This window comes from Schistocerca cancellata, chromosome 2 (assembly GCF_023864275.1).
Source record: "Schistocerca cancellata isolate TAMUIC-IGC-003103 chromosome 2, iqSchCanc2.1, whole genome shotgun sequence".
Taxonomy (NCBI): Eukaryota; Metazoa; Arthropoda; class Insecta; order Orthoptera; family Acrididae; genus Schistocerca; species Schistocerca cancellata.
Window position 1 is genome coordinate 768032261 of NC_064627.1, and position 576716 is coordinate 768608976.

At 42.0% G+C, this 576716-nt stretch overlaps 1 protein-coding gene across 1 annotated transcript; it reads left to right on the top strand.

Moving 5' to 3' along the window:
* Positions 1–34768: 34768 nt before the first annotated feature.
* On the top strand, positions 34769–456829 carry LOC126158394 (agrin-like). Its single transcript, XM_049916440.1, has 27 exons — positions 34769–34862; positions 60659–60931; positions 112406–112621; positions 117590–117808; positions 151905–152117; positions 156215–156309; positions 163976–164090; positions 175464–175721; positions 195276–195659; positions 210765–210917; positions 219140–219262; positions 228708–228845; positions 232710–232856; positions 232979–233203; positions 251548–251727; positions 251812–251989; positions 253716–253943; positions 272660–272898; positions 301558–301692; positions 326129–326375; positions 337501–337665; positions 344307–344533; positions 375439–375520; positions 401529–401684; positions 418644–418821; positions 434786–434927; positions 454314–456829. Exons 1-27 carry the CDS (start codon positions 34769–34771, stop codon positions 454472–454474), a joined length of 4971 nt encoding a protein of 1656 aa, XP_049772397.1. The 3' UTR covers positions 454475–456829.
* Positions 456830–576716: the final 119887 nt, after the last annotated feature.

Here is a 576716-nt window from a genome sequence, read left to right on the forward strand (position 1 = left end):
ACAAAGATGGCTATGGATCACAAGGAGATATACACTCCTGGCTTCAATTCTGCCAGTACCTCGTCTCCTACCTTCCAAACTTCACAGAAGCTCTTCTGCATACCTTGCAGAACTAGCACTCCTGGAAGAAAGGATATTGCAGGTATGCAGAAGAGCTTCTGTGAAGTTTGGAAGGTGGGAGACGAGGTACTGGCAGAATTGAAGCTGTGAGGACGTGTCGTGAGTCGTGCTTGGTTAGCTCAGATGGTAGAGCACTTGCTCGCGAAAGGCACAAGTCCCGAGTTCGAGTCTCGGTCCGGCACACAGTTTTAATTTTCCAGCAAGTTTCATATCAGCGCACACTCCGCTGCAGAGTGAAAATCTCATTCTGTGTCTTTAATGTCTGTACTAAGTACTCTGTTTAAATAGAAGATAACCATTGTTTTAAACTCATCATCACTAGTTTCTTTCTCTAACTGTACTGAAGTTGGTTGCATGCACATCAGGATAATATCTTTGTAGGGACTTGGATCTCCGTTATGCACAAATTCTCAGTACTATTTCAGCCATGTGTTCATTAGTTTTTTTGTTGATACAAATGTAAATTAGAAGCATTCATCGTACAATTTTTACTTGACAGTTGAAAATATTCTATTGGGTCCACAAGCTTTCATGTCGTACCAATATTTGGTTTTATGTTCACTTTGCAGCTATATTAAGTTATTGGTTAGGATATATCTTGAAAAAATGGACAGACTTTTGTATACAATATATTCTCGATATCAGATACGAGCTTGGTATATTCTGAAACTGTTACCCAATGGTCACGTATTTCTACCAACAATTAAATGCAATACTGCAAAACATTTTCGGTACTGGAGGTAGCTATTGCCAGTTCACATTGACTAATGACTGAAAATTCCATTAACAGAGAAGAAGTAAGTGGAACATTAATTGCTAACAGAATATTAACGAGATACATAATTATACAGCACTTATGTATGTTGTCACGTCATACTGTTGTGAAAAGTCGTACTAAACATACATCGTCCAGGTTTTGCCAATGCGAGTTTTCTTGTAAGAAGTAACTAGACCGTATACATGGGTTAAATTTAAAATAAAAACAAGTAAGCCAAGTAAGTTCTTAGGTTCATAAATGTGATTTCTCTGGATCGAATATCAATGCTGGTACATCTTTTTTCCATGCACACGTAATTCTAACAATATATTATCATGATACTGTAAATCATCAATACTTAATAATTCTTTCATTGTTTTCACGCTTTTTGTATCGAGAAAGGGCGAAAAACATTTTTCGTAAGGAGCCTGGGTATAAAAATCGGATATACAATAGTTCCAGTAAAATCAGTGTAACAGTTTTATTTGTATTATTGTATCTACATTTGTGGAAAGTATAACTTGTAACCTATTGAGCACTGCACGAATCAGGTTGATATTGACAATAGGAATGTGGAAAACAATAATTATCAGGACATACAGTATATATAATAAATCCGAATTTAGCATGTGCTAGGTTTTTTCAGTGTGTCTGTTGCAAAACACATTTGGTTTACATTCGTAAACGGTTCTCGACCATCGCAGAATTTCGTTGCATACCACGCATATCTGTTGTTAGAATTAGAAGGAATGAAAAAAATATATACCTGAAGTGAGTTTCCATTCAGAGACCTCTCGGACATAAAACAAAGCGATTAATCGCTCGGCTGTGGACTCCTTAAATATTAGTGGCCATCGTACGAAGTATATAAGAGGCCCTAAAATTTTCAAACTCTGTTGCGTTTCCCTGTTTATACACACCGATGGAAAAAAATCGCATCACCAAAAAATAATTAATGTAGAGTGATGACATTCCAAGAATACATTTCTCTGGGTAACGTATTTAAGTGATGAACGTTGCAAAAGTTCTCCGTCTTCGGGCCACGAGTGGCCTACCGGGACCATCCGACCGCCGTGTCATCCTCAGTGGAGGATGCGGATAGGAGGGGCGTGGGGTCAGCACACCGCTCTCCCAGTCGTTATGATGGTATTCTTGACCGAAGCCGCTACTATTCGGTCGAGTAGCTCCTCAATTGGCACCACGAGGCTGAGTGCACCCCGAAAAATGGCAACAGCGCATGGCGACCTGGATGGTCACCCATCCAAGTGCCGACCACGCCCGAGAGCGCTTAACTTCGGTGATCGCACGGGAACCGGTGTATCCACTTTTTTTTATTTTTTCTAAAAAAACAGAATAAAAATAAAAACGCGGTTCCTCCGCTTTATGGTCCAACAATGCGACCACTTCTCTTTTTTTTGGGGGGGGGGGGGCGGGGGGGGGGGAACAGGAAGGCAGGGTAAACAAACAATCTTTATTCGTGCAATTGATGCTGTCCTAGGGATACGAAAAGTATCGAGACAGCAAAAACAATTTGGAAACCGTAAATTGAACGCAAAGGCCGCCCTCTTTTTTTTTTTTTTTTTTTTTTTTTTGTAACAAGATTAAAGTAAATGACAATCCTAGTCACGGGCGGGAGTGAAAATGAAGTTATCATCTGCATCACAATGCCTGCAGCACGCGGTGTCGCATCATAAACCTGGCAGAAAGCCATATAATCTTGACCATTTCTGCCAGTGTGGACGGTATTTATCTCTCCTGCGTCGACCATTCGAAGGACCATTATCTGAGGCGGTTTCGGTGTTTACCATCGTTGTGTGTGGGTTTTTTTTCCGCGTTAGCATAATGCAGTCATAACTAGCGCCAACAGGTAGGGCCCAGTTTTCGTCTCAGTGTGCTATATGCCAATATAACTGAACCGCGCAGTACTGTCTCTAGTCGTTCTGCTGCAGGAGTCTTCCCAGTTTTGGGACACCCCAGCTGTCTGGTGGATTGTGAAAAACACTTCCTAAAAAATTTGAAAAGTAAGTCCTGTATTTTGTATGACGCCGTATGAGCTCGTGTTGTTCTTGTAAATACATCCAATAATCCATCACGGACTTAATATCGTACGAATACAAATATTTCGTCGCATGTCCAGCGATCCAATTGACCGCATACGTCTTTTGTTTGGGAAAAAAGGTCTTGTCCGGTAGAAAAAGTACATCCGATGTGATTTCTGTGTAGTTAGTGCGCCGAAGGAAGGCCAGTATTCGACGCGTCAGTATCCAGACGTCCCTCGCCGCGCCACACACTAAACCATGTTCTTCCGTTGCTAACAGTCCACAGTTTGTGCAAAGAGGAGAATCGACCATATGAATTGTATGTAATCGACTCCTGGTCACAAGTTTACGGTTTATAAGAATATACCACATCGATCTCGCTGCTGTTGACAGTAATGGAGTATGCACTGCACACCAAATGTGATTCCACGTTCTCGACGGGTATTTGAATTCCATTATGTTGCGGCCATGGTGATCCATCAAGCATCTATAGATCTCCCGAGTCGTGGGTATTCTCGTCGAAGGTACTTTCAGACGAACATAACTGTAATCGACAAGAAATGAGGCAATGTGTGCAAGAGAAGGCGAAATATTGCCCACCGCAATAGGGGGTTCGTACGAAGGCGGAACAAGTACTTCTATCAGAGCTGACGTTATGGTATGCTTTCTTTGTTGCCAATTTCGTATCATCGCTCGCATGTAAAGCGCCAGAGTTTTGTTTCGCACGTTTGTGTGGTTGAGGCCACCGTTCCGGAACTGTAGCGTTAACGTATCATATTTGATCTTAAATAACATCCCAGTACTAACATAGTAACCAAAGGCAGCCATGAGGCGGTCTGCGATACCCTTCGGTATTGGTAGGATCTGCGCTAAATGGGGCAGTCGTGACGCTATGTGAACGTTGGTGTACGCCACACGTTGGATCATGTCAAAGGCTCTCAGTGAGTTGTTGCGTATCGTCAGACGAACATTCTGCAGAAGCCGCCGAGAACTCGCCGCCGCTGACCGCCGTAGTGAACGGGTAAATATAATCCCCAGACATCTCAGCGATTCCACCGTCTGAAACGGTCCCGGTACGTCTTCCAGACCCCGTCCAATGTGCATAATTTTGGATTTCGTCATGTTAACGACACTGCCTGCCGCCGTCCCGTAAGAGTCTAGATGTTCAACAGCCTGACGCACTTCATGTCCTGATCTGGCAAGAAGGATCAGGTCGTCCGCATATGCGCGACAAACGAAAGAGTTCTCATTAAGCGCTATCCCAGTAAGTGAGCGCCTCATAACACACATCAGCGGCTGAAGCGCTATCGCAAACAGCATCATGGAGAGTGGGCACACTTGTCGGACTGAGCTGTTAATAGGAATCGAGCCCGCTTCCCGACCGTTTACAATCACCTTCGATGGAGCCCCTCGTATTAGCCTCATAACGATGGAGATGAAAACAGGTGGAATCGCCATTCGGCTCATGACTGACGCCAAGAAGTCATGGTTTATCCTGTCGAACGCACTATCGAAGTCCACAGATATCATCGCTGCTCGCATTTTACACGTTTCCGCTAGGGCGATAACGTCACGGTATTCACTTAACGCCGAGGAGATGTTGCTTCGCACCCCTAGGCAAGCCTGATCAGGGGATATTGTCCTGGATATCGCCAGCTTGAGACGAGACGTTAGTAGTCGTGCAAAGATTTTATAGTCGGTGTTTAGCATAGTGAGAGGCCGATATTGATTAACACTGCGACTCCCCGCCATCTTCGGGATGGGAAGAAGAAAGCCCGTCACAAAATCCGACGGTAGGCGCATGTCCGGACGCATCGCCTCATTGTACATCGACACCAACTGTGGCATCATCATGTACACGAATTCTCGATAAAACTCTAACGTAATCCCATCTGGCCCTGGTGATTTATGGGCCGCTCCTTTTATGAGTGCCACTTTTATATCGTCTTCTGTGAGCGGCTCCATAAGCGCTGCCTTATCCGTCTCTGTCAGTGTCGTTTGCAGATGTTGCAGTATCTCTTCCCCCACCAGACGGTCCGTCGGTGTACCGGCATAGAGGCGGCGGAAATGCTCTAAAAATTCATTTGCAATGTCCTGTTGTGTTGTCAGTTGACGGCCATCTAAACCGTGGAGCACTGTTACCAACGCCCGGCGGTAACGTTTATGTTCCCGCGACACATGGTGCATCGAGGTACGTTCCCCAGTGATGGTGTCGAGACATCTTGCCCGTATTGGGATGCCATCCAGTCGTCGTCGCGTGATCGATAGGATTTGTGCCTTGACACGATGAACTTCTGCATGATGTTCTGCCGACGGCACCTGGAAGGGCAGCTCACGAAGCATTGTGTAATAATAATCAAGAGTGTCTCTTTGCCATCTCGTCTTATCGCGACCATACTGTATGAGAGCTCTTCTTATTGCCGGCTTAGTACACTCGAGCCACCATTGAAGCACGGAGGTATATGTTGGTAGACGGCGTTGACATGTGGCCCATACCTCCTCGACTCTCTGACGACATTCGGGGTCCGCCAAAAGTGACGAATTGAGCTTCCATGTCCCGCGGCTTCTCCACACACTTTGCCTAGGAAGTGATATGGTACAAATGTAAGCCAGATGATCAGTAAATGCCGCAGGCCATCGTTCCGCGTCGACCACCTTATCCTGTAGGCCAACCGAAACATATATGTGATCGAGTCTGCTCGCCGAGTGACTGGTATAAAAAGTATATCCCTCACGGTTCCTATGAATCATGTCCCAGGTGTCGCGTAACCCCAGATCCCGGTAGAGCACATGCAATTCACGACAGGTATTGTAATGTGGAGTCTGGTCTTTTTGGGCTAAAACACAATTGAAGTCACCACCTATAATGAAATGATCGAATCTGCCGGTAAATAAGGGCACAATCTCTTCCGAATAATATCTCGCACGCGCCCGTCTGTTGTCTGTGCCGGAAGGGGCATAAATATTGAGAATGCGAATTCCATTAACAGTTATCGCCAGCCCTTGTGCCGAAGGTAGATAAGCCAGGTCTCGAACCGGAATCCCGTCCCGGACCAATATTGCCGTTCCACTGTCGTTGTTCGAGTGCGGCGAGGTGTAGGAGATGTATCCATGGACTTCCTGGAACTCAGGAATGTAAATTTCCTGCACCATCAGTATATCCACATCCGACGCGTATATCATGTCCCTAAACAACTGCTGTTTCACGGGCGATCTAATGGTATTTACATTCACTGTCCCTATTATGTATGCCTGGGGTCGAGTAGCCGTCATCTCCACATGATGTTAAAATGACAAAGTTTCACCGTATCGATAGTCCCTTTGCACATCCGCAGAGGGTCGCCCGACGGACGTGTCCCTGTGACATTAGGTTTCTTGAGATGCGGACGGATGCGAGTCCCCACCAGGAGAATGGTCCGCATCGGTGATTTCGTCGTCCTGCTCATACCAGCTGATATTATTGGGGTGCTCCAAATTTTCCTGTGCGGCATGGATGTGTGACATCTGCTGTTCTTTCGCAGCTTGAGACTCCACCGCAGAATGAGTAGCAGGCCCCTGAGCGGATGCGTCTTCTGAGCGTCATGACATCTTTTCACTGTCCGAATTCATATGGTCTGCGACATCCGAAGCTTGTGGTTCCAAGTCAGACAGGTCCATAGTGTTAGACTCATCTGGGCTCCCAAGAAGAGAAGGGAGCGTCTCCGCAGAGTTTAGTCGGCGCTTCTTGCGGCGCTTTGGCGAGCGTTGTTTGCGGGCCCTAACCTCGGCTTCCGGTGTTGGCGAATCTTGCATCACCTGCGCTCTCGCCGCCGCCACAACGCCGTGGGGCCGTTCCACTGCAGCTTCCATGCCTGTTGTGATGCTGTCATCCTCTTTCTGCACCACCTGTAATGTCTGGGATTGGAGGTTGGTCGGAGCCATTCCTTCTTCAGTGGGGTCCGAAGGCGCCTCAATCAACTGCGGCGTCGGTTCGATAGTGTGCTCCGATCTCGGCGTCACCTCCCCGCGAAGCGCCGCCACGTAAGTCATCGGCAGTGACGCTGGTGTAGTCGGATTCTAGAGGTCTCCGCTGGGGAGTTGCACGAGTCTCCTCTGCATACACGCAGATCGAAGATGTCCTTCACCACCACACCCGGAGCATGTCCGGGGCTGTCCATCATAGATGACAATGGCTCGACAGCCGCCAATGTTGATGTACGATGGCACATGTTTCGTGAGCGCAATTCGCACCTGTCGGACACCATTGAGCACTGGATACGTGCTAAAACTTGCCCAACGTTCGGCCGGATGACTGATAACTCTGCCATATGGCTGGAGCGATTCAGTGACCAAGGATTCTGGAACCTCGAAAGGCAGCTCGAAGACTCGAATCGTACGCACGCCCAGGCCCAAATGAGCGACTAAAACTTCGCCAATATGACCATGGGAGTGTCGGAACTGAAATCCTCGTTTGGCGGCTTCAATGATCCTATCGCATGCTGCCTCGTCAATCATCTTGACGTAAAGAGTGCTGCTCACGATTGATAAATGAATTCCAATAATCTCCGTGTAATTAAGTTGCACTTCATCCCTCAAGAAACGTTCGATTTCGAAAGCCTTCGGTCGTGCATACTCGTCACAGAACGTGAACTGTATCGTGGTTTTTCGGAAATTGTGTGCCATTGCGTTCGATTCAAACAATAACACACGCGAGTGACGACGGTGTAAACACCGCTTCTTCCGCGAACGTTCGCAGCCGGAACGTAAACAAGTCCGAGCTGCTCCGCGGCTAAAGGCGGACAACTGGGGCAAGGCCGTTGCCGATGAACGTTGCAAGACCAGTGGTTAATGTAAGGGCGATATAAGCCATTGCAAATGTGAAATGGTGATACATTAATAATCGGTGTAGTAACCAGAATATTGAAAAATAGCATGCAAAACATACAAGCATCGTGTTGTACAGGTGCCAGATATCAGTTTCTGGGATGGAGTTCCATGCCTGTTGCACTTGGCCGGTCAATACAAGGACAGTTAACGCTGGTTGTGGATAACACTCTACTTGTCGTCGGATGATGTCCCATATGTTCGACTGGAGACACATAGTGATCGAGCAGGACAAGGTAACACGTCGACACTCTGTAGAGCATGTTGGGTTGCAACAGCGATATGCGGACGAGTGTTATCCAGTTGGAAAACACACCCTGGAATGCTGTTGACGAATGGGAGCATAAAAGGTATGATCAACAGACTGACGTAGTTTTAAAGTCAGGGTGCGTGGGATAGCCACGAAAGTGCTCCCGCCGTCATTCGCACTCCAGATGTATGTATGTCTAGTGTGTCTAGCACGCAAACAGGTTGGCTGCAGGCCTTCAACTGGCCTCCTTTTAAACATCGCTGGCACAGAATCAGAACCAGCTTTCATCATAAAAATCGACAGACCTCTACCCTGCCCTACAATGAGCTCTCGCTTGACACCACTGAAGTCGCAAATGGCAGTCAGTGGAACGAGGTCAGTGGAATGAACGCCGCAATAGGGCACCTGGCTCTGAGCTATCGCTGAAGTAACCCGTGAAGTAACCAATTCGTAACAGTTCATTCTGTCACTGGGGTGCCAACTGCCGCTGAAATTGCCGCTGCAGATGTAGTATGATACGCCCGAGCCATAAACCGAACACGATGGTCTTCCCTCTCGGTAGAGCCACCTGTCCGCTCGGAGCCCAGTCTTCTTGCGACTGTACAATCGTGTGACCACAACTGCCAGCAATCGTGTACTGTGGCTACATTCCTGCCAAGTCGTTCTGCAATGTCGTAGGTTCTCGTAGCCTTATTACGCGATCTCGATAAAAATCTGTTAGGTGTTAATAATGGCGTCCTTGTCAGCTTAGAGGTATCATCATTTCCAGTCACGTCCAACCACCTCCAATCTCAAAGGTAACTGACGCTCACGGCCGCTACAACGAGTATTTGAACCAAACCTGATTTGAATTTGCATCCTCGTAGTGGCTCTCTTATGCGACTGGCGTGAATATGATTATTCGTCATGTTTCAGATGGAGAAACGCACCTACCAACTTTTGTCAGTATTGCACAGCTGCTTCCTGGTGCTGCGATTTTTTTTCCGTCAGTGTATAGTGAAGTCCTAGTTGTGCACTACGGCCCCTGTCAATATGCATCGAATCGGCGAGCGGAAGTTCATATGGTCCCCTTGTGAGGCAAAATATAGGAACACGAGGGATGGGACAAACGACGTACCTCTTCATGTCAATTCTTTTTGTCAGTCAGTTATTGCTACCTTCGCTGCCAGTGTCATTGGCGGGATTCCATTCCTCCACTACGTAAGTAAGGCCCTGTTCGCCAGGCTCCGGGCCTTATCTCCTTACAATGGAAGCACTAGGGACGCATATGGAACTGAAACCCTTTGTAGATTTTCTGGTTCCTCAACTTTCCGACACACAGAGACAAAGAGATAAAAGGCCTAACGCGTGGCGGGAAAAGACCATAGGAAGTGTTTGTGCGGAATAAACCGTGTCAAATGTCTTGTCACGGGTACAAGAGGAGCGCTTAAGACCGCGTGCAGAAGGGGGGAGGGGGGATGAGACGGGGGATTGGGGAGAAGAGAGCGCTGGCCGCGAGATGTGTATCTTAAAGGGAGTCCCGAACATGCCAGGGGAACCGTGTGTGGTGTGTGGCGCATGCACTCAGCCCGTCTAATCCGGCCCACGGCCTAAAAAAACAGTCGGTCTGTTTGCTCCCTGGTGGAATTGGTGGCCACTGTGTCGCGGGGAATCGCTTTTGACTGCCACCCTGCTCCGGACTGTGTGTGTGTGTGTGTGTGTGTGTGTGTGTGTGTATGTGTGTGTGTGTGTGTGTGGAGCGCCAGCAGCAAAGGGGAATAATACCCGGCCGCTGCACCGCACCGCTTTGTGAACCATCTCCGCCCGCGGCGACTGTCTTCTGCTGCTGCCGCCTAAGCTCTTTAGCCCTTCATTCGAGGAAGAGGACACAGGTCGGGGCCCTGAAATTACTTTGCGCTCTCCTACTTGGAGGGAAAATTGCTTCAGTCCTTCCGACTACTCTCGGTTCGTCCTCATCGCAATAAATTGCTTCGCAGATACGCATCGAAAATTGGTTCAAACTGGGTCATCGATTTGAAATGGATGTGGCGTTTAACATTTGCCCTGCTACTTAAAATCCAATTGCTTCACACGTGTATGAGCTTGCTAGTCTTATACAGTTTCTCTGCCTTCGATTCATAAAACGTGTGGACGCCTAACACGAACATTTAGAGGAAAAACACTGTTACCCGAGCCTGCGTGCGCATAGAGTAATTTTGTTATGATGAGGGATGGTGAGTAAGTAACTTACTGTACGTGGAATAACATTAGTTGCCCTCATCTGTCTTCCTGTTCGGGAAAGATGTGTGCATTCCCACCTCCCCCAACTTCCCCAGCTGCCCCAATGCTCACGCTGCATCACTAACAAATGGTGTGTGTGGTGTAGGGCCGTCCGCAGGCTTTCACATCTGTTCATCATGCTGCAGAATCAGATACACATTACACAATGTGTAAATTATGCAACACATTTATTAATTTTTATCGTGGTTTATGTTCGCTGATGTAAAAAAATGTATATACGTGATCTATTCCGTACTTCATCTTCTTGGGGGTCGATTATATACAGGGTGGTCCATCTGAAGTTTCGGATGGGATTATCTCGAAAACTATACATCGGATAAAAATAGTGGGTAAGAAAAGTTCGTAAGCTCAAGGGGGGACATCAAATGATACTACACGTGACCTTCAGCCCCCGCCCCCTTGGGTGGGCGGGGGCAACTTATGAATCTTAAACGGAAACCCCCATTTTTTATTGCAGATTCGGATTCTCCATAAAAAAGTAATCAAGTTTTGTATGAAACATTTTTTAAATCATTGACAGATGGCAATGAAATCTAGAAAAATTAAAATTGGGGAAGAACTCCGATTTATTTAGAATGATCCGAGAAGGACCTTCGAATCGATACAAAATGTGCACCAATTCTTTCATTATGCCAAATTAAGCTATTTTTTTACAAAATGTATCCTACCCACCACAGTTTTTGATGGAAGGAGGCGGAATAGTATTAAAATTTCGTTAGGGAACTGTTCACAATTGAATTACTCACCCGACTGTGGCACTACCGTGGCCAAACTGCGAACTGTGGCTCAGTATAAAGGTCGGTGCAATACGATCAGACGTCATTTCACTTTCAGTTTGTGAACCATAAACATCAACTCACTAAAGTAAATGATTCTTTAGCGAAACATGGCTCACAATCCTCCTACAGAGATTGTCGATATGATGTTAATAGCCCCCGGTAGCTGAGTGGTCAGCACGACCGAATATCAATCCTAAGGGCCCGGGTTTGATTCCCGCCTTGGTCGGAGACTTTCTCCGCTCAGGGACTGGGTCTTGTGTTGTCCCAAACATCATCATTTCATCCCCATCGAAGCCCAAGTCGCCGAAGTGGCGTCAAATCGAAAGACTTGCATCCGGCGAATGGTCTACCTGACGGAAGGCCCTAGTCACTCCACATTTTTTACCATAAGCGGAAAAGCTTGAATGAGCAAATAAAGATTCAAAATGATGATGGTTTTTTTCGATATTCGTGGCACTGTGTATCTTAACTGTGTTCCTGAAGGTCAAACTATTAAACAATATTGTTGCCTTGATCTTCTTCTACAAGTCTGTGAGGAATTAAGAAAACAACTATCCGAATCTTGGAAGAACAAGTCATGGGCTCTGCACCAAGACAACTCACCGACTCATGCTGCATTGTCTGTTAAGAGATTTCTATCGACGTACAGCATCCCAGTGTTAGAATACCCACCTCATTCGCTTGACGTAGCACCATGTGAGTCATCTATTCCCCAAGGTCATGTCTGCATTTAAATGACCAAAATTTTAGTCCATTGGAGCAGCCAAAAAAAAGCGGCACGCATCATCAAGGAGCTCACAGAGGAAGACTTCCAACACTGTTTCTATGAACGGAAAATTCGCAACGAGTGTTGTAGGGACAGAGGAAAAGATTATATTGAGGGTCACAACAACTAAATATGAACGATTTTGAAATAAATTGTTTTACAACAATGGTCTTCTATATGAACAGCTTAGTAAATATTTCTCCTACGCTTGCACTGCTCTCCCGGGATTCCTAGCAGCCTCGAGCACCAGGGCGTCACCATTGGGCGGCGATGGCTTCATTTCCTCTGGTTACCTTGTTTGTTCAGCTCCTCAAGAGTCCTGTAAGATTTCCCAACTTCTCGTCCCAGAGATACCGGTCGGCGTTGTCAGCGTCCTGAATACACCTTCGTGCGAAACCGGATCTTGACTTCGGCCTGACGACTGCTTCCCCCTCTAAGACGTCGTTCACCTGAGAGTCGCAGGAACAGTACATTACCCCTGGCGAGACCATGATCCAGCAACCCTCATTATATTTTTTTCTCTTATTTCACTTCTACAAAGGTTGATGTAGTCCTAAGATAAAAGGAAATATAATCACTACATCACAATGATTTAGCTATGTAAGTGAAAGTAGAAAAAAGAGTAATTAACCAGCGATGCCACAGGTGCTCCTCGAGCCTGCATTGATTTTCCACTTGAAAAACTGCGCACAGCTGATTTCGACATACAGTTTGTCATATAATGACTGATACATCATATACAGTATTAATGCGACATCAGCGTTGTGTTGAAAGCTTACCGTAGTAGCTCACTCCTATCATTCGCAGTAGTGTATTTCAAAGTTTCCACTGCCGTAACTCCTCGTGTTGCCTTTGGCTTTCTGCGAGCCCGGCCAATTGGCTGCCGAGAAGATCTCCGTGAGCTCTTTTGTGTTCAAATTAGGGAACTTCTCCCGACAACTTCCGACTTTATTACACAGCCTTTTAGGTATTATTTTTAGTTCCCGAGCGCAGACAATAGACCTCGACGCGGAGAAATTTTCTTGGCTCAACTTGCGGAGCTATAAAAGGAAACAATACGCGTTTCGTTTAAGAACGGCTAACAAAGGAAATAATAGCAGGATGCTATATAAAATTCGTATCAAGTACTGTTCTGCTGTACTGTTGGTAAGAAGCTACCAACACACCTACGGTGGTCCTTTCAAATTTGTTCGTAAGTTAAAATTCAATTGATAAGAATAAATCACTCAGTAAAAAATTTATTGGTTGTTGCAAAGTGCCGATTTCGAGCATCCCCTACCGATCACAAGCCCGTAATCCTCACGCACTCATCTTTGGTCCCTCAGGTTATTTCTCTCTCTGTGGGTTTTCTCTGACTTGACACTATATGCTATGAAACCATCTTCGATACGATGAGTACAGGAATGAGGAATATAGCAATATAAATCCCTTAGGAATGAAAGAAACAAAAAGTTCAGGGCAGCCAAGTCGAAATCACTGCGGCAAAGGTGTGAAGAAATCGAAAAAGAAATGATCGTCAAGAGGACTGGCTCACGATATATAAAAGTCAAAACAGCCTTCGATGATATTAAAATTAACGGTGGTAACAGCAAGAATGCAATGGGAATTCCACTGCTAAATGCAGCGGAGAGAGCGGATAGGTGGAAAGAGTACATTGAAGGCCTCTGTGTGAGGCAAGACTTGTCCGATCAAGTGATAAAACAAGAAATTGCAGTCGACATGGAAGACATAGAAGATCCAGTATTAGAATCAGAATTTAAAATGGCTCTGGAAGACTTGAGATCAAATAAGGCAGAAAGGATAGACAAAATTCCATAGGAATTTCTAAAATCAGTAGGGGAAGTGGCAACCAAACGAATATTCAAGTTGCTGTGTAGAATCTATGAGACTGGCGAGATACCATCAGGCTTTCGGAAAAATATCATCCACACAATTCCGAAGATACCAAGGGCAGATATGTTCGAGAACTATTGCGCACTCAGCTTAACAGGTCACACATCTAAGCTGCTGACAAGGATAATGTACAGAGGAATGGAAAAGAAAACTGAGGATCTGGTATATGACGATCAGTTTGCCTTCACGAAAGATAACGGAGCCATAGAGGCAGTTTTCTAACGTTGCAGCTGATACTGGAAACAAGGCTTGTCGACATCGAAAATAGAATTCGACAGTATAAAATGGTGCAAGATGTTCGAAATTTCGAGGAAAATAGGGATAATCTGTAGGGAAAGACGGGTAATTTACTGCATGTATAAGAACCAGAGGAGAATAATAAGAGTCGACGGCCAAGAACGAAGTGCTCGGATTAAAAAGAGTGTAAGACATGGATGTAGCCTTTCATCCATATCGTTCATTCTGTACATCGAAGAAGGATCAAGAATGCAATTAAAATTCAATTATAAGACTTACTGATAACATTGCTATCCACAGTGAATGTGAAGAAGAATTACAGGATCTATTGACTGCAATGAACAGTCTGATGAGTACGGAATATGGATTTAGAATAAACCGGAAGAAAGAAAATGTTATGAGAAACAGCATAAATAAGAACAACGAGAAGCTAATCATCAAAACTGGTGATCACGAAGCAGGCGAGCTTAAGGAATTCTGCTACTGTGGAAGCAAATCAACCCATGACGGATGAGGCAAAAGGCACATAAAAAGCAGACTACCACAGGCAAAAAGGGCATTCGTGGCCAAGAGACGTTTACAGGTATCAAACATAGCCTTTAATTCGAGGAAGAAATTTCTGGCAATGTACTCCTGGAGCAGAGCACTGAATGTTAGTGAATCATGGACATTGGGAATACAGGAACAGAGGAGAATCGAAGCGTTTGAGATATGATGCTACTGAAGAATGTAAGTGGTATCCTGAGATGAACAGGTCCTAGCGCAGGAGAGGAATTCGTGGGGGACCACATCAAACCAGTCAGAAATACAAAAATAGAGACAGAGAGGTGAGTGTTCTCTCTCTCCGTCTCTCTCTCCTCTTTTGTCCAACTGTTGTCTGGTGTGTGTGTGTGTGTGTGTGTGTGTGTGTGTGTGTGTGTGTGTGTGTGTGTGAGGGGGAGAGAGAGAGAGAGAGGGTGGGGCATGTACGGTACTGCACACACCATTATGTTATATCTTCTGGTTCCTGCAGGCATTTCTCCGAGATAACCAAGTAAGGGCTTGAACATAACATAGGTTACTTCATGTTTAGATGAATTATATCTCCTAGCAGTGTCTAGACTCTGTGAAGCGGTGTTCGCATACTATTTTCAAACTTGTTTAATTGATAACTCTGACGAGATAGTTAATATTGTTTGGTAAAACACAAAGAATTCGATAACAGCCTGCAGAGATTCTGCACCATCCGTCAAAAATGTTCTGAGACTGATTTTATTCCTGGCAACGTCAGCGCAGTAGCTATGGTAGCAGCTTGAACTAACAACTGCAAAGAAGAGATATGCATTCGACCAGTCAATTCTGAACAGGCAGCGTTATGTAGTGAACGTGCTGTCATTCTCTAGAATGTTTTTAAGAAGAGAAAATAGTTATTTGTATCTGCTGAGTGTAATACTATTTTCGTAAGTGACAGTCATGAGTGTCCCGAACCTCTGCAACGATACTGTCGCACAGTGACCGTTCTTGTAACAGAGCTTTAACAGAAGCGCGCGATCCTGCATTGAGACAGTCACGCTGAGCGAGTCAGACGCAAACTGAGGAACAGCCGTGTGTCCCGCGCCTTTTACTCTGCACATTTGGCCACTTACAACGTCATCTGTTGGTAAAATTTTTGTTAATCTTTTTATGTTTAGATATTGTTCCGTTCAAATTTGACTTCGTTCTGAGCAGTGATTCTTTTTTACAGAGTTCTGGAACGTTAATTATAATAAAAAAAAATGTTCAAATGGCTCTGAGCACTATGGGACTTAACTTCTGAGGTCATCAGTCCCCTAGAACTTAGAACTACGTAAACCTAACTACATCCCACAACACCCAGTCATCACGAGGCAGAGAAAATCCCTGACCCCGCCGGGAATCGAACCCGGGAACCCGGGCGTGAACGCTATCGCACGACCACGAGCTGCAGACGTAAAGCTTTGTGTCGTGCAGCCATCAAGGGCACACGAGTGGACCTTCGGCTGCGAAAGGCCATGTCGATGATGATTCGTTGGTGGTTCGCTTGCTGGTACTTGTTGGTGGCTCAGCAACGAAATCTGCTACAATTTGCGGAAGGGTTGCACTTCTGTCACGTTGAACGATTTTCTTCAGTTGTCATTTATCCGTTGCAGGATCTTTTTCCGCCCTCAGCGATGTCGGAGATTTGATGTTTTACCGGATTGCTGGTATCCACGGTACAACAGTGAAATCCCCACCTCGGAGATGTTGTGCCCCATCGCCCGCGCGATGACTATTAACATAACGTTCAAGCTCACTTAAATGTTGATAACCTGCCATTGTAACCGCAGTAAGCAATCTAACAAATGCGCCAGACTCTTGTCGTCGTATACAGGGTGTTACAAAAGGGTACGTCCAAACTTTCAGAAAACATTCGTCACACACAAATAAAGAAAAGATGTTATGTGGACATGTGTCCGGAAACGCTTAATTTCCATGTTAGAGCTCATTTTCATTTCGTCAGTATGTTCTTCCACCTACGCTCAATGGAGCACGTTATCATGATTTCATACGGGATAATCTACCTATGCTGCTAGAACATGTGCCTTTACAAGTACGACACAACATGTGGTTCATGCACGATAGAGCTCCTGCACATTTCAGTCGAAGTGTTCGTACGCTTCTCAACAACAGATTCGGTGACCGATGGATTGGTAGAGGCGGACCAATTCCATGCCCTCTTGACTTTCATTTATGGGGGCATTTGAAATCTCTTGTCTACGCAACCACGATACCAAATGTAGAGACTCTTCGTGCTCGTATTGTGGACGGCTGTGATACAATACGCTATTCTCCAGGGCTGCATCAGCGCATCAGGGATTCCATGCGACGGAGGGTGGATGCATGTATCCTCGCTAACGGAGGACATTTTGAACATTTCCTGTAACAAAGTGTTTGAAGTCACGCTGGTACGTTCTGTTGTTGTGTGTTTCCATCCCATGATTAATGTGATTTGAAGAGCAGTAATAAAATGAGCTCTAGCATGAAAAGTAAGAGTTTCCGGACACATGTCCACATAACATATTTTCTTTCTTTGTGTGTTAGGAATGTTTCCTGAAAGTTTGGCCGTACCTTTTTGTAACACCCTGCATAGGCGTTGCAGACCTCAGGGCCGTATTCCGCCAGTTTACATATCTCTGTATTTGAATACGCATTCCTGTACCAGTTTCTCTGGCGCTTCAGTGTAGATACAGATGTACACTACTGGCCATTAAAACTGCTACACCACGAAGATGCCGTGCTACAGACGCGAAATTTAACCGACAGGAAGAAGATGCTGTGATATGTAAATGGTTAGCTTTTCAGAGCATTCACACATGGTTGGTGCCGGTGGCGACACCTACAACGTGCTGACATGAGGAATGTTTCCAACCGATTTCTCATACACAAACAGCATTTGACGGGCGTTACCTGGTGAAACGTTGTTGTGATGCCTCGTGTAAGGAGGAGAAATGCGTACCACCACGCTTTCGACTCTAATAAAGGTCGGTTGTAGCCTATCGCGATTGGGGTTTATCGTATCGCGATATTGCTACTCGCGTTGGTCGAGACCCAATGACTGTTAGCAGATTATGGAATAGGTGGATTCAGGAGGGTAATACGGAGCGCCGTTGCTGGATCCCAAAGGCCTCGCATCACTAGCAGTCGAGATGACAGACATCTTAGCCGCATGGTTGTAACGGATCGTTCAGCCACGTCTCGATCCCTGAGTCAACAGATGGGTACGTTTGCAAGACAACGTTTCAGCAGCATGGACTATCAGCTCGGAGACCGAGGCTGCGCTTACCCTTGACGCTGCACCACAGACAGGAGCGCCTGTGATGGTGTACTCGACGACGAACCTCGGTCCACGAATGGCAAAACGTCATTTTTTCGGATGAATCCAGGTTCTGTTTACAGCATCATGATGGTCGCATCCGTGTTTGGCGACATTGCGGTGAACGCACACTAGAAGCGTGTATTCGTCATCGCCATACTGGCGTATCACCCGGCGTGATGGTATGGGGTGCCATTGGTTACACGCCTCGTTCACCTCTTGTTCGCATTCACAGCACTTTGAACAGTGGACGTTACATTTCAGATGTGTTACAACTCGTGACTCTACCCTTTATTCGATCCCTGCGAAGCCCTACAAAAAATGGTTCAAATGGCTCTGAGCACTATGGGACTCAACATCTTAGGTCATAAGTCCCCTAGAACTTAGAACTACTTAAACCTAACTAACCTAAGGACATCACACACACCCATGCCCGAGGCAGGATTCGAACCTGCGACCGTAGCAGTCCCGCGGTTCCGGACTGCAGCGCCAGAACCGCTAGACCACCGCTGCCGGCGAAGCCCTACATTTCAGCATGATAATGCGCGACCGCATGTTGCAGGTCCTGTACGGGCCTTGCTGGATACAGAATATGTTCGACTGCTGCCCTTGCCAGCACATTCTCCAGACCTCTCCCCACTTGAAAACGTCTGGTCAATGGTGGCCGATCAACTGGCTCGTCACAATACGCCAGTCACTACTCTCGATGAACTGTGGTATCGTGTTGAAGCTGCATGGGCACTGTACCTGTACACGCCATCCAAGCTCTGTTTGACTCAATGCCCAGACGTATCAAGGCCGTTATTGCGGCCAGAGGTGGTTGTTCTGGGTACTGATTTCTCAGGATCTATGTACTCAAATTGCGTGAAAATGTCAGTTCTAGTGTAATACCCGTTTGTCATCTGCATTTCTTCTTGGTGTAGTAATTTTAATGGCCAGTAGTGTATTTGGATCCCACTCCCTTGACTCCTGTGCCGAAAGACGTGTAATATTGTGCCGAAACTATTTTTGATAAGCGAACACAAGACTTAAAAAATCTTAAACGTAATCCCCGTCATTTCAAGCATAAGCTGAAAAATTTCCTTATGACGCACTCTTTCCGTTGCTTTCGGAATTTCCTGGAAAGAAATTAAGTGAATTCCTGCGTTATATTGTTGATCATGCTTGTATATAAGGGAGAATGTTGTACCTCGGTACATTTTTCAGTATTTCGCCCCTTGCCAGCCCTGTAATAAAAATTTAATATAATTTCTTATTCCATTTTTAAATGATCACATCCACATTTTTACCGCAGCACTCTTTTTCCCAAATTTTTTTAAAATTACTTCTGCAAATTAAGGTTTTCTCAAATGTGAAAACACGTTCCAAGGTACAACATGATCATATACCTAGGAAAAAATATTCTATTGAAATCTGAAAACGTTGCAACTGAGAAAATCTCTTCAGTACTGTACTTAATCCTCTGTTTGCTATATTACTACTCTACTTCATACGAGTAGTCAGTAAGTGATATCAAAATAAGCGGTTATCAAAAACCATTTACTAGTTAACTGCATTTTGAAAGAGAAGTTATTGGAAACAAACAAAAATTTCCATTTTCAAGACAGATAAAATTATTAAGACATAAAAGGAACTAAATTCATTTACAAGTCTCACGTGTTCCATGGTAAAAGACCATCTGCTGTTTCTAGATACAAGATGGTGCACGACCTACGAAAAATGGATCAACTATCCACATGCTATGTAAACTGTTTTAACAATATATAGCATTTTAGACACCATAAAATTATTTGCCTCAAGAAATGACAATATATTCCACCCAGCTTTAACACTGAGGGGAAAAAAATCGCAACACCAAAAAATTGTTAGCGTGCAACAATGAAATTTCGGGAATAAATTTGTCTAGGTAACATATTTAAGTGATTAACACTGCAAGATCACAAGCTAATCACGGCATTGCAAATTTGAAATCGTGGTACATTAATAACCAGAGTAATCTCCATAATGTTGAATGCAAGGGTGAAAAAGTGTATGCTTCGTATAGTACAGGTGCCGGATATCACTTTCTCGGATGGAGTTCCACGCCTGTCGCACTTCGTCGGTCAATACAGGGACGGTTAGTGCCGTTTGTGGATGACGCTGGAGTTGTCGTCCGATGACGCCCCATACGTTCTCGATTGGAGACAGGTCTGGAGATCGAGCAGGCCAAGGCAACACGTCGACACTCTGTAGAGCATGTTGGGTTACAACAGCCATCTGCGATATCCAGTTGGAAAACTGGACCACAAAAGATCGAATCAGCAGACTGAGGTACAATTTTAAAGTCAAGGTGCGTGGAATAGCCACGAGAGTGCTCCTGCTCTCGTACAAAATCACACTCCAGACTATAACTCGAGTACCTCTAGCACGCTGACAGGTTGCAAGCTCTCAACTGCCCTCCTAATCAGCTTGTGCTCAGTACGACGCTCCGCAACCGTGCGAATTGTTTGTCCGATATACATGCTGCCACATTCACAGGGTATACCAAACACACCGGACACTCGAAGAGCAATGTCGTCTTCAACAGGGCGCAACACATCTCGTAATTTGGGGGCGGGCCGGAACACTGGTCTTAGCCCATGTTTCTGCAGCAGACATCCTGTGAACGTGGCAGCATGTATATCGGACAAACAATTCGCACGGTTGCGGACCTTTGTACTGAGCACAAGCGCCATATAAAACAAAGGAAGCTTGACAATCAGCCATAGTGGAGCATTGCCTAGAAAACGGACATAAAATACTGTTCGAAAATATAAAAGTGTTGGCTCATGCGTCTACATATTGGGACTCCGTTATAAAGGAAGCGGCCGAGATTCGTTTAAACAACAAAAATTTCAACAGAGACCAGGGATACACACTCAGCAGGGCATGGGGACGGGCGTTGGACATCGAAAGAAAGCAGAGATTGATGCGCGATGCTGGAGCGGCAGTTTCAAACGTGGCGCCTGCCCCTGGCGCCACCTGACGTCACCGGTGCTGCCAGGGGCAATAGCTCCGCTAGTTGCCCGGGTCGACTTACGCGCGCGCGCCTCGTTGGGTCTATCTCAGGGGTTCCCAACAAAATTTTCTCGAGGACCCCCTCATCGAGCCTGATTGGTACCTTGTCATATCACAGTACCAAGTACCTAAAAAAGCCAAATTAAGAGTCTTTTTATACGATTTCTATTTTTGGTGCTTAGAAAAAAATTGAAATTTTCATTATTGAAAAAATATTGAGCTTAAAACTTTTTAAATTTAGTCATCATTGATATTGTTAAATTTTTGGTTATGGCTCAAAATACTAATTTCATATCAGGTATTATTTATCTGAACCATTCTTTAACCAATGGTCCATTTTTAACTACGCGAACAGTAGCTTCCGCGAAAAACGTTTTACAAACACTACTGTTTTAATACAGAATATTGAATATGTAAACAACACGGTCTGTGTAAGCACTAGCAATAGATTAACAATGGCCGATTGTCGTCTGAAATGGAAGTTTCTGTGTAAAGTGACTGTCAGTTGTCAGCTGCAAAGAGGCAGCTCGCGCAGTCTAACGGCTTACATCAGAACTATTTGCCTCTATCTAATTCTAGTTTTGCGCTAGAGTGTGCTAGTGTCAGTTGCCTCTAGGAAGACGCTAGACGCAGAAGTTAGCGTTCGCTAAAGCTCTGCTCATGCAGGAAGCGGCCAAAACAAAAAATCTGTTAACATACGAAATATATTTAATGTATTTTTTATTCTAATAGAACCTTGCGGACCCCTCTGGCATAGCTCGCGGACCCCTGGAGGTCCGCGGACCACCTGCTGGGAACCACTGGTCTATCTGATTGGATGATGATGATGATATCATCATGCCTATATAAGCGAGAAACCGTAGCAGCGCCGGCAGGCAGTGAACTCCTGACGACGATGCGGAGATGTTCATGGAAAACTCGAGGATTTTGTTCGAATCAATGCGTCTTGTTTTTTTTTTTTTTTTCTTTACTTTATTGTTATTTTAAAACCTGTACAACTCAGGTAGGCTGGCAGCGGCACACAACGCCGCTCTTCAGCCATAGCGTTTTACAAGAGTATAAAACATGGTGAATGACAATGAACAAAGTGACGGGCAAAAGAGAGAGGTCACAGAGACATAAAAACACGGTGTCGTTCACATGTGACGATAACAACACTGAAAACACGTTGGCACGGCGCACAAAACACTGATGAGTCCGACGACACAAGTGAACGTAGGAGTGGGACGGCGGACACCAAAAACACTATACGACGTCACACACACGAGACACAAAAGGCGACGATCTCCGGCGCGCGAAAGTTCACTAGACGTGTGCGAGTCCGGGGACCTGCCAAGAGAGGAGGAGGAGGAAGGGGAGTGGGAGAGCGAGAGGGGAGAGCAGAGATGCCACGGGCAGGGGAGATAGGGGGGAGGGAGGAAGGGGGAGAGGAAGCCCGGGGGAAGAGGGGGAAGGGAGGGGACAGGGAGATGGAAAAAGAAGGGAAGAGAAGAGAAGGGAGGGAGGGTGCCGAAAGGAAAGGACACGGGAAGTGGGGGGGCGGGGCAGGGTCAAAGTTGATAGGAGGGGTAGATGGAGGGGGCGAGGACATCATCAGGGAGAGGGAGCTGGCGGAAGCCACCTTGGGAGAGGGTATGGAGGGTGGAGAGATGGAGACCGGGTGGGACATGGGAGTACAGGCGCGGCAGCGGGCGGGGGTGGGAGAGGATCGGGGAGACGAGCGGGTGAGGAGGATCGAGTTTACGTGAGGTGTATAGGATTCATATCCTTTCGAGGAAGAGGAGGAGGTGGGGGAAGGGGATAAGGTCATACAGGATCCGCGTGGGGGAAGGGAGACGGATGCGATAGGCAAGGCGGAGAGCATGGCGTTCAAGGATTTGGAGGGATTTATAAAAGGAAGGGGGGGCAGAGATCCAGGCTGGATGGGCGTAACAGAGGATAGGGCGGATGAGGGACTTATAGGTGTGGAGGATGGTGGAGGGGTCCAGACCCCACGTTCGGCCGGAAAGGAGCTTGAGGAGACGGAGTCGGGAACGTGCCTTGGCTTGGATTGTCTGGAGATGGGGAGTCCAGGAGAGGCGACGGTCGAGGGTGACGCCAAGGTACTTAAGGGTGGGGGTGAGAGTGATGGGACGGCCATAAACGGTGAGATAGAAATCAAGGAGGCGGAAGGAGGGAGTGGTTTTGCCTACAATGATCGCCTGGGTTTTGGAAGGATTGACCTTGAGCAACCACTGGTTGCACCAAGCGGTGAACCGGTCAAGATGGGATTGGAGAAGGTGTTGGGAGCGTCGCAGGGTGGGGGCAAGGGCAAGGAAGGCGGTGTCATCGGCAAACTGGAGAAGGTGGACGGGGGGTGACGGCGGCGGTATGTCCGCCGTGTACAACAAGTACAGAAGGGGGGAGAGGACGGAGCCTTGGGGCACACCGGCGGAGGGGAAAAAGGTGTAGGAATCGGTGTTATGGATGGTGACATGGGAAGGACGGCGGGAGAGAAAGGAACCGATCAGACGAACGTAGTTAATGGGAAGGGCGAAGGTTTGGAGCTTGAAGAGGAGACCGGAATGCCATACGCGGTCATATGCGCGTTCGAGGTCAAGAGAGAGGAAGATTGCGGAGCGACGGGAATTGAGCTGTTCGGAAAGGAGATGAGTGAGGTGAAGGAGAAGATCGTCGGAAGAGAAGGACGGCCGAAAGCCACACTGGGTAACGGGGAGGAGGCGGTGCTGGCGGAGATGCTGGTGGATGCGGCGGGTGAGGATAGATTCCAGGACCTTGCTGAAGACCGAGGTAAGGCTGATGGGACGGTAGGAGGAGACGGCGGACGGCGGTTTGCCAGGTTTGAGGAACATGAGGATACGGGAGGTTTTCCACAGGTCGGGGTAGTAACCGGTGGACAGGACTACATTGTAGAGCCTGGCCAGGGTGGAGAGAAAAGAGACAGGAGCTTCACGAAGGTGACGGTAGGTGACACGATCGTGACCAGGAGCGGTGTTGCGTTTGGTGCGGAGTGTAGTGATGAGATCCTGTGTGGTGATGGGGGCATTAAGGTCCGTGTGTGGAATGTTGTCCAAGTACTGGAAACCAGGAGCGAGGGGAGGGACAGAGGTGTCAGTTCGATCGCGGATATCTGGGAAGAGGGAGTAATCGAACTGGGGATCATCAGGGATGGAAAACACATCGGACAGGTAGGAGGCAAAGTGATTGGCCTTACTAAGGGCGTCAGGGAAGGGGTGATCATCGTGGAGAAGAGGATAGTAGGGGGAGGGTTTAGTTCCGGTAAGGCGACGGAAGGCGGTCCAGAACTTGGACGAGTTTATAGGGAGGGTAGCATTTAAACGGGTGCATGTCTGTCGCCAGTCCCGGCGTTTCTTAGCCGCGAGCAAATTTCGAATGTGTCGCTGTAGTTGCCGGTGGCGTCGTAGGGTGTCCGGGTCACGCGTGCGGAGGAAGGCACGGTAGAGACGACGGGATTCACGGAGGAGGAGGACGGCCTGTGGTGGTAAGGTAGGACGGTGGGGGTGGATGGCGACAGTAGGGACGTGGGCCTCCACGGCCTCAGACAAGGTCTGCTGGAGAAAGGAGGCGGCATGGGTGACATCATCGGGACGGCGGTAGGCGAGAGGGTGGCTATCGACCTGAGTGGAGAGGGTATCCCGGTAGGCATTCCAGTTGGCACGGGAATAGTCATGGATGTACTTAGGGGGAGGGTCATGACGAGGGTCGGGGCGGGGGCGACGGCCGTCTGAAACGGTGAGGAGGACAGGGAGATGGTCGCTACCAATAGGCTCCAGGACATCCACCGTAATGCGACCAAGGAGGTTGGGGGAGGAGAGAATAACATCGGGAGTGGAGTTGGATTCGGGACGGGTGTGCTGGGGGATGGGGATGAGGTCGCCTTGAAGGGAGGAGAGGAACCGATGCCACCGCCGTAACTGGGCAGCGGAGCGACTATGGATGTTGAGGTCGGCGGCGATCACATAGGAGGAGAAGGTACGGTCGATGTGGGAGAGGAAGTCGAAAGGAAGAGGGGCGTTGGGGCGGACATAGATGGTGGCACAGGTAATGGTAAGGCCGGGGAAGAAGAGACTAAGGATCAGGTGTTCGGTGGGGTCGGGAAGGAGAGGTTGGAGCCGAACGGGGATCTGGCGGTGGTGGCCAATGGCAACTCCGCCACGCGCGACTGGGAGGGGATTATCGGAGCGGTGGAGGAGATAGGGGGAGGTGTGGATGGAGTGGTGGGGTTGGAGGAAGGTTTCATTGAGGAGGAAGGCATCCACACGGTGGGTGGCAAGGGTGTGCAGGAAGAGGTACTTGTTGGCGGGAAGGGAGCGGATATTGTTGAAAAGGATACGATGCTGTCGCGCCATGATAAGGACTTATACGAGGGTGTCAAGGCGGGAGAAGGTGAAATGGGCATGGTTATTGGAAAAGGTGGCGTACATTTTAAGGTGGAATATGGAACGGGCAGCGCGTCTTGAAAACCGAGAACGTTTTATTCATGTATGCCGTCGCGAAAGACTCCGAGGACAGATTTAACTGCTCTCGATACGTTAGCCAGACATAGCCATAAATTTGTACTACTGAAAGCTACCCGAGTTTTGCCACCGTCTCTCTAAATTGCGATAACACACTACACTGGTTAGTTACACGTCAGTGATAATCAATGAATAAATTCATTCTCATAACAGTAAAGGAAAAATGGGCTCTAAAATGCATTCTCATACGAATTTAAAGAGGATATAGATCATATCACCGACAGTGCCTACATTCGGAGAAGAAGTAAATTTGAAGCATAGTACATGTGGTCATGATAAAAAGTGACCACTGTTAAACACCTGCTTACAATCGTGTGCTTCTTTTGTGCTGCCGATCAGTGCCACCAAAGGTTTATTTTCTGCCCACCATCGCAGCAAAGTTATACTGAAGCTCTCACTCGACCTTGTGCAAATGGTTCGATTTCCCTGAACTATGTCTTGTCATTAGTTTTTGAGTCTAAGCCCTTTGTGAACCTAGAAAGTAGTTTACTATCCCTTTTCTCTCGTTTTCCACACCAATTATTAACAAGTTCAACGCAGTTTTTTTGCTATTCTCTCTTTCTTTCTCTCTCTCTATCTCTATCTATCTATCTATCTGTCTATTTATCTCTGCATGTCTGCTCTCTTCGTTGAAAGTACAATTAACTGCGACTAATACCGAAGTAGAGAGGATATAAAATGTAAATAGGCAATAACAAGCAGAAGATTTCTCAACAAAAGGTATCTGTTGACATATAATATAAATTTAAGTGTTAGGAGGTCATTTCCAGAGGTATTTGTCCGAAGTGTAACATTGTATGGAAGTGAAAAGTCAATGATAGGTAGTTCAGACAATAAGATAATATAATCTTTTGAAATGAGGTATTACAAAAAATGCTGACGACTATGCGGTATTCTAAGTTCTAAGTTCTAGGGGACTGATGATCTCAGAAGTTAAGTCCCATAGTGCTCAGAGCCATTTGAACTATTTGAACATCCTGAAGCAGCAAAGAATTGTCAAATTGGTAATTTTGTAATGGAGGGAAGTGTAGGGAGGGAACGGGTGGAAGGAAGGAGGGAGGAATAAAAATTGTAGAGGCAGACCAAGGGATGAATACAGAAAGTAGGTTTAGATGGATGAAGGCTGAAAAAATTATGCAGAAATGAAGCGGCTCGCACCGGGTAGATTAGCTTGGAGAACAGCACTGAGCCAGCCTTCAGACTGTAGATCACAACAACAACGCTGTTTCAAAAATATATTTTCGTTAATAACATTTCTGTATGAACACTGAAATATGAAGCACCCAACAAACCAAAAACTGATTCGAAGCCGACAGTGGGTTAGTGGTGTTGTCGTAGTCCAAGACTTCTTTATACCTGAGTAACGACAGTTCAGTCTGTCAGCTGTTACTGGGGACACAGGTCCACGCTCAAACTGAAGGACTCTAGAGCACGGATGCTCACAAATTCAGAAATTTTTACCTCTCTTTAAGACTTGCATTAAGAGCCAGAAAAAAATTCCAGAGCCAACCAAGAAGCAAACCATAGACTTTTGGATTGCTAAGTTCACGCTTATCTCACCCAGAAACTAGCACCACATAACCTTCAAATAACACATTATTTCCAAGAAGTTATTAGTGCTGATACTAGTCTCATAGAGCGTAAGCGTACGCTCCTGTAACCATATTTTTACAGATATCTGATAAATGTATTATCACATTCGCCAATAAAGTGGGTAAGGAACTTCTCTCCTTCTACAAAAGGTTAACATGTTCTTTAAGGGCGAAAATGTAGGCGTTCCTCAAGCGTAAGAGGCTCTACATAATGCACCGTGGATGCAAAGTTTGTGGTTCCCGAGAGAGACGGGGAGCTATTGCAAAAGGTAGCCGGCTCCGTGCTCCTTTGTAGGCCCTCGTAATAGCTGCCCCCACTGGGCCGCCTGCTTCCCGCTCCCACCCCCACATCCTCTCACCCCCAGACTCTGCCACCCCTTCAATCCCTCCCCCACTCTGACGCACTAAGTACCTCATCTGCGCAGCCCACCCTAGTCCTTTGTCGCCACCGAGGTGTGGAAGGGCGGAGGGACTTATAAAAGAATTCTCCTACAGAATGAGGGCTTTTTACTTGCAAACAGCGGAAGGAACGTTTTAAAACCTCCTTGTCTGAGGCGCGGCCGCAGCCGCACCGCAGCGCGACCACCCTTGCCTTCACGCGAGACTTTTTCTTGTCAAGCCCTCTGTCGCTGTTCCTCTTCTCCTCGGTGACAACGGATCGCCTGGTGCGAATTGTAGGAAAGTGGAAATTTCTTACGCAGAGAAGCAACCCGTTTTTTCTGTCGTTAAATTGTCTCTCTTCCACGATAATGCTAACTAAATAAGGGCTAGCAATATTGTTAAACTAATGTTTTCTACGTCAGGATGACACTTAACACAGATTCGGTATTTTGGACTAACAAGAAACACGCTGTGCAAAGGATGCCAAACCCTAGAGTTAACTACGGCTAAGAAACAGGAAAAAATCTTCTGCTGCTTGACAGCCATCAATGTTATTTTATAGGTCTTTAGAAACTTGATGGTGTTAACTTTATCTCTGCTAGAAGTATTTGCAACATCACAAACTACACTGAAAGAAAACAATTGCAGCACCAAAAAATTATTAATGTAGACAAATGAAATTTCTGGACTATATTGATCCGTTGTTGTTGTTGTGGTCGTCAGTCCTGAGACTGGTTTGATCCAGCTCTCCATGCTACTCTATCCTGTGCAAGCTTCTTCATCTCCCAGTACCTACTGCAGCCTACATCCTTCTGAATCTGCTGTGTATTCATCTCTTGGTCTCCCTCTACGATTTTTACCCTCCACGCTGCCCTCCAGTACTAAATTGGTGCCGCATCTCGTGGTCGTGCGGTAGCATTCTCGCTTCCCACGCCCGGGTTCCCGGGTTCGATTCCCGGCGAGGTCAGGGATTTTCTCTGCCTCGTGATGGCTGGGTGTTGTGTGCTGTCCTTAGGTTAGTTAGGTTTAAGTAGTTCTAAGTTCTAGGGGACTCATGACCATAGATGTTAAGTCCCATAGTGCTCAGATCCATTTGAACCATTTTGCACTAAATTGGTGATCCCTTGATGCCTCAGAACATATCCTACCAACCGATCCCTTCTTCTAGTCGTGCCACAAACTCCTCTTCTCCCCAATTCTATTCAATACCTCCTCATTAGTTATGCGATCTACCCATCTGATCTTCAGCATTCTTCTGTAGCACCACATTTCGAAAGCTTCTATTCTCTTCTTGTCTAAAGTATTTATCGTCCATGTTTCACTTCCATACATGGCTACACTCCATACAAATACTTTCACAAAAGACTTCCTGACACTTAAATCTATACTCGACGTTAACAAATTTCTCTTCTTCAGAAACGCTTTCCTTGCCATTGCCAGTCTACATTTTATATCCTCTCTACTTCGACCATCATCAGTTATTTTGCTCCCCAAATAGCAAAACTCCTTTACTACTTTAAGTGTCTCATTTTCTAATCTAATTCCCTCAGCATCACCCGACTTAATTCGACTACATTCCATTATCCTTGTTTTGCTTTTGTTGATGTTCATCTTATACCCTCCTTTCAAGACACTGCCCATTGCGTTCAACTGCTCTTCAGAGTCCTATGCTGTCTCTGACAGAATTACAATGTCATCGGCGAACCTTAAAGGTTTTATTCCTTCTCCATGGATTTTAATACCTACTCCGAATTTTTCTTTTGTTTCCTTTACTGCTTGTTCAATATACAGATTGAATAACATCGGGGAGAGGCTACAACCCTGTCTCACAACTCCAGGCGGAAGTCCAGTGTGTCTAGCGCGCAGACAGGTTGGTTGCAGGCCCTCACCTGGCCTGTTTCCACCCAACACACGGCCATCACTCGCACCGAGGCAGAACTGTCTTTCAACAGAGAACCCAACAGACCTCCGTCCTGCGCTCCGGTGAGCTTTCGCTTGATACCACTGAAGTCGCCTATGGTGGTGGTTTGAGGTCAGACGCAACAGAGCGTCTGGTTCGCAGCTGTCTTTGAAGTAACATATTTCTGACACTTCGTTGTGTCACTGTGGTGCCAGCTGATGCTCAAACTGTTGTTTCAGATGCAAATTTCTGCTTCCAGGGCAATACGTCAAACGCGATGGTCTTACCATTTGCTACTGCCACGTGGCCACCCGGAGCTCGGTCTTCTTGTGTCCGTACATTCGTTTCACCCCCGTTGACAGCAACAAGTACAGTGGTTACATTCCAACAAGACTTTCCGCAGCATCGCAAAAGGAACATCAAGCTCTAGTAGCCTATTACACGATCTCGTTCAAACTCAGTGAGGTGTTGACAATACCGTCTTTCTCGCCTTAAAGGCATTCTTGACTAAAATCGGCTCATCACGTCCAATCTCAAAGGTAATTACCGCTCACGACCGTTACAGTGCATATATGAAGCAAACATGATGTGCTTCCTAGTGACGCTACTAGCGCCATTCTTATGCGACAGACTCGAAATTTGAATTGACATCATCTTTCTGATGTAGAAATACACCTCCAATTTTCGTTTATATCGCACAACACCTTCTTGTTGCTGAGATTTTTTTCCGTCGGTACGTTTGAAGGAGTATGGTGGCCGCTATTCACACGTTGGTCCGTCAGTTAATATGTGTCGTGCGACAACACTCTGTGAAGGAATCACAAATGCTATACACGGCACTATAACATCGAAAGGCGCAGGTTGCAAAAAAAATGGTTCAAATGGCTCTAAGCACTATGGGACTTAACTTCTGAGGTCATCAGTCCCCTAGAACTTAGAACTACTTAAACCTAACTACCCTAAGAACATCACACACATCCATGCCCGAGACAGGATTCGAACCTGCGACCGTAGCGGTCGCGCGGTTCCAGACTGTAGCGCCCAGAACCGCTCGGCCACCTCGGCCGGCCCCGTGCGGGTTCCAATGGACAAATATTTACAGACAGATGGCGCATTTTATTGCTCTTTTAAGTTGCTAAGCTACACTGTAGCATAACATGTTGAAAGTTAAACTGGCACTATTGTCTGTGTGATTTTTTAAGGAAGCAACCACTAAACGCCCCATGTGCTTACAACACATACTTTGCTTTTCTAGTATAAATTCCTCTGTCTTCTGAGAAATAGTCAAAAAACTTTGTCAATGTTTTTAAAAGTTACAGTTTGGAACCGTCGAAAACGCAACATGTATGTAAATTTCTAGATATTGGTAAATATGTAGTTAGAACATATTATGGTCAAATATTCGAAAATTTGATTGAATCACGAAAGCTGCAGTAAGTCAATGAGGAATTATTAAATAAATCTGACTTATTGACGGCGACCGCCCTTCGGTTTAAGCCATTGTTTTTCTGACATTATGGCTGTCATCTGTACCCAGTACTTTTTGACTTATCTCGTAGTGGCAGCTGAGTCACAATAGTCTCATTCTTTTCGTACTGACAGAAATGGACACGGTCGTCAATCACAGTGGAACCAACACAGCTAGAGACAGTAACTCTGCTTTGAGATTTGATGTGTTGGTCACTAATACTAAATGTTTGATAATCATATGATAAATATTAGTTAACTTCTAGATCTTTAATTTGCTTTTTGATCAGCCAATCTGGATTGGGCGTGAAGTCACGTTTGTCTTCCTAAATTCCGAAATTCAAAGACTTGAAAATATGTGAATAACACGGTGTACACAACGGACCTTACTGTTAACATTAAATTACAGATCAACGCTTCAATTTTACTTTGACACATATGAAACTCGTAAACATTAATACGTTAAGGTCCAGATCCTTTAGTTCCGACCTACCAAAGTGACCGGGTACTGCGTGCTGTCTGGTTCATAGTGTCCACGCAACGTATCTGTCCTGCAGAACCTCTAACCTCCTTTCGGTACAGTCGTTTGACTTTACAGAACTGTATTTTTTCGTCTTGCTGTTTGAGATTGGCATGTAACCACAAACAAATTTACATTTCATTTACTTTGCATCGTTTTTATATTAAACTTTCATTGTCACAACATAAAAAGTTTCTCCAGATTGTGAAACAATAATTTTTAATGCGTGTAGAAAAGTTCCACGTTTTGTAAACTAAAATTATGATGTAAATGTAAAACACTTTTAAAAATAATCATCATGATCCACCATATTAGCGTGCACAGCAATAAATGCATTATATCACACAAATATACCTGTTTTCGCAGTATCCATTTGTTGATCTGTTCTTATGTTATAATATAATGTTTATAACTGTTACTACATAACACTATATTGAGACATAAAGACAATTTGCATATATTATCACTGAGCCCTTTGGTTTAATTTATCGAGGAGGCTTCATCCTTTGCAGTTACTGTTATTTCATTTACCGTAGAGCCTGTACAGGACATCCAAGAAATATTGCGACAGACTTCGAGGGGTTGTAGAAGGCGTCTTGATCAACAAATCGAGAATAGGAAATCGTGTCCGAAAACTTTTTCCAACGACGATACAGAGCGTCGAAGTTAAAACTCCTGCCGCTAGGCTACAGCTAACGTGACTTTGAACGCTAATGGACCGCAGGCGGAACGTCTCTCAATGTTGTTTGTTATTTAGTGACCGCGAACCACGACTGATTGCCACTATCGACAGTGAAGAAGGTAGCGCTGGTTGGTGTGTACAAACGCCTTGTCTGCTATGAATGTGATGGTTCATCGTTTCGGACACGGGTTTCAATCCGCCGTTAATTTTTCTCCTTGGAGAGGTCGCTTGGAGAACGCGGACTTCATATCACGTGAAACATAGCCGTTCTTTCAGAACACGTACTTCAGAAAGTGAATTTCAGAATGCAAGAGGTCTTCGTCAGAAACAATTTTTGCTCAGTGTAGCAATGTATTTAACACTCCTCTCTCCGGGATTGGATGAAGAAAAGTCTGAGCGCTAATATATAAGCCGGTGTGCGTCAGCTGGCGGTAAAATGATTTGTCGAGACGTCCATCCGACTTCCGTATTAGTAAAACATCCAAAAAAAGTGTCTTCCTTCTTTGCCTGTATCGACAATGAACTGACCGTTTGATGGTAAATTATATGAAATAACGGACAGAATAGCTATTGGTTCTCCGCTGTCCCCAGCATTGGCCAACTTTTAAATGGAACGTTTTGAGGAGAGTACATTAAATTTGACTCCCCTTCGTCCATCCTCATTTTATCGCTATGTTGACGACACCTTTATGATTTGGCCACACGGTGTAGAACCTCTTGAGCACTTCCTTGAACATATGAACAGCATGCATCCGAATATCCAGTTCACTTTCGAGACAGACAGAGAAGGAATGCTGCCATTTTTAGATGTTTTGGAACAACGAAAGTCGGACAGACGTCTCGGCCACTCAGTGTACTGCCAGCCGTGACAACAGATATAATCTTAGCGTTGCATGGAAGCAAGCTCTCGATGCAGAGAAGAGGCAGAGATCTTCGTCTCAATGTTTACGCTACCACGGGAGCGGTGGTGTCACCAGTGCAGACGTTGGCACCATCTGCGACACCATTACGTAGTTACCGATCAGTCAGGTCTTCTATGGGCTATAAAAAGCCACTACAGCAATAGCTTAGACAGTCAGTTGTTCCTGACGAAAGCGATGTAGGTAATCGTCCAAAGATCGAGATTTTACACTCCACTGACGCGTCACGAAGTTTTATACGACAGTGTCGTCGCGAAACACTTCGTTCTCATATTCTACATGCTTAGTTATGCAAACGGTAAGCACTTCAGAAGAACTGCACAAAGTAGATGGGAGTAAAGCCCCCTGCTTTCTGTAGATAAGAAACGATATTGCAGCGGGTTTATGCTTCAAAAATCGAGTTTGTATGTTGGTTGTTGGTGAGATAACTGTGTAATAGCTCTTGTAAGAAAGATAAACGTCTCCCACAACTTGTCGGAATTCAACAACGATAGGATCGTGATCTTTCCGTTTATCCTCCTGCGATATTGCGGCCAAGCTGGTCGGGAAACCTAAAGCTGTCATTCGAATATGATATCGAAGAGCTTAGAAGGGCTATACTGAAAGCCCCGCAATACCTCAATGGTCCCACGCGATTAGCGCCTGAGAGGGTTTAACAATGTCACACACTTGAGTCATAAAATGGGCTTGTTTGCAACAAGGTAAGTTCCCACACGCACAGTGGAATGACCTCCGGAGTATCTTTGACTCTCGATACAGTGACATTTCGTCTTTCTTTGACGCGGAACAGAAAGAGGCACGCTGACACTGGCGCACACAGTGACAATATTGGGATGCAGAGGTGGCATCATTTCTTCAGAAAAGTCCCAGATCAGCGGAATAGGACCACGATGGACGTATCTGTGTGTGTAGGCTCTGAGGAGAGCGAATGTTGCCAAATTACATTCGTCATCGTCATACTGGTACAGCACCTGGCATAACTGTACAGGATCCAATTTGGTAAACAACATTATAGCATCCGATTGACATACCTGATAATTTCGACACAAAAAGTTACATTTCTAACTTCTTAAGTCTGATGAATGAGACCTATCTTCCCTTATGCCAGTGCTGTCCACAGTAAAAACAGAGTGGGTGTTCGCTTAATGAAGTTCTTACCATCTATTACCCAATGAAAAATCTGGTCAAAGACTGCCGAGATACTGACACGCTATCACTCGCTAGCCGTGGTGATTGGTGAATTCTAGCATAAACAGTGGAATAACGTACACACCTGTGCGTCATTCGATGACAGTTCGACTCTATCAACAGCTGTGCCAAAACCCACCTCGCTCTGTTCGCCCATGAGACACAGAAATCAGTAGTTACAGGTGCCCAAGTAGATGCCGTATTCCTTGTCTTCCGTAAGGCATTCGATACAGTCCCATATTGCCACCTAATGAACAAAATACGAGCTTATGGAATATCAGAGCAACTGTGTGACTGGTCTGGAAAGTTTCTACCAAACAGCATATCATTCTGAACGCAGAGATGTCTTGAGATATAACTTGAGATATAAAAGTAACTTCTGGAGTTCCCCGGGGGAGCGTTATAAAACCACTGCTTTACACAGTATATATACAGGGTGATTCAAAAATGCATGTAAATATTTTAAGGGTGTATTTGTGAGGTAAATATAAGACAAAAATGTTCTATAAATGTTTTTCCATAAACGTTTAATTCCAGAGTTATCGTTAAATACGAAAGTCATGTCCGTATCAAAACGACGGCAGTGCAAGCAGCAGGATGCCATATTCTGGTACGTAATTCACATACGTATCTCCCAACAGTTGATTCGAAACTGCATGAATAGTGTTTGTTTTTGTTTGCACGTGATGTTTACTCCTACTGTACGGAAGATGGCGCTGATGTTGTTGGTAACGGAAAAGTACGTCCTGTCGTTCATTCATCGTCGGAAGGCCAAAGGTTTCGTGCACATGATGTACTCAAACAGTGAGTATGCTGATATGCACCTTGTGTATGGTGCAGCAGATGGAAATGCACTTGCAGCAAGACGAAGGTTGAGTGAGCTGTTTCCAGGAAGACGGTTACCACGTCATCAGACGTTTGTATCTGTGGACAGACGTATGCGGGAGTATGGCATTCGTCCTGGGCCGCATTCAGGTCGACCACTTGAGCATGCAGTGAACGTCGAGGAACATGTTTTGGACCTGGTAGACCAAGATCCATCTATCAGTACGAGACAAATTAGTGCAGCTGTACGACTTCCACAATCTACTGTATGGCGGCTGCTTCGGAGACAACAGTTGCATCCATTTCACCTGCAAAAAGTGCACGAATTGACACCTGAAGACTATCCTCGCCGTCAGCAATTCTGCCAGTGGTTACAAGAGCGTCATTTGAATGATCCAATGTTCATTCGGCGGATATTATTCACAGATGAGGCCATGTTTACTCGTGCGGGTGTAATCAATTCGCATAATATGCACCAGTGGGCTGTCGAGAATCCTGGCGCGAGAATTGTGCGTGGATATCAACATCAATTCTCCATAAACATTTGGTGTGGTATTGTGGGGAATTACTTACTCGGACCTCATGTTCTGCCTCCAAGGCTTGAATGGGCACGCGTACTGCGAATTTGTGGAGGGAGAATTGCCTGGATTGTTACAGGATGTCCCTCTTGCAACACGAGCCACCATGTGGTTTATGCACGATGGTGCTCCCGCCCATTACAGCCGCAACGTAAGGGCGTACCTCAATTCTGCGTATCCACATCGATGGATAGGTCGCGGAGGACCAATTGCTTGGCCAGCCAGATCACCTGACCTGAACCCTTTAGACTTTTATTTATGGGGCCGACTAAAGACATTGGTGTATTCTTCTGCAGTACCGAACAGAGAAGTGCTACAACAAAGAATTGAAGGTGGTTGTGAAATTATTCGTGGAGAGTTGAACGGACTGTGTGATGTGCAGAGATCATTGATGCGACGAGCACGGGTCTGTCTGCAAGTTCAGGGACAGCATTTTGAACATGCATTGCATTAAGATTTGTGCAAATACAGTACAGTACAGTACAGTCTGTAAAATGCTTCAATTTTCCTTAGTTATTGTGCATTGCTGTAGTTGAATCAACAGGACCTAAATTAATACAGTGTTCGCGAGGAATTGTTTCAGTTTGTTACGTCACATTTATTTATCAGTTTGCGTTGTTAGTCCAAATGCACTGTAATTAAACTGTGAACTCTGGGAATTAAATACCTTACGTTGTATTGAATGTATTATCCTGTTTTGTTCATAACTCTGTAATAAGCCAAGTATGGAAAAAATTGTATAGAACATTTTTGTCTTATATTTACCTCACAAATACACCCTTGAAATATTTACATGCATTTTTGAATCACCCTGTATATAATGACTCAATAGATAATGTCGGAACTTCCATGTGGCTTTTCGCAGATGACTCTGTTGTATGCAGAGAAGTCACCACGCTATAAAATTGTATCGAAATGCAGGATGTGCATCAGAGGATCGGTGCTTGGTGCAGAGAGTGGCAACTGAGCCTCAACATAAAGTAACGTATTCCGAATACATAGACAGGAAGGTTTTTATTGTATGATTACAAAACTGAAGAATAATCACTGGATGCATTTACTTCCATAAAATGTCTAGGAGTAAGCGTACGGATCGATTTAAAGTGGAACAACCATACAAACTTAATCGTGAGTAAGGCACATGCTAGACTGAAATTCAGTGGAAGAATCCTCAGCAAATGTAGTCCATCAACAAAGAAAGTATCTTACAAAATATTCGGTGGACTAATACTCGAATAATCCTCATCAATACGGGATTCATATCAGAAATGACTGATAGAGGAAATAGAGAAGCTCCAAAGAAGACCAGCTCGTTTCGTTACAGGTTTCATTTAGTGAGCGCGAAAGCTTCACGGAGATGCTCAGAAAACTCCAGTGGCAGACACCGTAAAATAGGCGTCTGCATCGCCTTATAGTCTACTGTTAAACTTCAGATGGAGTACATTTCCAGAGGAGGCACTCAGTGTATTGCTTCCTCGCGAAAATACCATAAGATAAAATAAGAGAGATGCGAGACCCCACAGAGGCTTACGAACAATCGCTTTTCCCAAGAAAGATACGCCACTGGAACAGGAAAATGGTACACAATGTACCCTGCGCCACACTTTATAAGATGCCTTGTCGACTGTAGATGTATATGTAGATGTAGGAAGCTGTTGCAGTCATAGGTGGCGGCTCTGTGTACCAATAACCGCAAGTGTACACAGTTAAACCACCTACAAAGGCAATTCTGTATTCTTTCTACTAGGATGCACATGCACTATGAGTTAAATTTCATTGCTTGCTATCCTTCCTGGGGTTATAATTTCGATGTCCATCTGTGTATTTTACAACTTTTGTAGTGGTTCCGTAACGATCTCTTTTTCAGAGCTACAAGATAACCATTAGCCAAAGGAAATTTTCCTCCTAAAGCATTATTTCGTTGCAGCAAGCTGCATTATGCTCAATAGCCACCAAAACACAAGCTGGACATGTACAGTCGTGCTCAAAAGTATCCGAACGACCTGAATTGCATTTCGCCTGATTCGCATGCAACCCACGTAACGCAGCTGTCTAGCAGGTCCTCTAATCGCCCCTCGGTACAGTCGTTTGACTATTGAAAATGGTTCCTACAAGTCACCACTAGAAAACACTGCCCTGTACCGCAACAACTCAAGATGTAAAGTAACACCACGGTACTACAAATGTCAGGGAACATCTTATCACAGATAAGACGGTTCTTCAGGCTTGTAAACTCACATTTATTACAATAAATGACATAAATGAAATGTTGCCACTCCCATTATTACGTCAGATAGGTAATTCACGTAGTAAGTTCGTCGTATTGATGATTTACTCTTCAAAATAACATACCGTACTTATTATTTAATACAAAATGACATTAAAAATATACGTTATTCACAAGCAGCTAGTTGACAATATGTATGAACTTCAAATGACACGACGAACCGTCTCGTTCTGCATATGGATTCAAACCCAGGTCATGCAGACTAATCAAAGACTTCGTGACTGACGGAAACTGACAGTCATTCCTGACTAGGCATACAGAGAGTGATATACCTCGATTTTAGACAATATCAGTTAGCAAATATCAACTTTAAATTACATAACGTAAACATTGTTAACGGACGCGATTTCCCACCCAGCATCTATTGTCCTTGTTAACGAACTACGAGAGATGTTAAATATTGCTACTTCACAAGCAACTTACTTGAAATGCCGTGAGGTAAAGCTTTGTGTTGGACAGGGATTCGAACCCAGAACCTAACTGGATTGTCATCGAAGCACAATCAACTGTGAAATATCGGATTTTCTCGGCAGTAGCTAGATGTTTTAACTGAAATGACGAGACGAAACATTAATTTTTTCTTTCCCAGGACTCCAACCTGGCACCTATCGCTGTTATATTCTGGAGAAAACGAACATTAAAAATAGGTTTGTTCCACCAGCAGCGACTTGTGAGCATGTTTGAACTAGAAATAATATGACGAAGAGTTCAGTGCTGACTGGGAATCGAACCCCACACATATCGTTGTTGACTGCACACAAAGAGACGTCAGCTACCGAATTTTTCTCCACCAGCAGCTCGGAATAACATCCTTGAATTTACAATGATATCGCAAACAGTTCTGTGTCTCACTGGGACTCAAAAACGTCAGATACCGTTAGAGTTGACAACGAATGAAAATACATTCAAAATCAAAATTATTACCCACCAGCAGATAGGTGTTCTCATGCTAGAGCTTGATAATAGATAATGAAAGCTTTAGTGTCGGGCCAGGATTCGAACCCTTTCGTCCGCAGCTCATGGTCGTGCGGGAGCGTTCTCGCTTCCCACGCCCGGGTTCCCGGGTTCGATTCCCGGCGGGGTCAGGGATTTTCTCTGCCTCGTGATGACTGGGTGTTGTGTGATGTCCTTAGGTTGGTTAGGTTTAAGTAGTTCTAAGTTCTAGGGGACTGATGACCATAGATGTTAAGTCCCATAGTGCTCAAAGCCATTTGAACCATTTTTTTGAACACTTTCACGCGCAATATGTGGAGATGTTGAGGAATCTGCAGTTTTGAACAAACAAAAAATTGCAGCCGAGCTGTATTGTCACGAAGGGATCAAATTTCGGGATAAGGGCGGTCTGAGTTTCATTCCCAGATCAGAACCAATTTTATCGACATACAGAAGCTCAAATAAAAGATGGAATAAGTGTCCTGTGACCCTACATAGCGTTTGTTTCGTCACTAGAAATAAATAACTAGTATAAGAAAGGTTACTGTTGACAGACTTTCTACGTGTCGCGACTCCTGACTTTATAGTATAAGAAAGGTTACTGTTGATAGAGTTCTACGTGTCTAGCATCAAGCCAAGAGACCACCAAATTCTTTTCTCCATTACCCATTTTTCTATCATAACAATGTTGCGCCACACTGGATCAGAATTCTGACACACAGACTCCCTGTAGTGGTTTGCAGCATGTTCAGTACATTCATTTACTTAGTTGACCGAATCGCCATGAACTAGCTGCCTCGGCTACCCAGTGCATACATTCGACTCTATTTTGTAATCACCGAAATAAAGTCACGTAACTGACACCTACACAGAACTACCAACAGTGTAGGATGTAGAAATTTAAACAGGAAGTGTTCCTTTCGACTTGAGCTACTCTATTGCGCTATCTGTTTGTCAAAAGCGTCGTGCAGTGCAAAAGAAAAGCTGTAACTGTCTGTCTCTCAGAAGTCTAGATCCGGCCATATGCATTATCTCACAGCACTGTGCAATACGCAAGTTCTGGAGGAATTTCTGTTGAGTTCTGGAGGTGTTGTAGCTCTGTCAGTTAGTTCATAATGGTTCAAATGGCTCTGAGCACTATGGGACTCAACATCTTAGGTCGTAAGTCCCCTAGAACTTAGAACTACTTAAACCGAACTAACCTAAGGACATAACACACACCCATGCCCGAGGCAGGAGTCGAACCTGCGAGCGTAGCAGCCTCGCGGTTCCGGACTGCAGCGCCAGAACCGCATGGCCACCGCGGCCGGCTCTGTCAGTTAGTAGCGTAACGGTAAGCCTCGCGCACTGTCGATAAGACGTCGCGAGTTTGGGTACATTCAATGCTACATTTTTTAAAACGCCATACTGCTGTCTGCTGAAGTTATCGATCTAATGGAACTTTGAACATAAGTCCCTTCACTTCTCAACCCAAAATAGTCGCATGTGGAAAGAGGGCTAACTTCTGCGACATTTTGTTCTTTTCAGGTTTAATAGATGACCAGGCTGCAGATGCATCTCGAAACTTTTGTATTATGTATGGGGAGAGCGCATCATGCCAAAATACGTCAGAAATGTATTTTCTACATTAGCTGTCGTGTGGCAGTGGCATTTTATTCTTCATAAAACCTTGACAGCTTTGACTCAGAACAAGTTTTCTACATGCATGTAATCAATAAACTGCATGTGCATAACATCAGAGAATTCGCATATATCGTTGATGATTAATTTGTCACTCATGTTAACTAATGTTTTAACAACACTAAAAAACCGTACGAAAATTGTGCACTGTATTATAAGAAATGAAATAAAACTACCCAAGATAACCTTATGACGAAAGTCTGTTTCTATAAAACTGAGTATCTGCACACAATCGTGCTTCTACCGGCACGAATTAGTAAAATACTAATCACTTAGATTTCGATTGGTTCTGTGTTTGATCGGTATGCTGTGTCATACTCAATTGGTATGCAAAAGTGGCATTTCATAAATAAAGTTATGTATTCCTAGAATCCCAAAATTTGTTTGTCAGCAGCAGAAAGAAGCGTTACCTGTTGTGCAGCATTGTAAGTTTTTCACCATTGCACTATGAGCCGAAAGTATTTTCTTGCGAATTCCTTATCGATGTGTGATCTGACTGTAGATTTTTCACAGAAGGGATAAAAACGTTACAGTCAGCAAGACTGGAACCGCAACCATAACAGACGCTTTCTCTGAAGTTAGCACGTTTCCACAAAGCTAGGGAAGAGGCATGCATCTAGGTCTCCTCTTACGAGACCAGTACTGGCTAGAACTCGTAAATCGCTATTTAAATGACAAGATTAGATGCGATTTTCACGTGCAATGACTTTCCTGGGCAGAAAACAGTAAATTTACAATCTTTTGTTACATCTCTAGCGTTAATAATAACTCGGATTATTCAATGGAAATGACAGGAAAAATCAAGTGAACTTTGAGGCTTAATTCCGTGCACACCAGGAAGTAACTCGTCGATCACAGAGTTGCCAAATATACCTTGCCTTGTTGCCAAATCTCAGTTACATTACTAGCAGGAAGGAGACGATGTGATCCTACAGTGAGCTGGGAAGTGACCATAGCTGACGTCTAAAAGACGCGACTGCTACTGCCTGGAATACGTAATCCGTCTGATTCACATTTCTGTAACTGGGTTTAGGGACTGGAGCGTATTTACTGATAATACTCAGAACTGACTGCAAAGTAAGCTTCATAAATCAGTAACTCTCATAGTTGTTTTTATGTATCTTTCGTAAGTGTACTCAAAACTAAGAAAATCATTGACGAACGTTTTCGTCTCTTCGCCGATAGTCGAGCACAACAAACAAATAAAAATGAAAACAGACTGTGTGTGTGTGTGTGTGTGTGTGTGTGTGTGTGAGAGAGAGAGAGAGAGAGAGAGAGAGAGAGATGGAGAGAGATAAAAATAAAAAAGAATGAGAGAGAGAGAGTAAAAAATTGTTGCAAAGAAACTGAATCATGGTATGTAAAGAAATCTTTCACTAAAATGACACGTTCTACATCATTACAAAATGTCGTATTCATGATCTATGGAACAAGTATTAATCTAATCTAATCTAATCATATCATATTGCTGACTAGTCATGAAGAGGCACGAATTACAGAAATTTTCGCCAATATCAGTAACCAAATCTAAATAATAAAAAAAAAGACGTCAGTTTTTGTATTAAACCGGAACTCCTTTCAAGACCCCTTCGTCCCTCTTAACTAACCACGAAAGTGGTGTGATATACCTCCATTCAGAAGGAGCAAAGTGTTCATGCATTTAAAGATGAAGCGCATGATTTAAAGTTCTGTGACGGTGATACGAGCCCAGCATGCAATCGGATTGTTAACTAAGTAAAATCAAATGTTACGTTTCGGTTTTTCTTACCAGCTGCTAGATGTTAGAATCTATAATAAGGATACAAATTTTTGTGCCTGAGCGACAATCACCGAGCGAGGTGGCGCAGTGGTTAGCACACTGGACTCGCATTCGGGAGGACGACGGTTCAATCCCGTCTCCGGCCATCCTGATTTAGGTTTTTCGTGATTTCCCTAAATCGCTTCAGGCAAATGCCGGGATGGTTCCTTTGAAAGGGCACGGCCGATTTCTGATCCCATCCTTCCCTCACCCGAGCTTGCGCTCCGTCTCTAATGACCTCGTTGTCGACGGGACGTTAAACACTACTCTCCTCCTCCCTCCTCCCTTGAGCGACAATCGAACCGCACACCTACCGTCCTTCTTTATCACCCACGAACATAGTTTAAGTAACACTTGCTTACTCACCAACAGTAAGATGTGTGCGTGTTTGACCAGAAATAACGACACCTATTGCGATTGTTGGCAACACATATTAAAAATGCACGTTAATTTTCACTAGCAGACTGGAATGCACGTGATAGGGCTTGAAATGAAATTATGAATATTTTTGTACTGGATCAGGATTCGGACCCACATACGTACCTTTGGAGGAGGCCTAGAGAAGATTGCAGTCTTGGGAAAAGGAACGAAATGATTGAACTATACTGTTCCGAGAGATTCAGATCCTCGAAAGATGAGATACGAATTCGAATCACAGTCCAGCACCTAATTTTTCAACGTCTCTAGTTCAATCAGGTACAAGAAAAATAAGAGCCCTGTTCCTTTAAATGGCTATCGCTTCATCAAATAAAATAAAATTTTGTAATGTAAGTAAGTTTACTGGAGACAGTATTTCTGTTTACCATGATTTCCACCTATGTCACTTCCCAACGTAAACCGGCTCTGCCCAATTGGTAATGAAGGAACGTGATGTTTAATGCGGATTCTGGATTATAATGTCTTTCTCTTGAGGTTATGATGTGTTGGCAGAAGAGCCAACACCGTATAGCTAGAGGAGGCCGAAATGCACGCGTTAAAGCTCACGCAGGCTGGCGTGAAGTCTGGTAAATGACAAGGAATTATAGTAGCCAAAAATAGTACATAGCTTCTGGAATACTTAACTTTAATCCATAATTGTTGTACATCGCTCTTGATGATACATAAGTGCAATCTCAATATACACTGTTAATGGCGCCTTGCTAGGTCGTAGCAAATGACGTAGCTGAAGGCTATGGTAACTATCGTCTCAGCAAATGAGAGCGTATTTGTCAGTGTAGCTTCGCTAGCAAAGTCGGCTGTACAACTGGGGCGAGTGCTAGTACGTCTCACTAGAACTGCCGTGTGGCGGCGCTCGGTCTGCCATCACTGACAGTGGCGACACGCGGGTCCGTCGTATACTAGCGGACCGCGGCCGATTTAAAAGCTACCACCTAGCAAGTGTGGTGTCTGGCGGTGACACCACAGTTTACCAGAGGTAAAGTAAATCTCTTTGTGCCTCTTAAAAGTAAATGCCTGAACCCACGCATTGCTCCTGTGATAGTTTGTTCCACCAGACCATTGTGGCCACATTTCCCAGCCCCAGGTGTGTGCTGTAATTGATGATGTGCTTAGCTTACAAAAAATGCGAGTCTATTAAATGGTTAAGTAGAAGCAATCTTCTGACGTGGAGATTATGCTATTCTCATGTCAGCAGGATGTAAAGACTCTTCTAGGCATCATAGCCTCGATGTAAAGCCATTTTGAAATAGTCACTAATTCAGCAAATTTCTTAGTTCGAGAAAATCCACTGTGAAGTGTGAAGTTACCGGGTAATTCGATTATTACCGTCATTGTTACTATCATTTTCTTCATACCGTTGCTGGAACACATGTACTTGAAGATCATTTAATGCCTTTTCGTCATTATAGAAGTAGTTGCTCAAGAAGAGGTTCTTTCCCTGTCTACGGAGTCCTTTTTATGTTAATATCAAACATCAGCAATTACTCGCAGATTACATTAAAACTAAAGTAATTGATGAAGACGTTACTTGATAACAAAAACGCGCTGCCTTTCTTAATTTACTTGCGCCTAGAAATGGCTGTCGAATACTGCCAAACCAAAAGCCAAGGCATCTTACTGCCTTCCGTTATACGTCGCTGTCAGCTCTTCCACAAGATTTGGTCGACGTGACCTGTTTCAGGTTGTGTATGGCAGAGGATGTTTTAGAAAATCAATTGTTTTCCTTTGCAATAAACAGAAAGATTTTAATTGTCAGCTATCCAAGTTTAAAATTTTCGCGTTATTAGTTCAGATTTAATATTCACTCCTATAATGTAGGAAAGAATTTCACAGTTGCAAAACCCGCATCCGACTCATTGACCTTATACTTAGTCCCTGAACATAAATTCTAGCTCAGAGTGACACCATTTTAAGTAACCTAATGTAGCAAAGACTGTCTTCCAGTGCTCTTTTTCACTGGGAAATATGCAATTCACTCATTGAGCTCCAATAGCACACTGTAACAATAATTTCTGTGTGTATGCAATGCAGGTGGATTGTGGAATTTAGTGGTGCTCTGTCTTCCACTTCTGTATACAATATGCCTGACCTAAACAGGCCCTTTATCATTACAGGCCCTGGGCAGTGCAACATCATTGTGACAACAGTAATGTGCTTATACTGACAGCCTCACTGTTCGTTCTAGCTGATTTTGTAATCATTTAAATAAAACAACATGACCTTCCATTGGGAGACATTTCGTCCCCCTTTTCCTTGTGTGAAATTTGTCAGTAAGCTTTTTGCCTTCCAACCAGCAAAATGCGGCATAGTACAGCCAGTAAACGACTCACAAACCACGATTAATGCCGTTAAGACAATTTCTTTAAACATTGTCGTAGCTGAAGGAATTCAGTTTCTTGTTAAATCGTCTTATGCAGCAACGGTCACAGATATCTCAAATAGGAAAAGCACTTTACCCAGGTACGAAGGTTGTGAGACAAACTTCCCACAGTTTGAGTCAGGTCGATCTTTTCGTCTTATAGCACTGCATATGTATTTTGTCTAAGAGGTATCACAAGTAGTGTTCCTGTAGCTGTGGGAATCATTGGTTGAAAACGAGTTTAACGCCAATGGGTACAGTACTGCTAAATATTCAAAATGATTATCACCCTGTCTGAGTTCATGCACAAACTGAGGCGTATTTATAATACGGTAGCTAGACTGTGTATCCTTGTCTTCCTTGAGTGGGCATTACACATAGGTATACAATACTGGCCGGCCGGTGTAAAATTAACATTACAGATAGTTTTGAATATGACAAATACTGAGAGAGTGACTCATTCTCTGCTGGCCGCAGTGGCCGAGCGGTTCTAGGCGCTTCAGTCTGGAACTGCGCGACCGCTACGGTCGCAGGTTCGAATCCTTCCTCGGGCATGGATGTATGTGATGTCCTTAGGTTAGTTAGGTTTAAGTAGTTCTAAGTTCTAGGGGACTGATGAACTCCGATGTTATGGCCCATAATGCTCAGAGCCATTTGAAGCAGCCATATACAATACTATGAATACTTCGAACGCTGTAGCTAACGTTGCTCTCATAAAATAATTTTGTTTTGTTAATTTTTCTGGGTGTTCAGCGTTAAATATATGTTGTAAATACAGTCTTAAACAAAAAAATTGTCCGTAAGGTGGACAATACAATCGTGCTGCCATCAGAATTCTATGTCCGGCAATATGCTCGATCTGGCTACATTGTAGACTGCGTCACTTCCTGGAGGAAGTCTTGAGTGCAGTGTGAGTGCATCATTTTCCACTGCGACTGTACTCTTGAGGTAAAACGCAGGACCAGCTACTACGGCATCTGGCAACCGAGAGCACACGTCGACATAATTTTTATCACCCCCTTCCTCTCGGTTATGAAGTTACGAGTGTATTTCAAGCGAATCTACAAAATATTTCGCTTTCTGTCACATTGGTAATAACAGTTTGGTTCAACAATATTTTAGCGAGAGATTTCTAGGCCGACCATCCGTCTCTGAACACCGCATGCGTCTGAGTTCTGTGTGACCCGTTTGCTGCCTACCGGCGGGGGCTGAGGCACTGCGCTGCCTTCTGCCGGCAACGTCTGCTCCACTCCCCACTCTCGACGATGTGATATGCTTTAATATTGTTGAGTGGTGACCCATAAAATCTGCCTACAATTTGTGTTTCACACTCTATTGCACCGGAGGCACAAAACCGATTTTATTTGGTGAGTATTTTATTACACTAGTATGCAATACATCAATCACAGGTGCAATGCGTGGGTTCAGGCATTTACTTTTAAGAGGTACAAACAGATTTACTTTACCTCTGGTAACCTCAAGAGAAAGACGTTATAATCCAGAATCCGCATTAAACATCACGTTCCTTCATTACCAATTGGGCAGAGCCGGTTTACGTTGGGAAGTGACATAGGTGGAAATCATGGTAAACAGAAATACTGTCTCCAGTAAACTTACTTACATTACAAAATTTTATTTTATTTGATGAAGCGATAGCCATTTAAAGGAACAGGGCTCTTATTTTTCTTGTACCTGATTGAACTAGAGACGTTGAAAAATTAGGTGCTGGACTGTGATTCGAATTCGTATCTCATCTTTCGAGGATCTGAATCTCTCGGAACAGTATAGTTCAATCATTTCGTTCCTTTTCCCAAGACTGCAATCTTCTCTAGGCCTCCTCCAAAGGTACGTATGTGGGTCCGAATCCTGATCCAGTACAAAAATATTCATAATTTCATTTCAAGCCCTATCACGTGCATTCCAGTCTGCTAGTGAAAATTAACGTGCATTTTTAATATGTGTTGCCAACAATCGCAATAGGTGTCGTTATTTCTGGTCAAACACGCACACATCTTACTGTTGGTGAGTAAGCAAGTGTTACTTAAACTATGTTCGTGGGTGATAAAGAAGGACGGTAGGTGTGCGGTTCGATTGTCGCTCAGGCACAAAAATTTGTATCCTTATTACAGATTCTAACATCTAGCAGCTGGTAAGAAATACCGAAACGTAACATTTGATTTTACTTAGTTAACAATCCGATTGCGTGCTGGGTTCGTATCTCCGTCACAGAACTTCAAATCATGCGCTTCATCTTTAAATGGCTCTGAGCACTATGGGACTCATTTGCTGAGGTCATTAGTCCCCTAGAACTTAGAACTAGTTAAATCTAACTAACCTAAGGACATCACAAATATCCATGTCCAAGGCAGGATTCGAACCTGCGACCGTAGTGGTCTTGCGGTTCCAGACTGCAGCGCCTTCATCTTTAAATGCATGAACACTTTGTTCCTTCTGAATGGAGGTATATCACACCACTTTCGTGGTTAGTTAAGAGGGACGAAGGGGTCTTTAAAGGAGTTCAAGTTTAATACAAAAAGTGACGTCTTTTTTTTCAAGTCTAGATTTGGTTGCTGATATTGGCGAAAATTTCTGTAATTCGTGCCTCTTCATGACTAGTCAGCAATATGATATGATTAGATTAGATTAGATTAATACTTATTCCATAGATCATGAATACGACATTTTGTAATGATGTAGAACGTGTCATTTTAGTGAAAGATTTCTTTACATACCATGATTCAGTTTCTTTGCAACAATTTTTTACTCTCTCTCTCTCTCTCATTCTTTTTTATTGCCGGCCGAAGTGGCCGTGCGGTTAAAGGCGCTGCAGTCTGGAACCGCAAGAACGCTACGGTCGCAGGTTCGAATCCTGCCTCGGGCATGGATGTTTGTGATGTCCTTAGGTTAGTTAGGTTTAACTAGCTCTAAGTTCTAGGGGACTAATGACCTCAGCAGTTGAGTCCCATAGTGCTCAGAGCCATCTTTTTTATTTTTATCTCTCTCCCTCACTCTCTCTCTCTCTCTCTCTCTCTCTCTCACACACACACACACACACACACACACACACACACACACACACGCACGCACGCACGCACGCACACAGTCATTTTTCATTTTTATTTGTTTGTCGTGCTCGACTATCGGCGAAGAGACGAAAACGTTCGTCAATGATTTTCTTAGTTTTGAGTACACTTACGAAAGATACATAAAAACAACTATGAGAGTTACTGATTTATGAAGCTTACTTTGCAGTCAGTTCTGAGTATTATCAGTAAATACGCTCCAGTCCCTAAACCCAGTTACAGAAATGTGGAAGATCAAGATGGCACTCTCCGAAACCTTGTAGCAGACGTTGGGATGACAGAGTACAATCTACGGCGACAACATCAGATGAGACCGAACTCCCACCAAGCACACCAATAGTACACGAAGCAGTTCCAGCGACTACGGATGCTGTTCCGTCTGGAACGCACTCTGTGACGACAACATCAGTTTCGACCAACCTCCCGCCAGGTACAACGATGGGGCTCGAAACACTTCCAGTTCCTACGGATGCTTTTCTGTCGGGCAGCCGTGATTCCCTACAATCTGAGGACACGGAAGGAAGATCACGCAAACAACGTTCCCCGAAAAGGAGGAAACGGCGTCGTCGTACGACATCTCCTAGGGATGACTTCCCTTGTCCCGACGACGATGTGCCTGTGGACCAAGACGACACAACAGCCTCTACGAAACAGGATGAGGCAATGGAAACTGTTCGATCAGACCCGCAGCGGTCTGTCACATTGACGGTACCGGGACGTGGTGATGCTGAAGAGGAATCACAACCAGTTGGTTCTCCAGACGCAGATGCTGTGGCTATGGACACGAATATATCACTGCCTGCAAAGATGTGGTATGACGATATTGAGGAGGCGTCGGACGTCATACAGAGGCAGCCGGCACTCACGAAGACGGCCTAATAATTGCTGAAGGTGAAGGGAGAGGGGCGAGAGAACGTCTTCTAACTCAGCCCCCAGCGCCGATGCAGGGAGATGTTGTTGCGCCTCGACAGAGTGGGATTCAACGCCATGCGAACCGTATTGTGACATTAAATATAAATGACGTGCGTTCACCGGCCAAAATACACCTACTGAAGGAAACGATTTGGGCATCTGATGTGGATATTGCTTTCCTGCAGGAAGTCCACATAGCTGCACTCCCATACATCGCAGGCTACCAATCCTATTCGTCACATGGAGATTACAATGGGAGTGGGGTGGCAGTTTACGTGCGAGATGGCTTCCCAGTGGAAAACGTGTGTTACCTTCCGTCGGCCAGGGGAATGGCTTTCACGACGTTTGGGACAAGCATCATCAATCTTTATGCACCGTCGGGAAACAATCGGCGGCGGGAAAGGGCGCGATTTTATGCAGAAGACATTGCCCCACTATTCCATGGACGGTATGAATGTGTAATAATTGGTGGAGATTTCAACTGTGTTCTCAGCCAGAAAGACCAATGGCCGCAAGCAAACATCAACCAGGAGTTGCGAATCGTTGTCAACGACCTTGTACTTAGTGACACGTGGGAATTACGACATGGAGATGCACCGGGATACACCTATGTGACAAGTCATTCGGCGAGCAGGTTAGATCGAATTTATATCTCACGGGCTTATGCAAATGATGTCCAGGACGCGGAACGCTGGCCATTGGCATTTTCCGATCACAGCGCTTACATCTGTACGGTGCTTCTTCCCCGTAGAGAGGTGTGGAACAGTAAGGCCCCGTGGAAATTAAACATTCAACATCTACATGATCTTGAATGCCGTCAACGGATCCTTGAGACACGAACGATGTGAGAGCGAAGGGTTGGAAGGTATGCGACGAAGCTTGATTGGTGGCTGACTTGTACTAAACCGGCGCTTCGCCGTACGTTGATCTCATACAGCAGGGAGATGGCAGAATGGCGTCGCCGTACGACCGACTTTTATTTTGCAGCGCTGCGCGACCTGGACGATGGTCCGCCGGGTCAGGACGTCTGAATCTAACGCAAAAGGATAAAAGCTAAACTAGTGGCTTTAGCTCGGAAACATCTTCAGGGAACCATGGTGCGCGCCAGATGTCACGATACGATAATGCACGAGATTCCTTCCAAGCGTCACGTCGTGAATGAACGAAAGCACCGACGACGCGTTTTGGTACGGGAATTAATTACCCGCGAAGACCGAAGAGTGACGCGTCAAGCGAACATTGTCTCTGCATTCGTCGACCATTACCAACACATCTATCGGGAATAAGCAGCCCCTGTCGATGACCTCGAACGTATAGCCACGTACGTCTCCCGTACACTGACGGTGGAAGCCGCGGGAACCTTACTGGAAGCCATTAGCTGTGAAGAAGTACATGATGCGATCGCAAAGGGTGCGTTGAATAGGTCCCCAGGAATTGATGGACTTCCTGCTGAATTTTATCGAGAATTTCGCAACGAAATGGCACCGCGATGGACGGAAATGTACAACGAGATGTTAAATTCCGATGCGCCTATTCCACCGGCTTTTATGGAAGGCCTCTTGGTGCCAGTACATAAACCGAAGCCAGGAATTACGGTCACACATTATCGCCCCATCACCCTGCTTAATGCCGACTAAAAGATCTTTGCACGGTTGCTAGCGTCCCGATGTCGTATGTTAATTCGTAGCGTTCTCTCTCCAGAACAGACGACACCGGGTGGATCGGTGAATGTGCAAACAGCTACTGGCGAATGCCGTGATGTGATAGCGCTGGCGGAGGAGTGCCGGCTTAAAGCGGCGATGGTGGCGGTTGATTTTGACAGTGCTTTTGATAAGGTGCGCCACAACTATCTGTACGCTGTACTGGAACAAATGGGATTTCCAGACCGTTTTACTGGTCTCATTAGAAGGATTTATGGGGGCGCACAATCCTTGGTACAGGTTAATGGGCGTATAGCAGGGCCCATTCAAATTCGACGATCCATTCACCAGTGCTGCCCACTTTTGATGCTGCTGTTCGCGATAGCGTTGAAACCATTGATTGGGAGGCTAACAAATTCTTTTTCTGGGATGGAACTGCGGGGCTACACCTTCAAATGTCGTGCCTATGCGGACGACCTCCTGCTGCTCGTTCGTTCTGAGGAAGAGGTGAAGACGGTCCTTGAACTGTTGTTGGACCACAGTGTGACGGCGGGTAGTGCAGTGAACATGAACAAATCGGCAGCAATGCCGGTTGGAAGGGGCCTTACGCCGGAAGTAATCAGTCCGTTTCCTTATGTGCAACGATTCCGCTATCTCGGCATAGACTTTACCTCATCTGTAAAACATACTGCGGCAGTTAAATACAGACGTATTTTACAGACAACACGTACCATGGTCCGACAACATCTCCTACGGCGCCTTGATCCTTTGCAGCGAGTCGAATATCTGAACACTTATGTGGTTTCTCGAATGGTGCATATTTCGCAGATCCTGCCACTACCACTCACTTCAATCAGCACTAGGCTATTTTGTGATGATTGGGTCGCCCCTAAAGGTGCGACACGCAACGCTCACGCTCCCTACGGACGAGGGGGGACTCGGACTTACGAATGTTCACTGCCGAGCGACGGCGCTCCTTCTAGCCACGGTGTACAAGCAATGGCGTAGCGGGCGTGATTCCCTTACATCCCGCCTACTGGATCTCCTGGTTCCAGCGTCCCTCACACCTCGGGTGGCGGTTGGCAACATTACGCCACATTTTGCGCATGTCTCAACATTTATCGTGGAACTTAGTTATATCAGAGACGAGCTTCCGCGCACGAGGCCGCCGTGCGCGAAGGATTTTTATGTTTGGCTGCTACGACGGATAAGTCGTAATGTCATTGAACTCAAACACCCCAAGTTGCATTGGCCGAAGATTTGGAGACATGTGCACCAAAAATCCCTTCCTACCTTCGTTCGGGCACTGTGGTTCTCTGTCGCCTGTGGCAAGTTCAACACCAACCAACGGCTCCATGCAATTGGACTAGTGGACACTCCGGGCCCGAAGTGTCGCCAAGTGGATGACGACCATCACCGCTTAACTTGTATCGCGGTGGAGGACTTACGGCTTCTGGGAAGACAGATGGTGGCTTGCTACCTCCGTGTGACCCCGCAACATATTACACCTGCTTCCTTCTTACATCCGGAGAGTGACTACTTTCCGGCGACTAAATCACAGTCGATCAGCTGGGTCAAAGGTTGGACGATCGCGTACCTCTATGGGGATGCTGCCAAGTCGCGACTTGACTTTTGGTATTTCTTGCAGCAAGCCCACAATGAGGTTCATAGATGGTCACACTATCGGAAAACCTTTGCCAACTATCTTCAGGCAGTCTTCCTCGACCCCCCACGCAGTTGGGATGTGCCGGGTGCAGTCGGTGTGTGCATTTGACAGCTGATAATGAACCTCACGCTTCTCTCACCGCCCAATATGTAATGCACATACTATACGATGAAATGATCTACATGTTCCTTTTAATAGAGTGATCTTTATGGAAAATATATAAATCAATCAATAAATAAAAATAAAATAAAATAAAAAATGTGGAAACGTGCTAACCTCGGAGATAGCGTCTGTTATGGTTTGCGGTTCCAGTCTTGCTGATTGTAACGCTTTTATCCCTTCTGTGAAAGAGCTACAGTCAGATCACACATCGATAAGAAAATCGCAAGAAAATACTTTCGGCTCATAGTTCAATGGTGAAAAACTTACAATGCTGCACAATAGGTAACGCCTCTTTCCGCTGCTGACAAACAAATTTTGGGATTCTAGGAATACATAACTTTATTTATGAAGTGCCACATTTGCGTACCACTTGAGTATGGCACAGCATACCGATCAAACACAGACCCAATCGAAATCTAAGTGATTAGTATTTTACTAATTCGTGACGGTAGAGGCACGCTTGTGTACAGATACTCAGTTTTATTGAAACAGACATTCGTCATAAGGTTATCGTGGGTAGTTTTATTTAATTTCTTATAATACAGTGCACAATTTTCGTACGGTTTCTTTTAGTGTTGTTAAAACATTAGTTAACATGAGAGACAAATTAATCATCAACGTTGTTGTTGTGGTCTTCAGTCCTGAGACTGGTTTGATGCAGCTCTCCATGCTACTCTATCCTGTGCAAGCTTCTTCATCTCCCAGTACCTACTGCAACCTACATCCTTCTGAATCTGCTTAGTGTATTGATCTCTTGGTCTCCCTCTACGATTTTTACCCTCCACGCTGCCCTCCAATGCTAAATTTGTGATCCCTCGATGCCTCAGAACATGTCCTACCAACCGATCCCTTCTTCTAGTCAAGTTGTGCCACAAACTTCTCTTCTCCCCAATACTATTCAATACCTCCTCATTAGTTACGTGATCTACCCACCTTATCTTCAGCATTCTTCTGTAGCACCACATTTCGAAAGCTTCTATTCTCTTCTTGTCCAAACTAGTTATCGTCCATGTCTCACTTCCATACATGGCTACACTCCATACAAATACTTTCAGAAACGACTTCCTGACACCTAAATCTATATTCGATGTTAACAAATTTCTCTTCTTGAGAAACGCTTTCCTTGCCATTGCCAGTCTACATTTTATATCCTCTCTACTTCGACCATCATCGGTTATTTTACTCCCTAAATAGCAAAACTCCTTTACTACTTTAAGTGTCTCATTTCCTAATCTAATTCCCTCAGCATCACCCGACTTAATTTGACTACATTCCATTATCCTCGTTTTGCTTTTGTTGATGTTCATCTTATATCCTCCTTTCAAGACACTGTCCATTCCGTTCAACTGCTCTTCCAAGTCCTTTGCTGTCTCTGACAGAATTACAATGTCATCGGCGAACCTCAAAGCTTTTACTTCTTCTCCATGAATTTTAATACCTACTCCGAATTTTTCTTTTGTTTCCTTTACTGCTTGCTCAATATACAGATTGAATAACATCGGGGAGAGGCTACAACCCTGTCTCACTCCTTTCCCAACCACTGCTTCCCTTTCATGCCCCTCGACTCTTATAACTGCCATCTGGTTTCCGTACAAATTGTAAATAGCCTTTCGCTCCCTGTATTTTATCCCTGCCACCTTCAGAATTTGGAAGAGAGTATTCCAGTCAACATTGTCAAAAGCTTTCTCTAAGTCTACAAATGCTAGAAACGTACGTTTGCCTTTTCTTAATCTTTCTTCCGAGATAAGTCGTAAGGTCAGTATTGCCTCACGTGTTCCAACATTTCTACGGAATCCAAACTGATCTTCCCCGAGGTCGGCTTCTACCAGTTTTTCCATTCGTCTGTAAAGAATTCGCGTTAGTATTTTGCAGCTGTGACTTATTAAACTGATAGTTCGGTAATTTTCACATCTGTCAACACCTGCTTTCTTTGGGATTGGAATTATTATATTCTTCTTGAAGTCTGAGGGTATTTCGCCTGTCTCATACATCGTGCTCACCAGATGGTAGAGTTTTGTCATGACTGGCTCTCCTGAGGCCGTCAGTAGTTCCAATGGAATGTTGTCTACTCCGGGAGCCTTGTTTTGACTCAGGTCTTTCAGTGCTCTGTCAAACTCTTCACGCAGTATCTTATCTCCCATTTCATCTTCATCTACATCCTCTTCCATTTCCATAATATTGTCCTCAAGTACATCGCCCTTGTATAAACCCTCTATATACTCCTTCCACCTTTCTGCTTTCCCTTCTTTGCTTAGAACTGGGTTGCCATCTGAGCTCTTGATATTCATACAAGTGGTTCTCTTCTCTCCAAAGGTCTCTTTAATTTTCCTGTAGGCAGTATCTATCTTACCCCTAGTGAGACAAGCCTCTACATCCTTACATTTGTCCTCTAGCCATCCCTGCTTAGCCATTTTGCACTTCCTGTCGATTTCATTTTTGAGACGTTTGTATTCCTTTTTGCCTGCTTCATTTACTGCATTTTTATATTTTCTCCTTTCATCAATTAAATTCAATATTTCTTCTGTTGCCCAAGGATTTCTATTAGCCCGCGTCTTTTTACCTACTTGATCGTCTGCTGCCTTCACCACTTCATCCCTCAGAGCTACCCATTCTTCTTCTACTGTATTTCTTTCCCCCATTCCTGTCAATTGTTCCCTAATGCTCTCCCTGAAACTCTCTAGAACCTCTGGTTCTTTCAGTTTATCCAGGTCCCATCTCCTTAAATTCCCACCTTTTTGCAGTTTCTTCAGTTTCAATCTGCAGTTCATAACCAATAGATTGTGGTCAGAATCTACATCTGCCCCAGGAAATGTCTTACAATTTAAAACCTGGTTCCTAAATCTCTGTCTTACCATTATATAATCTATCTGAAACCTGTCAGTATCTCCAGGCTTCTTCCATGTATACAGCCTCCTTTCATGATTCATCATCAACGATATATGCGAATTCTCTGATGTTATGCACATGCAGTTTATTGATTACATGCATGTAGAAAACTTGTTCTGAGTCAAAGCTGTCAAACAAGGTTTTATGAAGAATAAAATGCCACTGCCACACGACAGCTAATGTAAAAAATACATTTCTGACGTATTTTGGCATGATGCGCTCTCCCCATACATAATACAAAAGTTTCGAGATGCATCTGCATCCTGGACATCTATTAAACCTGAAAAGAACAAAATGTCGCAGAAGTTAGCCCTCTTTCCACATGCGACTATTTTGGGTTTAGAAGTGAAGGGAATTATGTTCAAAGTTCCATTAGATCGATAACTTCAGCAGACAGCAGTATGGCGTTTTAAAAAATGTAGCATTGAATGTACCCAAACTCGCGACGTCTTATCGACAGTGCGCGAGGCTTACCGTTACGCTACTAACTGACAGAGCTACACCACCTCCAGAACTCAACAGAAATTCCTCCAGAACTTGCGTATTGCACAGTGCTGTGAGATAATGCATATGGCCGGATCTAGACTTCTGAGAGACAGACAGTTACAGCTTTTCTTTTGCAGTGCACGACGTTTTTAACAAACAGATAGCGCAATAGAGTAGCTCAAGTCGAAAGGAACACTTCCTGTTTAAATTTCTGCATCCTACACTGTTGGTAGTTCTGTGTAGGTGTCAATTACGTGACTTTATTTCGGTGATTACAAAATAGAGTCGAATGTATGCACTGGGTAGCCGAGGCAGCTAGTTCATGGTGATTCGGTCAACCAAGTAAATGAATGTACTGAACATGCTGCAAACCACTACAGGGAGTCTGTGTGTCAGAATTCTCATCCAGTGTGGCGCAACATTGTTATGATAGAAAAATGGGTAATGGAGAAAAGAATTTGGTGGTCTCTTGGCTTGATGCTAGGTTCATATACTTATGGTCTGGGTTCGGTTCCAACTTCTGTTAATGATTTTTGAAAAGGAGAGAGATTCTGTTCTCTGCTGGCTACGCCAAGTGAAGAAGGTATAATGGCAGTGTGGTCTGACATTCATGTTAAACATGATATTCATTCTCTACCAAGTAGACGTTAGGTTGAACCACAATAAAGTCAGGAGTCGCGACACGTAGAACTCTATCAACAGTAACCTTTCTTATACTATAAAGTCAGGAGTCGCGACACGTAGAAAGTCTGTCAACAGTAACCTTTCTTATACTAGTTATTTATTTCTAGTGACGAAACAAACGCTATGTAGGGTCACAGGACACTTATTCCATCTTTTATTTAAGCTTCTGTATGTCGATAAAATTGGTTCTGATCTGGGAATGCAACTCAGACCGCCCTTAACGCGAAATTTGATGCCTTCGTGACAATACAGCTCGACTGCAATTTGTTGTTTGTTCAAAACTGCAGATTCCTCAACATCTCCACATATTGCGCGTGATAGGGTTCGAATCCTGGCCCGGCACTAAAACTTTCATTATCTATTATCAAGCTCTAGCATGAGAACACCTATCTGCTGGTGGGTAATAATTTTGATTTTGAATGTATTTTCATTCGTTGTCAACACTAACAGTATCTGACGTTTTTGAGTCCCAGTGAGACACAGAACTGTTTGCGAAATCATTGTAAATTCAAGGATGTTATTCCGAGCTGCTGGTGGAGAAAAATTCGGTAGCTGACGTCTCTTTGTGTGCAGTCAACAATGATATGTGTGGAGTTCGATTCCCAGTCAGCACTGAACTCTTCGTCATATTATTTCTTGTTCAAACATGCTCACATGTCGCTGCTGGTGTTACAAACCCATTTTTAACGTTCGTTTTCTCTAGAATATAACAGCGATAGGTGCCAGGTTGGAGTCCTGGGAAAGAAAAAATTAATGTTTCGTCTCGTCATTTCAGTTAAAACATCTAGCTACTGCCGAGAAAATCCGATATTTCACAGTTGATTGTGCTTCGATGACAATCCAGTTAGGTTCTGGGTTCGAATCCCTGTCCAACACAAAGCTTTACCTCACGGCATTTCAAGTAAGTTACTTGTGAAGAAGCAATATTTAACATCTCTCGTAGTTCGATAACAATAGATGCTGGGTGGGAAATCGCGTCCGTTAACAATGTTTACGTTATGAAATTTAAAGTTGATATTTGCTAACATACTGTCTAAAATCGAGGTATGTCACTCTCTGTATGCCTAGTCAGGAATGACTGTTAGTTTCCGTCAGTCACGAAGTCTTTGATTAGTCTGCATGACCTGGGTTTGAATCCATATGCAGAACGAGACGGTTCGTCGTGTCATTTGAAGTTCATACATATTCTCAACTAACATATTCTCAACTAACTTAAATTTTTAATGTCATTTTGTGTTAAATAATAAGTACGGTATGTTATTTTGAAGAGTAAATCATCAATACGACGAACTTACTACGTGAATTACCTATCTGACGTAATAATGAGAGTAGTAACAATTCATGTATGTCATTTATTGTCATAAATGTGAGCTTACAAGCCTGAAGAACCGTCTTATCTGTGATAAGATGTTCTCTGACATTTGTAGTACCTTGGTATTACTGTACATCTTGAGTTATTCCGATACAGAGCAGTGTTTTCTAGTGATGACTTGTTGGAACCATTTTCAATAGTCAAACGACTGTACCGAGGGGCGATTAGAGGAACTGCTAGACAGCTGCGTTATGTGGGTTGCATGCGAATCAGGCGAAATGCAATTCAGGTCGTTCGGATATTTTTGAGCACGACTGTACATCTGATTTGCTGTCTGACAGTGATACTACAAGACCCTCTCGCTTTGGCTTCCACCGTCAGGCTACAGACGTCTCACTAGTACCATTCATTACACAACCCCAATATGTCTTCTGGAATCCTACCTCCTGTAGGTCAGGGCCACAGACATCCCATTTAGTCAGCTTTACAAGTATTAGGTCCTTACGCAGACATACACAGTCCCGACAGCAGTGTCTCTCGTGTGACTGTTTACACTGCTGTGACGTACTGCTACTACAATGCTATATTTGTTCAGTCAGTGGGTACAACAGGCTCCTATTCATCGACGGACAGGTGCTGAATTATACAATGTAGCCATGGTACGGGGTGATTGACTTCTACTCCGAATTGTAATAACTGAATATGTGTTTTTTTGCTCACGGTGCTGTGTTTAAGATGTCGTTCTGCAATTATTTTCGACTAGGCTATGTCGACAGTTGGACACGTTTTGCAGCGAGCTGAACAGGTGCCCACCATGCCACTGATTCTTCATCAACATTCAAAATGCTTCAAATGGCTCTGAGCTCTACGGGAGTTAACATCTGAGGTCATCAGTCCCCTAGACTTATAACTACTTAAACCTAACTAACCTAAGGACATCACACACATCCATGCCCGAGGCAGGATTCGAACCTGCAACCGTAGCAGCAGCGTGGATCCGGACTAAAGCTCCTAGAACCGCTCGGCCACAGCGCATTCCATAAATAATACACAACTCTGGTTCCAGAAGATGAATGAACGCTGCCACTAGACGACTGCATTCTCGAGCATCGTATTAGATAAACCCTAACCGCAGTAGCTCCGCACGCTACCGGCTATATCGTACGAAGTTTACTACCAAGTATTGAAGGGAATCTGACCACCGACACCGACGCCTAGAAGCCGTTATCTCATAGGACAATATCCAGTCATTTCTTGCTTTCATGATTGTTTTCCTCTTTTTTCTTTTCCATTACCTCGTATCCCCATTGAGTGATCATGTTAATGGATTCCTCTTTTTTTCTTTGCCGTTACCTAGTATTTCCACTGAGTAATCATGTTAATACGGATACAGAAGCGTTAGTGGTACAGGCTGGCGGAATGCCCTTCCTGTCACCACTCGTCCGTCCTTCGCATCCCTCCTTCCAGCCAGAACGGAAATGGCATACCACATCAGATTGCGTCGAGTGTTATCCATGTGAAATTGACAGAACGTTTACAAAATGTCTGCGAATCGTGTAACTGAGGAGGGATGTGGGTACCAGCCAAGTATTCACATAGTACGATGTCGAGAACCGCCTAAAAATTACATCCAGGCTGTGTGACACATCGGCCATTGTCGTTAAGCCGCGGGACGCTTTCGGTTCGGGACCGGGGCGGCTCCCCGAATCCCAGAAGCGGCGTGCTAGTGCTTGCGGCTATCCGAGCGTGACATGTCAATCAGTGTTTGTAGTTTACCCTGTTTACATCCCTGCAGCTGGTGTTATTAATTTGAAAATACGACACACAGTTCCAATCATTTTATTGATAATGGCTCCTTTTTTCTTGTGCTTTTGTCACGCGTCGGCGCAGGGACGCACGCCTATTAAAGTATTGGTTGGTTGGTTGGTTTGGGGAAGGAGACCAGACAGCGAGGTCATCGGTCTCATCGGATTAGGGAAGGACGGGGAGGGAAGTCGGCCGTGCCCTTTGAAAGGAACCATCCCGGCATTTGCCTGGAGCGATTTAGGGAAATCACGGAAAACCTAAATCAGGATGGCCGGACGCGGGATTGAACCGTCGTCCTCCCGAATGCGAGTCCAGTGTCTAACCACTACGCCACCTCGCTCGGTATTAAAGTATTTGGCGTGGTTAGTTTAAGGGGTCGCCCCTACTTCCAACCTGCTACCTCCACCCCCTCCGGGGGCAGAGTATATGTACCCCAAGGTCTGCGTTTAATGTTATTCGTGTGATATTCAGCCAAAGTTTTGTTAATAATTGCCGCGCGGGATTAGCCGAGCGGTCTGAGGCGCTGTAGTCATGGACTGTGCGGCTGGTCCCGGCGGAGGTTCGAGTCCTCCCTCGGGCACGGGTGTGTGTGTTTGTCCTTAGGATAATTTAGGTTAAGTAGTGTGTAAGCTTAGGGACTGACGACCTTAGCAGTTAAGTCCCATAAGATTTCACACACACTTGAACTTTTTTTTTTTTTGTAAATATTTCTTAATCACGTCACTGAGACAAAACTTGGATGCCAGCCCAGTATTCACGTAGCGTAATGTGGGAAACAGTCTAAAAACCACATCCAGGCTGGCCAGCAAACAGACCCTCGTACTTAATCCACCTGCCGGAAGCGGCGCTTTAATACGTACGGCTATCCAGGCAGGTCTCACAAAGAAAGACTATAATCAAGATTCATTAAATTGCTTACAACGTGTCACCTAATAAAATGCACCACTACGCCGCATTTGCCTATTTGTCGCAACAAATTTCCATAACTCTGATGTGTCTGTGACTCACTACGAATGTCCACCAGATCCCCGTGCTGACACTGCGCGCCCACCTGTGTTCTTGCAGAGGACCACGACCCGTGCGGCGGCGTGACGTGCCCGCCGGGTTCTCGCTGCGTGCCGACGTCGCCGGGCGGCGCCGCCTCCTGCGAGTGCTCGGCGGACTGCCCGGACCTGGAGGCGGCGGCAGCGGGGGCGGCGGGGGCGGAGGAAGGAGCGGCGCCGCCCCCGCAGGTGGTCTGCGGCTCCGACGGCCGCGATTACGACAGCCACTGCGCGCTGCGGCACGCCACCTGCCGCAACCACTCGGACCTCAAGCTGCGCTTCGTGGGGCCCTGCGGTGAGTAAGCCGCGACAGCGGCGGCTGGACCGCCCCGCCCCTGTGCCGGTGTGCTAAGCTTCTGACATCACGACATACAACATGAATGAAGACGTACCTGTCTTAACCACTCTACATGATTTTAAAAGTATTGGTTACAAACAGTCTTTGGTGCAATTTTAGTTTTTTATTTTTCAACGACGCGTTTCGCCTTATTAGGCATCTTCAGGTTATCTACATAGAAAAAAGAGAACAAATACATCTATTTAAGAATCGCGATCGCGTTGTGCAGACCTAGATAACCTATAAACGTGTATAAAGAGATCAACTATTGAAAGAGCAAATACCTTAATTTGGTATTTCTTAGAAGAATCCTTTAGTTAGTGTAACCAAAGGGCAATAGTTGATCTGTTTATACATGCTTATAGTTTATCCAAGTCTGCACAACGCGATCGTGATTCTTAAATAGATGTATTTGTTCTCTTTTTTCTATGTAGATAACCTGAGGATGCCTAAATAAGGCGAAACGCGTCGTTGAAAAATAAACAACTAAAATTGCAACCAAGACTGTTTTTAACCAATACTGTTAAGTATTGGTTTGCTGTATGCCACAAATGAATTGGAAGAATTTCCATGATTTTAAAAGAAGGATAAAACATGTAAACCGTTATTTATAGAATAAAAATCCGATTTAGTTGCTAGTAACTTTTCTAAATTTATTCCACGATTAGCTTCAAACCTTAAAGATTCATTTTCAGGTGCCACCAACGAACAAGAGGAGGGGCCTCCAACGTACAGATTCTATGGCGTTAACATACTCGAAAGAAAGATTCTGTTGTGTAAAGTGGTGTACTCACACAATTACGAAACCATAAATGCGTGGGGGTCGAGCCAGTTAGTCAACGGAGATGGCACCCCCTCAGACAACAGCATGGGAACGTATCACCAGCAACCACGGCGCCCGCCTGACGTCATTCGCTTCCGCCGCCGCGGTCATCTAGTTTCGGGACGTCTGTACTAGTCGCTTCCGTGTCGTGGTGTCCAGGGGGGCCCTATGGTTGCTGGTCATACGTTGTTGTTTGAGGTGGGTGCGATTCTCACTGACAGACTGACCAGACTGCCATACATTTATGGTTAATAATTGTGGAGTACACCACTCTCCACATCTGAAGCTTTTATTTTACTGTGTCAGCCCCGTAGTACTGGTAAGTTAGAAGCCCCTCCTCTTTTTTGCACATGATATCAACTGAGAATGAAGTGTTAAGGTTAGAATCCGGTCGTGGAATAAATTCAGAAAAATTACTAACAACTGAAGTGGATTTTTACTCTATAAATACGTTACTCAGATGTGGATGTTCGCCTGATCAAATATTTTATGTAAACTATTACGTGCAGTTCTCACTGAGTGTAGACGATATGCGATACGATGTACTATGCGACTCTGGATACGACGCAGAAACGACATTCATCGGCAGAGCGTATAAAACGTAGTGGGAACGACTTGCTTGACTCTGGTTCACACCGGGACACGCACCGATACGCAACAAAGAGTGCTGGTCGCTTCACGCAGCTTCTATCGTGCGGTAGACAATGAGGGAAATTTCAAGTCATCCGATGTGCCTCACAAAAATTGTTTATAGAGATGAAGCAAAGCTACATCCGTCTCTATAGTTACTTGTCTCAGAAAACCTTTTACTTTTCGCATAGAAAAGAGATTCGCGAGTGTGGTGTCACCGCCAGACACCACACTTGCTAGGTGGTAGCCTTTAAATCGGCCGCGGTCCGTTAGTATAGGTCGCACCAGCGTGTCGCCACTATCAGTGATTGCAGACCGAGTGCCGCCACACGGCAGGTCTAGAGGCACTTCCTAGCACTCGCCCAAGTTGTACAACCGACTTTGTTAGCGATGGTTCACTGACAAAATACGCTCTCATTTGCCGAGACGATAGTTAGCATAGCCTTCAGCTACGTCATTTGCTACGACCTAGCAAGACGCCATTACCAGTTACTATTGATATTATGAGTAATGTAACGTCTAGAGCGACGTTCGCTATTTATGGATTAAAGTTAAGTATTCCACCAGCTACGTCCGATTCTAATTTCCTTGACCTCTTCCAGACCTCACGCCAGCCTGCGTGAGCTAAAACGCGTGCCTTTCGGCTTCCTCTAATAACACGGTGTTGGCTCTCCTGCCAACCCACAACAGCGAGTGTTCTCTTCTAAGCAGTCTTTGATATTCAATATTGAGGAAGTTAACGGCAAAAAAATTATTTTTTACATCTTACAGTCTGACATCATAGCTTGATAATGAACTGTTTTCCCTTTCTTTATTAGTCATAATCATCGTGACTCTTCGAAGTAAAACGCCGCATGTACAGGTTGTTTTAAATTTCCCGTTACAAACTTCTCGAAGTTGTAGAGGGGAGTGAGTACAAAAAAATGGTTCAAATGGCTCTGAGCACTATGGGACTCAACTTCTGAGGTCATTAGTCCCGTAGAACTTAGAACTAGTTAAACCTAACTAACCTAAGGACATAACACACATCCATGCCCGAGGCAGGATTCGAACCTGCGACCGTAGCGGTCTCGCGGTTCCAGACTGCAGCGCCTAGAAACGCACGGCCACTTCGGCCGGCGGAGTGAGTACACTAAATTTTGAAAAGGAACCCGTGCCCAGAAAAGTACCGTTTCCTTGCTACAGCCCTTTGAAAACACTTTTCTTAGGTAGGTATAAAACAGGGTAGACATGGTGGGGAGTGGTTATGTCGGATAGGCTGAGATTATTTGACGTCTGTCTTACCTCGCTGACGTGGTTCGAGCCTCATTCACGTGTCTGTGAGTCTTAGAGCAACGTGGCTGAGTACACGTTTCCAGAACACCTCGACATGATCCCTCTGGATGGTGGAGCTCACCGTAATGGAAGAGCTGCTCGTCACCTCTATCAAGATCCTTATCCACAACGTCAGACATCACAGCAAACCGCCACAATTAAGCAACGGCTTTCAGAAAGGGTACCTGTACCGTAAGCAGGCGTGATTGTCATACTACGTGACTGTCGTACTCCATGGAGTTCATTCTGCATCACGTTCAAGAGAACCCGTCAATGAGTACACGAGCTATTTGTAAACAAAGTGCACCACTTGTAAACCAAGCGATGCACTGGTTCACACCCAATCAATTACATGTTAAGGTGGTCCAGTTACCTACTTGTTTTCAGATGGTTGTGGCACGGAAACTGCAGGTTTGCAGACACGGGTTCTAGTTCAAAATATTATCTACTCTCTTCCTTCTGCAAGTCCTGGAACTCTGTGACGGGAATTTCGGAACATCCTGTATTTTGAAAAGTTTGCAGTGAAAACTATACTCGCTCTCCAGTTTACGTAAGGTGCATTTTATGGTATATATGTCTGCATAAGAAATAAAGCTAACAGGTCGAATTTTTTTTAACGATGGAGGGACAGCCAAATCTCTTTCCACTCTCGAGAAAATACGTGAGGCATACTGGAGGTCGTGCGCGAAGAGGTTAGCAGCTAGATGCCACGCGGGAAACTATTGTCGCTTGCTGGAGCCTGCTATGCTGAGTGCGGCACTACCTCACGTTTCTCTTTTTTGTATGGTGCCAATTCAAGCTGAAGCTGGAAATGAAAAAAACTTATTGAAATGAAAAGACATCGGGACTCATCAGCTGATGACGCTGACTCGATGTTTTCTCGGTCTATGCTCCCTAATTGCAGGAAATTTTGTGACAGGCGTAGAAGAGATCTGAAAGTTAAGTACCTGTTACTTCAGAATGAGCAGCTGGTCGAACCTGAGAAGTTGGGGTTTTCCTTATCATCATGGGCTGCTTCCATCTCTTCAAACACATTGTCTACCGCTACCCAGATTTCACTACCCACTGTTACAACGTCGATGATGACTGATCACTCTTCAAATCCAGCAAAGTTTCCTTTCACTGCTCTTCAAACTGGATTATACACTACTGAACTGTTGTAGAAATACTATCCTATAATTGTTAATTTATAACCATTATATATCTAAACACCACACTCAATATCATACCGTACTACGTGGCCTGACAAAAAATTAGTCTTTAATAGTGTCATCTTTAACGCCGCTCAAACACTGGCACAAACTTATTTTAATGAGAACCTTCTCAGTAGGAGTAGCAAGTCGAAGATTTATGTCCTACTCTGTCAGAGCGGACGATACTAGTTGCTCCAAAAAGTGGAAACTGTCTGGACTCATTCTGTAGAATCAATGGAATTTGTGTTCGTGTTCGGAGAGCTCACGAGAAACCACAGCTAAACTATGTTCGATATTTGTAGAATTGTACGGGCGCACCCAGTGCTTCCTTTTCTTTTTCAGTTTTTTGAATTTTAAATTATGAAAAGCCACAATAACGTCTTCTTCAGAATATCTCAAGATAGCAACTTAAACTGAAACAGAAACGTGACTCGTGATGACCTGGTGATTGGTGCATGGTGAGTCGCATCGCGTGTCATTCGCATACCGTATCATTCCAGACGTAAAACGAGTGTCGCACCGATAAAAATCGCGTCACGGGACCTTTATTGCAAACGTGTTGTATCAGACACCGTAACGTTTCAGTGTAAACCGCTCCTTAAACAGAGTGCTCCAAAATTTTCCTTACAAGATTCTAGGACTTTTAGAGGGAATCGAGTAAGTAATATTTTGATTCGGAATCCATGTACGGAAACTTACTGCCTCCCACCTACTGTAACCTCCCCCTCACTTATCGACCTTAATGACAGTGAAAAATTAAACCGCGTGTACCTAATGGAAATTTAGGAAAAGCAATCGTCACCGAAGTTAATCTGTCAGTAAAGAGGGAGGAAAGGGTTACATCTAAATGAAAGGAAAAATGCAAATGAAACTGGTGGAAATTAATTTTGAAATGGGGTAAAGTTAATAAAGAAAGTAAATGTACGGCCGTTACGGTAACAATTAACTAGCGGTAATTAGATATTTGAGATTTGGGGGAAATTACAGTCGCCAGTCTTATGGACAATTACTACAGTAACTGAAAAAGAAAGGTTATTACACATATAATTAGCACTAGAAGCGTGGGAACTGAAGGTTGACACGTGTAGTGTGAAAACTGAAAGTTTGTCAGAGGTAATAAATTTCGCTACACTCTGACTTAATTTAGCAAAAGAATTAATGAAACAGGAAAATTGAAAGTTAATTTAGTGACTGAAATTAACAGTGAGCTTTGTTTCTGAAGCACATCGAAATTCAGTAAAATACGGTTAGCCTTGGGCTACCTCAACAATCATTTCAAAAGCTACTTGAATCTACGCAATTTAGAAATAAGAGATTTAACTTTGAACTTGAATTAAATGATTCTGAACAATTAACAATAGTAAAATTTAGTACGTACCAAGCTGAGCTGCAGTCACAGGTAAGCTAAAATACGGTAACAAAACTCGCACTCTTAATTTGTGCTTGTGTAATCTAAATATTGAAGCCAGCTACGAATACCTTAATTGAACTTTGAAATTAAAGCAGTGAAATCGAATGATATTACTTTAATGCTGGCGTTTGAATTTCAACGACACTCGGGTTCATTCCGGAAAAAGGAAGGGATCCTGCTTGGTAATGCAATTGGGCCAATGAGCAAGAAAGGTTCATGCTACGTTGCTGTAATTTTGTGATGCCACAATTTTAACAGTTTGAAAAGCTGCGGTCTGCCGTACAGTTCTAAGACTTTACGTGCTACCAGTCTTCGTTGTTGGTTGATTGAAGGTTTGAAGTCGTCGATCGAGGAGGTGGCGACAGTCACTCATTGTCGGCCGTCGCTGTTGCAGAAGCTGGATGTTGGAGCGCCTTCTTCTCGACACGGTCTCCAGCCGAAACGGGCTCTTGATGTGTGCCAGCTAACGCTCCCCTCCGCGACACCATGTCAGAAACTAACATAGCAAGTCGAGCGCAATTACATGCTGCCAAACCCCGAAAGCGCGGCAACTCACGGGAGCGTCACACAACACACCTGCTCCACTGCCCTCCTCCAGCTAGACTCTCTCTGCTCTGCCCGCGCTCCACGCGGCAGAGTTAACACTACCAAAGATTCTAAACACTTTGGTTCTCCACACGACCTATCGATGTATTCGTTCGACAGCATAGTTTTCCCTAGGCAAGATCCAGGGTAAAATACAAATAATATTTACAAAACAAACGAATTATACATCGACATAGATGCATATATATATTAAAACAATTACAATATATAAAGGCACAGAAATGTCATATATTCAGGTAACAAAATAAGGAAAAAATTTATAGTACAATAGATGGAAATAGGAGGATATGCATTTCCGGCGTTACACTACAACAATTTGAAAACATGTTGGTAATGTGACCAGTTTTACGAATAATTTATTAAGCGCGACCCACTGCTTCACTTGTTTTACAATTCCACTCATTAATACCCAAAGAAACATAATGGAAAGTTAATCAGTTTTCACAAACACTGTTGTTTACAGTTAACTTGGGTGAGCGGCGTCTGTTTGGAGCATCACAGTCTCGTCTGCTGACGGTGAAGGTACCCTTTCTCGAATCCGCTTGTAAGTGTAGAAAAAATGGTATGTGATGGAGTCGGACGTTGTAGATAACGAACTTCACAAAGCGGACGAGCAGCTCTTCCGTTCCCGTGCGCTTCGCCATTCTGAAGGATCATGTCGGTGTATTCTGCAAACGAACACTCAACCGCGTTGCTTTAACACTCAAAGACACGTGAATGAGACTCTGACCAGGTCATAGATGTAGAATAGACGTCAAATAACATCAGCCGATCCGATGTAAGCATCGCCAACCCCCCTCCCCCGCACCATGTCTACGTAGCAAAGATGTTACCAAAGGGCTGTAGCACGGGTTCCAGTTCAAAAGACGGTTCAGTCCCGCGGCCGGCCATCCTGATTTAGGTTTTCCGTGATTTCCCTAAAGCGCTTCAGGCAAATGCCGGGATGGTTCCTTCCCCGTCCTTCCCTAATCCGATGAGACCGATGACCTCGCTGTCTGGTCTCTTTCCCCAAACAACCCAAATCCAGTTCTAAATATTGCCTACTAGAACTCTGTAAGAGGAATTTCAGAGCACTCTGAAATTACAGATGGATGGTGTGTTAGTCAGCAGAGCCTTGTCCGGATTTCCAGAATGACCTTTTACTCTCAGCAGAACATGCGCAGGTTTGAAGTTTCCTGGCAAATCAAACCTGCGTGCCGGACACGAAGCTCGGGCCTTCGCCCTTCGAGGGAAAGTTCAATAGTAATTGAACCATCCAAGCAGGACTCGTGGCTCGCCCTCGCAGCTTCGATTCCGTCAGCAGCTCTTCCGCTACCTTCCGATCTTTTGCTGTGCCGACATTGGTGCACGGATCGGCGATACTGGACACCGGAGTGGCGCCACGTCGTCTTGTCGCATGAGTCCTGGGTCTACATACATCATCACAATGGTACTGTCCACGTGTGGAGGCTCAGAGGATGATGAACGTCACCAAATTGCATTCGCCATCGTCATACGGGCCCAGTACCAGGCATGCTGGTACAGTATGGGCTGCAATCGTGTACACAATGCGATCAACTACGTTTCGCATAGCCGGCAATGTGGACAGCAGTCGTTACATTACGGGCGTGATAACGGCACTGGCTGTGCCCTGTCTTCGACGTCACCGTATCGTTATCTTTCAACAACACAACGTACGACCACATGTTGCCCGTGCCGTTCTGAACTACTTCGATACAGAAGGTATTCGGCCAGTGCTCTGACCAGCAAGTTCTGCAGATCTCTCACCCACTAGAAAGGTCTGGGCGTGAGCTGGCGAGAGACTGGCACTGTACCAGATACTTCGATTGATGAACTCTGGTATCGTACCCGTCTCTCTCGTCTGGGACCAGCTCGACTCGATGCTCGACCAAGTTGGGGTTTTTGTTGTACTGGAGGTGGCAGCTCTGTGTACTAAATTTCGTTCCCCGTACACTCCAAAATCATCTATAAAATTAAATTTACGTTGACTGCAAATAAAAACCCGGTTAAGCGCCACAACAATAAATTTTTATTTTTTTTGCTGAAATATATTCTATGCGTCTACGACACTGCGGTAAAAGTTAGACTATGTGATACACAATATGTACAAGAACCAAGAGGAAATAAGAATAGTGGGATACCAAGAGCGAAGTCATCGGATTAAAAACGGTGTAAGATAGTAATGTTGTCTTTCGCCCCTGCTGTTCACTCTATACATCGAAGACGCAATGGTGAAATTAAAAAAATTTTCAAGAGTGAGATTAACATTGAAGGTGAAATGTTACCAGTGATAACATTCGCTGATGTCATTGCTATTGTCTGTCACAGTGAAGATAATAACAGGATGTGTTGAATGCAATGAACAGTGATTACACTGTACAGAATATGGACTGAGAATAAATCGAAGAAAAACAAAAGTAATGAGAAACTGTAGAAATGAGAACCTCAAGAGACGTAACATCAGAATTGGTGATCACGAAGTAGATGAAATTAAGGAATTCTGCTACCTAAGCAGCAAAATTGTACATCACAGACGGAGGAAACAGGACATAGAAATTGAATTAGCATTGGCAGAAAGGTATTCCTGGCCAAGAAAAGTCTGCTAATATAAAACATAGAACTTAATTTGAGGAAGAAATATCTGCTAATGAATGTTTTGAGCACATCATTAGAAATTGAATTAGCATTGGCAGAAAGGTATTCTTGGCCAAGAAAAGTCTGCTAATATAAAACATAGAACTTAATTTGAGGAAGAAATTTCTGCTAATGAATGTTTTGAGCACATCATTGTATGGTAGTGAGACATGGGCTATGGGAAAATGGGAACAGAAGAGAATATAATCATTTGAGATGTGGTGCTACAAAAGAATGTTGAAAATTAGGTGGACTGATAAGGTAAGGAATGAAAAGGTTCTCCGCAGAAGCGGAGAAGAAGGGCATGTACGGAAAACACTGACAAGAAAAAGGGACTGGGTGATAGGACATTTTTTAAGAGATCAGGCAATATCCTCCACGTTACTAGAGTGAACTATAGAGGGTAAAAACTTTAGAGGCAGACGGGCGTAGGTTGAAACTGCCACTTTGCAATGAAAAGGTGGACACAGGAGAGGAATTCATGGCGGGCCGCATCAAACCGGTCAGAAGACTGACGCCTAAGAACCTTATTCAGTCTCAAAACAGGTCAATGGGTCTACGCGCCACATCCTGTGTATCAAAATCCAGCCTATGAGCCAAGCAGCATGGGACGTCTTGGAAGTGGTAGGGTGCTGCTTTTTAGCGTGTGTTAAGTATTTTAAGACTGTTGTGAAGCTTTTAACAATGGCTACGCCTAAGGAACGGCGCAGAAGGGGAGAAAGAAGCTTATAACAATTAAAGGGGAAGTGAAGATCCGAGTGGAAAACTTATGAGGGAAATAACAACCAAACTAAAACTTCCTGCCAGATTAAAACAAACCAAACTGAAACTTCCTGGCAGATTAAAACAACCAAACTGTTCCTCCAAAAGAAGCCCGTTCTAGTGTGGTAGGCCTAGACCGCTAAAGTCAACGTTTAACATTTTTTAAATGTTCGGATAATAAGTTGCCGTCTCTTTATCTAAGAATAGATGATGAATGCAGCTAGCCGCTATCTCTGTGTAGTGTCTTGTCTGTATAGACGTGTATCTGTTGCCTTTAAGATCACTTCACCTTCACACATAAATCTATACAGTAAAGTAAGGCCCTCCCCGTTTTTGGCTGATCCGTGATAAGACAGGCGAAAAATTAGACTAATGGAGGATTATTAGCATTATCTCTATTTTCATTCGCTCTCTCTCTTTCTCTCCTTTATCTATGTACAGTTTTTAATATAATATTTCATTACGTGAAATCAGCCAAATAGGATCTTTGGTGGAGTCCTTCGTCTTGGTAATCAGCGGCTGGCTTGCTGTAAGAGATCTTTACATTTATTATTACGGTTAAACACTGCAGTCAGTCGGGAGAATCAATCGTTTGGACAATTTGTTCCTTTTACGAAAGATTGCGAATTCCAGATGTGTACGAAGCCTTTTTGGACGATCTAACACAGACTCAGTGATTGCAGGCTCTCTTCGACACAGCTGAAACTTCCCCACTAATTACAGGGCCAACGTGATCATCAAATGATTCAGAAAAAACTCATTCGTTCATTCACTCCAGAACAAAAAGGTCACAAACCTTATTTATGGAGGAAATTGTGTATTAAATCCATCTCCATTACATGTCCAGACCTCCGGTGATTCCACGCCTTAATAATTTTCCGTTTACAGTCTCTTTCTTTTCAAACAAACCGCTAGCGGCACAAATGTTAATTGGCTCGCTTTAGCGAGAAGAAAAGCAGAATATGTATCTCTCAGAAACACGTCAATCCCTCAACAGATACTCCAGAAGCTGTCCTAGTTACTACTCTTAACAACCATGGAGAATGCGTATATGCATCTCTGTTATTTCAAAGAATAAACGCACTAGAAAATACTTTGGCGTCAACGAGCTGACGCCGCATATATTACGAGAAAATCAGATCAGATGACTTTTCCAAAGTGAATGAATGTGGATGGTTTGATTGAAAATGATTAATTGGTGCGTGGTAGAGGGTATTTTCTGTGGGGACATTACAAACGCTATAGGTTATCTGTATTCCAAGATAAGCCTACTCACACTAAGTTAGTTTTAAGGCTTTAGTCTTTTTAGTAGTTAATTGTGCAGAGTATCAGACACGTTATTACTGACAATAATCGCAAAGCCTCTAATGTCTTGTTGGTTTACTGTTATGTTGTACGTCGGTGCTGTTATGAATGCAGAAACATTGGTTACGAACAAGGATCAATATATTTAATTACTTTTACTGCCTGGAAGACAACTTGAGGCAAAATTAGCATCCAATGCAACTCTTAGGCGTTAGTGTCGTTGAACGTAGTGAGCGACGTGGTTCGTACACAGCTCCAGAAGAAACTGGTGGGTAGGCTGCTGTTTTCTTGTCAATTGCTAATGGCAAAAGGAAACACGCACAGGTGTGGAAGAAAAGTCGAGACCCTAGTTGCAGCAAAAAAGTGGGGTGATGTTACCTACGTTGAACGTAGGGGTAACAAAACTAAAAACAAAAAGTACACCGGTGAAAGACGTAGAGCTAATAACTGATTATATTGAAAGTTACCAAAAGAGGAAAGTCACTACGCCAAGTCCAAGAGTTCAAATTTGTTTTTATGTCAACATATGAACGACAACAAGTTGCATATAGTTTTTAGACATCATAATATTTATATTCATGTCGTAATACTAATGTTCATTACCGGCTTTACACAGAAACAATGAGGAAAAAGCTTTCCAAAACTGATATTTCTGAAGTCGAGAAAAGAGACGTGTAATATGCGCGACTTGTCACACAATAAAATACTAAATAGCCAGAGGAACAAAGAATTACATTAGCCGTCGTTGAAATCCACCACAGGAAAAGAGAGCGAGCCAGAGAAATGATGAAACAAGATCACGAAGAATGAACAGCTCCTATAAGATGCACCTGCACGTTTACAGTAAGACAGGTCCTACTTTTTGTTACTAATTGAGGAGAGCACAGGTAGATATCACGAACAACTTCTTTATTAACTCGTAGAAAACTGGTGGATACACTAGGGCTAACAAGAACCTATTCAGCGTTTCAAGCTATATACAACTCTGAGTTATAGGCTTCAACTAACTCCCGGGAGCCAGAACCAAAACGGGAAAACTTGCACTTGGAGAACTGCTGCCTACTACGAAGCCTAACTTCTCGGTGTGATACAGTCCTCACCGATGACACGTCGACGACAGCATAAAGTGATGAATTGCAATCAGTCGGCACATGACTCTGACTGCTTTTGTCGACGGAAACTGTCCGCAGTAGCTTTCTTTTCTTTTTTCTTTTTTTTTTTTTTTCTTTAATGTTATTTCAATCCCCATAATGGTGGTTCGCTGGTAGCGGATAAAAACCGCTCTTCAGCCAAAGATTATACACTCCTGGAAATTGAAATAAGAGCACCGTTAATTCATTGTCCCAGGAAGGGGAAACTTTATTGACACATTCCTGGGGTCAGATACATCACATGATCACACTGACAGAACCACAGGCACATAGACACAGGCAACAGAGCATGCACAATGTCGGCACTAGTACAGTGTATATCCACCTTTCGCAGCAATGCAGGCTGCTATTCTCCCATGGAGACGATCGTAGAGATGCTGGATGTAGTCCTGTGGAATGGCTTGCCATGCCATTTCCACCTGGCGCCTCAGTTGGACCAGCGTTCGTGCTGGACGTGCAGACCGCGTGAGACGACGCTTCATCCAGTCCCAAACATGCTCAATGGGGGACAGATCCGGAGATCTTGCTGGCCAGGGTAGTTGACTTACACCTTCTAGAGCACGTTGGGTGGCACGGGATACATGCGGACGTGCATTGTCCTGTTGGAACAGCAAGTTCCCTTGCCGGTCTAGGAATGGTAGAACGATGGGTTCGATGACGGTTTGGATGTACCGTGCACTATTCAGTGTCCCCTCGACGATCACCAGTGGTGTACGGCCAGTGTAGGAGATCGCTCCCCACACCATGATGCCGGTTGTTGGCCCTGTGTGCCTCGGTCGTATGCAGTCCTGATTGTGGCGCTCACCTGCACGGCGCCAAACACGCATACGACCATCATTGGCACCAAGGCAGAAGCGACTCTCATCGCTGAAGACGACACGTCTCCATTCGTCCCTCCATTCACGCCTGTCGCGACACCACTGGAGGCGGGCTGCACGATGTTGGGGCGTGAGCGGAAGACGGCCTAACGGTGTGCGGGACCGTAGCTCAGCTTCATGGAGACGGTTGCGAATGGTCCTCGCCGATACCCCAGGAGCAACAGTGTCCCTAATTTGCTGGGAAGTGGCGGTGCGGTCCCCTACGGCACTGCGTAGGATCCTACGGTCTTGGCGTGCATCCGTGCGTCGCTGCGGTCCGGTCCCAGGTCGACGGGCACGTGCACCTTCCGCCGACCACTGGCGACAACATCGATGTACTGTGGAGACCTCACGCCCCACGTGTTGAGCAATTCGGCGGTACGTCCACCCGGCCTCCCGCGTGCCCACTATACGCCCTCGCTCAAAGTCCGTCAACTGCACATACGGTTCACGTCCACGCTGTCGCGGCATGCTACCAGTGTTAAAGACTGCGATGGAGCTCCGTATGCCACGGCAAACTGGCTGACACTGACGGCGGCGGTGCACAAATGCTGCGCAGCTAGCGCCATTCGACGGCCAACACCGCGGTTCCTGGTGTGTCCGCTGTGCCGTGCGTGTGATCATTGCTTGTACAGCCCTCTCGCAGTGTCCGGAGCAAGTATGGTGGGTCTGACACACCGGTGTCAATGTGTTCTTTTTTCCATTTCCAGGAGTGTATAAACTGTAAAGATGGTTAAATATGTAAAAGCTGACAATAAAAGATGATTTTGTAAAAAATACATAGGAGGAGGATATTGACGATTTTTACGTAATAACAAGGCACAATAAACGAGGATTTTGTAAAACACACATAGATGGAAATGAGCGTTTGGTGTCATTGGCCGGGAGGCCCCTTACGGGGCAGGTCCGGCCGCCTTGGTGCAGGCCTTATTATATTCGACGCCACATCGGGCGACCTGCGCGCCGGATGGGGATGAAATGATGATGAAAACAACACCCAGTTCCTAAGCGGAGAGAATCCCCGACCCAGCCGGGAATCGAACCCGGGCCCCTTAGACGGCACTCTCTCACGCTGACCATTCAGCTATCGGGGCAGACATAGATGGAAAATATTGATCATTTTTAAGAGTCGTTTGACGATTTTATATTACAGGTAAAATAGAGTCACTGATGAATGTGAATGATGCCATTGTGTAATGGTGGTACTGGTGACACACCAACAAATTGTCATGATGAAGGTGCGATGATGAGAATGACTATGTGGGTCCGCAGTGGTCCCTGGGTCGGTTTAAAGAGTCACTCTGCAGGAAGAGACGCACTGCTCCTTAGTCACTCGTGACCGGATGGAGGCGTGATTTTGTGATGCGGCCAGCGACCTCTTGGTGGTGGCTGGCGAGGTACCCGGTGGTCCGCAGCTCTTTGTGCACCTCCGGACAGTCTGGGTCTGTATTTGATGTTCCCGCGTGGCTGTTAAGGAGCGCTCGATCGTCGCCCACTTTGACCCCCACATCGTAACTGTTGTCAGGGTTGCGGATGCCCCTGGTCACCAATCGACTTGCTGCAACTTTTTTTTCTGTAGCAGCACTAACCACTGCCAAATGCATTACTTACGACAGTTCTCTTGTTTTCTTCTGGGTCTGTACATGGCCGGCAACCACCATGATTTTTGTTTGTTTGACGTGACCGTTTGAGTGGCCGAGGAGACAGTGAAAGTGCCAGTTGCACATTCAGAGGCATTAAAAATAAAATAACAAAGAAGAAAAAAATAATTGTATGAGCGACAACTTTAGTAGTCAAAATAATAATGGCATTGTTTCCTTGGATATATTTGGTTTCTAACAACTATGCTGACAAGGTTCAACATAAATACATTATACCAGGCCATCCCTGCTTAAGCTGTGGTGGCGACTTTAGTCTCATAGAAAAAAGAAACAGAGATGAAAAATGTGAGGCTCCCTTGGATGTTGTCAGTCTTCTCTGTATGCACGCACAAAAATATCATTTCTAACAATTTTGATGGATGATGAAGATTTTGACTTCAGTGCATGAGCGAAGAGTTGCCTTCAGAAATGTCTCAGATTCTTGGGTCTAAATCGTCAAGGAGAAATCAGGAAAAAAGCTTTCAGTGGCATTGAACCATGGGTGAAAACAAAACTGTTTAAAACATGAAAACAAAAAAATCCTTGAACTGGCGCGACTAGGAATGACGTCAGTAGTGAAGCCTGAAATGGTTACATACACAAAAGGAGAAAACAAACATTTTTACACTGAATTAACGCAGTAGCCACGGTCAGAATGTTGTTTTTTACCTATTAAAACTTTTAATAACATATTAATATTTTATGTACCCTAAAGAACAGTACTGTACCCTACATTTTTTAAAAGTAGTATTTTCAATACGAGAGTTTTCAAGAACTTTTTACTTAGGATCTACAATTTAAGACTTAAGTACTACGTTTCTTACGTTTTATGAATAAAATTTGTAAAAAAACCACTATTTTCTCCCACTTTTACCAAAATATTATCCATAACTTGTTTTTTTCTTACTTTTTACTTGTGTATTTTGCCTTTGATTATGTATTCTTCAGGGCGCTTGACCATGTTTAATGACACAAAAGTTGACACATACCTGCTTTCATAAAATATTCAGACCAGAGAGGTATTTACAAGAATAATATTCCATAGGTAACATTAACCTTTCATGAGTTTATATTTGAGCACTTCTGACTTTTGTAGGCGTTTCTAAGGAAAATGTAAAAAATCTGTGATAAAGACAATGTTACTTCGTTTTCCTAAAAACTTAAATTTTGGGATGTGACTCAGTTTTTGTTTTCAGACTACATATATCCTTCCTATTATATTGTGTACTCAAAATGAGTAAAATTTCGATATTTGCTATCTTTCTTGTTGTTATAGTTTTATTGTTGGCTTTCAGTTGAAAACAAAGTCAGCATTTCACAAACATAGTAAAGAACTTGTGGTTTTGCTTCAGTTTGAATATGTGAGTGTTAAATAGAGTCTGTTACCAACATACTTCGTGAATAACACCTTCTTCTCTGGCCAGTAGCTGGCTTTGTCGTGTTTGCAGCCGGCCATGTGCAGTGTCAGCCCTTGCGCGGGCTCTCCAGCTGAGAACTGTCATACCCAGGGCGCCAGTGGCGGCTGTGCCGGAGTGCAGGTGTTGAGCGTTGCCCTTTCCCAGTCGTAGATGACAGCCTGCGCAACCAGTGCTACTGTTTCTCCTTCGAACCGTTTCTCAGTGGTCACATTCCTGTTCCTTTCACCAACGAAAAATGTCTTGACTGCATAGGGAGTTAGAATCTGAGTCCCTGTATAGCATTTAGATATGCAGACCGCTCAGTTATTCACATGGGTATATAGACATGTAATTTAATTTTAATAGATAGAATTCCTTCTAATCGCCGGATTACCTCAACGACAAGAGTGTGTGAAAAGACTTGTTGCTTTGCAGACAATAAATGTTGTTATGTTTTGAAAATACATCTTGGTTTGCCCTATGAGAATGAAACGTAAGAACTGATGAAGACGAACAAATCGCGAATATAATAACAGTTTCTGATATTTAGGACTAACAAGCAACATTTTGCTTTGTAGCTGATTGTGATTACTGTATGCCAGGATAGGGGAACCGCAGAGCGTATCTCGCGCAAACACGAAGTTCTAATTCTGTCCTTCGCAAAATACTCTCTCCACTCTCAAAGCACCGCAGATGTCATCTCTGTTTCGGCCAAATTAAGTCTTGGTCCTTTGTTTTATCTCTCACTGTTCGGATAAGTTAAAACAAGATACAAACCTCGAAAAGTTCCCTCCCTTCCGCTTCTTGAAATTAATTAAATTTTCTTTCCAGCTGGTAGTTTCCAAGACAACTTTATTATAATTAATTGTCGTTCTTGAGTGTATCCAGACTGTGGGGAAGGATGTTTTGCTGCTGCCTTCTTTGGTCTTGTACTGTTCCCGACCATCATTTCAATTACCAAGTTGTTTTAGCGTTTCTCTCAGTTATATAGTGGGTGTGATTTATGAGTAAATTTTTTATTTCACATTTTTTCAATTACTGTTCAGTAAAGCATTGCACGTGGTCGTAAGTGTCTCATAATATACATATCAACTTTTATAAAGAATTATTTACATTTCTTATGATGAACACGGAATAATCCTTAAAATCTTTGCGTAGTAAACACGTAAATAAATTACAAGCAATGGCTATTTCTGGTTTCACCCATTGCTCGTACTAAATTACAAGAAATGGTTATTAAGGGTTTCACCCATTGTTCCATGGCAGAGAATGAAAGACACAAAAATACACAGTGACTTTTCGACGCCTTTTGCACACATTTCCGAAAGCACTACAAAACGCTGTGGATCTGACGGCACATATCGAGTAGTGTGAAACAGAATTTATATCATTTAAAAACACAAATTATGGTGAGGAAGATCTCCCAGGCGATCACGACACAGACCGTCGAATCGACGTGAACCATCGGTTCGCCACATTGCCGCGAACCTCCGCATCTGCTATCTGTGTTTTTCTGATCAATGTTAAATATTCTCAGTAATTAACTGTTGCCTCAGACAGATACTGCAGTGTAACTCAGCATCCACAGCAACTTTATTTTTATACACCTCCTTTCCTAAGATGTGAACAAGTGCATGTACGGAGCGGAATCTACACCACAATGGAACCCCTGAAATAAGTGAGAAATTGGGCACGACATGGAGTCCAACAAGAACTTTTGCGAACAAAACTGCATCAGATGATCTTGTAGTTCCAACTGGATTTTTTCTGCAATAAAGGAACAAAAGATGACATTAACGTAGCAATTTTCGGACTAACTGTGCCTCACTCTAATTACACGTTTTTGAACACAGGTTAGTAACTAATTCCCATAAAGTAGTGTAAATATTCCTAATCCCTGTTTATTCTGCGTCTTCGTTTTTTCCTCATCTAGTTACAAGCTAAGTTTCTGTATTGTTATTTGTTAGTGCGTATTTAATATGCTAAATATTTCAGCACGCATTATGCCTACCTTTATCTTGTAATCATCGTGATCATTCAATTACAATCTAATTATTACACATAAGACCGTTTATTTCAGCAAAACTGACACACAGTACAAATGAAAAGATAATTAATTAGCAAAAATAAAACTTTAGCACAACACAAATATATTTAAAAATGTATTGATTCACTAAAATTCGATTACTATAACAATCTTAAAGAAAGAAATAATACTAACGCATCTACCGAGTTGCCCTACAATAACTTATTAATTATAAATACATGCATACAACACAAATATATTTAAAATGTATAAATTCACTAAAATTCGATTACTATAACAATCTTATAGAAAGAAATAATAATAACGTATCCTCCCTGGTGCCCAACAGTAACTTTTTAATTATTAATAAATACATAAAGGAAAGAATGGGTCCAAAATTATTAGATACATAAATGTAATTTATAATAATAATTATTGCATTTGTTATAAAACAAAGAAATTTAAATTGAATACATCATTTATCTTTGATACAGTTATTTTAACTGCATGTGATATGTAATATAAAATGCAGTAATATACAATTAAGTATATTACATTTAAAAATATTTTGTTGTTATTAAGTAATGAATTTATTATACACTTATATACATCTTATATGGCCTGTTAATGTAGTAACTGTATGACAGTGTAGTAAATTACTGAAAATACATAGTAAGACCAAAAAAAAAAAACTACGTACCACGAAAGAATTATCAGGATGGGTTGTAAATCGGTAGATTTGATGTACATGTAGAGACAAACAAATGATTACGAGAAAGAGCTTCACAAATTAAGTAAGGCAATAAACCCGTTGGTTCACTTCTTCCCCTTATGCAAGCACTTATTCGGCTCGGCATTGATTGACAGAGTTGTTGGACGTCCTCCTCAGATATATCGTGTCAAATTCTGTCCAATTGGCGCGGTAGATCGTTAGAATCTCGAGGTGGCTGGAGGGACCAGCCCACAATTGTCCAAACGTTCTCAGTTTGGCAGAGATCTGGCGACCTTGCCGGCCAAGGTACGGTTTGGCCATACGATGGCAAGCCGTAGAAACTCTCGTCACCATATGCAGGCGGGTATTATGTTTTTGAAATGTAAGCCCAGGATGGCTGGCCAAGGAGGGCAACAAAACGTTGCGCAGAATATCTTCAACGTATCGCTGTGTTGTAAGGATACCGCGGATGACAACTAAAGGGGTCCTGCTATGAAATGAATTGCACACCAGCTCAGCACTTCTGGTTATCGGGCCGTAAGGTGGGCGACAGTCAAGTTGGTATCCCACCACTGTCCAGAACGTCTTCAAACACGTCTTAGCTCGTCATCGGGGCTCAGTTCGAAATGGGACTCGTTACTGGAGACTATTCCACTCCACTCAATCAGATTGGTGGCCAGAGATGTGTCCCATTCGTATAACTCCTTCGTAGTGGGTCTTTTCCTCTTCTTTGTCTTTTGGATTTCAGTTTAAGTTTGGATTTCTTTTTATGTTATTCAGCTACATTACAAAACGCATTTAGTATTATACGAGCATTATTAGTTTCAACATGGGCCACTCGTCGTCAGAAGCATTCCGTATCGCTATACCACTCAGCATCTGGTGTCTGGTTGCGTCATACATTAAGTACTGGTCGTGCATTCGAGTATTGCAAGAGACATACTTTTCACTTGACATCGGCTGCCTTCTTGACGCCTGCGAATAGAGTCCCGCCACACTTGCAACGGTAAATTTGAGCGATACGGCGCTGTGACCCAAACACTACACTCGCATTCAGCAGGAAAGAGCTACAAATACCTGTCATGCTATCCTGATTCAGGTGTAATTGGTTTCTGTCTGATAGAAACCATTCGAACATCCCGACGTATTACGGAATTGACCAGTAGGAGTCGTGTGTGTGTGTGTGTGTGTGTGTGTGTGTGTGTGTGTTTATTTATGGTTTAGGGGCGCTCAACGGCTAGGTTATCAGTGCCTCACTAGATGTTACGACAGGGGCACCGGCATTTAGGGAAGAACGGGTCGGTCAGGAGAGTTCAATGGAGATCACTCGAGTATCAAATCCATACCGGACATCTCAGTCCTTACAAAACCGCCCAAGTCGACTACTGGCGGTGTGACAGTGAAGTGGAAACTTGAAGAAACAATCAAAGTTAAACGAAGGTCAGGCAGATCTCTTGGATTAACGTACAGGGATCACCGAGCAATTCGGATGGTGGTTGTAAAAGATCGCATGAAAGTAGCGTAAGGATTCGCTCGTGTGTTTCAAAGTGCTACCAGCGCTCCAGCTAGCACATTACTGTGCACGGGGTATAAAAAAGGATGGGGCACATTGGTCGAGCATCTCCTCATAATCCATATATTTCGTAGATAGTGTTAAAGGATAATTGGGGTTGTATAAAGACCGACGCCGCCAGACAGGGTATGACTAGAAACGAGTGATTTGAAGTGATGAGTCTTGCTGTACCCTGCGTCCATTGAAACGCCCGCTAAACCCGCTGGGCAGAACAGGTAATTAGGATTGTGGAAAGGGCCAAATAAGGGTGGGGTCAGTTTCACCTTCTAATTGTAATTTATTCTAATTTAATAACACATTTACAACACAATATGCACATAGCCGAACCTTTACAACTACGAGATTCAAAATGCAAATATTTCACGGCTGAAGGCCTCCAAACAAGCAATCTTAAAAATCAACAAGATAAAAATGCAGTTAAAATAGCAAATAAAATAATTAAAATATATTCAGCTACGCTGAAAGCCTCAAGGCAAAGGTGGATTGACAAACAAAAACAAGATGCAATACAAATGGCTGGAGGCCCACAATTAACTTCCAAAATTTAAAAAAAATGTAGCCATAAGCCTTAAGTTTTAAGTAGCTGAAACCTAACTAAAATAAAAGACAAGAGAACGGCAATAACCTTTCAGCAACTATCCACTTGCCGGAATTCAAACTTACTTACATAAAACACAGTAAAACCAAGAATTTTTCTTTTATCATTGGCTATGATAGATTATAAACAGACAATTAAACACCGGTGAGTAAGATAATAAAGACAACAGCACTCAGAAGCCTCCAGGGGCCGGTCTGCCCTCGTTCACTTAGGTCAGACAGGTGGTGAGCCCAACTACAATTGATCCGTCGGAACCCAACCAAGGGACAGCCACGGACCGACCGACAAACGACTTACTTGCCACCAACCGGTACATGAGGATTCAAACACAAAATATTATGGGCGTGATTACCCACAATAAAACATGTATATGTATTAAGCTGTCAAAACTACACACCGTGTTGGACAGCGACAACAGGTGAGAAAAGGACACTGCTTGAAATTACGTTAGTGGCCATGACGGGTAACCGGAACACTAACGGTCACAAGGCAGTAAATTCCGCTGGTGTACTTAAATTTTACTTAACCAATACAGTTAATTCCACCACATGGCGCCTAAATTTCAGCAATGCAAACACTCGGTGTCGCTCACAGGAAAAGCTCCCAAACAGTGAACCACCGAAACGAACCACACAACATTAATGGACGTGGCTTGGGTACTTGAAACCACGACTCAACTCTGACGTCCCGGGTCGGTGAACCACGAAGCTCGTAGCGATCGGACAGCTCCACAGACGCTCTGACACTGTGCAGGGACCGCCAGCGGACCCAGCCGACTGCACGCCCCGGAGATGACTTCCCTGGTCCGCAGCAACCGACCGACTACCCCCAGAATGCCGACAACACCTACAACTGTCGTCAGTGGAAATAACACCAACTACACACACAACCTGACAAACACTTGCACGAAGACCTGAACGATACCCAACAGTAACTAAGCACGCACGAAGACAAATCTGGAGTCGATGCACACACACACTGCCGACTCATGAACGATCGGCGAGCCAAAACGCGTCGTCCGGTAGGACGACCGACCGACGATCCACCAAGCCCGTGGCCCGGCTGAAGTGATGCGTGGCAGCAATGGTCGGGTGAGCCATGTCGACGCAGACCTCACTGTTGCAACCCGACTGCACGAGCGCGGCATTGCAACTCCCCGACTGGCAGGTCCAGACTGCGCTCCAGACGCGTTCCAACTGACTGTCAGACCCGAACTCGCAACCCGAACTGCTTTACGACGGACAACGACCGGGAAGTAGTAGCAGTCGAGTAAAGACACTACGAGAGGGGATATATTGATACGCGCTGCTAGTGCCGGTCACGGTCAGGCAAAGCAGCAACTCGGTGACAATAGTAATTCTAAATTAGCGTAAAATTGGGAAATGTCTGGAGAACATTAACAGCCATCGTGTGCAGTGCTAACAGTGGCGTATGTTGGAGGTGATGTTATGGCATGAAGTGTTTCTTTCTGGTCTGGATGTGGTACCTTGTATATGAGGAATGGTATGAATAGATTTTACAGTGCACAATCAGCAGTAGAGGAACAGTTCGGAGAGGATGGTTGTATAAACATGACGAAGCAACCTGTAATGAAGCAACATCTGTGAGGCGATGGTTTCTGGGCCATAACATCCCTGAAGTGGCCTGGCCTGCCTGGACTCCTGACCTTGTCTCAGTGGAATACGTTGGGGATAAATCAGATCGCCCCAGACTTCATCTCTTCGCAGAGCCTTCTACGGATAATTCATTTTAGATCTATCATGGCAACGCCACTAGTATACTGCAGGCTACAGGGAATGCGAAAATGATACGAACACTCACCTGATGTGATACACAGACACCTTTAAAATCAAAAATAGCGTCAGTTCTTTTAAGAATATACGCATCAACACTCATTTCTGTTTAGTGTTATTTTACGTTGTTTCTCGTACACGAACTGCACAATTGCTTGTGATGTTTTGGAGGAAGTGGTGGAGTACCTCCCTGCATTCCCAACTGCAAAGTAAAATTCCACAGTCTGAAGTCACAAAACTCGTCCAGCTCCACGTTCACCCTCGTTTTCACGTCCTATGTGAGGACTTGTTTCCGGAAACAATGCGAACGCGCTTATGTACAATTGATCTGGTCGGTCTTCCTTCAAACACGCCGTTAGACTCATTTCGCTAAGACCCTCTGAAGATTCATTCGCCGATTGCGAAATGTCGTGGAATATGCGTGGTAGTGAAGTTCTTACAAATGTGAAATCTACTTTCTTCGGGTGTTGCGCACAGCTCCTATATTTCCACGCAAGCACCATTTTACGTTCTGCCTGAAAATAAAAGAAAGCATACCGTTGACCTGGTAGTTTCCGTACCACCGGAATACCAGCGCTGAGCCGTAAACTGCCCCATTTACTGCGCCTTTAATGTGCGCTCCCAAATTGCTGAGTTCTGCCGCGGCTGATACGATAGTCGCGGCTATACGATTACGTTGCCGGTGGTTCCACAGCGCGGCGCTGCCGTGCTGCGATGGCGGGCGATGCCCGGCCGTCACGTCACGCTATCCTGATCCTAACTGCTCGTCGCGTGTCGCAGCGGCGCGTGCTGCCTTCGCAGCTAATGGCTGCTTACCGGGTGAGCACTGGGTGACGTAATCGACAATAGGGCGTCATTCATTCCCTGCTGCGCTAGTCATGAGAATTCCTGGGAGACGGCATGACTTCGCTCGGACACGGAAAGCTTCCTTATTGCTGTGCCCAAACTCTCTCGCGAGCTTTCTTCTGTATCACTTGCGACGTGTGACTGTATATTGACAAACGCCATCTAAACTCCCTAATAACACCTGAATATCACGGGACCTGCGTGGGCTTAGATTTAAGACTAGCGGGAAATGAAACAATAACCTTTATGAAACTTTGAAAAAAAATTCGTTCTAAGACGAAGAAAACGACACACCATGAACGAATTATCGGAATGGGACGGAAATCGGTAGATGAGATTTACAGACGAACAAATGACTTGTTTCAGAAAAAATTGATGATTTATTCAAGAAAAAGTGTTTCACAAATTGAGCAAGTCAATAACGTGTTGATCCACCTCTGGCCCACATGAATGCAGTTATTCGGCTTGGCGTTGATTAATAGAGCTGACTAATGTCCTCCTGGGCGATATTGTGCCATAGTCTGTGTAATTGGCACGGTAGATCGTCAAAATGTGTGTGAAATCTTATGGGAATTAACTGCTAAGGTCATCAGTACCTAAGATTACACACTACTTAACCTAAATTATCCTAAGGACAAACACACACACCCATGCCCGAGGGAGGACTCGAACCTCCGCCGGGAGCAGTAGCACAGTCCATGACTGCAGCGCCATAGACCACTCGGCTAATCCGGCGCGGCATCGCCAAAATCCCGAGCTGGTTGGAGAACCCCGCCGATAATGCTCCAAACGTTCTCAGTTAGGGAGAGATAAGGCGAACTTGCGGGCCAAGGTAGGGTTTGACAAATACGACGGTATGTCCAGGAATCCTCGCCTAGAAGGGCAACAAAATTGGGCGTAAAATATCGTCGACGTAACTCTGCGCTGTAGGAGTGCCATGGATGACAATCAAAATGATCCTGCTATGAAACGAAATGGCACCCCAGACATCAACTGTGTTTGTCGGGCCGCATGGTGTGCGACAATCATATTGGTATCCCATCGCTGTCCGGGGAGTCTCCAGACACGTCTTGAGCTGGTCATATTGGGTCAGTTCGAAGGTGGACGCATCTATGAAGATAATTCTACTCCAGTCAACGAGATACCACGTCGAATGTGCCGGACACCACTCCAAACTGGCTTGTTGGTGTACAGAGGTCAATGGTAGTCAGCGAAAAGGGCACTATGAGCTCAGCTCACTTCCTATGAGCCACCTAAAAATATGGTTCTTGCAGTCACTGAAGCACCAGTTGCACGCCAGATCGATGATAATGATGAATCCCTGGCTCTGAGAGGATCTCTGATGGTTGTTGCGTCCTCGGGTTCTGTCAACTCTCTAGGTCGACCACTTCGTTCTTGACGCTGTGTAATGCCGTGGTCATTCCTGCCAACATCGTCGAATAGTGGCATCGGTCCTATTCAAATGTCGAGCGATTCACCAGTTACTCTAACCGGCTTCTTGAGCCCAACCACGCGTCCTTTCTCAAATGCATCTCTCTGACATCGGCATGTACTGCCTACGCATTTGGCTGTGAGGCATAAACTGTCCAACTGGGTACACTGAAAGAAATTCGGAAAGAGCTGCCTGCCCTGGCATCGAAATGTCCCCTGTATACTGTGCACGCCAGCTGCGCGGTCAAATTGCGCTGCAGCGTCACACATTCATTATGGTCGTCAAAGTTCACAGCGTTGCAATTTCGCATTGAAATAGAAAGGAAACCATTACGAATATGAAGACTGTCTCCCCGTAAAATTCCATCCATAATATAAAAATTTTCTGCTCAGTATCGTTCAATACCTTGTTGTTCCTCCCGTGGTTGTAACATGACTGGTCACTCCTTAGCGACCTGTCTACAATGTGGTCTAGCCATTCATGCATGATCCTCATTGCGGCCGTCCTCGTGTCATAAAGTGTATGGAGAGGGCTCCTGTGCCCTCGCACGGCGTGTTTCAGCTGGTCCCAAGCATAATCAGTCGGGGTAATGTCAGCAGACACCGCTGAGCCAGAGCACCCACTTCTTCATTTTCTACACAAACACCATATCATTTGGCACCTTCCCCCCATTTCTCTTCCTGACACATACATTAGTTGCCGTTCCTTTTGCTCTCAGTAAGACCTCTAAAAATAAATCTAACTCCGAAGAGCGTAGAAATGGGTTGTTTTCGCTACCAATTATGATACATGCTGTATTCAAACTTTCGGCTGCGCGGGATTAGCCGAGTGGTCTGGGCCCTGCAGTCATGGACCGTGCGGCTGGTCCCGGCGGCGGTTCGAGTCCTCCCTCGGGCATGGGTGTGTGTGTGTGTTTCCTTAGGATAATTTAGGTTAAGTAGTGTGTAAGCTTAGGGACTGATGACCTTAGCAGTTAAGTCCCATAAGATTTCACACACATTAGAACATTTTGAACCAACTTTCGACTGGGAGTGGACCATTCCTTGTGCTTGATTACTACCTCTTAGATGGAGGTGTTCTCATGCATTATCGTCTTTCAAGATCTATCGCCGAAATGTTGACAGTATGACTGGACACTGATCGGATGATTCTGATCCGATACTACTCAGGACTCAAATTACTCTCGATACTGGTCAGAGGCGTCCTGCAGCTGTACATGGTGCCAGCCCAAAATCTGACAGAGCCACATTCCTGCTAAACTGATGCGACTGCATGCCTAACACGTGCATCGGTACCCTGCAGCCTCCATGGTCTTCTATGAAGCTCATAATGTGTCAGGCAAACCCTGCATTAGTTAGCAAAGAAAATCCAACGGCACTGATCCAGGTTCCATTCCAAGTGTTCTCTTTTCTTCCTTATTCATACTCGGATATTTTACTCTGGTTCATAATAGATGCCTAGAGGCCTCATTGAAGTTATGGAGAAGGTTGCCTACTGTCTTGGTTCTTCTAAACTCTCCCAATTGTCGCCAAAATGATAGATCACAGTTCCGTTGCATTCTTCTCAATACATCTCCTCTTCCTCCTCCTCCTCCTCCTCCTCCTCCTCCTCCTTCGTCTTCTTCTGCAAGGAAAATTGTCATATACATGGAGCCCCTGCAGTAAAAAAGAAAGTAATTAATATCAAATCAACATGAGTATTAACTCACTGATCATTTCAGCAACTAAAACAATAATAAACAGAAACAAAACATGGCCAGTCTAAATAATTAATTAACTCTCTCTCTCTCTCTCTCTCTCTCTCTCTCTCTCTCTCACACACACACACACAAACACACACACACAACAAATGAATAAACATCCAGACACACATACAAGACATAATCATGCAGCGACAGTTGCCAATATTACACACTGTAAACACACACACGTTCAACATTCACAGTGAGAAGTAAAAGTGAAGTGTTGTAATAAATATGGACGAGAGAACGTCGAAAATCGGTCACCTGTAGTACGGAGATCGAGTAAACACATCTGCAGGATGACAGCCATGAACCAACAACTTTGGAAATCGAAAATATCATTAAACGATAATTTAACTTCACGAAACTTGTGCTGCAAAAGTTTTCTCTAGCCTGAAAAAAAAAAAAGAGAGTGGCTCAAGAAAACATAGAGTATTAATATACTTGGACCTATTACATATTGCGTTTATTATATATTTAAAAACAAACATGTATTGCCGGCTATTGAAGATGCTTCATAAGTACTCTATATTTTCTATTTGGCACATGAGCAGAATAGTAGGAACATCAATAAAAAATACATACTCGTGCCGAATTAGGACAAGCGAAACGCCTATACAAAAAAACTGTTTTTCGTTTAGTTGAGAAGGCGAAAACTACCTCCATGTATCCTTTTCATAATTGCTGTTATTCCAACCTGGACTTTAAATTGCTTGATTTTTCCTGAGAAATCTCATTTATGTTGCTTAGAATTTACTTTAATGCGTTTTTTTAAGAATCATTGACCTATTTCCACATAATGATAGATGTGTAGCCGTAGCTTTATAAAATTTTAATTTTGTTTCCTTCAAATTTATTGTTTTTTTATGGTTTTTTATCAGTCTGCATATTGATTGATATTTTTTACTCTTGTTGTCTACATCATTCTCCGTACCATAGTTTAAATTGCTACCTAAACAATTAAAGCTGAAAACATGCTCCCATGGGTAATACTTACTATTATTTTTGAGCGAGCGGGATACTTCACTTATTGAGCCGTGATTTCACTTTTCTTTGTTGATTTATGAACGCTATATTCTCTTTTCCTTAAACGACGGAGTTTATAAACTTCTTTTTGTAGGTCATGTTCACTTTATACAAAAAATATTATACTATCCACATAAATAAGCATATCAATATATTTGTTTATATTTCTCCGTATACACGGATTTATTTCCTGGCTCCAGCTCTTAATCTGATCTTTTTTATACACCCAAAATAAGCTTGGTAACAGACGACTGCCTTATTTAAGCCGCCTATTGGTAGTGATTTGCTCAGTTCTGTAATTGCCAACTTTTATAATCATTTTTGTGTGCTTTTATAAGCTTTTTATATCTTGACTACGAAACCAATACTTCCCATTGTTTCTTTGGGCAAACCATGAACCATAATTTGTAGGAACTGGTCATCATTTACGATGTTGATTGCTGGCGACCGCTACGAGGTACAAGTTCGAAATATTGTGTCTCACAATAGTATGCTTTTTTTTTTTTTTTTTTTTTTTGTCATCAGTCTACCGACTGGTTTGATGCGGCCCGCCACGAATTCCTTTCCTGTGCTAACCTCTTCATATCAGAGTAGCACTTGCAACCTATGTCCTCAATTATTTGCTTGACGTATTCCAATCTCTGTCTTCCTCTACAGTTTTTGCCCTCTACAGCTCCCTCTAGTACCATGGAAGTCATTCCCTCATGTCTTAGCAGATGTCCTATCATCCTGTCCCTTCTCCTTATCAGTGTTTTCTACATATTCCTTTCCTCTCCGATTCTGCGTAGAACCTCCTCATTCCTTACCTTGTAGTATGTTAAAGTTCAAATTACGTCTCTATGGAATAAGATATTTCGACAGGGAACCCTTTTTAGACAAGTGCTGAAAATGCGACTTTGTGTAATATGTACTAAGCAGAGAGTGGCCCTTTGAGGCATTCTGACAGATTTAAGAATGTACGTAAGACTTATTGCTCCATTCACGATTGAGAAATAATACGAGGCGTATTCCGAAAGTAAGGTGCGATCAGTCGCGAAATGGAAACCACAATAAAAATCTGATAAAGGTTTCCATAGGTGTGTTGGACTGTGTCTCTAGTACGCCTGATGATCGCGTCACTTATGTCTTATCAGTTCTGAGCGCACAGTGATCACGTAAAGATACCTAGAAAACAGTATGAGTGTCCGTGAGGGATTTCGCCTGATTTGATGCAGCCCACACAACATAATTGTCATGCATTTCCTTCTTCATGACAGTTCCAGCCGCACTCTGCAGGGGCAATGAGAACGTTTTGGCACAGACAACGAACAGCAGATCAGTGTAGAGATTCGACAGAAAGTGCAGGCGGCTGCCTTCTATGACGATGATATTGGAAAGTTGGTACAACGCTACGACAAATGTCTCAGACGGAGCGACAACTATGTAGGGTCACTGCTGGAAGGTGTGGCTAACTATTGCAAAAAAAAAAAAAAAAAAACACTTTTGACTTTGACTGTAGTTTCCATTTCGCTACCGATCGGACCTTACTTTCGGAATACGCCGCGTAAAATCCCAGTACAAATACTTTCTGTGCTCCATTTGTGTCGTAGCTTTAACACGCAGACATAGTTTCTCCATTTCCACTTGGACCATAACAACCATGGAAGTGTCCGTATGTGAGCAATGTGGTGTTGTGTTGATTTGCCGTCGATCTGGATGTTAGATAACGGATCGTATGAATAAAAAAGAGAACATTCTCCGGAGAATAATCTCAGCAAGAATACGTTCCCTGGAAAAGTTCTCAGTTTCACACGAGAGAATTCTTACTCACTACCTCCTCTCCTTGAGAAAGTTTCTCGGTTTTTGTCGTCTGCGGCGTCCGACACATAATACACGTGTAATCGTACATTTCATTCAACTCGCACAAACAGGCAAACTATTCAGTGTACAAATATGGATGTTGTATCAGTGTGTTTCGGAAGAAAGACACTCCATTTCGATTTTAGTTTTATGAGTGGCAACAAATCATTAAGGTGACACACGGACAGTTTATGGAAGTGAATTTCGAACTGTGGGAAGCTTTTATTGTTATTGAAGCTAGGTAACACAAGGACATGTCGCATTTTCACCCACTCCAAACAGGAACTCTGTCAGAGTTTTCTAACCAAAGATGGTTTTGGTTAAATATGATGCATAAAGGTCCGATCACGTGTCAAATACTTTAACGGTAGCCCTCGTGGTTTCGTTACAATCAGCACATCGCTATGTTTGAAATAATCCAGTTATAACATTTGTGATCCTTACACTTACTTCTAGCACAAAAAATATTATTTATGCTGTGAGAAAATATGATGAAGGACATCTGAAAATGTCAGTTACACAGTTGTTTGCTGTACACCTAGATCTTCTCCTTCAGTCTGAAAACTTGGCTCTGCTAAATAGCGCAGAAAATGTTTTCATTTTCGCGTCGTCTGAAAGGTCACCCCCTCGTCCTTCATAATCTTCGGGAAACAAGTGAGCCAAGTAATGTTTTTATTCTTAAACCTGTATAAACTTCTATAGTTTCTGTCTTCAGTATTTCTTTGGGCTAAGTATATCTTTTTTGCCTTCCGAGCAACATAAATTCTGCCATTTTTACCAAAAATCTCGGTAGAACTTAATCTCAGCAAAAATTACTGAGCTTGAAGTATGCTACAGAGCTCACTTCAAGAAACAGAGAATTTTATCCGCTTGTGAGAAACTTCTCTAGTTCTGCTCATACAAAACCGGAGAATGTTCTTCCCGTTGAGCAACTCCCCCCCAGACTTTTACTCAAGGTGAGTGCATTCTTAGGTGAAATATGTTCTCTGGCTCACTTTATTCATGCGATTCTGATAATGTTCCCCGAAATTCCAAGAATAAAGTAGGTTTATTCATATGACCTAATAGCTGCACGAGCAAGTCGTTGATGTCTACATTGTTTACATATCCGTGACTACAGTCTCACATACATATCATCTTTGCGGTTTCTGCGTGCTAAACATACTGGTCCAAGAGAAACTTAACTGAATTATAGAGGGATGGCATTAAGGAGTATAGTTAGTTATTGCAATACCAACATGATGTACGTGAGTTAAATAACCAAGGCATTCATGCTTTAGCCAGCATAATTGAAACTCTTGAAAACTGAGACCATTAGAAACAGATTAATAAAGGACCTTGTAATGTGAGCCGGTGAATCTACTTTTGTAAGTCCCGTAAAGAAGAGTGTTTATATGCATCTAGATCACCATCGGAAGCGTGCATCTCGATTATTTCCAAACATGAAACGCAGAATCAGACATGTCAGGATTTTGCAGCTCGGAGAAGGACGTGGCCGATGAGCTGCACGATCGCTATATACGTCCCAAGTGTAAAATAGGAAACGCCATACTGGACTAAGTCCCTTGCGGATGAAGTCTGTATTTCGAGCCTTTTAAGTTGTACCTGACATGAAATGATCATAGGTCGTTTAAAAGCAGCGGTACATTTAATATAAACCGAAAGCGCGGCATTTTTGCTGCGATTTGTTATAACAAAATGACAGGAAACAGGATATCGGTAATTAAAGTCTTTTCGTATTTGGTGCTTTTCCTATTATAACTTGTTTGCTTGCTGTGGAGGATGTCATTTTCAAGTCTTCGGAGCACTGAAAAGAGCCGTTTTAGTTACAGTAATACGTCAGGTAAAGACATAGAGGTGGTTAAACACTGCAGGTCATCGTAAGATCTACTGGTCTCCTGGAAGCTAGTTAGGACGCCGGCCATGATCCTTAGGAATGACCTGCACGCTCGCTAACACCAGTGGATTTCTGTTTATGGGCATATCTAAAGCATCGTGTTAGTGTCACCGAACCCACAATCCCAAATGACTTCAAACAGCGCAGAGAGTAAACTTCTCGTTACGTGTATCAGAAGCTTTATATTTCGTCCGCAAGTCGTTTAGAAGGCGCACTCAGTCGTGCATTGATGTTTCAACACCTCACCTATATCAACATTCCAAGATCACATCCTTCTGAGCACAGTCAATTATGTACAGCATTTTGCAGCCACTCCTAAAAGTTACAACACTTCTAGCTCCATAACTGAAAGTGACAACAATTTTATTTTAATTGATTTTTACTCAGATGGCTTAAATATTAGGTTGGTGGATAAGTTCGTAGAGTTTTCGTTTTTCATGTTGTTACTCTGGTTTCTATAAGTTAATTCATCAGATGTCATTTATTATTAGTAGCTTATTGTAACTACCTGAGTTTACATAGCGTCATTTTGCCGCCTGGAGATAGTGAGTGTACCTGTGGACGCTAGAAAATGGAGTGTCAGGTGGAGTAACCGTACCATTTCCGACATATTCTTCTGTTTGAGTACAATAGAGGGGTGACATAGTGGAGGCAGCAAGAAACATTTATCCCGAGTATGGAAATAATGCCACTGGGCAGAACACGGAAAGAAAATTTTTCTCGTTTTAAGGAGGATCTTTTTGACGTTAATGATTCACCACGTTCACGAAGACTTCAGGGTCTGATGAAGATCGTACAAAAGCATTAATCCAGTATGATTCACATCATTGTACTGGTGAACTAGCTTAAGTGATGGACTGTGATTATCCCACCACATTTTCATACTCTAGGGAAGATTCAATAATCGGTTGTATGGATATCGCATGCTCTAAGCCAAAATCACAAAAATCTGCGGAAGCCGTATGTGCTTCTCTGGTTGCTCGTCATCAACAACACCGACCGACCATTCCTATCCTTTATTGTTACCGGTGACAAGAAATGGTGCCTTTATGCTAACATAAGACGTGCGTGCATTAACAAAAGATGTTATGCATATGGTGGAACAGCAATGGAATGGTTTACCACGAATTGCTTCCCCGAGGTATAACCATCACTCCTGACATTTATTGACAACAACTCAGACGTCTTGCAGACGCAGTCCAAGAACAACAACCCTGAAGACTGCGTGAAGTGATGCCTCTCTGCGATAACTCCCACCCGCATTCTAGTATAGTATCAAAAAACACAGTAGAGGAGTTGGGTTGCTAAGTCATTTCGCACCCTCCTTATTCATCTGATCTTGCACCCTCATATTTTCGCCTTTACCGCTCCCTCTCGAATAACCATCTTCCTTTCCGGATGAAAATGCGCTCCGAACAAGGCTCGACGAGTTCGTCGTCTCCAAACCACGTGATTTCTACAGTCGCGTAATCAAAAAGTTACTGCAGCGTTTGCAGACTGTTGTAAACACTGAATGAGAAAACACACACATAAAAAAAGTTCTGCATCACCGCGGTTCCGGAAATTCCGGAACCTGTATACAAAATTGGAATAGAGATCAACATAAACATCATTTCCGCCCCTCATGAAAACCACACATCGCGTGTTGTACCACCATACAGCGAGACCTTCATAGTTGGTGGTCCAGATCGCTGTACACACCTGTACCTCTAATACCCAGTAGCACGTCCTCTTGCATTGAGACATACCTGTATTCGTAATGGCATACTGTCCACAAGTTCATCAAGGCACTGTTGGTCCGGACTGTCCCACTCGTCAACGGCGATTCGGCGTAGATCCCTCAGAGTGGTTGGTGGGTTACGTCGTCGATAAATAGCCTTTTTCAATCTATCCCAGGCTTGTACGATAGGGTTCATGTTTGGAGAACATGCTGGCCACTCTAGTCGGGCGATGTCGTTGTCCTGAAGGAAGTCATTCACAAGATGTACATGATGGGGATGCGAATTGACCTCCATGAATGCCTCGCCAATGCGCTGCCGATGTGGTTTCACTATCGGTCGGAGGATGGGGTGCACGTATCGTACAGCCGTTATGGCGCCTTCCGTCACCACTAGCGGCGTAGGTCGATCCCACATAATGCCACCCCAAAACAGCAGGGAACCTCCACCTCGCTGCACTCCCTGGACAGTGTGTCAAATGCGTTCAACCTGACCGGGTTACCTCCAAACACGTCTCCGGTGATTGTCTAGTTGAAGGCATATGCGACACTCATTGGTGAAGACAATGAGATGCCAATCCTGAGCGATCCATTCGGCATGTTGTTGGGCCCACCTGTTCGGCGCTGCACGTTGTCGTGGCTGCAAAGATGGACCTCGCCATGGAAGTCGGGAGTGAAGTTGCGCATCATGGATCCTATTGCGCACAGTTTGAGTCGTAACACGACGTCCTATGGCTGCACGAAAAGCATTACTCAACGGTCAGAATTCCTCCAAGCCATAATCCGTAGGTAGCGGTCATCCAGTGCAGTAGTAGCCCTTGGGCGGCCTGAGCGAGGCATGACATTGACAGTTCCTGTTTCTCTGTATCCCCTCCACGCCCGAACAACATCGCTTCGGTTCACTCCGAGACGCCTGGACACTTCCTTTGTTGAGAGCTCTTCCTGGCACAAAGTAACAATGCGGGCGCGATAGAACCGCGGTGCTGACAGCCTAGGCATGGTTGAACTACAGACAACACGAGCCGTGTACCTCCTACCTGGTGGAATGACTGGAACTGATCGCCTGTCGGACCCCCTCCGTCTGATAGGCGCTGCTCATGCATGGTTGTTTACACGTTTGGGCAGGTTTAGTGACATCTCTAAACAGTCTAAAGGACTGTGCCTGTGATACAATATCCACAGTCAACGTCTATCCTTAGTTCTGGGAACCGGGGTACTGAAAAACTTTTTTTGATGTTTGTATTATTGGTGACTAAAGTCTATGCTAGTGTGTCTGTGGTGTTTATTAAATTTACGGAAAAACGCTTATTCGCCAACCCATGTATCAGCTACATTAAAGAAAACATAATCTTATAAAGTGTAATTGGTTTCTGTAATTCTCCGAAAATAGCTACTCTGTGTTCATAATTCCGCAGAAATAATAGCCTTTTCTACATTTAACTGCCTAGAAAAAATTTGGAAATTTGTGGTAAGGTCTTACGGGACCAAACTGCTGAGGTCATCGGTCCCTAAGCTTGCACACTACTTAATCCAACTTAACAACACACACACCCAAGTCCGAGGGAGGACTCGAACCTCCCACGGGGCAGCGGGCCCTAGACTGCTCGGCTACCCCGCGCAGCTTAACTGTCTAAATAACTATTCTTTTCACTCAATATTTTATGGGTTACAGAGATAAACGCCTTGTCTGAAACTCCTGGTATCTGCACAGACTGATGCAGGGTCGGTAGCAGAATTACACTCCTGCGCATTCACCCAAGTGTTTGAAGATAGCTGTAAATATTAATACCGAATGAAATGTATATTGTTTTAATTGTATCGGTACTAAATTAGTCGTGTTGTCGTTTGTGGTGAAATAGAGGGATAACCAAGGATAAACTGTGCCTTCGCATAGCTGGAAGGCACTCTATGGACCAGATATAAGCTGGTAGATACACCTGTGTTGTCAACCGCCCCACAGGCTTCCTCCGCCACAGCAGCCGCCGCCCCGTGACAGTTTATTTCGCACAGGCCGGGCCGCATATTGGCGCACATTCTCATCGAGGAAATGGCCCTCCACCAGAGTGGCTGTCGCGTCGCGGAGCAACAGGTGGCAGCCGCCGCGGGGTGCCGAATCGCTGCTGGCTGCGCCAAGCACAGCGCGAACCGCCGGCTATAGGCACGGTGGGGTGCGCAAAGGGTGACACACGAGAATGTTCAGACTGCAGCTGGTGGACTGAAGACTGTGAACTGTAGCCGGATACACGTCCGCCAGCTTTGATATTTTCATCTAAATCTAGATTACAGTGGGGTGACAAAAGCTACGGTATAGCGATATGCACACACACAGTGATGGCGGTTGTATCGCGTACGTAAGGTATAAAAGGGCAGTGTATTGGTGAAGCTATCGTTTGTACACAAGTGATTCATGTGATAAGGTTTCCGATGTAATCATGCCCGCACGACAGAAATTAACAGACTTTGAACACGAAATTGTCGTTGGAGCTAGACGCGTATGACATTCCGTACCGGAAGCAATATTCCGAAATCCACGATATTCACAGTGTGCCGAGAATACCAAACTTCTAGGCATTACCTCTCACCATGGACGACACAGTGGCCGATGGCCCTCACTTAACGACCGAGAGCAACGGCGTTTCTGTAAATTTCTCAGTGCTAACAAACAAGCAACACTGAGTGAAATAACCGCAGAACTCAGCGTGAGATGTACAACGAACGTATCCTATAGGTCAGTGGCCGGTCGGAGTGGCCGAGCGGTTCTAGGCGCTACAGTCTGGAACCGCGCGACCGCTACGGTCGCAGGTTCGAATCCTGCCTCGGGCATGGATGTGTGTGATGTCCTTAGGTTAGTTGGGTTTAATTAGTTCTAAGTTCTAGGGGACTGATGACCTTAGAAGTTAAGTCCCATAGTGCTCAGAGCTATTTGAACCTATAGGTCAGTGCGGCGAACTTTGACGTTAATGAGGTATCGCAGCAGACGACCGACGTGAGTGCCTTTGCTAACAGCACGACATCGCCTTCAGAACCTCTCCTGGGATCTTCACCATATCGGTTGGACCATAGACAACTGGAGAACCGTGCCCTGCTCAGATGAGCCCCGATTTCTGTTGGTAAGAGTTGATAGTAGGATTTGAGTGCAGCGCAGACCCACAAATCCATGGAACCAAGTTGTCACCAATACATTGTGCGAGATGGTGGTGGTCCATAATAGTGATTTCTGTGTTTACATGGAATGGGCTGCGTCCTCTGGTCAAACTGAACAGACGATTGACCGGAAATGGTTATGTTCGGCTAATTGGAGACCATTTGCACCCATTGATGGACTTTATGTTCCCGAAAAACGATGCAATTTTTATGGATGGTAATGCAATGCGTTACCGGGCCACAAGTGTCTGCGATTCATTTCAAGAACATTCTGGACAATTCGAGTGAACGATTTGGCCATCTAAATCGCCCTACATGAATCCCATCGCACACTAACGCGACGTAATCGGAGAGGTCAGTTCGTGCGCAAAATCATGCACCGGCAACACTTTGGCAATTATGAACGGTTAAAGAGGCAGTGTAGCCCAGTATTTTTGCAGGGACTTCCAACGACTTGTTGAGTCCATGCCACGTCGAGTTGCTGCCCTAAGCCGGGAAAAAGAAGGTCCGACACGATATTAGGAGGTATTGCATGACTTTTGTCACTGCAGTGTAGTTATCTGCAATTCACACTTAACTTCTTGGCAGAGTGTTTCTCGAACAACCATCAGACTGTTTCTGTACTGCTCTGCTCTGGAATAGCACGCAGGAAAAACAATGATAATTTCTCCTTATGTGGGCGTCAACAAAATATTTTCGTATTCGGAGGACAATGTCGGTAATTTAAATTTTGTGGAAAGACCTCCCGGCAACGAAAAACGTCGTGTTTTGATGACTGCAACCACGACTCGCCTATCACGTTGGGGACGCTCTCTCCCCTGTTTGTCGATAATAACAGAACGAGTGCTCTTCTCTGAACATTTTCAACACCGTCTGTCAATCCCAGCAGTTAAGAATGCCATACCGCACAGAAGTACTCCAGAAGAGGACGGACAAGCGTAGTCTAGGCAGTGTCTTGATTAGATCTGTTTACATCTTCCAGCTGTTCTGTCAATAAAAGGCAGTCTTTGGTTCGCCTTCCCCACAGAATTATCTGTGTGATCGTTCTAATTGAAGTTGTTCGCAGTTGTAATGCCTAGGTTGTACTGACAACTTTTAAATTTATGCGATTTATCGTGTAACAGAAATCTAAAACGATTGCTTTTAGTAATATTGTGGACGACCTAACACTTTCTACTGTTTACTGTCAGTTGCCACTTTTCGCACCATACAGATATCTTGTCTAACAAGGAAAAATCACAATTCGACCTAACATTTTTAAGGACCAAAAACCACACTTGCAAGATATCTGCCCCAGAAATTGATCACAAACGAAAATTCTGGTCATAATTCTGAAAGTATGCAGTAATTTCCTTCTGAATGCATAGCTTTTAAACAATGGCTTTTTATCACTCGCTCCGGCCCACTGCAGCCGCCTAACGCCCATGAGCGAAGAACTGGACAGAGGCGTGAGGAAGAGGTTCGTATTCGTAATGTAGACGAATAAACAAGCGATCGGCGCAAAAACGCCACGTTTTCAATTCTGTAGTAGGGAACAGAGGCCTCTTTGCTTTGCGCACTTTCATGTTGCGGTAGACAAACTGAGCGCAAATTAATGAAATGAATGAGTGTGTCATTACAGAAGTAGTATAGAGCTATTTAATTTTTAACATCACTGTTGTGCACTATTTTCTTTGGATTCAAAAGCTGACAATGTTAACGTGAGATACTTCTGCAGGATTTGAGCTGTTGTTCAATGTGATTGACAAGTTTAATTTCCAAATCGAAAATCAGTAACTCCATTTCGTAATAATTCTTCAGTGTCTTATTTTTATTCATTTTTGTTAAGAATTATTGAACATCTACGTGCATGAGGTTGACTTGTTTCGTCTAAAACAAAGCGTTCTCGGATAAGATTTCAAAACACGGTCGGCAGCTGCGACACGCTGCCCTTGCCCTCCTCGTGATGTACTCGGTTATTGGACATTCATGATCACTATGTCTCAAGTTCGTGGTGTTGGAGAAACGTCTACTAATTTTTTTATTGATAAGCCATTGTGTGTTAAAACTAGGAAGTCCTGTAAGCTTTTACATGATGATAATATTTGCATTTTTATTCGTGGTAGAGGTATGGATATGAAATGTGTCAACCCGCTCTACAGTACTTCGCGCTCAGACATTTGGCACCTGCAGTGAAGGGGAGCGAGTGACAAACAGCCGGGCCGTGCGAAGTGTTAAAGCTGCACATTTAGAAGGTCTTAACTGCGTATTGTTACAAGATGGTCCAAATTTACGCGGGATCGATTGCTGATGCTGACATCTTACAAGTGGCCTTTCTTTCACTTAAAATATGAAGTCAAATTGGTGAAGTTATCTTTGTAATCTCCCCCCTCCTCACTAATTCCAGTTATTGTCCACGATAAACAAAGTCTTTTATGAAAAATTTGAGAGAAGCGAAGACTACAATAATCTTTCTAGTTTACTTAGCTTTTCGTGTAGAGTTGGCTCCAATTCTTCTTGTCTAGGGTTCTGATTCTTGAAGCTGAAATTCTCACTTTGTAGATCCTCATGGTTGAATTGATCTAAATAAATTGAAGATTGTTGTCGCAGAATTGATGTTGTTAGGTTAATATATTTTGTCACATGTCAGTATATCATACAGTGTTTTGAATTTTCACATTAACAAAGCCGAAATCACATTGTTCGCCCAAAATACAAAAACACGTCCTATCATATCAGAGACATGCTTAGTACTACACCACTTTGCGGAAATAACCATATTCCAAAGAGTTTATAATTTTTCTTGACAAATGAATTTCTATTAATTTCGATTATTATTTCATAAATGAATTCAGAAATAAACAAAGTAAACAGCATAACATTGAGCAATTAATAATAGAAATTTTAAGTGTGCCAAATAATTCGGAATTCCAAATGTTTCTAAAAAAATTAGTTTAACTAGCATTCAGTGCTAGTACTTATCGATTGTAACATCGAAAATAAAATAATTCTTTTGAGTAAATTTTAGCTTGAAATATAACATATTGTGTATAAAGTTATATGAAAGTGTTCAGAAAAGCATCTGTTTTAATACTGACCTGTCCAAAATACGTAAAATAATACTAGCATCGACAGCTACTGTTGAGGAAAAGTAATGCTAGAAAAGGATGATGTACCGTTACATCTTGCAAATCATTTTCCAAAGTTTTATCGCAGAGCACTTTATTGGACTATAAAGGATAACTTCAACAACAAACAATCTAACTGCGCTTCTCAGTTTGTCCCTGAATCTTTAATATACACTATGCAACAAAATTAAACGATCACTTTTTCAAAACCACGTAACTGCCTGCCATTGCGACACATAAATTTGAAATTTGGTCTCAAAGGTGCCTACAGTCTTCCTCTGTGTTGCTGCAACTGTGGTGAGGGGTCTTAGAGGGACCTTTCCCATTTTATTCAAGTGCATGTGAATGTTACATCCACCCATGAACACGAAAGAAGAGGACTGAGAAGACAGAAAAACTATTTGTTACTCAGGTCACATTCAAATATTGTCGAATGGTTTTGGACCTACCTTGCCTTCGACAGCCGCGGCATTAAGAGATGGTGCCACATCCGATGACGTTGGGCAGAATTGTGGTGAAATGCATTTTTCAATGTGGCATCATTAATCCTTCTTTTGGCTCACATGAACATAAGAGGTGCGGCGTTTTTTCCGGACGTTTCGGCACCGTGCTGATTCTAGCGTCGCCAAGCCCGAGGGTGACGTTGTAGTGCGCTACGCGTTGGCACAGAGGAAGATTGTAGCCACCTTTGAGCCAAAATTTCCAAATTAATGCGTCACAATGGGTGACAATTGCGTGGTTTCCAAAATGTGATCCTTTAATTTGATTGCACATTGTAGAGTAGATCAACAAAAGAAAACGAGGATAACGGAATGTACACTCCTGGAAATTGAAATAAGAAAACCGTGAATTCATTGTCCCAGGAAGGGGAAACTTTATTGACACATTCCTGGGGTCAGATACATCACATGATCACACTGACAGAACCACAGACACATAGACACAGGCAACAGAGCATGCACAATGTCGGCACTAGTACAGTGTATATCCACTTTTCGCAGCAATGCAGGCTGCTATTCTCCCATGGAGACGATCGTAGAGATGCTGGATGTAGTCCTATGGAACGGCTTGCCATGCCATTTCCACCTGGCGCCTCAGTTGGACCAGCGTTCGTGCTGGACGTGCAGACCGCGTGAGACGACGCTTCATCCAGTCCCAAACATGCTCAATGGGGGACAGATCCGGAGATCTTGCTGGCCAGGGTAGTTAACTTACACCTTCTAGAGCACGTTGGGTGGCACGAGATACATGCGGACGTGCATTGTCCTGTTAGAACAGCAAATTCCCTTGCCGGTCTAGGAATGGTAGAACGATGGGTTCGATGACGGTTTGGATGTACCGTGCACTATTCAGTGTCCCCTCGACGATCACCAGTGGTGTACGGCCAGTGTAGGAGATCGCTCCCCACACCATGATGCCGGGTGTTGGCCCTGTGTGCCTCGGTCGTATGCAGTCCTGATTGTGGCGCTCACCTGCACGGCGCCAAACACGCATACGACCATCATTGGCACCAAGGCAGAAGCGACTCTCATCGCTGAAGACGACACGTCTCTATTCGTCCCTCCATTCACGCCTGTTGCGACACCACTGGAGGCGGGCTGCACGATGTTGGGGCGTGAGCGGAAGACGGCCTAACGGTGTGCGGGACCGTAGCCCAGCTTCATGGAGACGGTTGCGAATGGTCCTCGCCGATACCCCAGGAGCAACAGTGTCCCTAATTTGCTGGGAAGTGGCGGTGCGGTCCCCTACGGCACTGCGTAGGATCCTACGGTCTTGGCGTGCATCCGTGCGTCGCTGCGGTCCGGTCCCAGGTCGACGGGCACGTGCACCTTCCGCCGACCACTGGCGACAACATCGATGTACTGTGGAGACCTCACGCCCCACGTGTTGAGCAATTCGGCGGTACGTCCACCCGGCCTCCTGCATGCCCACTATACGCCCTCGCTCAAAGTCCGTCAACTGCACATACGGTTCACGTCCACGCTGTCGTGGCATGCTACCAGTGTTAAAGACTGCGATGGAGCTCCGTATGCCACGGCAAACTGGCTGACACTGACGGCGGCGGTGCACAAATGCTGCGCAGCTAGCGCCATTCGACGGCCAACACCGCGGTTCCTGGTGTGTCCGCTGTGCCGTGCGTGTGATCATTGCTTGTACAGCCCTCTCGCAGTGTCCGGAGCAAGTATGGTGGGTCTGACACACCGGTGTCAATGTGTTCTTTTTTCCATTTCCAGGAGTGTAGTTGAATTAAATCTGATGATACTAAGGGAATTAGATTGAGAAATGAGACACTTAAAGTAGTAAATGAGCTTTACTACCTTGGAATCAAAATAACTGATGATGTTGAAGTAGATAGGATATAAAATGTAGACTGGCTATGGCAAGAAAAGCTTTTGTGAAGAACATTTGTTAACATCAAGTATACAGGGTGTTACAAAAAGGTACGGCCAAACTTTCAGGAAACATTCCTCACACACAAATAAAGGAAACATGTTATGTGGACATGTGTCCGGAAACGCTTAATTTCCATGTTAGAGCTCATTTTAGATTCGTCAGTATGTACGCTCAATAGAGCACGTTATCATGATTCCATACGGGATACTCTACCTGTGCTGCTAGAACATGTGCCTTTACAAGTACGACACAACATGTGGTTCATGCACGATGGAGCTCCTGCACATTTCAGTCGAAGTGTTCGTACGCTTCTCAACAACAGATTCGGTGACCGATGGATTGGTAAAGGCGGACCAATTCCATGGCCTCCACGCTCTCCTGACCTCAACCCTCTTGACTTTCATTTATGGGGGCGTTTGAAAGCTCTTGTCTACACAACCCCGGTACCAAATGTAGACACTCTTCGTGCTCGTATTGTGGACGGCTGTGATACAATACGCCATTCTCCAGGGCTGCATCAGTGCATCAGGGATTCCATGCGATGGAGGGTGGATGCATGTATCCTCGCTAACGGAGGACATTTTGAACATTTCCTGTATCAAAGTGTTTGAAGTCACGCTGGTACGTTCTGTTGCTGTGTGTTTCCATTCCATGATTACTGTGATTTGAAGAGAAGTAATAAAATGAGCTCTAACATGGAAAGTAAGCATTTTCGGACACATGTCCACATAACATATTTTCTTTCTTTGTGTGTGAGGAATGTGTCCTGAAAGTTTGGCCGTACCTTTTTGTAACACCCTGTAGATTTAAGTGTCAGGAAGTCCTTTATAAAGTATTCTTATGGGGTGTAGCTATGTATGGAAGTGAAACATGGACGATAAATAGTTTAGACAATAATAGAAGCTTTCGAAACGTGATGCTGCAGAAGAATGCTGAAGATTAGAGGGGTAGATGAGGAGGTACTGAATAGAACTGGGGAGAAGAGGAATTTGTGGCACAACTTGACTAGAAGAAGGGGTCCGTTGGTAGGAGACTTTCTGAGGCATTAAGGGATCGCCAATCTAGTATTGGAGGGAAGCATGGAGGGTAAAAATCGTAGAGGGACGACCAAAGGATAAATACACTAAGCAGATTCAGAAGGATGTAGGTTGCAGTAGTTACTCGGACATAAACAGGCTTGAGCAGGATTGAATAGCATGGAGAGCTGCATCAAATCTGTCTTTGGACTGAAGACCACAACAACAACAACAACAACAGACTGTGACATCTGGCAGGCGCCTTACGATCCAGCCGCACGCCACACAGCAGTATGCTGCAGGTTGCTGCTCTGCCTAGACGCCTACAACTCAGCCACAACAGCCGGCCACTGTGGCCGAGAGGTTCTATGTGCTTCAGTAAGGAACCGCACTGCTGCCATAGTCGCAGGTTCGAATCCTGCCTCGGGCATGCATGTGTGTGATGTACTTAGGTTACTTAGGTTTAAGTAGTTCTAAGTCTAGGGAACTGATGACCTCAAATCTCAAGTCCCATAGTGCTTAGAGCCACCTGAACCATTTTTAGCATCCAGCACCCACAAGGGATCTTCTGTAATACATCGACAATCTTGGAAATTTTGCATTCTTTTATATCTGGCATGCTTTTTACGATGCTTCTGCAAGAATATCCAGACCAGTTATGTGTATCATGGGAGACCTGTTAAGTTTCTTATTAGCTTACTTGATATTAACCTCTCGCCATCGATACTATTTGAATTTAAGCCACATATGGTCTATGATTACATACATAGTCTGTTGGGAATGGGACTATCTCTTAGGAAAGAACTAAGAAAAGTTTTGTCCTCTGGTTCACACTCTATGGCTGTGCTGGAGGGAAGCACAAATGTCACTTTTTCCCATACATGATGACATATAAGTTTTTAGCAATGTACAGATTCGCCAGGAAAATGGCTGGAAGAAACGTTATTTCCATGGGAGGGTACACCGAAAGATTTACTCACACATCTCAATAAACATCTGCCAAAGAAAACTTTTTTTAAAGTTATTGTAGGTCATACGTATCTGATACGCATGCACACACTCCAAGAATAAATAGATCGAACTTTTTTTAAATTCACAATCTATTGCACACATTGCAATAGCAATAGTAATACTCACGCAATGTAAAGAAGCAGTTTGCCATGAATGAGCACCAAAATGTAAAGCTGAGATGCAGCGGCAGCAAACAACAGCAGCAAAAAATACCACTTCAAGCAGATTGTAAATACAGTATAACAATATGTTGGAATGTAAAATTAACAGGTAACTTGTTGAGAATACTGCTGTTGCCATGTGCAGTGTATTTCCTACCACGCAAGCTACGCCATTATATAGTTTGACATCCAACTGACTGTTGTGTGATGAAGAGAAACGTATCCATCTAACCACATCTCATTCCCTCTACATCTCTTGATCTGCTCAACACTTCTCTGTAATTCTTCAACGTATACACTTACTGTTATGTTTTTACTTCCACTTTCCTTTAAACTGTGAAACTCATCTGCTGCAGCGAGGCACAGTAAATATCTTTTTTCACTAGTTTAATATCTATGATTCCCAAAATGTAGTTTTGAATTTTGAAATACATCCCCAATCACATGTATTAAATTTCCGTTTGCATGCATCCAGTGTTTTAATATGACTTTAAATGTTATTTAAAATCTGATTATGATGAATGTACTTTTGTTTCCTGTTTGTTGTTTCATGTATGATTTGTTTGTACTATTCAGCTATATGTAACAGAATGCACAGTCCTTTTGCATGACTCATAAAGATTAACATGCATCCACAAATTTATTTTTATCGTTCTTTTCAAACATTCCATGGTACTTGCTTTCATGTAGGAGTATGTTGAATAGTCATGTTTGTCATACTACTTCAGTACTACTTTGAAATATCTATTGAGAAACTTACTTTAGTAAACCCTCATCACTATCTTTGTAGAGGCCTCATCGCTACTGCTGTGGAGGCCGATTTGTCACTGTTCTTACGGTAGGCTAAGTCGTGAGTTCGCGATACGGCTTCTGGTGCAGGACACTGCTAACACAATTTCTTCCTGCCACTGTTACACAGCTTTCCCCCGGGGTCAGGTAACAGGATAGGAGAACGAAGGTCCTACAACACACCAACAAATTAGTAACAAACCACACAAATATTTTAAAAGGTTTGTTTATCTTAATGACTAGTTGAATAATGAAGTCTGCAACACTGTATATAATATAACACAAAAAAGGCCCTCAATGGCTAAGTGCAAATGATCACAGTACATAACAAATGCCATTTACAATAACTTCCTGCTTACGTCTAAGAGTTTACTAAAGAGCGTTAGTTGTCTAAGTCAGTCCTGGATGATGATCTCTAACCAAGAGCGTGAGAGCTAATCTTCTATCTACCAAGTAGGCTTCTCTGTTGTCGTCCAGTCAGTAGCAGATTGTACACAGCAGTATTGGAACAAGGAGAAACCTGGCGGACTCTGCATTGTTTCCAGATGTATACAATATGGCGGTGATGACGTCATCTAAGATGGCGGCATGTAGACGTGGCAACAGTGCATGACGTCAGCCAAGATGGCGGATTGTGGTGGGAAGATTGAATTTTGGCGGGAATATAGGTCAATTGGGCTACCTCCACTAACCTAAACCCCCTACGCTCCACTCCTCCTGAAAATCGGCAGGAAGTTCAAATTTCCAACAGGATAGTGCACCACACCACAGTTGTCTCTACTAACCTAAGAAAATCGCGGGAAGATAGGCAACTTGGGCTAACCTAAATTACACGAGCACCACTTCTTCATATGAACTGGCGACAAGTTTGAATTTTGGCGGTAAAGAAAGGTCAATACGCATATCTCTACTAAGCTAAGAAAATGGCGCGAAATAATGGACACTCATACTAACCTCAGTCACCTGACCGCGACCTCCCCCAGAAAAATGGCGGTAAGTTCAAATTCCAACAGGATAATGCATCACACTGTGGTTACCTCTACTAAGCTAAGAAAACTACGGGAAGATAGCTCACTTAGGCTACCTCCACTAACCAAACTCACCCGACCACCACTTCTTCATATGAACTGGCGCCAAGTTTCTTTGTATGAACTGTCATGGGTATAGCTTTTAACATGGGTAATTGTCTGCATCTGTAAAACGAAGATTGCTTATGTCAGTAACATGCCGTAGTCATTGAAATCGGGGTTTTTAACAGTTACTCAGTGGTTTACAGCTCACTGCACATTGCTAAAGTTTGGGGTTTGTTGAGGAACAATTTCCTGTCTATATCTTCGGAATTACGTTGAGCGAGCGATCAGTAGAATACTGTTGTGTGCTTGATATCTTGAAGTACAGCTAAAATGGCATAATATTATGGCAAACGATGTGGAAATACTTGTGTTCGTGTAATCCCAGAGTCTGGAGATGGGTGTAGAAACACAAGCAAGCAGGCAGATCCGGGCCAGAAACAGTAGCGTGTTTGTACAGAGGGGGAGGTGAGCTAGTATTTGCACATCAGCTCTGAGAGTGACTTCGATTCACTGAGGGCTTTCTGATGTAAAGGTGTGATTTTGTATGGTGTAGGATACGAATTTTACAAGGGTAATCCCAAAAGTAAGGTCTCCTATTTGCAGAACTCTGTTTGCGTGGCAGTTGGTCACACTGTTATGAAGAGTCCTTCACACAGTGTGTGTAAACATGCGTACGCCATGCTGAGACGCTCAGTCTTGACTTGGCAGCCTTTGAGAATGGAGCTCTCGTTGGATGTTACCACCAAGTGCGAATTGTGCGCAGTTATTCGGTTTTTGAACGCAAATGAGCACTGCACCGATTAAAATCCATCGCCAATTGACGGAAGTGTATGGTGAGTCGTGCATGGATGTCAAAAATGTTCATAAGTGGTGTAGAGAGTTTGCAGCTGGTCGGACCGAAATTCTCGATGAACATAGGAGCGGGAGACCATCAATTTCTGAGGAGACAGTGTTGAAGGTTGAGCAAAGCATGCATGAAAATCAGCGGATCACCATGGATGATCACTGCAGGTTGGTTTCTGAGGTTTCCCAAAGCACTGCCCACAGAATTTTGATGGAAACATTTAACTACCAGAAGGTCTGCTCAAGATGGGTGCCACACGTACTGACTGAGGACCACATGCAGCAACGAGTTAATGCTTCTCACACATCTCTTCACTGCCTTGCAACTGAACAGGGCAACTTTCTGGACTCAACTGTCACGGGTGACGAAACCTGGGCATACCACTTTACACCTGAGGCCAAGCAACAATTACGCCAGTGGCGGCATCCTTCCTTGCCAAAGCCATGGAGCTGGCAGTGAGCTGGTATCACATGGGCATAGAAAAACTGCCACAGCGTCTACAAAAACGCATAGACAGAAATTGTGATTATGTCGAAAAATAGGTAAATTTTCAAGCTGTAAAATGATGTAAACCATTGTAGAAATAAACAGGTCTATGTACTTATAAAAAAATAGGAGACCTTAATTTTGGGATTACCCTCTTATGTTTACTACATCGGCATGGTACTCATTGATATATTGCTGAGTTGGAGATTGGTTTCACTCACTAATATTCAAGCTCCTGGCCCCTGTGGGAGGACAGTGTAATTGAGTAGGTGGCTTTCCATATTTGACGATATGTATGGCACTTTGCGAGGTTTGGTTGTTGGTGCAATATGGCAATCAGTGTAAAATAGTTTATTGCCACTGAACGTCAGGTCTGTAGAAAGAAAGAAAAGGCGGACAGTGCTTCCCTAGGACTGAGGAGCATCGTGACATATAGTTGGTGTGAGTGTAGGCATATGATAATTTTTTTGTGTGTTGTACAGATATAAAAGATAAATGCACTGTTTGTGTAAAATGTGTATATATTGCATTGTAAAGTTACTGTGGCTTATGTTGTGTAAAATTTGTATATATTGCATTGTAAAGTTACTGTGGTTTATGTTGTGGCATGAGTAAAGAGGATGACTGTGTGTCCTATCATGAGGGATGTATAGATTCAGCACATTGATAACAACGAGGTTATGAGAGAGATTTTTTATGTGGAAAACTGTGTGCTATAGATACTGAGAATCGTTCCAGAAGCACAGCCATCAAGAGGAGACATTATGTTTACATCGGTCGGTGTCAGACTGTAGCACCAGTCATAATATTTAATTGTAGTTACACTGGTAATATGATCCTGGCTTCCAATATCCTTGTGAGTCCGATATGTATTTGATGATCTGTTACAACTTTGTGGGTTTAACTGTCAATGTTATTTAGCGATCTGTGCATAATAACTGTACTGTTGAAAGTCCTGTCTGCAGAAAGAAAGAAGAGGTGTATGGTGTTTCAATACCGACAGCATCAGTAATTCAGAGGGTAAATTCGATAAGAGACAATCATAATGCTCGATTCATTCACATCTTTCGTGCTGGGATATAGGAGCCTCTACATAGTGGTGGGAACGTTTGAGTGTGTTGAAAGCAGGGAGAGTAACACATGATGGACTGGGGTATCGCGTTAGTACCGTTGTGAAGAGTGCATTCGATGTTATTCTGCGCTATTTTCATAAACAGGTTCTGTTAGGGCAACAATTTCTTTGCATACAAACTGAGACATCACGAAAACTCCTACAAAAGCGCACATTAAGTATTTCTAGGACACTATGCAATTTACTTAAGTTCGACTGAGTCCTTGTTTTTTATATAGTCACATGACATGAGTATACGATTGAGAATGGTTTAGATGGCGAGTCGCCATGCAGATGTTTCATAGTGAGGTGTCAGTCACGCTGGGCCGTTAAGCAGGGTTAAATGGTGTGTCATGTCCCGCTAGGAGCAATGCACCCTGTGCTATTCTGTCATCAACGGTAAAGATAAGTGCTGTCTGGAGATGTCTCGCATACAATGGCTGAGCCTTGGAGTTCTGTGATGCCATTATAACAGTGGCTGTATAATCGAAAATAGAGGCAACTTTCACCTGCATTGGGCGGCTGCTCGTGGCTGACCGATCACATCAGCACTGGTGTCTAGGTGAACACATATTGCAATAGGAATTTATCTTGTGTCAAGTAAGAAAGGGATGTCGCCACCTCATGCCTGAGGGCAGCTGTGTGTAGTTTGACAGCTAATGGCCACATCACTTGGTGGGAGTTGCCGCTAACCTCCTGCGCACTGTATTGGACAGAGGGTGGCAGGTGGTTCTTGTGTGTGTCTTTGTTGTATTATTTCATGAGCAGGTCTGTAAGCTGTGCAGTGAGTTATTCGGACAGTTTACAAGTTGATTTCGTGTCTGCACATCTGTGTACTGCATTATTTAGGAGGAGTCTACATGTCTGTACTGAAATTATTTCGGAAAATTAGGGGTTGTTTGCATGTCTGCAGACTGTGTATTGTGATTTCAAGCACATCAGGGCGAGTGTTTCGTGTCAGTGTCATAAATGTACTCCATCCCTAAATAAAATGTTCCAAAATAAAGAGGGCAATCCTTCCTTACTCTCCACAGCAGTCCAGCACAGCCTGAGTCATTTTCACGCCATTTTCCCCCTACAGACCACCATCTAGCATTAGGTCAGAGAAGGGATGACAGTACCCTCTGGTGGCAGTAATGTGTACTAGATCAGTTGGAGTCTAGATGTTGAGGTGGAGACATTGCTTGCAAAATAAAAACTTAGGTCCATCATAGGCAGAGTGGTTTTCCCGCCATTTCCCTCCACCATCTTGGATTACGTCATGCACTGTGCACGTTAGTACACATTAGTACACGTTAGTGCACATTAACCCAACAACATCGGCTGGTTGGGTGACGTGGCAGTCGGTTGAGGATCATGGTGGAGACTTTAACTATTTCCTTCCAAGTCCAGGTGGGTGTGGCATTCGCGAAAATTCATTCCAAATCCACAGTAGTGTTCTCTGGTGGTGTCAATATATACTAGGCCTCGTGGTGAACACATTGTATGCCGCCATGTTGGATAACGATACTTGCGTCATCACCTGACATCACGGTAGCACCCTCTGCTGGTGGTGCTGTGTACTAGGTCCAGACCTCATGGTGAACACACTGTTTGCTGCCGTCTTGGAGTTCGTCATGGATGAGAGCACCCTCTGGTGGTGGTGATGTGTATTAAGTTAGTTGGTGTCCACATCTCATGGTGAACACACCAGACAGCCGTACTGCTTGAAATTGTTTAAATAAAGACATATGTCCAAGTACTTTTCCCACAAATCCTTAGGAGGAGGTGGCAGTCGGGTGACTGAGGTTAGTACAAGTGTCCTTTCTTTCATGCCACTTTCTTAGAGCAGTAGAGATATGCGAATTGATCTTTGTTTACCGCCAAAATTCAAACTTGGCACCAGTTCATACAAAGATGTGGTGGTCGGGTGAATTAGTTTAGTGGAGGTAGCCCAAATGAGCTATCTTGCCTCAATTTTCTCACCTTAGTAGAGATAACCACGGTGTGATGCATTATCCTGCTGGAATTTGAACTTCCTGACACTAATCTGGGGGAGGAGGTGGTCAGGTGACTGAGGTTAGTACAAGTGTCCTTTCTTTCACGCCATTTTCTTAACTTAGTAGAGATAAGCGAATTGACCTTTCTTTACTGCCAAAATTCAATCTTGGCGCGAGTTGATAGGAAGATGTGACTTAGGTTAGCCCAAGTGGCCTATCTTCCCACCATTTTCTTAGGTTAGTGGGATAATCGTGGCGTGATACACTGTCCTGTTGGTAATTTGATCTTCCCGCCGTTTTTCTGGGGAAGGTGAGGGGGGGTTTAGGTTAGTGGAGGTAGCCCAATCGACCTATCTTCCTGCCAAAATCCGCCATCTTGAATGACGTCATAGCTGCCATTGGATGACCTCAAAAAATTGTTAAAATGGCTCTGAGCACTATGGGACTTAACAACTACTGAGGTCATCAGTCCCCTAGAACTTAGAACTACTTAAACCTAACTAACCTAAGGACATCACACACATCCATGCCCGAGGCGGGATTCGAACCCACGACCATAGCAGTTGCGCAGTTCCAGACTGAAGTGCCTAGAACCGCTCAGCCACACTGGCCGGCGGATGACCTCATGCACTGTTTCCAAGTCTACACGCCGCCATCTTGGATGACGACATTGCCGCCATCTAGGATACATCTAGCAACAATGCAGAGTGTGCAAGAACTCTCTTTGTTCAAAAGCTCTCAGCCGGCACTTGGCCGAGGCGAAGTCGATATATTCGTGCAAGTGTCGATTCTCTATGCCACTGGCACCAGCTCACATCTTTGCACCTGTGGTGGTTTTTTTCATGACTGTGTATTGTTCAGACGATACAGTACTTAGCATCATGATCAGTTGGATAGTTTACTGGGAACGATTCCTCCACATCTGTAGAAAGTTGTCCATCACCTGTGAAGCTGTTTTCCGCCCCCCAATTCCCTTCTTTTTACAGTATTTCGTTTTTGCAAAAAATGGTTCAAATGGCTCTGAGCACTATGGGACTTAACAGCTATGGTCATCAGTGCCCTAGAACATAGAACTACTTAAACCTAACTAACCTAAGGACATCACACAACACCCAGTCATCACGAGGCAGAGAAAATCCCTGACCCCGCCGGGAATCGAACCCGGGAACCCGGGCGCGGGAAGCGAGAACGCTACCGCACGACGACGAGCTGCGGACTTTGTTTTTGCAAGTAAGACCTCTGCAAATTTAGAATATGTATCAATGACCACTAAACTACCGTTTCAGTGTTTCGAAACGAATGTCGCGTGACACTGTGAGGTGGAGTTTGGTAGCTGTAAGGTGCTATTAGGAGGTTCTGAAGGTGCTAGCAGTGCACGCGTGTGTGTGTTGCAGACCCGTGCGCGAGCGTGCGCTGCCTGGAGACGGAGTGGTGCCAGCTGGACGAGGAGCGGCGGCCCGCGTGCCGCTGCGGCGAGGCCTGCTCGCCGGACGTGTCGCCCGTCTGCGCCTCCGACGGCCGCACCTACGGCAACGAGTGCGAGCTGCGCCGAGAGGCGTGCCGCACGCGGCAGCCGCTGCGCGTCATTTACCGCGGCATGTGCAGCTCCGGTCAGTCGCCTCAGCCTGAACGTACCCGTGTGCGCGTATATTCGTGACCCCCTTCCCTTCTTGTTTGGCATTTACACATTTCCATTTCAGTGTCTAAATTGAAATAACTGTATATATAAAACACATATTAATAGTCTATCGGTTACTGCTGCCGATGCTCAACGGCTTTCTTTGAGTACTGATGTGGATGACACTTTTTGATGTGTTGGCAGAAGAGCCAACACCGTATAGCTAGAGGAGGCCGAAATGCACGCGTTAAAGCTCACGCAGGCTGGCGTGAGGTCTGGAAAATGACAAGGGATTATAGTAGCCAAAAATAGTACATAGCTTCTGGAATACTTAACTTTAATCCATAATTGTTGTACATCGCTCTTGATGATACATAAGTGCAATCTCAATATACACTGGTAATGGCACCTTGCTAGGTCGTAACAAATGACGTAGCTGAAGGCTATGCTAACTATCGTCTCGGCAAATGAGAGCGTATTTGTCAGTGTAGCTTCGCTAGCAAAGTCGGCTGTACAACTGGGGCGAGTGCTAGGACGTCTCTCTAGACCTGCCGTGTGGCGGCGCTCGGTCTGCAATCACTGACAGTGGCGACACGCGGGTCCGACGTATAATAGCGGACCGCGGCCGATTTAAAGGCTACCACCTAGAAAGTGTGGTGTCTGGCGGTGACACCACACTTTTTCTTATTCAGAGATTGTTGACACTTTTAGTATCACATAGATGACTAGTTTGGATCTTCTGATGGCTTTACTAGGCTGCAAAAACCACTATCATCTCCTAAATATATACACTGACGGAAAAAATCTGAACGCCAAAAAATAATTAATGTAGAGTGATGAAATTTCGGGAACACATTTGTCAGTGTAACGTATGTAAGTGATTAACATTGCAAAATCACAGGTTAATGTAAGCGCAAGATAATCCATTGCAAATGTGGAATGCTGGTAGATTAATAACCGGTGTAACTGCTAGAATGTGGAATGCAAGCATGCACACGTGCATGCATTGTGCTGTACAGGTGCCGAATGTCAGTTTGTGGGATGGAGTTCCATGTCTGTTAAACTTGCTAGATCAGTACGGGGACAGTTAATACTGTTCGTGGACGACGCCGGGGCTGTCATCCAATAATGTCCCATATGTGCTCGAGCAGGCCAAGTCAACATGTAGAGCACGTTAGGTCACAACAGCAGTATGTGCGGGAGAATTATCCTGTTGGGAAACACCCTCTAGAATGCTGCTCATGAATAGCAGTACAACAGTTCGAATCACCAAAGTGACGTGCAAATTTGCAGTGAGGGCACGTCGGATGACGGCGAGTGTGATCCTCCTGCCTTACGAAAACGTACCCCAGTCCGTAACTCCAGGTGTAGTAGCACACAAACAGGTTGGTTGCAGGCCCTCAAATCGCCTCCTTCTAACCAACACACGGCCATCACGGGCACCGAGGCAGAACCAGATTTCAGCGGAAAACACAACAGACCTCCGCCCTGCCCTGCAAAGGGCTCTCGTTTGACGCCACTGAAGTCTCAAATGGCGGTGGTTTGGGGTCAGTGGATGCACGCTACAGGGCGTCTGGCTCGGAGTTGTCTCTGAAGTAACCGATTTGTACCAGTTCGTTGTGCCACTGCGATGCTCAAATTGCTGCAGGTACAGTATGATATGCCATGCCATACCGCGAACACGATGATCTTGCCTGTTGGTAGTTCCACGTGGCCGTTTGGAGCCCTGTCTTCTTGGGGCTGTACATTCTCGTGACCACCGCTGCCATCAATCATGTACAGTGGCTACGGTCCCGCCAAGTCTTTCTGCAATACCGCAAGAAAAAATGTGCAAATGTGTGTGAAATCTTATGGGACTTAACTGCTAAGGTCATCAGTCCCTAAGGTTACACACTACTTAACCTAAATTATCCTACGGACAAACACACACACCCACGCCCGAGGGAGGACTCGAACCTCCGCCGGGACCAGCCGCACAGTCCGTGACTGCAGCGCCTCAGATCGCTCGGCTAATCCCGCGCGGCTATCGCAAGAAACACCATCCAGCTTCTATTACACGACCTCGTTGAAACTCGGTAAGGTGATGATAATGACCTGTTTGTGGCCTTAAAAGCAGTCTTGACTAACATCAATTCATCACGTCGAATCTCAAACGTAACTAACGCTCACGACTGTTACATCGTGTATTTTTTTATCCTCATTGTGGCGTTACTAGCGCCACTCTTGTCCAATTGACGCGAAATTTGAATACACGTCACATTTCAGATGTAGAAAGACGCCAGTCAACTTTCGTTTATGTCGCACAATTAATTTTCTGTCAATGTAACCGTACATATAAAACGCAAATTAATAGTCTACCGGCTACTGACGTCGGTGTTTCTTTTAGTACTGATGTGGATGCTGTCACAGTTTTCTTCATTCAGAGAGCATTGTAACTTTTCCGCAATATGTAGATATCGTGCCGTTGTGCAATTGCTTCAGATCTTCTGATGACTTTTCTGGACGGAAAATGGCAGTATCATCTGCAAACGATCTAAGATTATATGCCAAATCGTTTATGTACAAGTAGATCAGGAACAACAGAGGGCGTGTAACACTTCCTTGGGAAACTCCGAATATCACTTCTGTTTTACTCGATGATTTTTTCGTCGATTACTACATTCTGTGATCTCACTAATATCAAATCACGACGTGTTACTCCATAGGAACGAAATTTCATTATAAGTCTCTTGTGAGGAACTGTGTCAAAAGCCTTCTGGAAGTACAGAAATATAGAATAAATTTGAGGACCCCTGTTAATAGCCCTCATTACTTCATGAGACTAAAGAGGTAGTTGTGTTGCAGATGAACTATATTTCCTGAATCCGTGATATATGTTAGTAGACCATTTTGTTGAAGATAATTCATCATGTTAGAATAGAGAATATGTTCCAAACACTTGTTGTTAATCGACATCAGTGAGATGGGTCTTTAATTCATCGGATTACTCCTAGCGGTCTCCATGAGTATTGGTACGACCTGTGCAATATACCATGCTTTTGGTACGGCAGACGATCTCTTGAATGAGATTTTCACTCTCCAGCGGAGTGTGCGCTCATTCTGGAAACATCCCCCAGGCTGTGGCTAAGCCATGTCTCCGCAGTATCCTTTCTTTCAGCAGTGCTAGTTCTGCAAGGTTCGCAGGAGAGCTTCTGTAAAGTTTGGAAGGTAGGAGATGAGATACTGTCAGAAGTGAAGCTGTGAGGACCGGGCCTGAGTCGTGCTTCGGTAGCTCAGATGGTAGAGCACTTGCCTGCGAAAGGCAAAGGTCTCGAGTTCGAGTCTCGGTCGGGCACACAGTTTTAATCTGCCAGGAAGTTTCATATAATCTCATTCTGCCAGGAAGTTTCAACGATCTCTTGTATGTGATTGCAAATTATGGGGCTGTTGTATCAGCATTCTCTGAAAGGAAGCCTTTATTAGATGATTTAAGCTCCTTGGCTACACCGTTCATGTTGACAGCTATTTTTTATTCGAATTCTGAAATATTTACTTCATCTTCTTTGGCAAAGGACTTTCTGAAATTTCTTGCGCTGCATTAGGCCGTCTGGTACAGCAACCGTATGTAGAATACATGCATTAAAAACAATGTTGGTTGGAACTTATTAACGACGCGTTTCGCCTTCGTGGGACATCTTCAGATTATCTTAGAATTTTCCTGTTACAACGTATTAAAAACAATAAATCTGGTGTGTGCTAGACTGAAGCATCTGATTCGATTCATTCTTTAGTCTAGCACATAGTCGTTTTTTTTTATATTTTGTGACAGGAAAATTGTAAGACAATCTGAAGACGTACTACGAAGGTGAAACGCGTTGTTAATAAAAGAATAATTTGCAACGAAGACTTCTTCATTTAAATATCAAATTTCAAAAAATTATGTTTAATAACCGTGTTTAAGTAAGGCTGTCATACGTAACGTAACCAATGGTATCGTGCAGTGAAAGTACTGATGGTGTCTTGCCACTGGTGTAGCCTACTTAACACATGACTATCTCTTGGGATTTTCTGACAGATTATACACCTTTCATCTTTTTTATAATAGTACTGTTGAATTTCTATTTACGAAGGTTGTCCAGAAAGTAATGCACCGTATCTTGTTCTTCAACAATTCTTCATTGAACAGAATGATAATTACACACACGAACGAATGGTGTTTTACCTGCACATCCTATTTTTTTCACGTAATCTCCATCGCGTTCTATGGCCTTCCGCCAGCGCCAAACAAGGGCGTGTATGCCCTGTCGGTACCAATCCTTGTCCTGCTGCTGGAGCCAGTACTCCACTGTGTGAACTTCCTTTGCCGAGGCGTGATGCGTCTGTCCTCGGGAATGACAACATCAGCTCGGTGCAACATGTCAGGTGTGACAGAAGTGGATGGACCCCCCGACCGCTGCAAATCGTGGAGCTCCGCCGAGCCGCCTTAAGATGACCTCACCCTTCGTGCCCAGCGCCTAACTGTGCTTCTGTCGACAGCATATGCTGTATAGACTTTGCACAAGCGTTTGTGAATATTGCCAACAGTTTCTTTCTCTGCAGTGAGAAATTCAATGATGACACGTTGCTTGTAACGTACATCACCTTCACACGCCATTTTGAAACTGTCCTGCAGCTACGCTATCTGTCGCAAGTGACGGAAACTTGGCGCGCTCACTCAGGAGACTTCAAATAATACATACGTAACGTTTCGCATTCGCAGCATTGTTTTTGGGTGAGAAAAAAAATGCGATGCATTACTTTCTAGGCAACGCCGTACAACCAAAAGTTTGCTTATGTGGTGTCCTTACGAATGAGGGAGTAAGAGTGTTGGCTGTAGCCTGATCTCGTTCAGGGGTCTTATTCCTAGAAAGGTTGCGAACTACTGGAGCTGCCACTTGCTGCCGGCTGTAGGCACGCCTGATTGTTGACGTGTCGGCCGCAGGGAGCAACCCGTGCGCGGCGCTGCAGTGCTCGGGCCCCGGGCAGCGGTGCGCCATCAGCAAGCTGGGGCTGGCGCGCTGCGAGTGCCCGCCGCCGTGCGAGCCCGTGCTGCGGCCGGTCTGCGGCAGCGACGCGCTCACCTACCCCAGCGCCTGCGAGCTGGCGCGCGCCGCCTGCCTCGCCCGCCAGCACGTCGCCGTCGCCCACCACGGGCCCTGCGGTCAGTACCGCTCGCGCCAGCACCCACCACTAGCACTAGCACTAGTTAGTAGTACGGGGTGGGGCAAATAAAAGTGGCCCGGAGAAAAGAGTTCCAGGCTACAAACACAGCAGAAGAGAGGAAATACACCCAATAATCCCACTATAGAAGATGCTGAAAGTGACACCATTCATCTCTTGGCACTTCTGGGCTCTGGTCAGCAAGTTGCTGCAGGCGGATCGCAGATAGACTGGTGAATTGCTGCAGTCTCATCCGAAGTGTTCTACTGCAGCTGTTGAAGACTACTAGGGTTGTTGTGATACAACTTAGACGTAGGGCTTGCCACACGATGTAATAACACACTAACAGATCATGCGACTTGGGTGGCCACCTAGGGCCGCGACCAGACTGTAGGTCCAGATGGAGTATTCATCCGCCTGATCGACGAGCTATGCCGGGCTCTTGGGATGATTTGGTAGCACTCTGAAACCTCTTCTGGTGAATTTCAGCCACAGTTTCTGGTGTGCGGACACGTTTCGGCATGTTTTCGACTTGGCCAAAACAGATTCTGTCTGACACCATTTTCAGACTAAGCATTGTATGGCATTCATTGTTGCCACTTTGACACCATTAAACCTCAGCAAACAACTGACCGCACCGTGATTAAAATTCTTCTGGGTATTCAGCCGCGTCATTGCTAAAAACTAATAAGAATAATAAACTAAAAGCGACGTTTAGGCCGAATTGCAGCGGCCTTCCTCAGGGCACGACTGGTTTTGCATGGGGATAGGTGCTTCTATTTATTACAGACTATCGATGTCTGACGTCACTGTTGTAAAACTTTTAATTGGCCCTCTAATATGATTGGCTAGTCATGACGTAAGGGAAGATGGAAAAGTCGGTTTTAGTTTATTATTGTTGTTAGTTTTTTAGCAATGACGCGGCATAATACCCAGAAGATTGGTTCAAAAATGGGTCAAATGGCTCTGAGCACTATGGGACTTAACATCTATGGTCATCAGTCCCCTAGAACTTAGAACTACTTAAACCTAACTAACCTAAGGACAGCACACAACACCCAGCCATCACGAGGCAGAGAAAATCCCTGACCCCGCCGGGAATCGAACCCGGGAACCCGGGCGTGGGAAGCGAGAACGCTACCGCACGACCACGAGATGCGGGCAATACCCAGAAGAATTTTAATCACTATGACACCGGCCGCGGAAGCCTAAGTTCTTATGTATATAACTCACCACACCGTTTCCGCGAGTTTATTATCACGTAACTTTCCGCAACGAACACCCGTTGCTCCACTCAGAGTACCATCGTCCCCTTTGCACTGCTCGACTCACACTGACATAGCCCGAACTACGCTCTGAACCGGTGCGGACCACGTGGCGGGCGTACACATAGTGTGCGCGTCACGGAGTGTATGCATACATTCACGTCCAATTGTATCCACTCGTCCGGGCCATTTTTATTTGCCCCGCCCTGTACTAGCACTGCTTTTATTCATCCGTGCATTTCTTTCACAGGGAAATTGGACATGTCACGTTAACCAGCTTGACTGCCTTTCTTGTAACTTTGTTCGTTACGAAGGTATGAACAGCACTACGTATTTTTTAAACCGCACCCTGCATTTTTTATTCGGTAATCATCTTCCTCATCTCAAGAACTATTCTAATACGTATCACAGTGTACCAGTTACACACGTGAAGTTGTTAAAAAGTAACACTACTGTTCTAGCGTGGAGTTTAGGCACCCAGGGTAAAGTACAATAAGGTAACAAAAGTGATGGGATACCTCCTAATATCGTGTCGGACGTCCTCTTGCCCAGTGTAGTGCCGCATCTCAACGCAACACGGACTCAAAACGTCACTGGAAGTCCCCTGCGTCATGCTGTCTTTATAGCGGTCCACAACTGCGAAAGCGTTGCCTGTGAATGATTTTCTGCACTAACTGACCTTTCGATTAGGTACCACAAATATTCGATGGTGTTCATGTCGGTAATGTGGTTGGACAAATCTTTCGCTCTAACTGTCCAGGATGTTCTTCAAGCCAATCGCGAACCATTGTGGCCCGGTGACACGGCGCATTGTCATCCTTAAAAATCCCATCGTTCTTTCGGAACAAGACGTGCATGAATGGCTTCAAATCCTCTCTGACCAGCCGAACATCCAGAAGGCCGAAGCCACTCCACGTAAACACAGACCACACAATTATGGAGCCACCACCAGCTGGCACAGTGTCTCGTTCACAACTGGGGTCCATGGCTTCGCGAGGTCTGCACCACACTTCGACACTACCGTCAGCTATCAGCTACTGGAATGGGGACTCGTGTGACCAGGTCACGGTTTGCCAGTTGTACAGCGTCCAGCCGGCATGGTCACGAGCACAGGAGAGGCCCTGCAGTCCCTGCCGTGCTTTTAGCGTGGGCACTCCTGTCGGTCGTCAGCTGCCATAGCCCATTAACGTCGAATTTCACCACGTTAACCTAATGGACAGTTCGTCCGACGTTCCACATTGATTTCCGCGGCTATTTTACGTAGCGTTGCTTGCCTTTAGCACCGACAACTCTACGCAAACTGCGCTATTCTCGATAATTAAGTGAAGGCTATCGGCCACTGTGTTGTTCGTGGTAAGAGATAGTGCCTCAGATGTGGTATTCTTGGCACACTGTTGACACTAAGTATCTCGGAACACTGAATTCCTTAACGACTTCCGAAACAGAATGTGCCGTGCGTCTAGCTCCTACTAAAATTCTGCGTTCAAAGTCTGAATTCCTGTTTTGTGGCCATAATTGCATCAGAAACCTTTCCACAAGGATCAGTTGAGTACGAATGGCTGCCCTTTTATACTTCATGTACGCGATGCTTCCGTCATTTGTATATTTGCTTATCGCTATCCCATCACTTCTGTCACTCCATTCCGGATTTGACAGTAAACAAACGGAAACACGAGGACAACGCACATCGATCATTCAGTGAATCGTCTTCAACTGAAGGTCTGAGTGACCACAGTGTACACCAACGAAGAAAAGGAACAAATGCTGCTTTACCAGGGAGCATATAAGTTGCCAGATACGTAATTGTAAAAATGTTTTCTGATTTACAATACGAGTATACGTTATACAGTGATGTGGTACTTACATATGAAACGTTGGATGAGGACATCCTCGATTAAAAAATTCACATGAACATTACTTTTATTATTGTGCTTGAAGGTAGGCGTAATGTTACTCAGACAGAGGAACTATATAGATAGCGATATCCTGACAAGAACCCACACTACTTACGGATGCTTTCTCGTCTTGTTGTGGCGCTTCAGGAAACGAGAAATATCAACCCCAAACTTATATTATGCATAGATAAGTAGCAGTCCTACATTCTCCTCGTTGGTGTAGGCGTTCTCTCGCACAAACCTTCAGTTGAAAACTGTTGACTGAATGACCAGAGTGCATTTTTCATCTGTTTCCATTTGTTTACTGTGAGTTCCAGCAAGTGAACGAGATAACGTTGCCTGAGAACCTGCAGTGTACGCTAGAAAACAAAAGTCAATGTCATTTTTGTGTTACATCTTTGACAACTTCATGCGTATGTGGCTGGTACGCTGTGATCAGTTTTTAAAGTTATTTAGGATGGTCAAGATAAAAGTGCACCCTGGATACAGAACACTTACATACTTACACGGCTACTTTCACAAGTCTGGGACAACTAGTCGACCATAACCTTGCACTAGAACCATCCTACGTTTCTTTGAAGTATTTTGGGGAAAGCACGGAAAAACCAAAGGAGATGACCTCATAGAGACTGTACCTCCATATACCCAAATTCATGTTCAGTCCGTATAAAACAGCGCAATCTTATTCCGTTTAGCCGTAGTGTACAATACTGTTTTCAAAATAGGTTATCTAATAAAGTGAAAAGTTCATTTCTCATTACCATTCACTACACACGCTGTACACTCTACGCGCATATTTTGTAATGTAACCTTACACGCAGTATCAGCTGAACATCATGACCATAACGACGATGTATGTCATCTGTTTCTTGTACGGTAATTTCCCATTTGCTTGCCCAGAAAATTTAGTCAGCATCTCTCCATAAGGAGCGAGATTCTGATCTCAGAAACACAGTAAGGCGTTAGTATTACCACTGCAGAACTTGGGGAGTAAAGTTCCCCAAAACAGAAAAGAAATTTTATAGTGCTAAAGTGCTATGTGAAGTAACACAGCTGATTTATTATTGTAAAATTATTATTATTTACTTGTTTTACATTTTTTACCAATCCCTTAGTATGTTATCTAAGTAATCCCCAAATATATAGAATGTATTGCTAAATAGCCTTCATAAATAAGCTCGCTTTAGTAATCTCTTTAATCTCATTGGAAAACTTATTATACAGTTTTGTTCTTTGGTAGAAAATGAAGTTTGAGTTTTATGCTTATGATTTTTGCTTGTTCCATAGTCGTGGACAGAGCATTTTGTGCCGTAACTGTCAAGGTAATTTTTATGTCCGTAACTGATTTGTAAAAGTACTCAAACAGTATGGTTAAAATATCCAGTATTTTGAGCAGGTCTTTGCAATAATCCCGTTTATTACTTTCGGTTATTACTCTTATGGGCCTTTTCAGTATTTTGAAAACTGTGTTCATACCTAGGCCATTGGTCCCCAAAAAGTAATTCCAGAGCTAAGTGGTGAGTGCACAAGTGGACAATATGTAAGTAAATGACATTGGTTTTTATACACTGCTCATACGCCTCTAAGAGCACAACATGCTACTTGGTTCAAATGGCTCTGAGCACTATGGGACTTAACTTCTTAGGTCATCAGTCCTCCGAAGGCCGCGGTGGCCGTGCGGTTCTAGGCACTTCAGTCCGGAACCGCGTGACTGCTATGGTCGCAGGTTCGAATCCTGCTTCGGGCATGGATGTGTGTGATGCCCTTAGGTTAGTTAGGTTTAAGTAGTTCTACGTTCTAGGGGACTGATGACCTCAGATGTTGAGTCCCATAGTGCTCAGAGCCATTTTTTTTTCATCAGTCCTCCAGAACTTAGAACTACTTAAACCTAACTAACCTAAGGACATCACACACATGCATGCCCGAGGCAGGATTCGAACCTGCGACCGTAGCGGTCGCGCGGTTCCAGACTGTAGCGCCTAGAACCGCTCGGACACTCCCAACATGCTACTTACTAGCATATTATGTAGCAAAGCAAACTGAAAGCCTTGCATCATCGTGAGTACTCCCTAGTGACGGGGAGCGAAGGTATCAACAGCAACAGTACATTTACAGATGTTGTTCTTCCATGACTATGTCCTGCATTTTGGCCAGCATATTTTATTACACAAAACGTCTTGTACACTATCATTGTGGCAATATTTATTCACAGAGTGAAGGGACCTGAATCAATGTTTCGTCTGCATGAGGCATTGGCGTCTTTACTTTGATGCTTCATTTTGTCTTAGGAATCTGATGTTATGGCTTTTTTGAAACTATGTAATCCCCTTCTCACACACTAATTCGTTTTTTCTGGCAGCTTTTTAAACTGAATTCCATAGAGGGAACAATATTTCCACAGAGATTCATAGCTACCCTTGTTCTCTGAGGTAGAAGTTGCGAAGTTTCCACGAAGTTCGTATTTCGTTATGCAACGGTAGCTAACGGTTACTGCTGCTGAATTGCTCTTCCACACAGCATCCCACACGAGAACACTAGTTGCCTCTTTACCTGTGGTAGTTTAGGTACTTGGGCTAAGCACGGCTCCGTTTAAAAAGAGTAGCTCGACATAGTCATAGGATCCAGCCACACATATCTGCTTTCATGCCCAGCAGCTAATTCGCTGCAAATAACAATAACCTGTAGCTGTGATCCTGCAGTGAAATAGTCTAAGCCGTGGCCAGAATTGCGAGATAATGAAATACATAAAAATACAAAATGAAAGTTGAATGGATAATTTAATAGCAAGGCTTCAATTCCAACGTCTGTAATTTATGTAAACGACATATAATTGGGTTGAATAATGTGTATTCAAGAAAAGACACGTCAGATAAGCGGAAAGTGGTCCTACAATATTCAGTTAAAATACAAACAAAAATACTCATATCAAATCAGTAAAGTTACATTGATAGCGTTATGAGAATGGTAACAAAATCCCCAAGCTAAACAGACATCGAACAGATGCGAAAACTAAGTCCATTTCATAATCACAGTACATGAGATATTCAGCAGATCAAAACAGTTATGTTCAACCTGATGATTCACAAATTATCATACGTGATACAAAGAATATTAATTCATAATCTGTCTATCCTCCTTTCCGTGACGCATGCGAAGTAACTCGAGAGTCCTGTTCTGGAGCACATTGAGACCTCTCGAAATATAAAGTCCCTTCAGAAAATAAGCTACGGTAATGGCCGTTCACCATCAAGAATCAAACATCTGCACTACTGAATAATGCACGTTACGCCCAGAACTCGTCATAACGTGTCCAGAACCGCTCCCTTGAACTCTTCACTCGAAAATCGCCAGTCTTAACTTGGCCCCCATAGAGTTCCACTACTGTCTGCTTTTCCGTTGGCTGAAGGCTGTCCCCACCAAAAATATATCATTCTTATGTTCTAAAGACATGATTCGACTGACGCGACCACTTCCTCACAACAGACTAATTTATTACAACAATATTTAAATAAAATAAATGTTATAAACAGTTTGTCACGTGCAGATCATGTACAATGAATATAAATAAAGGTATTTCCATGAACAAATAAGCCAGTACTCTTACACAGGCTCGCTCATAATAAATTACAACAGATTGTCCTTAAATATGAATGAATTAATTAAGTATTCCTTCTCGACAGAAGTGTCTTTTTGTTCTCTTTTCAGTTGTGGTGTACGCTAACTGACCACTTTTAAATTAGCACAGGTTCTTTAATGGCACTCTGCTATCAATATTTCAATAAAGTTACTGGCAAAATAGTGAACGGTTCATTGAATAACTACATAAGTATGACGAAATGTTTGATACTGATGCAGTGTAAATGTGGAGAACACGATGGTATGACAAACATTTGCGTAATAAAAATGATATAGAAGACATAATAAATCAAGAAGCGGGGAGTGTGTGGAGGATGATCGATGGCAGTGAACCCACGGCGTCCGACTATTGCAGATGACGCGCCGCTCGTGTTGTGTTCAGACATTTTCATGCTGAAGGAGAGGGTGCTCCATGTGTGGACGAACTCTTAGATATCGAAAGTCGATTACAATACGCTGTTTCTCACGCACGGACATAGTTACGTTGCATACCGCCATGTTACACGCTACATTTCGGAGCCCTCTACCGGCAGAGGGTTGCAACCTGCATCCACGAAGCGCGAAAGTCGGCTGAGTAATATACATGTCATGTGATACACTCCAAGACAAAAAACAACGCATCACGAGGGAACAATCCGAAAGGGACAGAAATCGGTTGATGTGACATACCTGTCGAGATAAACAAATGATTACAATTTCAGAAAACGTGAATGTTTTATTTAAGAGAAGTTGTTTCGCAAACTGACCAAGTCAGTAACACGTTGGTCGACCTCTGGCCCTTCTGCAAGCTGTTATTCGGTTTTCCATTGATAGAGTTGTTAGACGTCCTCCTGTGGTATATCGTGCCACATTCTGTCCAATTGGGGTGTTAGATCGCCAGAGTCTCGAGCTGTTTGGAGGGCCCTGCCCATAACGCTCCGAATGGAGAGATCTGGCGACCTTGCTAGGCGAGGCAGGGTTTAGAAACCACGAAAACAAGCAGCAGAAACTCTCGCCGTGTGTTGGCGGGCATTATCCTACAGAAATGTAAGGGCAGTATGGCTTGCCTTGAAGAGCAAAGAATATCGTCGACGTACGGCTATGCTGCAATGGTGCCGCAGATGACAACCGAAGAGGTCCTGCTACGAAATGTCATGGCACCGCTGACCGTCACTATTGGGTGTCGGGCCGTATGGCGGGCTACAGTCAGGCTCGTATCCCACGCTGTCTGGGGCGTTTCCAGACACGTCTGCAGCCTGGAGTGTAGCCGACTGGAAAGGAACTGACGCTTCTGACTGAGCCCCGACCACCACCGACGACGTGTCTGGAGACGCCCCAGACAGCGGTGGAGTACCAACCTGACTTGCCCACCACACGACCCGACAACAGGAATGAAGGTCTGTTGTGCCATTTTGTTTCGTAGCAGGACCACTTTGCTTGTTATGCTCGGCATCCTCACAGCACAGCTGTACATCGACTGTTTTCTATACCCCGTTTAGTAGCCCTTCATAGCAAGCCATGCTGGGCAAGATATTGCTTGTCCGCACACGGCGAGAGTCGTTGCCAAACCCTACCTGGCCAGCAAGGTAGCTGGATCTCTCCCGAGCTGAGAACATTAGGAGTATTATGGGAGGGGTGCTCCAACCATCTCGGGATTTTGAAGAGGATTTTGAAGATCTAACGCGCCAGTTGGACGGAATTTAACACCATATACCTCATGAGGCTACCAATCAACGTCAAGCCGAACAATTGTTTGCTCAGTTTGCGAATCTCCTTCTCTTGAATAAATCATCCAATTTTTCTGAAATTGTGATCGTTTGTTTGTCTGTACTTGTATGCACATCACATCTATCGATTTCTGTCATATTCGGATGATTACTTCGTGGTCCTTTCTTTAAAAAAAAAAAAAGGAGGGGGGGGGGGAAGAAGAAGAAGAAGAAGAAGAAGAAGAAGAAGAAGAAGTGTATCGCCAACCGATACTGAGAGCATTCCAACACGCCTTCTTAGATTGGTAATGAGACACTCAAAGTAATAGACGAGTTCTGATATTTCAGAAGCAAAATAACTAATTTTCAACTAGCATTTGTCATCTAGTGGATAACGTTGGAGCTTGCAGAGTGGTTGGCTCCTCCCTTTTTCTTTGCGGCCAGCCAGCCACTTCCATCTGCTATATTGTTTTAGCTCCCTCTACCACTTTCTTCCTGGGTTGTCCATGTTTTACTGCTGGCGGCATGCTTCGTACCACGCTTCGGTGTGGGTAGGCACATATTTTTCCAAGCTTGTATCCTGTGTCTTACGTTCTGTTTTATCTTACTGTTCTGAGTATTTTTTTGACACCCGCCTCAACCTGTTACTGAGCGGGCGCTGAAGACCTTGCCGTCGTGCGCTCTTGAAACCCTCTCCATCCATCCATCACGAGGTTATTCGCAGACGATTCTTTCGTGTATACGAATATTGTAATGCCAGAAGGCTATAGAGAAATGCAGCAAGATCTGCAGAGGATAAATGACTTGTGCAGGGAGTGTCAGTTGTCTCTGATCGTTCTTACGTATAATGCATTGTGAATAAATAGACGAAGAAAACTTCTACTCTTGAATCACACTATTGACAAAAAATCATTGGGAACAGTTACTACCGCAAAATACCTAGGCATCCGTCAATGCAAGCGGACGTGCTGCTGGGTATTAGAGGTACCAGTGTGTACAACAATCTGGACCACCACATCTGAAGGTCTCGCTCTATGGTGGTACAATATGCAATGTGTGGTTTTCATGACCAAAACAAGGGCGGAAATGATGTTTATGTTGATCTCTATTCCAATTTTCTGTTCAGGTTCCGGAACTCTCGAATCCGAGGTGATGCAAAACTTTTTTTGATGTTTGTATTTATCATGCACATTTCATGAATGCAACAGGAGAAAAGGCGAAAGGTAGTGAGACCAGAACCACTCTCCGCCCCACACCGTAAGTTGGCTTTTGCAGTAGATAGGATGATCACAAACAGTCTGAAAAGTTTGTAAGCATTTGCAAGGAAGGTTGCGCTAAGAAATAGTTGTCAAAAATAAAAGTCGACACATTCCACCGTTCCCGAGTTAATTAGCATTGAAGTCAGCCATTCAGGACGTTGCTCGTGCAAATGCAAACGACCTACCAGATTCAATTAATGTTAGCTGTTTTCATAGCGTTGATGATAGCGCACGAGACTGCTCAGTCTCTAGCTTGGATTCCATCGTTACTACCGGCCCACGTCCAATTTTTGTATCGCTGTTAATTTAAATGTTAGGTATTTTTATTGCATATAGCCCTCTGCGAAAGAGAAACGTGGACAACAAACAGTTCGGAGGAGAAGATAACAAGTGTGATGATACAGTGCAATGCTGTAGAGAACCAAACGAAGAACCTGTTGGCAACACCGTCTCTGGAGGGCCGCTCGAATCTGCGCGTGATACGGCCTGGTTGGCCAACTCCAATGATAATTCAATCAGAAACTGCGCAACATATTTTTTTCTTAAATAGTACTTCTCAGCTCAGTCTAACCTGTAACACCCTTACAAGCTTTTCAGACTGCTTGTCACCACCCTGTAGATGCAGATTTATCAGACGTGAAGAGGATATAACATGTCGGCTGACAACAGCAAGAAACGCTTTTCTGAAAAAGATAAATATTTTAAACATATTAACGTCTGTGTTAATTTAAATGTTAGGTATTTTTCTTGCATATAGCCCTCTGCGAAAGAGAAACGTGGACAACAAACAGTTCGGAGGAGAAGATAACAAGTGTGATGATACAGTGCAATGCTGAATGTTAGGTGAGTAGATCGGACGACTAATAGAAAACTGAACAAATCAGTGAAAAAAAGAAGTTTGTAGCACAACTTGATTGAAACGATTGTCATATCGATCTACATCTACATCTACATCTATACTCTGCAAATCACATTTAAGTGCCTGGCAGAGGGTTCATCGAACCACCTTCACAATTCTCTATTATTCCAATCTCGTATAGCGCGCGGAGGGGATAAACACCTGCATCATTCCGTACGAGCCCTGATTTCCCTTATTTTATCGTGGTGATCGTTCCTCCCTATGTAGATAGGTGTCATCAAAATATTTTCGCATTCGGAGAAGAAAGTTCGTGATTGGAATTTCGTGAGAAGATTCCGTCGCAACGAAAAACACCTTTCTTTTAATGATTTCCAGCCCAAATCCTGTATCATTTCTGTGACACTCTCTCCCATATTTCGTGATAATACAAAACGTGCTGTCCTTCTTTGAACTTTTTCGATGTACTCCGTCAGTCCCATCTGGTAAGGATAACACACCGCGCAGCAGTATTCTAAAAGAGGACGGACAAGCGTAGTGTAGGCAGTCTCCTTAGTAGGTCTGTTACATTTTCTAAGTGTGCTGCCAATAAAATACAGTCTTTGGTTAGCCTTCCCCACAACATTTTCTATGTGTTCCTTCCAATTTAAGTTGTTCATAATTGTAATACCTAGGTACTTAGTTGAATTTACGGCTTTTAGATTAGATTGATTTATCGTGTAACCGAAGTTTAACCAATTTCTTTTAGCACTCATGCGAATGACCTCACAGTTTTCGTTATTTGGGGTCAACTGCCACTTTTTGTGCCATTGAGATATCTTTTCTAAATCGTTTTGCAATTTGTTTTGATCTTCTGATGACTTTATTAGTCGATAAACGACAGCGTCATCTGCAAACAACCTAAGATGGCTGCTCAGATTGTGTCCCAAATCGTTTATATAGATAAGGAACAGCAAAGGGCCTATAACACAACCTTTGGGAATTCCAGAAATCACTTCTGTTTTACTCGATGACTTCCCGTCAAGTACTACGAACTGTGACCTCTCTGACAGGAAATCACAAATCCCGTCACATAACTGAGACGATATTCCATAAGCACGCAATTTCACTACGAGCCGCTTGTGTAGTACAGTGTCAAAAGCCTTCCGGAAATCCATAAATACGGAATCGATCTGAAATCCCTTGTCAATAGCACTCACCACTTCACATCGGTCTCATGCAGAGTCAACAAGGAATACGTAAGCTGGTAATGGAGAAAACTGTGAGCGATAAAAATTGTAATGGGACACGAATGCATGAGTACACTAACCAGTTCGAAATAGATGTAGGGTGTAACAGCTGCGCAAAAGCAAAGAGACTTGCCAGTATAGAGTAGCATAGGCTGCTGCATCAAATCAGTCATCTGATTGTTTACCACAAGAACAACAACAGACAGACAGTGATTGAGAGCGCCACGTAGTGGGCGCCATAGAAGCGACGGCAAGGGTATCGCCAAGAACGCCTCAGGGAAGTGTGATCGGACCACTGTTACTTTCTGTATACATAAGCAATCAGGCGGACAGGGACATCAGCATTCTGCGGTTGTTGGGTGACGTTGCTGTGGGGTATGGTACGGTGTCGAAGATGAGCGACTGTTGAAGGATACAAGATGACTTAGACCAAATTTCTAGTTGGTTATGAACTGCAGCTACCTTTAAATGTAGAAAAATGTAAGTTGATACGAATGAGTAAAGAAAACAAACCCGTAATGTAGAATACAGCATTAGTAGTGTCCTGCTTGACACAATCATGTCATTTAAATATGTGGGCGTAACGTTGCAAAGCGATATGAAATGGAACGAGGATGTGGGTATTGTGGTAGAAAAGGTGAATGATTGACTTGGTTTGTTGGGAGGATTTTCGGGAAGTGTGGTTCATCCGTAAAGGAGACCGCATATAAAACGCTAGTGCGCCGTATTCTTGAGTACTGCTCTAGTGTTTCGGGTCCGTATCAGATCGGATTAAAGGGCATCGAAGCAATTCAAAGGTGGGCTGCTATATCTGTTGCCAGTAAGTTCGAACAGCACACAAGTGTTTGAAAGATGCTTCGGGAACTCAAATGGAAATTCAGGAGGGGAGGAGACGAATTTGGAGAACCGGCGTTTGAAGCTGACTGCGAAACGATTGTACCGCCGCCGAAATACATTTCGCGTAACGTCCACGAAGATAAGATACGAGAAATCAGGGCTCACACTGATGCATGTTCAAAATGTTCAAATGTGTGTGAATTCCTAAGGGACCAAACTGCTTAGGCCATCGATCCCTAGACTTACACACCACTTAACCTAATTTATGCCCGAGGGAGGACTCGAAACTCCGGCGGGAGTATACTGATGCATACGAAAAGTTGTTTGCGAGTGGAACTGGAAAGGAAACGATTAGTAGTATTATAGGGTACACTCCACCACACATCTAAAGGCGGCTTGCGGAGTATGTATGTAGTTGTAGATGTAGATATAGATGTAGACGTACTTCGTATGACTACTGCTGTAACAGTGGTCGCTCATTTCGCCCATCGTGCTGTGTTAATAAAAACTGTAGACATACTAGGACAATGTAACTTCAATAACGTAAATTAGTAAATATAACGCAGTATATAGACTAAATATGTCATTAATATAACAGCTCACTGCATACAACATCTGGAGACTTGTAAATGTAGCGTACTATTAATGACACTGAATCATCTGAACAATATTTAAAATTTTGTTGCCCAGTTCACGTCTTTGACGTTACTTAGAGTTGGAATGCCGTGTATATATCCATATAAATGTCGAAACTGAAAATCATCTTGTATCTTATGAAGATTTTCAAAAATCACAACTGGTAACACTAACAAACATTTTCATAAATAGTGACGGTGTGCAACCTAATTTTCGGTAAGTATTTATTAAGTATGCAGTGTTTCGTGACTGTAGTCATTGAAGGTAAAATTTTCTGGGCTATTGAGTGGTATCATAGTCCTTCTACACGCTCGAATTTGATCTCTCTGTTGGAATCTTCTTGAGGATCTCGTGGTGTTCACGGTTAGCTGAACACCACAAGAATCTGAAGAAGATCCTAGCAAAGGGATCGAAATGTCGATCGTGTAGAAGGAACAGCATGCGGCCTAACAACCTAGGAGACCTTACCTTCAAGTGTTTAATAGTCTACCATGATCAACGGATTATGGATATTCCCACGTGATTTATTAGGTTGGTGCGTAATTACGTAACGGCTGCTATGGGTTTATTTAGTTGTAGCTTTTGTAATATTCGTATTTTTTATTTGTAGTTCACTGTTGCTGTTTGAGTGTACATATTGTCATTTTGTCATCTGAAGATAATGAGAGGAGCTGTGAACGCTTTAAAACGGAGTGCCAAGTGTAGAAATCCGTACATATCCAGACATATTCTATATGTTCTTCTATCTGAGTTCAGTAGAGGGATGGCAGCAGTGGAGGCAGTGGACAGAAAACAGAAAAATTGTTTTCTCGCTTTAAGGAAGATCGTTTTGACATTAGTGACTCCTACGTTCAAGAAGACCTTCGGGTTTTGATGGAGATCGTTTAGACGCATTAATCCACTAGGATCCATGTCAGTGTAGTCGTGAACTGCCAAATGTGATGAACCGTGATCATTTCACCATCGTGCAACATTTGCATGCGATGGTGAAGGTTTAAAAATCGGGTGTGTGTGTATCGATGCTGTAAACCAAATTCACTCTTTCCTCGTCATCAATTAACTCGAGAAAAACACCGAACATTCCATCCTGTACCGTTACTGGTGATGGGAAATGGTGTCTTTAAGTCAATGTAAGCAAAAGCAAGGAATGGTTGAGCCCAAACTAAAGCAGAAACTCCTCGTACAAAGACCTGTGAGCATCCACAAAAGATAATGTCATGCATCTGGTGGAACAGCTATGGTGTGGTGTACTACGAACTGCTTCCCCTAGTTGTAACCATCACTCTGACATTTATTGTCAGCAACTGAGACATCTTCCAGATGCAACCCAAGGACAACGACCAGGAGATCTGCGCGAAGTCATACTAGTCCACGATAACGGCCGCCCGCATTCTACTAGGCTGACTAAAAACACTTTTATGAGCTGAGGTGGGATGTCATTCAGCACCCACCTCCCTCAAGTTTCATCTTGCCCGCTCTCTTATCGAAAAACCTTCAAGGAACTTTCTTTCCTGGCGAAAATACGCTCAGAACATGACTCGAAGAGTGCTTCGCCTTAAAACCACGTGATTTCTAAAGCAGAGGAATCTAAAAGTTACCCCAGCGTCATCAGAATATTGTAAATATTGAAGGAGAATATATGAAGAATATATTATTGATGACTAAAGTCTCATATGTGTAGTTGTTTTCATTTAACATACGAAAAAAAGCTACTGACTTATATACCATTGTAATGTATGTACAGATAGCTCATAAAACTTTTTGTCTGTTTTATGTACCTAATTATCACTAGTTATTGGCCGTAGGGACTGAAATCAAATGATAGTGGTAGACTTATTAGGGAAAAGAGATGTCAATAATTTCACACATCCTGTGGACACCCGTTCTAAAGGTGGTTTTCTAGTACTTAATGGGTGAAAAGAGCACGTGTTATCACAATATTGTACATTAAGCAGCGACAGATAGTACCAACTCCAATACTGCGACGATACTTAGCCTATATTAATTGTACACCTTTGAATTGACCGTAGTACCATACAGCCCATTCTGTTGCCATTTTTACATCGGCAAGATAAAAACGCTTCCAGCAAGACAATGCGATCGTACACATTCTCGTATCAGTCAGTGTGCTCTAAAGCTGTTCTTCAACTTCCTTGGCCCACTCTGTCATCCACCTTGTCGCCCATGGAGCAATGAGGAATATAACAGAAAGACGGTCTGCAACACCCCTTGGCCGCTTACAAGTGGATGTTGCGTGAAACATAATCTTTCACGCTGACCATGCCATTAAGCAACTGCACGACTTCACTGTAGTTAGAATAGGCTGTAGAAAGTACTGGATCCGTCACAGTCTGTTTATATGTGTATGTGATCATAATCATAAGTAACCTATTTTTAAACTCCATTCATGGTGTGCATAAGATGCCTTGTCTGCAGAGTGATCGCTGTCTAATTTGTCAGACCTTACGCGAGAATTGTAACTGAGAAAGCCGCATGTGGGTGACGCTGCCCAATGCGCGGCAGAGGCACATTTTACAACTTTCTGCATCAACTGAAAAGGATCCGATCTCGGAAATTTTAGAAACAAACAGAAATTTTATTCCTTTCCATGTTTCGTATAAAATACCAAGAAAATTAAAAGCGTGCTCTTATATTTCGTATCGTTTACGTTATGTGTAAAATATGAATAATTTCTATATATACACTCCTGGAAATTGAAATAAGAACACCGTGAATTCATTGTCCCAGGAAGGGGAAACTTTATTGACACATTCCTGGGGTCAGATACATCACATGATCACACTGACGGAACCGCAGGCACATAGACACAGGCAACAGAGCATGCATAATGTCGGCACTAGTACAGTGTATATCCACCTTTCGCAGCAATGCAGGCTGCTATTCTCCCATGGAGACGATCGTAGAGATGCTGGATGTAGTCCTGTGGAACGGCTTGCCATGCCATTTCCACCTGGCGCCTCAGTTCGACCAGCGTTCGTGCTGGACGTGCAGACCGCGTGAGACGACGCTTCATCCAGTCCCAAACATGCTCAATGGGGGACAGATCCGGAGATCTTGCTGGCCAGGGTAGTTGACTTACACCTTCTAGAGCACGTTGGGTGGCACGGGATACATGCGGACGTGCATTGTCCTGTTGGAACAGCAAGTTCCCTTGCCGGTCTAGGAATGGTAGAACGATGGGTTCGATGACGGTTTGGATGTACCGTGCACTATTCAGTGTCCCCTCGACGATCACCAGTGGTGTACGGCCAGTGTAGGAGATCGCTCCCCACACCATGATGCCGGGTGTTGGCCCTGTGTGCCTCGGTCGTATGCAGTCCTGATTCTGGCGCTCACCTGCACGGTGCCAAACACGCATACGACCATCATTGGCACCAAGGCAGAAGCGACTCCCATCGCTGAAGACGACACGTATCCATTCGTCCCTCCATTCACGCCTATCGCGACACCACTGGAGGCAGGCTGCACGATGTTGGGGCGTGAGCGGAAGACGGCCTAACGGTGTGCGGGACCGTAGCCCAGCTTCATGGAGACGGTTGCGAATGGTCCCCGCCGATACCCCAGGAGCAACAGTCGCCCTAATTTGCTGGGAAGTGACGGTGCGGTCCCCTACGACACTGCGTAGGATCCTACGGTCTTGGCGTGCATCCGTGCGTCGCTGCGGTCCGGTCCCAGGTCGACGGGCACGTGCACCTTCCGCCGACCACTGGCGACAACATCGATGTACTGTGGAGACCTCACGCCCCACGTGTTGAGCAATTCGGCGGTACGTCCACCCGGCCTCCCGCATGCCCACTATACGCCCTCGCTCAAAGTCCGTCAACTGCACATACGGTTCACGTCCACGCTGTCGCGGCATGCTACCAGTGTTAAAGACTGCGATGGAGCTCCGTATGCCACGGCAAACTGGCTGACACTGACGGCGGCGGTGCACAAATGCTGCGCAGCTAGCGCCATTCGACGGCCAACACCGCGGTTCCTGGTGTGTCCGCTGTGCCGTGCGTGTGATCATTGCTTGTACAGCCCTCTCGCAGTGTCCGGAGCAAGTATGGTGGGTCTGACACACCGGTGTCAATGTGTTCTTTTTCCCATTTCCAGGAGTGTAATTTTCCCCACAATAACTTAGGGATCAAAAAGTTGTGAACTGGAACGGAAACAAAATTTTGAAACTCTCTCCCAAATTACTTTCCGTTAAATACATAAATTTCAGATAGATTCGTTCTCTGTAACAACCTTAACAAAAGGAGATCTCGAAATAACGAAGGCACACTAATCTTGGGAACATAAACGAACTTTATTTACACTGCAACTACACTACATTTAACTGAGTAGGTGTTCGACGAGTTGATGCATTTAAAACACCTAAACACCTGTAGCTTACATGAATGTATAGACATTTCACAAAGTCAGTCTCATCCACATATTTTCTGAGAACACCACGCAGCGGATGTGAGTCTATACGTTGTATCACATAGCTGCGGTCGTCCTGGTTCCTACAGTGTGAGCTTGTCAAGTTCTTGCCTTCTAAAGTTGGAACGGGTGACACGAGATCGTAATGCGCATGTGACCGCGACAGTTTCCATTACAAACCGCAAATTAACTGCTGGCGGGTAAGGGGTTTTAGAAGAGGAGATCGTAAGTTAACATCGAGGAAACATTCACTTCATTAACAAAGAATTAATAACGAGTAAGGGAGTCGAAACGTACTCATAGAAATATTTTATCATAGTCGCTCCTTTACTTTCAGGCAGTAATTTATCTTCTCTCAGACTAAGCGTAGTCTCTGCACTGCTAAAGCTGAAACCTTGTGCAGAATGTTTTCTGCATCTCTTCCGTTAGTGGTCCAACCGTGGCGATGGCTTCTTGCCTCCATTGCGAACTCTCCTGCAACTTTCCGGAGCACAGCAAGCAACCTCCTATTGTGCCCTCTCCTGACTGTCTCCGGACAATTTCTTGCTGCCAACAAGCTCGTTCTAGAGAACTAAACCCGATGGCTCCGGTTTTACCCGACCATGAAGATGCAAATGTACTTGAGTCACAAACTGTCAGACTGTTGTACGTTAGTTAGAGCACCTAACAGTCTTCCCTGAATACGAAAAGGGAATTTTGTGTTACGTACCCTCCACGTGATAGCATCAGTGATATGAATTTGTTTCAGAATTTACAATGGCTGACACGTCCATCTCACAAGGGACCATCAAACCTGTGAATCGCGGTTTTGATGAGTCTTAGGTTTCTTGCAGAGGGACCTGTGCTGAGTACCTGGCAAGCGGCTTTTCGTGCGAAGGCTAAAGTTCCCGGCTACATCACTGGCTATAAGGGTTCGAATCGTGCCTGTGTACTTTTTTCAGTTTCATCGCACAAAATTTCATCAAATAGTGTATGTCATGCCCGTGAAGATGAGTGAACAACAAGAGCTGCGGTCATGTCTAGGAGATGCAGAAAGCAAACATTGTCCAAATATTTGGAATTTTAACAACTAACCACAAACGGAATAGACATCTGCAGAAAGTGAGCTTGATATTCATACAGCTACTTCTCTTTTCTCCGAAGGTCTCTTCAGTTGTCCTATTGGCAGTACCCATCTTTCCCTCAGTTATAACCCTTCTAAAGACATGCATTTGTCCTCTAGCCATTCCTGCTTGCCATTTTTCACCTTCTGCCCATTTCATTTTTTAGGCATCAGTATTCCCTTTCACCTGCTTCATTTGCTCTGTTTTTGTATTTTCTCTTTTTTTCAAGTAAACTGTATATACCCTGTCTTATTCAAGGGCTCGTAGTGAGCCTTGTCTCTTTGCGTTTTTGTTCTGTGCCCTCAGTATTTCATCTCTCAAAGCTATCCATTCGTCTTCTGTTATACTCCCTTCTCCTGTTTCAGTCAACGTGTAACCTCCCCCTCACTTATCGACCTTAATGACAGTGAAAAATTAAACCGCGTGTACCTAATGGAAATTTGGGAAAATCAATCGTCACCGAAGTTAATTTGTCGGTAAAGAGGGAGGAAAGGGTTACATCTAAATGAAAGGAAAAATGCAAATGAAACTGGTGGAAACTAATTTTGAAAAGGGGTAAAGTTAATAAATAAAGTAAATGTGCGGCCGTTACGTTAACGATTAACTAGCGGTAATTAGATATTTGAGATTTGGGGGAAATTACGGTCGCCAGTCCTAAGGACAATTACTATAGTAACTGAAAAAGAAAGGTTATTACACATATAATTAGCACTAGAAGCGTGGCAATTGAAGGTTGACACGTGTAGTGTGAAAACTGAAAGTTTGTCAGAAGTAATAAATTTCGCTACACTCTAACTTAATTTAGCAAAAGAATTAATAAAACCGGAAAATCGAAAGTTAATTTAGTGACTGAAGTTAATAGTGAGCTTTCTTTCTGAAGCACATCGAAATTCAGTAACATACGGTTAGTCTTGGACTACTTCAACAATCATTTCAAAAGCTACTTGAATCTACACAATTTAGAAATGAGAGATTTAACTTTGAACTTGAATTAAATTATTCTGAAAAATTAACAATAGTAAAATTTAGTACGTACCAAGCTGAGCTGCAGTCACAGGTAAGCTAAAATACGGTAACAAAACTCGCACTCTTAATTTGTGCTTGTGTAATCTAAATATTGTAGCCAGCTATGAATACCTTAACTGAACTTTGAAATTAAAGCAGTGAAATGGAATGATGCTGGCGTTTGAATTTTAACGACACTCGGGTTCATTCCGGAAAAGGAAGGGACCCTGCTTGGTAATGCAATTCGGACAATGAGCAACAAAGGTTCATGCTAAGTTGCTGTAATTTTGTGATGCAACAATTTTAAAAGTTTGAAAAGCTGAGGTCTGCCATACAGTTCTAAAACTTTACGTGCTACCAGTCTTCCTTGTTGGTTGACTGAAGGTTTGAAGCCGTCGATCGAGGAGGTGGCGACAGTCACTCATTGGGGGCCGTCGCTGTTGCAGAAGCTGGATGTTGGCGCGCCTTCTCGACACGGTCTCCAGGCGAAAAGGGGTCTTGATGTGTGCCAGCTAACGCATCCCGTCCGCGACACCGTGTCAGAAACTATCATAGCAATTCGAGCGCAATTACATGCTGACAAACCCCGAAAGCGCGGCAACTCGCGGGAGCGTCACACAACACACCTGTTCCACTGCCCTCCTCCAGCCAGACTCTCCCTCTGCCCGCGCAGAGTTAACACTACCAAAGATCCTAAACACTTTGTTTCTCCACACGACCTATCGATGTATTCGTTCGATAGCATACATATTCCTTCCACCTTTCTGCTTTCCCTTCTTTGCTTAGAACTGGGTTTCCATCTGAGCTCTTGATATTCATACAAGTGGTTCTCTTTTCTCCAAAGGTCTCTTTAATTTTCCTGTACGCAGTATCTCTCTTACCCCTAGTGAGATAAGCCTCTACATCCTTACATTTGTCCTCTAGCCATGCCTGCTTAGCCATTTTGCACTTCCTGTCGATCTCATTTTTGAGACTTTTGTATTCCTTTTTGCCTGCTTCATTTACTGCATTTTTATATTTTCTCCTTTCATCAATTAAATTCAATATTTTTTCTGTTATTCAAGGATTTCTACTAGCCCTCGTCTTTTTACTTACTTGATCCTCTGCTGCCTTCACTACTTCATCCCTCAAAGCTACCCATTCTTCTTCTACTGTATTTCTTTCCCCCATTCCTGCCATTTGTTCCCTTACGCTCTCCCTGAAACTCTGTACAACCTCTGGTTCTTTCAGTTTATCCGGTTCCCATCTCCTTAAATTCCCACCTTTTTGCAGTTTCTTCAGTTTTAATCTACAGTTCATAACTAATAGATTGTGGTCAGAGTCCACATCTGCCCCTGGAAATGTCTTACAATTTAAAACCTGGTTCCTAAATCTCTGTCTTACCATTATATAATCTATCTGAAATCTGTCAGTATCTCCAGGCTTCTTCCATGTATACAATCTTATTTTATGATTCTTGAACCAAGTGTTAGCTAAGATTAAGTTGTGCTCTGTGCAAAATTCTACCAGGCGGCTTCCTCTTTCATTTCTTAGCCCCAATCCATATTCACCTACTACGTTTCCTTCTCTCCCTTTTCCTACTACCGAATTCCAATCACCCATGACTATTAAATTTTCGTCTCCCTTCACTATCTGAATAATTTCTTTTATTTCATCATACATTTTTTCAATTTCTTCGTCATCTGCAGAGCTAGTTGGCATATAAACTTGTACTACTGTAGTGGGCTTGGGCTTCGTGTCTATCTTGGCCACAATAATGCGTTCACTATGCTGTTTGTAGTAGCTTACCCGCATTCCTATTTTTTTATTCATTATTAAACCTACTCCTGCATTACCCCTATTTGACTTTGTATTTATAACCCTGTATTCGCCTGACCAGAAGTCTTTTTCCTCCTGCCATCTAACTTCACTAATTCCCACTATGTCCAACTTTAACCTATCCATTTCCGTTTTTAAAGTTTCTAACCTACCTGCCCGATTAGGGGATCTGACATTCCACGCTCCGATCCGTAGATTTATGAATGATGAAATACAAGTCTTTGGGATCTTCTGTGATTTACCGAGAACATTTGATTGTTGAAAAAAGTGTGTGTGAAATCTTATGGGACTTAACTGCTAAGGTCATCAGTCCCTAAGCTTACACACTATTTAACCTAAATTATCCTAAGGACAAACACATACACCCAAGCCGGAGGGCGAACTCGAACCTCCGCCGGGATCAGCCGCACAGTCCCTGACTGCAGCGCCTCAGACCGCTCGGCTAATCCCGCGCGGCACATTTGATTGTGTCAATCAAAATATTGTATTAGAGAAATCAAGCTTTATGCGATACGTATTTCAGCACATACCTAATTTAGTTCCTATATAAGAAATCGAACTTATAAAGTTACCTTAGGCTGTTCAAGTAATGCAAAGAAGGTTGCCTTAACGTATGTATGGGGAAAAATTATAATGGAAATCCCACTGGTTTCAATCACTGTTCCACCACTGTTCTTGCTTTATGTTAATGCTATGCCATTTTATTTCAAGCAGGTGCCAGAATTAGTACCATTTGCAGATGATAACAAGCACTGTTGTAAAGCTGAACAAAGAAGGGCCAACAGAGAATGTAGTAAACGATGTTTTTGAAAACGTTACTGAGTGGCTTTGCTTAAATACACTAGCTTTAAAGTTCGAAACAACACGCAGTTCGTCCGGTTTTGTACTGTCAAAAAATCTCACCTCCTGTTAACGCAGTGTACCACCAAGAAATACGGAACAGGATAGAATATTGTGAGTTCATAGGTGTGCATACCAATGAAAACTTAAACTGCTACACCTGATGTTGTATTTAGGTTCGACTACTTTTGCTATAAGAATAATAGGCAACTTTAGGGGTACGTAAGTTAGTAAATTAACATATTTTGCGTATTTGTATTCACTGATGCCTTATGGGATAATCTTCTGTGATAATTCCTAACTTATGCGAAAAGTATTAATTGTACAAAACAAAGTAGAATTGTGTGTAGGGTTGACACATATACATCTTGCAGGCATTTCTTTAAGCAGCTGGGAATGTTAACCACAGCCATACAGTACATTTATTCGCTAACTAAATTTGTTGTCAACAATCCATCGAAGTTCGAAAATAAGAGATATATTTAAAAGCACGATACTAGAAGGAAAAATTTTCTGCATTATAATTAATGAATCCAACTTAGGCACAGAAAACTGTGAAATATGCAACTACAAAACTCTTTTACAATCTACCCATGCATATAAAATGTCTGACAGATAGCAAAAGTATTTCCAAATGTAGATTAAATTGCTTACTCCTTAACAACTTCTATACTGCAGAGGAATTGTTGAGTAGAGATAGTCAGTCATAAAAAAATTGTAAATAACCAGCATGCGGTCATTGTAAATATTATGTTTTTAATTAGTTATGTATATAAGTGTTCTACGTCTGTTCTGTTGATACGTTCCACACCGTAGCTTTTAACGTGAATTTCATCAAGGGGGCAAGTAAGTAACTAAAAGACCCGCCTGCGACGAAATCATCACTAACGCAGCGCGAGCTCAGAATGGGAAGGATGGGGAAGAAGTTCGGCGCGTCCTTTTCAAAGCAACTTCCCAAGCATTGGCCTTAATCTATTTAGGGAAACCACGGAAAAATCTGGATGGCAGTGCGGAGGTTATAATCGCCGTCCTCCGAAACGAGAGTCCAGTGTGTTAACCGATCACTTAGTGACGGTCTCCAATAAAGCAGAGCCTACTTGGTTCCACATGCGTAAGCACACATTTTCTCCACTGTTCAAAACTTTTCTGCTTGTCGTTTCCCGCGAAGCTCCTTCGTGTTCGAAACTTACTGCCAGATTAAAACTGTATACCGGACAGCGGCTCGAACCAGGTACCTTTTCTTTCGTTGGTAATCCTTTCACCTACTCAACTGTACACGCATGGCTCACGATCTGCCCTGCCCGCCTCACTTCTATCCGTGAATCTGTCTCACCTTTCCAACTTCACAAAAATTCTGCTGCACACTTTGTAGGACTATCATTCCCGGAAGAAGGTATATTGCAGGGAACTGGCTTACAGTACAGGGATTATTTCCAGAATGAAATTTCACTTTGCCGCGGAATAGGTGCTGTTCTGAAAGTACCTCTCAGATTAAAACTGTGTGCCGACTTTTTTCTCTCTCGAACTGGAGATCTTTTACTTTCGCAGGCAAGTGCTGTACCGACTCTGTTTTTTACCCGGATCTCCCACATAATATGAATAGTTGCCTTAACTGCCTTGTATGCAGGTAAGTGTTCTACCGCCTTTTTTAAATTTAAATAGGAACAACAGAAAACAAAAAACTGCCTTTTTGTTGGAGTTACAAAATGACATTAACGATTTTCTATGTAAGTTGAACAGTATAACTATGAACCAGACTGACGTAAAACTAACATTGTACTAAGTAGTAATCTTTGGAAAGTTAAACATACATCAGCAATTGAAAAACACAATAAAATTATGTTGAGAAGAAATACTTCTCCTACTACGCCTCAGATTTTAATGAATATCTTTCAAAAATTAAAGCAAATCATGGTATAACACTTAAGTGAAGTTAAATTTCAGTAACAACAATTCCATTGCCACGCCACAAATAATATTTGTGTATTGCTTGAAAGATATTAAACTAAACATTATTTTCGCATAACAAAAAGAAGAAACACACAGCACAATGGAGAACGTATTTCCAATCCCCCGCTGCTCTGTCATCCGAGTATGCCTCGTCGTAGGCATATCGTGTCCACCGATTCTTGTCTTCTGTTCATTCTTTCATCGCATCGATAATTAAACTTCTTCTACTATGGACATTCCAACTATGCGGGGGATCTTGAAACGCACTCCATAGGAAGTTAGAGAAAAACTGTCGGCATTTCGGATTGCTCACAATCTTCAGATGTCGTTCCTGTAAAAAAGGTCCAGAAGACCATCACATTCCTTGGGCCATCTGTGAACAAATAGAGCACCGTATGGCCTCGAAGCCACTTTACTGAATTCGTTTTAGTACGTGGGCAGTACGTCCAGTCCGGGAAGAATATAATCCCTGGTCCTGTGTTGTGTAGTCCAATTCGAAGAAAAAATGGTTCAAATGGCTCTAAGCACTATGGGACTTAACATCTGTGGTCATCAGTCCCCTAGACTTAGAACTACTTAAACCTAACTAACATAAGGACATCACACACATCCATGCCCGAGGCAGGATTCGCGCCTGCGACCGTAGCAGCAGCGCGGTTCCAGACTGAAGCGCCTAGAACCGCTCGCTATAGCGGCCGGCGATTCGAAGACAGAATGTGATCATCTGTATCGACAAAACGGCACACTTCTGCCGAGGGGATGCATATGAGGCGGTGTTCATCGTTGTCCAGAGTTTAGCACTGAGGAAACAATGGTGAATCTGTCATATGAATCGCATGGTGTCTGGTTCGGGTAACATTTTTACCATTAACTGTTAGGTACCACATCGCACGTGTCTCTGTGGCTAAGGAAATATGGTGTATCGATCGACATACTACATGCCAAATGATATGTGGATGCTTCTTCTCAGTAGGATTGCTGCGTCATCCGGTCATTAGTATCCGATAGGTGCCAAGCGCCGTTGCACGTCTGGCTTCGTGCAGAGCCGTCCGAACGTAGCTGCAGTCTAAAAAAAAAAAAAAAAAAAAAAAAAACAAAAAAAAAGAAACTTATATGGTGAAACGACTGTGAAATGTGCTGTACGCCACTGTTGCCATTCTAGAAACTGATACCAGTTTTCTTCTATTAAGATTTCTGTCAGACAAGTCTGATATCGTCTTCACACTTTAACATTGTGCTAATATGTAGCGCCGCCGTTCAATGGTCAACGTGCGCAAAACCAAGTGCACCTCTACTGAGAGGGAGGGTAAGGGCGTCGTATCTGACTTTAAATAGTAGACATGCACTTACGAAAGAACCGAACACGGCCAGTATCCATCGCGCTATCATCACCGGCAGGGGGAGTACTTGAGTAAAGTGCGGAATTCGTGACGCCAGGTAGGTGTTAATTTATGTGATCCGTTGGATCGTGTCTAATGCCCGTGTGATGTTCCCTCTAACGTCCGCCGCGACTGACTCTAGAAGTCTCTTATAGCTGTACGCTGCTGTGCGACGTATGTCGTTGGTAAAAACAATCCCTAGGAATTTCAAGGTATCCATGAGCCGTAATGGTGCTACACATTCTTTCGTCAGTCCAACACCAAAATTCATCGCTACAGACTCGCCCACATTTAAACGGCTGCCTGTGCTAGTTCCATATTCGCATATCCAATCTAAAGCCACACTCATATCGTTTTCATTTCGCACTATCAGCACCTGGTCATCCGCATATGACTTGCACGTTAATGTGTATCCTCCGTTATCAAGCGGTGCCGTAGGCCGAAAAGTAACGAGCCGAGAGCCAGTGTATATAATGTCTTAGGTAATGGACATCGTTGTCTGAGAGAGCTCGCTACGATGAGAGATTTTGTCGTGCGTCCAGTGACGAGCACTTTGTAGGAGGCATTGCTGAGTAACCACATCACGACAGTGATAAATGGTCGTGGAAACCGCATATGTGTCACGATCTCTACAAGATAGGCGTGGCTTATTCTGTCAAAGGCTTGATCAAAATCTATCGACGCCAGTGCTGCATGGACGCGGCTAGGGCTATCAGATCGCGATATTCAACAAGCGCCGTCTGGATGTTGTTATCTCTGCCGACCGAAGTCTCATCGAGTGAGATCACTTTGCGTAACACTCTTCGGAGGCGTGCTGCTAATAATCTGGTGAATACATTAAAGTCGCAGTTAAGGAGTGTCAGTGGTCGGTAATCCCGTATCCGTGTACCACCCGAGGGTTTCTTTATCGAGATAATCAGTCCCACCATAGCCGGTCGCGGGTGGCCGAGCGGTTCTAGGCGCTTCGGTCTGGAACCGCGCGACCGCTACGGTCGCAGGTTCGAATCCTGCCTCGGGCATGGATGTGTGTGATGTCCTTAGGTTAGTTAGGGTTAAGTAGTTCTAAGTTCTAGGTGACTGATGACCTGAGATGTTAAGTCCCATAGTGCCCAGAGCCATTTGAACCATTTTTGAGTCCCACCGTACAACCCGGCGGGGCATGACAGGTGACATTAATTCGCGGCAGATAGTAGTCCATCGTGGTGCTATCATGTAGCTAAAGGTCCTACAGAATTCCAGAGGGAGGTCATGTGTTCCCGGCATTTATTCACCGCTATCCTACCAATGGCTTCCATCACCTCCTCCTCTGTAATCTCCTCCATTAGTCGCACTTTCGCCCCTGGTTCAATAGTGCCCAAAATCGTATTTGTAACTTCGTTAATGGCCGCCATATCGATATCCATTGCATTGTAACGTTGAGCGTACTGTTCTACAAAGGCGTTGCCTATTTATTTTTGCGATGTTAAGTGTCTGCCATCATCCGTGTCCACGGAACGTGCCAGGGCTCTTGATCTCCAATTATCTTCAGTGGTATCTCGACAGGCTGTGTCCCACAGGTGGGCGACGTTCATTTTTAAAGGACTGCGGCTACGCTACACTTGCTGCTGCCAGAGGGAGGTTGCACAGACGCCGTATGGTCAGTATAGGCTGTAGGCCACAGCTCCGCTTCCAGGATCTCAGCGTTCAAATTACGTGTAACATATATTCGGTCGAGACGGCTTGCGGAGTGACTCGTTGTATGGGTGTATCCGGGACGTAGGCCATGGACGTGTTCCCAGATGTCAACAAGATGAGTAGTCTGCACCATCAATCGTAGTTCTTGGCGCGGGGTATATCGAGGAAATCGATCTTCCGGTGCAAGTATACAATTAAAATCTCCGCCAAGGTTTAATCGGTCGCGTCGACCTTGGAAGAGTGGGCCAATTTGCTCTGCGAAGAAGCGGGAACCCTCTCGCCTCCTGTCTGCATCGGGCGATGCATCGATGTTGATGAGTCGTCCATCAAGTACTGTGATTGTCAATCCCCGCGCCGACGACAGGTACCGGACATCCTCTGCCGAGGAGCCTTCTTTGAGAAGCACTGCTGTGCTGCTGCCAGCTTTGGAGGCGTTTCATATGTAGGATTCGCATCCGTAAATGACCGGAAATTCATTGTCGTATACTTATCGCAGGAGGACGACGTCGATGTCCACTGCTTGTAGCCTATCTTCAAGTAATGACCTCTTAATCTGCGATCCTATGTTATTTATATTGATAGAGGGAACCCGATATGCTTGTCTTCGTTCCATCGCCGGTCGGAGTGGTCGTGCGGTTTTAGGCGCTACAGTCTGGAACCGAGCGACCGCTACGGTCGCAGGTTCGAATCCTGCCTCGGGCATGGATGTGTGTGATGTCCTTATGTTAGTTAGGTTTAAGTAGTTCTAAGTCTAGCGCACTGATGACCACAAATGTTAAGTCGCATAGTGCTCAGAGCCATTTTTTTTTCTTCTTTCCATCGCATGTGTATCGGCGATGGGAGCTTACGTCGACGCCTGTTGCGACAGTCAGTAGGTCTCCTTCACAATCAACAGCCCAGTCTACATGGGACAAGTTTGCCGTCGGCCGAGGCTTTCCGTCCCCGCCTCTCTGTGTCTCCTCTTCTACTACCTTGGATTGGCAGTGGACTGCTGGTAACTGTGCGTTGTCAAATTTTTCAGGTCGCTCTTGACGTATGCTGCTGTCGAGACGATGGTGTTCTGAATGTGAGGTCTCAAGACCCTCTCTAAGTTGACCGTCTTCTTTTGGCGCGTGTAGTTCCCTTCACATTCCCATTGCGTCCAACATTATGCATTTTTACATTCTAACGCTCCACATTTCGGAAATACTGCACCATTAGCCAGCTGGCTCTATGTAGACCCATAATGACGCTCTTTTCAAACTCTGTCAAGTGCTGGTAACGTTGTCTCGCACTACCACGTGGCACGCTCTGTACTCCTTTAATGTGCTCCTTAACCAATCTGACTTCTTCTTTTCGTTCTTATTCTTTCATTCCTTGGCTCCTCACGGGCGTAGGTGAACCGGCTGTGGTACAACTAGCCGCTCAAAAGCCTTTATACTAACACAAATAATTTTAAAATATTAGAAAAATTTACACGTTTTTTAAAATAATTTAAAATATGATTACTCACTGATAGTATTAGGGATAAAACTACCCAACTACTTCACTGCACCAAACCCGAAAGGAGTATACAGGGTGGGAATAATTTGCAAGAGTAGATGCAGGTTTCTGATGACGTAAAGTGTGGGATCTCAGTGGAGCGAAGGGTCTTATCCGGAATGGTTTCAATGAAGGACGGTAGATTATAAGAAAACGTGGAATTTCGGATGTGAATAACAAGCGTGAAATCAAGCTATGGTTATAAGGGGAGAGGGTGGTAGAGGATGGGACGGGAAGGGAAGAGGGAGCCGTAATGGTGGAGAGGATAGGAAATGTCTTCATTCTGAGAGGAAGAGTAAATGTCACGGCGGATGGGAGATGGAGACTGTTAAAATTGCTCAGAGAGACGATATGGACAGAGTGTAAATGTAGGGTTTGTGGGATGTGCTGCTACAGGTGTAACAACATGCCAGAATTGGACATTATAAGGGAAGCATGGGGTTGTTACAGGCGAGTCTGCGGGATGTGTAGGGTATCCTGAAGTGTATGAGACGAGAGGGAAAAATGGGAATCTGATGAACCGATAAATGATTCGAATAGAAGAGGGTAAACGGATACAGAATGCAAGGAGGAGTTCGTGGCGTTCAAGGCTGTGCAGAGGGTGACAGGTTTTTGATTGGAAAGGATATTCAAACTACAGTAACAAAGCAGAGGGTAGAACAGATCAAGGCTTTGTACATGTTGGGGACAGTGGAGGGATGCAGTTCCTTACTCGATCAGCACGTGCACGGCCTTGACATGAAATGTGAAGCGCCCAGAATGCATGGACGAGTATGAGCATAACGTCGTAAATGTACTCGCAGTTGGCGAGTAATCCTCTGTGGCAGGTAGAAAGGCACCAGAGTGCATGATATTGTTTGTGCTTGCTGTTGCTACCACACTTCGTAGGATATGTATGGTCGTGAACAGCGTCAGATACTGGTTGATCACTGTAAGGGACCCGGAGATGCCGGGTACTTGTATGAGACAGCGGTCTCGGCGCCTGAAATAGCTTGAAAGGACCTCATTGTATGCCTCCATTTGGCCACACAGCTGAGCTCTGTAATGCCCAGATTTCTGAAACGTACGGATATGACAGTATCTCGATCTTGGATTGCATGGGAACGATAGGGGAGAAATAAACATCGTCGAGGTTCCAGTCGCCAATGCCTCACAATCACGAGAGATAATCGCCGTACTGTGCACCAAGCACATAGTAACTCATAGTAACTTGGCATTAGAGAACAAGTAACAGACTCCCAGCAACATTCTGTGTCATCCCGCACCGTTGGTCGGAGACTAACAACAGCCGGTCTGGAGAATTAATATCCATTGCTTAGGTTACCGTTAAGACAACACAAACGAATGCGTTTGGAGTGGTGCAGTAACAGGGAACCGTGAGTTGTTGGTAAATCCCTTAGCATTGTTTTCAGCGATCAGACGCGGTTTCAGCAATACCCTGGCTGAATATCGTCGCAACCTGTGGGCAGGTCTCATTCTTTCACTGTTTCAGAGAGGCACAGCGATGTTATTCCTGACGTCATGTTCTGGGTAGTCTTGGGATATGACTTCAGGTCCTGGCTGGTAGTGACTGACAGTAGAACAAAACATCAGGGACATCCTGCATCCTCATGTGTTACCTCTCATGCGACAGTATGATGGAGCCATTTTTCAGTAGAACGATGCTCGTCCACACAGGAACATGTCTCTATGAACTGTTTCCGTGATGCTGATATATTCCCATGGCCAACAAGACACTCAGTTCTGTTCCCGGTAGAACATGTGTGAGACCAGGTCGGACGTCAACTCCGACCCAATACCAGTACCCAGGGTATCAAGGACCAGTTACAACAGTTGTGGGTCAGCTTGCCCCAGGAGAGGATGCAACCCTTCTCAACCGAATCAGTGCGTGCACTCAGGCCAGAAGGCGTGCGGCGTCACACTGATAAGTGAGGCCATACTGCCTAGTTCTTCGTAAAGTTTACCCGATTTTGTATTCACTGAAATAATACCACATACCCTCTCAACCCGTGACGTTTCATTTCGTTTCCTCCTCCCTTGTAGGTGCTTCACGTTTGGTGATATGAAGGGACCGCTGGTACACCTGGCTGACGGGATACAGGGTTATGAAAGTGGAGTCATAGGTATACTGAAAAAGATGGAAAGGAGGTGGTGCCCTGCCTTCACATGTGATGCAGTACACACTTATTTTATACCTTGTTGGGCCCGATAAATGTGGTCATGTGGTGACAACATAAGACAGAGTAGTTGCCTTTTCAACTGTCATAGGTCACTGCGACCCTAATCGTTTACATCTCTGCTGATGGTATGTACGGGGGCGTTAAGTAAGTACGAGTAATTCAACTTTTTTTTCGGAAAACAGTTTAGTTTTATCAAGGATTCCTATACACCACATTATACCCGCATGCTTTGGCTACAAAACGATATTTAGCAACATGATCTCCGTTCTTTGCGATGGTCTTACACACCCTTACTGGTAGGGCCTGTAATGGTCGACATCGAAGCCAACGCTCTGCTGCACAATAACCTCCCCGACATACACGTACCGCTTCCCGCGGGTAGTATCTTTCATTGTGTCACACAGATGGTAGCCGGAACATGCGAGATCTGGGATTTAGTGTGGATACGGAAGAACGGTTCAATTTAGTTTCTTGAGCTCTTCTCGGGTGCACGGAGTTGTGCGAAGCCTTGCGTTTCATGGAGATGGAGAAGTCGTTTGCATATTTGTGGCGACGAACATCCTGAAGTCGTTTCTTCAATTTTCTGATGGTTGCACAGCGCATTTCCGAGGTAATCGTTGTGATATGAGGTAGGGCACCAAACAGAATAAAGCCTTCAGAGGCCCAGAGGACCGTCGCCATGACTTTACCGGCTGAGGATGCGGCTCTGAACATTTTCTTCGGAGTAGAGGTGGTGTGGCGCCGCTCCATGGACTGCAGTTTCGTTTCCGTTTCGAAGTGATGAACCTGTGTTCCATCGCCTGTGACGATGTTCGTCAAAAAAGTGTTACGATCAGCCACGTACTGCACAAGCAATTACGCACAGATGGTCCTTGGTTGTCCTTTACGGTCTCCTGTTAGGCACCATGGTACCCAGCAAGCACACACCTATGAGTACCCAAGCTGGTGGACGAGTGTGTCAGCACTACCAGCAGAGAAGTCCAGTTGAGCAGCTAGGCGTTTGCCTGGAATCCACTGATCACCTGGAATGAGAGTGTCCGTATACTGCCAGTCGGCACGTGGGCGATCGGACCGATTTTGCGTTACCTCGCTGCGATGATAACAAACGCCTCGCCCAACGACTCAACGTCCGTTTCTTCACTACCAGATCTCCATAGACATTCTGCAAGTGCCTCTGAATATCTGCGATGCTCTGCTTTTCTGCCAAAAGAAACTCTCTGCTCGGAACGCACGTCCAATACAGACGCCATTTTGAAAGCGAAGTACAGCGGCGCCGCTACCAGAACTTCATGAAACTAGATGGGCTGAAGCGGAAATATTCCACGATGTCCCGCAGCAAATTCTGCATTTATCAACTGCAATTGGTGGGCAAAAAAAAATTTGATGTATTCCTTATTGAACGCCCCTCGTACGTACATGTACACTACTGGCCATTAAAATTGTTACACCAAGAATAAATTGGACAAATATATTACACTAGAACTGACATGTGATTACATTTTCACACAATTTGGGTGCATAGGTCCTGAGAAATCAGTACCCAGAACAACCACCTCTGGCCTTAATAACGGCATGATGCGCCTGGGCATTGAGTCAAACAGAGCTTGGATGGCGTGTACTGGTACAGCTGCCCATGCAGCTTCAACACGATACCACAGTTCATCAACAGTAGTAACTGGCGTATTGTGACGAGCCAGTTGCTCGGCCACCATTGACCAGACGTTTTCAGTTGGTGAGAGATCTGGAGAATGAGCTGGTCAGGGCAGCAGTCGAACATTTTCTGTATCCAGAGAGGCCCATACAGGACCTGCAACATGCCGTCGTGCATTATCCTGCTGAAACGTAGGGTTTCGCAGGGATCGAATGAAGGGTAGAGTTATGGGTCGTAACACATTTGAAATGTAACGTCCACTGTTCAAAGTGCCGTCAATGGGAACAAGAGATGACCGAGACGTGTAACTAATGGCACCACTAACTGTAACGCCGGGTGATATGCCAGTATGGCGATGACGAATACACGCTTCCAATGTGCGTTGACCGCGATGTCGCCAAACACGGATGCGACCATCATGATGCTGTAAACAGAACCTGGATTCATCCTAAAAAATGACGTTTTGCCATTCGTGCACCTGGGTTCGTCGCTGAATACACCATCGCAGGCGCTCCTGTCTATGAAGCAGCGTTAAGGGTATTGGCAACCATGGTCTCAGAGGTGATAGTCCATGCTGCTGCAAACGTCGTCGAACTGTTCGTGCAGATGCTTGTTGTCTTGCAAACGTCCCCATCTGTTGACTAGGGAACGAGACGTGGCTGCACGATCCGTTACAGCCATGCGGATAAGATGCCTGTCATCTCGACTGCTAGTGATGCGAGGCCGTTGGGGTCCAGCACGGCGTTCCGTATTACCCTCCTGAACCCACCGATTCCATATTCTGCTAACAGTGACTGGATCTCGACAAACGCGAGCAGCAATGTCGCAATACGATAAACCGCAATCGCGATAGGCTACAATGCGACCTTTATCAAAGTCGGAAACGCGATGGTACGCATTTGTCCTCCTCACACGCAGCACCACAACGTATCTCCAGGCAACGTCGCTGTTTGTGTATGAGAAATCGGTTGCAAACTTTCCTCTTGTCAACACGTTGTAGGTGTCGCCACCGGCGCCAACCTTGTGTGAATGCTGTGAAAAGCTAATCATTTACATATCACAGCATCTTCCTCCTGTCGGTTAAATTTCGCGTTTGTAGCACGTCATCTTCGTGGTGTAGCAATTTTAATGGCCAGTAGTGTATTAAATTGAGTCTACGTGCGACGACACCTTACAGATGCCTAACCTTTTTTGTGAGTCAGTGTACAGCTCTGGTTGTAGTGTCACTTTACAACTGTCGTGTGCAGGCACGGAGGACCCGTGCTCGGGCCACGCGTGCGCGCGCGGCGCGGAGTGCGTGGAGCGCGGCGGCGCGCCGGTGTGCGAGTGCCCGCGCTGCCCGGCAGAGTTCGCGCCCGTCTGCGGCTCCGACGGCCTCACCTACGGCAACGAGTGCCGCCTGCGCGCCGACGCCTGCCGCCGCGACGCCGACCTCCACCTGCTGCACGACGGGCCCTGCGGTGAGTCCGCGGCCCGGCGCTCGACCTCTGTGGCGCGAAGACAAATTATTTCACTATTTCGTAAGACTAGACTTTTACAAACTTTCGCCATATACACTCCTGGAAATTGAAATAACAACACCGTGAATTTATTGTCCCAGGAAGGGGAAACTTTATTGACACATTCCTGGGGTCAGATACATCACATGATCACACTGACAGAACCACAGGCACATAGACACAGGCAACAGAGCATGCACAATGTCGGCACTAGTACAGTGTATATCCACCTTTCGCAGCAATGCAGGCTGCTATTCTCCCATGGAGACGATCGTAGAGATGCTGGATGTAGTCCTGTGGAACGGCTTGCCATGCCATTTCCACCTGGCGCCTCAGTTGGACCAGCGTTCGTGCTGGACGTGCAGACCGCGTGAGACGACGCTTCATCCAGTCCCAAACATGCTCAATGGGGGACAGATCCGGAGATCTTGCTGGCCAGGGTAGTTGACTTACACCTTCTAGAGCACGTTGGGTGGCACGGGATACATGCGGACGTGCATTGTCCTGTTGGAACAGCAAGTTCCCTTGCCGGTCTAGGGATGGTAGAACGATGGGTTCGATGACGGTTTGGATGTACCGTGCACTATTCAGTGTCCCCTCGACGATCACCAGTGGTGTACGGCCAGTGTAGGAGATCGCTCCCCACACCATGATGCCGGGTGTTGGCCCTGTGTGCCTCGGTCGTATGCAGTCCTGATTGTGGCGCTCACCTGCACGGCGCCAAACACGCATACGACCATCATTGGCACCAAGGCAGAAGCGACTCTCATCGCTGAAGACGACACGTCTCCATTCGTCCCTCCATTCACGCCTGTCGCGACACCACTGGAGGCGGGCTGCACGATGTTGGGGCGTGAGCGGAAGACGGCCTAACGGTGTGCGGGACCGTAGCCCAGCTTCATGGAGACGGTTGCGAATGGTCCTCGCCGATACCCCAGGAGCAACAGTGTCCCTAATTTGCTGGGAAGTGGCGGTGCGGTCCCCTACGGCACTGCGTAGGATCCTACGGTCTTGGCGTGCATCCGTGTGTCGCTGCGGTCCGGTCCCAGGTCGACGGGCACGTGCGCCTTCCGCCGACCATTGACGACAACATCGATGTACTGTGGAGACCTCACGCCCCACGTGTTGAGCAATTCGGCGGTACGTCCACCCGGCCTCCCGCATGCCCACTATACGCCCTCGCTCAAAGTCCGTCAACTGCACATACGGTTCACGTCCACGCTGTCGCGGCATGCTACCAGTGTTAAAGACTGCGATGGAGCTCCGTATGCCACGGCAAACTGGCTGACACTGACGGCGGCGGTGCACAAATGCTGCGCAGCTAGCGCCATTCGACGGCCAACACCGCGGTTCCTGGTGTGTCCGCTGTGCCGTGCGTGTGATCATTGCTTGTACAGCCCTCTCGCAGTGTCCGGAGCAAGTATGGTGGGTCTGACACACCGGTGTCAATGTGTTCTTTTTTCCATTTCCAGGAGTGTACATAGTCTTATCACGTCTCCCAGAGAGAAGGAAGGAAGATCAGGGTTTGACTTCCCATTCAAATGAGGTAATAATGAACGAAGCAGAACGTTTCGAGGATGGGGAAGCAAATCAGCTGTGCCCTTCCAAAGGAATCACTCCGCCAGGAGCGATTTCGGGAAGTTTTGAAAACCTCTGGAGCCCTAGCATGGATTCTGTCCTCCCGAATGCGAGCCCAGTGTGCTAACCATTGCGCCCTCTTGCTCAGAAAAGAGGGAAGTCTGCATTCGATTTTAGCCCCGTATGTAACACAACAAATACCTTGTTGATATTCAGTTTCTCGCCAAGCTCTCTGGTTTGATGTGACGTCTGTAGTAAATCACCTTCTCCATCCTAGCAACATTCCTGCAAGTATATGAATGAGTGGTATCTGTACTTTCGAACATGTCAAAAAGAACGGACACTGCGGATTCATATAACTGATTGGCCTCCAAGGGCAATGAATCCCAAACTTCAGTGCAGATGCACATTTACATTGACCTCCTGTGGGAACCTAAATTTAACGAGCGTGAAGGACATGGGCGGGCACTGCAGATGGGTGGCACTACGCGGAAGTGTGGTCGAGCAGGGAGCTTGCCGAGATTGCCCGTCCATTTGCCATAAACACTGTGTCCAGGTAGCGCAATGGTTAACGTCACTGCCTAGTAAGCAGGAGTTTGCACTTGGCGGCTGAACCTCCCGCCTGGGAACTCCCGGCCACTGGTGCCATACAATCATTCCTATTTTTGGATGCCAATTGTACTGCCGGCACGGTAGCTCAGCGTGTTCGGTCAGAGAGCTGGTTGGCCTCTATAATAAAAAAAACTGAGTGAAAGGATCAACAACGAACTTGAACGGATGTCATGTGACGTCCGCAACGATCAACAACGAAGAAAATGGAATAAAAAGTAAGTAAGCAGTAGATCCCGGGTTCGAGTCCCAGTCCCGCACACATTTTCCCTCTGATTCCGCATAAACCCCCGATGTTGCCGATGTCATTAATTCCTTCCCTTCCCTTTCTGCCCCCTCTACCTTCAATTTACGTGCTTCCTGCAAATGCTGCGGTGTCATGTTTTTCATTGGCCGTACTCTACATGTAGGATGCACACAGTAAGGAATCTGACGACTGAAGTGGGTATCCGAAGCAAGCGTTACGTGTAGGTTATGTGCTCGCTGGTGACGATTTTCTTACTCCCAGACGTTCGTGAACGCTGCCTTGGTCGGAAAAAAACTAACCACTGTTTCTCCTCCTCCACGTCATGTTGATGAACTTAATTACAGTTCGTAATGCCACTGGTACTTGCTGCCGGGAGATACATGTATGATTATATTAGAGACAGCGTACATAAAAGCTTTCTACACACATCACGAAAACCGCTATGGAGGGTCACCTAAGCCATGCAGCTACAAACTTTGATGGTGAGACATATTCTGCAAAATGAGATTTATATGAATCTCGTGCTTTTGTAGGTGGGACACAAACTACAGCCTAACGATTCCGTAAGGGAGGAAGCTTTTTTGTAGGAATTTTAGGGCCACTACTGAATAGGGTTTTTCAGATGGTTGCGAGGGCCACAAATGCAGGCACTATGCTGAGTGCAAAAGTGACGAAGCGACATTCACTTAGACTGTAAGTGTCTGTAGGTTCAGTATACGCATATGGCGAAAGCAAAGCTCACGCCTTCATCGAAGTCGAACAGGAGAGCCCAAATTTAAATTTAATTTCGGCCTTTCCGAAACACCATGCGTTTGACACATTTTTGACCACTGAGAGATTCATCCTTTGAACACAAATTTATATTGGTTAATGCCACATTTCATCCGCTGAGAAGGACGAAAGAGGCTCATTTTTCAGCGTGAACGAACATCAAACAGGACATATGAAAGTCCGGAAGTAACAGAATTGACATTTGTGAGATCAGTAAACTGAAATGCATTCGCCATAGTTGACACCTACAGTACCTGGAAACCTCATTCATCGGGTCGCTTAGAATTTGAATGCTTCCTGTGCGGTTTAGTAAAGGACAGTGTTACTTTCTTCCATTTCAGCGGAGTTGCCTAAATCGAGAAGACTTCTTGTCAGACATGTCGATAACAGCCACCGGGGCTGCCTAAGTATTGGGGAGCATGTGCTGACCACGGCGAAGTCTGTCGTCTTACACGCGAGACCCACACACAGTCTATCTATGGTCGGAGGAGAACTTTAAACTTCCCATTTCCATATGGTGTTAAAATTTCGCATTTATGTTCAGTGTTGACTAAAATATATGCTTATTATATAGTGCAGTAATTAGTAGTCGCTCTAAATATCTGATGGCAGTGGTACACTGCAATGAAGAAGACTGAACCAGCCATCTAGCACTCTGCTATCTCCTGAATAATCGTAGACTGTCAGTACATTCAAGTACATTCGGCTTTTTTTGTTGTGATTTCTCTTGCGCTTGTGCACGTGATGCTGGTGTTTTTGTCATTTGGAGGAAACGTCGCCCTATTTGAAAACATTGGTATCTCATGGTCTTTTCTCCTACTGAGCGTGAAAAATTATGTTTTGGTTTTTTCAGACGGTTGCGAGGGCCACAAATGCAGCCACTACGCTGAGTGCAAAAGCGAAGAATCGGGGAAACCACGGTGTGTCTGTCCCGATGCGTGCAATGATGTAAGTACTACCGCTCCGAGACATGCAATAATGTCAGTAAAACATCACAGAGACGCAAAAGTTCTCGTTTTTCGGATGTATGTTGGTCTACGTTTGGTCCCTGCTGCTTTTTAGTACTGAAATTTCAGTAACGGCTAGATTTGTTTATCTGTTGTTGGAAAACAAACTTAGTAACAGTTGATTTATTTACATAAGCTGTTTTTATGTACGTTGCAGGTAACGCGTAATTTCATATTATGGATGCAAGCACGGTATATTGCACCCCGGCAAGAAAAGTGACACAAGTCGAAAACCGACACCTGCAGTTTATTTTACTGAAAAATATGGGTGAAGTTCGCCAGCGTGTAGGAAAAATATAACCGATTTCACTGTGAACAATACTTGCTTGAAATTTAAAGCAAGCTTATAGTATTTCAATGTAAGTTCAATAGAATTAATTTTTTAAGCCGAGTTTTCTGAAGTGCCGCGTTTTCCAGTTGTGTCACTGTTTTTGCCTTGGTGCGAGATCCACAACCGAGAACCGAGTGCATTAGGTGAACAGCCAGCTGTATGGCTGCAGAGTGCCGTGCACCTAGCAGCTAGACTGTACCAGCACAAATAGTTTTTTTTTTAAATTCCATTCCTTCTGTTTCTCGAGAGGTTCTCGATTCCCTACAGTTCTCTGTTTTACTCATTATTAGACTCAACGTGCTAAAGAGATATCTAACGTCCATGATATGGATGCAATTGCGTCACGGAAACTTCCCCAGTCACTTCCCATAGTACACGGTTTAAAGCATTGGTCGTCAAACATTTCTGCTTAAGAGTCAACACTGCATTGCAGGGCCGCATATGTACCGATCTTATTATTAATTGGCAATCTACATCAATCAGTGTGATGTGAGCTCGCAATAGAGTAACTATATTAAAAGCGCAATAACTAGGCAGCCATCCACCAAGTACCAATTGTTAGGAGTGGGCACCTTTCGGAACACTTCACGTCGTCTGTTCTCTGTTTGAGATTGCTCCAACCCTCAATGAGCCCGAAGTTTTGACACTATAATTGCCTGTCGAAGAGTTGTTGTATTGTCTGCGTGAGCGAATGGTCAAGTGGTTATAACAATAATTATACTTCTATTTAAATGCATTAGGCAATATGAAACACGATCACAAAAGTTTAACTAAGTGTTTTGAATGTCATTTTTCTCCTACTCCTTGCTCTGTATTACAATAGCCTTTAGTGTATTTTAAATTTCTTGCTAGAAATACGTACCACATTTGAGGATGATCTCCATAATACGCACTCACGAATACATATTATTTCCGCTTGAAGTTTGTAACAGAGCAGCCGATCGGTACGAGGCACATATGCCCATGAATTGTCAGCACCAGAAGGCAAAAAATAAAACACTCTCCCTACCACGTCCCATCACCCCGCAGTAGCAGCGCTATTTAACCCTCTACCCCTGATGCTAGCAACCAACTTTCAATAGCTCACGATCGAATTCACGAATCTCAATTAAAATTAAGAACATCTTAAAATATTACTGTCTCCGTATGTGTGTTCGTTATTGAGCAGGAAAGCTATACTCACAGGAAGCTCTTAACATTATCTAACGATTTTATGTTCGGCTGGTACACTATGTGATCAAAAGTATCCGGACACTTACAAGTCGTGGCGCCCTCCACCGGTAATGCTGGAATTCAATATGGTGCCAGCCCACCCTTAGTCTTGATGTCAGCTTCCCCTCTCGTAGACGTACGTTCAATCAGATACTAGAAGGTTTCTTGGGGAATGGCAACCCATTCTTCACGGAGTGCTGCGCTGAAGAGAGGTATCGATGTCGGTCAGTGATGCCTAGCACGAAGCCGGCGTTCCAAAACATTCCAGAGGTGTTCTATAAGATTCAGGTCACGATTCTGTGCAGGTCAGTCCATCACAGGGATGTTATTGTCGTGTTTCCACTCCGCCAAAGACCGTGCATCATGAACGAGTGCTCAATCTTGTTGAAAGATGCAGTCACCATCTCCGAATTGCTCTTCAACAGTGGGAAGCAAGAAGATGCGTAAAACATGTAAGCCTGTGCTGTAATAGTGCCACGCAAAACAACAAGGGGTGCAAGCCCCATCAATGGAAAACACGACCACACCATAACACCACCGCCTCCGAATTTTACTGTTGGCACTACACACGCTGGCAGACGACGTTCACCGGGCATTCGCCATACCCACACCCTGCCATCGGATCGCCACATCGTGTACCATGATTCGTCACTCCACACAACGTTTTTCCACTGTTCAATCATCCAATGCTTACGCTCCTTACACTGAGCGAGGCGTCGTTTTCTATTTACCAGCGTTATGTGGCTTAGGAGCAGCCGCTCGACCATGAAATCCAAGTTTTCTCACCTCCCTTCTAACTGTCATAGTACTTGCAGCGAATCCTGATGCAGTTTGGAATTCCTGTGTGATGGTCGGGATAGAAGTCTGCCTATTACCCATTACGATCCTCTTCAACTGTCGCTGTCTGTCAGTCAACAGACGAAGTCGGCCTGTTGGCTTTTGTGCTGTACGTGTCCCTTCACGTTTCCACTTCACTATCACATCTGAAACAGTGGACCTACGGATGTTTAGGAGTGCGTAAATCTCGCATACAGACGTATGACACAAGTGACACCCAATCACCTGACGATGTTCGAAGTCCGTGAGTTCCGTGGAGCGTCCCATTCTGCTCTCTCACGATGTCTAATGACTACTGAGGTCGCTGATATGGAGTACCTGGCGTAGGTGGCGGCACAATGCTTCTGATAAGAAAAACGTATGTTTTTAGGGGTGTCCGGATAATTTTGATCACATAGTGTAGTAACTAGATGCAAGTCATTACAAAATACGGCTGAGAACTACGGGTCAAAAGAGCATTTGGTTCGGGCAGCATGCGGCCTACGGGCCACAGTTCGACGACCACTGGTTTAGAGAGTTTCCGACGATCATCATTAGAATGTGGTTCGAATCACATAAACTTTTTGTGGAAATGGTGTTGCAATCGACACGCAGCTTTGTGAAATGGGTTTGTCACCACCTTCGCATCAGAGAATGCAAAAACTTACAAAATCATAGAGGACTTCATAAAATATCATAATCTACATGTATATTTGTCTGTTTCCAGGGGGAGGTTCTGTACTATACGACGGACTGTCTGTCAAGCGATATTGTCCTAACGACTTATTACTTAATCCTCACCGGTACCTTTTGGAAGACACCGTATAAGCAGAAAATTTTTTGTATTTTTAGTATTATTCATCTCTCTTTCCCCTCAGTAATCTAAAGCAATTGTACTCATATCAGTTGTCATGGTGTGTTATTCTCTTCTGTTACAAACTCCTATGTTATCTGCATGACTTTACATGAATTGGTTTTCATTGTGAGATCTACCACATACGTAACATGGCTTTATGGTATGTATATCAAACATCAATACATCTGAATATAGAAAGTCAGTCAGATAAGACTACAGGAATTTAGGTACCAGAGAAGTGCTCTTCCAGTTTTCAGTCAATACTTCTAGTTGTATGTTACCTTATTAAAACGTCGCACTTCCTCATCATGTAACGAGAATCATGACGTTCGAGGAGGACAGCTTAACCAAACTGATGCAGCGTGCTCTCATGACAATATTCCTTAGATCATAACGTTGCACCCTCCAACATCTTTTCTCCGAGTAAAAGATGTAGTGCGTTCAGCAGCTCTAGTTGCATAAGCTGACGTACATCCATCCTGTGAAACAGCAAAGGTAAATTTGAATGTATGTATCTTGGTTATGAACACAGACATCATCCATAGGCAACAGAGCTCCATATGCAGCAGGGTTATCTAATCTGTTGCAAAAAAATGCAGCTCTGGTTGCCGCTTGGACTATGAACTGTTTACATACAGCAAGGCTACAGGCCTCGGTGGGAGCCGTGGTATAAACGTCCGTATCAGGCGCGTAGGCCCATGTTTTTCACAATGGTTATTCACAAGTGTGTCACTGCTCCATCCACGATACGTTATCAACATAGACACAGTTCACGAAATTACCTGTCTCAAATGTAATGTCCTCCCCTCCCCCAACCCCCCCCCCCCCCATCCTTATCTGAAAGCTGACGATTACCCCTTTTTGCTTTACAAAATAAGTCGCTTCCTTTATCCACGACAGTAGAGCAATGAGCGCACAGTGCCGACTGACAACCCCTGTTATACAGCGTGTACAAAACGATACCGACAAACTTCGAGGGGCTTTAGAGGGTGTGTTGAGGATAAAATTGAGGATAGCAACCTCTGTCCGGAAACGTCACCCACCTACATTACAGAGGGTGGAAGTTATACCGGGCAACACCTGCGCGCTGGGCAACCCCTGTCGGAGTGCAGGTAGTAAAGAATGTCCCATAAAAAACGCAACTTTTGAGTGCATAATAACATAAAAATTTATTCCTGCAATTAAGTAATTTACATATTAATGCAATGCTACCTGTGGTTATGTATGAAATGTGATATTACTCAAAAGCCCTCCATGTTTCTTCAGGCACACTCTCTTTCTTACGTAACTGCATCTCTCGTTCTGAAATTACACGCTGCTTATCGGCCTTGGACTCTGGAAGTGATTACGGTTTATTGGCGAAACACGAGGCTTCAAATTCCCCCACAGAAAGAAATCACATTCTGTCGTATCACAAGACCTGAGCGCCCAGTTCAAGTCACTTTTGCGAGAAATTACCCGCAGAGGAAAGCTCTCTCGTAATTTTCTGTATGTCCTTCCTTGTGACTGGAGGTCTGCAGGACTACGGCCATTCACTATTGTAAGAAAATGAAACACCAACAGCCGTCCTTATTATGTCATTTATTCTACGGCTACCAGTTTCGGAGCTTCAACGCACCATCTTCAGGCCTTAGCTGGTGCTGAAGGAGTTAATACCATCTGTATACACGATGCATCAGTGGCCAACGTAAATGGTTTACGCAGACTACCTGTAACTGTGATATTGTCTCTCCAATCATCAACTGTCAACTGTCTCTCACAGTTGGTCCATTGTTGCAATCGATGTGTGACAGGTTGTACCATCTTTTTGAAACCAAACCTCTGCAGCATTCAAACATCCAGATCAGATCACAAAAACTCGTTTTATATACTGCAGTAGCGTTCGCCGTCCACTGTTAATACGTTCCCGGCGTTTTTTTTCATAGAAGTACGGCTCAGTTACTCTCTCAGTCCAGATACCACACCACACTGACACTCGTTGTGGCTGTAATGATTTCTTCATAATTACTCTAGGATTTTCTGTGCACAAAATTCTGCAATTTTGCTTACTCACTGAGTCATTCAGCAGAAAGTACGCTTTAATAACGAATACGAAACTAAAAGCTACCAACTTGACAGAAAATCCTAAGAAGGTCTGGTCTTGTATTAAATCACGAAACAGTTCAAAGCCATATGCCAAAAACACTTTGCGACTACAACATAGAATGACACAGAAAAGACCGAAATGCTAAACGTCTTTTTCCAGAACTGTTTCACGTAGGTAAACATACTGTAGTTTCTCCTGTAAATCGTTTCACGAACGACAAAATGACAGATATCGAAATAAGAAGCCAAGGGATGGAAAAGCAATTGAGATCGCTCAAAAGAGCAAAAGGCCACTGAACCTGACGTGATACCAGTTCAGTTCCACACAGAATATGCGCAAGAATTTGGCCCTCTTCTAGCAGCTGTGTGCCGTAAGTCCCTTGAGGAGCAAAGAGTTCCTAAGGATTGTAAAAAAGCGCAAGTCGTTTCCTTTCTCGAGAAGTGTCGTCGAATAGACACACAAAACTATAGCCCTATATCTCTGACATCGATCTGCTGTAGAATTTTTGAACACTTTCTATACTCACGTATTGTGACATTTCTGCAGACTAAAAATCTCCTGTGTAGGAATCAACATGGGTTCCGAAAGCAACGGTAGTTTGAAACGCAACTCACTCTGTTCGCCAACGAGACTCAGAGAGCAGTAGATACAGGCATCCAGGTCGATGACGTGTTCCCTATCGAAAGGCTTTCGATATAGTCGCGCACGGCCTCCTAATGAACAAAATACAAGCTCACGTAATATCAGTTCAAGTATGTGAGTGGATTGAAGAGTTTCTAGAAAACAGCACACAGCATGTCATTCTGAACGAAGAGAAATCCTCAGACGTGAAAGTAACTTCGGGAGTGCCCCAGGAGAGTGTTACTGGACCATTAACACACATAAATGATTAAGTGGATCGGAAGTTCCATGAGGCTTTTGGAGGATGATGCTGTCGTATCAGAGAAGTCCAACGCTAGAAAACGTTAATGAAATGCTGGAATATCTGCTGAGTATCGATGCTTGGTGCAGGAAGTGGCAATTGACCCTCAACGTAAGTAAATATAAAGTGCTGCGAATACAAAAAAAAGGGAAGACCCTCTACTATGATTACAAAATTGCGGAACAATCACTGGAATCAGTTACTCCCACAAAATACCTAGGAGCCTGCGTACGGAGCGATTTGAAGTGGAATGACCACATAAAATTAACCACCAGTAAGGCAGTTGCCAGACTGAGATTAGTTGGAAGAATCCTTAGGAAATGTAGTTCATCAAGAACGGTACTTGATCACAGAACACTCGTTCGACCAATACCTGAATACTGCTCGTCAGTACGCCATCCGTATCTGATAGGACTGACAAAGGAAACAAGGTCCAAAGAAGAGCACCACATTTCTTTACAGGTTCATTTAGTACGTTCGAAAGCATCAGCGAGATGCTCAGCCAGCTTCAGTGGCAGTCGCTGCAAATGAGGCGTTCTGCATCACGTTGTGGTCTACTGTTAACGTTCCCAGAGCACACATTCCTAGAAGAGTCAACCAACATATTGTTTCCTCCTATGTGTATCTCGCGAAAAGACCATGAAGATAAAATTTGAGAGATTCGAGCCCACACGGCGACTTACCAGCAAATGTTCTTCCCGTTAACGATATGCGACTGGAACGGGAAAAAGAGGAAAGTGACACTGGTACAGTAAGCACCCTCCGCCACACACCGTAATATAGGTTGCGGAGTATAGATATAGATATAGGTTACGTTGATCAAACGGGTCGATGGATTTTGCAAACAGTCTCTGCATAACATTCATCACATTTGTAATTAGTTTTCACTACGAAAACATGCCGCGAAGCGCTCCATTCCTAACCACAAAGACAACAGATGAAAACTCGTGCAATGTTAAGTGCTGCAAACTTACTCTATGAGAAATGGTGGAAATTTCAAGAGCTGCCTTTTCATGGGACGCGTTCCACGTCAGCCAGACATGGGTTCCGATCCTCAATTTGTTGCTTTAAACATCCTCTACAAAAGCCCTAATGTTTGTTGGTTTAAATTTGTTACGTTCCGTACGACTTGGGTGGTTTACTTCAAGTGACATATGCAACTCGCGATATACGCCCTGGAAGCGTCGTTTCTTGGATGTGATCGTAATACTTGAGGGTATAGGAGCGTTACGAACGCCTTTCGGGACAAATTCTCTCGCTGGAAATTAATTTTCAGGAAATACCCGTTTATAACAATCATTACGGTTGTGTACAAATGAAATTTTAGAACAAGAGCCCTTGTGAGAAATCAGAAGTGAAGTTGTAATGTTGTGTTTCTGCTCAGGCGCCCAGCCCAGTGTGCGGTACGGACAACGCGACCTACACCAGCCTGTGCGAGCTGCAGAAGGCGTCGTGCGAGAGGCAGCAGCCCGTCTCCGTGGCGCACGACGGACAGTGCGGTAAGCCACCTTCCTGTACTCGTCACATCCCTCCAAGGCTTCATCCGCACTCCTCACCGAGTCAGAGAGCATCCGACCCCTCCCAGGAACTCACTCTATGCTTTGGAGGTGTCATTTCTCATTCTACACACGACTCCACGTAACTACATATTAGTAATTTTATTGACGAATAGTTCAGCAAGTAAGTTCCATTGGTCGATCCTAACAGTACTGTAATTTAGCTGCAATTTTGAACATGCGTCTTGAAGTGGTTGCTTTATGGATCGAAATATACAACGTGGATTGTACCAGAGGGTATTTCATAAGGTTCAGGCGATTAAAATTACAGTAACACACAAATTAGTTGCGACACAATGTTGAACTTTTTATATAAGGTGCAAGACTTATTAAAGTTTATTTCTGAAACAGTACATCGGAAAAACGACGACCATTCGAGGCTACACAATACACCCAGTTTTTGAACACATCTTTCGTAACTACTGGAGAAATTATGAAAATGTTATCGTGAATTCGATCTTTCAACTGTTGCAAGCCTCTCGGCAGGTCGGGTCGGAGTACACTCTCGCCTTCAATTAACCCCCTGGGTAACAGTGTGGCACTGTTAAATCAGGCGAGTAAGGTGACAATTCAACACAAGTGCGTCTGGAAATTATGCGGTTACCAAATGCTTCACGGAGTACTTGGATGCGTGGCACGTTCAGCGCTTGGGCACATTTTCGTGACGAGTCGTCCGCTGTACCGAGCGGTTCTAGGCGCTTCAGTCTGGAACCGCGCGACCGCTACGGTCCCAGATTCGAATCCTGCTTCGGGCATGGATGTGTGTGATGCCGGGACTGATGACCTCAGATGTTAAGTCCCATTGTGCTCAGAGCCATTTGAACAATTTTTTTTTTTTTTTTCGTGACGAACGACGCGGGATTGTCTGCAAACTACTATTTATCCGTTCGCTGTTCTCCGGAGTTACGATTACTTTTTGAGGCCGGTTGACTTTCAATTCGATGTAGTGGCAGTTGCACGAAAGTTTCTTACCCAATTCAATATTGTTCCACGTAGAGGAATTGGATATCGCGCCTGAATCTTGAAACGGTTACGAAAGGCACGTATCCCGCACACGACAGATTGGCCGTAGCAAAAATGGCACGCCACTGCGAACGCACGTCGTTGCTTCGATCAGTACCAGAGATGTACACATCGCGCTGTTAACCTGGTCACCTGGTCACGCTTGCCTGTTAGCCAGGCAGGCAAGCTGCCGCACGTTAGTAGGTTGCCTTACTTCCATCCAAGCCAAGCTGTGCCCAACCCAAGCAGGCTACGGGAGTCTAGCTAATCTGCCCGTCTCGTCGCTGTGCCGTGCTGAGTAGCAGTTTATTCTGTAGTGTTACCAGTAGCGTTCGGAAGTTCATAAAAGTAACCGAGTATCACAAAACGTATGTCAATGAAATATATATTCATTCCACGTCATTGCAGGTCAGAAAATGGCGGAGTTTATTTGCCCCTTTCTTTCCTTAATCCAGACTTATTTATTTTTTCGATATGGACGATTTTCTCTGCAACTTCATCCTCTTTCGACTAGTACTGCGTATTTCAATTCGAACTATCAGCAGGTCATCCCTAATACACGAATTCTGCAGTGATGAGAGCCATTTCTGAAAGTCGAGATCCTTTGCACTTAAGGACCTGAAGATGTTTATAATAGTGAAACGCCAACTAAAGTAAGGCTCTGGAGCCTAGTTTCTGTAACTTAAGTTCACAAATGTGACCACTGTTATACAAATTTAATAAATCGTAATAAAATAAGAACAGAAAGAACTCCCACGGCAAAATTCAGGTGTTTATTTTTCCCGGGTCCTACACGAGAGTGGAACGGTCGATATATAATCTGAACGTGGTTGTATGAACCATCTAACAAACACTGAGGAGTGAAATGTGGATCTAGATACGTGAAGTATGGAATGCATAAAAGTTGATAATTTCAGCTTATATGTGTCACTTCACTCTATGACATGACTTAATATTTTTATTGAAAGTTATTTACACTCCTGGAAATGGAAAAAAGAACACATTGACACCGGTGTGTCAGACCCACCATACTTGCTCCGGACACTGCGAGAGGGCTGTACAAGCAATGATCACACGCACGGCACAGCGGACACACCAGGAACCGCGGTGTTGGCCGTCGAATGGCGCTAGCTGCGCAGCATTTGTGCACCGCCGCCGTCAGTATCAGCCAGTTTGCCGTGGCATACGGAGCTCCATCGCAGTCTTTAACACTGGTAGCATGCCGCGACAGCGTGGACGTGAACCGTATGTGCAGTTGACGGACTTTGAGCGAGGGCGTATAGTGGGCATGCGGGAGGCCGGGTGGACGTACCGCCGAATTGCTCAACACGTGGGGCGTGAGGTCTCCACAGTACATCGATGTTGTCACCAGTGGTCGGCGGAAGGTGCACGTGCCCGTCGACCTGGGACCGGACCGCAGCGACGCACGGATGCACGCCAAGACCGTAGGATCCTACGCAGTGCCGTAGGGGACCGCACCGCCACTTCCCAGCAAATTAGGGACACTGTTGCTCCTGGGGTATCGGCGAGGACCATTCGCAACCGTCTCCATGAAGCTGGGCGTGAATGGAGGGACGAATGGAGACGTGTCGTCTTCAGCGATGAGAGTCACTTCTGCCTTGGTGCCAATGATGGTCGTATGCGTGTTTGGCGCCGTGCAGGTGAGCGCCACAATCAGGACTGCATACGACCGAGGCACACAGGGCCAACACCCGGCATCATGGTGTGGGGAGCGATCTCCTACACTGGCCGTACACCACTGGTGATCGTCGAGGGGACACTGAATAGTGCACGATACATCCAAACCGTCATCGAACCCATCGTTCTACCATCCCTAGACCGGCAAGGGAACTTGCTGTTCCAACAGGACAATGCACGTCCGCATGTATCCCGTGCCACCCAACGTGCTCTAGAAGGTGTAAGTCAACTACCCTGGCCAGCAAGATCTCCGGATCTGTCCCCCATTGAGCATGTTTGGGACTGGATGAAGCGTCGTCTCACGCGGTCTGCACGTCCAGCACGAACGCTGGTCCAACTGAGGCGCCAGGTGGAAATGGCATGGCAAGCCGTTCCACAGGACTACATCCAGCATCTCTACGATCGTCTCCATGGGAGAATAGCAGCCTGCATTGCTGCGAAAGGTGGATATACACTGTACTAGTGCCGACATTGTGCATGCTCTGTTGCCTGTGTCTATGTGCCTGTGGTTCTGTCAGTGTGATCATGTGATGTATCTGACCCCAGGAATGTGTCAATAAAGTTTCCCCTTCCTGGGACAATGAATTCACGGTGTTCTTATTTCAATTTCCAGGAGTGTATTATAACACATACTGAACGATTGTAGGATTCAGATAATTATTTGTTTTCTTGTAAAAATTCTTTGTAGTTCAAAAAAATCATAACGGAAATTTACGACAGCAGAAGACATTGCACATCAACTTCTGTTAATTTAGTTCTCTTGCCGATACATTTCTTTCTTTGAAAATTATTAACTGTCTTCCAGATGAATTTCCGGTAATTACATCCTATCTTCAGGCGCCTTCTAGAGCGTATTAATAAATAATAGGACACACAAATACAGTACGAACGTAGTTCCGACGAATGTGTAGCTCTGTAGACCACCAAAATCACAAGCCAATACATAGGTCAGTGAATGAGTTCTAAAAAGTAAATATAAGGAGCAGTCAAACGAAAACGAGACAGATGGAAAAATAATAATTAAACTGTTTATTATTTAAAAAGTAATCGCTATGTGTGTTAATACATTTGTCTCATTGTGCGAAAGGGTCAGTACCTTCACAGAAAAATGTTTGCGGTTGCCTACGGAACCGTGAATGTACTCAAGCGTGCGCCTCTTTATCCGAAGCAAATCGACAGCCACGAGTGTCTTTCTCCAGAGCTTCAAAAATGTGGAAATCGCATGGGGAGATATCGAGACTCTATGAAAGACGTGTGAGGGCTTCCCAGCGAAAGTTCTGCAAGGTAGGCGACAAAACCTTGGCAACATGTGGGCGCCTGAGTACAATCAAGGTTCCGTAGGCAGCTGCAAACATTTCTCCAGGAATCCATTGACTATCTTGTCTAACAGTGGGATGGATGTATTAACTGTTGTAGCGATTTCTGTTGAAATAATATTCATTTTACTTACTACTTTTCCGTCTCGTTTTCACTTGACTGCGCCTTATAAATGACTAAAGAAAACTAGGGGCAAGTGAACTGAATAAACGGAAATCAGGAATTATTGGTGAGCTGCTACCTTTCCGTCTTGCTACGGTATCTGCTATACCATACATTAACCCCTTTTAGATGCATTATTACGTCAACTTGAATGTGTTGATTTTCAGGTACCTAGAACACTCGTTTGTGGGCGCTATCGTATTGTTCCAGTATATATCCTGTCTCGTCATACCAGATAACTTTTCCTGCATTCTTCGCCGAGGTACTGAAATGGCTATATTCTTGCTCCGTTATAAACTGAAGCTGTCTCGTCTATGTGCTTTTGAAACCAGTTTGTGGGAGGTGAATATCTGAAAATAAGCCTACGGGGTCATATCAAATGTTTCTACTTTAGTTTTTGTGATCCTCGTTCCACTAAGGTCTCATCTTTGCATTTACTTGATTAGATTAGATGTACGTTTTATTCTATAGATCTACAATGAAAAGATGATCTGTGATACAGAATATTTCAGCAACAAGAATACGTAATGCCTATTGACAAGAAAGAAGTATATTATTGTTGCTTCCCCAGATCCTTGTCGAAACTTGGTCCTAATGGAAGTCAAATCGGTAAGAAAGTCTAACACAACTGTCAATTGTGGGATTCAGGAAGTGATTCAGTTGTTAAAAGACACGACTGGAGTAGAATTTCAGTGTCTGTTGCATCATTGAGAAAGGAGACCTCTTTTGGAAATGTGGTTCTCAGGTGATTGGATGTTCTGTACGCGTTGTGAGAATGTCTAGAAGGAAGAGCACAATGGGCGAACTTCATAAGGAATGAGGAACCAGCTGGAAAAATTGACGTGCCGCTTATCCTCAACATACGTTTCACGATCGTATCTTTGTTTTTTCTACAAAAACTGGAGTTATTGTAGGATAGCCAATGTCGAGCCAAGTGAATATAGTGGTTGAGCTCAAACTGTTGTGACATTTTCTGAATTGATGGCTCAAAAGACATACAGGCCGTGTCACATTCTTTTGACTATTTTAAAGTTGAAAAACGCGCCCTGAAAACAAGTTGTAGCGGCGGTGGAGGCGTCTATTAGTACTATGCAGTGTCAAATTTTATCCCATATAAAGGTCAATCATCACGTTGCACTGATGAGAAGTGTAAAAATTCACCTTCCACCCTACCTGCCCCTATCTGCGCCGCAATCATTAAAACAGCTCAACCTGCCGCAACGGAGACACAAGAGTGGTTAAAGACAGTGGTTAATGCAGGCCAGGTTGGTTTTCCGCCAGCCTGGCAAGCTTCACGGAACCCGTTCAGCCTGCTGCACCCAGCAGCAGGTGGCTCTCTGTCAATCCAGCGTGACTACAGAACAGCCTGGTTTGTGTTTGCGTAAGTAGTTTCACTGCGGCTCATTTATCATGACGGTGGGAGCAGCAAAATGAACAAACGACGCTTAAAGGAGATTCAGGAGAAACTATGAACTGAGGAGTATATTCCAGTCACGAAACAGAGCCTAAGTCCAGTAGGGGAAATGTGTCGTGTAGTTGTAAGGCAGCTCCATATAAATCTGGTGGTGTCTTGCAATACAAGTTGTGTAAAAATATTACTAAACACTCATTCGTCAACCTCGAGTGTGTTACGACGATTTTGTAAAGTTGACCAGCAGTTTCCTCTGTCTACAACTTTTTGTAAAGAGGACAAACACTTAGTGGAAATGTTTGCTAAGCACCTGACGACATTTAGCAGTACATAGGCCTTCTAAATTTAGGGCATACATTGATTGAAAAAGGAAAAAAAATATGCCTCAGTGGATATTAAAAACCACGTTCCAGTTGTACGCAACGTATTGCAAAGAAAGCTTAGTATGAAAGAAAAACTTCTTCTTGCATACATGTACATTTTAGATTAACATAATAAGAAAACCGGACTTCGTGTCTGGTAAAAAGCACTTGGGTAATTTACAATGAACTATTTGGGGCACTTAGAATGAATTAATGAACATTCAATACACATCCTGAAAAAAAAAATTAAAATTGGTATATCAGTGGTTACATTTGTGAACTAAAGTTACAGAAACTAACCTCCAGAGCCTTACTTTAGTTGGCGTTTCACTATTATAAACATCTTCAGGTCCTTAAGTGCAAAGGATCTCGACTTTCAGAAATGGCTCTCATCACTGCAGAAATCGTGTATTAGGGGTGACCTGCTGATAGTTCGAATTGAAATACGCAGTACTAGTCGAAAGAGGATGAAGTTGCAGAGAAAATCGTCCATATCGAAATAAATAAATAAGTCTGGATTAAGGAAAGAAAGGGGCAAATAAACGCCGCCATTTTCTGACCTGCAATGACGTGGAATGAATACATATTTCATTGACATACGTTTTGTAATACTCTGTTACTTCTATGAACTTCCAAACGCTACTCGTAACACTACAGAATAAACTGCTACTCAGCACGGCACAGCGACGAGACGGGCAGATTAGCTAGACTCCCGTAGCCTGCTTGGGTTGGGCACAGCTTGGCTTGGATGGAAGTAAAGCAACCTACTAACGTGCGGCAGCTTGCCTGCCTGGCTAACAGGCAAGCGTGACCAGGTGACCAGGTTAACAGCGCGATGTGTACATCTCTGGTACTGATCGAAGCAACGACGTGCGTTCGCAGTGGCGTGCCATTTTTGCAATGGCCAATCTGTCGTGTGCGGGAAACGCGCCTTTCGTAACCATTTCAAGATTCAGGCGCGATATCCAATTCCTCTTCGTGGAACAATATTGAATTGGGTAAGAAACTTTCGTGCAGCTGCCACTCCATCGAATTAAAAGTCAACTGGGCCTTAAAAAGCAGTCGCAACTCACGAGAACAGCGAACGGGTAAGTAGTAGTTTACAGACAATCCCGTGTCGTTCGTCACGAGAAAAAAAAAAAAAAAAATGGTCAAATGGCTCTGAGCACAATGGGACTAAACATCTGAGGTCATCAGTCCCCTAGAACTTAGAACTACTTAAACCTGACTAACCTAAGGACATCACACACATCCATGCCGGAGGCAGGATTCGAACCTGCGATCGTAGCGGTCGCGCTGTTCCAGACTGAAGCGCCTAGAACCGCTCGGCCACCCCATCCGGGGTGCCTAATTTATTAGTTGACAAACCTGGCATTGCCTGGGTATTCATGCTGTCAGTTTTCTACTACAAACGAAAAAAAAGTAACACTACTTATAGTGAAGTCTGAAAAAATTTCATTTCCATGTATCGGTGAAAACACATTTTATCTTTTGAAACAGTCGTACAAAAAAATATGCATAATGAAGAAACGTATTGAAATCAAAAAACAAGATCGCAGGTAGTTTCTGTACACTGGGGGCAGCTGCTTCGCGTTTCTACAATGCGATTTTGTGAACGTCTCTGTGACAACACCTGTTCATAGCTCTCTAGACGGCTATCGTTTTCGTCTATAGCTGCTTGATCTTCACAGTTGAAAGCTGTCAAATGTGCCGCCAGGTGTTTGGGATTTCCTAAAGCTAACTTGACTGTGGGAGTGTGTAAGTAGTAAAGAACAGAAACATTAAAACTACATGCATGATGCGGCAATTTTCATTTATCTTACTGTTTATTACGTCATATCTCTTGAACTATGTGTCGCGCATTGATGTATTTGTGTAGATACTTTCAGCGGTGTACTTGGATACTATCAGCGAAAGACACTGACGGAAAAAATCGCAACACCAAGAAGGAGTTGTGCGCCATAAACGAAAATTGGTAGACGTGTTTCTACATCGGAAAGAGGATGTCCACTTAAATTTCGTGCAAGTCGCATACGAGTGGCGTTAGTGGCGCTAGTAACGCCACTATGAGGATGCAAATCAGGTTTTCTTTCAATACACGCTGTAAAGGTCGTGAGCGTTAATTACATTTGAGACTGGACGTGGTGAGTTGATGTTAGTCAAGAATGCCTTTAAGGCGACAAATAGGCTATTTTCAGCACGTCATTGTGTTTGAACGAGGTCGTAAAACAGGGGAAGCTGCATGTTCCTTGCGCGATACTGTAGAAAGACCTGACAGGAATGTAGCCACTGTACTTGATTGAGGGCAGCGATAGTAACGATAATGTAGGGTCACAGAAGACCAGGCTCCGGATGGCCAAGTGGCATTACCGAGACGGCTCTGGCTCTGGCGAATCATAACTGCATCTGCAGCAGCAATTTGAGCAGCAGCTGGCACCACAGTGACACAACGAACTGTTACGAATCGGTTACTTCAAGGAAAGTTCCGAGGCAGACGCCCTGTAGAGCGTATTCCACTGACCCCAAACCACCGCCATTTGCGACTTCAGTGGTATCAAACGAGACCTCACTGGAGAGCATGGTGGAGATCTGTTGTGTTTTCTGATCAAAATTTGGTCCTGCCTCGGTGCCAGCGATGGATGTGTGTTGATTAGAAAGAGGCCAGTTGAGGACCTGTCTGAGTGCTAGAAAAAATGGTTCAAATGGCTCTGAGCACTATTCGACTTAACTTCTGAGGTCATCAGTCGCCTAGAACTTAGAACTAATTAAACCTAATAAACCTAAGAACATCACACACATCCACGCCCGAGGCAGGATTCGAACCTGCGACCGTAGCGGTCGACGGCTCCAGACTGTAGCGCCCAGAACCGCACGGCCACTCCGGCCGGCTTAGTGCTACACACACACTATATCTACACCTAGAGTTGTGGCCTGAGATGCGATTTCATATGATGAGAGGAGCACTCCCGTGGTTATCTAAGGAATCCCTACTGCAAAATTGTACTTCAGTCTGGTGATTCAACCTGTTGCGCTTCCATTCATGAACAGCAGTCCAGGGGACGTTTTCCATCAGGATAACGATCGCCCACATATCGCTTTTGTAGCCCAATATGCTCTACAGAGTGAAAACATGTTGCACCGGCCTGCGCGATCACCAATCGAGCACATGCGGGACGTCACCGGACGAGAACTCCAGCGTCATCCAGGACTAGCATTAACCGTCCCTGTACTGACTGACCAAGTGCAACAGACATGGAACTCTGTCCCACAAACTGACATCCGGCTCCTGTACAACAAACTGCATTCACGTTTACATGCTTGCATTCAACACACTGTCGATTACACCGTTTATTAATGTACCAGCATTTCACATTAGTGTGGCTTATCTCGCGGCTACATTAATCTCTTATCCTGCAATGTTAATCACTTACATATTTTACCTAAATAAATGTATTCCAGAAATTTCATTACTCCACATTACCTATTTTTTTGTGTTGCGATTCTTTCCCATCAGTGTATATTGCGAGTAGAGTTAGAAGTAATAAATTAAAACGTCATGCACAATGCCGCAGTTTTTGATGCATTTCAGTGTTTCTGACGTTATATCTCCCGACCTATGACAGGTACGTGGGTCGTCCCCCACAGTGATTTTTGGCTGGCAGGAAGGGAAGTGTGTACCAAATTTGACTGAACTCTGTAGAACGGTTTAGGAGAAGATGTGGGACGTACACACACACGTATACGCATAAATAGGCATTTTACAATACACTGAAACCCCAAAGAAACTGGTAAAGGCATGCGTATCCAAATACAGAGATATGTAAACAGGCAGAATACGGCGCTGCGCTGCGATTGGCAACGCCTATATACGACAACAAGCGTCTAGCGCAATTGTTAGATCGGTTACTGCTGCTGCAATGTCAGCTTATCAGGTTCAAATGGTTCAAATGGCTCTGAGCACTATGGGACTAAACATTTGTGGTCATCAGTCCCCTAGAACATAGAACTACTTAAACCTAACTAACCTAAGGACATCACACACATCCATGCCCGAGGCAGGATTCGAACCTGCGACCGTAGCAGTCGCGCGGTTCCGGACTGAGCGCCTAGAACCGCTAGACTACCGCGGCCGGCAGCTTATCAGGATTTAAGTGAATTTGAACGTGTTGTTATACTCGGCGCACGAGCGATGCGACACACATCTCCGTGGTAGGGCTGAAATGGGGATTTTCCCGTACGACCATTTCACCAGTGTACCATGAATATCAGGAATCCGGTAAAACATTAAATCTCCGACATCTCTGGGGCCGGAAAAAGATCCGGGACCGACGATGAATGAAGAGAATCGTTCAGCGTGACAGAAGTGCAACCCTTCTGCAAATTGGCTGCATATTTCAATGATGGGCCATCAACAAGTGTCAGCGTACGAACCATTCAACGAAACATCATCGATATGGGCTTTCGGAGGCAAAGGCGCACTCGTGTACCCTTAACGAGCGCACGACACAAATCTTTACGCCTCGCATGTGCCCGTCAACACCGACACTGGACTGCTGATGACTGGAAACATGTTGCCTGGTAGGACGAGTCTGGTTTCAAATTGTATCGAGCGGATGGACGTGTACGGATATGGAGACAACCTCACGAATCCGTGGAACCTGCATGTCAGCAGGGACTGTTGAAGCTGGTGGATGCTCTGTCATGGCGTGGGGCGTGTGCAGTTGGAATGATATGGGACCTCTGATACGTCTACATACGACTCTGCAGGTGACACGTAGGTACGCATCCTGTCTGAACACCTGCATCCATTCATGTCCATTGTGCATTCCGATGGACTTGGACAATTCCAGCAGGACGATGCGACACCCCAAACTTCCAGAATTGCTACAGAGTGGCTCCAGGGACACTCTTCTGAGTACCACTGGCCCCAAAACTCCCCAGACATGAACGTTATTGAGCATATCTGGGATGCATTGCTGCGTTGTGTACAGAAGAGATCTCCATCCCCTCGTACTCTTGAGGATTTATGGACAGCCCTGCAGGATTCATGGTGTCAGTTTCCTCCAGCACTACTTCAGACATTAGTCAAGTCCGTGCCAAGACGTGTTGCGGCACTTCTGCCAGCTTGCCGGGACCCTACACGGTATTGGGCAGGTGTACCAGTTTCTTTGGCTCTTCAGTGTATGTTTGGATGGATTACCACTTCGCCAAACAAATCGCCCAGCCGAAGATACTTGTACAGTGCGAAGCTGGAACGGATCGCTACTCTTAATTAACTATCCCACAGGAAACATCAACTAAGGCTGCGAGTGGTAAGTATCGGGGTCGAGTTGCAGCCCGGCAGACCTGTCACTTTTGCCGCAGACTGTGCACGGGGAACCGAGCGCCGGCCTCTTGTTTGGTCCGCAGATGAGTGCGAGGGCGTGTCGTGCGAGGCGGGCGCGGAGTGCGTGGCGGGCGAGTGCGTGTGCGTGGAGGCGTGCGAGCGCGGCGAGCCGGCCTGCGGCTCCGACGGCCGCACCTACCCCAGCGTGTGCCACCTGCAGCGCGCCGCCTGCCTCGCCGCCGCCGACATTCACCTGCTCTTCTTCGGCGACTGCCAGGACCAGCTCTCCTCCTCTGGTAAGTCAAAGGCCCACTCCTGCCTTTCTTTCTCTGGTGTCGTCCGCAACAGACTCAGTAGGCCTACTTAACCATGTCGCGCACAGCGTCCACTTCAGAGGACAGCTGTTTATGGTCGCTTCTTTGGCATTTGCAGTCAGTCCCGAGGCTGCAAACGCACACAGTTCACTACAGTCGGCACTCCCTACTAGTGTTGTGTCCTGCATGCATTTGCAGCCTCATGGCTGATTAAAACCGCCAGAAAATTGACATTATAAGTTGTCCACTGCAGTGAAATTCATGCACCACAAGGTTAATACGCTACACTGTGCACCGTTACGAGGAACAAACATGTTGAACTTTAAATTAAACAGTATAGCTCTCTTTGTCTTCAATGGGGATGATAATTTCCTAGCGGTTCTAGGCGCGCAGTCCGGAACCGCGCGACTGCTACGGTCGCAGGTTCGAATCCGCCTCTGGCATGGATGTGTGTGATGTCCTTAGGTTAGTTAGGTTTAAGTAGTTCTAAGTTCTAGGGGACTGAAGACCATAGATGTTAAGTCCCATAGTGCTCAGAGCCATTTGAACCATTTTTTTATGATAATTTCAGTTTTCCTTTCCCGTGCACATTATTAACTGAAATAATGAAATAAAACTGTCCATAGTGCTGTAAAAAAAATTAATCACTAGACATTATCCAAGTGCAAATTACGTGAAATGACGACCCGAAACTATGATATTTCAATTTTCAGTAACAAAAGTTTATCGCCTTTTAAATTTTCACGTAAACTCGAAAACTGGTGGAACCAACGACTTCAGTAAATCGTTGAAAGGGACTCGAGCCCCCAATAAAGCGGCAGATAAGCTCTCTATGTAAAATATTAATGAACTTAAAAAGTGCTGCTAATCATTAACTATGTTCATCGCTAATCATTGCAGGACAATAAACCGTAGACTAACACGCGCCTTATTAGGGTCAAACCGAAGCGTAACACTAATTTCTAAGTACCGATCAGTGGTAAAAATCATCAGAATCTCTCACAGGTAAAACTGAAACAAAGTCTACCTTCAGTGTTCAAAAATAGAGCCAAAAAAGTCACACTCCACGAGAATTACAAGTGCAGACGGTCACTTGGAATAAAGTAATCAGACACCTGACTAGGCCCTTAGTTTTCTAAGTCCAGTTACTGGACTACACGTAAAACTTTTTTCTTTGTAAAACATGCGTAGCTGGAGTCGCCGTTCGGCCTGACCTGGGTGTTGCTTCAACCACGCCGCACAGAACACTCTCCAACCAGCACAGGTCGTGCCGCAACCAGGCCGTACTGAACTCTACCCACATTATGATGGCCGTGCCCTTATACAGCCTCGATCCATCCCCTCCCAAAATTCCCTTGGGCGTTACCTAATGAGCTTCACAGTTTCACCAGCCTTACTTACATCTTTTGATACAGAATACTTATGACTGATTTGACTGCGTCATTAGCTGTGCACTGAAACTATAGTCTAAAATGACGTATTAAATTGTAAAGAATCCCTAACACATTTTTACTGCTCTTTTCGCTGCACCACTCAGAGTTTATGTATATTTAATAGTAAATTAGGTATGAACGAAACTAGAAAAATTTATAACAAACAAAAGAAACGTACAATAAAAATTATGTATCTTAATAACTTAAGATTGTAAATTGTGTGTTACGACCTCCACCAGTACATACTGCCTTGTTGTATGTGTAATTGTTTTGCGGTAAATTTTATAACAAAATTCAATTAATTCTAATTAAAACACTGCCGAATTAATTAAGCTATAAATCATGTGTATGTACCAGTAAAAGCGCCTCTCCAAGAGCTACAATTTGATTTCCCGATATTCATTGTTCATTAATTTTTAAAGAAATTATTATTATTTTCCTGATTGGCGCTTACAGGAAAACTTCTCGATGCTGTATCTTTTTATATACAATGATTACAAACAATACCTGCACACTGACAGAATTGTAGTGCTCCCTTCTTTCATACGATGTATCGTCCTTCATTGTATGGTTACCCGTTTGCTTTGTATGAGCGCAAACGCGAACAATAATTCTCTACCATTATGCATTCAACGGCTGAGCTGACCTCATGTCCGTGTATCACGGTTTCAATTTTGACCGAAACGCGTGGCGCAGCCGACTGGCTGCAGCAGTCAGCGCCTACAACGAGGCTGACACAAGTTAGCGCTCGGACCCAAGCTCCAGCCAGCAGCCGACACACACGCACACACACACACACACACACACACACCTCGTCCAGCCTCCACGTCATCGTGCGTGCGCCATTCAACCGCCGCTTGCATCCTATCCTTCTCTTTCACATATAAACACAGTCCGTCATGTCACAACTGGCAGAATCAGAACATGTCACTTCTTGCCCATCCACGTATGCTATCCCTGTTCACTTATAACCACTTGGGCCAATACCCGGCTGCAGGGGAAAGGAACTTTTCTTCAGGCTGGAGATGATGGGCAGTTTTTTCCCTAAATCCAGGCGTGGCTCATGATTTCCATATTGGAGGAGGCTGCGACATTCGCCGACCTGAACTAACCTAGACTCCGGGTTATACTACAAGTAAGTCTATCACCATAGCCAAGATTTTAGATATGGGGGCCAATATCACACTCTAGCAAAAGCTGACACAATGTATCCTCCTTCCTTTTCACAACAGACTACTAATTAACACCAAAAGCTAAATCCACAGTAAGACCCTATGGGCGGCACATTTATCTGATGACTTCACATTTCCTGACACTTCATCACAAGAAACCGTAATAAAAAAGAGAGAGATTTTTATTGAGTGTATGTTCGCTTCGATGCATGCTTCCTGTTTTTCGTGTATTCTAATCTAATCCTGAGACATTTAATGTTTTGTGTTTGTTCAGTCCGCAACGTTTGTTAATTCTCGAGACGAAACAGTGATGTTTCCGTGACGTCACGGGTCTTGTGCTGTCATTGGCTGATAGAAACAAATCGAGCAGCCGCCATGTTGATATGTTTCCGAAGCTAGCATACTGTGTTCGCTGGAATTCGAATTTACACTTGATATACGAAAATAGGTAGTTTAAGTAATAAACTGCATTAAAGATCTCTCCAAAATGCTCCATTTTTAGCACGATTTGTTTGTGCTAAAGCATTGTGAAATCTGATAGTGTAGAAACATCTTACCGCCCAATTTTAAGCCCTCCTTTTAATAGGCTAACTAGGTAGTTACAACAAATAAACTACTTCTTATCTCCTACTAATGCACGTTTTGCTTAACTTCATTCATTTGTTTATAGATGAAATCAGCTCGTCTCCCCTCTGCGCTGCAAAATGTTTTATAACTTATTCGTTAAAATTCGGACGACTCAATAGCAGTTTTTCAAGCTCATGTTCCAAATTTTTGCCTAATTAATTTCATACTGCATTCACGTTGAGCTGTTTTCTCACATGCTGCAGTTATTTGCAAGGAAACAAAACTTACTAGAGCTCAGGTTCAATATATTCACAAAAAGAAGCTTGCTAATAAAGGTAACAGGTCATTATTTCCTGTATTCATTCGTGAAACTTCCGACAGATAACGACAATGTTACCGTATTTTAGTGCTTCCAGGGAGACAGTTTACAAATTTATTCCTATAGCGTATAGAACTGCCAGTAACATAGACAAAAAACTACCTCTAACACTATTAAAACACTAATACTAAACGTGAATTAATGACGCACCAGAGCATAATAGAGACATACAGAAACAGGGATTCAATAGCGAAGTTTTAAGCCACACTGTTCATTCGCTTTTGATGTAGGCAGTGGAACGTGAAAATCGTGTGGAAGTTGATAGAACACCCGTACGCTCTGCTAGTGGAACCTTCAGGAAGCCCATGAGAGATGTACTCTCTAGAAGCCACTCCCCCAAGCCTGTACTACATTGAGCCAAAGGGCGTTTCAAGACGCAGTCTTAAGACTGGCTACAACCTGTTCGAAAAATGTCAGTCGATAACAACGGCTCCAAAAACGTTGACTATAGTTGTGATTCTTCAGTTTCTTCAGCGTATTTCTTGCTCGAACAGTCCACGGGTGTACTACCGGTCCGTAGTGTCCAACGGGCACAATATTTCGGCGATCAGACATGTCGCCATCGTCAGGTGCGCTGACGAACTGAGCTCCTGAGGGCGGGCGGCCGTCTTAAACCCCCTCCCCTCGCGAGGCGTTCTCTCCGCGGTCCATGCCCCCGCGTTAACGGTCGGCGAGACGCTGGCGTCGGCGTCTGTGGTGGCGTCGGTGTAATTGCCTCATCCGCCCCAGTCACCCGGTCGTTTCCTTTGCTGAGCGCCTTTTTAATTAGACTCAATGCTGGTTCCCATGCCCTGCTGAGGCTGTAGCCGCAATCTCGGTTGATGAGTCCGTCCCTGGTATGAATTTCGGTAGCCTCTCTAAAGACGCTGTCCCAGTATTCAGATGTCTGAGCCAAGGCCCTGGTATGTTGGTAGTCCATTTCGTGATTTTCGGACAAACAGTGCTCTGCGACCGCCGACTTGTTGGGGTACCCAAGTCGAGTGTGCCTCTGGTGTTCTCGGCAACGATCTTCGATGGTGCGCACTGTCTGTCCAATATAAGTCTTCCCACATTGACATGGCATCTGTTATATGCCGGCCTTCTGCAAACCGAGATCGTCTTTGACACTTCCCAATAATGCTCGCGTTTTATTTGGTGGGCAAAAGACAGTTCCTACTCGGTGTTTCCTCAATATTCCTCCTATTTTCCCCGATAGTGCGCCATTACACGGTGTATAGGCAGTGGCTATCTCTTTCTCCGTGACTTCTTCCGTCTCCACACGCTGTACTGTAGAGGTGTGTCGGAGAGCGCGTCTTATCTGCCATTCCGAGTACCCGTGTTTTTCCGAAATACGGTTTTGAGGTGTTCCAGCTCTTGGGACAGACTCTCTGCGTCCGAGATGGTGCGCCCAGGGTGCCATCCAGTCTTCTTTTGACCAGGACGTCCAGGAATAGTAATCTTCCTTCTGCTTCGGTCTCGATAGTGAATCTGAACATCTGGGCACGGGCCGCGGAGAGAACGCCTTGCGAGGGGAGGGGATTTAAGACGGCCGCCCGCCCTCAGGAGCTCAGTTCGTCAGCGCACCTGACGATGGCGACACGTCTGATCGCCGAAATATTGTGCCCGTTGAACACTACGGGCCAGCAGTACACCCGTCGACTGTTCGAGTTGATCGCAATTATTCGTGGGTAAAACAAATTCTGTAATAAATTATTGATAAATATTTTAGGGCGGCTCTGCTTCAAAGCCTTTAACTACGAGCTGCGCCTACCCACATCTTCCTAATTTGGTTGTGGCCGGATCCTACATGCTGGGATTACAGGGAGGGTACCTTCCCCATGAGAAATGGCGTCTCTAACATCCATTGCAGAAAAGATTCTTTATGTCCTTCCGGGAAGCAGCATCTTTCAGAAATGCTGCAAACAGGTGCAGTAAATGGACAATGAGCAGTGCTTACATTCTGCTCCTCATTATGACTGGCTGAAACAAAATCGTGGAGCGGTTTGGACCTCACAAATGGAGCGGTTGGCCTGCAGGCCTCGTATGGCGGGGTTGTGTGCCCTCCGGCACGGAGACGGCGCTTTTCACTGTGTATATCAAAAGTCGAGAGTAGGTGATCCTTCGTGATGAACCGTACAGAACGGAAGACAGAGAATTCGAGGTGCTCTCCTGGGCATGGTCGGGGAATTCTCCTTGCCGTTTTTCTGTTTTTCTCGGTGATTGTTCCGGATTAATGACTGTAGAGCTGTTTGGTAGCTAGAGAGCCGTCAGAGCAGATCCTGAGACATTTGCTAGCTGATGGTGTGTTGTATAAATGTGACGCGCTTGGGTTAACTGATACCAACAAATGTCATTTGGTTTCCTGGAAATTTGAGAGTTGTGTTTCAGAATACCTACCTGCTGTCCTCACACGAAAAGTGCACTGACTGCTGCTAACAGTGTTGTAATTGTGCGGGAATCAGGTACACCTTCTCGCAGCAATGAATGTTGCAACCAAGAAAATTCTGAACTTTATGAAAATACAGGAACTAGATCGTTTTGACGAACATCTGAACTGGATCAGTCCGACTCAGATTCAGTTTACCAAGGAGGACGAGGCAGGCGGGTTTATCGGAAACCCACGCACACAGACCGCTACCTACATCGGGATTCGAACGACCACCCACAACAAAAGCGACGCATCATAAGAACGTTGGCGGATAGAGCAAGAAAAATCTGCGAACCAGAGTTGCTCGATGCAGAATTAAAACATCTCACCAATGCATTGCTCAAGAATGGTTATTCGTTCATTGAGGCGAAAAGAGCGTTAAGACCACCGCGTAGAAATTATAGCAACGCTCAAGCGCCGGTGAAATGGAAAGTTTTCCTGTCATTCAGTAAGGACGAGACTGAACGCAGAGGAAAAATCCCAAAAAAGCGGAACATCGCGGTAATCTACACACCTACACGGGAGATTCAAGATCACCTAAAATCGTCCAAGCATGCGTGCCAACCGCTGGAAAAAGCTGGAATTTATAGGATTTCATATAGTTGTGGGGAGGCGCAAGTGGGTACTACAAAAAGAACTGTCAAAAAACGACTCGAAGAGCACAAGGGAAATTGCAGCAGAGGGGAGATTGACAGATCAGCTGTTGCGGAACATGCCTTACAGCAGGGAGACAACCACATTCATTTTGATAGGCCTCAAGTACCGACAGCCACAAGCGGACACGTTGAAAGGCTACACAGAGAAGTCATAGAGATTGCAAAACACCCCAGGAATTTCAATAGGAGGGAGGAGATAGTGAAATTGAATGGCATTTGGATTCTGGTGCTGAAGAAGAAGTGTATCAGTCTTCCACCATGGGACGATAGCAACAGCGGACGACGGCAGTCGACAATGGCCAACTGGGCTCGCGTATTCAAAACATGTGACGTCACGCCACTGCGCGGAAGCGAAATCTTACTGCGGAAATGGAAATGAGCGTTTGGCGTCATTGGCCGGGAGGCCCCTTGCGGGGCAGGTCCAGCCGACTTGGTGCAGGTCTTATTACATTCGACGCCACATTGGGCGACCTGCGCGCCGGATGGGGATGAAATGATGATGAAGACAGCACAACACCCAGTCCCTTAGCGGGGAAAATCCCCGACCCAGCCGAGAAAATCTTGCTGTACTCAGTAGCAAGCGAGGATGTGAATCGGACATTCACCAAAGCTACGATCCCGCTTGGTAATGTCCTCCGCAGATGGGGACGAAACGTTGGATTTTAAAGTGAAATCAATTCGACCACGGCGTAATAGCCCGGAACATTTTATTAATTGTATGAAAATAACTATTGGTCACTTTCATCTCTTCAAGGCTGGTACCTTACCTGCCAGATATGATTTATTTCACCAGGTTAATTGTGGCACTGTAATCCCATTTTCGCGTTATTGTCATTTCAGGAAAATGATGGGGAATTACAGTTGATCAAAACTTGGTGAACAGCAGTCCTATGGAGTACCATCTCGGGGCTCAGAAAACCTGTTCTCTGAATCCATGAGAACAGTTTACGTATGCGTCGACGGTTGGCACCCTCTTCCTACAGCCACGTTCCACGAACTTGTGAAATACATGTCACGACGAACCGCACGATTTTTTAAGTTCCAGTCGAAGATAAACGCGCTATTTCGGGGTAGTCGTAATGTCTCGTCTGATGAAAGGTTATGTTTCATGATATACGTGGTGCACAAGTGGTAGGTTGCATATCATAATGTGTTCGTGCGTGTGATCTATGGAATATGGAGCTGACTACGGACACTGTTCGAAAGATGATAACGAGCAAAAAGTAAATAAAATGGTAGCCTTATATACTAACTCAGACAAAATAATCTAGATTGCTCGCGCTACTAAGGAGCTGCTTGCCATCGTGTATCAATACGCGACTGGTTTTCGACTATGAACCGCCGTGATATTTTCATCAAGCTACATCGGGTCATTGGTAGTGAAGCAACACTTCACTGTAGGCGTGTTCCTCTTGTCGTCAGTCTGAGATGTCGTGTTCGATGGTTGAGACAAAAGAACAGAGACTGATGTTGCAGATTTCTGTACTTACCAGAGTATTTCAATTAGTGATGGTCTCCTCGAAAATGGAACCCATTTAAATCCTCTGTTCAAAACATTTATAAGCATCGTTTCCCGCCGGGCTTCGCAATTTTGCCGTTTCTACCTGCAGGCACAGTGTAAGAAAACGTTTTCAGTAAACTGCTCATTCACTCCCACTGAGTTGGTTCATTTTGGTTAATCTTACCACAACACAGTGATGCAATTCAGTGTCTAGAGACAGTAGCTCACTCTTATGCCACCAGCAGTAGTTCTTTACTAATGGGAGCAGCGTCGCTTGATTTTTAGAAAATAAAATTCTCCATAACTAGCAACAATGTACACTCCTGGAAATGGAAAAAAGAACACATTGACACCGGTGTGTCAGACCCACCATACTTGCTCCGGACACTGCGAGAGGGCTGTACAAGCAATGATCACACGCACGGCACAGCGGACACACCAGGAACCGCGGTGTTGGCCGTCGAATGGCGCTAGCTGCGCAGCATTTGTGCACCGCCGCCGTCAGTGTCAGCCAGTTTGCCGTGGCATACGGAGCTCCATCGCAGTCTTTAACACTGGTAGCATACCGCGACAGCGTGGACGTGAACCGTATGTGCAGTTGACGGACTTTGAGCGAGGGCGTATAGTGGGCATGCGGGAGGCCGGGTGGACGTACCGCCGAATTGCTCAACACGTGAGGCGTGAGGTCTCCACAGTACATCGATGTTGTCGCCAGTGGTCGGCGGAAGGTGCACGTGCCCGTCGACCTGGGACCGGACCGCAGCGACGCACGGATGCACGCCAAGACCGTAGGATTCTACGCAGTGCCGTAGGGGACCGCACCGCCACTTCCCAGCAAATTAGGGACACTGTTGCTCCTGGGGTATCGGCGAGGACCATTCGCAACCGTCTCCATGTAGCTGGGCTACGGTCCCGCACACCGTTAGGCCGTCTTCCGCTCACGCCCCAACATCGTGCAGCCCGCCTCCAGTGGTGTCGCGACAGGCGTGAATGGAGGGACGAATGGAGACGTGTCGTCTTCAGCGATGAGAGTCGCTTCTGCTTTGGTGCCAATGATGGTCGTGTGCGTGTTTGGCGCCGTGCAGGTGAGCGCCACAATCAGGACTGCATACGACCGAGGCACACAGGGCCAACACCCGGCATCATGGTGTGGGGAGCGATCTCCTACACTGGCCGTACACCACTGGTGATCGTCGAGGGGACACTGAATAGTGCACGGTACATCCAAACCGTCATCGAACCCATCGTTCTACCATTCCTAGACCGGCAAGGGAACTTGCTGTTCCAACAGGACAATGCACGTCCGCATGTATCCCGTGCCACCCAACGTGCTCTAGAAGGTGTAAGTCAACTACCCTGGCCAGCAAGATCTCCGGATCTGTCCCCCATTGAGCATGTTTGGGACTGGATGAAGCGTCGTCTCACGCGGTCTGCACGTCCAGCACGAACGCTGGTCCAACTGAGGCGCCAGGTGGAAATGGCATGGCAAGCCGTTCCACAGGACTACATCCAGCATCTCTACGATCGTATCCATGGGAGAATAGCAGCCTGCATTGCTGCGAAAGGTGGATATACACTGTACTAGTGCCGACATTGTGCATGCTCTGTTGCCTGTGTCTATGTGCCTGTGGTTCTGTCAGTGTGATCATGTGATGTATCTGACCCCAGGAATGTGTCAATAAAGTTTCCCCTTCCTGGGACAATGAATTCACGGTGTTCTTATTTCAATTTCCAGGAGTGTATTTTTTGACATCAGTTGAACCTCATACCACTTGAATTGTATCTACCTACTACAAGTACTGATTTTCTCTTGCGCTCTTTGCTGGTACCTACCATTAAAATGGTCCATTATTCAATCCAGAGGTAAGCAGATACGATATTCATGTATCCTCAATCGAATGGAAACCGTGGCAGGTTACTTGTGTTTACCTGGAAACATATCCTCAAACACTGCAACCACGTCACGTATCAGTGTTTTTAGGTTGCCGGAGTTAACGAAAATGCAGTCCTCATCTCCCTCTTCACTTTCACTGATAATCGGTTTGATGTTTTGTAAAAAATCACATCAGATCATTTTCTCTCCAATGATCATATCTGACAATTTCTAGTTGCTCCTGATATGATTAGCGGCTATTTTAATCACGCGTGACAATGGATGCTCTCTTAAAAGGAACGTGAGACAGAAATATAAGGGGCGTTCAAAAAGAAACGAGCCGAAGGCATAATTACAGAAACCAGTACCTGTATGATAGAAGTATTGACCTTGGCTGTTGAGACACTTGTCCCACTGTGACACAAGGCGGTGAATGGCTGTATCATAAAATTTCCGGGGCTGCGATGTTAACCAGTTCCGCATTTACAGCTGGACGTCGTCGTACTAGGTGAATCAGAAAGATTATGCTGACATTCTTTTTTGACCGAGATAGCCCCCTTCTGATCCACTTCCTGCAGCACGGGACAACAGTGAATGCCCAGTGTTCACTCGCCAACCTTGACCACCCTTCGCCAAGCGATCAAACCAAAACGACCAGACAGTCTCACCCGTGGGGTCATCCTGCTCCACGACAATGCAAAGTCTCATACGGCCAACACAGTCGCGGCACTCCTGCAGGAATTCAAATGGGAGGTTCTCGGCCACCCTCCATACAGTCCGGACCCCTCTCACTGTCATTACGCTTTTTTGGTCCTCTTAAAAAGGCTCTGAGGGGCAAACGATCCACCCCGGAGAATGACGTCCAGCTGTACGTGCGGAAGTGGTTAACATCGCAGCCCCGGGTATCCTATGACCCAGCCATTCACCGCCTTGTGTCACAGTGGGGCAAGTTTCTCAACAGCCAGGGTCAATACTTGTAACATACAGGTACTGGTTTCTGTAATTATGCCTCCGGCTCGTTTCTTTTTGAACGCCCCTTATACAACACGCTAAAAGTGATGTATGTGTTATATGAAGAAACTCTTTTAATAATTTTTCCATTTTCCTTGCAAAAACAAGCATCTTATGGTGTAAATTGTGATGAGATTTTGATTCTTCTTACAAACAGAAACCAGATGCTGAAATTCGCCCATATATTTTAAAACCTCCCTCTGTTGCGTTTACGTTAAAATACCGTGTATAATGATTTTTATGAAATACGCTAATAAAAAATAAACCAAAATGAATCGATATTTCTGTCTAATTCTAGCATATTTTTCAGAGCGAACGCTACCTCTGCTTTGGTTTTTTATCCAACACATACTTTTCTTTATAAGATTAGCTGACATAGGCGGACGAGGAGCTTCTCTTAGAAGTCTACAGGTTTCAACAAATTTCGTTTTTGTTGCAAATACGAGAATGATATAGTACGGGCTACGGAAAATATTACCCATCATGCAGACAGTGGCGGTGTCTACATTTACGAGTATATTGGTGCTCTTGATTACAAACATTGAGTGTCCTGGTAGCTGAGTGGTTAGCTTGACGGAATGTCATACCTAACGGCCCGGGTTCGATTCCCGGCTGGGTCGGAGATTTTCTCCGCTCAGGGACTGGGTTTGTACTTGTCATCATCATTTCATCCCCATCGACACGCAAGTCGCCGAAGTGGCGTCAACTCGAAAGACTTGCACCAGGCGAACGGTCTACCCGATGGGAGGCCCTAGCCACACGGCATTTGCATTTATTGTGTGCAACGTTTCGTGTATAAGGTGAATGGTAAAAATTCGTGATGACCGCTTTTCAACAGTGTGTTAAAAGATCCATTTAGAAATGAGATGAGGAATAAAGACATGATTAGGAAGAGGGACAAATGGCACTATGGATTACGACGATGAATAGGAAGCAAAAGGTGTCAGTTTTTCAGCGCCCCAAAACTCTGAAATGTATCTGATATAAAATAGCCTTGAGTTTTTTGGGTAGTCTTATCATGGAATATCCTTTTATGAACAGGAACAGCTCCAAAACAGACACCTCTCACTTTGGAATATTCAGTCTTAAAACTGTTTCTCTTGTTAGACTATGGATATAAGTGATCCGTCCGCAGAAGTTAGTAACTGCAGTAAATAAAATTCGCCGCAGCCACAATATCTTTCATTAAAAACTACCGGTTTTCGACGGTTAATCCACCATCTTCAGGCATCATAATTGTGAGTCATTGTTGGTCAAATTATTACTTGCCAGATCGTGGATAATATAGCTACATGGCATGGCATCGGCTACGAAACTGTAATTACACGGGCTGTGGCAGTAGGAAGAGCATTATCAAGCTGTGCGCCAGTCGTGTGGGGCAATATGCATTATGACCTTCCAAAAGAACGTCTCTTTTGGCTGAGGACGGATGCAGTTACCCTTAGAAAGGCAGAGTAGCACACCCGGTGTGCTGCCCGATAATACTCTTCCTGCTGTTAGGGCTCATACAAAACGAAGACATGGGAAAAATCACGGGATGCAGTGCGTCACTTGAAAATGCGCCATTGATGACGCCCCGACACGTGCGTCGTATGGCGAGGGTGTAGACACGACGTGTGAACAGTCTGTCACTGGCAGGTGGGTAGCGGGCATGGCAGCAGATCGCGCGTTAGCCGAGTTTGCACTTTAGATGATAAGCCATGGCAAGACGCAACAGTTACAACACATTGTAGATTACACACGAAATCGCGTCTCGGAATTCATCAGTGTCTGGGTTAGATCTTCAACACAGCAAAGACCATGTGCGTCTAAAGCGCAGCATAGGACAACCACAGGTGTCTCACGAACGGATGTCGCGTCGCTACTACAGAGCCATACGGGGCGACAGACGCTCCAATCTCGGTCATATGGTCGCCGATTAGAATGTGTAGCTCCAGGACACCATTTTTTGTCAGGACTGTACGGAGACAAGAGCAGTGCATAGGCTTCAGCTACTGACGACCGACATCACACCCTGTGCCTTCCCGCCACTTTTGGCGACTCACTGTATTTGGAGGCCACCAACGGAAGTGTACAACTTCTCCTTCCAGCCTACCTGCTGCCCCTATCTCCACCGCAACCACTAAAGCAGCTCAGTCTGCCGCAACGGAGACGAAAAAGTACATACGTACTGAACCACAGTGGTTAAACCAGGCCAACTTGAGTTTCTGCAAGCCTGGAAAGCTTCGTGAGATCCGTTCAACCTGTTGCATTTTACAACAGGTTGCGGTATCAGTCCAACGTAACAAGCCACCTACGTGTTTCCTTAGGTAGTTTCATTGCAGCCCAGTTATCATAGCGGTGGGAACAGCAAAATGAACAAACCAAACATAAAGGAGACTGAGGAGAAATTAAGAATTGGGGACTGTATAGAATTCACAAAACAGAGACCAAGTCCAGCAGGGGAAAAGTCTTCATGTGTTTAGGAGGCAGCTTGGTGTCTCGCAATGCAAAACACTCATTCGGGAACCTCGAGTATGTTACGACATATTTGAAACTTTCACCAGCAGTTTCCTCACTCTATAAATATTTTGATAGAAGACAAAGACTTAGTGGCTGACAAGGGTGTGAACATGTGTGCTAGGCACTTGCGGCCATTTAGCAGCATATAGCCTTTCTAAATTTAGAGCAAACATTGATTGAAAAAAAAAAACATAAACATGGCTCAGTCGACTTTAAACACCACATACAAATCCTGTAAAAAGTAAATAAAATTGGTATAACTGGGGTCATATTTGGCTGAAATACACTAAAGTTACAGACACTAGATTTCCAAAACCTTACTTTAGTTGGCGTTGCAGTTTAACAGACATCTTCACATTCGTAGGTGCAAGGAATCTCGACTTTCAGAGATGGTTCTGCTTACTAGAGAAAATATGTACTAGAGGCAACCTGATCATGGTTCGAATTGAGAATAGCCAGGATTAGTTGAAAGAAAACTGTTCCTATCGAAAAAAGTAAATGATCCCAAAATACGCCGAAAAGGAAAAAAGGACAAACATAATTAACCTCTTTATGACGTACAATGACTCAAAATAATATATATATTACATTGAGCCATGTCTTGTGATCTTCTTCTTCTTATTCTTCTTCTTCTTCTTCTCCTCACGGCACTACAACCCTGTGTGGGTTTTAGCCTCATCAACAAGTTTCCTCCATTCTGCCCTCTCCAGCGCGGTTCTCCGCATCCTCGGACTTTGAGAGATTTTGTATCTTCTTCCACATCATCTACCCACCGTTTTCTTTGCCTTCCTCTCTGTCTTCTTCCTGTTGACCTCCATTCAAAAATCTTGTTAGTTGTTCTTCCAGTGTCCATCGAGAGAACATGTCCAAGCCAGGCTATTCTTCTACTTTTTATAATTGTTACTATGTTAGCTCCTTGAATGAGGCGGTCCAGCTCAGATTCGTCCTAGATCTCCAGAAACCCTTGTCATCCTGAACTGCCCCATAGATCTCGCACAGCAGTCTACGTTCAAATATCCTGAGCTGGTGCTCATCAACACTCGTTAGCGTCCATGTTTCGCATCCGTAGTTTACAACTGGCCTGATCATGATCTTATATAGTTGCAGGTTCAGCTGCCTATTTAATAATATAGAGGCCAACAATTTCTTAAACGTATGGAAGCACCTATTACCACTTATGATGCGCAGTTTTGTTTCAATTGACATGGAATTTGTGCTGTTGATATTAGAGCCCAAAAAGTCAAAGTTCTGCTCATGTTGAAAATTGAAACCACTTGCTGAAAGTCTATCCAAGTTATTATTATCCTTTTCGGTGAAATTCATGTACTTAGTTTCATTTTTAGGAAGGCCTCTAGGTTCTGTGGCTTCTTTCGGCTCGCATTTGTCCTCTCTAATGATACCCTTCTTCTAGTAATAATTGCTACATCATCAGCATATGTGGGTATCTGAGTCGAATTTGATCCTACGTAACCAGAAATCTGAAGCTTCCGCATGGTTGCTACAAGAGTCTGATTGAAAAGCATTGTAGAGAGTGCGTCCTCTTGCCTGACTCCTTTACTAATGCTAAACTACTTGCTCAGTTCTCCATCCACTCGCACTACAGCCTTGGAAACAGCCAGTGTTGCTTGAATAAGTGAGACATACTTCGATGGTATACCAAGCAGCTGCAAATCATTTAGCATTTGTGCTCTATTGAGACTATCAAAGGCATGCTTGAAGTCTACATACAAGCTATGAAGCACAACTTTATACTCATCTGCCTTTTCAGTATTTGCTTCAACACAAATATCTGGACTGTTGTTGACTTATTAGGCCGAAATCCATACTGATACTCCCCAGAATCTCTTCTCCATATGGTGCCAACCTGTTGCAGATAATACCATAGAAGATCTTATAGGTTACAGTCAGTTGGGTAAGTTGTTGCTAATTTGAACAGCAGGTCTTGTCTCCTTTCTTGTGCATTGGTTGAATTACACCTAAGGTCCATTCTTCTGGGATTCTTTCCTGATTGCATATCAGCTTGATAAGTTTGTGGATCCGCTTATGAAGACCAGTTCCTCCATTTTTAGAACTTCTGCAATTTTTTCATCAGTTCCTGGTGCTTTGTAATTTTTTTAGGCAATACACTATCTTCCGTACTTCCTCTAACGTTGGTTCCTCTACTTCTGGTTCTGCGGTATAAAAATAGAGTGGCTGCTCATTCCTGATAGAATTGCCCTCCAAAATTCCCTTGAAGTATTCTCTCCATCTATCCAGAACATCTTGTTCATCTGTCAGCAAATATCCTTCTTTGTCCTACAAGCTGTTATTTTCGGCCTATACTGTTGAGTTCCTTCTTTAATTTTTTTGTAGAATTTTCTATATTCATTCCTTTGGTAGTGCTCTTCCATCTCCTCTGTCTTTATCATCATGGCTTCCTTTTTTCCCTCCTACATACCCCTGCTGCCTCTATTCTCTTTTCGCTGTATAGTGCCTGATCTGATCTAGTGTTCCGCTGCAAGCATTTCAGCCTTGCCGGCCGGAGTGGCCGAGCGATTCTAGGCGTTACAGTCTGGAACCGCGCGACTGCTATGGTCGCAGGTTCGAATCCTGCCTCGGGCATGGATGTGTGTGATGTCATTAGGTTAGTTAAGTTTAACTAGTTCTAAGTTCTAGGGGACTGATGACCTCAGAAGTTAAGTCCCATAGTGCTCAGAGCCATTTGAACCATTTCAGCCTTGCTTCGTTTTTCTGTCCCACTGCCTGCCTACATTCATCATCATACGAGTCTTCATTCCTAAGTCTCCTTGTTTCCCCCAGTATTTCATGTGCTGTTCTCCTAATGGCATCTTTAATAAAGTTCCATTCTTTGTCTCCACCATCTTTTGTTTGTAACTCCTGTCTCAATTTGTTCTGGTACTCCTGAACAGCAGCCCTATCTTTCAGTTGTTCTATATTCCATTTCTTTATTCAGTAACTACTTCCTTTGGCAGCCATGCCAAGTTCTGTCTCATTATGGCATATGGTCTAATTGGTTTGCTACATTTGTTCCTGGTATTTTCCATGTCCCTTCGTAGATATTTTTACTTGGAAAACAGGCACTTACTGCCTTCAACTTGTTTGCAGAAACAAACTGGGCAACACTCATACCATTATTATTAGTTTCATCCGAATTTCCTTAGCAAACACACTTCTGAATGCCTCTTCCTCTCTCAAAAAAAAAAAAAAAAAAAAAAAAGGCTCTGAGCACTATGCGACTTAACTTCTGAGGTCATCAGTCGCCTAGAACTTAAAACTAATTAAACCAAACTAACCTAAGGACATCACACACATCCATGCCCGAGGCAGGATTCGAACCTGCGACCAGAGCGGTCGCTCGGTTCCAGATTGTAGCGCCTAGAACCGCACGGCCACTCCGGCCAGCTGTTCCTTTCCCAGTTTTGCATTATAGACGCTAAGAACTATTTTGGAATCATATCTGGGTTTTCTGTCACAAACCTCCTGCAGTTGATCATGGAAGACGTCTACAGTATCTTCATCTGATTCTTCCGTAGGTGCACATACACTCACGAAGGTCACATTGTGGAATTTGCCTTTCATACGAAGAGTACATATTGTTTCATTATGTGGTGTGATAGCAATAACAGATCTACGCATATCTTTGGAGACTGTAAACCCAATTCCATACTCCCCTTGTCTTTCGTCTTTTCATAAATAGTACAGGAAGAATTTCGGCTTATAAATCCTTCCATGTGATTTCCTGCAGTGCAACAACTCCCATTCCATACCTTAGCACTTCTTCTGAAAAGACTATTCATTGCATATTTTAACTAAAGTTCAGTCTTGATTACAACACTTATGTCTCAATAACACAGGTGACCGGTTTCAGCTATATTTATATAACCCTCTTCAGACCTGTGAATTAATTTTAGAAAATACTAGAGATCAATCTTAAAATAAAATGAAAAGTGTCTAATGATGCCAAAATTTTAACAAGATAAAATAAAACTTATTATACCCATGGCTTCCTTGGAGGATGGTAGGCGGAGATCTCCTCAGCTGCTACGAAGTTAACTGATGGTTATGAGTACTGAGCATGAGGTTAAATATGCAGAGGCTCCGCCTAATTCCTCTCACATTACTTCACAACTGCCAATCAGCGTTCATAATATGACGCTATCGTCGTAGTATAAAAGTACTAAATACACTAATAACATAAAATTGATTCATTTAAAATATCTGATTAACAGATAATTAGTATGTATCTAAAATATAGATATTTTAAATAAAAGCGGTAAACTACGATGTGTAATAGTTGTGCCCTCTATGGGCAACCTTAATACTATTACAGTGTCAGTTATATCAAAGATGTAAAAGTCCTTGGAGTTGTGGTATATATCGATTATACCGAGCCGCCTACATCACAATTGCATCTTTGATGGATGTTGCAGAATCGTCTTACTTTAACTGTAGTTTTCATAGTGACATCTTTATAGCAGTAGGGTAGCAGCCAAGAGTACATTCCGTATTATGTATGTCTGAATAACTGATGAGACCGCTGATTAGAACTCATCGATCTAATAGTTTTTATAATAATCAATCTCAATTTAATAAAAATTTTATATGTTGTATAGCATAGTTTTCACACATAGCTTTTGCCATGGCTATAACTAATCTTATATTTTAAAACAAAAGAGTAGGTGCATCTTCATTATAAAATTTCGTCAAAAAGGTCGTAAAAATATTCTTGGGGAAAATCTAATTGTTCATTGAGCAGCATTGATGATTTGGTTTTCAAATGAGCATATATCTCCATTTCTTCTAAGATATTCATATGCTGTTTGTGCGTGACGCCAGAGTTGTCGTCCATTGTTGTCCCATACGTGCTTTATTGGAGGCAGTTTTGGTGATCAAGCATGGCTAGACAACATGTCGACACTCTGTACAGCATGTTGGGCTACAACAGCAGTAAGTGGACACGTGTTATCCTGTTAGACAACACCACCTGGAATGCTGTTCGCGAATGGAAACACAAGAGATCGAATCACCACATTCACGTACAAATTTACATTCAGGGTGCGTAGGATATACCAGACCATAACTGCAGGTGTAGCTCCAATGTGTTAAGCACACAGACAGATTGGTTGCAGGTCCTCAACTGGCCTCTTTCTGACCAACACACATCCATCACTGGCACAGAGACAGAACCAACTTTGATCAGAAAACACAACAGACCTCCAACCTGCCCTCCAATGAGGTCCCGTTTAATACCAATAAAGTCGCAAATGGCGGTGGTTTGGGGTCAGTGGAATGCACGCTACAGGGCGTCTGGATCGGAGCTGTCCTTGAAGTAACCGATTTGCACCAGTTCGTTGCGTCACTGTGGTGCCAAATGCTGCTCAGACTGCACATGCAGATGCTGTACGATGCGCCAGAGCCATACGCCGAATGCAGTGGCCTTCCCTCGCCGCAGTGCCACGTGGCCGTCTGCAGCCCGGTCTTCCTGCGACTTAGTCTCGTGACCACCACTGCCAGCAATCATGTACAGCGACTACGTTCATTCCTGCCAAGACTTTCTGCAATATCGTAGAAGGAACCTCCAGCTTCTCGTAGCCCTAGTACACGACCTCGTTCAAACTCAGTGAGCTGTTGATAATGGCGTCTTTGTCACCTTAAAGGCATTCTTGACTAGCATCAACTCACCACTTCCAATTTCGAAGGTACATAATGCTCAAGACCGTTACAGCGTGTATTTAAAGCGAACCTGATTTTCCTTCTCATAGTGGCGCTACTAGCGCCATATGCGACTCCCGCGAAACTCGAGTAGACATCATCTTCCAGATGCAGAAACTCGCCTACTAACGTTAGTTTATGTCCCACAACTCCTTCTTGGTGTTGCAATTTGTTTCCCGTCAGTGTATTTTTCTGCGGTTTGCATATTCCACAAACACTACAGTCTACAATGACGACAGACGCAGAATGACACTTTTACTCTCATAGTGCCAACTAGTCTCCTGAAGACGCTACCACGCTGTTGACGAGCAATGCTTTCGCAGAAGAAGAAGACCTGACTACGGTCCCGACGACGCTGCAGACGGAGGCGGAAGAGGTAGTATTCCAGCCGCTGCCCGGCGGCGCCTTCGAGTTGGACCTGGACTCGTGGCAGACGTCGCTAGAGAACACGGTGGACGCGGAGCGCGAGGCCTGCCTCAACATCGAGTGCGACTTCGACGCGACGTGTCGGCTGGGGCCCGACGAGTACCCGCACTGCACCTGCCAGTTCGACTGCGGCGCCGAGCCGGAGGCGGGAGCGGCCGGCAGCGGGGGCGGGCCCGTGTGCGCCTCCGATATGCGCACCTACCCGTCAGAGTGCGCCATGCGCATGGAGGCATGTCAGAGCCAGAAGGAGCTGCGCCTCCGGCCCATGGAGCTCTGCCAGGGTAAGACCCAGCCCTCTCTACCACAAAACATACACGTTTTCGCCTGGGTTCGTATCACGTACAGTCGCGTGATAGATCAGTACATTAACGGAAATTGTTAGACCATGAGAACCTGGACCCAGCACTATCCAAATGTAGTGTTTTAAGCTTGTGTGATACGATGATCAAATTTCATCCTTGGGAAAGCTTATTTTCAGCACAGATTAAAGACCTTCCTACACATAAAGATTAGTGTGACTACATGATGACCACTGGGTGTGTCTAAAGTTTATGGAAATTTCAGGCGGAAATCGCTTATTAGCATCTTTCGGACTTGGGCAAGGGCGAATCATTGCATGACGAACACCGGACCATCGTACCGAGAAAGGCAGTAGTGCAAATGACTGCAGAACGAGGGCCGACCAGATGGACTCACGACTACAGTGTGGAAAGATGACTTGGCACGAATCCTTCCAAACAGACTGCACCACGAGGAGACCGTAGGATTGTTCGACTGTCTCTGACCAATAGAGGGATGACTACAGCTCATACTCGGGCAGACATTACACTCGTTATATCAAGACCTATCTCCAGGAAAAAATTAGTAGAAGTGGGCTGAGATCTCGAGTTACCATGCGTCGTTTACCGCTGATATCATACCACGGACAACAGACTGGCATGGCGCAGAGCCAGAGTCAACAGGCGCATTGAGTGATGTTCAGTGATGACTCTTGCTTCTGTTTATTGCGATCAGATCGACGTGTCTGTAGACGACCTGCTGAAAGGCCACAGAAAGCAGCGACTCTCGAGATCTGTACCCCTCCAACTCTTGGAATAGTAGTTTGACAGCTATTGGATATGATAACAGGTATGATTTGGTAATTATTAAAGGGAGGTTGAATGCTCGTCAGTATTTTTATTTGGCAAGGATGATAAACCCTTGAAAGCAAGGGGAAACTACGGCCGTAATTTTTCCCGAGGGCATGCAGCTTTACTGTATGATTAAATGATGATGGCGTCCTCTTGGGTAAAATATTCCGGGCGGGGACTACTCAAGAGGATGTCGTTATCAGGAGAAAGAAAACTGGCGTTCTACGGATCGGAGCGTGGAATGTCAGATCCCTTAATCGGGCAGGTAGGTTAGAAAATTTGAAAAGGGAAATGGATAGGTTAAAGTTAGATATAGTGGGAATTAGTGAAGTTCGGTGGCAGGAGGAACAAGACTTCTGGTCAGGTGACTACAGGGTTATAAACACAAAGTCAAATAGGGGTAATGCAGGAGTAGGTTTAATAATGAATAGGAAAATAGGAACGCGGGTAAGCTACTACAAACAGCATAGTGAACGCATTATTGTGGCCAAGATAGATACGAAGCCCACACCTACTACAGTAGTACAAGTTTATATGCCAACTAGCTCTGCAGATGACGAAGAAATTGAAGAAATGTATGATGAAGTAAAAGAAATTATTCAGATAGTGAAGGGAGACGAAAATTTGATAGTCATGGGTGACTGGAATTCGAGTGTAGGCAAAGGGAGAGAAGGAAACGTAGTAGGTGAATATGGATTGGGGCTAAGAAATGAAAGAGGAAGCCGCCTGGTAGAATTTTGCACAGAGCACAACTTAATCATAGCTAACACTTGGTTTAAAAATCATGAAAGAAGGTTGTATACATGGAAGAACCCTGGAGATACTAAAAGGTATCACATAGATTATATAATGGTAAGACAGAGATTTAGGAACCAGGTTTTAAATTGTAAGACATTTCCAGGGGCAGATGTGGACTCTGACCACAATCTATTGGTTATGACCTGTAGATTAAAACTGAAGAAACTGCAAAAAGGTGGGAATTTAAGGAGATGGGACCTGGAGAAACTGAAAGAACCAGAGGTTGTACAGAGTTTCAGGGAGAGCATAAGGGAACAATTGACAGGAATGGGGGAAAGAAATACAGTAGAAGAAGAATGGGTAGCTTTGAGGGATGAAGTAGTGAAGGCAGCAGAGGATCAAGTAGGTAAAAAGACGAGGGCTAGTAGAAATCCTTGGGTAACAGAAGAAATACTGAATTTAATTGATGAAAGGAGAAAATATAAAAATGCAGTAAATGAAGCAGGCAAAAAGGAATGCAAACGTCTCAAAAATGAGATCGACAGGAAGTGCAAAATGGCTAAACAGGGATGGCTAGAGGACAAATGTAAGGATGTAGAGGCTTATCTCACTAGGGATAAGATAGATACTGCCTACAGGAAAATTAAAGAGACCTTTGGAGATAAGAGAACCACTTGTATGAACATCAAGAGCTCAGATGGAAACCCAGTTCTAAGCAAAGAAGGGAAAGCAGAAAGGTGGAAGGAGTATATAGAGGGTCTATACAAGGGCGATGTACTTGAGGACAGTATTATGGAAATGGAAGAGGATGTAGATGAAGATGAAATGGGAGATACGATACTGCGTGAAGAGTTTGACAGAGCACTGAAAGACCTGAGTCGAAACAAGGCCCCCGGAGTAGACAACATTCCATTGGAACTACTGACGGCCTTGGGAGAGCCAGTCCTGACAAAACTCTACCATCTGGTGAGCAAGATGTATGAAACAGGCGAAATACCCTCAGACTTCAAGAAGAATATAATAATTCCAATCCCAAAGAAAGCAGGTGTTGACAGATGTGAGAATTACCGAACAATCAGTTTAATAAGCCACAGCTGCAAAATACTAACACGAATTCTTTACAGACGAATGGAAAAACTAGTAGAAGCCGACCTCGGGGAAGATCAGTTTGGATTCCGTAGAAATACTGGAACACGTGAGGCAATACTGACTTTACGACTTATCTTAGAAGAAAGATTAAGGAAAGGCAAACCTACGTTTCTAGCATTTGTAGACTTAGAGAAAGCTTTTGACAATGTTGACTGGAATACTCTCTTTCAAATTCTGACGGTGGCAGGGGTAAAATACAGGGAGCGAAAGGCTATTTACAATTTGTACAGAAACCAGATGGCAGTTATAAGAGTCGAGGGACATGAAAGGGAAGCAGTGGTTGGGAAGGGAGTAAGACAGGGTTGTAGCCTCTCCCCGATGTTATTCAATCTGTATATTGAGCAAGCAGTAAAGGAAACAAAAGAAAAATTCGGAGTAGGTATTAAAATCCATGGAGAAGAAATAAAAACTTTGAGGTTCGCCGATGACATTGTAATTCTGTCGGAGACAGCAAAGGATCTGAACGAGCAGTTGAACGGAATGGATGGTGTCTTGAAGGGAGGATATAAGATGAACATCAACAAAAGCAAAACGAGGATAATGGAATGTAGTCGAATTAAGTCGGGTGATGTTGAGGGTATTAGATTAGGAAATGAGACACTTAAAGTAGTAAAGGAGTTTTGCTATTTGGGGAGCAAAATAACTGATGATAGTCGAAGTAAAGAGGATATAAAATGTAGACTGGCAATGGCAAGGAAAGCGTTTCTCAAGAAGAGAAATTTGTTAACATCGAGTATAGATTTAAGTGTCAGGAAGTCATTTCTGAAAGTATTTGTATGGAGTGTAGCCATGTATGGAAGTGAAACATGGACGATAAATAGTTTGTACAAGAAGAGAATAGAAGCTTTTGAAGTGTGGTGCTACAGAAGAATGCTGAAGATTAGATGGGTAGATCACATACCTAATGAGGAAGTATTGAATAGGATTGGGGAGAAGAGGAGTTTGTGGCACAACTTGACCAGAAGAAGGGATCGTTTGGTAGGACATGTTCTGAGGCATCAAGGGATCACCAATTTAGTATTGGAGGGCAGCGTGGAGGGTAAAAATCGTAGGGGGAGACCAAGAGATGAATACACTAAGCAGATTCAGAAGGATGTAGGTTGCAGTAGGTACTGGGAGATGAAGAAGCTTGCACAGGGTAGAGTAGCATGGAGAGCTGCATCAACCAGTCTCAGGACTGAAGACCACAACAACAACGATAAACCCTGTCGCCACACTCTGCATGACCACAGTACCAAGTGATATTTTTCGGTAGGATAATGCGAGACCATCACTACAGTTCACACCACAAACACCTTGAGAAATGTACGGAGCTTTGAATGACCTGCCCGGTTCATTAATTTTTCAAGGGTAGAGAATGTCTGAGATGCGGTGGGAGGCTGTATACTTTCACACTACCCTTCAGCCAGCAAACTTCATGTACTGGCACAGCAAGCATTTCAGGCAGGGGAATAAATTTCTCAAAATGATATTTGGAGGCTGTTTGGTTACGTACCACAACGAATACTGGGGCATTTTTGTGTCTATATAGGGGTCACGCCTATCATGTTGTCGATGGACTTCATTTTCGATTGGAATGAAATTCTAATCATTTGATACTTCATGGTAACCGAGAACTTTTTATCCATGTACTCCATAGTTTAATCGTTTAGTACTCTTAGGCGATAACATCTCCAAAAAGTATGATAAATAGGGCACTGGTACTTCATGGTGTAACATTTCCCACTTCTGTTAATAAAATTTGCTTGGAGGACAGCCTCGTATTTACCAGATTTACTGTCTGATGATCAAAGGTGTTAGTAAAAATGACAGGAAAGGCGAATATCGGACTTCCAGTGGTCGCCATAAAAGCATGTACTGAAACGTCATTCACTCAACTTATTTCCTAAACTGCAATATAGAGGCTAATGCAGAGTCCTTGTCGTAAACTTGACTTCCTGCTCAGGGCACTTCATGATACGTCAAGAATGACCTTATTGGTCTGTCATTGAGGAATACAGACCGTTCGTTATCTTACCTGCGTCTCGGAACGTCTGGCGCTCTCCCTGTTGCAGCTGACGCATTCGACGCGTGGTTCCTATAAAAGAAAGTGGATAATGGCTGGTCGTTCACAGAAAAGTCTACATATTTTTTTCAATTTTGTGGCGACTGGAGAACATGTTTTAACTATGTAGCGCTTTTTTTCTCTTTTTCCTCCGAATACGTCTTCATCCATTCGCTATGTTTCTTCTTCCATTCCTCTATACATTCTAAACATTGTCAAGATAGCTTCTCAGCAAATCTCTGAGTGTTCATCATTATTAGAAATTTTGGTCTGTCTTTTTTAATACAGTATTTCTTCCTGTATGTCAATTTCTTTCTGTGATCATGAATTTTTGTTAGCCAATTGGTAAGCTCAACCTAAATTTGGAATCTTTTGTGAGCCTGTTGACCATGCGTTCTACATAAATGATCAAAAAACTGTAATCGTAATTTTCCGATTGTATTTGTCACTTTTTCTGTAACCTGCTAGGTTTCTTTTGAGTTATTGATCATTCGAATTCCATTCTCATATTTTGGCCCTAGAATTTTACTCAAAATGTTTCTTTCTTGTTCTTGGATATTTTTTATTTGAGATCTGCTGTCAGTTTCATATACGCAAAATTCTTGTTTTAACAAGCGTATTGTAATGTCGTAATTTTGCATTCTGTAATAAAGATTTTTTAATTTAATTTTTCCAAGTCAATTTGTACAATCTTCTTAGTTTTGCAGTTCTTTGTTTGCTAGCTTCCCGACTTATCCAATCAGCTCATTAATCTCACCTAAATATCTGAACTTGTCTACAGTTGGAAGACTTTTCCGAATCTGTTGACTGAAGGTTGGTTGTCGAATCAAAACAAATTCAAAGATCACCGTATAATGCCACTATACTTATTGCATGTAATTAATCAGCCGACTTCATACAAGCGAGACGCAAGGCAGAGCGTCTGCTGCGGATGCTGAACGATTTGTGCCTGCCCTGACAATCGCCAGTCAAATGACTGAGTTCGCCCCAACGCTGATGTGCTTTGATACACGCCTTAACTTCACACCACAAGATATACGTAAGCCTTTCATTACAACTGCTGCAACTTGATTTGTATGGTACTTCCATGTCTTCCCAGTCGCTCCTCGCTGTAGCATGCAACTTGCATGAAAGCAACGGGGCTTCTCCCCTTCATTTGGTACCAAAGAATCAAACGGCTGGCGTCCCTGTGGCGACTATAGAGGGTCGACATTGGACCGAGTAAAAGCCTATAACCAAATACGCAGCAAGACTTTTCTGTGCTTTATCGAAGAAGCATTGCGGTGACTGCACTTGCGTTTCGCACACATAAATGATGACATAATCTTTCAAAGGTCTGATGACTACGGAATCCTCATAAATCCAGAGAAATGCGTCATCGGTGCTAAACACAGTAACGTTTCTGGGATTACTAGTTTCCGCAACCGTACGTGTCCACCACCTGAGATCATCGTCGCACTTACCCAGTCGCAAAAACGGTGCGATAATCTTTCGCCGTCGTTTATTACCCCGAGCTACTGAGGAAGCAGTTATAAGAGTCGAAGAACACGAAACAGAAACAACAGATGATAAGGTAGTGAAACAGGTTTGCATCTTATGATCGATCTTACACACTCTGTACGTTGTGCAGGCAGTAAAGGAAACCAGAGGGAAATATAGAAAGGGAGCTAAGGTTCAGGGAGAAGAAATTAAAACTTTGAGATTTGCTGACGACATTGTAGTTCTGTAGGAAACAGCAAAGAATTTTGTTAATCAGTCGAACGGAATGGATAGTTCTTGACAAGAGGTATAAGGTGAACGTCAGCACAAGTATTACACGGGTAATGGCGTATAGGAAAATTACCGGTCCTGTCACAGTAATGTGGTCACCACCTATGTTCGACATCAACATGCTGTAACCACTCACAGACGGCAGGTGGTAGCACTAGCAGTGGAGGTATACGAAGCATGTCGGGGGATGAGGATGGGGGGTTGGACGCAGAAAACAATGCAGTCGTTGTCATGCCCAAAAGGGCATGATCATTGGCTTTCGAGCCAAGGGCGAAAGCATTTCCAAAATGGCTAAGTTTGTAAACTGTTCGAGTGTCATCATGGTTAAAATATACCGCGCATGGCAAAATGACAGTATCCAGAACTGGTGCGGAGGCAACTGTGGCAGTAGACCAGGGCTTCCCAACCTTTTCAGCTGGTGGACCCCTTCTTCAGTCGAAAATTCATGGCGGACCCCTAGTCAGTCAAGAGCACAGTAACTTTAAATTTCAGAGCGAAACCCATGGGAACTGAAAGCTTCTTAATGCAAGTTCCCTGTTCCCAATGACCCCTTCCCCCCCCCCCCCCCCCCCCCCCCCCCCCCCGAAGTATCAATAGTCTTTGGTTTAGAGGTGAATGAAAACAACTTGAAGGTCAAAAATCGACTTATGAAATAGGTAGTGCACTGACAAACATGTTTAACATTTAATTATGCCTGGGGCCGCATACGTGCCAGCGAGCACTGTGATTGGTTGACAAAGCTCGCTCCGCGCATACGTCAAAGGTTTCAGCGCATCTACCGCCGTGAGCCGGAGCACAAACGACCGCCGTATTGTTACGAAACAGTCGAGCAGAGAAGCCGCATTCTCCGGCACTAAACTGTGTATGCGTTCTCACTTAGGAACCGCAAAGGGTGCTTGGGAATATGACATGAAGTACGAAAAAAAAAGTGATGAATTTGATTTTCACATTTTCATTCAATAATTTTACTCATTATTTTACACGATTTGGTGAAGGGCGACCGCGGACCCCCTAGAAAGAGCCGGTGGACCCCTAAGGGGTCCGCGGACCACACGTTGGGAAGCCCTGCAGTAGACGAAAGGGTTGAACAACGGCTGCAGAGATGCGTACGGGTGAATGGACGAGGAACTGTTGAGCAACCGACCGCCCAGATGAACCAAGGGGTTAACAACGGTCTCTCCTCAACGACTGTTCGGTGAGCGTTGCTGCTTATGGGCCTCTGCGACAGGTGCCTGGTTCATGCACCAATACTGGCTGCTGTTCGTCAGCGACGAAGGCTGAAATTTGCACGCCGATACCGCAACTGGGCGTCCACTGAGTGGCCTTTTCAGATGAATCACGTTTTGTGCTACATTGGACAGACGACTGTTGGCGTGTACGACGTGAAATGTATGGAAGAAAACATCCTGCAACAGCCGTCGGCAAGGTCCAGGCTGGAGGAAGGATGGTCATGGTCTGGGGAATGTTTTATTGGCATTCCCTCGGTGGTGTCCCTATTCAGGAAGGCGCAATGTATCAACACAAGTATGCATGTCCATGTCCACTCCTACATGCAGTTTGGTTTTTGTCAGTATGCTACAGAAGAATGCTGAAGATTAGATGAGTAGATCACACAACTAATGAGGAGGTATTGAATAGAATTGGGGAGAAGAGAAGATGTGGCACAACTTGACGAGAAGAAGAAATCGGTTGGTAGGACATGTTGTGAGGCATCAATGGATGACCAATTTAGTATTGGAGGGCAGCGTGGAGGGTGAATACACTAAACAGAAGAATGATGTAGGTTGCAGTAGGTACTGGGAGATAAAGAAGCTTGCACAGGATAGAGTAGCATGGAGCGCTGCATCAAACCAGTCTCTGGACTGAAGACCACAGCAACAACATGTTGGCATCAATCAGCAGGACAGTGGAACGTGTCACACAGCTCGCAGAGAACGTGCGTGGTTCGAAGAGCACCAGGATGGGTTTACCGTACTCTCCTGGTCACCAACCTCTCCGGATAGAAACCCAGTCGAGAGTCTGTGGGACTACCTCAGACAGGTTGTTCGCCCCGTGGATCCTCAACAGAGAAACGTAGCTCAGCTGGCCACGGCACTGGAGTCAACATGGCTCCACATGCCTGTCCGTACCTTCCGGAACCTAACGGACTCCCTTCCGTCACGTCTCGCAGTGGTCCATGCTGCAAATTGTGCTTATTCAGGATTTTGGTAGGTAGTCACATTAATATGAGTGGACAGTGTAAATCAGGTGATGTTAAGGAAATTATACTAGTAAATGAGACATTAACAGTAATAGACGAGTTGTGGTCTATTAGCAGCAATATAACTAACGATGGCCGAAATACAGAGGATATAAAACGCAGACTGGCAATAGAAAGAAAACAATGTCTGAAAAAAGGAATTTTTTAACGTCTAATATAAATTTAAGTTTCAGGAAGTCTTTTGTGAAGATATTTGTATGGAGTGTAGTTTTGTACGCAAGTAATTGTGGGCGATACGAAGTTTAGACAGGAAGACAATAGAAGCGTTTGAAATGTGGTGCTACATAAGAATGATGAAGATTAGATGAGTAGACGGAATAACTAATAGAGAGGTAAAAGTAAAGATAAAGTCTGTGGCGCAATTCCGTTATCGGGCTATTGGCCTTAGGGAGAGATCAGCCGTTCTTTGTCGCTGCACTAGGAGGGGGAGGGTGGCGAGCCCATCACCCTAGGTGCGTTTTTTCCCCGGGAAAGATCCCCGGTACTTATTTAATAGCAGGCTGAGTGGACCTAGGGCAGTTCTGAAGCAACTGGAACGAGGAAAAAATATCCGCCCCTCTTCGGGATTCAGGAAGAACCTCTTGCGCTGAAGTCTAGTGGTCTACCAGCTAGACCACCAAGGCCACAATGAACAGGAACTGAATGTAATTGGAGAAAAAAAGAAATTTGTGACGTAACTTGACTAAAAGGAAGGATCGTTGGAGTTAACTGAGTGTGTGTTTGTGGAGGGTAGGCTGGAGGCAGGGGGAGAGAATAAAATTATAGAGGTAGACCCAGGCTGCGCTAAAGTAAGCAGTAGCTGCAGATAGTAGCATTTATGTGGAGATGAAGAGGCTTGCGCACTATCGACGGCGTGGAGAGCTGCTTCAAACCGCAAAAGCAGAATAAAAGGCCTTCCAAGTATCTGCAAGAGAGTAGACAGTCAGCAGTTATGGCGCTCTTTCCTCATTTTGTGAGTCAGTTGGCAGTGTTCTCGGGCTATTGCTATCCTCCGTGCTCTGCGACGTGTTTTCAGCACAATAGAGGTGTTCTTCGATAGTGTGGTTGCTCACATGTTGTTATTCTCCAGCGTTGCATCGACAAGCGATGGCGCTATGGCCCGTACACCAGCTACGACCCTCGGAGCTATCTGAAAACAGTCCTTGTCAGCTACATGCTGTTGAGGACATCAGTGCACTGTGGTACTTGCCATTTGAGCAGAATGGTAGTGCTAACAGCTGATCGTCAATATAGTGGCAGTGAAAAGCGCAGATCAGTCTCTGTACGACTTCGGAGAGAGACCCATACATACGACCACAATTAAATCGGTAAGATCCCGTGTGTTGCCATCATATGGGCAACTGTCACCGTAGAACAAGAAATAGGTTTCTTTGGTGGCGATGCAAGTACTATGATCAAGCCTACTGTAGAAACTTCAGCACTGGACATTGTAAACTCAACAAACGAAAGTGTCAAAATGTTTATTTAGTTTTCAACTTTTCGTTAACTAAAATCTTATGACATTATGACATTTTGTGGGCTAACTCTTCATTGAGGAAGAAAGCGTTTGTTGTACAAAAGCGTGTAACATGAATAACACGAGGTGTCTACTCAAGAACCTCTTATAGACAGTTTTTTAAGCAATTAAGCATACTGACAATAGCCTCACAGTACAATTATTCCATTATTAATTTATTTTCAAATATCAATCGCAATTTGAAAACAGTAGTAACGCTCACAGGCATATTATTATAAGGAGAAATGGCAGCCTGTGAGGGTCACTCAGTTTGAGTGTGACACAAGAGGTGGGTTACATAGCCATAAAATCTTTGCAACTTCCCCAGGGGTGCAAAGAATCTATAGTCGTTTGCAAAACTAAAGGAGGAAAGTAACTTTCGCATGAGATGTCATAGGAGCTCGATGAATCATAGACCATACATAGAAATAACAACTATTTTATAATACAGAGGGCAGCAATAAAACGAACAGAAATGACACTTTTATTCAAAGACAATAAATACACTGAAGTCACCGCGGTTCATACTGGTCCCCGAGGCATTACAAAAGGCGGGATATGATTCTTAACAAGGTGTGTGATTTTCACGGACGGCAGTGCATGTTATGCATCGGACTCCCATGTTGCCCAGTAGGTCTGGTAAGGAGTTCTCGTCGCAGGGACCGTTAACAACTGCTAGAGGGTCGTTAGTGCATGCGAACGTGCTGCAGTGCGTGTCCCCAACGCATCCCACACGTGATCGATGGATTTAAGTCGGGGGAAGGGACAGGCCAGTCCGTTCGCCGAATAACCTCTCGTTCCAAAACTTCCCCCACCTACGCAGTTCTGTGGGGTCGCGCATTGTCATCCACATAAATATGAAATCAGGACCAAAGCACAAGGGGAGGGATACAGTATCACAGTATCCCAGTACCGTTCACAGGTGTGTGTTCCGTGTTCAAAGATTCTGAATGTAATGGCCACCAAAGGAACCATGTTCAGCAATGGTGAACGAATCATCAAATGCCGAGAGGTGGGAAACGCGAAACGGCTCTCAGGAACATTGTCGAACATGATCTTTCTGGTGGCCCAGGTGTCAAGGTGTGGCTTGAGCGGTCAGATCTCAGAATCTTCGAACACGGCACACTCATCGTCAACGTTATTTTGGCATGTGTTCCTCCCCCATGTGCGTCTTTTCGCGGGTGCATTCGGCCCTGACTTCATGTTTATGGGTGACCCTGCACGACCACACCGAATAGCGCAGGTGGAGGAGCTCTTGGAACGAGAGGATATTCAGGAATGGACTGGCCTCCCCGATCCCCAGCTTAAATGGCGTCGAGCACATGTGGAATGCGTTGGAGAGACGTACTGCAGCATGTGCACATGTAGCGACGACCATCTACCGCGCTGGTGGAGGAGTGGAACGCCCTTACCAATCTTGTGGCCACGATGGGAGCACGTTGCTGAGGATGCACTGCCGTCTATGGTAATAACACACCCTGGTAACAACCATGGCCCGCCTTTTCTAATATCCAGGGGACCAGGGTGATTATTGTCTTTCAATAAAAATGTCGTTTCTGTTCGTTTCATCGTTTAGCCGACCGACGTGGCCGAGCGGTTCTAGGCGCTTCACTCTGGAACCGCGCGACCGCTACGGTCGAAGGTTATAATCCTGCCTCGGGCATGGATGTGTGTGATGTCCTTAGGTTAGGTCTAAGTTCTAGGGGACTGATGACCTCAGATGTTAAGTCCCATAGTGCTCAGATCCATCTGAACCATTTGATTTACCTTCTGTATTACACTGCAGAAGTTTTTTCTGTGTATTGTCCAAGTTTCATTGAGCTATATTACTTGACAGGGAAACATCACGGAAAAGTTACTTTCGTCCCATGTCTTACACACCAGTGTAACAGATTATAAGATTAACTTCAAACAGAACAATGTTATGAGATAATGCGTGGATGTCTCTGTGTGTGTGTGTGTGTGTGTGTGTGTGTGTGTGAGAGAGAGAGAGAGAGAGAGAGAGAGAGAGAGAGAGAGAGAGGAAGGGAGGGGGGGGGGGGAGGAGAAACTGAACATGGTTAAGTACATAATGAAGAAACAGTGGAACACTTTCTAAAATGCCCATTAGTAGCTGGAATGGAGTGTATTCAAAAGGGCCTCCTGAATCATACCGGAACAGCTGCAGCTTACATCGAATACTGGATGAGCGAAATATGGTATATTTTTAACTATTTACTATTAAAAACAGTCTTGATCACGATTTATTTATTAAGGTGACCGGTTTCGACCACTACTGTGGTCATCTTCAGACCATTGAATAGGAACCTATTTCTGCTGGAGTAGTGATTCTCCAGCAGAAAGAGGTTCCTACTCAATTGTCTAAAGATGACCACAGTAGTGGTCGAAACCGGTCACCTTAATAAATAAATCGTGATCAAGACTGTTTTTAATAGTAAATATTTGTAACATACTGATCACTGTCACTCCTATAATGTATTCAAAAGTAATTTTTATTATTTATTTCTGTATTTGACTAGCATATTTTTATATAAACACACCTATTGTGCATTTTAAATTGTGTCCTTGGCTTTTTTTCGGTTGCTATATATCGTATGATGTACTCGAAAAAATAAAAGTAGCTTAAGATTAACATATAGGGTATTCATGTCAATGGTCACAACATTTCCATATTTTTCACTGAGAAAGCGTACTAGAATTTTAGAACTGACTCATTTCTCATCACAGCGAGAAATCGCAGCTGCGATCCGTGGAACGTGCATATACTGTCATTGAAATGTTTGTTCTCTTTGTGTAGTCTTGGTAGTTGTCATACAATACATTAGTTATAGAGTATGAGTCACGTGCAAAGAATACTTTACCGTCGCAAGTAAGTGTGATGAATAGTGAGAGCAGGCGAGATACCACAAAAGCGCCTCACAGAAATGGAAACAACAAATCAACGGGTGTGAACTATGTTACAACAAAGGAATTCAAGAGTCAAAACATCCGAAAGGGATCGCAGTTTCAAAAACGTTAAAACGGATGTTGTGACAGAGCACGGAGAAACTGTGCGTGAAACTGTTGCGTTCTTTTGTTGCAGCTTATGTGACAAACTATTATGATTTCATCATTTCCTTGGGAGTGATCACATTAAAATTCATACGAATTGCCCGATGGGGCAAGGATGTATCTCACTCACTTGCCAAGTGCATAAATTAGGTACGTCGGTATGAGATTCCTATCATATGACACACGTACGTGTTTTCTGGTGGAGGATTCGGATGACTTGTCGCCTTGTTATCAAACGTGTGCGGTTCCCGTTCCACAGCCAACTCCTTTCGGTTGCTACAGAGTACTTGTGCAGAATCAAAAACAAAACAAAAATTGGCACGGGGTACGTTTAACGCAGCTCGCCCACTTGGCAGCCTTACACCGTAATCACTTAGCCGCTACGCCACTCCTCTTTGAGGCTGCTCTACAGGGTGAAAAGTATTTAAACCGATAAACTCTGGGAGGTTGTAGCGGACAACAAAACAAATATTTTTCCCTAATGTCATTTTTATCTATGAGGATTATTTAAACCAGTAGAGGCCCTATTACGCTCTTCAGTTGTTGGAGGCCGTATTAAGATCTTCAGTTGTTAGAGGGCGTATTACGCTCTTCAGTTGTAGGCAACTGCTGTCCACCAGTGTAGTAGTGCATTGTCTCTGTTTACTAACGGAGCGCGTGAGACCGGGTCATTTAGCAGATTACCTGGACAGGGACGCCGTCACACGGTAAGAACGCTGCAATTTGAGGAAGCTGTCTTGCAGCATGTGGAGCGGGATCCTTCAATCAGCACTCGTGCAATTGCACGTAACATGGGGACGAATCAGACGAATGTAAGAACAGTCCTTCGAGAGCAATTGTTACGTCCATTTCACTTACAGTGTGTCCACAACCTGGAACCAGTTGATTATCCACTCAGAGCATTGCCAGAATTGCTGGAAGACGTCCCGTTCCCTACAAGACAAAGCATGTGGTTGCAACATGACGGGGCGCCGGCACATTTCAGTCGTCGTGTGCGTCGATTCCTGGACCGATAGTTCCCAGCAACAAGGATTGACAGAGGTGGTCCTGCTACATGGCCTGCTCGATCCGCAGATATGTCCCGTCAGGCCTTTTTTGTGTAGGGAGAGATGCGCAACCTTGTTTACGCAACTCCTGTTGCATCAGAAGAGGATCTGGTTGCCCGGATAGTAGCAGCAACAGGAACAATTCAGGACACTCCTGGGGTTTTTGCCCTTGTGAGACAGAACATGATCCGACGATGTAACCTTTGTTTACGTGTCAATGGAGGCATTTTTTAAAATCTGCTATAATCGAAATTGGGTTGTGTTAATGTGTTGTCTCTTGGTCATAAAGAAATGGAAAAGTGTTTCTTGGTTTAATTAATTTGCCGCCAAAGAAATCTTCCTCTACCGGTTTAAATACTCCTCATAGGAAAAAATGACATTAGGGAAAAATATTTATTTTGATGTCCCCTACAACCTCCCAGAGTTTGTCAGCTTAAATACTTTTCACCCTGTATATTGCACTTTCTGTCCTTGGACCGTTCACTGTACCTATTTTGCTTTTTTTTTCGACAGTTCAGCACGCCTTCTTCCTGATTTCAAGCTTGATCTGTGTTCAGTTTTCGACGGGCTATCCACTGGGCCATTTTACCACTAAATCTGCGGGGGGTGCGATGGGGAGTGTCCCTTGTCAGGAGACTGTAGGGGAACAAGTGGCTGGTGCAGAGCCTTGTTCGCCAGCCGTGTGACGGCGGCCTGCTTGCAGGGATGGAGGTGAAGCCGTGCAACGGGGAGCCGCCGCTGGTGGACGAGGAGACGGGCAGGGAGTACGACTGCGGCAGCGGGCCAGCTCGCCAGGACTGCCCCTCGGGCAGCTACTGCCACCAGACCGCCTTCTTCGCTCGCTGCTGCCGCAAGGGTAAGCACCTGAGCCCCTGCGCCAGTAGCTTCCTAAGTCCGAGCACGTGTTATATACCACAGACCCCACTACACAGACTAGCTGACAGAACTTCATGTCTGAGATCAAATGAGCACGTGTGCTACTTTAAGGTTTCCCTCGAATGCTATTGGGTTGGTGCATAAGTTCGTAGCGTTTTTCCATAAGTTCGAGAGCTCGGCAGAAATTGTAGACAATATCCGTTAGAAATACTGATAGCCTGGGGAGAGCCGGCCATGACAAAATTCTTCCACGTGGTGAACAAAATATATGAGACAGGCGAAATACCCTCAGGGTTTGAGAAGAGTACAATAATTCCAGTTCCAAAGAAAGCAGATGCTTGCAGGTGTGAAAATTACCAAACTATCAGTTTAATAAGTCAGGCTGTAAAATACTAACACGAATGTCTTACAGACGAATGGAAAAACTGGTAGGAGCCTACCTCGGAGAATATCAGTTTCGATTCTGGAGAAATGTAGGAACTTATCTTAGAAGATAGGTAAAGGAAAGGCAAACCTACGTTTAAGTATTTGTAGACTTAGTGAAAGCTTTTGACAATGTTGACTGGAATACTCTAAAAATGGCTCTGAGCACTATGGGACTTAACTTCTGAGGTCATCAGTCCCCTAGAACTTAGAAGTACTTAAATCTAACTAACCTAAGGACATCACACACATCCATGCCCGAGGCAGGATTCGAACCTACGACCGTAGCGGTCGCGCGGTTCCAGACTGTAGCGCCTAGAACCGATCGGCCACTCCGACCGGCGACTGGAATACTCTCTTTCACATTCTACATGTGACAGGGCTAAAATACAGGGGGCGAAAGGCTATTTACAATTTAAATGGAAACTAGATGGCAGTTATAAGAGTGGATGGGCACGAAAGGGAAGCAGTGGTTGAGAAGGGAGTGAGGCAGAGTTGTAGCCTGTCCCCAATGTTATTCAATCTGTATATTGAGCAAACAGTAAAGGAAACAAAAGAAAAATCTGGAGTAGGAATTAAAATCCAGGGAAAAGAAATAAAGACCTTGATGTTTTCCGATGACATTGTAATTCTGTAGAAGACAGCAAAGGGTTTGGAAGAACATTTGAACGGAATTGACATTGTCTTGAAAGAAGAATATAAGATGAACGTCAACAAAAGCAAAACGAGTATTATGGAATGTAGTCGAACTAAATCAGGTAATGCTGAGAGAATTAGGTTAGGAAATGAGACACTTAAAGTAGTAGATGAGTATTTGCTATTTGGGTAGCAAAATATCTGATGATGGTCGAAGTAGGGAGGATACAAAATGTACACTGGCAATGGCAAGGAAAGCGTTTGTGAAGAAGAGAGATTTGTTAACATCGAGTATAAATTTACGTGTCAGGAAGTCTTTCCGAAAATATTTGTATGAAGTGTAGCCATGTATGTAAATGAAACATGGACGACAAACAGTTTAGACAAGAAGAGAATAAAAGCTTTTGAAATGTGGTGCTAAAGGATGAGTTTCCTTTTCCACTGAAATGTTGATAACTCTGGCCATTATTCATGTAGGCCACAACCAAAAGGGCTGCACAAGTATGTGAGCAAAAACATTCCTTTCGAGGGATTGAGTGTAAAACAAGTTGGTGAAAGCATTCATATAACATGTTACCGTCACAGATTTGTGTCAGTCGTTTATCTCACATTAAGTGAAACCACTGAAACTCAGTGTGTCATATAACTGACGTGGTTGCTGATACTTAATTCATTCGCGGCAATCCTATCTCAAACACCCAAGGGTGGAGACATTACCAAGTTTTTGCTCTGATCCAGAAATGTTGTAGATCCGGGGCCGTGTTGCTCATATTCTGCTTGATTTTTGCTCGAATCCGTAATATTGGGTGGTCTAAATGATTCCCCCTTTTTTTTGTATAAAACAGGAGCTGGTTTCATCGCATAGTGTTCTGTGGACATTTGTTCCTGCCAACGAATCAATATTTGAATGCTTGATTTCAGTGTGTTGTGAGTAGCCTGTATTGTTCGTATTCTATTTTATTTTTATTAGCATCCATTTTTATTCTTTTTCGCATTTAATGGAGATCTCCATTAGCAACTTTTGAAAGAAATGTTGTTCGACATTATTACCACTTGTCAAAGAATGAGTAACTAATTCTGCGTTGAGGGTATTGCTTATTGTCACTGAATGTCACACACAACACAGTGGTTTGCAGACATACATGTTGATGGGAACGTTTTGTTGTTTTAGTGACCAGAGAAAACGCTAAAAGTACAACGGTAGTTACGCAGATGGGTCCACACGTTATTAACAGGCACTACAGGCAATATATTTAACAGAAATCAACATACTGGGAGTTCTCCACTAAATGCGAGAAAATGCAAGCAACAGCTGCGAACAAAAATAAAATGGAATACAAGCAATATGCTTACAACGCGTTTAAATCGAGCAATTCACACACGGATACGTGTGCATGAGTACACAGAACACCAAGAGACAAACCCAGCTTCCATTTTATATGAAACAAAAACAAATAAAGGCAATCTAGCAACCAGAGTATAAAAAATTAAATAAACACCAGCCTGTAAACGTTCAGGTTGATAGCCTCAACCCAAAATCGAAAGAAAAGTAGGGTATTATGGATGCAATCACAAATCAGGCTGAATGTGAGCAACATATTTACAGTGCAATTCAAAGAGCGCAATACACACAAGAGGAATTAATCAAAGTATATAGAAAAAAAGGTCGTAATAAGGTAAACAATGTGATGAAACCAGCTACTGAGTCATTCGATGTGAGACGCTCTTTAGACATTTACGTGTGATAAAGCATAATTATTTCCACTTGATAATGCCCGCACATTCGAAGACGCTAATGCCGTTCTCGGTTTTATGTTCTGTGTTGCTGGCACTATACTTGTGTTTACTGGTTTGACGTAGCATGACACCATTATTATTTCTTAATGTCTATGGTGCACAAGGGTACTGTATTGTTAACACTCCATTGTTCGTAGCCGCTTTAGGCTTAACATTTGAGGGCCAAAGTTGACCGGCTTCTGATGATCCAGAACTGGGGATCCCTCTCATTCAGGACATTGTGAACAAATAGTACCGTAATTCTATATTGGGAATCTCAGCCCCACTATCGGTTGGATTGGTAAACTGGCGGAAAAGAGCTAGCCGAATCTTAAACAATCCACCCAACGCATTGCAGTAGAAAATGAAAAGAGGGGAAGAAAACAACGCACTGATATTAGCTCCACGAAGTTTTAATTACTGGTATTCAGACAAACCACTTCAGTGGATTGTATTAAGAATGTTGTTACATATAATGGGAGTTTCTGGCTTTATCAAACGCTCGAATTTAATTTTTACATGAAATCTAGGGCAGTTCTACGATCTTAATTACGAAATAAATACAGCCAATTTGTAAGTATTCAAGTGACGATGATATTTTCATCGCAAATGTAACTGATGATACTGGTTGTCAGTCAACAGATCGTGACTCCTAGACGTGTGAGGAGAGTGAGTGGTATACAATTCTTAATATCATTCTCAATCAAGAAGTTATGGAAGAATTTGTTACAGTACTCGGTTGTTGTTCAAATTTGTATTTTCTTTTACAGCTGATTATCAGTTAGGCTTCTGTAAGGCCTGAAAGCTCCCAGTATACAGAGTTTTTCTTTTAGAAAATATAGATGCACACTTCTGGAATGGTCATTAATGGAAGTGTTGGTATTAGTGTTTTTCATACTTCACAGTGATGCAGTTACCATAGAACCACTTGTGAATATGTAATAGATGTAATTGTTGTGAAGTTCTTGAATCAAAATCGTTAAAGAGCATTGTGGTTTGCTTTGTTTAGAGACATGTCTTGCATGTGACAGCTATTTTACTCCTTGCAGCATTAACCATGATGATATCCTTTGGTGCGTACTGCACAGGAGGCTTCTGCAGTTTTCTGGTCTATCGGTGGATTTTCAGACATGCTATTGGATTGTCTATTATTGTCAACAATTTCTTCAGCAGCTGCAGCCACATGCTTTGTCTGTTTCACGTTGCCCATCCTCTATACGACTATTATCAGGTAGATGCACTGGGTAGCTTATTTTCATCTGAAAAATTCAAAAGTCCTGTGCACCAGCGTCATAGGATATTTAAATTATATGCAGACATATTAGCAATCACTTCTCTCTGTGTGTATGAGAAATAGGTTCAGAGTATTTATCAATGCTACTGGAAATGCAAATGTTGCATCTCTGTTGTATGTAGCACAGCCGTGAAGCCAAGCCTAAAATTTATTTAGGATTTGTTTTAAATCATTCCATTCACTGACAGAAGATTGGAAGCAACTTTCGGTATATATAGTACATCTCTAACCTGAGTTCTTCTGTTTTCACACCAGTGATGGAGTGCCATGCACGTTGGTGGTTTACATAGCATAGATGTAGAAGTAGATTTAGTGTCAATTTGATATTTCGCGTACTTTATATCGGAGAAGGTGGCTTGTTGGCAACAGCAGTTCTGGGTCATGTCGATTTGTCACTACATAAAGGCAGCTGAGATTACAGATCAGTAATATTCATCGAATGTGAAGAAGCTATAAAATTTGAAGTGAAACTTTGATTTTCTTCAAATTTATTTGATGTCTTTCTCCTTCCTGTACATCATTATCTAACAGTATTCCCATATCTACTGCAACTGAAACACTATGATCACTTATTGCCTTTCACTGTGTTTTGACCATGCTCCAGTTTTCTTTATACAGTTCATGTCCCTGTGAAGAATTGCATGTAATAGTTTTCTTTTTAGTACAGTATCTGGATTTATCTTATTCCCACACTTTTTACTCCTGTTATCATTGCTTTGTATGTTTCAGTCATGCTGACAAACAGTCATAAACAGCAAATTTAGTGTTTCTCAAATTATAATTGGTTGACATGAATTTGTTCACATAGTCTTAAATACTTTTAGACTATTCCAAAATTCCGTAATGGGAATTAACTCCTCCAATAAGTCCACTTGTCTGTTTAAACTACCAGTAATGTCATAGAAAGCTAACTCTAATTTCTACCAGATCTCCTTAGCTAAGGTTGTAATTTGTATGTGTACATAATTGATTGTATCTAATTATAAAATTAGATCTTACCCTTTCTTTCTTTTGATTAGTGATTTGTTGAAAAACTACGTCATCTTCTGTTAAATATAGGAAAGTACAGTGTGTAACAGTTCAAGCTCACAATCACCAATTTCAAATTTTCACCATTGAGTCAAAAGACAAAACACTGAAGAGTTTTCACCAAGCCTTTAGTTTCCTAAAGCAACCAGTAATCATTTAACCAAACAATGGGAAACACAGGATGGAATATTTACAATATTATGAAAAGGGTAGATGGCTACTTACCATGTAGCAGAGATGCTGACTTGCAGATAGGCACAACAAGGAGACTGTCAAACAAGCAAGCTATTGTTCAGAAGGGCCTTCATCAGAATTAGACAACAGACACACACACTCATGCAAACAGGAGGCAGCCAGAAACTGTGGTCATGTACGGGTGTGAGTTTCATTTTGTGTGTGTGTGTGTGTGTGTGTGTGTGTGTGTGTGTGTGTGTGTGTGTGCGTGTGTGTGTGTGTGTGTTTTGTCTAATTCCAATGAAGGCCTTTCTGGTCAAAAGCTTATTTGTTTGACAGTCTTTTCATTGTGCCTACCTGCGATTCAGCATCATTGCCATATAGTGAGTAGCAATCTACTCTTTTGATAGTATTGTCAATAACCGTAACTGACACATTGCTACCATGAAGGAAATTTATACAAATAATATCAGTTAAAACGAAAAGCTTTTTTAACTCTTAGAAACAACAATATGAAACGAACTTCAGTTACTCCAGAGATGATAAACAACACAGAAGTTAACATCATATGCAGTCAAGACTTATGCACATTGTAATCTTATGAGCGACTGCTGGTGTATACGTTAAAATGGTTTACATTCCAGTATATGACAAACACACAAACTAATTTGTGTTTCACATTTTTCTATTTCTCATCCACAGCCATCCACATTTCAGACATGCATTCTCTCTACACTGATGTAATTCCCTCTTTACTGGCCTACCTAGCATATCACATTGTGTGATTTGGTGCTTTGGGCCAAGTAATCGGGTAGGTTACACTGTGTGCATCCAGTCTGTGGCATTGGTTCATCCCTTGAGCTCTTCCCATGTCCCACAAGTGAATCTATACCTGGTATCATGACAAATAGGACTGTGGGAAGAGGACAAGTGCAGTAACAACATACATAAGGACTTCACGAGCAGCTATATAATGCACATGCTGCTGCTACCTGTGTTGCTATTTGCCGTTGCAAACATTGAAGCACCACTACAGTCTCCATCAACATTTCTGATGCCACTTATAGAGTGTGTGGCTACAATGTGATGGAGTAGGCCGGATCAGGGTGCATCAGAAGATGCTTGGAAACTGTATAATCTCTTTAATACACATCCAGCAGTTGGTAGCACAACTCAGCTTCACATAATGCAGCACTGGAATGTAAGCCTTGACCCACAGACTTTGGAAGGTACTACATTTGGATTCCAGCCAGTGCTACACTTAGCCTGGCACAGGTGTAGTCAATTTCATGACCTGCTGACCTCTGGATGCTGAGGCCCACCGAACCGTGGTAAGCGACAGATACAGACACTGAGGCAGCATACACCAGACTGGCTGCCGTTGGTGGCGACTGGCTGTTGCGAGCACCCCAGTGACTCGGTGATTGGGAGGGCCTCAGTTCAATGCCTGGCCCATCAGGAAGGAGCTGGATCTCCTGAGAAGGCTGTCCTGTCAGGACAACTGCAGAGCAGTTTATGACAGTTGACTAGACAATGACTCACTGCTTCAACACCTATCTGGACTGGCCTGATGGCTAGTATTTATTCTCAGTGAAACGGGCTTCTTGTGGTGTTGTGGATGCAGAAGCCATGTATGCCACATACCAAAGTGTCCCTGGTTATGGTAACCATCCAGACACTGATCAGCAGGTGGACAGTGAGTGTAGTGAGCACTTTGATGTGATACTGGGTCAGCATATTGCCTTAAGTGGCCCACTTTGTGTCACTGAGATCATCTACCTAGGCTAATGTCACTACAGTTCTTTCCTCTGGAGGAGCAAGGGGTTGGTTGGGGAATGGTAGGTCACAAAGACCTTTGTTTCCCCTTCATAGACTTTTTACACTGAGATCTGGCTAGTATTGACAAGACATTTTATGAATGATTCATTTGTCCTTGTCATATTTCACATTTTTATAGCAAGCCACATTTATTTTCTCTGTCTTTGTTTTCACGACATCTTTCAGTTATTTCTTGTCTGAATATGGAAATCTGATGCTGTTCCATAGTATTGCTTTAGGTTGCTCTTTTATCCATTTCCAATAGCTCCATCATCATCATAAATGCACCAATGTACTACTAAATTGTTTATGACTGAACCAGAATAACTCATTTAACTGTACTTGTAAGAAAATTTTCGTTCCAGATTTTGGTTGTTGAATTTCCTCTCTCTGACCAGTGCACATTTTTATAAGTAGGCTCACCTGCTAGTGATTTCATTACTAAAAGGCTGTCTTTAGCATTTTACTGGGGTAGTCCACAAACAACAGTATGTTACAATGCTACAAAAGAGAGGACAAGAAAACACACTACCACATTTAATACTTTTATGTTTGTAAAGAGGCAGAGAGAGGAGTGAATGAAAATTAAGAATGCTCCAGAAAATCCAGGACGGAATTCAACAATATAATGAAAAGGATAGTTGCTACTCACCATACAGTGCAGGTGCTGAATCACAGAAAGGCACAACTAAAAGGCTGTCAGAAAGTTAGCTTAGCTTTTGACCAAACATGCCTTTATCAAAAATAAACCTACACAGACTGGCTCCAGCAGCCAGAGACTGTGGTCATATGTGTGTGAGTTGAGTTTTCATGAGTGTATGCATTTGTATATGTTGTCTGTTTTTGACAAAGGCCTTGTTGTCTGAATGCTAACTTTCCAACAGGGTTTTGTTGTCCCTTTCTGCAACTCAGCATCTCCACTATATGGTGAGTAGCAACTACCCTTTTCATTATATTGTTAAAAATGCTCTAAGTATCTGTACATTGTAATAACTTTCTTTCCTCTAGAAGCTCTTCGTCGTAATGATCTTTTGAAATGATGTTCACAGCAGATGCAGACAACAAGCAAGACATGTGTTCAGGTGCTTTCTACGGTTGTTGTCCTGATGGGAAGACACCTGCTCCCGGACCACTGAATGCTGGCTGTCCATCACAATGTGGTTGCAATAAATTAGGTAAAATTATTCTGTTTGATACCAATTCACTAGAATTTCTGTTCCGGATGATTCTCTTTTAACGTTATACACAGTGAGGCAGATAAGACAGGCCATCATAAATATGCCACCCATCCAAAAAGTTATGAGACTGATTTTATTCCTGGTGTGTAAGTAATATCACCATAGTTACTGTGGTGGCAGCTTGAACTAACAACTATAAACAACAGATGTGCATTTGACCTGTCAGTTGTGAGTAGACAGTAGTGTGCCAACATGTCTGTGTTACAAATTGCTGTGGAGCAACAAACTGAACTACTCTAAATCAATTGTTCAAGACATTTTCCGTGTTTAAAGCTTGTCCTGTACATATTGACTCCCAAGCAAAAACAATGACCCAAGGGGGCTTGTCACAGCTTCATTGAAATGAAAATCACCAACATTTCTTTTCTTGAAAAAATAATCATTAGTGATAAGAATTGGTGTTATCAATATGAACCTACCACAAAACAAGAAAGTGCAGACTGGGTCTCTGATGGTTCACCAAGACTGAAGGAGGGCTTTTCTGATGGTTTCACATTGTTATATGAACATTCTGTCTGTTGTACTCTAGTGGGTGGTGGGAATTAGAGGGTGGAGGAGTGAGAGGGGAGGGCTACGTAGGATACCTGAAGCATTAGTACCCCCATCTGAACTTTCCAAATTCTTTATTCATTCAGGCTTGAAACTTTTTGGACTGATGAGATATACCTAGATTCAGTAATTATAGTGAGGTGCTGTTTTCACTAACCTATAGTGAAAAATGTGGAAAATTTTCTGCTGCAGACAAGTAACTTTATAATATTTATGGCTGCTGAATTATGACAATGCCTTTTTAATAGATTTATATACTTTTTTCTGTGGGATTGTAGATGTTTATCAAAATGACATAACATGTATAGAACTTGATCAAATAGTATCAAGATAACAGAACTGCAAACCATTATCCCACAACTGGAAGAAAGGGTTCCACAAAGTTTTGCTCTATGATACCAAATGTAAAAGAAAATGTTACTGAGGTACTGTTTATGTATTTATTATTATGACTGTCATATCAAGTGTTCAAAATGCTGACTCTGACCACTGACATATGCTAAAAGCAGTTCTGCACATACAATACTCCATGTTGAATTTCATCTAGATTTATCACAGTACAGGCATTCTGTGTCTTGAGAGTCATCAGTGTTTCCTTGTAGCCATGTTATTTTTTGTTTTCTTCATAGTTAATAGTCCAGTAGTGTTAAGTTTGGTGAGCGTGCAAGCCACTTCGGATTTCCTAAATCACTGATCCAATTGTCTCCAAATGTTCTGCTGAGCAAATTTTTAAATACCTGTATGGAATGAGCAGGACACCCATCATGTTGGTACAGCATAGACTGCCCTGTCTCCAGGAAGTGTTTTCCAATAACTGTTTAGAGTCCCATCAATAAATCAGGGACAAATGATAACAATTCCTGAAAAGCCCAAGCCACAAATTCACACACCAAGATCAGAGTTTATGTACTTCTTGCAGCCAGTGTGGATATTCAACTATTAGAAGTGCACACAATAAAGATCTCTAATTGCTGGTTCATTTGTAACAAAATCTTACATAGAAACACCACATCACTTTGCTGGTTTCATATACACCATTGCAAGACTTTTAACCTGATTTTCAAAGTAAATGGCATTAAAATGTTGATGGAACAAAATGTGAGAAGAATGAAATGCATTATTTGCAGAATGCTTATTTGGTTGACCCAACCCACACATTGTGACATACAGGTTGGGTGTTACTGTTGCTAAAATGTTCACTTCATTTCTCTCATCTGTTTCTGTTGATATTCACAGGTTTATTTTTGTTCTTCATATTTCTTGTGTTTTGAAACTCATATAATGTTCACAAAGGCAAATTGTGAGGACATGGCAAACTCAGGATACCTTCTGGCATACAACTGCACTGGTGCTAAGAACAGTTTTGGTGACATTTACCAAGAACAAATACCACATCCACTTTTTTGACTGTTGTATACATTTTGAAAATCTGAGCAGCTTCACAATGTGATTGCCTGAGTTGTGTGTTTGCTCGCAGTACAGTGTGTCAAACATTTGTGGTCTGTCTTCTCCTGACAGTGAGACAGTAGTCTGCAACATTGTTATATTTTTACTGTTTGAACAAGTTCCACAAACTTTATATACCTGAAGTCTTCTTCAGAGGTTCTTACATTTATGGCAGTAACTTATTCGTGAATGACATGAATGCTTGCATTTCAACCTGCTTCAATACTGTCTCAATATGGAGTACATCTGCAGTCTACACTTCCACAAGGTACATCATTTCTGTCACCATTTATGAAAATCAGAAAATTTAGCATAATGTTAGTGCCAAATTCATTTTGCTCTTTTCTTGTTAATCAAGACAATTTAAACCATTATTTAATGTAAGCTGTAGCTGGACCATAGTATCAAGAAACAATAACTGGTTGACATACAATTTAAAAAACTATAACTCTTGAAACTTCCTGGCAGATTAAAACTGTGTGCCCGACCGAGACTCGAACTCGGGACCTTTGCCTTTCGCGGGCAAGTGCTCTACCAACTGAGCTACCGAAGCACGACTCACGCCCGGTACTCACAGCTTTACTTCTGCCAGTACCTCGTCTCCTACCTTCCAAACTTTACAGAAGCTCTCCTGCGAACCTTGCAGAACTAGCACTCCTGAAAGAAAGGATATTGCGGAGACATGGCTTAGCCACAGCCTGGGGGATGTTTCCAGAATGAGATTTTCACTCTGCAGCGGAGTGTGCGCTGATATGAAACTTCCTGGCAGATTAAAACTGTGTGCCCGACCGAGACTCGAACTCGGGACCTTTGCCTTTCGCGGGCAAGTGCTCTACCAACTGAGCTACCGAAGCATGACTCACGCCCGGTACTCACAGCTTTACTTCTGCCAGTACCTCGTCTCCTACCTTCCAAACTTTACAGAAGCTCTCCTGCGAACCTTGCAGAACTAGCACTCCTGAAAGAAAGGATATTGCGGAGACATGGCTTAGCCACAGCCTGGGGGATGTTTCCAGAATGAGATTTTCACTCTGCAGCGGAGTGTGCGCTGATATGAAACTTCCTGGCAGATTAAAACTGTGTGCCCGACCGAGACTCGAACTCGGGACCTTTGCCTTTCGCGGGCAAGTGCTCTACCAACTGAGCTACCGAAGCACGACTCACGCCCGGTACTCACAGCTTTACTTCTGCCAGTACCTCGTCTCCTACCTTCCAAACTTTACAGAAGCTCTCCTGCGAACCTTGCAGAACTAGCACTCCTGAAAGAAAGGATATTGCGGAGACATGGCTTAGCCACAGCCTGGGGGATGTTTCCAGAATGAGATTTTCACTCTGCAGCGGAGTGTGCGCTGATATGAAACTTCCTGGCAGATTAAAACTGTGTGCCCGACCGAGACTCGAACTCGGGACCTTTGCCTTTCGCGGGCAAGTGCTCTACCAACTGAGCTACCGAAGCACGACTCACGCCCGGTACTCACAGCTTTACTTCTGCCAGTACCTCGTCTCCTACCTTCCAAACTTTACAGAAGCTCTCCTGCGAACCTTGCAGAACTAGCACTCCTGAAAGAAAGGATATTGCAGAGACATGGCTTAGCCACAGCCTGGGGGATGTTTCCAGAATGAGATTTTCACTCTGCAGCGGAGTGTGCGCTGATATGAAACTTCCTGGCAGATTAAAACTGTGTGCCCGACCGAGACTCGAACTCGGGACCTTTGCCTTTCGCGGGCAAGTGCTCTACCAACTGAGCTACCGAAGCACGACTCACGCCCGGTACTCACAGCTTTACTTCTGCCAGTACCTCGTCTCCTACCTTCCAAACTTTACAGAAGCTCTCCTGCGAACCTTGCAGAACTAGCACTCCTGAAAGAAAGGATATTGCGGAGACATGGCTTAGCCACAGCCTGGGGGATGTTTCCAGAATGAGATTTTCACTCTGCAGCGGAGTGTGCGCTGATATGAAACTTCCTGGCAGATTAAAACTGTGTGCCCGACCGAGACTCGAACTCGGGACCTTTGCCTTTCGCGGGCAAGTGCTCTACCAACTGAGCTACCGAAGCACGACTCACGCCCGGTACTCACAGCTTTACTTCTGCCAGTACCTCGTCTCCTACCTTCCAAACTTTACAGAAGCTCTCCTGCGAACCTTGCAGAACTAGCACTCCTGAAAGAAAGGATATTGCGGAGACATGGCTTAGCCACAGCCTGGGAGATGTTTCCAGAATGAGATTTTCACTCTGCAGCGGAGTGTGCGCTGATATGAAACTTCCTGGCAGATTAAAACTGTGTGCCCGACCGAGACTCGAACTCGGGACCTTTGCCTTTCGCGGGCAAGTGCTCTACCAACTGAGCTACCGAAGCACGACTCACGCCCGGTACTCACAGCTTTACTTCTGCCAGTACCTCGTCTCCTACCTTCAAAACTTTACAGAAGCTCTCCTGCGAACCTTGCAGAACTAGCACTCCTGAAAGAAAGGATATTGCGGAGACATGGCTTAGCCACAGCCTGGGGGATGTTTCCAGAATGAGATTTTCACTCTGCAGCGGAGTGTGCGCTGATATGAAACTTCCTGGCAGATTAAAACTGTGTGCCCGACCGAGACTCGAACTCGGGACCTTTGCCTTTCGCGGGCAAGTGCTCTACCAACTGAGCTACCGAAGCACGACTCACGCCCGGTACTCACAGCTTTACTTCTGCCAGTACCTCCGAGGCAAAGGTCCCGAGTTCGAGTCTCGGTCGGGCACACAGTTTTAATCTGCCAGGAAGTTTCATATCAGCGCACACTCCGCTGCAGAGTGAAAATCTCATTCTGGAACTATAACTCTTGTTCTGATGATATAATGGTGTACGGAAACAGATAAATTTACCTAGATATTTCTGCAGTCCTAATAGTCTTTATGAAAAGATGTAATCAGTCATTAAAAGAAAGTTCTTAAAGACAAGAAAAATGCACACATAAGAAAAGGAAGTTTTATTAAGAGCGAAAAAGAGAGCTGACAGACAAAAACAATTTAAGTGACAGACTGTTTTTTATGAAAAGTGTATGTCAGAAAATGTGACGTCATCTCATACGACAGTGTACCACAACAGGAAACTAAATCCAAACAGCCACTTGCCATCAAGCAGATAATAAACTAGACAGCTCATCAAGACTGACTGATTTCATTTTTTGTTGGTCCAGTCTTATCAGACAGCACAAATTGTACAGTTGATGTTGGACAGGTCAAAGGAAAGCTGCAGTAATACATAGCATTAGCAAATAGTAAGCAAATTAAAATTAAGTACCTATTCTTATGATTTAATTTTAAGTAACTTTTTTGTTATATGTTCAGAAATTATTTTACAGAACAGAAGCAGTAATTTATTAGAAATGCCTTTAGTTTCATTTTAAATATTGGATACACAGCAATTTTTATTTCCTCTGTATTTATTGTGTGGTACTACACCAGCATTACATACATTCCGCTAATAGGCTGTTGTTCTGTGGTATTTTTTATCTACATTTTATTTCCCTCTGGAACAACAGTTGTGTACATTTTCATTCTGTACTAGTTTGCCTATTTTCAAGAGGTAGTCTCAAATGAACAAGATAGTTTCACAAGTGAATAAACTTGGAACATTCAGAACACTAAGCTCAGTAAAATGAGATTTACAGGACTCCATCTTTTTAAGGTCAGAAATTATTCTTAGAGCTCTTTTCTGCATTCTAAAAACCTTTGCACCGGAAGTTAAGTGTCTCCAGAAAATGATCCCATATTGAAGCAGTGAGTGGAACTGTGCATAGTATGCCTGCAGTACTGTTGTTTTATTTGTTCTTGACTAATATTCTTAACCGTAGCAAACAGATAAGAATTTCAGAATGATATTTTCACTCTGCAGTGGAATGCGCACTGATATGAAACTTCCTGGCAGATTAAAACTGTGTGCTGGATAGAGACTCGAACTCGGGACCTTTGCCTTTCATGAGCAAGTGCAAGTAGAGCAAGCTGTCAAGCTGACACATGGGAATTGCTTTAAATGTTTGGTATCATACTCATCATTAATAACCAGCCAAGGCTCTAGTTTTATCTTAACATTACATGTGTAAATTGTGGGAAAACAAAAGTGCATACTAAAGAGTAAGACACTGAAAGAATTCCTGTTTATTAAAGGACATGGTGACGATGCTGAGTGTACAGTGTGTGTTGTGAAATTTAGCATTGGGCATGAAGGACACATGATATAATAACTCACATGAAGTCCAACAGACATGAAGCTACACTTCAGATTAACTCTTCTGGATCAAAAATTGATAACTACTAATCTGTAAGGTAGTTTCAGATATAGATAAGCAACTTTTGGCACATGAAGCCACATTTTCATACCACACAGAGATGTACAACTCAAGTTTAAGGTCTATAGACTGCACCGTTGATCTAATTAAATCACTGTTTAACAAGTAGTTCCCATGCTCACAGGCAAAAACCAAAACAGTTACCACTGACATAATTGCACCATTTGCTATGGAATAAGTAATGAAGTAATTTATTTCAGTGATGACCAATTCTTCCATCTATGTGGACTTCAAGCCCTTTTCTTTAGTGATTAGTTTTTACCAACCAGATAAAGGCATTGTACTGAGAGTGTTGGGAGTTGGTGAACTCTGGTGTTGAAAGTGCAGACTGTTTGACTTTGTGCCTGTATGTCTTACAGGTGTTGCAAAAGTTCATTCTTAATTAAAGGCTGTAATAATTTTTGCTAACAACAGAATACAAACTATGGAGGTCAATATCATCTTTATTTCAAGTTTTTTTTAAGAAAGAAAGTTAAAATAATTTAATAAGTTTACAATGCCCTGCTTATTTTATGCACAATTCTGTCCAAACAGGCACAGGCAACTTATCCATTGATTATAGCTCAAACTTGGTAAAATCCATCAACAGTTACTTGTTTATGCAGTATGTGTTGAAAAACTAAAATGATTCTGGAAGTTTGCTGAACATATAAAACTTTTAAGTCATAATGAAACTAGATGTTTATCTCTTCTACCAACTGTTGAAAAAGTTGTTGATATATTCCAAGTGTTAAAATCCTACTTACTGTCATCCACTGACGACTGATCTATCACTCAGATTTTTTTTTAAGTCACCCTATACTTACAATCAAGCCAGTTACGTATTTTGTCCAACAGCATTCTGTGCACTGAAAAAGAAAATGTATCTATAACTGAAGTTGCAGACAAAATAAATATGTTCCTTGGCAAATAATAAATCAGAAAATCTTAAAGATTTTTGCCATCTGCTGTAAAAAAGAAAAAGCAGTTACATGAATTGGGAAGAGATAAGCTAGTGGCACTTTATCAGTTTAATGATAATACTGCAGCTTTATATATACCTACATTGGGTACATTTGAGAATGATGTGAACCGTTTCTGGAGCCTCTTCTACCAATGAAGTGGATAGCCTTAACAAAAACCATCAGCTGGATTAGTATTCAAGAATTGTATTGTTTTGTAAAATCTAGTATCATGAATTTTACTGTCGACTAGTGAGAATTATTTCATGAGTACTTTTATATAAGAAAATTCTGTGAAGCTAAACCACTGGACCGTAATATGAAATCAAATGACAGTGTCAGTGAAAAATAGAGGAAGTTTTTACCCATTTTCATGATGAGCTAGTGTGTCTTAAACATGTTAAAATCTTGGTTCAATTTTCATCACCTATTCCAAGTTCTAATACATCTCCCTAAAGAATACTTTCAGTAATTAAACTTATAATGAGAGATGAAAAAACAGATTCAAGTTAGAAACAGTAAAAGCATTGACAATGATAACAACCACATTTGTTAGCCTCCCTTGTATGGACTTCTGCAACTTGATGCTTAATGAAAATAAACTAATACAGCAAATACACCCCCCACTAAAAAGGACTACTCAAGTACCAGTGAGTCCATACTGTTACTTCAATCCAAAGTGTGATAAATATGTGTTTATATTTACATCCAAATCGTATTCACAAAATCAGTACAGTTCTTAACCTCACACAGTGGCATGGTAGGATACGTGAAAATAAATTCTAATGGGTGATCAAAACCAGGGAGTTAGCACTGCATTTACGTCTTTCCAACGTGCATGTGGTATATTCTGAAATGTGAACTATGGCAGCGTTATTACCAAATGTGTCCAAACTGGATCAATGTGCTGTTATTCTTTTCTTGGCTGATGAAAGACAAACACCAGTAGAATGAAGAATGTGAATGGGGAAGCATGTCTGTTGAAAACCATTATTGTGTTATGGTGTGTCAAGTTCTGTGCTGGTCATGATTTGACACAAGATGCCAGTCAACCTGGAAGGCCAGCCTCATCCATTGCACACAACAAGTGGGTAGTTGATAATGCAATTAGGGCACTCCACTGCATAATCATTCATGCACTGTCCAAGGATCTCAACAACAGCTTTGGTAGCATGCAGGAGTTAAGCTACCATCAGCTCTGCAGCCAGTAGATATCCCAGACATTGTATGCTGAACAAAAAGCAAACTAGGTGGCTATTTGCATGAAGCATCTGATGCATTTCAATGTGGCAAGCAACACGTTCCTTGAGCACATTGTCACAGGTGAAGAAAGCTGGTGCCACCACTGGGAACCAGAGTTGAAAGTAGCGATGATGGTGACATCCATCATCCCCCCCATCCCAAGAAGTTGAAGAGGCAGCCATCTGCTGGATATGTGATGTTGATTGTTTTATTTGATTACCAGGGCCTATTGATTATTGATTTCAAGGAACCTGGTGTCTCCATTACTGGGGAATGGTACTCTGCAACACTGGAGAAATTATGGCATGCCATCAAGGCAAAACTTCCACATAAACTGCAACAAAGGATGCTGATGCTTCATGGTAATGCATGTCCCCATATCACAAATGTTTTAATGCGGAAGTTATGCTATCTCAAGAAGGAGACACTTGAGATCCGATGTCTCTCTATGTAATTATCACACCTTTGGTCCCTTAAAAAAGCCATGAAGGTTTGACAGCTCTTGTTGGAAAAGGATGTGCAGCAGGGAGTTATGGACTTCTTTGTGCAGCAGGACACAGTGTTTCACCAAACAGGAGTCTTCAATCCAGAGCAGTGCCTCTATGCTCATGGCAATTTCATTTGATTGGTATAATGTGAAAGGAAACTTTTTTATCACCACTTATTATTAAGCTTGTGTCCTGATTGTGTCCTCTTTTGTTCAGAATTTTTGTGTGTTATTTTGAAAATGTTCTGAATTTGGTTAAAGATAATATGGAAAGGGTCAAAGTATTACAGTAATATATCTGTATTTGGTAAAACGAGTTTACCATTTACACAAAACTGCGCACAGCTTTATCAATGTGTTGTTCTACACAAATGCCAATTTTCAGGTTCACGATCTGATACATGTGATCCCCTCACAAAACAGTGTGTCTGCAAACCAGGAGTTGGTGGATTGAAGTGTGACCGCTGCGAGCCAGGATTCTGGGGATTACCAAAGATCTCAGAAGGTCACCAGGGATGTTTACGTAAGTGTTCTGAACTTCACTAGATCTATTTCTGTGTGCCTTGTTAGAGCACAGTTTCTCAAAGTTTTCCAAATGTCTTCTGGTATATTTAAGTTCATGAGATATGACTTTATGCCTTAATGATGGACTTACAAGTACTCTATTGAACAAAAATACCTGTAATTTTCACAATTTTCTTTTCTATAGATGGTACATGGACATTCAATATACCCCTCTGGTCATATGTAAATAAGCCACTTGCTTTGAAGAAATTTTCATTAGTGAACTATAATTAGAAGCACGTAAGATCTAAACTTGTGTTGTTGACTGCAAGCTCCATACTGAACTTTTTAAATTATGCATTTACTGAGCTATCTGAATCCACAAACAGTCTTCTACATTTTGCACATTTAAATCTTGTATGGACTTTTAACACATTGAGAGAAAAAAACTAACAGGATATGGGTGCTGTTGTCTCTCTTATAACATATTTTATTTCACTTTGATTAAAATATTGCTGCTAAAAGTACCTGTTGTAAAGTATGTTCATGGTACACTCCTGCTGTTGATATGGCTATGCAGGTAATATAGGCTACCATTCACTAATAACAAAATAACAGAAATATGATGTTATTATGTGAGCATGATATAGCTAATGGCTGGACTAATCAGGCAAGACTTGGAATGATGTGCAGTTTATTTTTACTGATTCCTTTTTTTTTAAGTCGCACAACAGGTACAAGACAAATTTCCATCATCATTTGCATATTCATATGAGAGTGTAAACGTAATCTGATGTTCTTTTAGTAAAAAATTATGTATGTTTTTGGAAGAAGGGGAGAGTGTTGTATTGCCTTAAATGTGACAGTGGAAAGATAATGGAAGGTAGACATTCAGACAACTGTAAATGTAAAAACTGAATCAGGAAAGAGCAGTTTACTACAGAACAGTCACAGTTAAATTAGATAGTGTTACACAAATTGTAAAATTACTCAGATTATAGGTAGCAACCATTCCTCAGACTTAAATAAAGGGTCCATGAGCCAGGGGTTTGGGGGGGGGGGGGAGATTATATCCACAAGAGCTCAGTAATTTGAGCAGAATAATTTGTTCAGTCATTCTTACTTTGAAATATTTGTATGAGTATATGGGGCAATCAAATGAAAATGAGACAGACTACATAAAAAGCATGGTGTGGATACTGGTAATTCAGATAGGTGAGTGCACTCTATTGGGAATCTGGAAGGAACAGTGTGAATGTTCACCACTATACCATTTGTCTGTTAGACATTATCAACATGTTGTCAGAGAGACGTGTGTGCATCATAGTTCACTATGGAGGCAGGGAAAGAGGAACAGTGATTTGTAGTGCAGTTTCTGAGTTTGGTAGGAGCGTCAGAAAGTGAAACTCATGCAAGATCAGAGCCAGTGTGTATATGCCCTGGGACAACTGGGGAATCCTGAAAAAATGCAGGATCTTTTTCATCTGTTAAAAACCTACTGTGTATGTCACATGTGCATATGTTTGTGGGTAATAAACAATTTTGAGAAGCTGTGGTACCATTGAAAAACAGGATCTGTCTGTGACTGGATAATTGTGTCATTACCCATTCTGCCAAAGCTGCAGTGGATGCTGTAATCAGAAATGACCAAGGCAGACACTGGAAGATATTTGGATAATGTTGGGCCTCAGACACTGTACCTCTTACACCCTCATGACAGAGCATCTGAAGTTCCAGAAATCATTGTGCAGGGGGATTCCTCACAACCTGATGTAGGAACAGAAGGTGATCAGAATGTTGAGATTGCTGCAGCACCTGAAGTGGCACCACGATGATGAATATCATTCCCCATCTCATATTGCCACAGGAGATGAAACATGGTGTGATCATCTTGAGCTGGAGAGCAAGCATCAGAGCCATGGTGTATATGCCTGGGACAGCTGGGGAATCCTGAAAAAAATGCAGGATTTTTTTTCATCTGGTAAAAACCTGAGATTTTTTAGAAGTTTTAGTTTCATTGTTTTTGTAATTTTGACTCGTAAAAACTAATATGCTATCAAAGAATTTTACTTTTGGCAACTACAGCAGAATAACAGTGTGGAATCAAAATATAAACCAGAGATTAACACCTAAATAAAGCTGTAGTTGCAAATAAAATGAGCCATTTAAATCAACAAAACACAGTGCACACACAAACATCTGCTGACAGCAAAATGTGTCAAAGGCTTTAGCACGAAGACTACGCTATACTTCATAACAACAAACTGCTTTCAGTGAATGTGACATCACAACTATTTACATTTTGAAATGCCCCTACACAGGCAAGACCGACCAACCACTTTTGTGGCAGCCTGCACACGTCTGACCAGTTGCACTCAGCAATTACACCACCATCCTGTTGTTGTGATTTTTTAATCTAGGTGTGTTTATTTTGTATGATATCCTGGTGTTTTAGGCGTAACATCGCCAAAAAAGCAATAGAAGGCTTTGGGCAAAGAAGTGGCTAATGCAAGGAAAGAAATCTGCTCACATTCTGTTACCTAAAGCAGCTGGAATCTCGATGATTTCCATAACTGTCTAAGAATGGATGAATCATCAATTTCTGTGCTCCAGAACATCAGACCATCCCTAACGAAAAAGTACACAGATATGAGAGAAGATGTGAGCTGTGAGGAGAGGCTGTTAGCTACCTGATGATTCCTAGTGACTGGCAGAAGTGAAGAGGTTCAGTGCTGTTGTATCCACACAATTGTTAACTAAAATTATTCCTGAAACCTGCAGTGTGATTTATAGTTTAAGATTCTCATTAAAAAAATAAAAAATAAAAACTGCATTCGGTGGCGCACATCATCTAATAAATACAGCAACAGATACATGTACATAATAAATAAAGCATTTAGCAGCTGAAACTTTCTGGCAGATTAAAACTGTGTGCTGGACCAAGACTCGAACTTGGGACCTCTGTCTTTCATGGGCAACTGCTCTACCATTGGAGCTACCCAAGCATGACTCACGACCCGTCCTCACAGCTTTACTTCCGCCAGTACCTCATTCCTACCTTCCAAACTTAACAGAAGCTCTCCTGTGAAACTTGCAGAACTAGCACTCCTGAAAGAAAGGACATTATGGAGACATGGCTTAGCCACACCCTGGGGGATGTTTCCAGGATGAGATTTTCACTCTGCAGTGGAGTGTGCACTAATATGAAACTTTCTGGCAGATTAAAACTGTGTGCCGGATGGAGACTCAAACTTGGGGCCTTTGCCTTTTTCTTTGATTGAATGACCCAATCCTCATTGCCTTTCTGGAACATGGCACCATAATTAATGCATAGTGACACACAGAGTCTTTGCAAAAAGTGAAGGTCAACTGCAAATGCCCAGGATGTTTACAGATGGCATCATTCTGTTGCTGGATGATGCCCAACCTTTTATGATGCCAAAGTTGTTTCAACTACACTACAGAAGTTTGCTGTGAAGCCCTAACATGTCTTCCATGTGGTTCTGATCTCTCAGCATGCGGTTTCCATATTTTTGGAGCCCAGGAGGTGCATACCAGGGTGTAGTTATGTATCTGAAGACAACCACAAACATTTTTCCATATATTTGACTATTTTGTCTCGCAGTGGGATAAATGTATTGACAGTTATTGGGATTACTTTTGAAACAATAAACGATCTGCTTACTTTTTTCCATCTGTCTGATCTTCATTTAGCTGAAACTTACTATGAAACACTGAGCTAATGTTTAACAAATGGTATAGGCTTAAATTTTTTGTCTGTTTGTCTAGTTTTCTAGTTTTATGTAGATTAAAATATAAAAAATTATGTACCAACAAAATAAGTCATGATACTTAATTGATCTGCATATTCTCCATCTTTCAGCTTGTGATTGCCATCCACATGGCTCAGTGAGGGACGATTGTGAACAAATGACGGGACGTTGCATGTGCAAGCCTGGAGTTTTGGGTCAGAAGTGTACAGTTTGTACTATAGTCAGTTTTAAACTTACCCCATCAGGATGTGCTCCAGGTACATATTTTATTTTAGACCATTGTCATTATTTTACTTCATTCTACTGAATAAAAGAGACTTGGCTCTTTTAGTCATACACAGCATTCACATTATTTCTACAGCCTATTTTAATTCTACAGGAGATGATCTAGCAAGTGCTGGTACAGAACGACCCATACATCATTCAACAGTACTGAGATTTACTCAGCCAGAGGCTGAAGGAGTGAGCTCACCTTTGTTTAAATCAACTCGTGACCTGTCATCACATAGGAGTGGCCACAGCTATTATTATGAGCATACTGACTCAATGGGCAAGCCACCTGAACTTGCACCAGCCTCCCTGCATCAGGGCGAGGCCACCAACAGTGAGTGAGCACCAACACCTGGCTGGCCAGGCAAAGTTTGTATTGCATATGGACTCTTTGAAGTTTCAAATTTAATTGTTGGAAAAAAGAGATAGCTAAATAACATTTAGTTCATGATAACATGGACAAATAAGAATAAATAGTCTCAATTCAGTTGAACCTAATAATAAGCACAACAAATACACAGAAACTTATTCATTTGCAGCAATGCATATGTCTAATTAGTTTGTCTTCCCTTCTGGTAAAATTTTTCTCATATTTTGCACAAATACCTGATTATTAACTTCATCCTATAATTGCTTCCAGTTTCCTTCTTCCAGTTTTTGTATGTTGTTTAAGCTTTGGATCTCAGTGTCAGTAGGATTTTTACTTATCATCCTTGCAGATTAAAAATGTGTGCAAGATTGAGACTTACACTTGGGACCTATGCCTTTCATGGGCATGCGCTCTACTGACTCAGCTACCCAAGCATGACTCACAACCTATCCTCTCAGCTTGACTTCCACCATTACCTTGTCTCCTACCTTCCAAACTTCTAGAAGCTCTCCTGTGAATCTTGCAAGACTAGCACTCCTGGAAGAAAGGATATCGTGGAGAAATGGCTTGGCCACAGCCTGGGGTAGTCTTTCAGAATCAAATTTTCACTCTGAAACAGAGTGTGCACTGGTATGAAACTTCCTGACAGTTTTAATCTGCCAAAAAGTTCTATATCAATACACACTCTGCTGCAGGGTGAAAATTTCATTCAAGATTGTTACTGATGATGAAATTTTGTGAGAGGCTCATTTCTACTTACAATAAGACTATACTATTTATGTACTTGATATAGGATGTAAAAATAAATTTTCAGTCATAGACAGAAGCCTAAATTTGTTGCTTGGTGAAAGTCCTTTGCTGATGAACAGTGGGTGTTACTTTCATGGGCATGCACTCTACTGACTCAGCTACCCAAGCATGACTCACAGTGTAACATCACTGTATTTAGTTGTATTTGTCATATTTTTAATGACAGTGATGGGTAAATTATTTCATTATATTATATTTCTCTGTGTTTAATATAAAATACCACCCAGTCTTTAACACTGCATCTAAATGCACAGGAATTTTAAAACGTGGTTATTATTTGCACACATTGTTATTTTCCTCATCATACTGTTTATCAAGTTATCCTTCTACCGTGACTCCATTCGTCATTAATAAATGTAAGGATTTGAACATCATATAGTTAATACAGTTTCTCTGAGCAACTGTCTCACGTAGTCCATTCTACATACATTTTCTCCATCTCCAGATTTCTCATTTTTGCAAAAATTACAGTTGTTATTTTTCTGTACACATTTCCTAAATTCCTGACAAACTTCACCTATTCTGGTAACTGTAGTTATTAATACTATTTTCTACCCTCATTTCTGTTAGTTCTTCTATAGATCTAATGTAATCTGGGTAGCTTTCTGTATTTTCCACTCCTAGACTATATGTTACCTGATAAAACAATATGTTTACCTATGTTCTTATTAAACATCTAAAAATTTATGTTATCTCTGCCAACTCTATCAAGGTCAAATCAAAGATGTAATCAGTGTTTCTTCTTGCATTGGTTCCAGAAGAAATTTTTTTTTTTTTTCAGCTCACAGAACTGAGATAATAGTAGTTGCTGGGAGTATTACAGTCATCCTTCAAAGATATTATATTTCTCTTATGTACATTACATTTCTACATTTCTGCTATAACACCAGAGTTAAATTACAAGGGTCTTACCTACATTTTCCCTTATTGTTCTGTTGTTGTTGTTATTGTAACAACAACAGTTACTATTACTACTACTACTACTACTACTGCTACTGAGTAGTGTTGCTTCATGGTGATAGCAGACAAACAGTATGGTGAAGACTGGCATGTCAGGTGAGAAGGACATGCAGAAGAATGGTTACCAAAGTGATGAGTGCTAGAAGATATTATAACTGTCTGTTTTTTCTAATTACAATTCGTAGTGGAATACTGTAGATGTTGTCATGTTACGGTAGGAAACTGAAACACTAACCATTCCAGGAAAATGTCTTGAAAGTTATGCTGTACTACATAATGTTTGTATTGTGGCTACATGCCTTGTTTTCACCCAGTCCGTAATGCAGTTAGTAACAACAAGAGTCTGAAAAGTCAGTAAACATTTGTTTATTACATCGTCCTTGTCCCGTCTTGTATGCCGGTCTGCACCACACTGTGTGCTGTGCACCAGTATTACTCATTCATTGCTGGTGCCTCATTGTTCTTTACCTACTATTTTCCCTGTTTGCATGTATTGTTAAACCAAGTATCACTCAAGACTACACTGGATCTGCTCTATCAAATGAGCAAAATAAATTTCAGTATAAAAAAAATTGTTTGTTGTGAGAAACAAACAGACATCTCCTGCTGACATTGGGTGTTGCATGAAACCAATAATGAGTATTATTTCGTGAGGCTGACTATATCCACACATTGCAGAAATGGGATTGGAAATATTTGTCAAAACAACAGAGAAAATGCACCTGCTAACCTGTTCTAGGGGGGGGGGGGGTATACAAAAAAAATCAGCAATGATGCATCTGCATAAATCTTGGTAGCATGGTCACCACCTTTCAAATTTAGAAACCTCTTTTGAATTTTACTACATATGAGTTGCACCAGCAAATGGATAATGGTGTTATTGCATGCACATCCTCTGTCAGACTGCTTGCCAGTGGAGTTAAATCACAGTATTATTTTATGTGTATAGGCTGAAGTGGTGAGTGAAAATTTGTAACAAGACCGGGAATCGAACCCAGGTCTCCTGCTTACTAGGCAGGTGCATTAGCCGCTGAGCCACCTTGGCACAGCAGTTCACATAACTCCATGGATTACCCTGGTATGCCTCCCTCCTCAAACCAAATTCTCACTGCCACCTCAGTTTAATTTAAATTCCCCCTTACACATGAACAAAATTGTTGAGATTCTCCATGTTCTGGAATAGCAACTCAGCATCGAACGTAAATGGGGGATCCAGCCTGATATCCAGGTATGCCTATCATTTACATTTGATCCTGATGTGCTTTTCCAGAACATAGAGAGCCTCAGCAATTTTGTTTGTGTGTAGGGGGGAATTTAAAGCAGACTGGGGTGGCAGTGAGAATTTGGATTGAGGAGGGAGGCATGCCAGGGTAACCTGTACAGTTGTGTAAACTGCTGTGTCAATGTGGCATAGTGGCCAACGCACCCGACTATTAAGCAAGAGACCCGGGTTTGATGCCCAGCCTTGGTACAAATTTTCACTCACAGCTGCAGTCTGTATACATAAAATTGTATCTGTATGAGACTAGTGAAGTCTCTGAAGTTGTGTTATTTCATTTAAAACATGATAATCAAATTAATAAAATTAATTGGTGTTATGTATGGTACTAGGCATATATTTTTGTCTTTGTGAACACATTAAAGGAGTAACTATGTTCTGTGTCTGATCCAGCCATCCCAATTAATAAGTACTTCAAGCCAAACATATTTCTGCAGATTCCTTCATACTCAAATGCCGAAAATCTATCATAATAGCCACGATTTTTGGATGGTAATAATACTTGGAGTATTAAATATACAAGGGTTATCCCAGAAGTAAGGTATCTTATTCTTTAACAATGTAGAAAAAGATAGGTTGCTGTTGTTGTTGTTGTGGTCTTCAGTCCTGAGACTGGTTTGATGCAGCTCTCCATGCTACTCTATCCTGTGCAAGCTTCTTCATCTCCCAGTATCTACTGCAACCTACATCCTTCTGAATCTGCTTAGTGCATTCATCTCTTGGTCTCCCTCTACGATTTTTACCCTCCACACTGCCCTCCAAAGCTAAATTTGTGACCCCTTGATGCCTCAAAACATGTCCTACCAACCGATCCCTTCTTCTAGTCAAGTTGTGCCACAAACTTCTCTTCTCCCCAATCCTATTCAATACCTCCTCATTAGTTACGTGATCTACCCACCTTATCTTCAGCATTCTTCTGTAGCACCACATTTCGAAAGCTTCTATTCTCTTCTTGTCCAAACTAGTTATCGTCCATGTTTCACTTCCATACATGGCTACACTCCATACAAATACTTTCAGAAACGACTTCCGGACACTTAAATCTATACTCGATGTTAACAAAGTCCTCTTCTTGAGAAATGCTTTCCTTGCTGTTGCCAGTCTACATTTTATATCCTCTCTACTTCGACCATCATCGGTTATTTTACTCCCTAAATAGCAAAACTCCTTTACTACTTTAAGTGTCTCATTTCCTAATCTAATTCCCTCAGCATCACCCGACTTAATTTGACTACATTCCATTATCCTCGTTTTGCTTTTGTTGATGTTTATCTTATATCCTCCTTTCAAGACACTGTCCATTCCGTTCAACTACTCTTCCAAATCCTTTGCTGTCTCTGACAGAATTACAATGTCATCGGCGAACCTCAAAGTTTTTACTTCTTCTCCATGAATTTTAATACCTATTCCGAATTTTTCTTTTGTTTCCTTTACTGCTTGCTCAATATACAGATTGAATAACATCGGGGAGAGGCTACAACCCTGTCTTACTCCTTTCCCAACCACTGCTTCATGCCCCTCGACTCTTATAACTGCCATCTGGTTTCTGTACAAACTGTAAATAGCGTTTCGCTCCCTGTATTTTACCCCTGCCACCTTCAGAATTTGAAAGAGAGTATTCCAGTTAACATTGTCAAAAGCTTTCTCTAAGTCTACAAATGCTAGAAATGTAGGTTTGCCTTTTCTTAATCTTTCTTCTAAGATAAGTCGTAAGGTCAGTATTGCCTCACATGTTCCAACATTTCTACGGAATCCAAACTGATCTTCCCCGAGGTTGGCTTCTACCAGTTTTTCCATTCGTCTGTAAAGAATTCGCGTTAGTATTTTGCAGCTGTGACTTATTAAACTGATAGTTCGGTAATTTTCACATCTGTCAACACCTGCTTTCTTTCGGATTGGAATTATTATATTCTTCTTGAAGTCTGAGGGTATTTCGCCTGTCTCATACATCGTGCTCACCAGATGGTAGAGTTTTGTCATGACTGGCTCTCCCGAGGCCATCAGTAGTTCAAATGGAATGTTGTCTATTCCCGGGGCCTTGTTTCGACTCAGGTCTTTCAGTGCTCTGTCAAACTCTTCACGCAGTATCTTATCTCCCATTTCGTCTTCATCTACATCCTCTTCCATTTCCATAATATTGTCCTCAAGTACATCGCCCTTGTATAAACCCTCTATATACTCCTTCCACCTTTCTGCCTTCCCTTCTTTGCTTAGAACTGGGTTGCCATCTGAGCTCTTGATATTCATACATGTGGTTCTCTTCTCTCCAAAGGTCTCTTTAATTTTCCTGTAGGCAGTATCTATCTTACCCCTAGTGAGACAAGCCTCTACACCCTTAACATTTGTCCTCTAGCCATCCCTGCTTAGCCATTTTGCACTTCCTGTCGATATCATTTTTGAGACGTTTGTATTCCTTTTTGTCTGCTTCATTTACTGCATTTTTATATTTTCTCCTTTCATCAATCAAATTCAATATTTCTTCTGTTACCCAAGGATTTCTATTAGCCCTCGTCTTTTTACCTACTTGATCCTCTGCTGCCTTCACTACTTCATCCCTCAGAGCTACCCATTCTTCTTCTACTGTATTTCTTTCCCTCATTCCTGTCAATTGTTCCCTTATGCTCTCCCTGAAACTCTCTACAACCTCTGGTTCTTTCAGTTTATCCAGGTCCCATCTCCTTAAATTCCCACCTGTTTGCAGTTTCTTCAGTTTCAATCTGCAGTTCATAACCAATAGATTGTGGTCAGAATCCACATCTGCCCCAGGAAATGTCTTACAATTTAAAACCTGGTTCCTAAATCTCTGTCTTACCATTATATAATCTATCTGATATCTTTTAGTATCTCCAGGATTCTTCCAGGTATACAGCCTTCTTTTATGATTCTTGAACCAAGTGTTGGCTATGATTAAGTTATGCTCGGCGCAAAATTCTACAAGGCGGCTTCCTCTTTCATTCCTTCCCCCCAATCCATATTCACCTACTATGTTTCCTTCTCTCCCTTTTCCTACTGACGAATTCCAGTCACCCATGACTATTAAATTTTCGTCTCCCTTCACTACCTGAATAATTTCTTTTATCTCGTCATACATTTCATCTATTTCTTCGTCATCTGCAGAGGTAGTTGGCATATAAACTTGTACTACTGTAGTAGGCATGGGCTTTGTGTCTATCTTGGCCACAATAATGCGTTCGCTATGCTGTTTGTAGTAGCTAACCCGCACTCCTATTTTTTATTCATTATTAAACCTACTCCTGCATTACCCCTATTTGATTTTGTATTTATAACCCTGTAATCACCTGACCAAAAGTCTTGTTCCTCCTGCCACCGAACTTCACTAATTCCCACTATATCTAACTTTAACCTATCCATTTCCCTTTTTAAATTTTCTAACCTACCTGCCCGATTAAGGGATCTGACATTCCACGCTCCGATCCGTAGAACGCCAGTTTTCTTTCTCCTGATAATGACGTCCTCCTGATTAGTCCCCGCCCAGAGACCCGAATGGGGGACTATTTTACCTCCGGAATATTTTACCCAAGAGGACGCCATCATCATTTAATCATACAGTAGAGCTGCATGTCCTCGGGAAAAATTACGGCTGTAGTTTCCCCTTGCTTTCAGCCGTTCGCAGTACCAGCACAGCAAGGCCGTTTTGGTTAATGTTACAAGGCCAGATCAGTCAATCATCCAGACTGTTGCCCCTGCAACTACTGAAAAGGCTGCTGCCCCTCTTCAGGAACCACATGTTTGTCTGGCCTCTCAACAGATACCCCTCCGTTGTGGTTGCACCTATGGTACGGCCATCTGTATCGCTGAGGCACGCAAGCCTCCCCACCAACGGCAAGGTCCATGGTTCATGGGGGGGGGATAGGTTGCTACATACCATAAAAAAGACACATCAAGTTGCAGACAGGTATGATTAAAAGACACTCACATATAGCTTTTGACCATAGCCTTTCTCAGTAAAGAAGACTTTTAATCTTGCTTGTCTGCAATGTGATGTGTCTTCTTTACAGGAAGTAGCAATCTGTCTTTTCCTTCATTGTCGATATTCCTACTTGGAGTTTCCATTGTCTGTATCTTATTTTTTGGTGATAAAAAAGCCCTTTATTTTCTATAATATTTACACAATTTTTTCTACATAGTCACCATTTTGGTCAATGCGTTTTTGTAGGTGCAGTGACAGTTTTTGTATACTCATGTTGTACCAACTTACTGCCAAGTCCTTGAGGAAGTGCAGAAATTCCTGCTTCACCCTGTTAGAGCTGAATTGTCTTCTGGATAAATGTTCTTTCAGCTTAGAAAACATGGTAGTCACTAGGTGTCATGTCTGGACTAAATGGTGGATGGGTGATTTATTTATTTTATTTGTTTATTTATTTATTTCATCTGTGAATAATCTCACAATGACATAGGAGTTGTCACAGTATTACAATAAAAATCAGTAGCTCAAAAAAAAAAAAAAAAATATATATATATATATATATATATATATATATATATATATATATATATATATATATATATATATATATATAAAAAATTCTTTACAAGGATAGGACAAGTGGTTGGCCATGGTTTGGTGATGGAACTATTGTGACATTTGTCTGAAGTGGTCTAGGAAAACCACAGAAAACCCAAATCAGAATGGCCATACAGAGCAAACACCATCCCCCTGAATATGAGGTCAATGCCTTAACAGTTGTGCTGCCTCGTTCAGTTGACCCATATTACACAATGCTCTTTGATTAATGCACAAATATCTTCTGATAAATAATGATATAAAACATAGTTTTGCTCTTTGTTGCTGCACACACTAAGGACATTAGTTATCAAGAATGTTTTAGGTGCCTTTTTGAACAGATGTAACTGACGGGGAAAAAATTGCCACATCAAGAAGGAGTAAACTAAAACTGGTAGGCTTGTTCGTGCATCTGAAAGATGGTATGTGTTCCAGTTTCACACCAGTTGCATTAGAGTGGCACTAGTAGTGCTGCTGTAAGGATGAACATCAGGTTTGCTAAATTATGCTGTAATAGTTGTGGTATTGTTTATCTTTGAGACTGGATGTGGTGAGTTGATGTTAGCAAGAATGCCTTTAAGGTGACACAGATACAGTTATCAGCACCTCACTGAACAAGAACAAGGTCATGTAATAAGGCTATGAGAAGCTGGATGTTCTTTCTGAGATTTTGGAGGGAGACTTGACAGGAATGTAGCCACAGTACATGATTGCTGGCAGTGGTGGTTGGGACAAAGTACAGTCACATGGATCCAGATGGTCACATGGCACTACCAGCGTACGGCTCTGGCATGATGCAGCAATTTGAGGAGCAGTTAGCAGCACAGTGACACAACAAACTGTTACAAACCACTTACTTCAAGGACAGCTCCAGGCCAGGCATCCTGAAGCATGCATTCCAATGACCCCAAACAATTGCCATTTGTGACACCACTTCAGTGGTGTCAAAAGAGAGCTCATTGGAAGACATGTAGGAGGTCTGTTGTGTTTTCTGACCAAAAGTGGTTCTACCCCAATGCTAATGATAGTTGTGTATTTATTAGAAGGAGGCCAGCTAAGGGCATGTAACCAACCTGTTTGCATGCTCTTTACACTGGACCTACATGTGGAGTTATGATCTGGGGTGCAATTTCATATGACAACAGAAGCACTCCTGTGGTTATCCCATACATCCTGACTGCAAATTTGTATGTCAGTCTGATGATTTTACCCACTGATTTACTGTTCATGAACAGCATTCCAGGGGTTGATTTCCAACAGGACAAGGCTTGCGAGCATACCACTCTTGTAAACCAGCATGTTCTACATAGCGGCAACATGCTTCCTTGGCCTGCTTAATCATCAGATCTGTCTCCAGCCGAGCATATGTAGGACATCATCAGACAACAACTCCAATGTCATCCATAAACACCATTAACCTTCCCTGTATTGACCAACAAAATGGAACAAGCATGGAACTCCATCCCTCAAACTGACATCCAGCTCCTGTGTAACACAATGAATGAATGTTGCATGCTTTCATTCAACATACTGGCAGCTACACTGATCATTAATGCACCAGCATTTCTTTTTTGCAGTGGCTTGTCTCACGCTTACATTAACCTGTGATCATGTAATGTTAATCACTTGGATATGTTGCCCAGACAAATGTATTCACAAAATTTCATTACTCCACATTAATGATCTTTTGATGTTGCAATTTGTTTCCATCAGTGTATTTTAGTAATGTCTTTCATTTCCTGTGGCAATTTATTATGCAATTTATTCCCTGATAGCAAATACTGTTTTGAGCTTCTTGATTATTTTTCTGTGGCAAATGAAAGTCCATGCTGGTTCTTGTTCCATGATTATGTACAGAACTGTTAATAGAATACTTGCCAATGTTATCCATGGTAAGTGCACAGATTGGTAGATGCACTCACTTGTTGCAGAAAGGATGCCCAGATTTCTGAATAGCTCTTTACAATGAGCTTGACTACAATTCCTAGTTATTATTCTTATGGATATTTCCTGCAATTAAAAAAATGTCTCCATGTTTTGCGCCTTTGATCCCCAGGACAGAATCCTATAACTATGAATTGAGTGTACACAGGAACAGTACGGCACCACAAGACATTGCTTGTAACGAACTGATGATAAAGCCACAAGATGCTGATGACTTTATTTTTGCCAGTATCTTTGTGTGCTCATCCACAATAATTGATAATCAGTATTCATACCCACAAACTTTGTCCTTGTTACCCAATCTATAGATTTATCATCTATGCCTAGTGTGACAGAGTGTTTTCCTTCATTGTGCTGAACTGCATACTGCTCCTTTCCTTTATTTTCCATGTCATTTTATTGCCTACTTGAGGATTTCATTTGCTTTATATAATAAGAGCTCCGATGTTTTATCAGTGACTATGATATTGCTGTTATCAGTGAAGAAAACATTTTCTCTATGTCATACACTATCTGGAAAGCCACTGGCATATGTTAAGAATGGAACTGGACACAATTCACTGCCCTGAGGGACATCTATGTTTATGCAGTTCTTGTCTGACAATTGTTTTGCTAAGAACTTGTCATCCACAGAGGTGTGGACTATGTCTACCTTTTGTACCCTGTTTTCTAGGTAAGACTGGAACTTCGTTCGCTATTTCTCTTGCAGCTCACTCTTATAGCTTGTTTTGCTATATTTTATGGTCAACAGTGTCAGAAGCCTCAGACAAGTCAAAGAATTGCTTGGAATGCAGCAGTCCATGTCAAGAACATCAAGTAAAACTTTTGTGAAACAATAATGGCCAATATTGTACTTTAAATTTATTCGCAGTTGCAAATATGGACAACAGTCAGCTGTAGAATGGAATGATGACAATGAAAATTTATACCGGACTGGGACTTGAACCTGGATTTTCCACTTTTAGCAAGCAGTCACCTTACCATTTGGCTATCTGTGCATAACTTATGGCCTGACCAAAACTTACATATATTGTCAACCATGCGTCTACAACCTGTATTCGTACATCCATCCATCCAGCGGAGATATATTACTTGAAAGTCACTTGCCCGGTGTTTGTGAATAAATACAATATTGCAGTGCCTATGTTATTCTGAATTACAGTGTAATGTTCTTTCAGACATAGGGAATAACACAGGCACTGCAATATCATATCTATCTGCTAACGCCAGGCAAGCGACTTTCAAGTAAAATGTCTCCCCTGCATGGGGATATACATATTGAATGTAAAAGACAAGTGGTTGATGACAAATGGAAGTCTAGGTCTGGCCTTGAGTTGTGCACACATAGCTGAATCATGCATGCTTTAGCAACCTTGGAAAGATATGTGAACTGAAGGATTAATTTATTATATTTATTAATGTGGCATGTATGCTGTCTATGCATCCCTTCTGGAGGGAGTCTGGAATGTCTTCTAAAGCTGCAGACTTCTTGCTTTCTTAATTTCCTTATTGTGTTTCCAACTTTGAGCTCAGTTGTCTGAAACTTCATTGCACTTGCTGTGTAGGTCACTGAGGGTGTTATGCGTTTTTAGGAAGATTTTGTTGCATCTCACATTTCATTTGCCAATGTCCTAGAAAAAGTATATTTTACTTTCTAAGAAGATCCTTTTGTATGTCTGCAGTTTTGTGGGCTTCCCATTCAAAATTTTGCAGGAGAACGATGGGCTGTGTGCAGTATGTCGGCAAGTCTTGTCATGGAGAATGCTTATGCCCTTGCTAAACATTTCTCTCATCTGGTACTGAATTGTACAGAGGTTTTCAGTACTTCACAGTGCCTGTTAGTGTTTATTTTGGTCCCAGCAGGTATGAAATTGACAAAAGATACCCCCTTTTGATCTCAAAATAGTGGTGCCTTATGTTTACTGGTGGACTGTGTTTCTATGAATTTTTGTGGGTGGGGTGAAGAGGAATCTTGCCACTCACATAATTGTTGTTTGCTCTCGTGAGTGAAGTGATACAACGAGGTTCCTTTGACTGTGGCAATCGAACCAGAATAGTTATCCTTTTCATCTACATAGCAGCAAAGAGATTTGTGGTAAGACTCAACTTGTTGCTGTTTATGGTCTTCCATCAACTTTTGTGGTACCCATCCTGCACAAGCCTTCCAATTTTGCAACTTCTCCATTTAATTTCTGTGAACTGTGCTTCAGGAAACCTCGTAACCAAAATGCAGAGATCATTGAAAGTGATCAGATGATCTTCACCCGTGGGATATTCAACTTTTGCAACTGTCTCATCAGAAACTGACAGCCTCCTGCACCTTAGTTCATCGTTAATTTAACTGATTCCATACCGGGGAAGTCTGCAAATTTATTGATCAGAACTAACCTAGACTGTGGGATACATTACAGATCAGTCTGTCACCACAACCAAGATTTCGATGGGGAGGGGGCAATATCATACTCAAGCTAAAAGTTTACATAATGTATCTTCTTTCCATTTCATAGTCAACTACTAAATAACACCAAAAGCTAACTCCAAGGTAAGATCTATAGATAGTTTATTTATCAACCAAAGTCACATTTCCCAACATTTTATCACAGCAAATCATACTAAAAGACATGTTTTAGAGAGATCTTTAATGCTGTTTATGATAACTTTGCTGTGTGCTTATTGTTTTCTGCATTTTTAATTTAAATTTTGAGACATTTAAGGTTTTGTGAGTTTAATCTGTGATGTTTATAAGTTCACATGACAAGTCAGTGATTCTTCCCTGATGTCATAGGTCTTGTGTTGTGGTTGTACTTCTTGAATGAATAAATAAATTCTGAGTTGCGACTGAATCAGGCAATGACTTAGGAAAAAATCTTGTAATATGTTGGCCCATATCCCCTGGTGTGTTTAGACAATGGAACAAATTTGGTCCTGCAAGAGAGAGCTCTTATATGTCATAACATCTAATATTATGGACCATACTTCTATTAAATTAATAATAAATTCTAAGACTCTTTTAGAAAAAGCAAAGGTGATTAACAAAAAATTGGGAGAAAGAGGATTTGAACTGTCTCTTGTTCACACCATCTCTTCATCGCATCCTTTGTAGCACCTCTTCTTCCCATAGAAAGTCTTTATCTCTATTATACTACCATACGCTTCCACACTTATGTCTCTTGTGTTATATGATGCCTTGAAGCCATTAATAACTGATATGCCATTAACTGATATGTAATTGTCAGAAATCGTTTCAAGAAAGACACATTTTTGATACATCTTCAATGTACCATTGCCTTGAAATGACATAGTTTCATAACATGCGTGTTAAAATTCAAAAACAATGAAATATGAACATTTTTTAACATCAAACAGGAAGTTTCCCATATTTTCTTATAACAAATTGTACCAATAATGTCACTTTCTTGTAACATCTTTAATGTGCCAGCACTTTTAAACAATGTATATTCATGAAACGTACATTTTAATATAAAACCCACCAAATATGGGCGTCAGATAATTAAGACTAAAATCAATATGCATCCCCCAAGTTCTACTTGACCTGTGTAATATAGCTAGACTGAAGGGACTGAACTCTCAGGAAGCGTATAAGAGCTTTACTCTTTAGAAGCCACACCCCAGACCTCTGTGACATAGAGCTAAGTGGCTTTTCAAGGAACAGCCTTAAGACTAGGTACTACCTGTTCGAAATGCATCACTTGATATTAGATACTGTATTAACAGTTCCAAAAACAGTGACTGTCATTAGGTAAATTCATGTCAGAAATATTCCCTGACAATTTGAACTCTATAATCATTATTGATAAATGTATTTTAGTATATATTGTGGGTGGCTCCATCTCAGATCCTTCAACTATGAGCTGAATCTGTTCCAGTTTCAGTTGTTTATGATTGTAACCTTTAGGTATTTGGTGAATTCAACAGCCTTCAAACTTATGTGATTTATCAAGTAACGTAAATTCCACAGAAATTTTTTAGTACTCATATGGATCACCTCACACTTTTTATTGTTCAGGGTCAATTGCCACTTTTTACATGAATGAAATATCTTGTATAAATCATTGTGTAATTTCAAATAACTTACGGGTTTGCTGCTGGGTGACGTCATCGACAACCACTGATGTTTCGACAGGAGCACACCCAGCCATTCTCAAGGCACAAATTCAAGGAGGAAGAAATGTGCAAGGAAATTTAATACCTCAGTTCATTGAGGAGAAACAAGGAAGATACCACACACAGAACAAGTGTCAATACAAACAAAGCCAACCAACATCAGAAATATCGATAGTGACTATTAATCAACGGGTGAAGTAGCACTAATTCTGTCCTTCTGTTTTTTGATGAGAGACAGACCCGGATTCCAAGCAGCATTTAAACAAAATCCACCATCTCTGTTAATAAGGTTGCTTGATAGTTTGATTTCAACAGCTTCCTTAATAACACTATCCCAATAGCTGGACATGCATGCCAGAATCTCCATGTTGTTGTATTCCATAGGATGACCGGTGTCAAGGCAATGTTCTGCAATAGCAGATTTGCTCAGCTGTTGTAAAAGTGTGTGACGCTTATGTTCAATACACTGGTCTTCCACAGTCCTGATTGTCTGATCAATATATGACATGCCCCAACTGCAAGGAATACGATAGACCCCAGCTTTACACAAAACAAGATCATCTTTTACGGACGCCAACAGGACCTTAATCTTAGAAGGTAGTCGAAAAACACATTTCACATCATATTTCCACAAAATACAGCCAATCCTGTTGGAAATGCTTCCTGCGTAAGGCAAAAAGGCCATAGACTTAGGTGCCACTTCATTGCTATCGTCACTCTCACTATAACCATTCTGACGAAAGGTGACTTTGAGATGTGATAGCTCAGCTGCCAAACTTTCAGGGTCTGACATAACGTGGGCTCTGTGAACCAAGGTACGAAGTACTCCTTCATGCTGAGCTGGATGGTGACAACTATCAGCTCGCAGATACAAGTCAGTGTGAGTAGGCTTCCTATAAACAGAAAGTCCCGACGTACCATCAGTCTTCCTGTTTACCAACACATCAAGGAAGGGAAGGCATCCATTCTTTTCCACCTCTATAGTGAACTGAATATTTGGGTGGACTGAATTCAGATGTTCAAAAACCAGTTTAAATTCTCACTACCATGAGACCAAACAACAAAAGTATCATCTACATATCTGAAAAATCATGCAGGTTTCAAGGTCGTAGACTCCAATGCACGTTCCTCAAAGTCCTCCATAAACAAATTGGCCACAATAGGTGACAACGGGCTTCCCATTGCTACTCCAACCATCTGTTCGTAGTACTGACCATTGAATAAAAAGTAAGTGGAAGTCAGCACATGTCGAAACAAATTTGTTAACTCGCCACCAAACTTAACTTCAATTAGCTGCAATGAATCAGAGAGAGGAACACCAGTGAAAAGAGAAACCACATCAAAACTGACTAAAATATCAGAGTCATTCAAACGCATTCCCTGCAATCAACATAAGAAATCTGCAGAGTTCTTAATGTGGCATTCTCACCTACCTACTAGTGGGCTCAACAAACTAGCAAGATATTAACAGAATATTCCGTCGGTTCTTGGTAGAACAACATTATAATAATAAATGAAAAGCACCAGTTTGCTTTTGTTCTACAATATTATTTTTATTGCTAACCGGTTTTCGGCTTACAAGGCCATCTTCAGGCCTTGTAAGCCGAAAACCGGTTAGCAATAAAAATAATATTGTAGAACAAAAGCAAACTGGAACTAGCAAGATGTTTAGCTACACAATATGTCTGCGTACCAATATTAGAAACAATAGGCCTCAATGGGACTGCCTCTTTATGGACCTTAGGGAGGCCATATAATCTAGGTGGTACAGTACAGTAAGAATTAAGACTCTTGACAGTCTCCTGTGACAAAGAACATTTCTTCAGGAGGTTACTTGTCTTTCTCTCAACACTCTTAGTAGGGTCAGCACTGATTTTGCGATACGCCAAATCAGAGAGTAGACACTGCATCTTTCGAATGTAATGATGCTTGTTCAACAAAACGGTGGCGTTTCCCTTGTCCACAGGTAAAATAACAATATCAGGATCCATTCTGAGTGAAGATAAAGCAGCCTCCTCAGCTGCTGTAATGTTACACTTGGGTGGACGAGCCCCAGTCAACACACGACAAGCTTCCCTCCTAACCTCTTCCGCAGCCTCGGAAGGTAGTTTATAAATAGCCTGTTCGATAGACCTAATAAAATCAATGACTGGCAAACTCTTAGGTGTCGGTGCAAAGTTCAAACCTTTCCCCAGCACAGACAAAGCTGCAACATCAAATGTTTTCTCTGTGAGATTGATCACAGAACGTCGAGAATTAAAATTAGAATTAGACACTGAGCCAAGGAAACGTTCAAACTTTGCCGAATGACGAGCAGTTACAGATTGAAATTCCCAGTCAGACTGCTACCAAGAGGCACCATCCACCCAATCCCAAGAAAATTCAGAAACATTAGATGCCATTATTAAATGAAGCTGAAATAATTGTAATTTGTTTTGATTCTTTGATGACTTCACTAGACAGTAGAGGACAATGTCATCTGCAAACAGTCTAATAGGACTGGTCCTGTTGTTTACTAAAACATTTATATACAATGCATGAGAAAGAAGTGAAGCATGCAGAAGACATAGTCAGATGTCAATATAACTTTGTATATGTATGCACCATCAGCAGGTATGTACATGATTAGTTGAAAATCCCTGTGATAGACAGAACAGCTCCCAGAGAGCATTATTGACTACCAGGCCTGGTAGTGTATATAAGTGGCAGGAACGGGATCAGATGTTGAGTCATCACTGTGAAGGACACAAGCTATGTACCCATATGAGAGAGCCTGACACAGTTTGAAAGGGACATCATCATTGGTCTCCATTCGCTTGGCTGGTTGAATTGTGCAATGTCCATATTCGTGATGCATTTTGATGTGACAGTGGCCCAGTCTCGTACTGCATGGGAAACTGACAGCAGACATACTCGTCATCTAGGTTCCAGTTGACCACATCTGACCATCACAAGGGAGGATCGACCTATTGTGAACCAAGCACATTGTAACCCTTTCACCTGTGCCTGCCATCTGTGCATACATTCTTTGTCATCTCGTACCACTGGTCAGAGGCTACCACCAGGCAGACTGGGGAATCACTGTCCATGCAAAGACTGGAATTAACATCACAACAAAAAATGCTGCATTTGGAGAGGTGTTGTGACTGGGATGATTATGATCAGCAGATGAATGGCATCGCATTGTGTTCAAAGATGAACTATGTTTGTGCTTCTGCCCCACCCTGGATGGCCATTGTCATCGAGTGTGTCAATGATATGGGGAATGGTCCCACGCTCCCAAAGATTTGGAGAGGTACAATAATGTTACTCCTGGTGTCATGGTGTAGAGGACCACTGGGTATGGCTTCAGGTCATGGCTGGTAGTGACTGAGAGAACTCAGACACATCAGTACATTGAGGTCACCCTGTGTCCTCATGGGTTACATATGGTGTGACAGTTTTGTAGTACTATTTTTCAACAGGACAACGCTGATTCACATATGACACATGTCTCTATAAACTATCTGCATGATGCTGAGGTACTCGCATGGCCAGCAGGAACAAGCATGGGACCAGTTCAGGCATCATTTCCATCCAAGTGCTTGTATCTAGGATATCGTGCACCAGTTGCAACAGTCATTGGCCAGATTACCTCAGGAGAGGATGCAAGGGCTTTACAATATGCTTCCTGACTGAATCAGTGTGAGCATTCAGGTCAGAATGGGGGCAATGTCATACTGATAAGTGGGCATATGCTGCCAAGTTCCTTGTGAATTTGACTGGATTTTGTAATTACTTAAATAATATCACATACCCTCTTAGACTGTGAAGTTTCATTTCAGGCCCTCCTCCCCTTCTGGGTGCTTTGCTTTTGTTTTTAGGGCATGTAGGTTAAGATCAGCAGAGGGCTATAAAGCATCCTTTCAAACCCTAGATACAAACTCAGTTTCACTAGATGACTTTCCGGCAATTACTACAAGTGTGATGTTTCTGGCAGAAAATCACAAATCCAATCACATAGCTTAGGCAGTAGTTGCTAGTCCCACAACTTGATTAGGAGACACTTGAGATGAATAGTGTCAAAAGTCTTGTGAAAATCTAGAAATATGTAATCATCTTGAGCTGCCATGTCAATATCGTCCATTAATAAAGAGCCAACTGTGTTTCACATGGACATTATTTTCTGTCTGTGCAGGTTATGTGTCAATAGATCATCACCTTAAAAGTATTTCATAATGTTGAAGTACAGTAAATGTCCCAAAATCATACTACAGATTGATGCCAGCAATATTAGAAAATTCAGTGGATTACTTCTATTTTCTTTCCTGTGTATTGGTGTAACTTATGCAGCTTTTCATTCTTTCATGTTTTATCAAGTGAGCAGTTGTATATTACTGATTAAAATGGAGCTATTTCATCAGCATACTCTGCGAATATTGAAAATTAGCTGATAACGATTCGAGGAGAATGTATATCTTTCAATTTTAGACAGGTGGTCAAGTGCACTACTGAGCCATTGGCTCTGTATTGGAAAATGAATATCGTATAACAGAAAGGAGTTCTGAGAATACTAAAATTTCAGTGAATTAGCTGCTAGTCATTTGAGAAGAATATATACCTTGTAGTTTTAGGCTGATGGTCAGATCCTTCAGTCTGTTTGATACTGTTTTGTAATTTTTTCAGATGTTAGTTTTTTGGATGAAAATTTCCAGCCCACTCCAGCTACTGTTCATATAATAAGTCTTTTGGGTGACTTATGTACCTCAGACTCAGAATGCAGAGTGAGAAACAGCTGGTGTGTGCATGGAACATGCATGTGCAAGGATGAATATGTGGAAACTCCTGACAGGCAAGATTGTGTAGGTAAGTTTTAATAATACATACAGGGAGAAAATTTAAAATCTTTTGTACCCAAAAACATAAATTAATAACTAACTTCATTAACAGATTACCTGGTGCCTGCTTTTGATGGACATTCATATGTGCAAATAAGACGTCTAAAGGCTTATCACAGACTAAGTGTGGATGTAGAATTCAGTACATATAACAATAATGGAATTATACTTTATAACCAGCAGATGGCAGATGGTACTGGAGATTTTGTGTCACTTGCTGTTGTTAATGGGTAAGATATTTTAGTATTACATAGTCTTTGTATAATATGATGGCATTTAAAATTGATCTCAGATGTATTTACACAAGTTTTGTGCTCATTTTCCATGTGAGCTGCACAATGGAGGTTGACTTTACTGATGAAGAGGTGATCAGTTGATACTGTTTTGTAATTTTTTCAGATGTTAGTTTTTTGGATGAAAATTTCCAGCCCACTCCAGCTACTGTTCATATACTGTTACGAAAATATAATGCTGGATGAATGATAGAAATAATTTTTTATCTCAATATTCTCTATTAAACTTCCTTAGGTTAATGGTTTGTGTTAGTAATTTGGGGTGCTTGTCTGCAGGCACAGAATGAGCATTGTTCAACTTCTGAAGATTAGGAGTTTAGATGGGGACAGGGCCATTTGTGATATAAATTCTGTGTAGCCTCAAGAGATCAAACTGTGCACTAGATTGATGACAGTTGGTTTGGTACACAAGTCAGCCTGAGTTTGGGTTTTAGGTAGTTTTCTATGTTCAATTAGACATATATCAGACTTGTTCCCAAAAATATTGAACACAAACTGTTAAAATATGATAATGCATAGAGCAAAGTTTGGGCAATAAGTGGATTGCACACTTGACTTCATTCACTTAGATTAACTGATAACTGGCATCTGACCAGAAAGACGAAAATAAAAACATTGGCTGAAGATACAAAGGCAGAAGCCAGCAGACAGTACGACAACAAGTGGCGACGAATGATAGGATAATGGCTAGGAAAGAGAGAATCTCATATTCATAGTCCATATTTGTTATTATTGCTATGCAGTTGTTTAATCTTCTGTGTGGGTGACTGGTAACTGAGAAGGGAATATGTTACAACATCCAAAACTGCAAGTAATTAGCACTGCACAGACTTCAAAATAAATCTGTGATACTTAAAAAACTAATAACAGGAAGTGTTCTCAATTATGGTAATTGTGTGTGTGTGTGTGTGTGTGTGTGTGTGTGTGTGTGTGTGTGTGTGTGAGAGAGAGAGAGAGAGAGAGAGGGGGGGGGGAGGGGGGGGGGAGGGTTAGAGTGATAGGCACCTACGAGTCATACTGGAAGTAAAACCTTCTCAACTCATGCAGATATGGTTACTAATTATTTCAACTAATCAATAGATAAATGACACATTGCACGTTGGCTTACATCTTGGGATTTTCAGCTGACAGACCAATGTTTATTTATCAGTTTTCGTGATGTTTCATCAGCATGAGTGGCTGGCACTGTCAGACGTTCACCCTCCATTGCTGGTGGCAGATTGTAGGGTGAGCCTTTGACAGTACCAACCACTCATGCTGGCAAAATATCGGGAAAACTGTTAAACAAACGTTGGCTGAAGATCCCAAGGCAGAAGCCAACAGGCAATATGTCAACAAGTGGCCATGAAAACCACTACAATTTTGTAGTAGTATAACTGTAATTTCAGATACTTACTTGAGTCATTTTTCTATAGTAAATTGAGCAGTAAGATAATATACTGAGGTTGAAAGCTGTCACATCCCAGTTCATTTTCACAAGTGGATGTTTTACACAGTATTTTACTTGATTAAACACTCAAAAATGTTACACAATACCTCTATGAACATTTATGCAATTTTATTGCATAATTTTTTTTTTATTTTCATATAATGTTCTGTTAATATAAATGCAGTGTGCATCTCATTAGCATAATGGTGTAAGAAAGCATTTTTATTCTGGCAGGTATGTGGAATTCAGATACAACTTGGGTAATGGTCCAGTTGTCATCAAGTCAACAGAACGTGTGAAACTCAACCACTTTCATAAAGTGAGCGCAAAGAGGTACCAAAGAGATGGCATGCTGCGATTGGATAATGGAGAGTTTACTCTTGGCCAGTCACAAGGAGCACTTAGATCATTGGACCTGCAGGAGGATGCCTTCATTGGCCATGTGCCCACCAACGCCTCCAAGTGTGTGGGACAACTGCTATCACGGGTATTCATTGTGAAACAAACGAGGAAATTCTTTTCATTATTATTTATTGCATGATATATTCTTAAAGTATCACACACAAATATTTAACACATCACTGAAACAGCTTAATTTTGTGGGAACAAAAACTGCCATACAGCATCTAACCAAAATATTAATACAAAATTAGTGGAGAGAAGAGAGCTTCCCTTATTCGAAAACAAGGAAAGAAGAGAGGTGAAGGTGTGTGAAAGTTCAGCAGTTTTAGTTATTATTAAATGATCATTGTTTGATGACACATTACAGTTACCAACTACCATGAACTGTTAATAATGCCAGTTGACTGGAATGGCTGATAAAGAATCTTCTTCTTGTTTGTACACATGGTGGACTGTTACAACCCACCCTAATATGTTGGCAACTGGTTTTATGAGCTTCTATTAAGAACTCTTCATTGCACAAACTAATTGTTTCAGGCATCCCCACAGACCGACATCTAAATGATTCAGGTTTTACAGACATACATGCTGTTGAACTGATTCTCCCCCACCTATCCATCTGTCATTGTATGTACTGCTCAGAACATCTGCAGTAAATGTGAGAAAGAATTTCTTGAGCCCATCATGTGTAAGTTACAAAAAATGATTACCAGGGCATATTCTGTAGACACTCAGGAAGAGTGATTCCAGTGAAGCCATCGTAAACATTTCCAATTAAACACAACCAGACATTCACCTCCATTTACTGTCCATACATTAATCTTACACTAATGCTGAACTACAGCATGATCTGTACCATAAGTATATGCACCATTTCACAGACATTTGAAGTGAAATATCATCTGTGACATCATCTCTTCCAAGTCAAGCATCATCCCTTGACTACACTGTAGAGACAAATTCTTGTTTGTCAGTTTGTACCAAAAAATCACAGGCAAAGCTATACAGCCTCACATTCTAAACAATTGACATAAATTTAAATAAAGATGCCTGTCTTGTCATGAAATATGTTAATCATACAAAACTGTAGTAAATGCACAATCAAAGTGCAGCATTAATGGCCAACTAATGATCACAAACAGTGAACTCAGGAAACCTTCCAAAACAAAGCATCACACTCTGCTATACAATGACTTCATCTGCAAGTTGACTTGGGTTGATAGCATGAAATGAAATATTCTTTCAGACTCAAAAATGAAGCTTTTATGGACCTACATCTTTCCTTGTTTTTTGTAAATAATCTGTTACAAAAGGTGTTCAAGTTTTTTTGATATGACAGTACACACAGTATTAGAAAGAGGGAACCATTAAAATGTCAGATACGTTACACAAATGTGAAATCCTTTCATCAGTATTTATTGTATGATGTAACACATCCAAGTACCCTAATCTTTTCTTGGTGTATAGATTACTTAATAATTAGAGCATTTCCAGTATTTTGGAAGTGACAAAATTTATATACACACATCTGAAAAAGTTATGCATAACCTCGGTTCCAAGAGTTACGGAACCTGTACAGAATATTGGAACAGAGATCAATATAAACATAATTTCCGCCCTTTTTATTGCTCATGGAATCCACACACTGCATGTTGTACCACCATACAGCGAGTCCTTCAGAGGTGGTGGTCCAGATTGCTGTACACACAGCTACCTCTAATACCCAGTAGCATGTCCTCTTGCATTGATGCATGTCTGTATTCGTCGTGGCATACTATCCACAAGTTCATCAAGGGACTGTTGGTCCAGATTATCCCACTCCTCAATAGTGCTTTAGTGTAGATCCCTCAGAGTGGTTGGTGGGTCACATTGTCCATAAATAGCCCTTTTTAATCTATCCCAGGCATGTCAATAGGGTTCTTGTCTGGAGAACATGCTTACCACTCTAGTCAAGCGATGTCACTATCCTGAAGGAAGTCATTCATAAGATGTGGATGCGAATGGGGGTGCGAACTGTAATCCATGAAGATGAAAGCCTAATATGCTGCCAATATGGATGCACTATTGGTCCGAGGACGGCTATGGATGCACTATTGGTCGGAGGACAGCATTCACATATTGTAGAGCCACTACGGTACCTTTCATGACCACCAACAGTGTACGTCAGCCTCACATAATGCCACCTCAAAGCAACAGGGAACTTCCACCTTGCTGCACTCACTGGACAGTGTGTCTAAGGCGTTCAGCTTGACCCAGTTGCCTCTAAAAACATCTCTGACGATTGTCTGGTCAAAGACATATGTGACACTCACCAATGAGGAGAATGTGATGCCAATCCTAAGTGGTCCATTTGGCATGTTGTTGGTCCCATCTGCACTGCGCTCCATGGTGTTGTGGTTGCAAAGATGCACGTCGCTGTGGACATTGGGAGTGAAGTTGCACGTCATGCAACCTATTGAGCACAGTTTGAGTCATAACATGATGTCCTGTGGCTGGACGAAAAGCATTATTCAACATGGTGGTGTAGCTGTCAGGGTCCCTCCAAGCCATAATCTGTAGATAGGGGTTTGCTGCAGTAGGTAGCCGTTGGGTGGCCCGAGTGAGGCATGTCAACAGTTCTTGTCTCACTGTATCTCCTCCACGTCCGAACAACATCACTTTGTGAGACTTCATAATTTCGCGGCGCAAAGAGTGATGCATAAAATTTCTTCTAATATTTCGACTGAATACCATCCAGCCATCTTCAGAGTGAGCCAGGACGACTGACACTCCAACACTTGCTCCATCCTTTTAAACCCATGGACTGCACTACTGCGCATGCAGCCACAGATATACAAGGCGCCAAAGACGTTAATCGGTGGCATAGAGGTATGGTATAGGCATGGAAATAAATCTATGGCTGTGCAATCGATCCACATGGTGATATTGATGTATCACTGCGAGCTGCACCGTTGTCATGTCTTTGTGATTTTATTACAGAAATTGCCGGATTACACAATTTGTCCAAGCTGAAACAACTATCTCTATTAATTAAATTCATCGCCAACCAAATTTCAGTTGCTTCCTTCACTACTGTGTCCCAGACAATTGAAGTCGAGACTAAAATTTCGACGTTATCGTACACCATAGAGTGCCCAGTGTCAATACAGTGCTCTGCTACTGCAGCTTTATTAGGTTGTAAGAGCCGGGTGTACCTGCGGTGCTCTGTGCATCTCTCCCAGACAGTATGTGTCATCTGTCCAATGTATCAACGGCCACATTCAGAGGGGATCTTGTAAACACCGGGCTTCCAAAGCAACAAACCATCTTTAACGGAACCCAGGCGTGCTGATGTCTTTGGTGGAGGATGAAAAATCACTTTAACTTTCTGCTTACTGAGGATCCGTCGTATTTTTGCCATTAGGCTTCTCATGTGTGGCAGAAAAGTCATCGATTTAAAACTTTCCTTGTCTTCTTCTGCTTTTCTTATACCCACAGTTGGTTTCATTTATAGTGCCTTGTGTAATTGTTGTAAAGAGTACCCATTGGATTCAAAAAATCTTCTCAGGTGTAGAAGTTCGTCCTCCAGACTGCTCTTGTCAGCAATGACATGTGCTCTGTGTTCTAAAGTTCTGAGTACACTCATCATCTATGAAGGATGGTGGCAGCTATTTGCATGTAAATATAAATCTGTATGGGTAAGTTTTCAATATACTGCATGTCCCAAAGTACCATCTTTGTACCATACCAGCACATCTAAAAATGGAAGGCATCCATCTCTTTCGATTTCCATTGTGAACTGAATTTGTCTGTGGATGGAATTCAGATGATCTAAAAACTCTTTTTAACTTGCCTTCACCATGTGACCACACTACAAATGTGTCATCAACATACCTCCAAAACACTGTGGGCTGCAAGCTAACAGATCCCAGCACCTTCTCCTTGAAGTCCTCCATAAAAAAGTTTGCCACCAAAGGTGACAAAGGATTACCCATGGCAACACCGTCAAAACATATTCAAACAAAGTTGAAATCTCTTTATCAAAACTTTTTCCAATGAGTAACAATGATTTCAAAAGAGGAGCCTTTGTGAACAACGACACTACATTGAAACTGACTAACATATCAGAATTGTTCAGTTTGACTAATTTCAGTTTGCCAATGAAGTCCACAGAGTTCTGTATATGAGGAGCACATTTTCTGAGCAGAGGCCTTAATAACGATGCTAATATTTGGCACAATCATAGGTTGGAGAGCTGATGTTACTCACTATCAGACCCAGAGGAGCACCATGCTTGTGGATGTTTGAAAGTCCATAAAGCTTTGGAGGCACCACACTACTTGGTTCAATCTTTGCACAACTTCTGGTGGAAGGGGAGAGGTGTTCAGAAGTGAAGCAGTCTTCCTTACCACCTGGTTGGTGGGATCTTTACTGATCTTCCGGAATGTGCTGTCACTTAGTAAACTGTTCATTTTATCATGATAATCATCATGACACATTAAAACAGTGGCATTACCTTTATCAGCTGGAAGAACCATTGTCTCTGTATCCTGGCAAGTTTACGTAGTGCAGCCCTCTCTGCCGCACATATGTTACTCCTTTGTGGGCAAGCCTTCATAACTGCTCGACAAGTTTTACATCTTATTTCTTCACCTGATTCTGTAGAAAGAGGACGAACAGCTCCTTCAACGGCACTGATGAAAGCTGCTATTGGTAAAACCTTCGGTGTGTGTGCAAAGTTCAGTCCTTTAGCTAAAACCATCATTGCAGCGTTGTCCAAATCTTTATCTGTCACTTAAATGACGGAGCAGCGAATAACAGTTTCTTGCTGCGAAGATGTCTCAAGACAGATAAACGTCGCCATCTGTCTCGATGTGGCTACCTCATGAAGCCAGTCTGACTTGGCCCATGTTATACCATCGGTTTGGTTTCATGAAGTATTGGGTAACTCCACAGATATCCTTAGTAGATGTAGGCGATAAAGTTGTTCTGAAACCAGGCTCAATTTTTGGCAGGTAAAACTGTTCCTCTCCTTAACAATAGTAGCACCTGCATTCCTTAAAATTTTATTCATGGCAGTCAACTTTGTAAAATGTACTAACCTGGCAAATTTGGAACCATGCCATGGTCGTGGCATCTTAATAAAAAACTTAAAGAGCTCAGTAACCTTGCTCTAAAGTGTCTTAACTTATCCAGTGGGCAAACACTTAAAACCATTTCTTCCCTAAAGAGGTACTTAATGTACATCTTCATATTTTCAATGCGCAAAGAGTGATCCATAAAATTTCGTGCCCGCAGCCGCATAAATTCGACTTCTTCTTCTAATATTTCGGCTGAATACCATCCAGCCACCTTCAGAGTGAGTCAAAGTGACTGACGCTCCAGTACTTGCTCCATCCATTTAAACCTGTGGACTGCACTACTGCACATGCAGCCACAGATACACAAGGTGCCAAAGATGTTAATCGGCAGCATAGGCATATGACATATGCATGGAAATTGATCTATGACTTTGCAGTCGATCCACATGGAGATATCGATGTATCACTGCGAGCTGCACTGTCGTGACATCTTTTTACAAAAATTGCCGGATTCCACAATTTGTCCAAGCTAAAACCACTATCTCTATTAATTAAATTTGTCACCAACCAAATTTCAATTGCTGCCTTCACTACTGAGTCCCAGAAAGATGAAGTAGAGGCTAAAATTTCGACATTATCGTACACCATCAAGTGCCCAGTGCCAATACAGTGCTCTGCCACCACAGATTTAATAGGTTTTAAGTGCCGGGTGTTCGTACAGTGCCCTGTGCATCTCTCCTGGACAGTACGTGTCATCTGTCCGATGTATGAAAGATTGCATTCAGAGGGAATCTTTTACAAGCTTTTACAGGCTTTTGAAGCACCAAATCATCTGTAACGGAACCCAAGAGTGCTGCTGTCTTTGGTGGACGGCGAAAAATCACTTTCACTTTATGCTTACTGAGGATCCGTCCTATTTTTGACGATTGGCTTCCCACATATGGCAGAAAAACCATCGATTTAAAACTTTTCCTTGTATTCTTGTACTTTTCTTATAACCGCAGTTGGTTGCATTTCTAGCACCTTGCATATCTGTTGTGGAGAATACCCGTTGGCTTCGAAAACTGTTCTGACATGTAGAAGTTCGTCCTCCAGACTCTCATCAGCAATGACATGCTATGTGTACTAGAGTTCTGAGTACACTCGTCATCTGTGAAGGATGGTGGCAGCTATTTGCGTGTAAATATAAATCCGAATGAATCAGTTTGTGATATACTGTGTGTCTCAAAGTGCCATCATCTTTGCGCCCTACCTACTCATTCAAAAATAGAAGGCATCCGTCTTTTTCGATTTCCATCGTGAACTGAATTTGTCTGTGTATGGAATTCAGATGATCTAAAAAGAGTTTTAACTTGTTTTCACCATGGGGCCACACTCCAAACATGTCATTAACATACCTCCAAAACACTGTGGGCCTAAGCTAGCAGATTCCAGCTCCTTCTCCTCGAAGTCCTCCACAAAAAAAATTGCCACCATAGGTGGCAATGGATTACCACCCATGGCGACACTGTAAGTCTGTTCATAAAATTCATTATTGACTAAAAAATATGTTGAGGTCAAAACATGTTAAAAAAAATGGAATCTCTTTATCAAAAGTTTTTCCAGTGAGAAACAACGATTCTGAAAGAGGAACCTTGTGAACAATGACACTTCATCGAAACTGACTTACATATCAGAATTGCTCAGTTTGAATGATTTCAGTTTGTCAATGAAGTCCACAGATTTATATGATGAGCGACTTTTGCCACCATTTCCCAATTTTTAGATCATCTGAATTCCATCGGCAGACAAATTCACGATGGAAACCGAAAAAAATGGATGCCTTCCATTTTTGAATGTGCTGCTTCAGCACTAAGATGATGGCACTTTGGGACATGCAGTATATAGAAAACAGACCTGTATGGATTTATATTTACATGCAAATAGCTGCCACCATCCTTCATAGATCATAAGTGTACTCAGAACTCTAGTACACGTAGTACATATCATTGCTGATGGGAGCAGTCTGAAGGACGAGCTTCAACACCTCAGAAGAGTTTTTGAAGTCAATGGTTACTCTCCAAGAAAAATATGCAACGTGTGACAAATGAAATCAAATGTGGGTATAAGAAAAGCAGAAGAAGACAAGGAAAGTTTTAAATTGATGGCTATTCTGCCATACATGGGAACACTATTGTCAAAAATAGGATGGATCCTCAGTAAGCAGAATGTGAAAGTGATTTTTTGGCATCCACCAAAGACAGCAGTACTCCTGGGTCCCATTAAAGATGATTTGATGCTTCGAAAGACTGGTGTTTACAAGATTCCCTGTGAATGCAGCCATTCATACATTGGACAGATGACACATACTGTCCAGGAGATATGAACAGAGCACCACAGGTACACCTGGCTCTTACAACCTAATAAAGCTGTGATAACATCAAAATTTTAGCCTCAACTTCATCTTTTTGGGACTCGGTAGTGAAGGAAGCAATTGAAATTTGGTTGGCGAGAAATTTAATTAATAGAGATAGTGGTTTCAGCTTGGACAAATCATGGAATCTGGCAATTTCTGTAATAAAATCACAAAGATGTTGCGACGGTGCAGCTCACAGTGATATATCGACATCACCGTGTGGATTGACTGTGCAGCCATAAATCCATTTCGACGCATATCCCATACCTGTATGCCGCCGATTAATGTCTTTGGTGCCTTGTGTATCTGTGGCCCTGTGCACAGTAGTGCAGTCTATGGGTTTAAAATGATGGAGCAAGTGCTGGAGCATCAGTCACCTTGGCTAACTCTGAAGATGGCTGGACAGTATTCAGCTGAAATATTAGAAGAAGTCGAATTTATGCAGCTTCACCCCCGAAATCTTATGCATCACTCTTTTCACCGTGAAAATATGACGATGCACATCAAGTACCGCTTCGAGGAGGAGATGCTTATAAGTGTTCACCGACTGGATAATTTAAGACACTTGAGAGTGAGGTTACTGAGCTCTTTAGTTTTTTATTAGGATGCCGTGACCATGGCATTGTTCCAAAGTTTGCCAAGTTAGTACATTTTATAAAGTTGACTGCCATGAATAAGATTTTAAGGAAAGCTGATGCTGCTATTGTTAAGGAGAGGATCTGTTTTACCCCCCAAAAACTGGACCTGTCTTCGGAACAACTCTATTGCCTGCATCTAAGGATATCTGTGGAGTTACCCTATAATTCATGGAACTGGATCTATGGCGTAACATTGGACAAGTCAGACTGGGTTCGTGAGCTAGCCACATCGAGGCAGGTGGCAAAGTTTTGCCATCTTGAGATGTCTTCGCAGCAAGAAACTGTTATTCAACACTCCGTGTTTGTTGGTAGTAGTTTATCTTGTAGTGAAGTTGAAATAGATAGTTCCTGCGAATTACTATGGGTAGAGGTTATACTCAACAGCTGTACCAAAACAATAATTGGCTCCTTCTACCGACCCCCCGACTCAGATGATATAATAGCTGAATGCTTCAAAGAAAACTTGAATCTCATTACAAATAAGTACCCCACTCATACAGTTATAATTGGTGTGGAGACTTCAATGTACCCTCAATTTGTTGGTGAAAAGACATGTTCAAAGCCGGTGGTAGACAGAAAACATCTTCCAAAATTGTGCTAAATGCTTTCTCTGAGAATTACTTTGAACAGTTAGTTCATGAGCCCACACGAATTGTAAATGGTTGCGAAAACACACTTTACCTCTTAGCCACAAATAATCCTGATCTAATAGAGATCGGCACAACAGATACAGGGATTAGTGAACATAAGGTCATTGTAGTGAGGCTCAAGACCACATCAACCAAAACCTCAAAAAATAAATGCAAAATATATCTATTTAAAACAGCAGATAAAAATTCGCTTGATGCCTTCCTAAGAGAGACTCTCCATTCCTTCCAAGCTAATTATGTAAGTATAGACCAGATATGACTCAAATTCAAAGATACAGTATCGACAGCAATAGATAGATACATACCACTTAGGTTAATAAGAGATGGGACTGATCCACCATTGTACACTAAACATGTCAGAACAGTGTTGCAAAAGCAATGAAAAAAGCATGCCAAATTCAGAAGAATGCAAAATTCCCAAGACTGGCTAAGTTTCATGGAAGCTCGAAATTTAGTGCAGACATCAATTCAAGATGCTTTTAATAGTTTTCACAATGAAACATTGTCTCAAAATATGGTAGAAAACCCAAAGAGATTCTTGTTGTACACTCCTGGAAATTGAAATAAGAACACCGTGAATTCATTGTCCCAGGAAGGGGAAACTTTATTGACACATTCCTGGGGTCAGATACATCACATGATCACACTGACAGAACCACAGGCACATAGACACAGGCAACAGAGCATGCACAATGTCGGCACTAGTACAGTGTATATCCACCTTTCGCAGCAATGCAGGCTGCTATTCTCCCATGGAGACGATCGTAGAGATGCTGGATGTAGTCCTGTGGAACGGCTTGCCATGCCATTTCCACCTGGCGCCTCAGTTGGACCAGCGTTCGTGCTGGACGTGCAGACCGCGTGAGACGACGCTTCATCCAGTCCCAAACATGCTCAATGGGGGACAGATCCGGAGATCTTGCTGGCCAGGGTAGTTGACTTACACCTTCTAGAGCACGTTGGGTGGCACGGGATACATGCGGATGTGCACTGTCCTGTTGGAACAGCAAGTTCCCTTGCCGGTCTAGGAATGGTAGAACGATGGGTTCGATGACGGTTTGGATGTACCGTGCACTATTCAGTGTCCCCTCGACGATCACCAGTGGTGTACGGCCAGTGTAGGAGATGGCTCCCCACACCATGATGCCGGGTGTTGGCCCTGTGTGCCTCGGTCGTATGCAGTCCTGATTGTGGCGCTCACCTGCACGGCGCCAAACACGCATACGACCATCATTGGCACCAAGGCAGAAGCGACTCTCATCGCTGAAGACGACACGTCTCCATTCGTCCCTCCATTCACGCCCGTCGCGACACCACTGGAGGCGGGCTGCACGATGTAGGGGCGTGAGCGGAAGACGGCGTAACGGTGTGCGGGACCGTAGCCCAGCTTCATGGAGACGGTTGCGAATGGTCCTCGCCGATACCCCAGGAGCAACAGTGTCCCTAATTTGCTGGGAAGTGGCGGTGCGGTCCCCTACGGCACTGCGTAGGATCCTACGGTCTTGGCGTGCATCCGTGCGTCGCTGCGGTCCGGTCCCAGGTCGACGGGCACGTGCACCTTCCGCCGACCACTGGCGACAACATCGATGTACTGTGGAGACCTCACGCCCCACGTGTTGAGCAATTCGGCGGTACGTCCACCCGGCCTCCCGCATGCCCACTGTACGCCCTCGCTCAAAGTCCGTCAACTGCACATACGGTTCACGTCCACGCTGTCGCGGCATGCTACCAGTGTTAAAGACTGCGATGGAGCTCCGTATGCCACGGCAAACTGGCTGACACTGACGGCGGCGGTGCACAAATGCTGCGCAGCTAGCGCCATTCGACTGCCAACACCGCGGTTCCTGGTGTGTCTGCTTTGCCGTGCGTGTGAGCATTGCTTGTACAGCCCTCTCGCAGTGTCCACAGCAAGTATGGTGGGTCTGATACACCGGTGTCAATGTGTTCTTTTTTCCATTTCCAGGAGTGTATGTAAAGTACACCAGTGGCAAAAAACTGTCAATACCGTCACTGCGCGATAGCGATGGAAATGTTACCGATGTTGGTGCCAGTAAAGCGGAGTTACTAAATAGTTTTCCATAATTCCTTCATGAAAGAAGATGAAGTAAATATTCCAGAATTCGAAACCAGAACAGCTGTTAGCATGAGTGACATAAAAGTAAATATCTTAGGTGTTGCGAAACAACTCAAATCACTTAAGAAAGGCAAGTCTTCTGTTCCACATGGTATACCAGTCAGGTTCCTCTCAGAGTAGGCAGATGCAATAGCGCCTTTCTTAGCAATCGTATACAACTGCTCATGTGACGAAAGGTCTCTTCCTAAAGACTGGAAAGTAGCACAGGTCACACCAATATTCAAGAAATGAAATACGAGTAACCCATTGAATTACAGACCCATATCACTGACCTCAATTTGCAGTAGGATTTTGGAGCATATACTGTACTCAAACATTATGAATCACCTTGAAGAAAATGACTTATTGATACACAATCAATGCAGATTCAGAAAATATCATTCTTGTGCAACACAGCTAGCTCTTTATTGCCATGAAGTACTGAGTACTGTCGACAAGGGATCTCAGATCGATTCCATATTCCTAGCTTTCCAGAAGGCTTTTGATACCGCTCCTCACAAATGACTATTAATCAAATTGCATGCATATGGAGTATTGCATCAGTTGTGTGACTGGATTCGTGATTTCCTCTCAGAGAGGTCAAAGTTCATAGTGATAGATGGTAAATCATCGAGTAAAACAGAAGTGATACCTGACGTTCTGCAAGGTAGTGTCATAGGCCCTCTGCTGTTCTTGATTTATATAAATGATCTAGGTGATAATCTGAGCAGCCCCTGTAGATTGTTTGCAGATGATGCTGTAATTTACCGTCTAGTAAAATCATCAGATGATCAATTACAATTACAAAATCATCTAGAGAGAATTTCTGCATGGTGCGAAAAGTGGCAATTAGCACTATACAAAGAAAAGTGTGAGGTCATCCACATGGGTACTAAAAGAAATCTGACAAAATTTTGGGTATATGATAAATCGCACAAATCTAAGAGCTGTCAATTTGACTAAATACCTACTAATTACAATTACGAGCAACTTAAATTGGAAAGACCACATAGATAACATTGTGGAGAAGGCGAAACAAAGACTGTGCTGTGTTGACAGAACACTTAGAAGATGTGACAAACCCACTGAAGAGAGAGCCTACATTACACTTGTCCATCCTCTGCTGGAATATTGCTGTGCAGTATGGGGTCCTTACCAGTAGGATGGACAGAGGACATAGAAAAAGTGCAAAGAAGGGCAGCTCGTTTCATGTTATCGCACAATAGGGATGAGTGTGTCACTGATATGATACGCTAGCTGGGGTGGCAGCCACTGAAACAAAGGTGGTTTTCTTTGCAGCAAGATCTATTTACAAAATTTCAATCACCAACTTTCTCTTCCGAATGCATAAATATTTTGTTGACACCCACCTACACAGGGAGAAATGATCATCACAATAAAATAAGAGAAATCAGAGCTTGAACAGAAAGATTTAGGTGTTCCTTTTTCCCAGCGCGTTCTTACAGCTGATAAAGGTAATGCCACTGTTTTAATGTCTTGTGATGATTATCATGATAAACTGAAGAGTTTACTGAGTGACATCACATTCCGGAAGATGAGTAAAGACCACAACAACCAGGTGGTAACGAAGACTGCTTCACTTCTGAATGACTCCCCCCTTCCACCAGAAGTTGTGTGGAGATTGAAAACAAGTGGTGTGGTGCCTCCAAGGCTTTATCGACTTCCAAACATCCACAAGAATAGTGTTCCTCTGAGTCCAATACTGAGTAACATCAACTCTATAACCTATGATTTTGCCAGACATTTAGCATCGTTATTAAGGTCTCTGGTGGGAAAATGTGCTCATCATATACATAACTCTGTGGCCTTCATTGGCAAACTAAAATCACTCAACTGAGCAATTCTGATATGTTAATCAGTTTCGATGTAATGTCATTGTTCACAAGATTCCTCTTTCAAAATCATTGTTTCTTATTGGAAAAACTTTTGATAAAAAGATTTCAGCTTTCTTTGAACATGTTTTGACCTCGAGATATTTTTTATTCAGTAATGAATTTTATGAATGGACTGATGGTATTGCCTTGGGTAGTCCTTTGTCACCTATGGTGGCAAACTTTTTTATGGAGGACTTCAAGGAGAAGACGCTGGGAATCTGCTATCTTAAGCTCACAGTGTTTTGGAGGTATGTTAATGACATGTTTGTAGTGTGGCCCCATGGTGAAGACAAGTTAAAACTCTTTTTAGATCATCTGAATTCCAATACAAAGACAAATTCAGTTCAAGATGGAAATCGAAAAAGATGGATGCCTTCCATTTTTGAATGTGTAGGTAGGGCGCAAAGATAATGGCACTTTGAGACACACAGTATATAAAAAACTGACCCATACGGATTTATATTTACACGCAAATAGCTGCCACCATCCTTCACAGATGATGAGTGTACTCAGAACTCTAGTACACATAGCAAATGTCATTGCTGACGAGAGCAGTCTGGAGGACGAGCTTCTACACCTGAGAAGAGTTTTTGAATCCAGTGGGTACTCTCCACAACAGGTACACAAGGCCCTACCAATGAAACCAACTGTGGGGGTATAAGAAAACCAGAAGAAGACAGGGAAAGTTTTAAATCAATGGGTCTTCTGCCATATGTGGGAAGACTATTGTAAAAAACAGGACAGATCCTTAGTAAGCATAAAGTGAACGTGATTTTTCGCCCTTCACCAAAGACAGCAGCACTCCTGGGTTCTGTTAAAGATGATTTGGTGCTTCGGAAGCCTAGTGTTTACAAGATCCCCTGTGAATGCACCCATTCAAACATCGGACAGACAGCACGTATTGTCCAGGAGAGATCCACAGAGCACCGCAAGTACACCCGGCTCTTACAACCTAATAAATCTGTGGTGGCAGAGCACTGTATTGACACTGGGCATTCTATGGTGTACAATAACATCAAAATTTTAGCCTCAACATCATCTGTCTGGGCCTCAGCAGTGAAGGAAGCAATTTAAATTCGGTTGGCAAGGAATTTAATTAATAGAGATAGTGGTTTCAGCTTTGACAAATCGTGGAATCCGGCAATAACTGTAATAAAATCACAAAGACGTCACAACGTTGCAGCTCACAGTGATACATCGATATCACCATGTGGATCGATTGCACAGCCACAGATCTATTTCCATGCCTATGCCATACCTCCATGCCACCGATTAACGTCTTTGGCGCCTTGTACGTCTGTGACCGCATGCGCAGGAGTGCAGTCCATGGGTTTAAAAGGAGGAGCAAGTACTGGAGCGTCAGTCACCTCGGCACACTCTGAAGATGGCTGGACAGTATTCAGCCAAAATATTAGAAGAATAAGTCGAATGTATGCAGCTGCATGCCTGAAATATTTTGGACCAATATCGCTTTGGTTCACTTTGAGACGCCTGGACACTTCCCTTGTTCAGAGCCCTTTCTGGCACAAAGTAACAGTGAGGACACGATGAAACCATGGTATTGACCATCTAGGCATGGTTGAACTACAGATAAAACGAGCCATGTGCCTCCTTCCTGGTGGAATGACTGGAACTGATCGGCTTTTGGACCCCCACCGTCTAAGAGGTGCTACTCATGCATGGTCATTTACATCTTTGGGTGGGTTTAATGACGTCTCTGAACAGTTGAAGGGACTGTGTCTGTGATACAATGTCAACATCTGTCTTCAGGAATTCTGGGAACCTGGGTGATCCAAAACTTTTTTCGATGTTTGTAGAAGACAAAAATATAATTGACAAGACAAACACCTACCAAAAGGTACACCGCAACATTGCAAGAACTCTCTAAGGGGAAGCTTAAAAAGAGACCAGCTACCTTATTCTTTGACTATATGGTTCAGAACATGGAGCAGTGAATAAAACCAGGAGGATGGGGAATATAATAAAGATTGTTGACATGCTAGTTCATTAATTATTTAATTCATAAAACCTACCTGCTGCATACCAGTGATAATCAGAACGTAGTTTTATTAGTGTAAGAGAGAAGAATAAACTTTGTTATATAATATTTTAAAGCATAATACAAGGAACAAAAATACAGAAAGCCTGTGGTTATGGAAATAGAAATAGAATAATATGGAAACTTTCTAATGAGTGAAGTACAGATAAGTAAAGTGGAAACAGTTACACACATTTGAAACAAATATCAAAGGAGTACAAGAAGTTAAGGTAAAACACATATGTAAAAATCAGTATGTTTAAGAGGATGCAGATCAAGTTCATTGGTGATACTGAATGGAAAACTATAAAAGCTGAAGCTTTGTCTACTGGCCTAATTAGTAAAAAGAAACTACTAATGCCATTTAAAAAGTACTTTGTTCTACATTTTGTACAATTAGCAGACAACATAAATTTTTCAAGTGTCCAATTTCTTTCAAACGAAATACGTAATCTATTCTGTTCTATGACTCCTGCAAGACTTCTGTCACATATAATTCGTTAGATTTTTTTTATTGCAAATTTTCAATAATATGTGAATGTTTCTATTCACTATTGGTACCTTTTTCTGCAAGACTTAAATGCTGAAAGTTCTATCTTTTATCTGTTTATTACTTTCAACTAAAGGCTACATTAAATATGATAATGAGTAGATAATAATTAAATACAAAAAGTACAAGTAAGGTGACTGCCACCCTTTTCTCTGGTGTTATGTAACATCACACAGTACAGTCAACTTTTTCTTACATTTTAAAAAGTGTTTGATTTATTTAGAGCAAAATGTATTTTAAATATCTCAGCAGATGGCACTGTTTTTGCAAGTGAAATTTTGAGTTTTATTCCTTATAAGTTGACACCACTTTTTAGTTACATATACTGGTATTGGAAACAGGAAGTTGCATTCAGTTCACTTCCTATATCAGTGTTTCTTTTTCTTCAGAGTTTTCTCTATTGCAGTTTGGAGGTGTTTGTGTCAGTTTTGAGTTAATCTAGCCTAAATCAGTTCAAATTGGTCTTCAAAATGAGTAGAATCAGAATATTGTCAAATGATGTTTTACAGAAGCCAAGAGATTCAGGTTGTATGTAAAGGCTTTAAGTCACACCAAAGTTACTAGAGAATGAGACAGGAAATGAAATTGAAGGTAGCAAAGCAAAAACTTAAATGCTTAACTCCATTTTCAAATGTTTCATTACAAAGGAAAATTCAGTAAACTTGCCCTAATTTAATCCTCACACCCCTGAAAAGATTAATGAAATCAGTACCAGTGTCAGTGGTGTTGAGAAGCAGCTGAAATCATTAAAATTGAACTAAGCTCCAGGGCCCAATGGAATCCCTGTTATTCTGTACTGAATTTGCTGCTGAGTTAGCCACTCTTCTATCTATAATCTATTGTAGGTCCCTTGAACAAAAAAGCATGCCCAGTTCTTGGAAAAGGCACAAGTCACACCAGTCTACAAGAAGGATAGTGGAAGTGATCCACAAAACTGCCATCCAATATTCTTGACATCGATTTGTGTAGAATCTTAGATCATATTCTAAGTTCAGCATAATGAGGTATCTTGAACAGAATGATCTCCTCAGTGCCAACTAATGTGGATTTTGAAAACATCAGTGATATGAAACCCAACTCACACTTTTCTCACATGACATACCGAAAGCTTTGGATCAAGGCAGTTGGGTAGATGCTGTAGTTCTTCATTTCCAAAAAGCATTTGACTCAGTACCACACCTATGCTTATTGTCAGAAGTATGATTGTATGGGGTATCAAGTGAAGTTTGTGACTGTATTGAGGTCTTTTTGGGAGGAAGGATGCAGCATGTTATGTTGGATGGAGAGTCATCGTAAGGTGTAGATGTAATGTCGGGTGTGCCCAGGAAGTGTGTTGGGATGGCACCTTTGCTGTTCATGTTGCATATTAATGACCTTGTGGACAATATTAATAGTAACCTCAGAGTTTTTGCAGGTGATGTATTTGTCTGTAATGAAGTACTATCTGAAAGAAGCTGCATAAATATTCATCCAGATCTTAAACTGGTGCAGAGATTGGCAACTTGCTTCAAATGTTAAGAAATGTAAAATTTTGGACTGCACAAAACAAAAAACCATAGTATCCAGTGACTGTAATATCAGTGTATCACAGTTGTAATTGACCAACTCATAGAAAAACCTAGATGTAATACTTTGTAGGGATATGAAATGGAATGATCACATAGGTTCAGTTGTGGGTAAAGCAGGTGGTAGACTTTGGTTTATTGGTGGTATACAGGGAAGTGCATTCAATCTACAAAGAATATTGCTTATAAATAACTCATGCAACTGGTTCTAGAATATTGCTCAAGTATGTGGGACCCGTACCAGATAGTACTAACAGCGGATATTGAACGTATATGGAGAAAGGCAGGACAAATGGTCACAGGTTTGCTTAATCTGTGGGAGAGCATCACAGAGATACTGAAGGAAATGAACTGGAAGACTCTTGAAGATAGAGGTAAACTATCCTGAGAAAGTCTATTAACAAACTTTTAAGAACCAGCTTTAAATGATTACTCTAAGAATATACTACAGCCCTCTTTGTATCGCTCACATAATGATCATGAAGATAAGATTTGAATAATTACTGCATGCACAGAGGCATTCGAACAATCATTCTTCCCGCACTCCATGTGTGAATGGTACAGGAAGAAACCCTAATAACTGGTAAAATAGGACATCCCCTCTGCCATGCACCTCATGGTGGTTTGCAGAGTATAGATGAAGATGCAGACATAGACTGACCTTCACAAAAATGAAAGACACAGTCCTGTAAGTAGTTCATCTGCATTTTATAAAAGTCTGAAAGAAGCTAAGCTGTTCAAAAGAATCTGCATCAAGGAGATGATGTTGGTATGCCTGAAGGTACCAAGATTTTAGATTCCAAGTATTGGCCAGAAATTCTGTGAAATATCTGACATTCGATGATGCCAAAATTAGGAAGTTAGCCTGCAAATTTGACTTAAATGAAGTAGGAGCAATTTGTGATTTCCATAAAGATCATCAAGAAAATAAATTCCCAAATATGCTACTTCGTTTGAAACACAGTTTGGGCACAACTGCAATATCTTCTAGTGAATGTGAAAGGGGTTTCTCTTAAATTAATTTAAAGTTACTTCATCTAGATCATCTATGCTTGTATGGACAACTTCTGCAGTGTTATTCATCATAATTGTAGGGACTCCTCACACACAGTTCAAACCACAAATATGTGGATTCATGGCTGCTCCAAGTCATCATTCTGCAGCTGATAGCAAAAGCAAGCAGCAGTCTAGAAATGATGAGTGTACATCACAGGATATGTTAAAAGTGTGGAAGTTACTGGAATAACATCTTTGTGACTACCAGCACATTTTTTCACCCAGAAAAGAAGCACTGGTTGGTTAACTACAGTATGTAATCTCATTCTCTGAATAGGGATTGCTGATTTCTCAAAAGATAGTGACAAGTGAGAGAAAATACTAGATGCAAACAGATCAATGAGTGGAAAGAATAGTATAAGCACAGTGTGAAAGAACAGGAGTTCTATTTCCATCCCTGTATTCCAGTATATAATTTTCGTTTTCAGAAGCTTTACATGTTATGTATACACTTTTTTTATTGTGAATGGCCAAATTATGGTCCATTTGCAGAAATACTTAATTTTTCTGTCTACATTTTACATTACAGTCTTTATTTTACTTTATTGCTTCAAATATTTTGATCAGGAACATTCCTCTATGTGAGATTTAGTATTAAACATGAAGTATTAAATTTTGTGCACTTAGAAATGTCATTATAAGATAATCTTTTGATATTTTATTACTATTTGATACTTATTTTTACAGCAATGGTGAAGAGAAGAATCTTTTTTCATTCTTTCTCTTCCATTTTTACTGTTGCCATATTGCTTGTACAGACATTTCTTCAATACTTGTTTGTCATTTTCTCTTTTCTACTTGATATGTGTGTTTCAGAGTGTTTGAGAACGCTGGTACATCATCTGGATTAGTAGGATGTGTACGACTACTCCAAGTGGGAAGGCATCGTATCAGACTTCACGAAGGTCGTGATCCACATGTGATTCACACTTTTGGGCTAACTGAATGTAGGCATGATCCTTGTGCAAGTATGCCTTGCTTCCATGAAGGGACATGTGAACGTCTCAGTGTTCATGACAATCATTTTTCTTGCCATTGTCAGCCTCTTTACACAGGTGTGTATGGATACAGTTGCAACTTATAAACTCTGCTAGTGACTGTAAGGAACTAATTTCAGTTTGCTTCTGTTATTTCTTGTGGAGTGTAACTTGATGGCTAAGTACCTACAAGAGGAGAGAGTCCACAATTGTAAACTGTTCTCCAAAGTTGATGTGTGGAGATAGATCCATGGAGCAGGGACTACAGAAGTCTCTAGATGCTGTCAACTGAGCAGTTGACAGCATCTAGAGACTTCTGCAGTTTCTGCTTCATGGAAAAATCTCTCCACATCAACTTCGGAGTACAATCTGGGGAGGTCTGCGTTTTGACTGTAACCAGTCACCAAGAAACATGATTTGTGTGATATAGACTGTTCCAATTTGATTGACTCCCATGACTTGTTTAGGTGTAATTTTCATTCCATAGATCTAACATGACGAGGTCCTGTATAACATGTCATATAAAGAAAAATACAACAAAAACAAAAAAAGAAATTTGGTATTGTTCCTTCCAAAAATCCTAAGTAAATAGTTCTCATGGATTTGGAATAAGTCAAAAATCTCAAACATATTTTCATACAAGAAATAATACCAAAATTGTCACAAACACACAAATATACAAGGTGCGTTCAGAAAAATATGAGAATTTTTGTTTTTCGCACAGAATTTTATTTTTTCATCTACTTCAATATAATCTTCAAATTAATGATGGTTATAATAGAAGGAAACATTCCACGAAGGAAAAATATACCTAAAAACAAAGATGATGTGACTTACCAAATGAAAGTGCTGGCAGGTCGACAGACACACAAACGAACACAAACATACACACAAAATTCAAGCTTTCGCAACAAACTGTTGCCTCATCAGGAAAGAGGGAAGGAGAGGGAAAGACGAAAGGATGTGGGTTTTAAGGGAGAGGATAAGGAGTCATTCCAGTCCCGGGAGCGGAAAGACTTACCTTAGGGGGAAAAAAGGACGGGTATACACTCGCACACACACACATATCCATCCACACATATACAGACACAAGCAGACATATTTAAAGACAAAGAGTTTGGGCAGAGATGTCAGTCGAGGCAGAAGTGCAGAGGCAAAGATGTTGATGAATGACAGGTGAGGTATGAGTGGCGGAAATTTGAAATTAGCGGAGATTGAGGCCTGGTGGATAACGGGAAGATAGGATATATTGAAGAGCAAGTTCCCATCTCCGGAGTTCGGATAGGTTGGTGTTAGTAGGAAGTATCCAGATAACCCGGACGGTGTAACACTGCGCCAAGATGTGCTGGTCGTGCATCAAGGCATGTTTAGCCACAGGGTGATCCTCATTACCAACAAACACTGTCTGCCTGTGTCCATTCATGCGAATGGACAGTTTGTTGCTGGTCATTCCCACATAGAATGCATCACAGTGTAGGCAGGTCAGTTGGTAGATCACGTGGGTGCTTTCACACGTGGCTCTGCCTTTGATTGTGTACACCTTCCGGGTTACAGGACTGGAGTAGGTGGTGGTGGGAGGGTGCATGGGACAGGTTTTACACCGGGGGCGGTTACAAGGGTAGGAGCCAGAGGGTAGGGAAGGTGGTTTGGGGATTTCATAGGGATGAACTAAGAGGTTACGAAGGTTAGGTGGACGGCGGAAAGACACTCTTGGTGGAGTGGGGAGGATTTCATGAAGGATGGATCTCATTTCAGGGCAGGATTTGAGGAAGTCGTATCCCTGCTGGAGAGCCACATTCAGAATCTGATCCAGTCCCGGAAAGTATCCTGTCACAAGTGGGGAACTTTTGTGGTTCTTCTGTGAGAGGTTCTGGGTTTGAGAGGATGAGGAAGTGGCTCTGGTTATTTGCTTCTGTACCAGGTCGGGAGGGTAGTTGCGGGATGCGAAAGCTGTTGTCAGGTTGTTGGTGTAATGCTTCAGGGATTCCGGACTGGAGCAGATTCGTTTGCCACGAAGACCTAGGCTGTAGGGAAGGGACCGTTTGATGTGGAATGGGTGGCAGCTGTCATAATGGAGGTACTGTTGCTTGTTGGTGGGTTTGATGTGGACGGACGTGTGAAGCTGGCCATTGGACAGGTGAAGGTCAACATCAAGGAAAGTGGCATGGGATTTGGAGTAGGACCAGGTGAATCTGATGGAACCAAAGGAGTTGAGGTTGGAGAGGAAATTCTGGAGTTCTTCTTCACTGTGAGTCCAGATCATGAAGATGTCATCAATAAATCTGTACCAAACTTTGGGTTGGCAGGCCTGGGTAACCAAGAAGGCTTCCTCTAAGCGACCCATGAATAGGTTGGCGTACGAGGGGGCCATCCTGGTACCCATGGCTGTTCCCTTTAATTGTTGGTATGTCTGGTTTTCAAAAGTGAAGAAGTTGTGGGTCAGGATGAAGCTGGCTAAGGTAATGAGGAAAGATGTTTTAGGTAGGGTGGCAGGTGATCGGCGTGAAAGGAAGTGCTTCCAGCCTTGCCTCTCAATCCTTCTTAAAAAACCTTAATCCTACTCCCAACATCACCACTGCTGAAGCCCAGGCTATCCGTGATCTGAAGGCTGACTGGTCCATCATCATTCTTCCGGCGGACAAGGGTTCCACGACCGTGGTACTTGATCGTCGGGAGTATGTGGCTGAGGGACTGCGTCAGCTTTCAGACAACACCACATACAAAGTTTGCCAAGGTAATCCCATTCCTGATGTCCAGGCAGAGCTTCAAGGAATCCTCAGAACCTTAGGCCCCCTACAAAACCTTTCACCTGACTCCATCAACCTCCTGACCCCACCGACACCCCGCACCCCTACCTTCTACCTTCTTCCTAAAATTCACAAACCCAATCATCCCGGCCGCCCCATTGTAGCTGGTTACCAAGCCCCCACAGAACATATCTCTGCCTACGTAGATCAACACCTTCAACCCATTACATGCAGTCTCCCATCCTTCATCAAAGACACCAACCACTTTCTCAAACGCCTGGAATCCTTACCCAATCCGTTACCCCCAGAAACCATCCTTGTAACCATTGATGCCACTTCCTTATACACAAATATCCCGCACGTCCAGGGCCTCGCTGCGATGGAGCACTTCCTTTCACGCCGATCACCTGCCACCCTACCTAAAACATCTTTCCTCATTACCTTAGCCAGCTTCATCCTGACCCACAACTTCTTCACTTTTGAAAACCAGACATACCAACAATTAAAGGGAACAGCCATGGGTACCAGGATGGCCCCCTCGTACGCCAACCTATTCATGGGTCGCTTAGAGGAAGCCTTCTTGGTTACCCAGGCCTGCCAACCCAAAGTTTGGTACAGATTTATTGATGACATCTTCATGATCTGGACTCACAGTGAAGAAGAACTCCAGAATTTCCTCTCCAACCTCAACTCCTTTGGTTCCATCAGATTCACCTGGTCCTACTCCAAATCCCATGCCACTTTCCTTGATGTTGACCTTCACCTGTCCAATGGCCAGCTTCACACGTCCGTCCACATCAAACCCACCAACAAGCAACAGTACCTCCATTATGACAGCTGCCACCCATTCCACATCAAACGGTCCCTTCCCTACAGCCTAGGTCTTCGTGGCAAACGAATCTGCTCCAGTCCGGAATCCCTGAAGCATTACACCAACAACCTGACAACAGCTTTCGCATCCCGCAACTACCCTCCCGACCTGGTACAGAAGCAAATAACCAGAGCCACTTCCTCATCCTCTCAAACCCAGAACCTCTCACAGAAGAACCACAAAAGTTCCCCACTTGTGACAGGATACTTTCCGGGACTGGATCAGATTCTGAATGTGGCTCTCCAGCAGGGATACGACTTCCTCAAATCCTGCCCTGAAATGAGATCCATCCTTCATGAAATCCTCCCCACTCCACCAAGAGTGTCTTTCCGCCGTCCACCTAACCTTCGTAACCTCTTAGTTCATCCCTATGAAATCCCCAAACCACCTTCCCTACCCTCTGGCTCCTACCCTTGTAACCGCCCCCGGTGTAAAACCTGTCCCATGCACCCTCCCACCACCACCTACTCCAGTCCTGTAACCCGGAAGGTGTACACAATCAAAGGCAGAGCCACGTGTGAAAGCACCCACGTGATCTACCAACTGACCTGCCTACACTGTGATGCATTCTATGTGGGAATGACCAGCAACAAACTGTCCATTCGCATGAATGGACACAGGCAGACAGTGTTTGTTGGTAATGAGGATCACCCTGTGGCTAAACATGCCTTGATGCACGACCAGCACATCTTGGCGCAGTGTTACACCGTCCGGGTTATCTGGATACTTCCTACTAACACCAACCTATCCGAACTCCGGAGATGGGAACTTGCTCTTCAATATATCCTATCTTCCCGTTATCCACCAGGCCTCAATCTCCGCTAATTTCAAATTTCCGCCACTCATACCTCACCTGTCATTCATCAACATCTTTGCCTCTGCACTTCTGCCTCGACTGACATCTCTGCCCAAACTCTTTGTCTTTAAATATGTCTGCTTGTGTCTGTATATGTGTGGATGGATATGTGTGTGTGTGCGAGTGTATACCCGTCCTTTTTTCCCCCTAAGGTAAGTCTTTCCGCTCCCGGGACTGGAATGACTCCTTATCCTCTCCCTTAAAACCCACATCCTTTCGTCTTTCCCTCTCCTTCCCTCTTTCCTGATGAGGCAACAGTTTGTTGCGAAAGCTTGAATTTTGTGTGTATGTTTGTGTTCGTTTGTGTGTCTGTCGACCTGCCAGCACTTTCATTTGGTAAGTCACATCATCTTTGTTTTTAGGTATATCAATATAATCTTCATTAGATATAAACAATGGAAACTCTAGGTTGGAATATCAACAGTACAGGGGAAAGATAGATTATTCATCAATGTAGAGGTGACATGTTGAACTGCAGACAGGCACAATGAAAGGACTGTAAACATTTAGCTTTTGCCCAAAGCATTCTTCAGAAAAGAAAAAACAACTGCATTCACACAAGCAAGCACATCTCATGTACACATGACCATTGTCTTCAGCAGTTCCAGCTGGAATGAAATTGCCGGTTGGAGTGTCCAGAGACTACAATCACGTGTGTGTGAGGTGTGCTTGCTTGTGTGAAAGAGTGTGTTTTTTCTTTTGTGAAGAAGGCTTTGGCCAAAGCTTAATGCAGTCTTTTTGTTGTTCCTGTCTGCAACTCAACGTGCCGTCTTTATGGTGAGTAGCAATTTATCCTTTTCCTAATATTGTTGGTATTCCAACCTAGACTTTCAGTTAAGTGATTCTTACATATAATTAACACTAGATGATGACTGTCATGTATATTGTCTTTGTATCAGATGGACCACCATACTTTAAAATTGTTGTTGTTATAGTTTTTTAGGCTAACAGGAGGGGTCCCATCTCTCTGCATTGAGCTTGGTGAGCTGCCATTAACCACCCAGCAACAACTCCTCACAGTGCATACAAGCTCATATCCATATGACTTTCAGCTCTTAGAAAGGGTTTGAGCTGACTGCTACTCTTGTTAACTATGTGGAGTTCCATACTGATACTTCTACACTGATGAAAATATGCAGGGGACAACCTTGGCTGATTTTCAATGTGGGTCCCCAAAATCTGTTAACTGGATGTATACTCCATTTGGATATAATTTATACAAGATCTTGATGGAACTGAAGCACCTGATAATTATTTAAGCTACAATACTCCTCATGTACTCTGACTCCCAAATAGCACTCTGATCCATTACATGAACCAAAAAGTGAAACACACCGTGTCTGTTAGGAATACCTGAGCATCAGGTACCCAACAGAATATCACCTCCTACCCTAGAGGATGTAAGTCAATAAGGATATTCTTAATGGGAAGGACCTGTTTCTCAGTTTAACAGATTCAGCAGCCAAGGACACATGCACAGTACCTTCAATACTACAGTATATTGTACCATTGCAAGCTAAGTCCTTAATGTTGAGAAACAGTATTATTTGTCAGAATGAGAATGAACAGCTGCAAGTGAAACATACTACCCAGCTGTCAGTTGGCTGTAGGTCACTTTAATTATCATCTGGGCTGGGGCTAGTGTCATTTGGTTGGTTGCTAAATTAGTATATTTGTGTCAAAAACAAGCACATCTCTTTAGTCATCTCAGTTACAGAGAAATTTTTGTTAGGGTTGTAAGAAATATGTATATTCCTGAAGCATTTTAATATTTGTTCATTATAAATATCAGTTCAGTAATTAATGTTTATTATGTAGATAAGAATAAATATTATCTTTCGTCTGGTACTGGCAGAAGTAAAGCTGTGAGTACCGGGTGTGAGTCGTGCTCCGGTAGCTCAGATGGTAGAGCACTTGCCCGCGAAAGGCAAAGGTCCCTCGCGGGCAAGTCTGGTACTGGCAGAAGTAAAGCTGTGAGTACCGGGCGTGAGTCGTGCTTTGGTAGCTCAGATGGTAGAGCACTTGCCCGCGAAAGGCAAAGGTCCCGAGTTCGAGTCTCGGTCGGGCACACAGTTTTAATCTGCCAGGAAGTTTCATATCAGCGCACACTCCGCTGCAGAGTGAAAATCTCATTCTGGGAAGTAGACAGTAAATTTACATAAATATGAACTAGCAGTCATATATAAATACTATGTAAATAATAGACTCGATAAGCAGCTGTTCTCTGCAAATAAAATAAAAGTTATTAATAAATTTTTTTTGGTGTAGTGAATCCCACAAGTGTTATTTGTGTTGCTTAATGTGTAGAAACTATTTTCACATGTTTAAAATAATTGTTCCTCTCTTCTGTTGTGCTACTTGACCTATTCCACATCCCTGAAAATTTTACTTCATGATGTAATGTACAAAACCATAGTGGAATAACTGAATCTGAATGGGAGGCCACTTAATTTTCAAATTTTGTTGAAATTTAAAATGAGGAACCCATGCCACAGTGACCAAGAAGGAGCTTGCTGGTTTATTATTGCTTATTTATATAATAGAAGGAAACATTCCACGAAGGAAATCCCCAAACCACCTTCCCTACCCTCTGGCTCCTACCCTTGTAACCGCCCCCGGTGTAAAACCTGTCCCATGCACCCTCCCACCACCACCTACTCCAGTCCTGTAACCCGGAAGGTGTACACAATCAAAGGCAGAGCCACGTGTGAAAGCACCCACGTGATCTACCAACTGACCTGCCTACACTGTGATGCATTCTATGTGGGAATGACCAGCAACAAACTGTCCATTCGCATGAATGGGCACAGGCAGACAGTGTTTGTTGGTAATGAGGATCACCCTGTGGCTAAACATGCCTTGGTGCACGACCAGCACATCTTGGCGCAGTGTTACACCGTCCGGGTTATCTGGATACTTCCTACTAATACCAACCTATCCGAACTCCGGAGATGGGAACTTGCTCTTCAATATATCCTCTCTTCCCGTTATCCACCAGGCCTCAATCTCCGCTAATTTCAAGTTGCCGCCACTCATACCTCACCTGTCATTCAGCAACATCTTTGCCTCTGCACTTCTGCCTCGACTGACATCTCTGCCCAAACTCTTTGTCTTTAAATATGTCTGCTTGTGTCTGTATATGTGTGGATGGATATGTGTGTGTGTGCGAGTGTGTACCCGTCCTTTTTTCCCCTAAGGTAAGTCTTTCCGCTCCCGGGACTGGAATGACTCCTTACCCTCTCCCTTAAAACCCACATCCTTTCGTCTTTCCCTCTCCTTCCCTCTTTCCTGATGAGGCAACAGTTTGTTGCGAAAGCTTGAATTTTGTGTGTATGTTTGTGTTCGTTTGTGTGTCTGTCGACCTGCCAGCACTTTCATTTGGTAAGTCACATCATCTGTATATATATATATATATATATATATATATATATGTGTGTGTGTGTGTGTGTGTGTGTGTGCTCGACAGATATCATACTCCAGAATGACACGTTCACTCTACAGCAGAATGTGTACTGATATGAAACTTATTTGCTGATTAAAACTGTGTGCCAGGCTGAGACTTGAACTCAGGACTTTATTTTTAATTTGCCATAACCAATGAAGAACAGTAGAGGAACATTTTTACAGTATAATGTACATTAGAAGAGAAGGAGGAGGAGAGGAGAACAATCAGGGCTATACATTCAGCAGCCAGTGAAGCCCAAGGGCAGGAGTCATAATTGATATCTAGTCATGGTGCCTCAGGACCTCTCCGCAGAGTAAAGTGTATGCAGATGCAGGGTAAGAGTGGGAGGGATATGTCGTAGGAAGGGAGTAGGAATAAGGCCCATTACACCCCAACTGGACAGAGCATGCATAAATACTCCACAGTTTCTGGTAACTGGGTTGTTGCTCCCAAAAGCTGAGCCCTGATTTGTCACCATTGCTGTAGAGGTAGCTGAGCATCCACAATTTTCCCAGAGTATGGTGTTGGTTTTGGGAGCCAGGAAGTTAGGTTCAATCATTATTTGGGGAATGTGGAAAAAGCAGACAACCATCTATGGGCTGAGCTCCCAAATGTTAAGAGTTGATGGGCATGTGAGGCGGTGGGTTTGCTCATCAAGTTGTTGGCAGGCAGCACACTGTGGGTTGTCAGCTAATCCAGATGCATGGATCTTCTGTCATGTTGCTCAAACATATATGCGGAGGTAAAATGGATGAATATGGTCCATACATTTGACCAACAGATCACAGGGTACTTCCGTTCAATGATGTTACATGACACCTGACATAAGAGGGCGAGAAAGATATCTTTGGCCATAGGTGGATGCGTGGTCAGGAATGCAAGATGCACACGACTATAAACTGCAAGGAAGGTCACAATATGTGATGAGGTATGAATGTCACAACTGACACTTGTGGCAGGGTGGACACCAGCATGAGGACGTCCACCATTCTGTGTGTGATGGATGCTCTCAGTCCAGTCCATGGTTTCCGTGTCATTCACATATACAGAGCATCAGAGCTCTGCTGAATACTGAGTAGACCAAGTCCTCCATGTGGGTGGAGTGGGGGAGGGGGGGGGGAGGTAAACATTGCATATTGGACCTTAAGGATAGGATGTGTGTAACTTGAACCAGTTTTAAAGTAACATGGCAATTGGGGTAGACAACCCACTGAAGAGGATTGAGATGGAAGAAGATTGTTGTAGATCTCAGCTCAAAAACGCTGCAATGCGCACCAAACATTAGTGGCCATCATATGGGATGTATTGGGGGGTGAAGACAATGTCTTGATACTTTATGGTCTGCACCCATGGGAAGAGGACTAGTTTGGCACTGGAGAGGCTGCGTCCTATTGGCAGTGCTGCCAATTTATTTACGTTCATTGAACTAGTTGCTGCTGCACCAGATGTCATGATTGCTTCAATGGTCTGTCATGTTTGGTGTTGTTGTAGCCTGACTCCCATGAATATTGATTTGGGGTTCCCAAGAGGAGTTCCAGTTCAAAGTTATATAGCAGGGTCAACAATGGATAGCCTCATGGGGTATATCACCATACTGGAACTGGACTCATTAAGCAATGGTTGACTTGTATATGGGAGTTAGCACTGTCATATATGCCACATATAATTTTAAGGAAATGGGGTTGGGAAACCCATCGGAGCCATCAGGGAGAATAGGAACCCACGATGTAGTTTGTCATTTGTGTTGTCGAAGTTGATTGTGACCATAGCTGCACAGAGCCAGTATGTCACACCCAGTGCTACCATACTCTGAAATTCACCAGCTGGTGCCTGCATAGTCTCCTGACCACCTGGGGTCATCTGTTTTAGTGAAAGGACCCGGGGATGAAGGGTTGCCACCAAAATGCAGGCAAAGATTTTGTAGTCCTCATTACAGAGGATTAGCAGGTGGATAGGAATGATGCTGCCTGGACAAATTCAGGAGGGACAACATAGCCTAGCATGAAAAGTTCTTGAAACATGCTGTTCCATCTTGGGACCTTTAATATCTGGAAGGCATAATAAAGCTTTATAGGCAACATGTCTATAATAGGGTATTTGGTAATGGTATCCTTGTCAGTAGCAGCCACCACCTCATCCATGGTTATCTGTTCCATCAATTTGTTATCCTCTCTGTCATGGACGGTGGAAGGGATGTAAGACAAGACCTGCCCAGTTACTGTCACATTGGCAGTCTGGCACTGTAGATGTTCCAGTAGTGATCGACAGAAGTGGTGAATATTTCAGATTGTTGGGTGATGGTTTGTGCCAGTGGCATGACAAGTTTGGTTATGAACTTTCATCGTGGATCATTGGTTGTGGTATGGTGCATGATAGGTATCTAGTGGTCCAGTGAAGTCTCGGAGGATGGCATAATAGTAGTTAGTTGTGTGTCAGCACAATGTGCTTCCCTCATCACATCAGAGTTTGCCTTAAGGAGGTCTTGGAACACCCTAACCACCACTCTAAAGTCATTCTTTAGGTGGGAAGTCATTACTCACAAGTTTTCAAGTCTCTGTTATGTGACATTGACATCCCGCCTCCTGGAGTTGGGTGATGTTCATTTTTCATGGTGTGTGACAATGATATACTGTTTGCGATTTGAGCAGACTCATGTAGATGCATGCACTGTGGTGAGAGAAAGCCAGCAGTCATAGATCAGCATCTTGGACATCAGATACTAGCTCCTGGGAGACACTTCTCTTGCCATGTGTCAATGAGCCAGAGGTCTCGGACAATCAAGCAGAGTTCTTGACAGGTTTTAAAGTGAGACATCTGATATTTCTGTTGTAAGAAGCAGTTGAAGATCCCTCCAAATATAGAAGTAGCATAATGCTCTAATAAAAATGGGGGGAGGGGGGAGAGATGTTTCCAAAGTAGAATATGGCTCTCTCCTGCTGGTGAGTGGAACTGTGCAGAGCATAGATGTTGATGATTTGCATGTCTGTAGTGGTGAAGGCCATGCCTCATCCTGTTGGGAGAATGGTGAGATCCATAATGAGAATTCCTTCACAAACATATGCAACCACACCTCTAGCAAGGGGGTATTGGCAGAGGTATAATGTACATATCTGGCAATGTGAGGTAGAACAGCTAATTGTGCTTTTTGTAGGAGTGCAGTGTCAATGTCAAATGACTAAATCATGTCTCACAATATCTTCACAGGCAAACTGATGTAGTTGGTATTGATATTTGCAATGCTGTATGATTGGTGGTGCAGTGAAGGTAGGTTCGGTATCACGTTGCTGGGAATTGAGAGCAAACAAGGCGGTCATAGACCATTCCATCCAGCCCATGAAGTTGTAGCCAGGGTATGGTTAGGTTGTGGCTGTGAAGGCACCACTCCAAATGGGGGTCATGGTCCATTTCTACATAGAAGAGTGAAGTCCTAGCAAATCATCCATTTGCTCTAGTGGTTTAGGGTGTTCAACTGATGAAGAATTGTCCAAAGGGTCAGACACATCTTCTGGTTCTACAACCCCTGCACTTGCTGGCCATTTGTTCATGGGAGTCAGTGTTACATTGATCTCTTTGACTCATGGTCATCATCCATGGGAACTGCAACCAAGGTGTCATCAGCAGGAGAGGGACCCTGATCTGAGACTGTGCAACATCTATGTTTTTGGCACTTGGGTGGCCATTGCTTCGGTGACAGACTTTCTATGTCAGAAGACAGGAGCAAATCACATGGTTCTGGCACAAAGCTTGTCACCAGTACTGTCATTTACATAAACTCTATGTTGTTATCTGAGGGATGATAGGCTTTCACTAGTGGTGGTGTCAGTGGCGTCAACAGAGCCATTTTGTTGCCGTGGATGTTGTACGACAGTTATATGGGTGGCATCTGCTAAGGACACTGATATAGGATCAAAGTGGTGGTGCAGATTTGTGGGGGCAACAAGAGCCGTCATGTAGGAGACTGGAAGGAACATCGGTTGTGGTACAGGTATCACGTTAGAGGCTGGAAGTTTTGTGATATCCTTCCTTGCTGCATTCTGAGAAAGTCCAAGGTTGGCCATGGTAAATGATGACCACAAGGCAGCCACATATCTGAAGGTAGGCTGGCATATTACGTCAGAGGTCTAAGGTTATCTGGTGAATGGACTGAGTACCAGGTATGTTCACAATTGTGTCCAGTGCTCGGCTACATAGCCATGAATGGTGCCATATGGATGGAAGGTGTCCATGATGTTGACTGCAGAGAGTTCAAACAGCAGTTCAAAGATCCAAATTGTCCACATGCCTAATCCTGCATGTTTGTCCATCACCAGCCCAACGTTACCATCAGTGTGGCAGAAACAGAGTCCCTACTGCATGTTCCAAAGGATGTTATCACAATTCATGTCATTGACAGCTTGAACATACTCAGAGCTGTTCAGTACAGATAAGTGGATGCCCGCAATGTCATTTGTTGGGATTTTGGCTGCATCACAAAGAAAGCACTCTACTTCAAGATCTTTGGACTCGCATAGCCATTGCAGAATGTGAAATGGAGTATTGATTTATGGAATCTGTTCACCATTGATCTAGAGCACAAGACAGCACACACATAATGCTATAGAAGGTAAACGAAACTAGCATGCGCACTCCACAGGTGGAAATACAGGATGTCCGTTCCACTCAGCTGCTTAAACCAGACTACTGACTGAGCTACCCAAGCATGCTCATGACTCACCAGTGCGTGCCAGGGCACCTCCTACCTATCTAACATCACAGAATTTCTCGTGTGAAACTTGGGTGTTTAGCACCATGGAAGAAAGCATGTTGTGGAGACATGGCTTACTGTAACCTGGGTAATGTTTCCAGAATGAAATTTTTTTCTTGCAAAGGGCTGATGAGTTCATTTTAGTCAAGAGTTTGGTCAGTTAACCATAGATTTAGGTTTCTTAAATGAGGTTTCTTTTTATTGGAATTCCTACACTTCCTACCTTAGTGCCATAGAGGCTATGAAAGATTTTAAGATGACAAATGATGTGGCGGAAAGAGAAATGAAGTTAATGGAAGTTTTCAATAAACTAATAACAGTCAATGAAGAACAAAAATAATTAATTTTGTGATGTGTGCTAGATCACCAGAGACAATACCCTGGTTGCAAAGAAAACATATTAGAAAGAAAATTCTACTAAATTGGTATTGATTTACACTGCATTCACAATTTAGGCTGTAATCATGCACTTTTTATGTTCTGTTGCTTAGCAATACTTAAATTTCTCCCATTTAAATAAATTTAAGCATATTTGCAAAACATATATCAGTAATTTTAATTGTTTATTCCAGTATAAAATACCCATACTTTTTTCAGTATGTAAGTCTTATTTAAATATTTAAGTCCATTGCAGCATGAGATAATATTAATTACTTGTAATGAAATTTGTCACATTATCAACATGTCAAAAGTAAAAAGGGGAGGGGGGGAGCATGTGCACTCAAACCTCGTAACATTTTTATGTAACCCCCATATAAGAACAACCCTGTATAGAATCAGTGCTTGACCAAATAATCCTTCAGTGATTTGAAACTGTTTCCATCCATTATTATTTTCATGAATTTAGGAAATGCATTATACAGTTTGATGTTGGGTTGGAGCATGCCCTTACATCTTGCATTTGTCTTGTGTTGTAGCTGTGCACACATTCAATATGGGTGACATGTGAATGGTTACTGTTTAACTTCTTTTTTACAGTAATTATGTTTTCTAGTACTTTTATGTAAATACATGGAAGTGGCAGTATTTTATTTTTCCTAAATAACTGCCTGCATGATGATCTTTGATCTACCCCTTCTGTTAGTCTAATAATCTTTCTCTGTAATCCAAATGATTTCAAACTTGGTCTACAATTTCTCTTAAGTGCTACAGCAATATTAAGTGAGCATAATCAAAACATATAGTCCCAAGATTACCGTATTTACTCGAATCTAAGCCGCACTCGAATCTAAGCCGCATCTGAAAAATGAGACTCGAAATCAAGGAAAAAAAAAATTCCCGAATCTAAGCCGCACCTGAAATTTGAGTCGAAATTCAAGGCGAGAGAAAAGTTTTAGGCCGCACCTCCAAACCGAAACAAAGTTGGTCCATTGTAATGTGAGACACAATTTAGGTCGAATGAATGACTATACAGCTACAGTAGTTTGGTTCGAGTTGTAAGCTTAGCAGTTAAGCTTTACCAGGTAGCCATTGCTATGCGTCAGGCGCTCCATCCATATTTATATGGGTACCCTTCCTTTATCACGTGCTTCGTCTGGTTTGAATTAATTGCTTATTTTTCTTTGACCTGATAAGTGCCGTTCTTTTTCTTATAGGTGTTTACGTCACTCTAAGCTGAAAAATGCATTACTGTACTGTGTCATGCATTGTCTGTCTCATTCTGATAACGAGTGTTTACTACCTGTCGCCGCTCGCGGCATGGCTTGCTTTTGTGCGCGTTATCGCCACTTTCTAAATATTAAAAAAAAAAAAAAAAAAAAAAAAAAAAAAAAAAAAAAAAAAAAAAAGGAATCCTCTCATTAGCGAAACAATGGCAAGAGACTGCTATTTGTTGTTACTTACACAGCTGCTTTCTTTGATAATGATCAACAAGAACCAAATAATAGACTGCGTATGATAGAAGATGTTCTGAACAAGAGTTTAGCGAAAATTTTTCTCCATTTGAAAATCTTTGCAGACGCCTCTTTAGTACATTATATTCTACACAGAAATTAGAGTCATCTTAGATTTAAAAATCTAGTCAATTACCGTGCTTCATTTCTGACTGTATCACTATTAGGCATAAGAAGAATACGAATACAAACATGGCATGATATGTATGTTCTTCCGCCGTTTGCTGTTGTCTCACTCTAGTTTCGTAGTTTATTAGGCAGACAGGATTTAAATGAGATAGCAGCAAACACAAAAGAATACATGGCAAAATGTTTATTTTCATATTATTCTTATGTTGAGAGAATACTTCATGTGATTCACAATTCGTAAAAGTTCCTATTAGCAACCACCGCTTCTCACAGGTAGGAAAAAATTCAGAACGTAGAGTTGGCCATATTGACAAACATCCCAAACAGTCTCGCCAGTCAGATTTTCATAGTACATTGAAACGCTGCAACATTCGAAGATGAACAATACGGAATTAGTATTTACTTCCTTGGATAATGTATGAAAATGCAGTGGTCGAAACTCGGGGCGGAGAAAAAAGCTCGTCTTCCACCTTTTTTTAATTTATTTACTGACGCAGAGGTTTTGGCGCCAGTATTTATCTTTGTGTCTGCAAATCATGCCTGTGTAGCGCTACATATATTCGACGGCAGAAGTTAGTTGTGGCAGCACCTACCAACATCTCTCAGAACTTCCGCTTACTTTGCACTCGATTCTAAGCCACAGACGGTTTTTTGGATTGCAAAAACCGGAAAAAAAGTGCGGCTTAGATTTGAGTAAATATGGTATTGTCCAATGTAAAATTTCTTAGTGTTTGTACAATTTGAAATACATTTTCCTCAGTTTTCTGGTTATGAAGTCTACATGCATAGCTCATTTCATCTTCTGTTGTTTCTATATACCAAGATACACTCCTGGAAATGGAAAAAAGAACACATTGACACCGGTGTGTCAGACCCACCATACTTGCTCCGGACACTGCGAGAGGGCTGTACAAGCAATGATCACACGCATGGCACAGCGGACACACCAGAAAACGCGGTGTTGGCCGTCGAATGGCGCTAGCTGCGCAGCATTTGTGCACCGCCGCCGTCAGTATCAGCCAGTTTGCCGTGACATACGGAGCTCCATCGCAGTCTTTAACACTGGTAGCATGCCGCGACAGCGTGGACGTGAACCGTATGTGCAGTTGACGGACTTTGAGCGAGGGCCTATAGTGGGCATGCGGGAGGCCGGGTGGACGTACCGCCGAATTGGTCAACACGTGGGGCGTGAGGTCTCCACAGTACATCGATGTTGTCGCCAGTGGTCGGCGGAAGGTGCACGTGCCCGTCGACCTGGGACCGGACCGCAGCGACGCACGGATGCACGCCAAGACTGTAGGATCCTACGCAGTGCTGTAGGGGACCGCACCGCCACTTCCCAGCAAATTAGGGACACTGTTGCTCCTGGGGTATCGGCGAGGACCATTCGCAACCATCTCCATGAAGCTGGGCTACGGTCCCGCACACCGTTAGGCCGTCTTCCGCTCACGCCCCAACATCGTGCAGCCCGCCTCCAGTGGTGTCGCGACAGGCGTGAATGGAGGGACAAATGGAGACGTGTCGTCTTCAGCGATGAGAGTCGCTTCTGCCTTGGTGCCAATGATGGTCGTATGCGTGTTTGGCGCCGTGCAGGTGAGCGCCACAATCAGGATGAACCCATCGTTCTACCATTCCTAGACAGGCAAGGGAACTTGTTGTTCCAACAGGACAATGCATGTCCGCATGTATCCCGTGCCACCCAACATGCTCTAGAAGGTGTAAGTCAACTACCCTGGCCAGCAAGATCTCCGGATCTGTCCCCCATTGAGCATGTTTGGGACTGGATGAAGCGTCGTCTCACGTGGTCTGCACGTCCAGCACGAACGCTGGCCATTCCACAGGACTACATCCAGCATCTCTACGATCGTCTCCATGGGAGAATAGCAGCCTGCATTGCTGCGAAAGGTGGATATACACTGTACTAGTGCCGACATTGTGCATGCTCTGTTGCCTGTGTCTATGTGCCTGTGGTTCTGTCAGTGTGATCATGTGATGTATCTGACCCCAGGAATGTGTCAATAAAGTTTCCCCTTCCTGGGACAATGAATTCATGGTGTTCTTATTTCAATTTCCAGGAGTGTATATTGTACATTCTGTTTTTCCAGTGTATACCCATTTATTTCAGTATGAGGACTAGCTGGTGTCCTCATGTGGATGGGGAATATGTCCACTGCAATGGCTGTTTTCCAAATTTATAATCAAACTGTTAGCATCAAAGTACTGTACCATATTCTTTGTGAGGCCTTAATGTTATTTTCAAAGGTTTCTTTGGTATTTCCAGTAATTAATATCCAGGCGTCATCTGCAGATTAGTTTAGTTTTCTGTTACTGCTGTTTATACATACATAATTTACAAATAGTTGTAGGTGTGTGTCCCTACATAAGTTAATTAATCACAAAAAATCAGCTGAAATTGAGCATGTGAGAACAAGTATATTCAGTACTAGCACAAAGTATAATGTTGACAACAGATTTATTCAAATAACTAAATTACTACTGGGAGCATTGAAATGATCTCAACAATTAATAGTTCTTAGAGAAAGTCACTTGCTGATATGAAAACACTAAATATAAGAATGAAGCCATGAGTTGCTGTTAGAATAACATTCTATAGTGCTGACTCACCCAGAAAATAAACTTTACAAGTGTTCCACATGAGTGTGGGACACAGAACAAAGTCTCTTAACTGGTCACTAAGTATTCACCAGCTCCAAACGAAGACTGGGAATGATAATGTCTCTCGTGGGAGAAATTGCCTGGGCAAATCCAAAGAAATGAAACACATTTATTCAGTGAGCACACTAACTGTGGCAGGCAGGAGCTCAAACCCCTGCTATTACCCACATGGGTAAATGCAGTAGCTGGTCAGAGGGAATGTCTTGTGGCACAGAGCACTGTTTTACATACTGAGCTGTGTTGGTGACATGAAGCAGCACACTGGGAGTGAGTCTCAATTCTTTGCAATGAGGGTCTCAAATATGAAGTGTACAGCCAAGTGACATGTTCGTCATGACACATGCTCCTATGTTGTCACCATGAAGGAAAGATACAAACTGAAGATGAGATTACCCCAGCTGAATCCTAGCCAGGTCTGGAGCTATTGTCTTGGTCCTGATAACCTGTGACTGTAGTAGATGGGTATCCACTCACATGCCTAAATTGAGGGTTTTGGGTGGAAGTAAGCACATGAAGAAAGAAACTCACTGCAATAGCAAATGGCTGTAGTGAGACAGGTGCATATGGAAAGGGGACAGTATGTTAAGATCAATGTGCAGTGATGGTCTGTCACATAGTAAAAACAGGATTAGACTTGGGTCCTTGGGAAACTCATTCTTTAACCACTATAAGTCTGACTGATGCATATTGACTGTGCCACTTACTTCATGCATTATAGTTATGAACTGTCCCCCTCCCCCCCTCCCCCCCCCCCCCCCCCCTCCTTCCATGGAAGTATGACTTAATCCAGTTACATGCTGCTCCCCTAATACCACAATTCTCAATTCTGAATGTTACTAAGTAATTCATCATGATTGATGGTATCAAGAGTTTTGATACATATACGAATGTGTTTTAGGTATGTTTCTGTCCATCCAGTGTTTGAGGCATTTTGTATAGAAAAGATCACTGTTTTGGTTGACAGGTTTTTATTTATTTATTTATTTATTTATTTTTGCTAAAATTACATTGTGGTTCTATTAGTATTTCATACTTATTTAAGAAATTAGACAGTCTTTTATTTTAAAAAAAAAGACATAAGCTGTCCTAGAGTTTTTGAACATACAGACAGTAGAGAAACAGGTATATAGTTAGATAGTTCTTGCCTTCCAGATTTAGTTAACAATTTTAAGCATGTTAGAAAGTTACTAGTTGAGAAGGGAAGGTTTAAAAGATAAGTCAATGGTTCAGAGATTATGTGTGTACATTTTATACAACAAAATCTGGTATATTATCTATTCCTGATAAGTGTTTAGCTTTTAGTAGCTTGGTTTCTTTCTGTGCTTCCTACATGTTTGTTGGATTGAGAAATATTGTGTTACCTAATTCTTAAATTTCTGATGTCAGGTCTGTGTAATGTGTATAGGTAACATTTTGCTCCCACTACATTTACAAAATAACTGTTAAACACATTAGATACATCCTTTGGTTTGGTGATAGTTTGCAAATTTTGATTAAATTGTGTACTGTTAATTTTCATTTTGTTACATCCTGTTTCTTTCTTTACAATATTCCAAACAGGTTTCATTTTATTTGGCATATTTCTGATGTATCTGTCATTTTGCACCATTATGCTGTTTTTATTACCTTCCTGAGTATTGTTTTACAGTTTTTTAAAATAATTATCAATTTCAGGTTTTTTGTGCTATGCAGGAATAATTCCAATGTACATGATTTTGTGATACCTGAAGTAACCTAGTTATTTATGTGACTGGTTTTTACCTACTAGTTTTAAGTGGAAATGCTACATCAAAATTATATTTAATTTATCAAAAATATATTGACTTTCTCAGATATACTTCCAGTACAGTAAACTTGCTCCCATTACTTTTTAAATAATAATTCCTAAATATTTTGATTTCTACATCAACATCATACTCTGCAAGCCAAGCCATGTAATGGTGTGTGGTGAAGGGTACTCTTGATGCCACTAACTGATCCCTCCTTACCTGTTCCACTCATAAATGGTGCATAGGAAGAATGATTGCCAGTAAGCCACTTTCTTAGCTCTAATTTCTTGAATTTTTGCATTTTGATCATTTTATGAGATGTATGTGTAAGGAAGTAGTATGTTGTTCACTTCTTCTTGGAAAGTGCTCTGTTGAAATTTCAGTGCAAATCTCTCCATAGTGCACAATTCCTTTCTTGTAATATCTCCTACTGGAGTTTATTGGGCATCTCTGTAACACTCTTGTACCAATGAAACAATCCCGTGACAAAACAAAGCACTCTTCATTAGATCTTATCTCTTCTATCAGTCTTAACTGGTAAAGATCCCAGATTGATGAACATTACTTAATAATTGGTTGAACAAGTACCTTGTAAGCAACATCCTTTGTGGATGAGTTAATTTCCTTAAGATTCTTCATATGAATCTCAGTCTGGCATGTTCTTTTCCTGCTGTTGCCTTATGTGGTCATTTCACTTAAGGTCACTCGGGATAGTTACTCCTAAATATTTTATGGTAGATACCAGTTGTAGAAGTATGAAACTGGAATTTCCGTATAGACAGTGCTAACTGTCAGTTTAGGGCCCATGAGACCATGTCTGCAGTGCCATTTGCTTCCTATAACGGCTGATGGTGAAAGTCAACAAACAGTAACCCAAGTTCCATACATCGGAATCTGTTTCAAACCCATATACACATCAAGTTTTGTGCCTACGAACTATGTTTTGCAGATAGTATTGGTTTTCTGTTATCATTTGAAGAAGACTGCTGCAGAATCACATCAAATGCTTGTCAAAGCTTTTGGCAAACATGCTCTTGGGAAAACACAGTGTTTTGAGTGCTTCAAAATAATCAGAAATGGTGATTTTGACGAGCAAGGGAAACCACAGAAAAAGTTAAAAGACAATGAATTGCAAGCCTTATTGGATGAAGAAGATACTCAGACTCAACAGGAAATCTTAGAACAATTGAATGTGATGCAGAAAGCCATTTCTCTTTGGTTGAAAGCTATGGGAAAGGTGCAGAAATGGATTCCACAGGAACTGAATGAAAGATAGCAAGCAAATCGAAAGACCACTTATGAAATACTGCACACCAGATACAAAAGAAAGTCGTTTCTCCATTGAATAGTGATAGGTGATAAAAAAATGGATATGTTTTGAGACTTCTAAGCATTGTAAATCATGGGTGAATCCAGGCAAACCACTGACATCCACTGTGAGACAAAATCGTTTTGGAAAGAAGACAAGACTCTGTATATAGTGGAATCAGAAAGGTTTAATCTATTATGTGCTGCTACAACCTGGTGAAAAAAATGCAAAACAAAGTCATGTTGCTCCATGATAATGCCCCATCACATGTCCCATCACACACAGCAAAATGGGCCAGGGAAATGACCAAGCCATTCAGCTTGGAAATACTAGGACATGCAGGTTATTCTCCAGACTTGGTGCCATCCGATTATCATCTATTTGCATCACTGGGACACAATATCACTGAACAATGCTTCAATTCATGTGGAAATGTACAAAAATGGCTTTTCATACTTCTACACTTGGTACTGTTTCCAACAATTTGTCATCACCACTGTACTTGTACAGTAATGGATTTCTTTTCCTATGCATGCACAATATGTTACATTTATGTACCTTCAGGGTCAACCACCAAAGCCTGCACCATTCGTTAATCCTCTGCAGATCATTCTTCAAATCGATACAAGAGTGGCATGTTGTCTTCTGTCTACAAGGAAGTCTTGAACCCTGTTGCAAATTTGGTTGGTACTCAGTGAACTTGTTTTTTCCCATTAAACAGTAGTGTAGGATGGTGTCAAATGCCTTTCTCAAGTCAAGGAACGTGGGCTCAACCTGAATGCTGTTATCTATAGTGTTTTGAATCTCATGGATGTTGATAATCTTGTTAAGCACCTGTAAAGACAAATCTCGCAGAGGAACAAAATGAGCTGAGTTTTGCAAGATCTCTGTTTGTGGAATTCATGTTGATTTGTAGAGAGGAGATTTTCATTCCCCAAAAACATCATAATTCTCAAGCACGAAACATGTCCCATAAACCTGGAACAGACTGAAATCAATGATATGTGCATATGTCCTATAAACTTTCTTGAAAACAGGAATGACCTGTGCCAGTGAGTAAGTACTTTTCATTACTTCAGTGATCTACAATAAACTGCTGCTAGAAGGGGGGAGAGCAAGTTCTTTTGCATAATCTTCATGGTATTGTGGAATCTTACAGGTACTGTGACTGGTCTTGATGTGTTTCCACTGCTTAGCAACTGTAACTGCTATTCTATTCTGTGATTGGTTATCTCAATATCTGCCATTTCAGCATTCATATAATGATTGAAAGGAGGGGCCACTATCTTCCGCAGTGGGAAAAGTCCAGAAGACCAAATTCAATATTTTGGCCATCTCTCTGTTATCTTCTGGTTTGGTGCCAATATGGTCATTGAGTGAATGAATCAAGGATTTTGAACCACTTACTGATTTTAAATAAGACCAAAACCTCTTAGGATTATTACTCAAATTGGTCAACAAAATTTTACTTTCAAAGTAATTGAATCCTTCTCTCATTTCTCTCCTTATGCTCGTTTTCACTTCATTCAGCTTTTGTTTTTCAGCTAGGTTTCGACTTATCTTGAATCAGTGATGAAGCTCTCTTTTTTTAATACAGCAATTTTCTAAAACTGCTATTAAACCATAGTGGATCTTGTCCATCCCTTAAAACCTGATTCAGAACATACTTGTCTAAGGCATACTGAATGATGATTTTGAATGACATGTGGAGTAATCGGATCTACTGCCGGATGTTTGTGTTGCTCTGGCACAATATTTCGGCCATGTAACTCTGTTGCCTTCTTCAGGTGCTACCTGAGACTGCCGTGTTGGAGGATCTTGTCCAGTATTTATGCCCAGAGGGGGCTGGGTGTTCTCTTTGGCATCCGCGCCCGCCTGGCGCTGCTTGTAAGGTGTTGTCTATTCCCCGGTGTTCCCTCGGACGTCCGCGCCCGACTTGGGTGCCATCTGTGGCAGCTCTCTGAGGCCTGTCCTGTGTCGGGCATTCCGTTCGTGGTCCGCACCCACCATGTGCTGCTCCTGAGGTTTTTACCCCTCCCTGGTGCTCCCACGGATGTCCGCGCCCGGCTCGTCCACCATCTGTGGTCATGGCAGTTGTCTGGGGCTGGACCCGCATATGACGGAATGCCACATGCGGGTCCAGCCCCAGACAACTGCCATGACCACAGATGGTGGACGAGCCAGGCCCGGACGTCCATGGGAGCACCAGGGAGGGGTTAAAACCTCAGGAGCAGCACCTGGTGGGCACGGACCGTGAACAGAACGCCCGACACAGGACAGGCCTCAGAGAGCTGCCACAGATGGCGCCCAAGTCGGGCACGGACGTCCGAGGGAACACCGGGGAAGAGACAACACCTTACAAGCAGCGCCAGGTGGGCGCGGACGGCAAAGAGAACACCCAGCGCCCTCTGGGCATAATACTGGACAAGATCCTCCAACATGGCAGCCTCAGGTAGCACCTGAAGAAGGCAACGAGTTATGTGGCCGAAATATTGTGCCAGAGCGACACAAACATCCGGCAGTAGACCCAATTACTCCACATGTCAAGATCTCGCCGGGAAAGCCTGAAGAGTTACATGATTTTGAATGTTTTCCATTTCTGTTCTACATCTTCATCCTCAGCACTGAGTATTTGTTGCTGTCTACTCAAATACTCTGCATTTTGTATCCTGTCATTCTGGCTAAGCAATATTATTTTCCTACCTATTTTAACATTCCTTGTAAAACCGATAGTCATAGTTTCTATCACATCTTTATGACATTCATACCTCCCTCTTCATTAACTGATTCAATAACTTCAGGGGAGTCTGTTTGTTACTAGGAGATCTAAGACATTACCTTCATGACTTGGTTCTCTAATTATCTGCTCAAAGTAATTTTTGGACAACACATTCATATAAATGTCACACAAATCCCTGTCCCCTGCACCAGTTTTGATGGCATAAGTCTTCCAGTTTATACCTGGCAAGTTGAAGTCACCTCCTATTACAACAGCATAATCCGGAAAACTTTTAATAAGATTCTGCAAGTTCTCTCTGAAGTGCTCTACCACTACCACTACAGCTCCTGTCCCAGGTGGCCAATAAAGGCAGACAATTCCCCCCCCCCCCCCTTTTTTTTTCTTTCTTAACTTAACTTGGATTAATTCACCTACAGAATCCGTAATATCCTCAGTAGATATTTCTGAATCATGAACTGCAGCAAATAAACCACCGGCAACTAACCTGTCTTTACGATAAAGATTCCAATCCAAACTTAGGATGCCATTGGTATTCACTTCCGGTTTTGACCAACTTTCTGTTCCCTATTTGGACATTATAACTTTCAATAAGCAATACTAATTCTGGCGTCTTTCCTTGGATGCTCCTACAGTTTGCTAATATCATATTAACCTTTTCTATAGCTGATCTGCTAGGACAGACATTCTCTTAGAACATTGTGGCCAAAATAACTTTGATTTTGGCAGGCAATTCATCCTGATCCCAAGGGGGAGGGGGGAGGGGTGTTCTTTAATTGAAAAAAAAAACCATGAGTTTGCCACATATAGTATGTTAACACTTGTAGCCACTTCCTGCATGTAGTGGATGCCTGACCTTTGGGTAACTCTGTACCTGATAGTGGAGCCTGAGAAATTAGCATCTGATACCATCACAGAAGGTCTGCCACTCGCGTCCAAACCAGAGTGACTGTGACTGACTGTGGGTATGATGTTACAAATAGTCAGCTTAGCCTGCACCTCAAGTGTAATGCTAGTTGTCTTCACCAAATCAGCCGTCTGCCAAAGGGAACCAAGGACGTCCCCAGACCCCAAGCAGTAGGTGTCATTTGTGCTGACATGTGGCACCATTTGCAGCCAACTGTACAGCTGCTAGCAAAGCCTCTTCCATCTTATGACAAGACCATACTGCAAACATACTGAGTACACATTGGCACTCTTTTCCACCATGGATGCTATTTCCCTGAGGGGCTCCACTACCTGCCTCATGCTGGAGCTCCCAGTGACTACACTGGATAGTGCCTCATACCTGTTGATAAGGTGTAAGGAACCAGCCATGCTTCTCATTCCCTCTTTCACTTATCACCTAGTAACAAGCAAGTACACCATTGTCCACCATTCACTCTTGAGTGAAGATAAATTGGTCAGATGTTGTGTAACAACCTGACCACCAGGGGATTCCAACGGCACCAAGGGTGTTGAAGGTCCTGTTATCAGTGCCCTGATGCCAGCACAGCTTCAAGCAATAGCCAGAAGCCTGTCAACCATGGTCAACAGTCTGCAGCTGTTTATGGACAGCAGCTAATTCTTCTTGTGTCCACTGAGAAGCACAGCCCCTACCCATATCATACAGTGTAAAAAAAAAGCTAATAGTGTCTCAGAAATACAGACAAAGCAGTGAAGAGTAATTGAGGAAGTACAAGCAGAACCCCCCCCCCCCCCCCGCCCCCCCAAAGAGAAAATTACCTAAGTGTGGCATTACTGAGTTTGGAGTGTCCGCAAAACATAACTGAGAGAAAAAACAAAGTAAAATCTGCTATGCAGAGGTCTCACTGTTCACTTCTACTCGGAAGTAAGTTAGACTAGCACTAACCCAAATGATGTAGACAAACTGTGTGCAATCGAGAAGCTGCTGCTAATTCCACCCTGCTCCAAAGCTGGAGGTCTGCTGGATATTTACTGTTTGCAAATGTTGTGAAATCAAGTAACTGAAGCAACACTAGATACTTCTGCAGCAGAAGATTACACTATAGACTAAGCTCGCTCAACACAAATACACAGATGCTTACAACAAAAACATATAGCACTACCAAAACTGGTAAATAATCAGATACTGTTCTCTTTTCCTGATCATTGTAAGTTGTGCCCTTGTAGGTGCTTGTCAGTTGGTTTGCCTTATTACTTTCGGTGCAGAAACTTATGGTTTGGCCATAGTGATCTCTTAGTCTAGTCCTTACTATTTCTGCTTGAAAATGTTCTTAACTAGAGTTATTGTTATTTTATATATTGTGGATTTTCTATAACAAGTTTCTTGTGTGGGGGAATGTCTTGTGATTTATGAGTTACAAGAGAACAAGCAGTTCAATAACTCTGTTCTTACATTATGAGCTTTGCTAAAGTCAGCACTGAGATCACCACAGATGAGGATGTTAGGTATATTTTTACACTTTACAATAATGTGTTGTCCATGTGTTGAAGAAAATTTTTTATGTCTCCTTCAATAGATCTGTACAGGCAAAATACAGTAATTGTTTTGGGTGATGATAATTCTGTGGTTAATGTGTCAAAACCCTTTCACCATTTAGCATCTTTAGTTTTCCTAAATGTTTCCAAACTATTCCTTTTTTGACAAATATGCGGTTTCCACTACACTGGAGGTGCTTTGTATATTTGTAGGCTGCCAATTCATGTTCACTGTCGGTAAAGTATCCTATCTTAAATAGTACTTCTTCAGACACAGTACAAAAGCATCAGTTAGCTCATTGGAAAATATTATTTGCAATTCCGTTAACTTCTTGTGTAGGAACTGAACATTCTGATGGAACAGTTAAAATAATGGACCTTTTATTAAGGATTGCTTGATTGAGCACTTATCTTTTCTTTGCTTTCTGACTCCATTGGCATGTAAATCATCACCCTCTTCACTAAAAATCAGATTCAATTGTTTCTTTATAACTGCATGCACATCTCCCAGAACTTAACCAAAAATTTTAGAGCCCAACCTATTCACATGCAATCCATCATGTGCCGATCAGTAAGTAATGACATATGCATATATGACTCAGTTTGCAATACTCTACCGTTCTAATAATAGTAATAATAAGAAGAAGCTTTATTTGTCCATAGTAACTTTACAGTCTTAGACATTATCATTTTTGTTCATTTACAACTATGATACAATGCCATACGTTTAGTGAATACACACAACAATTAGGCCTAAATTCGATACTATTATATAAACATTTGCCACCACTGATATACTGCACTGTACAAAATAGTACTATCAGAAATAGTGTTCAGAAATCTTTGAGTGATAATTAAATACTTATAATTATAAACTGTTTCCGCTCATCCTTAAAAGATTTCCACAGAAATGCTTTATATTATTTGACAATACATTATAAATTGTCTCCAGCTGCAAGTGAACTGTGATCTGTAGCTTTTTGTTACTCAGATTTTATGAAAACTTCATTTGATTCATGTAATGTAATTATGAGTGTCTTTTACAAATATAATTGTCCTAAGAAAATGCAGTGACTGTCCAGTTAGTAAATTGTGCTTGGTACAGTAGGTAGTCACTGCAGGACTGACATTTGCTTATAGTAGCAATTATCCTATCAGCTCTCTTCTGAAGCCTACATATCTGACCCATGTAGACTGTCAGTGCCCCACCACAGATTTCAATCTCATGTCGCAAATGTGATTGGATTCATCAGTAGTACATTTGTTTGAGGACAGGAGGAATTTTTATATTTTTGGGACTTTTGGTAAGTAAATGTTGCAGCTAATCCATTTAAAGGTACAGTCTTTCCATGTAAGATGTTCATCAATCGCAATACCTAAAAATTCAAGTTTATTAAATGTTTCAGTTGTAGATAGAGGTTGATTATTGATGTTCACTTGAGACTGGTTATAATTTAACAAAAATTTGATCACATTAGTTTTGTCCTTATTCTGTGTAAGTTTATTCATGATTAGATATTCTGTGAACATTTCAAAGTTCTCATTATTATTTTAAAACACCAGCAGCTCAGTAAAGCACCAGCTAAAAGTTGAGCTATGTTATGTCATTTATATATAGCAGAAACAGAAACTGCCAAGAATACATCCCCAGGACTCCAAAGTCTTGTATGCTGATTTTACTATTAGGATATTACCTTCATTCTTATAACACAGTTTAGCACACTTGTCTTCTATCCTGGGGTAAGAATTTGAGAAATTAAGTGCTACTCCTCATATACCATAAGTTTCTAATTTAGATAAAAGTACTGCATGATCCGCAGAATCAGAGGTCTTAGACAAATTTAGAAAAAATTGAGTTTCTCACTTTCAACCAGTCTTTTTAGCAGTTCATGGAAGGAATTTATTACTGCTGGTATTGTGGATCACCCTTTCCAGTTCCGTACTGTGGATGTTCAATATATTGTATTTGCAGCAGAAAGATTTCATTTGGTCTTGAATTAATCTTTCAAGTAACTTGCCAAGTGTTGAAGTTAAGAAAATTGGCCTGTAGGTATTTGTGCCAGTGGTTGCTCCCTTTGTATACACTGGTGGTATCTCAGGAATATTTAAAAGGCAATAGAAAGTCCCCTGGCTGGCTGAAATGTTCATTAAATTTGGTATTGGTTTTATTATTTCATTTTTTGCTCTTTAAGTACTGTAGATGATACATCATCCCAGCCATTAGGCATTTTTCTTTTGAGTTTTGGGGTTATTTTCATATTCCAGAAGTTTGATGATGATTGGGTCCACAACCTTTTTGACATTTTTAAATGAAATCATTCTGTTTCAGGATGTTAAAATATTATTTATAGCAAATAATGTTTTAACAGCCTAAAGTGGAATGATTTTATTTTTAAAAAAATGAATTGCTCATTTTAAGTGTCTTTGTTTGTAGTGTTTATTTCTCAATGTCTTCATTGCATGTCTTATTGAAATTTTCTATGAAGGCCTCACATACTGTTTTTGGCTCATTCACTAACATTCCATTTTCTCCTAGTGCTGTATTAGTGGAACGTGAATACTCTCTATTTTCATATTACACGTGTACTATATTCCAGGCTGTTTTTACTGGATCACTTATCTGTTCAGTTTAATAGTGTGTTTATAGTGTCTTCAGGTATCTCCTGTATGTTTTCCTGTTACATTTGTGCTTTGTTAGGAAGTACTACAATTTTGTGTCTCTGAACAACACATATAGGTCCTACATATTTTCCTAGAATTAATAGATTCATGTAGGAATTTTAGATTATTTGTACAATCTGATTTCTTTAATTTTGTACTATTTTGTGTGTCCAATTAAAACTATGGTTAAACGTTTGTCAACATTTAGTGCAATGTGATTCAAGGATATGTTTCATTATACTGACATTTGTAGCAATATCCAGAGGTACAATAGTTCCATGCTTTCATTTAATTCTATTTTATAAATTACTGATACTAATGCTGTACATATTCATCTTCTCTATTCATTCATGTATTTATAAATTTTGTGGAAACATTAAACGTCAGATATTATTTTTCTGTTTGCTAATAAATAACTTTTTCCTCTGTGTGTTAATTTAAATTATTCTCCTTCAACAGGTCAACTTTGTGAAGATAGAATTAATATCTGCACATCTAGTCCATGTCTAGCAGGATCAGTTTGCAAAGTTATTCAAGGTGGAGGATTTACCTGTGAATGTCCGTCAGAGGCAACTGAAGGACAGTGTCACAAATGTGAGTTTTTACCAGAAATTAGAGCAAATTTGAAAATACTGTTAAAATTAAAATGGTAATAAAAGGATTTACAGGTATTTCTTCATTTTATTATTTTCTTTATCAAGTATCTGTGTTTATGATTCATCTCTTGAACATTGTTCAGATTCAAATTTTACTTCCATGTAATATCTTCAGCTTCTATAGATATCACTATGCACATTTGCTTCAAGTCAATTGTTATTAGTTCTCTGTTATTCTGCATGCAGTGAGGTGTGAATGAAGTTGTTCTGTGCCTGTCCTCTTAAACCACATTCCAACAGGTTATGGACCCAGGTTACACATTCAGCAAAACTGACTTTTTTGATTGCACAAAAACTTGAATTCATAATCTTAAAAGTGTGGAAATTAACAAGTTTGTTAAAATGATGAGTATGGCACATATGACTGCTGCACACAGAATCTGATTCATGGACACTACAAGTCAAAGCACTACTCATCACAAATGACACTTGGTATGTGTCTAGAGACATACCACAACCTGCAGTGTGTGATGAAGGCAAAGTGCTTCCTGCTGCAGAAGCTGCATACAAAGCATGGCTAGCAGAAGAGAGAAAAGTAAAAGCAGGCTTGATTTTATCCATCGATCTCACTGAGCTGAACCAAGTAAAGAACTGCACTACATCATGTCAGATATGGCTTAAACTCAAACCAGTCTATGGATCCTAAGGATCTTTGATGCTGTGGATAAGTCACAAGCAATTGCTGTTGACATTAATGGTGATCTGCTGTCAATAATGCTACTCTACAGTCTTGACATTTTGAAACTTAATGTTGAATCCGATGACAATCTGTCGGCTGTGTAGACACTAAAAGTAAATCTTGGAAGGACACAAGCCAAGGATTCAGAATGACAATGAAAGTGTGAGTGGTTGAATGCTGGTTAAACTGGATAAACATTTTGTGAATAAGCCAAAACTTTCTGTGAGTGACAGTGACAAAACTGGCAAAAAAAGTGAAAACAAAAGGGAAAAATCAGTGTACAAATGGAGATTTTGTAAGAAGAAAAAAGAAAAAGAAGATGAGTGCTTTTTCAAGAAGAAACTGAGCGTGCAAGCTGCAAACAGTGTCAATGAAGCTCATCGCTGTTTCTCTACGAATGAACCTGCTCCGAGGTTTTGTGATTCCAACATTATTTTGGGGCATAAACAGTGACTGCACGTCACACATGTGTAATAATTCTAAAGTGTTCACACATGTGATAAAAACACAAGAGAATTAAATACTTGCAGACAACAGTGCCATGCAAGTAACAGCTAAAGGTCATGTACGTATCACAAACCCAGCCAAAGGTGCCACCTCCATAATGCTGAAAAAATTCCATACATGCCAAAACTTGGAACCAGTCTCATTCCAGTGACAAAAGTTGCAGACAAACACCACACAGTGCCATTTGAGAATACTCATGTAGTTAAAAACCCAGCCAAAGGTGCCACCTCCATAATGCTGAAAAAATTCCATACATGCCAAAACTTGGAACCAGTCTCATTCCAGTGACAAAAGTTGCAGACAAACACCACACAGTGCCATTTGAGAATACTCATGTAGTTATATGAGATACAACAGTAAAGTCAAAATGATTGTAAACAGCATTGTTAATTTGTTTTTATTTACAAGAAGAAGGTCCAAAAGTCTGTATTGTTGCTGAGCTGAAAGTTACAGAGACTGATATGCAAATCTGAAATGCTCAACCACTTGGACATGCAAGATATGATCAAAATTCTCAGGAATGAGTAAGTGACAGGTTTGAAATTCAGTGATGTCAGTCTCACTAGATGCACCACTTGTCTTAAAAGGAAAAATCACATCCAATTCGATCACTATATGAGGAGGGACTCAAACGAACTCCTGAAGATAATACACTCTGATGTTTGTGGGCCAATGAGAGAAACATATCAAGGGGATGTGAGATTTTTTGTGACTTTTATAGATGACCACGCCAAATGGTATCAAGTCTATTTACTTCAGTGTGAAGGAGAAGTTGACAAATTCACTGAATTCAAAAACCTAGTTGAAAATCAAACTGGTCATGAAATTAATCCTTTCAGTTAAAACAATGATAAGCAGTACTGCAATGAAAGAATGGACCCCATACACAGAGTGGCAAGAATGCAGTGATGGTTGACAGTTCCATACATGTCACAGCAGAAAAGGTGTTGCTGAATAAAAGAACCATTTGTTGGCCAAAGTGGCTCATTACATGCTGCTCAATCAGGACTACCACCATCGTTTTGGGCTGAATCCATCAAAGCAGCTAACTATGTCAGAAATTGTCGCTTAATGAAATGACTGTCTGATGTAACTTCATATGCGAAGCAGCTGAAGAGAAAATTTGACTTATCTCATCTTTTTACATGGCTTCCAAACAGTCAGAATAGCCTACAAAACTCCCTTCTTAGCCTTTAGGATCAAACTTTCCTTTGTTTGGCAATTTATCCAAGATGACAACCTTTTTGTCAAATTGCTGCAGATTTCAATACTGGGTCATCAAGAAGTGTGAGCATGTGAACCATTCAATGAAATATCATCAATATGGGCATTTGGAGGTGAAGGCCCACTCGTTTACCTTTGATGACTGCACAATACAAAGCTTTATGCCTCGCATGTGCCCATCAACACTGACATTGGACTGTTAACAACTGGAAACATGTTGCCTGGTCAGACGAGTCTCATTTCAAATTGAATCGAGTGGATGGACATGTACGGGTATGGAGACAAAATCATGAATCCTTGGACCTTTCATGTCAGCAGGGGACTGTTCAAGCTGGTGGAGGCACTGTAATCTGTGGGACATCTACAGTTGGAGTGACATGGGATCGATGATACATCTAGGTACGACTCTGATGGGTGACACATACGTAAGCTTCCTGTCTGATCACCTATATCCATTCATGTCAGTTGTGCATTCCGATGGACTTGGGCAATTCCTGCAGGACAATGTGACACGCCACATGTGGCTCCAGGAACACTCTTCTCAGTTTAAACATTTCCAGTGGCCACTGAACTCCCCAGACATGAACATTATTGCTGTTCAGAAGAGATCTCCACCATGTCGTACTCTTATGGATTTATGGACAGCCCTGCAGGATTCATGGTGTCTGTTCCCTCCAGCACTACTTTAGACATTAATCGAGTCCATTGCATGTCTTGTTGTGGCACTTTTGCATGCTTGTGGGGGCAGATGTACCAGTTTCCTTGGCTCTTCAGTATATAATAAAACATACATTCTTGTTAATATTAATTTCAGGACATATAGTATATACACAACAGTACAAGTGATATGTCTACTGCTGTGTAAAATAAGTGTATTTTGTTGTTCACAGCTGCTTAATATAATTTACTCTCAAAAAATTCTTACTCAAATCTGTTAGGCTGAATGCTACAGGCTATGCATAGTTTAGATATGGAGCAGCACAGGCACAGTACAGAATCATGGACATACAAAATGTACTGTGCATTCAGCATACGTGTCTACTATGTAAAAGCTTAGCATATACCGTACACAAAACAAAAGGACATGCACTGCATGAAAAGTTGTCGAACTTTACACTTTCTCTGTACACTGTGATTTCTGTTTAGGTACACAAACAGCAGGTACAGAGTGTGGCTAGCTTTCGGAATGCATTTCCTTAGGAGATGTAGGAGAAACATGCACACACACACACACACACACACACACACACACACACACACACACACATTCATTCACACACACACACACACACACACACACACACACACACACACACATATTCATTCACTTACTCACTCACACGCTTATTCCTGTCTCCCTGCATTGTGCTCAGTCGATAAATGACAAGTATCCTAGGCAAGTGTTCACAGTGAGAAAATGAGATGGACAAATGAATGAAAACCAAACAGATTCCAAACAGTGACTAAGTTTGGGATTTGCACTGATATGAAGCACTGTCCATTTGTCTTGAATACTATTGCTGGTGTCTGTTTGTCATTACTCCCATTGGAACAAGTCCAGAGGGCTGTGCCTGATGAGTAATGCTGTGGGGTGTCTTATCCAGGTGTCAGAGGGGTTGGTGTCAGCAAATAAAGCAAATTCCATGGCTGTCTTCTCTGGGGTAGTTCAGTTGGGCTACAATCTTCAGTTGGTGTGATCCTGTGGGTATTCAAAAAGAGTGTGGCAGCTGATGACATCTCAGCAGATTCTACAGCTTTTAGCTTTTGCTCCTTAAATGTCAATACCTAGCACTGAGCTTTGTCATTAGAAGAAGGATGGAACCAAAGGCTGAAGTTATGTTTTATGTTCTTGGTGACACAGAAGTCCTGGAAAGCAGCCTCTGTAAATTGTAATAAGCATGCGTAGAAAACATTCAGTGAACCAGACCTGGACCAATACATATAGTGTGGCTTTCATCATAGTGGACACCATGTCTGCAGTTACTTTGAGCATGTATCAACAAAGAGTCACCACATGTGTCCCAAAAATGGGCCCACAAAGCTTGTCACAGAACCTTTGAAGTCTCTGATTCAGCCCTTCCTCTCGAATCTGAACCAGGGGGCTGCAATCAGCTCTGGACACAATGCTGCAAATTGTAAGCTTTGTTAGAACTCCAATAGCAAAGCTGGACTTCTTTGTTTACGAGTCACTGGAATGATCCAAGTCTGACCTCAAAGCCCAGATGCTAGGCATCATTTGTTACAAAGTGCACCACAATCTATAATTGGTTGCACCCTGTTCCCTCTGTGGCTGCCAGAATAACCTCTTCAACATGTTGAATGAGGCCCCCAGGCATACACACTGAGTGGACTTGGTATTCTTCCCTGTCCCTTGCTGCCATTTCCCTAAGGAGTACCATTATTCACCATACATTTGAACTGCCCCTACCCTTTTGCATTTACTTACTCTGCACACAGGACAAAGCGGGTGTCCCCAAAACAGGTGAAGTGAGTCCTACTGGCTCAGTTTCCGTGAAAGGCAGCTCCTTGAACTTCTTGGTTGTGGGGATCAGTATAACAGCCTAAGTCCTCCCTGGTCCCTGTCCACATTGTACAGGATGCCTACATCTACCACTGAAACACCACACTCACAGTCAAGTGGAATACTGGCACACTATCTCAGCATGTTTGGTTGGAGTGTTAGCTGCCCTCTTTAATTAAAAAACTGAGCGAATGGCTCAGTGGTGAACTTGGATGGGTTTCACAGGACATCCACCCTGAACAAATGCAAGGAACAGTAATGAACAAAATGAGATAAAAAAAGTGGTTAGCATAAAAAAGCACTGCTACATTAAAAAAAAAGTGGGTGTGTAATGACAGATCCTGTACTTTCTGGAGAAGAGATGGATCCACAGGAGAGGATAATATTTGAGGTACTTTTGGTACTGGTATCACAGGCACATGAGTATCTGGAGCTCTGCCAACACACCAATTTGTTGCAGTTGCCAATTGTTTGACAGTGGTCATGGTGGTATCCAGCTGTTTACAAACATCAGCCAATTCATCCTGTGTTCAAGAAAAGCATTCACACTGAGGCTGCATTTTGGCTAGTGCAACGTATTACAGGAAAGTGAACAAACAGCATTAAATTAAGTTTGCTGAAAACTTTCACCACTGGGAAGGTACATGTTTGGGAACTATGACTCAAGTTTAAAAGAATGGTTAACCATCCACTGGACACATATGTACCACGTAGAACACTTCCATGGTATACAGTCACCGTAAAGAAAGTTCTAAAGAAACAGAGACTACTGCATAATTGGTGTAAAACAAAGCACAGGACTGTGGATAGAGAGAAGCTGAATGAAATGCATTTGGCTATCAAGAGAAATATGCAAGAAGCTATAATGGTAGCATGGCGAGGTAAATGCTGTTCTGTCACCTTAAGACATATATAAGGATAGTATGTACATGTGGTATTTATTCTAGTCCTGTCTAAAGGCCGCTTACAACACTCACCGTTTCTACTGTTCCAGTTACGTTTGGTACTTCATATGTTATTCTAGCTTCAGTAACTGAAGCACTTAAACACAACTACCTCCTTAACAACTGCTAGTGACCTCAGATGCTGCGTAATGGATAAAGCTTGGTCAGATGTGTAGTTATTGTATAGTCTTGGTTGCAGCTTTTTTATTTCGTCAGACTACTACTTTTTGCAAGTAATAGTATTACTGAAAAACGTGGTTGCCAGCCAAAATGACAAATCAATTGACGTTATTCCGGAAAATCATGGTCGACAGCCAAAATGACGAATCGATTGAAGTTATTCAACAAATTCACCAAATTTTGTCTTTACTATATTTTGGTTCTTTTCAAAACTTTTTCTCTTTTAATAATTTCTATCACTGAAGGAACAGGCTAATGCATGTAGATAGCTGAACCATGACTGCAGTCAGAATTGGTCACACCCACACACTTAGAAAGTTTTGGTCCATGAAAACAGTGCCAGAACAACAAAAATGCCTACTTATGTTTCTGAAGGTAAGATCAGCAACACTGACTCTGAAAACATGTATTATACACAAGAAATATTTTTACATTACTTTTATTTGGATCAAAATGATTGCAAAAGGTTTTATACTTGGTTTTTATCAGTTTTATTGAAATAGTTACTTTATGTAATTTCAAGGACAGGAGGTCCCAATAACCAAGTTCACCCACTAGGTAGGATTGTTATTTACTTTACAAACTTTCAATGTAATCTACAATTCTCCACATTTACTTTCATTGTTGCACTTGAGTGACAATTTAAATTTACATCAAAAGAAAACACTCAGCTGCGCAATAATGCTCCACACCAATGGATTCTCAGTTTACTTCTCTTTAGTATAGGAAAGGATTCCTACTTGGAACACTTTAGGTTAAATGAGTAGTTTTGTATAAAAAAGACACTTAAATCAATACTGAACAAAACACGCAAAAACTTGTCAACACAGCTCATATACAGAACTATTGATGGTTAATTTCAGTAGTGTCATCATGAGCACAGTTGCTGGAGATTTAGGCGCTTTGAAGGCATGTACCATTTTTCAGTGGCGGAGATTTTTTCTTGTCCTAGTGGCATCGAATTGTGTGACTTATACCATTGCAAATATGAGTTTGTCTTTCCTGGGGATCTGTGTCAGTCTAAGTAATGGATGTCTTAAACCATTTCACATCCAGGAACCAACACTCATGGCAGATGTAATTTTATATCTCCTCTAAGGCATTGCTAACTTGTACCTTAGCACTTCCCCTTCACTCACATGTATTAAGCAATTAAACTTTTGTTTTGTTTAAACAATAGTGCGGAGTACAGCATGCATCAGCTTTTGTCACCTGCCTCAACAGTGTTCTGCGCCTGTCTGACCCGCTCCACTTCTCCCCTCTCCTACATGCTTCTGTTAGCAGCAAAAAATGTCCACCTTTTCCAGCCTTCCAGAAGGTTGGTTTTCACCTATTTTTAGCTTTATCCCTGAGCTGGTGTTGACTTCACTTTACAAACAATTATACATAGTTAAATAAAAGATTATTATTGTTACTTACATAACATTATAAATATTTGTTGATTACATATAAACATCAAACTTCACATAGTCAAAGAATATTGTCTTCTGCAGACACTATTGTACACTACTTACTGTACAAGTCTCATTCTTTGCTTCATTAGTGCAAAGTCTCTCGACTCTCAAATGGTTGATAGTGTTACACATGCCCCTGTTTTACTTCCAGATATCAGGAGTAAAACATAAACACTATTATGTGCTTAGGGCACAACACTTCTTCATATCTTCCTTTCACATTACAATATTAATAAAATTTGCTAGTATCATTTGGACAATGCTTGACCTGAACATTTCCAATTCTTAACTAATTTTTACAGTCAATAAAATTTCACGTTTTTGATTTAATGAAATGCACTACTTCAGACTGTCGGAAGTCACAACAGTTCCTTCATCACATTTCTATTGCAAACTTCACTTTTTGGCTGTCGAAAGTAACTTAACAGTCCCTTCTTTCCAATTTTGAAAATTTATCTCTGTTTTCACTTTCTGGTACTACTTTCAACATAAACTATTGAGGTTTTTTAAATTTTTCAACATTTACAACTTTGTTAACATACAAATTTTTTGTAAAGACTTTAACATTTTTCATTCCTCTACTCTTCGAGGAAAATATCTTTTAATACTAAAATTTAGACTTTCACAGCCGGAAATATCATGTCCATTATAATTATCCGGGCTTTTATGCCGTGGTCGGTTGATGAATTTTGTCTCAATTCCCATCGTTTCGTCTCCGACTGCGGGAGACATCTTCAAGGGGCTCCGTAGGTCGATGGAAGTTCCAACACACCCACTGGCTTGCTACTGACTGCCGCTAAATTCCGTGTACGCGCACTTCCGCGCCGCGGCGTGACGTCACATGTTTTGAAAACGCCAGTCCATGAACCATGGACCTTGCCGTTGGTGGGGAGGCTTGCGTGCCTCAGCGATACAGATAGCCGTACCGTAGGTAACAACCACAACGGAGGGGTATCTGTTGAGAGGCCAGACAAACGTGTGGTTCCTGAAGAGGGGCAGCAGCCTTTTCAGTAGTTGCAAGGGCAACAGTCTGGATGATTGACTGATCTGGCCTTGTAACAATAACCAAAACGGCCTTGCTGTGCTGGTACTGTGAACGGCTGAAAGCAAGGGGAAACTACGGCCGTAATTTTTCCCGAGGGCATGCAGCTTTACTGTATGATTAAATGATGATGGCGTCCTCTTGGGTAAAATATTCCGGAGGTAAAATAGTCCCCCATTCGGATCTCCGGGCGGGGACTACTCAAGAGGATGTCGTTATCAGGAGAAAGAAAACTGGCGTTCTACGGATCGGAGCGTGGAATGTCAGATCCCTTAATCAGGCAGGTAGGTTAGAAAATTTAAAAAGGGAAATGGATAGGTTAAAGTTAGATATAGTGGGAATTAGTGAAGTTCGGTGGCAGGAGGAACAAGACTTCTGGTCAGGTGACTACAGGGTTATAAACACAAAGTCAAATAGGGGTAATGCAGGAGTAGGTTTAATAATGAATAGGAAAATAGGAGTGCGGGTAAGCTACTACAAACAGCATAGTGAACGCATTATTGTGGCCAAGATAGATACGAAGCCCACACCTACTACAGTAGTACAAGTTTATATGCCAACTAGCTCTGCAGATGACGAAGAAATTGATGAAATGTATGATGAAATAAAAGAAATTATTCAGTTAGTGAAGGGAGACGAAAATTTAATAGTCATGGGTGACTGGAACGCGAGTATAGGAAAAGGGAGAGAAGGAAACGTAGTAGGTGAATATGGATTGGGGCTAAGAAATGAAAGAGGGAGCCGCCTGGTAGAATTTTGCACAGAGCACAACATAATCATAGCTAACACTTGGTTTAAGAATCATGAAAGAAGGTTGTATACATGGAAGAACCCTGGAGATACTAAAAGGTATCACATAGATTATATAATGGTAAGACAGAGATTTAGGAACCAGGTTTTAAATTGTAAGACATTTCCAGGGGCAGATGTGGATTCTGACCACAATCTATTGGTTATGACCTGTAGATTAAAACTGAAGAAACTGCAAAAAGGTGGGAATTTAAGGAGATGGGACCTGGATAAACTGAAAGAACCAGAGGTTGTACAGAGTTTCAGGGAGAGCATAAGGGAACAATTGACAGGAATGGGGGAAAGAAATACAGTAGAAGAAGAATGGGTAGCTTTGAGGGATGAAGTAGTGAAGGCAGCAGAGGATCAAGTAGGTAAAAAGACGAGGGCTAGTAGAAATCCTTGGGTAACAGAAGAAATATTGAATTTAATTGATGAAAGGAGAAAATATAAAAATGCAGTAAGTGAAGCAGGCAAAAAGGAATACAAACGTCTCAAAAATGAGATCGACAGGAAGTGCAAAATGGCTAAGCAGGGATGGGTAGAAGACAAATGTAAGGATGTAGAGGCTTATCTCACTAGGGGTAAGATAGATACTGCCTACAGGAAAATTAAAGAGACCTTTGGAGATAAGAGAACCACTTGTATGAACATCAAGAGCTCAGATGGAAACCCAGTTCTAAGCAAAGAAGGGAAAGCAGAAAGGTGGAAGGAGTATGTAGAGGGTCTATACAAGGGCGATGAACTTGAGGACAATATTATGGAAATGGAAGAGGATGTAGATGAAGATGAAATGGGAGATACGATACTGCGTGAAGAGTTTGACAGAGCACTGAAAGACCTGAGTTGAAACAAGGCCCCCGGAGTAGACAACATTCCATTGGAACTACTGACGGCCTTGGGAGAGCCAGTCCTGACAAAACTCTACCATCTGGTGAGCAAGATGTATGAAACAGGCGAAATACCCTCAGACTTCAAGAAGAATATAATAATTCCAATCCCAAAGAAAGCAGGTGTTGACAGATGCGAAAATTACCGAACAATCAGTTTAATAAGCCACAGCTGTAAAATACTAACACGAATTCTTTACAGACGAATGGAAAAACTGGTAGAAGCCGACCTCGGGGAAGATCAGTTTGGATTCCGTAGAAATACTGGAACACGTGAGGCAATACTGACCTTACGATTTATCTTAGAAGAAAGATTACGGAAAGGCAAACCTACGTTTTTAGCATTTGTAGACTTAGACAAAGCTTTTGACAATGTTGACTGGAATACTCTCTTTCAAATTCTAAAGGTGGCAGGGGTAAAACACAGGGAGCAAAAGGCTATTTACAATTTGTACAGAAACCAGATGGCAGTTATAAGAGTCGAGGGACATGAAAGGGAAGCAGTGGTTTGGAAGGGAGTAAGACAGGGTTGTAGCCTCTCCCCGATGTTATTCAATCTGTATATTGAGCAAGCAGTAAAGGAAACAAAAGAAAAATTCGGTGTAGGTATTAAAATTCATGGAGAAGAAATAAAAACTTTGAGGTTTGCCGATGACATTGTAATTCTGTCAGAGACAGCAAAGGACTTGGAAGAGCAGTTGAACAGAATGGATGGTGTCTTGAAGGGAGGATATAAGATGAACATCAACAAAAGCAAAACGAGGATAATGGAATGTAGTTGAATTAAGTCGGGTGATGTTGAGGGTATTAGATTAGGAAATGAGACACTTAAAGTAGTAAAGGAGTTTTGCTATTTGGGGAGCAAAATAACTGATGATGGTCGAAGTAGAGAGGATATAAAATGTAGACTGGCAATGGCAAGGAAAGCGTTTTTGAAGAAGAGAAATTTGTTAACATCGAGTATAGATTTAAGTGTCAGGAAGTCATTTCTGAAAGTATTTGTATGGAGTGTAGCCATGTATGGAAGTGAAACATGGACGGTAAATAGTTTGGACAAGAAGAGAATAGAAGCTTTCGAAATGTGGTGCTACAGAAGAATGCTGAAGATTATATGGGTAGATCACATAACTAATGAGGAAGTATTGAATAGGATTGGGGAGAAGAGAAGTTTGTGGCACAACTTGACCAGAAGAAGGGATCGGTTGGTAGGACATGTTCTGAGGCATCAAGGGATCACCAATTTAGTATTGGAGGGCAGCGTGAAGGGTAAAAATCGTAGGGGGAGACCAAGAGATGAATACACTAAGCAGATTCAGAAGGATGTATGTTGCAGTAGGTACTGGGAGATGAAGAAGCTTGCACAGGATAGAGTAGGATGGAGAGCTGCATCAAACCAGTCTCAGGACTAAAGACCATAACAACAACAGTGCAATTGGCTGCTGTCCATCGCCGTCGATCGCCGTTGCCATCACCCAGTAGTGGACGGGTGGTACACATCTTCTTTAACACCGGCATCCATATTCCGTTTAATTTCACGCCCTCCTCCTTTCGGTTGAAATTATTTGGGTGTTAAGCGATTTCGATTGCCTCCCTGTAGAGCCTTTTGTAGTATCCGCTTGTGGCCGCTAATACTTGCGTCTCCTCGAAACGAATATTATGGTTCCCTGGCTGGAAAGCATGTTCCGCAACAGCTGATTGTTCCGTTTCTCCTCTTCTACAATTTCCCTTCAACAGTTCTTTTAGTGGTACCCACATAAACATCACCACAGCTGCATGGGATCCTATACACTCCAGCTTTTTCCAAAGGTTTGCGAGCGTCCTTGGCAGGCTTAAGGTATTCTTGTATCTTCCTGGTGGGCTCGTAAATTATGGTAATATTCCACTTTGTCAAGATCCTCCCTATTCTTTCCGTTACATTTTTAACAAACGGCACGAAAACCTTAGATTTTGCAGTAGCCTGTACGTCAGTATGATTTCTGCCTGTCTGCCTCAACGCACGTTTTATTTCGGCGGACGAATATCCGTTCTTCATTAGTGCATTGTGGAGATGTTCCTTCTCAGCGACGAGCAACTCAGGTTCACAAATATTTCTAGCTCTGTCCGCTAACGTCTTGATAATACCCTGCTTCTGTTGTGGGTGGTGGTTCGAATCCCGGTGTAAATAACGGTCCGTGTGCGTGGGTTTGCAGTATACTGAGTGGCCCAAACTACCATTTTCGTTTCTAAAAACAAGCACATCGAGAAAATGTAATTTGCCGTCTACCTCCTCCTCCATTGTAAACTGAATTCTCGAGTTTATACTGTTCAGATGTTCGTGGAACCGGCTTAGTTCCTCCCTACCATGTCTCCACAGCACAAACGTGTCATCCACGTATAGGAACCATACATTTGGTTTTTTGCTGGCAGTATCTAAGGCCTGTTCTTCGAATTTCTCCATAAAAAAGTTTGCAATTACCGAACTTCCCATAGCCACGCCATCCGTTTGCTCATAAAACTGTTCATTCCACTTGAAGTATGTGGTCGTCAAACAACACTTAAACAGTTCTGAAATATCGGCAGGAAAAATTCGATCCAGCTGTTCCAATACATCATTAAGTGGAACCATGGTAAACAGCGATACCACATCGAAGCTGACCAATATGTCCTCCGGCTGGTCCACTATGCCATTCAATCTGCTGATGAAATATGTCGAATTCTTTATATAAGAGTCCGAACGGCCCACATGTGGTTTCAACAGCGTAGTCAAAAACTTGGCTAACGAGTAGGTGGGCGAACCAATGGCACTTAGTATCAGTCTTCACGGCACATTTTCTTTATGAATTATGGGCAATCCATAAAGCCTCGGTGGTAGCGCAACCGAATTGCAGAGACCTTTCTGTACACTCTCTTCAATGGAGGACTTTTTTATTAACCGCGACACAGTTCTGAGAACGTTGTTAGTGGGGTCCTTATTCAGCTTCCTATATGCTTGCGGATCCAGTAGATCAGTAATTTTACTCTGATAGTCGGCCACATCCATAATCACCGTTGCGATTCCTTTGTCAGCTGGGAGAACCAACTCAGGAGTTTTAAAGCTCTTCTCTCACCCACTGTTATAGAAACAGCCGGTTCCACGAACATCTGAACAGTATAAACTCGAGAATTCAGTTTACAATGGAGGAGGAGGTAGACAGCAAATTACATTTCCTCGATGTGCTTGTTTTTAGAAATGAAAACGGTAGTTTGGGCCACTCAGTATACCGCAAACCCACGCACACGGATCGTTATTTACACCGGGATTCGAACCACCACCCACAACAGAAGCGGGGTGTTATCAAGACGTTAGCGGACAGAGCTAGAAATATTTGTGAGCCTGAGTTGCTCGACGCTGAGATGGAACATCTCCACAATGCACTAATGAAGAACGGATATTCGTCCGCCGAAATAAAACGTGCAGAAATCATACTGACGTACAGGCTACTCCAAAATCTAAGGTTTTCGTGCCGTTTGTTAAAAATGTAACGGAAAGAATAGGGAGGATCTTGACGAAGCGGAATATTACTGTAATTTACAAGCCCACCAGGAAGACACAGGAATACCTTAAGCCTGCCAAGGACGCTCGCAAACCTTTGGAAAAAGCTGGAGTGTAAAGGATCCCATGCAGCTGTGGTGATGTTTATGTGGGTACCACTAAAAGAACTGTTGCTAAACGTTTGGAAGAGCACAATTGTAGAAGAGGAGAAACGGAACGATCAGCTGTTGCGGAGCATGCTTTCCAGCCAGGGAACCATAATATTCGTTTTGAGGAGACACAAGTACTAGCGGCCACAAGCGGATACTACGAAAGGCTCTACAGGGAGGCAATCGAAATCGCTAAACACCCAAATAATTTCAACCAAAAGGAGGAGGGCGTGAAATTAAACGGAATATGGATGCCAGTGTTAAAGAAGATATGTACCAACCGCCCACTACTGGGTGATGGCAACGGCGATCGACGGCGATGGACAGCGGCCAATTGCACTGACGTTTTCAAAACACGTGACGTCACGCCATGGTGCGGGAGCGCGCGTACACGGAATTTAGCGGCAGTCAGCAGCAAGCCGGTGGGTGTGTTGGACCTTCCATCGACCTACGGACCCCCTTGAAGATGTCTCCCGCAGTCAGAGACGAAACGTTGGGAATTGAGACAAAATTCATCAACCGACCACGGCATAACAGTCCGGATAATTAGGATAATTATAATGGACATAATATCTTTTAATGTTTTCGACATTGTGATGACCGTACCTTCACTCTGATATCAGAAATACCAAATTGTAGGCATTGTCACGCAGATGCTTCTCTATCACAAGTAGATCTTTGTAAATAAAATTAAATTTTGAAATTTCCTGATTAATTTCGCTCAATCTAGTATGCGCCTTGTCCAAGACTAAATCTCCCTCTTTATATTCTTACTTTTACATCATGCCTTTTTGCATTCACCTCAGCCTGTTTCTTCATTTTCATTCAAATCATCTCCTTCTTTTCATCCGATGGGATACCATTAGTTGCTGGAAATGATAATAACTTAGATAGCAAACTTCTGCTTTCATTTTTCAGCATTATCTCATCTGGATAAAAGCTTGTAGAACTATGGGGTAACACATTCAACGCTCTTTCAAATTCACTAACATATCTTCCCCAAGCGTTATAGTTACTACTACAATAGGTTCTTATTAATCGTCCTATTTCTCTAATACAGTGTTCCACTGGGTTTTCTGCTGGGTGATATACTGTTGTATGTTTCACCTCTATTCCCAACTCTTTCAGACCCTCTTTCCAAATTCTGGAAACAAATTGAGGTCCGTTATCTGACAATACAGCCTTTGGTTTTCCTGTCTCTTTCTAATAAGCTTCCATCTTTTTGAACGGAACTTTTGTCGTAGCCTTCTTTATCAGATACAGTTTTATATATTTTGTGAACACATGTAGAACCACAAAAATTTGTACACATTCTCCTACTGTTTTCAGTATAGATTCATATGGATCCACTGAAATTAGTTACAAAGTATCGTGTAGCAAAATATGCTGCATCAAGCCTTTATTCTTTTAATTCATAACCTTAGCTTTCTGACACAGATCACAAGTCTTTATATTCTCTGTGATCTTCTTTAGTGCATTATTTAATACTACTATTTGCTGCATCATTTTGTCATAGCATCTTTTAGCTCCTGCAAGACCTAAGGCTAAATGGTAGTAATCTATTATTTCGGTCTTGAACTTATTCAGACCATCAGATTCTCCAAATCTCTTTGTTTTAATTTTTCCTCCTAAATAACACATTTTTGTGTACTTTATAATATACCCGAATTTGTGGTTGATTTTTATCATTCATTTGTGGTTTTATGTCCCTCCATATGTCATCCTCATTCCGATGATGCCTCAAATTTTTTAACGATTTCTTTATTCTTTTTATTTTCCCTGGTTTCCTGTATGATGTTTATTTGAAAATTACCCTCTTCATACCCTTCTTCTGGAACATTACCTAATCCCCTTGGTAACCATGAAAATGTGTCTGCTACTACATGGTCAGTTCCCTTTACATACTGAATTTCATAATCGTACTGTTGTATTAACAGTGCCCAATGTGTTAGACTAACAGTCAGTAATTTGCAGTCATTTAAAAAGGTCAACGCTTTATGGTCAGTGTTAATTATTACACGTCGACCCCATAAGTAGTTCCTAAATTTGTTCAAACTCCATACAATGGCCAATGCTTCCTTTTCAGAAACCATATAATTTCTTTCGGCTTTGGTTAGGATTCGACTAGTGAATGAAATCGTCCTTTAACTGATTTCTCTATCTAATACTTCCTCTTGAAAAATTTCTACTCCAATTCCATAATTGCTACTATCAGCATTCATTAAGAATGTTTTTGCCCCATCGGGATGATAGGGAATTATACTCCTAGCTAATTCTGCCTTGATTTTCTCGAAATCTTTTTGACACTCAGCCGCCCATACGTACAGGTTTTGTTTAGAAGGTTGTTCAAATTGGGGCTATTGATCACTGCATTTTCCGCAAATTTTCTAAAGAAAACCACACAATCTGATAAAAACTTTTCAGCTGCGTTTTGTTTTTAGGTGCTGGTGCAATTTGATATAGCCAACAGTTTCTCCTTGTCCTTTCTGATTTCTGACATGGAAATTATGTGCCCTAAAAACTTTATTCTTTCCTTTCGAAATCGCATTTAGAAAGTTTTAGTGTCATTCCTCCTTCCCTCAGAGCTTGACCCACTCTTTTCAACAGCTGACACTGTTCTTTCCACTTCTTCGTAGCTATCAACAAATCATCTATGTACATGGTTATCATTGCAGACAACTCTCTTCCAAGTACAAAATCCAATGCTCTGATGAATATGGATACAGACATATTCAATCCAAATGGCAATACCTTGTACTGATAACATTTTCCATCATAGATAAATGCTGTATGCTTTTGACAACTTTTTTCTGATGGGATACGCCAATATCCAGCCGTCAGATCCAAGCTCGACTAATACTTAATCCCGAGAAACCTTTGCAAATCTGTGTTTGGATTTTCCGGTCTATCTAACTCTCTTTGTACTATTTTATTTAAGTTTCAGGCATCAATTAATTCTCAAACTCCTCCATCTTTCTTATTTATGATTATCAAGGTATTCGAAAATGTACTGGCACTCCTTTCTATTATTTTTTGATCTGTACTCGTACAGCTTCTCTTCGTGCGAAAGGGATGGTATAGGGGCCGAAACGAAATGGTTCATCTGCCATGGTTTTGATTTGATATTCAAATCCACTTATCAACCCTGGCACTTCTGAAAATATGTCTTTGTACTCTCTCAATAAATCCAAAACATCTTTTCTTTGTTCAGCACTTAACCCTTGAACTCCCTCTATCAATTTTATAAATTCAGAATCTTTCTCTTCTTTACTCAACACCTTCTTTACGTGATATAGAGTATAGATTTTGCATGGTCTACCACCAATTTCATTTCTTTCAATACTAATTGATTTACTTGTGACACCTATTTCTACATCCATTTTCTCGAAACCTATTTTTATCTCTTCATCCTTATTGATTCTTATGACTTCATTTTTGCAGTCAATCACTACACCTTCCTTTTCTAAACAGTCCATCCCCAAGATCAACACATTACACAGATTCGGTACTACTAAGAAATTGACTTCAAAGTTCTCACCTTTGATCCTGAAATCCACTAAAACCTGTACTTTAATAGGTTTACTTAGTTTCCCTGTTGCTCCTATTACTTTTATTTCTGTTACTGACATAACTGTTAATCCAGGCTCATCCACAATTCTTTCATAAAACGATTGAGACATCGCACTTATTTGCGATCTGGTATCTAACAAAATCTTAAATTTATAGTTCCTTTTTTTAATTGATCTCTTTACCTTCGTGTGCTTCATGTTCTAAATCTGTTACTACATCAGTGTCTTCCCAAGACAAAGTGCATACTCTTTTATTCTCCCTGTCTGGTAGTTCTTTTGGTTTTGTCTCTGTTACAGCATCTGCATCCTGTTTGTTCGATGCCCCACTTAGGTTAAGACAGACATACTTTTTGTCCTCGGGCAAATTTTCAATTAGTTCCAAATCTTTAATTAGGCTCCTACATACCCTTTCATTTCTCTGATAAGTATTAGGTAATTTGGAAAAATCTGCTATTTTGGTTTTAGTTTCAGCCCCTGTTTGAGATTGATCAGTTGCAGTTAACTGAAATGAACTTTCTCCCCTTTCTACTGAGATTGGATGCATGTTGTTTGCTTGGGTATTTCTCATTCGAAATCCTAACATGTCTACTTCGATAGCTGAAGATACTCCTAAATTATTCCCTTTGTTGCTCTTTGGGCCAGTAGATTTCCTTTTGTGAAGTTCGCTAAATCATTCCATTTGAGTATTCTCGAACCAATATGCTCATCCTTTTGATTCTATCACCAGGACAGCTCGTGCATTCCTGCAGCATTTTCAGTATTAATGTCATTGGGAAAATTTACTCTTTTACCAGCAGCCCTGTTATTAATTACTACGCCTGATGTTACTTTTGGTATTGCTCCTTTAGCAGTCCCATACACATCTTTAACTAACATAGGTTCCTCAAATTTTACTTGGATTTGATTGCTATTACTTTGCTCATCACAGAACAGTTCATTAATCTTTCTTTGATCATCTACTCCTAACCGTGAATGGTTATTCTTTGGAAACACTTGTTTCATGCCCCTACCCGAAGTTGAACTCTTATCACTTTCATCTACCGTACCTACAGCTCCTTCTCATAAACTATTTGCAGTTATTGCAATACCTTCTTGTTCGCTAACACCTGCAAATTGCGTTATTTTTGCACCCATTCCATCTTCCTCTAACACTCCAGTTACGGAACCTAACATTTCCCCTGTTCATCACATTGAGCAGTTATTAATGGCACTAAGGAAGTATTTGTACCTCAAAATCATTCATAGTGTTCTCGCCAGCTGCTCGCTGAGTTCCGCCAAGCGAGCGACCGGCTTTCCCATTACTAACTCCCCTAGTGCTCGGCGTTGAGTCAAGGCCACTTTCCCCTGTCGCCAGGTGGTGGTACGCCCCTTTCACCCTGCAGTGGATGTTTCCATGCCGTTCAGGGATTCCTAGTGCTGCCGTATAACTCGAGTGCATTAAACCATTTCTCACGATCAATCTGTGCTTTCCGCATCCTTCATACATTTTCGGTCTATGTTCTTTCATAAAACCAACATACTTAAATGTTTGATACTCATTTTGAGGACAGTAATACCTTCCTATTTTCCCTACGTACTCTTTATTGGGCCCTTTATTTCTTCCTGCACACATACGGCCCCTCATAGCCATGGTTTTCAGTTTAAATGTTCTTGAGAATCTTTTGATTCTTGAGAACCAGTACTTTTACCTTTCCCTGAAGCATCATTTTGGCCTCTATTACTTTGAACAGAGTTTACTTGAAAATTCACTTGATTTTGATCATTATTTCCGTTGTTTCACCTATTTTGGTTTCTACAGACGTTGTTGTTATAGTTTTCAGAACTATGTTCTGATGTAGAACAGCAATAGTCTTCATCTTCTACCCTTTTGACAAAAGCTGCATAACTAGTATGATTACTTCCTCTGAATCTTTTCATTTCTTCTGGGAGTTTGCTCCATAGTTCCCAGATTATTTTGCTCACCGAATGCCTGTCTCAGATGTGTGCCAATCACTTCATCCACATTTCGCAAAAGTCTTTAATGGGGCTTCTCCCTCTTAGCTCAAAAATTCAGGCCATGATGAAGTCACACCATAACTTCTCCTGTTTATCCTCAGACCAATATTATTTTGTAAATTTCCTTTTGAAATCTTCGAAAGTCATGCTTTTGGTATATAAACTCTATCCCCATCTCTTAGCTTCGGCTGTTAATATGCTAATGACTACATTTAAAAATTTCCTGGAAACTTTCTTTCGCAATTTTTAATAAAATCTAGAGGGTGCCAAAATTGACTTTTCATGTCTTGATCAAATTTGTCTTCCCCTTCCAGTATTTTATTTAAATTGAGAATTCACCCTCACAAATCGGTCTAGTTAACATTTTCTTTTCCAAGTTTTGAAATTGTTTTCTGAACTTAATGGTTTCTGTACTACACTTTTCTGCTTTTACACCCATTATCTTTTCGGAATCAAATATCATTCCTCTCAAATTTGAGATATCGGAATCACATTTTTCAGCAATGGTTCACCCTGCTTTTTGATTAAGAATTCTACTTAGGCCTGTACTTCCTTTAATCCAGTATCTATGTGATATTTCATTGTACTCATTTTCACTTTCAAGACATCTACTTCTGATGCAGTAGCATCTAATTGGCTCTCTACACTCCCTAAATGAGCAACAATGCCTTCAGTTTGCTCACCAAATTGTTGAGTTACTGTTTTAGGCCTGATATTCAGATCACATGCTAGCTCTTTAAACTGTCCTGTAATAGTATCAAATTTTCTGTTCATTTCTTCTCTAATCAATCTAATCATATTATCAGGTTATAATAGAAGGAAACATTCCACGAAGGGAAAATATACCTAAAAACAAAGATGATGTGACTTACCAAATGAAAGCGCTGGCAGGTCGACAGACACACAAACGAACACAAACATACACACAAAATTCAAGCTTTCGCAACAAACTGTTGCCTCATCAGGAAAGAGGGAAGGAGAGGGAAAGACGAAAGGATGTGGGTTTTAAGGGAGAGGGTAAGGAGTCATTCCAGTCCCGGGAGCGGAAAGACTTACCTTAGGGGGAAAAAAGGACGGGTATACACTCGCGCACACACACATATCCATCCACACATGGTAATTGAAGCACGGTAATTGAAGCACTTCAACACAACTACCTCCTTAACAACTGCTAATGACCTCAGATGCTGTGTAATGGATAAAGCACGGTCAAATGTGAAGTTATCGTATCATCTTGGTTGCAGCGTTTCTATTTTGTCATACTACTACTACTTGCGGGTGATAATATTACTGAAAAACACGGTCGCCAGCCAGAATAACAATTCCAGAACAACAATAATGCCTTCTTACATTCCTGAAGGCAATATCAGCAACACTGCCTCTGAAAACATGTATTATAAACAAGAAAAATTTTTACGATACTTTTGTTAGTATTGAAATGATTGCAAAAGGTTTTATACTTGGTTTTTTCAGTTGTATTGAAATATTTACATTACGTAATTTCACGGACAGAGGTCCCAATAACCAAGTTCACCCACTAGGTAGGATTGTTATTTACTTTACAAACTTTCAATGTAATCTACAATTCTCCACATCTACTTTCATTGTTGCACTTGAGTGACAATTTAAATTTACATCAAAAGAAAACACTCAGCTGCGCAATAATGCTCCACACCAATGGATTCTCAGTTTACTTCTCTTTAGTATAGGAAAGGATTCCTACTTGGAACACTTTAGGTTAAATGAGTAGTTTTGTATAAAAAAGACACTTACATCGATACTGAACAAAACACACAAAAACTTGTCAACACAGCTCATATACAGAACTATTGATGGTTAATTTCAGTAGTGTCATCATGAGCACAGTTGCTGGAGATTTAGGCGCTTTGAAGGCATGTACCATTTTTCAGTGGCGGAGATTTTTTCTTGTCTTAGTGGCATCGAATTGTGTGACTTATACCATTGCAAATATGAGTTTGTCTTTCCTGGGGATCTGCGTCAGTCTAAGTAATGGATGTCTTAGACCATTTCACATCCAGGAACCAACACTCATGGCAGATGTAATTTTATATCTCCTCTAAGGCATTGCTAACTTGTACCTTATCACTTCCCCTTCACTCACATGTGTTAAGCAATTAAACTTTTGTTTTGTTGAAACAATAGTGCGGAGTACAGCATGCATCAGCTTTTGTCACCTGCCTCAACAGTGTTTTGCGCCTGTCTGACCCGCTCCACTTCTCCCCTCTCCTACATGCTTCTGTTAGCAGCAAAAAATGTCCACCTTTTCCAACCTTCCAGAACGTTGGTAAATCCCTACTGGTTTCCACCTATTTTTAACTTTAGCCCTGAGCTGGTGTTGACTTCACCTTACAAACAATTATACATAGTTAAATAAAGGTAATTATTGTTACTTACATAATATTACAAACATTTGTTAATTGCATATAAACATTAAACTACACATAGTCAAAGAATATTGTCTTCTGCAGACACTCTTATACACTAAATACTGTTCAAATCTCATTCTTTGCTTCATTAGTGCAAAGTCTCTTGACTTTCAATAGGTCGATACTGTTACAAAGCCTTCAGTGACTGCCCTATCAGAATATTGTCAAACAATCTTTCACAAAGCCCAAAGAATTCCTTGTTAAATTTAAAGTGCCCAATACCTAGTGAATGACAGTTGAACTGAAATTGAGGGTAGCAAAGCAAAAGCTGAAACGCTTAACTCTGTTTTCAAGTGTTGCTTTACAAAGGAAAACAGAGGAGAATTGCTCCAATTAAATTCTCATACCACTGGAATGATGAGTGTTGGTGGTGTTGAGAAAGAGCTGAAATAGTTAAAATTGAACAAAGCTCAAGGGTTTGATGGAATTGCTATGAGATTCTGTACAAAATTTGCAGCTGGGTTAGGCCCTCTTCAAATAATAATCTATCATAGAGCCCTTCAACAAACAACCATGCCCAATTGTTGGAAGAGAGCACAGGTCGCACCCATCCACAAGAAGGGTAGTAGAAGTGATCCACAAAACTGCCATCCAGTATCCTTGACATCTATTGTTGTAAAATCTTAGAACATATTCTGAGCTCAAACATAATGAGGTATCTGGAGCAGAATGATCTCCTCTGTGAGAATCAGCATGGATTCTGAAACTATCAGTAATGTGAAACCAAACTCACACTTTTCGTACATGACATACTGAAAGTATTGGATCAAGGAGACCAGATAGATGATGTACTTCTTGATTTCCAAAAAACATTTGACTCAAAATGCACCTATGCTTCTTGTCAAAAGTTTGATCATACAGAGTATCAAGAGAAATTTGCGACTGGATTGAGAATTTTTGGACAGGGAGGCCGCAGCATATTGTCTTGGATGGAGAGTCATCATCAGGTGTAAGAGTAACTTTGAGTGTGCCCCAGGGAAGTGTGTTGGACCCTTGAGTGTTCATGTTGTATATTAATGACCTTGCAGAAAATGTCAATGGTAACCTCAGAGTTTTTACAGATGATGCAATTATCTATAATGAAACACTTTCTGAAAGAAGCTGTATAAATATTAAGTCAGACCTTGTAAGATTTCAAAGTGGAGCAGAAATTGGCAGCTTGCTTTAAATGTTCAAAAATGTAAAGATTTGCACTTCAAGAAACAAAAAAACATAGTATCCAGTGACTATAATATCAATGAATCACAGTTGGAATTGACCAACTCACACAAATACCTAAGTGTACGTGTCTGTAGGGATATGTAATTGAATGATCATGTAAGTTCAGTCATGGGTAAAGCTGGTGGCACACTTTGGTTTATTGGTAGAATAGTGGGGAAATGTAATCAGTCAACAAAGATCACTGCTTAAAAATCACCAGTTCTAGAATATTGCTCAAGTGTGTAGGACCTGTAAAGATAGAACTAACAGGGGATATTGAACATATACAGAGAAGGGCAGCATGAATGGTCACATGTTTGTTTAATCCTTGGGAGAGTATCACAGAATAAAGGAACTGATCTGGAAGATAGACATAATCTATCCCAAGAAAGTTTATTAATAAAGTTTCAAGAACTGGCTTTAAACGGTTACTCTAGCAATATACAATGCCTTATGTATCGCTCACATAGGGACCGTGAGGACAAGATTACAACAATGACAACACATGCAGAGGCATTCAAACAATCGTTATTCCTGCACTCCATACATGAATGGAATGGGAAGAAATCCTAGTAAATGGTACAATGGGATGTACCTTCTGCCATACACTTTGCAGTGGCTCGTAGAGTTTGGATATAGATGAAAAGTATGTGCATCCCTTCTCAAAATAAACCTATACAGCTTTATACTAATTTTCTCCCCTGAAAATGCCAATTTAATTTATCATTAGTCATTACGGAAATAGAGTATTTCCACCATGAATTAGAATTCTAACAGCTGTTTCTCATCATGGGAGACATGTCCATCAGGTGGGACAAACCATTAATGCAAACTATATCATTGCTAACATCTGTGGTCATCCACTGAAAGCAGGTAAGATTTTGTCAAAGCACTACACAGAAATCTCATTAACATTCATCTGTCTTAACATAAACACATTGTATCTACTTGCCTGTTTAACTTTTGCTGTGTCTCAGCTCTTGAACTACAATCTAAAATTTATGGACTCTGCATACTATGCCAGTAGTTTTTCCTGCACACATTGAACTCATGGCCAGTTTATTTTTGTTGTTTTGCAGTCATTGGCTATTTTGTATAACCATATTCTTGGCCAGTGCAAACAATTCCATTGTGTAATCATTTCTTTGCAGTGTTAATCTCTAAATAAAGGTTGGACAATTACAGTGCACTATTAACATACTGCCTATATTGGTTGTGACCATTAAGAAGTATTTTTAGATTCGTGTAGTGAGGCTTTTGTCTTTTGTTACAGTTAATTCAGAGTTTGAAGAGACATTTGTTCCTGAATTCAGTGGAGAGACTTACATAGAAATGCAACGCCTAGAAGGTGTGGTTCAAGCATTTTCATTGGAAGTGTGGTTTCTGTCAAGATCACTTAATGGTATTATCCTTTATAATGGGCAGACACTACATGGCAAGGGTGATTTCATAGCTCTCATACTCACTGGAGGGCACGTGCAATTCCAGTTTGATCTTGGCAGTGGAGCAGCAGACATTATGTAAGTATTTAGTGTTAATCTTCTGTGTGCTATAATGTGGTAATAAAAAAAATTGTAACTTTCAGGGAATAATTGAGATGAAAGAGGGTTCTGTAAAGTGTCAAGCTGCCTAATATCTGAATTACAGAAGTCATTTGTTGCTTTTGTGTAGGTCTATTTCCATAAATGATCACAGGTACGCCACTACATATTTGAGAAATGTTACTGTCATGCAAGCATGGAAAAACATCACTGGTAGAACATGGGCGTCAGTTGTGACATACTACAGTTGATGCCTCTGTTCTCTGTCTGCAAAGGGTCACATTGCATCATTTACCATTTTATTTATTTATTTGTCCATCTGTAAACAATAAATATTGTGCCTTTGGCAATTCCTATTGTGTTTTTGATTACCAATTTCTTTCCTACTGAAAACAATGGAGAGTATTTTCGAAAGCTGGGAATCTTGTTACCAGATTAGAATGAAAAGCTTGCAGAGCACTTTTATATGTGGCACTGCTCTTGTACGATCGAGCTGTGAGATATGGCAAATAATATCAAATGTATTTGCACTTCAATCAATTTTAAACTTCAGGAACTGCATTTCCAGAAAGAGTCAACTCCCAAAACTTAAAAGAGTGAAAGATATCTCAACCCTTTGGGGTCATCACAGAAAGTAGTTTCAGTCTGATGAGAAATTTTAATAAAGCCCTAAGAGTATGTTGTAACAATATTTGATCTCAGCCAATTATAACAATAGGTCTCTGATGCTATGAATTTTGATGCTATATCATATTGTTACAGATTACCAGAGGCAAAGCTCAAACTAATCACAATAGCATAAATTACAACAGGTACATGTTGACATAGACAGTAAATACTTCAATGAAGATGATGGATTAACATCATGTCAACAGGTGATATAAACATTCACTTGCTGTGTACTGACTCCAGCTCAAAAAACTAATGCTAATACTACATCAGTTTAATTTCATTTTCCTGTTAAATGAGTCAGTTATAGCAAATCATGCATTAGCAACATCATAACATGCTTCATTTATGTTTAGTTCTGAAGCTTTCCATTCTGAGCAACATGCTGTTCAGGTACTGATAAAGCCTGAAAATCATTATACCAGTAGCAGAAAGAAAAAATATATTTTTCAAAAAGAACCACCCATGATGATAGTGTTGAAAATGTCAGCTTTGGGCTAAAAAATTTTCCATCATATGAAAAGTAGTGCCTTACTTTCAGTGAAATTGCATCAAACTGTTATTATTGCTGCAGTGCCTCATACTCAGAAATGACCATGCTAGTAAATGAGTGCAAAAAATACAAATCATGAAAGTATAAATCATGAAATATAAGCAGCAAGAGAAAAACTTATATTTTTCCAATGTGCAATGCTAAAGGTTGGCAATAATCATAGACTAAAGGTAGAAATTAGGAGCTACCATGATTATTACAAAGATCTACCATTAGAAATTAGAAGCAAATATGCAGCGACAAAGTTAAGAAACTTGAGTAACACTGCTACAACTTTTCAGAAAGTTATGAATAGCTTTAAGATTTATAAGGACATGTCCAGTAGTGATCTTACAATAAACCGTGATAGAATTATCACTGGATGCCAACATCAGGTTTCACATGTTTTTAACAAGTACTTTTCTTCTGCTGTAAAAATCCATCAGTGACCACTTCAGCAATATACATCATAAATATAAGGTCTTTCCATTTAAACAAATCATATACTTTGCCCCACCTAACAGCAAGGATATAAGTTACAAAGTCAGACCACTAAAACAATTGAAATCGTCAGGATATGATGAAATTTCTGTTATCATATTAAAAAAAGATGCTCAGTCAATGTGTCTGATGCCATGACCCCAATATTAAATTATGTAATTGTGTCAAGTAGTTTCCCAAACAATCTAAAAATAGTGCAAATATTCCCAGTTTGCCAGAAATTTGATAAATCTAAACCAGAAAACTATCAACCCATTTCAAAATCAAATCAAATCTCAATCTTAGCTGTATTTTCAAACATAATTACACTAAATTGGTGACGTTCCTCATGCATCACTATCTAACATTTGAAAATCAGAATAGCTCTCTGAAAAACAAGTCAACTTCAGTAGCAATAACACAACTAATAGATAAAATAAAACTGCCACAGAAAATGGGAGTGAGAAGTATGTTACTGGAATGTTCCTTGATTGTGGAAAAACATTTGATTGTCTTTACATTGCCATATTACTTGACAAGCTATGAAATCTGCATGTTGGAGGAACAAGCTATGGGTTGATAAAATAGTATATGGTATATGAGCAACTGGAAACAATTATTGTTACTTGAAATAAACAGTGGGTTATTCAAAAATCAAAATTACTAATATCAAATACGCAGTTCCTCAGACTTCCTTATTGAAACCCCTTCTTTTCTTGATTTATGTTTATTTATTTATTTATTTGTCCATATAAATCTCATTTTCAGTACATGGATATTACTTTATTACTAGGTCTGTATCATTTATCAGTCGTGACTGGACAGACTACATCAGGGTTACATATATAAGATTTAGTTAAAATTTTATACAACATACAGAAAAGTATCCAAAATAAGGGCAGATATAACATATTAATACAATATATTTTGTCCATCCACTTCGATCAATATTGGAAAATTCTCCAATTCTTTCAAGTCCTGTGCAATTGTCCTCTTGAACTGTCCTAGCAGCAGAGTCTGCACTTCTCGGTCCAGTGTATTGAACATTTTTAGGACTACGACTGGAAAACTGTCTTGTGTTCCAATCAGCACACCAGAATTAATATGGCTATGAAAGAGTGCACAATAAACTGTTAATAGGTACTGGTTAGTTAATATGCCTTTTAGTTTTCTTAGCAGGTACATAACACAAGAGAGCTTGGAACACCAATACTCTGTGTGATTGTCATTGTCAGTTTGCTGTCTGTCATGAAACCTTGTAGTTTGACAGCCTCCATGTTGTCCTGGCAGCCAACTTTGCTGAGACTGCATATCATATATTGTGTTTTTTCTTGATTCATTTTCATTTTATCTTCAATGAACCACTCTTTAATGCTTTCAAAGAGTGCATCTGCTCTCAACAGAGTTTGTTCAGATGTTTTCTGGCAAAGAGCGTGGTATCATCAGCAGACTTTAGATACAATCTATATTATTGACACAGATAAGGAGCAGGAGGGGTCCTATGACGGATCCCAGGGATACACCATGCTCTAATTTTTGCTCTAGGGAGGTTGCTCCATGGACTGATACTATTTGTCTTTGGTTTTCTAGATAGATTGAAGAGTAGCTAGGACTACACCTTCAATACCATAACACTTGAGCTTATTAATCAGTATCTTTTGTGAGATGCAATCAACTGCCTTGCTCAGGTCGCAGAGTGTCAATGCCACACTCTCTCTATCTTCAAACCCCTCCCTTATCTTCATGATTAAGTCCTGTACTGCTGTAAATGTTGACTTTCCATTGTGAAAACCATGCTGTGTGTCCTGGAAGAGTTTATTGTTTTTGAAGTAATTTTGTATCTGATGTTTCATTACGGACTCCATGACTTTAGCAAGAATGGGTATTATTGAAATAGGTTTGAAGCTCAGCACTTTGCATGGGTTACCTTTTTTGTAGACTGGTACTGTCTGTGCCACCTTCAGAAAATCTGGGAAGATACCAGAAGATAAACACTTGTTAATTACTGTGGCTGATTGAGCTGTGGTATTATTTTCTTCAGTACTGTGCAGGGCATACCATAGATATCTCGATTCTCTGAATGCTTGTAAGATTTCACTATATTTTACAAGGTCCTCAGGGTGTATTTCCTTCCAGTTTTTAAAAGTACAGCTTACAAAAAAATGGCTCTGAGCACTGTGCGACTTAACATCTGAGGTCATCAGTTGCCTAGAACTGAGAACAAATTAAACCTAACTAACCTAAGGACATCACACACATCCATGCCCGAGGCAGGATTCGAACCTGCGACCATAGCAGTCGCTCGGCTCCAGACTGTAGCACCTAGAACTGCACGGCCACTCGGGCTGGCAGTGTAGCTTACACTTTTTATATTGCCCATTGGATCTAAGCCTGATACTGGAATTTCATTTTCTGTACTTTACACTACGCTAACAAAGTACTGGTTAAAGGCATCAGGACTACCAGAATTTAAGATGGAAGTAGGCTTCTTCCAGTGCTCATTTACCAGATTCCATTCTGCTTTACATGGATTATGAGCCTCTTTGATGAACTTGTCATTGTGTTTCTTTTTTGCATCCTCCACTGCCTTTCTGTAGATTTTTTTGGCTCTTAAATAGTTACAGTGAAGCAGGTCTTTAGTTGGAAGGTCTATGACTATTTTCATATGGTCTCTGAATACTTTGGTGATGCATTGTATGTAATTTCTTTAGCTCAGCTGTATGCCATATATTCCCTTTAATTTTTTTTCCCCTTCCTTGTGACTTGCTTGCAGAGTTCTTCTTGGGGATTTCTGGGGAAATGTCATCAAATTTTGTTCTTAAGGTTTGGAATAGACATTCAAATGAGTCAATGGATCCCATTTCTGCAAGTTTCTGTTGCTAGTTTACACTAGACAGTGCTGCTCTAAGGTCATTAAATCTTTCTTCTTTGATAACCCTTTTACTCAATGTGTAACTTGAGTGCCATGTGACTGGTTGCAATTTACTTTTGCTCTCCATAATAAGCTCCGTTACTAGTACACTGTGTTCTGCAATCATTGGTTCAACTACACTGATATTATATTCCCAAGTACTGAGGTTGGTGACAACTGTGTCTAGATAGGCAACACCTCTTGTTGGGAGCTGGTTTGCTACAAACAACCCACAGCTGTTCATTAAGTTCATGAAAACCCTCTCTTTAGTACTTCCACATGCTATGTTTATGTTGAAGTCACCACACAATGTGAGTTTAGACTTAAGGTGTGTGTGTGTGTGTGTGTGTGTGTGTGTGTGTGTGTGTGTGTGTGTGTTTGTGTGTGTGTTTGTGTGTGTGTGTGTGTGTAAGTTAAGATAAACAGTTATCCATCAGTGCAATAAAGTTTTCGAAGTTAACATTAGGTGAATGATATACAGAGATAACAGTGAGATGAATATTTGGTAACGTTGACGCAGCTATTTCAAGATCCATATCTGTACAAAAGTTTTTTAAATCAATTTCCTTTACACTAAGATTTTTGTTTGCATGCACAGACACACCACCGTGAGCTGCAATAGTTCTATACCATACATTTACCACATCCAAATACTCAACAGATTTGTAACAGTCACCCTCTGCTTCAATCAGCCAGTGCTCACAGATACAAAAAAACATCTGGTTTCACTTCTTCTACAAAGAATGATAAGATGTCCACTTTGGTTCTTAAGCACTGTAGATATACACTCACTATAACTAATGGCATATTGCTGTTATCACTAATGTTCTTTTTATCTGATAATCCATGGTCCCAATTTTTGATCTCAGAGTCTATTTTACTGGGGCACCGGTTGATCTCTGGAATAAAAAAACGCCTTATTACAACATTCTTGGGCCATATGGTTTTACAAACGTCAAATGTAAATAATTTAAATTTTTGTAATAAATTGGAGCTATACTGTTAATAATTACAAATTTTATTAAATATTGTATATTTATAACGTCCTTCTACAATTAAAGATTCAAAATACACCAGGCATGACTACTTCCATGTATTTATGTAGGGAAGGGATAAGATATTTAGGTCTTTAAAGAAAGATTTGCATGGTTTTCTGCTGCTCACTTGTTTCATTATTCTTATAACTGCCTTTTGTTCCCTGAAAACTGTTTTGACTTGGTGTGCATTTCCCCAGAAAATGGTAGGTTAGGGGTTGTCCTAGGTGGGGTTTGGGGGGGGGGGGGCAGGATAGAAATATGGGAAGTAATGGCAGCAGGTGTCAGGGTAAGAATGTAGAGGGAGAGGCAGCAGTTGCATAGGATAGGAAAGCAGTGCGGGCACCTGCAGTAAGCTCAAGCTTGCAGTGCATGATGACATGGAGCAGTGTATTGAGAGAGGAGGTCTTCTTTATGTATTATTCTCATATGAGGTGTGACACTAAAGTAATGAGACTTATGTGAAAAACAATGTTGCTCACTGTTTTAGTCAAGTTTAGTGTTGTCTCCTTCAAAGTAGTTCCCTTCTGATTGCACACACTTTTTCCAGTGCTTCTGCCACTGATGGTAACATTTCTGGAACTCATCTTCTGGAATATCCTCCAAGACCCTCGTCAAAGTTTTTTGGACATCTTGTGTTGTTTGAATATGGTGTCCCTTGACTGCTGTTTTGACTCTTGGAAATAGAAAAAAGTCGCACGAAGTGATATGTGGTGAATAAGGTGGCTGTGGTAGTACTGAAATTTGTTTTGAGGTTAAAAATTGCCATACTGACAGAGCAGTATGGGATGGCACATTATCGTGATGCAGAATCCAATTATCATCATTGTTGGCACGGACATGAAGAACTCTTTTACGAAGTCTTTCTAAAATTTCTTTGTAGTAATATTGGATAATGTTTGTCCAGGAAGCACCCATTCTTCATGAACAATTCCCTTGGAATCAAAGAAGCACACAAGCATGCATTTCACTTTTGACTTTGACATGCGAACTTTTTTTGGTCTGGGTGATCCCTTTGAGCACCATTGCGAACTTTGATGTTTTGTCTCTGGATCACACTGAAAAAACCAACTTTCATCACTAGTGATAACATGGCTCAACAATTCTGGATTGATTTCCATTTGCTCTAACAAATTGGCTGCCACATTTTTCCGTGTTTCTCACTGTTGTGATGTGAGATTTTTGGGGACCATTTTGCACAAATCTTTCTCATACCAAGATCTTCAGTTATTATTAGAGACAAACCGTTCCTTGATTGATGTTCAGTTCTTCTGCGATCATTTTCATGGATAATCTTCAATCAGATCGTACGAGTTCACGTACCCTGGCCTAGTTAACATCCGCCTGTGAGGTTGATGGTCGTCCATTGCGGTCTTCATCTGCAACATTCATTCTGCCTTCACCAAACATTTTATGCCAACGAGAAACTTGAGCTCTTGACAAAACCTCCTCTCCAAAAGCCTTCTGAAGCTTACCTTAAGTTGTCACCACATTTTCACCCAATTTAACAAAAAAGGAACGGCATACCATTGAGCAATATTATACGGTTCCATTTCCATGATGAGAGACACAAACATGTTAACTTATTACAGCACAACCCACAACTGAGCAGTTGCATCGATGTGCTGCTTGGACTTGAAGCAGCTTATAGACCAAGGTCAAAGATATTGTGCCTACACAAGCCTGCAGGGTTGCCACATCCTGCAAAGAAAATCAGTCTCATTACTTTATTGTCACACCTCGTAGATCATTTTTGTTTGGGACACCATATTCTTCTTATTTTCACAGAAATGGTACTAGTGTAAGAAAGGTATGTGATTTTACCTGTTTTCATAGGTGTCAGTTCCCTCAGCAGAGTGGTCATTTTGTGTTTGAAGAGACACTCAGTCTGTTGTTCTGAACACCTATTCATTTTTTTTAAAAAATCCCTCACATATCTCAGTTCCTCAGTAAGGCTTTCTTCATCTGACAGCATACATGTTCTGTGGACCATTGCTCTCAATGTGGAACTTCACTGTGATTGTTGTTGATAGCTTTTGGCATGCAGATAAGTATTGGTGTGGGTGGATTTCTTGTAGTCATTCTTTCCCATGGATCCATTCACTCTTCTCTTCACTAAAACATGTGGAAAGGTAACTGACATCTCATTCTATTTCCATTGTGAATTTTATTCATGGGTGGATTTACTAGAGATGTAGGAATTTTTGAAGACACCAGTGAGGAAAAAGCTAGAATCACATATTTGCCATGTACTTGTGCCCTTCCTGGGAGGATCAAGAGAATACTTCAAGAATAGAGTATCCAATGTATATTGATTCCACTAGTGAAATTAAAAGATTTATTTTGTTGCATGCAAGGTAATCTGGGGCCCCAAAAACTGGCTGTGTATCATGTATCATACAAATGTGTCAGATAATAAGAACATGTGGACAAGATGTAAAAAATGAACACTGCTTCACCTGTGAGCAAGAAATGAAATATGAAAATACCAGTACTGTGGGTGCAGGTAACAAAAAATCTCAAAGCAATAAAGGTGTTAACCAAGATTCTTGGAAACTAACACTAAGTTTGCTTAAATCACAGTGGAAAACATCTCAGTGCTCTCTCTCTCTCTCTCTCTCTCTCTCTCTCTCTCTCTCTCTCTCTCTCTCTCTCCCTTTCTCTCTCTCTCTCTGTCTCTCTCTCTCCCTCTCTATCTATCTACCTATCTATCTACCCTCTCTCTCTCGGCTCATGTATAGTTTGTATTAAGTAATATAACCTTTTTTGGGTTTTGGGATATCCTTTTAGTTGATTTTAAATTTCTATTGGCTGTCTTATTGTTCAGTGGCACAATCACAAATCAGCACGCAGCTTGTCCCATTCACAGTTTGGTTAGAGTCCAAACAGCAAAAAACAAAATCTGCATTCAATGCCTGACAAAGACAACCAGAGGAGCAGTTGAAATATTGTGTAAAGAAAAAATTACAACTTGGCTGCAAACTCAGATACTTGTAAAATATCAACTTTGCTTAGAAAACTCAGAAGATCACGTGAAATGTCTGCTCATCACATTTGATCAAATGTAGGGCCTGTTTTAATGGTATGTTTTCAGTCAATGAAAGAGACAAGCTCCTCCCAATGCTTCGCATCTGAAACTGGAGCTCCTCACTCAAAGTCATATATTTCAACCCTACTTTCTTCCAGATATACAGAAATCTAGGATGCCGTGTAGCTGTTTCCATTTCCTCTTTGAAGCTTATGAAAATGCAGTCAGCTGTAGGACACCAAGTTTTATAACAGTGAGATTGGTAAATACAGAAAATATTGTCCTTGGAGAAAAGAATGGCTTTTGGAAATTTTTCATGCCAAGACTGCTCATAGAAAATAAACAGGAATTTAGTAAAGAGGCATATAGTTGTATATTATTCAGATACTTTTGGCGGTGTGTAAATGGACTGTTGGAAACAGAACTATGCATATAGAAAAAAGGTGTAACTTTATTAACTACAAAAACTGACCTGGAAGTGTAAAGCACTCCTTTAAACTTATATGCATTATGACAGTGCCATTATAGAGTTGAAAACTAAACTTAAACTTCTAGATTTTAGTAAATATAGTGTAACAAATAATTTCTTTTTCACTCTTATATTTATAGAGGATCAAATTATCAAATCAGACAAGTAAACAAGTTTATGAACTATGTTAAAGTTGTACAGACATTTTAACTCAAAATTTCTATACATTTAATTAAAGCAATGTTATTTATAGAATCTTCATTGATATAATACTCGCTAACCCTTGCAACTAATGGCATTGCACTATTTATCAAATTTAATTTTCTGAAGCGTGTGAGACATTCAAGAATCTAAATCAGTCGTAAGCTGGAAATTTTCAAAAATAAGTGCATGTAACCCATGGAAACTCATTGGACAAAACATCTAGCAAAGTACACTTCCATAAAACCATGATTATAACTAATTGCCTCTATGACAGTGAGTAATGACTAATAAAAGTAAATGACAAAATCAGAGTACAGGCCGCTAAATGAGACTTTGAGATAAGTAACAGATATAAGAGTGAGAGAGAGAAGGAGAAACATAGGTGTATGGCAGTAGTTTAAAATTGTAAACTTAAAATGATTGAATGTTACAGAAATGAATGGTTGAAATACTCAAAGAGTAAAGAAAGGTTACCTAAAATAATACTTCATTCTCACCCAGAAAAAAGAAGTCATTTTTTATTCTTTGAATCAGAGTCAAACAAACAAATTATGGATGTGACCATAAAAAATCAGGATGGCTCCCTCATTTACTGTTTTGGGCTGCATAAAGAAGGCTTTCATTAAAGTCATTGGATATGGTCAGTAGAGTGACAGTATTGCCTGTAGTTGAATGTACAGTCAGGATGAGCTCCATGAAACATTTGAACTCATTACTGCAAACATGATTCTCAAATTCCTTCTCTGAATTTCATGCTATTTTACTTGATATTGATCTTCATTTTACCAGAAGCTGAATTAGGCAACTATTGTATTTTCCAGGAACTACCAAATTATCACATAGTATAGCATTCTATTTGTGAAAAAACGTATCTGTTTGACTGCTTGTTTGATGCATGAATACACAGCTAACATGAGTGCCATCTTAGCTAGCTTCAGAACTGCAGATTCCTTACAAATGTGAAAAACAAAACTTTCTGTCACATAATACTTTTTGGCCAGAAACGCATCCACCTGACTTGGCTATATGAGCAAAGCTCTCTACCAAAGCTGCTATTCTTTAAAATTATGTATTAATACGAGGCCCAATATTATCTCCTCATCTCTCAAACAAGCATTTTCTCATCCTCTCAATCTCTTCAACATCCTAATCAGACCTGTGCTACTTCTGAATTCATTTCCTTTGTATGTAGTTCATAACCTTTTAAACATCACCACAGCAAGGTTCATCTTATGTGCCCTTCCTGTCTACAAAATTATCATGTCTTTTCTATAAATTTCTTTTGCTAAAGATCTATGATTTTGAAAAAGACCTCAAATCTGTTGCAACTGAAGTAATGTAATCCTGGAGGGTTCACCAAGTTTTGTTATAATGAATACATGTTTTTACCTCTCAAAGAATTTTAAATCAGTTCTAGCTATTGTTTATCCCAGTAGTATGTGTTTTGGTACAGTGTTAAATCACAGCCTAATAGGCAGTTATCCAGTTTGTATTCTGTTTCCAAAATGTCTGGTTGGAAGAATATCTCCTGACAGTGTACTTGGAAAGGTTTTAGGCCTTGAGAGATTTCATACTAAACAGAGAAATTAAGTCTGGAATTATAGTTCTTTTGCTAAAAAAGTGAATATTTCATAGAAAGATCAATATTGTGCATAAAGTCTGTTGGTTGACTATATGTGCATTACAGTTTTTAGATATATATAAATTATTACATAATATTCACATTCCCACATTGACCTTATTTATAAATGTTAAACAATTTTATATTTTTTGACAGCTCTGAGGACACCATAATGGTGGGGCAGTGGCACTCTGTCAAAGTTAGTCGTTTTGAGCAAGATGGTACCTTACAGCTTGACATGGCTTCAGTGGCAAAAGGATCTTCTGGACCTTCACTTACTGAACTAAATCTTGAGCTTCCCCTGTACATTGGTGGTGTTCCGTAAGTAATAATTAGCTGAAGTTTCATAGGGTATGTGAAATGTTTTGCTAGAAATAAACCAATGACAATGAATGTTTCAACTAACCACAGTGGCATTGCTGATCTTAAGAGAGTGTAGATTTGGAATTACTGTTAATAAATATTAACAAAGAGATAGAGGGGCTGGCCAGTACTTACCTCAGCTCAGTACAGCTGATAGATACACAAAACAGAACAGAAAATTTACGTTCCTAGCTTTCGGAACTTTGTTCCTTCATCAGGGAGGAGAGAGGGGAAAGAAAGGGAAGAAGGGAAAGTGGATTCAGTTACTCACAACTCAGGTTATGAAGCAACAGGGAAAGGAAAACATGGAGGATAGCAGGGATGGAGGCATGGTTGTTAGAGGGAAGCCAAAGATATCTTTGGCTATGAAGCAACAGGGAAAGGAAAACAGGGAGGGTAGCAAGGATGGAGGCATGGTTGTCAGAGGGAAGCCAAAGATATCTTCGGCTTCCCTCTGACAACCATCCTTGCTACCCACCCTGTTTTCCTTTCCCTGTTGCTTCATAACCTGAGTTGTGAGTAACTGAATCCGCTTTCCCTTCTTCCCTTTCTTTCACCTCTCTCCTCCCTGATGAAGGAACAAAGTTCCAAAAGCTGGGAACGTTAATTTTCTGTTCTGTTTTGTGTATCTATCGGCTGTACTGAGCTGAGGTAAGTACTGGCCAACCTCTCTATCTCTTTGTTAGTATTTGTTTCACATCTTTATATGAGATTTTCTGTTAATAAGTATTAGCTTTTAACTCTAGCTTTTCACAGAAGAATTAACATCATTATATTCAGAAGAATTTGCTGCATTTACTTGATAAATCCAAGATGAGAAGCCAAACTATATTTGGATTTTCATAACTCTCACATCCTGCATCTTTCATAACATCTTACACACTGCATTTGTGCTCTTTTAGTTTCCCATTCATACATCCTTACATGATACTTGTAGGCATTCTGTCACACCTCAGTAAATCTCTAATTAGTTGCATTTGTCTGACTATTATGGTTTTCCTTGAACTGCCCCTATCTCTTACTCTTCAAAGAACTTCCTCAATTTATCCTGTCTGACATTATTGCATTATTATTATGTTTTTTGTCTGTTTTTCTAACCAATTGTTGCCAGCCTTCTTTTTGTTTTTAGGCTTCGTAATGTTCATGTCTCGTAAATCTTCCCTAGTTTCTTCTTACCAGGTGACTTTTACCTTCTTTAAATTAATAATGTTGAGTAGACATTTAGTGAGTCTGTTGTTGTCGTCTGCAAATATGACATTAAATTTCAAGTAACTCTTGTGTACAAGGTTAGTGAAACATTATGTTTGTATGTAGGGGTCAGATGTTCTCCCCTTCATCCAAATTTCATCTTCTTGTGTGAATCCATATATTTTTCAAAGATTTTTCCACTCCTATTTCTCATGTTTTACAACTTTAGTGTGCTTTCCAGCAGTTATGATCTCCAATGCATGTAGTGCTTCCTGTAAAAGGAACGGCCCTGTAATTTGCATTTTCACATTTCATTTCATGATATTACTTTTGTTATTATGGTGATGCATGATATTGCTTTTTGTTTTAGTGGTTCTGAATGTGTTTTGAACTTTCATGGCTCTTTTGATGTTTGCACAACTGTCCACCCCTGAGAATAGTAAGATTCCTGTGAGGTATTTGAAGGAGTGTACCATATTGCATCTTCAGTAGGAGTTTCCTGCTGTTTTGATCAAGATTTTTCATTTTGATTATTGTGATTATTACAGCTACACATTTTGCATGGTGGCATAGCTCTGAATAGTTTGCACCTTTGTAATCAGCATACTTCTAAATATATATTACATTTTAACAGAATGTGTATTTTTGTACTACCTCCTTAACTTTATCTGCTTATTCAGTCTATACTATTTGATCTTTATTGCATGTCTGTAGCAATATACCTCAAATTCAGCCCCATCTTTTCTTTGGTCCAAGTTTCATAGTCACAGAGAACAAAACTCCTTAAGCATGCATTTAAAAACATTTTCACAGTTGTTAGACTGTTACAGTGGGACATTAAAATCATTTTATTCCTGTCAAATATATATTTTACTTGGACAGTTCGTTTTAACATTTCTATTTTACTCTCTCTACAATTCCTCTTGAAGTTCATTTCTTGGATTAATCAGCATCTTATACAGCTCTTCTTGGTTCAGGCCGTATACTTATTTGTTGTTTACCATGGCAGCATTATCACATCTGGGTCTCTTTCACACCAAACAAGGCACCTTAAATTTTGTGGTTTTATAAATGAATGTAAAATGAAAAAGGAACACCATGCATCATTTTACAACATGAAAAATTTTATTTTACACAGTATACAATCATAATCACAGGGTCACACACATATAGACAGATTGTCTGGGACGACAGTTACAGTATCCTGTATCGAAAACTTAGCTTTCCAATTATGTAGAGAGACAGTCACAATGGTGTCAGATGTCATTTTGGGAAACAGTATTTTTCACTATGTTTACGTGTGGTCACAAAAGGCGAAAGGATGTTGTTGGTAAGAGATGTTGTCTGGTAATTGTACTTACGAAGACATCTTGAAGATTATGTTGGGTAATGCAAAAAATTTGTACATGAACATTCCCTAGCTGGAAGACAGCACCACAACGATGATACAAGGCACAAAAAAGACTTTCACATGGTTAACAGAAGATTAACTTTAACAGCAAAAAGGCCCTATGTCAAAAGAGCTGTTTTTTTTATATAAAATTTGTCAGCAAATGAAGTTAAGATGCTTACAGGGGGTACTTTTAAAATATCACTATAGCAGTGGATTATCCAAAAATACCTGTATAACTTGGATTTAACATGAATAAGAATGTGAAAGACAACCCTGTACTTTCCAGTTAAAAACCAAACATTAAAAACTAAAAAAAGAAATGTTACATGGCTGACGAAAGGCATTAAAATATCATGTGCTGAAAAGAGGAGACTTTATGAAATCTCAAAAACACAAAATGTTACAGAAGAATTTCTAGTGCATTTCAAGAATTATAAGAGAGTGCTTCACAAAGTCATAAAAGAATCTAAAAAAACAACAAATGATCACCATATAAAAATGGCCAGGAACAAAATGAAAGCCATGTGGAAGATAGTCAGAGAACAAGTAGGAAACGAGACCTCCCAAAATGTAAATCTCCAGGTAATCCAAGATGGCAAAAAAATTACAAATCCAGAAGAAGTAGCCAATGCTTTTAATACATACTTTGCAAATATTAGTGAAAAATTACTATCTGACATAAAATCTTCAAATAAAAATCCTGCTACAACACCATCCAATCAAAATAGAAACTGCAACTCCCTATTTCTTACTCCAACCAACCCTAAGGAAATTATACTATCAATAAGAGAGTTAAAAACAAAATTTTCAACAGGTGTGGATGAGATTCCAGATTATGTCATTAAAAATGTGGGGAACCTCATTGCAATACCATTAGCCCACATTTTCAACAGTTCATTAACAAATGGAGTCTTTCCTTCCTGCTTAAAGACAGTGAAACTAAAACCACTGTTCAAAAAGGGTAAGAAAGAAGACATAGCCAATTATAGACCTATTGCCTTGCTATCTACATTTTCTAAAATACTAGAAAAAATTTTTCATAAGAGGTTGCTAGATTTTCTAGAAAAGTACAAAATATTATCCACAACCCAACATGGCTTCCGGAAAGGCCGATCAACAGAAACAGCAATATATGAATTTCTGGGTGAAGTACTTGAAAAAATTGATAGTAGACAAAAAGTAACTGGCATATGCCTTGATCTGTCTAAGACTTTTGACATCATAGACCACACTCTATTGCTGCAGAAGCTTGAAAGAATTGGTACCAGACGTATGCCTAACAGCTGGCTTAGATCATATCTTACTGACCGCAAGCAAGTAGTAGAAATACATTTTCACAAAGAAAATAAATCAACAAGACATTATTCTGATTACAAAGCAGTAAAATATGGAGTACCGCAGGGCTCGGTACTTGGCCCCATCCTATTTTTGATATATATAAATGACCTAACATCAGCCAACCAGTACCATAGCACTATCCAGTTTGCAGATGACACAAGCATATTAGTCAGCGGGAAGACTGCAGAGATACTACAGACAAGACTGTCTGAGGCATTAACAAATGTTGTAAACTGGTTCAACCAAAACAAACTAATAATAAATAAAAGCAAAACAGTAGCATTAAATTTTCATAATATCAAGAGAAACATTGAAGAGGATATAAGAATTCAGATGTCAGACACGGATATTGCAAGTGTGCCTAATACAAAATTTCTGGGGATCTGGCTACAGGATAATCTTAGATGGGAAACTCACATTGACAACATATTAAAGAAGCTAAGTAACATGTGTTATTTAATGAGAGTGCTAGAAAACTGCTGTCATAAGGACTGTCTAATGACAGTTTACTATTCTAATATACATTCTGTCCTAAAATATGGGATCACTTTTTGGGGTAACTCGCCATCCTGCCTAAAACTATTCAGGATGCAAAAAAGAATAGTGAGAATCATGGCTGGAATAAAAAGGAACAAACCATGTAGACCATTATTTAAAAGGATGGGGATTCTTCCCCTTCCATGTATTTTCCTATTTGAAAGTGCAATGTTTATAAAGAAATATACAATAACAAATCCTAGTATCCTCCCCAAAAATGAAAATGTTCATCATCATAATACAAGACAGAAAACTGACTTTCATGTACTCCATACAAAAACCAGTTTGTGCCAAAAAGGAACATTACACCATGGAAAAATTATCTACAATAAATTGCCAAGAGAAATTAAAGTAATGACAGATGTAAAAAATTTTAAAGCAGCATTAAAAGAACATCTGTTGACACATTGCTTTTATAGTGTGGAAGAGTTCCTCCAAAATCCTCGAGAGTCTAAGTGATGATTATGCAAATACTGTAACCATTAATATTGGCCTATAAATACATTCAGATGTAATTCTCAAGTTTATAATGGGGTTCAAGTATAAGTTGTATAGCGACTTGCCCAGTATATGAAGTAAAATTCTGTGAATGTAATTCTCTAGTGTACATGTCAGTTCATAGTGTAGAAGAGTTCCTCAAAAATCCTTAGAGCTTAAGAGAGGATCATGCAAATACTTTAATCGTTAATATTGGCTTATACATGTATTCAGTTGTAAACTTCAAGTTTCTAATGTGGTTTAATTATAACTTACACATTGACTTGCCCAGTATATGAAGTGCTGTAAAATTTTGTGAACATAATTTTCTAGTTTCTAAAGTGTTTTAATTGTAAGATATACTTTGACCTGTCCAATATCTGATGTGCTGTACTGTACATGTAAGATTTACTGGACCAATAAATACAATACAATACAATACAATACAATACAAACAAGTATAGTAATTGTAGCATATTGTAAAATATTTATAATTTGTAATTGTGAAAGATTAATTAATTGTTAGTAATGTCATGTGTGTAACACTACATGTTATGTGTAGATAATAAAAAATAAATACCTCTGGTCCATTAAAAAGCCAAGCAGAATGGGCTGCACATATCACACACTGTTCAGTGTTCCTCCAACAAATGCCAGAGGAGTGTGGCTTATGCATTAACAGTCACAAATTAGCATGCCTGATACTAGTCTAAAATCCACTCCCCTCATTAAATGCAACTTTGTGCCACTCATCATTTGATCCAGCTGTTTGCACATTCTGTGCAAGACTGGGATAATTACATATTTTGAAGTGTGCATTTCGTTGGGCCAGTTGACAGGTGCTTATTGATGGATCTTCTTCCACCTCAGATTCTGCTTCATGAATCTGCCTGAAGCTTGACTCATTCAGTTTTGTTGTTAGTTTCTGTGCACAGGCATAAATCTCTTTCATTTAGGATGATGCCTGTTGCATAACTTTTCTCTGTGCCTGCATTCAGCTTTCTGAGCATTATGTCCTGCTATACCATAAATTAAATGCATGTCTGTGGATTCCTGTAATGACTAATGCTCCATCATCAACAACCTCTTATGAACTGTACACTGTAATAAACTGCCCTGTGGACACGTCACAAATGTCAGTGTATTGTTTTTCAGAGTAGAGTGACTAATCTTGATGTGGCAGGCAGCTGTTTATTATGAAACATAAGCAGTTTGCAAACATTTGTCTTACATGGAGTGCTCATTCAAGACATATTCATTTATGACACATGAGCCTTATCTCAAAATACTTGGCTTAGGATGCTTCATCACCTGTATAATTTTGATACTGAAGACCTGGACCATCCATAAATATGTAAATGCAACAACAGCAAATATTTTGGTTTAAGAGCAGAGTAATATGACAGTAATGTACACCCTATATGCACAGTCTTAAAGAGTAATACCATTATAAGATCCAGTGGAAACTAGGAGTTTGGTGTGTATAATGGAAATAGCTGAAGATGTTTTTGTGATAGATATCCAGAAATGGAAGATTGTGAAAAAATAATCTAGTTACTGATTACAGAATTGAACTGTTCAATTTCCTCTCTTGTTTTCATGTTACTACATATTTCAAAATTGCAAAGCATGTAAATAAATCTCCATATCTGACATCCCTTAACAGGAGAGAATATGAACATCTAGGCCTTGGACCTGGATTGGATGGGGCAGTGCAGCGTGTCATTGTGAATGGTGAAGTCTTAGAAATTGTAGACAAGAAACATATTAAACAATGGTCAGGACCACCTTGCAATTTTAGTGCTTGTCAGAATGAAGGCATTTGCCAACCACATTTGGCACAATATCACTGCAAGTGCTCCCCAAGACACTGGGGACAGTTCTGTGAAATAGGTAAGTAAACAGAATCAAAAGACTTTTTTTTTTTTTTTTTTTTTTTTTTTTTTTTTTTTTTTTTTTTTTTTTTTTGGGTCGAATTACATACATTGTATTTTCAGTGCATCTGCAAATTTAAGTGATAATAGAATAATATATTTGGATGAGTTTGTACATGACATCCAAATTATGGTATGTAACAACAACATGGAATAGATAGACTGCTACTCATGACATAGAGGAGGTGTTGAGCTGCAGACAGGCACAGTGGAAAATAATGCTAGAAATATTCATCTTTCAGACTAAGTCCTTCAAGCAATGGAAACTCCAAACAGGAATATCAACAGTCTAGGAAAAGATAGATTGCTACTTACCATAAAGGAGACATGTTAAGATGGAGACAGGTACAATTAAAAGATGCTTATATATACCTTTTAGCCACAGCCTTCATCAGGAAAAGAGAAACACATTCCATTCATACACTCAAGCAAGCATACCTCTTGCACATATGACCACCACTTCCAGCATTTCAGGCTGGAAGGTCCTCCTCCTCCACCCAGCACAGCATCCTCCTCCCCCCCCCCCCCCCTCGCAAATCACAGCCTTCTGAAATGTTGCTGCAACTAAAAGGCCTTTCCTGTCCTGTCCCTACATGCTCACAAGGGCAGAACTAGCATCTTCCCCACCCCTACTCTGCCATCACTCCCTTTTCCTACCTCATACCTCTTCCATACCTCCACTATCCACCACAGCTGGCTTGCTGCTTATATCCAGATGCAGTCACATTCAGACCTTAGTTCCCAGGACAACAGCCGCCTTGGGTGTGTGTGAGTTATGCTTGTGTGAACATGTGTGAGTTTTCTGTGTCTGATGAACAACTTAGTCCAAAAGCTGAATATTTCTAGCATTATTTTTCATTGTTCCTCTCTGTGACTCAATGCCTCCTTTATGTGATGAGCAGCAACCTATCTTTCCATATTGCTGTTATTCCATTATGGATTTTCTATTGTTTAATTTATATTTGTTATTTGTGAAACTTTCAGTGCAGTCCAGAAATTAATGAGGGTAGCACCATACCATGTCTTCCAGTTGAGGCAACAAAATGAATATTGATTTTCCCATAGTGGTAAATGGCAGAGTTAGTGACTTTCATAAAATCAAGAAATGTGAAGGGAGATACTGAGGTGAAAGTGTGACAAGACTGCAAAACTTGCACATGTTGTAAAAGTCGATGCTGGCCACTTTCCATGTCAGTGTGTGGTTCACAAGTTCTTATGTGATTGCTAGTGCTGTACAATGAGATGAGCTTTTTCCTGTGTCTTCTCAGTGCTGGGTTCTATGCTGGACGCTACTTACCAGGACTTGATGGGCAGTGTAATGCATCTGTGACAGAATAACAGGTCCAGATCTTAAGGTTCTTCAGCATCTCATTAAATGGATAACATTTACTCCCCTCAATTTTGTGAACAGTAAAAAAGCACAAGTGCGCGCGCGCGCACACACACACACACACACACACACACACACACACACACACACACACACACACACACACACCACAACCCAAATGCTCACATCCATGGCTGCAGCAAGACTGTGACTGTTGATTATCAGTTATTGAGAGCAGTAGGCTGGTTAGAGGGCGTTGTGAAGGTGTAGAGAAGGATGTAGAGGCAGGGAAGGGGAAGTGGGTAGTGGGATGGTGAGAGGCAGGTACTGGGGATAGAGCATATGAGTTAGGAAGAGGGTAGGGGTAAGGGAAGGAAGTGGAGGAATGGAGATGAAGGGGGAGACAGGGATGAGAGAATGGGAGAGGGGTGGGAAGGGGGCGGTGGGAGAAGGAAAGGGAAGAGGGGGGAGGAAGTACATGATCTGGACAAGAAAGGAGTGGTGGAGACCGAAGAGAGAGTTAAATTGTAAGGTGACCCAGTGGGAAGCAGGTTAGTGGAGGTTTAATCCAGGAGGATTGCGAGATCGCAGGACTTGCAGGAGAAATGATTCCCACCTGCTTAGTTTAGTGGAACTAGTGCTGAAAGGGAGTACTCAAATGGCCTGCATAGTGAAGCAGCTATTGAAGTCATTTGTGTTGTTGTGCATGCAGTATGTCTGACGATTGGATGGTCAAGTTTGCAGCTTGCCGCAGTTCGGCAGTGCCCATCATGCAAGCAGACACTTAGTTACCTGTCATGCCCATATAGAATGCTGCACAGTAATTGCAGCATAGGTCATATATAATATGGCTGCTTTCACACAGGGCATTGTCTTTTATACGGAAGGAAATGATCATGGCTAGACTGTGGTAGGAAATGATAGGTAGTTGTATGGGACAGGTCTTGCACCTGGGTCGACCACAAAGGCGTGACCCATAGGGTGCAGGATTGGAAGCAGGACTGGAGTAGGGCTGGACAAGGATATTCTGTAGGTTGAGTGAGCAACACTTTGGGTGGCATGGGCAGAATTTTGGGTAGGATATCCCTCATCTCAGGGCATGATGAAAGATAGTCAAAGCCTTGGTGAAGAAAGTGATCCGAGGAGTGCTAGTCAGTGGCTTCTGAGCAGGTTTATGCTTTCCACAGGTGATGAGGCTGTAAGGAAGGTACTTTTTGATGTGGAATGGATGGCAGCTGTCAAAGCGAAGGTACTCCTTCCTTGTCTTGTGCAGCCTTCCCTATGTCATCCCCTCTTCCCTGTACTGAGGCAGCTGCCCTTAATAATCAGTAATGAACAGTCAGTCTCGCTGCAGATATGAGTATTTGGATTTCTTTGTGGTTGTGTGTGTGAATGTGTGTACTTTGCTAGAGGAAGAGCAAGACCTCGAAAGTTAGTATAAATACTACATTATGTTGTGTGTTTCTACACATCACGCATCAGTCAGCTGCATAGTCTAAAAATAACCCCAAAAAATTTTGGTCGTACGTAAAGTCTATGAACGCTACAAATAATTCAATACCTTCTATTGCTGACAGTATGGGTAATTATCAGTAAACTCTTCCGGGCTAAGTTGCCGTGGTCGATCTGTAGAAATTCTTCTCCCTGACGTTTCGTTCTCAACTACGGAGAACATCTTCCGAGGTGAGTCGACGACTGGCTGCTAGGAGCTGGGCCCGCCACTTGTATAGAGATCATAGGGGGCGCCACCACACGTCACGTTGCATCAATGTGCAGCTATCTCTGGCTATCATCTGTTCTCTCGATTGCAGGCAATCGATTGTCACGTGATTGATGCAACGTCGACCGCCATATCTTATCCAATTTCAGTCATTCTTCTTTACGATTAAAATTGTATTGATGTTTGTGGATTTCAATTGCCTCTCTATACATACGTGTATAATAGTGCGACGTCCTCGCTAGCACGCTTGTTTCACCAAATTTTATTTCGTGATCTCCATCCTTAAAAACATGTTCCGCTACTGCCGATTTGTCGATATGTCCCAAGCGACAGTTCCTTTTGTGCTCCGTCAACCGTGTATTGATGCTTCTTTTTGTAGTTCCTATGTAAACCCTGCCACAACTACACGGAATTTTATATACCCCTGGGGTGGCTAGGGGGTGACGAGCATCTTTTGTTGATCTTAGGCATTCACTAATTTTCTTAGTAGGTCTAAAAATGGTCTCTACCTGAAACTTGGCTAGTACTTTTCCAATGCGATCCGTGATATTATGGATGAACGGAAGAAATACTTTTCCAGCTGATGGTTGTTGCTGCCTCCTATTTTTAGGCATTTTTCTATTTGGGTGAAGTGCTCGGTTAATCTCGTTTTTCGTATAACCATTTTTCGCAAAGGCCATTCGTAAATGATTTAGTTCTTCTTGTAAGTAGCCTGGTTCACAAATATTATTGGCCCTACCCACTAGTGTTTCTATGACCCCCCTCTTTAGCCTAGGGTGGTGGTTTGAGTTCTTATGGAGGTAGCGATCAGTATGTGTACCTTTTCTGTAGACCTGTACTGTTTTAATGAATACTGAGGATTATCACAAGAAGATCAGTGATCTCCTGGAACCCAGCACATACAAGAAGTTGAAAAAGGACCCCACAATGAATGTGCTGAATGCACGGTGTCTACGACCCAGGACAACCGGGAAATCCGGGAAAAACCCGGGAATTTTTTCATCGGGGAGAAAACCGGGAAAAACCCGGGAATTTTTCGGAATTCCGGGAATTTTTCATTGTTTTAGCTTTCAGTTAAATTTTTGTAATTTTGGCTGCAGAATTGATTCTCTAGCAAAGAATGTTATTGTATCCTGCTACTGGAGAATGATACTGCAGCAAGAAAATATAAACGAGAGGGAAAAAAATAAAACTTTAGTGGCAAAGGAAATGTGCAATTTACAACAACAAAACACCGTGCACGCACAAGCGTCTGCAAATAGCAAAAATATGTCAAAGGCCATAGGGCGCAGACTGTAATTCTTCGTAACAATAAACGGCTTGCTATGAGCATGACGTCACAACTGTTCACGTAAGGTTCAAAATGGTTCAAATGGCTCTGAGCACTATGGGACTCAACATCTTAGGTCATAGGTCCCCTAGAACTTAGAACTACTTAAACCGAACTAACCTAAGGACAGCACACACACCCATGCCCGAGGCAGGATTCGAACCTGTGACCGTAGCAGTCCCGCGGTTCCGGACTGCAGCGCCAGAACCGCTAGACCACCGCGGCCTGCCACGTAAGGTTCGTTTGACCAATTGCCAGCGGTCTGTTGCGCATGCGCATTTGACTCGCGTATAAGCAGTACCTTCTCCTGCTACTTGAAGTTTGGCTGTTAGCTGTATTGGTAGTAGCAGCAAGGAGCCAGATGCAAACGAGAAAAATTTTTCTCCCGCGCCCTAGCTGCCAGATTCACGCTTGCACAGAGTTGTATTGGGGAGGGGGTTCTCCACGTGACCCGTGTTTACGTTAAGTGATTTCGCTGCTTCTCTTCGTGTACAGCTCCCACATCAAATGAAAACAAAACGGATTTCTGTGGCCGGAAGTTATCAAGTGAATTAAAATACATTCACATAATTACGGAGGGCAAAAATATATTATTAATTTCAGTTTTCTGATTTTATTTTATTTCCAAGTTTGTAGCAGTCAAGCATTAATCGCATAGCAGAACAGTGAAGTTAATTTTGCAAGTTTGCTAAAGAAATTTGGCTTTATTAATCTTTCCGCTGAGGCAGTCATTTTATTTGAAACGAAGTGTTTCATTCTACAGTATTGCCTAGTTCCAATCGAAGCTAATTTCAAGTGCACGTTATCATCTTCTGCCATATATGGCATTATGCCATAATAAAGAACCAAAAATGAGATCGCAGAGTACTGGTACTCCAAGAAAATTTACATCCCAAAAACCACACTGACAAGCTTAATACACACGAACATGCGGCCTTCCTACACCAATACAGTTGCACACGCTGCCTGTTTTTCTGGCGCTCTCTGGCAACTGGTAAATCGAACCTATTTCTAACAGTCTCCGGCTAGTATTGCGAACGGTGGTTGGAAAAGCGTTACTTTCAAAGTAAATTTCTTTTTACGCAAGATGAATTATGTTACGAGTGAGAAAGTGGAATGGATATCTAAATCAGAGCATTCGAAACTGAACAGTTTGAGGACCAGCCACTTACAAGAATTTCGAGCCGAGACATTTATGTCAGAATTTTAAATTTACTGGCACATTTGTGTGATATATCTTAAAGTATAACACACGCAAAAAAAAAAATCAGTATTACATTTGAAAACTTAGCTTCTGTTGTAGCGTGTTAATCTTAGAGACCAAAATTATATGTGAAAGCTTAGCTTTTCTTGTAGATATACGGTACTGTGTACATTAATGTAAACCGTTAACTTTTCCTCTTGCGTGTTCGCGCAATGTGACCAGTGATATTGCTATTGGCTGACTATAACACGTGTCCTATGCTCTGAATAGCTGCTGTCATCGGCTGGCGAGATCTTGTGGCTTGAGATATGACTCGCTAACAAAAGGACATCGCAACCTCTGTTTCAACGCTCCGGAAACTAACGCGCTGTGTTTGGTGCAATTCGAATTTATACTTTCGTAATACGAAAATATGCAGCGTATATGTTGCTGCAAATCAAAGGTCTTTCCGAAACTTCTCTCCTTTTTTTTTTTAATTAAAAGTCTCTCCAAAACTTCTCTGCCCCGTCTTTTTTTTTCCGGGAAGTTCTGCGCGATTATATAAAATGTTAACCATTCAAAGGATTGATAAGTTTTACAGTTCCGAGGGAAAATCTACGGAAAACCTACTGTCACTTAGCACAGAAAAAGTGTATTTTCGCCCGGGAAAAAGCATATTTTTTAAACGGGATATCCGGGAGAAATCCGGGAATAATCCGGGAATTTTTTTTCCTTGTCCCCGTATACACCCTGTGAATGCCACCAATCGTCTGATAAAACAGTCTTCCATTCCTACAGAAGTTAAAAAGTATCTTTGTAAAACGGAGGCTTATCCTCCGAGATTATATGGATTACCAAAGATACATAAACCTGATGTTCCTTTGAGACCAATAGTCAGCGCAATTGGAGCCCCTACCCAAAAACTAGCCAGACACCTTGCCTCTTTGTTACAACCTTACATAGGCAAAACTGAGAGTCATATTAAAAACTCTCTACATTTCATTGAGAAATTGAGGGAAATTACTGTCAGTCCTAATGACATACTTGTCAGTTTCGATATAGTGTCTTTGTTCATGATGGTTCCAGTTGATGAAGCTCTCTCCCATATAGCTGATATGTTCCCTATTGATATAGTAGCCTTGTTCCAACACTGTCTATCCTCAACCTATTTTCAGTACAATGGTGAATTTTATGAACAGATCGATGGGGTAGCCATGGGAAGCCCCCTAAGTCCCGCAATTGCGAATTTATCCATGGAATATTCTGAACATCAAGCACTGCAGTCGGCCAAAAAAAGCCCCTCGAAGTGGTATCGGTATGTGGATGATACCTTTGTAATATGGAATCATGAGGAAGAAGACTTGAATGATTTTCTGGTACACTTAAATAGCATAAACCCAAAGATTAAATTTACTATGGAGAAGGAGAAGAATGGACAACTTAACTTCTTGGATGTATCAGTTATCAAACGGGCAGATGGTACCTTAGGCCATAAGGTCTACAGGAAAGGTACACATACTGATCGCTACCTCCATAAGAACTCAAACCACCACCCTAGGCTAAAGAGGGGGGTCATAAAAACTCTAGTGGATAGGGCCAATAATATTTGTGAACCAGGCTACTTACAAGAAGAACTAAATCATTTACGAATGGCCTTTGCGAAAAATGGTTATACGAAAAACGAGATTAACCGAACACTTCACCCAAATAGAAAAATGCCTAAAAATAGGAGGCAGCAACAACCATCAGCTGGAAAAGTATTTCTTCCGTTCATCCATAATATCACGGATCGCATTGGAAAAGTACTAGCCAAGTTTCAGGTAGAGACCATTTTTAGACCTACTAAGAAAATTAGTGAATGCCTAAGATCAACAAAAGATGCTCGTCACCCCCTAGCCACCCCAGGGGTATATAAAATTCCGTGTAGTTGTGGCAGGGTTTACATAGGAACTACAAAAAGAAGCATCAATACACGGTTGACGGAGCACAAAAGAAACTGTCGCTTGGGACATATCGACAAATCGGCAGTAGCGGAACATGTTTTTAAGGATGGAGATCACGAAATAAAATTTGTTGAAACAAGCGTGCTAGCGAGGACGTCGCACTATTATACACGTATGTATAGAGAGGCAATTGAAATCCACAAACATCAATACAATTTTAATCGTAAAGAAGAAGGATTAAAATTGGATAAGATATGGCGGTCGACATTGCATCAATCACATGACAACCGATTGCCTGCAATCGAGAGAACAGACGATAGCCAGAGATAGCTGCACATCAACGCCACGTGACGTGTGGTGGCACCCCCTACGATCTCTATATAAGCAGCGGCCCCAGCTCCTAGCAGCCAGTCGTCAACTCACCTCGGAAGATGTTCTCCGTAGTTGAGAACGAAACATCAGGGAGAAGAAGTTCTACAGATCGACCAAGGCAACTTAGCCCGGAAGAGTTTACTGATAAAGACGCCGGCTGTGAAAGCCTACATGCAATGAGTATGGGTAATGTAACTGATGATAAACAGAAGGCCGAAATTCTAAACTTAGCTTTCAAAAACTCGTTTACAATAGAGAACTGCAGCACCATTCCCCCTTTCAATTATCGAACAAACGAAAGGATGACTGACATAGTGTTTAGTGTATCTGGGATTGTAAAACAGTTATCCTTAGATGCCAGGAAGGCATCTGGCCCAGACGGTATCCCCGTAAGATTTTATGTTGACTATGCTACAAATATAGCTCCATTCTTATCCATCATCTATCAGAGATCATTTGGAACGGCAGAAAGTTACATGGAACTGGAAGAAGGCCCAGGTCATAGCAGTCTATAAAAAGGGTAGGAAATCGGATGCACATAATTACCAGCCAATTTCACTGACATCAATTTGTTGTAGAATTATGGAACATATTTTGTGTTCTAGACTCTGATGAGAAGCTCATCTGCAGAAACCAGCACGGTTTTAGGAAACAGCAGTCATGCGAGACACAGCTGGCCCTCTTTGTGCATGATATACAACAGGCTCTAGATACCGGCTCCCAGGTTGATGCCATATTTCTTGACTTTTGAAAGGCGTTTGACTCAGTTCCGCACTGTCGCTTGCTACAAAAAGTGCGCACTTACGGTCTATCTGATGACATATGCGGTTGGATAGAAAGTTTTGTAACATACAGGGAGCAGTACGTCATCATGAACAGGGTGACTTCAACAGAAACAAGCGTAACTGCAGGTGTGCCGTGCCCCAGGGCAGCGCAATAGGTCCTTTGCTTTTTACGATTTACATAAACGATCTGGTTGATGGAACTGACAGCGGCCTTAGACTGTTTGCCGATGATGCTGTAGTCTACAGGAAAGTAGTATCACAAAATAGTTGGGAGCATATCAATGAGGATTTGCAGAAAATAAATGCGTGGTGTAATGACTGGCAGTTATCTCTCAATATTAGTAAGTGTAACCTACTGCATATAACAAGGCAAGAATCCCCATTAATGTATGAGTACAAAATAAATGATCAGTCTTTGGAAGCGATAACATCAGTCAAGTATCTGGGTGTGACTATTCGAAATGATCTCAAATGGAGTGATCAGATTACACAAGTAATGGGTAAGGCGAACTCTAGATTGCGGTTTATTGGTAGAAACCTGAAGCGATGCAGTCTTCTACAAAGGAAATAGCTTACAATATGTTAGTTCATCCAGTCTTGGAGTATTGTTCGTCTGTATGGGACTCTTACCAGTTGGGTCTGATTCAAGAGATTGAGAAGATCCTAAGAAGAGTGGCAAGATTTGTGACTGGTACATTTAGCCATCGTGAGAGTGTTACAAATCTCATAGAAAGTTTGAAGTGGGACACACTTGCAGATAGCTGGCGCACTAAACAGAAGGGGCTGCTCACTAAATTCCAAAATCCAATCTTCACCGAGGATGTAGAGTATATATTATTACCACCAACTTTTAAATCGAGCAATGATTACCATTCAAAGATAAGGGAAATAAGAGCTCGAACTGAGGCATTCAGGCAGTGCGATCCGTTAGTGGAACAGAAGGGGGGAAATGTGACTTTGGCGCGAATTGTGCCCTCCGACACACACTGCTTGTTGGCTAGCGGAGTATATATGTAGATGTAGAAGTGAGTGGTTGCCTTCCCTTTATTTTATGTATTATTTCATCCTGGAATTTCTGTATTGTTGTTTATTGCAGAATTGTTTAGACTTACAGCTTTTTTTTCTTTTTTATATAGGAAACCTGTGAAATTTACAGTAAACTGTTACTACTTAGCAAAAGAGAAGCAGAATGGAATGTTTCACATCATTTTAAGCTACCTGCTGTGGAATCATTTATAGTTAAAACAGTATACAGATAAATGTACTATTCTGTATCTCAAATTGTAAAATTGTCCTCCATGAATCATAGCACTTTTCTGCTAATAGTATTCACAGAACCTATATCAGTGTTTTTGGTACTTTATAGTTTATTATAAATTTTTGTCCAATATATTCTGGTGTCTGGTGATAACATTTTGAATAGTACATGGGAAATTTGAGATTTCTTCTATGCTTGAAAGGCAGCTTAAAAAGTGTGTGGACATTATTGTATAAGACAAAGATTTGTTGAAGATTAATAAACAAACATATACATGACTACTCTGCAATTCATAAGTAAACGTCTGGCAGAGGGTTCATTGAACCACCTTCAAGCTATTTCTCTACCATTCCACTCATGAACAAAGCATAAAAAAATGAACATTCAAATCTTTTCATGGAAACTCTGATTTCTCTTTTTTATTACAGTGATCATTTCTCCTTATGAAGTAGCCCTGCTTTTCTTAAAATCTGGTGAAAGTTCTATAGGAAACTTATTCACTCACATCTCTAGTGAAGAAAGTCCATGGAAACTGTTGATCCAAGCATAATTCCATGGTACATTTATTGATGTCATGTATAGTCATATGTAAGTCATTTGTGGTGTGGAGTTGTAGAAATGTTACACCAGATAGTGTTGCATTTGTTTCTTTTGGTACCATACTGATGTCTGACCCCTTATCAATAAGGAATTATTGACACATGCTTTGATCGAACATACAGACCCTTCTCCCTGGGGGTGAAGTGTTGTTCAGTATGTTTGTCCTGTGTGTTGTGGGCATTGAGAGCTTGATGTGTCAGTGCAGGTTGGTGATCCTACTCTGGAGTGTCTGCAGTAACTGCAAGGAGGCTTGCAGTTCCATGCAAAGTCACCAAACTGGGCATGACACCAATAATTTGGTGTGGCAGTTGGTGCATCATTGCAATCTAGGAGAGCAGTGGAGTGCTTGTCGTGCTGTTTGGTGTCCTGGGTAAGGGTGGTGACATCACCATTGTGCCCTCTGAACATATGTCAGAGCAGTTCAGCGTCGGTGGCATTCAACTGAGATCTAGCACTGCACTGCACGTTATTTTCCACAATGTTGATGTTTAGTACTGTAGTACAGTGAAGATTCTGTCTGCCAGGGAAAGCTTCTTCTCTAGTGGATCTGCATCATGAGTGATCATTGGAAGTTGTAGCTCCAGTGGGAGCGTGACAAACCATAGGTTCCATAATGCCACAGTTGGTGGCGTGAGCCACGGTTGGCGTGAGGTTCATGTTGAGTAGTGTCTGTAGTCAGTGCCACAGTTTAAATGAAGTCTTGTCCACAAGTTATTCATCAAAGATGGCCTGCTTCAGTTGTTGTTCATGGGCGAGTGACAAACAATGGAGCAAGTCAGATTTTGTCACTTCAAATTCATTTCATGCTGGCAGTTCAAGGATGGCAACATTGATAATGTCAGCATACTCTGTTAACTGGCAAAATTAATGCCACAAATTGAGAGTTATCATCCAAAATTCCTAATGAAGCAAACACATGTTCTACTGTTGTTACCCAAAGTGCCTATTGTTTTAGTTGGGACAGCAGCAGCTTGGGTTGCGTGCCGTGCCTCTAAACTGAGGTATAAGCTGGTTGTGGCTGTACTGAGGCTGTCATGCAGAATGAATAAGTGACAAAGTATCATGGAACAATCAGGGCTTGGGTGCAAATTTGGTACTTGCATCCATGTAATGTGTCACCTGTTGTACTCTGCCATACATGGTGGTCATATTGTTCACATTGCAACTGAAGCGCAATTCACATTATTGTTCCTATTTAGTGCAACCTGACCTGCTGAATCATGAACTGATAGACTGGCTGCTGAATCTTGTACGAAGTCCAACAGTAGATTGTTTGATGGCAGTCATTGTTGTCGCATGTCAGAGCATGCTTCGTTTTGAGAATCGACAGCTGTAGTAGTATTTAGTTCATTTTTGAGCACTGGTTGATAGTTGTTACACAGATTAAACTCAATAAACACGTCACTCACATCAATGCTTGGGGTTCGGTCTTGAGGGGCTGGTGATGTGGCATAACTGATGCAAGATGGCTGGCATTGGTACTGCACATTACTGCAATATGGAACAAAATATCTTCCTGTCATGTTATACAGTTGTCATGGGACACCCATATGGTAGCTTTTCCTATTAGGTGTAGGGATCATACCCTTAACAAAGATAACACATTGGTGTGACGATATTGCTTTACGCTCATAACACAACATACAGCGTGTGAGACCTGAATTTCTCCTGGTGTATACAATTTTCAAACAACTTGAATTCAGGCAGGTAGTATTAACAGCAATCGCCAATATTTCAGCTGTTAATACTACCTGGCTGAATTCCCATAAGTTGTTTGTAAACATACAGCATGGTCACACAGTACATGGTTCTAAACTGACTTCTGGAGTCTAACCAGATATTCCACTCAGTCACATGTGCCCTCTGGTCAGTTACTAATGCTGGTGTCCACACAAAGTAATATTATTATTATTATTATTATTATTATTATTAGCTATTAACCTAGCAGTCCCTGTAATGCTTAGGGCAGGATAACACTGATAAAAAGCCAGAAGTAAGCTGCTGTCAATGATACAGGAAGTAATTCACTCAAGTAGCATGGTAATGAAGGAAGTAGTTTCACCTAGTTGGAAAACAATTTTTTTATTCATTTTGTGATTGGCATTTCTTGGTGACTATTACCAGTTTCTTCTTCCTGGAATGCAGAAATACAACAAAAGATGCAATAAAATCAAACATAATCTTTTGTCAATTATGATTCTATAAATACAAACTGGAAATCAGGTATATAAAGTTATATAAATATTTACTCATAAATAAACAGTTGCCGGCATATGTTATTGTGATACAGCGGGTCATGATGACAGGTGGGGGGGGGGGGGGAGGGGGGGGGGGGAGCAAACTGGGGTATCTGTCCCTGGGTGGCAAATTCAGGGGGTGCCAAATACACATTCTTCAGGGGGAAGTTGTTTCACAAAGCACCTAGAATACAGCACATATTGTCATAATGATTGTTTGTATGATTTTGAAATGCGTCCCTGTTGGCTTTTGAACATTTTTGAACATATTTTAAGTTGATATCTGAACAAAACATAAGTTGATGTTTGAATGCATGTACAGTGTATGTGATATCTCTGCCATGGGAATCCATGCTGCATCTAGAAATAAAAAAAACTTTCCCACAAACAAAAGGCGATGGGGCGACATGAGCTGAGCCAAATAAACATGTATGGGTGAAAACCAGTTGCTGTTTGTTTATGTGGTTGACTGGGTGTGTGAATGATAAGTGTAGTTATAATTATTAATGAAATCCATAGATTCAGACTACGAGAGTGGAAATAAGTGACTAACAGGAATAATAGGTAAGAATGACTACATATTATCTTCATGATTAATGGAAAATCTCATATAAAGATGTGAAACAAATACTAACAAAGAGATAGAGGGGCCAGTACTTACCTCAGCTTAGTACAGCCGATAGATACACAAAAAACAGAACCGAAAATTTACGTTCGTAGCTTTCGGAACAAATGTTCCTTCATCAGGGAGGACAGAGGGGAAAGAAAGGGAAGAAGGGAAAGTAGATTCATTTACTCACAACCCAGGTTATGAAGCAACAGGGAAAGGAAAACAGGGAGGGTAGCAAGGATGGAGGCATGGTTGTCAGAGGGACCTCTTCTTGAGGTATCCAAGAAAATGAAATTTTGACAGAAAATTTTTGCTAGAATGCTACACTACTAAGGGCAAGTGTACAGTCCCTGGTTAGCAGCCACTTAATTCTTTTCCCAGAGTAGTGTGGAAACGCATTGTATGAACATGTAGTAATGCTTAACCAGAGAATAAATGTGGGATAACTAAACCAGTGATTCTGGCAGGACTGTGAAGTGAATTGGAGCATAAGTTTTGACAATGGCAGGAATAGTTAAAGAATTGGTGATGACAAGATTGTTTGTTAGAACAAGGAAGGAGAAAAAACAGGGACATAACACAAATTATATGGAAGAACATGACAATTCCCAATTTATATTAAAATTTCGTACTGCTACTACTTTTTGATCTCATGCTTGATAAACTGGAGCATTTGAATGAAATGTAAAACTATTTTCTAACATAAAACATTTTGTTTGTAGTTGGCATAATAGGCATTTGATATTAGTACTTAGTGAATTATATTCTGCCATGTTATTGATGTAAATGAGATAGATAAAAATGACCACTTGCGCCAAAACTGTCTCACTTATGTGATGTATGTTACAGTTGCTGCAATATGAGACAGGCCTATTCATTTTATCTAGGCCTGTTTCATTTTATCTAGCAGACAGTCTCAAAATAGACATAATCAATATGATAAACCACATCAGTCTTGGGTAATATGCGTATTAACAGCTTTTTCGGTATTAGACAAAACGTCTTTTTGATTTTCCATGTAGCAAAATGTTTGATGAACTTTGATGAGGTAACAGATTCTTTTGCAGAAAGGAAATCACACCATGTGAAGCTGTAGCAAGATAAAGGAGGAAAAAATGCTTGGACCTACAGCTTGAAGAAATGTATACTGTCTTGCTTGTCTCAAGCCTTTACCTGTTTTGTGTTTCCTATATTTAATTTTATGTGCTAATTTTCTGAAGAGTTCTTATTCTCATGGTCACAAATAATCCCATCCAGTATTAACTTGAGTCTTTTTTAACAGTGGTAGGGTGTCAAACTGGCCTACTGGGAGCAGGAGAGGCAGCACAGGACATTTTAATTTCTGCTGTCTTGAATATAGGTTTGATGGCTTCCAATACAAAATATACATGTTTGAATTCCACAGAGCAAAATACAGTGAATTGTGATAGAAGAATTCTGTATGATGAATCATGGCACTGTACTTTTGCACACTTAAGCCCGAATGACATGTCTTACATTTCCTCAAACCAATATGTTTTATATATCATACTCTTCTGAAGGATGTGCACTACAAAATGAACATATTTTTGAAAAATGGTTTTTTTTTTTTTAAATCTCAAATGTTCGAGGGGGAGAGAAAAGGAGGGGAGTGGGGGGGGGGGGGAGGAGGAGGGGCGGAGGGGAGACTATCAGGCTTTCGCCCCAGTTTGGAAATATCGTAGATCCAGGGCTGCATTATGATCATACATAAACTTTCCTTACAAAACACCTGAATTAGGATGCTAAATGCTTGCTTGGTCCATTCCATTTTTAAAATACAAAGCAATCAGTACAAAGAACGCTTTTCCCAAACAGCTTGTATGAAAGACAATTTGTTAAAAAAACATATTTCTTTTGTTTAGTTACTACATTTATGAAAATTCAGTCACCAAAAACAGTGCAATATAGCCAATATGAAAACCCAAAGTTAGCTGCTGGCCACAGATGTCAACAACGAGTCTAAACCATAACCAGTAACAAGCAGAATGTATACTCAGAGTACTCCCTTCTGCGCATGCACAAACTATCACCATCTAGTTTGCATACACAGATTCACTGGAGTTTAGAACTGCTTTTTATTTCCAAGTGCAGATAATGTGTCTACTGACCCTCTTAGTTCCACCCATTCTACTGCCAAATGACTGTCACACTAGATCCATACCATTCATGTGGATCGTCATCTAATACCCCCTATTAGCTACTATATATATAAAAACTTTGATTTTGCTGTGTGTGTGTGTGTGTGTGTGTGTGTGTGTGTGTGTGTGTGTGTGTGTGTGTGTGTGTGTGCGTGTGTGTTTTAACCAAGTTTTACACATATGTTACTTTTTATACCTGAAGACATACATACTGTTTTTGAATTATATCCTTTGTACCCTTAAGGATGGAGCATGAGTGTAAAATGTAAAAATATTTTAAAAACCAATAACATGGATGTCAAATGCGTTTTTTTAAAGTAGCTAGGCTGATTAATGACAGTCCTGGTGATGTTTAACCCTTAAGGATGATAATGGTTGTAGGAAGGGGTGACACATAAAGTGCAACTGTGGCATGCTTGGAGCGATTTTATCCAGTTTATTTTTAAGCTATAGACATGTTAGTTTTTATTTTCCCTTGTGGTGTAATACTGGGATAACTAAATAATTGGGTAATGCTAGGTAATCAGCTAATCTGTCAATGAATTGTATATGGACATTGTGACAACATAGTAGTTTTTTGTGAGTGTGTGCAAAGATACACAAGACGGGTCAAAACAAATGCTGAACTGGTTAATGATCTTCATTTTGTCATTGTGCATTTATCTGCAGCAGCTGAGACAGAACATCTAATATTTCTCTATGGTTTCCTTCTCCTGTTGTTGCTGCCTCAAAAATTTGTGCTTCCACCAACTATCTCTGAAAAATTACATCATCTGAGGGTAGGGATGAGCTGAGTAACAACCTTCTCTAGTTTTGTAGCCTGTCTGCCATTCATTCATTCCTCTGTACAGTGTGTGAGTTTTATCTCTTACCATTATGGCGCAAAAAACTCTATTTGCCACATATATCAACATCACAATATGTTCTCAACACAACATTCTCTTGAACAAATTAAGCTCATTATGAGTCCATTCTAGGTCTTATTCGATTTCTTCTTGGAAGAAACAACAACACTATTAATAAAACCTTCTCTCATTAAAAAATGATGACCATGCCACTTGGGACATGTGGAATAGTACATTAGCTTATTTGTTTGAGTTCTAAATATTTATCATGTATTGTTGTTTTTCTGACATGTTCTACATCCTGGAGGACCTCCTCACTACGGATCAATTGGAATGAAAGTAAATCTAATCTCTAATCTAATTTTATGTCATCAATTTTCAAATTCACACTATTAGAGTTATTTATTAGCTCACCTCCTATTGCTAATGTACTGTAAACTGTCACAGGTTCACAATTTAGAATCTGTAAGAAACAATAAAAATAGTTCATATAGCCCTAACCACGGAGTTTTGAAAGTACTTGAACAATAGGAAGACATACTAGAAATAAGAATAATCTACACAAGGATTTAAAGTCACTTACTCTTGTACAAAAAGGTGTGTATTTTTCAGGAACACACATTTCCAACAACTTGCCAGCAGCCATAAAAAGCTTAACAACCAATGAAATTCAGTTTTAGAGAAGCATAAAGGAAATATTGGTGGCCAACTCCTTCTACTCCATTGCTGAATTTCTCAGTAGAAACAACTGTGTGTGTGTGTGTGTGTGTGTGTGTGTGTGTGTGTGTGTGTGTGTCTACATATAAAGCACAATCTATCTAACTTCTGCACCATTCCAGTGCAGTAATGTATTCATTGTAAATAAGTGTTGAAGTAGTTCTATTATATGTTTATTACCTTATAAATAAGTAAGAACTTTTTTTAAATTTTAAATTCAGTGCATTAATACGATCTTAGTAAATTAGTGTTGTAAAATGATCCTTCCATAGCATTCATTAAAAAAAGAAAAAAAAAAAAAAAACGATCATTCGACTTGGGACCTGTGGAAGGTACATTAGCTTATTTGTTTTAGTTGTTAATATTTGTTATGTATTGTTGTTTTTCTGACATGTTCTGCATCCTGGAAGACCTCCTCACTGTGGATCAATTGGAATGAAAGTAAACCTAATCGAATATAAGTGATGACTTCTGTACTAATTCTGCTTCACATCTATTGTTTAATCAGTTCTATTGTTCATAATGTCATATGATGTGAGAATAGTTTGTAGTGCTTTTGATGTCTGGTGGCTCATTTCTATTTGATGAAGCACATTGCATTGCACATCTGAAGTGAGAGCTGAATGCTTTGTCATATTACAGTAGTAGCTGTTTTAGTTCCATACTGTTCTGCCTTTCATAGTTGGTAACTTTCTTTGTGATTCTGTAGCATTTGCATATATTTTTTCCCACAAGTTTCTATGCTACAATTTTTTTCCCATTAAATGGTTGTAAATGAATAGTAAGTGTTGTAATGCTACTGCTTCAACTGTTGTAATGGTCCTGCCTCATGTATATTTATAGAACTGGTGCAAAAAGTTTATAGTCTCAAATTACACTGTTCTTTTGAGTTTTGGATTGGAAAATATAACAATAGTTCTTACACACTTAACATGAATTGGCAGATGCACCCAACAACTGCTGATAATTCATTCTGGGTTTTCAATTTTTTTTATTATATACATGATGTGAAACAGTTTTCATATTTTTCAAATTATTTTGACAGGCATGTTATGTTTGCTCTTTTATTAACAGTTTTCACTCCAACAACTACAAACTACCTTGAGTTCAAACTTGCCCCTCACACAGGCCTACAATCTGCCCTTATATGAGGGCATTTCGAAAAGTAAAGATACAATGGCTCACAGTCCTTAAATAGAACATTTATTTAGAAAACGTCAGTTACATCTTATTAACTGGATTATTTGTTATTTTTCAACATAATCCCTCGTTATCCAAACATTTGTTAAGTCGGTGCACAAGCTTTTGTATCCCACAGTCATAAAAGGTTGCCGCCTGTTGTCAGAACCACATTTCAACTTCATCTCGGATCTCTTCATCGTTGTGGAATGATTTTCCACCAAGATGTCACTTCAGGTAACAGAAGACATGGAAGTCGGTGGGTGCAAGGACCAGGCTGTATGGCGGATGGTCCAATACGCCCCATTTGAATGGTTTGAGTAATGCTTTGGTTATGAGCGCTGTTTGAGGCCGAGCACTGTCATGAAGCAAGCGGACCCCACTTGTCAGCATTCCCCTGAGTTTGTTTTGAATTGCCATTTGAAGACATTTCAAACTCTGGCAGTATGCAGCAGCATTAATCGTTGTTCCAGGAGGCATAAATTCCAACAGAAGAATGCCTTGTCTGTCACAATAAGAAGCCATGATTTTCTTCGCTGAAATCAACGTTTTGCATTTCTTGGCTTTCAGTGAATTCGAATGGCGCCATTACATTGATTGTTGCTTGGATTCAGGTGTATGGTGATAAACCACATCTCGTCACCTGTCACAATGTGATCAAGGAACTCATCACTTGCTTCAGCATAGCGTGTGAGGAAGTTGAGTGCAAAGCCCATCCTTCTCTTTTTGTGTTCTTCTGTTAACAGTTTTGGAACCCAGCGTGCACACAATTTCCTGTACACTAACTTGACAATCACAACATCATGAAGAGTTGTCGTTGACATGTCCGGTATGATCTGATGCAATTCTTTCAATGTGAGACGTCTATTTGCACGAATTGCTTCCTCCGTTCCCCGAAGAAGGGCATCAGAGTTCACAGATGGCCGACCTGTTCTTTGTTCGTCATGAACATCGGTCCTACCTTCAGAGAAATGACGACACCAATTCGTTACATTTTGTCAATTCATAATGTTCCCATAAACAGAAACAATTTCTTTGTCAGTATCTGCTGGTTGCTGATCTTTTGCATGAAGAAAACATATGACGGAGCACACTTCGCATTTGGCGGGATTCTGAATTGGCGCAGCCATTTTAAACACGGCCTACTCCAACCAGAAGCAACATTCAACTGCTGGATGACCGTGAGGAGAAAGCTAACGGTTCAAGGTTAACACCAGTACTGCCAACTTGCTCGCCAAAACTCTTCTGTTCCTCTGGCGTATGGTGTATCTTTACTTTCCGAAACACCCTCGTACATTTATGACAATGTATAATTATTTTTATGTTGTTACAATTCGATTGTTTTCCAATGAAAATCAGTTTGTTCTAGTTGATTTTAAATGTGACTACATATTCATTAATAGTAAACAGATTTTAAGTAAAATGTTTCATAAAACAAAACATGTTTCAATGGTAAATTTCTCAGAATCCTTTAACAATTAATATGTAAACATGTAATATTTCATGAAAAACAAATTCCCATTCTAATTGTCTACAGCAGCAATAATTGCAGTCTCAAGTCTTTATTGTTTTATACAATGAAAGGTGCCTAGTGCCTGTTGAATGCTGTAAAAGTTGCATTTGTTTGCATGATGATTATATTGTTCTCTCATCAGTTTTTTGAAATTCCTTCACCAAAGAAGATGAAGTTAATATTCTATAATTGAAGTAAATTTTCCAGAATTTGAATCAAGAACAACAGTCAACACGAATAACTTAGATATAGGTATTTTTGATACAGTGAAGCAACTGAAATCATTTAATAAGGGCAAGGCCTCTTATCTAGTTTGTGTATCTGTCAAGTTCCTTTCAGACGATGCTGCAATACACAACTGCCCACTTGTCAAAAGACCCATACCAAAAGATTGGAAAGTTGGACAAGTCACATCAATATCAAAGAAAGGAAATAGAACTAATCTGCTGAATTAGAGATCTATATCACCAATGTTGATTTGCAATAGGGTTTTGGAACATATACTATGTTCAAACATTATGAATTACCCCAAACAAAATGATTTATTGTCAAACAACACAGATTCAGAAAATATCATTCTTGTAAAAAACAACTAGCTCTTTATTCTTGAAAAGTAATGAGTATTATCAACAGGGCATGTCAAATTGATTCTATATTTTTAGATTTCCAGAAAGCTTTTGACACTATTCCTAACAAATGACTTCTAATCGAATCATCTCAGTTAGGCAACTGTATTTGTGATTTTCTGTTGGAAAGATCACTGTTCATAATAACTGACTGAAAGTCATCAAGTAAAACAAAAGTAATATCTGGCATTCTCCACAGAAGTATTATAGGCCCTCTACTCATCCTGATCTACATAAATGATTTAGGAGACAGTTTGAGCACCTCTCTTAGAGTGTTTGCAGATGATTCTGTCATTTATGCTCTTATAAAATCAGGTTATAAAAACAAATTACAAAATAATTTAGACAAGATATCTGTATGGTGCAAAAAGTGGCAATTGGCTTTAAGTAATGAAAAGTGTGAAGTCATTCACATGACCACTAAAAAAATCTGCAAAATTTTGGTTGTACGATAAATCACACATATCTAGAGGCTGCAAATTCAACATTACATATAGGGAGTGCAATTGTGAATAACTTAAATTGGAACAATCATATAGATAATGTTGTGGGGAAAGCAAACCAAAGACTGTGATTTATTGGCAGAACACTTAGAAAATGCAACTGAAGATGCTGTTGACACTATGTTGGCTGCCTTTTACTGAAATATTGTTGTGTGGTGTGGGATCCGCATTAGATGGCACTGACAGAAGACATCGTAGAAATTTAAAGAAGGGGAGCTCATATTGTATTAATGCAAAATATGGGAGAAAGCACCATGGATATGATATGCAACTTGATGTGGCAGTCATTAAAACAAAGGCATTTTTTGCTGTGGCAGGATCTTTTCATATAAATTCAATCACTAACATTCTCATCTGAATGCAAAAATATTTTGTTAGCACCCGCCTGCATAGAGAGAAATGATAATTGTAGTTACATAATATAAATCAGAGCTTGGACAGAATGATTGAAGTGCTAATTTTTCCTATGCTCTGTTTGAGACTGGAACAGTAGAGAAACAACTTGAAGGTGAGTCAATGAATCATCTGCCAGACACTTAACTGTAAACTGCAGAGTCATTATGTTGGTGTAGATATGGATGTAGATATTATGAAATTTATGTTAACATATTTTATTATGGATGTCCATTATTATTCCCAGTTCCATTACACAATGATATTAGTGCAAGTTGAAAAGACATCACAAATGTGTATACATGCAATGAAACTATTGTGTATCATGATGGGTACTAAAGAGACATATTGTGTACTTCTAATGGTGCCATGGATATGATACATTATACTATCTGTCACATTATATTGCACACTAAAATTTCCTGTATCTTGTACCTTTTTATCCCTTTGCCCTTTTGGGGTGTGAGATGTAGTATCCTAAAACACACAGTAGATTATCCAGGTATTAAAACTTCCTGGCAGATTAGAACTGTGTGCCAGACTGAGACTTGAACTCAGGACCTTTGCCATTCATGGGCAAGTGCTTTACCGATTGAGCTACCCAAGCACGACTGTTGGCCCATCCTCACAGCTTCACTTCTGACAGTACCTTATTTCCTATCTTCTAGACTTCGCAGAAGCTCTCCTGCAGAACTAGCACTCCCGGAGTGCTAGTTCTGCAAGTTTCACAGGACAGCTTCTGTGAAGTTTGGAAAGTATGACATGAGGTACTGGCAGAAGTGAAGCTGTGAGGACCTGTTGTGAGTCATGCTTGAGTAGCTCACCGGTAGAGCACCTGCCCGCAAAAGGCAAAGGTCCCAAATTTGAATCTCAGCCCAGTACACAGTTTTAATCTGCCAGGAAGTTTCATATTAGTGCACACTCCACTGCAGAGTGAAAATTTCATTCTAGAAATATCCAAGTATTTATTATATGACATAGACTCACATATGTCAAGTGAATTCAGATATGGATCTTGGTTTCTTCTAAATGATCATTGGCTTCACGACAGGTTTTATGTAGATGGATTATGCCAAAGATGTTTCCTGCACCATTTAGCTACTGGAGTGAACTAGTGGGACTACCACATATCAGCTTGAGATTTGCAACTGTGATGCCAAGACAGTATTTATTCTAGATTGGTCTTGGATGTGCTACTTTATGTTTCTAGTGTATTTGTATTTAGTGAGAAGTGTACATAGTGTGCAATGTCTTAATTTTTGCCTTTCAAGAGCATCAAAGCAATCATTAAAATGACTGATTTTAGAGTATAATACATTGCCTAGAACACTCTTATTTTCAGCAATTTAGTACTGAGTAGACATTTTCATTTTCTAGTATCCAGAAAAATCCACTATTATTGTCCTCAACTTTTCCAGTAACACAAGTATAAAAGTCTATTACTGCATCCACACAGGTGTCAGTACTGCCTGTATTGCTGAGGAGCGTTATCCAGGGTTATTGTCTTGAGATTTCAGCAAAGAACTGTTTGTTATTTCTAACAGTTTATTTTTTCATTTGTGTCACCTAGTAAAAGTGAACCAACTCTACTCTATGCTGTCACAATTGCTCATGGCGTGGTGGCTTCAGAGGAACAAAATCATCTATCGGAACCAAATTTACTGCCCAGTGATGGATAGTGTGAAGGAATGTCTAGCAGACAGCATTTTAGATGTAAAAATGGTATAGCATGAGTAAACAGTGCAACAAAGTCTGGCACTGACCATCCCCAGTGAAGGCTAGAAGACAATGGAAGAGCATATCTTGGCTCCACGTTGAGCATTTCCAGGCAGCTCCAAACTTAGCACTCTCCTGAGAGGTTGTGCAAAGTAAAAACAACTGCATTCAATAGGATAACTAAATGTATACTCTGATACGGATTTTTCACACCAATATTGTAATAACCACATGATTATTTAAGATTAGCACTTGAATTTTTCTTGTAGCGGGCCAGATATTATTAGAGAAATTGTTTCTACATCTACATCTACATCCATACTCCGCAAGCCACCTGACGGTGTGTGGCGGAGGGTACCTTCAGTACCTCTATCGGTTCTCCCTTCTATTCCAGTCTCGTATTGTTCGTGGAAAGAAGGATTGTCGGTATGCCTCTGTGTGGGCTCTAATCTCTCTGATTTTATCCTCATGGTCTCTTCACGAGATATACGTAGGAGGGAGCAATATACTGCTTGACTCTTCAGTGAAGGTATGTTCTCGAAACTTTGACAAAAGCCCGTACCGAGCTACCGAGCGTCTCTCCTGCAGAGTCTTCCACTGGAGTTTATCTATCATCTCCGTAACGCTTTCGCGATTACTAAATGATCCTGTAACGAAGCGCGCTGCTCTCCGTTGGATCTTCTCTATGTCTTGTATCAACCCTATCTGGTATGGATCCCACACTGCTGAGCAGTATTCAAGCAGTGGGCGAACAAGCGTACTGTAACCTACTTCCTTTGTTTTCAGATTGCATTTCCTTAGGATTCTTCCAATGAATCTCAGTCTGGCATCTGCTTTAGCGACAATCAACATTATATGATCATTCCATTTTAAATCACTCCTAATGCGTACTCCCAGATAATTTATGGTATTAACTGCTTCCAGTTGCTGACCTGCTATTTTGTAGCTAAATGATAAAGGATCTATCTTTCTGTGTATTCGCAGCACATTACACTTGTCTACACTGAGATTCAGTTGCCATTCCCTGCACCATGCGTCAATTCGCTGCAGATCCTCCTGCATTTCAGTACAATTTTCCATTGTTACAACCTCTCGATACACCACAGCATCATCTGCAAAAAGCCTCAGTGAACTTCCGATGTCATCCACCAGGTCATTTATGTATATTGTGAATAGCAACGGTCCTATGACACTCCCCTGCGGCACACCTGAAATTATTCTTACTTCGGAAGACTTCTCTCCATTGAGAATAACATGCTGCGTCCTGTTATCTAGGAACTCCTCAATCCAATCACACAATTGGTCTGATAGTCCATATGCTCTTACTTTGTTCAATAAACGACTGTGGGGAACTGTATCGAACGCCTTGCGGAAGTCAAGAAACACGGCATCTACCTGTGAACCCGTGTCTATGGCCCTCTGAGTCTCGTGGACGAATAGCGCGAGCTGGGTTTCACATGACCGTCTTTTTCGAAACCCATGCTGATTCCTACAGAGTAGATTTCTAGTCTCCAGAAAAGTCATTATACTCGAACACAATACGTGTTCCAAAATTCTACAACTGATCGACGTTAGAGATATAGGTCTATAGTTCTGCACATCTTGAAAACGGGGATGACCTGTGCCCTTTTCCAAACCTTTGGAACGCTACGCTCTTCTAGAGACCTACGGTACACCGCTGCAAGAAGGGGGGCAAGTTCCTTCGCGTACTCTGTGTAAAATTGAACTGGTATCCCATCAGGTCCAGAGGCCTTTCCTCTTTTGAGCGATTTTAATTGTTTCTCTATCCCTCTGTCGTCTATTTCGATATCTACCATTTTGTCATCTGTGCGACAATCTAGAGAAGGAACTACAGTGCAATCTTCCTCTGTGAAACAACTTTGGAAAAAGACATTTAGTATTTCGGCCTTTAGTCTGTCATCCTCTGTTTCAGTACCATTTTGGTCACAGAGTGTCTGGACATTTTGTTTTGATCCACCTACCGCTTTGACATAAGACCAAAATTTCTTAGGATTTTCTGCCAAGTCAGTACATAGAACTTTACTTTCGAATTCATTGAACGCCTCTCGCATAGCTCTCTTCACACTACATTTCGCTTCGCGTAATTTTTGTTTGTCTGCAAGGCTTTGGCTATGTTTATGTTTGCTGTGAAGTTCCCTTTGCTTCCGCAGCAGTTTTCTAACTCGGTTGTTGAACCACGGTGGATCTTTTCCATCTCTTACGATCTTGCTTGGCACATACTCATCTAACGCATATTGTACGATGGTTTTGAACTTTGTCCACTGATCCTCAACACTATCAGTACTTGAGAAAAAACTTTTGTGTTGAGCCAACAGGTACTCTGAAATCTGCTTTTTGTCACTTTTTCTAAACAGAAAAAACTTCCTACCCTTTTTCATATTCCTATTTACGGCTGAAATCATCGATGCCGTAACCGCTTTATGATCACTGATTCCCAGTTCTGCGTTAACTTTCTCAAATAGTTTGGGTCTGTTTGTCACCAGAAGATCTAATATGTTATCGCCACGAGTCGGTTCTCTGTTTAAATGCTCAAGGTAGTTTTCAGATAAAGCACTTAAAAAAATTTCACTGGATTCTTTGTCCCTGCCACCCGTTATGAACATCTGAGTCTCCCAGTCTATATCCGGCAAATTAAAATCTCCACCCAGAACTATAACATGGTGGGGAAGTCTACTCGAAATATTTTCCAAATTATCCTTCAGGTGCTCAGCCACAACAGCTGCTGAGCCAGGGGGCCTATAGACACATCCAATTACCATGTCTGAGCCTGCTTTAACCGCGACCTTCACCCAAATCATTTCACATTTCGGATCTCCGTCAATTTCCTTCGATACTATTGCACTTCTTACCGCTATAAACACGCCTCCCCCTTCACTGTTCAGCCTGTCTCTGCGGTATACATTCCAATCTGAGTTCAGGATTTCGTTACTGTTTACGTCTGGTTTCAGCCAACTTTCTGTCCCTAGTACTATATGGGCGTTGTGATCGTTTATTAATGAGAGCAGTTCTGGGACCTTTCTATAGACGCTCCTGCAGTTTACTATTAGCACATTAATATTGTTATTCCCTGTTGCATTTTGCCTACTCCTATCTTGCCGCGTCTCAGGAGGCGTCTTGTCGGGCCTAGGGAGGGGATTCTCTAACCTAAAAAAACCCCATGTGCACTCCACACGTACTCCGCTACCCTTGTAGCCGCTTCCGGCGTGTAGTGCACGCCTGACCTATTTAGGGGGACCCTACATTTCTCCACCCGATAGCGGAGGTCGAGAAATTTGCACCCCAGATCTCCGCAGAATCGTCTGAGCCTCTGGTTTAAGCCTTCCACTCGGCTCCAAACCAGAGGACCGCGATTGGTTCTGGGAACGATACTAGTTAGCTCTGATTCCACCCCGCGAGCGAGGCTTTCCGCCTTCACCAATTCCGCCAACCGCCTGTACGAACTGAGGATGACCTCTGAACCCAGACGGCAGGAGTCATTGGTGCCAACATGAGCAACAATTTGCAGTCGGGTGCACCCAGTGCTCTCTATCGCCGCCGGTAGGGCCTCCTCCACATCTCGGATGAGACCCCCCGGCAAGCAGACAGAGTGAACACTGGCCTTCTTCCCCGACCTTCTCGCTATTTCCCTAAGGGGCTCCATCACCCGCCTAACGTTGGAGCTCCCAATAACTAATAAACCCCTCCCCCCGTGTGCCTGCTCGGACCTTGCTGAAGGAGCAGCCACATGTCCCCTCACAGGCAGAGCGGGCGATGCCACACGGCCAGCCTCCACATTGACCTTCCGCCTCGTGCGCCGCGAACGCCGCTGAACCCGCCACTCCCCTTGGGGAGAGGGTGGCCCAACCGCGCCCGGTACCCGCGAAGATGTCTCGACAGCAGGGACAGTGGGTGAAGCATGTAACACCTGGGGTGTACCTTGCAATGCACCAGACTCCCCACTGCCGCTACGCTCCGAGGCAGCAGCCTGAAGACGGCTGACCGCGGCCATCAACACGCTCAGCTGTTCGCGAACAGTGGCCAGCTCCTCCTGCGTCCGTACACAGCAGTCACACATCCTATCCATCCTAAGGAAACAATTTACTGAAGAGAGTTAATCAACCTTTAACTAGACTGCTAATTCATTAAAGGCGGCTGCTTATTGTTTACTAGAACATTTGTTGAATTTTTGCAGCTTTATTGTGGATCTTTATTTGTGCCAAAGACAACAAGTGTAGAGAAATAGAAAACCCCTAGTGAAACATTTACATCTATTAACTTATTTGTTCTACAAAAAAATATGTAGAAAAATAACAACTCATACACAGTTATAAGCAGTTGAATTGGAGATAGCTGCTGTGTTGTAGAGAGGGAGAAAAGGTCGGGGGAGGGGAGGTCTCCTGTCATCATGGTAGGTGGCATAGTTCAGTATGTTAGATACCTGTTGCTGCAACACTCAGGTGCCAGATAGGCAAGATGTCTTGTCTGACAAAGGTGACTGCTGTGAAATAAAATACAAGATACTGTTTTTGTTTATTTTACTTGACATTTTATTCAAAATATAGTTTCCTTATGAGTCAATACACAACTAGAAGCACTGTAAAAATTACTTGAAACAATGCTGATAATGAGCCACTGAAATTTCTTACAGTACTATAGTCATAGCCTTCTGGGTACCTGGAATTGTGGCAAAATGCTCCTTTCACTGCCATATTCAGTTCAGGCACTTTTGAGCATTTTCTTCAACTCGAATTTTCAGTTGTGCTCCTGGATGTGGATAATCTTCAGTGCTCCCTCCCTGATTACAAAACTTTGCATACCACTTAAAAACATCTTCACAACTCATTATTTCACTACCATGAAGAGTTTGATTAATTTCAAAAGTGTCTGTGACACTTTTACCCAGTTCAAAACAGTGTAGTGTTCTACAATATTATAAAAAGAATAGACTGCTACTTACCATAAAGATGACATGTTGAGGTGCAGACAGGCACAATGGAATGACTGTCACAAATGGTTCAAATGGCTCTGAGCACTATGGGACTTAACATCTATGGTCATCAGTCCCCTAGAACTTAGAACTACTTAAACCTAACTAACCTAAGGACATCACACAACACCCAGCCATCACGAGGCAGAGAAAATCCCTGACCCCGCCGGGAATTGAACCCGGGCGCGGGAAGCGAGAATGCTACCACACGACCACGAGCTGCGGACTGACTGTTACACATTGAGCTTTTAGCCAAAGCCTTCTTCCAAAAGGAGAAAACACACACATTCACACAAGCAAGCACACCTCATTCACACATGACTAATATCTCCAGCTAGAATGTGACTGTGTGGTGTTGACAAAAGCAGCAATCTGGAGTATGGCAGAGAATGGGGAGAGAGAGCAGAATATGGGTGGGGAAAGAGAAGTCAGTGTAGCCTGGCAGAGTGTGCAGGGACTAGATGGTGGCTAGACAAGGCTGTCACGTGCAGTGTTGGGAGGATGTAGGAGGAGGAGGAGGGGGGGGGGGGGGGATGGGGAGTGGAAAAGGAGAGGGGTAGAGAAGGGTAAAAGACTAGCAGCTGCATTGGCATAGAGCCATGCACAATGGAGGGGTGGAAACTGTTGGTTGGAGGGTTTTGGGACAGTAGATTAGCAAAGGTTGAGGCTAGGATGATTTTGGCAGTGGAGAATGTGTAATAAGGATAATTCCCATCTGCAGCGTTCAGAAAAGATGTTGGTGGAGTAGGGATCCAGATGGTCCGGGTTGTGAAGCAGCCATTGAACTCGAGCATGTTATGTTCAGCTGCATGCTATGCAAGGATTGTCCACTTTGCTCTTGGCCACAGTTTGGCCGTGGCCATTAATCCTGTTGGACAGCCAGTTGGTAATCGTCCCAATATAAAAAAGCTGTTCTGTCTCTCATGACCTCAGTCGTGATGGGACATTAAACACAGTCTTCCTTCCTTTCTTTATAAAAAGCTGTGCAATGATTGCAGCAGAGCTGATATATAACATGACTGCTTTCACAGGTGGCCCAGCCTCTGGTGGGATAGGTTAAGCCTGTAACAGAACTGGAATAGGAAGTGGTGGGTGGGTAGATGTGGTACTCTTGCACCTGGTCTTACATAGGGATATGATCCCTGTGCCGAGGGGTTTGGATTTGGAGTGGCATAGGGATGTCATGGAGGTTGTGTGGGCAATGGAAAACCACTTCAGGAGCTATGAGAAGTATATTTGGTAGGATATCTGTAATTTAAGGGCATGATCATAGATAACCATGGCCCTGATGAAGGATGGTGTGCAGCTTTTCCAGTACGGGGTGGCACTGATTCTTGCTGGGTGGTAGGAGGATTGGGAATGTGCGGGGATATGACACAGGAAATTTTCAGATTAGGTCTGGGGGTAGTGGTTGTCTCTGAAGGTCTTTTTGTGGCCTCCAGCATACTGGGCAAGGGAGTTCTTGCCACTGCAGATATACCGTCCCAGGGTGGTCAGGTTGTATGGGAGAAGTGGATAAGAGAGAAGGTGTTGAGGTTGTAAAAGAATGAGGATAGGATGTCATGGCCCATATTCTTGCCATGGATTTGTTTTCATGTTGCTCCATTGCTCGTATGATGACTGTAGTTCAGGACATACTGTTAAGTTCAGTTATTACAAGCAGTCCATGATGCCAGTGCTCTTAAATTTAAAATGGAAAGTAGTCTCAATATTGCAGTAGTTAATTCATGCTTCCATTCACAGATGGCATTAACAGTAATGCAAAAATAAAATCAGTCACCTTTCCTGTGGGACGGCCATGTAAAAGTGCATTTTATCACAAGTAGATCATGACTGCCCATCTCTTGGAACATTACATCTGCAAGGTGTTGGGCTTTTTAAGTGGCACTGCTGCATGGTTCTAATGTGAGAACATCAATTTAAAGATACTCAGAGCTATCAGACTAAATAGCCAAGAACAACAAACAAAAATTCTTGCTGCAAGGTATTCAAGATGTTGCCCAACTTATGGACCATTGTTCATTATGGGGCACAGAAATTTGTATGAGTGCAAGACCACTGCCATTGAACACTATAATCATAGAAAAAATTTGTCTAGAATCAATGTAAAGAAATAAGTGATGTATTCTCTGGGATCTGTCATCATTTATCAGAACCAAATGAGACAGGTAATTACTGACCAATCATATACATCTGTTTGCTTTCCTGCAGCATTTGCAGGTAACCTGTAACTTCGGCAAGATGATGAATCTTCCTATAATTCCCAAATAATGAATTATATATTGATTAAGTAATGCTCCATGGACATGAGGATGTTTGTGAGGCCACCAGGTCACATGCACTCTGTCCTACTGGCTGTTTCTAGGAGGCCACTGAGCAAGATGTGCAAGCCTTGTGCCCATCTCTAAACTACATGGTGGTTTAGTACCTGTGGGTCAAGACAGCACCCCATTCCGATGGTGTCCCTGCCATGAGGCATTACCACTGTCATTAGGGCAGAATGGGATGCTTCACACTACTAGGTTGATGTCTGATTGAGTTTCCAGTGAATAGACTAGTGCAGGTCATTATTAATTTTAACATCACTTGTTTTCTGAATTTTTAGTCAATGTAATGATTAATCTGAAGTTGTATCCAAGCAAGTTTTGAGATTCATTGTACCATTTAGAAGATAAATCATGCATCTACTCACAACAGTGAAGGTTCCACTGGTACAATTTCATTCTGTATTATAATATGGAATCAGGTTTCCATGTAAAAATGTACAGAAATGACATTTTCTAATAATTTTACTTTTATTCTGTAGACTTTGATCAACATACCAATGTCTTATAACATATAACATTCTTTGTTTCCAGATTCTGATGACATTACCTTTGACACACCTATTCTACTAAGTGGCAGTACATTTTATCATCTACAAATTGAAACTGAGGAAAGGTATGTAACAACATCTGAAATAAGGTTATGTGTGTGGTGAAATTATAAAGTAATTGTGGCTCTTTGAGAAGTAATAAAAGTAAAGGGTGACAATTGTTGAACTGTATGAAATAAAATCATCAAAACTTCTGAATGGTTTCCATTACGATGTTCAGACTGCACGGTTGGCTGTGGTGCATGATGGAGATTAGTATGCGCTTGTGCATGTGCCTTATTGTTGTCGGCCATTTGCTTGTAAAGATATCATGGTACAGTGTGCATGAGCATATAGTGCTTGTGAAGGCCTACTATGCAAGCAACCACAGCCCAACTGTGGCTCAAAGGAAGTTTGCGATGGAGGTCAAGCTGATGTCAACCAGTCGAAGTGTGCTCACAGTCAAGAACGGATAGTGTTCATGATGACAGTGTTGGCAATGTTGGTTGTCCAAAAAGGGTGAAAATTCCAGAAAACATTGAGCAAACATATGCTGTGTTTCAAACCTGCCACAGGAAATCGATCAGACTAGCTGCGCAACAGGTGGGAGTCTACCAGAAGACAGTGTGACAAATTTTTGTTGAAGACCTGCATCTCTTCCCATACAAAATTCAAGCCCATCAGACATTAAGCCCCAGGGCCATGAAACAGCAGTTGTGTTTGTTTGCCCAGCACTGTTGCCCACAGAACTGACAAACAGGACGTTGATGTGAGTATGATTTGGTTTAGTGACAAAGCCCACTTTCATTTGGATGGATTCATCAGTAAGCCAAATTGGCGCATTTGGGGGACCGAGAATCTTCATTTTACAAGCAAGAAGTCTCTTCACTGTCAACAGATGACTGTGTGGTGTGCAACGTCCAGTCACAGAATAATCGATGCGATATTCCTTGATAGTAAGGTGACTACTGAAAGGTACGTAAAGGTTTTGGAAGATGATTTCATCCCCATTATCGAAAGTGACCCTGATTTCGACAAGATGTGGTTCATGCAAGACAGAGCTCAACCCCATTGAAGCAGGAGAGTGTTTGATGTCCTGGAGGAGCACTTTTAGGATTGCATTCTGGCTCTGGGTTACCCAGAGGCCACTGACCCGGGCCTTGATTGGCCACCATATTCTCCGGATCTGAACACATGCAACTACTTTTTGGTGGGCTATATTAAAGACAAGGTGGTGTACAGCAATAACCCCAAAACCATTGCTGAGCTGGAGACAGCCATTTAGGAGATCATCAACAGCATCAATGCTCCGACACTTCAGCAGGTCATGCAAAATTTCGCTATTCGTCTGCTCCACATCATCACCAATAATGGCAAGCATATCAAACATGTCATAACCTAAATCCAAATACCTGTAGTGATGTACATAGTCTTCATGGGCTTGCCACCACATCACATTGTGCAAATTCCACAATATTTCCTCGGAGAAACTGTCCAACATCATCAGGTGGTTCAACTTTGCTGGTGGCTAGTTATGACTGACGGTATCTGCACATCAATGCCCCATTTCTAGAACATGTGTGCAATGACTACACAGGCGTGGAAATCATGAATGTGCAATGATTTGCAGATAGGTAGTGCCATACACAAATGCCCTCTGCCGAAAATCGCAGAGCGGCTCTCCTGCTCGTGCGCTGTATGCTGTGTTAACTAACAATGTGGCCAGCCATTACTCACTATAGACCACACTAGACAAATGTTATGATGGTTCTATTATCAAAAAAATCTTGATTTTTGCATCATGATTTATGAGCAGCCAATGCACTGTTCCAGGCTGATGAAGGGTTCCAGGCTGTGCTCAGTTGAAATCTCGCATCCCTGTTGATGAGATTATCAGCTGTACGGATATGTATTTCTTCCTTAAAGATGCAATCCCAAAAAGATGATGCCAGGAATAAAACTTCCGTCTTTTCATAACTCATGTGATGTCCTGTATTCAGTTTTCCACAATTGCCGACTTTTCTGGTTGACAAAGGCGTGAATAACGCTGATGTTCATCGCAGCGTTCTTGCACAGTGCGACATGTCTGGCCTATATATGCCACCCTACATTGACAAGGAATCTTGTACACGCCACATTTCCTCAGGCCAAGGTCATTCTTAACCAAACCCAACAGGTTTCTCAGGTTTGCAGATGGTTGAAAAACACACTTAAAGCCATATCTTTCGAGGACTGTTCCAATTCTTGATGACATGGCATCAAAATATGGCAAAAAGGCCAAAGTAGTGGATATCGTCATATCTTCATTCTGCTCCACAGATTGAACTCGCTTGGACCTGAATGCATTATATATCTGTCTCTCAGAATAACCATTTTATCCCTGGCATCATCTTTCTGTGATTGTGTCTTTAAGGAAGCAATAAATATTCGTACAGCTGATAATCTCATGAACAGGGGTGCGGGATTTCAACTGAGCACAGCCTGGAGCCCTGCATTGGCTGCTATAAAATCACGACACGAAAATTAAGATTTTTCGATAACAGAACCATCATAACATTGGTTTAGTATGGTCTTTAGTGAGTAATGCCTGGCTGCGTTGTTAGTTAATGCAGCATACAGCACACACGCAGGAGAGCCACTCTGCGATTTTCACCAGAGGGCGTTTGAATATAGCACCATCTATCTGCAAATCATTGCGCATGCATGATTTCTGTGCCTGCACGTTCTTCGTGTGCATGTTCTTGAAATGGTGTGTTGATGTGCAGATACCGTCAGTTGTACCTAGCCACCAGCAGGGTTGAACCACCTAAAGATGTCTGACAGTTGCTCCGAGGAAATTGCGGAACTTGCACAATGTTTTCTGGTAGCAAACCCATGAAGACTATTTACAATATATCCACTGGAAAAGCTTGAAGAGTCATGTGTTGAATAAAATGTGTGCATGCCATAGTTTGTGACTGATTTTTTTTTTTTTTTTTTTTTTTTTTTTTAGTTCAATAATTGTCACCCTGCATAGGTTCTCAAGGCACATCTGAAATTTGCACTTTTTCTTAGCTACATATTCAGAATTTAGTGTGATATGACTGGTCTAAGGAAACAGAGTGTGAAGTTTAATGAATCATGAATAGAAAGAAGCCATGTACAGTGGTCAAAAATAAATATGAAGGTTTAACATCATTGTACAGAAACAAGCTACACAGGGGGCATCATAATTAATGGCATACAAGAATATAGTTAAAAGTACACAATACTAGAAGCAAAAAAGTCTCAAGAAACATAGGTCTGCAAATGGGCTGTTTGAGAGATAATTGCAACTTTATGTCTAACAGCCACTATTGATGTGATTCTGTGTAAACAGGGAACGCTAGTCCATGGTGCAGTCTTTGTTTACATTTTTGAGATGTGTACTTGTAAACAGAATGGATACAGCTGTGCAGCACACAGTCAGAATTCTACTCATGTCAGTTGTTTGCGGAGCATGAACTGTGTTGTATGAGTGCTGATGGTAACATGGAACATTATACACAAATCAAAAAAAAAGTTTTCCATCACCTCGGTTCCGAGAGTTCTGGAACCTGTACAGAAAATTGGAAGAGAGATCAACATAAACATCATTTCTGTCCTTTTTATTGCTCATTAAAATCGCACATTGCATATTGGACCACTATACAGCGAGACCTTCAGAGGTGGTGGTCCAGATTGCTGTACACACTGGTACCTCTAATACTCAGTAGCATGTCCTCTTGCATTGATGCATGCCTGTATTTGTCATGGCATACTGTCCACAAGTTCATCAAGGCACTGTTGGTCCAGATTGTCCCACTCCTCAACTGCGATTCGGCATAGATCACTCAGAGTTGTTGGTGGGTCACGTCATCCATAAACAGCCCTTTTAAATCTATCAAAATAGTTCAAATGGCTCTGAGCACTATGGGACTCAACTGCTGTGGTCATAAGTCCCCTAGAACTTAGAACTACTTAAACCTAACTAACCTAAGGACAGCACACAACACCTAGCCATCACGAGGCAGAGAAAATTCCTGACCCCACCGGGAATCGAACCCGGGAACCCGGGCGTGGGAAGCGAGAACGCTACCGCACGTCCACGAGATGCGGGCTTTAAATCTATCCCAGGCATGTTCAATAGGGTTCATGTTTGGAGAACATGCTGGCCACTCTAGTTGAGGTTGTTATTCTGAAGGAAGTCATTCACAAGGTGTGCACAATGGAGGCACGAATTGTCATCTATGAAGACGAGTGCCTCGCCAATATGCTACTGATATGGTTGCACTATCGGTCGGAGGATGGCATTCACATATATTGTACAGCTGTTATGGCGCCTTCTGTGACCACCAGCGGCATACTTTGGCCCCACACTTTGGCCCACAGTTCCTCATATTAATCATATGGCAAAATACTCTCCTCTTTGCGTGCTGTCATTTGCCAAAGTCTTTTTTTGATTTCTCAAACCATTTGTGAGATGTGATAGATCTATGAATATTTCATTCTGGCGTTTTCAATGGTGCATGCACTTGTGACTGAGCTCATGACGTACATTCCACGCTAGCAAGACTGGAGACAAATTGCAATACCCTTCTAAATTAAAAGAATAATTCAGTATGTTATCTACATTCATACACAGCACCAAAAGCAAATTCATAGTGATCATTATTTTTCACTGAAAACTTTAAGAATTTCTTGCAGTAGTTTATCTACCATCAAAAAACAACAATTACTATGACCATTAGTGATATGGTACACAGTTCATCATGAAGCTGACAACTTAATCCATAAGATGTGTGAGAAGCAGAGATTACTACTGAATAATTTCTTTAATATCATTTGAGAAAGATCACAGATCAGCCAGCTTGTGTGGCTTGCTGTTCATGCAGTCAAGTGAGCCTGCCAGGTTCTGAGCCAAGTAAGTCTGACATTATCATCTCCTGCTGATGCACTCAGCCCATGCTGGCAACTATGCTTCCGTCCACTTGCTCTGTACTGAACTGTCAGAAGTTGTAACTATTTTAAGCACACTAAGGCTCCAACCCACATCCTGTGCATGAGTTTCCACTGAATATGTGGTTAGGGGTACTAGGTGATGATCTTAGTGGTCTGTATGTGATACAAACAAATTCAGAGGGAGTTACCTTCAGTTACTGTGGCATCATCTGGCAGGATTGCTTAGAGCAACACCGGAGGATGTGGTACATGCATGACGGAGCTCTGGCACATTTTGCTGCTATGATGAGATGACATCTAACACAGCAATATGGCAAAAGATGGATAGGGCAAGAAGAACCTGTACCACAGTCTCCAAGATCACCTGATCTGATTCCCATGGATGTCTGTGTTTGGGGCAACCTTAAAGGTCCTTTTATCTATGAGTACAGTCATGTAACTGTTGTCATGTCCATTCAGAACATGTGCGCTTCTACCATAGTATATCTAATAACATTTCTTAATTTTGTGCAGTATTATTACCTTTTCCTAACTGAGATGACATTTACACAGAATTAAGTCAGTAACCACAAAGTCTCAGTTATCTTGCAAACCACAAAGTCACAGTTAATCTCGCAAACAGTTCATTTATGGATCTATGTTTACTGAGACTTCTTGCTTCTAGTATCATGTACTTTCAATTGTATGTATTTAAGCCATTAATTCTAAAACACTCTCTACTCTTTGAAGAAATATCTGACGTTTTCGGTTGCAGAGAAGCGGTGAGTTAGGGAATTCACATATGATTATTTGGCCATTGAACTGATAACTATTCAGGTCATGACAAAATTACAACATTTAAGGAGTTAGTGAGTGTAAAATCAGTTAATTTGATTATCACTGAAACAAATGCTCATCTATAGAGCCATAAAATTATTAAGGCTCTTGAAGTCTTGAGGCTGCAGTGAAATAGTACATTTAACAGTCATTCAGATTGGTGTGTTTGTTTCTTTCCACATTTCCAAACTCACCACAATGCTCAGAGTTGGCTCCGCAAATGTTTGTAATTGAGTTTCTTGAACTACAAAGTTTGAGCAGTTATTCAGTTTTTTAAATGTGAAACGCATTAAATCTATTGAAATTCATCGAAAATTGATGGAAAAAATGTTCAGAAGTGATATAGGTCACTTATAGCTGGTGCATTCACAGTGATGAATGGAATGAAAACCTTCAAACACTGACAACACAGTCACTAATGTTGGACAGATCATGCAAGATCAGAGAATCAGTGTGCTGAACTTTGCATATTGGTGTGTGAGCTTTCTCAAAGGGTCATTCATATGATTAACTGAAAATATAGACTTCTGTGTGGGCATAATGGCAACATACAGGCTCTCCGCACAAACTTTTTGCATTTGATTACTATGGTGTCAAAACCTGAGACCAAACAGCAGTCACATGAGTTGTGACATTTATTTGTGCACAAACTGCATTTCAAGCAAATACAGCCAAGAGATTCTGAACTAGAGAGGAGACATTCTGAGAAAGTTCATAAATCTTCTCCACACAAACATTCACACTCACATTGCTCATCAAAAACGTCACTCTCTAATAACAAAAACAACAACCCACTCTCCCACTCTATAATCAAGACTTGCAGCCCAGTGACTCCTACTTGTTTCGAAAATGAAAAGAACATTTGGTTGGGAGGTGTTTCAGCAATTATGACAAATCAAAATGCTCCTCAACTGGAGGCAACAAGCTGGTATGACAAGGACACACAAAAATTGCCCTAGCTCCTGCAGAAATGTATCAACCAAAATGGCAGTGCCGTAGGAAAATAGACATATGCTCAGGCTTTAACATAACTATTGAAAATATAAGAATGTTTCAGTCAGTCTGAGAACATCTTAGAGATGGTTAACCAACACCAGTGGTAAGCACTACAAGAAATACATTGTACATGATACAAATACAGACATTCAAAATTTTGAGAATTGTCATTCCAAGACCAGTTAAGAAACTCATTACTTCCTTCAGTATGTGCTCCTCAAAATAAACATGATAACCAAAATTGGAAGGATTCAGCCTTATGTGTCAGTGGCAGTTTATCAATAGTCGTTCTTCCCGTGCATGATCCATAACAGATGGAAGGAGGAAACCAACAGTGGTACAGTATGTATCATCTGACACGTTAACAGGATTGTAAAGTGTGACTCTAATAGTATAAACAATGTTGCTTTGCTGTAGAAGAGAGCCAAGATTGTTCAAACCACAAATTTGTGTGTCAGGGTGAGAGTTTTTCAGCTGATAGTATAAAAAAGCTTGCTAAAGTGTATCCATTTTTCATTAATTCAATCAGTGGTTCCCATAATGAAGGAGGACATGCAGTCAAGTAGAATAAGTCGAATATATTAACAACAGAGAAGTATGAGGATGGTTTGATAAGTTTGATAAAAAATGTTTGTTTCACAAACAGCACACTTTACTTCTCGAGGTAGTCTCCTTAGAGGGATATTACACCTAGTCCAGCAATCGTCCAGCTTTTTCAACCCAATGGAAAAAAAAAAAAATGTTTCATCAAACTCTGCAAAATACTAGTTGACTGAAAATATCACTTCCTCATTTGATGAAAATTTCTTCCCAGCAAGGCTAAGTTTCAAGTTAGGGAAAAAGAAGAAGTCACTTTGGGCTAAGTCTGGTGGATTAGGAACCAATTCAAAGCCAAATTTGTGCATTTACACCATTGTTATTGCCAATATGCGGAATGGCACATATTCTAGTGAAAGAGCACTTTTTTATATGCCAGCCTTGGTCTTTTTTCAGCCAAGGCAAGTTTAAAATGATCCAACAATGAAGTATAATAGGGTACAGTTATGGTTCTGCCTTTTTTTAAAGTAATGTATGAGGATTATTCATTGGGAGTCCCAAAAGACAGTTGCCGTCACATTATCATCTGAGAAAATCATCTGTACCTTCCTCAGTGCACTTTCACCAGCCTTTGTCCATTGTTTTGACTTCTATTTTGACTTTTGTGTTTAATAATGGATCCTGGTTTCCTTAGTAGGAATAAATTGCTGCAAAAAGTCTTGTAGATCGTGATTAAATACAGAGAATATTATGCACTTGCTCAGTTGACATGCCTACAGTCTCAGCAGTGTTGCATTACCATATCATGAATTTTGTGAATGGTTTCCTTTGTGGTGACATCAACTGGACAGCCAGAGTACACTTCACCTTCAGTGCTTGTATGACCACTTTTTAATTCATTAATCTAGAAGTAAATCATCTTCAGTGATTGTTCAGAGCCTGCATGAACTTTCAGTTCTGTTTTGATTTGTGCATCAGTCCAACACTTCAAATGAAAAAGCTTAATAACAGCACAAAACTCACGTTTTTTCGATTTTCAATAGCAGTTGGCACACTGACCAATTCAGTTGTCTCTCAGTAATAAACTGTGTACTGTACATTGTTGAAATTCTTTATAAATTTCCTTGTAACAGTTAAACTTACCAACCATGAAGGCACAACAAAAATGTTTCATCATTCATGGAAATTTACCAGGTTTATCAAACCACCCTTGTAGCTGCTAGAAACTAAATCTGGACATTATCTTGACAATGAACTCTACACTACAGACTAAATTTAACAAATAAAAATTAGCAGGAAAACTGCTAAATTGAAAAAAAAAGTTTACATCTCCTGAATAGCCACAACCCTGTCCCAAATACTGTTTCTGCATTGTTGCCTAGCTCTTGAAATCTCCCCAAATGATCTGACCATCACATTACCCACCTCATTTGCAACTTGTACTTCCACTAATGACCTCTATATGTGGTCAGATTTTGAAAGTCCATAGCCCTCACTAACCTAATCCTTCAAAGCCTTGTATCCTGTGAGTCCAAAATATTTTGAGGCTGTATTAATAAAAAACAGGGAAATGTTAGGATGGTGGTGTTAATGCTTCTGAAGTTCTACCTATTTCCCCCACCCCCCTTACCACCCACCCCAAATGCACTGCACATTCATACAAACTTGTGAAACTTAGGGAAGTCTGCCTTTGGAATGTTGCCCTCCAAGGAATCTGCCACACTCAAATTATTCTGGGGACCAAGAGCTGGTTGAAACCCAAAAAAGAAAGCTCTGAAATATTTAGTGAGTTGTGGAACACATAATGGGAAGACAGATTAGACACCATAGGATGTGGAGTGTTCATTGCAGCTGACAAAAATATTGTCTCTAATGAAGTCAGCTTCAAATGTGACCATTACAAAAAATGGTCCAAATGGCTCTGAGCACTATGGTACTTAACATCTATGGTCATCAGTCCCCTAGAACTTAGAACTACTTAAACCTAACTAACCTAAGGACAGCACACAACACCCCGTCATCACGAGGCAGAGAAAATCCCTGACCCCGTCGGGAATCGAACCCGAGCACGGGAAGTGGGAACGCTGCGGACGACCATTGCATTATCTGGGTTTGGGCAGATCTAGTTGAAATCAAGTTAATTGTTGGATGTTTTTACCAGCCACCCGATTCCACCACAATGCTTTTTGGATTCATTCAAGAAATGTATATGCTCGGTAAGGCGGAAATACTCAGAGCATGCAATATTAATTTGAGGTGAATTTAACCTAGCAAGTTTAGACTGGGAAATCTATGGATTCACTGCAGGGACTACAGAAAGTCTTGTGAAGTGCTTTTGAATATGTTTTCCAAAAGCTGTTTTGAGCAGCCAGTGCGACACATGATATGGAAATATTTTGAGCTTGTAGATATAAGAAGGTATATGTCAACATAGTGATAATGAGTACAAAAGTTAATAACCCAGTCAAGAAGGATAGGTGAGTATTTTTTCTAGAAAGAGAAGATAAGCAGTTGCTAGCATCCTATTTAGACAGTGAATGGACATCATTTAGTTCCAGTATGATGGAAGCAGAGGAATTATGGGCAAAGCTAAAAAGATTGTAAATCACACTCCAGAGAGGTATGTGCCGAGTAAGTGGACTAAGAAAGGAAAGTAACCACCATGATTAATAACAAAATCTGAAAAACACTGAGGAAGCAAAGACTGTTGCATTCTCAGTTCAAAAGAGAGTGCACAAATTACGGCAAGCGAAAGTTAGTAAAGATTCATGCGTCCATAAAAATATTCTTATAAAAACATACAAGAACTACCACCATCATGCATCACCTCAGAAAACTCTGGTCATATTTAAAATTGCTAAGCAGATTGAAGGCTTCAATCCACTCACTCATTGACCAGTCTGGTGTGGCAATCAAAGATAGCAAAACGAAAGCTACAGTTTTAAATTTCATGTTTAAGAAACTATTCACAAGGAGGATTATACAAATACACTGTCATCTGAACATCACACAGACTCGCATGTGGAGGGCATAATAATAGACATTCTTGGAATAGAGAAGCAACTGAAAGAGTTGAAAATAAATAAGTTGCCAGGTCCGGATGGGATCCCAATTCAGGCATTATGAAGAATACTCTACAGCAGTGGTCCCTTATTTACCTTGTATTTATCATGAATCTCACCCAGGACATAGTTCCAAGTCACTGGGAAAAAAGTACAGGATACTCCTGTACATAAGAAAGATAAAAGAACTGATCTGCAAAATTACAGACCAATATCCTTAATATGACCTTTCTGCAGAGTTCTTGGACATATTCTCAGTTTGAATATAATAAAGTTCCTTGAGGTGGAAAAGCCTTTTTCCTCAAATCAGCACAGTTTTAGTAAGCATCTCTTGTATGAACTCAACTTGCTCATGATATTCAATTCCATATTCTTATACTTCCGAAAAACATTTGACATGCTGCCCCACTGTAGAGAATAGGTTTCCAGATATGTGGATAGCTTGAAGACCTCTTAAGTAACAGGACTGAATATGTTGTCCTGATGGCAAGTGTTTATCAGACACAAGTGTACTGTCACGAATGCCCCAGGAAAGTATGATAGGACCAGTATTCTACATAAAGGATCTGATGAATAGGGTGAGCAGAAATCTGCAGCTGTTTGCTGATGATGCTGTACTATATGGGAAGATGTCAGCCTTGATAGCCTGTAGGCACATACAACATGACTTAAACAAAATATCTAGTTGGTGTGATGATGATTGGTAACTAGTTCTAAGCATAGAAAAATGTAAGTTAATGCAGATGAGTAGGAAACACAATTTCACAATGTTCAAATACAGCATTAATACTGTGCTACTTGACACAGTCAAGTTGATCAAATATCTAGGTGTAACAATGCATGGTGATGTGAAGTGGAACAAGCATGCAAAGGTTGTAGTGGGAACACAAATGGTTGACTTCAGTTTATTGGAACAGTCTTAGGAAATTGTGGTTCATCTGTAAAAGAGATCACATATAGAACAATAGTGTGACCCATTCTTGAATACTATTGAGAAAACTTAGAGAACCGGCATTTGAAGCTGACTAGGGCAGCCTTACTGCCGCCTACATACATCTCATATAAGGACCACATAGATAGGGTACAAGAAAGTAGGGCTCATATGGAGACATATAGATAAGCATTTTTTCCTTGCTCTGTTTGCTAGTAGAACAGGAGAAGAAATGACTAATTGCAGTACAGGGTACCTCTGCCATGCACCAAACAGTGGCCTGCAGAGTACGTATGTACGAGGGCTATCCACAAAGTACATTACGTTTTCGTTTGTGTCCGTTAGGGGCGGGGCTAGCGCAGCCATCTTGGTGTCATGGCATTCCGCCGCTCAGTCGGCATCCTGCCGTGCTAGTGAGGGGTTCGTGCTGTACTCCGTTGAGTTACTGTGACAGTTTGAAATGTCAGCGTTAATTGAAAATGCCGCGAAGTGTGAAGTGCGTAATAAGGTTTCTGACTGCAGAAAACTGTACACCGATAGAAATCTATCGGCAGCTTTGTGAAGTGTATGGGGACAACATAATCACTGAAGGTGGAGTGCGTCAATGGGTCATAAAATTTAAAAATGGCCGAACTAACGTTCACGACGAAGAGCAAAGTGGAAGACCCAGCATAGTGACTGCCGAACTTGTCGAAAAAGTCGATGCCGCGGTCCGTGAAAACCGTAATTTCACAATAACGGAACTCTCTATGAGTTTTCCACAAATTTCACGAAGTTTGTTGCACGAAATCATTACCGAAAAGCTTGGTTACCACAATTTTTGTGCAAGATGGATACCAAAAATCTTGACAGAGATTCACAAAAATCAGCGAATAGCTGCAGCGTTAACGTTTTCGGACGCTTACGAGAAAGATGGCGACTCATTACTCGATCGCATTGTTACTGGTGACAAAACATGGGTTAAGCATGTGAACTGCGAGACAAAATTGCAGTCAGTGCAGTGGGGGCACACAAATTCCCCCCCAAAACCCAAGAAATGCATGCAGACAATGTTGGCAAGGAAGGTGATGGCGACTGTCTTTTGGGACAGAAAAGGTATGATTTTTGTGGATTTCCTGGAAAGAGGCACTACAATAAACTCTCAAAGGTATTGCCAAACTCTGCACAACCTCAGAAGAGCAATACAAAACAAGCGCAGGGGAAAGTTGGGCACAAAGATCTTGCTGATTCACGACAACGCCCGGGCCCACACAGCAAATGCCACTCGTGAAGTTCTTGAATCTTTTAAGTGAGAGTTGTTTCCTCATCTGCCGTACAGTCCCGACCTGGCACCGATGACTTCCACTTATTCCCAGCAATGAAGAAGTGGTTGGCTATGCAGCGTTTTGATGACGATGCACAGCTTCAAGAAGAGGTAACCACGTGGTTGAAGGCGCAGGCAGCCGAATTTTACGACGAAGGAATTTCCAAGCTCATCCATTGCTATGATAAGTGCCTTAATTTAAATGGCAACTATGTAGAAAATTAGTATTTAAGTGTGGCTTTCATCTGCATATAATAAAAAAAAATTCCAATACTTTATTTATTTTTAATTCCAAAACGTAATGTACTTTGTGGATAGCCCTCGTATATATATGAGCAAGGTTTCTACGGCAGCCGCAGCCTCTTGCATCCCAATCTCCATCGTTCACCGTCATTCCAGTCTCCTTCATTAAGATCTCTTGCCACCATTGCTTCATTGACGTCATCTTTCCAGCATCTCGCAGGTCTACCGCGCTTTCTTTTTGATGTGGAGTCCATTGCCATACCCATTTTGGCTATCTTGTGTCTGGCATACGCTGTAAGTGACCATACCAGAATAGGCGCTTCCTTTGTATGTAGTCTAGGATTGTGCTTTTGACATTCATAACCTCTCTGATCCTATCATTTCTAATATGGTCAAGTCTGGAGTATCCACAACTCCATCTCCAGAAATCCATCTCGACAGCCAGCAGGCGATCTTTCTGCCTCTGAGTTAGTTCCCAGAACTCTGCACCATATGTTGTGATACTTTCAATAATTGTGTGGTAGATGGTATGTTTTGTTCTGCACGTTATGTTTTTTTTTTTTTTTCCAGAGAATACCATTTAGTTGCTTTATGGCTTGCTTGCCCTGGCCTATTTTATTGTTTACATCATCCATACTTCTACCATTGGATGACAGTGTCACTCCCAAGTACTTAAAATTATGACACCCTTTAATAGTATCAGAACCGAGCTGTAAGTCATTAACAAAATAAAATGAAATAAATAAATAAATAAATAAATAAAACAGTATTTTCTCCCACTTTCAGAAATTCTGTTTTAGATACGTTTATGACAAGACCCCATTTTTCATATTCTTCTTTTAATTTGCGGAGCACGTAATTTGCATCTTCCTCATCTCCAGCTACTAACACTTGGTCATCAGTAAAAAATAGAGTGAACAAGATCTCGTCATCTATAGGCACACCCGTTCCTCCGCATTTCCTTTTCCATGATTTTAGTGCCTCCTCTAGGTAGACCTTAAAGAGTGTAGGGGCAAGTGTGCATCCCTGGTGTAGTCCCTTTGTCACCTAAAACTCTTGAGATAGTTGATTCTCACTTTAACCATTGCCGTACAACCTTGGTAGAGGAGTCTGAAGGCTTTCACATAGCTCGGTGACACACCATTATCAATTAGACTTGTCCATAGCTTGTTCTGTGGAACTGTGTCTTCTTTCTGGAGGTCTACAAAGACAAGGTGGGTTGTAAGGCTCCTTGCTGTCCTTTTCTCCGCTGGTTTTTGAGGGTAAATACTCCATCAGTACAGTAGCGACCAGATCTGAATCCACTTTGTTCTCCAGATTCAGTTATTTCTTCTCCTATCCTCTCTTTCAGGATACGGCCATAGACTCTCACCATGGATGGCATCACACTAATACCACGATAGTTTGCACAGTTCCTCCTGTTGCCCTTCTTAAATATTGATGTAATTGTTGCCTTTTTCCACTCCTTTGGGGATTTCACCTCTAAGGCATTTGTCAAAAATCACTGCCAATATCTCAAAGAGTTTTGACAGTGCTGCTTTAACCAGGCGACTTTCTGTTTTTCATTGCATTAATTGCATTTTGGACTTGCTTTTGGGTTATCGGTAGTATATTATCATTACTGATTTCAGTGCCTGGTGGGTTCTCAGTGAATGCAGCTCTGTTCTCAGTTAATAGTCCTTGGTAGTGTTGTACCCATTCCTGCATGCTAATGAGGTTTATATTTGCTTTATCTTTATTCTGTGTTCTCATTGTTTTTAATACCTTCCAGGCTTCATTTGCTCGTGTATTCCCCCATGCTTTTTTCTATCTCTTCACCATTTTTCTGCCAGGCTTTGTTTTGTGCCTTAATTATTGTTTTCTGTGCATCTTTTCTCCACTCTCTGTATTCCAGCCAATCATTGTCGGATCTTGAGTTCAACCATTTATTATAAGCTTTCTTCTTACTTTCTACCTTCTCTTGAACCGAGTGGTCCCACCACTCATCACATATTCTATTACTCTTTTGGATTTCTTTTTTTTTTTCCAGTGCTTCATAAGCTGCATTATGGATGGCTTCTTTAACCATCTCACACATCTTATCTGCAGAGGTTTCTTCAATGGCAGCAAGTTTTTCTGCTAGCCTTTGCCGGTACAAGAAGCGGGTAGAACTATGGTCAAGGCTTTGTAAATTATATTGAATATTATTGGCTTTCTCTGGTTTGGCTTCCACTTGAATTTCTGTGTTTTTGATAAACTTGAATAATATCTTAGACATTAGCATGAAATGGTCTGATCCGCGCACTGCACATCTCATAGCCCTCATGTCTTGTCCTACTAGCTTTGTTGTTTACTTGAAATGAGAAATATACTCCCCACTATCCTCCCCTTCCTCCTGATGGTGGTATTACACTGCTCATTCAAGCTGTGTGATATAGATATACTTGTCCATTACAATTTCACCTTGCCACATGGCTCATATCCTTGCAACAAACCTAGTCACTAGACCTGTTCCATACATACTTCTGGGCCCAGTTACTACAGTCCAGTCACAGGCATCTCCAACCCCATCAAAGGCAAGGCCATGTATGAAAGGAGCCATGTGATCTACTAAAACAATAGTGTCAAGGACAGTCTTTGGCAATGGAAATCTGAGATCCGTCAGATTCCTTATAAATGTGGCATGTCATACATAGGTCAGATGGTGCATACAGTCAGAGATCATTGCTGAGAACACCAGTGACATTACACAGCCGCAGTTTAACAAGTCAGCAGTCACAGAACACTGTCTATGAGAATTACACAGAACGGATTACAACCATTGTGTGTTTCTGACACAGATGCCTAACTTCTAGACTGTGTCACTGAAGAATGTATCTTGATTCAATTAATGGAACCATTTATCATTAATGATATTGGCTACATTCTTAGCAAGGCTTTAGAACCTGCACTTAGTGTGATTAAGAACAGGAAGGAGATATTGCAAAATGAACTGACTTCTGAGACAGGTGGAGCAAGATTGTAGATGACATCTGTGAGGCAACTCTTACAAGGCAGTCTCTTCATCAGCTTGCTTGCCAAAATGTTGTATCCATTGGACACTGGCATCTGGCTGTTCACCTGTGACCTATTCCATCAATGTGCAATTTGTTAATTCTGTCTTCTAAGCTTTCTAATGAGCTGTAAATTATTGACATGCAATGACATTTTATGAATATCTAACTTCCGAAGATAAATGTCTTTTCAGACTGTGCTTCAGTTTGTAGTCTGCGACTGAGTGGTTCTTCAGCATTTTACACTTGCTCATTATCAAACTAAATGAAGTGCTAGCCTCAGTTAAATTGCTTCTCAGTATATTATTTTTTAATATTTATACATTGCAAACACAGTTGAATTACAGTTCATTAGAAACCTTTGTTTCCTTTTTTAACTCACGAAAATGTAAACTGAACATCTTAATGATACATAAGCATAAATGTTAAAGATAGTATCCTGATGTTTATTTCTTAATTTATTGGTTTTATATGTAGACATTTGAGCATCCAAATTTCTTTTGATGTACCTGATACACTGTGTAAAATGTGATATGATGTACCAGCTAGTTTGTAAGTGCACACCAACCATTATGCAAACCGCATTTGGCATGCTTCATGGTGAATATGCCCCAAGTAAGGATGGCTTTAATCAATGTGCCATTGTAGGGACCAGTATATTCCACTCACATTCAGTTTTACTCATTTAAGTTTTTTATTTTTCACATGCTGAAAAGCTACCTCCTACACACACACACACACACACACACACACACACACACATACAGATATATGATGTTATGAAAGGAGCTATGTGAATATTCTAATTGTTTGTGTCTTTAAAAAATATTTAGAATTTGGTGAACAGTACTGTTTTTTATCTCAAATAATCCTGTGTTTGTTACTGGAATTTAGAGTTGGGGAACCTGAGAAGAGATATGCTCCTGTAATTTATTTTCTGCAATGTTCTTACAGACATCATATACAAGCAAAAATAGGCAATGATCATAAACAATAAAAATTGCATGTGGTGGTGCTGAGTTTCTCTTTTTTGTAGAAATGGCAGTCTTCAGCTTTATCAACAAACAGATAAAAGGATCAGCCCTTTTCAACATTGCACACTGATGTTAAAAGGAATATTTATCTGCAGTAAAACTGTAATCTTTTAGGTTTTCTCTGCATGATTGATTAATAGTGAGCTTCCAGGTATTCAGCTGAGTTGTTGGATCCACTTCCTGCACCGTATTTTGATGACCAACCTAATCATCTTCTTCCAGTGTTGTGAGTTTTGCTATTATGTGTACATGCTGCCTGGACTCCATCTAGACTGCAAGCTACTGTTGGTCTAATGCCACTATTTACAGGCAAATTTGTTTTCTGATGTCCACTTCACCCTTTGATGCTCTTTTGTTTTATTGAAGGGAACTGGCATTTTGCAGAGTATCAGTGCATACTCTATAACACAAAAGTGCATTCAAGGGTGGAGTGGACATTAGGAATTGAACTTGGCTATAAATAGCAGCACGAGAGCAACAATATCTCACAGTATGGTTGGAGTCCAGGCAGCAAGTACACATAATAGCAAGACTCACAGCATCTGAAGAAGATGGATAGATCAGTCATCAAAATATTGTGCACAAAATGGTAACAACAACTTGACTGAACACCTGGAAGTTCACTATTAATGCAGTAAAATTATTTCACTGTCAAATGATTTACTTTCATATTGTTGGTTAAAGCTGCATACAAAAAATAACAAAAGCAAGAATTATTTTTTTGTTTGAATGATATTTCTGCCATTTGACTGTTCAACTTCTTTATTTTATATTACTATCATGATTTTGGCGTTAAGTCATTAAAAGTACAACAACAGTGTTGGGTATAGTTAGATTTTGTTAAGTGAAGTTATCATCAGGATCTATTGAACTGGCTGTCCCAGCATGTAGATAAGTAAAAAGTCAACAAAATGTATGGTAGATGGGTAGCAAACATGTTTTTCAGCCATTAAACAACTGAAACACAGAATGAACACCAATACGGCAGTTTCATGTGCTGTTAACATGGTTTAGTGAAATCAACATGGTTCATTGCACATGTAACTAGTGTATTGGTGTTTTTCTGTGTTTCAGTTTTTTATGTCTGGAATACATGTTTGCTACCTGTCTGCCATACATTTTGTTGATTTGGTTCTCATCTGCACATTGGGACACCTAGTTCAGTAGAACCTGATAATGACTTCACTTAACGAAGTCTAATTATATCCAACACTGTTGTACTTGGTAGTGGCTTAAGGCTGAAATTATGATAGTAACATATAATAAAGAAATTGTACAGTAAAATGGCAGAATATCATTCAAACATTATTACTTGACTATGGCCCAAAAATATGAAAGATTCTTTTTCTTGCTCATGACAGCCATGGGTCTCATATCAGCAAGAGCAACATTATTGCAAAATGATAAACCTCAATCTCACTAGGCCACCATCCTATCACATTCTGACACATGCTGGCAGATGTTTCTCCTTACATGAGGCATAACACAACGTTTTCACAAACAAACAACATTCAAATGCTATTTCTGCATAAGAAACCAGCTGTTTAATCGTTACTTGTTTACAAACAGTGTAGTTGCACTAAAGTGCTAATCATTTGCACATTTAAGCATGTAGTACACTTCATGCCAAACTGATGTTCTTGCTTGCTGTCTTCCATGGTACAATTTTAATAGCCAGCAATGTAAATAGTTAGTGGGATTAGAAAACTGAGAATCACTGACAAGTACCTGAAATCTAGGATATGAAATTAACTTCAGCAGTTGAATTTAGCTTATTTAGTATACTTTGTACTCATCTGCATGAAGCATTTGCAGTGAAATGGCAATATTCTCTTCACATCAAAAGACTCTGCTTATGTGTGCTGTCTCTAGAGTAAAAGATTTCTCTGTATGATTCAAGAAAGTGGAGAGTCCCAGAAGATCTAAAAACACCTAACCCACCTGGTTATCACAGTGTGCAAATTCCACAATGTTACTGGCTGGTTAATTGTCCTCTGTGCAGGCAGTAAACTAGGCTGCACAGGCTTTAGCATCTCACACAGATCGAATGTAATTATCTCTCATATTCTTTGTTGTACTAAGCATAAGCTACAACAATACAAAGCACTGTCCGTCAAGAATACACAGAGACATAGCTAATAACTTAAAGTCTGTAAAAGATAAACTGAAAAGATTTCTCAGTCACCACACCTCCAACAAAATAATTAAATTTTCAAAGTCTTCATGTACTATTACGTTTTATTCTGAATAACAGTGACAACAGAGCCAGTACTGAGTTGGGTTACATATGAATAACAGTTTATGACACTGTTGATGTTCCTACATGTGATGTTTGCCTGCTTTATTTTCTCATTGATTGTCCTTGGTATCAACATACAGCAATGTTACACTTGCTGAAAAATGTTGGGTGGAAGTACAACACTGACTACTTTAAATGATGTAGCTGACAGGTACACATTTGCATTTCACAGTTCTTTACTTTCACTGATCACAACCCCCCCCCCCCCCCCCCAATAATACACAGTTATATGGCCAGTGCACTATTGTTTAACTTTCAATAAGCCTCATTAATAGTTTGCAGGCAAACATCAACATTCTGATACAATAGATTACTGTTGAACAACTACGAGCAATAAAAACCTAACCACACATTTTACAATATTTCAAATAAATTTGAACAGACACTGTCATTGTTTTAACACATGGCCTATTGGTGTAACACTTATTTCACAGTTAAGTTGATGCATTGCTGTTGTTCTGACCAACACAGGTTTCTTGCCTGAAACTCGGCCATGGACTGACTATCTTGGGACCAAAAATCAGGCCCTTATATATCATCACAATAATAGGCACTAAAACTACACATTGCTTGATGTTTAATTTACAGAAATTACAATTAAAACATAACTCATTAAATTAACTGAATACAACAAAAAATTCTGTCTTTTTAACAGTTTCTTCTACTACAAGAGTTAGGTCAAATTATTTGTTTAAATGATGAAATCAACAAATATAGTTATGCAAACAATACTTTGAACAAAACTGGTAATTAAGTTGGAATTAATTAAGGGCTGGCTTTGCTAACATGTTTTCGAATAGAGCCAAATAGATCCTTTAAGACAACTATTAGTTGTTCCTCCAAATGTTATAATTAGTATAGAATTTATATTTGTTTATAATTCAACAATAGAATTTAAGTTAGAAAACAATTACTGATTTCACCCTATAACAAAAGATACTAACTAGGAATAGTCAAAATAAATTAGAAAATCAATTACATATGTAGAACGAAGCACAAAATTAGAACTGGTGTTATATTCTTTAAAACTGAGGGCCAACCTTTCTCTTTTATGAAAATGCAGATTATAATCACATATGTTAATGGTAATCAGTCAAAAATGAAAAAAAAATTTAATAGGCAGATGGCAAAAGAAGAGGGGAAGTAAAAATATCCCAGCTTGCTTCATCACACACAGATAAACAGATTGTTTCTTCTAGACTATATTCTATCACAAGACAAGACCTGAGTGGTTGAGAATTTTCATCTACTAGAATAAAATCATAGTTACCTTACTGGCATCAGGACATACATAATAATCTCTCTACACAGGCATTACCGCAGTATTGTGATGAAGAACATGGAGGTCTGCATTGCCACCTGTGAAGACACACCACCATGCACAAATACACGCCTTGTCAGAAGACGCATTTTTTATAAATGTTTAGATAAATACAAATCATGCAAATCAGACCATGCCCACTGTCACTTTACAAGTTAAACCCAGAACTTACTCCAGAAAAAAAACAGCTATCCATTTATTTACATCACTGAGTACATTTCAATGTGCATTCTAGAAGGGCTCGCTCATAATATGATGGGTGAGCATCACACCTGTAGCTGATCACCTACTTTTTCATGAACCCTTCTCTGTGCATAGTAGACAGAGATATCAATCTTATGGAGGGTGTAGCAAAGTTTGGTGGCCAATGACCTTGCAGCAGTAGTAACTCCAGTTCTTGTCAGACTAAGTTAAGTGCTGTCAGGCTGGGCTAGCTCTAGGATGGCTGATCAGTACCATTGGGCCTTCATGGCCTATGTGGGTGGAGTTTAGTTTAGTTTTAGCAAAGTTTGGTGTAAGTTGGGTGATGTCACAATCCTAGTCATGCAAGGCATAGCACCCTCAGCACCTTTTGGATGCTGAACCAGTAGTTAGACATTGTCCCAACAGCTTATGAACAAGATAATGGTGAATATTTAACCTCTGGCCCATCTCTATCTGCCTCCAGTTTGCCAGTGGCTCCCCGTAATTTTCACCTGGTAAGTGACACATTATTGCCGTTCAACAGAGTTGATTTTATTTTTCATGTAACACTGCTATTATCCCATGCAGATCTGTGTTCTGCACTGAGGAAATGAATTGGTCATTGTACTATTGGTTTACATGTTGTTGTTTCGTGTAGTACTACTCACATATCAAGATACTCAATTTTGTGTCACTTCCTTAAGTTTGCTCAAGTAGTTGTTAGTTGTCATAACTTTTCCCCAATTTATGGCAACCAGTGTAAATCATCAGTGCCTTTCTCAATAACATTAACAACTATTTTTGCAAGTGTCACTGTTGAAAGCACTTTAAATGAAACCTCAGTGACTAATGGTTTCAGATTGATCAGTTTTCTGCCAGAAAATCAGTTTATGAGTCATCACTTACTTTTAAATGTTTCCAGTTTCACAAGAAGCTTATGATTATTTCCTACTAGCATCTTGAAAATTATAATATATATGAATGTTGGCATCTGATTTGTGCTTTGACTGTAAATTACTTAGCAAACTGTCAAGTGCAAAAATACAACTATGACATACAACCTTTTTTCCATGTATATATTAGATCGCTTCTTTGTTCAAGTGCAGAACATATCTGGGTAAATTGTAATACTATCTCCCAAGCACATCAATTTAATGTCTGTAATTACAAATGAGTTTTTGAGTGCAGCGCTGCATGTTCAGGCTCATTTGAAAGTGTTGTGTTAACAATTATGACAGGAAAAATATTATCTGCTAATGATTGGAGGGCAACAGAAAATTAGTGTCTGGGAGGTGCAGAGATCAACCTTCTATCAGATGTGTGTATTACACTTCACAAAATGGACATTATTGAGATTCAAGAAATGTTCAAAACAAGCCATTAACTAGCACCATGAACACCGAATGAAAAATGGCATGCCACAGTAATCACAAAGGTTCACATCATCAAGACTGATAGTGTTCAATATTCCAGTAGGTATCCACTCTTAAAGAAGGCATGTAGAATCACATAATCACATTGGTGTAATGGGATGATGAGAACTAATGGAACGTGATGATATGCAACTGGATGTGAAACAGTTTGTGATAGAGCTTATCGTGAAGCTGGCTATCCTTTAAATCATAACTGAAGGTAGTGAGATAATATGTTTATAGGCATGGGAAAAAATATCCAGAGGCTGAATTTGGTAAGTGATCCAGGTGGTATGAATTGAAATGTCACACACTTTACAGGAGGGATAGTTTGCTCTAAAGGAGTATGATTTTCATATGCAGACCAGTAATCAAGGAAAAGCAAGTTATTTTGACCAGCTATGGCCAAAAATAGTGCTCATATCATGGATGTAGTACTCTTATGCCCATTTTCCCACCCTTGCTTGCTGTGACATAAATATTCCCTTCTACCCTTGCAAGATCACACACACAAGAAAGAATTGTAGGGGCCAGAGCTCCTCCAACTTCTTGCAGCACATTAAATAACTTTCCTGCCAATCTACCACCCATATTTACAGTTGGTACAACTATACAAATGTGTCAAGGCACTGATGTTAGCTGACCTTGATACAACTCTCTTGGTGTCCCTAATTTTTGCAGTTTGCTCTGCATTGTCAAGTTGACGTTTCATTTGAAATTTTGTTATTTCATGTCCAACAATTCTGTAGCACTGTTTGAAGTTATGCAACTACCCACTGTTTCCCTTGAAATCAGTGTAATCTGTATCATATGCAATTTGATGTGCATAACATAGTAGGTCACTATCGTGCACATCCTTCAAATTGTATTGAGCATTCTTGAAATGCACAAACACAAGTTTTTGTAACAAGTGCACCTTGTCCTCCCTTGATTACACACAGTTGTATTGCTGTGGATTTATTCGGAATCTGTTCGTAATTGTTTTTTAACTGATCTTCCATTTATGTAGCTGTGTTTAGTACCTGCTCCTTAGACAACGATTTTCCTGAACTATGTTTCATTGGAGACGTAACTTGTGGCTCCCAATCCAACAAGGATGATGAATTACATGGCCTGACACCTGTTTCAGTATCACTTTCACTTGTTAAACATGTATTGTGATCATTGTACTCCTCATGGACATAGTCCATGCAGTTGAGCATATGTGTTGCAGAAACACTAATATTTCATGTGACATGTCTTTCTCACTTCACAAAATTCCAACTTCGGCAACTGTTATTGTAGATATAATGCAATGTTCTCTGTGTTTATCTTTGCCACTGATCTGCTTTGTATCAACACCACTAGCACTGTAACACCGTTGTGAGTTACCAGTCAAGTAAGTAGTTCAACTACGCTCCGTAGCCTCATGCTGTGCTCACCATTGGATACCTCCATTCTTGTCCCCTGTTGCCATTAGCAGCCAATATTATGGTTGCATGGTAGACAATATGTGGGGTGTCAAATGCTGTAAACATCATTGACCTTTTGCAACCTCCCACTCAAGGGGTTCCTTGTTAGTTAATCAGGTATGTGGCTTGCATTGTCAGATATTTCTCTATTAACCAAAGACTGGTTTGATGAAGCTCTTCCAACCATTTTATCCTGTGCAGGTCTTTTTGTTTCTATGTGATTACTGTGATGAATGTACATTACAGTACTTATGTAGAAGAGCAACCAGTCTTCAGACTGAAAACAATTATAACAACCAAATAAGAACATAGAGAACATCTATTTCTCTAGAACTGGTAGTTTTGCTACTTGATTCGGATTCAGTTTTGTTTTAATGGTTCTTCTTGAAATTATGTCCAGATATTCTGTGAGCCTTTAAAAAAAGTGAGAATTGCTGTGGTAACTGGATGCTGAAGAAAAGATCCTAACTAAGCACATCAATAAAATGACTGAACAAACTATGAAAACATACCATATTTACTCGAATCTAAGCCGCACTCGAATCTAAGCCGCACCTGAAAAATGAGACTCGAAATAAAGGAAAAAAAAGTTCCCAAATCGAAGCCGCACCTGAAATTTGAGACTCGAAATTCAAGGGGAGAGAAAAGTTTTAGGCCGCACCTCCAAATCGAAACAAAGTTGGTCCATTGTAATATGAGACACAATTTAGGTCGAATGAATGATGATACAGCTACAGTAGTTTGGTTCGAATCGAAAGCTTAGCAGTTAAGCTTTACCAGGTGGCCATTGCTATGCGTCAGGCGCTCCGTCCGTATTTATATGGATACCCTTCCTTTTTCACGTGCTTCGTCTGGTTGGAATGGATTGCTTATTTTGCTTTGATCTGATAAGTGCCGTTTTCTATGTTATAGGTGTTTACGTCAGTCACTCCAAGCTGAAAATGCGTTACTATACTGTGTCATGCATTGTTTGTCACATTCGATAGTGCGTGTTTACGGCCTGTCGCTGCTCGCGGCATGGCTTGCTTTTGTGCGCGCTACCGCCGCCTACAATTAAAAAAAAAGAGGAATCGTCTCATTAGTGAAACAATGGCAAGAGACTGCTATTTGTTGTTACACTGCTGCTTTCTTTGATAATGATCAACAAGAACCAAATAATAGACTGCCTATGATAGAACATGTTCTGAACGAGAGTTTGGCGAACATTTTTCTCCGTTTGAAACTCTTTGCGGCCGCTTCTTTAGTACATCAAATTCTGCATAGAAATTTGTCATCTTAGATTTAAAAATCTAGTCAGTTGCCGTGCTTCATTTCTGACTGTATCACTATTAGGCATAAGAGTAATACGAATATAAACATGACACGATACGTATATTCTTCCGCGTTTGCTGTTGTCTCACTCTAGTTTTGTAGTTTATTTGGCAGACGGGATTTAAATGAGATAGAAGCAAACACGAAAGAATACATGGCAAAATGTTTATATTCGTATTATTCTTATGGTGAAGAGAATACTGCATGTGATTCACATTTCATCAGGTTCCTATTAGCAACCATCTCTTATCACAGGTAGGAAAAAATTCAGAACGTAGAGTTGGCCATATTGACAAAAATCCCAGTATTACCAGTCGGATTTTCGTAGTACATTGAAATTCGAAGATGATCAATACGGAATTTGTATTTACTTCGTTGGATAATGTATGAAAAAGCAGTGGTCGAAACTCGGGCGGAGAAAAAAAACTCGTCTTCCAATTTTTTTTTAAATTTTATTTACTGACGCAGAGGTTTTGGCGCCAGTATTTATCTTTGTGCCTACAAAGGATGCCTGTGTAGCGCTACATATATTCGACGGCAGAAGTTAGTTGTGGCGGCACCTATCAACATTTTTCAGAACTTCCGCTTGATTTGCACTTGATTCTAAGCCGCAGACGGTTTTTTGGATTACAAATACCGGAAAAAAAGTGCGGCTTAAATTCGAGTAAATACAGTAGTTTGTGTATACCATAATTAATACATGAGAAAAATATGCTGGTGCTCACCTGATAATATTTATAACAGCATATGTGTCCCAACAATCAGCATACCCATTTGTATCAAAACACAAGCCAGAGATCCTAAAAATAAGGCTACATCACATTCTGGGGGGAAAATGCTACTATTTGATAGAACAATTTTTAGAGGATGACATGATAATTTGAGCTAGGGTAATTTAGTGTTAGATTTTTAGATACTATTTTTTATTATTGTTATTATTATGATCTCTGCCTTTTGTGTATATAAAACAAAATTGTATTATTGTTATGATGTTGTATATAAACATCATCTTTCTGTGTTTACGGTAAATTTTACCAAACTTCTGACGTGTCTCCTGTACCTGAATCAAATGATTTTGATTATGTATTTTATGAGACCAATAAACCACAGTTCATAAGTTTCATTAGAATTTAACCTCAAAATTACATATGAGTCTAATAAATTATGTAACTGAAGAAAGGATGAATTATTTCTTCTCTTCTAGTTCCATGAACTACACTAGAGATAAAACAGTCAACACTACTAGTGGAAGTACCACAGAAAATCTGACAGGCCTCCATGGAATCCTACAGAGCCTGGACTATGAAATAAGCAATGAATATGATGCATACTATGAAGATATTGAATACTTTAGTGAAGAGTAAGTCCTTTATAAAATTTTATTTTTGTATTTAATTCAATTTAATGATGTTCTTTTTGTCACATTTTTTATTTTACATAATAATTAACTATACAGTACTATAGTGAAGCTTTCATATTTCTGTCATAATATATACAAATAAATACACAGATTCTACTCATACATTGCCACTGGTCTCTATAATTTTGCATACTTTCAGTTATGGTATGAGCATAATCTAGCTACTCACTTTTCCTCCATTCTTCCACATTGGCTTTCTTCATTATGCACTAATGCATTGAAGCTATTCTTCAAGCTAAATATTTTCATGCAATTGATGGATGAAACCTATTTCAGGTCATTTAACTATTACAGCACTGAAGTTTCCCTCCATAAAATGTGAAGCTCTTTGTTGTACATTTTTAGTGACTGACATACAGAACATTAATATATAATATGTAACCTAGGAACATTATCCCTTAAGCTTCACTTTTCTTGAGCAGTCCTTCAAATGTCAGAAGAACATTAGTGTTTAATGTCCAACTGACAAAGAGATAATTGCAGACAGATCACCAGCTCAGGTAGAACAAGGATGAGGAAGGAAATCAGCTGTGTCCTCTTCAAATGAACCATTTCTGCATTCATCTAAATCAATTTAGGGAAACAACAGAATATGTACAACTAAATGGTCAGATTATCATTTGAATCATACTCCTCCTAAATAAAATTCAAATGTCTGAACCACTAGTCCACATTGCTTGTTTTACCTGAAAGAAGTTCTTTTTTGCTTGACAGTCTACACCTCTCACTGGAAGACACCATCACATTCTGTTTTTTTGGATGATGATGATGATGATTATTATTATTATTATTATTATTATTATTATTATTATATCCCCCTCCCCCTTTTCATGAATACTATCTCCAGATATTCAAAATTTGTCAACACAGTGAGCAGTTCCAACAAAATTGTAGGCAAATGTTATGGTGCTCTTTCTTAGATTGATACTTCTCCTATTTGTTTTCAGCTAATCTTCTGTCCTCTCTCTAGTAATTCCATGATGTGTGAATGGAAAATACAGATGTATCAGTACGTGCAACGTCTTCCACATCCAGTGAGGGCACCCTTGTCGGGAACACCACCAATGTGTTTCAGTTACGGATCTTAATATATATGTGCCCCCTTCTTCAGTATCAACCTCTACCTCTCTAGGGGATGAATTTATAAGAAACTAAATCCACATTACAACACTGAAGAACCAATAATACTCCCACGATGACAACTGCTGCCACTTCCAGATCAGAAAGTATTTCCCATACAATCTTGCAACATGTATATAGTGAATCTGTGGGGATGAGGACTCCCTTCATAATGTTCTACAAACATGCACAAAAGAACCTAGTCCCACATCCAGTCTATAAGCACATCTAATGTGTCATATACATCCAGCTCCTATACCAACCACATCTGTTGAAAAGCATCTCCAGACTGGGCAAGCTTAACAATGGCTTATGGCAACACTCAGAAACCCTTTCATCAAGCTCTGAAGTGAGTAATATCCTTCCTAAAATGGTCTCTATCACTCCCAAAAGATATACCACCATCCAGACAACTTGTAAGAATCCTAGTACATTGTTCTCTCACTCTCGCTCCCGCTAATTGTCACTTCACTTGGCCCATATCTTTGTGGATGGCTATGGTACAAAACATACATGATGTTTTCATCCATTATCTTCTATTTGCTCCTGTGACTAGTACATGCTGACCTACACTATCAAAAGGAAAGTTCCTTCATGAAAACTATTAACTTATGAGACGGAATTTCTGACCAGCACTTACTACCAGAGACAAAATATTTAGTACTGCCAAAAGACACATGGCAAGGAGATAGCACCTGACACTATCCTAACTTCCTTTCCCTTTCCCAGGGAGATAGGTTGAGAACAGTTAAAAAGGGCGGACAGGTCACTCAGACTCCAGGATGAGAGGTCTCAACCCTGGCAATGGTAGTGTCATGTAGTTTTCCTCTTATGTGTCTTTAGGCACCCCTTTATCCCCCCCCCCCCCCCCGCTCTCCCACGTTCTTACAACAAAAATAAATTAAATTAAAATACTCTTCTAAAATAAAACATATTTACTCTGTAGTTTCAAATATCTTTTATATAAAGGTGATAAAAGAGAATTTGTTACGACACTATTCTCTGAACTGAATTTACTGCAGAGATTTCTTCCTTTATTATACATCATGTCCACATTTGTGGATTCTTTTTGTTACAGAGATGGTGCATTTCAGTTCATCTGTTATTTTGTCTTCAATCTGTTACTGTCATTATTGAAACAGTAGCAGGCAGCTTCAATTTTTATAATCTGTATTATTTATTTTTACGTTTTGTGTTTTATAATGATACACTCTCTCTTATCAATAGCCATTACATCTTGTAAAGCAAACTTCAGTCTTCTTAACACTTTACACCTACAGTCACTTAAAAAAAGGAATCAAAATGTGTCACCAAGTGGCAAGCAGACTACTGACATTAAAACCAGAAACATTTCATATTCTGACTGCTTTCAGCACCATATTTTCACCTGTTGACAGATAGTGGAATTATCATTTTTTCAGCATACTCTGTGAACACACTGATTAGTGAAGATACGTACCACATTTTGGTGTCCTGCAGTATGTACAGCCTGCACTTCAGTACTCAGAACACTGTCAGCTTAATTGTAACCATCCATTACACTGTTTCTTTTTTTCCTCACTAGAGTCCAGCATCTACATCTACATCTACATCTACATCCATACTCCGCAAGCCACCTGACGGTGTGTGGCGGAGGGTACCTTGAGTACCTCTATCGGTTCTCCCTTCTATTCCAGTCTCGTATTGTTCGTGGGAAGAAGGCTTGTCGGTATGCTTCTGTGTGGGCTCTAATCTCTCTGATTTTATCCTCATGGTCTCTTCGCAAGATATACGTAGGAGGGAGCAATATACTGCTTGACTCTTCGGTGAAGGTATGTTCTCGAAACTTCAGCAAAAGCCTGTACTGGTCATTGTGGCTCTGTGTAATGCAGGACTCATCAATGAAGACAGCTCTGCACCAGCCAAGGAGATTTCAGGATGAGGATGTGTCTTGAGGCACCCAGCGTCATGGTGGGATATCAATCTGACTGTCGCCCATGGAAATGGAAATGAGCGTTTGGCATCATTGGCCGCGAGGCCCCTTACAGGGCAGGTCCGGCCGCCTTGGTACAGGTCTTACTGCATTCGACACCACATTGGCCAATCTGTGCACCAGATGGGGATGAAATGATGAAGACAACATAACACCCAGTCCCTGAGCAGAGAAAATCCCTGACTCAGCCGGGAATCGTACTCGGGCAGGATGACAGTCCGTCATGCTGACCATTCAGCTATCAGGGCGGACACACTGTCGCCCATGATACAGCCTGACATCCAGGAGTGGTGGTCTGGAGTGCCATTTGTTTTCATAGCTGGATCACTTTGGTTGCCATCATTGGCACCATTATAGCACAGCAGTATGTTGACAGTATTCTATGCCATGTTTTGTTGCCCTTTGTGGCAAGCCATCATGGGTATACATTTCAACAGGATAATGCCCGCCCACATCCCATAAGATTTTTTACTGATTGTCTTTGTGCTTCCCAAACCCTTCCTCGGTCAGCAAGGTTGCCACATCTCTTCCCAATTGAGGCCTTGTGGGGTATTATGGGCAGGCCCTCCAACCAGCTCAGGATTTTAATGATCTAACACACCAGTTGGACAGAATGTGGCATGATATCCCACCTAACACACCAGTTGAACAGAATGTGGCATGATATCCCACAGGAGGGCATCCAATGGCTTTATCAGTCAGTATCAAGGTGAATAACTGCTTGCGTAAGGGCTAGGGGTGGACCAACACATTATTGACTTGCTCAATTTGTGAAGCTCTATCTCTTGAATAACCAGTTTTTCTGAAATTGTAATCAATAGTTTGTCTGTATATGTACATCACATCTACTGATTTCTGTCCCTTTCAGATGATTAATTCATGCTGTATCTTCCCACTCCCACTCCTCCTCCCCAGCCCGTTGTATCTGAAGAAAAGCATTTTTATAGACGTCAGCTGTACACATTCACCTTTCCACTTTATTGGTTTCAGTTACTGTAACAAGAAAAGCTGTACATCAGATATAGATCAAAAATGCACACTGCTCATAAATGACTCAACAATGTACCAAATGCAATGATGTCCACAGTGGTACATAAAAAAGCCATAATTGGCTAATGTCATAAATCACACAAGTAGGTTAAATTCCAATATATAACAGGTTGCATAATGACTGCTGACAGTGAAGAGGTCATTAACTGTCAGCAGTCTTAATGGAACTTGTTATACATTGAAATTTAAGCTACTTGTGTGATTTATGACATTAGCCACTATGGCTAGTTTACATACTACTGTGGAATATTGTTGTATTTTATATACTGCTGAGTCGTTTATGAATAGTATGCATCTTAGATTCATCTCATGTACTGCTTTTCTTCCAGTGATAATCGTCATAATAACCAAAACTGATAAAGAATAAAGTTGAATGTGTATGGTTGATGGCTATAATAAGCTTTCCTTCAAACATTCTTTAAGGTTACATCCTTTTTTTTAAGACATTAGCCTTTGAACTAGTTTGATGTGGCCTACCATGAATTCCTTTCTTGTGCCAACACTCTCATCTCAAAGGAACACTTGCAACCTACATCCACTTATCCATATTCTGTACTCATAATGTCCATCCCATCCAACAGACGCTGTAATTCTTCTTCACTCTCACTGAGGATAGCAATGCCATCATCAAATTTATCATTGACATACTTTCACCCAAAATTTTTAATCCTACTCTTGGGCCTCTCCTCCCTTTCCTACATTGATTTTTGTTATGTAGATTGAACACTAAGGGTGAAAGACTGCATCTGTATTTTACAGTTTTCCTACTCAAAGCACTTCATCCTTGATCTTCCATTCTTTTTGTTCCCTCTTTATTTTTGTTAATGTTGCATATTACTCATCTTTCCCAGTAGATGACTCCTATTTTTCTCAGAATTTTGTACATCTGGTATCATTTTACACTGTTAAATGCTTTTTCGAGTTTGACAAATCCTATGAGCATGTCTTGATTTTCCTTAAGTCACACTTCCATTGCTGCTGTTGTTGTGGTCTTCAGCCAGAAGACTAGTTTGATGCAGCTCTCCATGCTACACTGTTCTGTGAAAGCCTCTTCATCTCCAAATAACTACTGCAACCTACATCCCGAATCTCCTTACTGTATTCAACTCTTTGTGATTCTTACCCCACACACTTTCCTCCAATACTAAATTGGTCATCCCTTGATGTCTCAGAATGTATCCTATCAGCCGCTCCCTTCTTTTAGTCAGATTGTGCCACAAATTTCTTTTTTCCCCAATTCTATTTAGTCCCTCCTCGTTAGTTACATGATCTACCCATATAATCTTCAGCAGTCTTCTGTAGCACCATATTTCTCAAGTTTCTATTCTATCCTTGTCTAAATTGTTTATTGTTTTTGTTTCACTACCATATATGGCTACACTCCATACAAATGCTTTCAGAAAATAATTCATAATACTTAAATGTATACCTGGTGTTAACCAAGTTAACTGCTTCAGAAAAGCTTTTCTTGCCATTGCCAGTATACATTATTCTCTGTACTATGGCCATCATCAGCTATTTTGCTGGTCAAATAACAAAACTTGTCTACCACTTCAAGTGTCTCATTTCCTAAAATAATGCCCTCAATCCAAACTAATTTAATTTGACTGCATTCCATTATTCTTGTTTTGCTTTTGTTGATGTTCATCTTATATCATCCTTGAAGAATGTGTCCATTCTACTGAACTTCCGTTTCAAGTCCTTTGTTGCCTCTAACAGAATTATAATGTCATTGGCAAATCACAAAGTTTTTATTTCTTCTTCTTGAACTTTAATTCCTGCTGCAATTTTTTCTTCAGTTTCCTTTTCTGCTTGCTCAGTGCACAGATTCAATGACGTTGGATATAGGCTACAACCCAGTCTCACTTCCTTCTCAACCACTGCTTCCCTTTCATGCCCCTCAACTCTTATGACTGCCATCTGGTTCTTGTACAAGTTGTAAATAGTCTTTCGCTCCCTGCTATCTCCAGAATTTCAAAGAAAGTATTCCCGTCAACACTATCAAAAGCTTTCTCTAAGTCTACAATTCCTATAATCATAGGCTTGCCTTTCCTAACCTACCTTCTAAGATAAGTCACAGAGTCAGCATTGCTGTGTACGTTCCTGTATTTCTCTGAAATCCAAATTGATCTTCCCCAAGGTTGGCTTCTACCAGTATGTAAAGAATTTGTGTTAGTATTTTGCAACGGTGACGTATTAAACTCATAGTTCAGTAATTTTCACGCCTGTCACCACCTGCTTACTTTGAAATGGGAGTTATTACATGGTCGTATACCTTGAACACCAGATTGAAGAGTTTTGTCACGACTGGTTCTCGCAAGGCTACCACAGTAGCTCTCATGAAATGTTGTCTACTCCCAGCATCCCCCCCCCCCCCCCCCCCAAGAGTTAGACCTTCATTTCATTGTTGTGTCAAATTGTTATTGCAGTACCATACCCCTCATCTCATCTTCATCTACATCCTCTTCTATTTTTATGATATTGGTTTCACGTTCACCCTTGTATAGACCCTCTATATATTCCTTCCACCTTCCAGCTTTCTCATTTTGCTTAGGACTTGTTTTCCATCAGAGCTCTTGATGTTCATACAGCTGCTTCTTTTCTCCCCAAAAGCTGCTTTAATTTTCCTGTAGGCAGTATCTATCTTTCCTCTAATGAAATATACTTCTAAATCCTGTAGCCACTCCTTTTCAGCCATTTTGCACTTCATTTTTTAGACATTTGTATTCGCTTTCACCTGCTTCCTTTGCTGGATTTTTATATTTTCTCTTTCCATCAATTAAATTCAAGATCTCCCACATCATGCCAGGGTTTCCACTAGTCCTTGTCTTTTTACCTATTTGACCTTCTGCTGCCTTCAGTATTTCATCTCGTAAAGCTGCCCAGTCGTCTCCGCTGTATTCCTCTCCCCTGTTCTTGTCATCAATTCCTAATGCATCCTCTGAAACTCTCAAAAACCTCTGGTTCTTTTAACTTATCTAAGCCCCAGCTCCTTAATTTCCTACCTCTTTGCAATTTCTTCAGTTTTAATCTACAGTCAGTAACCAATAAATTGTAGTCAGAGTCCACATGTGTCCCTGGAAATTTCTTACAATTTAAAATCTGGTTTCAAAATCTCTGTCTTGCCATTATATATGTGTCTCCAGGTCTCTTCCACACATACAACCTCATTGTTGAACCAAGTGTTAGCTATGATTAAATTATGCAAAATTCTACCAGGCGGCTTCCTCTTTCATTCATTTCACCCAGTCCATATTCACCTACTATTTTCCCCTCTCTTCCTTTTCCTACTATTGAATTCCAGTCCTTCATCGCAATTAAGCTGTTGACTCCCTTAACTATCTGAATAATTTCTTTTATCTCATCATACATTTCTTCAATCGTATAAACTTGTACTAGTGTGGTAGGTGTTTACTTTGTGTCTATCTTGGCTACAATGATGTGTTCACTATGCTGTTTATAGTACTTTATTTGCGTTCCTATATTCTTATTGATTGTTAAATCTACTCCTACATTACCTCTATTTGATTTTGTATTTATAGCCCTGTATTCATGTGACCAAAAGTGCTGTTCCTCCTGCTGCTGTTCCTCCCACTTTCATTATCAAGCACAATGTCAGAACTGCCTGTCTGTTGGCTTTATCCTTCCAAAAGCCAAACTGATTGTCATCTAACAGCTCCTTAATTTTTTTTTCTTTTTTCCCGATTCTAGTGTTGTATTATTCTTGTTGGTAGCTTGGGTGAATGAGCTATTAAGCTGATTGTGTGATAGTTCTTGTTCTTATCTGTCCTTGCTATCTTCATGTTTGTGTGGATAATATTTTCCCAAATCTGATGGCATGTGTGCAGTTTCATAGATTCTACACATCCACTTGAATAGTCAATTACTTCCACATTTTATGATTTTAGAAAGTTCAAAAGAATATTATTTACCCCTTCTGCCCTATCTGAGTGTAGGTCTTCCAAAGCTCTGATAGATAATGACTCTAATACTGCATTCCCTACGTCTTTTCATATTGACTTGCATTTCTTTTTCTATCATTTTATGTCATCAGGCAGACCCCCCCCCCCCCCCCGCCATCATCCCACCCCCCTCATCCCACCCACCCCCCAATCTGCTGCCCTCTCATAGAGGCTGTGACAGTGTACTCTTTCCACTCATTCCCTCTCTCTCCTCTATGTTTAACAGTGGAATTCCTACTGCAATATCAGTATTGCCACCTTTGCTTTCAATTTCACCAAAGAGTGTCTTGACTTTTCTGTATGCTGAATCTGCCCATCTGACAACCACTTCCTTTTTGATTTCTTCACTTTTTTCATGCAGTCATTTCACCTTGGCTTCCCTGTATTTCCTATTTATCTGTATTACTAAATAGCTAACCCAGTACAAGGAGCATGGTCCCAGTTGCCAGTTACCTGCCTAATGGATTGCAGGGACAACAACAATTTGATTTTCATTTTGTCATATAATTATTGCCTGAATTTAAGAATATTAAGTACTGTTTTGATCTACACAATTAAGAGGTATAATCTTACATTAAAGGTTTAGGGCAGTAAATCAAATATTACAGTTAGAAGCAGCATAACTCAGTGTGAAAATTATCAAGACTATATTCATCCAGTATTTGAGAGTCATAGCACTTTATAACTCCCAACTAACTTTATACATAATTTCAAACCTTTATGAAACTCTTTGTTACTGACATCTCTGACAACATTTGGAGAGGAAAAATGTTTACACTTATTACATTTTTGCTGTTCGTGCAGTAAAACTTCAACATTTGGCATGTCGTTTTAATTTATTACTTTTTCACTACTCTCTCTGTTTACAAAATGTCTTGCAGACAGTATCCACATATACCACTGAATGTATCTGGAAAATTGTATCACTGCGCAATACATAGTTCAGGAGATATGACATCATTAGCACTGATATGTTTGAAAAGCTAGCTGAAGTAGTCAGATGCTTGAAGCTGTTTTATACAGTAGAATGTGATTCTTGAAAGAATCAAAGGTCGGGTGTTACTCATTTCATACCCAAGTGACTTATGTAGATGTGTTCCTGTCTTTCTGCAAACATTTTTGTATTTACTTCTTTCATTGATCAAGTGGGTTATTTCTTATGGTACACAAGACTTCTTCATGGTTATGTACCTTGCAGGTATACTTGTCTCTCCAACTCCCGTGGCTGCCCTTTGTAGAGATGTCCATTCTACTTTAACTGAACAGCCTACTGTGGTATTCATTTTCACAGTATCTACAGCCAGAGAGAACTTAAATGCATTTCATCATTCCTCAGTACTTTAGTATTCCACTTCTCTTCATCTTGATTTTTCTTGATGATCCTGTTCAGCTTCAGTCTACTTTTCATCATTACTAAATTGTTGTCTGAATCTATATCTGCTCCTAGGCATGCCTTACATTCCAATATCTGCTTTTAGAATCTCAGTTTCACCTTGATGTAATCCAGATGGAGTCTTCCCACACCTCCAGCAGTTTTCCAAAAATACCTCCTCCTCTTGTTATTTTCAAACAGCGTACAATATCTGTTCAAAAAATTCCAGAAAATTCATAATCTCACACCAATAGTGTGTTGGAAGGGAATGCAGTTGACACGCCTGTGTTTAATGTGTAACTACCAGAAGTTTTGTTATAGTAGTGTCTGTTAGCTATTGTTCAGTGCTGTCTCGAGTAGAATCTTGTGTCACACAGTTTGCAAATCTTGAGATGGTAGAGTTAGAGGAGCAGTGTGAGCATGAAACTCAAGAAAACCTTTATAGAGACACACCAAATGATGCAGAAAACCTACAGTGATGAGTGCTTAAGCTGTACTTGGTGTTACAAACGGTTCACAAGGCTTTAAAGTGGCTGGATTGAAGTTAAAGATGACACTCATTCAGGACCGCCTTCGATGTCTATCGACAATGCTCATGTCAGGAACATAAATGAAATTGTGCAGCCCAATTGAAGACTGTCTGTCTGAGAGAGGTAACATTTCAGTTGGATCATGTCATGAAATCCTGACACAGCATCTTTGAATGCTGTGTTGCCACCAAGTTCATCTCATGACTCCTAGGTCAAGACCAGAAAGATCTTCACCTCGCAATCTGTGAAGAGCTTTTGGAGTGCAAAAATGAGAATGAGATGAAGAGACTCGTAACTGGTGATGAGATGCGGGTCTATGTTTATGATGTTGAGACCATGGTTCACTCTTCACAGAGGGTCAGGGAAGATTCTCCAAGACCAAAACAAGCTTGTCAGATCAGATCAAATGACAAAACCCATGCTGATAGTTTTCTTTGATATTGAAGTATCATTAATTCATACCACAGGGGCAAACCATTCATCGATGGTACTACAAGGATGTTGTGAGACACCTGCGAGTAAATGCGAGAAGCAAATGGCTTGAAGTGTGGCAAGACAATTCATGACTCTTGCAGCATGATAATGAACCCACATATATACCTGAACTATTATTGTTAGTGTTCATTTTCTGCCAATTCTGATGAGAACAACCCTATCACTGAACTGTTCAGAGTAACTCACTCTCTGCCATTCATTCACAGTAAATCCTACTACCATTACACAATTTTCTTCAATTGTTGATATTACTCCTACATTCATTTAATAAGGAATGGTTGTCTTTCCATTTTGCTTTAAAGACCTCCACTGTATCTAGACTAAGCCTTTGCATTTCCCTATATCCCTATTGAGATTTTCTAATTTTCCTATCACATTCAAACTTCTGACAAGCAAGCTCCAACTTAACTTGTAGAAGGTTACCACTTTGTTAGTTAGTCTTTTTTTCCCTCCTTGTGGCCATCTCAGCCTTCTTGACAGTCACCTCCTCAAGATCCAAATGAGGAACTAATCCACAATATTTTGTCATTGGACAAATCAACATGACATTTCTTTCAGTTAAAGGCCACATGTTCTACGAATACACGTTAAGTGTCTGCAATGCAGTTGTTTCCATTGTCTTCTGTATCCTCATGCCACTGATTATTGCTGATTCTTTCATGTTTTAGAGACAGTTTCCCACTCCACTGGCAAGATGTTATCCTGAAACACTTCTCTCCCCTCATGGACAAAAACCCTTGGCAGAAAGAGCATGACTCCTTATACTGAAAGTGCTCAGCTGCCATTGCGGATGAATTTTTTCAAAATTTAAGCAGTGGTTGAGTTTGATCCAGGAACCATAATGTCAAAGATGCTACTCCTAGACCAAGGGTCAGACAATTTTGTATTAAACCTCAAAACTGGTTTTTTATACACAGTGCAAACAGTAGTCAAGATATTTGTCACATAAAATTTTCTGTTGTGTGTAACTGAGTTTCAACTAGTTTCTTAAAACAAAATATGAAATGGCAAATTACACTCAAAAATGTAAAAAAATTATTGATTTTGGCATCTCTTACAACATTGTATGAAATGTCTCACCTAAGGCCTAAAACTTCTTACCTCAGCATTTAATTTTCAATGTAGCAACTTTGCTTTTTGCAGAATAAACTGCCTTGCCAAAGGGATCTTCCCATGCAGGGTGCTCTATTGAAGTGAGTTCATCTAATGTTTGTTCTGAAGATTAGATCAGATTAGATCAGTACTTGTTCCATAGATCACGAATACGACACTTCGTAATGATATGGAACGTGTCAGGTTCATGGAATATAGTCCTTCATATTTAATTGTAAAATTAAATTCCATATATTCAAGTTTTTGGAATACTGAACCTGTGGCTGGACAATTAGAGCCCCTTGGTAAGGTTAGAATCTAGATTAGATGACTGGAATGATCTTTCACAAAAACCGTATGGTTATAATTCCGGTTAACATCTCCGTTAGAGATACTTGACATAAAATTTAGGCCACAGTTATTAGTACACCTTATTTCTGGTAATTTAAAGTTACTTAGAATATCATGAAAATAATGTTTCAAACTGAAAATGCAGCTTGGAACCAGCTGTTCCACTGGTAAGGGAAAAAGTTTTGCTTTTGTTTTGAAAGATTGAATATATTTTATTTATGGTTACTTGTGTTTAAGAGGACAGATTTTACCATTTTTACAACTTAGCTTAAATCAGATACAACTATTGTCAAGAATTTGTCATCGTGCATTAACTTTTGTAAACAATACTTTAAGTGAATCAGATGATCACAAAAAGTGATTTTAAAAGTTTCGTAACTACTGTTGGTCACAAAATGGTTTTTCTGGAGGTTGAGCTTGTGTGCCATTTCAGATGGAGGCTCAGCATGTACCAGTTCAATAGGGAATGAAGGAATAAGGAATTTCAAACAGCTGGCATCTATGGTCTCAATACAGGTGCCACATCTGTTTCACTTTAGATACTTTTTTTATATGCTATAGATATTGATAATTTATTTGCACTTTGACAAATAGTCACAATGACCTAAGAAAACTGCTATCATAATCATAATTCTACTTAACTAAAAAGTCATTGCAGACCTACAAAACTTCTGCAAATAAACAATGTTATGACACTAAATATTTTACAAAAAGCATAAATTAAATGAACTATTTTCTAATATGGCTGATCTCAAATAATTGCTTCATCCATTTCCTCATTGCATCTTGTGATAGCACTACACATAATCAGAGATAGCACTACACATAATCAGAGAGAGTGCACTAGTCAAAAACTGTCATTTATTCACTAGTAAGGTATACTGCAGCAACATGTCTGCCCCTTTCGTTTGCTCCAGAAAGGTTCTGCTGGAACTCTAAATTCCAACTTACTTGTCAGTTAACTGGATCTGATAATCAAATCTGTTCATAATGAAGAGTCTTTTAGACAGCACTAACACTCCAACACACAAATTTATAGCATCAAATGGCAACTTGTGAACAAATTATGCATGTGTTACTATGTGGAAGCAGTTTGCTGCATTTTATTATTTAATGTACTTGCACTATAGAGCCTCCACTGATATGTCCCATGATTAGAAGCAGTTTCTAAAAACAAGTGTGTAGAGTCAGACACATTAGCAAAAAGTATCATTACAGCATTAATCCTACTAGAATTTCTGCAAATTTTGTTTAGATCTGCTTTTTATGGGGTATATGTTAGGCATTTGTAAACTACCCCTCCCTCAAATTTGTTGATTGTCGCTGGCTTTATGGTTAACTCTTTTAATAAGTTTCGAGAGGAATAAGATTTACAATAAACTTTTTACCTATCTTCTTTTATCGTAGTCGCATACAGTCCTTCACATCTAGGGGCTGATTCTTGAACCTGAAATTTTTGACATTATAGGTTCTCATGGTTCCAATTGACATAAGTTTGAAGTAAGCCTGCGCTGTATTTTTTGTTTTCACGAATATCATATTCCCTCACATTTTTCTATATCACACTGTCTTTTGAATTTTCACATTAACAAAGCCGAAATTACATTGTTATTCCAAAACAAAGGGTTTACAAATTCTCTTGACAAATGAATTTCTATTAATTTATATTATTATCTTATAAATGAATCCAGAAATAAACAGTACAAAATTGTGTAATTAATAATAGAAATTTTAAGCATACCAAATATTTCATTATTTCAAATGTTTCTAAAAGAAATTAATTTCAACTGTACATTCAGAGCTAGTACATATCAACTGTAATAAAGAAAATAAAGTAATTTCTTCTTATGGTATCGATTACTTCTGTTGAGGAAAAGTAATGCCAGAGGAGGGTGTCCCTTTACACATTCCAGTTGTACCCCTAGTATGCTTTTCTTCCTCCAGCACAAGAGTACTGCCTTAACTCACGTATGTCACTTTATTAAGTGTACTGCAGATTGTTACAATCAGACTATAATAAATGTATGAGAGCAATTAAAAAACATGGACTATTTACATGCTGTGGAACAAGACATGCTGTACAACAGTTTTATGTTAGCAAAGAACTGACTGCACACTACACAGTATTGCTGACATGGCTTTAAAAGCTCATGACACTAAACTATATCAATTAAAAAATACATCAAGATTGCATAAAACAGGAACAGCATAATAACCCGGAAGATAGAATGATAAAACAAGGAATCATTTATAGAAACCAATAGCAAAGAGAGATGTAGAATGACTGAGGAGCAGATGGTGTCAGTGAAGATGGAGCAGGCTGTAAATGCACTCCATTAAATGAAGAAGAAGAAGAAATTATAAATCATCATTTACTACAATGTAATAAATGTGAGATAGTAATTTTAGTAATTAGTCCATGAAGTAGTTTTGTACTGATTCATAGTGAGTGTTTTGATTGCAGGTGATGCTAGTTGTGGTACGAGGTACCCTCCGCCACGCACCGTATGGTGGATTGCGGAGTATGTATGTAGATGTAGAACCGGCAATAAGTCTGCAAATTCTGCTGTGCACTAAAAAGCATATTCTACCCAAAAGCATATTCTACTCCTTTGCATGTGGAGTATTTGGTTTTGTCTAAACTGCAGTGATTGTTTTTCCAAAGCAGTTTTTGGATTGTTTCCTCTGCTTGACACTGTGGTCTCAACAATTGATGAATTTTTCACTAGAAAAGCAGTCATATTATCATATCAGTCCTTGACTCTCGACATTATCTTTCTTTTACAACTCTGTTTGACTGTTATAAAATTTGTTTATGAATATGTAGCATACAAGCTGTGACTATGAAACAGTATACTGCTGAGTCTCACCATGTATGAGGTCTGTTCAAAAAATTCTGGAACTTTGTCACAAAATTTTTCTATGCTTACCATTTACTTATTGTGCAGTGTCTCTGAAATACTCTCCGCCAAAACTGATACGACACTCCCAACACCATTTCCTCTTCTGAAAGCAATCTTGGTACGCCTCTTGCTGGATCGCACAAAGCACTATTGCAGAATTTATTTTATCTCAGCTGTCATTGAAAATCTTCATCCTTTCAATGGGGTTTTTGACTTGGAAATAGAAAAAAGTCCACAGAGGCCAGATCTGGAGAGCACGGAGTAGGAGGTAGGACAATAGTTTTTTTTTTTTTTTTTTTTTTTTTTTTTTTTGTGTGTGTGTGTGTGTGTGTGTGTGTGTGTGTGTGTGTGTGTGCAGTAGTCACACACCAACAGGGATGAATTTGCAGGTGCATTATGTTGATGCAAGAGCCATTTGCTTCTCACATTTTGTCGCAAGCATCACAACACGTCCCCATAGTACCTTCAATTAACAGTTTGTCTCTGTAGCATGAATTCATGGTGAACTAATCCTTCAAAGTTAAAGAAAACTATCAGCACGGCTTTGTCATTTGATCTGACCTGACAAGCTTTTTTTGGTCTTGAATGGCCTTTCCCAACACTTTGTTAACATCATCAGAACCGTAGAGCCATGTCTCATCATCTGTTATGAGTTTCTTAAGGAATATCTTGTTCTCATTTCTGCAATCCAAAAGCTCTTCACAGATTGTGACTCTTGAGCTGTGTGACGAATTTGGCAGCAACACACTGCATTTCAAGATGCTGTGCAGGATTTCAGACATGATCCAACCAAAATGTTACATGTTTCTGCAATCTCTTGGACAGTCAGTCTTCCATTGATCTTCACAATTTCACTGATGTTCCTCACATGAGCATCATCAGTAGACATCAAAGGGTGTCCAGAATGGGTCTTCTTTAACTTCAGTCCAGCCACTTTTAATTCTTGTGAACCATTTGTTCAATGAATATGGCTTAAGTACTCGTCACTATAGACTTCCTAATCTTTTGATGTGTCTCTTTAAATGTTAGCTTGAGTTTAACACAAAATTTAATGCAGCTATGTTGCTCCTCTAACTATACCAGCTCGAAATTTGCAAATTGTGCAGCACAACATTCTACTCAATGCAGCCCTGAACAATAACTAAAAGACATACAACAATGAAACTTCCAGTAATTACACATCACATGCCTGCATTTGCAGAGATGTCAACTGCATTTCACTCCAACACACCATTGGTGTGAAATTAGTAAAGTTTCAAAAATTTTTGAACAGTCCTCATAATTACAGCTATGCAACCAATGCCAGCTAAAAGTACAACCTCTCTATGAATTTTTAGAAGTTCCAAACTATGCACATTTGTTAGTGATGTTATGACCAAGACATGCAAGGATCATGATAGTACTACATTGCCATAATTTGCATTTACCTTTAGGTGGAAAATGTTCTCTTATCCACCACCTGACATATCAGAAGAACATGATTTGTGAGTGCTATGAAGGACAGTTGTATTTGTGTGTACTGTAGTTTATACTGCTAGAGTGCTGCCAGAGATAGTAAAAAAGAGATGTTTTGCTGATATTTATGAGCTGAAAAAAGATATTTTTAAACTACCACAAATAAAATTGTTCACCTGGATATCTCTCTCTTTCCTAGTATGTAACCAGCTGTTCTAGACCCACTGTTTAATTCTGCCCTTCCTGTCACCAGAGCTGTCAGTTAACCTCAGGAAGGGAAGGCATGTGTGCCATCACTCTTTGAACTGTGTAAACTTTATTCTGTGTGTTACCATATTTGAGCTGTTTGTGCCTTGTGTTTTCTTAGGTGCAGTCAAAAATTTGCATAAAGAAGTGTGGAGAATGACCTAAAAACCACACTTAAGGTGGACAGTATATCAGAATTTCTGTCATGTGAAATTGTTCTGAGTCTGACCCCTCCCTGTCGCACAAGATAGTGCAATATTCAAACAACACAGGAAATGTACACGTTTTCATTGCAGATGTAGTATTAAACAGATATTCTTAAATAACACACTTTGGTTTTTTTTTCTTTTAGGCATGAAGCTTCACAAAGGAGTCACTATGAGGTTTCATTTCGAACAGAAGAGACTGAAGGTTTACTTTTATGGCACAGCTTGGAAGAAGATTACAGTGGCCACTGGGCATTAGTTGTTGTTGGAGGGTACATGCAGCTCAGCATCAGTCACCACAGTTTTGTCATAGCTAAATCACAGGTGTGTAACAGAAGTTTTTGAAAACTTGAAAGTATATTTGCTTAGCACAAAAAAATTCAACACATTTTTTGCATTTGTCGAAAGAGATTCTTGCCAAACATCTCTTGCCAAATGTCTCTTGAGAAGTGTATAATGTTTACATCATTAATTTATTTCATTATAATTATTTCCTATAGCCTTAAAAACTAAATCTGTGATGACTAAAAAAACTTTTATTAAGAATTTGTGTGTTATTTGTTTATCAGTTCTGATTATACTTTATTATTATTATTATTATTATTATTATTATTATTATTATTATACTTAATTAGTCAATCTCATTCTTAATTAATTTCTTCATAAACTATAAATGTAATTATCACCAGAACAATACATAAAGAAACAGACATTTGGAAGAACCAAACATTAACAAGTTAAGTTTAGCTGGTAAATTATAAGGAAGATCACATTAGGAAATTTAAAAATAGTGCATGTCAGGTTAGTGATGCAGTTTCCCATATTTTAAATGATTTTATGATGCCTTCAGCTGGCATTTTTCTTATTTGATGTACAAGTGTACAATCTGGGCCTAATGCCATTTTCAAACATCTAAAGTGGAAGCTCTATATGTTGAATGTGTTAGCATCAATTATGAATTTAACATAATAACAAGTCATATTCCAAGATACGCTATGAGAATTATAACTTACTATACAGAAGACTCATCAATGGTAAATTATGCTGCATACATCTTGATCCTTTATTGTAATTATGGCTGCATATGATTGTCATAAAATAAACTATAGACCTATCTATGCGCAAAACTATAGACCTATCTCTCTGACGTCGATCTGTTGTAGAATTTTAGAACATGTCTTTTGCTCGAGTATCATGTCGTTTTTGGAAACTCAGAATCTACTATGTAGGAATCAACATGGATTCCGGAAACAGCGATCGTGTGAAACCCAACTCGCTTTATTTGTTCATGAGACCCAGAAAATATTAGATACAGGCTCCCAGGTAGATGCCATTTTCCTTGACTTCCGGAAGGCGTTCGATACAGTTCCGCACTGTCGCCTGATAAACAAAGTAAGAGCCTACGGAATATCAGACCAGCTGTGTGGCTGGATTGAAGAGTTTTTAGCAAACAGAACACAGCATGTTGTTCTCAATGGAGAGACATCTACAGACGTTAAAGTAACCTCTGGCGTGCCACAGGGGAGTGTTATGGGACCATTGCTTTTCACAATATATATAAATGACCTAGTAGATAGTGTCGGAAGTTCCATGCGGCTTTTCGCGGATGATGCTGTAGTATACAGAGAAGTTGCAGCATTAGAAAATTGTAGCGAAATGCAGGAAGATCTGCAGCGGATAGGCACTTGGTGCAGGGAGTGGCAACTGACCCTTAACATAGACAAATGTAATGTATTGCGAATACATAGAAAGAAGGATCCTTTATTGTATGATTATATGATAGCGGAACAAACACTGGTAGCAGTTACTTCTGTAAAATATCTGGGAGTATGCGTGCGGAACGATTTGAAGTGGAATGATCATATAAAATTAATTGTTGGTAAGGCGGGTACCAGGTTGAGATTCATTGGGAGAGTCCTTAGAAAATGTAGTCCATCAACAAAGGAGGTGGCTTACAAAACACTCGTTCGACCTATACTTGAGTATTGCTCATCAGTGTGGGATCCGTACCAGATCGGGTTGACGGAGGAGATAGAGAAGATCCAAAGAAGAGCGGCGCGTTTCGTCACAGGGTTATTTGGTAACCGTGATAGCGTTACGGAGATGTTTAACAAACTCAAGTGGCAGACCCTGCAAGAGAGGCGCTCTGCATCGCGGTGTAGCTTGCTCGCCAGGTTTCGAGAGGGTGCGTTTCTGGATGAGGTATCGAATATATTGCTTCCCCCTACTTATACCTCCCGAGGAGATCACGAATGTAAAATTAGAGAGATTAGAGCGCGCACAGAGGCTTTCAGACAGTCGTTCTTCCCGCGAACCATACGCGACTGGAACAGGAAAGGGAGATAATGACAGTGGCACGTAAAGTGCCCTCCGCCACACACCGTTGGGTGGCTTGCGGAGTATAAATGTAGATGTAGATGTAGATGTATTTTTTCATTATATGGGAGCACATTACTTTTGAGCAGTTGTTGCAAATATCTTATATATAGAGTTGATGTTCTTAACATACATGTACTAGGAAGATTGTAAATTATTTTACAGAAATTCTGTAGTGGTACATTATGCCATATATAGGCTTACTATACATCTGGGGTTAGCCCAGACAGTCCTGGTTTTTTAGCACTGCCTGGGGTAATATATGGAGTTGCAAAAATCCAGAGTTTGAATTTTTTTCCCCTCAAACTTTAGACCTATATTCCAAAATCTTATTTCTAAACATTCTGTTATGGCTGTGCCTCTTTCAGCTGATTTTGGAGCAAGTGCTGACGATGTGGAGGCATGGCTATCAGTTGCAACACAACTTTTCAATTAGTCATTTGGCAACACAACGGGGGCAGTGTGTTTATGATGTTCCTGTGATCATTTCATCTATACTAATTTTTTTCTTATCATTTAGCAATGGGCAAAAGAAAGTGTGTGTTTAACGTTAGCTGGCAACTGGAATACAAATCTTTGAAACGGTATTATGACAGTCACAATGAACATGTTTATTGCACTCCAAGCATTGGAGAATATTTGGTGCATATAAAAAAGGGGTGATGTTGAAGACCACATGAAAGCAGATAAACATAGGAGTGCTCTTAATGCTACTGCTTCACCAAAAATAAGAGCAATTTTTATGGATGTGTCAAAGGACTGATATACCATGTTGCAATATTTTTAAAATGGTTGAGTTTGCAATGCCTTTGCCTGGGACATAAAATCCAGCTGAAGTTTTTCCAATCATGGGGAGCATTTGGTCTGCAGAAAGGGGTAGACTTTCTGTATTTACTCCTAAACTATTGCAACTAATACAGAAAATTCTTTTTGTGAATTTTATGATGCATTTAAAACAGATAAACAATTTCTGAAAAATAGTGATGTCTAGAGAAAAATGCAGCTGAGTAAATAAAGTTTATGCTTTAGTAAACTGTTAAGACCTTTCAGTAATTGCAAAAATATGTCACAAAGGAATGAAAGACATAAGTTGCCAGTGGCCATTGATTAAAATCAATAGGGAAAGTTGAAAATTTGTGCCAGATGGGGATTCAAACCGGGATTTGCTGCTTACCAGGCAGATACTCTGACCACTAAGCCATCCAGACACAGTGGTCATCGCAACTGCACGGACTACCCTAGCAACCTCAAGTCAGACCAAACTTCTCAATTTATCCACACACCACTAATGTAGTGCTCCTTGCCCATTATCCTCCTTGCCTATGGCATTTCACTGATTCTTGTAAGAGTTCGAACCTGGTGTATATCTGCACTGAAGAGGTAATTGGCCATCCTTGCCTTAATTGTGTTTAAATGTCTCAGTTTGGAAATACCAGGTGGTAACATGTTGTGGGTTGGATCTAAAAAAGCATGGTAAGCCTAGCCATATAAGTCTTTGTTCTTATATAATATTTAATTATCATTTATCATTGTTATAAATATGAATCTAATTTCCATACAATAAGTTGGATATATTTGTATTGTACTTATACATAAAGGCGATGTATTTAAACTGTACAGACAGTGGATACTGGTTATCATTCTTTTATGTGGATCTGTAATACATGTTAAATGTTGTAGACAGCCCTTGCAGAATGTAAATACTGTGTGTGATGTGAGGACATGAATTGGGAAGAGGTGACAAGACAGACGAAGGGGAAACTGTTGGGTTGCTGTTGCAGGGACAGAGGGTTACTTGAGATTGGGGCCAGGACAATTGCAGAAGTAGAGGATGAGTTGTAAGGATAATTCCCATCTGTGTAAATCAAACAAGTTGGTGGTGGAAGAAAGGATCCAGATGGTTCATGTTGAGAAGTAGCCCTTGAAAATGAGCATGTTTTGCCCAGTTGCATGTTGTGCCACTCACTGGTCAATTTTGTTCTTGACAACAGTTTGGTGGTGGCCATTCATCCTGGTAGACAACTGGTTGGTAGTCATACTAACATAAAAAGCTGTGCAGTGGCAGAGTTGGTATGTGACAAGGCTGCTTTCACAGGTGGCCAAGCCTTTCGTGGGATAGGATAAGTCTAGGGGAGGTGGAAGGATCTTGGGTAGAATGTCCCTCATTTCATGGAGGGATGAGAGGTAATTAAAGTTCTGGCGAAGGACATGGATCAGTTGTTCCAGTCCAGGATGATACTGGGTGGTGAAGTGGACTCCTCAGTAGATGATTGTTGGGGATGATGGGAGAATTATGGGGTTGTGAGTATATTGCACAGGAAATCTGTTTGTGGACTTGGTTTGTCTGTGAAGCTTTCAGCATACTGGGAGGGGAGTTCACATCACTGCAGATATGTCATCCATGGGTAGCTAGGCTGTATGGGAGAGATTTTTTGGTGTGGAAGGGATGGTAGCTGTTGAAATGCAGGTACTGTTGATGGTTAGTGGGTTTAATGTGGACAGAGGTGTGGTTAGAGGCATCAGTGAACGTGAACCAGGCTAGAGATTGGCAGTATTGGGAGGTTGGGAAGGTTTTCTCTATATAAACCATAAACAGGTTGACATAGGAGGGTACCCTGAGTGTGCCCATGGTGAAGTAGAGTTGTTTATAATCCTTCTCTTCAAAAGAAAAGTAGTTGTGGGTTAGGGACTAGCTGGTAAGGTGCATAAGGAATAAGGTGATGGATTTGGAGTCTGAGGGATATTGGGAGAGGTAGTTTTCGATAGTGGCAAGACTGTGGGCATGAGGGATGTTGGTGTATAGGGAGGGCAGCATCAACTGTGACAAGTGGGGATCCAGGAGGATGGTGGAAAGTGAGTGAAGGAAGTGGCAGTCCAGGTTTGGGGTAATTGGTTGGATGTGTTGGTCAACAAGAACAGAAATTCTTCCAGTGGGGGTGCAATAGCGATCTACAATGGGGTGTCCAAGATTGTTGTGATTGTTGATTTTGGACAGCATGTAAAAGGTGGGCATGTGGGATGCATTGGAGTGAAGACAGGGAAGAGATTCGGGAAGGGCCGATAGATTTCAGTATGGTTTGGAGGTTATGTTGGAGTTCTGGGATGGGATCGCTATGGCACAGAGGAGTCAGACAGTTAGCAAAGGCATTACATCAGGCAGTCATCATGACTTATCATGACAGTGGTGGAGCCTTTGCTGCATCAAGGGTGATTATGTCTGGATCTTTTTTCATTTTGTGTATGGCTGTCTTTTCTTCTGCTGAAAGGTTAGTGTTCTTAGAAAGGAAACTGGAGAAGGATGATGAGGCCAAGTTGTAGGTATGGAATTCCTGGAAGCTGACTAAAAGGTGGTCAGGTGGGAGGGGGGGAGGGTCATGATTGAATGGTTGTATGAACTGTAAGAGGCAAGGTTCAATGTTGGGATCAGGTTGGATTTGATTGTAGGGATTGATGGCAAAGATGTGTTTCCATGTAGGGTTTGGGAGAAGGTGTTTGAGAAGTTCAACATGATTAAATCTGGGTGTAGGGCTGAAGGTTAGGCCTTTGGATAAAACTGAAACTGCTGTGGGACTGAGGTTTTGGGTGGAGAGCCTAACAACAACTTCTTGGATTTGTTTGGATTCTTGGTTTTGTGGGATGCTGAGAGGAAAATTGGAGGACAGTTCTGGGATATTTGTGTCATGGAGAGGTGTTTTTGCAGTACCAGGTTTTTGAGGGATAGGGAATGGTGGAATCTGAAAAGATGAAGATTGAAGATCATTGTGAAAAAGGAGGCATGGGATCCAGAGAATGGATTTCTTTATGGTTAGGATTAGGGAGGGGGGGGGGGTATTCCACGGTTTAGACAGCATTTAAGGAACAGTGTGTGGGACAGGGTTTTAGCTGGGAAAGGAATACTTTTCTGAACTGGTGCAGGAAGTTGGAGCAGGGGCCCTTTGGGGTAGAGATGATGATACAAAATAGGAAATTATGCAGGAAATGGACAAGCAAAAACATTAGGCAGCTATAGGGAGGATTGGATAATATAGTGTGAGTTCATGGAGTGAAAAGTACAGAGGAAATTTTGCTGGAAGCAATAATGTGGTTTTGTGACATGATGATATTTAAGTTATCATCATGCATGTGAAAGAAGAAAGAAAGATGTAAAGTTCTGACAGGAGGAAAGTTTGAGGAGGGATGGGTGGATTTGGAGCAACCACCCTGCTCTTGGTCCCTTCCTAAGAAAAGTAATATCTCAGCAGAAGAAAAGACAGCCATACACAACCTGAAAACAGATCCAGACATAATCATCTTCCCTGTAAACAAATACTCCACCACTGTTGTGATGAGTCATGGTGACTACTTGAAGGAAAGCCTCTTTCAACTGTCTGATACCTCCATCTACAAGTTCTGCCATAGTACTCCCACCTCGGAAGTTGAACAAACCTCCAGTCCCTCTGAAATGCATAGGTCCTTCCCAGAACTAATCACCTGAGTCCATCTCTCTCTTCACCTTAACAGCACCCCACGCACCCACCTCCTATGTGCCCCCCAAAATCCACAAACCCAACAATCCTGGATGCTCCTACTGCAAGAATTTCTGCTCTTGTTGACCATTACCTCAAAATAATTGCCTGAAACCTAGTCTCCAACATCAAAGACACTAACCACTTCCTTCACTGACTTTCCACCATCCTTCTGGGTCCGCTCTCATCACACTATATACCAACATTCCTCACGCCCAAGGCCTTGCTGCTATCAATCACTACCTCTCCCAATGCCCTTCATACTCCAAATCCACCACCTCATTCCTTACACAGCTATGAGGGTAATCCCAAAAGCAAGGTCTCCTATTTTTTTATAAGTACATAGACTTGTTTATTTCTACAATGGTTTACATCAGTTTACAGCTTGAACAGTTAGCTATTTTTCGACATAATCACCATTTCTGTTGATGCATTTTTGTAGATGCTGTGGCAGTTTTTGTGTGCCCATGTCGTACCTGCTCGCCACCATGCTGTTCAGAAAGTAATGGACCTCTTCTTTCATCTTGTCGTTGCAGCTGAATCGCTTTCCGGCCAAATGTTCTTTTAACTTACAGAACAGGTGATAGTCACTGAGCACCAAGTCAAGACTATAGGGTGGATGGGTGATTATGTTCCACTGAAACTGTTTCAGGAGAGCAATGGTTTGCTGAGTGATGTGTTGGTGAGCGTTGTCATGGAGAATGTGTACCGTATTTACTCGAATCTAAGCCGCACTCGAATCTAAGCCGCACCTGAAAAATGAGACTTGAAATAAAGGAAAAAAATATTTCCCGAATCTAAGCCGCACCTGAAATTTGAGACTCGAAATTCAAGGGGAGAGAAAAGTTTTAGGCCGCACCTCCAAATCGAAACAAAGTTCGTCCATTGTAATATGAGACACAATTTAGGTCGAATGAAAGATGATACAGCTACAGTAGTTTGGTTTGAGTCGTAAGCTTAGCAGTTAAGCTTTACCAGGTAGCCATTGCTATGCGTCAGGCGCTCCGTCCGTATTTATACGGGTACCCTTCCTTTTTCACATGCTTCGTCTGGTTTGAATCAATTGCTTATTTTGCTTTGATCTGATAAGTGCCTTTTTTTTTTGTTATAGGTGTTTACGTCACTCGAAGCTGAAAATGCATTACTGTACTGTGTCATGCATTGTTTGTCGCATTCTGATAGTGCGTGTGTACGGCCTGTTGCCGCTCGCGACATGACTTGCTTTTGTGCGCACTACCGCCACTTAAAAAAAAAGAGGAATCGTCTCATTAGCGAAACAATGGCAAGAGACTGCTATTTGTTGTTACTTACACTGCTGCTTTCTTTGATAATGATCAACAAGAACCAAATAATAGACTGCGTATGATAGAACATGTTCTGAACGAGAGTTAGGCGCAAATTTTTCTCCGTTTGAAAATCTTTGCGGCCGCTTCTTTAGTACATCAAATTCTGCACAGAAATTAGACATCTTACATTTAAAATCTAGTCAGTTGCCGTGCTTCATTTCTGACTATATCACTATTAGGCATAAGAATAATATGAATATAAACATGACACGATACATATATTCTTCCGCGTTTGCTGTTGTCTCACTCTAGTTTCGTAGTTTATTAGGCAGACAGGATTTAAATGAGATAGCAGCAAACACGAAAGAATACATGGCAAAATGTTTATATTCGTATTATTCTTATGGTGAAGAGAATACTGCATGTGATTCACATTTCATCAGGTTCCTATTAACAACCATCTCTTCTCACAGGCAGGAAAAAAACTCGGAACATAGAGTTGGCCATATTCACAAACATCCCTAACAGTCTTGCTAGTCGGATTTTCGTAGTACATTGAAATTCTGCTACATTCGAAGATGAACAATACGGAATTTGTATTTACTTCATTGGATAATGTATGAAAATGCAGTGGTCGAAACTCGGGACGGAGAAAAAAAAAAGGTTTTGGCGCCAGTATTTATCTTTGTGCCCACAAAGCATGCTTGTGTAGCGCTACATATACTCAACGGCAGAAGTTAGTTGTGGCGGCACCTACCAACATTTTTCAGAACTTCCGCTTGCTTTGCACTCGATTCTAAGCCGCAGGCAGTTTTTTGGATTACAGAAACCGGAAAAAAAGTGCGGCTTAGATTCGAGTAAATACGGTACGCCCTTGCTCAACGTTCCTCCTGTCTGGTTCTGAATTGTCCATTTGAGTTTTCTCAGAGTCTCACAGTACCTGTCAGCATTAATTGTGGTCCCTTTGGGTATAAAGTCGACCATCAATACCCCTTTCCGATCCCAAAAAAACGGTTGTCATGACTTTACCAGCAGACTGTGTTTGTTTAAATTTCCGCAGCTTTCGCGAAGAAGGATGCTGCCACTGGTGTGATTGTTGCTTGGTCTCAGGTGTAAAGTGGTATGCCCAGGTTTCATCACCCATGACAATTGAGTCCAGGAAGTTGTCCTGTTCAGCTGCAAGGCAGTGAAGAAATGCACGGGAAGCTTCAACTCGTTGCCACATGTGGTCCTCAGTCAGCATGTGTGGCACCCATCTTGCGCACACCTTCCGGTAGTTCAATGTTTCTGTTAAAATTCTGTGAGTGGTGCTTTTGGAAACCTCAGGAACAAATGTGCAGAGATCATCCAGGGTAATCTGCCGATCTTCACGCATGCTTTGCTCAACCTTCAACACTGTCTCCTAAGAAATTGATGGGCTCCCTCTCCATTGTTCGTCGTGAATTTCGGTCCAACCAGCTGCAAAATCTCTACACCAAATACGAACATTTCTGACATCCATGCATGACTCACCATACACTTCTGTCAATTGGTGATGGATTTCAATTGGCGCAGTGCCCTTTGCATTCAAAAATGGAATAAATGCACGCAAGTCACACTTGGCGTAACATCCATCAGGAGCTCCATTCTCAACGGCTGCCAAGCCAAGACTGAGTGCCTCAGCACAGCGTGCTCATGTTTACACACAGAATGTGCACTCTTCATAACAGTGTGATCAACTGCCACACAAACAGAGTTCTGTACTTATAAAAAAATAGGAGACCTTACTTTTGTTATTACCCTCATATATTGTGACCCATAACAAATCCACAGCACAGCCATGTGCACCCATTTGGCACCCTCCCATGCCAACCTGTTTATGGGTCATCTAGAGGAACCTTCTTAGACTTCCAAAACTCACAACCCCTAGACTGATTGAGGTTCATTGATATCTTCATAATCTGGAAGTAGGGCTAAGACACTCTGTCCACATTCTGTCACAACCTCAACACATTTTCTCTCCTCTCCTTCACCTGATCCTCCTCTACCCATTGCACTAACTTCTTGGACATTGACCCTATGTGAATACCAGACTGGTTCCAAAGTTATGCCTCAGTTACATGATTTTCAAACATTTAGAAAAACTTTTGCTCACTTTCATATGACTAACAACTAGACATAGACAGTTGGGTCACACATTTCCACCTGGGGGAACGAGGTGGTGACAAGGAGGGCAGCCAGCCACCCCTTAAACTAACTGTGGCAAATCTGTTAATAAACATGCTGACCCTGTGGTGATGCAGGACAAAAGCATGAGAAAAAGAAGAAAAAAAGGTGAATATGCTATCATAATTTCAACATAGGAGCAAATATGTATATGGCAAATATACCATTAACAGATCTTCTGTAAAGTAAGTTATAATCCTCTTAGTATATCTTGGGGTATAACTTGTTCATGTGTTACATGTTAATTCATTTAATGTATAATGCATCTGTTTTAGATACCTGAAAATGGCCTAAGGCTGCTGTTGTACAACTGTACATCAAAGATAGAAAATGTTATCTGAAGGCATCACAAAATCATTTTAAAATACATCACAAAAGCATTTTAAAATATCACTGCAGCTGTGGACCCTGTATCAATATAGATTATAGTTTCTGATATCTCGGACACGAACAAAATCAAAAACAAATTACTTAAAAACAAAATTGTTACTGAATTTTTAGCTATATTTCCTTTAAAGTCATAATTGCTGTGTTAACATACTTACACCAATGTTTCCAAAATTGCTGAAGCCATTCCATGAACCATTTATTAAGATCAAACTTAAGTAATATTTTTCATTACTTGCTTTTTATTTAACAGCAGCTGCAATTTATTTTTCTACTGCTAGTTTCAAGCAGAGCTCATTTTCATGTTGTACCTGTACAGAATAAAGTTGTCTAGGAAGCATTTATATTACCTAGAATTACCTGTTATTGTTTACTAATCAGTAAATGGATGTTGTGTATGGTATCAAATATACACCTGTTATTTGTGATATTATTTGGCTGCTTAGCTAAATATGTGAAGTAATGTGAATTTTTCTAAAATATTTAGTATTTCCCCTTAAGTACTCTTCATATGAGTTGAAGATTTGTTCCTATATCAATCATTACATACGCTGTTTACCCTAAAATATTTACCAGATATGGAATAACTGTTTTAATTTTTATGGACACGGCAAGTTCCAGTCAAATTTTGCACTGTCACCATACGAGGTCTGTCTAAAAAGTATCCGACCTTTGATTTTCCAGTGCAAAATAGAGACAATAGCGCGGCACCACTGTACATGGTAAAGGAAGAGATCTTTATGCACACACGTGAATTTTGTCCCCACCTTCCAGCACATCAGTCGCTGCCTGTCGGTCGCTTAGTGAGGTGCTACACAATGTGTTTGTCGGATTACCGATTCTCTCAAGATGACTGAACAAGTTGAGCAAAGATACTGCAGCAAATTTTGTCAAAAGCTTGGTGATTTTCAAAGCAAAACAAGATTCAGCAGGTGTTTGGAGAAGATTCAATGGGTGTACCGCAAATTAAGGAGTGGTTCAACCAATTCAAAAATGGCCGCACATCAGCGGAGAGTGACCAGCATTGTGGCAGGCCTCAATCTGCTTGGAGTGCAGCAGCTGTTGTTGAGAGAGTGCAAAATCTGGTAATGACAGGTTGTTGTTTGACCATGCGGGAGGTTGCCCAAGAGGTTGGAGTGAGTAAAGGTTCTGCACTTGCACTTTTGCGTGATGATTTGAACATGCACCAAGCGGCTGCGAAATTTGTGCCCAAGTTGTTGTCACCAGAACAAAAAGCCCTCAGTTTTGGTGTTGCAAAGGAGCTTCTGGCCACCACCAACACTGATCCTAGGTTTCTGAACACCGTGACAATTGGAGATGAGTCATGGGTGTACAGATATGAGCCAGAAACAAAAAGAGAATCGTCACGATGGAAGCGTCCAGAGCCTCCGAGGCCAAAGAAAGTGTGGCAGGTGCGAAGCAAAATCAAGGTGATGATGACTGTCTTCTTTGAAGTCTGTGGAATTGTGCATCACAAATATGCACTGAAAGGACAAACAGTGACAAAGGAGTACTATCAAGATGTTCTCCAGCGACTCCATGGCACAGTTCGGCGCAAAAGACCAGATGTGTGGATGGTGAAAAACTGGCAACTGCATCATATCAACGCCCCTGCACATTCATCCCACTTGATCCAAAATTTCTTGGCCAAACATGGAATTACAACCATTCGCAAACCTCCCTATTCTCCAGACATGGCTCCTTGTGACTTCTACTTGTTTCCAAAATTGAAGATGCAACTGAAAGGATCCCGTTTTGAGGGTAGAGAAGAGATGAAGTGGAATACGATGATGCAGCTGAACACCATTCCAAAAGAAGACTTCCAGAGGAGTTTCCAGCAGTGGAAGGATTGATGGGCTACGTGTGTGTGCAAGCACAAGGGGCCTACTTTGAAGGGAATTAGGGTCCCAACCCCGTCAGGTATCCAAAATATTTTTTCTGGCCAAAGGTCGGATACTTTTTAGACAGGCCTTATGTATTTGAGGCACTGAGTAATTGATAGATAAATTAACATGACTGAGAATGTTGCTAACTTTTGGACAAATCCTATTCAGGGCAAACAGAATACACATACACCTTTGCAACTACATTGTCCTGGGTGACTACATTGTTTCAACACTGCAGCTTGAGTGGGGGGAAGGGGCTCTATCAGATGAAGTGGACATAGGGAAAAAGGAGGCAGGAAGTGGAAAAGTTTGGGGAAGGATCATTGACAGCTGGAAGACAGAGCTAGCAGGCTCATGGGATAGAAATGTGGCACTGATGAGCTTGTTCTGGTTGCAGGTAGGGGAAGTGATATGTCGCCCTGTAATCCCCATGGCCTCAGTCTCCAGTTGGCTGTGCCCCACACCACCTCCACTCCTGCCTCACACCCCATATCTTTGCTCATCCTGTAGTCACATTCTCCTCTCCACACTCTCCCTCTTTCTCTGTTCTATCTCCCCCTCCTAATCCACATCTCATGTCACTGTTCATTGCACACAATCTCCACTTTCAGCTGGAAGAGCTAATTTGTACAACTTTCCCATCCAGTGTGCCTGCTGGTTCTCCTTTCCAGTCACCCTTCCCCAACCGTCTCTCTCATTCATGGCCTCTTCTTTCCCACTGTCCACTCGGCCTGACAGAACCCCTCACCTAGTCAAGGTGCAGTGCTGGCACAGTGTAGTCGGCTGGGACAATGTAGCCATGCTGGTGTATGCGTATGTATCTAGGTAAGTATGTGTGTATTTTATTAGTTCTAAAGAAGGATTTCTCTTGGAGCTAGCAATGTACTAAGTCTAGCTTATGTGCCTATCGACAACTCACCATCTCAACTGCATGGTGAGTTGTTACCTTCACTTCTTCCAATATTTATATTCCATCAAGGACTCTCCATTATTATATCTACATAAAACTTATTAAAATTGTCACCTGTAATTTATATGTATTGTTGTGTCTTGTATATACAAACACACTCTAATTTCAGTTAGCATATACATGTTGATTTCTAATCTTGATCACAAAATATTCATTTTGCTGTTTATAATAGTTGATTTTAAGTAATATGGATCCTTCCCAGTACTCTGCTCAAAACTGCTTGCTGCAAGATGAGTAAAATAAATTTCTAATACACAAAACATCATTATTCAAGGTGAATAAATTTTTTGACGTAAAGAATATTGTCCTGAGTGGTTGTGATGGAGAAAATTCAATTGCTTCATGATGGCTACTGCTGTTCTTCTTAGCATTGGTATCAGACTTCAAACCAAAAATATGCCAGCCTTGTTACTATATGGATCACTAGAAAGAAGATGTTCTTTCATGAAGCAGAGCAGTATATGACAGTAACCTAAAGGAAAATGTTGAGCTTTAAAATACAACTGCATTCATATGTGGTTGGTTTGGTATTTTTTTTAAATGTCAAAGAGAAAAAAGATATGATTTCAGTTATTGTGACAGGATTTAATGGAAGGTTCAGTTTTCTGTAACGACGAAAGCCAAAGAAATTCATAAAGTATCAGTCAAGAACAAACTAATGTTACAGACACAGGTACTACACTTCCACAGGGAAGAAATTTCTCCTGGTTGTTTTTAGAAATGCTTTTAACATTAAAGTTACCTTGTACTCTATCAATGATGAAAGACCATATAACGTAAATGTAATGTACATGGGCAGACAAGAAATCAAGTGGCTGCAGGGGAACACACACACACACACACACACACACACAAAAGGATTTAACTTTCACAAGCTTTTGGATATAATGGCTCCTTCTTCTGATGAAAGGGTTGAAGGGGGAGAAAGAGGGGTGAAGGAAAAGCACTGGAGAGGCTCAGGGAAAGGGGTACAGTTCAGAAAAGTGACCAATTACCCCTGATCAGGGAAGACTTACCAGACGGAATGAGAAGGAAGGATTGATTGGTGGGGACTGCGCCGGATGAGATATGAAATCATGAGAGCTTAAAAGTGGAAGACAGGATATTATGCAAGACAGAAATTATTACTAAAACATCATGCAAAAGTTAATAAGAGTGAAAAGCAAAGTGCATGGTATGTAACAGAGGTGGGAAGGGGGATGGTGAAAAATAGACAGGTTGGAAAATGTAAAAATGTAGAAAACTAAAATGGAGTGAAGAAAGGAGGCATTACTATGAAGTAGTGCTGAAATGGAAGAAATTAACGTAAATTAAGTCAGATGGGTGACAACAACCACAGACATGTTGTGCTTGTTTCCACGTGCAGAGTTCTGAGAGGCTGGTGTATGGTGGGAAAATCCAGATGGCGCGTGTGGCGAAGCAGGCACTGAGGTCATGATTGTCATGTTGTAGTGCATGTTCTGCAACACGATATTGTGTGTTACTAGTATACACCCTCTGTCTATGTCCATTCATCCTGATAGATAACTGGGAGGTAGTCATGCCACTGTAAAAGGCTAAACAGTGTTTACATAGCAGCTGGTATATGACATTTCATTTCACAGGTGGCTCTCCCTTTGATAGTATATGTTTTGCCGGTTACAGGACTGGAATAGGTGGTGGTAGGAGAGTATATAGGGCAAGTCTTGCAATGGGGACTGTCACAGGGGTAGGAGCCATAGGGTAGGGTGATGGGTCCAGAAAGAGCATAGGGTCTGGCAAGGATATTGCAAAGATTGGGGGGTGGGGAGGTGCAATGAAAAACTATTCTAGGTGTGGTGGGCAAAATCTCAGACAGAATGGATCTCATTTCAGGGCATGATTTTAGGAAGTCATGGCCATGTCGAAGTAGCTGATTAATACATTCACGCCCAGAATACTACTTGGTAACAAGTGGTGTGCTCTGAAGTTGCTTCTTCTTAAAGGGATCATCAACCCCATGATTGGATGAGATGGTCCAGGAAATCTGCTTTTGAACTAGGTTGTTGGGGTAATTATGTACGGTGAAGGCTGTGTTGAGGGAGGTGGTCTATTAAAGACCAAAGTTCAGTATGAAGAACACAACATATGGAGTGTTATATTTAAGCCAATGTTTATCTCTTGCCTTTATTGTATGTCTAAAATAAAACAGAAATGGCACAAAACTGTGACTGTGGTCATGCCAGAAATAATAAATGGATAGACACCGATACAACAATTTCTTGTGCTTGTATATTTATGGTATTAATGTAGGAATTTGCCGAATGTTACACATGTACTTAGCAGTTAAGTACAGTACTACCCATTTTGTTAGACTTATTTTGGTACATAAATACCAAAATATTAATGACACAGTCACTCACCTAAAGCAGATCAGAGAAAGGAGCACAGAAACATTCACACTAGCTTTTAAGCACTAGCCCATTTTCTAGCAGTAGTACACACTTTCTCACACATATGTGAATGTGTGTACTGTTGCTAGAAAAAGAGCCAGTGCTTGAAAGCTAGTGTGAGTGCTGTTTTCTGTTGTGTTTCTGTGCTCCACCCATTGATCTGTTATAGGTGAGTTGTTGCCTTTCCCTTATTTTTTGTACTTCGTCACCCAGGAATTTCCATTATTGCTAACATCATAATCATCTTCACAACTGTGCTCAGGTGAAAGTGGCTGATGGTCTTTGGCATCGCCTCACAGCATCTCATCGAATGTATCATGCAGCCCTGCAGGTGGATGAAGAAGACCCTGTAACAATTACGATCAGCAAGCCTATCCCAAGATTAAAGGGCAGTTTTTGGATTGGTAATGAACTTCACATACTAATATTTTTTTCTAAGAATTAAAAATAGTATAGACTGTATGTAAATGTCATGTGACTAGGGTCTCCCATCGGGTAGACCGTTCGCTGGGTGCACATCTTTCGATTTGATGCCACTTTGGTGACTTGTGTGTTGATGGGGATGAAATGATGATGATTAGGACAACACAACACCCAGTCACTGAGTGGAGAAAATTTCCGACCCAGTCAGGAGTTGAACCCGGGCCCTTACGATTGACATTCTGTTGCACTGACCACTCAGCTAGGCAGTGGGCTCCTAGGGCCAGCATGTCCTACAATATTAACTATGGTAAATTAGTTAGTTATTTGTATGCTCTAAATACAAAAGGAAAAACTTCTAATATCCACAATTGTGTAGAGCATTTATTTGGATTACTGGTTTCGGCAATCTTATGTTGCCATCTTCAGATCTGCAAAGCACAGACCGAGTTGAAGCACAGTGTGGATATGCAAAGCACATATGACATATGTGCATAACATTTTTTACAAAATATGGACGTCTAACATACCTAATACATGACACTTCAAAGACTCTCATCCATGTGCACAATATATTGTGTCAGTTCATATAAAAAACATTTCAAGAACATGCAAGGCATAGTATCTTGGCATGTCGTAGACATTACAGATATTATGATCAACCATCAAGCAGTGGCACTGTAGTAATAACAAACAGGATACATCGTATCTTATGAAGCATAAGTACAAATATTGGTCCATAAAATTATTTGTAATGCAATTATACAATTTTGCTGTATAAGGAGTCATCGTAATCAGAGTACATAAGGAAAAACATAATTTTTTAAAAAAATATCTTAAATTTTTGTAATTCTTTGTCAAATGTAAAAGAGAGTTTTGTATATTCATATTTATCATTTAATATATTTGTAATGAAGCCAAACATATGTCATGTACAAATAAAATACATTGACAAACAAGTCACAAAAGTCCACCTAATGTTTAAAAGACAAGAAATAGATGCAATAGCTCCCCTAAAAGTTAAAAAAAAAAGATAAAGGTAACATAACAAGAATTAACTGCTATATTCCTAACAACTATATGTAAGTAATCTATATTACATGCTACCAGAAATAGATTAGATTAGATTAGATTAATACTAGTTCCATGGATCATGAATACGATATTTCGTAATGATGTGGAACAAGTCAAAGTTTCCAACACATGACATAATTAATTTAATTTAACAACATACTTAAGTTAATATATCAACTTTTTATTTTTTGTGTTTTTTTATTATTTTTATTTTTATTTTTTTAAATATTTTTTTTCTTAATTTATACCTAAAAATTCCTCTATGGAGTAGAAGGAGTTGTCATTCAGAAATTCTTTTAATTTCTTCTTAAATACTTGTTGGTTATCTGTCAGACTTTTGATACTACACTCCTGGAAATTGAAATAAGAACACCGTGAATTCATTGTCCCAGGAAGGGGAAACTTTATTGACACATTCCTGGGGTCAGATACATCACATGATCACACTGACAGAACCACAGGCACATAGACACAGGCAACAGAGCATGCACAATGTCGGCACTAGTACAGTGTATATCCACCTTTCGCAGCAATGCAGGCTGCTATTCTCCCATGGAGACGATCGTAGAGATGCTGGATGTGGTCCTGTGGAATGGCTTGCCATGCCATTTCCACCTGGCACCTCAGTTGGACCAGCGTTCGTGCTGGACGTGCAGACCGCGTGAGACAACGCTTCATCCAGTCCCAAACATGCTCAATGGGGGACAGATCCGGAGATCTTGCTGGCCAGGGTAGTTGACTTACACCTTCTAGAGCACGTTGGGTGGCACGGGATACATGCGGACGTGCATTGTCCTGTTGGAACAGCAAGTTCCCTTGCCGGTCTAGGAATGGTAGAACGATGGGTTCGATGACGGTTTGGATGTACCGTGCACTATTCAGTGTCCCCTCGACGATCACCAGTGGTGTACGGCCAGTGTAGGAGATCGCTCCCCACACCATGATGCCGGGTGTTGGCCCTGTGTGCCTCGGTCGTATGCAGTCCTGATTGTGGCGCTTCACCTGCACGGCGCCAAACACGCATACGACCATCATTGGCACCAAGGCAGAAGCGACTCTCATCGCTGAAGACGACACGTCTCCATTCGTCCCTCCATTCACGCCTGTCGCGACACCACTGGAGGCGGGCTGCACGATGTTGGGGTGTGAGCGGAAGATGGCCTAACAGTGTGCGGGACCGTAGCCCAGCTTCATGGAGACGGTTGCGAATGGTCCTCGCCGATACCACAGGAGCAACAGTGTCCCTAATTTGCTGGGAAGTGGCGGTGCGGTCCCCTACGGCACTGCGTAGGATCCTACGGTCTTGGCGTGCATCCGTGCGTCGCTGCGGTCCGGTCCCAGGTCGACGGGCACGTGCACCTTCCGCCGACCACTGGCGACAACATCGATGTACTGTGGAGACCTCACGCCCCACATGTTGAGCAATTCGGCAGTACGTCCACCCGGCCTCCCGCATGCCCACTATACGCCCTCGCTCAAAGTCCGTCAACTGCACATACGGTTCACGTCCACGCTGTCGCGGCATGCTACCAGTATTAAAGACTGCGATGGAGCTCCGTATGCCACGGCAAACTGGCTGACACTGACGGCGGCGGTGCACAAATGCTGCGCAGCTAGCACCATTCGACGGCCAACACCGCGGTTCCTGGTGTGTCCGCTGTGCCGTGCGTGTGATCATTGCTTGTACAGCCCTCTCGCAGTGTCCGGAGCAAGTATGGTGGGTCTGACACACCGGTGTCAATGTGTTCTTTTTTCCATTTCCAGGAGTGTATTTGGTAAGTGACCAAAGACTTTAGTGCCAGTATAATTCACCCCTTTCTGTGCCAATGATAACTTTTGACATATATGGCAACTCCTCCTTTCTCCATATTTTCTCTCATTACATGTGCAGAGAGCTTATATCCACTTACATTTACCTTATCCATATCAGTGACAATGTGATGCTCAGACAGGCATAGTATATCTATTTCATCCTCAGCTTCTAAATCTTCTAAACAAACCAGAAGCTCATCTGTTTTATTCTTTAAACTCCCAATATTTTGATGAAATATACTTACATTATTTTTAATTATACTTTTATGAGAACCTTTCCTTATTCTAACATTTGCAGTACTCTCCTGTCTGAGTTTCTCATTGTGGTTAGGCCTAGTTCCTATACCAGTGGTCACATGGTGTTCAGAGAGGCAGATTATGTCAACTGGGTTGGGTGACTTTAATTCATCAATGCAATTACCTAGGACTGAGATACAACTTGGTGGAGATAAAATTTCTGGTGATTGGTGAAAATTTATAATTGACAGCTGTGATTGGTGATCCAATGTGCTAGAATTGTGCTGTTTAATTTCTTTCCTAAACTGAAGATTTGTTTCAATCCTGACCTCTCGTAGAACTTGACATCTTTCTGTCTTACCTATCCTAAAAAAGGTGCTGCTCCAACACCTGTAACCACTGGTATTTTACCATTCATGGCAGTGCCTCCCCCCCTCAAATTTCCTGCTATTACCCCAGCCACTTTCCCCTTCCCTTTCCTGTTGAGATGTAGGCCGTGCCTGGTATAGTCCCACCTACTGAGAGAATCAACAGGAACCACACCAATATGAGCCCCCGCACCCGACCCAAGCAGCTGTTCCAACTCCAAATTAACTCTCCCAACAGAAGAGTTCAAATGAGGTCGGTCATGGCGTCTCAGGACAGATACAAATTCAACATTGGTGTGTCTCAATGCCGACGCAATCTTTACCAGGTCACAGAGATTAGATTAGATTAGATTAATACTAGTTCCATGGATCATGAATACGATATTTCGTAATGATGTGGAACGAGTCAAATTTTCCAATACATGACATAATTAAGTTAATTTAACAACATACTTAAGTTAATATAACAACTCTTTCATTTTTTTGTGTTTTTTATTTTATTTTTTTATTTTTTTATTTTTTTTTATATTTTTTTTTTTTTTTTTTTTAATTTATATCTAAAAATTCCTCTATGGAGTAGAAGGAGTTGTCATTCAGAAACTCTTTTAATTTCTTCTTAAATACTTGTTGGTTATCTGTCAGACTTTTGATATTATTTGGTAAGTGACCAAAGACTTTAGTGCCAGTATAATTCACCCCTTTTTGTGCCAAAGTTAGATTTAATCTTGAATAGTGAAGATCATCCTTTCTCCTAGTATTGTAGTTATGCACACTGCTATTACTTTTGAATTGGGTTTGGTTGTTAATAACAAATTTCATAAGAGAGTATATATACTGAGAAGCTACTGTGAATATCCCTAGATCCTTAAATAAATGTCTGCAGGATGATCTTGGGTGGACTCCAGCTATTATTCTGATTACACGCTTTTGTGCAATAAATACTTTATTCCTCAGTGATGAATTACCCCAAAATATGATGCCATATGAAAGCAACGAGTGAAAATAGGCGTAGTAAGCTAATTTACTAAGATGTTTATCACCAAAATTTGCAATGACCCTTATTGCATAAGTAGCTGAACTCAAACATTTCAGCAGATCATCAATGTGTTTCTTCCAATTTAATCTCTCATCAATGGACACACCTAAAAATTTGGAATATTCTACCTTAGCTATATGCTTCTGATTAAGGTCTATATTTATTAATGGCGTCATACCATTCACTGTACGGAACTGTATGTACTGTGTCTTATCAAAATTCAGTGAGAGTCCGTTTACAAGGAACCACTTAGTAATTTTCTGAAAGACAGTATTGACAATTTCATCAGTTAATTCTTGTTTTTCAGGTGTGATTACTATACTTGTATCATCAGCAAAGAGAACTAACTTTGCCTCTTCATGAATATAGAATGGCAAGTCATTAATATATATTAAGAACAACAAAGGACCCAAGACTGACCCTTGTGGAACCCCATTCTTGATAGTTCCCCAGTTTGAGGAATGTGCTGATCTTTGCATATTATGAGGACTACTTATTTCAACTTTCTGCACTCTTCCAGTTAGGTACGAATTAAACCATTTGTGCACTGTCCCACTCATGCCACAATACTTGAGCTTGTCTAGCAGAATTTCATGATTTACACAATCAAAAGCCTTTGAGAGGTCACAAAAAATCCCAATGGGTGGTGTTCGGTTATTCAGATCATTCAAAATTTGATTGGTGAAAGCATATATGGCATTTTCTGTTGATAAACCTTTCTGGAAACCAAACTGACATTTTGTTAGTACTTCATTGTTACAGATATGTGAAGCTACTCTTGAATACATTACTTTCTCAAAAACTTTGGATAAAGCTGTTAGAAGGGAGATTGGACGGTAATTGTTGACATCAGATCTATCCCCCTTTTTATGCAAAGGTATAACAATAGCATATTTCAGTCTATCAGGGAAAATGCCCTGTTCCAGAGAGCTATTACACAGGTGGCTGAGAATCTTACTTATCTGTTGAGAACAAGCTTTTAGTATTTTGCTGGAAATACCATCAATTCCATGTGAGTTTTTGCTTTTAAGCAACTTTATTATTTTCCTAATTTCAGAGGGAGAAGTGGGTGAGATTTCAATTGTATCAAATTGCATAGGTATGGCCTCTTCCATTAACAGCCTAGCATCTTCTAATGAACACCTGGATCCTACTATATCCACAACATTTAGAAAATGATTATTAAAAATATTTTCAACTTCTGACTTTTTGTTCGTGAAGTTTTCATTCAATTTGATGGTAATACTGTCTTCCTGTGTTCTTGGTTGACCTGTTTCTCTTTTAATAATATTCCAAATTGTTTTAATTTGATTATCAGAGTTGCTGATTTCAGACATGATACACATACTTCTGGATTTTTTAATAACTTTTCTTAATATAACACAGTAGTTTTTATAATGTTTGATAGTTTCTGGGTCACTACTCTTTCTTGCTGTCAGATACATTTCCCTTTTCCGGTTACAAGATATTTTTATACCCTTAGTAAGCCATGGTTTGTTACGAGGTTTCTTACGAGTATATTTAACTATTTTCTTGGGGAAGCAGTTTTCAAATGCATTTACAAAAATGTCATGAAATAAATTATATTTTAAATTGGCATCAGGTTCACGGTACACCTCATCCCAGTCTAACTGCTGTAGGCTTTCCCTGAAATTTGCAATTGTTAAATCGTTGACTGAACGTACTACTTTGGAGGACTGTTTAGTATTGCTGAATGGAGCTATGTCATATATTGTAACTAGCTGTGCACCATGATCAGAAAGACCATTCTCAACAGGCTGAGCATTTATCTGGTTAAACTTATCTTGGTCTATAAAGAAGTTATCTATCAGTGAGCTGCTATCCTTTACCACCCGAGTAGGAAAATCAATAACGGGTGTCAAATTGAAAGAACCGAGTAATACTTCGAGGTCATTTTTCCTATTACCCGCTTTCATAGAATCTACATTGAAGTCCCCACAAATAATAATTTGCTTCCCCCTGTCTGACAGATAGCACAACAAGGAGTCCAAATTTTTCAGAAATAGATGAAAATTTCCTGATGGGGACCTATATATAGTTACAATTATAAATGTGCCTTTATTTAATTTAAGCTCACAGGCACATGCTTCTATATGTTTCTCTACACAAAACTTTTTTGTTTCTATACTTTTTGCACAATGATAACTTTTGACATATATGGCAACTCCTCCTTTCTCCATATTTTCTCTCATTACATGTGCAGAGAGCTTATATCCACTTACATTTACCTTATCCATATCAGTAACAATGTGATGCTCAGACAGGCATAGTATATCTATTTCATCCTCAGCTTCTAAATCTTCTAAACAAACCAGAAGCTCATCTATTTTATTCTTTAAACTCCCGATATTTTGATGAAATATACTTACATTATTTTTAATTATACTTTCATGAGAACCTTTCCTTATTCTAACATTTGCAGTACTCTCCTGTCTGAGTTTCTCATTGTGCTTAGGCCTAGTTGCTATACCAGTGGTCACATGGTGTTCAGAGAGGCAGATTATGTCAACTGGGTTGGGTGACTTTAATTCATCAATGCAATTACCTAGGACTGAGATACAACTTGGTGGAGATAACATTTCTGGTGATTGGTGAAAATTTATAATTGACAGCTGTGATTGGTGATCCAATGTGCTAGAATTGTGCTGTTTAATTTCTTTCCTAAAGTGAAGATTTTTTTTCAATCCTGACCTCTCGTAGAACTTGACATCTTTCTGTCTTACCTATCCTAAAAAAGGTGCTGCTCCAACACCTGTAACCACTGGTTCATGGCAGTGCCTCCCCCCCTTAAATTTCCTGCTATTACCCCAGCCAGTTTCCCCTTCCCTTTCCTGTTGAGATGTAGGCCATGCCTGGTATAGTCCCACCTACTGAGAGAGTCAACAGGAACCACACCAATATGAGCCCCCGCACCCGACCCAAGCAGCCGTTCCATCTCCAAATTAACTCTCCCAACAGAAGAGTTCAAATGGGGCCGGTCATGGCATCTCAGGACAGATACAAACTCAACATTGGTGTGTCTCGATGCCGATGCAATCTTTGCCAGGTCACACTCTATACTGTACCCAGGATCTCTGTCGATGCTGTTCCCTGGCCCTCCCACAATAACCACGGTGTCTTCCCTGGTAAATTCTTTACAGAGTGAACCTAAATCCTCTGTCACCTGATCCAGACTAGCACTTGGTTTGAAAAAATTTGTGACCTGGTATTCTGGTCCTAATTCCTCCTGCAGAAGTTGGCCTACACCTCTGGCATGAGAACTACCTAACAACAAAACTTTCTTCCTTTTCGATGGCTTTCCTACATTCTTTTTCAATTTCCTATTGAAAGTTTGTTTTGTCCTGTCTACACCTACCTCTGCTTGAGGCTCATCAGTTTCTAACTGAAGCAACAGGTCAAACTTATTTTTGACATTCACCACAAAACTGTCAGACTTAGTTCTAGGCCTGTTCCTTCTACTACCTGTTGCCACTTCCCACCTCTCTTTGCCCTTCTCCCTCCTTAACCTGTCCAGATCTTCCCTAGCCTGATCTAGCTCAGCCTGAAGGGCAGCAATTTTCCCCTCCTGTTCCACTATCTTCCTATCTCTGCTGCAAATCCTACATAACCACTGATGAGCCTGATCCACTTTCCCGACACCCACGCCACTGCAGTCCCCCCAGTGAAAAAAACTACTGCATCCATCACACCAAATCCCGGAACTAACAATTCTACGGCAAGTCAGGCACTTCTCACTCATGGCAAAAATAATATGTTAGCTAGAATAAATCAATTAAATTATCGAAAATCAAAAAAGACGTTACAAGAATTAAGCCTATTCACAAATGTATATAAGCAAGTTTCTGATTTAAAATTCCGCTGTTTTTCTGAGATCTGTATTAAAACAATGAAGGTATACGCTATTTATTTTGTATTTCACTCGATGGAATGAAAAAATGGACAATTAAACGAGATACTTTAACTTTGATTCTCCAAAAACGTTACGAGAATTAGGCCTATAAACAAATGTATATAAGCAAGTTTCTGATATAGAGTTACGCTGTTTTTCTGAAATCTGTTTTAAAACAATAAAGTTATACGTTATTTACGGTAGTTTACTTATTTGTTACCGAGAAATTAGTTAAATTACCGTGAAACAAGAAACAAACACGTTTACAAAATTTAAGCCTAAGCGCGACTTCGCGAAGTTACGATCTTTTCGTGTTTTCTGAAAAAATACGCAAAGGAAAGTCAAACCTTTAACGGCAAGACTAAATGATACACTAATGCATGTATTTAATTTGTTGTCAGCGTTAAACTAAATTATATTCCTGTCTAAATCACTTAACTTTCTGGAATTGGTTTCTGGCGTCACTTACTCGGCGGCCATCTTGGAACAGCACTCTATACTGTACCCAGGATCTCTGTCGATGCTGTTCCCTGGCCTTCCCACAATAACCACGGTGTCGTCCCTGGTAAATCCTTTACAGAGTGAACCTAAATCCTCTGTCACTTGATCCAGACTAGCACTTGGTTTGAAAAAACTGTAGCATTCATCACTCCAAGGGCCTATAAGAGTTTATAAGATAATACAGTTTGGTTTGTGTAATGCACCAGCAACTTTTGAACAGATGATGGATAATCTTCTATGTCACCTGAAGTGGATGATGTGTCTTTGTTATTTAGATGACATTACAGTGTTCTCAGAGACATTTGATAAACATATAAAAAGACTGAGGGCCATTCTTAACTGTCTCCAACATGGCGGACTGAAACTTAATCCAAGATAGTGTATCTTTGAAGCAAAAGAAATCAAAATACTTGGACATCTTGTGTCAAACGAAGGTGTGCGGCCAGACCTAGAAAAGGTGATATCTATAATAGAATTTCCTATTATTAAAAGTATTAAACATGTGAGAACCTAAAAGTACTAAAGATGTGAGAAGCTTTCTTGGATTATGTTCTTATTACCATAATTTTATCAAAGACTTTTGTATCAAAGCCAGGCCACTCCAAGAGTTGTTATAAGCTGCTGCTAAATTTATGTGGGGTGGTGCTCAACAAGATTCTTTCAATGTGCTGTGAAAATCTCTGACGACTGACCCTGCACTTAGTCTGTATGATGAGAAAGCACCTACAGAACTACACACAGATGCCAGTGGGTATGGGCTTGGTGCTGTTCTGGTGGAAATTTCAGATGGAAAAGAGAAAGTTATAGCTTATGCTTCTAGGACACTTACAAAAGCTGAGAGAAACTACTCAACAACAGAAAGAGAATGTCTTGCTGTGATCTGGGCCATGTGCAAATTTCGACAGTATCTCTATTGAAGGCCATTCACAGTTGTTACAGACCATCATTCACTTTGTTGGTTGACAGGTCTTAAGGATCCAATAGGATGACTCACCCGGTGGGTGCTACGTCTTCAAGAGTATGACATTACCATACTGTACAAGAGTGGAAGAAAGCACCAAGTTGTCAACTGTCTCTCAATAAACCCTGTGCAAGACCATCAAGACTTTGATGAAGACAGTGACTGTCTCGCTGCACTCCAGGATCTCTCTGCTGAGCAGAAGGACAGCAAGATATCTCAAATTATGCCTGCCTCAAATCGGCTAGATGATGTGAAAGGACAATTTAAGGTCGTTAATGGATTACTTTGCAAGAAAAACTTTGATCCGTTTGGAAAGAACTGGCTACCAGTGATTCCTAAACACATGCACTTAGGTGTTCTACAGAAATTCCATGCACACCTGAGGCCGCACATTTAGGATTTATTAAGACCTATGATAGAATCCACAAGAGATTTTTCTGTCCAGATTTATTTAGGAGTGTCCGTCATTATGTGTCGCACTGGAAATAGTGCCAGAGGAGAAAGGCAGTTCCTCAGAAATCACTTGGCCAACTCATACCAATTACATCAGCCAAAATGCCTTTCCAGCGCGCAGGGATTGACCTTGTCTACTAGTGGCAATAGACAGATTATTGTTGCACTGATTATCTGACATGCTATGCCATTACAAAAGGCATGAAAGTAGCTGAAGCATTGAAGGTAGCCAAATTCATCATGGAAGGCAAAGTGCCCCAATGTCATTAATTACAGATTGAGGGAAAGTTTTTCAGTCGAATCTTGTGGCAGAGATAACCCATCGATGCAACATTACTCATCACTTGACGACTGCCTACCATCTGCAAACTAATGGGCTTACTGAATTCCTTAATAAGACCTTGGTCGACATGCTATCAGTGTTCCTCAATGTTGAGCAGAGCCACTGGGATGAGGTGCTACCTTTCGTGACATTTGCCTACAACACCGCCAAACAAGACACCACAGGATTTATGCAATTTTTCCTGGGTGCATGGCTGTGAGGCGACTACGATGAGGATACTGTGTTTCCATTACATCCCGATGATGTGGATGATAACTGCATCAGCTAAGTGTTAACCAGAGCTGAGGAAGCTCGGCAGTTAGCTCGACTCTGCATGCTGCAGGCTCAAGAAAACGATCACCGAAGGCATGACACAGGCCACTGCCCTGTTATCTTCCAGCCTGGTGACCTCCTCTGGATCTTCACTCCCGTTCAGAAGGTTGGTCTCTCTGAGAAGCTCCTCAGGCGCTACTTTGGACGTTATAAGATTGTAAGACAGTTGTCTGATGTTACTTATGAAGTTGAAGATATGGTCCATGTCCTTTGTATGAAGCCCCACGAGGATCCTGCCACCCAGGGTAAATTCGAAGCTTTGGCAACAGGCAACAAGCGGAAAGGTGACGAAGAGTGTAGCAGCAAAAGAAGTTCTAAGAAGATCACCGCCAGGGCAAGCATCAGTCATCGGAAGTTGGAGTGTGCAGGACTGATGACTCATTCCCAGACTAGGAGGACGTTTTGTTAAGGAGGGAGCAATGTCACAGAAGAAGCTGAGTAGTACCGTGGTGTAGTGGTTATGCTACTAGACTGTTGAATGTAGGGTTGTGAGTTCAAAGCTCATCTGAAGTGTACCATTTTAATTTCTATATTCAGTTTGAGTACATTCTAGAAGTATCCACAAATGTCAAGAATCATTTTACTGGAATGTTCTGTAGCTGTACATATACTGTATGTGTTCTTGCCAGAGGCAGTTCGCTCCACACTCTTGTGTGTGCAAGTGCTGAATAAACCTTCATTAAGTGAAGGTAGTGTTTGTCATTCATCTAAGTACACCTTCTTTTATGTGACAACATGTTTGTATTTATGCTTTATGTGATATGATGATGTATTCTGTCTCTTACTATTTCGGTGACACCTGATGGTTGATCATAATATCTCAATCTTCATTCAGCTCTTCAGCAAACATGAGCATATATACCCAGTGTAATATGCATGATATTTTATGTATGAGACAGTTTTACTTATGATATGGCATTATATTAAACCTTACATATTCTTGAAATTTCTTTTTATGTGACATGATATACTGTGCAGATGGTCGAGATTCTTTGAAGTGTAGTGCATAAGGTATGTATTATATCAATAGTTTGTAAAAAATTGTTACATAGATATTGTTACAACTTCTAGATGAACAAATATATTTCAAGTACGACACAATACATGTAAGTCACAGATCAAGTAAACAAAGTAAGACGTGTGTACACTGTAACCGTCAAATCAGCACTGAGTCCAAGTCTAGCAGCCGCTGGCTGACTGGCCACTTAGGTGGCGTGGCTGCTGCATGGCTGGCAGACAACACCGCATGTAAAGGACGCGCGTAACTGTGAGACAGCACTTTGAAAGATCAGCGAGTCACATAACTTTTCCCCCCTTTGAATTTTTTGCACTGGTCTTGATGGAGGTGGCCTGTAGATTGCAAATGTCCATAGGTGTTGTTTGACTGGCCGTAAAGTCTCAAGGAGGAGTCTTCTCGTACGGACAGAAGTGTCCCCGATGATAACGGGTCAAGATGACAGGAGACGTGGGGGTCGAATCTGCTGGGGCCCCGTGCCCCAATCTGTCCATTGTGGCAAGTCCAGTTGTTGTAACAGGAGACATGGGTGATGTGTCGACATCCGTAGGAGAAGGAGGCGAGTAGAGTTGCTCCAACAGATAATGGTCATCTGGTTCCTGCATGGGCACGTCTCCTGGTGACGCCAGTTCTTGTGCTGGCACTGAGATGATAGTGAGAGGGCTGCGTTGTGAGTAATGAGAGATTCCAAGATCCCAAGCATCAGGTAGAGCCGAAGGTGGTGTAGCGGCATTCAGAACAGGCGTTGCCGGCACACGAGGCTGAAGCTGGTCCGAATGATGCACTGCAACACCCTTGTCTGTCTGGATTTCATACAGGCATCGGCCACGGTGTCGTAAGATGCGGCCAGGACTCCATTTTGGCCGCCTGCCATATCCCTGTACCCGTACAAGGTTGCCGGCAGTGAACCGGCCAAGCGAAGGCACCTGCGGCCGTGAGGTGGAAGGCCACAGAAGATGAAGTAGCATGCGGGGCTGCCGGCCATGTAAGAGCTCAGCCGGGATGTGGTCGCCCATGGGGGTGAAACAGTAAGAAGCCAAAAGTTGGAGAAGCACATCATCGGCAGCAGAAGAAGTCGGGAGTTTCCTCATCTGAGCCTTAAATGTGTGGACCAGTCGTTCAGCCTCACTGTTTGACTGTAGGTATTTAGCCTGTAAAGGTTTACCTCCAACACCTGTAATCAGTACATACTCTATTTTTAGACAAAACACTTTAACTGCCTCTGGAAAGCATCAAGTGACCATCTTCCATCAGAATATTAGTGTCTTAGAGAAAGAAAATTGTAAACCTTTAGTTCCAGAGCCATCACATAGAGAAAATTGTAAGCCTTCAGTTCCAGAATCTTTACTTGGTACAAGTAGTTCATGTAAAAAACAGGACCCCAATGGTTCAGAGAGAAAGAAAAACAGACATGAATTACTTACCCTCATGCAAGTCAACATTCACTGTATCAGGAGTAAATTATTAGAGTTAGAACTCTTTTGAAAGATAAAAATATGTGATGTTTATTTATTGAGAAATTTGAACAAATGATAAGAAAAATTTTAAAACTCAAAACAAATGTTGCAGTATGTGGTGGTTTCAGCATAGAATTGTTAGGCTCAATGCTCAGATGAACACATCTCAAAAACATTTTTAAACTTACTCAGATCATTAAATTTATGTTGTACTCACAATAGCCCCACACATGGGAATGCCTGCTTGAACAATATTATAGTTAATTTCTCAAGAGACCTATACAGCAAATGAATGTTTCACAGCCCATGATCCTGGCACACCATTATGCACAGTCAGATAGTGATTATGTGGCTGCAAATAAGGAGCCACACATAATACAAGTTAAAAGTCAAAAACAAGAATGTTTTTATGTTTTTCATGGACTGCCCTAGAAAAGCAAATGGGCAGTATATTTATGAGTACAATATCTTCAGATCAACTGTTGAAACTCCCTTTAATAATTTCTTTAAGTCAGTTACTGACTTATGGTACTTTTTCTCATTACTGAAAAGAAATTACTAAACCAACGAAAAAGGAAAAAATCTTAAATCTTTCTCCGGTATCGGAGGATAGGTGCATTCAATGAACAAAATGTGTAAAAATAAATAAATGCAGATGTGGCACAGAGCATTGGGATATACGTATATAGAAAAACATTGACAAGCCAAGCTTAAATTTGACAAACTGATTGCCTATGGAAACAACAGAGAAGGAGCTCCCAACAAATGCAAGACTACTTGGAGTCTTAAAACACAAAAATCCATATATATCCAAACGGAAGACTTCTGCTTGAGCCAGAAATGCTCAGTAACTACATTATTACTACAGTAAATAAATTAAGATTAAAAATTAAACAGCCAATCATATCAGTTTCTTAGGTCATGAATTCCATCAGGATCTTGTCACACACATAGATATAGTACATGCTGTTTTAAAATTTCCATATTCAAAAGGTGTGGGCTGTCTAACTACACAACAAAAAAGGACAAAATATCATATTTGCAAACTGTCTGCTTGTATTATGAATTAGAATTTGGAGTTTTTCCTGATCAACTCAAATTTCAAAAGTTATACTTATGTACGAAAAGGGAGAAATGCATCTACCAGAACTGTAGACCAGTGTCTGCCATTCCTATCTTTTCCAAAATATTTGAAGCAATTTTTCATCAACAGCTTACTAACTATTTTGAAGAACATGATGATTTTTGTAACAGACAACATGGTTTTTGACAAGGGAAAAATGCCACTTCTCAGACATTGAAACTGTTAATCAGACAGTAATTTCATTTGAAAATAAGTATATGGTCTCTCTTGAACTATTTGATTTGAGTAAGGCATTTGAATGTGTGTGCTTTTACATCTCACTAGCCAAACTACAGTATTATGAAATAAATAATACAGCATTAGAAATAGTTAATTCTTATCTAAATAACAAAAAAACATTTGTGTCATAATTAATTCTTATATAAATAACAATTCACAGCGCACGTCTCTTGGAGCGCCGAGCCAAGTCGGATGGGTTGTGTCACCGACTCACTAGGCGCTCAGCAGGCAGTGCGGCACTATGTTTTCGAATTTTTTCAAACTGTTGCATCCTTGAGCCCCCCGATTACCAGATATACATCTAGCGGTTCTCGGCTGACGCTATCCAGTTACAGGAGCCAAGGATCACACTTTATTAATAATTATATTACAAAGTAATATCACCAGTTACAGTTACATTTTCAGTGAGTACACCAAGTGCTTTCATCCATACATGTATTTTTTCATCATTTCTAACGTTTCTACAGGAGCAGGTACACAATGTAAAAGGCATATTACTATACACATAACTAGGTCTACTTTGAGTCTTTGGGACGATTCCACAATGCCTGGTCTTGTAGGCGATGACATCTCAATCAGCGAAAAATTCAAGTCCAGGAAGGGAGGCGTTTTCACAATGAACAATGGCTAGAGTAAACCAACCACTACCAGAATTTCCAGTAGCAACATCGAGAGTAAAATTAACCCTGCAACCAAGAAAGAATATAGGTCCATTTAATACCACTAAGTGGGCTGTTCCATTTGTTCCAAGTTTACTCTCCAAGCTAATAATATGTTTGTAGACAGGCATGCGGTGGCGGCATTGATGATGGGACGAGGCATGGTGCTTCAATGCTGTTGCAGATGGAGCTCACAGCGGAATGGTTCTGCTGGCACGCACTGCCCGCTTATATAGAGAGCAAGTGACCTTGATTACGTAACGCGCTGATAATGGACTTAGACTCTGCAAGCCCGAGCAGGCAGGCGTCATAGCGTACGCGCACTGTCATTTCAAAATAGACATTATTCCTAGAAGAAAGTCACATCTGGTGTGCCTTGGGTCTCTGTCCTCGGACAATCCTTCTTCGTTTGTTGCAATTAATGATTTGCCACATTATGTTGGACTTCTGTCAGTTATCTGCTATGTGGGTGATAAAACTTTAATCACCAAAAATAGTGATATGTCAGACTTACCCCAGAATTACAGTATTCTACCCTCCAACACTAAACAGATTCTTATCTAATAAACTATTGTGTAATCCAGAGAAAACTCAACATTTTCAACTGTGACTAGCTAATAACATAGAATAAAAATCTGTGAAACTGCTTGGAATACCCACTGGTTTCAAAGTAATCAGGCAACACCACATCAACCATGTCTGCAAATAGATATCACAGGTGTCCTCTCTCATATGGAAATTAGCTGATATAGTGAGTAATAATTATCTTAGGACAGCTTACTTTGTGCTTTTTCTGTCTCACATATCTTACAGGCTGTTGCTACGTGGTCACCCATATCATGTCAGTGATGTAGTACTTATTCAGAAACGAGGCCACAAATAATGTGTAAATTTGGTCCAAGGGAACACTGCCGTCCTTTATTTGCCAAGATCAAAATACTGACAGTGGTAAACCTCTACATCGATGCATCACTGATAGATGCTAAAAACAGAGTAACAGAGTTAACACCAAAGAGAAAAAACACAACAGAATTAACACCAGAAAGAATATACACTGTCATGACACTGGAAACAAAAAGAGTATTGACATTCTTAGGCATAGGCTGATGAAACTAGGCAACTTTCACAAAGTGAACTGTCTTAAATTATTTAATAAACTGCCATATTCTGCACTCTATATGCCTCTCATAATTTTACAAGAAAGTTGTATAATTGGTTAATAAACAATCCATTCTGCAGCTGAAGAGAATTCTGGGATACATTTAGTATAGAAGTTGAGTTTTGAGGTTATAACTGCAATTCTGTACAACTGATTAAAGTAGGATTAATAATTTGTACATGTAACATGAACATTAATTAATATAGTGTTTGCTGTTGTTTCATATCATCATTGCAAAGCCCATTTCACTACATGTGGCCAATGGCAAATAAAGAATCTGAATCCAAACAACAGGAATTTTACCATTGTAACAATCCCCTAACTTTCCTCCCTTATCTTTTCACCTATGAGTTGAATTAATATATTTTTCTCACTCATGTCAAGGTATAGACCATGCTTTATGTATCCCTGCCTCCCAATAGCAGCAACTGTTGCAGCACAGCTGCAAGCCCTGCTCGAACTGAGTAGCAGTCTCATCAGTCCCTGCTTAACCTGACTGATGGATTTGTTCATCGAGGGTTGATCCTGCTGCTGCAGAACCTGAGTGAAATCTGTATTTATGTGTGAGGTTGCTGCACATAGCTTATCCAGGCCACTCCTGATACTATGTTCTCCATTTTCCACCAGCCAGCTGCTTGCTCCTCCAAGTATTAATACCAGCTTGTCCTTACTCAAATCCTTAGTGCCCATAAAACATCTATACCCGCCAAGGGTAGCACAAGACTTTACAATATTTGTGGCCTGGCACCCTGATTCAAGTTTTTCCTGCGGTACCAAGCAGTAAAACATTTCTTTTTTTGTTCAACATCTTTTCTGATCCATATCTTAAATTATTATAATGATTTGCTGTGTCCTACTTCCTTCTATAGCTGAAAAATAATAGGCTTATCTGTTCTCGAGTTCACCTCTTTCCTGTAATCTTATTTCCCCCACCCTACTGCTTTAATTCAGTGTTCAAGGCCTCTGTCTCTCCTTCGGTTCTGTCATCTTCCCGTTTTTAAATATAACCTATATATCTGTAGGAGGACCTCATTGGGAATTCCTTCTTCTGTCCCACTGCAGTCACCTGCAGTGAAACTGCAATTCACAGCCCCCACACACCCACAAACCAATTGTGAACTATTAACTAACTTGCAGCAGCATGCACATTTGTCACCCATAGTCATTCTATTGTATATAATTACACATATATCTACAATGTGCTGGACGAAAATGTCTTTTTTACAGTATGTGACTACTGGAATGCTCTTAAGCTTAGCATTTGCCAAAAAGAGTTTTATGAAACACTGAACCTGTAGCCCAGCATTTCTGCCATTATTTGTGATTTAACTCATCATTTGGTGCCCTCATATTTGAATATACAGATTTCTTGCTTGTGCTTAACAGTTTTTATCTGATGTGGCACTTCATTACTGAGACAGCATGCTTATGCATTTCAACAGTTCATGCTAAAATCAATCTCGATAGATATTGTCTCTCTATGGCCACATCTCACATTTGGGAAAGTCTTATATAATAAATGAAATTGAAATATTCTGTGGATTACCATTTATTTGACACAATCGGAATATTTTACTGCTTCTTTTTAACATGATAACTAAAATGATAAAATCAAACTAATCAGTTTCAATATGACAAAAACAAACCACCTACTTATCACACAATTTGTTTTAAAAATAAACAATGCAGTAATTAAAAGTAACAGAAAAGAAAACAGTGACTTAGTAGGGAGAGGTAAAGTAGAATAGGGAAACTGGTAAGAACAAAATGGAATACATTAGAAGTATTTAAATGCAGAAGAATTCTAATTATAAAGTGGTCAGAGAAAGGAAAAATAATATACTGGAAAGAACAGGTAGAAACTCTTAACATAAAAATTGATAGATCAGTAATATATCTGATGAAGCAATATGTCAACAGATTATCTCCTCCTTCTCCCCGCCCCCCCCCTTTCTCTCTCTCTCTCTCTCTCTCTCTCTGACAGTTTCTCTCTTCAAAGTAGTAAAAAGTAATAAGAAACTGTATTATAGGAAGGTTCATGTTTGTTTACCTGAGCCAGCCAGTGTGATATGCTTTTTCTGTGCTTTTCCTAAAGCATTCTAGATGAATATTGAAATTATTCTAGTTTACAAGCCAGCTCCTATCTCATTTCGTAGCTCCTATCTCATTTCGTACTGATTATCAAGTTTTACGAAATAAAATAAATTCTTGTGTAGAATGTTTGTTATCAATGTTTTTTATTGTGGCATACAGTAATTCATAATTTTGATGTTTTTATTTGAAAAATTTTCCACATGTATAATGACTTGTTCTATGATTAACCAACATCACAGATGTCCATTGAAGAAAAATAAACAATACAGGTAATTCATAAGTGGAGGTACATGATACTGTACTGTTACTGACACTAATTTTCTGACTAATTTTAGATCTATTCTAATGTGTAGTGGTTTTAATACAGTGTTGTTAACAGTACAGATTCTGTTATATATAACAGAGTCCATAAAATGTGAATTTAATAGTATAATCACAAGACCCTTTTTCTTGATAGTTGATTGTCTGTTCAAGGATGCCTTTTTGTTTGTCAGTGAAATTTGTAACAGACACTAATTGTGTTTCTCAAATTCTATGTAATGCTGCTCACTGTCAATGTGACATTATGATTACTTCTTACACAAAACTACAGTCAGGATTTGTTGTTGTTTTACAGGAGGATCTCCAGCCACTTCCACTGGACTACATCCCAGCTATTACACTGGCTTTCAAGGCTGCATCAGTAATGTGAAACTATCTGATAGGTTTATAAACTTTAGAGACTACATTACAGACAATAAGTCATCTTTACGATTTTGCCTTAGCACTGTATCGTAACACATGCTTCAGCTTCATGTCTGTGACATGATGTGTAACCATTTGATCTTGCAATAGCATGAACAGTCTCTGAGATTCATGTACCATTGGAGTATGTTTATTGCTATATGATCAGAAACATTGTTCCTAAAACAGTCTCCAAAAGGTACTATTAAGAATGACAGCAAATTACTCAGATGAACTATCAGGCATGACATGAGAAGGATAAATCTGAAGAAACTGTTTTGTAAGTTTACTAACAGAACATATATTTCCTCAGGGTGTTCACTACATGAGCTCAATACGTGTAGTTACTGATGACATGAACTCTTATTGCTCATTTATGAAGATTTGATTGTTGCTGTACAAATTTGTATTATGAAAACAGAAGGAACATGACGGAAACTATGAAACTTCCATTCTTGTGATTTCTGAATATTTATAGGCATTCCATTTGCAAAACAAAATCTAATGTAAAAAATAAATGTAAGCATTTCTCAGAAACAATGTTTTTAAGTTAAACAGTTAGATCTTGAAGGGCTGGAAATAGATACAATGTGGATGAAAACTAAATAGTTTAAGATTTCGGCTCCTTCTGTTGAAGGGAATCTTAAGCCTATTGGTGTAATTAATCTTGGTGTTTGAATGACCCACAAAAGTCCTCTGAAAATCTTTCAAAGAAGATTATACATGCAGAAATTTGTTTAATTTGCCTGTTCCATAACTTAGTAGAATCAGTTTTATGACTTTAAAATACACAGAAAATTCAGTTTTGAAGTGAGAGACCCAGTTTCTGTGGAAGTGATTCTCATTCAAAATACTGTCAATATGCAATAAGAGTAAATTGAGATTTTCTGAGAGATGACAGTTTCCCTGTAACAGCTTCAAATGAGTAAACTATCTTAGAAATATCAGAAAAGAGAAGGATTTGTTTCAGCAGCAACAGGTTTTTTATATCATAAAGGGAGCTTTTTTCTAAATGTTAGGAAAAAGTATATATTTATTTAAATAAGATGTAATGTTTCACTGCAAAATATTTCCATTTTTTCAATTCCTTGTATTATTTTTGTAATGTGGTAGTGAAGGAAAGGAACTGGACAGTGTGGAAGTGCAGTAAATGTGTTAAAATGTTATGTGCCATAGAAGATGCTACAATCAATGTGTGTGTGTTCATTGCATTACTAGATGTAAACTTATTCTACTCTTTCTTCCAGTAGTTACAGCAAGGTTTCAAAATGTATGTTGTAAATGAGACAGCTACACAGAATCTTGTAATGAAAAATCAAGAAGTGATATAAAATGTTTGATGATATGTGACAGAGAAATGATGTCTGGCAATATACAGTACTTATGAAAATAAAATTAAATTTCCTGGCCTTTTAATCAACATTTCTGCGTGTTATACACACAGACTATAAAAGAGAAGTGAAATGTACATAAAAATTAAAGCATTTATTTGAGAGAGACTGTCACAATATAGAGAAGACTAAATGATTAGTTACAGTTGGCCTCCCAATAGTTTGGTTCTTAGGTTGAGAACATTATTTTAATTCAAGTTCGAGGTATCTGTAATGAAAAGTTCAATAAGAAGGGATTAAAGACTATATGAGGGAGAAAATTATAAGCTTGAATGGAGAATTAAATAGGCCTATGCAAATGGTAGATAACTGAAAAAGACTGAAACAACAAAATGTATATATTAGAAAAAGAGATAATGAGAGACTGTGGAATTTGAGATAATGAGAATGGAAAACACTGAAGAAGTCATCTACTAGGCACTGGATTGATTTGAACTTGCAGTTAACTATACTACAGTCAGATGTTATTTGTACAGTCTACACGGTAAAAGCAAGTAATATGTCTACAGAATGAACAGTATCTTATGTGGTCTCTTCAAGTCAGTTATCAGTAACAGAGAGAACTGATTTAATGCTGAACTTTGAGATACTAAAATACATAAATTGAGAATGGTCTATTGAAGCATTCTGAAATCTTGCCATGAGCTCTCAAAATTTACATTAAGTGTTCTCCTATCTTCCTCCTTTACACTCATATCTGTTCTCTTTTCCTCTCTGATCAGTTTATTTCTGAATTTAGTAAACCCTAACAACTTAGATGTATAATTATTGCATAACACTGCCAATTGTTTATAATGGTTGATATAATGACAGCAAATAAATTGTATGTACAAAGTATGGCAATCTAAAAATGTATAACAATGTGTATGTTATAATAAGAACAAACCGAAATGTAATGTTAGTTTTATCTTTATATAAAACTGGCTGAGTGTAAATGATTTTATTGTGTTCTTTTTTTGCTAGAGGGCAATTTTTTTGCATCATACCATATATCATCTGTGTACAGTAATGTTCATTGAATTCTATGTGACACAAAAATCATGTAAAAATTTGTAAATATTGTAAACAATGTACAAAAGAGAATACTCATTGTTGAAGTATGTTTTGTAAAAATAAATAGTATAGTTATTTATTAAAGTGATGTTACCTTTTAACATACAGCATTTCATGACTGTGGAAATTTAATTGAAAAAACTGATCTCATTAAAATCAGCTGATTTATGATCATATCTCTCTAAATCTTACATTGTTCTACATATTTTGCTTTGAGACAATGTAAGAAAGATGACAAAACATTTTTATTTTTCCACAATTTATTTTTGTTTTCATGTAACTCAGTGATAACAAGAAAAAAAATTTCATCTAACCTGCAAATTGGAATATTTACCATGTTCTTAAATTGCTGCTGGAAAAAAGTTTGTTTGTTTGTTTGTTTGTGTGTCTGTGTGTGTTGTGTGTGTGTTATTTTTTGCCCAATACCCCTGCTAAAAGCGAATTCCTTATCCTATCACTGCATCGAAAGAAGACAAGCAGCAAAACTATTAGACAGGACGCCACAATACTGAAATATCGAATCATCCACAGATGAAAGATCTTCCATGTCATCCACAAAACAGTACCAGAAACAATTTATCTGGTGTAAAAAAAAATTACTGTGTGTGTGTTATTTTTCACAGGTTTTTCTCTGTTGCCTTAATACAAATCTTTGTTCATATATTTGCTTCAATTCTTATAGGGAATTAGAAACTTTTTAGCTTGGTAGATTGAAAGATAGTCAACATGCTTAGTTCTAAGTCATTTGTTCACTGCTCTGCAAAACACTGCACCATGCACAGTGTAGCCTCACTGTGAATGCTGTTCTATAGCACAGGATGAATTAGTTGACACTTGGAAGCAACTGGAAATCAACATGGCTACTGTCAGATGATTGGCACCTGCTGTGAATCAGTGTGTTGGAAGAGATCCCAAGAATTGTATATTGGTGTTACCTCACTTATTATCATCTCCTGTGAGTCCTGTCTGCTCTGCATAAAATATGGTATCTCGACCACTTGAATGTGAATGGCATTTCAGTGGTAGATATAGCCATCCTGTACAGGGTAGAGGGGGACCAGCGAGAACCCCCTGATCCTCCCCTAACCAACAACTTTGAGGTGTTGTCTTCCACTGAAAATGAAACAGTCTGGGCTCCAAGGTCATACTTTGGCCATTCCAGCAACTGACAGGGGATTTAAGAAGACTAGCCCTTGTGCACAGAGTTTCAACAAAGCTCCCAACTTGCAGCATTGTCCCTGGAACTGATCATGGCCCTCTTATTTTGAGTTGAGTGGAAGGGCTGAACCAGAGACTTCAAAAGTTCTACTGCAACTTCCTGCATTTGTGCCATATAGTTGAGAACTGTAGGGTCCCCATAAATGTGTTAGGTATGCACTATACATCAGAGACTGCTACTCAGATAGTCAGTTGTATGTGGGGTACATGCAAAGGTTTTTTACATTAGGTGACTCTTCATCCATTGTAGATAACAACATCTCTAGGAGATTCAGAATTATAAGTGTAAGATCTACAAGAATGCTGCACACAGGTGAGAGTATTAAAAACCTAGTAGTTCACTGCTGAAGCATTCACAACAAACTGCAGGAATTTGAAGTGCCCCTGAAAAGCAGAGAATACCACATAATACTAGACACAGAAAGCTGTTCGAAATATGAACTGGTAGTTGTGAGATTTTTGGGGAAAACTTAAGTATATATCAAAAGGCTAGGCTAATGGGAAATGCAAGTGACCATGAAGATAGAAACTGGAGCTGTATGTGAGACAGTTTGTGTAAGACTCAGCATCAGGGAAGGGCATAAAATGGTATTTCGATCCTTCCACCACCCATGAGACTCACTCATTGGTGGAGACTTATATCACGCAACAACCAATTGGGAAAATAACAATTTTGTTAGTGGTTGCCACAACAAGACATCCTGTGAAACATTACTGAATGCCTTGTCTGAAAAGTTGGAAATATATTAGATTTCAGGACAAGACATTGATCAACCTCACTGAGGATGTTTACAATGAAACTGGTATCAGTAACCATGAGGGAGTTGTGGCAACAATGATTTTCAAAGTACAAAGGGCAACTGAAACAAGTATAAAGATATATATATGTTCAGTAAACTAGATATAAAAGCAGTAGAGTTATGTCTCAATGAGGAACTTGACACTTTCAATGCAGGACAGGAGCATATAGAGGAACTATGGATTAAGTTTAAAAGAGTAGTTGACCATGAACTGAGTACATATGTACCCAATAGAACAGTTCATAACGGGAGGGTTCCTCCATGGTATACTGTCACTACAAATAAATTTCTAAAAAAACAGAGACTACTGCATAGTAAGTATAAAACAAAGCACAGGGTTATAGGCAGAGAGATGCTAAATGAAACGTGTTTGGCTGTCAAAAGAGCAATGTGTAAAGCCTTCAATGACTACTGAAGTAGAATACTGCCAAATGATCTTTCACAAAAGTGAAATAAATAGGGGCACCAAAGTCAGTGTCCAGTCGCTTGTGAATGAGACAGGAACTAAAATTGAGGATAGCAAAGCAAAAGCTGGAATACTTAACTCTGTTCTCAAATGTTCCTCTACAAAGGAAAACCCAGGAGAATTGCCACAGTTTACTCCTCGTATCACTGTCAAAATGTGTGAAGTAAGTGTTAGAGTCAGTGGTTTTTGGAAACAGCTGAACTCATTCCAACTCAACAAAGTGCCAGGGGAATCCCTATCTGATTCTACACTGACTTTGTTGCTGACCTAATTCCTCTTTTAACTATAATTTATCATACATCCCTCAAACAAAAAACTATGCGCAGTTGTTCGAAGAAAGCACAAGTCACACTTGTTCACAAGAAGAGTTAGATGGTTAGATGTGATCCACAAAACTACCATACAATAAGCTCGACATCAGCTTTTTGTAGAATCTTACAACACACCCTGAGCTCATATTTAATGAGACATCTCAACAAAATGCCCTCTACTTGCCATCCAGCATGGATTCCAAAAACATTGATCATGTGGAAAAAAAAACTCTCACATTATATACTGAAAGTTTTATATCAAGGCAGTCAGGGAGATGCAGTATTTCTTGACTTCCAAAAAGCATTTGACTCTGTACCACATCTACACTTAATATAAAAAATAAGCTGTGGACAATTCAGGATGGAATGTAAGAATATCATGAAACAGATAGTTGCTACTCACTTTTTAGTGGAGATGCTGAGTCACAAATAGGCACAACAAAAAGACTGTCAGAAAGTGATCTTTCAGCCAACAAAGCCTTCTTCAAAATTAGACAACATATACACTCATGCAAACAACTCACACACATGATAACAGCCTCTGGCAGCTGAAGCCAGACTGAGAGTGACAGTACGTGATGGGAGAGGCAACGAGGTGATGGGTGTAAAGAGGGGGCTGGACAGGGTGAGGGTTTGGGACAGAAAGTGCTGCTCATGGGAGTGTACAGGGACGAGGGGGAGAGAGGATAGGGCAGCTAGGTGCAATTGGGAGGTTAGACGGAGGGTGGGGTGATGGGGAAGTTGTGGAAAAGGAGAGAAGTAAAACACTGGAGGCTGCACTGGTGGAATGGAGAGCGGTGTACTGATGCAGTAGGAACAGGAAAGGGGCTACACTGGCAACAACAATGACTACTTCTTCTTTGAAGGCATTACCCACAAATAAATCTGGTGTATGGCTATGCCAACCTATTAATGGGTCATCTAGAGGAATCCTTCCTAAACACCAAGAGTCCTAAACCCCTCACCTGGATCAGGTTCACTGATGACATTTTCATGGTCTGGATTGAGGGTGAGGACACCCTACCCACATTCCTCCAGAACTTCAACAGCTCTTCCCCCATTCACTCCATGTCCTACTCTACCCAACAAGCCACCTTCCTTGATGTTGACCTCCACCTCAAAGATGGCTACATCAGTACCTCCGTCCATATCAGACCACCAGCCACCAGCAATATCTCAACATCGACAACTGCCACCCATTCCATACCAAGAAGTCTCTTCCATTCAGCCTAGCCACTCGTGGCCATCGCATCAGTAGTGACGAGCAATTCCCCTCAAAATATACCGAAGGTTTCACTGAGGCCTTCACAGACCATACTTACCCTGCCAACTTGTGCAAAAACAGATCTTCCATGCCTCATCTTTCCAGTCACCCAGCATCTCACAAATTCCCTCTCTCCAGGCACAGAGGAGTATTCCCCTCGTGACTCAGTACCACTCACAACTAGAGCAACTGAATTACATTCTCTGCCACTATTTCAACTACCTCTTGACAAGCCCTGAAGTGAGAAATATCCTACTCACTAACTTTCCTACCCCTCCCACAGTGGTATTCTGCTACCCACCAAACCTACATAATATCCTTGTCCACACTTACGCAACCCCAGCTCCCAACCCCTTGCCTCATGGCTCATATCCCGGTAGAGACCTAGATGCAAGACCTGTCCCATACATCTACATACCATCACCTACTCCAGTCTGATCAAAACATGACCTATCCCATCAAAGGCAGGGCCACCTGTGAAACCAGTCATGTGATCTACAAGCTATGCTGCAACCACTATGCAGCACTCTATGTGGGCATGACAACCGCTGTCTGTCTGCATGAATGACCACCAACAAATAGTGATCAAGAAACAGCTGGACCACCCAGTTGCTGAACATGCCACCCATCATGATGTTCTTCATTTCAATGACTGCTTCACAACCTGTGCCATCTGGATCCTTCCCACCAACATCAGTTTTTCTGAACTGCACAAGTGGAAACTCTCCCTGTGGTATATCCTATGCTCTTGTAACCCTCCTGGCCACAACCTTCATTAGTCATTGTTGTTATCCATGTAACCCCTTCCCTGTTTCCATTCCAGCACTACATATCCCTCTATCCAATCCACCAACAGACCCTCAATCTTTTTACTTCTCTCCTTTTCCACAAGCCTCCCCCCCCCCCCCCCCCCCCCGCTCCTGCCCACCGTCTAACGTCCTGAGTGCACCCAGCTGCCCTACCCTCTCTCGACCTCATCCCTGTATTCTCCCACAAGCAGCATTTTACCATCCCCCAACTATGACCTGTTCTCCCTTCCCCTCCCCAACCCCCCAACCTAGCCTCCTCCTTACTCCCACCACCCAGTTGCCTCTCCCACCATGCGCTGCTCCTCACAGTCTGGCTTCAGCTGCCAGAGACTGTGGTCATTGTGTGTGTGTGTGTGTGTGTGTGTGTGTGTGTGTGCGTGTGCGTTTGTGTGTGTGTGTGTGTTTGTGTGTGTGTGTTGAAGAGGGCCTTGCTGGCCAAAACTCACTTTCCGACAGTCTTTTTTGCTGTGCTTATCTGTGACAGCATCTCCACTATATGGTGAGCAGCAACTATCCTTTTCATAATACTGTAATATCAAAAGTACCATCATATGGGTTATGAAGTGAAATTTGTGGCTAGATTGAGGACTTTTTGTTATGGAGAATGCAGCATGTATTCTTGGATGGAGAATCATTGTCACATGTTGAATTAACTTTCTATGTGTCCCAGGGAAGCATGTTGGGATCCTTGCTGTTCGTGTTTTGTATTAATGATCTTGCGGACAATATTAATAGTAACCTCAGGCTTTTTGCTCATGGTGCAGTTATCTATAATGAAGTAATGTCTGGAAGAAGCTACATAAATAGTCAGCCAGATCTTGATAAGATTTCAAAGTGATACAAAGATTGGTAACTTCTTTTAAATGTTCGGAAATGTAAAACTGTGCACTTCACAAAATGAAGAACATGGTATCAAATGACTCTAATATTGATGAGTCAGTTGGAATTGGCCAACTGATACAAATACCTGGGTGCAACATTCTGCAGTAGGGATATGAAATAGAATGATCACATAGACTGAGTCATGGGTGTAGCAGATTGTAGTCTGTGATTTATTGGTAGAATTCTGGGGAAATGCCATCAGTCTACAAAGGAGATTGCTTACAAATCACTCATGAAACCCACTCTAGAATATTGCTTAAGTGTCAAGTGTGCAAGACTCATACCAAATAGGAGTGACAGGGGTACTGGACATATGCAAAAAAAGACAGCACAAATTGTCACAGATTTGTTTAACACATTGGAGAGTATCACAGAGATGCTGACGAAACTGAACTGGAAGACTGTTTAAGATAGACATAATCTATCCTGAGAAAGCCAACTTACAAAATTTCAAGAACTGTATTTAAATTATAACTCTAGGAATACACTACAAGCCCTTATGTGTCACTCACATAAGGATCGTGAGAACAACATAAGATTAATTATAGCGTGCACAGAGATAATTAAACAATAATTCTTTCTGCATTCAATGGAATGGGAAGAAACCATAACAACTGGTACAATGAGACATTCCCTCTGCCAAAAACTTGACTACTGCAGAGTACAAATGTAGATATGCTGCAAACATCAGTGATGTGAATAACAGATGCTATTTCACACTGTTTCACTTATTTGGGATTCCTCCCATTTCATTTGAGTAGGAAGCCTCAGAAGAATAATTGAATAAGCATCTGTGTGCTCTTTAATCAATTTAATCTTGTTTTCACAGGACTGATACAGAGGCATTGTAGTATTTTCTCCATGTAAAGCTAGTGCTTGAAAAATTGTAAGTAGGTTTTCACAGGATAACTGGCATCTACATTATAGTACCTACCAGTTTAGGTTTTTCAGCAGCTTTTTATTGATCACCCATGGGACAAGCAAAGCTGTACAAATTTTTGCCACTTTTTTTTGTGTACATTCAGTATCCTCACTTAATCCTATCTGGCACGTGTCCTACATATTTGGGCAATACTCTAGTGTGTATCACACAAGTGTTTTGTAAACAATGTCCTTCATAGACTGGCTGCAGTCCCTTAGTATCATACCACCTGCTTGACCTACAACTAAACTTTAACAAAATTTCATATCACCATGAATTACTACACCTAGGTATTTTTATTAGTTGACTTATTTTAGTTGTGACTCATTGATGTTGTCATTGGATATTTAGTTTTTGTTATGTAAAGTGGGCAGTTTTACATTTCTGAGAATTTAAAACCTAGTTGACAAATATTAACAAAGAGATAGAGGGGCTGGCCAGTACTTACCTCAGCTCAGTACAGCCGATAGATACACACAAAACAAAACCGAAAATTTATGTTCCTAGCTTTCGGAACAAATGTTCCTTCATCAGGGAGGAGAGAGGGGAAAGAAAGGGAAGAAGGGAAAGGAGATTCAGTTACTCACAACCCAGGTTATGAAGCAACAGGGAAAGGAAAGGTAGCAAGGATGGAGGCATGGTTGTCAGAGGGAAGCCAAAGATATTCTACTGTAAGTACTGTGCCAGCTTCAAACCAAAGAGGATGCATACAGAAGTAAAGAGGTATATAGTATAAAGATAAACACAACTATGCAGGATGAAAAGGTGCGTGAATGGCTAAGAGGAAAGGGAAAGAGGAGAAGACTGAAGAGTAAATGGGAGTGAGATTGTTTAACGTAGGTTCAGTCCAGGGGGATGGCGGGATGAAAGGATGTGTTGGAGTGCAAGTTCCCATCTCCGCAGTTCAGAGGGACTGGTGTTGGGTGGGAGAAGCCAAATGGCACATACGGTGTAGCAGGTTCCTAGATCCCTAGAATTATGCTGCAGGGCATGCTCCGCTACTGGGTATTGGGCATCTCCTAGGCGGACAGTTCGTCTGTGTCCGTTCATGCGCTCAGCCAGTTTAGTTGTTGTCATGCCGATGTAAAAGGCTGTGCAGTGCAGGCATGTCAGTTGATAAATGACATGTGTAGTTTCACATGTGGCCCTGCCTTGAATTGTGTACGTTTTACCAGTAGCGGGGCTGGAGTAAGTGGTTGTGGGGGGATGCATGGGGCAGGTTTTGCAGCGGGGTCGGTTACAGGGGTAGGAACCGCTGGGTAGAGAAGGTAGTCTGGGAATATTGTAGGGTTTAACAAGGATGTTACGGAGGTTAGGGGGCCGACGAAAGGAAACTCTGGGTGGTGTGGGGAGAATTTTGTCAAGGGATGATCTCATTTCAGGGGCTGACTTGAGAAAATCATATCCCTGGCGGAGTAATTTGTTGATGTTTTCGAGGGTGACAAGGGGGATGCTTCTGTGTGGTCTGGGGGTAGGAACATTGTTGTTGGACGGGGAGGAATGTATTGCTCGAGAGATCTGTTTGTGGACAAGGTCTGCAGGATAGTTGCGGGAGAGGAAAGCACTGGTCGGGTTATTGGTGTAATTGTTGAGGGATTCATCACTGGAGCAGATGCGTTTGCCACGAATACCTAGGCTGTAGGGAAGGGAGCGTTTGATGTGGAATGGATGGCAGCTATCAAAGTGAAGGTACTGTTGTTTGTTTGTGGGTTTGATATGGACAGAGGTGTGGATGTGAGCTTCAACAAGATGAAGGTCAACATCCAGGAAGGTGGCTTGGGTTTTGGGAAGGACCAGGTGAAATTCAGATTCGAAAAGGAGTTGAGGTTATCGAGGAAATTAAGGAGTGTTTCTTCACCATGAGTCCAGACCACAAAGATGTCATCTATAAACCTATACCAGGCCAGGAAGCAGCTGTTGGGTCTTCAGGAAAGCCTCCTCCATGCGGCCCATGAAGAGGTTGGCATAGGACGGAGCCATCCTGGTTCCCATGGCCGTTCCCCTGATTTGTTTGTAGGTCTGGCCTTCAAAAGTGAAGTAATTATGGGTGAGGATGAAGTTGGTAAGTGTGATGAGGAACGAGGTTTTTGGAAGATCTTCGGGTGGGCGTTGGGAGAGGTAGTGCTCAAGGGCAGAGAGACCATGGGTATGTGGGATGTTTGTGTAAAGGGATGTAGCATCTATGGTGACAAGAAAGGTTTCAGGTGGGAGAGGAGTGGGAATGGATTTGAGGCGTTCTAGGAAATGGTTTGTGTCTTTGATGTAGGATGGGAGTCTGCGGGTGATAGGTTGGAGGCGCTGGTCTACCAGAGCTGAGATACGTTCGGTTGGGGCTTTGAAGCCTGCTACAATGGGACGGCCAGGATGGTTCTCTTTGTGGATTTTGGGTAATAGGTAGAAGGTAGGGGTACGTGGCTCAGGTGGAGTGAGTAATTCTATGGAAGCCGTTGTGAGGCCTTGCGAGGGACCTTGGATTCTTAGGATTTTTTGCAGCTCAGTCTGGATGGAAGGAATGGGATCCTGGGTAACAGCTTTGTAGGTTGAGGTGTCGGAGAGTTGACGCAGTCCTTCTGCCACATACTCCACACGGTCAAGTACGACAGTTGTGGAGCCTTTATCCGCCGGGAGGATGACAATAGAGCGGTCTATTTTCAGCTCCTTAATGGCACGGGATTCAGCTGGGGTGATGTTGGGGGTTGTTGGGATGTTCTTCAAGAAGGACTGGGAGGCAACACTGGATGTGAGGAATTCCTGAAATGTCTGCAAGGGATGGTTTTGGGGGAGGGGAGGAGGATCCCTTTGAGAAGGCAGTCGGAACTGTTCTAGACAGGGTTCAACACTGGGTCTAGTATTTGGGGGCTGTGTTTGGGTAGTGAAGTGGTATTTCCAGTTGAGGTTCCGGGTGAATGAGAGGAGATCTTTAACCAGGGCAGTGTGGTTGAATTTAGGCGTGGGGCTAAAGGTTAAGCCTTTTGACAGAACAGATGTCTCTGGAGGAGAGAGGGATCTAGATGAGAGGTTTAGGACTGAATTGGGACTGGCGATATGTGGCATTTGACTGTGGTTATAGTTGAGATTTGGTCTGTGTGGGGTATGTGCTGGGATGGGGAGATTGAGTAGGGTGGCTAGGCTAGGTTTGTTGGCTATGAGGGGGGTTTATTGAAGTTTCTGTTGTGGTTGGTGTTTGTGAGGGATAGGGAGAGGGACCCCACTTCTTAGGTGTTGCACTAGCACTGTGGATAGTTTTTTCAGGTGTTGTGTGGCATGGAACTCAAGTTTGCAGCTGGCTTCTAGGATGATGTTCTTGAGTGTGTTCTCCAAGCAAGGGTTTGAGAGGTGGAGGACTTTGAAGAGAGATAGGAGCTGTTGGGAGTGGTGGTTACATGAAGTAGTGTAGAGATTCAGGACAAGTTGGGTAAGGGCTAAGGATTGAAGGTTCTGGAAGTCCAGGAGAGACTGGTGGAAGGAGGAATTGCACCCGGAGATGGGAACTTTTAAGGTAAGCCCTTTAGGGGTAATTCCAAAGGTTAAGCAGGACCGGAGGAAAAGTATGTGGGATTGCAATTTGGCTACGGTGAATGCATGTTTCCGAAATGAATGTAAATAATGTGGTATAGGATTAGGGTACATAGTGGGTAACTGGTGGGTAGGGAAATTAAATAACTAAAATTGAAATAGTAATCATAAGAAGGAATAAAATGCGGAGGGAAGAACGAGAAAGAAAGAAATTGTGTTGGTAATGTTCAATACCAAAGGAAGACCACTAAATACGGAAAAATACGGAAAAAGTTGACCAGACCAAGCAAGTATGTCCAGATCAGGGGAAAAGAACACACGTTGCTCAAAAACAGAGATAGCGAGTGGCGAAAAAAGGATCGCGCGTGCTGCAAAAGATATCGCGCGTACCGCAAAAAAGATCGCGTGTACCGCAAAAGCGATCGCGCGTGCCGCAAAAAAGATCGCGCGTGCCGCAAAAAGATCGCGCGTGCCGCAAAAAGGATCGCGCGTGGCGCAAAAATGTCCCAAAAAATTTTCTTGTGGCAGAGAAAGACAACCAATGGCACAAAAATATCGCCAGCAACAAGAAATCGACGGAAATGGATGATACTGGTAGGTGTGGAAGAGATTGTTGGCAGTGATTGTTGGCTGGAAAACAGTGAATAACGAACGTTAAAACTATGGAATGTTGAATAAATAAATCAATAAATAAAAAAGAGAAGAGGACTATAAACGGAACAAGATAATAGGAGGAAGATGAAACTAGCACAGTTGGTGACGAAAATATTTATTTATGGATATATAAAACACTGAAGAAGAGAAAATGTTAAGATGACAGACGTAAGTGATAGCTAACAAAAGGGACAAAACAATGAAGGATGTGGACCATATAGGTGATCTAAATGATTAATGGAAAATCTCATATAGAGATGTGAAACAAATATTAACAAAGAGATAGAGGGGCTGGCCAGTACTTACCTCAGCTCAGTACAGCCGATAGATACACACAAAACAAAACCGAAAATTTATGTTCCTAGGTTTCGGAACAAATGTTCCTTCATCAGGGAGGAGAGAGGGGAAAGAAAGGGAAGAAGGGAAAGGAGATTCAGTTACTCACAACCCAGGTTATGAAGCAACAGGTTTATTCTTTTTGAGAACTATAATCTTTATCTCAGGTATTCATTATTTAATAATTGATTATAGAGTTTTTGTGGAGTGGGAGCTTTTTAATTGAAGTGGTTCTATGGTTGTTATCACTTTGATTTCGGATTGAATGTATCTTATTTTTATGTTATCTATATTCCTTCCGTGGTAATTTATTATAGAGAGGATTATTTATCTGGTGAAAAAATATAATTCATTTTATTATTATTGTTTTAATATTTATTCCTTCAATAGGGTTTTTAATTATTAGTCCTAATTTGATTAGAATTTTATTAGTTTGATATGGTTTGGGATTGATTTCTTATTATCAGAATGTAAAGTCTTGTAGTGCACATACATTAACTGCTTTGTCTAATGGAATCGGTGATGCTATTTTAATTTCAATTGATTGAATGTTAAATTTTGGTGGTTGGGATTATATTATTATGATTTTATCTCAAGTTCCTTTGAGATAAAGATATTAATAAGTTTGTTGCTTTTAACTTATTATAGGGAAATAGGCAAAATTGATTTCCACATGACTATCAAAAACATGTCCTCTTGAAAATATTTTGATATCTGGCCTACTCACTGATTAATATTTAAAGAGCCGCATATTTTGACTGTGCAAAGGTAGCATAATCATTAGTCTCTTAATTAGTGGCTGGAATGAATGGCTTGATGAGAAATAAATTGTCCCTTAATAAATTTTTGAATTTAACTTTTAAGTCAAAAGGCATAAATTTATCTTTAGGATAAGAAGACTTTATAGAGTTTAACATTTTATTTTTACATGGTTTTTGGTTGGAGTGACATGAAGAATAAATAAACTCTTCATTATTATATCATTGATTTATGTTTGTTGTTTTGAACCATTATTTATGATCATAAGATTAAGTTACCTAGGGATAACAGCTTAATTGTCTTCTAGAGCTCACATTGACAAAGCAGATCACGACCTCAGTGTTGGATTAAGAACAGTTTTGGGTGCAGTAGTCTGTTTGACCTATAAATTCTTACATGATCTGAGTCAGACTGTGTGAGCCAGGTTGGTATGCACCCTGAGATTATTTACCGATATTAGTACGAAACAACCATATTGGTAAAATATTTTTTTATATTAATGATTGATATTAATTTATTAGTATTTTGACAGATTATTGTGTTGAATTTAAATTCATTTATGTAGATTTTTTATATTTGTTTTAAATTTTCTTCTGATGGTTATTTGTGTTTTAATTAGTGTGGCTTTTTTAAGCTTATTTAGGTTATATCCAAATTTGTAAGGGGTCCAAATAAGATAGAGCTTGTTGGTATTCTGTGGGCATTGCAGAAGGAGGGGAACACCTATGAACAGCCCTTGAAATCTCAAATGAGTCTGCAATAGTCAGCACATGGGAGGGGTTTTCACATTGAAGGGCCCCCTCATGAACCTCACAATTGGGGGCCTACCGAATGATTGCATCATGAACCATTTGGGCAGCATACTACTCCTTATGTAAACCAACATCAGTAACAAAGTAACGACAGTTAAATCCTGAAGCTCGGCTGCCTAGGTCTGATAGGAATGTTCCAGTTTCTTACGACACCGACAGGACCAACTCAAACGGCAATGACATGCATCCATTTACCATAGTATTTCAAAAGAAGGTCAAACATGTTATCAGAAGAGAGCAAAGACAGATCCTTGAAGGGGGGGGGGGGCAGTTGGCAAAGGAGTTGATACATGCAAGGCGATAACCAAGACAAAAAGGAAGCCCTGACATAAGGTAACATCAGTCAATCCAAATGCACAAAAATGCTGCTGCAGCTGTTTTTTTGCAGGCTTCCTGTTCTTCGACAGACTCATCATAAGCCAGAAAGGGTGGATGTAAATAACCAGAGTAACAACAGGAGGTTCAAGGAACTACGTGACACGCGATGCTCATTGAGATGGTCCTGAACTGGCCAAAACAGAAGCAAGCGTTTGCAATGCCTGGTGACACCTCCTGCTGTTGACTCAGATGCTGCAATGCCGCAGTAAGAACCATTTGCTGACCAACCAGCTGATGTAAATCCTCATCAGTAGTAGCTTCAGACATCATAAACTGAAACACCTCACGGATAACAATCTCACTCTCGTCGTCACTTGTGTTGTGACTTGGGCACACAACACAACCAAGAATGTTAATGTAACTTCATTAGACTGTGGCATGTATTCCTATCACCAAGATAAGACAAATGTATGTAAGCAGTAACAACATGAGAACTGTGCGCGAGTCTAGAACAGCAAGGTTTAAAATAGGCAGTCGCCCGTGGAGGGCTCTATCAGAACTTCACAGTAGTGCTCTTTCGTGGCACACTCTCCTGGATGACAACACACTGCTAATGCAGCTTTCAAGTGTGCACAGCTTACTTCAAATAGATTATGTGATTCCCAATGAATCATGCCACCCATGAACCTATAAATAAGCTGCTTTCAAAAGTTTATCACTCAGGACAGCAAATGCTACAAAGGGCAAAGGGTACAGATTGAGGAAGCTAAACTTTACTAGACAGACAGCAATGAACAACAGTTATTATGTAAACATGATGTATCTGTTTGTGCATAAGGAGAGATGTGTCACACGATAAGGACAAAAGAATGATGCTCAGTGTGCCATATTATGGAAAAAATCTGATAAATTGAGGAATATGTTTTAACCACACAATATGATGTTAGCATTCCCAGTGGAAAATTTGGTAAAACATAGCTTCAAACATACTGTTGGTAATTTGTAGACTAACTTGGAGTTTTTAAAAACAATCTACGTCATGCAGTGTGAGATACATCAAACAAGGGAAACATTCTTGATTAGATATAAAGAACACAGAGACACCTTGATATCTCGCATAAACCATCCTTTAAAAGGGAATGAACAGAAACTAGAAATATTACTCGTACAGAAGAAGGAAAGAAAACTTTACCTACTTGAAGGTCTCAAAATAGCAGTTCAGTAGAACAGATTTAATAACATTTTTAATGTATGAGCCAGGACGGATTCCTTAACAATTTTATGGACTTTTTATGATATTTGAACAAATATCACATATGCAGTAAAATTTTCATGCAATTTATGTAAATATGCACCTCCTAATACCACATGTTGTTACTCTTGGGATGAGAAGAAAAGCTGTCAAGTAGATGGATTCATGTGATAGTGTGTGCATTCTGTTCACTGGAGAAAAGAAAACAATGCTGTACTGTAAATCAGCTGATGTCACAAGAATGGCTGTTGTCCAAGTCACTGTTGCAGAACAGGAGGCACATTGGTGAACAAACTGTAGTGTGATGGGATAGAACACAGGGACTCGAGAATGAAATTTTAAAATAAAATGAAGATTTTTCTTTCCCAGATGAATATTTTATTATGAGTATCACCCTGCATGTTCAAGTACTTCTGATTGGTGATTTTAACATGAGCAGCCGGATGATGAGAATGTGACTATTGAAATGCATAGCTCTGTGTTAACTTTGGTTTATCATGTACTTAAGATTGAAGAAATATAAATATTGACTTAACAACTACTTCCTTGCCTCCAAAAAAGAAAAAAAAAGAGTGACATTAAAAAGAGTCACATTTCGCATTAACAAGAAGAAACAGTCACTTCAGGCTGCTTGTGTAAAGTATACTAACAGCATAATTATAATTGCTGTAATTACTTCTACACTACTTTATACTTGCATGTTAAAACAAAAGCAGATACCTGTACTTTGTAAAAGCTACTGTTCCTCCTCTTACAACACTCACTTGCTGTTTTATCTACCGCCAGGTTCATACTAACTGGTTACCAGATTTTACACAATACACTTAGGCCTTGCGTATATTGGGGAAATCAAAATGTGTACAATGTGATTAATAGAACTGAGCACAATTTACATCCTTGAGTCTAAATATTCTTATAAATCATAGAAAGAGTGGCTAATAACAATGCTTTTTGATTTTCTTTGTTTCTCTGAAGATTTTCAATTTTCTGCCCTATATCTACTAGCAACCTGTTACAGACATTTGTGCTAGAATATAAAACGCAATTTAGAATTCTTATACATGATTGCATTTCTACAAAGAAATTATTCTTACTTCCAGTATTGTTGTTGTTGTTGTTGTTCTGGTCTTCAGTCCAGAGACTGGTTTGATGCAGTTCTCCATGCTACTCTGCCCTGTGCAAGCTTCTTCATCTCCACCTACCTACTGCAACCTACATCCTTCTGAAACTGTTTAGTGTATTCACTTCTTGGTTTCCCTCTACGATTTTTACCCTCCACACTGTCCTCCAGTACTAAACTGGTGATCACTTGATGCCTCAGAGCATGTCCTACCAACCGATCCCTTCTTCTAGTCAAGTTGTCCCACAAATTCCTCTTCTCCCCAGTTCTACTCAGTACCTCCTCATTATTTACGTGATCTACCCATCTAATCTTCAGATTCTTCTGTAGCACCACATTTCAAAAGCTTCTATTCTCTTCTTGTCTAAACTATTTATTGTCCATGTTTCACTTCCATTCATGGCTACACTCCAGACAAATACTTTTAGAAAAGACTTCCTGGCACTTAAATCAATGCTCGATGTTAACAAACATCTCTTTTTCAAAAATGCTTTTCTTGCCATTGCCAGTCTACATTTTATATCCTCTCTACTTCAACCATCATCAGTTATTTTACTCCTCAAATAGCAAAACTCATTTACTATTTTAAGTGTCTCATTTCCTAATCTAATTCCCTAAGCATCACCTGACTTAATTCGACTACATTCCACTATCTTTGTTTTGCTTTTGTTGATGTTCTTCTTATATCCTCCTTTCACGACATTGTCCATTCCATTCAACTGCTCTTCCAGGTCCTTTGTTGTCTCTGACAGAATTACAATGTCATCGGCAAACATCAAATATTTTTTTTAATTTCTTCTCCATGGATTTTAATTCCTACTCCAAAATTTTCTTTTGTTTCCTTTACTGCTTGCTCAATATACAGATTGAATAACATTGGGGATAGACTACAGCCCTGTCTCACTCCCTTCGCAACCACTGCTTCTCTTTCATGCCCCTCGACTCTTATAACTGCCATCCTGGTTTCTGTACAAATTGTAAATAGCCTTTCGTTCCCTGTATTTGACTCCTGCCACCTTCAGATTTGACAGAGAGTATACCAGTCAACATTGTCTAAAGCTTTCTCTAAGTCTACAAATGCCAGACACGTAGGTTTTCCTTTCCTTTGTCTTCTAAAATAAGTTGTAGAGTCAGTACTGCCTCTCATGTTCCAACATTTCTACAGAATCCAAACTGATCTCCCCGAGGTTGGCTTCTACTAGTTTTTCCATTCATCTGTAAAGAATTCGTATTAGTATTTTGCAGCTGTGACTTATTTTTACACCTGTCAACACCTGCTTTCTTTGAGATTGGTATTATTATACTCTTCTTGAAGTCTGAGGGTATTTCACCTGTCTCATACTTCTTGCTCACCAGACGGTAGAGTTCTGTCATGTCTGGCCCTCCCAATGCTATCAGTAGTTCTAATGGAATGTTGTCTGCTCCTGGAGCCTTGTTTTGACATAGGTCTTTCAGTGCTCTTTCAATCTCTTCATGCAGTATTGTATCTCCCATTTCATCTTTATCTATGTCCTCTTCTATCTCCATAATATTGTCCTCAAGTACATCACCCATTCTGCTTTCTCCTCTTTGCTTAGTACTGGTTTTCCATCTGAGCTCTTGATATTCATACAAGTGGTTCTCTTTTCTCCAAAGGTCTCTGTAATTTTCCCGTAGTCAGTATCTATCTTACCCCTAGTGATATATGCCCCTACATCGTTACATTTATCCTCTAGACATCCATGCTTAGCCATTTTGCACTTCCTGTCGATCTCATTTTTGATACATTTGTATTCCTTTTTGCCTGCTTCATTTACTGCATTTTTATATTCTCTCCTCTCATCAATTAAATTCAATATCTCTTCTGTTACCCAAGGATTTCTACTAGCCCTTGTCTTTTTACCTACTTGATCCTCTGTTCTGCTGCCTTCCAAAGCTAACCATTATACATTTTGGAGGTAATTTACAGATCTCTTGTTATTAATCACAGATAATATTACGGAGTAAATGAATTGGCACTGAAGAGTAAAATTGCCTAGTTCCCTAAAACTGTTGGGTTATTAGCTTCACACAATAGTCTTCCTGCAAATTTCTGTAGAACATCTTCTTTATTTCTTTTAATCCGAATGGCATTGCTCCAGAAGTTTACGCTACAGTGTAGACCAACGGTCACGTGTGCAAACCAATGCAATGAGATCGTTTTCTAAGTGCAAAACAGGCAGAACTGAAATTTTTGGTTAACTTATCCACAAGCTGGTGCCACCTCAGTTTATTATCTATCTGTATTCCCCGGAATTTCAGACGAGGAGTTCCATCAAGTATAAGTCCATTGATCTCTAGTCCTAGTACCGGTAAGTCATTTCTGTATGGAATCAATTAATTGAATAATAAGAATCTTTGTAAAATGAAGGGTTTGTTATTTGTTGTAAATCAGTTGTAAAACTGTTCCATCATTTTTTGGTTGTGTCTAGTGTACATGTGTTTGTTTCATTTCTAGTATGCTTCTATCATTCGTTAACAACAAAGTTTTTGAAGATACTCAACTGGAGGTGATTTATGGAGGTGATAAACATATGTGGGCAGAAAACCGATCCTTGCCAGGAACCGTATTTGATGTTGCATCACTCTGAATTTATCCTCATTCTTATAGTATCATTTGACAATATGACTCCTATATTCTGTTGTTAAGATATGAGTCCATCCATGCATAGTTCCAGTTGAAATAACATTTGACTGTCGCATCTCCTCAAAGCTGCGGTTTTCAGCCATATTTTATACACTGAAGCACCAAAGTAACTGGTATAGGCATGCATATTCAACTACAGAGATATGTAAACAGGCAGAATACGGCACAGTGGTCGGCAGTCCCTATATAAGTTAGTGTGCAATTGTTAGATCGGTTAGGCCCTACTGCTGCTACAATGATAGGTTATCAAGATTTAAGTGAGTTTGAGCGTGGTGATATAGTCAGGCGCAAGTGCGATGGGACACAGCATCTCCGAGGTAGCGATGAAGTGGGTTTTTTTCTGTACGACCATTTCACAAGTGTACCATGAATATCAGGAATTCGGTAAAACATCAAATCTCCGACATTGCTGGGGCTGGAAAAAGATCCGGGACCGACAACGACTGAAGGGAATAGTTCAGACTGACGGAAGTGCAACCCTTCCGCAAATTGCTGCAGATTTCAATGCTGGGCCATCAACAAGTGTCAGCGTGCAAGCCATTCCATGAAACATCATCGATATGGGCTTTCGGAGCCGAAGGCCCTCTCGTGTACCCTTGATGGATGCACAGCAAAGCTTTGCACCTCACCTGGACCCGTCAACACTGACATTGGGTTGTTGATGACTAGAAGCATGTTGCCTGGTCGGACGAGCCTCGTTTCAGTTGTATCAAGCGGATGGATGTGTACGGGCACAGAGACAATCTCATGAATCCATGAACACTGCGTGTCAGCAAGGGACTGTTCAACCTGATGAAGGCTCTGTAATGGTGTGGGATGTGTGCATTGGAGTGATATGGGACCCCTGATAAGTCTACAAACGACTCTGAGAGGTGACATGTACGTAAGCATCCTGTCTGATCACGTGCATCCATTCATGTCCATTGTGCATTCCGCTGGACTTGGGCAATTCCAGCAGAACAATCCGACACCCAACACGTCCGGAATTGCTACAGAATGACTCCAGGATCACGCTTCTGAACTTAAACACTTCCCCTGGCTACTAAACTCCCCAGACATAAACATTATTGAGCATATCTGGGATGCCTTGCAACGTGCTGTTCAGAAGAGATCTCCACCCTCTCGCACTCTTCCGGATTTATCGACAACCCAGCAGGATTTATGGTGTCAGTTCCCTCCAGCGCTACTTCAGAGATTAGTAGAGTCCATGCCACGTCGTGTTGTGGCACTTCTGCTTGCTCGCGGGGTCAATAATGTTAATGTCTGGGGAGTTTGGTGGCCGGTGGAAGTGTTTAAACTCAGAAGAGTGATCCTGGAGCCACTCTGTAGCAATTCCGGGCGTTCGGGGTGTCGTATTGTCACAATGGACATGAATGGATGCATGTGATCAGACAGGATGCTTACGTACGTATCACCTGCCAGAGTCGCGTCTAGACGTATCAGGGGTCCTATATCACTTCAACTGCATACGTCCCACACCATTACAGAGCCTCCATCAGCTTGAACAGTCCCTTGCTGACACGCAGTGTCTATGGATTGTCTCCATACCCGAACTCGTTCATCCGCTCGATAGAATTTGAATCGAGACTCGTCCGACCAGGCAGCACGTTTTCAGTCATCAACAGTCCATTGTCGGTGTTGACGCCCCAGGCAAGGCGTAAAGCTATGTGTCGTGTAGTCAGCAAGTGTACACGAGTGGCCCTTTGGCTCCGGAAGCCCATATCGATGACGTTTCGTGGAATGGTTTGCACGCTGACACTTGTTGATGGGCCAGCATTGAAATCTGCAACAATTTACGGAAGGGTTGCACTTCCTTCACGTTGAACGATTCTCTTCAGTCGTCGTTGGTCCCGTTCTTGCAAGACCTATTTCCGGCCGCAGCGATGTCGGAGATTTGATGTTTTACTGGATTCCTAATATTCACGGCACACTCGAGAAATGGTCGTACAGAAAATCCCCACTTCATCCCTAACTCGGAGATGCTGTGTCCCATCGCTCGTGCACAGACTATAACACCACATTAAAAGACACTTAAGTCTTGATAACCTCCCATTGCAGCAGCAGTAACCGACCTAACAACTGCGCCAGACGTTTGTCTTATATAGGTGTTGCCGACCGCAGCGCCGTATTCTGCCTGTTTACATATCTCTTTATTTGAATATGCATGCCTATACCAGTTCCTTTGGCGCTTCAGTGTATATGGGGCTACTCCTCTTAAAGGGAAAGCTAACAATATGTTAGTTGGAAAATCATCTAGTCAGTGTCAAAAACGGGCGATTATTAAGATCCACGCTTCGGTGTGTCCCTAATATCGCAAGTTAAATTACGTACAAGAATCGTTACCAATGAAATTTCTTAAATTATTTTTCTTTTTTTCAGAATCTAAACTTTTGTCGCAACTGAAAGTGTTAATTAAGAAGTTAAGCAAAATTGTCATCTTCTCCAGTGAGTCAGAAAGTGTAATTGATGTTTACAGTTTCCTTACGGGGAACCGAACATCCCTTCGCTCTCTTTCTGATGCAGAACACATAGTCTGGACGCAGTTTCAACGTTAGTATAACGCACTGACCTAGCTGATTGCTTCATAAAACTACACAAGACGTAGAAAGAGATATGCCACACGTTTCTAACGATATAATACTAGCCTAATGGCATCAGTGATGGCTAAAACCGACATCTTTTACATCCGAAACTACAGATGGCATTTCGTGACTAATATAACTTGCATCATAAGGTAACTGATTACATTGAAAATATTTTAATTTAAGTAGCATCTAATCCACATGCATAAAACATGAACAAATTTCGTGTTGACAGTGCACAGGAAACAAAGCGCCGAGTTATTAATATTCTGTTACAACAGATTTTGGATGCGTTATCGTCACAAATGCGTAGCTCAGTGCTCCAAACCGCTGCAGAATTTATTGGCAGAGAACATGAAGTAAGTAGACCATCCACATTAGTTACATCTAAAAATTAGTCTTCTTTACTTCAGGTATCACCAGCAATATTTTCAGTAGATTGAGACCTCGATATACATAGTTCCCACTCATAAAATGAGAAGTAAAGATCACTACTATTTTACACGTCGGCGAGAAATCTCTCATTTCTCATAATTTGCTGAGAGAGTAATTTAGCAATTGTTTGTCAACTACACATGAAATGTGTTACTGCCACTTTGATTTGAAACAGCATAAAATGAAACCTGCATTGTGTGCTGAACCGGGGACTTAGAAACTACGGAGAGGCTTTGTCCCCACTGAAGCCCTAAGTGGTTTACAAGCCCACAACAGGCTACAGCAGTCCACTCACCCTACCGCCGCCCCACACCGAACCCAGGGTTATTGTACGGTTCGGCCCCAAGTGGACCCCACCCGCGGGAACCTCTCAAACCAGACGAGAGTAACGCCAAATGATTGTGTGGTAGAGTAATTATGGTGTAAGCGTACGTGGAGACAGTGTTTGCGCAGCAATCGCCGACATAGTGTAACTGAGGCGCAATAAGGAGAACCAGCCCGCATTCGCCGGGGCAGATGAAAAACCGCCTTAAAAACCATCCACAGGCTAGCCGGCACACCTGACCTCGACACTAATCCGCCGGGCAGATTCGTGCCGGGTTCCGGCACGCCTTCCCGCGCGTTAGAGCGCGCGGCTAGCCATGCGAGAAAATCTGTATTACTAGATTACAAAGCAAAATGGCCAGTTTGGATCACCGCAACGTTATCTGCACACCAGAAGCGTTAGTTAGCACTTCCTCGGCGAGATGTAGAAGTTCATTTCTAGACTGATTCATTAAATACCGTACCCATAGGCGCTTCTACGATCACGTCCCTTGCACGAGGCATTGGTCCAGTATTTCGGTAACAGGGGGCGAACTCATACTTTTGCCTTATTTATTTTGTTTCTAGTTTCCGTGTCCGTTCTTGTTCTTCATGATGTCGCATTGCACAAACAATGAAACTAGTTTCATAAAATAGCCCGGAAAGATCTTAACACATTCGAAACGGTGCCCGATTCTCATTTGTGTACTTGTTTAGTCAGTGCCCGAGTGAGAGTCGTGCGCCTTCTCGAAGGATTAACATTATGACAAAACGAATCATTCACAAGGATAGAATCACCTTTTTCGTCACTGTCAGAATCACTTGAAAGCACTGACATCTTACGCTTCTTTACAGGTCTAATGTTGTTGCATACCATTGTCACTGGAATCGTCCTCAGAATCATAAAAAACATTCATTCACAGAGTCATTCGGATCTTCATTCTCACTAGGAGCATCTGAATAATTATCGTCAGAAACCTCCGAAAGTATTTCGGATTCGTTAATTTCCTTCTATCTCTAAAAGCAGGACGAACTTCAAGAAGAAAACAATAACTATTTGAAATGTCAAAGTACAGTCAAAATGCTAAATAAGTGATAAGTACCGGTACATGAACGTGATCAAGTCTGATGCATTGACTTCTGGTGTAAACAGCTAAACAGGCGACGTAATTGAACTACCATCACAGCAAATGGCACGTACAGACAGCGTTTAGAGAGCACGAGTTATCACGAGACCCATCCGTAACGGATGGCGCGCGAATCGTGAGTATACTCTGGGTCTGTTCGCAATGTGTTAACGGCCTGATTAATTCCCAATAAATATAAAAACAGTAAAATTAAGGGTGACGCCTAGGCCATAGAGGGGCAATCCTGCTGGTTGCTAACGGTAGGCAGCAAAGCGGTAAATTATATTGACCTTGAGGAGCTACTAGAACGTCTCCTTTTATGGGCCGTGATTTAAACCGGGACGATCCACAACCTTGTAGGCTGAATTCCCTTAGCTGTAGTCGCAACACGAGGGACTTCGTCGTGGTTGTTCACTGTCTTGACTTGCAACTCATTGAATCCACTCTAGTAGTGTTTAAAGTCATTCACGCGTCTGTCTTACCCACGATATCCTGCAGAAGATTGGGTCGTTCGGTGGAAGCCGTCTAGTGTGACGTCACAAGTTCGTTGTGGGGCCATATTTCTTGTGGGCCCCAGTTAGTATTACAAGGCGGGATACAATCTTTACCTAAGAATTAAAAGTTGAATCTAGTTTATTGATCTGCACAAGAAATAAAATCTTGAACATTTTTGGACGTTATCAACATTGTCGAAGACAGAAGTATTAACTCGAACTGTTCCCAGAAGTCGACAAACTTTCACATACTGGAAAGCTAGCTGACTGCTATCATTCACCTTCAATAGCTATTCGACCACGTTTAGTCGACGACAGCGGTGTCGACTGTCTTGTAAATTACTCTGTCTGCTGCACTTTGAAGGTATCAGAACAGTAAGTATTGGTAGCATTTAGATTTTTCTCCTCTTTCACCACATTAACAATTACTATTTTATGTTATAGATAATTAACAAATCAAGTATTATTCACGCCTAAATTACAAGTCTTCCCCATGATATTTCATCTTTTGTTATCTAACCTTCTCGTGCTGAAGGATGTCCTACACCCCCTGGCGCTATGGAATACGTTTGTTATAACTGCGCCCATTGTTGCGAACGAATATCACGCCGGCAAAATAATTTGGAAGAAAGTATAGCCCACTTTTAACAAAATATCCACTGTAACGAGGATATGTCACAGAACTATTACTCTCAGTGATATGTGGGTCCTTTTTCAAAACTGGTAGTTTTCTAAATAAAGTTTCATTTTTTTTAAAAAAGAAAAAAAAGCAGCTTTGGCCCCAGTGATTAGCTCGGACATCACGAGTTATCTTCACAGTCACAGTAGACTTCCTGAATATAGTGAATATCTCTCAACATATGAGAAATACTGACATGTTCGTGTTAATTAAAAAGATTTATTTCACATTTTACTACCATTATTAATACCACCAAAATTTGTTGGCAAGAGAATGTTGCGCACATAAATATTTTTTATATTTCAAGTACAATACTACCTTTCCCAAAGCCTGATGGATTCCAAACCTACAACCTCCTTCTTGGTCACCATGATCCTCACCAACAATTACTTCTTCTTTGAAGACATCGCCTACAAACAAATTCAGGGCATGACAATGGGCACCTGAATGACAGCAACCTATGCCAGCCTATTCATAGGCCATCTAGAGGGATCCTTCCTAAACACCCATAATTCGAAATCCTCACCTGGTTCAGATTCATTGATGACATCTTTGTGATTTGGATAATGAATAACGATAGCTTATCCACATTCCTCTGGAACCTTGAGACCTTCTCCTCCATTCGCTTCACCTGACTGTCCTCAACCCAACAAGCCACCTTTCTCGATGTTGACCGCTACTTGAAAGATGGCTACATAAGTACGTCCATCCATATCACATATACTAACCACCAGCAGTACCTCCACTTTGACAGTTGCTATCCATTCCGTACCAAGAAGTCCCTTCCATACAGCCTACCCACCTGTCGCTGTCGCATCTGTAGTGACGAGCAGCCCTCTCGAAATACACCACGGCCTTCACAGACCATAATTACCCTCCTAACCTTGTCAAAAACATATCTTCTGTGCCTTATATCTCCAGCCACGAGCCACCTCCAAAAGTTCCACCATCCAACCACAGAGGAGCATTTCCATGACTCGACACAACCCAGCACTGGAACAACAGATTTACATTCTTCACCATGGTTTCGGTTACCTCTCATCGTGCCCTAAAATGAGAAATGTCCTACCCACTATCCTTCCCATTCCTTCCACAGTGGTATCCCACCATCCACCAAATTTCATCCATCCTCATTAAACCCTTCCTCCCAGCGCCTTGACTTATGGCTCATATCCCTATAATAGATCTAGATGCAAGACCTGTTCCATACATCCTCCCACCACGACCTATTCCAATTGAGTCACAAGCATCAACTATACCATCAAACGCAGGGCTACCTGTGAAACCAGTCATATGATCTACAAGCTAAGCAACAACCACTGTGCTGTATTTTATGTGGGCATGATAACAAAAAAGCTGTGTGTCTGCATGTATGGCCACCGATGAACTGCGCCCAAAAACAGCTGGACCACCCAGGTGCTGAGCACACTGCCGAACATGACGTTCTTTATTTCAATGACTGCTTAACAGCCTGTGTCATTTGTATCCTTTCTACCAACACCGGCTTTTCCCAATTGCACATTTGGAACTCTTCCTGCAATATATACTATGTACCTGTAACTCTCCTGGTCTCAACCTTCGTTAGTTACCATCCTTTACCCACATATCCCTTTCCCTGTTCCCACCCCTGCACTCTACAGCCCTTTATTCCATCAGTGTACCCACAGTCTCTTTACTGCTCTCCTTTTCCGCTCGCCCTCCCCCCCCCCCCCCCGCCCTACATCTAACCACCTGACTGCACCTAGCTGCCCTATGCTGTCTCCACCTTATCCCTGCATGCTCCCACAAGCAGCAGTTTACCGTACCCCCACTCCCTACTCTGCTATCCCTCCCCGTTACTGCCCCCATCTTCCCCCTCACGCCCATCACCCAGACGGCTTGCAGTCTGGGATCGGCAGCCACAGACGGTGGTCATGTGTGTGTGAGTTGGATTTGGGTGAATGTGTGCGTGTGTGTATGTTGTCTAATTCAGAAGAACGCCTTTTGGCTTACTTGTTTAGCACTCTTTTAGTTGTGCCAGTCTTTGACTCAAAATCTCCACTGTATGGTGAGTAGCAAGCAATCCTTTCAGTAAGATTGTCATTATCCAAACAAGGTACACATCAATAGAACACAAATGGAATTTATGATTTTTTTGCGCCAAGAATAAAAACATCTGTTATGAACAATCCAAATAAGTATCTTTCAGCTGTTGGCACAAAAATTCTGTCGTCTTGTCCATTATATTTTATACATATAGTTTTGGGCTTTTTCTGTCTGCTTAGACTCACAGTTTCACATATTCACTACATTTTTTGTTTTCTGACTAAATTCCAATACGATCACTTGAGCCACGAGCATTATAATTTTATTTTCCTTTCTAGCAATTTAATAGTCTTTCTCTTCAGTGAAATATTCATTGCATAATTTAGAGTACTAAAATAGGTAATTAGCCTTTTATTACTATTATTTTAGCTCATTTTCATCGAAAAATGTTACATTTCTGGGTAAAAAACCCTTTCCCGTCTCGGGCCCCGAATGGCCTAGCTGCGTCACTTGGTCAGTGGTCACCCCTTGCCATTAATCCTCAACGTGCCAGTCGCCGCCAGCTTTTGATTCACAGCTCTGCCCCTATAGTTGCTTCCAATCTCCGATTGTTTACATTACTTCAGTTGCTTCCTGTTTCCATAATAAAAGAACATAAACGTATTTGAACTCTGTAATATAGCAGTTAATCTCGTTATCATACTGCATACATTCGTGACTGGCAATGTTCTGAGTGAGATGCCACACAGTTAAATGTGTTCATGTTTTACATTGTGTCGAATAGCACACATCATTTTATCTGCTGTATTACACACTGCTTACTGTCAGATTAGATTAGAGATTAGATTAGATTAGATTAATACTAGTTCCATGGATCATGAATACGATATTTCGTAATGATGTGGAACGAGTCAAAGTTTCCAATACATGACATACTTAATTTAATTTAACAAGATACTTAAGTTAATATATCAACTTTTTATTTTTTTGTGTTTATTTTTATTTTTTATTTTTTTAATATTTTTTTCTTAATTTATATCTAAAAATTCCTCTATGGAGTAGAAGGAGTTGTCATTCAGAAATTCTTTTAATTTCTTCTTAAATACTTGTTGGTTATCTGTCAGACTTTTGATACTATTTGGTAAGTGACCAAAGACTTTAGTGCCAGTATAATTCACCCCTTTCTGTGCCAAAGTTAGATTTAATCTTGAATAGTGAAGATCATCCTTTCTCCTAGTATTGTAGTTATGCACACTGCTATTACTTTTGAATTGGGTTTGGTTGTTAATAACAAATTTCATAAGAGAGTATATATACTGAGAAGCTACTGTGAATATCCCTAGATCCTTAAATAAATGTCTGCAGGATGATCTTGGGTGGACTCCAGCTATTATTCTGATTACACGCTTTTGTGCAATAAATACTTTATTCCTCAGTGATGAATTACCCCAAAATATGATGCCATATGAAAGCAATGAGTGCAAATAGGCGTAGTAAGCTAATTTACTAAGATGTTTATCACCAAAATTTGCAATGACCCTTATTGCATAAGTAGCTGAACTCAAACGTTTCAGCAGATCATCAATGTGTTTCTTCCAATTTAATCTCACATCAATGGACACACCTAAAAATTTTGAATATTCTACCTTAGCTATATGCTTCTGATTAAGGTCTATATTTATTAATGGCGTCATACCATTCACTGTACAGAACTGTACGTACTGTGTCTTATCAAAATTCAGTGAGAGTCCGTTTACAAGGAACCACCGTTTACAGGGAACAGTTTCAAAGGTGCTTCTTCCAAAGAATTTGGTGAGATTTTAGTTCTAGCTCAAACACATATACGTAGGCTGGAACTTAAATAGTGGCAACACTGCTGTGGAAACACTATGCAATGGAATCTACTATTGTCGCTGATAGCACACGTTGTTGACATACCTACCTTACCTCCGAGCAAATGGACTCGCCCGTCCCACGTCACCGGCGTGCACACAATCAAGGGAAACACAGTTATTTGTGAGCGAGAGGTCTAACGTAATCAAGATTGAATGTGCCAGAGGTCGTACAACACGACAGTGTCATCAAGGTCTTCAAGAGACGTGAGGGGAATTGGCGTTGCTGTACAGAACAGTGGCACGTCGGGTAAAAGCCTTCAACGAAGGTCGGCAAACTGTGGCAGACATGCATCGGGCAGGTCGTCCTAGCGTCTCTGAAGAAGAAGTGCATGCTGTTGCCGCGTTAATGGACAGTTGTTAACGCCATACGATTCGTGAGCTCACCTAAGAAACCGAATTAGCGCATACGACTGTGCTTCGCATTATGAAGGAACGCCTGGACATGCGAAAAATTGCATCACGATGGGTTCCGCATGACTTGGCGGAAATGCGGAAATGGATGCGTTACGACGCAGCTCAGAAGCACTTGGAGCGCTATGAGCGCGAAGGAGAGGCTTTCTTACGCCGTATCGTAACACTGGATGACACATGGGCCGCCGCGCGGGATTAACCGAGCGGTCTCAGGCGCTGCAGTCATGGACTGTGCGGCTGGTCCCTGCGGAGGTTCGAGTCCTCCCTCGGGCATGGGTGTGTGTGTTTGTCCTTAGGATAATTTAGGTTGAGTAGTGTGTAAGCTTAGGGACTGATGACCTTAGCAGTTAAGTCCCATTAGATTTCACACACATTTGAACATTTTTGAACGCATGGGCCACATCGTAATAACCAAAATTGAAACGCCGATCCAACGAATGGCGTCACTATGGGTCGCCGCGGAAGTCTAAAGTGCGTCAGAGCCCCAGTACGGTGATTCTCGTGTACGACTGTGATGGTGTTATCCTAACGCATTACGTTCCTCCACGGCAGACGGTCAATGCACAGTATTACTGTTCGTTTTTGGAGCATCACCTGCAACCAACTTTGCGAAAGAAGCGGCGACACTTACTGCGCATCCCACCAATCATTTTGCACGACAATGCGCGGGCGCATACAGCGTAAGCTGTGGCTGCTCTGTTCGGTCGATGGGACTGGGAAGTACTGTACCATCTACCATACTCCCCAGACTTAGTCCTTGTGACTTTTATTTGATTCCGAAGATGAAGGAACCACGTCGTGGCATTCGCTTCAGAACTGTTCCAGAGATTCGACAGGCAGTAGATCGCTCCATTCGCACTATGAACAGAACAGGCTCTGCTAACGGTATACTACGCCTTCCACATCGCTGGCAACGGGTTCTACGACAGTAACAGGCGCAAATATGTAACTCTTTTGTTTCGGTTGTGAATAAATAGTTGCCACTATTTAAGTTCCAACCCTCGTATATATTTTGCAGACAGGGCAACCACAGTTATGAGTAGTCATCTTGGGTATTAATAAATCGCTCCCTCTGTATTCAGTCGTTTATTATTGAATCACTCCCGGTATCGTGCCACTAAACGCCACATCTTCAGGTGAACATGTAACTAAAACATTATTTTCACCTGAAGATGTGGCTTTTAGTGCCACTAAACTGACAATAACAAAGGACTACATAAATCAGAAGCGGTATATTGATAGCCAAGAAACATTTTTTTCTTCTAGTTTATTTCTAATTGGTTCAAAAATGGCTCTGAGCACTATGGGACTTAACTACTACGGTCATCAGTCCCCTAGAACTTAGAACTACTTAAACCTAACTAACCTAAGGACAGCACACAACACCCAGCCATCACGAGGCAGAGAAAATCCCTGACCCCACCGGGAATCGAACCCGGGAACCTGGGCGTGGGAAGCGAGAACGCTACCGCACGACCACGAGATGCGGGCTTCTAATTGGCTACTCAATATTATTAGACCCAGGGCATTTATTTCTTTTTTGGGTTATTTTAGGTTCTTGTTGTGCTATTTCTTCTAGCTTCAGGATTTTCTGTAATTTTCGTTAAGGTGAAATCCATCGTCTCATCAACGATCGACTTACTCATTTAAGGAAACTGCAGTAGTCCCCTCCAAAGGATAGTGATGGTGATGTTTAGTTTGTAGGGCGCTCAACTGTGCGGTCATCAGCGCCTGTACAAAGTCCCAATTTTTACGCAGTCTAATTTTTACACAATCCAATCTAACCACTGTCGCGAATGATGATGATGATGATGATGATGATGAAATAATGAGGACAACACAAACACCCAATCCCTGATCAGAGAAAATCCCCAACCCGGCAGGGAATCGAACCCGGAACCTCGTGATCCAGAGGTAGCAACGCTAGCCACAAGACCACGAGCTACGGACCCCCTCTAAAGGAAGTGGTAGTTGAAAATGGCGTGAGACAGCTTTGCAGCCTACAGTCCAAGTTATTCTATCTGCACAATGAGCAAGCACTAATGGAAAGCGAATTCTGTCACAGACGGAACAGCGGTTGAAAGCAACAGAAAGTACCTTGAAAAGAGGTTATAATTAAACATCAACAAAAGTAAAAAAAGAGTAATGGAATGTACCGAGTTAAACCAGACGATTTTGAGGGAATTAGATTAGTAAATTAAGCACTAAAAGTATATGATTTTAGCTCTTTGGGCAGCAAAATACCTGATGATGGCCGAATAAGAGTGGCAGTAACAAAAAAAAGAATTTTAGCGAAAGAAAAATTTGGTAGCATGGAATATACGTTTAGCTGTAATCGAAAGGGAAAGGTGTACAATAAGCAGTTCAGGTAAGAAGAGAATAGAAGCTTTTGAAATGTGGTGCTACACAGGAATGCTGAAGATGGGATGGGTAGATCGAATGGCTATTGAGGAGGTTCCGAATCTAAGTGGAGAAATAAATTTATCGCATACTTGGATTAAACAAAGGGATCGGTTGACAGGACACTTCCTAGGCATCAAGGAATAATGAGGTTGGTAATGGAGGAAACGAAACTTCCTGGCAGATTAAAACTGTGTACCGGACCGAGACTCGAACTCGGGACCTTTACCTTTCGCGGGCAAGTGCTCTACCGACTGAGCTACGAGGTACTGGCGAAGTTAAAGCTGTGAGGACGGGGCGTGAGTCATGCTTGGGTAGCTCAGTCGGTAGAGCACTTGCCCGCGAAAGGCAAAGGTCCCGAGTTCGAGTCTCGGTCCGGCACACAGTTTTAATCTGTCAGGAAGTTTCATATCAGCGCACACTCTCCTGTAGAGTGAAAACTTCATTCTAGAATGGAGGAAATGTATAAATGATGAAGGGAGACCAAGGATCGGACACAGAAAGCGTATTCGAAAGCACGTAGGTTGCAGTAGTTACGCAGAGATGAAGAGCCTTGAGCTGAAACAGACTGGCGTGGAAAGCTGAAATCACAAAAGTCTACGGACTGAAGATAACAGCAACAGCAACGCTTTTAATTTAATAGTGGTAAATACTCACCAACATCCTTTCGCCATCACGTTACCAGCTATGTTTTACCAAAACTCTATTTTCGGTGTATTGGCTACATGGAGACGAAGAAAACTGTCTTAGAATCCAGTTATTGGCCTGTTTCCCTAATTAGGAAAATTGTTGCTAATACAATTTATTACTTATGACAAATGCTGACTGCTGGTGTGTGGACGCGCAGCTAGAGTAACGGCTAAAGTTCTGAACTGATTTTGGTAACATCAATAGGGTTCTCAAACCTAAACCCCTTGTGTTGAAAAAATTCAGTGTATATTGCATTTATGATTTAAGGCAGTGAGCACTTGGAGCGATGTGTGAAAGAAGCTAGCTACAAAGCAACCTCCTTTGAACTTGTATGGTATACAAATAAAAATCAACGAGGTAGTAACATTATATTAATAAGACTAAGACAGCTCACAGAGTTGCGAGTAATTATCGTATTCTACATCTGAAGTTCTCCCAAAATTTTAGCGTATGCTTGCACAAAGTAGAGTGCGTTTTCTTGTGTTCAGTACCAGTACGGAGCAGACTGAGAAAGTTACTATACAGCTAAATGCTTTACCATTTTCTCTGTGTTTTTGACTGGTATCAAAACGGATACCATCCGTCCATGTACGGTTACACTAGATGAGCATGTGTCAATAAACTTCGAAAATCATCCACAACCACTCGCCAAATGAAACAAGTCTCAAAGCAAAAAGCTCCTACGAAAAGGAGACGACCGATTTTTTCCCGTTTTCCAGTAGGTGGCGGTGGTGTTGGTATGTATACGGCACTCAACAGTGAGATCATCAGCGCCTGTACTCACCTCATGGGCGACGAATGTGGTTTTGTTTCGTGCAAAATTGTGCAATCCTCAGCCACCCTGGGACACTCTCTCCAAATCGCACTCACACTTTGACACAGAACACCAATAGATGTATGCCTCAAAGCTGTTTGTAATTAAAATACACAATTTATACCTACACAAGATCTCAAGTAGTGTAACAGGGAACTTCGCCTGGTTGAGCAATACGAGAATAAAAGATGAAGCAGTCACCGCAGGTTGTTAATGCTCAAGCCTAACCACTCCTCCTCCCACGGACGCTCGACCCTCTGCCTCAACAGCGAGTTAACTGCATGTACAGGGGCACCACATTCAGAAATCGCGTTATCGAAACAGGTATTCTTAGCTGCGTCATCTGCTGCTTCATTACCCTGAATGCCCAGATGCCCTGGTACCCAGCAGAATCATACCTTGTTGCCCTGCCTCTGTAAGTGGAACAGGGTGTCGTCGATCAGCTGAAGATGCTTCTCTACTGGAGTTGTCCTATATGTTCCTGTCGCCACCCGAATGTCCAAAGGAACACTGCTTTGTAATTTGGAATAACACAGGCACTGCAACATCGTATTTATCCTCCGACTTCTGAGTAAAATGTCACGCCTGTATGGAAATATACGAGGGTGAGTTAAATGAAAACCTTAAATTTTTAAAAAAATATTATTTATTGTGCAGAAGTGGTACAAAGCTGTATCACTTTTCAACATTATCTCCCCCACGCTCAATGCAAGTCCTCCAGCGCTTACAAAGTGCATAAATTCCTTTAGAAAAAAATTCTTTTGGTAGTCCTCGCAACCACTCATGCACCGCGTGGCGTACTTCTTCATCACAACGGAACTTCTTTCCTCCCATTGCGTCTTTGCGTGGTCCAAAGATATGGAAATCACTTGGGGCAAGCTCTGGTGAGTTTGTTGGATGAGGAAGATGGTTCAAATGGCTCTGAGCACTGTGGGACTTAACATCTTAGGTCATCAGTCCCCTAGAACTTAGAACTACTTAAAGCTAACTAACCTAAGGACATCACACACATCCATGCCCGAGGCAGGATTCGAACCTGCGATCGTAGCAGTCCCGCGGTTCCGGACTGAAGCGCCTAGAACCGCACGGCCACTGCGGCCGGCCGATGAGGAAGACAATCAAAATGCAGGTCTGTGATTGTTGCAACTGTTGTACGGGCAGTGTGGGGCCTTACATTGTCATGTTGTAAAAGGACACCTGCTAACAGCAATCCACGTCTCTTTGATTTGAGTGCAGGCCGCAGATGATTTTTTAGGAGATCTGTGTATGATGCACTGGTGACATTGGTCCCTCCAGGCATGTAATTCTCCAAAATGACGCCTTTTTCGTCCAAAACGAGAGTCAGCATAACCTTCCCTGCTAATGGTTCTATTCGACACTTCTTTGGTTTTGGTGATGAGGAATGGCGCCATTCCTTGCTCGCTCTTTTCGTTTCCGGTTGGTGGAAGTGGACCCAGGTTTCGTCCCCAGTAACGATTCTTGCAAGGGATCCATCACCTTCTCGTTCAAAGATCCGAAGAGGTTCTTCACAAGCATCAACACGTCGTTCTCTCATTTCATGAATCAGCTGCGGTGGCACCCATCTAGCAGACACAACTGGAGCACATCATGCACAATGTGGTGTGCTGACCCATTACTAATCCGTAAACATGCTGCAATGTCATTCAGTGTCACTTGGCGGTTTTCCTGCACTATGGATTCAGCTGCTGCAGTGTTCTGTGGAGTCACAACTCGTTGTGCCTGACCTGGACGAGGAGCATCTTCCACTGAAGCCACACCATTTTCGAACTTCCTACTCCATTCGTAGACTTGCTGCTGCGACAAACATGCATCACTGTACTGAACCTTCATTCGTCGATGAATTTCAATAGGTTTCATACCTTCACTACGCAAAAACCGAATAACAGAACGCTGTTCTTCCCTGGTGTAAGTCGCACGTGGGGCGGCCATCTTTATACTGATACTGCGGCGGTATGAGTGCATCTGCACTATGCTGCAACCTACAGGCCATTCTGCAGGCTGTTTGTAGCACGATTACCAACTTACAGGATAACGGCGCGAAATTTCGATTTGTTATTACAGATTTAAGATTTTCATTTGACTCACCATCGTACAAAATGGATGGATGTACGAGTAGAGGTTGTAGATACATGTTTGACGACATATGGAAGTTTCGGTGTGGCTGTGAGTAGCGCTAAGACAGTCTAACGGTAAGGTGCCCACTCCCGATAAGGGAGAAATCCAGGTTCGAGTCCCGGTCCACCACAAATTTTCACTGTCGTCATTCTATTACACAGCTGATGGTCGTCCATGTTCGCAGTTACAAATACATTTCATGAATGCCCTCATGGAGAATGCTACGGGTAGGCCTTGCGCCTAACCCAGCCCGCAGTCAACATTACACCCGTGGGAAGCGATTACATAACTCGTAGGGGACAGCCGTCCTGTAGACAGACGCACATCGGCTTCGCTCAGCCAGGATGGACCATGACGATTCAGGTCGCTGGCCCCACGGACCTATTCTCCTCCATGGGCCACATGCGTGAAAGTAGTATCTGCGATATCCTGGCACACAGGCTGTATTGAGGCCGGCGCTCAAGTCATGACGAGTAGTTCATTTCTTGCAGTCGCATTCCATCAATCAGGAACTCACTTTGGACCTGCCGCAACAACCCGGAATTGACTGTGTTTCATTATACTGGAACTCTGAAACTGAACTGCCCTTCTGTGTTTTTGTCTCATACTGTGTCTAAGTGTGCAAAATTTTAAGTTTGGACGCTCCCACGGGGGCTTGGACTTTGACTAGTACAGTGCACAGTGTATTTACTAGTTAGTGACATTTTTGGCAGTGTTTGTTTTCTTCCTAAAGCCCTTAAACTTTCAGACAATATTGATTTTTATTCGTTCTTCCAAAAAGTGGCCGTTTTCATTCAGTCCCTTTACCTTCCTAATAATATTACTGTTATTTTACTACTTGAGAAGGGACTTTCTCTTCTATGCTGTTTATTCCTCATTCAAGAAGTAATTGTCCGTGTCAAGTGATTAATTGTTATGGTGTACTAATACACGTCAGAGAAGATGTATTCTCTCTTATTTAATTAACTTTACTCTACCATATTTGTAAGAACTTCTCGTGTACCAAACCAGACGGACACAACAGTGAACAGCATAGATAATCTTAAGATAAGATGGCCTAGCTGAGCCAGAAACAGTGCACCAATTCTAAAGATGGGATTACAGAAACGCCTTCTAAAACTGGAGCAGACGTGTTCAGTCTGCTGCTCATCACCTATATTCACTGCCTTCAAACCTTTGGCCTCGATATTCTTAGTGTGTGGTAACAACGTGAGCTGCTCATCAAATGGGAGTCGCAGAAAACTGGCAGAACTTTTAAAATTTAAAATAGCGTCCCTTATTTTAAGAATAGGCAGATTAAAATGGTGACAAGAACGATTTCATCTTGGAAAATTTAAAACCTGTTTTATCACCCCACTCCTCCAACTGTCATACCGTTTGTTGCAACTGACGAGTGGTCATCGCAAAGTTGGAGGAGGAGAAAAATATGACAAAGTCGTCCACAAACAGGGAACATCGAGCTGGAGACTTAACTGGCACCGTAACACCATTGATGGCCATAGCAAATCCCAAAGGGACACCACTGAATCGCTCGGAAAGATCATCATCAATATATCCAAAAAGAAACGCGCAGAAAAGAAAAAGCGCGTGAATATTTGTAGTCTTCCTCCGAAACCCCATTTGTGAAGTTATCACAGGATGTGATGTTTCCGCCGGCCGAAGTGGCCGAGCGGTTAAAGGCGCTACAGTCTGGAACCGCACGACCGCTACGGTCGCAGGTTCGAATCCTGCCTCGGGCATGGATGTGTGTGATGTCCTTAGGTTAGTTAGGTTTAAGTCGTTCTAAGTTCTAGGGGACTTATGACCACAGCAGTTGAGTCCCATAGTGCTCAGAGCCATTTGAACCATTTTTTTGTGATGTTTCCAAATGATGTCGCAGGGAGTCTAAAGGTCGAAGAAGATATCAATTGTTAGGTGGCCAGTTTTTCTGAAACTGTCACCCAACATATTTCAGAATATTTTATGCTCATTTCCCTTAACAAGTAGTCGATCACTGACACTTCATAATAATAGTGCAGTCGAGGGTCAGTACCTCCAGCGACTGTCCCCTTTTATTGCTTTCTGTTCATTTCTTGTTTCAGTACGGTGAGGGGACTGCACAGTTGGAAGCCTGCAGGCTGGCTAGTAAAACATGACAGACCTTTAAAGAGGAGTTCTCCATCATAAAAATGTTCAGAATCCGAGGCGAAGCCACAAATTCAGATAGACGAATAAGCATTCAGTACCTTCACCCCACACCCTCCAGGTGAGACATGAGATAGCCACTTTCTGTCAAAAAAGACAAATTATTGTTCATAGAAGCCTTTCAGAAAGATAAAAGATTTCTAACCAGATGTTACTTACCAGAGTTCAGCATATGAATCTTCATGAGCCAGATTTTTGGTTGATTCTTAGTGTTATGCCTACATGTCACCCGTCTCATGATCTGTTTCAAAAGTGTGTCATGTAGTGAGAGGGGAGGGGGGGGGGGACAAACATCGTTGTTGCGGCGGGTCCAAAGTGAGTTCCTGACTGACGGAATGCGACTGCAAGAAGTGAACTACTCGTCATGACTTGGCTGCTTTTCGCCAGAGCAGGGACTCGCCAGACAGTTCAGTTCAGTGAAACTCAAGTAAAGGTGTTAAACTATCTCCTGCTCTTGTGGACTTTTCCCGTTTCCGACCAATAGTGCTCTGTGGTGAGGAGGAGATAGTTTATCTTTACTTGAGTTTTACTGGACTGAACTGTCTGGCGAGTCCCTGCTCTGGCGAAAAGCAGCCAAGTTACAGATCACCCAGGAAGAGAACACTTGACGCTAGACAACGGAAAAGTTATGACTTCATACCAGGCTACGGAAGAGTAATGACAAGGCTGCTGTATGACTGATGAGGAAGCCTTGTGGTCGCAGAGAAGGATGTTTACACTCGAGTTCTGGGGGTAGAAAGAGTGCTTACTTCTGAGTGTCCAGTCGCTGCCGCCACTGCCTCCTGCATTACGCTAAGAGTATGGTAAGATGCGCCGTCGTTGCGATTAGCAATTTTGTAGGACGCAATATAGGTTCACTCCCTTCAGGAGCCAGTTTTTCTGTTTTAATAAATTGTAGCCAGACAGTTTGCTTTCAATACGTACTTTAGCATTCTTATTGGTGTTCGATGCTATTTCTCCGTGTTCTTCCTGTAATGTATTAACCTTGCTTGCAGTCACTGGTTGTATTCCTGTATAATCAACATAACCTTGCATTTATCATGCCACCTCTGCCACGATTACAGTTCCGCATTAGAACCCCTTGGCCAAGTATTTAATATTGAATTATTTATCTCAGTGTGTGACCCATGTGTTTTACATTGTGATTGTAAATCTGACTGTTACAGTGATCACCTTTTCCCGTTACAAATTAGAAAATGCTCTCATTAATATGTCTATGCGCTTGGTGAAGCATCCATATTGTCGCTTTTGATTGGGCCACCCCGATTAATTATGATTCAGTGAGGCATTTCCTTTTTTCAGTATTACTATTAATTTCCATAATTAATTTTCATGACCATATGTAGTGCTTTCCTTCTGTGCAGGTCAGCAGAGATCGGGCTTTAGCATATAGGGGTATGGAAAACACCACAACCGACGCCGCATACAATGAACTGTTGTCGGTGTAGGAAAGATCGTTGTATATCCACCTCCAGCATAGTGAGGTTGTCGAGGGTTGAGTGACACCTCCGAAATCTCAAGTGGCTGCGACTAAGTAGGTCCCGCTAATCTAGTACAGAAGTCAGACGACGGTTGACTATGCATTCTAGCGTATTTCCAATGCAGCTAGTGAGGCCCCACTACAGTAACTACTAGGCAATGTGCAGGCTTTCCTGGGCTTCACAAGGGACACTAAAATCGCCTCCTTCCACGAATCCGGAAAGTGCCTAATCAACGAAGTTGTGTTAAAAATTGATGGAAGGATTTCCTTTGCCTCCCGTTTGAGGCTCTGTAACATGGTGAAAGGGATTCAGTCCTTACTTGGTGCAGTCTCCTTGACCCAAGACAATGCGCACTCAAGCTCCAACACAGAAGAGGTGAAACTGTAATCCTCAGTGTTGGTTGAGTGGAAATTCCAACAACCCCTCTCCATTAATGCCCAGTAGCGGCGAAAAGAAGGATCCAGGTTGTCTGTGACAGTAACCGAACTGCTCTGCCATTGTTTGCTCGACGTCACCATGCGTAGACGGTACACACCCCTGTCTAAGTACAGCAGTTATAGGCGCTCTGACATATTTGGCAGATATCCTTCCCATACTGTTGAAAAGCTAGTGGAAAAATTTATTGAGTCCAGAAACACTTGCCAAAACCTCTTCTTGCTCTTTTTGATTGACCTTCACGCGTTTGCCTTCACGACCCGAAAGGCTGCGAGGTTCGTAGCAGATGATTGGCATTTGAACCGACGCATGGCCATGCATCTAACGTTAATTAAGGATCAACGCTCATGCCACCGTGGGACATGTCGCCTCTGAAGTCAGCCTTAGGATGTTGGGATACATGCATCAGCAGCACAGTGGATCACGCAAGTGATGTGTTTCACTCAGTCGTGGACACTATCGCGATGTTCAAAACCAGTTCATTCGCTTTGCAGCGTACAGTTAGGTCTGCTAAATATCCACCACGGTGGCTTCCTTTCAGGGACAGCTCTATAAGAGAGGTTGATCAAGATGTGGGTCATTTGAATGCAAAGCAGCGATCATGTCCCAGTGAGCTGCGTCTCTAACGCTAGCAGAATAGAAAGCAAGGTCTATGGAGGAGAATGACTCCGTGGATGTGCTGTAGCGTGTGCTACCACCAGAGCTGAGAAAGCATAACTCTTCTGATATAATGAGGCTGTCGACAATCGACACAGGAGCAGGACAATGTACATTCCCGTAGCACATTATGTGCATTAAAGTCCCCTACGAATCTACAAGTAGGACAGGCTGTGGAATTGTGAGAGCAGGTCAGAGAGAGCCGTTCTATGCAGAATTTCTTCTGGTAGTAGATAGACATTATAAATTCCAACAGCGTATGGATTGTGCGCTACAGCAGCAGCTGATTTAATAGAGAGAACGATAAAGTGGAGTGGTAAGTGCCATTCACATAGATAGCCACTCGCTATTAGCCCTATCTCCACTCAGACCATCTTTTATATTTCGGCTGTATCCCCTGAGCAGAGGGGTGTCGCTACGTTTAAAATGTGTTCCCTGGAGAGGCAGACACATGAGCCTCCCTTGAGCCAACAGTTTAGGCTCCTCCATACGTGTTCTGTACTCGTTCATGTTCCACTGACTGGTGAGGTTTTAAATTTTCTCCTTTGCTCTCCTGCGTGTGGGAGAATCCACTTCAAAAGACGGAGAACTGAGAGGACTCGAGGGTTCAGTTAAGCAGCCTTCGAAGTCCAGGATCGAGTCGCCACCCTCCGAGTGTTCCTGTAACTGACGGTCCACTTGCTTCGATTCCGCCTTCTTAACAGTACGCTGCGCCTTAATCTACTCCTCCAGATATGATGAAAAGGATTTCGGTTGATGCAAACAAATTTTCAGCGATTTCCCTTCATATACGGCATCTACAGCAGGGCGGAAGTGGCGCTTACCATTGGAGTTTGAACAGTGACAACAACAGTTTCATCTGAAGCACTGCTTGCGCAGATGCCTTTCTTGGTATCAGGATCCACAGGTGACATCTGAGTGGAAACATTTACTGTTGCAGGTTTCTCCATGACTGTCTTCAGCGCAAGATATGTGCTTAGTCACTTTTAATTCCCAGGTTTCCTCTTCTTCCTTGACCATCAAACGCTGTCTGCTCCAGGCGGGATGCGGGCCTGAATAACTGACATAAATGTGCTTCAGCATGGGCGGCCATACCACCCTTACCACACGAGGCTTTACTTCTCCATTCTGTAGTGGTGTGCCCAAACTTTTGGCACGTGATACACTTCATAGGTTTGGGGAAGTATGGTAGAATCCGAAGAATAACGAGCACTCCAGCAGCCTGTACCACGCTATCTGCTACCTGCACGCAGCAGTGCTGCTCAGTCGCTGCTAGAGTACTGATTATCCTACGTGTTTTGTTTTGTTCTCCCTATTAATACATTTCGATAAAGCAGATATCGCACTAGACGAATATGGAACCACTCTATCGATTGGTCTCAGATACATATATCATAAAATGTTTTGCATCACCCCAGCTCCCAGAACTCCTGAAGATGTTGACTATGGATATTGTATCACAGACACACTCCCTTTCACTGTTCAGAGATGTCACTAAAACCTCCCAAAGATATAAAGAACCATGCATGAGCAGCGCCTATTAGACGGAAGGGGTCCGACAGCCGATCAGTTCCACTCATTCTACCAGGAAGGAGGTACACGGCTTGTATTATCTGCAGTTCAAACATGCCTAGACGGTCAATACCGCGTTCGATCGCGTCCGCATTGTTACTTTGTAGCAGGAAGGGCTCCCAACAAGGGCAGTGTCCAGGCGTCTCGGATTGAACCAATGCGATGTTGTTCGGACATGAAGGAGATACAGAGAGACAGGAGCTGTCGATGACATGCCTCGCTCAGCCCGCCCAAGGGCAGTGGACCACCGCTAACTACGCATTATGGCTCGGAGGAACCCTGACAGCACCGCCACCATGTCTAATAATGTTTTTAGTGCAGCCACAGGACGTCGTGTTACGACTCAAACTGTGCGCAATAGGCGGTATGATGCCCAACTTCACTCCCGACGTCCATGGCGGGGTCCATATTTGCAACCACGACATCATGCAGCGCGGTACAGATGGGCCCAACAACATGCCGAATGGACCGCTCAGGATTGGCATTACGTTCTCTTCATCGATGAGTGTCGCATATGCCTTCAACCAGACAATCGTCGGAGACGTGTTTGGAGGCAGCCCCGTCAGGCTGGACGTCTTATACACTCTGTCCAGTGACTGCAGCAAGGTGGAGGTTTCCTGCTGTTTTGGGATGGCATCATGTTGGGCCGATGTACGCCGCTGGTGGTCATGGAAGGCGCCGTAACGGCTGTTCGATACTTCAGTGCGATCCACCGACCAATAGTGCAACCATATCGGCACCATATTGGTGAGGCATTCGTCTTCATTCGCGCCCCCATCGTGCACATCTTGTGACTTCTTTCAGGATAACGACATCGCTCGACTAGAGTGGCCAGCATGTTCTCCACACATGAACCCTATCGAAGATGCCTGGGATGGATTGGAAAGTCTGTTTATGGACGACGTGGCTCACCAATCGCTCTAAGGGATCTACGCCGAATCGCCGTTGAGGAGTGGAACAATATGGACCAACAGTCCCTTGATAAAAATGTGGAGAATATTCCACGACGAATACAGGCATGCATCAATGCAAGGTCACGTGCTACTGGGTATTAGAGGTACCGGTGTGTACAGCAATCTGGACCACCACCTCTGAAGGTCTCGCTGCATGGCGGTACAACATGCAATCTGTGGTTTTCATGAGCAATAAAAAGAGCGGAAATGATGTTTATGTTGATCTCTATTCCAGTTTTGTGTACAGGTTCCGGAACTCTCGTAACCGAGGTGATGCAAAACTTTTTTTGATGTGTGTATTTTCGCTTTAAAAACATATTGTTTGTACTGGGAAACAAACCGATGCTTTCAGTCGACAGCGGGCGTCGCATTAATGACGTGATGAGCAGGACTTGTTTAGCCTGCCTTCAGCAACACATTGTAAAAACGAAATAGAAAATATCTGCCGCAACATCAGATAAAAGTTAATTAGAAAGTGGGCAAACTGTTGGTTTTCGTATGGTGTGTGGTTCCTTAACCAAAGTAGTTGAAGCGTTTGTTTTTTCATGTCACCATATCAAATATTTATACGCATACAGAGAAAGCGGAAGAAACATAATCCACTAAGTTACAACGTGGATTAAAATGTCAGTTGGGTGATCGTGACAGACGCTCATTGAAGTGGGCTGTGGCAAAAAATAAAATGACGACAGCTGCAAAAGTCACTACGGAATTGAATGTCGCACTCGCGAACTCCGCTGATAGAGACAGGAATGGAGTTCCGAAGTCAGGGAACTGTAGGGCGATCTGGAATTCCAAAACCAGCGATGCAGGTCCACGTAACAGGAAAAAGTGGTGCCGATGCTATAAAACATAGACTGCGGATCAATGGAGGAAAGTCAGATGGCCGGGTGAGTCCTGTTCCACACTTTTGCCAACTTCTGGTCGAGTTTACGTCTGGCGTACGCCGTCCCAAGCCTACGATGCAGACTGCTTACTGCCAAGAGTCGAACATGGCACGGTTTTGGCGATGACTTGGGTAGCCATATAGCCGTATTCCGTGGGTTCCATGGCTACTCGGGAAAGTCGCATGACTGCCAAGCCATTTTGGCTGACCACGTCCACCCCAATGTACAATTTTTGTTCCCCGAATTGTGATGCTGCGTTCAAAGAGAACAGGGCCCCTGTTCACATAGCTCACATTGTCCAGGGCTGATTTCGTGAGCACAAGGATGAATTATCGCATTTCCCGTGGGCTCCACGGTCACCTGATCGATAATTATTGAGCCTTTGTGGTCTATTTTGGGGAAAATAGTGCGTGATCACTACCCACCTCCATCATCGTTACCTGAATTTGCGCTATATTGCAGGAAGAGTGGTATAAGATTGTCTTGAAAACCATACTGGTCCTGTATTTATCCATTTCGATTAGACATGCAGCTGCTTCGAATGACAATGGTTTTCCTAAACCGTATCAGGCACGGACACGTGTAGTATTTTCGATGTTTCCATATTTTTGAACACCTCCTATATAAATATAGACATAGGGCGTTCCAAAGTCGCTACATCAAACGTCTGTGGACGATAGACCACGTCAAGGAGAAAAACCTTTGTTAGAGAGACAATGTTTGCTGAAACTTCGAGGCGTCGCATGGCGACCTTTTGTAGCATAATGGTTATGCGCCTGAGAGGCGTCGGAGCATACGCAATTTGTGACGTGAGTATGCCTTGTGTGCTGCCTGTAATCCAGTCATCTGCTTCGTATGAAAGGCAGTAGGCCCAGTAAAATTAAAGTTCCTGATTTTCTTCTAAAATATCTTTCTTCACTTGTTAGTTACATGTTCCGCAGATCATTTGAACGATTCTTGTACCGAGATAATGTAGAACGAGTCAGTTTACAGTATATATAAATGATTATTGCTAACATTAATGAACACATTAGTCTTTTATTCCTATTCAACCAACTGCACTTCAAAAACTTTTTTTTTTACTGGCTAACAGATTTTTGAGTAGAAATTCGTGAATGGAATAGAAGGAATTGTCCTGGAGAAATGATTTTAAATCAGGTTTAAAACTTGCTATGTTACATTTAAGATATTTTACGCTCCTGAAAGCTTTAATAATGAGTAATAAAGATCAATTTTACGTCAAGTGTAACAGGTATGTACACCACTGACCTTCTAAAATTGTGATGGATTATTTATGAGGAATTTCATTAGCGAATATATGTATTGTGACGGCGCAGTTAAAATGCCTAGCTCCTTGAAGAGGTATCCATAGGATGTCCGTGGCTGAACACCGTATATTATTCTTACTGATAGCTTTTGTTCAATAAATACTTTATTTCTAAGTGATGAGTTAGCCAGAAAATTTTCTGTACGACATTACTGGATGCAAATATACAAAATATTTTAGGAGGTTGATACGTCAATCTCCAAGATTATCAGTTATAGGAAGAACAAAAGTAGTTGACCTTAATTGTGTGAGAAGCTCAGTAAGATGCTTCTTCCAGATCAAGTTTTCATCAATATGTACAGCCAAATATTTGGAGCTTTCAACTCTATTTCCTGACTCCTGCTCATGTGCCAAATCAGTTGTTGGTGCGACTTTATTTGTTGTACAGATGTGAATGTACGAGTAGTATTCTTTTTCAAAATTTGGGAAGAGTCAGTTTTCAGAGAACTACTTAATAATTCTTTAGAAAATATGATTTAACAATTCGCCTGTTGTTTTCGCTCTAATGGAATTTATTATAACACTAGTACCGTCTGTAAGAAGTACCAGCTTTGCTTCTTAATGTTAAGTGGAAGGTCATTCACATATACAAGGAATAGGAGTGGACCCAGAATTGAAGCCCGTGGGATTTCCTTTGTGATTTTACCTCAGTCACTAAAATTTTCTGCCTTTCCAACAGTACCTGAATTATTTAACACAATCTTTTGCATTCTGTTTTCCAAGTGTGATGCAAACCAGTTGTGTGTTAAACCAACAAATCCATAAATCTTGAGTTTTTCTAAGAGAGTATCATGACCCACACAATCAATGCCTTGTAGAGATAGCAAAAAATATCAACTGGTGATATAGAGTTACTTATTCTTAAGGTTTTCTTGTTGAAAATCGCTCTAGAAATTTACTGGGTTAGGTAGTATGCAGGCATATGGTTAGTAGCCCCCGCTAGTTCGGTGAAATATCGTCGTCCCCGGGTTGACGAATACTAAACGACGTCTGCCGTCGCCAGGAAGCGTTAGCGAACATTTTGTCTCTTAAAAATGTTGTTCCCATGACGTGATCAGCCACCCCTAGACTTTTGATGTAAAGATTTTGAAACACGATGTGTGTGCGTGCGTGTTTGTTTGTTTGTTTGTGTGTGTGTGTGTGTGTGTGTGTGTGTGTGTGCGCGCGTTTTGGGGGATTACGTGCGTCTTTAGTGCAGGACGCCGGCCACAACGTTAGAGGCTGCCCTGAGATGAAAATACCCGCCCGAACGCAGTTACAGAAGTTCCGTGAATGATGCCACCACCCTAGAAGAGCTCCGACTTACCCGGGAGACATGCTAAAAGAACGGTGTAACCAAGTTTTGTGAAATAATTTTCGGATTCAGTTTGAGTTCTCTGTGGGACACTTCCGCCCTACATTAGGTAGATATATACCATGAGATTAATATACTGCAGACAGTACCATTAGTGGAGAATAAACGACTTTTAATGTAGAAATGGGCACAATGAATTTTAAGAGAAGGAGAGTGATTGCCTGGAAGGTGAACACGGCCGTGACGAGACCCACATCAGATCCAAGTAATGGTATACTTAGAGCGAGCCTAGTGACGTCGGAAATATTCAGATCCAGTCTACGCAAAGAAAACATCCGGTCAGACGAAGGAAACTGCACGGCTCTGTGATATCACATGGCAGCAGACGAAATTAGTCCGCGTACAATGGCGGAATTCTCCTTCGAGCATTTATTTATATATTTTATGTAAGATTATTTATGTTATCTGAAATACGTAAACCTATGTATTACATAATGCAGAAATACATTTACTGTTGTATAAGTACTATGCCTAGAGAAATTAATATCGATGTAAAATCAAAAGAATAGGGAGAGGGAGACGGCTGAAGGACATGTGTGGAGGGGTGTTTGTTGGACTGATTGGCTGTACGACGTGCGAGGAGAAAAGGTTGTAGAAAACTTTACTAAGAATGAATTATCAGTGAATAATTTGGAATGAAGTTACTTGTAGACTACTGAAGGGAAGTGTTGCACGAGAGAAAAGTGGTGGCTTTTGTGAGAATAGCAGGTGACGTGTCCAGCGAGACACACGTAGGTGTTAAAAATTAATCATCTGTGTGGAATGTAGTGGGAAGTGAGTTCATATTACTGGAGTTAGAAGGGTAATATTTAAAATGATATGATACTGAGCGTATGTATCTGGTGTGCTACTATTAAAAGACATTTGTAAACTGCCGTGAAAAACGAATTAGTACACCTGGAAAGACGACCCCGATTCTGATCCGATGGCGGCATATGTCACCTGGGGATAGTAGATGTACTGATAACGGTTTCAACGTCGTCGACCAACAGAGTAGTGGCACAGCTACCAGAGCGCCATCTGTGTCTATCCTTTAAGACGGAATGCTCACAGACAGACGGCACAGTGTGATGCAAACGTGTGCGGCAAGCAGGCAGCCATGCCGCAGAGACGCACTCGTGCTTCTTACAGCCAACTCAGTGAGTCTGAAAGGGATCAAATTGTGGCCTTCCGAGTGGCGGGAGGCTCCTTTCGGAGAATTGCCACACTAGTTGGACATGCTGCGTCAGTTGTGCAACGATGCTGGTATCAGTGTTCACGTGAACATTCTCACAGCCGTAGACGAGGTTCTGGAAGTCCACGCAGCACAGACGTTCGCCAGAATCATGTTATTGTAAGGGCAGCAGTGACAGATCGTACATCTACCACAGCACAGGTACGAGGGTCCAGACATGTCAACACAAACTGTTGCGAACCGGTTATTAGCAGTGGGACTACAGACACCCACATCTCTTGCCCGTCTTCCACACAAGCCACAGCATCGATGTGAACAGTTTGAGTGGTGCCGTCAGAGGGTCACTTGGAAGATGGAATGGCGCCCTGTGGTCTACAGCGATGAAATCATATGCTGCCTGCATGCAAGTGATATTCGTTTGCGTCTACGACATAGACGTGGTGAGCTCTGTCTCGAAGAGCGCATTCGTCCAAGACAGATTGGTGCCACACAAGGCTTTGTGGTGTGTGGTGCGATAAGCTACAACTCTCGTTCATCTATGGTGTTTCTGGAGGGGACGCTAACCAGCGCTCGGTACGTGCTGAATGTTGTGAAACCAGTTCTTTTGCCGTTCTTGCAATAAGAAGGTGTTGTTCCAACAGGATAACGCTCGCCTACACACTGCTCGTCAAACTGCAGCAACTATTTTGGCCAGCACGATCTCCGGACTTGTCTACAATCGAGCACGTGTGAGGTATCAATGAAGGAGAAGTGACTCGTATGACTTGTCAACCAGCAACTCTTACAGACCTACGCGAATAGGTCGAACAGGCGAGGTATACACACTCCAGGACAGTATTCGCCACATGTACGATCGACTGGCTGCCAGTGGCATCACCTGCATCGCCGTCTGTGGAAGCTACACCACGTACTAATTTGGCTGTTTCAGCGTGGGTCCACACCTGATCCTCAGAAATGCTTGTGCTGGTCATCTGTAAATGTAATCACTTCATCTACTCCTCTTTCACTGTTCCAACAATAAATCTTGAGTGAATTGGGAACCTAATTTTTTTCTGGTTGTGTGCATACACTGTTTGGAAAGAGGAACACGTAGCAGAGGTTAAATTGTGAGGATATCCTACTCCAAATTCACTGTGGTGCAACCACAACGGAAGGGTATCCTGTTGAGAGGCCAGACAAACGTGTGGTTCCTGAAGAGGGGCAGCAGCATTTTCAGTAGTTGCAAGGGCAACAGTCTGGATGATTGACTGATCTGGCCTTGTAACACTAACCAAAACGGCCTAACTGTGCTGGTACTGCGAACGGCTGAAGGCCGTAATTTTTCTCGAGGGACAGCAGCTTTACTGTATGGTTAAATGATGATTGCATCCACATAGTTAACATATTCCGGAGGTAAAATAGTCCCCCATTCGGATCTCCGGGATGGGACTACTCAGAAGGATGTCGTTATGTGGAGAAAGAAAGCTGGTGTTCTACGGATCGGAGTGTGCAATGTCAGATCCCTTAATCGGGCAGGTAGGTTAGAAAATTTTAAAAGGGAAATGAATAGGTTAAAGTTAGATATAGTGGGAATTAGTGACGTTCCGTGGCAGGAGGAACACGACTTCTGGTCAGGTGAATACAGGGTTATAAATACAAAATTGAATAGGGGTAATGCATGAGTAGGTTTAATAATGAATAAAAAATAGGAGCACGGGTCAGCTACTACGGACAGCATAGTGAACGCATTATTGTAGCCAAGATTCACACGAAGCACACACCTACCACAGTAGTACAAGTTTATATGCCAACTAGCTCCGCAGATGATGAAGAGATTGAAGAAGTCTATGATGCGGTAAAAGAAATCATTCAGATAGTGAAGCGACACAAAAATTTAATAGTCATGGGGTACTGGAATTCGATACTTCGAAAAGGACGTGAAGGAAAAGTAGTAGGGGAATATGGAATGGGGATAAGGAATGGGCCGGCCGGTGTGGCCGAGCGGTTCTAGGCGCTTCCGTCTGGAACCGCGCGACCGCTACGGCCGCAGGTTCGAATCCTGCCTCAGGCATGAAGGTGTATGATGTCCTTAGGCTAGTTAGGTTTAAGTAGTTCTAAGTTTTAGGGGACTGATGACCTCAGATGTTAAGTCCCATAGTGCTCAGAGCCATTTGAACCATTTGATAAGGAATGAAAGAGGAAGCCACCTGGTAGAATTTTGCACATTTTTGCAGTTTCTTCAGTTTTAATCTACAGTTCATAACCAGCAGATTGTGGTCAGATTCCACGTCTGCCTCTGGAAATGTCTTACAATTTAAAACCTGGTTCACAAATCCCTGTCTTACCATTATATAATCTATCTGAAACCTTCCAGTGCCTCCAGACCTCTTCCATGATCGTAGCTAACACTTGATTTAAGAATCAGGAAAGAAGGTTGTATACATGGAAGAGGCCTGGAGGCACTGGAAGGATTCAGATAGATTATACAGTATAATGGTAAGACAGGGATTTAGGAACCAGGTTTTAAATTGTAAGACATTTCCAGAGGCAGACGTGGAATCTGACCACAATCTGCTGGTTATGAACTGTAGATTAAAACTGAAGAAACTGCAAAAATATGGGAATTTAAGGAGATGGGACCTGGATAAACTGACAGAACTAGAGGTTGTTGAGAGTTTCAGGGAGAGCATAAGGGAACAATCGACAAGAGCGGGGGAAAGAAATACAGTAGAAGAAGAATGGGTAGCTTTGAGAGATGAAGTAGTGAAGGCAGCAGAGGATCAAATAGGTAAAAAGACGAGGGCTAGTAGAAAACCTTGAGTAACAGAAGAAATATTGAATTTAATTGATGAAAGGAGAAAATATAAAAAAGCAGTAAATGAAGCAGGCAAAAAGGAATACAAATGTCTCAAAAATGAGATCGACAGGAAGTGCAAAATGGCTAAGCAGGCATGGCTAGAGGACAAATGTAAGGATGTAGAGGCTTATCTCACTAGGGGTAAGATAGACACTGCCTACAGGAAAATTAAAGAGATCTGTGGAAAAAAGAGAACCACTTGTATGAATATCAAGAGCTCAGATGGAAACCCAGTTCTAAGCAAAGAAGGGAAAGCAGAAAGGTGGAAGTAGTATATAGAGAGTCTATACAAGGACGATGTACTTGAGGACAATACTATGGAAAGGGAAGAGGATGTAGATGAAGATGAAATGGGAGATACGATACTGCGTGAAGAGTTTGACAGAGCACTGAAAGACCTAAGTCGAAACAAGGCCCCGCGAGAAGACAACATTCCATTAGAACTAATGACGGCCTTGGGAGAGCTTGTCCTGACAAAACTCTACCACCTGGTGAGCAAGATGTATGAGACAGCCGAAATACCCTCAGACTTCAAGAAGAACATGTTGTTGTTGTTGTGGCCTTCAGTCCTGAGACTGGTTTGATGCATCTCTCCATGCTACTCTATCCTGTGCAAGCTTCTTCATCTCCCAGTACCTACTGCAACCTACATCCTTCTGAATCTGCTTAGTGTATTCATCTCTTGGTCTCCCCCTACGATTTTTACCCTCCACGCTGCCCTCCAATACTAAATTGGTGATTCCTTGATGCCTCAGAACATGTCCTACTAACCGCTCCCTTCTTCTGGTCAAGTTGTGCCACAAACTTCTCTTCTCCCCAATCCTATTCAATACTTCCTCATTAGTTATGTGATCTACCCATCTAATCTTCAGCATTCTTTTGTAGCACCACATTTCGAAAGCTTCTATTCTCTTCTTGTCCAAACTATTTATCGTCCATGTTTCACTTCCATACATGGCTACACTCCATACAAATACTTTCAGAAATGACTTCCTGACACTTAAATCTATACTCGATGTTAACCAATTTCTCTTCTTCAGAAACGCTTTCCTTGCCATTGCCAGTCTACATTTTATACCCTCTCTACTTCGACCATCATCAGTTATTTTGCTCCCCAAATAGCAAAACTCCTTTACTACTTTAAGTGTCTCATTTCCTAATCTAATTCCCTCAGCATCACCCGACTTAATTCGACTACATTCCATTATCCTCGTTTTGCTTTTGTTGATGTTCATCTTATATCCTCCTTTCAAGACACTGTCCATTCCGTTCAACTGCACTTCCAGGTCGTTTGCTGTCTCTGACAGAATTACAATATCATCGGCGAACCTCAAGGTTTTTATTTCTTCTCCATGGATTTTAATACCTACTCCGAATTTTTTTTTTGTTTCCTTTACTGCTTGCTCTATATACAGATTGAATAACATCGGGGAGTGGCTACAACCCTGTCTTACTCCCTTCCAAACCACTGCTTCCCTTTCATGCCCCTCGACTCTTATAACTGCTATCTGGTTTCTGTACAAATTGTAAATAGCCTTTCGCTCCCTGTATTTTACCCCTGCCACCTTTAGAATTTGAAAGAGAGTATTCCAGTCAACATTGTCAAAAGCTTTCTCTAAGTCTACAAATGCTAGAAATGTAGGTTTGCCTTTCCTTAATCTTTCTTCTAAGGTAAGTCGTAAGGTCAGTATTGCCTCACGTGTTCCAGTATTTCTACGGAACCCAAACTGATCTTCCCCGAGGTCGGCTTCTACTAGCTTTTCCATTCGTCTGTAAAGAATTCGTCTTAGTATTTTGCAGCTGTGACTTATTAAACTGATTGTTCGGTAATTTTCACATCTGTCAACACCTGCTTTCTTTGGGATTGGAATTATTATATTCTTCTTGAAGTCTGAGGGTATTTCGGCTGTTTCATACATCTTGCTCACCAGATGGTAGAGTTTTGTCAGGACTGGCTCTCCCAAGGCCGTCAGTAGTTCCAATGGAATGTTGTCTACTCCGGGGGCCTTGTTTCGACTCAGGTCTTTCAGTGCTCTGTCAAACTCTTCACGCAGTATCGTATCTCCCATTTCATCTTGATCTACATCCTCTTCCATTTCCATAATATTGTCCTCAAGTACAATATTCAAGAAGAATATAATAATTCCAATCCCAAAGAAAGCAGGTGTTAACAAATGTGAAAATTACCGAACTACCAGATTAATAAGTCACGGCTGCAAAATACTAACGCGAATTCTTTACATACGAATGGAAAAACTCGTAGCAGCCGACCTCGGGGAAGATCATTTTGGATTCCGTAGAAATGTTGGAACACGTGAGGCAATACTGACCCTACGAGATATCTTAGAAGAAAGATTAAGAAAAGGCAAACCTACGTTTCTAGCATTTGTAGACATAGAGAAAGTTTTGACAATGTTGACTGGAATACTCTCTTTCAAATTCTGATCGTGGCAGGGGTAAAATACAGGGAGCGAAAGGCTATTTATAATTTGTACAGAAACTTAGAGTCGAGGGACATGCAAGGGAAGCAGTGGTTGGGAAGGGAGTGAGACAGGGTTGTAGCCTCTCCTCGATGTTATTCAATCTGTATATTGAGCAATCAATAAAGGAAACAGAAGAAACATTCGGAGCAGGTATTAAAATCCATAGAGAAGAAATTAAAACTTTAAGGTTCGCCGATGACATTGTAATCCTCTCAGAGACAGCAAAGGACTTGGAAGAGCAGTTGAACGGAATGCACAGTGTCTTGAAAGGAAGATATAAGATGAACTTCAACAAAAGCAAAACGAGGATTATGGAATGTAGTCGAGTTAACTCGGGTAATGCTGAGGGAATTAGATTAGGGAATGAGACACTTCAAATAGTAAAGGGGTTTTGCTATTTGGGGAGCAAAATAACTGATGATGGTCGAAATAGAGAGGATATAAAATGTAGACTGGCAATGGCAAGGAAAGGGTTTCTGAAGGACAGAAATTAGTTAACTTCGAATATGGATTTAAGTGTCACGAAATCGTTTCTGAGGGTATTTGTATGGAGTGTAGCCATGTACGGAAGTGAAACATGGCCGATAAATAGTTCGGACAAGATGAGAATAGAAGCTTTGAAATGGGGTGCTACAGATGAATGCTGAAGATTAGATGGGTAGATCACATAAGTAATGAGGAGGTATTGATTAGAATTGCGGAGAAGAGGAGTTTGTGGCACAATTTGACTAGAAGAAGGGATCTGTTGGTAGGACATGTTCTGAGGCATCACGAATTTAGTATTGGAGGGCAGCGTGGAGGGTAAAAATCGTAGAGGGAGTCTAAGAGGTGAATACACTAAGCAGATTCAGAAGGATGCAGGCTGGAGTACGTACTGGGCGATGAAGCAGCTTGCACAGGATAGAGTAGCATGGAGAGCTGCATCAAACCAGTCTCAGGACTGAAGACCACAACAACAACAACAACAACAACAACCAACTGTATTACACAGACTTGATTCTCATGAACTGCATAATTATGGCGACCGTCATTGATGTACTAACCATCTAAAATCTTAATGGTGCACTCGTGATATCTAAGGACGAGGAGTTGGTATATTGGAATAAGTAGAGACCGCTGATCTAGAGATTGCAGATCACTCGCCATCTCCATACGGTACGAGGTAGGCTCTGAGCACTGTAGGACTTAACTGCTGAGGTCATCAGTCCCCTAGAGCTTAGAACTACTTAAACCTAACTAACGTAAGGACATCACACACATCCATGTCCGAGGCAGGATTCGAACCTGCGACCGTAGCGGTCGCGCGGTTCCACACTGTAGCGCCTAGAACCGCTCGGCCACACTGGCCGTCGACGGGGTAAGTGTATCTTACAGACATCTTTGATCACTGAGAACCATGATATTAGACGCAGACTGAGACACGTGGGCTTTCGGAGTGTAGCTAACATTAATGTTTTGAACCAACACACATATTACAGATTCGTTCTCTTCTTTAATGAAACAAACTATTTAGAAGCACTCGCAAAGGCGAAATTATGGGAACATTTATTGTATATATTTTGTCGTTATGCAGCGAATGATATTTAACAGTAACAATCCACATCAAGAAGCGTCAAACAGCCTAGTACTTGGCAGCATGTTAGTAACAAAATTTATGTACCCAGCAATAATACTAATAGAGTCTATTTCTTATTGTATAAAGTTTTGTATATGTCAGTGTTGGGTATTTGTGTTAATTTTATAGATATGTTATGAAATTAGTTTTATGCTGTAATAAAGATTAGAAGCAAGAGAGCAATTTTGCCAATAGTAAGGGCATAAAAGTGGGGAAGAAAAGGATTAGTGTAGTGTTGTACCTGGAGGTTAGTGTACCTCGGAACACGTGATATCTTTTGGTTGCTATTTCAGTCTAGGAACTAATTTTAGACTCACACGAACGAATGTGCACTAGAGACAGCCACAAGCAGTTTTCTACAGTTTTTGTTGTTGCTAGATATGCCGTTGTGTTTTGTGTGGCATTTGTAAATATTTCGAGCTCTGTATATTTAATTGTGGTATAATATATTAAATCTATTTGAAATATTATGTTTATTCTTCAGCTAAAAACTTCATTGCAAGTAAAATTCTATATATTTTTAAAACTAGTTATATAACGTGTGGACGCATAAACCATACTTTTCGGTCGTGCACCATGTTGTACCTTGAAACAGAAGAATGTCTTTTACAATGGAACATGTGTTATTTGCAAAATATCTGAGTTTTGTTAATGTCTTAACAATTTTACCCGTACAGAAAATGGATATTTGTGTTGGCTTACAATAACTTCCAATTTAAAACGTATGTAACTTTACCTGGTTTTTTATTTCACTTGCTGGTTTTTCGTGTGTAGTAGCGCAATAGTGTAACAAACAAACGATTAAACACAGTAGCGCAATAGTGTAACAAACAAACGATTAAATACAGTAGTGACAAGATTTTCTTTGTTGCAACGCTTTTAAATTTTAGTATAATATTTGCTCCTAGGTAGGTGGTCCTATGGTACTTTGAAACATGTTTCCACATTTGGAAAAATTTTAATTTTTCCGGATTAATTTTTGAAATTTCAGAAAAAGACTGCAGCACATGAAAAAGTTAATGCCATCATTTAATATGGAATAACTAATGAGGAGATATAACAGAATCGGGGAAACAAAGAATTTGTGGCGCAACTTAACCTAAAGAAGAGATCGGTTGAGATGTCACATTTTGTGACACCAATGGGATCGCCAGTTTAGTATTGGAGGGAAGAGTGGGAGGTAAAAATCGTAGAGGGAGACCAAGAGGTGAATACACTAAGCAGATTCAGAGTGATGTAGGTTGCAGTACTTTTGGGAGATGAAGAGGTTCGCACCAGACAAAACAGCATGAAGAGCTGCATCAAACCAGTCTTAGGGCTGAAGACCAAAACAACAACAAGAAAATAAAGGATAGGTCGAAACTATATGACACATTCCACATCATTACGAAGTGTCGTATTCATGATCTATGGAACAAGTACTAATCTAATCTAATCTAAATTTTGTTTCGTTTTCTATTCCAGGTTGTTAGTCCCCGTGACTGACAGACTCACAGTGCAGTTGGGAAGAGTGATTGAAAGATTAATGGATGTTATGCAGTCGCCGACAGAAGTGCGTGGAAGGTGTGCAGACCGATTTCCAAATAGACGGCCAGCAACTTGTTTAACAATTTATCGCCTGTACCAGAAGTCTGAAGCAACTGGATCAGTAACAGACAGTTACCACGGAAATGAGAAATGCGAGGCGACCCTGAACTGGCAGAAGTGAAGTAAACATTGCTTATAGTGCGGAAGGCCATACTACGGAAGCCATGAAAATCGACGAGACGTTGCAGTCTGGAAAAATGGATTCCACAAAGGACAATGAACCGAATTCTATCCAAGGACCTTGACACGTGACCATATCACCTACAAAAAGTTAAAGGTCTGAGTGTTCGGCAGAAACCGGTGCGAGCAGAACACTGAGAGATTCTGGCAGTAATGTCACGAAAGCAACCAGGCAAATGGTTTTCAGTGACGAAGCTACCTTTCTACACCAATGGTCATGTTAATCGTCATAACAGAAATTTCTGGGGTACTGAAAATCCACATATCGTTCGTGAGCATGAACGTACATCTCCGAAGATAAATGTGTGGTGTGCCGTGACCGTTACTGGTTTATTTGGCCCATTTTTCTTTACAGCATCAGCGATGAATGCGTATGACTAGTTGCAAATCCTGAAAGAGTTTTCCGTTGATAACATGCTCCTACAACTTAGATCAGAAGGGTACTTCCAACATGATGATGCACCACCCCTTTTTGTTCGTTCCGTTCGTACTTATGTTGATGAAACGTTCCCAAACCGTTGGATTGGTCGCGACGAAACGTTGTTATGGCCTCCCCAATCTCCGGATCTCACACTCTGTGACTTCAGGTTATGATAAATGAGAACTGAACGACAGAAAATGTTCCCTGGAACAACACTCTCCCCTACAGTTACCTGCGCTCACAATGCGGTGAAGCCGGCCGCGGTGGTCTAGCGGTTCTGGCGCTGCAGTCTGGAACCGCGGGACTGCTACGGTCGCAGGTTCGAATCCTGCCTCGGGCATGGGTGTGTGTGATGTCCTTAGGTTAGTTAGGTTTAAGTAGTTCTAAGTTCTAGGGGACTTATGACCTAAGATGTTGAGTCCCATAGTGCTCAGAGCCATTTGAACAATGCGGTGAAGAAATAGGACGGAGTACAATAATCACTGCGTACGTTCCACGTTCATAATATCGGGAGCGGTATTACAGAGGACACTGCACAGATGTTCGAACTTCAGCACATTCGGCACGTGACATGCGCAGTGCGTCTATTGTCGCGAGCGTACATTGCGACACGGAGGACAGGAGCGCCAGCTGGCCAACACATCCAGCCAGCTTGACGCCCGCCCGAATACCTCTCGCCATTGCCAGACGGAGTCAACGCAACACGTCTGTTGTTCCTGAGTGCTACTGTATATAACTGTAGCGCGAAACGTCGAGCTAAAATTGCGATGCCGTAACCCGGAAAAAGGGACAAACAGATCACGATTCGATAGTCATTAAAGTTTTCTGTCACTGGCTTCCGTCATACACCTGCCATAATAGCATGGAAAATACCAAGTCACACACTTCTATTTGGTCACCAAAGACTGAGTTTCTTGGTATGACGAAATTTCATTCAACTGCATGCTTTCGTGATCTTCAGTGAAATACGAAGAGATTAGAGCTAATGTGACCAAAATTTTAGTAATCATATAGTATATGAGATAGAGCTCTTATTTGAAACTGAGAATGTTACGGCAACAGTTGTGAAATGTGTGATATTTATATCACAACATGTTTCGGGTCTACGTAATCCCATTTTCAAGTAGTATAGAACAAGGAAACCAATCAACACATCGTAATACTACATGCACAACCATGTAAAAATATTTATATCGTCCAGTAATATAACATACCATAAGCTTACTTGTCATTAGGCACCGTGCCTAATGGCAAAGGAGCTTTAGGGTAATGGTTGTTAAACTGTGACCCACGAGCCACATGATACCTGGTTCAAGTATGAATATCAAAAAAAGTTTTGCATCACCTCGGTTCCGAGAGTCCCGGAGCGTGTACAGAAAATTGGAATAGACATCAACGTAAACATCACTTCCGCCCTTTTTATTACTCATGAAAACCACACATTTCATGTTGTACCACCATATAGTGAGACCTTCAGAGGTGGTGGTCCAGTTTTCTGTGCACACCGGTATCTCTAGTACCCAGTAGCACGTCCTCTTGCTTTAATGCATGCCTGTATTCGTCGTGGCATACAAGTTCATCAACGCACTGTTGATCCAGATTTTCCCACTCCCCAACGGCATCTTCGATATGGTTCATGTCTGGAGTACATGCAGGCCACTCTAGTTAAGCAATGTCGTTATCCTGAAGGAAGTTATTCACAAGATGTGCACGGTGGGGGTGCGGATTGTCGTCCATGAAGACGAATGCCTCGCCAATATGGTACCGATATGGTTGCACTATTGATCGGATGATGGCACTGACATATCGTACAGCCGTTACAGAGCCTTCCATGACCCCCAGCGGCGTAGGTCGGCCCAATATAATGTCACCCCAAAACAGCAGGGAGTCTCCACCTTGCTGCACTCGCTGGACAGTGTTGTCTAAGACGTTCAGCCTGACCGGGTTACCTCCAAACACGTCTCCGACGATTGTCTGGTTGAAGGCATATGCGACACTCATCGGTGAACAGAACGTGATGCCAATCCTGAGCGGTCCATTCGGCATGTTGTTGGGCCCATCTGTACCGCGCTGCATGATGTCTTGGTTGCAAATATGGACCTCGCCATGGACGCCGGGAGTGAAGTTGCGCATCATACCGCCAATTGCACACAGTTTAAGTCGTGTCACGACATCTTGTGGCTGCACGAAAAGCATTATTAGACATGGTGGCGTGGTTGCTGTCAGGGTTCTTCCGAGCCATCATCCGCGGGTAGCGGTCATCCACTGCTGTAGTAGCCCTTGAGCGGGCTGAGCGAGGCATGTCATCGACAGTTCCTGTCTCTCTGCATCTCCTTCACGTCCGAACAACATCGCTTTGCTTCACTTCGAGACACCTGGACACTTCCCTTGTTGAGAACCCTTCCTGGCACAAAGTAACAATAGTGGATGCGATAGAACAGCGGTAGACGTGTATCTCCTTTCTGGTGGAATGACTGGAACTGACCGGCTGTCGGACCCCTTCCATCTAATAGGCGCTGCTTATGCATGGTTGTTTATATCTTTGGGCTGGTTTAGTGACATCTCAAATGGCTCAAATGGCTCTAAGCACTATGGGACTTAACATCTGAGGTAATCAGTCCCCTAGACTTGGAACTGCTTGAACCTAACTAACCTAAGGACATCACACACATGCATGCCCGAGGCAGGATTCGAACCTGCGGCCGTAGCAGCAGCGCTGTTCCACACTGAAGCGCCTGGAACCACTCGGCCACAGCGGCCGGCTTAGTGACATCTCTGAACAGTCAAAGGAACTGTGTCTGCGATACAATATCCACAGTCAAAGTCTATTCTTTTGGGAACCGGGGTAATGCAAAACTTTTTTTGTGTGTGTGTATTTGTGCGTCTCTCGGTTCTCAGACGTATTTTATAGTAGGATACAACTAGCAACTAACAGCCGAACCCAAAAACGTCAACCACTGTTAAGAGCTTCTTAAGAGTGTAGATTTCCTCCTCAGTAACAAACAGTAATATTTAAACATATGATTAATTTTAATTATCGTTCGTACCTGAGGGACATGGCGTAAGTAACGCGGCCACTGCGGGATTAAAGTATGTGAAAGGGGGATGTTTTATTGTGTGTCTTTCAGTACTGAAAACTCAAGAGCGCGCGACATTCGTACCGATCAGATGCTATATTCAAACTGAAATAACATGGATTCGTGAATGCACGTTAGAGGTACGTTTATCTTCAAATGCGGCACATACAGGATGATTCCGTGATGATATTACAAACTTTCAGGGAAGTAGGAGAAACGTAAATGTATCAGTTTGAGGTAACGGACCCTATTCCGGGAACGATCGAAACGAAAGTTATAAGATAAAATCCTTCTAATACTTCTGACAACAATGGAATAAATGCACCGGTATACTTGTTGTAGGGTACGCAACTTTCGGAGCTGGTACCGTGAACCAAAAAAAAAGTCTAGTGAACATCAGATCTAAAATGCCTATCTTGAGAGCTATGAGAACTTGTTCATCTTCGATAGTGTGAAACATCTCTTCTAATGCAAGATCTTTGGTTTCTAAATTTTAAGCGAAGGTGAACAAGTACGCTTAACTCTTAAGGTATGCATCTTAGAGCTCAAGTTTACCGGAGAGTTTTATCTTGTTTTGGTCCATACTGACTCCTCTAAAAGTTGTCTACCAGCAGCGTTAGCAACAACAATACCTGTACATGTATTCCACGGTCAGAAGTCTTAGAACGACTTTCGCTTAAAACTTTCGACTCGGTTATTCTCAGATTAGGGTCCCTTACCTATAATTGACACATTTACCCTTCTCCAACATCCCTTAAAGTTTGTAGCTTCATCACGGAATCACACTATATAAGATAGCTGTCTCTCTAATGAGCATTCACGAATCCATGTTGTATCAGTTTGAGATTTATACCACAGCAGTTGATCGGTGCGAGTCATGCACGCCCGTGAGTTTCCGGTATAGTAGAAGAAAACTGACATTCGAAACATTTGGTAAACATTTGTAATTATACTTGTTTTGTAAATAAAACCACCTTTTCTTAAGGCAGTTTAAATTATTTTTGAGCTGTTCTAGGCGCTTCAGTCTGGAACCGCGCGACCGCTACGGTCGCAGGTTCGAATCCTGCCTTGGGCATGGATGTGTGTGATGTCCTTAGGTTATTTAGGTTTAAGTAGTTCTAAGTTCTAGGGGACTGATGACCTCAGATGTTAAGTCTCATAGTGCTCAGAGCCATTTGAACCATTTAAATTATTTTTCTCATACGCGTTTCGGCTTTCTCTTGCTCTAAGGCATCTTTGGTGGGATCTATAACGATAAAGTTATGTTATTTTTAGATTATCAAACAGTTTACGTCACGTTTTTTATGTAGATAAGTAATTACTTACAGTTTTATGTGATCTGCATTTCCTTTCATCTAATCTGGTGGTCACACTACTACTTTATTTCCGAAATACACTCCTGGAAATTGAAATAAGAACACCGTGAATTCATTGTCCCAGGAAGGGGAAACTTTATTGACACATTCCTGGGGTCAGATACATCACATGATCACACTGACAGAACCACAGGCACATAGACACCGGCAACAGAGCATGCACAATGTCGGTACTAGTACAGTGTATATCCACCTTTCGCAGCAATGCAGGCTGCTATTCTCCCGTGGAGACGATCGTAGAGATGCTGGATGTAGTCCTGTGGAACGGCTTGCCATGCCATTTCCACCTGGCGCCTCAGTTGGACCAGCGTTCGTGCTGGACGTGCAGACCGCGTGAGACGACGCTTCATCCAGTCCCAAACATTCTCAATGGGGGACAGATCCGGAGATCTTTCTGGCCAGGGTAGTTGACTTACACCTTCTAGAGCACGTTGGGTGGCACGGGATACATGCGGACGTGCATTGTCCTGTTGGAACAGCAAGTTCCCTTGCCGGTCTAGGAATGGTAGAACGATGGGTTCGATGACGGTTTGGATGTACCGTGCACTATTCAGTGTCCCCTCGACGATCACCAGTGGTGTACGGCCAGTGTAGGAGATCGCTCCCCACACCATGATGCCGGGTGTTGGCCCTGTGTGCCTCGGTCGTATGCAGTCCTGATTGTGGCGCTCACCTGCACGGCGCCAAACACGCATACGACCATCATTGGCACCAAGGCAGAAGCGACTCTCATCGCTGAAGACGACACGTCTCCATTCGTCCCTCCATTCACGCCTGTCGCGACACCACTGGAGGCGGGCTGCACGATGTTGGGGCGTGAGCGGAAGACGGCCTAACGGTGTGCGGGACCGTAGCGCAGCTTCATGGAGACGGTTGCGAATGGTCCTCGCCGATACCCCAGGAGCAACAGTGTCCCTAATTTGCTGGGAAGTGGCGGTGCGGTCCCCTACGGCACTGCGTAGGATCCTACGGTCTTGGCGTGCATCCGTGCGTCGCTGCGGTCCGGTCCCAGGTCGACGGGCACGTGCACCTTCCGCCGACCACTGGCGACAACATCGATGTACTGTGGAGACCTCACGCCCCACGTGTTGAGCAATTCGGCGGTACGTCCACCCGGCCTCCCGCATGCCCACTATACGCCCTCGCTCAAAGTCCGTCAACTGCACATACGGTTCACGTCCACGCTGTCACGGCATGCTACCAGTGTTAAAGACTGCGATGGAGCTCCGTATGCCACGGCAAACTGGCTGACACCGACGGCGGCGGTGCACAAATGCTGCGCAGCTAGCGCCATTCGACGGCCAACACCGCGGTTCCTGGTGTGTCCGCTGTGCCGTGCGTGTGATCATTGCTTGTACAGCCCTCTCGCAGTGTCCGGAGCAAGTATGGTGGGTCTGACACACCGGTGTCAATGTGTTCTTTTTTCCATTTCCAGTAGTGTATAAGCACAATTTTGTATTGCGAACTTTTTCACACTGTTCACCATGTTTCTCCTTTTTGTGTGGTGTACTATTATTCTTTTGCCACTACATATAGCTATTTGTTCGAACACTGCGCTTTCAACTTTATCGTTATAGATCCCACTGAAGATGCTTTAGAGCAAGAAAAAGGCGAAACTCGTCCGGGGAAAATAAATTAAGTTGCAGTAAGAAAAGGCTGTTTTATTTACGAAACCAGTATTTCTGTGCTTGCTGTGAAGGATTGCCACGCAGACAAACTTTTTATTTGTAATCATGTCTATTATTGTATAATGCAATTAAATATAATTGCTATTACTGATCAATTAATCATCCGCTCACACAGACAACACAATACTTCGTCAAGGCATTATAGTGGCAGAACTTTGGATTACTACGGGTGGCAGGTATCTGAGACAGAAATCGCCACGAAGTGTTTCGAATGGTGGCGACTTTTAACGATCGAAACTTGGGGGCCGGTGGCTAATTTATCACTCCATTACCACGGCTAGTCTATTGGGGGTTCATAACACGCGCAACAAGTTACATTTGTTCATGCTGAGCGTCAATTCCCGCTTCCCGTGTCAAGCGTCGAACCTATTAAGGGCTTCCTGCATTTCACTACAATTCTCCGGCGTTGGGATTTCACTGTATAAAACAGCATAATCCGCGAAGAGCCTCATGGAATTTCCTATGTTGTCTACTATGTTATTGATATATATTGTGAAAAGTAAGGAAACTATAAAATTTTCTTGGTTTACGCTCGAAATTAATTTTATGTCTGAAGACTCCTTCCATTGAAAATTACATGCTGTGTTCAGTTTTGCTAGAAGCTCCACAATCGAGTCACAGAGATGTTGTGCTATTCCGTATGATTATATTTTGCTCAATAGGACGTAGCGCGGATCTGTATCGAATGCTTTACGGAAGTCAAGGACCCCGGCATCTACCTGGCCGCCTGTATCTACCGTCTTCTAGGTCTCCTGGACGAAGAGAGCAAGCTGGATTTCACTCTGTCATTGTTTTCGGCACCCATGTTAGTTACTACAGAAATGTCATAGTACATGAGCAAAAAAATGTTCCAAAATTTTAGAAGAGACTGACGTCAGTGACGTGGGCCTATAGTTTTTGCGCTTGTTTGGCGATCCTTCTTGAAAACGGCAATGACATGTGCTTTTTCCAATCATAAGGAGCACTTCGCTCCTCCACAGACCTACGGAATACTGCCGCTAGAAGAGTGGCAAGTTCTTTCGCATGGCCTATGTGGTATCATATTGGTATCCTGTCAGGTGCAATGGCCTTCTCTCTGTTGAGTGATTTCAGTTGCTTTCCTATCCCATGGTTACTTACCTCGATTGCAGCCATTTGGTCGTTCGTGCGACCATTCAAAAGAGGATCTTTAGTGCGAGCTTCTTCTGTGGAACAGTTCTCAAAAAAGGCATTTTATTTGTCGTCCTCCGTTTCATTGCTATTATAGTCACAGAGTGTCTGGACAGATGACTTCGATTCGTTTACCGACTTAACATAAAACCAAAATTTCTTAGGATGTTCTGTCAAGTCGGTAGGCACAATTTTAGTTTCGAAATCGTTGAATGCTTCACACATTAACTAATTTTGGCTTCGTTTAGTTTTTGTTTGTCTGTAAGGCTTTGGCCACCTTTAAATTTGCAGTGAAGCTCTCTTTGCTTTCGTAGCCATTTGCTAACACGGCTGTCGAGCCACGGCGAGTCTTCTTTTTCATCCCTCACAATTTCACACGGTGCACATCTGTCTAAAGTGTGTTGTGCAATGCATCTCAGCGTTGTTAGTGCTGGGAATGAAATCTTCATGCCGTCCGCTCACGGATCTGTTTCTTGCCGCTCTCGCTAAGCACAAAGATTTAAAGCGACGACAAGTGGCAGCTACGGCAGACATCAGATGATCAGCTGACCGTTTGGCAGACGTCAACAGGGTTCGCGCACTGGCTGCCAGGTGAGCTGCGAAATGCCCTCTCCTTGCTGCAGCGCGGAGTTCCGTGACATCAGTGCTGGCGGTGCTTTCCTTTTTTACTTGTTCGCTTGGTTACCGAGCAAAAAAAGTTGATTGCATACGCTTTTGTGTTAGCGAATACATCGCATTTTCCGGTTATTATGTTGAACGTGAAGGCTTCTTATTTATCAGAATAGTTACTCCAAGTCACGCATTCGTTTGTATCTGATTCTCGCTGTAACTAGAACACAATATCGAGTTCACGAGTGTAGCAATCAGCAGATTTGCGATAGTGGTGACCCCGACGTAATAATATCTAGAGAAAATAAACCAGCAACACAGAAGTATTGCGGTGAACCTTCGAGAATCGGAAATTAGTCAAATGACGGACACGCCAGCAGTTTCAAGACTTGCAATGCGGCTACCGCGTTTTGTCCACACAGTCCGGCGCTGTGGTTCGCACAGGTGGAGGCAAGTTTCCTCTGCGCCGGAGTGACTGCCGAATCCACTAATGAGTGCAGCAGGTTCTCGCGCATGAGGACATCGATGACAGAAAACCATCCCCGTGCCTCCGTTATTTAGGTAGCGAAGTTGACACGATCACGGTACCTGATCCATTGCCGCGCACATTGTGAAGCACACGTCTGTCAGCAAAGAAAAAATTCAGTGTTGCATCACAAACGGACATGTCACTCGACGACGTAACGAACCTCGGTGGTAACACAATTTGATTATAAGGCTAGGCGCAAATCGAGACGCGTATAGCGCGTGTGGTACGGCGCAGCGCAGCGCGCATTTTTGTACGACACGAGCCTGCGCCAGGTCACGCGGCGTTGTGGCTCGTGAACCACTCCGGTATAGTGAGTAAGCAGATGGGCGAAGTGCTCTCAGACCGCAACGATTGAGGACGTTTCCGCAGAAGCTGAGATGTCGTTCCTCAGCGAACTCCCTAGCAGTTAACGATTCAGCCTGAACAAAAAGCCGGCCGCGGTGGTCTAGCGGTTCTAGGCGCTCAGTCCGGAACCGGGCGACTGCTACGGTCGCAGGTTCGAATCCTGCCTCGGGCAGGGATGTGTGTGATGTCCTTAGGTTAGTTAGGTTTAAGTAGTTCTAAGTTCTAGGGGATTGATGACCACAGATGTTAAGTCCCATAGCGCTCAGAGCCATTTGAACCATTTTTGACCTAAGTCATTTTCTGTGGATCCAGTGACACAAATACCGACCAGCCATCTTGTTTTGTTTTTCTATGGCTAATAATTCAACAATCGCGACGTATGGAACTCAGCACACCGAGTTGGACCTGGGCCTACGACGCGCCTCGGTGTGGAATGCCACAGTAGCGGATGTAACCGAGTCTATAGTCGGAGCCGATTTTTGAGCGCATTACCGTCTGCTGCCGGACTTCGCCAAGGCTCATATAATAGACAATATCACCAGACTATCTGCCGATGGATTCTGTCGCAGAGAGACAGTACAGGACGCCAAATTGCTCCAGTCGGAGGGCGATGGGTACGACAAAGTTCTAAAACAATTTGCTGGTATCACAAGACCTCCTGGGACCACACAAAGAGTATGCCACAACATTGTACACTATATCAACACTACTGCAGGCCCATCGACTTCATACAGGACGAAGGCGGAATTTGATACCATTTTGAAGGAAGGCGTCATTCGCCCGTCAGAAAACTTTCGTCTTCATCTCTACATTTAATACCAAAGAAGAAAGGTGTTTGGCGGTCCTGTTATATATAGCACCCTGAATGCTAGAACAATACCGAATCGCTATCCTGTTCCTCTATCGAGGGATTACAATTATCCATTATGTGGGAAAAAGGTGTTTAGCTTCCTAGATTGCACGAAGACTCCTGTAGCTAAAAGGGATATTCCGAAAACGGGCTATTCGAAAGCCTGTTGATGATTTTCAGGCTGAGAAATGCTGCCTAGACATGGCATTCAGTTTTACATGGCCTGCTGTATTGCTTTGCACATCTTGATGATATGCACATTTTTTCAGCAACCCCAGAGGAACAGCATCTGATTGCGATATTTAAACACCATGACAAATTCGGAGTAGTGTGGAACACTTCAAAGTGAGTTTTTGGCCAGGCAGAGACTATCTTTTTAGATCACCTCTGATCACCAGCTGGATCACTGCCATTACCTGAGAGAGTTGGAACTATTTTCAATATTTCATGGCCAGAAACTGCTATAGTCTTGCGAAGATCCCTGGGAGTTCTTACTTTTGTCTACGTCATCTGCCTTATGTGGCAAAACTCCAAGTCTCCTACCGCAGCTTTAGCTGGTCCTAATGTTAAAAGGCAAAACACCAGTACTGTCGACAAAGTCAATGAATAACGCGTTTGAAGCAGCCAAGAAAAGTGTAGCAGCTGCAGCCCTTCTTTCACATGCGGCTTTAGAAGCATCTCTCACGCTCGCAGTAGCCAAACGGCAACTGGTGCTGCATTGTAATAGAACGTAGACAAGGCCCCGGCAGGCAGCCTCTCACATTCTTTTCACGAAAACTCTCTCCGGCAGAGCAACAATGGAGTGCGTACGATTGCGAGTTGTTAGCGGTTTATGAGTCCATTCCGTATTTTCGTACACAGCTGGTAGCGAGAGATTTCGTCATTTAACAGATCATAAACGCCTAACCTATGTCTTTCGACAAAATAATGACAGATGTTCTCCGACGCAACACAATCATCTGGAATTCATAGCTCGATTCACTACTGATATGAGGCATATATCAGAAATTGACAATGTAGTGAAAGGTTGCCTGTCCCAGGTGAGCAGGTGAGCTTATTGTTTTCATAAAATGAGAACACATAACTTTTTATTTTGACATGTTTATGAATATACATGAAAATGTGCCTATGAGTTATCTCTAGGGAATACCCCTCTTTGAAAATATCAGAAAATCGATTTTTTGGCTTAAAATCGTCTATAAGTTGACTACTGTAGTGTTCATCCCAAGTTCGCCAAAAACTATGTTATCGAGTCACGTAACGACTTGTGATAAAAGTGTCACCTAAAACCATTCACAGTGGAAAATCGCAGATAATGTGGCAGTATGTAATTTCAACGACGGCTGACAGGGGTAATGGGAATTATGAAAGTGCTTGAATTTGAGATCAGACCATCCTGTTACAACTTCTTTACAAAACCGGACGAAAAGTGTATCGAGTGAGCAAAGCAGCGGATGTAAAAAGCCGCCAAAGAGGCCACAGGACCACCATGTCGAGGAAGAAGATGCAGGAGGATCTTGTTTTGGATCTGGAAGAATCGCTGTATGGTTCAGTAATCACTGACTAGAGGTATGTTCAACCTAACTAAAAAAATACAACCCAAAACTTTAAATGCATTTTTATTTAAACGCTATTTTTCAAATTAGCGGGAAACATTGCTTTAGGTCGGTACATACGACTTTGATCTGAATTTGATGCCGGCATTCTAAGCTGAATTCGCTGTCAGGATACTTACACGTTTTCGCATATCTTCAAAAGTCTATTTTTGGTGCACCCTTTTGTCTCGATTGTTTCGGCGAAAATGTTATGTCTTTTTTAACACATCACCCTTTTGTTAGAACTTATTATTTTTCACTTATCCTATCTGTACTGATAGAAAATACGAGGGCTATTCAGAAAATAAGGAACGATAGGTCGAGAAATGGAAACCACATTGAAAACCAGAACTGTTTTATTTGCAACAGTTAGCTACAACTTCAAGCTACTTATCTCCATAGTCGTCGATCCGACTTAGACGTTTGTCGTAGTGTTGTACCAACTTTCCAATACCCTCGTTATAGAAGGCCGCCGCCAGTACATTCCGCCAATTCTCTAAGCTGGCGTACAACTCGTTGTCTGTGTCAAAATGTTGTCTTCATAGAATGGTTCAAATGGCTCTGAGCACTATGGGACTTAACATCTTAGGTCATCAGTCCCCTAGAACTTAGAACTACTTAAACCTAACTAACCTAAGGACATCACACAACACCCAGCCATCACGAGGCAGAGAAAATCCCTGGCCCCGCCGGGAATCGAACCCGGGAACCCGGGCGTGGGAAGCGAGAACGCTACCGCACGACCACGAGATGCAGGCTGTCTTCATAGACAGCGGTTCATGAGAGCAGAGATGAAACTCAGAAGGAGACAATTACGGGCTGTCTTGTGGGTAATCAAACATTTCCAATTGAAAACGATGCAGGAGCATCTTCATTGCCCCTGCAGAATGCGACTGAGAATTGTCTTGACGGAGAAAGCGCACGACAGTTATGTAATTTTGGCTGCACAGCTTCAGGCGAAATTTCTCTCCAGGCAATCGTACTTGGCGGGACACTATTGTTCTAGGTATCTTTATGCGCTCCCTGTATGCTCAGAACTAACAAGAACAACGTAATGCGATCGACGGGCATAGTAGAGATACTGCCCAACACATCTGTGCAAAACTTCATCGGATTTTCACTGCGGTTTCCATTTCGCGACCGATCGTTTCTTACTTTCCGTATATTGAAAATGACTTACGCAAAATTATTTTGATACAAGTCTACTATGAGCGCTTCGGGAACTCCCGCCGATGACCAATGTTCCTGCTGCAAGGGGTCCTTCCACCTGTTGTAGAGGTTATAGGGAGCGTCCGCTGTGAACACAAAAATCATTTCTGAAAGACACACATGTAAGGAATAAAACTATATCATGATATTTCGCATTAGTTTATATTTTCTTTGAAAAGGAAATCACGGATATCACTTTTCTGTGTTCAAAGAGGGCTACGCCCTTAACGTAATACAAGGTGCTTCAAGGTCATTGCATCAAACGGCTAAGGGTGACAGACTACGTCTTGGGAAACAACTTTTGTCAGAGACAACGCTTCACGGCAACGCTAGAAGTCATTTTATTGAATCTGTTGGCCCTGAAAAGACGAGATTTCACCGAACTAGCAGAGTGTACTAACAAGGTGTGCTGCGTCTGTATACTACCAACGCCAGAAAATTGCTAGACTGATTTTCAACAAGAAATCCTTAAGAATGAGTGTCTCCAAGCAGAGAAAGATATTTTAGAAGTGAATCAGGAACTTTAATTTTGCTCGGCCTACGCTGTTTCACACGGTGTACTGGATCAGAGGCAAAACACATTACATATGTACCTCGCAGAGCGCCTATGCCCGGCTGCCTCTCAGGGGTATAGCCAACAGCAAAAGAGGTCTAGTGTCACCAGGAAACATCAGCGAACATTTTGTCTGTATCATAGGTTGTTCCCCAGGACATGACCGGTTGATGGAAAGACTTCGAAACACCATTTTTATTGTAGTATGGCGCTAAGGCCAAAAAGGTTCAAGAATGGTTCAAATGGTTCTGAGCACGATGGGACTTAAATGCTGAGGTCATCAGTCCCCTAGAACTTAGAACTACTTAAACCTAACTAAACCAAGGACATCACACACATCCATGCCCGAGGCAGGATTCGAACCTGCGACCGTAGCGGTCGCGCGGGTCCAGACTGTAGCGCCTAGAACCGCTCGGCCACTCTGGCCGGCTAAGGCCAAAAAGGTTCCATTGAGTATGAACCTGGAAATAATGAGACTTTCGTGAAAGTCACAGAAGACACAGATGACTTTTAACTTAAATGTCTATTTCGCTCTGAAAGGGTTGTGCGTTTAAAGACAGACTGACAGCCACCGAGCCTCGAACACATAGACACTTGAGCGGAGGCTTACAGGCATTCCTGGCACAACGGAGCTTGTTACTGGCCTGCAGCTGTTACAACAACTCGGAAATGGAAATAAACGCCTAGAAGAATTCTTCGCAGTTTTCAAAAGAAAACCCAACATATAAGCCGCTAGGAAACTAGCAACAATGGTGGTAACTGTCGCGACTTGAGACAGCGTGAAATGTGGAAGTTCCCATACTACATGCCAGCTGCCGGCCAGGGACTTCTCGACTCGCAAAAGTCGAAATTTCAGATTGTGTCGATTGTTCATTGAGACTGCGAATGGAACCCACCAAGAACATACACGATATGACGAGGACTTTAGCGCTCTGAAAGACATATTGGGGAAAATGAACAAAACTACCGAGCAAGGGCAGACTCGGGTGTGGGATGGCTAAGTGAGAGCATTCATTGAGAGTAACGATCGAAGAACGATCATTTAAACAGCAGTGAAGAATGAGGACTGAGTGGCATCCTTTACTCCAAAAGGATCAGCCAGTAATTTTTATTTGTTTGTTTATTTTCACGTTAGGCAACACTGAAGATACAGCCAGTTGGAGACTTAGATGAATCGACCAACTGTACTACACATTCACGATGTGAGATAAAGATTCAAGATGACTAGAAGCTCAATCTCTGGTCGCTCTAGAATCACACAAGTAATCGGTTCAGGAGACTGACATATTACTGTGAGCTAATCACTGCAGAAGTGGACACAGACAGTAACACAGGTTTGGCTGCTGGGCGCCCTCACCCTGTAGAAGCATTAGTCTGGGAGTATGGAAGAAGTAAGCAGTTGAGCTGCCCAGAGCGCCACTTGAGGGAGTGAAAAATGGACGATGAAGACTGCTGGCTGTCAACGAGTCCTACGTATATCTCGCGAAGAGACCATGAGGATAAAATCAGAGAGATTAGTGCCCACACAGAGGCATACCGACAATCTTTCTTTCTACGAACAATACGAGACTAGAATAGAAGGGAGAACTGATAAGAGGTACTCAGGGTACCCTCCGCCACACACGGTCAGGTGGCTCGCGGAGTATGGATGTAGATTTAGTAGTGAATCTTGTCTACAACCAGTCAAAATGGCCTTAATTTTGTTTTATATTAACGACATGTGAAAGATTAGACTAATAGGCGCAAATGTTTCCGTGTATTTACCATTTTTGAATTAATTTGTTCCATTTTTTGGCGCTCAACGTGGGGGACATCACATTTATTTGTATTGAAATATGTTGTCTGCATTTAATTGAGTAATGTGGTCTGTTTTGGCGTAAATGGTGGACAGCTTTAGCAAATATTGTATGAGAAGCCTTTATGCTGTTTTATATAGACATCTAATAGTGTTTTGGTTTAAGCTGACCTGTAACTACTGTGTGGAGGGAAATGTGCTGACTAACTTGGCCAGATGTTCGTTGCCGCGCAAATGACCTCTGAGGAACTCCTGAGCGTGTCTTTCAATATGTTACAGCTTGGAGCGATGAATATACAACACTACAAGACAAAGAATTTTAATCCATGGCCTCTCAGCTGGGCTTAGAAAACTTGGGCGACAGTTCCTCCCGAAATGTTGCAGTACAAGACGTGTAACTAGGACCACACTATTTCCAGCTGAAAGAGGCGCTGTTGCACTGTAAGCCCTCTGGTATATCATTTAGAGCAGTCAAGATATTTAGCGGCTGGACTAGATATACGGACAGGTAAGCAGAGCCTGTCCACGAGGTTTAACCAGCAGGCACCGACACGTCTCCGTTGGTTTACAGATGAACTCTCGTTACAAGCTACTGAGGTGGAAATTCCATCGAAACATACTTACATACATTTAATCCACACATCACTCCTTGCAAAACTATATCAAATTGCAGTTGGTGAATAACGCAACTAGCCATAAATACTTTTAAATTCCTTTTGTTTCAGAGGCATAACCCGTTTCTGATTACATTAATATTTTCGTAATCTGAAAATGGCACGATACCCCGAAACGGTTATGGTGCTGAAATAAAGATTTTACGCCATGAGGTTCACGAAATCCGTCATGGATAATATAACATGGATCACATTATTTTCTAAACTTCCATCCCGTTTCATATATAAAATGCGCAGATTATTTATATCCTAGATTAGCCATAGAATATTTATGTTAAAGTAATATTTTATAATAAGCTATTATTTTTAAATATATAGTGTTTCATATAATTTTGATCCGCATTTAAGAATGACTTGTTATGAAATCCTTTTTATTAATATTGGATGATGCGTTAGATTGTAGTATAATGCAGATCACTACGAGAGAATGGTGTGGAAGCGACGAGACGGTAGTGGTAGCCAATAGGAAGCAAGTGGAAAGAAGCAATGTGGGTAAAGCACAGTAAGCTGGTCTTCAGTATTAAGACTGTCCAGGATCTTGTTTTGCGACTTAAAAGAGAGACGAGCTTGTCTCCAGGATGCTCGTTTATAGGGTTTGTGTGTGTTAATTTGTATGCGATAACTGGCTGCGTAGAGCAACTGTTGAAACTTCAATTTTTTTTGTGAGTCCTGCCCGCAATGCGACTTATGCTAGTTGCTGGCACACCTAATGCCACTGCAAAGGGCTATGTTTTGATTAATTAACTATTAAATTTAAAAGATGTTCAAGACAAAAAGGAATGACTGACATTAGCTGCTAGTGGGCATTAGTTTAAATAATTGGGGGAAGTTGAAAATTTGTGCCGGATCAGGATTCGAATGCGGGTCTCCGGCTTACTGGATAGATGCACCGACCATTGCGACAACCAGACACAGTAGTCACAACGCACGGACTATCTTAGAACGCCTGCCGTCAGACCCAAATTCTCAACTTATCCACACACTATTAACGTACTGCCCTTGATCATTAATCTTGTTATTCGCGTAATTTCGCCGATTCCCGCAAGAGCTCGAACATGGTGTGCATCTGCACTGAAATGATCAACTGGTCGTTCATGCCTTAAATATATATGTGCTGTCCTGGTCAGGCACAAATTTTGAACTTTCCCCATTGATTTAAATCAATGGCCACTCGCAGCTTATGTCAGTCATTTCTGTATGTCTTGATTCATAACGGTTACAGTTCTTTCTGTTCTTTCGGACATGTCAGGAAGAACAGTCACCACATATATAAAAGGTATTCCTTGCAGTCCCTAACCCATTTCATATAATCAACTACACGTACATAACTGCAAGTTAAAAGTCTGTAAAGATCTTATAAACTTGTAGTTTTTAAAAAAAGAACTGTTCTGCAGCGGTGTGCAATCTATCAATTGACCACAACACCAAAATCGAGTCAACAAAATGCGATCTTACATTTATGTTCCACTCCCAACATACGTTCATGGCAGCTAGCAAACGGGGATCTGAATCTGGGATTTGCCGAACTTTGGTTAACAGTCCCGCGGACATTAGCTTGGATCGCTAAGACGACTTTAGAGACAAACTGAGCGCCAGTAAATATTGATTGGCGTCTGAGACATTGCAACGTAGCAGGCAGTACACGAGTAGCGCATCGGCTGTTCGAGACTGCGCATCACTACAGTCATCTCTTCGGCAGTACGTGGTCGCAGTTCGTTGTGGACAACTCTCTAAGACCCCAGGCCGTTGTCCGCCTACACTCTGCAGAGTACGTCGGAGCCGTCGCGCCTCGTTGAACAAGCTCCGTGACCACATCAACCTCCGAGTTAGGAGTATTGCCTCAGCACAAACCGCAGGGACCTCGAGAACGACTAGATAAATTAAGTGTAACTATCACGATATTTTTGTGTATCGTGAACTGTGTTGTCGATTTTAGGAGACCAGATAATGAAACCACCAAGCTACTGATGTTTGGAGAAATAGCTAATAACCTAGTTAAGCCCTGGGATGGGTGCGGAAGTGCCAGTAGAGGATAGTTCTTGGCAACTCGTTTTGCGTAAATTTGGAGATTTAAATTCACGGTTTGGAAATATAGTCTCAAAAATTGAAAATAAATAACGCAGTTTAAATTCAATGAATCCAAAATTTAGAAATTACTTCGTGAATACGAATTCGAAATTTGAAAATCTGTTTGGTGGGTGCAATGATTAATTCAACAGATTCAAAGCAGCATGAACGATAAGTTGGAGGGACTAGAAGTTAGTTCTGGAGAAGTCGAAAAGACATTTGCTGGCAAGTTGGAAGCAGTCGAGGAGAATTTATACGAGGATAGGAGAAAGTATAAGTCGCAGTCCGACATCCGAGAGAAGGATATTAAATCTTATCTTGACAAGCTTAGCTGCGATTTTACGCATGTGAAGACTGAAGTAAATGTGATGTGGAAACATAAGCTAAATGTTTTGATATCAGGTTAGCTGCTGGTGCCAATTACCTTGAAGTTATTGAAGTAGGAAGTCTTGCATGTCCTCTGTTCCTCCTGTCGTGCAGGGGCCTATGTCTAAACCGTTTTCAGGGGACAAAGATATCACCTAATTGATTTATTAGCGTTCTGTACTGATAAATTCGTCACGAGGATGTAGGACGAAATAAAAGTTAAATCTGTAAAACTTCAGTAAGAGGGTTCTGTACAAAATTAGGCAAACCAAAACCGCAATATATTTGTAAATTTTAGTTTTTTTAAGAAGAGTTTGTCAATACATATTGGAACGAGACGAAAGCAGTTTAGGTTTCAAAACGAATTTTTGAATGGGCCTGCGTACAGAAGCTGCAGCTAGACAACGCATCCTTTCTGCCAAACTGAGTTACGCAGAACAGTCCACTTCAACAGTCCCCAGGGTGAGTTAATCGAACTTTGCTCTCAATGGCTATAGTGGGATTTAATTCACAGTCCTACTGATTCATTCGAACCATTCTTGGGATTTGTGGCTGAAGTGACGTAAGCAACAATTTACGTGTAATGGAAGAAAACAGAGGACGAAGTCGACACGACTGTAATATGTGTGGACAGCAAGGCCAAAATAATAATTGAGAGAATCAGCGGTTTCCTGATAACAGAAACCAAGGTCATTCCAGGAAAAGTGGTGGCAGTTAGATATACAAAAACACCCTAGATTTTATGAAGAGGGAGAGGCAGAATGTAGCAACGTCTGATATTCCTCAAAGAGAAGAAATGGCTAGCAAGCAATCACAAAACAAGGCTGGGTCGCAACTAAGGTCCGAAATGGGAGGTTGAAATTGGCAAAGGAATCGACAAGAAATGAAAATAATGGGTTTGATGGTAGAAAGTGGAAACAAGAAATTAACATACGCTCAGTGCATAGAAATCCTGTTAACAAAGAGCTGTGGGGTGTTGAAATCAAATGTAAAAAAACAAACACCGTCCGACCACGCCGTACAGGCCCAACGGTACCGACCGACCGCCGTACCATCCTCAGCCCCTTGACGTCACCTAACGCGGATACAGAGGGGCTCTCCTTGGTGTTATCACTTGACGCGACCGGTGCCGCCACTTCTCAATCAAGTAGCTCCTCAATTGGCCTCACAAAGGCTGAGTACATCGTGCTTGCTAACAGCACTCTGCAGAACCTGACTGTGGCCATTCCAAGTGTTAGCCAAGCCCAATACCGCTTAACTCGGTGACATGACGGGAACCGGTGTTACCACTGGCCAATGTAAAAGAAATAACATGATGGTATGAGTAAGATTTATACGTTTGAAGATCGCCTGAACAGGTTGAATCTAAGGAGAATTCTAATACTGAAAAGTGTGAAGTCATCCACCTGAGTACTAGAAGGAATCCGCTATATTTCGGTTATATGATAAATACACAAATCTAAAGACGGTGAATTCAACTAAGTACTTAGGGATTATAATTACGAGTAACTTTTATTGGAACGATCATATAGATACTGCTGTGGGGAAAGCGAACCATAGCCAGAGATTTATTGGCAAAACACATAGAAAATGCGAAAGATCTGCTGAAGAGACTATCTACTCAACGCTCGTCCGTCCTCTTCTGAAGTATTGCTGTGAGGCGACGGATCCGCGTCAGATAGGATTGACGGAGTCCACTGAAAAGATCTAAAGAAGGACAGCTTGTCTTTTAGTATCGCGAAATATGGAGAGAGTACCACGGATATAATACGTGAATTGGTCTGGCAATCATTAAAACAGAGACGTTTTTCGTTGCGGAAGGATCTCCTGATTAACTTTCAATCACATCCTTTCTTCTCCGAATACGAAAATATTTTTTTGGAGCCAGTCTACACAGGGAAAAATGATCATCACAATAAAATAAGAAGTCAGAGGCCGCACGGAATGATTAAGTGTTGATTTTTCCCGCGCATTGTTCGAGATCGGAATGCTAGAGAAATAGCTTGAAGGTGGTTCGATGAACCCTCTGGCTGGCACTTAACTGTGAATTGCAGCGTAATGATGTAGATGCAGGGTTGCAACTCAAGTGGTACTATTGGCACTGCTGTATTTGATAATATAAATATGTGTGATATGTAGGAAATTAATGTAATTAAAGTAAATCTCGTGTGACTCAGTGACGGAGTGTGTCTTTCAATTGGACACCAGTTCGGCGACTCATGTGTCCCTAACCTATCTGAGTTATCCAACCTGGGAAAGGGGACCTACAGTTTAATGTGGAATCTGAAAGACGTGTCGTTCGTGGCTTTCCTCACATCTTTGAGAGGTGACGCCTAGATTGAAATCAAATTAAAAATTTCCATATTGCAATCAGGGTTCGACCCCGCGACCTCGCAGTTTGCAGGCATGCGTTTTTCTCATTTTGTTCGATATTATTCGTTGCATTTGTTCGGTGCGGATGCCCCATGACACCCGTTCAAGTTCAGTGTTGAGTCGTTGGCTCAGTTTTTTACTACAGAGGGCAGTTAACACTCTGACAGAACACGCTGAGCTACCATGCCGGCGAACACTAGACCGTCAGGTTCCACCTCATGTAAATCATTGTATGTCCCGTAATAACGATGACGAAAGGACAGTAGCAACAAAGAGGTTAATTAAAGTTGTGTAAACAAACAAGGCCGTTTCTGAGAGTAACTATTATGATGTGTTTGATGTGGAGACCTGCAATAATTGTAGTGTAGATGTGGAAAGTGTCACAGTCACTTGTAATGGTGATGTTTTAGAGGTGTCACATAACGCTCAGAATGGAATTGTGGACGCTGTGAAGCCCAATATATTCAAGGATTTATTAATTATTGTCAATTATATGTATGAGGAGAGTTAGGTACAGACATATTGGTTTATGGAAGATGGAGGTCATATTATACTATACAGTGATTTGTGTAATGACTGGGTAGAAAAGGATATAGTATGAACAATTTGGGGGATAAAGCTAAATTCTGTAAATACATTAATGCTAAAATGTAGTAAGAAGTCGAGAAATTTCAGTTTACCAGAGATCTATTAAAGATTAATAACCCTAATGAATGTACACTGCTTTCACCAACTTTTTGAGGATAACAAAGATGTAGCGGATGTAGAGTTTATATACTGTATGAATGTTAAAAACGTGCAAAGAAGTGTGTGACAAATGTGGAGGATGATTTACTGAATGAAACAGAATTAGTGGAAAAGAGTGTAGAGAAAGTGCAGCCATTTACCGAGGTTGTGTGTTACCGGTGTGTGTGAGGAAGCATTAACTGACAGAACAATACTGGTGCCCCAAAGGAAAATTTTTATGAACATGTTATAGAACTGCATGGTAAGGAACTGGTCGCGTTTCAAGTGTAAGAATTAAGAATGCTACAGGCCAATAAACCAAGACATATAAAATACAAACAAAAAACTTAAAGCCAGTCAAAAGAAAGGTTTTGATTCAGTTTGTTTTAGGTAGGAAGCCATTTGAGAAGAATTTTATTGTTATCTGGGAAGGAAAATAAATGACAGTGGTCAAAGCAGAGAAGATATAAAATGTAGATTGGCAATGGCAAGGCAAAGCGATTCTGAAGAAGAGAAATTTGTTAACATCGAATATAAATCTATGTGTTTGGAAGTCTTTTCTGAAGGAATGTGTCTGGAGTGTGGCCTTGTACGGCACTGAAACGTGGACAGTAAGCAGTTCACACAAGAAGTGAACAGAAGGCTTTGAAATACGGTGCTACAGAAGAATTCTGACATTAGATGGGTAGATTTCCTGACTAATGGGGAAGTACTAAATAAAGTTGGATAGAAAATAAATTTGTGGTATATTTGATTAAAGAAGGGATTGGGTGACAGGACGCATTTTGAGACATCAAGGACTCGTCACGTTAGTATTGGAAGAAAGCGCGTATGTATGTGTGTGTATGGGTGGGTGGGTGGGGGTGGGGTGGGGTGGGGGGCGGGAGAGAATTGCAGAGGGAGATCGAAAGAAGAGTACAAAAAGCAGGTTGAAATGGATGTGGTTGCAGTAGTTATTTAGAGATGAAGAGGCTTGTACAGAATAGAGAAGCACAGATAATTGCATTAAAGCCGTCTTTGGACTGAAGACAGCAACCACAAGAACAACCAGGTTTAACTGTAAATGTTGTGCATGGGATAGACTAACAAAGAAAAGAATGACTATAAACTGTATGAAAAAATACTCGACGCAGCTGCGGCAACAATATTTTTGTTCTGAAAGTAGTAAATTCAGATAAATGTATTCCGTATAAAGTTTAATAAGAAATGGATATGTAATTGAGGCAAATTCACTTCAATTAATTGCACGTTGCTTTGGCTAGTCACTTTCCTATGTGTCATACGAAAGCTGATAGAGAGTAGTGATTTCAGCAGTATACACAGTACTGTGGGCTTGGGTCCTTGTGCTAGACATCACAAGTTCACCTCAGTTTAAAAGAAAATTCTGTGTGTTAGTTCTTAATTGAGACGTTGCAACTATATCGGATTTTATGGATTATTTTGAATTACCGTATTTTTGATTATTTAGAACTCTGCGGGAAAAGAGAAAGTAGCAATGACCTCACCTTGGGTCGTCTGGGCAACAACAGTATAAATTCTCAGTCCGATATTTCTTCTAAGGGACTTGCCTGGCAATACACCAGACACTACAATGCAGTGCCGAGCAATCTAACTAAATGGAATTGCATCAAAACGATATCTCAGTTCTCGTTAAGAAGAAGGCAAGCTGAAGCAATATGGGCAGAACTGGAGTTTGTTTAGTTGAAGATTCTAATTATGTTCGTTTTTACACTGTGCACAACCTAATTAACTCACGGGAACAATGAATTAATAAGCCACTGTTGCGAGGTAAATTTCTTACGTTTGCCCACAGAAAGCGAATGGGGTTAAGCTTATTTTATTGCAGCACCCTATTAAAAATTGTTAATTTTGATGGTCAAAAATTCGTCAGTGTGTGAAGTTTTTGATGTTAAACAATTTTATATGGTGAGTTGAGGAATGTATAATATTTTTAAACTAAAAATAATAAATCTGCACATATGAATAGATTTTGTTCATGAATAAGGTATACAGATTAAAATGTTCTCCACAGTGACACAATAGTAGCTAACTTAATTTAATTTATACATATGTTTCAGCACAATGTAGAGGCACTGTTTAATGTAAGAAGACAAGTATTGTCATCTATACATCATAGCGAGAATAAGTATATTTGGGGTATTGAGAGATTACAGTACGAAGAATCGCATTTTGGTTTGGGCTGACCTGTCATTACAGTGTGGAGAACAAGGTTTGAGTAACTGTGACAGACTCCCAAGCCACGAAAATAGCCTCTGCTAAGCTATTTCAAATTACAGTATCAAAAGATAGAACACTCAATTTGGTAGGGGAAGGTACCAAGCATACATATCGAGAAATAAACAAGTAAAATTTTTTACATACTTTAATTTATCAAACAACTCTAACTAAAATAGACAGCTAAAAAATTCGAAAAACGACAAGAAATGCTACCAAGGGGAAGAAACAATATTTCTTTAAAAGATGTACAGTTTAAACATTAAATCCATAGTACTGTAGAAAGACAAGTCATTGTTTAAAGTTGCTACCAAAAATTTCGAAAAGTTCTTGACCAATTTACTTCAGATTTTTACATGATATGCTGATAAATGTGTGGTCACACATAGGCTACATACTTTTTAATTATATATATATATATATATATATATATATATATATATATATATATATATATATATATTACTATCATCAAAAATTTTAAAAATTCTCAACTGACTTTCTTCCAATTTTTACACGATATTCTAAAAAACGTTTAGACCGACAAATGCTTTATATTGTTTTGAACAACAGTGTGTAGATATTCTATTAAAGCCGTTTGCGAGAAAAGAATATGCTGTGCAGTGAAAATGTACGATTTCGTTTTATTTCTTGAAATCAGTTTTAGCTACGACAGCAGGGCACGTAAACCATTAGACAAATTGTTTCTGCCATATATATTTCCTCTCTATTTACATCCATAGCTCTCAAGTCCATCGAGTGTATTCGACTGTTTTACCGGTGAGCGTATGTACACCATGGCAAAAGAGTATGTTCAATACTCAGCCATAAATCAGCTACCGGGGCACTTCTGTTGGAATCCTACGTTTCCCAGAAATGTTTCCATAATAATATCTGTATAGTAAATGTTTGGCATCCTTCCGTGACTTTCATAGTTTATGTTTCTTTAACCAGGATTCCAACCACTGAAACTTACTACGAACCCACATCTGCGTAATGGGGGTAAAAATAATCCTGCAGTCTGAATGTAATTTAGTAGAGTGAACGGTTCTCCAGTTGTGAACAGGATGTGGCTTACGTGCACCCTTTAGTCTATCAATGTGACTCTGTGGGACCGCGGGTTTATATCAATATTGTAATTTGTTCGTTCGTCGCTATCTTTTACAAGAGCCTGCAAACTATTTCTGCGGTCAGCCAGAAAGCGATGGAGAACATACTGACCACAGTTTCCAGTCTGCAAGTTCACATTCTTCTTGCGCTCACTGAAAGAAATGTTTCTACTCTCTGTTTACTCAGAGGGATCAGGAACCATTATTATAAATAAAATTTTTGAGTTTTAATTGATTCATATAATCAGTAAAAGTTCATACGCACATACATAGTTATATTCCTGATAATAAAAATAATAATGCCCCTATCACAACAGCAATATGAGCAGCTCAAAGGCGATTTCTGCCGTAAGTTCCAATTAATTGGTCTTTCGCCCTGACTTCTAATCATCACAGTTAATCACTCGCCACAAAAGTGGAAAGTAATCTCAGCGCTTGCCACGCGGTTTTGTTAACATCACGGGCGGCACCCAAACAGTTACTTCAGTGAAATCTAAGCGATCCAGGAAGGTGTACAGTCTTCGCGAGTTCACTTCCTATTTGTATCAAAAGCATGCGTTTAATAGCAGACTGGCTGTGACGTCATCTGTGGCAAAGCGTAAGCCAGCGTCTAACTGACGCGGACCGATTGATAGCTGGGTATGAAGTGTGTGTGTCACTACTTCTCAGGCCATATTTACACATGGGCGCAGACGACACCCGAACGGAACATCTGCCGTCATCCACTCTAAGCCACGGCAGCAGCATCTAAATAGCCACTTTCTCGGACACATAGATTTTAATAACTCCGTCATTAATCAATTTACAATCTTCGTAATTTTTGTATGAATGTTAAGTTGGCTTTAATTATAGAAAAAGTTTTTGCTCGACTGCATTTAAAATTTGCCTGCTAGAATTTTTAGAACGGAACCAACAGTATAACGTGACGTCCAAACTACTTCTTTAAGAGACTTTGTATGGATTGTTATTTCCATTAAGGTCTTGAAACTTGTTATAGCTTTACTATTTAATGGATGTAACCAAGCGCTATAATCAGAGCTTTCAATCATTAATATGAATGATATTTAATCTATTACAAATAAGGACGTTTTAATTTCCAAATTTAGTTTTTAGTAAATTACTTGAAAACTATTAGAGGTAGCTTAATGGGGTCACATAGTTTATGTTTTATATCAGACTGAAGCTTCGTACCAATTTTAATTTTTCTTAGTCTAATATTCATTGCCTTCAATTTTTCGTAAAAACTCCAAATTTGACCAAAATATTGCTCAGATAAAGTTGACACTTGTTACAGTTGATTGCGCGACATAAATTTGCGCATTCTGAACAATATTTGGCTTTCTAGCTTTATTATTCAGTACAACTTCAAAATAAAGTTTTTTAAAAAACGCAGAGGCGCGTTTGATGACGTGGCGCTAGTAACAGTGAAGTGGGGTAAGTCCCGGGACTTACGTGTCCGTTACGAACATCAGTATAGACATACTTCCAGTACCTCGGTGTGTGAAGAAGGTGAACAAGAACCATCTAGAATGGAAGCCTGATAAGTGACATTGTGGTTCCTTTTGTCAGCTAGTGCATGAATTGCCAGTCTCTTGCTGGCTGCTGTAGAAAAATTTGGAGACAGTCAGGTACCAATGCATGTCTAAGGCATACGGTCCCATGACAGGGCAAGGGAGGGGGGACATTCATCTTCTGGGCTGGTGTTGAGAGATTGCAGGGCACTCTCACTTTTGATACGGAGTCATGCGGCTTAATGTTCATAGGGAAGGTGATCTTTATTACTTAGTTGCTACATTTGATACGATCTGACTTCATTCATATCATGAAATGGTTGACAGTAGTTAACGCTCTTACTTGTGTGCTCTTGTGAAGGCATAGTTGTAGGCTTTACCTGTGTTCGAAGGAAGAGAGTGTCGAGTTAATTGACAGTAGTAAAAGAGTACGACGGCTGCATGCCGAGGGGAACATTTTTCTGCGGAATGTGGGTGAAAGCATTTGCCGACAGCTAAATCCCCTGGTCTCATTGTGCAGACACATTGGGTGGCGCCGGTAGGTAGGCGGCCGCGTCCAGGTAAGCTGACTAGGGCCGAGGAATGGCTCGGGGCACTATACGACTTAACTTGTGAAGTCATCAGTCGCCTAGAACTTAGAACTAATTAAACCTAACTAACCTAAGGACATCACACACATCCATGCCCGAGGCAGGATTCGAACCTGCGACCGTAGCGAGGCAGGATTCGAACCTGCGACTGTAGCGCCTGGAACCGCAGGGCCACTCCGGCCGGCTAGGGCCGAGGAGTTGCTGAATGTTTGTCTGGCACATTGTAAGATCTGATGGCCAGCAATAAAGCCAGCAATACCTTGTTAGGTAGAAAGTGGATGCGACGGCTGAGAATTCATGCGAATTCCGTGGAATAGGGCAGGGTGCCCAGGCATCCAGACAATGCTACAAAACATATTTGTGAAGGCACGAGGCTTTTAGCGACTTATGGCCATTCTTTATAAAGTTCGAAATGGACGCAACAGGGGAGATATCCATCTTGTTATGGAGGGCTGTGGTTTCATCCAAGTCATGCTTTTAGCAAAGACACGGCGTAATTGCGTGAGAAAAGAGGTTGCGAAGCTGACTCTTTTTTCCTTTCCTCCCAATTAATTTTTAAAGTCGCTGGTTGGTCAAATCTGTGTATGCAGAGCAGGGGGGCGGTCTCCCAGCTTCGAATCCCGAGATCCAGCTCGTGATTGGCTTGTGCTAATGTGGGTGTAGTCTAAGCATGCAAATGTGCTATGCTACCGAGCTGCAGAGGAAAGCTGTAAAGAAAAAGGGACCCTTGTAATGGGGCTCGCTAGTAAAGAATGGTACGTCTTTGCCTAGACGGTCAGACTTGTGTTCTTTCCTAGGGTGCCACTTAGAGCCTGTGCCAGTCACAATCTGAACCGTCAGAGGTACTGCTTATTCCATCATGCACACAACGAGTTATGCGGCGGTGTACTTATTTGTTTTGAGTTGGCCATCTAAATGTTTGACATATTCCAACACGCATAGTCGTGTCACGGAGTCAGATTGGTTTGGCAGACCAGCAAACGGGTCCCCCTGCTCACTGGAATCCACCGGGGTTTCAGAGGCTCATAGGGAAGTATCTGTGTTCCGAATCAGCCGAACGCGAGATCGCGTACTTGCATATTTCCGGGTGCGTGCCGTTAATATCAGATTGCCGCCGTCCATGACTGCACTCGGCGAGCTGTGCCACCCTCACTTACAGAAGGGTGAAGTATTCGCTGCTACGGCGTAGGGCTCCAATATATGCTTCTCAGCATCCCGCTCTTTGGAACCATATTTTTCTTTACGGAATAGTAGTGTATAGATGCTGGATAGTAGCGTAGTTTTTGGGCCATACCACAGAATCATATTTATGAAGTCAAATACAGCAATCAGTTCTCGTTAGTGTGGTGCGTTGATCCGCAGTTGATCACTTTGTTAACCATAGACCAGCATATCATTGAAAGCGATTGTCGGACAAAAAAATGTTTGTGTGGCATTTCTTTAGCCATCATTTGTCATGTGATGTTAAGAAAGAATAAAGCAATATTTAGACCACAACTCCTCCCAGTGTTCTGATTTACATTACCTTCGCCATTTTATCAAAGTCTTGGTGGCAATTGACAGAGCTTGGAAGTTTGCAGTGTGTCGAGCGCCTCTCACCACTATTGATGATAATCTGAAGGCTGTGCAATGTTAAGAAAAGATACTCTGACGTACTGTCCAACCGTACAGTCAACATTTCGGCGATTGACTCCCTTAACGTGACGATGGACGAGAAACCCGTGCCCTCTCGTTAACGCCTCGATCAAGAATGCAATCGAGTGGAATAGTATGTGGTCTGTGCCGTCATGAAACCAACTGAGATACTTTGGACCATCAGATACTTGCAGGAATTGTCCTCAAGCTCTTAATCACTTCAGGAAGCCGACGCTTGAGAATGAAACAGCCTCGACTGCCATGTGGATAGCAAGCAAGTGGATAACTATACACGGAATGGAGAACACAGTACTGCGCTTTCCCCAGCACAAGACTTTCATTCCACACATGTGCAAAGGTGCGTACTTTCGAGCAAACAGGCTTTATTTTGGTTACTGTTCTGTTTTTATTTAGATTCACAGCCGCAAAATACTAACGCGAATTCTTTACAGACGAATGGAAAAACTGGTAGAAGCCGACCTCGGGGAAGATCAGTTTGGATTCCGTAGAAATGTTGGAACACGTGTGGCAATACTGACCCTACGACTTATCTTAGAAGAAAGATTAAGGAAAGGCAAATCTACGTTTCTAGCATTTTATAGATTTAGAGAAAGCTTTTGACAATGTTGACTGGAATACTCTCTTCCAAATTCTGAAGGTGGCAGGGGTAAAATACAGGGAACGAAAGGCTATTTACAATTTGTACAGAAAGCAGATGGCAGTTGTAATAGTCGAGGGACATGAAAGGGAAGCAGTGGTTGGGAAGCGAGTGAGACAGGGTTGTAGCCTCTCCCCCACGCTATTCAATCTGTATATTGAGCAAGCAGTAAAGAAAACAAAAGAAAAGTTCGGAGTAGGTATTAAAATCCATGGAGTGGAAATAAAAACTTTAAGGTTCGCCGATGAAATTGTAATTCTGTCAGAGACAGCGAAGGACTTGGAAGAGCACTTGAACGGAATGGACAGTGTCTTGAAAGGAGGATATAAGATGAACATCAACAAAAGCAAAACGAGGATATTGGAATGTAGTCGAATTAAATCGGGCGATGCTGAGGTAATTAGATCAGGAAATGAGACGCTTAAAGTAGGAAATGAGTTTTGATATATGGGAGGAAAATAACTGATGATGGTCGAAGTAGAGAGAATATAAAATGTAGACTGGCAATGGCGATTCTGAAGAACAGAAATTTGTTAACATCGAGTATTGATCTAAGTGTCAGGAAGTCGTTTCTGAAAGTATTTGTATGGAGTGTAGCCATATATGGAAGTGAAACTTGGACAATAAATAGTTTGGACAAGAAGAGAATACAAGCTTTCGAAATGTGGTGCTACAGAAGAATGTTGAAGATTAGGTGGGTAGATCACGTAACTAATGAGGAGGTATTGAATAGGATTGGGGAGAAGAGAAGTTTGTGGCACAACTTGAAGAAGGGATCGGTTGGTAGGACATGTCCTGAGGCATCAAGGGATCACCAATTTAGAATTGGAGGGCAGCGTGGAGGGTAAAAATCGTAGAGGGAGACCAAGAGGCGAATACACTAAGCAGATTCAGAAGGATGTAGGCTGCAGTAGGTACTAGGAGATGAAGCAGCTTGCACAGGATAGAGTAGCATGGAGAGCTGCATGAAACGAGTCTCAGGACTGAAGATCACAACAACAACAACAAGGCTTATTCCTTCTTTTCCTGTTCCCTTGGTATCTACACAAACACTCACAGATATGCAAGTGATGTAAAAATTAGTCTGAGAATTTTAGGTGCTACCAATTCAGAAGCTACAATACATTTCCTCACACTCTGTCCTTCGGAAGTCGAAAATTAATACGTCATACAAAATACTGATTGTGAAACTTTCTACCTCCATTAGGATTAAAAGTGGCAATCTGCGCATCATGTCACCGTAGGAGAATGCGCTAGCGACGTCGACAACGTCTTTTTCTCCCTTTTTCCCTCTCTTGAGATGTAAAAGCGACTTCCCCTCAGGCAGATGTTGATCGTTTGCAATTGCTCATAACGTCCTGTCGACGATTCATTCCATGACCCATCATAGTACGCACAACACTGCATAATTTGATTGTGCTGACTTAGAAAAACACAGTGAACCTATTCCAGATGTTATGGATTGAGTTTGAAAACTGTGATCAAGATCGATTTTAATTGGTCTCCTCCGTTTACTACTAACTGTACACACAATCCATTGTTACCTACAAAGGAAATGTACATTCTGAGAAAGAAATGAAAGAAAAACGACGCACCCTGAAGGAATTATCCAAATGGGATGGAAATCAGTAGACTGATGAACATGTACAGACAAACAAATTATTACAATTTTAGAAAAATTGGATACTTATTCAAAAGAAAGAGCTTGACAAACTGAACTAGACAATAACGCTTTGGCCCACATCTGGCCCTTAAGCAAACAGTTATTCAGCTTGGCGTTGATAGAGTCATTGGGTGTCCTCCTGAGGGATATCATGCCAAATTCTATCCAACTGACACGTTAAACTGGCAAAATCAAGAACTGGATGAATGGCCCTACCCATAACACTTCAAACGTTTCAATTGGGATAGATCCAGGGACCTCGTTGGTCACGGTATGATTTGGCAAGCACGAAGACAAGGACTAAAAACTCTCGTCGTTTGCGGGCAGGCATTATCTTGCTGAAATGTAAGCCCAGGATGGCTTGCCATGGAAGGCAACAAAACGGGGTAGAGAATATCGTCGACGTACCACTGTGGTGGAAGGATGTCGGGATGAAAACCACAGAGCTTCTGCTGTGGAATGCAATGTCACCCCAGACCATCACTCCTGCTTGTCGGGCCGAATGGTGGGCGAGAGACAGGTTGCTATCCCAGTTGCTGTCTGAGGCATCTCCAGATACCTGTTCACTGGCCATTGGGACTAAAGTCAAAGTGGGACTCATCACTGAAGACAATACTACTCCAGCCTGTGAGATTCCAGGTCGAAGGTTATTTATGTTAACACTACAGATCATGATTTGCTTACATATATTTACAATGGCGCTTATTTCTGTGTGTTACTATTTTCATTTAAGTGTGTTGTCAAAGCGTTTGAAGAAATTAGCTGATTTACTTCCAAGTTTATCGTTTAATATTTTATCCTCATATTTTCTGTAATACGAGTATATCTCCATTTCTAACAGATACATTTTATGCCCTTCATTTCGTCGATGGAGTACGTTGACATTTTGCTCTACTTTTCCAAATAGGTCTCCTGTACTGTGTATGTGTGTGCCTATTGCCAGTTTGTGTGTTTGTTGTGAAACAGATTGCAGTTTTCAGTGATTATACTGCTCTCATGGTTGACAGAGTCCTAGACAAAGTGAAGAAAGACCCAGATACAAATCACACCACAGACGAAATAGACAAAAATAAATCTATCAATGCATACATTGGCAATATATCACAGAGAATTGCAAATTTTTTAAAAACAGCAAGGTAAACTGAGTTTTCTACATCTGATAAACTAAACCAAAAACTAATGCATAACAAAGTGCACTCATGCTCCTTCCTCAGACTTTGAAATTTATAAAACATGCCAGGAAGTCTCCACATTCTGCCTAGGACAAAAAGTCCGATATTTCAGCACCTAGTGTAGAGAGCACATTAAAGCCTACACACAAAAACACACACACACACACACACACACACAATAGACAACAATTACAATTAGGTAACCCTCTTACTCATCTTATAAACTGTTCCAGCGTAACGACAAGCGCCGGCACCACGATCAAAAACGATACAGCAGCGAGGGCTATGAGACGACGTCAGCCAATAGCAGGTTGACCAGGACGTTACCACGACAGGAGCGGCTTCTGCATGAAGAGAATTAAAGCGACGCGCGTCCTCGCCGCGGCCGGGCACTAGAAACCGCGCACTAGAAGAGAGGCACTAGAAGAGAGGACTAGTAGAGCCGCACTAGAAGAGAGTGACTTGTGATCCATATAAACTACTTGGATGGACATTGTATATAGCGAAGGATATTGGTTATTTGCATGTCGCCAGTTGCTTGAGGCCCAAAGTTAAGTACTGTCCATTCAATTAAGTCCATTAATTCTATTAATATGACTTTCTTGAGTGTTGTTTAGCTATCCGAAAAGACAGCTACCTAGGCACGCTACAAGACACGAGTGGGCAAGACACCACATTGGCGACGAGTTATCAGATGAACCCAGTGCCTGGCGGCCACGGAATTTTCTCCTATTTTGCTGGCGCCTCAGTTCTCTCTTGTCTTTTCTTTGCAGGGGCGTTTACTTGCTTTAACAGCCTCTTTTGCTAATCATTGTTTTCAAGTGGGCGTTGCAGATATTTTCTTTGCATTTGTCCTTATTTTTCTTGCTTGCCTTGCCTGTTTCTTGCATTTGTCTTTTCCAACATTCCCATCCACCTATTCTGCCCCATGATCAGGCGCCAAAGCTGCAAGCGTTAGCCGAAACACAGCTAATGCATATGTTTCAGTTCCAGACGCAGCAAATCCTTACCCTGCTCAACACGGTGCAGCAGAGCTACTGGCCAATGCTGTGCACTGCACGGAACAAGGACCAACTACAGTAAAACCTACTGCTGTACCGCCTTTTCGCCAGTTTTGTGAACAAGAAGAGAAATGGCTCGAGTGGTTCCAACAATTCGAAGCACACATACTTGCTCACAACATACCTGATACTGTGAAACTTCCTATCTATTATCAACGGTAGGAAGTGCATTGTTCTGCCTCAACAACAAACGTTTCCCTAACGCCACTTCGAGTGAACTGTCTTACGGACAAGTTACAAATTCGCTAACTATTATGACCAACAAGTGAACGTGGTACCAGCTAGATACCAATTCTTTAATTGCAAAAGACGGTCAGAACAAACTTATCGCGAGTAACAGATTTGCAGGGTATGACAAGGAAATCCAGATTCAAATGTGCTTGTGGCGCTTTATATTCAGACGTTACGTTGTGTGATGCGATCGTGTGCAACGTACCTGATTTAAAACTCAGAGAACATATTTTGAAACAATCCGATCCATCATTTCAGCAGGTAGTGCAAATACTAGATCAGTACGATTCAGGTGCCGCGTCAGCCGATAAATTTGAGCAGCCAGCTATTTGTCGGGTTGAGTCCCTGGTTTGTGATCGGCCCATTGGTTCAAATGGCTCTGAGCACTATGGGACTCAACTTCTGAGGTCATCAGTCCCCTAGAACTTAGAACTACTTAAACCTAACTAAACTAAGGACATCACACACATCCATGCCCGAGGCAGGATTCGAACCTGCGGCCGTAGCGGACGCGCGGTTCCAGACTGTAGCGCCTAGAACCGCTCGGCCACTCCGGCCGGCGATCGGCCCATTCGGCGACGTCTTGCGCTAGTCACACTGAGTAAACAACATTCCACACCACGTAAGCAGTTCACTAAACAGGCGGCTACACAAGCGAACAGAATTAACTCTTGCTCTCGGTGTCATTTATGGCACAAACGCCAAGACTGCCCCTCCTGATAAGCTCAGTGTTACGCTTGTGGTAGGAAAGGACATGTACAATCCGTTTGTTTGCAACGGAACATATAAATTCGGCCCACTCACAAAAATCTAGTCACAAGGTCCATGTTATTAATGCAGTATATTCTAAATCTGCAACAGGCATTTGCGAAATTAGCACGTGAGCAGTTCCTTCAGTGAGATGGCAGTCAAACGAACTGTTTGTTCATTTATTACTTTGTGAGAAATGTGGGAAATTTCAGTTGGACATGAGTGCCTCTGTCACATTGTTAAATCGTCACACATATGAACTGTTAGGCTCCCCCCTCGTGACTAAAACTAGCACATGACTGATCGCTTATAATGGACAAGACATTCCCGTTCTCGGAAAATGTACATTGCCTGCCATATATCGCTCACATACGCGAACAGCGGTGCTACAATCACGCGATGGTGAGAACATATTTGGCCTTGATTCATTTGATTTATTTGGCTTTAACATCCAGGACAATGTGCAGTCAGTGCTTGCATTCCATGCAAAAAAAATGTTCAAATGAGTGTGAATTCCTAAGCGACCAAACTGCTGAGGTCATCGGTCCTTAGTCTTACACACTACTTAAACTAACTTACGCTAAGAACAACACGCACACCCATGCCCGAGGGAGGACTCGAACCTCCGGTGAGAGGAGCCGCGCGGCCACTCCGCGCGGCTCATTCCGTGCAAGAGACAGTGTAACTTGCTTGTTAAAAGAATTTCCGGAACTCTTTCCTGAAGGTTTAGGCAAGGCTTACAATTTTGTCGCACATATTACTCTGAAAGACAATGCTCAGCCGAAATTTTGCTGGGCCGGAACTGTTCCCATTGCATTATGGGACAAAGTCACTGCTGAACTTAAAGAATTGCAAGATACGGGAGTTATTGTGCCCGTATCAGCTAGCCAATGGGAAAGTCCACTGGTTTTGCTCCCAAAACCTTCAGGTGTGTTGTCTTTAAGTCTACAGTCAATCCACAAACTGTCATTGATACTTACCCATTGCCACACCCAGAGGATCTCATGGAAAAATTTGGCGCTGGACGCTACTTTTCAAAAATCGATTTCCGAGACGCTCATCTTCAAATACTGCTCGATGAAGAATCTCAAAGGGTGTGTAGTGAATACTTATACAGCAGAGAGGGCTGTGAGATGACGTCAGCCAATAGCGCGCTGACAAGGACGTCACCACGACAGGAGCGGCATCTGCACAAAGAGAATAAAAGCGGCGCGCCGCCTAGCCGCGGCCGGGCACTAGGAACCGCGCACTAGAAGAGAGGCACTAGAAGAGAGGACTAGCAGAGCCCCACTACTAGAGCCGCACTATAAGAGAGTGACTTGTGATCCATATAAATTACTTGGATAGACACTGTATATAGCGAAGGACACTGGTTATTTGCATGTCACCATTTGCTTGCGACCCAAAGTCAATTCAGTTGTCAATTCAATTACTGTAATAAACACCATTAATATGATTTTCTTGTGTGTTGTTCAGCTATCCGAGAAAACAGCTTCCTAGGCAGCCTACAAGATACGAGTGGGCAGGGTACCACACAAATCCTGTTACTCGTTCCCCTGGTTAAAGAACATATGATGGCGTAAGGCATTTATGATCCTAGCAATCAGTATCTCGTGCTTTGTTCTGCAATATATACACTGGGTTCGTAAAAACACCTGATTCCCCTTATTTTGCCTCAGCTACACTATGTCGGCGATTGCTGAGCAAACAAGTTCTTCACGTACGCGTACACCACCATTACTCTACCATGAAAACACAGGGGTTACACTCGTCTGGTGTGAGACGTTCCCTGGACGGGGGAGGGGGGGGGGGGGCGGGGGCCGAACCGCACAATAACCCTGGGTTCGGTATCGGACGGCGGAGGGGTGAAGTGGACTGTGGTAGTCGTCGTGGGGTTGTGGACCAATGCGGCTGCGGCGGGGACGGAGCCTCTCCCTCGTTTCTAGGTCCCCGGTTAACATTTAATACAAACAATAGCTATGTTCCCAAACAACGTCTGCAAGTGGGCTTATGTGGCGCATGATATGGTAGCACTCGCTAGGGGCAGTCTCCTTCCCTCAGGAAGACATCTTGTGTGCTTCCTTGCACATGATTTCCATTTGTTACATATATTTTAGTAAGCTATGACAGCTGTGTACATTAGTATATTGTGTCCTCAATGTGCTTGGAAAAGACACAGATTTTGGGAAGTGGAAGGTACTGAAAGATTACCAATTGTGAAAGATATATACTTCGCTTGACACTCAGCAGCTCAACATAAATACAACAGTGTCGAACACTTGTACCATGCTCTACTATATCACTCTTGATACTCATAGCTTTTAATGAGTTTGATTTGATATCTTATAAATTACACTAACATCTGACCATGCAGACTGCATGAGAAACTACTAAAGCCTACTTCAGGCTGTGTGTACGCAAATACTATCACATTAAACTAGCACCCTTCACAAACATATATCTTCAAATCTGCTACTCCAGGCAGGTGTAAAAATGAATGTCTGCAACAGAAAATACTGAATGCGAAAATGAAGATTTGGCCCTGTCTGACTACCCCCTGAAGCAGATATTAAGATCTCTTAAAGATGATATTATTTCCTCCTTCTTGCTCTTTAACATATAAATTACAACATAAACACAAATGAATCATTAAGGGAACTAGTGACAACTAAATGATATTGTTTCTGCTTATACATTTACTGTAGATTATACCCCTTTATATATTACAAATGTTTATGTGTCAATGTGCAATGGACATAAAGAGATACAAATGAATTTCCTAAATAATATTATTGATCAATTGCCCAAATCTGCCTTTTTTTTTTTTTTTTTTTTTTTTTTTGGCTACGCGATCTAATATAAATAATGCGAGAAGACTGGCATCATCTACGTCCCAAACACTAGAAGACATTACTTTCAATGATGATCTACAATGGTGTGAAAACTCAGTGGAAATAACACTTACTGATCACAGCTGTTTTGCTTTATACCCTACTAAGCCAAAGCAATTAGCGATATCACCGCATGTACTGTGTCCGGTGCTTCGGAGTGATGGTTCTCATACACGTCTGTGAGGATGGAAGAACTGCAGCCACAGAATAAAAAATTCATTCATACACTAGGACGGTAGAAGGCGGTCCTCTGACTAGTATAATCTAATACTGTTTTCTCCTCTCTGTGTTCTACAGAGAAGAAACGCGAACTCCCAGACACAAGAACGGAATTCCGACAACGTCCCAACGTGAGTGTAGACAAAAGAAGTGCTCTCAATCACTGAACACTGCGTACTCAACGATGACTCCCTACCCGTAAGCGAAATCCAGAATCGTGTAACATCGCAACAGTACAATGTCTAACCGTTCTAACTACAAAATCTCCTGAGAGCAAAGACAGCAGGTCCGTCTGTACCAATAATATCGATCGTCAAACACGAGCACTCAAAACAGAAAACCCCATTCTCTCCACCGATGGCTTCCTAGCAAAGCTCAGCTCCCCTTCCTCGTAACTGCAGAAGGCGAATCATATTCTTGAAACCACGGAAAATTCTACCTCTCTACAGATTCTTCCGAACGCTGACCAACTATAGTTCAGTCTTTTGTCGTCCACCACAGAAAGTTTGCAAGGAAATACCTATCCCCGTTAATTAGGAATTCATACAATGGTACGCTTCTCAGAGTAAAAATCCTCAGAAATAACCCAGCCTACATTATTTTCAAGGTAACGATTCCTCGTTCCTTTCTATGGCGTCCAAGATTTTCAGAGTTTCCGTAGTATTATCCGGTTATCCTTCCGGCCCGGCTACCCTACCGGTTGGCCGCCACTGTATTGTGCTTCAGTACTCAGGTGCCCTGACCGTCCGTCTTGGGCTGCTTCCTGTATTAAGTAGACCAACACACCTGTACGCGCTTTTCCACCCAGGGCCTGAGTTACGCCTGCCGTTTCATTTCCACTGGCGCTCCAACTTCTGCTAGTATAGGCAATCATTCATTACGCCGTTTTGATAATAAAGGCAATCCATCACCTTTCATGCAGTAAGGGTTAGCAACTATTTACAAGGTGTACGTGACAATGTCAGTCTTCTTTATATATTCATATATACGATGTACAACCTATCAAACGATACCTAATTCCGGTTTTAAATCGCGGCAAATTACGTAGATGAGTGCTTGTACGGTGCGAAATTATAGCCACCTTACAACCTTCCCATATTTAAAAATGCATTAAATGGGGTTATCAACCTTCTTAAAAAGACAAGTTCCAATTATCTTTAAACAAATGAACTTAAAATGAAAATATTTACTGAAACTTACTAGCATATCAAAAATGTGTGCCGGACTGAGACTCAAACTTGGGACCTTTACCTTTTGTGGGGAAGAGCTATGTCAACTTTTGGTTCACTCGGGAACAGAAACACAACAGACCTCTGAAGCACTCTTGACATACAGTGCAACATCAGGCAGCTCGATGAATGTGAATCAATCTTCAGTGCTACCTATAGGACACAGACTCCTTGATGCTGAAATGGCATTCTTCCCATGGGTGCAGACCATCAAGTACCTGGGCACTGTCTTCACCCCCAATACATCCTGTGCGACAACCACTAATTTTCTGCACGTGTTGCAGAGTGTTCACGCTAAGATCTACCACAGTCTCTCTGCTGTCCTGACCCTCCTCAGTGGGTGGTATAACCCAGTCGCCACGTTGGTTTAAAATGGGGCATGTTACACAAATCCTACCCTTACAGTACACAGTTGGATTTCGTCTGCAAGCAGCCCTCAGCTGCTATCTGATGGTGGGAACAATCTTTAAGGTATGCTGTGAAATGCTTACCCTCCCCCCACGTGAGGGAGGACTTGGTTTACTCAATGTATAGCACAAGGTAATACTTTGTACATGCAAACGATGCAGGAACAAGGGAGTGGATGGGGAGTTTCCATCACATGCAATAAAGTGAACGCCTTCCCGCCAGCGTCCATTCTTCCAGCAGTGTTGGTTGGTCACATTCATACCTCCTTGTCAAATATTGTGACCTTTATTGTAGCTTACCCCACACTCCTGACCACGTGTCCTACAGCCAAAGACATCTGCCTCATCCTGCTACATCGAGTTTCACACAATATTGTCGAACAGAAGTATCCTGCAAGCGATTGGTCAAATATATGGCGCCATATCTACCAAGTTTACCTCTATACATATGTTCGAGCAACACGGTTATTAACAGAAAAATTGCGACACGACAGAAGTTACATGCAATTGGATTAGCTGACATCGTGTTGTATGCACCCTGCCAAGACCTAAGTGAGGACATCCACTGCCTCGCACGCCCAACCCTAGACATCTAGCTCAGCCACAAAATGGTCACTTTCATTCGCCACATTTCTCCTACCATAGTTGATGCAACGATATACGTATTTCCTGAAGACTTTGAGCTGCAATGTGTTTTCAACGTAGATACATGTCTATAAACCTTCCTACATAAAGAGACAATGGATTTTTTAAATTTGCCGCTGTTTTGACACGTTTACTTTATGTCATGTTGCTGGAGTCGTCTTGGGCTCTCTGATAGTGACGACATAGTGTGTTGGCCATTTTTGGGTCATAAGTTATAAAGATAAGGTGACATAAATATAGTGCCAGCCAACTAGGATCATAAATTATAGCGATTAACATAATAAATTGGATGGGTCGTTGGTAGGGATAGGGATAATAAATTCGGTCATGAATTAAATCCTAAATAAACACCAATACCTTCTCACCAACCAGTTTGGAAGCGACATCATATTGGGTCATAAATTATACTAATGAGACAGAGCTATATTTGAAAATATCCAGCAACCATCTTGAGTCAAAAATTACAGAATTAAGGATAATAAACTATAGCGATAAGGCTTAGTAAACAACAACATCCATTCTCCAAGCAATAGGATAACACCTGAGCTTCATGGACACAGAATAACAACCGAAGTGGCCTACTCGTCATAAAAACACTGCAACATCATGTAGGGTGCATGCTTCCCTCTGCTGTACAGTTGCTCCTAAAGTAGGCAAACTGCATAATGCTGGACGCGTGCATACCGTATATCGTATATCTCCGAATGCAAGACGACCAGCCAGTATTCAACAAGGGATTACATAAATACATGTATACCTATAATAGATTTAATTTGAAAACTTACTCGTACCAATGGTTGCCTTATTATAAGTAACTGATAACGACTTCCTTAATCAGGTACAGATGGCAATTATTCCTCTTCAATGGGATGGTCTACCGAGTCTACAGTATCACTGCCACCGTCATGGTTATCTTGTATTTCTTCCCGTTATCTCGTAGTTCTTCCCGCAGTAGATTGTCTTCACTCCCATTTAATGTATTTGTTACAAAAATGGTTCAAATGGCTCTGAGCACTATGGGATTTAACATCTATGGTCATCAGTCCCCTAGAACTTAGCACTACTTAAACCTAACTAACCTAAGGACATCACACAACACCCAGTCATCACGAGGCAGAGAAAATCCCTGACCCCGCCGGGAATCGAACCCGGGACCCAGGGCGTGGGAAGTGAGAACGCTACCGCACGACCACGAGCTGCGGACTGTATTTATTACACAGCGCATCTTAATGCCGTTCGCAATTGATGCACTGGACACGTGTGTCCAAACAGTCTGGATCCATTTCGCATTAGAGATACGGACTTCATCAACTTCGCGGTAGGGGTCAGGGCTTGACCATCTTGAAGTAACTAGTTGCTGTACCAAATCATTGGTCACCCGTCCTTGGATAGCTTGTCGAAGTAAAGAGGAGTTTCCTCAGCATTTCCGATTTGACCTAAGAGGTAAGCATGTTCCTTTCTCAGTCTTATTACGTGTCTCTGATACTCGCTGATACTCGACGAACTTCTCCATAAACGACGCTGGAAGACGCTGAGCAAGGCAAGTTCGACGTCGAGGCACAACTTCACTGCGTCACATCATCCTTGCACGCCACGCAGAGCTTGATTTAAATTGGTCACGTACCAATTCACGTACTTTATTTCGTATAACGTCGCGGGAAACTGCCAATGCTTCTTTCCGTTTCTCGCACACAAATGCCGCCACTTCCATTTCAGTATTTTCGAAACGTCCACTCTGTGGGCCACTGGAAGTTTCACCAGTCGACTTCGCATTTTTCTTTTGCCCTTTCGCCACCGCCGAACACTGGCTTTGTGACTGCAGAATGCCTCGAAGTCGCACGATAGTTTATTGCTTTTACCTTCCAAACGTTCATATTTTGAAATTTGCTTTATGGAAACTCCTGCACTGTGTTGAAAAATTCGATGTTGAAGCACATTTTTCCAGACGATCTACTACACACTTGCTACATTTCCACTGTTCTTGTAGTGAAACGGAAGCATCAGTCACGAGGCTTGAATTTAGGGGAGAGTCCCACAGTACTACCGGCCACGTTAACCTTTTCACTTGTAAAACGTGAAATATTTAGAAATTTGGGAACTTTATACAGTGATCTAGTAATTAATCAAACTAATGCCTTATGGATGTACATGTATGATTTCCCTGAAATTCTACGAAAGTGACAGGTCATGTAGAAGTAAAACAGGTGGTTTTTCAGTCAAAATAAAAACTGTCTTCCAGTACCGGCCAGTGCCTCTCTACGAAAATTTTCAGGCGTTATTGATAGATAACATCACACCATTAACCGCATTATTGTATGAACAAAATTCACTGAGTTCAAAAACCATTGTTCACTTACTGCAATGATCACAAATAAAATACAATATACTTTCTTTGTGTGCACAACAAACATGAACTCACTCTTTATATTACTCTCTAGATGCTACTTTCCTAAGTAGCATGAATCTGTTGTCTAAATCTTTCATGTACAGAACTAACTGTGTTTCCGTATCATTGTTGAATGTCTTCATAAACCTGCCCATCAGAGGAGTTAGATCCGCAGATGCACCTGTTCTAATTACTATTATTCTATCACCTAAAGTGCCCCTCGGAACATAAAAAGACTCAGCTGCCCGCCTTTTTCTCACTGTTCCCCATATCACTTCATTTATAGTCATCTTCATAGTCTCTTAAGCCCATTTTCCTTTCTTTTTCCCAATACTCTCAGCCATTTCACACTGAAAAGAGGAAAGAAAGAGTTATTATTTTTCCCCTAACGTTCTGAGTGGTCTGTACTGGAAGACAACTGGCCGGCCGGTACTGTACGACCACGCAGTAGCAACGATACCGGTTGCATATTGCTTAATACATTATGTCTTGGAAGTTTTACGGCTACAGCATTCTTAAACAATACAGTTAAAATAAACGTAAAAATAAATTCAATTACTCATAAACATGTACCACAGTCTTGAAACTAACGTGTCTCGCACAAGTAACATTAAACGCTCACAACTGACGAACAACTGAACGCAGGACAAAGTGTTCGACGTCTCATGAGTGGGATCATGGCGTCTTTAAGCTCAACCCTCGTATGTGCTGCCACTTACTTCTAGAAACGAGAACTAGCGATAGTCAGTACAATAAGACGGGCGATACTGTAGGATTCTCCCCTATTACTTCTTTACTACACTGTCCAATCATATTAATGCGACTACGTCTCAAAAGCATGACTAACCACCACTGCAATGCGGTCCACTGCGAGACATGCAGGAAGAGGGTCGTTAAGGTTCTGGATGGTATCGACAAGGTGTGGAGCCATGCCGACTCTAGTGCCGCGGCCAGCTGCGCTATGTTTCTCGGTTGAGGTGCCATGCCGTGAACAATCTGATCGACGCGGTGCTACAGATTCTCGACTGGGTTTAAATCAAAGGAGTTTTGTGGCTAGGAGAGTATGGTAAGCTCATCCTAGCCCTCCCGGTTGGCCGTGCTGTCTAACGCCGGCTTCCCGGGCGGGAAGGAGCGCCTGATCCCCGGCACGAATCCGCCCGGCGGATTTGTGTCGAGGTCCGGTGAACCGGCCAGTCTGTGGATCGTTTTTAGGCAGTTTTCCATCTGCCTCGGCGAATGCGGGCTGGTTCCCCTCATTCCGCCTCAGTTACACTATGTCGGCGATTTCTGCGCAAACAAGTTCTCCACGTACGCGTACACCACCATTACTCTACCACGCAAACATAGGGGTTACACTCGTCTGGTGTGAGACGTTCCCTGGGGGATCCACCGGGGGCCGAACCGCACAATATCCCTGGGTTCGGTGTGGGGCGGCGGAGGAGTGAAGTGGACTGCGGTAGTCGTAGTGGGCTTGTGGACCACTGCGGCTGCGGCGGGGGTGGAGCATATCCGTCGTTTCTAGGTCCCCGGTTAACATACAATACAATACATACAAGCTCATCCTGGTCCTATTTGAACCACGCTCGTACCTTATGAGCTGTGTGACACGTTGCAGTGTCCTGCTGGTAGATGCCATCGTGCCGAGGAAAGTAAACTGTGTGTACGGTCGGACTTGGTTCCCAAGGATAGATGCATATTTTTATTGATCCACTGAATCTTCCGAAATGAGGAAATCGCCCAGGGAATGGCGCGATAACATTCCCCTGACCATAACGCTCCCTTCTCTCGCCTGGGCCCTTTGCTTTCAGAGGTTTCACGCCGTACACGCCCACGGCCAGCTGTCTGATTGAGCATAAAAAGTGATTCAACTGAAAAGGTCATCTGTCGCCACTCAATAGACGTCCAGTTCTGGTACTGGCGTGGAAATTCCAGACTTCATCGCCGATGAAGAGCAGTCAGCGTATTTACATGAACCAGGTGCCTGCTGCAGAGGCCCATACGCAGCAACGTTCGCAAAACGGTCATCGAGGAGACATTGTTGGTAGCCCGTTGCTTCATCTTTGTAGTCAGCTGCTCGACAGTTGCACGTCTATTGGCTCGTACACATCTCTGCAGCCGTCGTTGCCTCTTGTCATCTATCACCCCTGGTGCACCACAGTTTCCTCGGGGCTGGTTGTGGATATCTCCATTTTGCCATGTACGGTATAGTTTAACCACGGGGACAGGCGAACAGTTTATAAACTTAGCCGTTTCGTAAGTGTTTCCACCAATAACCCGAACCAAGCCAATGATCATGCCCTTTTGGACGTCAGATAAGGCACTTCATTTCCGCATTACGATAACGACTGCACGGTTTTTCGCGTCCCCCGACACGCTTTATATACTTACCACTGCCAGTGCTGCCACCTGTCGTTTGTGAGTGGTTGTTACGCGTTGAAGTCATACAAAGGTAGTGGTCACATTAATGTAACTGTACCATGTACCATCTCTATTCGCAACACACAGTTTTTAGACAGTATCCACACATACCACTGAATGTACCTGTAAAATTACATCATTGTATGGCATATTGTTCAGGAGATATGACGTCATAAACATTGAGATTCGTGAAAAACTTGGTTTTGCTTTAAGTGGAGCATAAATTACCCAGACTACATTCATCCAGTATTTCATAATGAGAGACTTAGCGATTTCGAACAAACTTTGAGCATAATTTCGAACCTTCTCTAAGCTTTTTATCGCTTAGATGCTTAATGTCTAATATTTAACACATTAGTTCATTTGTAAAGTAATCAGACTTTGAACACACACGGAATTTTGATTCTGTAAAGAATCGGGTGATTAGGGTGTTTGGCTCTTGAGCAACGAGGGACACAGCGCTTGGACCGTACGTGAAAACGCCCTCAACACGCCGGGGGTGGCTTAGACTGCATCGTGAGCACAACATATTATAAAACGTGACGCACCATAAAAATGCGGCGTATTAATGAGACCCATGAAAAAACTGGACTGCAATTAATCTACATTTACCAAGCAATAAACTATATTTAACGGTTTTTTTTAATGCACGTTCATGTGTTGCGCTGGGAACTACGGCAATGGGTTCGAATCCTGATGGTGGAAAAAAACTTTCTCTGCTAGTACTTGACCGGAAAGGGGAGGACAAGGAATGCCTTATTAACATTGTCGGCGCAGCCTCAGCTAAGTTACCGGACTGCGTCCCATGGCGAAAACCGAGCAATAGTAATGGTTGTCAGGACCAATGATAGCAATGAATGGTGGAAGTCAGGTCTCCTGGTAAGCAATCTAATGACACGACCGCTGCTTTGAAGGAGGCACACACTATGTAAGTTGCGGTATCTGAATCTTCGTGTTGTCGGTACTGATAAAAAGTCTAACAGTAGCTGATTATAACTTAACTGTACTAGGTTGGTGTGTAAGTTCGTAGCGTTTTCCGTAATCAGATAAACATAACAGAGACTTTTAGTCAACAATAATATTTTCTGCATTACTATTTACAACAGTCTGCCAACTCAGATTCCGCAACCATAGAAATCACGTGGTTTTGAGGCGAAGAAATCGTCGAGTCATGTTCGAAGAGCATTTTCATCTGGAAAGGAAGTTGAACGTTGTTAATAGAGAGCGGAAAAGGTAAAAATCTGAGGGTACAAGGTTACGTGAATAAAGTGGATGCGGAATGACTTTCGAACCCAGCTCCTCTATGTGTTTGCAGAGCATCACACCACGACGACAAGCACAATGGCAGTGTGCATAAATATTCCATGACATGTACAATTCTATGTGTTGTGTTTTCTTTGAGTTTCAACTTAGTGTAGTATTCCAAGCTTCATGTATTAGACAGTCTGACGCATCTAGACATGATTAAAGTAATGCAATATGTGGAATTAAGTCATTAACCGCATATTTTGGTGACCCCAACGTGATATTATGTCAGTACAACTCCGCCGGCTCCGACGCGCAGTGTCGCTTTGCAACACACAGGCTCGTTTCTTCCATGCCACCCGTGTCGCGTATCCTTCCACGCTCGAAATGACAGACTCAACAATAAATGTAGAACCAGCTGCAAGCAGCGGGATCAGCAGAATCGCGATCAAACCACCATCGTTCTGGCAATATAACCCTGTAGTATGGTTCGCGCAACTGGAAAGCCAGTTCGTGTCAGCGCAGCGATCGTCAGATGAAACCAAATACAGCACTAAATGAAAGTTAAGCTGCGGAAGTGTAAGGCATCTTCGCTGTACAGCCGACTACCGAAAGACACGCTTCTATTAAAATCGATGAAAAGTTCGGCAGCGACACTCGGAAATGTACGCCACCATGCAAATGGAAACGTGACGCAGAGGGCATATCTGCAGCAGCTGTTCCTGGCAATAGCAGACGTCGCCATCTCGTCACGGACCGTGACACAAAAATACATTATTCGGTAGACACAGCGGCATAAGTGTCGGTGTACCCGGCATCCCGACTACCACGCCGCAATGACTCCCGAGATCACGGCATATGGGTGCGTGACATTAGTACTTAATGTCTGATTACGTCGCAGATTCGAATGGCAGTTTACAGTTGCAGAGGTATCTCAGCCTACTCCGGCAGCTGATTTCTTATCTTTTTACCACCTGGTCCCCGACCTACGACATCAGTGAGCGATAGGCTCTAGTACTAACCTGGATAGCCGAGGAAAGGTATGCTGTCTCACTCAGACGGCAGTACAATCGATTTCAGGGGATACTCCATACATAAACCTGCTACGGAAGTTCCCCGAGATCACAGAACAATCACCCACCTTGGCGCCAGTGAAGCCCATCACAGAACACCATATCCTTATCACACCAGGACCACCACGCTACGCATGTCCTCCGTGTCTAATGCCGGAAGAATTAAAAGCCGTGAAGCAGAAATTCTGTACCATACTGACAAAAGGCATCTGTTGAACTTCCAGAATCAGTTGGGCAACCCCGTTACACGTGGTGCCGAAGAAGAATAATGGTTGGCGCCCTTGTGACCATTACCGCCAACTCAACGCAAGGACAACTCCGGACCAGTATCCGGTCTCACGCATAGAAGATCTCGCTTTCAACATACACAGTAAGACAATATGCTCTACTACTGACTTAGTGCGAACGTACTACCGTATTCCTGTTGCACCGGAAGACACACACAAGACGGTTGTAACGACGCCCTTCGGTCTTTTTGAGCTTGTGAGAATGCCTTTCGTACTGTGTAATGCGGCGCAGACGTTTCAGAGCGTTGTGGACGAAATGGCAGCAGATCTGGATTTCTGTTATGTCTACATAGAGGACATTTTAGTGATATCTGCGTCAGAAGCGTAACACCTAGAAAACTTTAGCAAAATATTTGATCGTTTACGTATGCAGCGCCTGATTATTAACACTGAAAAGTGTACCTGTGAGGTAACAGAAGTTCAGTTTCTGGTATATACAATAGACGCCCATGGCATTCGACATCCTAAAGATAAGGTGGAAGCCATAGTCAAGTATTCCAGTACTGTTACAGTTAGGGGAGCGAAGTCGTTTTCTCGGCGTCAATAATTTCTATCATCGATTTATACGCAATCATGCACTAACAACATGCCATTCATTGATCTGAAGGGTGCATCGAAGCAAGATACTAGAGTGGAATGGACAAACGAAACAAATATTAGTTTCCAAGCAGTACAAACAGCAATAGCAGAGGCTACATTATTAGCTCATCCAGTATCAATGCCCCACTTACGCTCATGGCAGATGCATCAGCTACCGCTATTTGCGCCGTACTTCAGCAGCAAGTGCAACGTAGTTTGCAACCACTGGCATTCTTCAGTCGCAAACTGTCGCCGTCACAGCAGTCCGCCTCCGTAGCGTAGCGGTAGCGTTACCGCCTACCACGCAGAGGGACCGGGTTCGATTTCCGGCAGGGGACTGGATGTTGTGTGTCCATCATCATCGTTGACTCGCAGGTCTCCGAGGTCGCGCACATAAAAAGGGCTTGCAATACAGCGGCCGAACTCCACCGAATGGGGCCTCCCGGCCAACAATGCCAAAATGTTTCAAATGGCTCTGAGCATTATGGGACTCAACTTCTGAGGTCATAAGTCCCCTAGGACTTAGAACTACTTAAACCTAACTAACCTAAGGACATCACACACATTCATGTCCGATGCAGGATTCGAACCTGCGACCGTAGCGGTCTCGCGGTTCCAGACTGTAGCGCCTAGAACCGCACGGCCACTCCGGCCGGCAACAATGCCACACGATCATTTTTATCGTCACAGCAACGCTGGGCAACTTATGATCGAGAACTTAGCGCCGCATATGCCACGCTTAGGAAGTATATGTGTAAGGAAAGTCAAATCTGCCAGAAAGACGCTCTCTGACATGCTGAAGCTATTGCCACCGGATGGAACCAAATTGCTGAGGTCGTCGGCCCCTAGGCTTACACACTACTTAATATAACTTAAACTAACTTACGCGAAGTAATACACACACACCCATGCCCAAGGGAGGACACGAACCTCCGACGGTGGGAGCCGCGCGAACCGTGACAAGCCCGCATCTCGTGGTCGTGCGGTAGCGTTCTCGCTTCCCACGCCCGGGTTCCCGGGTTCGATTCCCGGCGGGGTCAGGGATTTTCTCTGCCTCGTGATGGCTGGGTGTTGTGTGCTGTCCTTAGGTTAGTTAGGTTTAAGTAGTTCTAAGTTCTAGGGGACTGATGACCATAGATGTTAAGTCCCATAGTGCTCAGAGCTTTGCTTTTTGAACCGTGACAAGCAAAACGCCCAAGACCGTGCGGCTATCCCGCGCGGCCATTACGAGGTCCTAGCTCAATCGCAGGAGCAAAATGAGGAGCTACGCACGTTACTGAATAACCCAGCGGAATTAAAGTTACAACGCATAACTGTACCAAGAACAAATGTCGTATTGTACCGTTGCGTGTCTGCCACGAAAGTACAACCGTTCATACAGGGTAACAATTATTAAACTATATAAAATGAAATCGTCATAACTTCTGAACGTTTTGCGTTAGCACGTTCAAAATGCGCGATTAGCGGCGGGGCATGATGGGAATTAGTATGCGCATTCTTGTTTGGCTTAGCGACGAAGCCCAATTTAATTCGGATTTGTTCGTCCATAAGCAAAATTGGCGCATTTGGGAGACCGAGAATTCGCATTTCGCGATCAAGAAGTCTCTTCACCCTCAGGCTCTGGGGTACCCAGAAACCACTGGCATGCGCCTCGATTGGCCGCCATATTCTCCGGATCTGAACACGTGCGACTCCTTTTTGTGGTGCTACATTAAGGACAAGGTGTACAGCAAGAATACCAAAACCATTGCCGAACAGTCATGTGTGTGCAGGGCGTAGTTTATAACTAATTTGCATTGTTTTTCATATAATTCAATAATTGTCACCCTGTACCTCACCAATTTCGATCACATGCAATTGCATCAATGCACAACGCCGTTCATCCCGGGGTCCGGGGCACGGCGAAATTAGTCTGGTCAGAAACCGCATGGAGTGACATAAAAATAAGATCATTCGGCATGTCAACACACCATTAGTCACATTTCTGTCTCGAAGTCAACGCTTTGAACATGTTCATGCAAAAATTGTGGGCCCCCTTCCAGTATCAAGAGGCTACAACTACTGCTTCGCGGTCGTGAATCGATTTTGAAGATGGTCAGAAGCTGTCCCCATGAATGACATTACAGACGAGACGGTAGCACAAACCTTTTTCCGGCGGAGGTTTGAGTCCTCCCTCGGGCATGGGTGCGTGTGTGTGTGCGTGCGTGTGTGTGTGTGTGTGTGTGTGTGTGTGTGTGTGTGCGTGTGTGTGTGTGTGTGTGTGCGTTTGTCCTTAGAATAATTTAGGTTAAGTAGTGTGTAAGCTTAGGGACTGATGACCTAAGCAGTTAAGTCCCATAAGATTTCACACACACACACACACACACAAACCTTTTTCCGTGGATGGATCGCCCGTTTCGGCGTACAGGTGCGCATTACAACAGATCAAGGATGCCAATTTGAGGCTTACCTACACAAAGCAATGGCTAGTTTGTGGGCACTAAGCGCATTCCTACTACTGCTTATCATCTGGCAGCAAATGGAATAGTAGAACACCTGCAACGCCAACTCACGTCAGCCCTTCGGTATCACAAAACTGGATGGAGACATTACCCATTGTGCTCCTTGATTTCCCTACACCATTTATGAGAGACCTGAAGGCTACAGAAATAGTGTACGGACAAATACTGCGCTTACCAGGGAGTTCATGCATATTGTGACAAATGATGCGGTTAATGCGTAAGAGCTTGTCGCCAAATTACGATCGCACATCCGACAACTCCGGCCAGTGACACCTAGAGAGTAAAGTGGACGACACCAGTTCATATTGAAAGACCTTTCTAGCTACAACCATATATTCATACGGAATGACACGGTGCACAAGCCACTGCAGCCCCCGTACGAAGGGCCATATAAAGTGCTTGGTGGAAGCAACAACACTTTTAAGACAGACATCAGAGATTTGCCTACCACCGAAGACATTGAAAGATTCAAACCTCCCTTCTACACTATAGAAGATACAACGAAGGCGGCCGGCCCCGACTTGCATTACCTGAAATTACTCATGTTCCAAAAGATGCCGACAAGTGTCCAAGGAATAGAAAAGCAACTGGAATCACTCAACAGAGGAAAGTCCACTGGACCTGACGGGATACCAATTCGATTCTACACAGAGTACGCGAAAGAACTTGCCCCCCTTCTAACAGCCGTGTACCGCAAGTCTCTAGAGGAACGGAAGGTTCCAAATGATTGGAAAAGAGCACAGGTAGTCCCAGTCTTCAAGAAGGGTCGTCGAGCAGATGCGCAAAACTATAGACCTATATCTCTGACGTCGATCTGTTGTAGAATTTTAGAACATGTTTTTTGCTCGAATATCATGTCGTTTTTGGAAACTGAGAATCTACTATGTAGGAATCAACATGGATTCCGGAAACAGCGATCGTGTGAGACCCAACTCGCTTTATTTGTTCATGAGACCCAGAAAATATTAGATACAGGCTCCCAGGTAGATGCTATTTTTCTTGACTTCCGGGAGGCGTTCGATACAGTTCCGCACTGTCGCCTGATAAACAAAGTAAGAGCCTACGGAATATCAGACAAGCTGTGTGGCTGGATTGAAGAGTTTTTAGCAAACAGAACGCAGCATGTTGTTATCAACGGAGAGACGTCTACAGACGTTAAAGTAACCTCTGGTGTGCCACAGGGGAGTGTTATGGGACCATTGCTTTTCACAATATATATAAATGACCTAGTAGATAGTGTCGGAAGTTCCATGCGGCTTTTCGCGGATGATGCTGTAGTATACAGAGAAGTTGCAGCATTAGAAAATTGTAGCGAAATGCAGGAAGATCTGCAGCGGATAGGCACTTGGTGCAGGGAGTGGCAACTGACCCTTAACATAGACAAATGTAATGTATTGCGAATACATAGAAAGAAGGATCCTTTATTGTATGATTATATGATAGCGGAACAAACACTGGTATCAGTTACTTCTGTAAAATATCTGGGAGTATGCGTGCGGAACGATTTGAAGTGGAATGATCATATAAAATTAATTGTTGGTAAGGCGGGTACCAGGTTGAGATTCATTGGGAGAGTCCTTAGAAAATGTAGTCCATCAACAAAGGAGGTGGCTTACAAAACACTCGTTCGACCTATACTTGAGTATTGCTCATCAGTGTGGGATCCGTACCAGATCGGGTTGACGGAGGAGATAGAGAAGATCCAAAGAAGAGCGGCGCGTTTCGTCACAGGGTTATTTGGTAACCGTGATAGCTTTACGGAGATGTTTAACAAACTCAAGTGGCGGACTCTGCAAGAGAGGCGCTCTGCTTCGCGGTGTAGCTTGCTCGCCAGGTTTCGAGAGGGTGCGTTTCTGGATGAGGTATCGAATATATTGCTTCCCCCTACTTATACCTCCCGAGGAGATCACGAATGTAAAATTAGAGAGATTAGAGCGCGCACAGAGGCTTTCAGACAGTCGTTCTTCCCGCGAACCATACGCGACTGGAACAGGAAAGGGAGGTAATGACAGTGGCACGTAAAGTGCACTCCGCCACACACCGTTGGGTGGCTTGCGGAGTATAAATGTAGATGTAGATGTAGATACGCGATCAATGGGTGCTGTAATGAGGAAAGAAGCAGCGTGTGCAGTTCCCCCACGAAAAGCTGTCACCACCGAATTCAATAATGAAATACCTGGTTTGTAGAAAACAGTGATAACGCCGTGCTGGACGTCATGTCTGATTCAATCTCAGATACCGTTGACAATGGGCGGCAGTGGGGGGGGGGGGGGGGGGGGGTCGTTTCATGTAGAGCATGAGTCTACGACGGAAAGCACAGTGGGAGTGTGCAAAAATATTCCGTGACAAGTACAGTTCCATGTGTTGTGTTATTCTTTGATTTTCATCTTAGTTTAGTATTCCATGCTTCATGTATTATGGAATCTGACGTACCAATACATGTGAATATTAATGTAATGTAATATGTGGCAAAAAACATTATCTCTCAGAAGTTAACACATGTTTTTCATCTGTCTAGCAGACTGCGGACTGGCGTTATCGTGGAGTAGCATCGCTTAACGCGGACTTCCTGACCGTTGTTCTCGGACTGCGTCTACAAAACGTCTCACTTGCAGACAATAAATAGCAGCAGTGATGGCTACATCTCGGGGAAGCAATTTGTAGTACACTACACCGCCGTTGTTCCACCAGATGCGTAACATTATGTCTTGTGGATGCGCGCAGGGTTCTGTACAGGAAGGTGCTACTTTGAGCTGAACAAATCCTTTCTTTTCCTGAAGTTAGCATAAAGACAACATTTCTTGTCACCAGTAACGATACAGAATAGGAATGGTTGGTGTTGTTCACTAGTCAATTGTTGACGAGCAAGCAGAGGTGCAAATATTTCCACCGGCTGATTTTTGTGATTTTGGCCTAGAGCACATGGTATCCTTACAACCGATTCTTTAGCCTTCCCAACTGTAAAGAATACGTATTAGTATTTTGCAGCTGTTGTTGTTGCCGTCTTCAGTCCTGAGAGTGGTTTGATGCAACTCTCCATGCTACTCTATCCTGTGCAAGCTTCTTCATCTCCCAGTACCTACTCAGCCTACATCCTTCTGAATCTGCTTAGTGTATTCATCTCTTGGTCTCCCTCTACGATTTTTACCCTCCACGCTGCCCTCCAATACTACATTGGTGATCCCTTGATGCCTCAGAATATGCCCTACCAACCGATCCCTTCTTCTAGTCAAGTTGCGCCACAAACTCCTCTTCTCCCCAATTCTGTTCAAGACCACCTCATTAGTTATGTGATCTACCCATCAAATCTTTAGTATTCTTCTGTAGCACCACATTTCGAAAGCTTCTATTCTCTTCTTGTCCAAACTATTTATCTTCCATATTTCACTTCCATAAATGGCCACACTCCATGCAAATACTTTCAGAAACGACGTCCTGACACTTAAATCAGTACTCGACGTAAACAAATTTCTCTTCTTCATAAATGCTTTCCTTACCATTGCCAGTCTACATTTTTTATCCTCTCTACTTCGACCATCATCAGTTGTTTTGTTCCCCAAATATCAAAACTCCTTTACTACTTTAAGTGTCTCATTTCCTAATCTAATTCCCTCAGCATCACCTACTTAATTCGACTACATTCCATTATCCTCGTTTTGCTTTTGTTGATGTTCTCCTTATATCCTCCTTTCCGTTCAACTGCTCTTCCAAGTCCTTTGTTGTCTCTGAAAGAATTACAATGTCATCGGCGAACCTCAAATTTTTATTTCTTCTCCATGGATTTTAATACCTACTCCGAATTTTTCTTTTGTTTCCTTTACTGCTTGCTCAATATACAGATTGAATAACATCGGGGAGGGGCTACAACCCTGTCTCACTCCCTTCCCAACCACTGCTTCCCTTTCATGTCCCTCGACTCTTATAACTGCCATCCGCTTTCTGTACAAATTGTAAATAGCCTTTCGCTCCCTCTATTTGACCCCTGCCACCTTCAGAATTTGAAAGAGAGTATTTCAGTCAACATTGTCAAAAGCTTTCTCTAAGTCTAGAAACGCTAGAAACGTAGGTTTGCCTTTCCTTAATCTTTCTTCTAAGATACGTCGTAGGGTCAGTATTGCCTCACGTGTTCCAACATTTCTACGGAATCCAAACTGATCTTAACCGAGGTCGGCTTCTACAAGTTTTTCCATTCGTGATGTATTAAACTGATAGTTCGGTACTTTCCACATAATTGGGATTGGAATTATTATATTCTTCTTGAAGTCTGGCGGTATTTCGCCTGTCTCATACATCTTGCTCACCAGATGGTAGAGTTTTGTCAGGGCTGGCTCTCCCAAGGCTATCAGCAGTTCTAATGGAATGTTGTCTACTCCCGGGACCTTGTTTCCACTTAGGTCTTTGAGTGCTCTGTCAAAATCTCCACGCAATATCTTATCTCTCATGTCATCTTTATCTACGTCCTCTTCCATTTCCATAATATTGCCCTCAACTACATCGCCCTTGTATAGACCCTCTATATATTCCTTCCACCTTTCTGCCTTCCCTTCTTTGCTGAGGACTGGTTTGCCATCTGAGCTCTTGATGTACATACAAGTGGTTCTCTTCTCTCCAAAAGTCTCTTTAATTTTCCTGTAGGCAATACCTGTCTTAGGCAATATCTATCTTACCCCTAGTGATATATGCCTCTACATTCTTACATTTCTCGTGTACCCATCCCTGCTTAGCAATTTTGCACTTCCTGTCGATCTAATTTTTGAGGCGTTCGTATTCCTTTTTGCCTGCTTCATTTCTTGAGAGATAAAACTTTCATTTATTCTCACTGTATTTGACTAATCTGAGCAGAAATGTTACCAAGTAATGACCCTCATAAATATAAACATTTCTGAACATGGAAAATTTGCATATTTTGAACCTAACGCTTCCTGATTACAGTACAGCCGAAAATATTACATTGGAGCCTAAGTTCACAGCGTTTTTGGAGAAACTGATTGAAGCCAACCTCGGGGAAGATCAGTTTGGATTCCGTAGAAATGTTGGAACACGTGAGGCAGTACTGACCCTATGATTTGTCTTAGAAAATAGGTTAATGAAAGGCAAACCTACGTTTCTAGCGTTTGTAGACTTAGAGAAAGCTTTTGACAGTGTTGACTGGAATACTCTCTTTCAAAATCTGAAGGTTGCAGGGGTAAAATACAGGGAGCGAATTCTATTTACAATTTGGGCAGAAACCAGATGGCAGTTATAAGAGTCGAGGGGCACGGAAGGGAAGCATTGATTGGGAAGGGAGTGAGGCAGGGTTGCAGCCTAACTCCGATGTTAATCAATCTGTATACTGAGCAAGCAGTAAAGGAAACAAAAGAAAAATTCGGAGTAGGAACTAAAATCCATGGAGAAGAAATAAAAACTTTGAGGTTTGCCGACGACATTGCAATTCTGTCAGAGACAGCAAAGGACCTGGAAGAGCAGTTGAACGGAATGGACAATGTCTTGAAAGGAGGATATATTATGAACATCAACAAAAGCAAAACGAGGAAACTGGAATGTGGTCGAATTAAATCGGGTGATGCTGAGGGAATTAGGTTAGGAAATGAGACACTTAAAGCAGTAGATGAGTTTTTGTATTTGGGGAGCAAAATAACTGATGACGGTCGAAGTAGAGAAGATATAAAACGTAGACTGGTAATAGAAAGGAAAGCGTTTCTGAAGAAGAGAAACTAGTTAACAGGGAGTATTGATTAAGTGTCAGGAAGTCGTTACTGAAAGTTTTGTATGGAGCTTAGCCATGTATGGAAGTGAAATATGGACGATAAATAGTTCAGACAAGAAGAGAATAGAAGATTTCGAAATGTGGTGCTACAGAAGAGGGCTGAAGATTAGATGGGTAGATCACATAACTAATGAGGAGGTACTGAATGGAATTGGGGAGAAGAGGAATTTGTGGCACAACTTGACTAGAAGAAGGGATCGGTTGGCAGCACACGTTCTGAGGCATTAAAGAATCGTCAATTTAGTATTGAAGGGAAGTTCAGAGGATAAAAATCGTAGAGGGAGACCAAGGCATGAATACACTAAACAGATTCAGAAGGATGTAGGTGGCAGTAGTTACTCGAAGATGAAGAGGCTTGCACAAGATAGAGTGGCATGGAGAGCTGCATCAGACCAGTCTCTGGACTGAAGAGCACAACAACAACAACAACAACAACAACGTCTCTCAAGAAACAACTTTGTGTTCGTCCAGAATGCATCTTCGAGTCCATTCTATGTTCGTTTAAGAATATCAACCCTTGTATACGATTTAATTACCCCAGAACAAATGTTATTAAAATTCTGTGGATCAAAGTCGCTAGATATAATAATTGCCTTTCAATTGCTTCGTTATTGACACTGTGACGAAAGAAATTATTTTTTCGGCTTTATTCCCTATTTTGCCGGACTGGAAAATCGGTTAACAAAATATGAGGCTCTGACAACAATCAATACGGCTGACGTATTTCGCCATACGACGCAATCTTGGAACTCGTGTCAGACAGAGCCCACGACGTTACAAGGCACTTTTTTGTCATCAGTTGAGAGAAGACCTTCGCAGACGTCTTGCTCCCGGTTCTCCGTAGGACTCGCATGAGACATCGTAGGAGATTCCAGTTGGACCCACTGGATGTAACTAACGTAGCTGGGCCGCGCCAGCGCCTCGCCTCGCGGTTGTGCCAAGTGTGCGCGGCAGTAGCAGGAATTCTCCGGAGCCAGCCGAGCTGCTGCCGGCGGCAGTGCCGCACTCTTGTTGGACTCCACTCTTTTTTTCCTCCCTACGGTTCCGTTCCCTTTGTCGCTCTATGCGAAGCTCCGGAATACCTGAAATCGGTGGCAGCGCTTCCACTGAAGCGGGCATCTGGGAATCCTGGTGACGTAATCGCATGATCTGCTTCACCGAAGTTCGCGGAACTACCAATTTCACTTTTTGTATGCTGTCGTGAAAGTATTCGCTCACTCGCAACCCTGAAAACACTAGCAGCGCAGAATTAATGACTGCACAAAACAATCACTTTTATTCTGTTTTGTGAGAATCTAGCGTCTTTTCTTTAACTGAGCGTGCCAATCCTTTGACATGATTAGTACCGTTGTGGCATAAACCTTACTAATACGATCATATGTACTGCATAGACTGACGGAAGAGCGTCGGAAGAACTGGCTTGCTATGAGCACATATATTAACATATTAACAATGAAACGCAAGGATGGCTTCTCGCAATCTGTACTCCACCAGACGGACCACAAACACCTATTATTTGCCTGTTAACACGAGCTCTGCTCGGAGTTCCTTATCGTCTCAAAGTTCATATTTTCGATGTAATAGCTCCAAACTCATAGGAAGTCTATACCTCTGGTTAGTACTCACTTTTCCATAGAGTACAGATCCCTATCTCATTTTAATGCAATTAGCTAAGACGTTAAGAGATCATGTATAGAGCAAAGCTGGACACTTTCAAATTACGGTTGACAGTATATGTCCTCAAACACATTCTTTGTAGGATCTATCCTCAATAAAAGCCGTTCCAAATGATACTGCTCAGTCATTCAGGATGTCCACGTATACTCTCCAAACGCACCAGACAGGAAATACGTCAGCTTTCTTCGCCAATATTTCATAGTACATGAAATCGTGGAACTGTAAAATTTCTTTGAATACCTCACGGATGTGTGCTTTAGTTGATTTAGTCCACTGGTGGACACTAATAATATTTATGAAGCCTCCAGTACTGAATGTTTTGATGCCCCAGGCTTAAATCTTACTTTTTCTTTGTCTTACATGCCAACAGTGAGTACTCTTGCATTGAATTAGTCACAGAGAATCGATTTTGCGTTGCATGCCTTCTTCAACGAAAAAAAAAAAAAAAAACACGTATGTAAATGCATACCGATGCCTCTTGCTCTAGTGTTCGATGAACCTAAAAATTCGATTTTTTTATTGGGACAGTCTGTTGCTCTTGTTTAATAAATTTTGAGTATACTTTCAGTTTGCTTAATATGACAATAATCGTTCTGTTGTTTTACTTAGAGGAGCAAAAATTGATTCAGTGTCAAATTGACAAGAACGATAATCTACTACTGTTTTGTTCAAAAATGTTCAAATGTGTGTGAAATCTTATGGGACTTAACTGCTAAGGTCATCAGTCCCTAAGCCTACACACTACTTAACCTAAAGTATCCTAAGGACAAACACACACACCCATGCCCGAGGGAGGACTCGTTTTGAACCTCCGCCGGGATCAGCCGCACAGTCCACGACTGCAGCGCCTTACTGTTTTGTCAGCTAGATATTACATCTAATTTCTTTAGAATTTGAGTCCCTGTTCAGCATGAAGGTAAGAAAATGCCAAAGTGCCCTCCTCTATGCACCACCTACTCATAAATTTAACTCATGGAGAAAACTTCTTAGTATTTGAATAAAAATAGTCTTGGTTGCAATTTATTCTTTTATTAACAACATTTTCAGATTATCTATAGATATTACAAAATAAGCAAATATTAGGGTATGGTCCTAGCATAGACGATTCTAAATGTGGAAAAGGAATTGTTACTAACCTTAAAATTTTCCTTTTGCAACATTCCAAAAACCATGAAACAGCTCTGTGCTAGACTGAAGCCGCAGAGACCTAGTCTACTGTTTCGCTCGCATACGACAATATCTGTATTTCTAACCCTTTTCTAATTGAAAATCGCATTGAGTTGGTTAGCCAACAATAGATAAAAAGTAGTGTTCCCCTCTGCTTTTGCTACAGACCTATGTGCACTGGCTTGTATATGCTTTTAATTACTTTAATAAAGTCTTTATTTACTTGAAATTCTCTTTTAGTGAATATTCATGTTCATAGCTAGGCTCATCATCTGTTTGGTATCGAATCGTTTTGAAATTACGTAAACACGCGATTACAGAATAATAATCATTGGAAATTAATGTAATCTGAAAAGCAGTCGGACTTCTTTTAAAAAAATTCTTTAGATTTTAATTTGGAAATACTAAGAAAATGGTAGTGGAGCACAATGGCGCTCAACAATGACTTTGTTAAAATTACGAAGCGATACCGTTTTTGAAAGACGGCCATATTGACATTTATTCAAAAGTCATTGTACTGATGGTAACTTCAAATCAGTAACACGAAACACATTTCAACTAATTCGATTATTTTTTGAATAATATTAATCACTTACGCAAAGGATGACACCCAAGACGATACAAGAGTCTAATAGGCTTCACAGTCAAGAGTCAGAGAGAGCTGAAAATTGATAAAGTTGTCGGTTTTATAGACCAACAACAAAGACCGTTTGTCATGGTTTAGTTACTTATACTTTGCTTTTCCATTATCTCTTTGCGAGTATTACAGCGATTTCCATCGTATGATAGTTATATTACATGCATTACATAGTTATATTACATGCTATATATGAAAAGATGGACACTAGACTAATCAAATAATAAGACTGGGCGAAAGATACCTTAATGAAGTCGTACCAGCATGCCGGAATGGTGCAATGGTAGGACCACACTCACAAATAATTATATACATTTAACACTTTCGCTGCGGAATCGGTGCAGGCGGCGTGCAACTCTCCAGTGCAAGTGCGAGTGCGGGCTGGTAACACTCTGATACGGCAGGTACCGCCCGGAGCCGACGCTCCTAAGCACACCTGAGCTACAGGCTGACGTCAAGACCTTGTAAGATCTGTAGGATCATGTTCTATACTGACCTAATGATGACACCTTAGGAGCATTGCTTCAAATAAGCTTCGACTGTATTGTGGTCATGTTTTAAAGTCTGTTTCTATCTGACACCTGTAGGGGTCACAGGCGTCATTCAAATGTTCGTGATTTGTTGATAATGTAACAAAAAATACAATTTGGATCCCAAAACGCATATTCTTGAGAAGGAAAATAAAGGAAAAAAGAAACTGGATTCATTTGAAATCATATTTACTTTAAATGCGCATTTTTAAGATTGACTCTGATAGAGGTCGTCAATTTAGTAGAATGTTTGCTCCTGGTATGAGAGAATTAGCCGTCTACATTTATCATAGACGCCAAGGGGACGCCCGGATGTGTAGAAATTAGTAAGCGAAACACTTTTCCTGCTCCTTTTCACATTGGAAGGTCCAGGTGTCTGTTCATTAGTCTCCATTACGAACAATGTATGTTCGATAACTGACCACACAAAGGTGTACACGCTTTTATGCTAGCTTATGCGCTGAAACTAGACTGAGTAATCCGACAGTGAGCGCGGACGCTTATAAGCGTCAACCGCACTGGCTCGTGGCTTGTTGTGGCTTATAAGCGTCAGCCGCAGCGAAAGTGTTAAACATGAATACACAGAGATGGCGCGGCAACTTCATGGGCAGGAGCGTCAGGCGGGCACAGAGGCGAGAAACGGAATGAGGCTTGTATACAGAGACTGCAAAGGACACACGTGGGTGCCGCTCAAAGCAATTATATGACAGTCAGCATATTTAACGATTCTAAAGACGTCTAATAACTGTTGAACGTCTATAACGAAAGTAAGAAGTTAGAATTGATCACAACATAGTGGCCCATAAAGGAAACTTTTAAATTGCTCCAAATAGGTAAAATAGTAACACCAGCCAAAACTAAATAAAACCGTACGATAACTACCAACGATGGGCGTCATCACGATAACCGGGAATATAACACTCTTAAAACTGCAAGTCCCTACTCGACTTGAAAAGTATAAAATCCTTTAGGAGGGCATAACCCGAATTACGTAAAAATTTTACTTACTTCTGAAGTACGAAAGTAATGCCACCGAATTTTTTACTGTGTTGTCAATATCCGTTGAGTTATTACATGTCATGCATATTACTCGGTCGACTTGCAACGCTCTGCTGATATTGGGCTTAGAATTGTAGAGTGTAACATGGCGGTGTGTAACGTAACAATGTCGGTGCGTGAGAAACTCTCAGAAATCTGAAAGCACAAATTCGAAGAGTTTGTCCACACATGGAGCATCCTCTCCTTCAGCATGACAATGTCATATCACACGCGAGCGTTGCGACGTGTGCAGCAACCCGAGGCCTTGGGTTCTATGCCATCGATCATCCTCCTTACAGTACTGGCTTGGCCCCATCAAATTTTAATCTGTTTCCAAAACTTACAACGCACCTTCGAGGACTTCACTTTCATAGTGATGGAGCGGTAGAAGCAGAGGCTCGCCCGCAGCTCGTGGTCGTGCGGTAGCGTTCTCGCTTCCCACGCCCGCGTTCCCGGGTTCGATTCCCGACGGGGTCAGGGATTTTCTCTGCCTCGTGATGGCTGGGTGTTGTGTGATGTCCTTAGGTTAATTAGGTTTAAGTAGTTGTAAGTTCTAGGGGACTGATGACCATAGATGTTAAGTCTCATAGTGCTCAGAGCCTTTTAGAAGCAGAGGTGACGTTCAAACATTTTATAGTGACGGTGTCAACAAATTGGTTTCTTGTTGGGAGAAATATGTTCGTTGCCAGTGTGGCTACGTTGAGAAATAAAAATGTGGACATGAAGAATAAAGATGTACAATAAACCTAAAGTTTGTTTTAATCCAAAAGCTTTAAGAGATTTCACTTAAAAATTCGGAGGCATCACTTTTCAGCACGCCATCGTATTTTTTTCGAAACTTTCTCCAAGAAATAAATTTACATTGGTTTATCTTTGAAAAATTATGGAGTTTTCCTTATAATACTAACAGTTTAAAGAAAGAGAGCTCTGACATATCACATCCAATACAGGGCCTACGTTTGGACATAGATCAGAAAAGAATGGAAATAGAAAAATTCCTGCTCGTACAAGAACAGCACCACTGGAGTCATCACAAAACTTGTTTCACTCGGTTCTCAGCTTCAACCAAACACGGTTCGGTCAGTATGAACGCCACGTTGCACGAACTATTGACAGAGACGTCACACAGCGAACGTGGGAAGAAAAAGGATATTAATAGTTCATTTGCCTTGCGCACACCAGTCTTATGCTCAGCATCATAGGGAGAGGATCAAATTTGTTATAAACAAATTATTATTTAACAATATTTTTTCACTATAGTTCGATAGTGAAGGAGTCAGGAAATAATAACAATGATATATCAAATTAACTAATCGTTAATTAATAACAATTTTCTTGCATTGGAATTTATTTACAATAATTTTGTTGTTGTTTGTTAACAATATTTCTCATTGTTTTCCTACGAATTTATATACAAATGTAATGTACAGTAAAAATTTTTTTTTATGGACAAACTTAAACACTACATTTCCATTTTATATCTGATTGGTTTGATCATTCTGTATATAACCTGTTAGTTTCCTGCAGTATGTAGTTAGGGTGGGCAATGTGGTTTGCTGGAGTCTCTCCTCAGAATCCAGGTATTCATAAGGAAAGATCCCCTTCTTCGTCACAAGTTGAAACTTTGCATCATCAGGATATGCAGCTCTGATGATGTACATATCCTCCCGACACATTGTCTCAGCAAGTTTATGAAGAGAACCGTGCATGAAATACTTTTGGGGTGATTCGCTTGGAAAAGGATATGTATTTTTCAACGGTGTCAGGAACGACACCGACCTTACATCTTTCAAGATGAAATCACACATATGCTCAACGAGAAAGTAAGCATCATATACGCTCAAATTGAGGAAGAATAGGTGAAAGTGAATGTGTCGTGGTAGTTGATACTTCAAGTTGAATGTGTTGTGAGCTGCACTGCGGAACTTCTTCGTTCGATAAAAATGGTCTCTACATAGAGTTTCTGATTCTCTATCCAACAACAGCTCACAGATATGACAAACTGCCTGCTCATATAAGGCATCACTCTCCTGCGAGTTGATCGTGGGAATGTTGTGGCGATGCATGAGGTCAACTCCCCACGCAAGTTTTACCTCAGAGAGCAACTGTCTCGCACGATTGTCGCTGGCATATGATTCGAATTTGTGGAAGTTAGATACATGTGAGCATACAGCTCGATACCATGCCACACACGGTACATATCATTCTGTAAAGGTAGTGTGAGAGACACAGATCACGTTCACACCGCGCCGCAGCATCTAGGAGACACTCGAAGTCAATGAATACGACAAAGGGACACCGCTCCTGGTGGTAGTCATTCTTAAACTTTAAGAACGTTTTATCCGCACGTACCACTTCTTGGCTCGAGCAGTCGTGAGGCGAGTTTGAAGGTACTCACCCTCGCTAAAAGAGACGAGGTATTTGCAGCAGAAATGACGCATCCATTTTCGGGAAAAGCAGGCGGAACATTCTTTTGATCCAAACGTTGGGTAGCTTCTCGCCACTGGAGAATAGCAACAAATCTACGTGCTTGGAGCACTGACCAGCTAATTTTGGTAAGTAGAGGGGTCCAACTACTTTATGCTTTACTTCTTTCTGTGCAGTGTGGTCCTTGTCAAATTCTTCTTCTGGCTTGCTTCCATCTGCGTCCAGGCTGTGAACATAAACTGAATAGTGTGCTATTGTCCAGAGATCACGGTGTCCCACAAAAGTTGGCAATACTTATCGATTCCACAGATGTTAATTCATAGTCAGTGACAGTTATAAGTGATCAAGCAGTACTGCGGCAAAGAACTGTGTCAAAATTAAACAAATCCTTTATTCCGTACATTAATGCATGCTTGTTAGCTGTAACATCTTTTAGAAGAGGGATGACACTGAACCTCCTCATAACACTGAGTGGATAAAAAGCATGTGAATAGAGTTCATGGATGAGAACCTTACTCAACCGTACTTTCTACATTTCAGAAAGATGATAAAGTATGACACTCTCTGTAAAAGTTTCTAACAACCCTGTGATTGAGTCGCCCCACAGTGCCCTTTCCCTCACCAGCATCAGTACCTTCTTGCGGAGGTGGGGGTGGGGGTGAGTCTGCAGAACAGGACTGCCTTACACTTAATGGCCGCTTACTGCAGGTCATCAAGGTTTTGAGGAGCTACCTTTCCAAAACGACAAGCATTAAGGAAACTGCCAGGATCTCGATACCACACATTAGAGCTGTCAAAATGCTAGCTTGTGAGGTTCTGTACTCAAAATCGCCAGCAATGGCAGAGTAGTCCAATGCAGTGCATGATATACCTCATGGTCCGTAACAGAGTGGGCTGTAGGAGTGTTGATGCTATCCCAAGGTGATGTTGTAATGATGTTTAATGCTGGCGACTGTGAGGTGGCTCAGAGCGTGGACAGTTTGGCTGAATTGGCAAATGAATTGGTGTCCTCAGACCACACCACGCTGATGATGGAGTGGTGTGTACTGGACACTGTCTGCATGTCTGTAAACAGATGGTGGTATACATGTTGAGCACCAGCAAGTCATATGTAAGTGTCAGGGTTTGTTCGGAGTCCAGTTGCTATCATGGTACACACCTCTTCCACATTAATAGTAATGAAATGCAAACAGTGGGATAACAGTTTACTCTGCCAGCGAGGCAACCCCTTAGAGCTGAACAGCGTCCAGTAGCGGGTTGCCACTATTGCACCCAGCCCACTTACGCATCTGAGCACACTGATCGGCTTCTGGAGATAAAGGCGTATGTCTGTATCGAGATGCTACTAGCCTCAGACATGTGTTAAAATATTATGCAAGGTTGAATGGTTCTTCAATAGTAGCCTGCAAGGAGTAAAAGAATGACGCTTTTTGACGCTGCAGAAGAATGTTCACGTCGAAAAAACGCTTGTATTGTCTGCCAGTTCTACGTTTTAGCACTAAAATCATGACTCCTTAATGTTGACCAGATTTTTGAAGGAAGTGTTAGAATCACTATGTATTCTCATAAAGAATTGATGTATCTACTTATTACCCATATGTATATATAATGTCTGTGTGTGTGTCATCTACAATTGAACAGTATTATTTGCTAACTCCAAAGTATTATCTCAAAATCATTGTAAACTACATACAATGTGTGGTATTTCCGTTCAACATTCAGATTTTGTAAAAACAAAATAAGTTGATAATAACCTTCAAAGAACTTGATTCATTAGAACATGCATATAGCCACAGGACTATATATTACCCCTCAGTGGTTTCCAACACTTCCAAGTTGAAATTTTTCCCAGTATACAGCATAGACCATGGGTAGAGAAATACGGCAGTTTC

What these genes read in the sequence shown, in the direction of transcription:
- LOC126158394 (XM_049916440.1), top strand. Translation starts at nt 34,769, where the DNA reads ATGGCGCTGATGTTGTTGGTAACGGAAAAGTACGTCCTGTCGTTCATT. An exon ending in CCCATCAGGATGTGCTCCAG is followed by an intron (nt 232,857 to 232,978) that starts GTACATATTTTA and finishes TTAATTCTACAG; the next exon opens with GAGATGATCTAGCAAGTGCT. An exon ending in TTGTCATAGCTAAATCACAG is followed by an intron (nt 418,822 to 434,785) that starts GTGTGTAACAGA and finishes AACTGTGCTCAG; the next exon opens with GTGAAAGTGGCTGATGGTCT.